The sequence below is a fragment of the Lepidochelys kempii genome, chromosome 1 (assembly GCF_965140285.1).
Source record: "Lepidochelys kempii isolate rLepKem1 chromosome 1, rLepKem1.hap1, whole genome shotgun sequence".
NCBI classification, from domain to species: domain Eukaryota; kingdom Metazoa; phylum Chordata; order Testudines; family Cheloniidae; genus Lepidochelys; species Lepidochelys kempii.
The window spans coordinates 32,381,297-32,903,464 of NC_136380.1; the positions used below are offsets into that span (position 1 = coordinate 32,381,297).

General features: G+C 41.6%; 3 protein-coding genes and 1 long non-coding RNA gene across 9 annotated transcripts; 3 read left to right on the top strand and 1 right to left on the bottom strand.

The window, feature by feature from the left end:
* The first annotated feature begins 5,997 nt into the window (after positions 1-5,997).
* On the top strand, positions 5,998-384,095 carry ARHGAP42 (Rho GTPase activating protein 42). 6 transcript variants are annotated; one of them, XM_073337948.2, is made up of 24 exons: positions 5,998-6,539; positions 68,371-68,466; positions 113,142-113,203; positions 176,912-176,983; positions 215,638-215,739; positions 222,910-223,020; positions 235,128-235,232; positions 240,359-240,488; positions 244,804-244,904; positions 245,669-245,778; positions 251,530-251,608; positions 252,550-252,589; positions 258,219-258,281; positions 260,059-260,133; positions 261,469-261,553; positions 262,964-263,022; positions 263,883-263,988; positions 287,677-287,836; positions 288,666-288,810; positions 290,848-291,228; positions 294,574-294,730; positions 297,254-297,316; positions 310,389-310,468; positions 383,875-384,095. In XM_073337948.2, exons 1-24 carry the CDS (start codon positions 6,386-6,388, stop codon positions 383,928-383,930), a joined length of 2,592 nt encoding a protein of 863 aa, XP_073194049.1. In that variant the 5' UTR covers positions 5,998-6,385; the 3' UTR covers positions 383,931-384,095. The 6 variants fall into 6 exon arrangements, with proteins under 6 accessions (XP_073194049.1, XP_078708480.1, XP_073194020.1 ...); XM_078852354.1 differs by lacking the exon at positions 383,875-384,095 and adding an exon at positions 381,883-381,934; XM_073337919.2 differs by lacking the exon at positions 383,875-384,095 and adding an exon at positions 344,226-344,392.
* On the top strand, positions 273,153-281,757 carry LOC140909189 (uncharacterized). Its single transcript, XM_073337905.2, has 2 exons — positions 273,153-280,593; positions 281,311-281,757. Exon 1 carries the CDS (start codon positions 274,876-274,878, stop codon positions 275,902-275,904), a length of 1,029 nt encoding a protein of 342 aa, XP_073194006.1. The 5' UTR covers positions 273,153-274,875; the 3' UTR covers positions 275,905-280,593; positions 281,311-281,757.
* On the bottom strand, positions 347,133-401,643 carry PGR (progesterone receptor). Its single transcript, XM_073337968.2, has 8 exons — positions 400,206-401,643; positions 398,375-398,526; positions 375,851-375,967; positions 363,011-363,316; positions 360,267-360,411; positions 356,442-356,572; positions 354,004-354,161; positions 347,133-347,677 (listed from the first exon to the last, which is right to left on the bottom strand). Exons 1-8 carry the CDS (start codon positions 401,501-401,503, stop codon positions 347,522-347,524), a joined length of 2,463 nt encoding a protein of 820 aa, XP_073194069.2. The 5' UTR covers positions 401,504-401,643; the 3' UTR covers positions 347,133-347,521.
* LOC140909212 (uncharacterized) lies at positions 400,642-446,558 on the top strand. Its single transcript, XR_012158138.2, has 4 exons — positions 400,642-400,744; positions 439,509-439,592; positions 444,742-444,981; positions 446,473-446,558. It is a non-coding gene; the product is annotated as an uncharacterized LOC140909212 (long non-coding RNA).
* Positions 446,559-522,168: the final 75,610 nt, after the last annotated feature.

The window sequence follows — 522,168 nt, forward strand, 5'->3', positions numbered from 1 at the left end:
TTTACTGCATGATTTGCTTTTTTTACTAACAAAATGAGACTAATTTTTCCACCTTTTTGTCTGTACATGTCTCCACTACTAAGATGCTATAGTGCAGCTTACATATTTTAGAACAGGAAGGGGCTAAAATACCTAGATTCCAGAATTATACTAGCCCCATGCTACAACTCTCAATTCTGCAGTAAATAGAAAAAAGGAGACAGGCTAATGACAGGATTATCCAGATACAGGGAAAACATGTTTGGGCTGGAGGGAGCCTCGGAAGCTAGGTGTTGGCCTATAGAACCAAACACTCTTCATCTTGGCCACTTAACTTCTCTAAGCCTCTGTTTCCCCATCTGTTTATTTCAGATTCCAAAAATGACAATGTGCTTATCCAATAGTCCTCGGCACCTCTAAGTCACTTTAAATGTTACATACACAAATTTAAATATAGAAAGTCGATCCAGCCTACTCAATCCCATAACAAAATCCAGACCATCTACAAATAAGAGTAGTTAAACTGAAAAGACCTGGGTTCAATTCTGACTCAGCCACAGATTTCCTGTGCAACCTTGGGAGACTCATATAATCCACCTTGGTTCCCTATCTGTATAGTGGGGATATTATTTCCTTACCCTACTGGAGTGCTGCAAACATAAATTCACTAATGTCTGTGAGATGATCAAATACTATGATGCTGATGGCCATGTAAATAGACAGATAAACAAACAAATAATTAATTCTGCCTCACATGTTTACCCAGTCTGTAAACTGTTTTGATGTCCATGTATGAGAAGTGCTCTTTATGTTCTGACTACATTATATATTTTGTCAAACTTGAATTGCTGAGCTTTCTTTTCTGCAGTTAAATTAGAATTAGGTGGTTTTTCACCAACTCTGGAGTTAACATTGCATGAGTTGGTCATCTGACATTTGTAACAGCATTGTTTTCCTTGGCTCAGTCTAGCAGTGGCTTTAAGCACTGAATTCAACCTGCCTTTCATCTGGAGTCATGTTTGAATTAGGTTTGCCTTATGAGTGTCAGTGTGATTATCAGCCCTGCCCTTTGAATGGGAGTGTCAATTGTGTTCTGTTTGTGCAACGAAAACATTAATATTGTGACAATGGGCCTATCCCATTCTCTACATATAAATCCATAATTCTCTATATAAATCCATGGTACGCCCAGGGCCGCACTAACCCATAGGCCAATAAGGCTATAGCTCTAGGCCCTCCTATTTTTAGGCCCTACTTTAAGCCCTAATTTTTAGGCCCTCACCCTTCTATTTTCAGGCATACTGTAGGGCCTCCATTCCATATTGAAGTAATAGCTGAGAAATGGTAGTCTGTCGGTGTTACATATTGCCACTATATCAATCCATGGTACGCCCACATCTTGAATACTGCATGCAGATGTAGTCACCGCATTGCAAAAAAGCTATATTGGAATTGGAAAAGGTTCAGAAAAGGGCAACAAAAATGATTAGGGGTATGGAATGACTTCCACATGAGGAAAGATTAATAAGACTGAGACTTTTCAGCTTGGAAAAGAAACAACTGGGGCGGGGCGGGATATGATAGAGGTCTATAAAATCATGACTGGTGTGGACAGAGTATATAAGGAAGTGTTATTTACTACTTCTCATAACACAAGAACTAGGGGTCACCATATGAAATTAATAGGCAGCAGGTTTAAAACAACCAAAAGAAAGTATTTTTTCACACAACACACAGTCAGTCTGTGGAACTCTTTGCCAGAGGATGTTGTGAAGGCCAAGACTATAACAGGGTTAAAAAAAAAAAAAAAAAAAAACTAGATAAGTTCATGGAGGTCCATCAATGGTTATTAGCCAGGATGGGCAGGGATGTTTGTTCCTAGCCTCTGTTTGCCAGACGCTGAGAATGGGTGACAGGGGATGGATCATTTGATGATTACCTGTTCTGTTCATTCCCTCTGGGGCATTTGGCATTGGCAACTTTTGGAAGACAGGATACTGGTCTAGATGGACCTTTGGTCTGACCCAGTATGACCGTTCTTATGTTCTACACGTGCCCATCTTTCAAGAAGAGTTGCTACTAACAGAGTCAGCTTGTTTCTCATTCTTGCTTCTCCTGGGGCTGACCATCGAGATCCTAGCTTTTTCATCAAGACTATCATAGAATCTATTGTGTCATCTGAAGAAGATTGTCTTGTCTTTTGTCTATGTGATTATCTGGTCTAATATATGAAATGGTAAAGTGTAAGTTAACTGGTTGAGTTCACTGGATGCTGAAGGCATGAATGTACCAGTAACTGAAGACTTGAGCTGAAGGATTCAGGAGCTTCTGATACTAAAGCTTTTGTGGTACAGGACAGATAAACAGAGCTGAGCTAAAGTGTGTAATAGATGTGGAAAAATTATGTCTCTTGTTTGGTTTTGTAATGAATATTTTATATGTAACACAGTGTGAGTAACAGTTTCGAAGTTGTTAGCAGAATTTGAACTCCGTTAAAGAGATTGTGAAACTGCAGTGTACTGTTCATAGATAAGAGAAAATGGAACCACCCCAGTGGCCTTGTGATAATACTACAGTAATACATCTTGTTCTCCGCCCAGACCTCTTACTTCCTAGGTGTGCTGCAAAGGCACTGTGCCCCACGCTCTACTGACTTTCACCTTGTGGACTCAATTACACCTATACAAAGTGAAATGCTGTGAAATGCTGCTGTTCTGACTTGCACTGGTGTTGCAGAGGTGTAAATGAGTACACAATGTACAAGGCAACAGAGAATCAGACCCATTTTGTTCAGCTGGTAGAGTTTGTGTGGAGTGCCTCATACCATTCTGGAGTGATACTCTGAGATGACTATAGTATGACATAGTGGGGCTTTGAAGCCATCTGCACCTCCTTAACCGAAAGATGTCTTCCAGGTAGATGTGAAAGAAGACTTGCCTAACAGGAGTGGCATATGAATGGGGAACTAGGTCTTGCATATAAAAAAGGTTATTTGGGGGTAGAAAAAAATGTTCCTTTAAAAAAAACATATTTCTGAGTTTTTCACTTTTCACTATGGCAACTAGATTTCTTAAAATCCCAAGATCTGGGGAAAAAATCGAGGATTGGTCCTGCTTTGAGCAAGGGGTTGGACTAGATGACCTCCTGAGGTCCCTCCCAGCCCTGATATTCTATGATTCTATGACCGCTGCCCTTCTTTTTTGCCAATAAATCATGGTAAATATACAGCTTTTTACAGAATTTTTTTAAAATTGAAAGAAAAAATACAAGTATACAGAAAAGAAAAACATAACAAATTATACAAAAAAATCCCAGAGATAAATATAACTGAAGTGGTTGGGATTTTTCAAGACTATGATTTAAAATAACGTATAGGTTTCCATTCAGGTAACACTGGGAATATACACATGTGCAAATACCTGTACCCACAGAGAACGCCATGGAAGTCTGCCACAGGACTGTGACCTTGGAAATGTTCAGGGCATTTCCTTTAAAACTGTTTTAGGATATCACAGGATAGTCTCATTCACTGACCTTGTGTAGCTCTAGGTCAGACTTTTCGAAATACAGTAACTACATTTGTTGATCCTTATCCTCCACCTCTGATGATGCTTACTGTGTTGATGGCATAATATTGGAATAATGCTCAGAAGGCAGAGTAATATCACAAGCAAGAGACTAAATTTAGATTTATTAATTTAGATTATTAATTCTCTGGCTTGTCTTTTTCATTTGTTGTATGTTTGTTTCTAACTCAGCCTTTTGTCTAATATTTATATTACTTGTGACCAATATAAATTCTAAAGTCTAAAATGCTAATTAAATTAAGTGAATATAAAAGCTTTCCATGGCATTCCCCCCCCCCCCCTTGCAATCAGGCTCTTTATTTTAAAAAAAATCATTTCCTCCACAGTATTTATCCTGGTCTACACTGACTTCTAAAATGCATTCAGCATAGTGTCAGCTAATATGTTTGATAGCTACCATGTTCAGCATGGTACAAACTTGACTACGCTTGTCAAGAATCATGTTAGCTGACATGATGACAGAGGTCAGTTTAGAATAGTCTCCAATATAGAGCCTAGCAACACAATTCTTGAAAACCATGCACAGACATGGGGATGAATTGTAGCACAGAGAAGGCCTACGTGTGGGGAGGGTAGAAGGGGAAGATTAATAAAACAACTCCTGGAGTACTTTGCTATAGCAAATTACTCTACAGACTAAATGGTGGGAACATTCACCCTCTGCACATACAATTGATGTGAATGACTGTGCCCCAGTGTTGGCAGGGCACTTGGGATGTGTGTGTATAAAGAGGTGGGTTTGAGGAGGAAGCAGGGTCCAGGAGACATGCAGCAGCTTCTGAATTGCTCCCCATTCTGCAGGTGTTAATACTTCTATAGCAAAGCAGATCTTGTGGATGGCTGTGTTGTGTAGGCTGCTAGTGGCAGAAGGGGAAGAGTCTCTTGAATGCAGTTTTGGCTGGAGGCAGTCACTGATATTAATGGGCTTGTCTATGCTAAAGTAAAACTGTTTTTGTAATCAGTACATGATGCTCTGATCTGACTGGGTTACCCCAAACACTGTGGAGGTGTGTCCAGGCAGCCGCTTTTCTTTCAAAACCCAATTTGTGTGTTAACCATGTTTGTGTGTCTACAGCATGTGCCATGACAGCAGACTCAGTGCAGTTCTTGCACACAAGGGGCTTGTGCACTCCAGGGGTACTTCTCCAGTATAAAAGTTAGCTTGAATTAGGCTAGCTTGAACTCCAGCCTACTATCTTGAGAAACCACTCTGTGAAACAACACTTGAGCTATTCAGAGTGATTGAATTAGCAGCACAGAACCACTGGATTAGCAATGTGTTGCTGTGACTTGAGCTACTGCATCACTGTACTATAGTGAGTTTCAATCTCCCTGCCCAGAGGCTGCTCTGGGGCATAGGCAAGGTAGGCAGCTGCTTAGGGAGGCAGATTTCTGAGGGCTACACATGCTGGGACCTCCCTATTTCCTTCCACTGGTGGTGGCAGGGGATAAGGATAGTGGGGCTACTTGGGATGGGATGGCCACCAGCTGGGGCTCAAAGGAGCAGAAAGTGGCCTCCAACTGAGGTGCTAGGGAAGTGCTCCTATGTGCTCCTCACACCTCAGCTACTCCCTGCCCGCACACAAGTGAGAGCGTGGCTGTGGCTGAGGCACTGAGCAGCTAGGCACTACTGTTGCTTCAGCTCCATGTTGGCACCCAGCCCACACCTCCGACTCCATGCCTGGCACTATGGGCCCTGCCCTGGACTTGCCCTGTGCTATGGACCTGACAGGAAGGGGCTCATCCAGAAAGACATAGGGGCAGAGTGGGAGCCAGGTGGGGGTTGCTAGGGGCTGGTTCGGGAATGTGGCATCCTGGGGGCCAGATGGTGTGTGTGGGCTGAGCTGGGGGAGTGAACAGCATTGTAGTGTGTGAAGGCTGGGGTGTGTTTGAGCTGAGTGGCTCCAGGGGAAGAGTGGCTGGGGGTGGGAGGGCCCCAGTCCTGTGGGGTGGAGGATAAGGAGGGGGGGCAGAGGGTGCCTGTTGCAAACTTCTAAAGGGGTAGGAAGAGGGCAGCAAACTGAAGTTTTGTCTGGGGTAGTGGATTGGCTTGAGGAGCCTCTGTCCTGGAAACAGGCCCCCTTCCCCACTAGGCCTGCTGTCTCGAGCTTAAAGCACCATTTAACTCGAACTACAGACTTTCGTGTGTGGATGGGAGTCAAGTTAGGCGCAACGTTTGCCTCCTCCACCCCCACATGCCGCCCTGCCCCCACCGCGCCCCACTGCTCTCCCTGCTCCGGCATGGCCAGAGGGCTCTGGAAGCGCTGGGTGAGGGGCCCCGCTCCGCGCAGCAGCGCCCGTGTCCAGGGGACTCGCACCGGGCACCCTCTCCCTGCTGGGCCGGGCACACAGGCGGGGAGAGACGCAGGGCGCCCTCGCCGCGACGGGGCGGGGACTGACTGCCCGGGCGGTGCAGCCCCCGTCCCTCCTCCCCGGCGTGTGTGCATGCTGGGCGGGGAGGCGGCTGCCCCCGGCCAGGCCAGGGGCGGCTCAGATTGAAGGAGGAGACAGAGCCGAGAGCTGCCGGAAACGTCTAAGCGGCAGCCGCGCGAGCCCCGGGGAGCCCGTAATGCCCTGGAGGAAGAATGTGAGCAGCTGACAGCAACTCCGGAGCGCTGCTGTACCCGCCGCCTGCTTTGCTGCGGGGCCGGGCCAGACTCAAGGGGGCCGGCTCGTGAGAGAAGCAGACTTCCCCTGGGAGGGGAAGGGGGGACGCGCTCTCCTGCAAGTTCCCCTCTACTCCCCCCAAGCCCCCGCTGCTGCTCTCTGCTCAGCCTCGCCTGGCCCCCCTTGGCAGCGGGGCTGGTGCCGCTGCTGCCATGGGGCTGCCCACTCTGGAGTTCAGCGATTCCTACTTGGACAGCCCGGATTTCAGAGAGCGGCTGCAGTGTCACGAGATTGAGCTGGAGAGGACCAACAAGTTCATCAAGGAGCTGATCAAGGACGGCAGCCTGCTCATCGGGGCCTTCAGGAGTGAGTAGGGGGTTGGAAGCGGGACAGGGCATATCTGGGGCGGGGGGATTTAGGGAGAGGAGGGTGTGGGAGAAAGAGGCTTCTTTTGTTTGAATGGATGTAGGGAAAGGGCTCCCCTGCTGGCAGCCAAAACACAAAGTTTGCTAAAGTTTTTGTCCCCCACCTCCTTCAGGGAGATGGATCAAAGCGTGGGGGTGAGACCTTCAGTCTTGACTTGCATGTCATTTTTCTTGTCTTTTTGCATACCTGGTGTGTTTCTGAAGAGACCCCAGCGTTCAGCTGTGTGTGTTTTAGGAGCGGGTGGTAATTGTGCCTGGTCTAAGACCCAACTCATTCCTGATAAATTCAAGTGCTTTAAGAACACAGTGGCACTTTGGATAACAATATGATTCCTTGATAATCAAAGCTGCATCTGTGTGCCCATGTAGTATGTATTTTCACATGTGTGCAGCAGTTAAAACATACATGGTAAGGCTGCCATGAGGGAAATCTTCCCAGCAAGTGAGGGGAATAAGTCCCACATGGATTTGTGGGGATCAAAATTCAGATCGAGAATGTCATTATAAACTCACACCTATCACACTTTCTCAGTAATTGCATTCGTCAGTAGCGAACTGGTATCCTGAAGTGGTGGTTCTAAACAGTGATGGAAAAATTATATGTTAAATGGCCAAAGCAACAAATTGAATTTCTAATGACTTTGAGTGTGAGAGAGTATTTGTAACTTTTCTGGTTTTCTTGTATATTTTTAATGGATGTTTGTTTTTTAAATATAAGCTGTATAGCTTTTTGACTTCAACGTATCTATGTTTAAGAAGATAGTGACGGAAGGAGTAAACTAAATAGCTTAATGTTTCACCTTCCTTGAAGTTCCGGGTACTTTCATTGAATGGTGAAGGGGGCTCTTAATGTGTTCTGGGAAATGGGTTTCTTGTTCGAGTTGAGTCTGAAGAATGTAGAGCAAACATTAAAGGTTATTTCTGGTGTTACTGCTTCCATTTTGCACCTTTTCCCCCCTCTAGCCATTGTCATCCACTTCTTATCATTTAGTCAGACTGGATGATCCCTTTTGCCTGTTGATCAGATATATTTGGTCAGAGCTATTGCTTGACCAGAGGAGTTGATGACATACAGTTTCTCATGCAACATTTAACAACCAAAGGAAAAAGCAAATCTCCACCATAATGTGCTACATCTTCACATACATTTTTCTCAAAATGATTATTTAATACTTATAAAAGTGAGCGTTTGCAGTATCACTGAGCCTGGCAAGCTGTGAGCAGATGTTACAACAAGCTTCCTACACATCTGTACTAGTAAATCTCACTGTTTCTTGTGCTCTGACTTTGCCTTGTTGCTCAGAACAGGATTTGAACTTGCAAATATTATAGGTGGGCAACAGTGTTATTGACAATTTCCACTTCTCATTATAGGTATAATATAGGTAAGGTATTTGTATTTATATAAATAAACAATCGGAGGCTTTGGTGATATGTACATATAAACCTAAATACATTTGCACACATCTACTCTCGGGATTAGCTTGGGTCTAAGCATTTAATTTTATGCAAGTACATACTGAATTAAATTTTCAGACTCTCAGATCTTTGTTTATGTAGAAAATGTGCAGGTATATATAAGAACATAAGAATGGCTATACTGGGTCAGACCAAAGGTCCATCTAGTCCAGTATACTATCTTCCAACAGTGGCCAAATCCAGGTGCCCCAGAGAGAATGAACAGAGCACGTAATCATCAAGTGATCCATCCCCTGTCGCCCATTCCCAGCTTCTGGCAAACAGAGGCTAGGGACACCATCCCTGCCCATCCTGGCTAATAGCCTTTGATGGACCTATCCTCCATGAATTTATCTAGTTCTTTTTTGAACCCTGTTAGTCTTGGCCTTCACAACATCCTCTGGCAAGGAGTTCCACAGGTTGATTGTTCGCTCTGTGAAAAAATACTTCCTTTTGTTTGTTTTAAACCTGCTGCCTATTAATTTCATTTGGTGCCCCTAGTTCTTGTGTTATGAGAAGGAGGAAATAACACTTCCTTATTGACTTTCTTCACACCAATCACGGTATTATAAACCTCTATCATATCCCCCCTTAGCCGTCTCTTTTCCAAGCCGAAAAGCCCCAATCTTATTACAGGTTTCAGAGTAGCAACCGTGTTAGTCTGTATCCGCAAAAAGAAAAGGAGGATTTGTGGCATCTTAGAGACTAGCTAATTTGCTAGTCTCTAAGGTGCCATAAGTCCTCCTCTTCTTTTTGCCAATCTTATTAATCGCTCCTTACATGAAAGCTGTTCCATGCCCCTAATAATTTTTGTTGTCCTTTTCTGAACCTTTTTCAGTTCCAATATATCTCTTTTGAGATGGGGTGACCACATCTGCATGCAGTATGCAAGATGTGGGCGTACCATGGATTTACAATATAGCCAGGAACTTTGATGCTACGGATTAGCTAAAGCTTGTTTAGTTAGTTTGATTTTAGATTTGGTCTGTGTTTAGAACAGGAGATTTCAAAGAAATCACCAGTCATAAACTTCAAATACTCGTAAACTAAGAGAGAGAAAAAGTTGTGTTTCTTCTTGCAAGCATGTAAGTTTTTTTTTTTTTTCTTTTCTGTCTATATGGGTTTGACACAACTATATAGATGAAAGTATTTGAAGCTAGATAGCTGGCAAAACCAAACTGGCCCTGATCCTGTGTGGTGTTGAGCCTGTACAACTTTTCTTATCAGTGGGTGCTTAGTGCTTTTCTGAGCCAGATTAATTTGTGTTCACATCTGGAACTGAACTAAATAAAATATGAACAAAAAATTTCTTCTTAACTGGTAACCTAAAGAAGGTAGAGGTGGAGGTGAGTGTGTGTGGGTAGTGTTATTTGGATGCACTAATTTAGGTCCCAATCTTGCAAACACTTATACACTTCTACCCCGATATAACGCTGTGCTCGGGAGCCAAAAAATCTTACCGCATTATAGGTAAAACCGCATTATATTTTGAACTTGCTTTGATTCACCGGAGTTCACAGCCCTGCCCCCTCTCCCGGTGTGCTGCTTTACCGTGTTATATCTGAATTCGTGTTATATTGGGTCGTGTTATATCGGGGTAGAGGTGTATGTGTTAAACTTCACACATGTGAGTAATCCCATTGAGTTCAGTGCTTGCAGGATTGATACCTTAATCTCAACCACTTTTCCATTCTCTGGGCAAAAAAACCAGTTCTATGATGATTAAAATGATTTGTTCTACAAGTCTTATTTAGCTTAAGAGCCTTACGGAAGAATTTCCTTCGTTTGACATCACTCATTTTATTGTACATACGCTATTCTGAAGAGCTCATTGCTGTAGTACTGCTGAGTCCTCCAAAGCTGAGATCTTTTATTTTCTAGAAAGAACTACCACTCTCCTCCCAGCTCTGTTCAAACAGCGTTCTGTTAGCGGCCAGATACAGAGATTTGACTCCAGGAGAGTAATGCCAGGGTAACTTTATAACAAGATGACTTTGGAAGTGTCTGTGTTTATCACTGACTATGGGGAAAAAATGAAAAATTTGTTTTCGTACCCACGGGTGGATTTTGGTATAAAGGAGGACTGTAAAAACGCCATCACTTCTCTGGCAAGTAACAGCAGTTTACAAGAACTAAAGTTCTCATGGAGAAGCAATATTTGTTAGAGGTCTTTTGGCTTGTGTATATGCTTTACCTATTCTGTCTTAGCTTTTAAAATCAATGCAGTGTTATAGCAAGGCTGTTTTGTTTGAGTTGAAAAATCTAATCAAACACCTGAGTAAATAATTAATGTAATGACGGACTCTTGCGTTTCAGTCTTCAAGCCTTAACAGTCTGTTATGCAATCTTGGAAAACTACTGTTTTCATTTACTCTGTCCCACGTTTCTTTGATGAACTAGTATTAATATTCTCTGATATATAGATGCCCTCTCAGAAATTGCTTACAAGTAGAGCTTTATGAAACTCAGAAACTTTGGATTTCAAGAGTTTCAGTGAGTGTTGATGTACCTCTTTTGCGTTTTGTTTAAAACTTTTAAAAGGAATTTGATTGCATATGGATCTTCATGTCGTCTTGCTGTTGTTTAAGGGGGTCCTTTCTGGGAAGGGAGAAACTGAGCACCTGATGCATGGCCGACTGAAGTCTATGAGAATCTTTCCACAGACTTCAAAGGGTTTTGGAGTAGGTCCTTCCATAATAAATATGTAGGAGAAACAGTGAAACTGGCTCTACTTAAATTGAAAAGATGGAGAGAAATATTTCTTTTTCTAACTTTACAATTATCTAAATCCTAGGTGTTACTTGTAACGCTAGAGTAGATATACAATTTTCAGATGGAAATAAAAGTTGATAAGTCCTTTCCCATGGTTAAAGTGGCGTGTAATGAAAACTTGTCAGGATAAATTGTAAAAACATAATTTTAAAACTCTCTGGCAGGATGCCCTGTATGTTGGTAAAGGTGGGATGAATGAGTTTAGTATTTAATGCAGGGGTGGGCAAACTATGGCCTGGGGGCTGCATCCAGCCCTTCAGACATTTTAATCTGGCCCCCACTCCGGTGCTCCAGTCGGAGAGTGGGGTCGGGGGCTTGCCCTGCTCAGTGTGTACCGTTGCTCTGCATGGCTCCCGGAAACACTGGCATGTCCCCACTCCGACTCCTACATGTAGGGGCAGCCACGGGGTCGGCACGCTGCCCCTGCCCCTAGCACCGCCCCCACAGCTTCCATTGGTCAGGAACCATGGCCAATGGGAGATGCAGGGGCGGTGCCTGCAGACGGGGCAGCGGCAGAGCTGCCTGGCGGTGCCTTTGCATAGGAGCTGGAAGGCGGACATGCTGCTGTTTCTGGGAGCTGCATGAGGTAAGCACCACCCGGAGCCTGAACCCCTGCCCCCCTCTCTGATCCCCTTCCTGCCCTCCGAACTCCTTGGTCCCAGCCTGGAGCACCCTCCTGCATCCCAAACCCTAATCCCCAGCCCCACCCCAGAGCCCACACCCCTAGACAGAGCCCTCCGCCCCCACACCCCTACCTCCTGCCCCAGTTTGGAGCTGCCTCTCGCACACTGAACTCCTCATTTCTGGACCCACCACAGAGCCTGCACCCCCTCCCCCATCCCAACCTCCAATTTTGTGAGCATTCATGGCCCGCCATACAATTTCCATACCCAGATGTGGCCTTCGGGCCAAAAAGTTTGCCCACCCCTGATTTAATGGATGTTTTGTCTAATCATGGAGTATTCTGAAGCTGACTCAAGTTCATATATTTCTTATTACAACCACCAACACCGCTGTGTTCTCTGTCATTCCTAAAAGTGCTGATTTCCAAAGTAATGCATAGGTCCCTAATACTATAGTATATGACATGCCGGCTGAGTTCCGTGAGGTCATTCTAGACAATCTGCTAGAGTGGTATTACCTGGATTGATGTCAGATCATTAGCAACTTCCCCAGCTCACTTGCCATATTCCCATATTGCCTGCAGGTAAGCTAGGCTTTTTGAGGCTATCTTCAAGTAGCCTATAGTTTCTGGTGAGCTCAGCTCAGTTTGGTGGTGGCTTGCATACTAGAACATTGCATTTTTTTAGTCCTCAAGCTGATTTCAGCCTGTCTGAGTCTGTATTTGTGGCTTCAGTATAATGGGATACTTCACTTTGTCATTATCATAGCGTTATCATAACCTAGTGATGCAGCTCATTTTGTTCCCTTTTTAAGGGTTCACTTTATCTATATGCACATAATGACCATTTCTATTGTCAAGAGAATAGACTCCCTGGAAAGGTACCTTTCCAAACATTTAACTTTGGTATATTGACAATAAAGATAAAGTAGGCTCATGCACTGTTCTGTGTTCTTTGATAGAGGGTTACTTTACCCTTGACTTTCCTCTAACTTGTGAATTGAAGTAACATTCATTTATCTTGTAATTTAGTGTGGAAAAACCACTCTGTTTCTGGTCCAACTGAACTTGTTGATAAATACCATAGCCAGATACAAGTTCATAAACTATTTAATCTGATATGTTCCCGAGGCAACAATTCAGCAAAGCCTTTAAAATCATGCTTAACCTTTAAGTGCTTTTCTTAAGTTAAGTGTTTTTCTAAATAAAGGTGGACCACTGAACTGGGTCTTAAATCTTTCTTTCTCATTAATTATGTCTTGTTTTCCCCCTCCATAGAACATTAGGGTTGGAAGAGACCTCAGGAGGTCATCTAGTCCAACCCTCTGCTCAAACCAGGACCAACAGCAACTAAATCATCCCAGCTAGAGCTTTGTCAAGCAGAGCCTTAAAAGCCTCTAAGAATGGAGAACCTATCATCAAGTGATCCATCCCCTGTCGCCCATTCCCAGCTTCTGGCAAACAGAGGCTAGGGACACCATCCCTGCCCATCCTGGCTAATAGTCATTGATGGACCTATCTATCCTCCATGAATTTATCTAGTGCTTTTTTGAACCCTGGTAGTCTTGGCCTTCACAACATCCTCTGGCAAGGAGTTCCACAGGTTGATTGTTCATTGTGTGAAAAAATACTTAATTTTTTTTTGTTTTAAACCTGCTGCCTATTAATTTCATTTGGTGGCTCCTAGTTCTTGTGTTATGAGAAGGAGGAAATAACACTTCCTTATTGACTTTCTCCACACCAGTCATGATTTTATAAACCTCTATCATATCCCCACCTTAGTCATCTCTTTTCGAAGCTGAGAAGTCCCAGTCTTATTAATCTCTCCTCATACAGAAGTCGTTCCATACCCCTAATAGTTTTTGTTGCCCTTTTCTGAACCTTTTCCAATTCCAGTATATCTTTTTTGAGATAGGGCAACCACATCTGCACGCAGTATTCAAGATGTGGGTGTACCATGGATTTATATAGCTGCAATATGATATTTTCTGTCTTATTATCTATCCTTTTCTTAATGATTCCCAACATTCTGTTTGCTTTTTGGACAGCCGCTGCACATTGAGTGGATGTTTTCAGAGAACAATCCACAAAGACTCCAAGATCTCTTTCTTGAGATTCTACCACCACCCTAGGTAACTTCACCATCCTTCTAGTGAAATAGCTTTTCCTAATATCCAACGTAGACCTCCCCCACTGCAACTTGAGACCATTGTGCCTTGTTCTGTCATCTTCCACCACTGAGAACAGCCTAGCTCCATCCTCTTTGGAACCCCCCTTCAGGTAGATGAGGGCTGCTATCATATCCCCTCTCACTCGTCTCTTCTGCAGACTGAATAAGCCCAGTTCCCTCAGCCTCTCCTCGTAAGTCATGTGCCCCAGTCCCCTAATCATTTTCGTTGTCCTCCGCTAGACTCTCTCCAATTTGTCCACATCCTTTCTGTAGCGGGGAGGCCCCAAACTGGATGCAACACCAGTGATGGATAGAGGGGAATAATCACTTCCCTCGATCTGCTGGCAATGCTCCTACTAATGCATCCCAATATGCTGTTAGCCTTCTTGGCAACAAGGGCACGCCGTTGACTCATATCCAGCTTCTCGTCCATGGTAATTCCCAGGTCTTTTTATGCAGAACTGCCGCTTAGCCCGTCGGTCTCCAGCCTGTAGCAGTGCATGTGATTCTTCCATCCTAAGTGCAGGACTCTGCATTTGTCTTTTTTGAACCTCGTCAGATTTATTTTTAGCCCAATCCTCCAATTTTTCTAGGTTACTCTATACCCTATCCCTACCCTCCAGCATATCTACCTCTCCCCCAAGCTTAGTGTCATCCGCAAATTTGTTGAGGGTGCAATCCATCCAATCGTCCAGATCATTAATGAAGATGTTGAACAAAACTGGCCGCAGGACCGACTCCTGGGGCACTCTGCTTGATACCGGCTGCCAACTAGACATCGAGCCGTTGATCACTACCCTTTGAGCCTGACGATCTAGCCAGCTTTCTATCCACCTTGTAGTCCATTCATCCAATCCATACTTTTTTTTTACTTGCTGGCAAGAATACTGTGGGAGACCATATGAAAAGCTTCTCTTTGTTCGCAGCATACTTCTTAATTTCTTTCCTTAATTATTGATTGTATGGTGAAATAAATAAGGAACTCAGACACAATATTTCTCTACACAGCTCTTTTCAGTAAGTTGGTCAATATACTGTCTACTCAATTCTTAATACAGTAAAGCATTTCAAGAGATAAATTGCATGGAAGGTGCAATATAAGATTAAGTTGTTTAATGTTAATGTCTGTTACTGGCCTACTGTTATGGCAAGTTGATAAAAATTGAATTAAAAATACACACAACTAATACACGTACAGTACAAGTAATTGAATGGCTTCTTGCGCGGTAAACTCTTCCGTTCCCACACCTTTAGTGGCCGCTCTACCTGTCTCATGCCTTGATTAACCTAGCTGCAAGTTCATGCAGACAGAGTGTTAGGGCTACATTCGACTTGTTTTGAGTGTGTGTAGATTTCCAGCTGACTTGAATGAAGTTTCTCCTGCTTAAACAATGTCTGAATTTGTTCCTGTAGTACAGTATAAATAGGGCCCTACCAAAGTCACAGTCCATTTTGCTCAATTTCAATGTCATAGGATTTTAAAAATTGTAAATTTCATGATTTCAGCTATTTAAATCTGAAACTTCACAGTGTTGTAATTGTAGGGATGCTGACCCAAAAAGGAGTTGTGAGGGGGAGGGTTGCAAGGTGACTGTAGCGGCGTGGGTTGCGGTACGGCTACTCTAACTTCTGCTCAGTGGCATCAGATCCGCCTTCAGAGCTGGGCAGCTGGAGAGCGGCGGCTGCTGGCCGGGAGCCCAGCCTTGAAGGCGGAGCTGCCACCAGCAGCAGCGTAGAAATAAGGATGGCCTGGTATGGTATTGGCACCCTTACTTCTGTGCTGCTGCCTGCCCAGCTGGGCCCTCGGTAAGCAGCCGCTACTCTCCGTCTGCCCAGCTCTGAAGGCAGCAGCTCAGAAGTAAGGGTGGCAATACTGCGACCCCACCTAAAATAACCTTATGACCTCCCTAATCCCTTTTGGGTCAGGACCCCCAATTTGAGAAATGCTGGTCTCCCCTGTGAAATCTGTGTAGTGTAGGATAAAAGCACACAAAAAACCAGATTTCACGGTCTGTGAAACTGTCCTGTCTTCCCATTAGAAGAATTAGTAGTCTTAATAAACAATCAGCCTTGAAAAAGCCATCAGTACTATAATCTTCCTGACTTCGCCTTAAAAAGAAACTGGCCCATAAATGGAAATGCCAGCTCCTTCAGATGCATATTGTTTTTTTGTTTGACTGGAATTTTATATAGCTTACACCCACAAAGTCTCTGCCTCGAAACCCTGGTACAGTCCATGCCAAACTGCTAGCTATTTCCTTGTTGTACAAACTAATAATTAACCCCGGCGACGAACCCAGCTTTGCGTGTGAAAAGCTCATTGGGATTTCCAAGCTGGACAAAAGTTAAGCAAAAATATTACAAAATTGGAATTGACAATGTGGTCACTATATTCCCCTGGGAAACTTTTTTTGTAAAAGATTTATATTTTTCTACAGTTTTCCCATGTATAATGATATGTATACTTCTGGTGCCAGGAAATGTTTAAATATGTCTTCTAGATTCCAACTATAGCAGCAGTAAATGACGTCAGTAAATTACACTTACTGGCTTTTGGTAGCAGTCAGTCTTTTATTTTTACAATTTTAGTTCTTTTTAAGGAAATATTTCATCGACTTGCACCTAATATTCTGTGGTAGAGTTATTACAGTGGTGATACACCAGATCTTTGCTGCGACTCATTTTAGTTTTGTTGTTGAAAGAGTCACATATGATTTCTGTTTGAGAGGAGATTTGAAAATAATATATATGGAAGTGCATACACAGCTTTCCTTAGGGAGTCTTATTTCATTAATTTATTTATAATGCAAAATTATGACTTGCTGTCTGCTAGTATAGCTATGAAAAAGCAGGGTCCAGAACATATGGCAACACACTCAGTTTCTGTGCTGGATTGATTTAAATCACAGTGATTTAAATAACTGATTTTAATTATGTTTTAAATCAGCAAGCAGAAAACTTTGATTTAAATAATTGATTTTTAATCTGGTTTTGCATTTACACTTTTTAGTTATTTTTTTCCAAAGAAAAGTTGATACCCATTGCTTGGTACCATTAAAACATGCTGATTTGCAACTAAATACAGCCTTTACACTAAATCTGGTGGTTTTTTGTTTGGTGCTATTGAGGAGGAGACACTATATTTAAGCAGTTATACAGCTTAATTTATATTTGTTCAGATTCTTATTTTTTTACACCTTTTATTGTGTTAAAATATGGTGAATAATATGCTTTTTATTTACTAGATTATGATTAATTTTTTACTTGGGCTTTGCTCTGTATCGTTGAAAATTTAATTAAAAGTGCATAAAATATTTTATTTTTTATTAAACTATCTAAAGCAGGGATCTGCAACCTTTGGCACGCAGCCCATCAGGAAAAGCCGCTGGCGGGCTGGGACGGTTTGTTTACCTGCAATGTCCGCAGGTTTGGCAATCGTAGCTCCCACCAGCTGCAGGTTGCCATTCCAGGCCAATGGGGGCTGCGGGAAGCTGCGCAGGCCGAGGGATGTGCTGACAAGTCTGTAGTTCCCTGGATTCTCCTTCTTCCTTTTTTTTAAAGATGGGCACTATGTTTGCCTTTTTCCAATCATCAGGGACCTCCCCTGATCTCTATGAGTTTTCAAAGATAATGGCCAATGGCTCTGCAATCACATTAGCCAACTCCTTTAGCATCGTCAGATGCATTGCGTCCAGCCCCATGGATGTGTGTATGTCCAGCTTTTCTAAATAGACCTTAACTTGTTCTTTCACCACTGGGGGCTGCTCACCTCTTCCCCATACTGTGCTGCCCAGTGCAGCAGTCTGGGAGCTGACCTTGTCTGTGAAGACCGAGGCAAACAAAGCACTGAGTACTTCAGCTTTTTCCACATCATCAGTCACTAGGTTGCTTCCCCCATTCAGTAAGGGTCCCACACTTTCCCTGACCACCTTCTTGTTGCTAACGTACTTGTAGAAACCTTTCTTTTTACCCTTCACATCCCTTGCTAACTGCAACTCCAGTTGTGCTTTGGCCTTCCTGATTACACCCCTACATGCTCGAGCAATATTTTTATACTTCTCCCTAGTCATCTGTCCAAGTTTCCACTTCTTGTAAGCTTCCATTTTGTGTTTAAGCTCACCAAAGATTTCTCTGTTAAGCCAAGCTGGTCACCTGCTATATTTGCTATTCTTTCTGCATATCGGGATGGGTCACCTGGTGCAGGACTTCATCTTGGGATGTCAGTATTTTTCCACTGACTGGTGTGGGAACCAAGCTTTGAAACAAAGGGTTTCCACCATATGCAAAAGCTATATAAGGTAGGGGAGTGACTTCATCATGATTCTTCAGTGACTCCACACCAAGAAGACTCCTGGAAACACCTGAGGAACAAAGACTGAACTGGGGGAAGTGCTGGACCCAGGCTAAAAGGATTTTTAGCCTGTGAATGGAACACCTGGGGATTCCAAGCTGTTTGCTATCACTTAAAATCTATTTTTATATTTAATAAATTTGTTTTTGCTTTATCTAAAACCATTGTGTGGGAATCATAACTCAGGTGGAGAAAGCTGTTGCATATTCCTCTCCACATTGAGGGAGGGGGCGAATTTTATGAGCTTACACTCTACAGTTCCCCGTGCAATGCAAGACAGTATCATTTTGGGTTTATACTTCTGAGGGGGTGCATGTCTTAGGAACTGGGAGGTGCCGTAGCTGAAGCTTTCTCTGGTTAAAGAGCCTGCCTGCATGTACTGCAGCTAGGTATGCCTCTACCTGTATGTATGCTGGTGAAGGTGCAGGTTGAAGCCTGGAGGGCTTGGCAATACAGTGTAAGAGAGAATCCAGGCTGGTGGGTCGGGGGGCTTTGCAGTACCCCAGTTCCAGGTGGCCTCCATCACAATCCCCGATTATGCCCCTGCACTGCGGTCCCGCAACCTGTTTGTTCCTTTCTGTGCCCCCCTCCGCCCACTGCGTCTTCAAGACTGGAGAAGCTCTGTCCCAACGCCATGGCCCCAGGCTGCAGCCGGGAGTGAGAGCTCCCTCAGCCCAGAGGCTGCGGTAGTTAGCAAGACTGTCCCGGGGCCACAGCGCGTGTCCGGATGCTGGGGCTTTCCCCACCACCACCCGCGCTTCTGCGGGAGACCAGTGTCGGGGCTCTGGGGCTTCTCCTGGAGAGTGCAGTTGGGCGCTGGGGGCTTCCCCTGTCGCCCCATGGCTTCTGCCAGGGATGGAGTTGTAGGGGGCTTCCCATGGGCGGCACATCACATAGGCTGGGGAAGGCTGTGCCTCCCCGAACAGCCTGGTATGGCCCCGCTCACGCTCCTCCCCAAAGCCCTGCTTGCCCTTTTCCCTTGGCCCCAGCCCAGGCAGGCTGCTCCTCTTCGAAAAACGTGCTGGGACTGGAACTAGGCAGCTGGGAGTTGGGGTGTCTGGGACCATCCAGCGCTGGGGCTGTGCTGCCCAGCGCTGTGGGGCGGGGGTGGAGGCACTGGGGCTCCCCACCCTGTGCTTGTGGGGGCCATGCACCACCTGCCCGCCTTATGTTTGGGAGCCTGGGGTCTGTGCGCCACTTGCCCGCTCTACACTGCGGGTCCTTGGGCGGGGGAAGGGGAGTAGGCCCAGCTGGGGGCTAGCCTCCTCCAGCTGGTGTTTCACCCACGCCCCATGGGGCTTCCCCTGCTGCCCTGTGCCGGGGAGCAGGGTCGGGGGCTTCCACCACCTTCCTGCCCATCCGGTGGTTGGGCAACGGATTTTTTTCCGCCCCCCCCCATTCCCCCCCAGTTGGCTGGGGCCCCTGGGCACAGGCTCTGTTGGCCCAGTGGCTAATCCACCACTGCATGGAGAACACCAGTTCCAGCAGGCAATGATTCAACTTGAGCAGCATGTCATCTGACTGGATCAAGATGAAGCATTGTGTGCTGGGCCCTGGGGTCACTGCAGGCTTCAAGTCTGCTAAAGATGAGAGAACTGCATTACAGATTGCACTTACGCTATGATGGGTTTCCTTATGCTTAAACTCTGAAATTGCCATTCTTTTAAGAGTCTGCAGTTCTGCAGTTGCATGATTTTAGGTGTAGTACCAAAGGAGTAACTTTAGAGCTCAAATGCCAAGGTGCTAAGTGCGGTGTAAGAATCTATGTAGTCGAAGAAGCAAAACAGTTTATTGTAACTTGAAAAAAACAAATCTGAATATGTATCAGAGGGGTAGCCGTGTTAGTCTGGATAGCGGCAAAGAGTCCCGTGGCACCTTATAGACTAACAGACGTATTGGGGCTTAAGCTTTCATGGGTGAATACCCACTTCGTCGGATGCAACCAAATGTGAATATGGTTTCTTTAATCAGGAACTTCAACCATTTAATATTTAAAATTACTTCTTCAAAGGTCAGTTTAATCTGATTCTTAATGATCCTATTTCTTTTCCTGCTATGTGCTTCATTTGATATGAATAGGATAAATGCATTCTATTAATAAGAAACTGGCTATTTTATAAGTATCATCTTTATTACAATGAAAAATGTGACTCTGTGGTCACTGAATTTCATAGAATCGTAGGACTGGAAGGGACTTCTAGTCCAGTCCCCTGCACTCAAGGCAGGACTAAGTATTGTCTAGACCACCACGACAGGTGTTTGTCTAACCTGCTCTTAAAAATCTCCAATGATGGAGATTCTACAGCCTCCTTAGGCAATTTATTCTGGTGCTTAACTACCCCGACAGGAAGTTTTTTCGTAATGTCCAACCTAAACCGCCCTTGCTGCAATTTAAGTCCACTGCTTCTTGTTCTATCCTCAGAGGTTAAGAAGAACAATTTTTCTCTCTCCTCCCTGTAACAACCTTTTACGTTATCATGTCCCCCCTCAGTCTTCTCTTCTCCAGAGTAAACAAACCCAATTTTTTCAGTCTTTCCTCATAGGTCATCTTTTCTAGACCTTTAATCATTTTTGTTGCTCCTCTCTGGACTTTCTCCAGTTTGTCCACATCTTTCCTGAATTGTGGCACCAAGAACTGGACACAATACTCCGGTTGAGGCCTGATCAGTGTGAGGTAGAGCAGAAGAATTACTTTTTGTTTCTTGCTTACAACCTTCCTGTTAATTCATCCGAGAAGGATGTTTGCTTTTTTTGCAACAGCGTTACAATGTTGACTCATATTTAGGTTGTGATCCACTGTAATCCCCAGATCCCTTTCAGCAGCACTCTTTCCTAGGCAGTTATTTCTCATTTTGTATGACTGCAACTGATTGTTCCTTCCTCAGTGGAGAACTTTGCATTTGTCCTTACTGAATTTCGTCCTCTTTACGTCAAACCATTTCGAGTTTTAATCCTATTCTCCAAAGTACTTGCAAACCCTCCCAGCATGGTATCATCTGCAGACTTTATAAGTGTACTCTCTATGCCGTTATCTAAATCACTGATGAAGATATTGAACAGAACCAGATCCATAACTGATCCCTGTGGGACCCCACTTGATATACCTTTCCAGCTTTACCATGAACTATTGATACCTGGTTGAAAAACCGTTCCTAGAGAGTAGTTATGCACCCACTTCATAGTAGCTCCATCTAGGTTGTATTTCCCTAGTTTGTTTATGAGAAGGTCATATGAGACAGTGTCAAAAGTAGGGCTGTCAAATGATTTAAAAAAGTTAATCACAATCGCAAGATTAAACAAAAGTTGCAATTAACCACAGTTTTAATAGTACTGTTACAATAATAGAATACCAATTTAAATGTATTATAAATATTTTGGATTTTCTGCATTTACAAATATATTGATTTCAGTTACAACACAATACGAAGTGTACAGTGTTCACTTCATATTTTTATTACAAATATTCACACTGTAAAAAGGTAAAAGAAATAGTAGTTTTCAATTCACCTCTGACAAGTACTATAGTGCAACTTCTTTATCATGAAAGTGCAACTTACAAATGTAGAATTTTTTTTTCACATAACTGTACTCAAAAACAAAACAATGTAAAACTTTAGAGACTACAAGTCAAAGCATTAAGTGACATATGAATGTTTAGCATATCTGACATGTAAATAACTTGTAATGCCAGCTGCAACAGTACCATGCAGACGTCTGTTCTCACTTTCAGGTGGCATTGTAAATAAACGGACAGCATTAGCACCCATAAATGTAAACTGACTTGTTTGTCTTGGATGAACAAGAAGTAGGACTGAGTGGACTTGTACTTCTACTTTGTCTTCTAAAGAACAGGTTTATCTCCATCAAGAATACGGGGAAATTTCTATTCTTTCCATTGAAATGATTTGTAAAACAGTGTTTTGCCTTGCTCTTTAAAGTTGTATAGAAAAGTAACACACTGATACAATAAGAAGACAATCCACTTTCAGAAATTAGATATTCAGATGTGAAAAAATATATTGATTAGAAAAAAGAAAATATAGCCATTACCTGTACAAGTTCGGGTTTTATCATCATCATTTGTGGGGGAAGAAAACCATTTCATTGCATTTAAGGCCAGAAGGGACCATAGTGGATGATCTCCAAATAAATCAGTGAAACCATAAGTGGAGTTTCAGAGTAGCAGCTGTGTTAGTCTGTATTCGCAAAAAGAAAAGGAGTACTCCTTTTCCTTTTGCATAAGTGGAGTAATACTAACATATAGGTTGTGCCGTGCAATCCCCAATTGAAGGGCTTATAAAAAATGTACCAGATATCTGCAACAGTAACTAGAGGACTAAGCCTACGAGCTAAGGATAGGAATGAAAGCTGGTGGGGCGAGAGACAAGATCTAGGAGCAGTGCCTCGGGCAGAAGTCTGGCCTCCCTTTCTCTTCCTGCTCAAGAAATTCCCACCATAGTCTGCAAAGGGAAATTAGTTCACATTGGGCAAATATTATTTTCCTAGTACACCGTTTACTGTTACAGTGCATCTATACTGGAACTATAGTAGATCAATTTTTTGGAAACAGCCACGATTTAGCCTCTTGCACAGACAATCTGCTGTTTATCAAGTACATTTTTATCAGCAATCCAACCCTCCCTCCTCAGCCCCAAATCACCCCCGTTTAATCTTCTTCAATACAGTAAATATATTTAAACTGTAGTTATTAGGTTGCAGTGAGGCTTCCTTCCCAGGAGACTCAGGGGAAGGGAAGTAGTATGGACAGTGAGAATAATGTACTGATTTTTGCATATTATTTTGGTCTAATGACCAAGGGTCTGGGAGTTGGGATGCCTGGGTTATATTTTTGGCTGTGCCACTGATCTAATTCTAACCTTGGGCAAGTCACTTAACATCTGTCTTGGTTTTACTCACTTGTAATATGGGTGTAGTGGTGGTTAACTGTAAAAGTGCTTTGAAGTTCTCTGATGAAAGGCAATATGTAAATGAACACAGATATATACTATTAGGACTATTCAGTGTTAATGAAGAGTGCCTTTGTAATTGGTTGTACAGTGTAAACATTTCTCTTTGAAAAGAAGCTCAGATTAACTAAACATAACTATAAACTGATAGAAGATGGCAGATAAACCTTGAATAGTCTCCGTTTTTATATTGCAGAATTATTTCTCCATAAAAATAAGACTGATATTAGTTTCTGTAGAATATGGAAGACAAACTTTCAATGTTAAAGAGACCACGTGTTTTCAGTCTTCTTTCAGCTAGTACAGCTAGACTTGGATAGAGGTAATTTCTGATAAATGAGCAGCACAGACAGTACTAAGTGAGTTTCTGCCTTTGGCAACACTATTGTGATATCATTATGGGCCAGATTCTACCACAGTTTTACTGAGTAGTATCTTTCTCAGTAAGGAGTATTTCTACTATCAGTGGTACTAATCAGAGCAAGGTACTAGTCAGCATAAAGATGATAGAACCAGACTCTGTATAAAGGAGCCAGCTTTGTTTTCTTGATTGGTCAGGTGTGGTTTTAAATTGCAATACTAGCCATGCCAGTATAGTTAAGGTTGCAAATCGCACTTTGTTAAAATATCACTTCTTCATTTTCACACACATACATTTTGGGCTAACCTTTTCCATAATTAGTTTTTGGTGATAAAGTTGGTAATATTTGAGCAAAGCCCCTCCAGTCATTAAATGAGTTATAGAAACATGTGGGTGAGTGAGGAGGATGACCTACAGTTTGAGTAGATTTTTCTTTAAACTTCTCTTGAACACGATTGTCAAAAAGGAAAGTTTTAAAAGTTGAATTTTGGTCCTGGAATAGTGCCTTTGCTTGGCTTGGGGGTGGGTGGGGGGAAGAATGTATTGTAGATTCAAGTTGGGAGGTGAGCACTTAAAGACCGATGCCCTGCAAGTTCAATTTGTTAAGTAGGAAATTCAATCCTCCAGCCCACTTATTATTCCCCTAACTGGGTGGTGTGTTTTAATGTTTAAAGTGGTCGAAGGCCTTAGGTATATTTGAAATACTTTTTACTTTGCTATTTTTAAACCAGTTAGGGTCTGGAGAGCTGGCCATAGGTTTTGGAGCCTCCTATGCTGCTGTAGGGACTCTTAAATTGTGCTCTTTTAAAGGTATGTTTGTGTAATAATGTGAATAGCCTGCAATGCTAATTGATTCTAGGCACCCATTAGCTGAAGAGTTTCTGTTAAAGCTAATGAGTATATAGTTTATTTTCTATGGTCCAGATTGACAAAGACAAACCCATGTAAGGGGGAAGAAACTCCCAGGTTCACATTGTAGAACTTCCATCACATTGTTGTATGGGATGTGGCCTCTCTTCCTTTCCCACCTCAAAGCTGTGGCTCGTGGAGGCTGTCCGCTTGAGACCCAAGGCTACTATGCAGGGGCCGTGTCTATATGCTGTCGTCTTGCTTCTCTGGCTCTGTTGCATCCCCTGTTGGTAATGCTGTAATGGAGCTATCCTCTGCCCCAGGAATCCTCTGTAGGTGGAGAAAGAGGATGTGCCAAGGTTAACACAAACTGAGACCCTTAACTTTTCATGTTTTCTACTGTCTTCCAGGTAGTATGTAGCATCCCTGTCTGTGGACGACTTGCCCCTCCTCAGGTGCTGATTTGCTTTTGCAGGGACAAGTGAGGAACAATGCTTTCTCCCTTTCTAACTGCCTTCCCTCTTTCCTCTCTGCCAGTTTTTCATCCCCTTTTTGACTGGAGAGGACAAATTTTGGCTGTTTTAACAGGCTCCAGTCAGGTTGGCTATATTAAGATTAAGTTGAAGAACTAAGGAATTTTCTTTCAGGGGTGGGGGGCAGGGAGAAGGGGATTCTAATTAATCAGGTGCTTTAAAATGTAATGCTTTGATTCCATAATAGACAGTATGAGATTGACGCTTAATAGGGAATAAAATGATTGGATACCGAGGTTCCCCAATCTGGTGCCCTTACTTACCTGTTTGGTGGGGAGATTTTGGATTCTTCTGGAGTGCCATAGAAAATGGCTTGTGCTTTTTTCACAGAAAAGAGCATGTAATTAAGGAGCAGCCACTGTTTCGTAAAAGAAGAATTACATGGATTAGGGCTGTTTGGTAAGTAAAACTCCTGTTTAAGTGAAGCAAATTCTTTGTTTGGTTCTCAGTTGGTGAAGCACACTAATGACGATGAATGTCTAAGTTCTAGGTCTTGTCTATGCTGGCGATTTGCCCAATTGCTGTTATGGCCATCATCTGTCAGCCTCTTAGTATAAACCCCTCATGTGGACTAGGTAAACTGTAATTCATACAATTGTGGCTATTTGACTTCAAGCAGCGATGAGTTGTGCTCTGATAAATTGCTGCTTACAACAGTCTTACCTCTCTGTGCTGGGGGTTTGCATTGATGCAGCTACACTGGTGTTTGAAATCCCCAGATAATCAAGTCCTTAGAAGGTAGTCTCTGAATGGCTGAGATAAAACAATTCAGAAAACCTGCACTGCAATTTATCTCCTTCTTTGTATTTGCTTTTCTCCTCTTTCTTCCCCTCCTTTCCCACCCATATTGGGCCAGCAACCTTTCTTTCTGCAGATAAAAGGAGGGAGGCACTCTACTGTTTACTGATTTGGCACCAAGTGTCTGGAAACTGTTGGTTTAAAGCTCTGATATTGGAGAATGAAGAGTATCTTTCCTCAAATTGGCTCATAAATTGCTAGCAAGCCTGCTGGTCACTTGCTGTTCTGGAAATGATTGCTGTAAAAACACAGTTAATGTTAAAAGTTAATTTTAAAAAATCCCTAGTTGTCTGTCTGTCCCATTAAAATATTCAAGGTGATCAGGCAGCTCTAGTATTAAAAATATGAAAAGAATATCTGCACCAGTGCTTGAGGAAAAACTTTAGTTAGACTTCAGAGTTCATCAAGTGAAGTCACTAGATAGGTTTTAAGTAGAGAAGGATTTGGAACCTGCCCTCTGGGAAATAACTAAGGCTCCTGCAATGATAAAGCTTAACTGGAGGAAATGTAAAATCCCTTATCTTTGGGGAGGAACAGAAGTCATAGAACTGGAAAACAAAGTGAAACTGTTTTTGTATTTTTGAATCTGCAGTGTACACAATGAGTATATCTAAAAACGTGTGTGTGTGAACTATATGTCCAAATACATAAAATATTGTCCTGTTTATCCTCTCAAATATAACCCATACAAGTTCATTTGCATACTTTAGTTTGTATTAAAATTATGCATGTTTATCATAGTGAGAGATGTGGGAAAAGTAGTGCTCTCTAAGGAAAATTAGAGTATGCTCCGTATGTCCTGAAGGACAACTTGCTGCTTCTAAGAAGCCTGTCTGGTAGGACATATTATTCAGATACAATGCCTAATCCTTTAACGTGCTGACTGTCCTCAACTAATGAGAATTGAGGATGCATGCCATCTCACAGGGTTAAGTCTGAACTATAATAGATTTGTCCCTTGTCTATGAAAGATCCCTCAGTAGTGTGCTGATGGCTGCAATGTTTGTTACTAAGCCCAGAACAGATCTGAAATAAGGGTAAGATCTGCTCTGGAAATGCTGCCCTCCATCTACTATAGAAAGAGCAAAACAGGACTTCTTGCTATGTCAGTCAGGATTAAACAACAAAATCGGGAAGAAAAATCCTCAGGAGTACTTTATTTTTTGATAAGCTACATGTACTTAATAGTAATACAATTCAGTAGAATGAGAGCTGCAAATCGCTATCTTTTTTGCATCTCATTTTCTATGCTTTCTAAGAGACCCAAAACGAATGCAGTTATTTCCATAGCTAGCAGGAATGTCTAAAGAGCAGATTTTTTGGCTCATGAAACTCTGTCTAGGTATTACTGAGTGGGTGTGTTTTTATAATATGGCACTAATATCACAAATTAACTATTACTTGGATTATACTGAATGACAACAGGCAACTTGACATAATGCAACATCTCAAATTTCTTTTCCTTTGATGGCCAGCAGCATGTTTTGACACTGCTCATACTCTACAGTTCTGTCATTAGTTTTTAATCTTTGGTGTGTGTTGATGGACTAGTGTCTTGGGCAATTCTTAAATAAAGAAACTTTAATGATGATCCAAAATATTATTGTTAATAAAATTTGTGTACTTTAAATTTGCAGTCCTCGTCCAATAGCTTCAGTGTCGGCACAAATCCAGAAACAGAAACTGTGCCCACTGCAACCTTTATGTGAATGTGCCTTTTTCTGGCTAGCTGGAAGAAAAGGGGCAGGGCCCCTTGAAGGGCTTCTTTGCAGGAGTGAGGAGAAGGCGGAGAATTACAGGAATGGACAGGAAGAGCAAGATGCAGTTGGCCAGGTCAACATTACTGCAGTGCCCTTCTTGCTGACTGGAAGAGTGGGACGGGTATTTATACCCCATGCAGCTAAGGAGCAGCCCTTTCTACCAGGATCAGACTGGTATTTACACCATAGGGAAATAAGATGACTGGGAAGCAGTTACTAAAAAAGGCTTGGGGAGTCATGGTAGATAGTCAGCTGAACATGAACTCTCAGCACAGCACTGTGGCTGTAAGGAGTAAAAGTGATACATGAATATTGTGACCGCAGGGGAGTTATATTTAGGAGCGAATGGATTCGATTTGTATTGGTAAATATCCGTAAGGATCGATTTCACCGCAGAAAGTCATGAAAAAATATTCTGTTTGATTTAAGGATATTTTTATATATATATATTTTGACATGTGATGTTGACCATTTGTGTTTTAATGGTTATATAAAGCTTTCAACTTTTTAATCTTAACATCTACTGTAATTGCAATAATCATTGTCTGATCCCTATAATTTTACACAACGGTGAAAACTTAAATAGATAAAATAGAAAAAAATGCTTAAAAATAAACATTGATATTATTTGCGGAAATTACATAGAAAAAAAAATAAAAACCAAATTCTGCCAAGCCTAGTTTTGTTACTTCTGCATTTGGCACGGTGCAATTGCCACTGGAATACTATGTTCACTTCTGGTGGCTACGATTCAAGAAGAAAGTTGAAAAATTGGAGATGGTTCAGAGGAAATGGAGAACCACAAAAATGATTAAAGGGTTGGAAAATATGCCTTACTGTGATTGACTCAATGAGCTCAGTCATTTATCTTATTAAAGAGAAGGTAAGGGGTGGTAGTGAAATATTTGGGCCTACAAATTTACCCTAATTGTCAGTTTAACTGGAAAAGTGAGCAAAAGTTCATAAATTATATAGGGTTCAATAACCTATAATGACAAATGTTTGTGGGGGGAAAAATGCACAAAAGAGACAGGGACTGAATTAGTCCAAACAAAAGGTCTACAAATACAATTCAAGGACTGAGTTAAGATCAGGCCTGGTAAATAAGAACGGTGTGAGATTGGAAATTGGTGAACCAAAATTGGTGGTTTGGAAATTAGGCCTAACTGGCGGACAAAATGATGAGATGAACTATTCTATCTATTACTTCCTTTTGGGGTCCTTCTAAAAAAAAAAAAAAAAAAAAAAAAGAAGAGAGACACACACTTTGGAGGAAAGCAGGATACCATCATGCTGGCTGACTGAAAGGAGGGGATGCAAATGCTGGCTACATGAAAGATGAGAGAAGGGAATGAGCAAGCTTTACCATCATGGCTTCCCCTGGCTCCTGGGACCCTGGATCATCTCTGTCCTAATCCTGAGAGATGTTCTGACCAGACTGGGCGAGAAAGAGGGACCAGATGATGACACTGCCAGCCCCTGCTAAATCCTGACCACCACCTGAGATGTGAGACTTCATCTCCTCCCTCCCAGCCCCCATTTTTCCTTTTCCTTCCCTACCTTATTTCTTCTCTTTCCTATCTGTCTCCTTTTTGCTTCTGTCTAATAAGAGTCTGGCTTAGCTGGCCAAGACTGCATATTTTACAATAATGCTGTAAGCCTGTGACTAGAGAGGCAGCTGTACCCAATGCCCTAAATGTCCTAGTACTGGTACATATTTGCCAAGTGTTGGCATGGCTAATAAGGCTATGTGCTGTGCCTGTGTTTTTCCAACAGTGAGGCTGTAATTGAGAGTCTACCCCAGAGACAAAAGCTGCATTTTTTAATCTTTGCTGTTCTTTTCTTTCCCCTTCTCTGTGTGTGTTGTTTTTCTTTGCTTTGCCTTCTAGGGAAAGGGATTGGACTTCCAACAACAGCTCCAGTCCATCTCAGCTAGCTGATTCTCCATTCCCCAAAAGCTCAGTTATTACCATCTTTAATACTAGCTAATAGACTGTCAAACAAGGTTCTCCCCCCCCCCCGCCCGTTCCTGAAGTTTCTCTACAGCTAAAGTGAACAACGGATGTTGTTAAAATGAAAGCCCTGTTTTAATACTTTACGTTTCAAATGCTTTGATTGTTATTTTTCAATGTATCTTTAATAAAAGGTTAAGAAGATTTTTAATGATGTGTTTGCCATGGTACTAAGCTGGCTGACATCTCTGTAAACCAACTCCCAAACTTTGTTTAAAGCTGTTTTTTAATGTTGGACAGTTGCAGGGTAATGTTAGCATGTTGGCTCTTTGGGCCCATACTTTAAATCTAATTTAATACAACAGGGTAACCTGATCTGTTTCTAAATACCTATATTGGGAACAGAGATTTGATAGTAGAAGTCATTTCAGTCTTACAGGCAAAAGGCTTAACAAGAGAGTGTGTGTGAAGTTGAAGCTTCACAAATTCAGACTAAAAAAAAAAAAGCACTTTGTTATTATTATGTTTTTTTTAACCAGGGAGGGTAATTATCCCTTGAAACAGCTTTCCAAGGGTTGTGGTGGATTCTCCATCACTGGAAGCTTCAAAATCAAGTTTAGATGTTTTTCTAGTTCAAATCTAATAGTTGTGGTTGAATGAATTGGGAGGAGGTCTATGGCCTATGTTGTGTAGGAGTTTAGACTAGATTAGACTGGGATTATCAATGATCCCATCTGCCCTTAACATCTATGGACCAAATATTGCTTGGACATCTCTTCTAAAAACATGCCTCTCAGAATGTGAGCGTGGAATCCTAAAATTTGGGAGGAACTAATACTAGCAGTGACTATAAAAATATGAATCTAAGTAGTTAAATTTTCACCTTTGAAATCATCCCTGATACTCTGAAGAGTGACTTCTGCTCGCCACATCCATTCTTTGAGACTCACTTCTGTTACACTTGCGTTTTACGGGTGTAACTCCATTGAAATAACTGAAATACCATTGTGAATTGTCAATACCATTGTCATTGATGACCTCTTCCGGGTGAAGCGACGGGCACCCGCTTAGAGCCTGACAGCATTGTTAAATTAGCAGCAACCTGTCCTGCTGATAGTCGTATTGCAGTATTCCGAGCCACGGTCAGCCCTGTAATCAGCAAATTGAAGACCTTCACATGGCCATCACTAAACGATCAAGTTGAGAGACATGGATTCAGCAAAGCACTTAAGCATGTGTACCTAACTTTAAACATGAGTAGTCTCATTAAAATCCATGGGGCTACTTCTGTGCCTAAAATTAGGCACACGCTTAAATGTTTTGTTCATTTGGGGCCTCAGGTGTGTGGGCTTTTTTTTTTTTTTTTTAATATTCTCTTGTTTACTTAAAGATTATCACTAGGTAATTTACAGCAAAACAACAAAGTCTCTGATTTCTTCATAAATCAAAAATTATCTTATATATTTTTAAAAGTTGAAAAACTCCATTTTAAATGGAGGCTTTATGGGCATAAAAGTAAGGAGGATTCTGATAACTATTTTTCATTAAGTTACTGGTCTACATTAGAGGCCATAGTTTATATGCAAATATACAGACAGTGCAGTTTGTTGTTTGCAAGTCTCAATATTTTAGTCTCTGTATCTGCATTTTGCTCTGCATCTTGAGTTCAAAATACAGTTCAAGAACATGGGTGCAGGCACTTTGGTACTGTTTCCTGTTTAAATAGCCCTGAACTTCTGTTGTTATGCTGTAGGATTTCGTGACTTGCCTGTTAATTAGAATTTTGAGTTGGTGCTTTATTTCTAAAGTTTGATTCTTCATGTAGTTTTCTGAAGGTAACTTTATCTGCGTCCTTGCTGCGTGATGCAACAAATTTGCATGTTGTTAAAGTAAAGGAGGTAGTGTGTATCTAAAACTTAGTATCTTGATTTATCCATAGATTTACAAAGTATAAAACTGCAAACAAAAATAGATATAGACATTTCAGATGCTATTTAACCTAACATTTTCATAGAATCATAGAATATCAGGGTTGGAAGGGACCTCAGGAGATCATCTAGTCCAACCCCCTGCTCAAAGCAGGACCAGTCCCCAATTTTTGCCCCAGATCCCTAAATGGCCCTCTCAAGCATTGAACTCACAACCCTGGGTTTAGCAGTAACAGGACTGAATTTCACACCCTGCCAAAATGTCTCTGGAAAACCAGGTGCCTTCATAAACTAATGCCTCTTCTTCCTTCCTGTCCTGTCGGGTAAAAAGCAAATTTATTCTATGCTGATGGCAAATTATTAAAAATTAGAAATGAGAAAGACCCATGGGATCATTTGTTTCATCATCCTGCCAATACAGGATTGTTCCTTAAAATGTATTTTCTCAGGTGTTGTCTGGTCCAGTCTTAAACACTGTTAGTGTTGTTCAGAACCATTCAGAGATCTTAGTTCACTTTTCAGTTCTGATCTTCCAGTCTTACTCCACCTGTTTCCGTTTCCCTTAGTGTCCCGTCAGCACCTCCAAGGAACATGGACCCTCTGACTCCAGTTCCACTGATCATGATACCTCCTCCTTATCTTACAAACATTTTAATATAAACATTTTAACACAAATAGTTGATGTCCAGACCCCCAACCTGATACCTTTGGCCAAAGGTGGCTAGTATATAGCAGAATTGGAGTTTTGTCTTTACCACAGACTCAGTTGGTTACATAGTCTTTGGGATAGTTTGGCCTCCTTAAGAGGTGATCACACTGGGAATGACCTATCTCTGTCTCCCTGTCACCGAGTCTAGAATACCGTCTCTGTGTAGTCTTCTCCATCCTGTGGAGGTGGCCTCTGGATGATTCTCTGTGTCTGCAATCTGTGATGGTCTCAGGCTATCTCTGGATGTTGTATCTGCTGGCTCATAAGTGTCTTGTTCCTTTGGACTACCTGTCCCTCTTGCATAATCCCCTTGTATGGCCTGGATGCCACTGCACCCCTCACTAATCCTTTATTCCCCTTCTTTTGGTGTCTCTCAACTGGCTGAATCCCCACAGGAGTGTCTGTCTCTAGGGCCATGATCCTTGGCTACCTGTCATATTCTGGTGCCTACAGTCTTGACCCAAACTGCACAGCCTGGGTCCATCTCTGATTGTTCATCCCAAAAGGATTAATAACCACAGCTGCCTACTGATGGTCTCTAAGGAGAGGCTTTTCTTGGATCTCACACTACCTTATCTCACTGTATAACACCGGTCTGTTTTATAATTAATTGATTAACTTTCATGTTTGTTGTTCCTCAGACAAATGCTTATCCCTATAAAAGACTGTGAAAATAAAAAAATAAAATAAAGTAAAATAAAAAAAATCTCTGATTGTTGACTGAGTGGTGGTATTCTTCCACCCAGCCAGGGACACAGACTGAGTAGCCAACAAGCAGCATATCTCAGCTTTGTGTGCACCATCAGTGGGGGGTAGATGCGTGGTGTGGGGATCGGATAAAGGTGTTGAGCACCTCTGGAGGTGGAGGAAGGAATTGTGCTATTATTTCCCTATTGCTGTTGAATTCCCTTAGATTCCCATGCCCTTCCAGCCCATTGGTCTGTATCCATTCCCTTTCCTCACATTTGTTTATGTAAATTATTACAAAACTCCTCCATGTGTAATTGGGTTTTGTGTCAGGAGTTTCTGGACCCACGTAAGCAAAGGGGACAAATTACCCTATCCGGAGAGGACTAGGGTAGGAAGCCTGCACCTATGACACCTACCTGTACCCGTGTCCAGTACAGGGATGCGAGATTGGCATGATACCTTGGAACTAACGATTCGTGCCAATTACAGTTTTTAATGAGGGGTGATCATGTTCTCAACCATTTTGTCTGTGAAGTAAAGAGCAAGTGTGCTTTAGTGATAGGTGTTCTATAGAAGAGTGGCAGTAACTGTGGAAGTAGAGAAAGGAAAGGAAGTGTGTGGACTAGTTTCCCTTCTGTTCTGAAAATGATGGTGATTAGTGTCTTGCTCATGTGTACATCACCTTTGCTATATGAGTAATATAATATGAGTAAGCTTTCCCATTATGCCATGTTTGAGTGACTGCTATTGCAACATTGGGAAGACACTAACCCACCATCACTATTAGAAAGGAAGTTAGAATTATTAGGAAAATACCTCTCTCCGAGTAGCATGGGCTTCCTTTTTTTTATTTGAGTTATCTTTAAAAAAACAGCAACACAACAACTGAGAGCAGCACAGCATGCAGCTAAAACTCATAATGTAACAGAACAAATCTAAACCTCAGGCTTACTGTGTGTGCTGTCTTAAGCCAGGTCTACAGTACCACAGTAAATCAATCTAAGCTACACTACTTAAGTCACGTGAATAACATAACTGAAGTCGACGTAGCTAGATCCACTTCCCGTGGTGTCTACACCATGCTGTGTCGATGGGAGATGCTCTCCCTCTGATTTACTTTACTCTTCTTGGGGAGATGGAGTACAGAAATTGACAGGAGAGCGCTCTCCCATCGATTTAGCACGTCTTCACCTGACCCACTAAATGTGTGATTCACATTGATTGCAGCAGCGCCGATTTAGCTCAGTAGTGAAGATGTGCCCTCAGTCAAATACCTAAATCGAAAACACTGCCTTTCCTTTGCTTTCCTTCCCTTCTCTTCCCCTGCCACTATAGCACTTTCCTTCATCTGCTGTTGTAGGGTCCGAGGAAGGACTTGCTGCTTTTATGAATCCTGTCTGGTAGAATTAATTGTTCATCTCATAGTTCATGCTACTCTTTTTGTTGAGTACCTTCTAGTGAATCACACTAATTCACTCTTCCCAGGGAAAGACAAATACAACTGGTTCCAAAGGTGAATATCCTTTATTTTATCTGCACTGCCATTACCTATGCAGTACTTCAAATTTCATGTTCTGCTGTTGATTCAGCAGTTGTGCTCTTGTATGTACTGAGCTTTCTTGATGACATTCTCCTCTCTTTGGGTGCTGTAATCTTATATTTACATAAGTAAAATGCAGTAAAGTTTACATAAGTAAAAAAAAGCTCATAAAGTCTTTATTCTCACCAGCTTTCTAACAACTCCCAAACTTTTAAAAAAGGTTTGGAGTACAAGTTACCTTATACTCAACTGTCACACTTCCTGTCATCATTGCCACTTGAGAGCATCCTTGTGGTTCTTGTGGTTCCTTGCAAAATACAGCTTTCAATATACCGTACTATGACACAATAAAAGCTTGCTTTTATGTCTGCATTTGTTTCTCTTGTCCTACAAACAATGCATTGATGGAACATCTGCCTTATTGTCACAATGTTGTTTATAGTACACAAAGAATTTATTGGTAGTATGACAAACATCTCTTGTCCCTTCATAAATAAAATAACTCTTTTTTGCAGAGCACAGTTACTTTTAATGCACATAGAATGAAATATGTTTGCAGATATACTATTAACATAAGTTTCAGGAATTATTGTGTAAATCACCACATACCACACCCCTGTGACTAGTTGCTTTGTCTCTCCCAACAGGCCATATTCCTGATATCCAGTCTTCTTCCTTCATGGGTGTGCAGGGCCTATTCTGTGGCAGAAGTACTGTGCACAGCAGATGTAGGGATAGAATTTTGGAAGCCTGAGCTGCAATCCCTGAAGAGAGAGGGAGTTGTGGAGTGTACAGTTATTTTTTGTTTTGTTTTAACTAGAGCCACTCCTATGCAGCCACTCCTTAGAGCAACTCTTCAACTTCCTGGCAAATAGGACTCTTCTCTGTGTGGTCCTAGAGTACCAGTTGGACAGCTGTTCTTCTTACTAGTTCAATCTGCATGGGCTGTGCAATTATGAGAGGGCTGCAGTTATTTGACACTGTATCAAAGCTTCAATTTGGCTGCTTTATTTAAAAACTTATCTTGTATAAATTTATAGGTGAGATTGTATAAACAATTCCAAACTACTGCAGATCAAGAGAAGGACTTTATGATTAAAGCGCTGGACTGGGAATCAGGAAATCTGGGTTCGGATGCTGCTTATGTCACAGCCTTCCTGTGTGACCTCGGGGAGGGGATTTAGGGTTAGATCTTCAGCTGGAGTAAATGGATTTACACGTGCCCGGCATCTAGTTCCTAATCTTGCTCTGCCTCAGTTCTTCATCAGTAAAATGGTGATAATATTTCCTCTTTTTCTAGTCTATGTAGATTATAAATTTATAGGGCAGGGACGGTCTCTTACTTTCTGTTCATTCACTGTCTAATACAATGGAGCCCTGATACTAGTTGGGGCCACTGGGCATTACAAATAGCCAGTCCTCTAAATATAAATTCAGTGTTTGTGTGTTTATATATAGCTTTATTTTAAAATGCTATCAATACACAGATTGATATTACGAATAATGAAGTATAAGTCTATAGATAGTGAGTTATATACTTTTAAAAACTTTGCTATTCCTTTTTATCGGGCGTGTTATTGTTTTTTTTTATTTTTATTTTTAAATTTGAATAGCATTTTACGTGGGAGAAACGCCTTTAGAAGATTCATAAAACCAAAGATTTCTTGCTATTCATCTTGTTTGCTGTGTTTATAGCAAAGAAGTGGTTCAGCAAGATGCATGGCACACCCACATTAATTATTCATTCTGAACTGAAACAGAGTAGGGTTGTTACCTGTAATAAATTTGCCTGTTCATATAACCCAATGTTTGCAACTGTATTAAGCTACCTTCTTTCTGTATCGGAAGACTTATGATACCAAATTGCTTTGGTAATCTTCATTAAACTAAAAATTACTTTGGATCTTCATGTTCTTTGGAACTCCAAAAATGCCCATTCGTTCCAGTCAATGGGTCTCTTGGTATTTTTTTGATCTAACCAGAAGATCCATAACTACAATATGTCATTTTATATCTTTTCAAAAATTAATTTACCATTGCAATGTGAGCTCAAAAATTAATAAAAATAGGGTCCCGTTCAATTTCAGTAAAACTTGAATAACTCCGTGTGAAACAAATTAAGCTTGAAGCTTTGTTCCAATACTAATAAGACCCCTGTCAAGGTTCCTCCCCCACTCTGAACTCTAGGGTACAGATGTGGGGACCTGCATGAAAAACCTCCTAAGCTTATCTTTACCAGCTTAGGTCAAAACTTCCCCAAGGTACAAAATATTCCACCCGTTGTCCTTGGACTGGCCGCTACCACCACCAAACTAATACTGGTTACTGGGGAAGAGCTGTTTGGACGCGTCCTTCCCCCCAAAATACTTCCCAAAACCTTGCACCCCACTTCCTGGACAAGGTTTGGTAAAAAGCCTCACCAATTTGCCTAGGTGACTACAGACCCAGACCCTTGGATCTTAAGAACAATGAACAATCCTCCCAACACTTGCACCCCCCCTTTCCTGGGAAATGTTGGATAAAAAGCCTCACCAATTTGCATAGGTGACCACAGACCCAAATCCTTGGATCTGAGAACAATGAAAAAGCATTCAGTTTTCTTACAAGAAGACTTTTAATAAAAATAGAAGTAAATAGAAATAAAGGAATCCCCCCTGTAAAATCAGGATGGTAGATATCTTGCAGGGTAACTAGATTCAAAAACATAGAGAACCCCTCTAGGCAAAACCTTAAGTTACAAAAAAGATACACAGACAGAAATAGTTATTCTATTCAGCACAATTTTTTTCTCAGCCATTTAAAGAAATCATAATCTAACACATACCTAGCTAGATTACTTACTAAAAGTTCTAAGACTCCATTCCTGGTCTATCCCCGACAAAGACCAGCATATAGACAGACACAGACCCTTTGTTTCTCTCCCTCCTCCCAGCTTTTGAAAGTATCTTGTCTCCTCATTGGTCATTTTGGTCAGGTGCCAGCGAGGTTACCTTTAGCTTCTTAGCCCTTTACAGGTGAGAGGAGCTTTCCCCTGGCCAGGAGGGATTTCAAAGGGGTTTACCCTTCCCTTTATATTTATGACAACCCCTGTGGTATCAAAAGTTAGCTTTAATTTTCTAAGGCTATTTTAAATTATCCTGTATCTACTTATCACTAATGTACTTAAATCACAAATCTCTATTAGAATTACAGAGGGCCTGAATTCCACCCTGAAGCTTCAGTATAGCAATTTTCAGATTTCAGTTGTGCAATGTCCTAAAATGCACTTTTTTGTGTGTGTTAAACTAAAGAGGCTTTTAAACTGTGGCAGATGTACAGATCCGGAGCTAGATACTTCTTTTTTGCATGAATATGGAATATGAATGGCTTCACTAAAATTTTTCAGCCTACAACAAATCCTTTTTTGAGATGCTGTATTCACAAATAATCCTGATAGTTGAATTTCTGACTGGGTTGGTTTTGTTTTTAATAAGCATAGAACTGGAGCAGCTATTCGTGAAATGCTAAAAGGCAAAAGGTAAAGAAAGGCACGTCTTTAGTTCTTCCTTATACCATATTTTATGTTGAGCCATTATTTGTTTTTCCCCCCAATAGCTTCATATATGTTTTTAAGTTACAGAAACCTTGAGTAATGTTACAATTTTTTTTAAATGTAAGGTTGTTTTTTTTAAGTTGACGATGTACACTTAATACAATCTCTGAGTCTTTAAAAGAGAATTGAATCATGAGTAGAATGGATTTATATATTAAAAAAAAACCTTTCCAAACTCTTTTCTTCTTGTGGTATTAGTGGATGATGGGACTATAGTAAATGTAATTCTGTATATTTGTGTATTGAAAATTGGATAATGTCTAACATTTTACATAATTAATACAAATTGGATTGGACATGAGCCCTCTGTGTTCGAAAAATGGCTGAAGGACCACAAACAAAGGATAATGATACATAACGCTGGATATCAGCAGTGTCCTGTGGATGAAAAAAAGAGAAGGTAATGATAAATAGCACTATATTGAGTTGTGAGGAGGTGGGATGCAGGGATCAGTGCTATAGGGGACATGGGGAAAAGAGTAATATTCAGAGATTTGGGTTTGATAGTGGGCACCAAGTTAGACTTTCATTTGCATTGCAATATAACAATAAAGCACTAGTTGCAATCCCAGTGCATTGCAAATGACTTAACAACCAGTACAGATGGTCCAAGCTCTGAGGCATTAACTACCACTTAAGGACTCGGTTTTACAAGGTGTTGAATGCTCTGGCTATGATCCAATAAAGCGCTTAAGTACACTTTTAACTTTCAGCATTTGAGCAGTCTCCCTGAACTCCGTGAGATAATGCACTTGCTTATATGCTTTGTTGGATCAGGGCAAGTGTGCTCAGCACCTTACAGAATTGAATCCTATGTGGGAATTTTAGAATGTAGAAAGTAAACTGTAAGGGACTATTCCCAACTGGCATGGAGATGGGCTCTGAATAGTCTCTAAGGTGCCACTAGTACTCCTTTTCTTTTTGCGAATACAGACTAACACGGCTGCTACTCTGAAACCTGTGACCACTGAATTATGTTGGCAAAGGATGCACCAAGTGTGATCTTCTAAAAACTAGTCATACAAGTTAAATGTGCTTCTTTACCGTTTGCATTGCATTATTTTAAACTTCCAGAAAATTTAAATAAGAACATTCAGATTAAGTAAATTTCTTCCTCTTTTTCCTTTTCCTCCTTTAGAGTATCTGGAATCTCCCCCTTTCCCCTTTAGGTGCTTGACTACTTCTCAATATGTATGCTAAACTTTAGGGAAAAAGAAAAGGAGTACTAGTGGCACCTTAGAGACTAACCAATTTGTTTGAGCATAAGCTTTCGTGAGCTAAGGCTCACTTCATTGGATGCATTCAGTGGAAAATACAGTGTGGAGATTTATATACACACACAAGATGAAAAAATGGGTGTTATCATACACACTGTATGGAGAGTGATCACTTAAGATGAGCTATTACCAGCAGGAGAGCGGGGGGGAGAAAAACCTTTTGTAGTGATAATCATGTGCCAGCAATGCCCCTCTGCCATGTACATTGGTCAAACTGGACAGTCTCTACGTAAAAGAATAAATGGACACAAATCAGATGTCAAGAATTATAACATTCATAAACCAGTCGGAGAACACTTCACTCTCTCTGGTCACTCGATTACAGACCTAAAGGTTGCAATATTACCACAAAAAGACTTCAAAAACAGACTCCAACGAGAGACTGCTGAATTGGAATTAGTTTGCAAACTGGATACAATTAACTTAGGCTTGAATAGAGACTGGGAGTGGATGTGTCATTACACAAAGTAAAACTATTTCCTCATGTTTATTCCCCCCCGCCACTGTTCCTTGGATGTTCCTGTTAACTTCTGGCAATGGCCCACCTTGATTATCACTACAAAAGGTTTTCTCCCCCCCCACACTCCGCTCTCCTGCTGGTAATAGCTCATCTTAAGTGATCACTCTTCTTACAGTGAGTATGATAACACCCATTTTTTCATGTTCTGTGTGTATATAAATCTCCTCACTGTATTTTCCACTGAATGCGTCCGATGAAGTGAGCTGTAGTTCACGAAAGCTTATGCTCAAATAAATTGGTTAGTCTCTAAGGTGCCACAAGTACTCCTTTTCTTTTTGCGAATACAGACTAACACGGCTGCTACTCTGAAACTTTAGGGATGCATAGTTTAAATTGGAGAGGTGCATTATGCTGCTTTAAATTTAACGTTCATAAGTATAGAAGATACTAACGTAGGTAACAAGCTACTAAAGGCAGCAATAGAGGCTGAACAAAAATAGGACTTAGGAAGACAGAGGAGAAAACACATTACCTTAGTATAAAACTATTCCATTTATCCTTGTCAAAGCCATCAGTTTTAATTTTTCATCTGTTTTTTAAGTTGGCCTGTGAAACTAGCATTACAAACATGACACCCACCACAATCTCTCCACTGTGGAGAGGACAACTATACAGTTCCTGAAATCTAACTACCAGATAGTGATCAAACTGTCAGACAAAGGGGTACCATCATTGTCCTCAACTGTGATGAGTATGTGAATGAGGCCAACTGACAGCTCTTTGACACCACCTACTATAAACTCAAGAACTCAGACAAGACCACACACCACAGTTTACCCAGGAATTTAAGGATATCATCAAATCTTTCCCCAAACAACTCCAAGAGAAACTCTACAAACTTATCCCCTATGAACCCACCCCAGGGACTTTCAACATGCTTCCCAAGGTAGACAAACAAGGGAACCCATCATATCTGGCTGCAGCACTCCTCCTGAGGGAATATGGGGACTTATTGAAACCATCCTCAAACCACTCATCATACAAAGAGCCTACTTTCTACAGGACACAACTGACTTCCTCCACAAACTGCAACATTAATAACCTCCCTCAGAACACCATTCTTGCCACCATAGATGTCACTTCTCTATGCACCAGCATCCCTTTTGTTGACAGCATAGCTGCCTGCCTCAAATATTTACATGACAACGGACAACCCTCAGATATCCACAGCAAACACATCGGCAAACTCATCCGTTCTATCATCACTCATAACAATTTTACATTCAACAACAAACGCTTTATCCAAAACACAGGAACAGCTGTATGTACTAGGATGGCTCCCCAATATGCCAATCTCTTCATGGGCCACATTGAAGAAGAATTTCTGGACAAATGCACCACAAAACCATTGAGTTATCTCAAGTGTATCATTGATATTTCATTCTCTGGACAGATGACTTAAACTCCCTCACGATTTCTACCACAGCCACCACCTGTCCATTCCACTCTTCCTGGGGCACACCCACACTAGCATCAACTTCCTGGACACTACAATCAACTTCCACAGTGGAACCCTTCAGACAACTAAGTACAAGAAACCCGTGGATCACTACAATTACTTTCATAGATCCAGTAACCACCCCAAATACACCAAGAAATCTGTTATCTACAGCCAGCCACTCGGATACCACAATATATGCTCAGAGGAGAAAGTATAGGGTATATACCTTAACACACTCAAAACTGTCTTTACCAAATGAGGACTGTGGTAGACACTAAAAATCATGGTCATAATAAGGATGCTGGATTTACAGTTTATTACAACAATCTGTAACCTACTAATCCCCTGTTTTTTGTCCTATGACTACAGAGTAACTGTAATCATTGGGCCACTTTACCTTGAATGAACCCTTAGACTATGTGCTAACTACTTATGCTAAACTATCTGTTTGATCTTGTATTTAGCCGTGATACTCTTAAGGCTTGTCTACACATACAGCAGTGCAGCTGCAGCACTTAGGCCTTGTTTACACTACAAAGTTTGTCTGCAAAAGTTATGCCGCTTTAATTAAAACCGCTGTTGCATGTCCACACTAGCTCCTTGTTGACAAAAGGCTAGCTACCTTTTGTCGACAAAACTTTGTAGTATAGACAAGGGGTAACATATTACAGCAGTAGAAAGTAGAAGTTAGATCTTCACTTTTCCCAACTTTGTGGCTTATTTCATCTGTCTTGCACAGTCTTCTGCATTAATTTTAAAATCAATCAACTTGTGTCAATGATGATTTTTTCCAGGGAAGAGTTTTATCAGATCTTTCTGCAGACTACTGTCAAGAGCAAATATCTAGATAGCTGTACCATTGCTGTAAATAAAATTATATTTTGCTTTTTTTGTAGTGGCTATTTACACACACAAAATGCTTGAAAAATGGGGACTAGTTCAGTGTATCCAGTCTTCATCAATCTCAGAGTTTTATATAGTTAAAACTCCGCAAAGCCTGTGGCATTGCTTTTCTGAAGAAACTTGTCCATGAGTCATTCATTGATTTTTATTTTTTTTTATTTTTTATCTTTTTTTTAGAGCACAGGAACAGGAATTTTGAAACAACAATGTAATCAATTTGTCAAGTAACTTTGGAAACCTATATTCATGTCGGTAAAGCTACTGCAGTTGTGGTAAATTTTACTGTAACTGGGAAGCCATAAAAATAACTAGGATAGTTAAATCAAAAACTTTGCCAAGCATTGCTGTTAATGCCAGGTCTGTGTTCTGTTTTTGTTGTTTTGCCAGAGAAAAAATAAGTTATTAATACCAGGGCCAAACAAATAAAACCAACAGGCAAACAACAATCAAGTTTTTATAACTCAGCACTGTAATTCAGTTGTTTTCATTGATCTAGTTTGTGTTCTCATTTCATAATTAATATTGCATGTGTGTTTTTGGTGCCTTCAAAACTAGGAGGAGAATGACATTCAGTGAGATTATCCACATGCTCCTCCTTTTATAGTGTTCTCATTCATATTAGTTAACATTTATAACTACTGCTCAAAACTCACTAGGGCAACACAGTCTTTCATATTTCAGCCACTGCAGTTGGCAAAACACTGTTGTCCAAAAGAATCAATGTATAGACTGTAATGAACATTCTCCAGGGATCTTTTTAGTAGAACATCAGTGAGAAAACTAAGACAGTGGAACACCCAATGTTACCTTCTTACTACTATCTTCCACTGTATGTCCCTGGAACCAAAGACTTTAATGTCCACATGGTTATCGTGGAATTGGGATGAAAGCAGCCAAGTCATTTTGAGGGTATTCTGAGTTATGTCTCTGTTCTAAGCCTTGTCCATGTACCACTATATCCTCAGAGTATTGTCCTATATTAAAAGTTACTTCTAAAAATGATCTTGCAATCCTTTCTTGGGGATAATTGGCTTGGTAAGAGATATTATGTCATGTCATTGCATATTTAGGGAACCCTTAATCAATGGACCATTATGATCCATCTTGTCAATAGAAAAGGAGTACTTGTGGCACCTTAGAGACGAACCAATTTATTTGAGCATAAGCTTTCGTGAGCATAAGCTGATGAAGTGAGCTGTAGCTCACGAAAGCTTATGCTCAAATAAATTGGTTCGTCTCTAAGGTGCCACAAGTACTCCTTTTCTTTTTGCAAATACAGACTAACACGGCTGTTACTCTGAAACCCATCTTGTCAATGTGTAGATTGGGAGTCTTTAATTTAAAAACCATTGACATAAGAACTGTAATGCTTTCTTTGGAGAGGCTATGCATTATTATACACATAGAGTGTACACATAGATGCCTATAAAGCCACTCATTTATTCAGTTACCTGCTTTTATTCTTTTATTTATAATAGCATCTCAGAATCATTATTTGTTTCTCTTAACTGTTCCGTCCTCTTCCTTTTTTGTGTGTGATATCTTAACATGACTTTCCTTAATGTTAAATTCTTTGATGTAATTGTTGAACATTCTGGGAGTAGCGTATTTTAGTTTTGCAACCTCTTCAGTAACACAAAAATGATTAACAATAGTAATTTGTGTCTTAAACAAAGATCCAGTAGTGGGTTAAATAGAAATACATGTAGCATTAACAGGACCTTTCCATCAGAATGCAGTACTTGTAAAGTAGATAAACTGTCCTTTGAGAGGAAATGTTATACTTTATTTACAGATTAACAAAGGAGCATGTTTCTGAACAAGGTTGCAGAACAAGGGATGGAATCCAGGAGTTCTGACAGCCGTACCCGTCTTCTAAACATTAGAACTTAGTTACTGATTGTATAACTGTACCTCTGTAGATCTGTTTCCTAGAGTAATTAATATTTTTAAAATGGCTATCCTTTGTTTTGACTGTCCCTTAATTATATAAGGAACTTGAACTGTCTTCTGACTTTAATTAATTATTGTGAAATTGTATTATGGTTTACAGAACTTTTTTTTATCTACGCTTGTCAGTAAATCTTTCTAAGGAGTCCCAGCTTGTTATGGGAAACGTGGAATATTCCGTATCAGAATCAGTGTCCTGAGAAGTGAGACAAGAAGAGCAGCTTCGATGAGTGCTGTAAGAACTAAGTCTTTTTTTACTGCCCTGAGATTTGGACTAGATGGTGTAAATAGTGCTGTGTTGGCACACCCCTGTGTGGACACTGCGAGAATGTTAATGTCCGTCTTAATGTTGTCCTGTTGGAAGAGGACTATGTTAACATGAACTAGGAACCTGCAGCATCCATGCAGGGGAGTTTCAGTGCAGCACTTTGGTCTGAACTATGGAGCAGTGTAGACAAGCCCGAACTCCCTTTTATTATAAAAGGAGCTGGTAGTTGGTTGTGTAACACTTTCCATTATACAAGATTATTTGTTTACTATTTGTATTAGTGTAGTGCCCATGAACCCTAGTTGTGGACCAAGATCCCACTGTATAAGGCATTGTCGCAGCAGGGAGAAGGTCCTGGGGCTAGAGAAGTGCCTCCCCCTAACCTTCAAGATTGTGTACACATAGGTTTGTCCACTGTAGCTAATCAGTTTAGAAACTGGCATAGTTAAAGCTATACAACCCCCTCATATGGGTGTAATAATACTGATATAAAAGTGCTTATAGTTGTATAGCTCTGTGAATAATTGCAGGTCTATACTATAAAGGTTTTTCGGCATAGCTGTGTTGGTCAGGGATGTGGAAAAACCACATTCCCAGCCGACATAGCTATGCTTGCAATATCCTCGGTGTAGACACAGCTATGCTGACAGAAGACAGCTTGTGTCAGCATAGCTAATGTCCGTCAGGAAGGTGGAGTTCCTATGCCGACAGAAAAACTCCTGTTGGTATACTAGCACAGTCTTTGAAGAGTAGACATGGCCTCAGTTCAGCTCTCCTCAGAGCACGGTCCCAGTTCCCCACTTTTGGGACACCACATGGGGAGGTAGTTCCCCTCTCCCTCTCCCCCAGTAAAGGGGAGAAAAATCCAGCCAGACTCCACCTGGAACCAGTGTGTGGCCCCAGGGATCCATTTCTGCTACTGTCCCCCACAATAACTCTTTGTCTTATTGCCAGGATGTAGATAGTACTGTAACTCAACATGTGCTGAGGGTCAAGGTTCAAATTACACTAATGAGGAGGAGTGGTGGTTACAATCACATGCAATATTATTTATTTATACCTTTTTAAAAACAAAACAAAAAAGACAACTCTAGGAAATGGTGTACAAAACTACATTAAAATGAAGTTTTTCAGAGTGCAGTGTCAAGCATGGAGCAGCAGCGGCAGCAGGGCCCACCCCCCCGAGGCTGCCCACCCCCCCAAGCAGCAGCAGGGTCCTGGGCCGCCCCGCCCGCAGGAGAGGCAGCGGCGGTGGGGCCCTGGGCCGCCCCCTGCCTGGAGGAGCAGCAGCGGGGCCGCGAGACACCCGCGAGCAGCAGCGTCTGCTGGAACGCTCCCCTTCCCCAGCACCTAAGATTTAGTTAGGGGTATTTTCAGTAAAAGTTATGGACAGGTCACTGGCCGTGACATTTTGTTTACTGCCCGTGACCTGTCCATGACTTTTACTAAACATACCCATGACTAAATCATAGCCTTAATGATCACATACTGTTTTCACGGGACCCCTGTCTCATTCAGTGCACAGGAAGTACAGTGCTCACAGAGTTGTGCGGAAAATGAGGCTGTCTGTAGCGCTCCTGCCTCATTTGTTGCAGAAGTCAGAAAGTATGCATTTAATGAGGCAGGGGACCGCAGGAAGAAAAAGAATGGTCTCATGGTTCAGGCATGTGAATGCCTCACAGGAGACGTCTACCACAGACTTTCCATATGAGGCTGAGCAAGTCACTTGCATCAAATTAGGGTACATTACTACTAATGTCAAAGGAAAGTAATATGCATGGAACACAGATTGGGGTGAGAATATGCCCCTGAATGCAGTAATGTGTACCTGAATACTTTTTTTTTTTTTGGAGCAATAGGAGGTAGGGAAGGTAGGAAAAAATTCAGTGAATTGAAGTGGCACTAAATGTCAAGAGATGGAGTGGGCTGGAGCCTACCTTTGTCTTGCTTATAAGGAATTTGAAAGAGGAAAGTCTCCATTAACTTTAGCACAAGACAAGGTCACTATCACCCTATATTTGTCTGACAGGCTAAATGAATAACCTTCAAGCAAAGTGAATTTGAAGGACACTCCCGTTTCTTTCCTGCTGAATATGTACAGCATGTGTTCTGAACTACTTCTTATAAACTAGTTCTTCCCTGAAACTTAATTTGACTTTTCTGCAAGTGCTTGTAATTTTTCAGTATCTTAGAATTTGGACTGTGAGAGTGAGAAAGAAAGAACGGTAAGGAAGTAATGACACCTATACATTTGTTTTGCCTCACTCAAAGGCACTCTGAAGCCATTGATTCTAGGAGCCTGTGTTAATATGGCAGTGCCACACTCTTGTATTCAGTCACCAGATTATCAAACATGTGGATGTATCATTCTCCTACAACTCTTGTGTTACAGACATACCGTAGTTTGGATTGGTTTCCTAAAGTGCTGAGATTACTCAGCACCTGTGGAAATCAGACCATTTGCTGCTATATTCTGGGCTCACCATATACACGCCACTTAAATTTTTAATTTTTCAAAATAATAGTCTTATTAAATATAGGCTGAAATAAATTAGGACTGGATTTGACAGTTTAAATGCCAACCTACAATATGACAGATTTCAGAGTAGCAGCCGTGTTAGTCTGTATCCGCAAAAAGAAAAGGAGTACTTGTGGCACCTTAGAGACTAACAAATTTATTTGAGCATAAGCTTTCATGAGCTACAGCTCACTTAATCGGATGCATTCAGTGGAAAATACAGTGGGGAGATTTATATACACAGAGAACATGAAACAGTGGGTGTTACCATACACACTGTAACTAGAGTGATCAGGTAAGGTGAGCTATTACCAGCAGGGGGGGGGGGAATAATTCATTTGAATGAATAATTCATTCAAAACTATCATTTTGTAGTGATAATCAAGGTGGGCCATTTCCAGCAGTTGACGAGAACGTGTGAGGAACAGTGGGGGTGGGGGGGTAATAATTTTTTTCCTTATACAAAAGTGTAAATACTTTAGTTGCTGGCTTTAGAGTTTTAGGTAGAATGAATCATTTACTTTAAGCAGCTTTCTGAAGTGTACATTTTGTTTCCTGGGGGGCAGGGGAGGGGTGTATATGCCTCTACCTAGTTTCTCCTATGGTTCCATCACCACAATGTCTGAACACCGCTGTGGTATTCATGGCTTTTTCTTGTGAAGTAGGACAGCTCTATTACTAATGCATCTTGCTGTCTTTGTTATATGAAGATGTATGGGTATGCCAAGACAGCAGTGAGACACCCGCGGCTGACCTGTGCCAGCTGAATTGGGCACGCAGGGCTCTGGGTAATGGGCTGTTTAATTGTGGTGTAGAGTTTGGGCTTGGGCAGTATCCCAAGCTGTTGGACTCTCCCCCGTTGCTGTAGTTCTAGAGCCCGGGCTCCAGTCTGAGCCTGAACGTTGTATATGCTACAGATAAACAGCCCCGGCCCCCTTAGTCCGAGCCCCATGTCAGCTGGCATGGGCCAGTGGAAGGCTTTTAATTGCAGTATAGACATACCCTCAGAGTTGTTTTGTGTTACTTCACACTACTTACGCAGTAAGGATCCAGTTTTGCAGAAGTGAATGGTCAATTCTAGAGTTGAATATTTGATTTCAAAAGCTATTTAAGGCCAAATTCAGCCCTGGGGCAAGTGGAGTCAATGCCATTGACTTCACTGGGTAAACCCCAGCTTACACCAGGACTGAATTTGGTCCTTAAGTTTGGTCCAGGAGTGCGTGCATATATGATTCTATAAACAGCTGTTGATCACATCAGTTTCTTTGTGTGTGTTTTAAGAATAATTAACTGTTATATGCACGGCTGAGGTTCATGTGAGTGTGATCCCAGCATCTGATCAAAGGACTCTAATCAAGTGTTGTATGGCTAAGTGCTAAGTGCTAAGGGCTTGAAGGAATTGCTTACAGAATGTGTTTCATTTCCTTTAAAGCAAAGTGGTAGTATTTTTTTAAATGAACTAAATATACACAGTTTTAAGTTTGTTGTCTCTACCCCCCCCCCCCCGCACTCTCTCCCCCTTCTTGCAAAACAGTTTGCTCACCGCCCAAGTGCAGAAAACTTTGCCCGGAAGAAGGGTGAGCAAAGCTTCTGTTTCCCATGACCCTCGCTCTAATGTTGTTCCAAGGGCTCACTACTTAGAAATGCCTTGATAACTGCTTTCATTCCTTTCTTCCCCCTCCCCCTACATGCAGTAAAATCTGTCTGATCCTCGTTTTAACAACTTCTTACCACTGTTGGAGATGTTACCTATCATATAATTATGACAAATGAGCATATCTGAAGATACCTTGAATGGATAAACATAAACGTCCCTCTGTACATTCCCAGATACTCACAAGAACACTTGCAGCGATTTGTGGATGCTCTTGTCTAGATGCAGTTCATTGCAGCTTCACATTGATTCAGACGATCAACTCTAAGCATGCTTTTCAAAAATTGTGTCCTCAAAAAAGACTCTGTTCTGTACTTACTCAGGAAACGGCAAAGTAAAGATTGCCTATACAATCATAACTATGCCCCCTTGTGAGTAAGCATTACAACACAGTCTTTAATTTTACAATATTTTTGTGTTTTCTTTTCACTCTTTCTACTTGAGCATGGTGGAATGCTTTTTTGCTGAAACAGTGCCAAAAATTCACTCTCAAACTAAGAACAAACGGAGAAAATGCAGTCTGAAAAGTAAAAATACTCATGTAGCGTACATTTTATTTTCAACCAGCAGCACAGCTGTCTTTGCTAACAGCAAATCAAGTCTTGCTACAAACATAGAAAAGGAGTACTTGTGGCACCTTAGAGACAAACATAGGCAACCTAAACATATGAGCAAGTTTTTATTATTATACTTTATCTGTAGTAACACTTTTAATGCGTATATTTTAAATATGTAAATGATGTTCAAAGTCTGGCATACCGATATCCTATGTTATACTGAAAAAACATAGGCATTTTCATGTTTTTCTGGAAACTCCCAGGTTCCTAGACAGGAAATAAGATGCACAGATTTTCTCTTGGCTGTTTCAACCACTGGCTACCTCTGGTTTTAGATTCTCAATTTCTCTCTCTCCCCTCACCCCATTGTAGTGCTTCCTAGACCACTCTACAACAGCATAGTCTGAAAGGTGGTAGCAGGATGCCTGACATGCCAGGTTTCAAAGAAAGGAGGGGAATCTGGGGGGCAGTAGAGGAAGCACAGAGGGCATGACAGCGAGGGGAGGGACAATGTTCAGGGGAGAAGACATCCTTGGGATGAGGAAAAAGATTCTAGGGGAGGGCAAGAGCAGGTAGAAGACTAAAAGGGGGAGGAGGGAAGGGCAGGGAGAGTCTTTATTAATCTTCCTTTTCCATATGTCCTGATTTTAACTGCTTATGCTTTTTAAATAATTTATAAATTTATAAATTAAGAAGTTTGGCAGTTTTTTGCAGAAAGAGCTGCCGTGTCACACACATCAGTGGTGTCATGTGCGTTAAGCAGTTTTCCATATAATTACTCATACCTTAAGATATTGATCAGTGTTGTTTGGCATGCACTATAGTGGTACAGAATACAGACAGATGCTGCACACTTTTATCTAAGGTTTTAGAGAACATGTATAATACATCAAATTAATTAATAAATAATATGATATGACATAGCTGATGGTTACCCTAATGCACACACACACACACAGGGGGAGAGTTACTGTTGTACACCCAAGACCAATGAAGTTTGGGTATTAATACTCCAAGACTTCAAGGAATGGGGCAAGTAGTAATAGTCTCTCTAGTGCTACCCGAAGTAGAATATTGCATTCCGTCCTGAGCACTAAATTACTAGAAAGATACTGGCAAATTGGACGCTACAGAGAAGGGCAACAAAAAGATTAGAGGGTTTGGCTTGTGAGAAGAAATTGTGATATAAATCTCTAACTTGGGTAAGCACTTGCTAAGGGGTTACGGAAAGGTTCAGATATTTCAATGGATAACACTGAAGAGAGAGAGAGAGGAATTATTTAGTGTGGAGCTGTAAGTAATCTTATCCAGGGAATCGGGGAAAGTGCTGTTCTGAGACTTCTAAAAATACCAGGGAACTAGGAAATGTACTCATGTACATTTGTATTTGCAATGTACAAATGTATTTGCATGGAAATGCTCTTGGAAATATAATAGGTCTTTTCCCTCTTTAATCTCCATTGTTGTTCTATCAATATTGGAATGGAAATCATCATGTGGATGTGGGAGCAGATTTTTTCCCCCTGAATCACTGAATGAAAACGGGGAGCATCTAGCAGGCTTAGGGTTGCCAGGCTTCTGGTTTTCAATCGGAACATCCGATTGAAAAGGGTCCCTGGTGGTTTTGGTCAGCATAGCTGACCGGGCTGCTAAAAGTCTGGTTGCCTGCAATGGGGCAGGCAGGCCCTGTGTCTAGCTATGCGTGGCTCCTGGCAAGTGGCCAGTGTGTCCCTCTGGCTCCTAGGTGAAGGGGTGGCTGGGAGGGCTCCACACGCTGCCCCCACCCACAGGCGCAACTCTGAGTGCTGGCTCTGCAGCTCCCATTGGCCAGGAACCAGGGCCAATGGGAGCTGCAGGGGCGGTGCCTGTGGGTGGGGGCAGCACGTGGAGCCCCCTGGCTGCTCCTCCATCTAGGAGCCAGAAGGATATGCCACTGCTTCCCACAAGCTGTCTGAGGTCAGCACCGCTGAAGCCTGTGCCCCAACCCCTTGCCCAATCTCGGGAACCCCCTCCAGGAGCCTGCACCCTTTACCCACTCCCACACCCCTGCCCAATTCCTGAGCCCCTTCCTGCACTCTGAACCCCTCAGCTCTAGCCCAGAGCCCTCTTCTGAACTCCAAACCTCTCATCCCTGGCCCCACCCCAGAGCTCGCACCTCCAGCTGGAACCCTCACCTCCTCCCGCACCCCAACCCCCGCCGCAGCCCAGTGAAGGCAGGGCAGAGTGGGGCCTTGGGGAAGGGGCGGGGCAAGGGTGTTCAGTTTTCTGCAATTAGAATGTTGGAAACCCTAAGTAGGTTTATGTGGTGTAGAACTATTAATTTTATTTAAAAAAACCCAATAAAACTCTTTTCATTCTAATATTATGAAAGTAGTTATGTACACGAGAGACAGGGTTTACAGTTAAAGAATAAAATGTAATTTCGTGTGTATCCTGGAAGTCTCAGTCATGATGGAAAATTGCCAGATAGTTGAAGTTGGTATGGAAGGATATTCTCCCTTTTTTTGGGACTTTGCACTTATTCACTTGTACAGGTTTGTTTTGTCACCTTAATGTTATGGGGTTGTTTGTGAGTTGCAAGTGATCTGAGTAGACAGTGATCTAATCATTCCTGGCATAGCCTATTTGCTTTCTAATTAAATGCAGAAACTCCTGTTTTTATGCAGACACCTAAAATCTTGCGAAGAAAGGACTTTTTCTTTGTAGCAATAAGATAATGAGAAATAAAATTCAGCAGAGAGTGTGGGAGGCTCTACAAACATACAGAGCTGCAGCACTTAATACAGATGGAACCCTTCACAATTGGTTGCCAAACAAAAGCTTCAGATAAGCAGTGTTAGTATGGAGTGTGTTGATACCCGAAAGATCAGAGTTACAGTTTATATTATGGGATTAATTTTGGCAAACATTTTGACTTTTAAAGTTTTTTTTTTTTTTAGTACATTTATTCTCATGCTGGTCAGAGTCACAGTGGGCTAACCTTTGAATGTGATTTCCCTTTTCTACATTCTAAACTAATTTTCCTAGACATGCAAAAATATGTTATTGGCAGAATTAGAAGAGTAGATGGGCAAAACGTAAAGTGGAGAAGAGGTTAAAGCATTAAAAGAGAAGAGAGATGGGGAATTGTAGTTTTTTAACCTCTCCCTGTATTATACCATACATTTAAAACAGCCAAACTCTTGGGAGGTGTGGTTAAAATGGTGGTATAGTTCAATGAGACTTGCAGTCACTAAAAATCTCCTCCCATTAGATATCCTGAGACTTGCCTCAGTTGTCTTCCACAAGACTACTTGGCGTCCATTATTTAACCACTGAGAATATCCAAAATATTTAAAATTAAAATGACTCTAATATAATGAGGGGGGGGGACACACTTGAAAATAATAAAAATAAGGAATTGCAAATTGGATATCTTTGTGAGGGTTTTTTTTTTTTTTAAACTCTGGACATCTGTAAATCACCAGGTGGGTACCTGTTCCACTGGCAAAACACAGGGCTGTTTTTACATACCATTTAAGGGGAAGGGTTCTCTCTCCCTATGATATATGATTGGCAATATTCACACACTCGATGTTATCCTCTTTTATACTATGTTGAGGGATTGTAAAACCTTTAAAGACTTCCTTGGGTGGGCCTACTTGCTGTCATTAGGACCCGTCTTCTATGATGTGACGATATTAGAAGAAGCCCTGAGCATCAAAGGCACATGCGTGCATAAATATGACAGGAGAGGGAAGTAAGAAGCAGAGTAGAAAAAGGAGAATTTTACATGAAATGGTGGGAAGAAAACAACAACTTTTGCTGGTTTCCTGAATCGATGTCAACCTCTGTGAAACTCGATTTTTTAATGGGAAGCTCCAAAAGATAGGAACAGAAATGTCAGATATAATTTTTCTAGGTACTGTTCAATCATACTGTTAAGGTTTGAGCAGGAGGATTTGTACATGCTTACTAAAGTGACTTTAAAAATAGTGAAAAGTTCTCATGAAAGTGTTCATAAATAATTGCAAGCAGCTTTAAAGCTATATTCGGCCCAAAAATAATATAATGTATGAAGTGCAGTTTTTTAGCGTCTGCTGCGATGTGCTCTCCCTTTCAATTACGAAGCAGAGATTAGTTTCCTGAAATGTTGAAGAGAAAAATATTGAGCTGCAACATGGAAAAGAGTTGTATTCTTTTCATATTGTACATTCTTGTTCCATTGGTTGCAAGTTGGCAAAGGCCAGTAGCATGATTAATCTAGCAAATAAGTGGGATAAAGAGTTCATTGAAGACGACAACAAAAGGCTGTGTCAGAATAGACTAATGATCCTTGTGCCCTTAAATCCTTGGCAATGTACACTTAACCCTGTGTCTCAGTGCAGTCCTTCCTGTCGTGCCGTGTCTTCTTTTGGAGGTGGTAGGCAAGCAGCCAGAACTAGTTCCATCTGTCCGTGCAAGCAGCCTCTTTTCTGTACCAGCTTGCCAGATCCCTGTTTTTATAGAGAATGAATTACTACTTCAGAACTTTGAAGATGATAGTTAAAATAAGAAGGAAAGATACATTTCATTTGGAATGACCATTAAAGTTAATTTGATCCTGGAAAGTAAATCAGTTGGAAAAAAGTAGAATAACAAATGTCTAAAATCAATAAAACATACAATGTGCTTCTAAAAATAGATATGACATAGAAGACCATGCTTTATCAGATGGCATGGCTTAATTTATATTCTAAGGGCCATACTCAGTAGAAAAGACCTGAGCTGTGGAAACAATTAAAAACTGGGTTTGGCTTCCTTATCAGGATAAGCAACTTGCGTAACTATATTATGCAAGTTTTTCTTTGGGTTGAAAGTGCACATTAACCTGCTGGCTGCCTTCTGCCAGGTTCTTTATGTTCAAAAACACTCACTCCCTAAGTAGCCTCAGGACAAGTTTTTCAAACTGATAAAAGGTGATTAACTACTCTGGACATCTGTAAATCATCAGGTGGGTACCTGTTCCACTGGCAAAACACAGGGCTGTTTTTACGTACCATTTAAGGGGAAGGGTTCTCTCTCCCTATGATATATGATTGGCAATATTCACACACTCGATGTTATCCTCTTTTATACTATGTTGAGGGATTGTAAAACCTTTAAAGACTTCCTTGGGTGGGCCTACTTGCTGTCATTAGGACCCGTCTTCTATGATGTGACGATATTAGAAGAAGCCCTGAGCATCAAAGGCACATGCGTGCATAAATATGACAGGAGAGGGAAGTAAGAAGCAGAGTAGAAAAAGGAGAATTTTACATGAAATGGTGGGAAGAAAACAACAACTTTTGCTGGTTTCCTGAATCGATGTCAACCTCTGTGAAACTCGATTTTTTAATGGGAAGCTCCAAAAGATAGGAACAGAAATGTCAGATATAATTTTTCTAGGTACTTTCTTGTATTATTACTGTTTAATCTTTCATGCTTCCTAAGCATAATCATATTGCCAGCTGCTGTGTGTACAATCTATGATGTGGAAAAAGTCGTCTCACTGATATGTTCTACTTTTAATCAAATTGACTGTACCAAACACAGCAGCTGTTGAAGTTCAGCGCTTCTCAAAGAGACAGCATATGTTGCTACAGCATATTAAGGGCTATGGATATATTTGCCTGTTTTGCGGTTCTTTTGATATAAAATAATGAAGTCAAGTTAATTCTCAGTTTATCTTTAAAGAAAAATATGTGGGACAGCGTACAGTATTTAATTTAAGGCCTTTTACCTCATATGATTATTTTCTCAGAGAAGTTGTATTCTCAAGATTTGGATTTATAATACTGAAAGCCATCACTTAGGGGTATATCTTTTAAAATGCTTCTCTGCTCCTTGCTTTTTGTATAGTACAAATGCTATAGTGGCACCCCCCTGTAGCTGCTGTTTTACAGTCACAACAGCATTTCCATTATAAATGTCCTTTCTCGTGGTTTTGTATAACTTGGCCATTAAGTTGTCTGTGGGCTGAACCTTGATTATAGTAGGCCAAGGGGTAACTTATTTTTAATAGAATTTTTAAAAATCTGTGATACCATATGAAGTTCTCAGAGGGCAAAACAATAGATGGCTCTGAAGTAGACAAATAGTTCCCTGAATTTTAGGGTTTGTGCGCCACTTTATCTTTAGGCTGATACTATATTAGCCAGTTCCAGCTACCTTTTTTTTGTGCACTTAGGGAGGCTTCTCGCTCTAGTCTTGTGGTTGGAAAACTGGGGTTTGGAGCTGCCCAAGATTAATTGTACATGAGTGAATACGCAGCTGAATGGGACATTGGCAGCTCATCGAGCACTGAACCACAGTACATGGGCTCACTAGGGAGAGGGTGCATGGAGAATCAATGACAAAAGTATGAAATAGCAGATATAACTGTTTGCACCCCTCTTGGTCTTTGGACTTTCCCCAACTTCAGCTGATTGAAGATGATGGTAGCAGCAGCGATAGGGGATTGGCCCCATCTGCCCTTTTAATCAGGGGCTTAAGTTGTTACCGATGCTCAGCTTCCGTGTCCCTTAAGGCAAGAGGTGTGTTTCCCCCAGAATGTCCGGTAGTAATTAACTTCAATTTAAGTCACCAGTTTGATTTGTCTTAATTAAAACAGTGTTTGTTTGTGTGTGTGTGTGTGTTGGGGGAGCGGTGAGTAGAGTATCGTAAAATAGAAGACAAGTGTAATGCAATAATGATCCAAGTGTTACTAAGTACACTAGAAATTTTGTTCCACATCTGCAGCTATGCTTGTGAAATTCTTCCTCTTTCCTTTCCTGCCGCCCCCTCAGTGGTCCCTTGTGTTGTCTGCCTGTCCCAGGCAGTTTCAGCCAGAGCTTCCTTTTTTAGTAGTCCAGTTCACCTTTATCGGCCTCTGCAGTGCTCATTGCGGCTTAATCCATGCATCTTGTGACTAGGTTTCAGGGTCAGTTTCCCTTTATTCTGGGCCCTGTGTAATACGTGAAGCCAGTGTGGTGACTGATTGCCATCAGAAGAAAGGTCTATTACTGTCAGCTAATGGAGTTCCTCCTTTAGATCAAGTGGGTAGGGGCTTTTACCTTTGGTACCATGTGTACTGGGGATCGATTCTTGTAGATTGTCGCTGTGTGCATGTGGCTACATTACACATGCATCAACTGTGGAGTGTTAGAACCAGTCTGACTCCCATTTAGATAGCCTTGGCTTTCTTTGTTCTTCCAAAGGTCAGTCCAGTAGAAAAGACCCTGTGCCTACTAACCTCTGGAAGCTTGTCAGGCTTCCTGGATGCTGTCTCTCTTCTAGAGCTTAATCCTTATCCTGAAGGGTTGTGCTGGACCTGACACTCCAAATATCACCTCTTCTAATGAGTGAAATCTTTGACATTCCTAGCCCTTTTGCAAAGGCATTTGGGATCAGAAGGCCCCCTCCTCTTCAAATGCTAACATAGGAAGTGGTTCTTTAGTGCCCTGAATATCTGTCAGTGAGAGAAGTATCAAGGAGAAAAACTAGTCAACCGTTTTCATACTGTCCCCTGTACTGTGGCATCCTCAAACTTACTCACTCCTAAAAACTACATCATTTACTTACCTAGAGCACCTCACTCATCTTGTAGTCTTTTGTATTCTTTATTTATTCTTATTTTGTGTTCTTTATTGTAACTCATAGTGAGCTATTGTAGGCAACTTGATGTCAAGTGGGACAGAAAGAATAGGGGAAAATATAGCACTTCAGGATAAAGTTTTCATTCCATAATTATAAATGGTTGGCATAGTCTTGGCAGGTCAGGCTGGCCAGAGTTGCCTCAGCACCTCTACACCTGGCAGGAAAGGAGCCAGGTCGTATTGGAAAAGAACTTGTTCTCAGGTGAGCCAGAACCCCTTCCTCCTCCCCCAAATCTCCATGAGGAAAGTGAAGGCAAAAGGGCAAGCCAAAAGGAAGGCAGAGGATCCGGGGAACTACAGGCCAGTCAGCCTCACCTCAGTCCCTGGAAAAATTAGGGAGCAGGTCCTCAAGGAATCAATTTTGAAGCACTTGCATGAGAGGAAAGTGATCAGGAACAGTCAGCATGGATTCACCAAGGGCAAGTCATGCCTGACTAACCTAATTACCTTCTATGATGACATAACTGGCTCTGTGGATGAGGGGAAAGCAGTGGACATGTTATTCCTTGACTTTAGCAAAACTTTTGACTCTGTGTCCCACAGTATTCTTGCCAGCAAGCTAAAGAAGTATGGGCTGGATAAATGGACTATAAGGTGGATAGAAAGCTGGCTAGATCATTGGGCTCAATGGGTAGTGATCAATGGCTCCATGTCTAGTTGGCAGCTGGTATCAAGCAGAGTGCTCCAAGATTTGGTCCTGTGGCCAGTTTTGTTCAATATCTTCATTAATGATCTGGAAGTTGGCGTGGATCGCACCCTCAGCAAGTTTGCAGACGACACTAATCTGGGAGGTGGTAGATACGCTGGAAGGAAGGGATAAGATACAGAGGGCCCTAGACAAATTAGAGGATTGGGCCAAAAGAAATCTGATGAAGTTCAACAAGGACAAGTGCAGAGTCCTGCACTTAGGACAGAAGAATCCCATGCACTGCTACAGACTAGGGACCAAATGGCTCAGCAGCAGTTCTGCAGAAAAGGACCTAGAGGTTACAGTGGACGAGAAGCTGGATATGAGTCAACAGTGTGCCCTTGTTGCCAAGAAGGCCAAAGGCATTTTGGGGTGTATAAGTAGGAGCATTGCCAGCAGATCGTGGGACGTGATCATTCCCCTCTATTCGACATTGGTGAGGCCTCATCTGGAATACTGTGTCCAGTTTTGGGCCCCACACTTCAAGAAGGATGTGGATAAATTGGAGAGAGTCCAGCGAAGGGCAACAAAAATGATTAGGGGACTGGAACACATGAGTTATGAGGAGATGCTGAGGGAACTGGGATTGTTTAGTCTGCAGAAGAGTAGAATGGGGGGGAGGGGGGGTTGATAGCTGCTTTCAACTACCTGAAAGCGGGTTCCAAAGAGGATGGATCTAGACTGTTCTCAGTGGTAGCAGATGGCAGAACAAGGAGTAATGGTCTCAAGTTGCAGTGGGGGAGGTTTAGTTTGGATATTAGGAAACACTTTTTCACTAGGAGGGTGGTTAAGCACTGAATGCGTTACCTAGGGAGGTGGTAGAATCTCCTTCCTTAGAGGTTTTTAAGGTCAGGCTTGACAAAGCCCTGACTGGGATGATTTAGTTGAGGATTGGTCCTGCTTTGAGCAGGGGGTTGGACTAGATGACCTCCTGAGGTTCCTTCCAGTCCTGATATTCTATGATTCTGTGATACTTCGGAGCTATCTACAGGTCTCCCATCCAGCCTTCTCTGGAGTTAGATCCCTGACTGGTGCCAGGCTCTTTCAATTTGGGAGCAAAAAGAGCTTCCTGTACCATTGATCAAATGAGGTGAATGGACATTTGTCCAGAGGGAACCACCTTGTCCCATTCCCAATCTCAGGGCTGGTCTACACTGTGAATTTACATGAAAAATCCACCCCCCTGAGACATGTAGCTATGCTGAGCTAACCACTGATGTAGCCAACAGAAGAATTCTTCTGTTGACCTAGCTACTGTCTCTTGGGCAGGTAGATTAACTACAGAGATGGGAGAATCCCTCCCATCACTGAAGTGAGTGTCTACGCTGAAGCGCTGTAGCAGTTTAAGTGTAGACATACCCTTAGCAGCCCATGGAAAGGACACAACATCATCGACTTCAGGTCAGAGGATTATAACCCACTTCTTCTCCTATTTCTAGCCCCAGACAGTAAGAGACAAGCAATGCAAGGCCCTGTCTGAAGCATCTATGTAAATTCGTAAATTACACCAGGACCCCTCAATCATGTCCTTCTGGGGGAGCAGGGAGCTTAGACCCCAGCCCTGGGGTTCCCTGTGTTCCTCCACCCAGCCCCAAACTGAAACTAAACCCACCCAGCAGGTTCCCTGCTGCACTCTCCGTCCACATTCCTGGGCAGAGGTGTTACCTCCCCCTCCCGGCTCAGGTGACAGGCTCTCAGGTCTCCCATCCCCAGGGCACATTCCCAGGTCAACACTCCCCGCTCCCTGCTGGTCACATCCTCACAGGCACCTATCAGTAAATCTAGATATTCCCTCTGCATCTCAACTCTTGGCAAGTCTAGCTCCAATTGTATAGTATCCATTCCCACAACTCCTGAATGCAGAGAATGTGGGTGGGTTGTTTTTTGGGGGGTTTTGGGTTGTTTCTCCCTCTCCCCCCCCCCAAAGGGATCTTTCTGGTCTAGTTCAAGAAGTGGGTACTGTGATGTCCTGTCCCTTTAAATGTTTGAGCACTCTCCACTTCACAGTGGAAAGCCTCACTTTCCTGTTAGTTTCAGCTTTTGCTGCCTGAACAATAAAGCGAGCACTGCAGACAGCTTTGTCTCTATCTCCTTCTCTGCTGGGTCCAAACATAACCGGTACCAAAAGGAAAGCCCAGTATCCTGCAGCTGAAATACAATGATTCATTGAGGTCCTGAAGCATTGCTTCTTCCATGCATAATGGACCATCCTAGGTTGTGGCAGTCACTGTGTCTGATAGGTTTTGTATAATAACTGGAAAGAACATGATCAGCCCTACCCCAGAGAAAAATTCTCCTGTCCTAGGTGCACTATCCACGCAGGGTATTAATACACAGATTTTTGGAGCCCTTCATAGTGAACCTCCTAGCCTGGGTTGACAGACTCAGGTTAGCCAGGCTTGTGCTAGCACTCTTGAAATAGCAAAGTAGATAGCACTTTATGTTTCAGATTGGGCATGACCTTGAGCTCTGAACCCCAAACTCCCCCTCCCCCCAAGCTTCAGAGCCTAGCGCTAGACTGAGCCACAACTTCAAGGCAACGTTTACACAGCTATTTTTAGAGCATTAGCACAAACCCAGCTAACCTGAGTCTGTTGATTCGGACCAGCAAGTTTCCTCCCGCAGGCTCCAAAATGCCGTGTAGACATACCATAAGGGGAGAGGAACACCAGGACTCACGTGGTAGGATTTGTATATTAGCAGAGTGGCTCCTTCACCCCAAAAAATCTCCCCTATCGTAAGTCAGTTTGGTGGCTCGTTATCAGCCTCTTTGCATCCGGAAACAGTAAATAACCTGCCCTGTGACCTCAGTACTTGTCAGGACCCAGAATGTGAGGTGGTGAATGAGCAAGGGCAAGGCCCCTGCTATGTGTCTTCCCACCTCTTCCACTGCTTCCCCAGGACAGTATAAATGATAGGTGTGAAAGTGGCAATGATACTGTTGATGTCCTTCTGGCTGAAGAGGCTTTGGCTCTCAAGCCTGATTAATCTACAACTGGGTATTTGGATGCCTTTCTTGCACAGAGGAGGTCTGCTATTGCAGGCCTGCACTCCAACTGGGACCAGAAAAGTTTAAAACGAATAATTGGATGAAGTTCAATGTACCCAAAAACAGAAGTTAGCAAATAAAATTTTTTCTATTGGCTGGTCCAAAGTCCATACTTTAACTCCCATGTTAAACCAGCGAAACTTAACCTTAAGTTTCTCCAGGAGGGCTTTATTCTGTATGTGTAGGAATGTCCAAGCAAAAAGGTCAACTCTCTGTAGTATAATGTTCTGAGCACCTTCGAGACAAGGGAGTTTTGTATAAATCTAGCATTACAATTTTCTTTAAGGACTGATCTTATTTCAGCACCATAGAACATGACTTTGGAATCTCACTCTGACCTTGGCGGTACTATTCAGATTGAACCACTGTAAAGGGCATCAGTATGCTTCTGATCCATTAGAGTAGGTCTCCTTATGGCTACAGTCTCCAGTCAGATGAGCGGTTATTTAAATTAGAAATTGTGAGCTTTCTGTGACGAGACCAGTATTGTGCTTCTATTTCATTCAGTCTCAGCCAATGTCCTTTCCTTTTTTTTTTTTATTTCGTTTGGCAGAAGTCTTCTCCATGCCTTAATGTCAAGGGAAAAATGGGGGGAATACTTATATACAATTTAGCTCCATGTGATGTTCACATTTAAAGGATTGTCAAGGTTCCTCCCCCACTCTGAACTCTAGGGTACAGATGTGGGGACCTGCATGAAAAACCTCCTAAGCTTCTCTTTACCAGCTTAGGTCAAAACTTCCCCAAGGTACAAAATATTCCACCCGTTGTCCTTGGACTGGCCGCTACCACCACCAAACTAATACTGGTTACTGGGGAAGAGCTGTTTGGACGCGTCCTTCCCCCCAAAATACTTCCCAAAACCTTGCACCCCACTTCCTGGACAAGGTTTGGTAAAAAGCCTCACCAATTTGCCTAGGTGACTACAGACCCAGACCCTTGGATCTTAAGAACAATGAACAATCCTCCCAACACTTGCACCCCCCCTTTCCTGGGAAATGTTGGATAAAAAGCCTCACCAATTTGCATAGGTGACCACAGACCCAAACCCTTGGATCTGAGAACAATGAAAAAGCATTCAGTTTTCTTACAAGAAGACTTTTAATAAAAATAGAAGTAAATAGAAATAAAGAAATCCCCCCTGTAAAATCAGGATGGTAGATATCTTACAGGGTAATTAGATTCAAAAACATAGAGAACCCCTCTAGGCAAAACCTTAAGTTACAAAAAAGATACACAGACAGAAATAGTTATTCTATTCAGCACAATTCTTTTCTCAGCCATTTAAAGAAATCATAATCTAACACATACCTAGCTTGATTACTTACTAAAAGTTCTAAGACTCCATTCCTGGTCTATGCCCGACAAAGACCAGCATATAGACAGACCCAGACCCTTTGTTTCTCTCCCTCCTCCCAGCTTTTGAAAGTATCTTGTCTCCTCATTGGTCATTTTGGTCAGGTGCCAGCGAGGTTACCTTTAGCTTCTTAACCCTTTACAGGTGAGAGGAGCTTTCCCCTGGCCAGGAGGGATTTCAAAGGGGTTTACCCTTCCCTTTATATTTATGACAAGGATGATCATGCTTCATGCCCTGGAGCCACAGTGCTATGAAAATCCCATTGTAAGGGACCATATATTTTCCTGTTTTTCATGCCATCTTTGTTCACCTGAAAAATTTCTTTTGTTTGAGTAACAAGACCAAGAGATCCTGGATACAAATGGGTCATCCAGAATAGTGATGGAAATTGACACCCATAGATTAGGGTTTGTTGTCATTAGGTGGAATGTGCCCTGCCCTTCCCTAGGAGAAATTGTACTTTTTCCTCAAAGTATATTTAATACAATCTGTAATTTAAGAAAGAAGATTTAAGTTCGCCTGGCACTGGAAATTATCTCAGCTGGAAGGAACTTTCAGGAGGTAGGACATTTCCCTCCTGCTAGTGAATGGTAGGTCTGTTTCTGTCCCTGAGCTGCAAAACCAAGTTAGAGTACCGTTGTAGTGGATCTGTGGACCTTGTTGTTTTTTTGGTTTTGTTTTTTTTTAAAAGGACATTTTCAGGCAAGCATGGATACATTTTCCTGTTCTAAGTTATCCTTGATTTTGAAATATATTGAGACGTGGATGTATTAATCAAATTATTCTGTGCCTTACAATCTAGCAATTGCAATGTGTACTCGCAATGAAACCTCTTCATTCAGTAAAATCACTGTCTAAAGCCAAAACTCAGGCAGGGAATTGTTTCTCTTAGTACCTATCATCTACTCCAGTTTCTTTATCTTCTTCCTCTCAGAATCCCAATCAATTAATACATTGCCTAGACTGTTCTGTTGTTTTTAAACATTAGTGGTTGTCACAATTAGTGGGCTAACTGTACCTCTGACCCTCCTGGTCTCATTGAATAAACCTCCTCTCAAGCCTCAGGCCATTACCACTCTTGGGATGGAATCACGTGATTTTTTCCCCCCCACTCTGACTGGATAGTAGTCCCCTGGTACTCACTGTGATTGCTTCAGCAGGTCTGCTTTAGGCTCAGACCCTGCAGTTCTGTTCCCTCTGGGAGCAATGGCAGTGATAAGAAGAGACCAAATAACCTTCAAGCAAAATATTATTTAGCTATAAAAAAGCACTTACACTTACATTCTGTTATTATTTAAGATGTTATCTAGCTTTCCCCTGAGGCTTATTTTCTGGATCGGGGGAAGCCTGACTTCTTTAGGCTCTCTCAGCCTTTCTCCCTGTACATCTTTTGTAGGGTGACCAGATGTCCTGATTTTATAGGGACAGTTCCGATTTTTGGGTCTTTTTCTTATATAGGCTGCTATTACCCCCCACCCCCTGTCCTGATTTTTCACACTTGCTGTCTGGTCACCCTAATCTTTTGACAAGTGGCCATCTTCTCCTGCCTGAGAAAGTCTTTATAACTGTTTAGTATGCAGCGCCTAATGGTCTCGGACACCATCTGATGGTCCAGGGACATCTACACCGAACACATCACCCGCCACTGACAGTACCAGGAGGCATGAGCCAGAGCGACATCGTTCATCGACTATGAGAAAGGGACCGAGAGACTTTTTCCGTTGGACCATATGAATTGGAACCATAAACTCGCTGAATGTTAAATCTCACCAAATTAAGATATATCCATCCTCATCATCATATCCACTCATTATACTCCACACCTGAACATAAGCATTATATGAACAGCATACCCTCAATGTCTGTACTTTGAGCCGTTAACCTTTTACCCCCAATTAGGGATATTGCAGATTATGTATTTCTTACGCCATCCAATCTTAAACTGAACTTCACACCCCTGGATAACCTGTAAATTATTCCCTGATAACCAGAAACTTCTATGCTTAAACTCTGTACTGTTCACTTTTTTTTTTAAACCTCATCTTAATAAAATTTTTAAATCTGTTCTTTTATTCTCCTGGCTCAAAGCTTCGATAGCCAAGTCTTGCAATGTGTTGGAGACAGGGTCCTTGATGCTAACAGCTTGTCTTTCAAGTGTGTTCTGGGGTGTCCTTATCTAGATGTATTGTATTGATTTCCTGTTTGTACTTCCCACAGCCCCTTGTTAAGTTAAATCAATACCATCATAGAGGAAATTCTAATATCCCTTCCATAATTATGCAGTAATGTTACCTCACTGACCAGATCATATACAGCAGTGGCTGTCAACCTTTCCAGACTACTGTACCCCTTGCAAGAGTCTGATTTGTCTTGTGTACCCCCAAGTTTCACCTCAACTATAAAACTTACAAAATAAGACATAAAAATACAAAAGTGTCACAGCACACCATTACTGAAAAATTGCTTACTTTCTCATTTTACCATATAATTTATAAAATAAATCAATTTGAATATAAATATTGTACTTACATTTCAGTGTATACTATATAGAGCAGTATAAACAAATCACTGTCTATGAAATTTTAGTTTGTACTGACTTTGCTAGTGCTTTTTATGTAGCTTGTTGTAAAACTAGGGAAATATCTAGATGAGTCAACTGTACCCTGTGGAAGACCTCTGGGTACCCCAAGGGGCACATGTTCCTCTGGCTGAGGACCACTGATATAATTATTACACCTCAGTTTCTTTTTGAGATTATTACACTATTCCATGGCCATCACAGTGGTCATAGGTTGCAAAGTTAAGAACTGGGATGATGAAAGGATTTACACCCTTTTTTAGAAGGAGCCATTGCTTTTCTCAGACTTTCTCTCTTTTTTTTGGAAGTATTCTCTCTTTCCTTCCCATCACTTTGCCATCTTTTTTTATTTTGAATTCTGATCTTCTGAGGCAGTTAGCCAAACAAGAATTAGTGAGTCTAAATCAGGATTTAAAGTGGACAGTACTGCCTGTCTTGTACCTGAAGCTCTAGTCTCTCTACCCTGAGGGAAACGAGTAATTTCAATGGGAGTTATTTTTGTCCTCTAGGACAATGGTTCTCAACCAAGGGTACACTTACCCCTGGGGGTATCCAGAGGCCTTCCAGAGGGTACATCAACTCATCTAGATATTTGCCTAGTTTTACAACATAAGTCTACATAAAATGCACTAGCAAAGTCAGTACAAACTAAAATTTTATAGACAATGACTTGTTAACACTGCTCTATATACTATACACTAAAATGTAAGTACATTATTTACATCCCAGTTGATTTATTTTATAATCATATGGTAAAAATGAGAAAGGAAGCAATTTTTCAGTGATAGTGTGCTATGACACCTTTGTATTTTTATGTCAGATTTTGTAAGCAAGTAGTTTTGAAGTGATGTGTAACTTAGGGTACGCAAGACAAATCTGAATCCTGAAAGGGGTACAATAGTCTGGAAAGGTTGAGAGCCACTGCTCTAGGAGGCAGAATAGGCTTTCTTGGGAGGAGTACTAGGTGAGGGAAGTTCCATGCACCCTCCTCCTCCCTTGCACATCCACCACATCAACAGCTGGTCCTAAAATTATGCACTGAGTTACTAATACCCAAATCAAACGTTCAGTACAATGTGTTCTCTCTGTCCATAGGAATTTACAGACACAGAATATTAACAGTAATGGTTAATCCTTTGCACTTTTGTAGAATCTTAGTCCTTTACAAGTATTATTTAAGCCTCACATCATGCCTCAGTGCAATTTTGCTATTCTGTAGGAGGGCTTCAATGATTTACCCTATGGTAATTTGGTGGAAGAGCCAGTAGCAGAACCCAGGAATTCTGTTTTTGTCCTTTGCTCTTACATAAACTACCTGAATAGATCCTTCTCATGGCTACAGAACAATTGACTCCTAAGATTAAGTAAGTGTCAGAAGTTAATGTAATAGATGCAGATTTTAAAGAAGAAACTAAAGTAGGTGTTTTACTGCATAAACTTTACAAGATGCTGTCAGATGTACAAAGCAGAACTGCTTCTAAGTTGTTAAAATAATACATTGCTACCGTTAGATGATTTTCATACACCTAGGAACAAGAAACATTCAGTAAGCTTGCAGTACATTCGCAAGTGTATACTTAACTCTGTTCTTAATAGAAAACCTATTATGCAGTGCATTATGGAGACAGCACGATAGCTCTACATGTTGGGGGACTACCGGATGAGCCGCTCTTTTTAATAACTGTAATTCTACTTCTGATGTGCTTTTTTTTGGAGCAACAAGTGCCAGAGTGATATGAAGGAGAGAAAGTCAGTTATAGAAGAGAAAATAGAATTTATAATGATAAAATTATGAGACTTCATGTCCGGGGAAATTTTCTTTTGTTCACCAAAGGAAAGTGCAAGCTGTAGTGTTTTACACTGCATATAAATAATGAATAACTGTTAATCCAAAACAAACATATATAGTTGCAATATAGATACAGAATGGTATAAGTGCTTAATGAAAATGATTTGCCAAATTATGTTTTTTTAAATAATGGCTGAATAATTTGGATTTATTGGCTTGTGTCTTACTTCATAGCAATTGTATTTTCTATATTTAAAATAAACCATAAGACAAGGGAAAATACATATTTAATATATTTCAATAGAATAGAACTTTTGTAAAGTCACTAACTTCCGAGTTTCTGTGTTTGTTTTTTTTTTAAAAAAGTCTTCTACCAAATTAAATCTTCCAGGAGAGTCGACCATCTGGCAATAAGAAAAATAGCTTATACAAATGGAGGATTGAACAGTCCCAAAACTTTTCTTATTTACAAAGATAACTTGTGTAGACAACTTCTGTTTCTACAACTGTGCATTAGATAACCATATTTCATTCCTTACTAATAGAAGAAAATTTATTCATGTCTGCCTTTTCTAAAAAGGCCCTTTATTTTCTTTAGGGCTGATGCACACCACAGCTGTAAGCAAAAATGAATAAATAATGAGAGGTTGGGGGGTGGCATCTGATGAATTTGATGCCTACCAGTCAGAGGCCAATCTGAAAGAACCAGGCACTGACCAGGGATTGGGGCAGCACCTTAGTAGGAATTCCAGCAACTGGGACAAAGCGAGTATTTCCATCGATTGGCATCCTCAATCTTTTTTTTTATTATTGATCCCTGGCTTGTAGGTGTCTGGAATTTAAGCCCTGATTTCAGTGGCTATATTGGAATCCTCTTTGTCATTGAAGCACGTTAAAATTAACTAATACATAAGCGAAATTCAAAGGAAAATACCAACACTAATGCTTAGGTTCTCCCTTGCCCTTTTTATTCCTCTTTTGTGTCCTCCCCTCCCACTGTTGTTTTGATGCATTTACCCCAATTCCAGATTGTCATGCCCCAAACCCTCTCTTCATTTAAGTCTTTCTTAAAGTATGCACTACCTTCTGTGTTGCCCCAAAAGAGTTAGCTAAAAACCAGTAAAAAGAAAAGGAGTACTTGTGGCACCTTAGAGACTAACCAATTTATTAGAGCATAAGCTTTCGCGAGCTACAGCTCACTTCATCAGATTTCCACGATATGCATCTGATGAAGTGAGCTGTAGCTCACGAAAGCTTATGCTCAAATAAATTGGTTAGTCTCTAAGGTGCCACAAGTACTCCTTTTCTTTTTGCGAATACAGACTAACACGGCTGTTACTCTGAAACCTAAAAACCAGTGTAAACTATCCCCATCTTTTGGATTTCCCAACTTCATACATCTATCTTCTAGATTTGAATATCTTCAGGTAAAGGCCTTTATTCCGGTGGGCTGCACGGAACTGAACATGCTATCAGTACAAGACATTGGGACAAAGTTTCTAATCAGATTTGTATACTCCAGTGATGCATTGTAAATAGTGCTTAACTTGGGTTTTGGTAAAACTCTTTTCCTCCCTTTCCATACTAAGATGTATGTCTAGATATTGCAGACGTCAGAATTCAGGTTGTCTTTTCATTTTTCTAGCTTCCAAACTGATGCTACAAATGTCTCATGAGAATTATAGAGGGTAGTCCTCAACAATGTTTTGTCTAGACTGATAGAACTCTGATCATTCTTAATACATGCGTTCTCACTTTTCTTCTTACATTTACCTTTATGTATTTTTGTAAAAAAAGAAGAATATTTTGGTCATACTGGTTATTCCATATTTATAAATGCTGTGTATTGGAACATTCTTTACTGCTGAGATCAAATCTTGGTGCTGTGAAGTTTAACTTAGCCTTTTTTTAAAGTGCAGATGTGTGTTGTCACTGTAAATGCCACTCAACTAAAGTAGTCCATACATAATGAGCAAGTAATTGAAGATATATTTTTCAATATCTTTTTTTTAAAGTCTCTCTAGAACAGTATACAGTATTGTGTTTATATTTAGTTAGTTTTAAAATAGCTGTTAAGCCCCTATTGAAAACTTTTAACTGTGGGAGAAGTATATTAAAATAAAACTCACGGTAACCTATGGGCCCAATCCTGCAACCCTTGTATATGTAGGACGTCCTTGTTTGCAAGTAGCCCCACTGCATACACTAGGACTACTTATTACCACTGAAGCTTCAGTTGATGTATTAATTTCTCTTGCTTCAAGAAAACGAGAACTGAGGATTATTCGTCAGTATGAATACGATTCTCTTTGTTATGGCTGGGATTTAGGAATTTAGTTTGCTTCAGTGACTTTTTGAGGCATAGCAAGCAGTTTGATTTGAATGGTATTCTCTTATTTTATGTGAGATTATTTTATGTGAGATTAAGAAAGGAAATCTTTTAAGCAAAGTATAACCTCACTATATGAGACTTTGCATATACTGTGATATAGTTATTGGAATAATTGTAAGACTTGTTTCCTTTTTCTTTATCATAGATCTATCCATGGCAGTGCAAAAATTTTCCCAGTCGCTACAGGATTTTCAGTTTGAGTGTATTGGAGATGCTGAAACAGATGATGAAATTAACATTGGTAAGTGTGTTCTGTACTTCCAGCGCAATAATATTCCCATTTTTACAAAATGCAAAAAGATTCAATTATAACAATAAATGTGTAAGCAACACGCTCTTTCAGAGTTCATGCAGTTAGGGTATGTCTCCGCTACAGAGTCTCCAGCGGCACAGGGGTTTTTCCATTATTGTAGCTAATACATCTCTCTGAGCAGCAGTAACTAGGCTGACACTGACCTAGAGTTGTCTGCACCAGGGGTTAGGTCAGCTTAAATACGGTGCTGCTCAGGGGTTTGAATTTTTCACACCCCTGAGTGACATAGTTACATCCATCCAAATTTTATATGTAGACCAGGGCTTAGTTGTGTATGAAGGAGAAAAACCCCTGGAAAGCTGTTGTAACACTTCATTTATCTTGATACATCAGAATGTGATGTGTTCATGTAAAATGTAGCCCAGCCCCTTTAGAATGCCATTGAGTCAAGTATGATTTGTTTCAAACCCTGCTAATTCTTCTAAATGAAAACCAGTTTTAACTGGGCCATTGCAAGGCATCCCTATTCCCTAGTAACAAGCTTCCTTATCCATTTTCAGTTTTCTTGCTGCGATCATTTTGGCACTAGACCTTTCAGATAAAGGGCAAAATCTTTTTTTTTTAATGGGAAAAATGTGCAGTGAGTTTTTTTTTTCCTTCCATACAAAGACAAAAAAATAAATGCTGAATTGATTTTTCTCAAACTAAAACAAAATAAATAAAAAATTTCTTCAGGCAGACATCAGGCTTGAAAAATTTCAGCCCCAAAGGGGTGATTCAGACAGTTTTATAAGCTACTTCCTAATAGAATTTAGGATGGACACACCCAAGATCAGAAACCATGGCTTAAATTTTTCTTTTCAAGGTGCAATTCCTTGCTCAAACAAAAATAAATAGCATTACACAAGCACTAAAGTGTACTGCATCAAAGCCCTGCTTAGGAATGAAAGCTCATATGCTAATGAAGTTGTCAAAAAAGAACCCAATTCAAATAATGGTGATTCAGGTAGCCGCACTACAAGGTAAATAATAATTTGCTCAAATGGGCGCAGGTTGCATTAATGAAAATTTAACTGCTTTGTGTGTCAGTAAAGCTATATATAGTGAAGAACCAGCTGGCATCTACTTGGACTTTCAGAATGCCTTTGACAAAGTCCCTCACAATAGGCTATTAAGTACTCAGAGTGCTGACAAACAGCTGTGATAGACTAGAAACTGGCTAAGAGACAGAAAACAAAGAATGGGGACAATGGTCAATTTATAGCATGGGAAAAGGTCAGGAGTAGTGCCCCAATGTTTTGTACTAATATGTATTAATGATTTGGTGAAGGAGTGAAAAATTAGGTAGAAAACTTGCAGAAGACATGAAATAATAAGGAAATACTTTTTTTTTTTTTTTGCATAGCACATAGTTAATCAGTGGAGCTCATTGCTGCAAGATATTTTTTGAGGATAGAGGTTTCAAAAATAGGTTAGACATTTGTACAGACACTTATATTATAACATTCTGTGTAAAGTATATTTAAAACAAAATCCTGATTTCACACATAAGACATCCACTAGGGCTTAGAAAGAAACTACCCCTATGGGAAGTTATTTTAATCATCCTTGACATTTTCTTTCATATTGCTCTGAAGCATCTGGTACTGGTAACTGTGAGAGGTAGAACACTGGACTTAGATTTACATCTGGTCTGGCAATCTGTATTTTCCTTTATAGTTCGGTAAGAAAGTGTTCTATTTATGTGCCAGAGTTGTCATAACTGCAAGTGGACTGACTTCCCTCTACCGATCATACCAAACTGCCAATCTATTTCAGTAAGCTCTGAGAATTTCATCAGCAAAAGCTTTATTCTGCTCCCATTCAGGTCAATGGAAAAAACCCAGTTAACATTAACTCTGCATAATCAAGGCCCAGTGTACCATCTTTCCATGTCCTTATATAACCCTTATCTTCAGAATCTCAGATTGGTTCAGCTCTTCATAGTGATCTAGTAGGCTTGGGAAAAGACCCAGAGTGAATGTGTGAAATGTTCAGGTACCTGATCTTAAAGGCTGTGTTCAGAGCAATGGTAGACCCAGGTTTTGCAATCCGGGCACTGACCACTCACACATCATCATCCTCTGCCCCACCGTCTAATCTCAGTCTGGTGTGGAAGGGAGACCCTGATGAGGGTGGGGAGCTGGAGAGAGCGCTGCCCTACACTCACCTAACAGCAGTGGCTCCTGTCCTGCGGGACAGCCTACCTCCACACTCCGAGCATTGTGAATTGGCACAGGGGACTGCAATGCTATTTAGGTTTGGCCTGGCTGCCATGATTGGTGGGCTGTCGGGCCAAGTGTAAATGAGAGTCATTGTGATATAGCGTACAGGGTCACAGCACCACATGATCCCGTGTTCCATGTCGCAACAACCTCAGCAGGGAGCCACCGCTACCAAGCTCCATGACAAGAGGTATCACGTGTTCACCTAAAAGTTGCCGTGGGAGCTGTCGACGACACCACACACACACACACACACACACACTCTCCCATCCCTTTATTAGCTCCTCCATTGGTTCAGAGTTGTGTCGGAACTGAACATTTAGAGTCTCTACATCCTCTGGTGGCAGATGGATAGCTAAATATTAATATTTTGAGTCCTGACAGGGCTGAAAGTTAGGAAGGCAATTCAAACTGCTTCAGTCTGGTGCCTCTGTTTATGGGTCACTATTTGTCAGTGGGATAGATATGGCATTGCTGATTTTGAAATGTTTCTTAAACAGTGTGATCCGCAAAATTTACTGGTAGGCTTAAGCCTGAGAATTATCTATATTAAAAAATAAATGGTTTTGAGATTAACACTTTCAGTAAGTAGTTCCTTTATTTTTACATGGCAGATAAATGACCATCCCTTACAGATTTACAGTATGCCAATGGAATGAATTTACAGAAATTGCTGGGTACAACAATATAAGGTTGAATTAAAGTCATATTTATGACATGTGACTCATATGAGTATGAGACGTAGGCAGATTAATTCCAAGAGGTATTGTGGCTGTTCACATCTGAATTTGATATGCCTTTATACATTTTGATATATTCACAAAGCAAAAAATAATTTTGGTTATTAGGACCACCAAACCTTTTTCTCTTTTCTGTATTTTATACTCTATTGCCATGATCTGTGGTTATTTTCATTAATAATTGTGGCCTATTTTCTAATATCTTTTTGTTTTTTGTCTGTCTCATTGTTCTCGAAACCCCTTGCACTGTATTTGGCAATCTCTTGATATTTTTATGGTTGATAAGTCTAGCTCATGGGTATGTATGATATGTAGTGTGTGTATTTAAAATTTACAGTACCTCTCAAAGTTGTGTAACCTCAAAGTCAGTCAATATTTAACTTAAAAAAAACAAAACAAAACCCAAACCAACAACTTTGAATTACTTTAGCCTCAAGTGATTAAAAGAAGGTCCTGATTGGTCTTAGTCTGGATCCTAAATGTGTTGAGGAAAGGGTATTTTATTTGGATGTTAAACAGGCATTTAAAACTATTTAGAAAGAACCAGAAAGTTCAAGACGTTTGACAGCTGATTTATTTCACTTTGAGCTTCAAAGATGGGATTTCTACGTTCCAAGGCAGCCATTTCCTGGTGGATTGTCATATGCATCAAAGAAGCTTACAGGAGCAAAATGTAAACTGGCAGGAATTGAATCCCAGTCTAATAGGGCTTGAGGTGATATTGTGCACCTTTATAGAATAAGCCTCAGTCTTTAATCTCCCTAAAGCAGTGACCTAGAATTTGGTCCATATCTTTACATGCCACTACAAGCTTGATGTTTGCTCATCATCAAAGACAGCTTTGTACAGATGAATCCTGCTATCTTTGCCTCCCCTCTCCTTTATCTCTTTGGTAAGAATACTACTTTAGTGTTTCTACAGTTGCCAAGCTGCTATTACTTGAGATTTCAGTTTTGTTTGTTCACTGATACCAGGAGGGTTGACCCTAAAGTCTTTGCACACTTATCAGAATATCAACTGCTCCAGAATTATTGACCCTTGGGAATGACTCCATTGGTTAAGGTTATGAAAATTTTTTTGTTGTAAGATCAGTCTTGGAAACCTTCTAAACAAACCTCTTTTCTGCCAGAATTTCATTATGTGTACTCTGGGAAAGAAGACAGTATGGGAACATTTGAGTTGAGTTGCACAAGCCATTTTTAATAAAACTTATAAAGGAAAAACTACCAACTTTTCATTCTTTAAATGTGCTTTACATCATCATACCTCAAGAACATCTTGATCTAGAAACTCCATTTCATTATATATATATATTGCATTGCTTTGATCTAGTGTGCACAATTGCTTTTTACAAAAATCAAGAAAATTCCTATGTAGGAATGTAATGTAGTATGCACCCCACATCAGTCCTGATAGGGTTAACGAGGGCCTGAGATGACAATTAGGTCACCTGAGTGAAAGAAGACCAGGGTTAATTAGGAGTGAAGCTGTCATAAATATAAAGGGAAGGATAAACACCTTTAAATCCCTCCTGGCCAGAGAAAAAACCCTTTCACCTGTAAAGGGTTAAGAAGCTAAGACAACCTCGCTGGCACCTGACCAAAATGACCAATGAGGAGACAAGATACTTTCAAAGCTGGAGGGGGTGGAAACGAAGGGTTCTCTCTGTCTGTGTGTTGTTTTTGCCAGGACCAGAGCAGGAATGCAGGTCAGAACTCCTATAAAAAGTCAGTAAGCAATCTAGTTAGATATGCGTTAGATTCTGTTTTGTTTAAATGGCTGATAAAATGAGTTGTGCTGAATGGAATGTATATTCCTGTTTTTGTGTCTTTTTGTAACTTAAGGTTTTGCGTAGAGGGATTCTCTGTGTTTTGAATCTGATTACCCTGTAAGGTATTTACCATCCTGATTTTACAGAGATGATTCTTTTACTGTTTCTTCAATTAAAAATCTTCTTTTAAGAACCTGATTGGCTTTTTCATTGTTCCTAAGATCCAAGGGTTTGGGTATGTGTTCACCTATGCAAATTGGTGAAGATTTTTTTATCAAACCTTCCCCAGGAAAGGGGGTATAGGGCTTGGGGGGATTTTGGGGGGAAAGATGTTTCCAAGTGAGCTCTTTCCCTGTTATATTTGTTAGACGCTTGGTGATGGCAGTAATAAGGTCCAGGGACAAAAGGTAAAATAGTTTGTACCTTGGGGAAGTTTTAAGCTAATCTGGTAAAAATAAGCTTAGGGGGTTTTTCATGCAGGTCCCCACATCTGTACCCTAGAGTTCAGAGTGGGGAAGGAACCTTGACAGAAGCCAAGCTGGGGAAGGGCTGGACCAGAACAATAAAGCCAACAAGCTGAAAGTAGAAGGGGGCTTGAAGAGAGGGAGGCTTCAGTCATTCTCTGGGATGAGGTAGGCCATCAGGGACAAGGAGGAAGTACAGGGGGAGAGTAAGCCTTGATATCCTGTCCTGGAGTAAGGAGTCTGGTAACGAGCTAGAAGGTAGTGAAGTAGCCACAGGGAGTAGAGCAGGGTCCTGTGGTAAACCCAGAACCAGGCAAGAGAAGATAGAGAGAGCTGGTAGGAAGGAGCCCAGGGAAGCAGCAACAGGGACGAAGGCTGAGGACCTGGATTGCTGTTTATAGGCTGGAACCCAGTGTAGCCAGTGGGCCTGGGTTCCCCTGTCAGCCACTGGTATAGTGGCATAGAGCCTCGAGTTGGGGCTGAATGCTAACTGTCCAAATGTCATCTCCAGCCATCTTGTTGGACTTCATAACCCTGAAAGGGGTGGACTAAATGGCGAGGTTATCCAGAAGAAAAACTATTGCAGAGAAATGAGCAGCAAGGGGGCATCTGGTGCCACAAGAGCTACGTTCAAAGACCTATACAGAAAGAGACACATTAGCAGTGAGTGGCAACCCCGTTACAAGGAATTTTCATTCAAATAGTATAGGTTGTAAATATCAATTAATTTTAAACACTGTTATGAGAGAGGTGTGCACAGTTGTCACCTTCAGAAGTTTCTTCCATGTTGAAATGCACAACAGTATTACGAGCTCTGGCAGGAGTGCTTATTTTAAGCAGAAGGAGTCTCTCAAATCAGTAGAATTTTTTTTCAAAATGGAGAAAATATTTTAAGCAGAGTTGGATGAAAAATAAAACATGTTTGTTTCAAAACTCCTTGAAACAGATGAATAGTTTTTGGTATTACTTGCCTTTTTAAAAAACATTTTTGAAGTGGTTATTGAAAAATTTCACTTCCAGAAAACCCTTAACAAACTTCAAAAAGCTTTTGATGTCACAATATTATTTTAAAAAGAAATAGTTCAATAAATTAATTTTTTTACATTTTTTAAAAAAAAATGTAGTTTTTTTTGTTGGGAGGATAAAACTTTTTTGTTTAAAAAATGTCAGCTATCTCTAGTTTTAAGTTTGACTGCTGCATATGTTTAAAAAATTGGAATTGAGTAAATTTGTTGTTGTTCAAATAACTCTTACAAACTCCTACAAACCTTAACTCTTACAAATTCAGGTTTTTTAAAATCTAACAAATGAAAATGCAATACATTCTATAAACATACTGACTCCTATATCTCCTTTATGTTAAATAATGTGGAGACTGGAGTATTATGAGATTTAATATGTAAAGTGGGTTCTATAAAGATGTGTTAAGAGGACTAAATGTGTACGGGATCCGTATTCTGAAGCATAGGGTCTCTTGACTTTGAGAAAGTAAAATTTGAAGTAGTAATAATGAGGTTTTCAAATTATTGTGGCAAGATGTGTTGTAGTAGTAAATCTATGGTGATGGAGTCGGTGTATAGAGAATAAGAACAATATTATAACTATAGTAAAATTGCAGATTGGAGAAGGTCCAGTTGGGTTTTTTTAAATATGGAGGCAAGATGACCTTGGTGTCACTAGCCCTTGATGAGCGAATTAGCTGGTTGGCATTCTGTAGGCTGTTGGTGAGTGGTCCATGTTGGAACTATGTTTGGTGTAGGGTGGGTGGCTGTAAGAATATCAGATCTAGCAGGGGATATAGGACCAGAATAAAGGTTTGTGGAATTGTTATTGATCAGTTACCTCACTTTCCAATGGTTAATCTATAGTTAAATCCGTTCAGTGTTTTCAGTTAGATAGTTGTACTGTCAATATTTTTTATCTTCTTTTTTGTGGTCTGGGAATATTTGTTGTGTAACTCTGAGCTGTTTAGTTGCCTGATATCTAGGCATTATTATCTACACATTTTCTACAATGGCTGATGCAGTTTATGGGATCAAAACAGCAGGTCAGTCACCCACCAAACATAGCACTTTGGGTAGCTTTACTTCAGCCATTTAGCACTCTTTCTCAGGAAGAGATATTAGGGTGCTCTGGCTCCAAACTGAAGGCTTGCTGCTTTTCCCAGAATACCAGCTGTTAATTAGGCCCTCCAGACTGTTTTTAACTGTTGTACATCTTTTTTTCAATAAAAGACCTTCATGTCCTGGAGTGATTATGTGTATGAAATTTAGTTATCTTTTAGTCTATTTGTTCTTTATTGGGGTTCTTGCTAAATATATATTTTTAAAATCTGACATACTGCAACACTCTTTCCTGCAATCATTTTCTTTTGAAGATTACTTTTTGGTATGAGAACACAATAATCAAAATGAATTGGCACAGGATAAATGTTAACTATCTAGATTGTAAAAAATGGCTTCTGAAGGATTCTTAGAAGCAGTTTGGACTGAAGTGATGTGAAGTGGTGAATAATTCAGAGCTGATTTTTGTTGTGTTGCACTGAGAGCAAATTATTACACAAGTTTTATAGGCAGAGCTGGTAGCACTGCCAGTTATTAAGGTTGCCCATTATAATACCCTGGTTTTGGTTGCATATATCTGTGCCAAAACTTTAACCAGTTGAGCTGAAATTTTCATGCCAGGTGTCTTCCTTAGGCTGAATTTTTTTCAAAAATATTAGCCAAAGTGATTGAGTCATTGCTAAGAATGAGGCCAGGGGAAAAGATGTTTTGTCCATGTTAAATTCTGGTGACCTTTTATTTGTGCTCTAGTGCTGTCATGCTTTGGAGGAGAGACTTGAAATTTGGCAGTAAGGAGGCCATTTGCTGTCCTTGTGAAAATCCATTCAAATTTGGCTGAGTAATAAGCCTTTGAAAAGTCATCTCAAGTTCACACATGCTCAGTAGACATTCCTTCGTTTTTAGCATCTAAATTCCCCAAAGATTCCATTTGCATTGGGCTGAGCAGGACTTCCTCTGGAATTGCAGATCTGGGCTGCTATGGGCCGTGCGAGGTGTACATCTGGTAGATGCAAGAGACTGTGTCTTCTGTGCTCTGTGATCTGCTTCGAGCAGGGGGTTGGACTAGATGACCTTCTGGGGTCCCTTCCAACCCTGATATTCTATGATTCTATGATCTTTCTGCGGGCCCTTCACTGTGTGGAAAAGGAAGCTGTCTGATTCAGATGCACAGGAGAAAAGACCTGGACCAGTGGGGAGGTTTGGGAAGGGGAGTATATTGGGACAAAGAGCCTAGGTTAAGAAGACTGGTATTGGAGGCTGGCAAGGAGAGGGAAATGGAAACTGGCATTGGAGTGGTTGGGAATGGGACAGGGACTGGACAGGGATAAAATCAGATTAGGTTCTTGGGAGGAGACTGGGACTGAGGGGGAGTAGGTGGGGAGGAGACAGACCTGACAAGGAGCTAAGGTGTCTGGGGGTCAGCATTTCAATTAGTTGGGCAAAGAGCCAGGGAATATGCGACACTGAGATATTTGATGAGGAGCCCAGGGAGGGAGTTTAGGAGAGTACTTGTTTCTTGACTAAGAAGTGTTTGGATGGCTGGATAAGGCTTTTAATTATTCTTTCTGCTCACAAATGGTAAAGTTGGTGACTATTCGCAATGAAAGTGTCCCACAATCTGTCCTTAGTATAGGATACATTCGTTATGGTGCTGGTTTGATACAGGCGAGGCTTGTTTTGAAGAGCTGGGGCTATGCACTGTCAAGCAGAACTGTTCCTCATCAATGAGATTAAAGAGGAGCGGGGAAATCCCTGATGGGGATAGACCAGATATAGAGCAGTATAAACAAGTCATTGCCTGTATGAAATTTTAGTTTGTACAGACTTCGCTAGTGCTTTTTATGTAGCCTGTTGTAAAACTAGGAAAATATCTAGATGAGCTGATGTACTCCCTGGAAGACATCTGCTTACCCCCAAGGATATATGTATCCCTGGTTGAGAACCACTGCTCTAGTCTGACCTCCTACCACCTGCTGTGTAGCACAAGCCACCAGCACCTGCCCACTAAAGCCAACAACCAAAATTAGACCAAAGTATTACAGCGCGCAGAAGACCAGACTATTATGTGCCACAGTCAGAGAACAGGAGGGACCGGATGCTGAAGGCTCCTGCAATGTCAGGGAAATGATTAAGGGAGAGAGACCCAGATAATCCTGGCAAGTAAGGTGGGCAGGCATGCCTAGGTGTATATATTAGTACAGGAATATATGTGTGTTTTATAGCTTCTTTCCCACCCTCTGAGCACACTGGCCTAACCCTTTGGCTTTGCCTAGGCAAGTTTAGTTCTGTTACAGGAGGAGGTTACCCTCAAGATCCCATTTTTTTTATCATAAGCTAGAAATAGGATAACATTCCCTTGTACTGCGTTTGAACCACACGATTTTTTTCATTTTTACTTATTATTTTACTTTGGTTAATGGATTCTTAACAGTTTCTTGTTGCTGTATTTCCTACATTTTCAAGATACTATAGGTTTATCTACTAATATCTGATTGTTGTGTAGAAGTTAATTTGCTTATTCACCAAACATATATAAGAAGTCTATTTATGGCTTTGTACCATGCTTCCATTTTCCTTTCTCCCCATTGTTGGGGGGGAATATTAAAATTAACATAATGTTTTTTACAGCCACTTTTAACATTACTGTGTCCCAGTTCAGAATCACGTAGGCATTTTATGTGCAGACTGTAAAATGTGTTCCTATCTCCTTCAAATAAATAGAATCACTTGTTCTTCAAATAAAAGATAATCTGATTTTTAAAGCACTAAATATTGAAGGATTTGTACTGTAGAGAATTGGAACAAGTTTTTCTTTTAAAGCTGCAATCAAATCGGATTCATGAGATAAAACTCCCCAGTTCTAATCTCCTTTGATTTGGAAAATAAATTATTTTAAAAACAACAGTGATCATTATTGTCTTTGTTCTGAAATGCAGTGACAGCATCTGCAGCATTACAAGAGCAGTAATATTACTAATTAATATTACGATATGGATATTGGTCACAGTGACAGGCAAATCAATTACAATGTAGTTTTGTACAATTTGAATAGTTGTCATACAAAAAATGACATTTTCATGCAGCAGCAAATAGCATGATGGATGATACTGATGTGTTAATGTAACCTAGAAAGGCATTAGACTGGTGGTTTAATATAAGTCACTCTTCCTATCCTTAGTGGCTGCATTTTTTCCATCTTTCCAAATTTCAGTAACAGACAGGATGACAAAGAGCCAAGAATCTTGGATATTGAAGATGCGTCATCTTGCATTTGGTTATAGCCATTCACCTTTGAAATAAAGCTACTGCTCAGAGGATAAAGAATCTAAAGTGAATGAATGAATGAGATCAATTGTACCGCAGCCGTGCCTCATGATTCTGCTAATGTCAAAATAACTGCGTGCATACAATGCTGCACACGAAGGGTCTGTCTACACTGCAGCTGGGAGGTGTAATTCCCAGCTTTGGTAGACACACATGCACTAGCTCTGCTGAGCTGGCGAGCTAAAAACAGCAGTGTGGTTATGGCTGCAGCAGCATGGGCAATGGATTGGGCTAGGTGTCCGAGTACAGCCCCGTCTGAGATTCTAGGTATGTACTTGGTCGTCTAGTCTGAGCTGCTCCTCTTGCCACATGGCCACACTACTCTAGTTATTGTGCTGACTCGAGCGGAGCTACCCCGTGTTCGCAAGTGGCATGATTTTGGTTAGAGCTGGAGCTCAGTCTTGCAATGCTCCAGTTGTCACGGAGTCCCTGGGCGATGCTCTGGAACTGCTCCCCACGAAGCCAGTCAGGACTCTGGGGCAGTCGCCTTTCTGTGAGCAGCCTGTTTTCAGGACGCACAGCTTCCACCTTCCTGGATCTGACCTCGGAGCATTCAGCATCCTCTGCCCCTCCGTGCGCTTCCTACAGTGAGTCCACTCAGGTGGGGCTCCTGAATGATGTGTGAAGCTCCAGCCCTTTAGCGAATTTGATGCCCCTGATTGGCTGCGTGCCACACTTGCCCATCTCCTGGGACAGAGTAATCAGTCAGAGCTGCTGGAGGCAGAGCTCTTTCCCTTTCTTCATAGCAATCCAGAACCATTCTCACAGGCTGCGAGGGAGAGGGGAGGGAATTAAGGAGCCAGACAGCTGAGGGTGTCTGCTCTCCCCCACCTCCCCTCCTGTGAGTATCAGGGACCAGATGACAGGTTTCAGAGTAGCAGTCGTGTTGGTCTGTATCTGCAAAAAGAAAAGGAGTACTTGTGGCACCTTAGAGACTAACAAATTTATTTGAGCATAAACTTTTGTGAGCTGCATCCGATGAAGTAAGCTGTAGCTCACGAAAGCTTATGCTCAGATAAATGTGTTAGTCTCTAAGGTGCCACAAGGAACCAGATGGTACCTCTGCTTCTCCCTCTGCAGTACCCAACCTGGAAGTGGAAGGGGGGTGAAGAGCCCTTGGAACTGCCTCCCTCAGCCTGGCAGGGGGAGAGGGAACTCCACTGCAGCGCCCTCAGATCTGGGAGAGGGGTGAAAAATTCAGGAGGAGCAGAGGTGGGGCCTGGGAGGGAACTTGGGGGGTGGGGCCTAAATGGGGGAAGAATTGAATTGCTGGGCAGGGGATGAGCAGATGTGGGGGTGAGAGCTCCTGCAGCAGGGGCCAAAATCACCTTACCCAATAAATTTGGGGGAGTGGCCAACGCTAATTGTCACACCCTCCCATCTGCCCCGTCCCTTTCCCAACTAGTGGCGCTGGAACAGGGCCCCCTTCCCCTCCCCTTCCCCCTGAGGCCCTACCACCTGGCCAGGCCAGTAGCTGGTGGAGCCCAACCGGGGAGCCCGAACAGTTGTGGGAGCCACACAGACCTTCCATCTACTCCTGGTGCAGGGGGCCTGAGAGCAGCCCCTGGCTAGTGTCCCTGACCCCGGCCAGGACAGATGGAGATGGAGGGTCCGCCCCAGCTCCCCACAGCTTCCTGCATGGCTCTTACCCTGACCCGGCTCCGGCTAGGGGTGGGGCCTCAGAGCTGCAGCCCAGCCACGATAAGAGGCTGCCATGCAGGCAGCTGTGGGGAGCCGCAGCAGACCTTCCACCTGGCCGGTGTGGAGGGCCTGAGAGCAGCCCCCAACTCTCATCCCTGCCCCTTGGGTCCCTTGCCCAGGGCAGGTGGAGGGTCCACACCATGGCTCCCCTCAGGTGTCTGCACTGCTCTTACTATGGCCAGGCTGTAGCTCTGAGGCCCCACCCCCCGGGCCGGAGCTTGGGTAAGAGCCATGTGGGCAGCTACAGACTAGGGACCGAATGACTCGGCAGCAGTTCTGCAGAAAAGGACCTAGGGGTGACAGTGGACGAGAAGCTGGATATGAGTCAACAGTGTGCCCTTGTTGCCAAGAAGGCCAATGGCATTTTGGGATGTATATGTAGGGGCATTGCCAGCAGATCGAGGGATGTGATCGTTCCCCTCTATTGGACATTGGTGAGGCCTCATCTGGAGTACTGTGTCCAGTTTTGGGCCCCACACTACAAGAAGGATGTAGAAAAATTGGCATGGGATATTTTGCATAATGTCCGCAGCAGAAGAAAGGAGTGGAGAGGAGTGCTTGGCCCACAGCTCTGCTTTTTCCTTCTGATGTCTCAAAAGGAGGCTGCCACAGTGGTTGTCAGAGAAATGCTGGGACAGCTCTTCTTGAAGCAGGGAGAACAGGGGAGATAGAGCATCAGCCAAAGCCCTTCTTTCTAAATGTGGAGCCAAGGGGATTACTTTTGGTACCCCCAGCCTCTCTCAGCTACCTTCTACTTCATATTTTGGGAGGAGGAGAGGGGGGTCTTTGCTCCTTTCCCTGTTACCTTAGGGTTGCACATGATTTTTCTGTTCCTCTCCTCTCCCCCAAACCTAGGACTCTGATCTCCCAGTAACTCCCCTCTCCCTGCCCATTCACACATCTTTCCCAGCCCAATTATTTCTCCCACAGATACCACTATGATAGGCTGTGTGCAGACAGTCTCAACAGAAGTGTCAAACAATCAATATGAATGGCTCTGGAGAAAAAAACCTACAATCTTAACCTTCGAGGTGGTCCCTACAGAGCAGGGTTGAGAATTATTGATGGGCCAGCATTTTGGGAAGTATACGTTGTTGCTGGCCATGATATGCTTGTTCTGTGAACCTATAAATGACTTCAGTATTTAGGGTTGTCAACCGAGCACACTTCATGGGCAGTAACATACATTTTCAAAAGTGTCTAGTTTTCAAGGTTCCTCCCCCACTCTGAACTCTAGGGTACAGATGTGGGGACCTGCATGAAAAACCTCCTAAGCTTATCTTTACCAGCTTAGGTCAAAACTTCCCCAAGGTACAAAATATTCCATCCGTTGTCCTTGGACTGGCCGCTACCACCACCAAACTAATACTGGTTACTGGGGAAGAGCTGTTTGGATGCGTCCTTCCCCGCAAAATACTTCCCAAAACCTTGCACCCCACTTCCTGGACAAGGTTTGGTAAAAAGCCTCACCAATTTGCCTAGGTGACTACAGACCCAGACCCTTGGATCTTAAGAACAATGAACAATCCTCCCAACACTTGCACCCCCCCCTTTCCTGGGAAATGTTGGATAAAAAGCCTCACCAATTTGCATAGGTGACCACAGACCCAAACCCTTGGATCTGAGAACAATGAAAAAGCATTCAGTTTTTTACAAGAAGACTTTTAATAAAAAATAGAAGTAAATAGAAATAAAGGAATCCCCCCTGTAAAATCAGGATGGTAGATATCTTACAGGGTAATTAGATTCAAAAACATAGAGAACCCCTCTAGGCAAAACCTTAAGTTACAAAAAAGATACATAGACAGAAATAGTTATTCTATTCAGCACAATTCTTTTCTCAGCCATTTAAAGAAATCCTAATCTAACACATACCTAGCTAGATTACTTACTAAAAGTTCTAAGACTCCATTCCTGGTCTATCCCCGGCAAAGACCCAGCATACAGACAGACACAGACCCTTTGTTTCTCTCCCTCCTCCCAGCTTTTGAAAGTATCTTGTCTCCTCATTGGTCATTTTGGTCAGGTGCCAGCGAGGTTACCTTTAGCTTCTTAACCCTTTACAGGTGAGAGGAGCTTTCCCCTGGCCAGGAGGGATTTCAAAGGGGTTTACCTTTCCCTTTATATTTATGACACTAGTGATTTTGGTTGTTTCCATTTGTAGGTGACCGACTTGAATAAACATTAGGGTTATTTGGTCGTGCCTCAGTGCGGGGGGCTGGACTTGACGATCTCTCGAGATCCCTTCCAGCCCTACAGTTTCTGTGATTCTAAGCCTGGCTTTAAGAGGGTGGTGCTTTGCACTTTCTGAAAATCAGATACCCTTTAAGGTATCTTAGGTTTGAGCACTTGAAATCACTAGTCACCTTTGAAAATGTGGACCAAAATAGGCATAGCAGCTAAAATGTATTAGTCCTACAAACTCTTTGTGGCTGCACGTTGTTAGGAAGAAAATAGCAAATACTTCATGAAAGTGAATTCAGTTTTCAAATGCTAAACTTATTTATCTTTTATTAAATTAGACAAAGGGAAACACTAATGAGTTTCAGCTGTATTCTCAAGTCTGTTGCTTTTCCTTGTACCACCCGTTATTTCAGCACCCACACAGAACCACTCACAGGAAATGATTATACAGCTGTGAAAATGGAAATATCAGGCGTTTTCCCTCATTTGAAGTGTATGCACCTCAGTGAAGAATCTGTGAGCTGACAAACTCCTAAGTGTCTGGCATAAGTTCCTTCCCAGTCATCTGTTATGGAATGCTAGGCAAAATATTTCTTGTCTGTAACGGGAAATATCATGGACAGACCAATTCCCTGAAGAGCACTTTTTCACACTGGTTTAATATTGTAACGGCTCAGAAAACTCAGTTTTATATACTGAAACAAATGAATATAAGTTGGAGGAGGACAAACATGAAGTGTATATCATGATATACTGCCCAGCCAGAGCTTCTGGGGAAGAAAAAATAAATCTCTGATCTTATCTGGCCCTGTTTTTATGTGGTTTTTGAAGTAGCTTAGCCCGTGACAGGCTGTAGATACCGGCTGCAGCAATCTGATATATTCAGGACAATGGTTGACCTGATATTTAGTTCTGGTCCTGTCCCATTGCAGTTAGTGTGAGGTTAGCCATTGACTTCAATAGAAGCAGAATCAGACCCTTTAAGGGTTGTATCATGTCTCTAGAAACTCTACTTCTGCCCCTCAAGGAGTCTCTCAGAACTGTCCAACTAAGAAAGTACATGAAAAATGAGTTTTCTACTTGAACTCCTTATCCTCAAAGACTCATAGATTTCAAAGTCAGAAGAGACCATCATGATCATCTAGTCTGACCTCATGAACATTGCAGGCCACAGAACCTCACCCACCCACTCCTATAATAAACCCATAACCTTTTGCTGAGTTACTGAAGTCTTCAAATCATGATTTAAAGACGTCAAGCTAGAGAAATGTCACCATTTACATTAGTTTGAACTTGCAAGTGACCCATGCCCCATGTTGCAGAGGAAGGCAAAAAAGGCCAATCTGACCCAGGGGAAAATTCCATCCCGACACCAAGCATAATGATCAGTGAGATCCTGGGAAAAAATTCTCTGTCGTAACTCAGAACCCTTCCCATCTAGTGTCCCATCACTGGCCACGAGTTGTCAGATTGCGAGCAGTCACAGATTGGCTACAGATTTCTCCCCTGGTGGGCTGTGCAGTTAAGTTACTCCAGCCCTATGGTTGTACTGATATCTTTGTGTGTGGCCCTATTCATAGAATCATAGAATATCAGGGTTGGAAGGGACCCCAGAAGGTCATCTAGTCCAACCCCCTGCTCAAAGCAGGACCAATTCCCAGTTAAATCATCCCAGCCAGGGCTTTGTCAAGCCTGACCTTAAAAACCTCTAAGGAAGGAGATTCTACCACCTCCCTAGGTAATGCATTCCAGTGTTTCACCACCCTCTTAGTGAAAAAGTTTTTCATAATATCCAATCTAAACCTCCCCCACTGCAACTTGAGACCATTACTCCTCGTTCTGTCATCTGCTACCATTGAGAACAGTCTAGAGCCATCCTCTTTGGAACCCCCTTTCAGGTAGTTGAAAGCAGCTATCAAATCCCCCCTCATTCTTCTCTTCTGCAGGCTAAACAATCCCAGCTCCCTCAGCCTCTCCTCATAACTCATGTGTTCCAGTCCCCTAATCATTTTTGTTGCCCTTCGCTGGACTCTCTCCAATTTATCCACATCCTTCTTGAAGTGTGGGGCCCAAAACTGGACACAGTACTCCAGATGAGGCCTCACCAATGTCGAATAGAGGGGAACGATCACGTCCCTCGATCTGCTCGCTATGCCCCTACTTATACATCCCAAAATGCCATTGGCCTTCTTGGCAACAAGGGCACACTGCTGACTCATATCCAGCTTCTCGTCCACTATTGGGAGAGAAGAGAGGCTGACTTTTTTTTTTTTTTTTTTAAACTAATGAAAGCTACCACCTGGTAAACTTCCTCATGTATCTTCAGCCCTATTGTCTAAAAGGGAAATGGATATAGGGCTTCCATGCCCTAATTCCTGAAGACTGGTGGTTATGAGGAGTTGTCACTCTCATTTTCTCCACCCCGTCAAAGAGCCATAGAAACATAGAACTCATACTAGGTCAAAGCAGTGGTCTGTATGGTCTAGTATCTTGTTTCAGATGGTGGCCCATACCAGATGTTTGAATGGAAGGAGCAAGAAACTTCGTAGCAGACAGTTGTGGAAAAACCTGCCTTTCAGGGAATTTTCTTCCTAACCCCAGGCAGTTTAACAGTTGGATTATGACCAGGAGCATGAGGGTTTATGTCTTTTGTACATTATCATTGGTGCTATGTAACTGTGGATGATGATGATGATCATAAAGGGATTTTCAAAAAGCTCTTCCTATGGGGAGCGTCACTGCTGACTTCAGTGGGAGCAGTGGTCAAACTTACATTGACTTCCGTGGGAGCAGAGTTAGGTCAATGCCGACTGCTATTGAATATTCTGTCTGTAAACTTCTAATGCTTTTGAATCCTGCCAAGTTCTTGTTCTCAATATTATGTGGCAATGAGGTTCACAGATTAGTTTGCAGTGTATTTAAAAAAATAATTACTCCCCCTCTCCTCCGCCAGCAAACTGAGGGCATTCCTCCTCCCCTCCTTCCCCGTCCCCCTGAGAAGGAATGCCCTCAGTCAGCTAATTTGACTGTATTCCAGAACCTTCCCTTGCTGGTTGGTTGGTAGTCAGCCAGCAAGAAACCAGGCTCCACATGTCACTTGTGTGCACCTGATTACTTAATAATTGGGGACAGTTTGTACAGTAACTCCCCATTTAATGTCCTCTCGCTTAACGTTGTTTTGATGTTATGTCCCTGCTCCATTACAGAACATGGTATTTTAAAGTTGTCCAATGCTCCCCATAACGTTGTTTGGCCGCCTGCTTTGTCCACGGCTGGCAGCCCCCCATCAGTTCTCCTAGCCCCCCCCCCATGCCTCCCACCCGCAGACGGACCCTGCAGATCAGCGCCTTCACCCTGCCCCCCTGCCTCCTGCCCGTGGCAATCAGCTGGGTTGTGGTGTTCAGGAGGCTATGGGGGAGGAGCGAGGATGCAGCATGCATCCTCCCCCCAGTCTCCTGAACGCCACAAGCCAGTTGATTGCTGAGGGCAGGAGGCGGGGGAAGCAGGGGGAAGGCGCTGATCTGCGGGGTCCACCGGTGGGCGGGAGGGGCGTAGGGAGGCTGCCAGCCAGTTTAATATCTGTATTAAATTGCTTGTTTAAAATGTATATAATGCCTTTTGTCTGGCAAAAAAAAAAAAAATTCCCTGGACCCTAATTCCCACCCTCCATTTACATTAATTTTTATGGGGAAATTGGATTCGCTTAACATCGTTTCGCTCAAAGTCGCATTTTTCAGGAACATAACTACAACATTAAGTGAGGCGTTACTGTAATAGTCATGGGCAGTATCTACTAAAGGGGGAAATCCCTTTTGTGTAAGGAGTTAGCAGCTACAAAGACTGACTGCTGGAATGGACTTTTCAGAAGTAAGTTTGTGTCCTTTTGTTTCTCACCGGATGATGAATAGATTTTGAGAGATTTCAGTGAGTTGTGTTCAATGCTGATCAAAGTTCTTGTTACAAAAGTATCAAATTTCAGGGAAACAGCGTGGTCTAGTGATAGGGCAGGAGACTGGGAATCAGAGGAACTGGGTGGTTGTCCTGTCTTAGGGTATGTCTACACTACGAAATTAGGTCGATTTTATAGAAGTCGATTTTTAGAAACCAATTCTATACAGTCGAATGCGTATGTCCACAGTAAGTGTGTTAAGTTGGCAGAGTGTGTCCTCACTACTATGGCTAGCATCGACTTACAGAGTGGTGCACTATTGGTAGCTATCCCACAGTTCCCGTAGTCTCCGCTGCCCATTGGAATTCTGGGTTAAGCTCCCAATGCCTGATGGGTCAAAAACATTGTCGTGGGTGGTTTGGGGTACATGTCATCAGTCCCCCCCCCCCATCCCTCTCTCCATGAAAGCAACGCCAGACAATCGTTTTGTGCCTTTTTTCCTGGGTTACTCGTGCAGACACCATACCACGGCAAGCATGGAGCCCGCTCAGCTCACCCGTCACTGTACATCTCCTGGGTGCTGCTGGCAGAAGTGGTACTGCATTGCTATTCGCGGCAGATGGTGCAGTAGGACTGATAGCCATCGTATGTCTCCTGGGTGCTCCTGGCAGACCTCGGTGAGGTCGATCAGGGGCGTCTGGACAGATATGGCTATCTTCCTCTTAGAGCACTGAATGGGAGCCAGAGACTCCAGGTCATTCTCTTCTTTAAATTTTGTCTCATGGAGATTCAGTCCTGTCTGAAATATCATGCAAGCTGGAGGCTTCTGCCTGAGGCTGCTCTCCCAGCTGGCAGCACCACCTGGTCGCACCTACCCCAGCCTACTCCTTGCTCCCATGGCTCATGAAGCCTGGACAGTAGTAAGGAGCAGTTCAACTATAGGCTGAGCAAGTGCAGAATGGTGGAAGAATGTGCCTTTGGATGTTTAAAAGCTCGCTGGTGCTGTTTGCTGGCTAGATCAGACCTCAGCTCAACGAACATTCCCATTGTTATTGCTGCTTGCTGTTTGCTCCATAATATCTGTGAGACTAAGGGGGAGACGTTTATGGTGGGGTGAGAGGTTGAGGCAAATGGCCTGGCATCCGATTTTGAGCAGCCAGACACCAGGACGATTTAGAAGAGCACGCTGCGCATCAGAGAGGCTTTGAAAACCAGTTTCATGACTGGTCAGGCTTCGGTGTGACAGTTGTGTGTGTTTCTCCTTGATGCAAACCCACTCTTTTTGTTGATTTTAATTCCTTGTAAGCCAACCTCCCTCCCCACTTTGAGCGGTGGAGAACCAGCTGAGCAGCGGGGACAGCAGAGCAGCTCACAGCAGGAGTTTGCCTGGGACTGGGAAGCCTGGCTGTTTAAAAATAGCCAGAGCTTCGCGAACCAGCTGAGCGGCGGCGAACCAGCTGAGCATCGGGGACAGCAGAGCAGCTCACAGCAGGAGTTTGCCTGGGACTGGGAAGCCTGGCTGTTTAAAAATAGCCAGAGCGCGGAGAACCAGCTGAGCATCGGGGACAGCAGAGCAGCTCACAGCAGGAGTTTGCCTGGGACTGGGAAGCCTGGCTGTTTAAAAATAGCCAGAGCTTCGCGAACCAGCTGAGCGGCGGAGAACCAGCTGAGCAGTGGGGACAGCAGAGCAGCTCACAGCAGGAGTTTGCCTGGGACTGGGAAGCCTGGCTGTTTAAAAATAGCCAGAGCGCGGAGAACCAGCTGAGCAGCGGGGACAGCAGAGCAGCTCACAGCAGGAGTTTGCCTGGGACTGGGAAGCCTGGCTGTTTAAAAATAGCCAGAGCTTCGCGAACCAGCTGAGCGGCGGAGAACCAGCTGAGCAGCGGGGACAGCAGAGCAGCTCACAGCAGGAGTTTGCCTGGGACTGGGAAGCCTGGCTGTTTAAAAATAGCCAGAGCGCGGAGAACCAGCTGAGCAGCGGGGACAGCAGAGCAGCTCACAGCAGGAGTTTGCCTGGGACTGGGAAGCCTGGCTGTTTAAAAATAGCCAGAGCTTCACGAACCAGCTGAGCGGCGGAGAACCAGCTGAGCAGCGGGGACAGCAGAGCAGCTCACAGCAGGAGTTTGCCTGGGAGTTCGCCTGGAGTGAGCCCAGTGAGGCTTACGTCTTGCAAACTTCTCTGAGGAAGCTCGTAGTAGGAAGGTGATATGGAAATGGGGGGGTTCAGCTGTTGTGACCTGCACTGGATGTGCCATGTTTGTCTTTCTTCCACAGGACAGGAGCAACTTTGTCTGTACAAAGTGCAAGCTGGTCTCCATATTGGAAGAGAAGATTGAAGGTCTGGAGCAACAGATAACAACCCTGCGTTGCATACGAGAAACTGAGGATTTTCTGGACAAAACTCAGGATAGGCTTCTAGGGGCACAAAGCTCTACAGATATAGAGCAGGTTGCACAGAGGAGCCAAGAGGCCAGTGAAGAAGCTTGGCAACATGTTACCTCCAGAAGAGGTAAGCGGAATGTCCGGGTTCCAGTAACACAGACACAGGTAACTAACCGCTTTCACGTTCTCTCCACAGGTATCGTTGCGGAGAGTGGACTAGATGATATGTCTGGGGCGAGAAAGCAGAAGGAGACTCCGCTGGTTGGAAGGCATGAGATGCTATGTCCTGAGGTTGGGAGTTCCACGACCACCACTCCCAAGAGGAGAAGGCGGGTGGTGGTGGTCGGGGACTCTCTCCTCCAGGGGACTGAGTCATCTATCTGCCGCCCTGACCGGGAAAACCGAGAAGTCTGCTGCTTGCCAGGGGCTAAGATTCGCGATGTGACGGAGAGACTGCCGAGACTCATCAAGCCCTCGGATCGCTACCCCTTCCTGCTTCTCCACGTGGGCACCAATGATACTGCCAAGAATGACCTTGAGCGGATCACTGCGGACTATGTGGCTCTAGGAAGAAGGATAAAGGAGTTGGAGGCGCAAGTGGTGTTCTCGTCCATCCTCCCCGTGGAAGGAAAAGGCCTAGGTAGGGAGCGTCGAATCGTGGAAGTCAACGAATGGCTACGCAGGTGGTGTCAGAGAGAAGGCTTTGGTTTCTTTGACCATGGGATGGTGTTCCATGAAGGAGGAGTGCTGGGCAGAGACGGGCTCCATCTTACGAAGAGAGGGAAGAGCATCTTTGCGAGCAGGCTGGCTAACCTAGTGAGGAGGGCTTTAAACTAGGTTCACCGGGGGAAGGAGACCAAAGCCCTGAGGTAAGTGGGAAAGCGGGATACCGGGAGGAAGCGCAGGCAGGAATGTCTGTGAGGGGAGGGCTCCTGCCTCATACTGGGAATGAGGGGCGATCAACAGGTTATCTCAAGTGCTTATATACAAATGCACAAAGCCTTGGAAACAAGCAGGGAGAACTGGAGGCCCTGGTGATGTCAAGGAACTATGACGTGATCGGAATAACAGAGACTTGGTGGGATAACTCACATGACTGGAGTACTGTCATGGATGGTTATAAACTGTTCAGGAAGGACAGGCAGGGCAGAAAAGGTGGGGGAGTAGCACTGTATGTAAGGGAGCAGTATGACTGCTCAGAGCTCCGGTACGAAACTGCAGAAAAACCTGAGTGTCTCTGGATTAAGTTTAGAAGTGTGTGCAACAAGAGTGATGTAGTGGTGGGAGTCTGCTATAGACCACCTGACCAGGGGGATGAGGTAGATGAGGCTTTCTTCCGGCAGCTCACGGAAGCTACTAGATCGCATGCCCTGATTCTCATGGGTGACTTTAATTTTCCTGATATCTGCTGGGAGAGCAATACAGCGGTGCACAGACAATCCAGGAAGTTTTTGGAAAGCGTAGGGGACAATTTCCTGGCGCAAGTGCTAGAGGAGCCAACTAGGGGGGGCGCTTTTCTTGACCTGCTGCTCACAAACCGGGTAGAATTAGTGGGGGAAGCAAAAGTGGATGGGAATCTGGGAGGCAGTGACCATGAGTTGGTTGAGTTCAGGATCCTGACGCAGGGAAGAAAGGTAAGCAGCACGATACGGACCCTGGACTTCAGGAAAGCAGACTTCAACTCCCTCAGGGAACGGATGGCCAGGATCCCCTGGGGGACTAACCTGAAGGGGAAAGGAGTCCAGGAGAGCTGGCTGTATTTCAAGGAATCCCTGTTGAGGTTACAGGGACAAACCATCCCAATGAGTCGAAAGAATAGTAAATATGGCAGGCAACCAGCTTGGCTTAATGGTGAAATCCTAGCGGATCTTAAACATAAAAAAGAAGCTTACAAGAAGTGGAAGGTTGGACATATGACCAGGGAAGAGTATAAAAATATTGCTCGGGCATGTAGGAATGTTATCAGGAGGGCCAAATCGCACCTGGAGCTGCAGCTAGCCAGAGATGTCAAGAGTAACAAGAAGGGTTTCTTCAGGTATGTTGGCAACAAGAAGAAAGCCAAGGAATGTGTGGGCCCCTTACTGAATGAGGGAGGCAACCTAGTGACAGAGGATGTGGAAAAAGCTAATGTACTCAATGCTTTTTTTGCCTCTGTTTTCACTAACAAGGTCAGCTCCCAGACTGCTGCGCTGGGCATCACAAAATGGGGAAGAGATGGCCAGCCCTCTGTGGAGATAGAGGTGGTTAGGGACTATTTAGAAAAGCTGGACGTGCACAAGTCCATGGGGCCGGACGAGTTGTATCCAAGAGTGCTGAAGGAATCGGCGGCTGTGATTGCAGAGTCATTGGCCATTATCTTTGAAAACTCGTAGCGAACCGGGGAAGTCCCGGATGACTGGAAAAAGGCTAATGTAGTGCCAATCTTTAAAAAAGGGAAGAAGGAGGATCCTGTGAACTACAGGCCAGTCAGCTTCACATCAGTCCCTGGAAAAATCATGGAGCAGGTCCTCAAAGAATCAATCCTGAAGCACTTGCATGAGAGGAAAGTGATCAGGAACAGCCAGCATAGATTCACCAAGGGAAGGTCATGCCTGACTAATCTAATTGCCTTTTATGATGAGATTATTGGTTCTGTGGATGAAGGGAAAGCAGTGGATGTATTGTTTCTTGACTTTAGCAAAGCTTTTGACACGGTCTCCCACAGTATTCTTGTCAGCAAGTTAAGGAAGTATGGGCTGGATGAATGCACTATAAGGTGGGTAGAAAGCTGGCTAGATTGTCGGGCTCAACGGGTAGTGATCAATGGCTCCATATCTAGTTGGCAGCCGGTATCAAGTGGAGTACCCCAAGGGTCGGTCCTGGGGCCGGTTTTGTTCAATATCTTCATAAATGATCTGGAGGATGGTGTGGATTGCACTCTCAGCAAATTTGCGGATGATACTAAACTGGGAGGAGTGGTATATACGCTGGAGGGGAGGGATAGGATACAGAAGGACCTAGACAAATTGGAGGATTGGGCCAAAAGAAATCTGATGAGGTTCAATAAGGATAAGTGCAGGGTCCTGCACTTAGGACGGAAGAACCCAATGCACAGCTACAGACTAGGGACCGAATGGCTAGGCAGCAGTTCTGCGGAAAAGGAGCTAGGGGTGACAGTGGACGAGAAGCTGGATATGAGTCAGCAGTGTGCCCTTGTTGCCAAGAAGGCCAATGGCATTTTGGGATGTATAAGTAGGGGCATAGCGAGCAGATCGAGGGACGTGATCGTTTCCCTCTATTCGACATTGGTGAGGCCTCATCTGGAGTACTGTGTCCAGTTTTGGGCCCCACACTTCAAGAAGGATGTGGATAAATTGGAGAGAGTCCAGCGAAGGGCAACAAAAATGATTAGGGGACTGGAACACATGAGTTATGAGGAGAGGCTGAGGGAGCTGGGATTGTTTAGCCTGCAGAAGAGAAGAATGAGGGGGGATTTGATAGCTGCTTTCAACTACCTGAAAGGGGGTTCCAAAGAGGATGGCTCTAGACTGTTCTCAATGGTAGCAGATGACAGAACAAGGAGTAATGGTCTCAAGTTGCAGTGGGGGAGGTTTAGATTGGATATTATGAAAAACTTTTTCACTAAGAGGGTGGTGAAACAGTGGAATGCGTTACCTAGGGAGGTGGTAGAATCTCCTTCCTTAGGGGTTTTTAAGGTCAGGCTTGACAAAGCCCTGGCTGGGATGATTTAACTGGGAATTGGTCCTGCTTCGAGCAGGGGGTTGGACTAGATGACCTTCTGGGGTCCCTTCGAACCCTGATATTTTATGATTCTAAATAAAGTAACTATTGTTTTGAAACCATGCATTCTTTCTTTATTGATTAAAAAAAAATGAGATAACAGACAGGATAGTCCGAGTGGGGTAGGGGAGGAGGGAAGGACAAGGTCACATTGCTTATTGTAGCCACACTGAAAATCAAACAGTTTGAATGACAGCCTTCTGTTGCTTGGGCCATCCTCTGGAGTGGAGTGGCTGGGTGCCCGGAACCTTCCCCCCCTCCTCGTGTTCTTGGGCGTCTGGGTGAGGAGGCTATGGAGCATGGGGAGGAGGGGAGGCGGTTATACAGTGGATGCAATGGGGGTCTGTGCTCTTGTTGGCTTTCTTGCAGCTCCAACAGATGCTTCATCATGTCCGTTTGCTCCCCCATTAGCCTCAGCATCGCGTCCTGCCTCCACTCTTTGCACTCACTTAATTCTTTCCTGGCCTCTGCCACTCAATGCCTCCATGCATTAAGCTGTGCCCTATCAGAGCGGGAGGACTGCGTGAGCTCGGAAAACATGTCATCGCAAGTGCAGTTTTTTTCACCTTCTAATCTGTGATAACCTCAGGGATGGAGATGATAGGGGGAGCATAGAAACATTCTATGCTCTACAATTCTGGGGGGACTGCATGATCACCTGTGCTGCTGAGTGCTGCTGAGTTCACCACGCTGACCAAACAGGAAATGAAATTCAAAAGTTCCCGGGGCTTTTTCTGTGTACCTGGCTAGTGCATCGGAGTTCAAAGTGCTGTCCAGAGCGGTCACAATGGAGCACTCTGGGATAGCTCCCGGAGGCCAATACCATCAATTTGCATCCGCACTTCCCCAAATTTGACCCAGCAAGGTTGATTTTAGTGCTGTTCCCCTTGTTGGGGAGGAGTACAGAAGTAGATTTTAAGAGCCCTTTAGGTTGATGGAACGGGGTTGGTTGTGTGGACGCAGTCATTTTTAAATCGGCCTAACGCGGCTAAATTCGACCTAACTCCGTAGTGCAGATCAGACCTTAGCCACTGACCTGTTGTGTGCCCTTGGGCAAGTACCTTCACCTCTCTGTTTCTGTTTTGCCTGCAAAGAGGGCGGGGACTCTGTCTTACTATGTAAAAAGAAAAGGAGTACTTGTGGCACCTTAGAGACTAACCAATTTATTTGAGCATGAGCTTTCGTGAGCTACAGCTCACTTCATCAGATGCATACCGTGGAAACTGCAGCAGACTTTATATACACACAGAGAATATGTGTATATAAAGTCTGCTGCAGTTTCCACGGTATGCATCTGATGAAGTGAGCTGTAGCTCACGAAAGCTCATGCTCAAATTGGTTAGTCTCTAAGGTGCCACAAGTACTCCTTTTCTTTTTGCGAATACAGACTAACACGGCTGTTACTCTGAAACCTGTCTTACTATGTGTTTGTGTGGCTCCTAGCAATAGGGTCCTTGATTTAGATTGGCGTTTGTAATACAAATAATTAGAGCCGTATCCACATCTGATCCGCAGAAGTGATCTGCGGATATCAGCAGATTTGCAGGGCTCTACAGATAATAAATTTTGGAAAATCATCTGGGTCATCCCACAAAGGCTGTAAGTGTAATAAGTTAAAGCTGGCTTTTTATTGATTATTCAATATACATTTAAAAAATGTATGCTTCAAGAGAATCCATAAACCATGACAGGAAACTGATTAATTTCCAAGTAGAAGTCTTTATTTTCAAAATACCTACAATTTTCACAGTGTTAAATATAATAAGATATAGCATGTGTCTGCTGTAATCTAACCATTTTAAGTATTAAAAGTTTGTTTGTGGTGTTGGAATAATTGTATGCTTTAACAAGAAACTGTGGAAGAGGTTGTCCTGATTGACTTGCAAAGATCCTCATGGACTCTTAAGAAACACCTCTCTACTGTCTGATACAGCTTGTAGATATATTTGTTAATAAGATTTAGTATTTTTAGTATGAATAGAGCATAATCAGTTTACAGGCATTGGACTCAATTCTGGCCTCCATTGCACTTAAGCATTTCCGTAGAGTTGCAAAATCAACACAAGTAGAGATGTGGATGGAATGTGGCTGTTAAATTTACCCTACTTTTTTTCTAAGGGGGACATAAAACTTTTTCCGTGTGAACTAAATGGGATTGCATGTGTTAGTATTTATGGTTACGTATCTAAAGAGAAAAAAGTATTGGAAACAAAAGAGTGTGTTTGACAGAGGCAGATTCCAGATCTGAAATTTCTGAATAAGCTAGTGTTTCACCTTAAAGTATTATATATAAGATCATTTCTTTGTCTGAGGCAATGATGATTAATTTTAATTGTTACTATTGAGACATCACACACATTTAAACTACTTTCTGTAGCCAAGAATTCCCAGTTTTACTGGTATTGGCTGCTACTATTGGAACAAGTCTGAGACCTTGGTCTCTGGGCCAGACCTTGATGTCACACCAGTGTGAATCCTGAATAAAGCCATTACGGTTTATGGATTTTCACAGATCATAAGCAAGATCAGAATCTTTCCCTAGTGGCTCTGAGATGCTGAGCACACTTTAAAAAAGAAATTTCATAAGAGGCATAGTTTCATTTTTTAGCAAGTTTGGTAAGATGAAAATATCTTTTGGGGGGGGGGCAAAATTCAAATGACTTAAATTGCTGTGGGCCACTTTCCTTTTTTTAACATCAGTTGGAGTTGAAGGCACTCATCATCTTAGAGCAGGGATTCTCAACATTTTTGAGGGGGGTAGCTGGGGCTGTGTGCGGGCAGGGGGATAGCTCTGGGTGCACGGAGGGTGGTGTCTAGGGGCTCTGTGTGGGCGGGGGGTAGCTCAGGGTGCAGGGAGGGGGATAGCTGGGGCTGTGTGCAGACAGAGCATAGCTGGGGCTGTGTGCACCCGGGGCTGGATGTGGGTACAGGGAGGGAGGTGGCTAGGGGCTGTGTGCAGGCAGGGAGTAGCTCAGGGTGCAGGGAGAGGGGTACTAGGGTCTGTGTGCGGGTAGGGGGTAGCTCAGTGTGCAGGGAGGGCGTAGCTGAGGGTCTAAGGAGAGGGGCATTAGGGGCCTTGTGCTGGGAGGACTCCCCTGCGGTCCCCGTTCCCAGAGGGGTCTGCCAGCCGCGGAGCCGGGTCTCCCCATCCGGGAGGCTCTTACTGGTTGCCTCTGTGGGAGCAAAGGGAGCTGGGAGCTGAGGAGCAGCTTCAACATGGAGCACAAGCAGGAGAGGAGGGAATGCTGCGGCTGCCTGCTCCATGGCACCAGCCAGAGTAGCAGGTGCCCCGCACTGTGCGTTCCCCTCTCCAACCTGGCCAGGGGGCGGGGAGAAGAGATGTGTGCGGGAGGGAGGAGATGTGGAGCTGGCCCCGGAACTGCCTTGGTCTTGCACTGCAGTTTAAGGTGTGGGGGTAATGTCTTCCATGTCCCCAACTCTGCCCAGCATGGGCTCAGGGCTTCTGCCCCGCAGGGAGCACCAGGGCATGGGGCTCCGGGATTCAGCCCCACGTCTCCCCTGGCTTCAGCCGCGTGGGGGGTGCCAGGGATCAGGGCTTCAGCTGCGGGGAACCGCTGTTCTAGCTCTACATGTTAATACAGAATAGATGCGAGGAAGATGCAGTTCCTATCCCAAGCAGAACCACATTTTGACACATAGGGCCAAATTCTGCTTTCACTTATACTTTTGAATCCAGAGTAGCTTCAGTGAAGTCAAAGAAGAGCTTGGATTTTTGGAAATTTTTGAGGATGGAGCAGCAAGAATTGGACACTGCCTGGATGTGTGAGCAAAGAGAGAGGGAAAAGTCAAACATGGCCAACATGTTTCAGGGGTCATACTTTCACTACATTCTGTGCTCTCTAGTAATAATAGGAACCATAGGTCCATCTGAGAGCAGAATGTGATCCTTAGAATTTAAAGTTTCCATTTTGTTTGCTTGAATTGTTTTCTCTTCCTTTTTGGTGTAATCATTTGTGGAAGGCTTTAGACTAGATATCATTCGTCTTCTATCTGTTTGTCCTTTTTCATTGCGAAGAGGGGACTTGTTTTGTTTTGAATTTTTTTGTTTTAATTAGCAAATGTATTTTTCCAGAGTTCTGGTACAGAAAAAGGTTATTTTACCATTGTATTATTAGCAAACCTGCTAAATAGATCTTTCATTATTATTTAGGGTAGCAAGTATCAAAGGAAACTGCAAAAGAACGACCTAAATATGTTCCTATATATGACTGGATTTTTAAAGTAATTAACTAATTAGACTTTTCATTTTAACAATTATTAATTTTTGTTTCTAGACATCTCTGTCCTGGATCAGGATAATCCACCTCTGAAGTGGAATTGGCAGTTTCTTGCCTTTAGTTATTGGAACTGAGAGTTCATGTTCTGAGCTAGGTGCAAATTGTTTGAAAATGTGGAAGATTTATTAGGAACCTGCAGCATTATATATCAGTGTGTTAAGGTGATAATTCTTTGATTGGAAACACTGGAGTAAACCCCTGTATGCAGGGACCAGGCCTTTCTCTGTGCCCTGTACAAGACTAAGTAGACTGCCAGCACTAAATGTGTTATGGGGGAGTACTAATTTATTGAGTTTTAAATTGCTACCTGTTATAAGCCTGACTCTGAATCACTATCTTTTGATTACACCAAAAAACCAAACCAATCCCCCTGAAACGTGTCATATCTCATATCATCCTGCAATACAATTCTTGTGCAAAGTTTGGGGATATGAAGATTACAAATGCATTCCATTGTTCACTTCCAGAAACTTTCCCAATGGTTTTGCAGTTCAGTATATCACCAAAGCTGATTAACCTATACATTTCAAACTTGACTTCTGCTGGTATCCTTCACTAGCAGAAGCACTTTTCATTGTTTTGTAAGGGGGGACAGGTAGTTAACTTCCTTAAGTAACTAGGTATTATCATAAATACAAACACAGCACGATACATAAAAAACACATGTGGCATTTAGCTTATAGACATGCATTATTTGATTCTCACTTCATGTATGCATGCCCATGTTAGGGAAGCACGGGTGAAAAAGGGAAAACCAAATGGAGGATAAGCCAGTGTAGTGTCTGGAATAGGCTTAAAAGTACAGAGGAAGAAAGACAGGCTTTCTGACCCATAATCATCACTATCCAGAATAATTGGCTTGATATAAATTACAAAACTGAGACTCTGTGAAGTTACAAATAATTTACTGTGTTAAAAGTTAGAATTCAGACCTAATTGTAAAAGAGAAAAACAGGGGTATGGGGGTGGAATCCAAGTATCAGTGTCTGATACATCATACCTTTTAGTTGTAAACTGAAATTTAGGTATAACACAGAGATAAAATTATCTTGTTGAATGTAGACCCAAAAGAGATCAGTAAGTCTGCTTCCTCCAGTATCTTGGGAGTAATTCCCAGAAGACAATGACTTTGCACAGATGACATTTTTTCTTCCTTTTTTCCCAGGATGGATAAAAATAGATTATTTTAAATCAATTAATAAAAAAAATTAATCAAATTTAAATTAAATACAGAATTTATTTTTTAATAAATGAAGTTTAATTTGAAATTGACAATCTATATTAAGGCCTAAATTTATTAAAATCTGTTAAAATAATGTAAATGAAACAGTAGAAGCTTGTTATCAAATTTCAAAGAACATCAAACAATTAAACTGACAGCAGTCACTGACTAAGCATTAGAAACCAGTGTTTGTTGAATTTCTAAACCACCTTTTTGACAGCAATAACCTTTTCTGAAGGAGTAGAGAGAATATTTTCTTAATTTCACTTTATTCAGCTAGTTCATTCAAAGTTAAGAAATCAGTTGGGAGTTGAAAAAGTATGAAAGCTTGTTTTCCTCTTCCAATCTATGAATAAAAACTAGGCGTGATAGGATGAGATCTACTAGTTATAAAATCTTGAAGGACATGGTGATCAGAAACAATCAGTTCAATTTACTAGCTACAGTTAATACTTTCTTTGTTTAATAAATCTGTTAGTTTTAAATGTAAAACATACTTTGATAAAAAAAAATTCTCATGTATCCAGCATACTTAACTTAGTTTAATAAAAATTAAAATGCTGTTTTTGGTGCATATTTAATTAATTTGAATTTCCATCCCCATAGAGCTTGATACAAATCACAAGTAAAATATTAGTTATTATCTAGTAAATAAAAATGTATGATTCACCATGTTTTAACAGAAAAAAGAGGTGAATATTAAGAATTGGAATACATGTATGTTAAGCTATATAATTGCTTAAATAAATATGAAGAGATATAGTGAATCCTTGTTAGTACACACACAAAGGCAGCAAAGTTAGTGTAAATGCTATATTTAGTTGCAAATCAGCATGTGTTAATGGTTGCCAACCAATGAGAATCAATTTTTCTTTGGGACAATAACAAAGTACAAATGCAAAACATGATTCAAATCAATGTTTCCTGCTTGTTGATTTAAATCATGATGATTGGTTATTTCAATCATTTTGATTTAAATCAATCCACCCTGGAAATTGAGGAAGTCTGACTTGCAACCTTCTCTTTTCACTCTACCCCTGCCCCACAAAAAAACCCCAAAACCAACCAAACAAAAAACCACACACCTGGGAGACCAGTAGCAGAAAAATCATCTAAAATTAAACTATCCCATTATATTTTCTCATTTGTTCCCTTCCCCTTCTGGATGAACTACAGTGGAAGTGGCAGGGGAAACTCTCTCAACCCACAAAAAGGAAATGAAACTAGTAAGATTTAACTGGCAACTGCTTGCTCTAAACTTATTTGTTGGATCTGTTGTTTTAAAAAATGAATGTATTCCTTCACAAAAGCAGATTTGTCATTTTGCACTATTATTGTATTTAATTACATTACAGTAGTGACCAGAGGCCCTAATCAAGGTTGGATGTGCAAGTCATTCTTTACCTGATAAAGTTTACATTCTAAAATCCCAGTCCTGCGAGCTGCTCCACCTGGGAAGAACCCTGCATAGAACTTCCTTTGAAGTTGTCAATAAGTGTACAATATGCAGATTTTATAGGCTTTTTTAATATAAGTAAAAAAAACGATGTTAATGAATCACCACTACCCGGCCAATTTGTGTCAATGTCCCGTTTTCCACCCCGCCCTCCCCCCCACACAAAAGGAGGGAAAATCATTAGAGAACTTATATGAAGAAAAATCTGGCAGCATATTCAAGAGCAGTGTGAATGGCAGATTTTCAGGTACTATTTGAAGACATGTCTGCATTTGATTTATATTTTGGCATATTGCAGAATTGATCACTAGGATGACATTGTGTGACAACAGGTACCTTTTAGGTACCTTTAAAGCTAATTCTATAAATCCCAGATTGTTTTAATATAAGATCTGTGATTCCTAGTGACTATAAAGACCCGAGAAAGAAGATTAGTGCCTGTTTATGCCAAGCTTTACAGTGACCTGTCATGGCTTGTCAGTATCTTCATGACATTTTTTGTCAGGTCTGATAACCAAGCCTGAAGCCACAAAAGGACTGGGGGAAATTGTATTTGATGTTGTGGCTTCTAAAGCACTACTTGACATGGAATTTGTGGCTGCAAAAATTGCCAGTATTTTATAACTGTGGATATTCTTCTGTAGCTGGTTCAAAGAAATGGAATAACTTCTTCAGAATGTCTCTGCTTTCATTTTTAGTAGTAGACTAAATTTTCTAGCATTAGGTTCCCCTCACCCTAAGTCCATATTTATTCCTATCATATGAGTAAAGCTGTAGTAATCAAAATCCATTATAGAGTAAGTTTCCTCAACTGGTCTTTCATTCAGATTCAGTTCTACACTGGGATAGATACAACTTCACATACTTGGCCATTGAATAATGCGTCAAACTCCCATTACTCTAGTGGAATTTTAGCCCATGCAATGGTGGCAGGGTGTGGTCTTAAAAGTATAGCGTGGTTGTTGAACCATCAGTTCTGGATCCTTCTTGACTAGTTAATGCCATTTACTATATGTGTTGTGCTAGATATGACTAGTGCTGGAAGGAGGATATGAGCTCATTGACCTTACTGGCAAAATGGCTCACACCCCACAGACAACACAATTCTAGCTAGTTAAATGGAAATTTAAAGGAATGGTCACAAGGGTGAAATGTCTGCTAACTGCACAGAGACTATTTAAAAACACCACGACAGAGGCTCAAATTAAATGTATCCCCAAGTACAAAAATTTAAAAAATGCCACCATGGCTAAGCAGCAGTGTAAAAGAGGCAGTTACAGGCAAAAAGCCATCCTTTAAAAATGAAAAGTCAAATCCTAATGAGAAGAATAGAAGGGAGAAAAGGAGCTAGTCAAATGCAGAAGTATAATAAGGCAGGCCAAGAGAGAATTTGAAGAGAAACTAACTAAAGACATGAAAACTGATGGCAAATGTTTAAGTACATCTGAAGCAGGAAGCCTTGCCAAATGGGGTTCAGAAAAGAATTAGATAAGTTGGAGGATAGGTCTGTCAATGGCTATTAGCCAAGATAGTCAGGGACACAACCCTATGCTTTGGGTGTGACTAAACCTCTAACTGCCAGAAACTGGGTCTGGATGACGGGGGATGGATCACTTGAAATTGCCCTGTTCTGTTCAATCTCTCTGAAGAATTTGGCACTGGCTGCTGTCACAAGAAAAGACACTGGGCTAGGTGGACTCTTCGTCTGACCATTATGGTTCTTCTTATGTTCTAGATCGGGGTCAGCAACCTTCAGCACGCAGCCCATCAGGGTAATCCGCTGGCGGGCTGTGAGACATTTTGTTTATGTTGACCGTCCACAGGCACAGCCCCCTGCACTCCCAGGGGCTGCGGTTCACTGTTCCCGGTCAATGGGAGCTGTGGAAAGCAGCGGCCAGCATGTCCCTGAGGCATGCGCTGCTTCCCACAACTCCCATTGGCCTGGAACAGCGAACTGCGGTCACTGGGAGCTACGGGGGGCTGTGTTTGTGGATGGTAAATGTAAACAAAATGTCTCGGGGCCCGCCAGTGGATTACCCTGATGGGCCATGTGCCAAAGGTTGCCGACCTCTGGTCTAGACTGAGGTCCACAATTAAAAATATTTTTTTTGTTCTGCCTTCCATTCTGATATAAGGAACTCTACTTTAGCCATATATTGAAAACCATCATTTAACTTCAATTTCCATCTTTAAGTTTACTCGTTTTCATGTACAAGATAGTTGTGTGGCTAGTGATAGATTACATCAAATCAGGATGAATTGATATAATTTAGGCCTGGTCTACATTACGAGTTTATGTCTGATTTAGCAGTGTTAAATCTGAATTAACCCTGCACCCGTCCACACAACAAAGCCATTTTTTCGACATAAAGGGCTCTTAAAACCGATTTCTGTAGTCCTCCCCAGCGAGGGAATTAGCACTGAAATCGACATGGCCGTTTTGAATTAGGGTTAGTGTGGAAGCAATTTGAAGGTATTGGCCTACGGGAGCTATCCTACAGTGCACCATTGTGACTGCTCTGGAAAGCACTCTGAAGTCGGATGCACTGGCCAGGTGTACAGGAAAAGCCCCGAGAACTTTTGAATCTCATTTCCTGTTTGGCCAGGCGAGCTCATCAGTACAGGTGACCATGCAGTCCCAGAATCAAAAAAGAGCTCCAGCCTGGATCGAACGGGAGGTACTGGATCTGATCACTGTATGGGGAGAGGAATCTGTGCTATCAGAACTACGTTCCAAAAGACGACATGCCAAAACATTTTAAAAAATCTCAGAGGCCATGAGGGACAGAGGCTACATCAGGGACGCAACACAGTGCCGCGTGAAACTTAAGGAGCTCAGACAAGCGTACCAGAAAACCAAAGAATCAAACAGATGCTCCAGGACAGAGCCCCAGACATACCGCTTCTACGCTGAGCTGCATGCAATTCTAGGGGGGGCCGCCACCACTACCCCACTCCTGTCTGTGGACTCCAATGATGGGGTACTCCACCATGGCTGAGGATTTTGCAGATGGGGAAGATGAGGAGGAGGACGAGCTTGGGGAGAGCACACCGTTCTCCCCGACAGCCAGGATCTTTTTATCACCCTGACTGAAATACCCTCCCAACACAACAAAGCCAGAGAAGGGACCTCTGGTGAGTGTACCTTTTTAAATATAATATATGTTATAAAAGCAAGCATTTTTTAATGATTAAGTAGTTCTGAGGACTTGGGATGTGTTTGTGGCCAGTACTGCTACTGGAAAAGTCTGTTAACGTCTCTGGGGATGGAGCGGAAATCCTCCAGGGACATCTCCATGAAGCTCTCCTGGAGGTGCTCTAAAAGCCTTTGCAGAAGGTTTCTGGGGACAGCTGCCTTATTCCATCCTCTGTGGTAGGGCACTTTACCACACCATGCTAGTAGCAAGTAATCTGGTATCATTGCATGATAAAGTCTGGCAGCGTACGATCCCGATGTTTGCTGGCATTGAAGCAAACATCCATTCTTTATATCTCTGTATTATCCTCAGGAGAGTGATATCATTCATTGTAACCTAGTTGAAATAGGGGAATTTAATTAAGGGGACATTCAGAGGTTTCTGTTCCTACTGGGCTGTTCGCCTGTGGCTGAGAAGAAATCCTTCCCGTACTTAGCCGTGGGAGGAGGGGGCATTGGCGCTGAGCTGTTCGCGTTTGGCTAGCAGGGATCTTCCCTGTTACCGGCCAGGCGGTGGTGGGGAGGGGAAAAGCAATCATCCCAGAGAATTGGATGGGGGGACGGGGTTAGTTTGGTTTCTGCTGCTGCACGTTAACAGGAAAACCGCAGCACTAAATGGCCACCTCAATGGGCTTTGCTTGGTATGGGAAAGGAGGGGGCTGCTGTTATGAAGGTTGCAGAAGCCGAAAGACTATGGCTTACCATGGCCGCCTGCAAGCCGAATTCTGTTGCCCGGCCCTGCATATGTGATTTCTAACACCAAAGCCTCAGGCACTCAATATAAGATGCAAAATGCGACCTTGTACCAAAATCACATGTGCTATGTAATGTGAATAGTGTTGTTCACCGTGAAAGAGTATAGCCATTGTTCTGTAAAATTTATCTTTTAAAATACTTCACTCCCTTTTTTTCCTCCAGCAGCTGCAAATGTTTCAGCTGCTGGGATGGAGGAGGGAGGCTTATCTCAGATAAGGCGGTGAAAAAAACGCATGCGTGATGAAATGTTCTCTGAGCTCATGCAGTCGTCCGGTACTGACAGAGCTGTGTGGAGGGACACAATAGCAGAGTACAGGACGGTGGCCGATGAATATGAGGAGAGGTGGCGGCAGGAAGATCAGAGGAGGCATGAGGCAATGCTGGGGCTACTGCGGGATCAAACAGACATGCTCCGGTGTCTGATGGAGGTTCATGAACGGCAGCAGGATCACAGACAGCCACTGCAGCCCCTGTTTAACCGCCCTCCCTCCTCCCTAAGTTCCATAGCCTCCTCACCCAGACGCCCAAGAATGAGGGGTGGGAGGCTCCGGGCACCCAACCACTCCACCCCAGTGGACAGCCCAAGCAACAGAAGGCTGTCATTCAACAAGTTTTAAAGTGGCCTTTTCCTTCCCTCCTACCCTCCTCCCACACCCCACCCGGGCTACCTTGTGAATTATCTCCCTATTTTTATAATCAATTAATAAAGAATACATGTTTTTTAAATGATAGTGACTTTATTTCCTTTGCAAGCAAGCTGTGATTGAAGGTGGAAGGGCGGGTGGCTTACAGGGAATTAGAGTCAAACAAAGGGGCGGGTTTTCATCAAGGAGAAACAAACAGAAGTGTCACACAGTACCCTGGCCAGTCATGAAACTGGTTTTCAAAGCTTATCTGATGCGCACCGCTTCCTGCTGTGCTCTTTTAACTGACCTGGTGTCTGGCTGCGCGTATTCAGCGGCCAGGCGATTTGCATCAACCTCCCACCCCGCCATAAACATCTCCCCCTTACTCTCACAGATATTGTGGAGCACACAACAAGCAGCAATAACAATGGGAATATTGCTGAGGTCTGAGCGAGTCAGTAAACTGCGCCAGTGACCCTTTAAATGTCCAAATGCACACTCTACCACCATTCTGCACTTGCTCAGCCTATAGTTGAACAGCTCCTGACTACTGTCCAGGGTGACTGTGTACGGCTTCATGAGCCATGGCATTAAGGGGTAGGCTGGGTCCCCAAGGGTAACTATAGGCATTCAACATCCCCAACAGTTATTTTCTGATCTGCGAAGTAAATCTCTTCCTGCAGCCATTTAACAGACCAGAGTTCTTGAAGATGCGAGCGTCATGAACCTTTCCTGGCCATCCCATGTTGATGTTGGTGAAACGTCCCTTGTGATCCACCAGTGCTTGCAGCACCATTGAAAAGTATCCCTTGCGGTTTATGTACTCACTGGCTTGGTGCTCCAGTGCCGAGATAGGGATATGGGTTCCGTCTATCGCCCCACTACAGTTAGAGAATCCCATTGCAGCAAAGCCATCCACTATGACCTGCACATTTCCCAGGGTCACTACCCTTGATATCAGCAGATCTTTGATTGCGTGGGCTACTTGCATCACAGCAGCCCCATCAGGCACTGGGATTTCTACGCAGAATTTAAATGGGTGGCGGAGACTGAGGGAACTGTGGGATAGCCACCTACAGTGCAACACTCCGGAAATCGACGGTTGCCTTGGTACTGTGGATACACTCTGCCGACAACATGCTGTCAAGGTTCCTCCCCCACTCTGAACTCTAGACTAGAGATGTGGGGACCTGCATGAAAACCTCCTAAGCTTACTTTCACCAGCTTAGGTTAAAACTTCCCCAGGGTACAAATTAATTTTATCCTTTGTCCCTGGATCTCCACTGCCACCACCAAACTCTAACTGGGTTTACTGGGAAACATAGTTTGGACACGTCTTTCCCCCCAAAATCCTCCCAACCCTTGCACCCCACTTCCTGGGGAAGGTTTGGTAAAAATCCTCACCAATTTGCATAGGTGACCACAGACCCAAACCCTTGGATCTGAGAACAATGAAAAAGCCTTCAGTTTTCTTACAAGAAGACTTTTAATAGAAGTAAAGAAATCACCTCTGTAAAATCAGGATGGTAGATACCTTACAGGGTAATTAGATTCAAAACATAGAGAATCCCTCTAGGCAAAACCTTAAGTTACAAAAAAGAGACACAGACAGGAATAGTCATTCTATTCAGCACAGTTCTTTTCTCAGCCATTTAAAGAAATCATAATCTAACACATACCTAGCTAGATTACTTACTAAAGTTCTAAGACTCCATTCCTGTTCTATCCCCGGCAAAAGCAGCATACAGACAGACACAGACCCTTTGCTTCTCTCCCTCCTCCCAGCTTTTGAAAGTATCTTGTCTCCTCATTGGTCATTTTGGTCAGGTGCCAGCGAGGTGACCTTTAGCTTCTTAACCCTTTACAGGTGAGAGGATTTTTCCTCTGGCCAAGAGGGATTTTAAAGGGGTTTACCCTTCCCTTTATATTTATGACACATGCACTTAGAGCATTTGTGTGGGAACACACACAATCGACTGTATAAAAACGCTTTCTACAAAACCGATTTCTATAAATTCGACCTAATTTCGTAGTATAGACAAGGCCTTAGTGAGAACAGATAGCTCAATAGCGGTTATCTTTAAAATGAGCCTTATATTGTAATAACATTGAACTTTGACACTAGGTTAAAGTGTTTTATAGAGTATCTATAGTAGTTTAAATAGGTATACATCTGGTTCCAGGAGGTAAACTCCATATACATGAATATACAACAAAACTTCTTAAAGTCCGTTATGATTTTGAATTTTTTTGTTCATATGAACCACAAAATCCATTTAATTTGAAAGAACAGAAGCCTAGACCACACTCTGAAAGACTATAGAAAAGTTTTCACTTGACATAAATGATGTCAAATCATTCATCACTGTAAGCTGTTGCTAACATTAGTTTGCTTCCTTACAAGGCAAACTAGGGAAAGGACTTTTCAATGAGAGTAGAGATTTAAAAAAAAAAGTTTGAGCTATTTCTCTGAAAAAAGGAAGAGAGGTTCTAGCAAATTATTGCTGGGTTTGTGAAAGCTCCAGAGAAAACAGCTGGAGACCTGTTGTGACGAAGGAAGCCACAAATAAACAGCCGACTAAATACAGAATTGTTTTTGCATGTTAAAACTTGTGTCTCTCAGACATCTTTCCCATCATAATGAGAAGTGTTATCTTACCAGGTCTTCGAATAGTATTTACATAGGAAGTAGACTGTAAAACTATTCAAATTATGTAAACTAGTACCTTTTAACTACTTTGACTGGATATAAATAAACTGATTAAGGAAGTATTTGCTCTGCTTTACTAAAAATGACCTAAAAATAATGCCGTTACTTATTCTGCTAAACTAAAACCTCTGGAGTTGGATTCATGAAAATAATTTAAAATATCTTAATGTAAACACATAGAATTCTACATTTTCTTCCTCTGTTTTACTAATATCTTTTCAGTACTGTTCAGTGACCCAAGACGTTTTCTATTGTAAAAATTACTTGTATCTGGTTTTTTTTTTTTTTTTTGTTCACTTCAGTTCATCTGTGCTTTGTCTGATAAGGAATGTGCATTGCACATTGTCAGGAAATCTGTGAATTCCACACAAATCATAACCTTCTTCTACTAATTCTGCAGAGTACAGTAGGTCATGCGGAAAACAAGGGGCTTTAGTGTCTCTCTTTCAGTATTTAATTTGCAAGAAATACACTGAGTTAATCCAAACAGTAACATGATTTTTTTTTAAGCTGCAGCTTTTATTGACCCAGTCAAAGGCCTTACCTCATTGACCAGACTTTTTTCAAAGTGAAACATTATATGTCACCAAAATAGGTTATCTTTTTTATTGGAAATTTAAAAATAAAATTCCTCTCATTGTAAGGATTATAACTTTAAAGTAAACAAATAGCCTAATTCAGCCCTTATTTCAATGGGTACAGCTCCATTGACACAGGGACCTTTTTATACACCTTTCCCCTATTTCCTCTGCTATCCAAAATCCTGTTGAAAATACAAGGAGACAGTAAGAGAGTCATTCTGATTGCCCCTTCCTGGCCAAGGTAAGTTTGGTTCCCTTACCTGGCACAGATGGCGGTATGTCCTGCGGTTCCTCTTTGGCCCATTCCTCACCTGCCCTCTCAAAGAGACGGACAGATCCTTCACCCCAACTTGTGGATCCTCCGCCTCCAGGCTTGGCTCCTTAGTTTCAAGGTTTAGAAGTGGAATGCTCTCACTAGTGAAAGACGTGTTGCTACGCAGAGGAAAACTGACCTCCGCCCCCGAAACCACATTGTCACAACAGGGATGCAATTTTAAACATGCTAGATGTTAGAAGATTGCTGGTATTTTACTTGGACAGGACTAAGGACTTCAGAAAGTCTCCTAAGCTCTTCTTCTCCTTAGCAGAAAGATCCAAAGGTTCTGCACATTGGTTCAAAGATTATCCAAATGGGTCCCCATTTGCATTCATCACTCATACCAAAGGCACAACCTGTCCCCTCTGTCCAGAATCTGTATGCACTCCATGAGGTCAATCTATACCTTGGTCACATTCCTTAAAGATGTACCTATCTCAGAAATTCGCAGAGCAGCGACTTGGACTTCTGCTCATACTTTCACGGAACACTGTTCGTTCATTGGAGCCTTGGCCTTCAGTGCCATCTTCAGATCCACAGTGCTCTCTGCAATAATGGACTCCACTCAGAAGACCCAGCCCTCAATGAGGCAATACTGCTGTGAAGTCACCTACAATGGAGCACCCATAGGGACGCTACTTGAAGAGGAAGTTCCTCACCTTGTGCAGTAACGATGGTTCTTTGAGATGTGTGTCCCTATGGGTGCTCCACAACCGGCCTCCTACTGTCTACTTCAGAGTTCTCAATTCGGGGCTCTGCGGTAGAGAAGGAAACTGGGGGCAGACCATAAGGAAAGGAGAACTCACATGCGGTCTGAATGGACACTATTACCTAAAATCTCCAATGAGAGGGGCAAGGGTGCAGATACTCCTACAGCAGAGCACCCATAGGGCTTGTCTACATTACCTGCTGGATCGACGGGCAGCGATTGATCCAGTGAGGATCGATTTATCGTGTCTAGTCTAGACACGATAAATCGACCACTGAGCGCTCTCCCTTCGACTCCGATACTCCACCAGGGCGAGAGGCGCAGATGGAGTCGATGGGAGAGTGTCAGCCGTCGACTTACTGCAATGAAGACACCGCGGTAAGTAGATCTAAGTACGTCGACTTCAGCCATGTTATTCACGTAGCTGAAGTTGCATAACTTAGATCGATTCCTCCCACCCTCCCCGCAGTGTGTAGACCAGGCCATAGAGAGAGACACATTAAAGAACCGTTGTTACTGCACAAGGTGAGTAACTTCCTCTTCTCTCTCTTCTTGATTATGATGTCATCTTATGTACAGCTGAGAGATCAGGTTTTATTTATTTTATTTAATTTGTTTCATGGATTAGATAGGGGTTGTGCTGAGGCAATAGGGAAGCCAGCAGATTTTGCTTATGTATGTCGAATGCCTAGGCTCAGCTGATAAAAGGTGTCTGTACCTGTATATTAGAGATTCTCAAACTTTTTCATAGTCTGGACCACATTTTAGAACAGTAGTTGTGTCATGGGCCTTTATAGTGTGAAGGTGGTCATTCTATGAGGTGTTTGTATGCTGGGGTGAAGAGTGCCATATGGGGCCAGACTCCAGAAGTCAATGGAAAGACTTTCATTGACTTAATGGGTTTGGATCTGGCCCTAAATGATTGGATAGATAGAGTGCTCATTACAATGGGTACTGTATATGATTCAATTGAAATAAATTCTGTCACTGGCAAAGTAACTCCAAAGCGAAAATAAAATAAAAATAAAGAGCAAAAATAAGATTTTAACATGTGGCAACAGTAACTTATCATTTTATGGTTAAAAACTGAGTAGTTATTTCAGTGAAATAATCTGGAAACAATTTATCTTGCTGACTGAACTAGAAATGTAACTGCTTTATAAAGTACATCCTACTTTCCTGAATATATAATAAAATTCAAACAGTGTTTCATGTCCTTAAACAAAATAGGATATTATTTAGTAATGGATAGAGAATCACTTCAACATGCAGTGCCAGGAATAAAAAGGTTCCACCCTTTCTGTTTTGAAGGAAAAAATGATATTATGCTAATTTGTTGGGAATATAAATATGAGAATACTGACCCTCAGTAATTTGCCTGCCTGGTTATAAGGCATGTACCACTTTTTAAAAATAATTACGTAATGGATGTGGTCTGTTTGGAACAAAGAGTTTAAAGACTATTATCTAGCAATTAGCTTTTTTTTAAATTGAGGAAAATTTTGGCCTGTGTGAGAGGAAAAAATAGACTGTCAAACAGTAGAAAGCAGGTGAGAGATGGCTGTTGAGCTGCAGGCATAAAGAATTGGACAGGTAGTTGGTGATGGGTCAGGCAGGGAAGTGCAGGAGCTGAACTGCTGGGAGCAGTAACAGGAGAGAAGTAGATGGTAAAGCAGGAGTGGAGAGAAGCTAATGAGGTCAGCCAGAGCAGCAGGAGGGATGGACACTGAGGATCAGCTTGAGCAGGAAAAAGATTTGTGTCACCAATCACATTAGCAGCATGGTGGGAGTTTGCAAATATTTGTTTACTGAGATATACCATTAAAGTGGTATATTGGGGCTAAAAGGTAAATGATTATTTCATAACATTTGGGTAGAAAGGGGATGAGAGAGGGTAGAACTGTTTAGAGAAAAGAGTTCTTTAGTCAATTCCCACACACAGCTCCCATTGTTTGACTTCAGTGATGGTGCTGTTGATTATTCAAAAGTATCAATTAAACCTGTAGAACCTTTCGACAAGCATCGTTATATTCACTAAGGTTGATATTTTCAGAGGTGACTAGGGGATTTAACCAAATTGTGTGTCTAAATCCCCTCACTGGCTTTCCAAATGTCAAGCTAGGACTATTTTGTATCATTTCCATAGCAGTCTTTAGAGCTGATCTGCAGAATGTGCAAATGTGTCTCTCTGAGATCCCCAGATCAGTCAAAGGAAATCTCAAAAACATATTGTGGGTTTCCATGTTTCTACGTCTTATTGACTTCTGCACCTAGTTTACAAATAAAATGATTTTTAATTGGCACTTCTGCAAACTGACCATGGGAACTGTTGTTCTTCATGGCTACTAAATTTATTATAAAGCTCACATACTTCCTTTCATTACACTTGCACAAAACTCTAGAAAAGATACTGCAAGGAAGAGCGATTAGGTTACTTTCCTCTCTGTTTTCAGATTCTGAGAGTATAGAAACCTAGGACTTTGCTATTCTAGGACAAACCGTTGGTTCATCAAGTTCATCATCAGGTCTTTAGAAGCAGCCAATGCTGGATGCTTCAAAGGAAGATAACCCGCCCCGCAATAACTATTATATGCCTGTCTTGCCTGTGCAGTGATATCCATGGAATTGTGGTGGCAAATCATTAATGACCCGTTATGCCCTAAGAAAATAATACAAACAAAAGGAAAGGGATTTTCTAGAAGTTTTCTCACCACTTGCTTGCAAAACCCTTGCTTTCTTAACCCTGCAGCTGGTCCAGCATAATTTTCTAAAGATCTCTTCTCTGAAGGTGTGCCAATTGTGTAAACAAAAATGTTTGGGAAGTCAATAATGCATTGCTGGTAGTAAGTCATCTGGAAGGAGTTAAAGACAAAGACTCAATTGATTAAAACAGAAAATAGAAATGACCTGTTCTTACAGATTCCAGTCACAACATGCTTATAGTGTAAAAATGTCTGTTTTGTAGCTCAGTAGTGTCACAAGTGGATGTAAATGTATCTTCTCTGATTACACTAGTCTCCTGCCAAAAAAAGTATCAATAGTTGGACATTTTCCTAGACAGACCATTGCCCAAAGTATTGGAATGTTTCCCTTGTTCTTCTGTTTTACAGCTTAATGCTTTTCATATTTCCATTTGCCTCCAAAATAAGCTTTTGATTTCTGTTAATTCTGAACAGACTTTATAATGATCTAAATATACAGGTTGCATTTCAAGCTGCTTAACTTTCATACCGACTTTTTTTCCCCAACTGTTATTCCCAAAAAAGATTACCTGAAATTACCTAACTGTACAGTCTACATTGAAGAGCAAAAAACCAAAAAAACCCACCCAATAAAATCCCTTTTTTCTCCTCAGTCAAGATACTTAATTGAGCTTTGGTAGTTATAAGCATGTCCTCATTTGGGTCCTATCCTGTCTTCGTTGCTCATGCACAACTCCCAGCTTGGCAGCAAACAGAGTATGACTGTACTTCTCGATAATGACCTTTGGTTAGAAGAATGGGTAATTCTACTTTTCATGGAATTAAATACATGTTTTTTTGTTGACACTAATGGGGTGTGTGTGTGTGTGTGTGTGTGTGTGTGTGTGAGAGAGAGCGAGAGAGAGAAGGAGGAGGAGGAAGTTCCACCTTTCCTTGAACATACCTAGCCCTCTTGCTGTTACCTTTAAAATACACTTTCCACCCTTTCTCTCTCCTTTTGTGGCAAGATGAATCCTCACCTACCAGGACAGAAACCTAAGGAGGTTATGGATATAATAATAATAATAATCTGTAAACATAAATAGATGGATCCAACTATGGACTACTTTCAGACTTATGTTTGTACTCTGACTTCCATAGTTTTAATTGAATGTTTTCCATGCTCCTGTGCAATACCTGTTCTCTGCACATTTATACAAGGAACAAAGGATTTTTCTTTGCCAAGGGGCCTTCTTTTGTTTTGTGTGTAAAGTTCAGGGTGGATTTGATTTAAATCAAATTGATCTAAATCACTAGTTAGGGAGACTCCATTTAATCATGGATTTCTACATAAAAGTGCATTCTTGTTGGTTGTTATAACTTTAATACATATTCTTCACAACTCAGAGATAGATGAAGGAAGTCCCAAGCTAATAGCATGCAGTTGCAGTGCTCATTTGATGCACCTCTAGACCTTTTGGCATAAGAGGATCCTTGGCCCTCTCCATTGCTCTTGATATGAATATTAATTTGATCTTTCTTTTTCACAGCCCAGTCACTGAAAGAGTTTGCCCGGCTATTGATTGCTGTAGAAGAGGAGAGAAGACGACTTGTAAGTCTGATATAGTATACTTTTGTTTTGTTTTGTTTTTCATTTTATTTTTGAAAATACCAAAATTTGTTCATGCATCCTGAAAGAACATTCTGAGCTCATCTGTACTTGTAAAATATATCCTATACAAGATTTGCAGCCACGTTAATGAAACATTTTGCTTAAAATATTAGTTTAATTTGGTTTGGTAATAACAATACTGCAGTAGTGCAGCTGTTAAATTTGGTGTAATTTTGCTGCTTAGGCTGCCAAGATCAGGAAATTAGCCAGTCTCGATCTTTCACTGGGTTGAAAGAGGCTCAGCAAAGTACTTCATTACAAACCTCAACAAAGTAAGGTTATTACTTTAAAAATACCTTCTTTGCTCTGATGAGAACACAGCCGTCCAGAATGGATACTGAAAGAAATAGCAGCAGAGTAGAAGGAATAAATAGAAATTCATCCTCAAACAATATAAAGTGTTATAGCTCTGTTGACTTCAGTGTAGCTATGACAACTTATACACTAGTTGAGAGTCTCCCCTTGAAGTTTATACTCCAGTATTTTTGATTTAATCTAGTCTTTTCTTCTTGGTGCTATGTAGATTTTTATTAAATTATTTATAGAAATCCTGGAAGATTTGTGAAATTTCATAGATACTAAATTTCATAGATACTAAGGTCAGAAGGGACCATTATGATCATCTAGTCTGACCTCCTGCACAACGTAGGCCACAGAATCTCACCCACCCACTCCTGCGAAAAACCTCTCACCTATGTCTGAGCTATTGAAGTCCTCAAATCGTGGTTTAAAGACTTCAAGGAACAGAGAATCCTCCAGCAAGTGACCCGTGCCCCATGCTACAGAGGAAGGTGAAAAACCTCCAGGGCCTCTTCCAATCTGCCCTGGAGGAAAATTCCTTCCTGACCCCAAATATGGCGATCTGCTAAACCCTGAGCATATAGGCAAGATTCACCAGCAGTAACTCAGATCCCACCCCATCTAACATCCCATCACAGGCCACTGGGCCTATTTACCATGTATAGTTACCCGGATCACTTTTTTTCCTTTCTTAAAAATAGGAGCTATGTTAGCAATTCTCCAATCATACGGTACAACCCTTGAGTTTACAGATTCATTAAAAATTCTTGCTAATGGGCTTGCAATTTCACATGCCAATTCCTTTAATATTCTTGGATGAAGATTATCTGGGCACCCCGATTTAGTCCCATTAAGCTGTTCGAGTTTCGCTTCTACCTCAGATATGGTAATATCTACCTCCATATCCTAATTCCCATTTTTCATGCTACCATTATCCCTAAGATCCTCTTTAGCCTTATTAAAGACTGAGGCAAAGTATTTGTTTAGATATTGGGCCATGCCTAGATTATCCTTGACCTCCACTCCATCCTCAGTGTTTAGCGGTCCCACTTCTTTCTTTGTTTTCTTCTTATTTATATGGCTATAGAACCTTTTACTATTGGTTTTAATTCCCTTTGCAAGGTCCAACTCTACTTGACTTTTAGCCTGTCTCACTTTATCCCTACATGTTCTGACCTCAATAAGGTAGCTTTCCTTGCTGATCCCTCCCATCTTCCACTCCCTGTATGCCTTCTGCTTTTTCTTAATCACCTGTCTGAGATGCTTGCTCCTCCAGCTTGGTCTACAACTCCTGCCTATGAATTTTTTCCCCTTTCTTGGGATGCAGGCTTCCGATAACTTCTGCAGCTTTGATTTAAAGTAATCCCAGGCCTCCTCTGCCTTTAGAGCCATAAGTTCTTCAGTCCAATCCACTTCCCTAACTAATTTCCATAATTTTTGAAAGTCAGCCCTTTTGAGATCAAAAACCCTAGTTGCAGATCTATTTTTGTTAATCCTTCCGTTCAGTTTGAACTGAATTAGCTCATCACCACTTGAACCAAGGTTGTCCCCTACAACCATTTCTTCTATGAGGTCCTCACTACTCACCAAAACCAAATCTAAAATGCTATCCCCTCTAGTCGGTTCAGCAACTACTTGATGAAGGAATCCATCAGCTATCACATCTAGGAAAATCTGAGCCCTATTGTTATTACTAGCATTCGTCCTCCAGTCTATATCTGGGAAGTTAAAGTCTCCCATGATCACGCAGTTTCCATTAGTATTTACTTCATTAATGTAAACTTGATGCATTTTTTCTTTTAAGAAAAGGCCTGAAAAAGGTTATATTTCCCCCTTTCAGAGTGCTTCAAATGCATGAATTTGTTGACATCATTTATTTCAGGAAAAAGCTGAAGTTAAAAATCATATTGGCAGTAAGGCCTACTTCACACCTTCCTCAGCTGAAGATCCTGAGAGAAGTGATAACACTGTGTTTAAAAACTCAGGAACATACTGAAGAAAGGCAGCCAGGACATGGTTTTCCTGTCCTGCAAAAACTTTGGAAATTTAAAGAATAAATAAATTCCATTTTGCATTGGGATAAAACAGACTCCTTTTGAAATTTTTAGAGAGAGGGGCCACCAACAGTAGCCCACTTGTCAGGGCATTCACCTGGGGTATGGAACATTCAGGTTCAAAAACTCAGCCTGATTTGAAACAGGGACTCAAATCCAAGTCTCCCACGTTCCAGATCAGTGCCCCAACCACTAAGTTATTGGCTGTTCTGGGTGGGTCCCTCTCAGTCTCCTGTTAGAGTTCTTCCACATCGTGTAAATAATTAAAAATATTCAGTGGAGCAGGGATTCAAACCTGAAATTCCCACATCCCAGATGAGTGCCCTGGCCACTGGACTCGAGGTACTTTTCCAATGAAAGTTGAAACAGACGGTTTCCTGTGAAAAGTTTATTCATTTCAACAAAATAGCATTTTCTGAGAAATGAACATTGTGTCAAAATATTCCCAACCAGCTCTGATAATGAGCAGCACTCCTAGGTTTTCAAAGTCATGCGTAAGAATTTAGCTGTGCAACTCCCAACAATATTAATGGGTTTGTGTGGCCAAATTCTTGTGCCTCCCTTTGAAAATTATCTTCACATACAGTAGAACCTCAGAGTTATGAACATCTCGGGGATGGAGGTTGTTCATAATTCTGAAATGTAACTCTGAACAAAACATTATGGTTGCTTTTTCAAAGTGCAGTTTACAACTGAACTTTGACTTAATACAGCTTTGAAACTTTACTACGCAGAAGAAAAATGCTGCTTTCCCTTTATTTTGTAGTTGTCTACGTTTAACACAATACTGTACTGTGTTTTCTTTCTGTCTTTCTTTCTCTCTCTCTCTCTCTCTCTGTTGCTGCCTGATTGCATACGTCTGGTTCCCAATGGAGGTGTGTGGTTGATTGGTCAGTTCGTAACTCTGAGGTTCTACTGTAATTCAGTTTTTTTCAAAATAGTTTTGAACACTGATGCACATTTCTTCTAGCTGCTTAGAAAAATAGTGTACATAAACACTAACTCACAAATCATTTAAGATTCCATTGTTGTCCTAATATAGACTTTTAATTTTTTTTAAATTATGGAAACAGTTAAATTATTTTGTTTTAATGAAGTGTATATTTCTTCTTGGAGTGATGGTCTCTATTGCATTTCACTGAGGGGTTTACGCATGTGCACCATGCATCCAGAGCCGGAGAATTTGAAAGTAGTGTCTGCTGGACCGCGTATGTGCCCTGGTTTGCCTCAAGGTTTCATCTGAGGTGATATAGGGCAGGGCGGACCGCCGTGTTTCCCGTTCATAGAATCATAGAAGAATAGAATTGGAAAAGATCTCAGGAGGTCATCTAGTCCAACCCCCTGCTCAAAGCTGGACCAACCCCAACTAAATCATCCCAGCCAGAGCTTTGTCAAGCTGGGCCTTAAAAACCTCTAAGGTTTTTCCTTCTCACGGCTGCATGGGCCAGGTTGGCACTTTCAGTGTCCTTGTCTCTGATGCAGCTTTAAAAACAGTGTTGTGCATAGTTTTAGCATTTTACAATTTATAGTGTTTTTAGTGATTTTTTAAATAGTTTTTTTGTAGTTTTAGTGATTAGGATGGATACTGGAGATACTGGACTGTGCCTAAGGCCCCAGGTTTTAAAATCTGTACCTCCTGCCTGCGCTCCTGCTTGGTCAGCAACAAACATCAGTGCTGCCTTTACTGCGTGGGAGAAGCCCACAATGCATCCAGGTGCAGTATCTGCCTGTCCTTTCCCAGCCGTACCCAAGAAGGCCGGGCTGTCCACCTCCAAAAGTGCCTTATGGAAGTCCTCATGAGGCTTCACTCAGACCCATGCCAGGGAACTCCGTGTGTACATTAGCCTGAAACAGCCAGGAGTGCACCTGTGGCTACGGAGTCCAGATCTGGCATTGGTGTACCACCACTATGAACCCTGTGCTGAGCCTAGTCAGGAGGTAAGGAAACATGTCCATAAACATGGCATTAAGTCTTCCTCAAAACCAAAGAAAGGGGATGCTCCTTCCATGAATTTGAAGTGCACTTTATATGCCTAAACATGAGAAGAATTCCCACAATCAAGGGAATCAGGCAGTCCTGGGTACCGAAGCGCAGGTACAGTTGACTTCGATTCCTGAGGTTCACGGTGGGCTCACACCCATTTCCAGTAAAGGGTTCTTCCCTTCGGACTAACCACTGCTCCCAGAGTCTTCACCAAGGTTTTCTCTGATGTGGCGATCTACATCAGGCATCATGAGGTCCTTGTATTCCCCTATCTAGATGACTGGTTCCTGGATGCATGATCCAAACTCAAAGCCCAAGTTTCAGCCTCCATTCTGCTTAGCATTCTTTCATGCCTTGGGGTCAGTATCAGTGTAGAAAAATCAATCTTGGACCCCACATAATCCATTGACTTTATGGAGGCCACCATCAACTTGGTCACAGCTCGGACCTACCTACCAAGCAACAGGATCCAAACACTGCAAGAACTCATAACTCACATTGTAACAATCCTTATGTCTCTGCCAGGACTTGCCTGTCTCTCCTTGGTTACATGGCTTTGTGTACATATGTCACTGCCTTTGCTCAAATCCATCTTCGCTGTCTCCAGATGTGTGGCTCAAGACAGTTTACGCACCGAAATATCACACCGTGGACTTGCTGCTGACAGTTCCCCCCCCCGGGTGCTCTCATCCCTCCAGCGGTGGACAGACCCAGGTCATGTCTGTGTATGGGTTCCCTTACTCCCCTCCTCCCCAGAAAGGATGATCATCATGGATGCATCCTTTGTTAGTTGGGGAGCACATATGGATGATCACATGACACAGGAAACATGGACTCTTTGGGAATCCAGGATGCACATCAACATTGTGGAGCTCCTGGATGTATGGAAAGCATGTCAAGCCTTTCTCCCTTTCATCCGTTCCCATCATGTTCTTATCATGTCAGACAAACCACCACTGTTTTCTACATCAACGCAGGGTGGTTTGGGGTTTGAGGTTGACCGCTCTGTTTGCAGAAGCCATCAACCTCTGGAATTGTTGTATCACCCACCAGGTCCTCTTGGCTGCAGCCTATCTCTCAGGGACACAGAACATGATTGTGGACTCTCTCAGCAGGCAGTTTGTGATCAACCATGAGTGGGAACTCCATGAATCTGTAGTTTGGGACATCTTTAGATGATGCGGGATGCTGAACAGAGACTTCTTCACCTTCCACGTAAGCACCAAATACAACCTCCAGGGGAGGTTTTGGTCACCACTTTCAAGGCAACACTTTCATACTGTCCTGATCAGACCAACTCAACTATGCCTTCCCTCCCGTTCAGCTCCTACCCTGAGTACTCCACAAGATTAGCTGTGACAGAGCAACAGTCCAGACAGTTCTGTTTACCAACCTCCTTCATATGTCCACCTGACCACCATTTCCCATCCCCATCTTCCCCAGTATCCTGATGCAGAATGACGGCGAGATCAGAGATTCCAATCCACAGGTGCTCCATCTTAGAGCATGATATTTGAATGGGCATCTTCTCTAGAATGCGCCTGTTCCTCAGATGTCCAAAACATTCTCTCCAGCAGCAAGAAGGAGTTCACTAGGCACTGTTACCAGGCCAAGTGGAAATGCTTTGCCTCGAGGCCCAAAAAAAGGGACTTCCCTCAGTATCCGTGGGGATCCCCCTCTTCCTGGACTACCTCCTGTCCTTGAAGGCATTGGGTCCTGCTAGTGGTGATTAGCACCTTCTACCCCCCCATGGAAGGGTGCTCTGTCTTTACACAACCACTAACTGTTAGGTTTTAGAAGGGCCGCATCAGAACCTTCTCACCCGTCTAACTCATCACTCCCCGGTGAGTCCTTAACCTAACTCTGTCCATACTAACAAAACCACCTTTCAAACTGCTGGCATCATGCTCTATGTCCCTCCTTTCCGTGAAAGTCACATTCCTGGTTGCTATCACTTCTGCAAGAAGGGTTGGTGAACTCTGAGCCATGATGGCAGACCCCCCTCTTTCACAATTTTCCATAAAGGTAGCATGTCGCTGTGTCTGCAACTCAAATTTCTGCCAAAAGTCATCCCCTTGTTTCACATTAATCCATCCATTCAATTCCCTGTTTTCTTCACGAAGCCACTAGCATCCGCAGAGGAACGATGACTCCATTCCCTAGACATCCAACGGGCCTTGGCCTTCTCCCTGTATGGGACAAGACCCATCAGGAAGTCCCCCAGACACTTTGTTGCAGTAACAGAAAGACTCAAGGATCAGACAGTCTTCATCCAGAGAATCTCCAAGTGGATTCTGTGCTATCAACTGTCTTGCCTGCCTCCACCTACTGGGATGTGGGCTTATTACCCACGAGAACCCAGGCTTTGACCACAGCCTCCCTCCACAATGTGTTGCTTTGGGACATATGTAGAGTGACCCCATGGAGTTCAGTGCACACCTTTGCCATGCACTATGCCTTAGTACAGGACTCAGCTGTAAATGCCTTCTTCAGCAGGCAGTCCTCGACTCAACCATTCCATCTTCATCGTCACACCCTGCTCCGACTTAGGTACTACTCGTTAATCACCCTCAGTGGAATACAGTAGGGACCATCACTTGAAGAAGAAGAGGTTACTTATCTGTTACTGGAGGTTCTACCATATGTGTGGTCCCTATCTGTATTCCACTTCTTGCCATCCTTCCCCTCTGTTACGGGTCTGTTGGTTTTGTGGTGGAGAAGGAACTGGAGATGTGTTGGTCCGTCCTGCCCTTTATCACCTTGGATGAAAGCATGAGGCGAACCAGGGCGCATGTGCAGACCGGGGACACTACTTTCAAATTATTTGGCTCCGGACGCATTGTGCACATGCGTAAACACTCAGTGGACTTCAGTTAGGGACCACACTTCTCAAAGAACTTCCAGTTACAGGTGAGTAACCTCCTCTTCCAAAATAATATCCAGTGGCACCATGTGACACTGCATGAAAACCTACATTTTCTAGGGCTGTCAAACGATTAAAAAATTAATCGCGATTAATCGCATGATTAAAAAAATTTAAAAAATGCGTCCATGCTCATGACAGGTTCTGCTCGATACCGATCCAGATCAGAGCAGACCGATGCATGTTCATTTTCATCATCTGAGTCAGGTGCCACCAGCAGAAGGTTGATTTTTGTTTTTGATGGTTTGGATTCTGTAGTTTCTGCATTGGAGTGTTGCTCTTTCAAGACATCTGAAAGCATTCTCCCCACCTAGTGCCTCTAAGATTTTGGAAGGCACTTCAGATTCTTAAACCTTGGATCAAGTGCTGTACCTATCCTTAGAAATCTCACATTCGTACCTTCTTTGCATTTTGTCAAATCTGCTGTGAAAGTGTTCTTAAAATGAACATGTGCTGGGTCATCTTCCGAGACTGCTATAACATGAAATATATGTCAGAATGCAGGTAAAACAGAACAGAAGACATACAATTCTCCCCCAAGGAGTTCAGTACAAATTTAATTAACTCATTTTTTTTTTAACGAGCGTCATCGGCATGGAAGCATGACCTCTGGAATGGTGGCCAAAGCATGAAGGGGCATATGAATGTTTAGCATATCTGGCACGCCAGCTACAAAATTGTCATGAGAACGGCCTGTTCTCACTTTCAAGTGACATTGTAAATAAAAAGCAGTCTGCAGAATCTCCTGTAAATGTAAATAAACTTGTGTGTTTTAGGTTTTGTTTTTGAGTGCAGTTACATAACAAAAAACAAAATCTACATCTGTAAATTACACTTTCACAATAAAGAGATTGCACTACAGTACTTGTATGAGGTGAATTGAAAAATACTATTTATTTTATCATTTTTACAGTGCAAATATTTGTAATAAAATAATATAAAGTGAGCACTGTACACTTTGTATTCTGTGTTTTAATAGAAATCAATATATTTGAAAATGTAGAAAAACATCCAAAATATTTAATAAATTTAAATTGATATTCTATTGTTTAACAGTACGATTAATCACGATTAATTTTTTTAATCTCAGTTCATTTTTTTGAGTTAATTGCATGAGTTAACTGCAATTAATCAAAAGCCCTAATATTTTCTTTTAAAAAGCCAGATCTGTGTCTCTTGTACTTTTGATTTTATTTAAAAATTGAGCCATAGTAATTCTTCTTAACTCTGTTGTATTGTTAGGACAATTAAATGAACATGCAGTGGTTCTTCATTTTCCGGGTTGTAAAATGGAAATGCTTTTCTGCTTCACAAAAGTATTGTGATGATAACATTTATTAGTAATTGTGAGGTTTATGGATGCTATGGTTATGGTGGTCATATAGGTAACTACATAATTTTTATACTCAAGTGTACTTACTCTATAGACTTTCTTGTGGAGATTTACTTTCTTTTTTCTGAGCAGAGGTGAACGTAAGCACATGCTTAAATGTTTTCTGAACTGGATTCTATATGTACAGGCTAACTCATGTACTAATAATTTGAGTAACCACAGGATATGGTGAGTGAGTTTTCATGCTCAGACAATAGCTTTCACTCTATGGTAACAAAAATGAAAAAGTCTCTGTTTTCAGGCTGTTAGGTCTACAGTAGATATTGTTCAGATTACAAATGCATCTCTAATTTAGAATTTTTTATTGTTAGGTTGAATACAAAGCTTAAAATGAGTGAATAGATTTAAAAAAAAACCCTACAAATATGAGATCAACTTCTAGTCTGTTTTCACTGAAGTCAATCATAAACTAAGGAGAACTCATTTTAAATCAAGGAAAAGTGACGCATTATGGAAAGAAGTGTAAAACTCAGTGAAGGGATTTTTATATACCATAAAAGATTAACCACCTCAAGAAACACCCAGCTAACTTGTCTGTTTGTTTTTCTTCCTCGTAGAAATAATTGTGTAATCTTGAAAAAACCTCCCATTTAAATTGGGAAATTATTAATCCAGGAAGAGGTTTGCAATAGGTTCTGTCATTCTCATGAATAACTGAGAGCAGACTTGCCTCTGAGTGTTCATCTGCTGTAAATCAGAATTTGCCATTTTAAAATATTAGTGTTGTGTGCAATTTTAAATTTAATACTTTGCACTGTAATTGTGCAATTTTTTTCTCTCTGTCTTGGAGAGAAGTGAGTGGAAGAATAGAAAGGTGAATGTTTTGAGTGTATCATTTTACCAGTTCACCACATGTTGAATTACTTCTTTAAAGCAGGTCCTGGATGAATAACTTTCCAAATTAAATTGAAGATTATTTTAAGGTGATTCTGTAGAAGAAGAGAGAACAATAAAGAGAAATGAAGGTTTTATTTCTAAAGCTGGTTAATCTTTCGTAGTATATAAAGCTACCTTCACTGGTTTTTATCCGCCTTTCCAAATGAGTCACTTCTTTTTGCCTTAAAACCTTCCTGGGCTCTCCAGTTTATGACTGGCTTTCTCCATAAAGTGTTTCATATGATATTGTATAGGAAGAACACTACATAAAAGATAAAAATTGTATTTTTTATTGTTCTTTGCAGGCTAAACAAACAAAAGGTTAGTGGACTAGAGAGAGTTAGAATTTAATGCCCCGATTCTTCAATGGAATCTTTTAGTCTGACACCAGAGGGCTTTATTTGGATTCAAAAGCTGCCAGCAGATTCTGATGCAGGAGTGTGGCCTTGGTATCTAATTTCCCCCTTATGTAGAAATTGTCTATACATGCTTCTTAATTTAAAAATATAAAATGAGCAAGGGAATTAAGTAACCTAAGTGGAATAATTAAAACCAACAGTTTGAGTAATATGTTTAGATTCTAATTTTTTTATTGAATAGTGGCTTTTTAAAGTGACTAACCACTATCACTCTCAGCAATAGAGTTCAACTGCAGATAATACCACAGATGATTATTAATTTAAAGGCATCACATTGTCTGTCTTGGTGGTAGAGTATTATTCAACTATTTTATATTGTTCTTGACTAAACTTGTTGTACCACAGTTCTGTTTGTTCTCTTGAAACTGAATGCAGATACAGTAAGTCACCCCTGTACACAGTATGTAGACGGCCTACAGTCATCTAGCAGGGACAAGAGGATAATTCACCATAATTGGGAAAGTTCTTATTTTTAAACAGTTTATGCCCTGTCATTGGGGGACAGTTTAACATTTTTGGGGTTAAAGTTTTTAATCTATCCCCATATAATAGATAAATACACTAAATTTGAATAATTTCATTAAGGGACGTGGGGTTCAGAGAAGCTAGAGAAATTACTCTAATATACATTGCATAAGCAGCAATTCTGCATAGTTCCCCGCATTACAATTGCCAGTATGGTAACTCTGTTCTGCAGGGACAAACTTTTGGGATGAAAGGTAGCTTATGCTTCCTGGCTTTGTCCTCTCTGTTTAGAATGCCAGGAGTGGTACCACAATTGATGGCAGTATGGTGATGGTGGTCTTTTTGATAGAGGTGCTTTCCATGAGGAGTTGTATTTAGACTTCACATAGCCATGTCATAGTAACAGACAGTGGCCCTAGTACTACTCATAGTCATGCTTAAGTACTTTGCTGATTTGGGGCCTTCATTTCCTGAGCACCTAGACTCCTAAACCGATTAAAATATACTCATACAAACACTCTCCCCTTCCCTCCCCCAAATGGCTACTTAATGCAAATACAATCTTGGCCGTATCATAGAAAACTGAAGCCTAGTAAATTGTAGCATAAGATATTATAATGAATATCCCAGATGACTAAAGTAGTGCCCATCTTTAAAAAAAGGGAAGAAGGAAGATCCTGGGAACTACAGGCCAGTCAGCCTCACCTTAGTCCCTGGAAAAATCATGGAGCAGGTCCTCAAGGAATCAATTCTGAAGCACTTAGAGGAGACGGAAGTGATCAGGAACAGTTAGCATGGATTCACCAAGGGCAAGTCATGCCTTGCCTTCTATGATGAGATAACTGGCTCTGTGGATGAGGGGAAAGCTGTGGATGTGTTATTCCTGGACTTTGGCAAAGCTTTCAATATGGTCTCCCACAGTATTCTTGCCAGCAAGTTAAAGTAGTATGGGCTGGATGAATGGACTATAAGGTGGATAGAAAGTTGGCTAGATTGTCGGGCTCAACGGGTAGTGATCAATGGCTCCATGTCTAGTTGGCAGCTGGTATCAAGTGGAGTGTCCCAAGGGTCGGTCCTGTGGCTGGTTTTGTTCAATATCTTCATTAATGATTTGGAGGATGGCGTGGATTGCGCCCTCAGCAAGTTTGCAGATGACACTAAACTGGGAGGAGTGGTAGATATGCTGGAAGGAAGGGATAGGATACAGAGGGACTTAGACAAATTAGAGGATTGGGCCAAAAGAAATCTGATGAGGTTCAACAATGACAAGTGCAGAGTCCTGCACTTAGGATGGAAGAATCCCCTGCACTGCTACAGACGACCAAGCGGCTAGGCAGCAGTTCTGCAGAAAAGGACCTAGGGGTTACAGTGGACGAGAAGCTGGATATGAGTCAACAGTGTGCCCTTGTTACCAAGAAGGCTAGGGGCATTTTGGGCTGTATAAGTAGGAGAAGTGCCAGCAGATCAAGGGACGTCATCATTCCCCTCTATTCGGCATTGGCGAGGCCTCATGTGGAGTACTGTATCCAGTTTCGGGCCCCACACTACAAGAAGGACGTAGAAAAATTGGAAAGAGTCCAGCAAAGGGCAACAAAAATGTTTAGGGGGCTGGAGCACATGACTTATGAGGAGAGGCTGAGGGAACTGGGATAATTTAGGCTGCAGAAGAGAAGAATGAGGGGGGATTTGATAGCTGTTTTCAACTACCTGAAAGCGGGTTCCAAAGAGGATGGATCTCGACTGTTCTCAGTGGTACCAGATGACAGAATGAGGAATAATGGTCTCAAATTGCAGTGGGGGAGGTTTAGTTTGGATATTAGGAAACACTTTTTCACTAGGAGGGTGGTGAAGCACTGGAACGGGTTACCTAGGGAGGTGGTGGAATCTCCTTCCTGAGAGGTTTGTAAGGTCACGCTTGACAAAGGCCTGGCTGGGATGATTTAGTTGGGGATTGGTCCTGCTTTGAGCAGGGGATTGGACTAGATGATCTCCTGAGGTCCCTTCCAACCCTCATATTCTATGATTCTATGAATAAATTTCTTGATTTATAAGGTAATATATCATTGCTATAGGGAATTAGAAATAAAAAAAAAATCAAGGGTATGTTGTCTTTGTCTTTAAAATATTGATTTGTATTTCATTAGTTTGCTGGATGATGCCTTGAACTCCTGCTGTAATAACTACAGTTGTGGTAGCAGTTAGAGGTCCCAGTCACGCTCATGGTCCAGTTGTGCTAGATTCTGAGCAAACACTTTGCAAGAGACTCCCTGCCTAACAAGCTTACAATCTAATTGTGAAACTTCAGAACTTCCTTTTTAATTTTCCGGCTTCTGAGGAAACAAGGTGCTTTATGCAGAGGTGTTATATTTTTGGTCCCTCTGCTGAAAAGCATTCACACAACACAGGAAACAAACTAATCTGCAGCTTAGTGATGAAATGATTGTAGAAGAGACTGAGCCAAGTGCCTTACAAACTTCTGGTTGGACGTGAGACTCTTCAGGCGCTCCCCGTTTTTGTGTGCCTCCCTCTGACGAGAAAGAAGATGTTCTGTATAACATGAATAAAGTCTTATGTTGTGACATAGTTATATTACAGAATGTCCTTGGGACTACAGTAGTTCAGTATTATGACTTTTTATGGAGAAACTTGTCATGTCATTTTACAGCTTCCTTTTAATTCGATGAAGTGTGACAGTTAGCCATTAAAAGACAATTTTGCTTCACTAACTGTTTGATGTATAGGACTATAGAGTGACAGATGTTCACTTTACACATGACCATTAACTTGCTCATGTTTTAATTTTCTTTTGTATTGTATTTTATACTACTACTATGTAAAGGGTGGCATTAAGAAGCCAGTGTATGTGCATCAGACTTCCATGTTGAAAGTCATGCATTCATATCATATGTTTACATTTTGTCTGAAGCGCTTTGATAATTGCCTATTAAACTCCTCGTAAGGAAAATAATAGCTGTTTTGTTTATATGAACGCAAAGTACTAACTGGTCTGTTGGAGTGTTGTTCCAGCTGACGGTGTATATTAATGACTTAATCTTTAAGAAAACACGCTGATGCAGAGGGATACTGGACCAATCTTCCATTTTACTAATTTTACATTCAAAAATAAAAAATAATGATTTACAAGCCCATTTCTTTTCTTTAACCAGCTAATGAAACAAACAAAAAAAATGTTAGGAAAGGTGTTCAGTTTGAAATACTGGAGTTTAGGATTAAAGAAAGACGTATCTTACAGAAGGGAGAGATTCTGTCATTTGAAGATTTGCTATTTTAATTGTCAGCGGTTTAATAGAGTAGTAACTACCATCCTTAAGTTTCCTTCATCTTCTTTAGTCTTTCATTTGCTTTCAGGAAGACTAATTAGCAGTCCCAGAAAAAGAAAAAAATGAAATTTTCACTTTCCATAGTATACATCCTTATCAGGGTATCAGTCCTGGTTTTGGTTGTTAAATTAATGGTCCCTACATATGGGGAAGAATCTTGATTATTTCCAAGGACATTAGGTTTTGCAAGTTGCCCATCCCTAGTAATAAGAGATCTAATTTATCTCTACTGTTTTTCCACTGATGTCAGCAGTATTCCACATGGGAATTGTGAAATAATGGCCTCCAATTCCTAATGAATCATTAGGGATTGCTAGAGATGCAATAAGTTAGTTTCATATGACTACTTTGTCTATTTCTAGAGATTGTATTTTAAATAATTTCTTTTCACTCTTACGAGCTTTACTGATCACATCTATGGTGTGTTTTGGTTAAGTAAATGATATACATTGTGGAGGTAAGATATTCATTACTTTTGCTTCCCTTTACATTTGATGTTATTAAACTTTATAACAAATAGTGTTTTATTACTCACAGTACATTTCTAATTATTTTTTTCCTTTTGTAGGATTAATGCTATGTTTACCCAAGAATAGATAGGTTGGTTCATGCTACTGATTTCTACATGCAACTCCTCATTCCTGAATTCCCTTGACAATTGAAGCAGTGATTAGATTATATTGTGTTGTCAGTGTAAACCCCAGATTATTTCTGAAAGGTTACCAGATGCTGCACTGCAGAAGATCTCCCTTAATTGTGAAATTCCTTGCCATTTACCCATGTATTGTGTGATCTTGGAATGCTGATGAGTGTCTGGGTGGGGGATGGGGTGTTATGGCTTCCCTCTTTGATGTTATAAAAGACAGGCCTTGCCCTACTGAGTCAGATCTGTCATCTATCTAGTTAGGAATCCTGTCTTTGGCAATGGGCAGCATGAGATACTTCAGGGAAAGGTACAAGAAACCCTGTGGTGGACAATTATGGAACAAGCTACCCAAGAGTGAAGCTTCTTCCTAACGCCTGTCGTTTAGTGACTGATAAGCTTCATCTTCTTAATGTATACGCAGTGTGCCTCAGGCGGCCCGTGACCAGGATTCATCACCGAATTTGGTCCACTGGTTGGATCATTAGCCTCTCCGGCTCAGGCTGGGTACTGATGGGGCGTGTGATATGAACGCAGATCCATGCTCCCCCCCATAACCTTCGTGCTTCAGGGCATATCTTTTGGCTGCTAAAAAAAAAAAATCCTACCTGTGAATGTTCTCATTATGGTACTGTAACTACCCGGATGCAAGAGGACTGCTGGCATCTCCACCCCTGCAAGGGAAAGGCCTCAGGTTATTCATTAACATCAAGAACTGCACTTGACAAAGTAAATGAATTATTTAAACCAGTGCGCATGCATCGGTGCATAACAGCAGGGTCCACAGGATACAGCATGTCCCAGAATAATGAAAAAAGTGAGCTACAGCTCATTGATGAAGTGAGCTGTAGCTCATGAAAGCTTATGCTCAAATAAATTGGTTAGTCTCTAAGGCGCCACAAGTCCTCCTTTTCTTTTTGCGGATACAGACTAACCCGGCTGCTACTCTAAAATCAGAATAATGAAGTGAGCCCTGTATTTGATGCAGCCTACTGTTTCTGTCAGAAGGTTATTTACTGTTCATTCCATACACGCTGTTCGTGTTGCTCAGCTTTAAAAGGGGGGTAAATCATAAAATGCTACCTACTAGCACCCTGAGATTGTAAAGCACACATCTGGCATTGGGTTTTTACAAAAAAATCTAATCCTTAAAGTAACTAAGATATTACAGTCTATGGTAATGCTTCCAAATATTTTAGTATTGATTTCGGTGGTCATCACTTCTCATTCTGACTGTGTATCATGAAATCAACTCTTAATTGCTAGGAATCGGCTGACAAACTTACAGCTACATTTGAAGCTGCAACAGCATGAACAAAATGATTGTTCTTGAGGGAATTAGTATTCTTTCTATCAGATCATTAGATTTATAAAAGTGCGTCAGGAAGAACACACAGTGAAATCAGATTTCATAGTTAATGCCTCATTAAAGACCTAAACACACACACACGTATATAGGACTATAAAATTTTGGGCACACTGGGTGCTGTGCAGCTAGTTGAACCAAAATTCTGTAGCAAGGACCCCTGAGTTTCTGTGGCAGACTGGAAATTCTAAAATATAGCTTCATCTAAATAATTGAAGTTCTTATTGAGCTCACCATAAAAGTGAATAGTAAAACAGCACTGAATTATTCTGTTACTTTGATATTACTATGCCCCTAACCTTTTCATTTTCAGCATGCTGCTGTAGGTTTTTGAATTCGTCAGGGCAGGGAGCTGAATTCTGATTTTTGGCAGGTAAGGTTCAGGACAGTCACACTCCTTTCCTCAGAGTATCACAGTGAAATAGTGTAATATTGATATTTCTTCATCATGCTAAGGTTCACAGACCTATTACAATGGAGTAGGTCAGCCTGCTTGCAGCTTAGGAACAGAACCAGAGCTGTCAGTCACTGGCAGCAAGAGAATGCCTCACCTCCTAAACTTCCCTCCAGTTTTTTGATGCTTCACAGTAGCTAGCAGCTTAACCAGACCTCCCGGCTGCAGAGCTGTTCTGAGGGAAATTCCAAACTTTACTTTAAATTTGACTAACATTTGAGCTCTCTAATGTCTGTCTAATTCCTAGCTCCTTCCCAGATCTGCAGGAAGGAGATGTTCTTTCTCAATTAGTATAAAAATCCAGTGTTTTAAAGAGCGCTGGCAGTCAGGGAGGAAAAGTTATGTTGCCTGTACTGAAATCTGATAGGCAATCACATGACCAACAATACATAAGTTCACCAATTTCTACATGTTGGTCATCCAGCATTAGCCATTAGCATTTTTTTGGAAGACGTCTTCTTTATAACTCAGTGGAGAAGGAAGATGGATGCTCTATATTATATCTCATTTAAAGGATGATCTTGCTTCCTATTCCTTTGTACCAGATCTGTGGACCTTAGCACAATGAAAGGGAAAATTCATCTATGCTTACCTGAAAATTTCTTTTTAGAATCAAAAGGTCCACAGATCCTGCTCACTTTGGATATAAATTATGGGGATTTCCCATGCTGTGCAGCAGGAGAAACTGTGCTTTTTTAGGAATCTAGGAAAGTAGGATGCATTATCCTGTCTCTGGAATTTTTCTCCACTGGAAGAAAGTTATAGTCCAATGTCCAATATCATATTCAGGGTATTTCCAGCAGAACTGAGACCTCAATCTTGCCACTCAATCTTCCCCTGATGAAGCTTAAGCAAATGTGAGATTAAAAGGATTGGGATGCCAGGATCTTTTATACAATTTCAAGCCTTCTTTGACAAGTCAGAGTCCCTCGGGGAACAATAGGTAATTAGGGCGACTTCGAAGGAGGTCCATCACTGATACTTAGCTATATGAATTATCTAAGGCAATTGCCTGTTCCTCCACCATTCACAGATGATTTGCTATACATTTCAAAGAGAGATTAATACAGCGATATCCCCTGTTTACAATTCATTTAAATGCTAGGATGTTCTTTTGATCTCTGAATTATCAGAATACAGCATAGACAGGGACTGATTACATGTTGACCACTACCCATAGATATGTAAATACACAAAGACACAAACATTATCTCCCCGCATGTCTTTAAGGGTTTAATTCGAGTCATTCATCCTGCAGGATGCGTAACCCTTTTTGGCCATACGTCACAACATCAATGTACATTTCTTTATTGAACAATTACATTCTGCTTCCCTAATATAAACACAACCCTAAATATATCACCCCTCTACTCTGATATTCCACTACTACCTCACGAACTGGCTTGCTGATGAAGAAAGCTCATTGGTTAACAGTACTCAACACTACAGGATGTTCAGCCAGCTAATGGACAGGTTGTCTGAAAGTGTATATAGTATGAAATCATTACTTTTTCTATCAACCGTTTTGCGCTGGTGCGCAGTACCGGGGTGGATCGGCTTTCCCAGGCTCTATTTAAAGGGCCTGTGGCTCCCAGCAGCAGCTGGAACCCCCAGCCCTTTAAATTGCTGCCAGAGCCCTGGGTAGCAGCCGCGGGGCTGGAGCGGCAATTTAAAGGGCCCGAGGTGGTAGCAACAGCCGAGCCCTGGGGCCTTTATATCGTCCCCGGAGCCCCGCCACCGCTTCCCCAGGGCTCCAGCAGGCTCCGGGGACGATTTAAAGGGCCTGGGATGGTAGTGGCAGCCGGAGCCCCATCCCCGGAGCCCTGCTGCCGGAGCCCTGGGGAAGCAGCGGCGGGGCTCCGGGGACTATTTAAAGGGCCCAGGGCTCTGGCCGCTGCTACCGCCCAGGGCCCTTTAAACCGCTGCCAGAGGCCCCAGCTGCCGCTGTTACCTCAGGGAGGAGGAAGGAGGCACTTGCCGGTACAGGGGTGGGCCAGGGCTGGCTCTGACCTCCCCCAGCCCCGCCCCTTCCACCCAAGGCCCCATCCCTTCCAGGGGCCAGAGCCGGCCCCGGCCCAGCCCCGTACCGGTAAGTCCCTAGGCTTACTTTCACCCCTGGTAGTGGAGCACAGCCTGTGGTAGCATTTTAAGTGTAGACAAGTCTTAAACTGTATGACCTTGTGCAACTCACTTCACTTCTCTTAGCTTGATTTTCCCCATCTGTAAAATTGAAGTAATATTTATCAGTTTAATAAGATTGGTAAAGTGCAAGGTATGATTAAAACCTGTGATAGACGTAAGACTATCCAGAACCTCCTGGTTCCTGCCATCTGCTTAATTCAGTAGAACATACGGTAAAGTCCATGATCAGGAACTCTTTCCCAATCCACAAGTGAGAAAGCAGGCTACCCATCCTGCCTCACAGATGCCTGATCATCTGAAACAACTCTAAATGTTGTTAATCAGTGGGTCCTTTATAGCCTCAGCTTTAGAGTGGGTAGTACAGTCTCCATCTTTAATTTCTTCCTCTTTTAATAGGAAGCATGGTTCAATTTTCATTTTTTTTTAAATAGAATCATGGGACTGGAAGGGACCTCAAGAGGTCATTTAGTCCAGTCCCTTCATGGCAGGACTCAGTATTATCTAATCCATTCTTGACAGGTGTTTGTCTAACCTGCTCTTAAAAATCTCCAATGATGGAGATTCCACAACCTCCCTGGACAATTTATTCCAGTGCTTAACCACCCTGACACTTAAGAAGTTTTTCCTAATGTCCAACCTAAACCTCCCTTGCTGCAATTTAAGCCCATTGCTTCTTGTCCTATCCTCAGAGGTTAAGAAGAATTTTTTTTCTCCTTGTAACAGCCTTTTATGTACTTGAAAATTGTTATCATGTCCCCTCTGTCTTCTCTTTTCTAGACTAAAGAAACCCATTTTTTTTCAATCTTCCCTTATAGCTCATGTTTTCTAGACCTTTAATAATTTTTGTTGCTCTTCTCTGGACCTTCTCCAATTTGTCCTCATCTTTCCTGAAATGTGGTACCCAGAACTGGACACGATACCCCAGTTGAGGCCTAATCAGCACGGAGTAGAGCGGAAGAATTACTTCTCATGTCTTGCTTACAACACTCCTTCTAATACATCCCAGAATGATGTTTGCTTTTTTTGCAACGGCATTACACTGTTGACTCATATTTAGCTTGTTGTCCACTATGACCCCAGATCCCTTTCCGCAATACTCCTTCCTAGGCAGTCATTTCCCATTTTGTATGTGTGCAACTGATTGTTCCTTCCTAAATGAAGTACTTTGCATTTGTCCTTATTGAATTTCATCCTATTTATTTCAGACCATTTCTCCAGTTTGTCCAGATCATTTTGAATTTTAATCCTATCCTCCAAAGCACTTGCAACCTCTCCCAGCTTGGTATTGTCTGCAAACTTTATAAGTGTACTCTGTATGCCATTATCTAAATCACTGATGAAAATATTGAACAGAACTGGACCCAGAACTGATCCATGTGGGACCCCACTTGTTATGTCCTTCCAGCATGACTGTGAACCACTGGTAACTGATTCACTGATAACATGAAAGATGCTATGTTGAGTCATGGTTGCTGGTGATGAAGTATAAGGAGAGGAAAGAGCTAAAGACTCATACCCCTATGCAGATATCTGCACAAGGAAACCAGTCAGCATCTGACAAGAATTTGGGCAATAATTTAATAGCAAAAGATAATATATTAGAAATACATTAAGAATGTATTTCTCAAAAAAGGTTTCAAACCATTCAGAATCCTTTAGTAATACAGGAGCCCACTACTAATTTGCACAGATGAGCTGAAAACACTTTGCAAATTACTGAACAATTTAAAAAGATTCATCATAACATTTATTTTAATGTAATTAGTGTATAATCATAATAGTGAATCGACAGCACATTTTGCCAGTAGTAATAAAGCCTTAGAAATAAGTGACCTCAGAGTAGCACTGTACTTGTCATTGAATATTTGCAGAGAATTGGGGAAAAGAAGTGTCATTTTTGTGAGAATTACTTGGTGTAAATTAGGAAGGTTCTACTGTATAAACAAAACAATACACTGTAAAATAACACAGTTGACATTATGCAATTGTTAGTTTTTTTACTGCATGGAGTCTTTATGTATCTGTGAAATCTGCATTTATACAAACCTGAATGGGTGATAAAATCCTCTGATCATTTATGCTTCTAACCAGAACGTTCCCACTTATTACAAAGAAAGCGTAGCAACATAAAGCACTTGCCAAAAACTTTGCTTTTCAGGCTATGAAGCATTTTATTAAATCATTTAACAGCTTGCTGTATAGAGTCCCACAACATCTCCAATTTCCTAAATGGCTAACATGATGCATTAATAGTTTTCTCTGCTGCTCTTGATTTAATAATCAGTACTTAGTGCAAATAAGAATAGAGATTACTTAAAATCTTTCAGTAAAACAGAAAAGCTAACAATCAAATCTATGGCTGTTTCTGCTTAACTTGCATTATGCTCAGACAGGAGAAAAGGTTCACATAAATGACACTACTTGCTGCTCTCAATTTTGAAAATCATCAGCTGTGAGAGTGACATGAAATCTTGCCAGGCAGAGTTCAGTAAAAGTGCAAAATGATTATAACAGGGTTGTAACTGTGAAACTGTTTGCTACTTCTTATTTATAAATATAATTTGTTTCTTGATTTCACATACATTTCTCTTATCCCTTCTAATGCAATGAATGCAGACTTGCACGGCATGATAGTCACTTTTCAAATTGTTGTTGAAAGGAGTTCACTCGCTAGTAGATAGGATGAGTTTATTTGAAATTTTATTTCTTGTCTTTGTACAAAATCAGCTAGTTGCTATTTCAGCTTTCAGAAACTTTGGCCTTCAGTGCTTTCACTTACTGATCTTCTACTTAGATGACTGTTGACGGAGGAGAAGAAGAATATATATTTATGTTCCTCCTAAATAAAGCTGTAAAGAATGTTGAGTTTGGGGAGATGAAGTGTAACCTGCCAACCCTCCAATAGTAGGGATTATTCTTTTGTGACTGCAGGAGAGGATCTGCTTCCATCAGAGGGACATTTGGGTAACACATATATACCGATGTCAGAGTAGGCCATTACCTGATGATCTCTCACGTTCTTAAATTTATTTACGGGATCTGAACTAGTCTGATCTTTTCCAAGTAATTCAGGAAACAGAGCTTCACTCCTATGTAAGTGGCCCATGAACAATTTCTGATGGGAATTTTTGTTTTACAATTTGGTCTCCTGAGCTACTTCCACTCCCTTGTGTCTTCTTTCTTGTTCTCTGTCTCAGCTCTCAAGGGACATAGAATGGACAAAGAAGAAAACAAAATAATCACTAATAAAGTTTGCAGATGACACACAAATTGGGGGAGTGGTAAATAATGAAGAGGACAGTTCTCTGATACAAAGTGATCTGGTTCACTTGTTAAGTTGGACTGAAATAAACAGTGTATGTTGTATATATTTACATTTAGACATATTAAACCTAGGAAGAAAGAATGTAGGCCATACTTACAGGATGTGGGACTCTATCCTGAGAAGCAGTGACTCTGAAAAAGGTTTTGGGGTTGCAGTGGATAGTCAGCTGAACATAAGCTCCCAGTGCAACACTGCATCCAAAATGGCCAATGTGATCCTTATGTGCATAAGCAGGGAAATCTTGACCAGAAGTAGAGATCATTTTACTTTTGTACTGGACAGTGATGCAACTGCTGCTGGAGTCCAGAGTCCAGATATGGTGTCCACAATTCAAAGAGGATGTTTATAATTGGATAGAGTGCAGAGAAGATACACGAAAATGATTCATAGATTCCAAGGTAGAAGGGAACATTGTGATCATCTATTCTGACCTCACGTACAACACGGACCTTAGAACTTACCCAAAATATTCCTAGAAATATTCTTCCTCTAAACTCCAAACTTTATTTATAAACTGCCAGTGAAGGAAAATCCACTATGGCCTTTGGTAAAATGTTCCAGTGGTTAATTACCCTCACTGTTAAAATTATACACCTTAATTCCAGTCTGAATTTGTGTAACTTCAGCTTCCAGCCATGGATCACCTTTATGTGTGGGTTTGAAGAGTCCATAGGAGTGCCGAGCACCCTTTCTCCTGCCCCTCCCTGGCTGGAGGAGCCACGGGTTGGCCAGAGGCCTGAGTACCCCCCTGGGCCGGAGGAGCCCCAGGCTTGCTGGAGGCCTGAGTGCCTGCCCCCACCTGCCCAGAGGAGCCGTGAGCCAGCCGCAAGCCGCTGCGGGGAAAAGCGTCTCAGACTCTCCTCCAGAAGAAGGTTTTGCTCCTCAGCTTCCTGGGTTCATCAGCAATCTCTCTCAAATAGCACATACCACCTCCTCAGCTGCCTTGGAACCTGCATGGAGCATAGTAAAACAAAAACGTCCCCCACAAAACCCTGCAACCAGGGGTCCAGCGGCTTTTTTACCTGCCGCCCATGGATGTGGTGGGGAAAGAGGTCTTCTGAAATGGAAAGAGATACTAGTACATTGGGATCCCATTGTAATATATCTGTATTGAAGAGATTGATGGTCAGAACAGGCATATTCCCAGTCATTTAAAAAATAAAAGCATTACGTGGGATACCTCTTTGGAAAGCTATACGGAGGTAAGAAAACTGCCTTTAAAAGAAAAAGCTTGCTAGATTAATTTTTTTTTTCCTGTATGCTGGCATCCCATTTAAAAGCCAAGTGAAAGCTTTCCAAAATGGATAAGCAAGGCTGCTAACCATATTCTCTTGAGAGTTGGAAGGATGTAACTGCCGCTAATTCTGGCACTGTTCTATTAAACATTTTGCCCACAATACCCGTTATCTCATTTCCTGCAAAGAAAAATTTTGCATGGTATCTCCCAATCATTTTAAATTTTTCACCACTGATAAGTGGTGAGATGTTCACAAGAAGCATAACTGTGGCATTCTAGGTTTAAACCTTTAAACAGCTTTCACTGTATCAGTTATCAGTGAAGCTTTATATATATAAACTAACTTCTGATATGATTATGCATCGAACATCACATTTTAAAATATAAAGTCTATGATTTAGAATTTAGCTTTTTCTAATGTGTTAAAACTGTTCTAGATGTTTTATTTTTACACTAATAATTCTAATGTCTATAAATGAACGGTGGATAAGTAAAACTATCTCATTTCTTGAGGAGCTCCTTCCTTGTTTTTTTGTGAGGACATTTTCTGATGAATGATTCGAAAACCATGGTTTCATGTTGTTCATGTGTTCTTACTGTAAGTTGTCAGTTTTTGCTGGAAAAGGAGAAGAGTAAACTACACTGTACTTTGGGTCAGATACTCTCGTAGCTATGTCTACACTGTACTTTTGTCGTTAAAATTTTTGTCAGTCAGGGATGTGTTTTTTCGCACCCCTGACCAACAAAAGTTTTAACAACAAAAAGTGCTGATGTGGACAGTGCTTTGTCAGCAGGAGGGCAAGCTACTGCCCCTCGTTGGGCTTGATTTTATTTTGCTGGCAGAAGAGCTATCTCCTGCCGGTAAAGAGCGGCTAGACTGCGTACCTTACAGCGACACGGCACAGCTGTGCCGCTATAAGGTAGGCAGTGTAGACATAGCATAATAACATGAATGTCAAAAGTATCTGATCCAGATTTTTTATAGATCCTGTAACCCAGTTAAAGCAGCATACTTATCTTTGGATAGGTCAAATCTATGAATTACCTACATTTCTCTGCAAACCTTTTCTGTCTGTGTGGTATGCATACATATGCTTGCTTTTCCTAAAACTATACAGAGTTAGACCGTAGTCTTTCAATCTAAGAGTTAAAGGATCCTCTGCATAATACTGCTACAAACCACTAAGCTGATTTTGGCTTTTTGCCTGGACATGTTCATTCATAAAAAACTTGTTAAAACAAAATACAACTTCCAATTACATTCTTCTCTTGGAACAGTTACTTTCCTCATACCCAACTCTGATTTCTTAACATTGATTTTTATATGGGTCAGTGATGTTAAATATGGAGAAGCAATTAATATTAGAGGATTAGGGTTATACCATGCTTTAATGTATCAAGGAGACACCATATAGAACAGGGCTTTTAAACTGTATCTAACTATATATCAGAGCATTTTATTCTGTTTCAGTTGTACTATATATCACAAAATGCCTCTAACAGCAATAGACATTAGACAATAGAGATTAATTGTGAAGCCATTAACCCTACTGTGTTTCAGTTACCTGAGGCTATAAATAAGGACATGAAGCTTCTCTAGTAATGGAAATGAATTTCTCTATGTTAATATAGCAAGTAAAGTTTAAAACCGATCCAAAACACCCCAGCAAAAACAAAACAAAACTACACACAACCTGAAAAGGTACTCCGTTAATGTGACCAAAAAGCCCTGCTTACGTGGTGAAGAGAGAAGATATTTCTTCCTGCATTCATGGAAGTGACTGTATGTTCTTCATATATTGTATTAAGAAAGTTTTTACAAAAAACAGACTTGACTTGATACAAGGAGAAAGGAGACAGCTGCAGATATACATAGAATGTTAGAAAAACTTCAGAAATCTAGGTTGTTAAAGGGCGGTAGCCAAAATTAGAGCAATGGATAGCTTGGGGTGTGTGTGTGTGTGTGTGTGTGTGTGTGTGTGTGAGAGAGAGAGAGACCGTAGCTGGCTGTAAGGTAGTGTGGGAGCTAGTCCAGAATGTTCTGTGTAGAGCCGAGGCCAATTTTGGATTTTTAAGTGGATGGATTGGTGAAGGTGATGGATTGCAGAAGGATGGTCTCGTGGTTAAAGTACTGGACCGAGACTCAGGATCAGGATTCGGTTCCTGCCATCATCATAGATTTCCTGTGAGCTTTCAGTTAGCCACTTACTCTTTCTGCGTCTCAATACTTCATATAAAAATGGGGATAATTGTCTAGTCTATTTAGAGTGCAAGCTCTTTGGAACAGGGACTATCTTACCATGTATTTTACAATGCTTATCAGAATAGGGTCCTGATCTCAGCCACAGCCTCTAGGTGCTACTATAATACACACAATATTATTTATTGTGTATATTATGCTGGATCCCAAAGCCCCCACTTAGGATCAGGGCCCCATTCTATTAGTTGCTGTATACACAGGAGAGAAGATCCCTTCTAGTTTGGACTGTTGGCCCTCTACCTGAAGAACTTGCACTGAAATTTTGAAACAAGGCTCTGCAAGTGAGAGTTAGAAATACAAATGAGAGGAAGCAAAGGAAAGGGAGGATGAGGTTATTGATGAGATCCTATCATTACATAATTAAGCTGTATGTACAATTTGACTCCAAATAATTAAAAGGTATTTTTAATAAGTATCAGCTACTTCCAACTAGTTGGCTCACGCCTTGTAGCTGTTGTGGTAGAACTGCACATTGAGGAGGCTTTTGAAGGAGAAGATTATAACCTCATGGATTAGATTAGAAAAGAGCATTCCATATAAGGGCACCATGGAAGAATGGTCAGAAATGTTTGTGGGAGAAGTGTACCAATGAATGTGGAAGAGGATAGGATGGGGAGCAGAGTAATAGGAGACAAAAGTGGATAAGTAGGGTGAATCAGAGATGTGAAGTATCCTTTGGTAATGAGGACAAGACACTTGAATTTGATAGAGTTGAAAAGGGGGAGCCCAGTAGAGGTCAGATCAGTGGGCAAGGAAGATGTTCTTAGCCGTGTGATTGTTGGGGAGGCCAGAAAGCTGAAAGTTACAGTAATAAGAATGTGAGATGGTGAGGGGCTGAATGCCCTTGATTGTCACTTCTTGCTAAAACCTTCAAACAGAGATGAGAGATTTTACAAAGGGGTCAGGCAGTGAGATGTAGAATGGGCAACGTCCACAAAGTTGTGATACCCAAGGTTCTTCTTCAAGTGATTGCCTATGTGCATTCCACTCTTGGTGTCTGTGCACCCAGCGTATGTCCATCAGAAACTTTTTCCCTCAGCGGCACCCGTTGGGTAGCTCAAGCTCCCTCTTCTGCCGTGCACCACTGCATGCAGGTATAAAGGGCAGAACTGCCTTTAGCCCCGTTAATTTTCTTATTATCGCATCTGATGGTCATGTAAACCCCTGTTCAGTGCCAGAAATGTTTTCTTTGGACTCATCATCTAGACTCGGTGGTGAGGGTGTCCTCTCATATGTCAGCCTCACTACCTTGGAGGACAAGTCTAGCCAATCTATGTGGAGATGTTCTTTTTGCCTGCCAGTGACCAGTACTCAAGTTATTGACAGATGTGTCTGCCCTTGACTGGGTGGCCCCATCTGGGTTCTCTACAGACACAAGGTTTTTCTGTTCCCAGAGAACTTAGCTTTACACATCAACATAAGAGAGCTGAAAGCTATTCAATTAGCGTGCTAAGTGTTTCTACCACACATAAGGAAACAGCTTGTTTGTTCTCACAAAGGAGAAGCTCACTCTTCTCCTCTTTGTCAAGAGGCGACTCTGTTTTGGGAATCTGCTTTGCCAGCTTGATAAACCTGGAAGCTTCTTACCTAATGGGGGTCCAAAATGATCTAGCAGACCACCTGAGAAAATTGTTTACAAGTCACCATGAGTGGTCTGTTTGTCCAGATGTGGCTGGATACATCTTCCTTCGTGGTGGTTTCCCCAAGTAGACCTATCTGTGACAAGGACAACAGAAAGTGTCAGCAGTTCTGTTCCCTATGAGGTCATAGCCTAGCTTCCCTGACAGATGCATTTTTACTGCCGTGGTCAGGCAGGCTCCTCTGTGCTTTTCATCCAATTCCAGTCATTCACAGGATATGGGACCAGGTCAAAGTTATACTCATAGCCCCAGCATGGGCCCATCAGCTCTGATTCTCAACTCTCCTGGTGCTGTCAGTGAACTCTCCAATCTCACTTCCACTAGACTTGGACCTAATCTCCCGCTATCACGGTCACCTACTCCACTGGTTACCTACTCCATGTGAGTTTACAATCACTTCATGCAACTTCATGGATGCTCTATAGCTAGATATTAGAGAGCAGCCTTCTGCGAATTAGGTGGACGATGAACCTGCTAAATTGTAGAAAGCCTTCCTCAAGAGCTACCTTTCTAAGATTTTTACCATCTTGTCTTGCCAGTATGGGTGTAATGGGGTGGACAAGGCCTAGAGGCCCCATGCTGGAGGTCCTTTCACACCCATCCCAGGAAAGGAGCAGTGGAGCTAAATCCTCCGAGTGGTCTAGAGAGGCTGCAAAGGGCTATCCAATCAGAGAGGCTGCAAGGAGCAGTCATTTAGGGCCCAGGATGGCCATATAAAAAGTTGCAGAACCAGAGACCCTCAGTTCTTTGCTGGAGCCAGGGAAGTGTAGCTTGTGCTTCTGGCTGGCTAAAGGGAACTGCAGCACCATGGACAGCTCAGTGCTGGCAGGGACCAGAGGAGCAAGGAAAAACTCTTGACTGGCTGCTGGGCTTGAATGCAGAAGAGCCATGAGCTAAGGGTAAAGCATCAGTGAAGGCTGGGGACACAGCAAGTGGCCAAGGGAACTGAAAGCAGTTTTGTTAAAGAGACATGGTAGCATGTGGTTGCTGTTCTTGGGGTCCATAGTTCACTGGGGAAGTGACCTACAATGGGACAGCGATTACACCCCCAAAAGCGGATCTGGACTGTTAAGAGGCCCAGCTGGAGAGCTGGGGCCAGAACAGACCAAGAGGGCAAAACCGTTGTCTCCAGGGACGGAGCCCTGGGGGTACAGCTTGATACCAGGACAAGGACTGTTTAGAGACTGCAGATACAACCAACCAGAAGGGGCACTCACAAGATGTGGATGCCATGCCATTACAATAGGGTATCGCCATCCCTTTCTTCATATTCAGGACCACTTATTGTACATGAAACACCAAGGTCTGGCTGTTAGTTTGGTCAAAGTACATCTGGCAGCTATTTCAGCATTCCACCCTAAAGTGAATAATTGCTCTAGTTTCTCTGACATGTCCATAAGGTTTTTGAAGGGCCTAGTCAAATTGTATCCTGAAGAGCAACACCCCATGTCCCTGTGGAATCTAAACTTAGTGTTGCCAAGATTTATGGGTCCCCGGTTTGAGCTTTTGGCTACTTGCTCTGCTGCAGCTATCAACAAAGGTGGCATTTTTGGTTTCTATCCCCTTGGCCAGAAGACCGGGAGAGCTACATGCCTTAAAGTCTGGGCCTTGCTATATGATCTTCTGTAAGGACAAGGTTTACCTGTGTCCTTGTCTGAAATTTGTCTCCATGTGGTGTCATCTTTCCATATCTACCAGCCAATTTATTTGCCTACATTCTGCCTGAAGCTACATTTGAGCAGGGAAGGGGAGCATTTGCATACCCTGGATGTCTGAAGAGCTCTGACATTCTACCTGGGCAGAACCAGGCACTTCTGTAAGTCCTCCCAACTGTTCCTCACAGCAGCAGACCAAGATAAAAGGACAATTAGTCTTGACCCAGAGAATTTCTTCTTGGATAGCCTCCTGTATGCACATATGCTGTGAACTGACTAATGTCACTCCACTGAGCAGAGTCACTGCTCATTTGATGACATTGTGGTTGGCCTTGGTTGGTTTTCTGGCACAAGTGCCAATTGTGGATGTTTGTAGAGCAGCAGTCTGGTCCTCCAGTCCAGACGTTTGCCTCCCATTATGCTGTTGCTCAAGCTCAAAAGACAATGCTAGAGTTGGACAAGTTGTTCTCCAATCTTTATTTAAACAGACTCCGATCCCACCTTCTGTTTTCATGGCTTGTGAGTCACCAAGTGTATCATACACATGTGCAATCACTCGAAGAAGAAAAAACAATTGCTAACCTGTTTGGTAACCTTTGTTCTCTGAGGTGTGTTGTACATGTCCATTCCAAGACCCTTGTGCCCCTCTACATCAGAATTCTGGCAAGAAGAAACTGAGGGTGGCTAGGGAGCGGTGCTGCCCTTTATACCTGCACACAGTGGCATGCAACAGCAGAGGTTGCTCAAGCAGCACAGGGCACTTGAGCTGCCCAGTGGGTACCGCTGAGGGAAAAAGTTTCCAGTGGCCATGTGCTGTGCACACAGATACTAAGTGCAGAATGTACATGTGCAACACATCTTGAAGAACAACAGTTATCGAACAGGTTAGTAACTGTTTTTAGAACTATAAATCAAATGTCCTGAAGGGAAAAAGAAATATGGAGCAGAGGGCCAGGACTAAGTCTTGGGGGCATTCCTAAGCTATGTCTACGATATGGGAGCTACAGTGGCACAGCTACAGCTCCTTAGTTGTGCTGTTGTAGTGCTGTAGTGTAGATGCTTCCTACGGTGATGGAAGGGTTTTTTTCCGTTCCTGTAAGTTTTTTCCACCTCCCCAGGTGACAGTAACTACATGGACAGAAGCATTCTTCCATCAGCTTAGCCACATCTACGCCGGGGGTTAGGTCGGCATAGCTACAGCGCTCAGGAGTGTGAATTTTTCACATCTCTGAGCGCCCTTGTTATGTCAACCTAACTTTTAAGTGTAAATCAGGTCCTAGTGAGGGAATGTAGAGGAGATGTAGAGCCTTTAACCAACTTTTAAAAGGAATTAGGGGCAAAATAACACACAAGGGGGCAATATCAGGGACAATTTAAGAAATCACAAAAGAAAGTTTTTTGTTTTTAGACTGAATCGGCTTATTAATCATTTTCATATTGAAAAGTGATGGAAGAAGAGAGTAAGTATCTTGAAAGGAAAATATCAAATCTGGATTGGTGATGATGGCCACCTCTTTCAGTCCATATAGTGTATGATTTGAATGGCTAGCTGGTAATTGTTCCTGCCTTTTACTCCCTATAATATATGCAAGGATGTGACATGAAAAAAGGCTCATTATAGATGCATCCGATGAAGTGAGCTGTAGCTCAAATGCTCGAATAAATTTGTTAGTCTCTAAGGTGCCACAAGTACTCCTTTTCTTTTTGTAGATTTGTGTTATTCTGAGGGTATTGTAGATCTTACTGTCTTTTTGCAGAGACTTAAAAATATTACCCACAGTTCGCAACTTCTAGATTTAGAATAGCACCATAGTTACCAAGTAACAAGTTTAGCATATATTTTGGCAGGATAATGAATGAAGGTGTTTGTTGCCAGCATATGTCTTCCATTATTATCTATCAGATTTTGCTTTTACTTCTTTTACTATTGTTACATTTCTGCTGATTGTACATGAAGTGGTTGGAATCGTCATTCAAACCTGTTATAAGCCCCCCCCCCACCCCCCCACTTTTTCTTTAGTGTGTCTACATACCAGGGAGCATGTATGCCTACTGTTCCATATACGTTCATTTCACATTTTGCTTTAATAACTAAAAGCACTAGGTATACAGTGGATTTCAGAATATTATATCCAATAATGTTACACATACTCAAATGCATAGTGTTTGGGGTGCTTTTTGTTTATTGCTATTCTACGTGTTTACAAGGCACCCATTCCAATAATGGGGAAACTAAATAATAATAATAATGGACATTAAAGAAGGGATGAAAGTTCCCATCTATTTCCTCACTAGATTAAAACCACTTATTTAGTGTGGCTTAAATCTAGCTGTTCTTCTTCAAGTAGTGCCTCTATGGGGGTTCCACTTCAAGTGTGCATATGCCTCATGCACCTTCCATCCGAGATTTTCATTAGCTGTGTCCATTTGGTCTCCACATATGCCATTGTTAGTCTTGTGCCTGGCATTGAGGATATATCAGGTTTCACGGGCAAACCACCCTCAGCTCCTTTTTAACCGCCTCAGCCTGAGCTGGAGCTAGAATGTGTTCTGCCTCAGGGCATGACTCCTCGATGGTTTGCAGTGCGAGAATTGTCCCATTCTGCAGGGGTACAACATATATTAAATAGTAGGAAAGAATCTACCAGAAATAGTTACCTTCAAAAGTGGAGATGTAGTCACTGGTGTGAACTCCAGGATACTATCCTGCAATCTGCTGCGCTGCTTCTCATGTTGGAATATCTGTTGCCCCTAAAGAAAACAGTTTGCCATTTAGTTCCCTCAAGGTTCATCTGGCTGTTCTAATAGCTTTTCATACTACTATTGAAGGGTTGTCCTTATTTGCTCACCCTGCAACTGTAAGGTTTTTAAAAGGTCTGGGAAATCTCTTCCTTCTGGTGAAAGTCCTTACCCCTGTTTGGGACCTTAACCTGGTTCTTAAAAGTCTCATTAAGTCCTTAAATTGATGTAGCTTAAATTCCAATGCATTCCTGGAAGTGAGGATCCCTATAGGAAATCTTGCTAACTTCAGGACACAATGCAGGACTAATCTTTTGGCAAGAAATGAACTGCAAAATGGCCCTTGCTGTGGGCTCTAGAAAATAAAACATCTAGATTTAAGTCACATTAAATAAATGGTTTTAATCTAGTAGGGGAAGAGATGGGAGCTTTGGTCCCTTCTTCAATCAATATATATATTAAAATGTGTTAGATTAGAACATACCCCAACATGCATCATGGAAGATGGCTGTGAGTGCAAAATTACATTTTGTGTGGAGAGGCCATTAGTGGCTTTGTCTAAAGTAGCTGTTCTAGAGATATGCAGAGTAAGAGGTGACTTTTCAGATAGTATGACACCAACTCATTGAGGTTTGCACTGAAAATACACTTAAAGTATGAGCTATTAAGCCGTGGAATAGAATAATAAAAGTGCAGTAGTGAAAAAACCTTTAGACGCTAACCATGGTCGCAGCACCATAGCTAAGGTTTCAAGCAGGTTTGTATTTCTGTTCCATATTTTATTCTAGAGGGGAAAAAAATGTTGGTTAAAATTTGCCATGTTTACTGTCAGAGGAAATATTTTTTTTTTGTTTGGCAACAGATACATGAAACTAAAAAAACAACAAACAATACTCTTGTAAAAAAGATTGGCCAATCTCCTATCAAACAGTGGGAAAAAAATTTTTTTAGGAAGGTTTATTTTCCTCTATGAGTCCCTGAAAAAGAGAGGACTTTATAACCTATAAGGGGAAAAAATAAACAGAGCTTTTGTTTTCTATTCAGGGAATGTGTCTTTTGTTCACACTACCTGGGAAAGAAAGGCAATTTGGTTACAGGGCGGACACTGAGAGAGAATTTGGGCTGGGTATCAGGAAAGCTTTCTGAGGGTCAGAGGCATTAAATCATGGAACAGTGTGCCAAGAGTACACTTGAAAATGAGAAGTATCAGGGGGTAGCCGTGTTAGTCTGTATCCACAAAAACAATGAAGAGTTTGGTGGCACCTTAAAGACCAACAGATTTATTTGGGCATAAGCTTTGTGGGTAAAAAATCCACTTCTTCAGGGTCATGGAGTGCAAATCACAGATGCAGGCATTATTATACATGAAGAGAAGGGAGTTACCTTACAAGTGGAGAACCAGTGTTGACAGGGCCAACTCCCTTCTCTTCATGTATAATAATGCCTGCATCCGTGATTTTCACCCACAAAAGCTTATGCCCAAATATATCTGTTAGTCTTTAAGGTGCCACCAGACTCCTCATTGTTTTTTTGAAAATGAAACTGGACCAAATGCTAGGAAATATAATATGGGGACCGATTTATCACTGGATAAGAGACAGGCGAGCTATCTTTTCCTGTTAATTACTTCAGCTACCACAGGGGAACCTGTTAGCTCTGTCCCAGCCTGGATCTTGCTTGCTGAAGTCATTGTTGAACATTGTTTGGTGGCTCATTTCACAGATGTCTGTCATAGTATCAGAGCACCAATCATCCATGTGTTTGGCATAAAGGCTGCTATGCTTTTTGGGTTGAGGGGGAGCAGATTGGAGTGTCCTTTGGTCTTGACTGAAAATCTGTTTTCCCAATAGTAATTAAGAATAGCCTCATTAGTTGTGTAACTCACAAGTGCCAGAAGCCAGAAAGGCTGCTTTCACTAGTTAGAGACCTAAAAAGCTAAATATTAGAACTGATCAGAATGCTAGCAAAATTATTTTTTATGGAAAAAGTTACAATGAAAGTTTGAAAAATTTGGCCACATCTACTAAACATGTTTCCACCACTCCGTTTTGTGTGAATTTCCTCTTCAATGTAATGTCCTTGCGACTTTTGTTTGTGATTCTTTTACAAACAAAAACATTGACCAATTTTGTTCTTAGAATTGCCTCTTTGCTCAAATTGATGTGGTGACGTTCTGAGATGGGGTGCTTAAACCCCACACTGACAGGGAAGGACTAAGGTAGCCCTGCCACTCCATCCATGCCAGTTGTGCTTTTGTTAGGAGGGCTTTAAAAGGAAGAAGCTGCTGTCAACAGAAGGGGAAGTCTGGAGCAGGGAGTAGCTAGAGTATCTCTGGAAGCTATGAGTGAAATTTCCCCCTCATTAGAGACTCTTCAGCCTTAGGAAGACTCCAATACACACTGAAACTAGGTGGCATCTTGTGAAGAAAGCGAGTGGGAATGGCTGCCTGGGCTACACTGTCAAGGTGTTGCCAAGTGAAGTTGTTATGCAAGCACCCCTAAAGTAAGGCAGTGGTCTTTGCCCTGGTTGGCAGACCCCCCCGTAAGGGGCTTATTGGGGATGTCAGAACATCTGTGGTTGTTTTTTTTTTTCTTTTTCTGCTGACAAACAGGTGAGGAGGCCCGCACACAAAGGCTAAGAGGCAGGAGCCTGACTGTGTAGACCCAGTGTTAGTAGCTGAGCATAACAAGGGACTCCAAGCCCTGAGGGGGGGTGCCCTAGAGAAACTCATTTACACATTCACTGTGCAAGTTCCAGGCCTCTTCTGTAGTTTATGCTAATGGTTGGCCTGTGTGCTTGTTTAATCCAGCTCTGTTTGGAAGGAATGGGGCTGCTTTCATGCATTCCGCTTACTGAGGGAAGCATTTGAAATGTCAGTTTCAAGCAGTTTGACAAATGAAATATTAAACGAAACACTGTAGTGAGTCTGACAGCTCGATACTCCTTAAGTAATTATTTGTGATAATTAAACATTACTTCTTGTTTTTATTGACTTGGAACAAAAAGTAAGATTTTTTTTTTATTTTGGTTAGTCAAGTATTCAGTTTTTTCTGTATTGTTGTCTAACTTTTCCTTCACTTGTAATAGAGCTCACAGAGAGGACTGCTTTGGGTGCATTACTCCATTGCATAAAAGTTTGTTGACATCTGCACAGTGTGAAAAACTGGCCTGTAAAGTTTGTGGCCAGGCTTGAATTTGGAAAAGCACAGAGACAGAGTAATAACATATGGAACTTATTTCGGGTAATTCTTAACTGGAACTAAGAGCCAGCACTCAACTGCCTGGGAAAGTTTAAAACAAAGACCTTGTAAATTAAATCATATCACTTATTTGTTAAATTATAGATTTAGATAATATTTGTTTAAGGATGAATACTTTTGTATTCAGAAATGTAGTAAAAAGAAAATCAAATATGTTTTCTTCTTGAGAAGTTCCCTGTAGTAATTTAGAGAAAAGTAAAAGCATTTTGTATTGTGATTCAACACAGTGTTCCAATGTGATTAAACAGTAAAAAAGATTTACTCTGACATTACAATTTCTGAAGAGACTTACACCACGTTTACAAAAGCAGACATTGTGGGATAATTTACCATAAAAATGTGAAATGTAGGTGTACTTTAACTTCTGGTTCTATTTTTCTAATTAGATCCCTACTCTAATTACAATATTTCCTGTGTCTATGTAGCAGCTTGTGTCTAGATAGCACATAGTGTAAACAACCCCACTAAAGAGTTTTCTTTTTTAACAAAGCCATAAAGGATGAGGGGGTGGGTAGTTTTCATAGATTGCTTATCTGAAAGAAATTTCTTGAGCTCATTCTGTATCTGTTGCTTTTACTTTTTCCCAAACCAAGAGCCAGAATCATGGGTTGCTGCAGCAGTAGGACTAGTGTTACAGAAAAGAAAAGAAGAAAACAAAAACCCAAATCATCTCTAGGCACCACAGATGTTCCTCAAAAGTGCAGGAGAACCCTGTGACATTATCAAGGTAAATCAGTCCTGCCAAGAAGTTTAAATTCACCAAGACATTTGTCATCAGCCTTTGGAAGGTAGCTGGGGCATTCTGTAGACCATTTATGTTCAAATAGCCCCACAGGGGCAATGGATGTGGTCTTGGCCTATCCTGCTCTGCCACTTCCACCTGCCAGTATCCTGAGGTAAGGTCTAGATGGAGTAGTAGCTGGCTCCCTCTAAGGCATCCAGGGATTCCTCAGTAGGGGGCAGAGGAAATGCACCTTGAATGGTCTTAGCCATTTCACATTTTTATGGTAAGTTATACCACAATGTCTGCTTTTGTAAACGTGGTGAAAGTATCTTCAGAAATTGTAATGTCAGAGTAAATCTCTTTCACTGTTTAATCACATTGAAACACTGTGTTGAATCACAATACAAAATGCTTTTATTTTTCTCTAAATTACTACAGGGAACTTCTCAAGGAGAAAGAGGACATATTTCATTTTTTTTTTACTTCATTTCTGAATACAAAAGTATTCATCATTAAACAAATATTATCTAAATCGATAGTTTAACAAACAAGTGATATGACTTATTTTACAAGGTCTTTGTTTTAAACTTTCCCAGGCAGTTGAGTGCTGGCTCTTAGTGAATACACACTAGCATACAGCCATCTTCCTTCCTTGCCACCACCATTGGTGACGTATATGGCCTTTAGCTCAATCTGATTGCTCTTGCCTCCGCCAACCCCTGCAGCTGCTTGTGAACTTCCTAATATTGTGCTGGAGGTATCCTCTGATAGGGTTCCCTCACAGGAGTAGTATCTGTCAGGGGTATCTCATGCTTGACTGTGGAGGCGCAGCCCAGGTCATTTTGAGAGAACACATCTGCATTCCACCTCTGTAGTTCTTCCAGTATCTTCAACGCAGCTGGATCATGCAGAGCTGCCTGAATTATGTCCATTTCCGGCATAGCAGCATTGGCCTGCGCCACTTTCCTCATGTCTTGTCCTAGAGAATTGGTTAAGTTGCTGCTCACTCCAGTCATGCTACAGCAGAGGGTCTCAAACTTTTTTACTGGCAACCCCTTTCACATTGCAAGCCTTTGAGTGCAACCCCCGTAATAAATTAAACACCCTTTTAAATATATTTAACACCATTATAAATACTGGAGGCAAGCAGGGTTTGGGGTGGAGGCTGACAGCTCGCGACCTCCCATGTAATGACCTCACAACCCACTGAAGGGTCCCGACCCCCAGTTTGAGAACCCTTGTGCTACAGGCTATGGGGCTTTGACTTCCATCTTCAACAGATACGGAAGAGCAATACATAGAACCTCTTCATCAAACTTGCGCTCTAATGTGAACCTTAATAATGACCATATATGCTACTAAAACAACAAGGAGTCTGTTGGCACCTTAAAGATTAACAGATTTGGGCATAAGCTTTCGTGGGTAAAACCCCTACTTCTTCAGAGGCATGGAGTGAAAAATACAAATGCAAGCATTATTATACTGACACACGAAGAGAAGGGAATTGCCTAACAAGTAGAGAACCAGTATTGACAGGGCCAATTCAATCAGGGTGGAAGTAGTCCACTCCCAATTATTGATGAGGAGGTATCAATTCCAGGAGAGGGAAAGTTGCTTTTGTAGTGAGCCAGCCAGTCCCTATTCAAGCCCAAATTAAGGTGTTAAATCTGCAAATTAATTTTAGTTCTGCAGTTTCTCTTTGAAGTCTGTTTCTGAAGTTTTTTTGTCCTAGTATAGCTACTTTTAAATCTTTTATAGAATGTCCAGGAAGATTGAAGTGTTCTCCTACTGGCTTTTGTTTGTTACCGTTCCTGATGTCTGATTTGTATCCCTTTATTCTTTTACGTAGAATCCAGTTTGCCCGGTGTGCATGGCAGAGGAGTATTGCTGGCACATGATGGCATATATCACATTAGTACATGTGATATACAGTAACTCCTCACTTAGGGTATGTCTACACTACGGAATAAGGTCGAATTTATAGAAGTCGTTTTTTTAGAAATCGGTTTTATATATTCGAGTGTGTGTGTCCCCACAGAAAATGCTCTAAGTGCATTAAGTGCATTAACTCGGCGGAGCGCTTCCACAGTACCGAGACTAGAGTCGACTTCCGGAGCGTTGCACTGTGGGTAGCTATCCCTCAGTTCCCGCAGTCTCTGCTGCCCATTGGAATTCTGGGTTGAGATCCCAATGCCTGATGGGGCTAAAACATTGTCGTGGGTGGTTCTGGGTACATATCGTCAGGCCCCCATTCCCTCCCTCCCTCCGTGAAAGAAAGGGCAGACAATCGTTTCGCGCCTTTTTTCCTGAGTTACCTGTGCAGATGCCATACCACAGCAAGCATGGAGCCCGCTCAGGTAACCGTCACCCTATGACTCCTGGGTGCTGGCAGACGCGGTACGGCATTGCTACACAGTAGCAGCAATCCCTTGCCTTGTGGCAGCAGATGGTACAGTACGACTGGTAGCCGTCATCGTCATGTCCGAGGTGCTCCTGGCCACGTTGGCTGGGAGCGCCTGGACAGACATGGGCGCAGGGACTAAATTTGGAGTGACTTGACCAGGTCATTCTCTTTAGTCCTGCAGTCAGTCCTATTGAACCGTCTTATGGTGAGCAGGCAGGCGATACAGATTGCTAGCAGTTGTACTGTACCATCTTCTGCCAGGCAGGCAAGAGATGAGGATTGCTAGCAGTCGTATTGTACCATCTTCTGCCAGGCAGGCAAGAGATGAGGATGGCTAGCAGTCGTACTGTACCATCTTCTGCCGAGCAGCCATGAGATGTGGATGGCATGCAGTCCTTCTGCACCGTCTGCTGCCAGCCAAAGATGTAAAAGATAGATGGAGTGGATCAAAACAAGAAATACACCAGATTTGTTTTGTACTCATTTGCCTCCTCCCCTGTCTAGGGGACTCATTCCTCTAGGTCACACTGCAGTCACTCACAGAGAAGGTGCAGCGAGGTAAATCTAGCCATGTATCAATCAGAGGCCAGGCTAACCTCCTTGTTCCAATAAGAACGATAACTTAGGTGCACCATTTCTTATTGGAACCCTCCGTGAAGTCCTGCCTGAAATACTCCTTGATGTAAAGACACCCCCTTTGTTGATTTTAGCTCCCTGAAGCCAACCCTGTAAGCCGTGTCGTCAGTCGCCCCTCCCTCCGTCAGAACAACGGCAGACAATCGTTCCGCACCTTTTTCTGTGCGGACGCCATACCAAGGCAAGCATGGAGGCCGCTCAGCTCACTTTGGCAATTAGGAGCACATTAAACACCACATGCATTATCCAGCAGTATATGCAGCACCAGAACCTGGCAAAGCGATACCGGGCGAGGAGGTGATGTCAGCGCGGTCACGTGAGTGATCAGGACATGGACACAGATTTCTCTGAAAGCATGAGCCCTGACAATGCATGCATCATGGTGCTAATGGGGCAGGTTCATGCTGTGGAATGCCAATTCTGGGCTCGGGAAACAAGCACAGACTGGTGGGACCACATAGTGTTGCAGGTTTGGGACGATTCCCAGTGGCTGCGAAACTTTCGCATGCGTAAGGGCACTTTCATGGAACTTTGTGACTTGCTTTCCCCTGCCCTGAGGTGCATGAATACCAAGATGAGAGCAGCCCTCACAGTTGAGAAGTGAGTGGCGATAGCCCTGTGGAAGCTTGCAACGCCAGACAGCTACCGGTCAGTTGGGAATCAATTTGGAGTGGGCAAATCTACTGTGGGGGCTGCTGTGATGCAAGTAGCCCACGCAATCAAAGATCTGCTGATATCAAGGATAGTGACCCTGGGAAATGTGCAGGTCATAGTGGATGGCTTTGCTGCAATGGGATTCCCTAACTGTGGTGCGGCTATAGACGGAACCCATATCCCTATCTTGGCACCGGAGCACCAAGCCGCCGAGTACATAAACCACAAGGGGTAGTTTTCGATAGTGCTTCAAGCTCTGGTGGATCACAAGGGACGTTTCACCAACATCAACGTGGGATGGCCGGGAAAGGTGCATGACGCTCGCATCTTCAGGAACTCTGGTCTGTTTCAAAAGCTGCAGGAAGGGACTTTATTCCCAGACCAGAAAATAACTGTTGGGGATGTTGAAATGCCTATATGTATCCTTGGGGACCCAGCCTACCTCTTAATGCCATGGCTCATGAAGCCGTACACAGGCAGCCTGGACAGTAGTCAGGAGCTGTTCAACTACAGGCTGAGCAAGTGCAGAATGGTGGTAGAATGTGCATTTGGACGTTTAAAGGCGCGCTGGCGCAGTTTACTGACTCGCTTAGACCTCAGCGAAACCAGTATTTCCACTGTTATTACTTCTTGCTGTGTGCTCCACAATATCTGTGAGAGTAAGGGGGAGACGTTTATGGCGGGGTGGGAGGTTGAGGCAAATCGCCTGGCTGCTGGTTACGCGCAGCCAGACACCAGGGCGGTTAGAAGAGCACAGGAGGGCGCGGTACGCATCAGAGAAGCTTTGAAAACCAGTTTCATGACTGGCCAGGCTACGGTGTGAAAGTTCTGTTTGTTTCTCCTTGATGAAACCCCCCGCCCCTTGGTTCACTCTACTTCCCTGTAAGCTAACCACCCGCCCCTCCTCCCTTCAATCACCGCTTGCAGAGGCAATAAAGTCATTGTTGCTTCACATTCATGCATTCTTTATTCATTCATCACACAAATAGGGAGATGACTACCAAGATAGCCCAGGAGGGGTGGTGGAGGAGGGAAGGAAAATGCCACATAGCACTTTAAGCACAGCATTTTAAAAGTTTACAACTTTAAAATTTATTGAATGACAGCCTTCTTTTTTTTGGGCAATCCTCTGTGGTGGAGTGGCTGGTTGGCCGGAGGCCCCCCCTCCCACCGCGTTCTTGGGCGTCTGGGTGTGAAGGCTATGGAACTTGGGGAGGAGGGCGGTTGGTTACAGAGGGGCTGCAGTGGCAGTCTGTGCTCCAGCTGCCTTTGCTGCAGCTCAACCATACACTGGAGCATACTGGTTTGGTCCTCCAGCAGCCTCAGCATTGAATCCTGCCTCCTCTCATCACGCTGCCGCCACATTTGAGCTTCAGTCCTGTCTTCAGCCCGCCACTTACTCTCTTCAGCCCGCCACCTCTCCTCCCGGTCATTTTGTGCTTTCCTGCACTCTGACATTGTTTGCCTCCACGCATTCGTCTGTGCTCTGTCAGCGTGGGAGGACAGCATGAGCTCGGAGAACATTTCATCACGAGTGCGTTTTTTTTTTCTTTCTAAGCTTCACTAACCTCTGGGAAGGAGAAGATCCTGTGATCATTGAAACACATGCAGCTGTTGGAGAAAAAAAAGGGACAGCGGTATTTAAAAAGACACATTTTATAAAACAGTGGCTACACTCTTTCAGGGTAAACCTTGCTGTTAACATTACATACATAGCACATGTGCTTTCGTTACAAGGTCGCATTTTGCCTCCCCCCACCGCGTGACTACCCCCTCAACCTTCCCCCCTCCCTGTGGCTAACAGTGAGGAACATTTCTGTTTAGCCACAGGCAAACAGCCCTGCAGGAATGGGCTCCTCTGAGTGTCCCCTGAAGAAAAGCACTCTATTTCAACCAGGTGACCATGAATTATATCTCACTCTCCTGAGGATAACACAGAGAGATAAAGAACGGATGTTGTTTGAATGCCAGCAAACATACACTGCAATGCTTTGTTCTACAATGATTCCCAAGTACGTGTTACTGGCCTGGAGTGGTAAAGTGTCCTACCATGAAGGACGCAATAAGGCTGCCCTCCCCAGAAACCTTTTGCAAAGGCTTTAGGACTACATCTAGGAGAACCGCGAATGCCAGGGCAAAGTAATCCTTTCACATGCTTGCTTTTAAACCAGGTATAGTATTTTAAAAGATACACTCACCGGAGGTCCCTTCTCCACCTGCCGGGTCCAGAAGGCAACCTTGGGTGGGTTCGGGGGGTACTGGCTCCAGGTCCAGGGTGAGAAACAGTTCCTGGCTGTCGGGAAAAGCGGTTTCTCCGCTTGCTTGCTGTGAGCTATCTACAACCTCCTCATCATCATCTTCTTCTTCGTCCCCAAAACCTGCTTCCGTATTGCCTCCATCTCCATTGAAGGAGTCAAACAACACGGCTGGGGTAGTGGTGGCTGAACCCCCTAAAATGGCATGCAGCTCATCATAGAAGCGGCATGTTTGGGGCTCTGACCCGGAGCGGCCGTTCGCCTCTCTGGTTTTCTGGTAGGCTTGCCTCAGCTCCTTCAGTTTCACGCGGCACTGCTTCGGGTCCCTGTTATGGCCTCTGTCCTTCATGCCCTGGGAGATTTTCACAAAGGTTTTGGCATTTCGAAAACTGGAACGGAGTTCTGATAGCACGGATTCCTCTCCCCAAACAGCGATCAGATCCCGTACCTCCTGTTCAGTCCATGCTGGAGCTCTTTTGCGATTCTGGGACTCCATCATGGTCACCTGTGCTGATGAGCTCTGCATGGTCACCTGCAGCTTGCCATGCTGGCCAAACAGGAAATGAGATTCAAAAGTTCGCCGTTCTTTTCCTGTCTACCTGGCCAGTGCATCTGAGTTGAGAGTGCTGTCCAGAGCAGTCACAATGGAGCACTCTGGGATAGCTCCTGGAGGCCAATACCATCGAATTGTGTCCACAGTACCCCAAATTCGAGCCGGCAAGGTCGATTTAAGCGCTAATCCACTTGTCAGGGGTGGAGTAAGGAAATCGATTTTAAGAGCCCTTTAAGTCGAAATAAAGGGCTTCATTGTGTGGACGGGTGCAGGTTTACATCGATTTAACGCTGCTAAATTCAACCTAAAGTCCTAGTGCAGACCAGGGTGTAAAGTTGTCCAGGTTAATGTTGTTTCGTTGTTATGTTGCTGATCAGTTGGAGAGCATGCTCATTTAAAGTTGCACAGTGCTCCCTTATAACATTGTTTGGCAGCTGCCTGCTTTGTCCAGTACTTGCAGGAAGAGCAGCCCGTTGCAGCTAGCTGGTGGGGGCTTGGAACCAGGGTGGACCGGCAGCCCCCATCAACTCCCTTATCAGCTCCCCACTCCCCTAAGTTCCCTGTGTAGCAGCTGCCCAGCAGGCTATCAGTTGCTGGCAGTTCAGCTGTCCCTCCCCCCACTGCCATGTGCTGCTCCTGTCCTCTGCCTTGGAGCTGCTCCTGGGAGCCTCCTGCTTGCTGTGCAGGGGAGGGGGAAGAGGAGGGTTAATGTCAGGGTGTCCCTCTCCCTCCTACTCCTGCCCCCCGCTTATCCCTTCTCCATATAGAGCAGGGTGGGGACAGGACAGGGCTCAGGACGGAGAGAGCTTGCTGGCCGCAGCTGCTGTCTCAACTTCCTGATCTTTTTAAAGGCAATGTACTTAGAATGTTGTCAGCATAATTAAAGGGGCAATGCACATCTCTCTCTCTCCCACACATAGGGTGTGTTTCGGTCTGCCATGCTGTTTCCCCTCCCTCCATTCCTTCTGTCTTGCAGAGTGAGGCTGCATTAACAACTATGTGTTAACCCTTGAGGGCTCAGCCGAATGCTCGTTCATCATTTAGCAGTCAGTCATTCCCTTGGAAATATCCCACCCTCTTCCACCCTCTAACTTCACCACCTCAACCAAGCTTCACAATCATCATTGCTGTGTACAGTATTAAATTGTTTGTTTAAAACTTATACTGTGTGTGTGTGTGTGTGTATGTATATGTGTGTGTGTATATATATATTTTTGTCTGGTGAAAACAATTTCCCTGGAACCTAATACCTCTATTTACATTAATTCTTATGGGGAAATTGGATTAGCTTAACATCGTTTTGTTTAAAGTCACATTTTTCAGGAACATAACTACAATGTTAGCAAGGAGTTACTGTACTATATCACATTAGTATATACCCCTCTGCTGAAGCCTTCAAGTGGTTTTCAGTTCTGCATTACAGTCTAGCCAGGAGGTTAAAAAATGGATAATCATTGAGGTTTGCATTATAGAAGGGGGGCTGCAGCCCCCTTCACCACTATAGATAAGACATCATGGTCTTCACCAGCATATAACAAACCAAGAACAGTGATAGTTCCAATGAGAACCATTTGGTGAAAGATCCTCTGTACAGTCTCAGTAGGGTGCATTTAGTCAGATATACACCAGCAGTAGCGGGTGTAGTAGATATCATCTGTCTTTTTCTTCCTGTAAATTGTTTTCATATCAAAACGAGGGTTGAGTTCTAACCAGGCCACTTTATTCAAGTTTCTATCTCAACCAGGCACTAGGAAAGGAGTGAAACTTGAATCAGAGTAAATTTTGTCAAGGTGGGAGGAAGGATAATTCTGTGGTCAAGTAACAAGCCTGGGAACCAAGAAATCTTTCCAACTCTTCCACAGACTTTGTGGAAATTACTTCACTTCACTTCTATGTGTCTTAGTCTCCCATGATGGTCTACTAACTAAAGTGCTCTGAGCTCCTCAGATGGAAGGTGCTACAAGAGTTTTTGAAGAGGTGATGTTCATATGTATTTATATTTTACTCAAATGGATCACACTGCAGCTTGGAAGTTTTTGCCATTTTCGATCAAATAATTGATTCATAAATCTTTCCTCTGAGCAGTAGCGGGTGCTTCAGAGGAAGAGCATACACAACTCATTGGCAAATGCATAATGCTGTTCATGTGGTAGAAAATTACATCCTCACCCCTACAGGCAATCAGCAAGTTCCTGGAAACCTGAGATCTGATTAGCTTGGTTTTAGCATGCATAGCAACTGCCTAGTTATTAATGGTCATAAAATTACCCAAGCCCCTTTAATATTCCAGCTGGAGTATTTGATTTGATGTCCTACTGTGGCATTGAAGTTCCCAGGTTGATTATATGCTACAAACATAATGTCCTTTTTATTAGTTACAATTTGCCATACTAATTTCAATTCTATGACCCCTTGCTTTTGTGTACTGTAAGAGACAGGGTGAAAGGAGCAAGTGATTAGTTTTCACTCAGCTATTCATCATTTTGAATATTTCAATCAAATCTTTAACTCACCAACATGTAATGTGTTTTAAAAACATGATATTTATTCATTATGCTGAATAATAATTGTAGTATTAAATGGGAAAAAAGTGAATTCATAACGTAATATCTTGTGTACTATAAATACTATAAATCAATTTGAAGAGAATCTTGTTTGAAATGTATACTGTTTTGTGCTTGATTTTGATTTTTAATGATCATATTGGGGACTTTCTAGATGAAATGGTTTTAGAAAATTTAAAAAACAGTCCGCATCTACATTTATTTTTCCAGCCATAAGTTGAGCTCATCCAATCCCATTGAATAGGAGGATGGAAGGAAAAGTAACTTTTGACCTCCAAGTGATCAGAGTTTTGAGATACAGTATCTGTTTCTTCACTTTAATCTTCTGGAAGCAAACTGGTAAAATGAAATCTAACAATCCTTTAAAAATATGTAGTGGAATAAACAATGGAAAAAAGGGTAGAGTATCTAACTTTTCATAGGTTTCAGAAGTGTTAGTCTATATCAGCAAACACAAAGAGGAGTCCTTTTAAGTCTAAGTTTTAAGTGTTCTCCTACTGGTTTTTGAATGTGTATGCCATCATGTGCCAGCAATGCCCCTTGGACAGTCTCTACGCAAAAGAATAAATGGACATAAATCAGACATCAAGAATTGTAACATTCAAAAACCAGTAGGAGAGCACTTCAGTCTCCGTGGACACTCAATAACAGACTTAAAAGTCGTCATTCTTCAACAAAAAAACTTCAAAAACAGACTCCAACGAGAAATTGCAGAACTGGAATTAATTTGCAAACTGGACACCATCAAATTAGGCCTGAATAAAGACTGGGAGTGGATCGGTCACTACAAAAACTAATTTCCCTCTGCTGATACTCTCACCTTCTTGTCAGCTGTTTGAAGTGGGCCACCTTAATTGCATTGGCCTCATTAGCTCTACAAAAGTGATTTTAATAAATTGGTTAGTCTCTAAGGTGCCACAAGTACCCCTTTTCTTTTTACCTACCTTGGTATTCACCCCTTCTTGTCAACTGTTGAGAATAGGCCACTTCCACCTTAATAGAATTGGCTCGTTAGCACTCACACCCCACCCACTCCCCCACCTGGTAAGGCAACTCCCATCTTTTCATGTGCTGTGTATTTATATCTGCCTACTGTATTTTCCACTCTATGCATCTGGTGAAGTGGGTTTTAGCCCACAGAAGCTTATGCCCAAATAAATTTGTTAGTCTCTAAGATGCCACAATGACTCCTCGTTGTTTTAACTTTTTATAAATACTGCATATGAACTATCTTCTTTCAGCAATTGTTGTGGTATACTTAAATGTAAAGTAGAATTAACATGAAACTGTTTCCAGGTATTCTACTTGAGCAAGTCACAGTGCATGAAGGATTTATGGTACCCTTCCAAGGGCAGATCTGCTTTCACCATACAGATGACACTGTATTAAGTGGTGTAAATAAATTTTAAGATTGCCAATAAAACCTACCAACCAAGACAGCTCATTGCTACCATGTGTTATCAGAAATAACTTTCTCACTGGATACATGCAAGCTTTGTAACCTCTAACTTACTGCTAGCTGAAATGACTGATAAAATGTATTAGCAGCTTTTCTCCAGTTCAGCAGGACAGTTTTAAGCATCAGCTATCAAAATATCCTTAACAGTTCATTTGGCTTGTCAAATACTGATGCACTTAGATTGTGATGATAATGGATGCAACTTTTGCTCTGGATACAAACAGTAGTAAATAACTGAATGAGCAGGTTAAGACTTGATGGTGTTTAAAATTACACTTCAAATATTAGTGATCTGGCACTACCCAAAAATTCTGCAATTATGACTGAAATAGATTAGCATTCAAACATTAAAACTTAATTACTGTAAAATAACTGCAATTCTGGGAGTTTAAGTGTAATGATGTTTTCTCTTTAAATATTTATAAGGCAACAAAGACTGTTTTAAGCTTACTGCAAATTCGCAAATGCAGAATTTAAAACAGATGGAGTGAATATTTAGCTTTCTCCTCCAGAGACATCACAAGCAATGAATGCAATGAGAGTGAACAAGATAGTTAAGAGGAAATCATATTAAAAATAAATATTAAATGAACATGCAACTAAAATATATTGTCCAGATGTGCTAAAATGTCACTTCTTCCTACTTGCTTTCTTTTAAAAAAAAAAAAGAAGATGGAAGTTTTACAACTCTTCCCACTTCACAGCCTTTTTAAACCTTTACCTTGCCAGCACATCTACAAGCCTATCTGCTAATTATATAGTCCTATTATACTCAAACTTAATGCTTGCGTTGTTATGTAGAGCATAAGGATGCATGCATAACTATCCTATAGTAGCCATGTGATCTGCTTGCTATCACCTGTGTCCCCTTTCCATCCCTTTTCTGTCACAATTCTCGTTGTGTTGTCTGACATTAGAGTCCAATTCTGCAATTTGCCACAATGGATAGTGCTTATGACTCATGAAGAGTTGAGCAATTCCATGAAACTACTCATTGTAATAAGCGCTACTCATGGTAGGATGTGGCCCACACCCTAAGCTTGTCCACACTTTGTACCAGAGGGCTATGTTCTGTAAAGCTCCTAGCATACTTTAGGTGTCTCAGGAGTGAGTTTCTATTGTTGATACATGAGAACCTGCCTTTGTTGACCTTCCAATCACACAGCAATGTCTAGGTCTTTTCTGGAAAAGAGAGCTGAATTAGTAGATTTGAGTGGTGGTAGGTCGAGTTTTTGGAGGATTACTAATTTTGAAATCTGTTTTCCATTTTGTATGCCTATTTAAGTATTGTGCATGCTCAGAGCTTACTGTGGATTCCTTTTAAAATAAATTATCACTCCTGTCTTTGTCAGACATTCAGTTGGCCACTGTATTTTAGAACCTAGTGGTGAATACAGTTTCCGAACAGGACCTGATGACAGAAAATATACTCAGTAGAAATAATTAAATATATTGTAATGGAATATGTGGTGGAGAGCACAACACTTATTTCTGAGATTTGATGGAGTCTCATGTTAAAGAGAGGTGACATCATGTATCAGGACTGGCTGTTGACATACATTATAGTTTAGATCAGACAAATAACTTAATGCCATATTTCTTCAGTTTCAATCTGAGCTCTCCACACATGCTCCAGATCATAGAATCATAGAATATCAGGATTTGAAGGGACCTCAGGAGATCATCTAGTCTAACCCCCTGCTCAAAGCAGGACCAATCCCCAGTTTTTTTTGCCCCAGATGCAAAAAAATACCCCCTCAAGGACTGAACTCACAACCCTGGGTTTAGCAGGCCAATGCTCAAACCACTGAGCTATCCCTTCCCCCAGATGGTGATATTGTAATAATCATGCTGGTAATTTAACAAATAAAAGGAAGTAGGACGGCACAATGTTACGTTTTCATTGGGGTGTGTCAAGGTTCCTCCCCCACTCTGAACTCTAGGGTACAGATGTGGGGACCTGCATGAAAAACCTCCTAAGCTTATCTTTACCAGCTTAGGTCAAAACTTCCCCAAGGTACAAAATATTACACCCGTTGTCCTTGGACTGGCCGCTACCACCACCAAACTAATACTGGTTACTGGGGAAGAGCTGTTTGGACGCGTCCTTCCCCACAAAATACTTCCCAAAACCTTGCACCCCACTTCCTGGACAAGGTTTGGTAAAAAGCCTCACCAATTTGCCTAGGTGACTACAGACCCAGACCCTTGGATCTTAAGAACAATGAACAATCCTCCCAACACTTGCACCCCCCTTTCCTGGGAAATGTTGGATAAAAAGCCTCACCAATTTGCATAGGTGACCACAGACCCAAACCCTTGGATCTGAGAACAATGAAAAAGCATTCAGTTTCTTACAAGAAGACTTTTAATAAAAATAGAAGTAAATAGAAATGAAGAAATCCCCCCTGTAAAATGAGGATGGTAGATATCTTACAGGGTAATTAGATTCAAACACATAGAGAACCCCTCTAGGCAAAACCTTAAGTTACAAAAAAGATACACAGACAGAAATAGTTATTCTATTCAGCACAATTCTTTTCTCAGCCATTTAAAGAAATCCTAATCTAACACATACCTAGCTAGATTACTTACTAAAAGTTCTAAGACTCCATTCCTGGTCTATCCCCGGCAGAAACCAGCATACAGACAGACACAAACACAGACCCTTTGTCTCTCTCCCTCCTCCCAGCTTTTGAAAGTATCTTGTCTCCTCATTGGTCATTTTGGTCAGGTGCCAGCGAGGTTACCTTTAGCTTCTTAACCCTTTACAGGTGAGAGGAGCTTTCCCCTGGCCAGGAGGGATTTCAAAGGGGTTTACCCTTCCCTTTATATTTATGACAGGGTGCTTAAGACATGGGCTATATTCTTGTGTCTGAGTTTTGAAATGGCCTTGCTTTAATCTCTCTTCAGAGAATTTTGTAAAAATATATTAAACCAAGTATTTAAAAGAATAGCTAGTATATAGTTCATTATCCATATTTGTTTCAGTAGTTTGGGAATTTATTCTCAATAATTCTGAGATTATTAACACACTTGTAGCTCAGATGGTCAGATGGAAATGAGGAGTGCCTTATACTTTTCTAAGCATAACTTTGCATTATAGTATTAACCAATAATTTAATGCATCATTGTGAGCGTTTATAAATGTTTGCTTAATTTATTCTTTTGTTAAGCCTGTGTTCTACTGCGTGTCTAGTGTCCCCTTCATTTAATTTATATAACTACAGTATAGCGAAATAGTTTCTCCACATTGCTTTTTTTATGCTGGTTTAAACTACTTCCTTTATGAATCATTGCTCCGCACAGTTCTGCATTTTTTTGAGATAACTTCACAGTATTCTGTGCCTGGGAAGATATCCCATGGTGCAATGTTCCACTGCTAGGCTCTCTGCATTCTGGGATTTTTCTCATGGTGCATTCTGGGGTGCCTAATAGAATTCTGGGACTTGAATCATGCCAATTGTTTAGTTTGTTCTCCTTTCCTGGCATACCATAATGCATTGTCCTTTGGCAAGCCAGCACCATTTTCAAACTGTCAGACAGTTAGGAGGGAGCTCTGCTGAATGCCACAATCCTGTTATGCTGAGGCATGTCCCCAAGAGGCAGAAAAGAGTTTTGTTCAAAAAGGCAAACAGCAAACTGGGAAGACATGCAGCATAATACTTACTATTTGATCTTCTCTCCATAGCAGTTTCATGCTGGCTGTCTGCCTAGGTTTTGGAAAGCCTCTCCCATGCCTTGGTCTCTGGCTCATGGTATATCCTCTTAGTTGGGGTCCTTGGACACATGCATTCTAAGGCCTTCTTCCCCAAACTGTCCAGAACCCTAAACCTGGGTTCAGAGGAGGCTTCCCTTTGCAAAAATCCAATCCAGCTGCATGGGCACATGGTGGGAGCATTATCGGAGACCCTGTTCTTATTCCTTGCCTTATTGTAACTCCACTGCAGCTCCTTTGCTTTGAAGTAGCACTGATCCTTGTCCCAGGAGTATCTCTTCTGCATTTACTCTGCCAGACATTTATAGATCTTGGCATTCCAGTGACTGCTCCTCTCCCCAGAGGGCAAGGAGGTCCAGGACCTACTGATGGGACCAAGTGGAAGCACAGGGCATGGCTGTTATAACGGTATGTGCCTTAAGCTGCGTGAACTCACTTCAAGCTGGAATTATAAAGGGGCACATCTGATTGTGCATCAGCATTTAAATGAGGAGGTGACATCTAGAGAAGTCCAGGACATACAGGTAAACAGCTAGTCCAATTCTGCCGCTATCCAGTGTGGCATAGCAGTAGGAAGACAGCCAGGAGCATACTAGTTAATCTGAAGTATGGATGCATACGCACAAACAGAGAAAATTCCAGAATAGAATTATTTAACTTTCCAAAGTGGATTAATTATTGCAGGATAAGCCATCAGATAATTAGAATACAACTTTTTTATATGGATGCAAGGCAGTTTATCCCTCCAAAATTAAAGTTATTTCAAAAAAAGTTTCTGATCTAGATGAGGCCTTGTTCAGGAAAGCAGTTAAGAAAGGCATATCCTTAAAGTTAGGATTGCACTACTGAAATTACAAAGGCAAGACATGGAAAAGTTAATATTCCAATGGCAACATTGACTTGAACTCAATTCATAAATGTGTTTTCATTTCCTGTTTTTCTGGTTAAATGTGCTGTATATTACTGTTTATTTCGTAAAATCAAACATGCATATCTGGCCTGCTATGTTATATTATGTAACATAGCTAGTTAATGTTGATGAAGTAACATTATCTCTTGCATTTCTTGACTCTGCAATTTTTAACATTGTAGCCAAAACATGTTTTTTATTTTGTTTAATGTAAGAAACTAAAACATCCACTATTTTATTTCAATGCCACTTTAAAAGCCATGGTGGATGGAAAATTAAAATGAATATTCACTTGGAAAAAATGTACTGGAAAAATTGTTCTTTGAGCCATTTATAAACATTTTTCGCCCTGATTTGTGAGTGATTTATGAGCACTCGCTTGTGGCAATTTATAAAAAACACTTGAAATAGCAAAAAGTGAGTGATAGGAAACTTAATATTGTGCTACATTTAAGTGTTTGAAGTGTTTGACCTTCTGTAGTATTTAACCCATGGTTAAAATGTTGTTTATCTTCTAAACATACTTCAGCATCAACTGAATTTCTCTGCTACTCAAAGTAGCTGTCAAGGTTCCTCCCCCACTCTGAACTCTAGGGTACAGATGTGGGGACCTGCATGAAAAACCTCCTAAGCTTATCTTTACCAGCTTAGGTCAAAACTTCCCCAAGGTACAAAATATTACACCCGTTATCCTTGGACTGGCCGCTACCACCACCAAACTAATACTGGTTACTGGGGAAGAGCTGTTTGGACGCGTCCTTCCCCCCAAAATACTTCCCAAAACCTTGCACCCCACTTCCTGGACAAGGTTTGGTAAAAAGCCTCACCAATTTGCCTAGGTGACTACAGACCCAGACCCTTGGATCTTAAGAACAATGAACAATCCTCCCAACACTTGCACCCCCCCTTTTCTGGGAAATGTTGGATAAAAAGCCTCACCAATTTGCATAGGTGACCACAGACCCAAACCCTTGGATCTGAGAACAATGAAAAAAGCATTCAGTGTTTTACAAGAAGACTTTTAATAAAAAATAGAAGTAAATAGAAATAAAGAAATCCCCCCTGAAAAATCAGGATGGTAGATATCTTACAGGGTAATTAGATTCAAAAACATAGAGAACCCCTCTTAAGTTACAAAAAAGATACACAGACAGAAATAGTTATTCTATTCAGCACAATTCTTTTCTCAGCCATTTAAAGAAATCATAATCTAACACATACCTAGCTAGATTACTTACTAAAAGTTCTAAGGCTCCATTCCTGGTCTATCCCTGGCAGAAACCAGCATACAGACAGACACAGACCCTTTGTTTCTCTCCCTCCTCCCAGCTTTTGAAAGTATCTTGTCTCCTCATTGGTCATTTTGGTCAGGTGCCAGCGAGGTTACCTTTAGCTTCTTAACCCTTTACAGGTGAGAGGAGCTTTCCCCTAGCCAGGAGGGATTTCAAAGGGGTTTACCCTTCCCTTTATATTTATGACAGTAGCTGAAATGGAGGGTAATATTTATAGACTTTTCCAGAAGCCCAAACAAGATATATATTAAGGATATAATGTTTGATGTTATCTGTTTGCAGCCATGAGAGCGCTTATGATAAAATTTGGATATATGTATATGCTGTTTGTAACAATTTGATAGGTATACAATTTTTCACTTTTAAAGCCTCTGGAAAATATATAATATATTTATAGAGCCATTGAATGATGTAAAATTAGTTTTCTGTCCTAGTTATAATGTTTTTCTGAAACTTTTAAGGCAAAAAATATAGACTAAAATATATACCTATAAGAGTGCGGCATTTTAGTGATAACATGCTTGTGCATGAGCTGTAGCTCACGAAAGCTCATGCTCAAATAAATAGGTTAGTCTCTAAGGTGCCACAAGTACTCCTTTTCTTTTTGCGAATACAGACTAACACGGCTGTTACTCTGAAACCTGTCATAATTTTATTAGACATCAAAAACTTGCATGTTAACCCACTGTTTTTATTTCCCCAAACACATTAATTTAAAGTTGTATTGATGAATAGCTGTTCATACACAGTGCTAGCTAGCAGAAAGATGATTCTTCCAGACTGTTTAAAACGTTGTATAGTGGGGAAAAAATCCTGGCAGTTATTAAATTGGTTTTCTGGCACAGCCATACATTTTAGGGGACAAGTATTTTTGTTAATAACAATATTGTTTATAGAAATACATGGCTTTGTCTGATGAATGCATTTTAATTGCCCTTTTCTAGAATTCTCAAATCAACATGAAGCAAGTGAATATTTTGTCATAATTCAGGACACGAGTCATTAAACATTTCAGGGAAATCTGTTTTGAAGTCCCAAATTTAATGTGAAGATTTCTTCTTCGTAGAGGAAGTGGACAATTTTATGCAATGTGATGCAGCATATTTCAGAAAAAAATGAGAGAGTTATTTTGTTAAACATGAAGCAAGCACAAGAAGTTTGGTTTTGTGGTCAAGGCATTTTACTGGAACTGAGATAACTTGGGCTCAGTTCCCTGCTCTGCCACAGATTGTTGTGTGCCCTTGGGCAAGTCTCTCAGTCTTTCCCTGTCTCAGTTTGTCTGCCAAATGGGGATAAGAACATCTCATTTCTTCCACCCTTCATCTGTCTTGCCTGTTTAGGGTCCAGACCTGCAAACATGTATAACTTACACAGGAGTAGTCCCACTGAAGTTACCGGAGGCACTCAGCTTGTAGGGCCAGCCTCTTGTTTATGATGAAAAGCTTCAAATAAATGTAAGATAGTTTTGTTATTATTAACTATTGATATATTTATTCAAGGGATGATAATACCCCCTCCTGGGTCTCCTATCAGTCCTAAATAAAAGTGAGTGGTCATACACCCTGAAATCTATATATGGTACAGAGTTAACTTTGGACCTGCTTCTACTCCTGTTTAAGTCAATGGGAGTTTGGCCATTCAGCTGAATAGAAGCAGGATTGAGACCCTAAGATGTCGACCCTGCAATTTGTTCCACAAGGGTGCACACCCATCAGCATCAGTGGAGCTCTGCATAGGTGCAGGTGACCACCCAAATAGAAAAAGTAGCTTAAGTTTGTAAGTATAAGTTACTGACTTTAGACTGACATAGTCACAATTGACTGGAGAGCAGCCTAAGGCCACTGGCCTCCAGAAAGATAGACAGATTTCTCATCTTTGACATTAGCTACTTCAAAGATTTACAAGCTCTTAAAATATTGGATCGATGACAAGTACCTTGACTCCATCTCCGTTAAAGACAGTCAGTTATATTCCTTATAGAACTAATGCATATTACACTTTACAGTTATACCAGGAAAGGACATTATCTTCTCCATTATCTTTTCAATTTGCCCCTTGGAGTATTCCACAATTAAGACAACTCTTAGTTTCAAAAAGAAAATGGGTAAACTAACCTAAACTAAACTCATGTTCCCCTAATAAGAAGTAGGTAAAAATCCATATTCCCCAAATGAGAAGTAGGTCAACTCTGTTTGCCCGCATTTACCCTTGGCTACATGACCAAGTGCATGCTGCTGCACCAAAGACCCAAATGATATAGTATACTTTGGTTTTCAGTGAAACAGGTTATTCCCCTCCATCCTCTGCCCATTTACAACCTAATTTTTGCATGCTTTTCAAATATCAGTAACTGAGGGTAGATACCTTGTTAGTTAAAATAAAGTAATTAATTTTAAAATATCAGATATTGAGATTATTTTTAGACAGAAATGTGCCAACGGGCTTCCTTTAAAAAAAAAAAAATTCCCTGCCCTATCCTATATGGCAGGGGTAGGCAAACTTTTTGGCCTGAGTGCCCATCAGGAACAGAAATTGTATGGCGGGCCATGAATGCTCACATCATTGGGGTTGGGGTGCAGGAGGTGGTGTGGGCTCTGATTGGGGGTGCAGGCTCTGAGGTGGGGCTGGAGATGAGAGGTTTGGGGTGCAGGAGGGTGCTCTGGACTGGGATCGAGGGGTTTGGAGAGCGGGAGGGGGATCAGGGCTGGGGCAGGGGGTTGGGGAGAGGCTCAGGGGAACATTTCATTCAGTATACTCTTATTTTTTGGAGCACAAGATCATACTCTGTCTTTGTTTAAAATCAGTTCAAATTAAATGTAGGGTCAGATCAGTTTTATCTAACACATATTAAAACTTTCACTTTATCAGTTTTAACTCTTTCACCACGGTAAAACATATGTGACTACACAAATCACTCATTTAAAAACCCTAGTAAGAATTAAAACATAGGGCATGTTATTTTAATGTATTGAAAAGCTATTTTAAATAATTTTTAGACATTAAGACACCTTTTCAGACATATACAATTGGACTTCTGGATTTACAGAGAGACTCCTCAGTAAAAAATAAGTCCCTGAAACATTCTTAATATCTTCTGCCATTCATATAATGTGTGCATGTTCCCAGGCAAAAATTAAGTTAAAATGGAATTAAGGATTTAAAGTATGTATATCGGTAAAATGCATTACAAGGAAGATGTACTGGAGCCTGATAAACCCAGGACATTCAAAGTTAAGGTTGAGTTTGGGAGAAATCTAAACATGGCAATGCAAAGCTATCCTTAACTCTGCCCTGCATATAATGCAATAACCTTATGATTAGGTCATATTAGTTTTTATGGTCCCATATTAGATTTAACTGATTTTTGAAAAATCATTTGATTTTTTTTCCTCATTGTTCCTGATGGAGAAACTTCACTTATGAAGAAGAGCGCTGCTCTGTAATTTATGAATACTGTAGGTTGACCCAGTTATTGGAATGCTTACTGTATGAATATATTGGTTTCATTTAATAGCTTGCTATATGAGGGAAGAGGGAAATAAGCAGGAAGGACAAAAGAATAGCTCAAGATAAGCCACCCCTCAGTTAATACTAAGGTTATTAGGGGACAGTATCCCAACTTTTGGTTCTGAGGATCTGGTTTAACCTCCTGCTGAGCCTACCAGGCTGATTTTGACACGTAGGGCCAAAACCTGGGAACTGATAAGAACAAAAGAACTCCAACTGTTTAAAAAGACTCTCTCTCTCTCTCTCTCTGCACCCCATAGAGTGTTTTAAGAACCTGGGTCAGGGTAGTGTCGTTCAGGGCCTGGTCTAAGAGAAGGACAAGTAAAAGCATGAGGCCTAACATCTGAGGGAATACACTCAGAAGGACGTGGAAGGGGATAGAGGTGCAGCTAGTCCTGCAGCCATGACATGCAACAGGATTCAGTGAGTTTCAAAAAAATTTGGAAGTTTTAAGGGTCTGCATTATTTTGTTACTGTGATCATTCATTGTAAATAAAAAGTAATTTAAGTAAATTCTCAGAAGATTAATTCTGTAATCAGTGCTGTAATTTTGGGGAGGATACACTGTATTCTTCATGCATGATAAAAGTGATTGAATCCCTTCTTTAAGTGCAATCAACCGGATGGCAATAACTAGTTTCTAATAAATAGTGTACGTGTGTGTGTCCATGTGTGTCTGAAAAAGGAAGTAGCATTTTCTTAAAGGGTTTCTGATCTGAAGTTTTGAAAAATTATAAACTGAAAAGAAAGGGTTGGAATAGAAAAGCTCAGTAACCTTAACTGTATGCGTGGCCAACCAGAATAACTATGATTACATGTTTTTTTATATACTTTTACCTATGCTGCTAACTAGAGTTAGTCGAAAATGTCAAAGTTAGAAATTTTGGTTGTTTTTTGGTAACATTTGTATCCCTTTTTTTTGGGTACAAGATCTAGTACAAGTCTCAAACTTTGTCAAAGTATCATTTCCCTATTATCTCTTCCTGTTGTACCGTAAGTTACTGTGAAATTGCCTTCTCTCATCTAAAATGCTACTGTGCTTATACCACAGAACACAAAACAAATTATATTGTTTGATCTAGGTTAGGGGAGCTATCATTAAGTAATAATAGAGAATGGACAGTATAGTATTCAAGAACCGATCAATAATTGATAGAAGAAGCTTTTAAAACTTCTTAAAAGGAGAGTCTAATTTTAAAAAATGCTTTTGGGGAAAAGATGTCTATTTTTTTTAACAGAATGAGGAGTTCTGATGTTGCTATTTACAGCAAACCTTTATAGTCTTATTGACATCATCCCTCTGTTTTGCATTTCTTTGATCTTAACCTTGGCACAGTAACTGAGCAAGCAAGGGAACATGAGTTTTGCAGGAAGTGAGATGCTTTATTAAACTGTTACTTTGAAAACCTTAAATGACACCACAAAACTTGCAGTCCTTTTTGGTCATTGTAAATGTTTGGAGCGGATCAGTAGGTGGGAAGAGTGACTACCTAGTTGTTAGACAGACCAGAAGTTAGGTGCTTAGTTTTATGGCCTGTGTTATTCAGAAGGTCAGACTAGATCATAGAATCATAGAATATCAGGGTTGGAAGGGACCTCAGGAGGTCATCTAGTCCAACCCCCTGCTCAAAGCAGGACCAATCCCCAATTAAAGCATCCCAGCCAGGGCTTTGTCAAGCCTGACCTTAAAAACTTCTAAGGAAGGAGATTCTACCACCTCCCTAGGTAACGCATTTCAGTGTTTCACTACCCTCCTAGTGAAAAAGTTTTTCCTAATATCCAACCTAAACCTCCCCCATTGCAACTTGAGACCATTACTCCTTGTCCTGTCCTCTTCTACCACTGAGAATAGTCTAGAACCATCCTCTCTGGAACCACCTCTCAGGTAGTTGAAAGCAGCTATCAAATCCCCCCTCATTCTTCTCTTCTGCAGACTAAACAATCCCAGTTCCCTCAGCCTCTCCTCATAAGTCATGTGTTCCAGACCCCTAATCATTTTTGTTGTCCTTCGCTGGACTCTTTCCAATTTATCCACATCCTTCTTGAAGTGTGGGGCCCAAAACTGGACACAGTACTCCAGATGAGGCCTCACCAATGTCGAATAGAGGGGGACGATCACGTCCCTCGATCTGCTGGCTATGCCCCTCCTTATACATCCCAAAATGCCATTGGCCTTCTTGGCAACAAGAGAACACTGCTGACTCCTATCCAGCTTCTCGTCCACTGTCACCCCTAGGTCCTTTTCCGCAGAACTGCTGCCTAGCCATTCGGTCCCTAGTCTGTAGCTGTGCATTGGGTCCTTCTGTCCTAAGTGCAGGACCCTGCACTTATCCTTATTGAACCTCATCAGATTTCTTTTGGCCCAATCCTCCAATTTGTCTAGGTCCCTCTGTATCCTATCCCTCCCCTCCAGTGTATCTACCACTCCTCCCAGTTTAGTATCATCCGCAAATTTGCTGAGAGTGCAATCCACACCATCCTCCAGATCATTTATGAAGATATTGAACAAAACCGGCCCCAAGACCAACCCCTGGGGCACTCCACTTGACACCGGCTGCCAACTAGACATGGAGCCATTGATCACTACCCGTCGAGCCCGACAATCTAGCCAACTTTCTACCCACCTTATAGTGCATTCATCCAGCCCATACTTCTTTAACTTGCTGACAAGAATACTGTGGGAGACCATGTCAAAAGCTTTGCTAAAGTCAAGAAACAATACATCCACTGCTTTCCCTTCATCCACAGAACCAGTAATCTCATCATAGAAGGCGATTAGATTAGTCAGGCACGACCTTCCCTTGGTGAATCCATGCTGGCTGTTCCTGATCACTTTCCTCTCATGTAAGTGCTTCAGGATTGATTCTTTGAGGACCTGCTCCATGATTTTTCCGGGGACTGAGGTGAGGCTGACTGGCCTGTAGTTCCCAGGATCCTCCTTCTTCTCTTTTTTAAAGATTGGCACTACATTAGCCTTTTTCCAGTCATCCGGGACGTCCCTTGTTCGCCACGAGTTTTCAAAGATAATGGCCAATGGCTCTACAATCACAGCCGCCAATTCCTTTAGCACTCTCAGATGCAACTCGTCCGGCCCCATGGACTTGTGCACGTCCAGCTTTTCTAAATAGTCCCTAACCACCTCTTTCTCCACAGAGGGCTGGCCATCTATTCCCCATGTTGTGATGCCCAGCGCAGCAGTCTGGGAGCTGACCTTGTTAGTGAAGACAGAGGCAAAAAAAGCATTGAGTACATTAGCTTTTTCCACATCCTCTGTCACTAGGTTGCCTCCCTCGTTCATTAAGGGGCCCACACTTTCCTTGGCTTTCTTCTTGTTGCCAACATACCTGAAGAAACCCTTCTTGTTACTCTTGACATCTCTCGCTAGCTGCAGCTCCAGGTGCGATTTGGCCTTCCTGATTTCATTCCTACATGCCTAAGCAATATTTTTATACTCTTCCCTGGTCATATGTCCAACCTTCCACTTCTTGTAAGCTTCTTTTTTATGTTTAAGATCCGCTAGGATTTCACCGTTAAGCCAAGCTGGTCGCCTGCTATATTTACTATTCTTTTGACACATCGGGATGGTTTGTCCCTGTAACCTCAACAGGGATTCCTTGAAATACAGTCAGCTCTCCTGGACTCCTTTCCCCTTCATGTTAGTCCCCCAGGGGATCCTACCCATCTGTTCCCTAAGGGAGTCGAAGTCAGTCTGCCTTGGAATCTATGAAAGCCCTGGTGCCGTTGTACTCCACCAGAGTATTGCCCTTGACTTCAGCGGGGCCAGCTATTTCACCCCCGGATTCAGTTTCTACCTATGCAAATTATGTACTGTTTGACCATGGTCAAATGCCTCTGTCTGCCCGTGTAAACCTTCTTGTTTCAGAGCATAAAACAACCTCCAGCTGAGGGTTCAGTAAGAACTGTCTCTAAGGGCAAGTTATTCCATAACTTCCCACTACAGTATTTTTTGCATCTTTCTGTGAAGCATGTAGTACTGGCCATTATCAGAGATTGGATAGTGGACTTGATGGGCCACTTAGTCTGCAAATTCCTGTGTTCCTAGATGGGTATATTGACTGTACCTTTCTTGTAAGGGTGTTGAATTAAGTGTTTGCAAATTTCCTCAACATCCTTGACTGAAAAGCATTATATACATGCGAATAATTATTGACTTTACAGTTTTAATTTGATAATTTAGTTTTTTTCAAGATGCTGTACTCTGAATCTCAGATTTATGGGAGAGTTTATTCCTTTGGTGTTATTCCTTCTATTAATATATACATACACCTATATATATAGCTTTTAGAAGTAGCTGTTACAGCGATAGGTCAACCAAATCAGTAAAGTAATTATTAGTGCAAAGTCCATTGGACAAGAGTAATGATGCCCATTAGTTTTAGAATTTGTTTTTAAATTCAAAAAGGGAAATCTAGCTTCATTCTACAAAGTGAGAGATTATTGCATGGAAAATCCTTTTTAAAATCTGAATAAATCTTAGATGCTCAAAGTACTTCCCATTGATTTTCACCATCAGTGAGAAGATATAATTAATGATTTCAACAGTTTAAGATAGATGGTGATGTAAGAACATTATTATTTTCTCCATGCTCTCAATTATCTCTTTCTCTCTCTTATCATATAATATAGGGAGTGTGTGTGTGTGTGTATATATATATATATATATATATATATAAAATATAATATTGGCCACTCAGTAAAGGAAAGCTCAAAGAAAGGTCGAGAACTTTACTTGTGAAAATCATATCATATATGCATTAGTATTGCAAAATGACACATTTTGGAGGGTTATTGTAAAGATTATCCAGTGCTCAGTCATGCAATAGGTTATTTTAGCCAAAAAATATCAACAAATGAGATGCCAAAACAAGCCAACTATAATATAATGTAATTCCAGTGATAGGAACCAGTAATGAAAAGAAAATAAATGTGCAAGGCAGAAGTTCTACCAGCTGTATATTTATGTTTTATCCAAGCTAGCCCAGCAAAGTCCAATGAAGATAGAGAGGGAGTCTTTACACAGCTGAGCAACCTGAATCCTGTAATGAGGTCTGTTGAAATGCATCTGCCAGGATTCTCTCCAATAGTTTATTGGCAGGCTTCTCTTCCCAAAATAAATACTCCTTCCTGGCTTGTCTAATGCATAATTTAGCCAGGAAGAGGATTGCCACATCAGTGTTCTGTCATCAGAAGCGTTCGTCATTGGGACTAATGTGCAGCATTCTGTCTGTGTATCTCGACTTAGATCAGGAGACTATTTCTATATTTATTTAAATGAATATATTCTTTTAATTTCTGGCTACATCCATCGCCCATTCCTAATTCTAAATTCCCTTGTGTACAAAGTACAGTGGTCCTGCTGGTTCTTGGAACGCTTGTTTCTTGGCATCTCCTTATAATGCCATATGATTGTATATAAATTAGCTCTTTCACGATGTCTAGAGCAGGGACCATTTTGTATTCTGAGATTTCACTGCAATGGAATTTGCAGCAGATGATTTTTGCTTCATAAGTTAAACTGTCGGTTAACAGTGAAAGGCAAGTTTCTCTCATTTGAAGGTTGTGAAGAAAGCCTTTAAAATATGAACTGCTTTGAGTGGTCTCCTGAGTTTGCACGCAAGGCACATGAAAGTGACAACTCTGAGTGTTGTGAACAGCCTCATTCAGCTCAGTGTGGTGTTAACGCTGAAGACAAATAGTGATTATTTATATCAATATTAACTTTTTTACTGATGGTTATAAAGAGAAGCATTCATCTTGTATGTGTATAGTTGTTGGATGCCGCAACGAATATTGGTACACTGGGAAATGTGGCAAATGGTTGTTAGACAGTAGGAATTCAAGTCTCCACCAAAAATCTCAGTTTCTTTCCTCGTGGGAGTAGGGGAAAAAGAGAGACATTCATTCTGTAGTGCCAAAGATCTCAACATCCCTTCTTGTGCCAAACATTAAAACAATCTCCCTTGCTTTTATAGATGCTGTCAGGACCTATAGTTTCCTCCTCACAAACATATTCAATGCAGGTGTGTCCCTGAACTGAGCTTTGTGAGGCCTAGGTTCTATTCCTGGCTGTGCCACAGACCTGCCATGTGACCTTGAGCAAGTCACTTCACCTCTGTTTGACTCTCTTGGCCTTGCCTGTCCTATCTATTTAGAATGGAAGCTCTTTGGGACTTGGTCTCTCTGACTATGTGTTTGGATAGTGCCTAGCACATAAGGGCCCCAATCTCAGTTCAGATCTCTAGTTGCTACCTTAAGTACAAATAATAAATCAGAATGTCAGTGAAAAATGACAGTTTAGGGAACAGCATAACATTTAATTCAGTATCAAAATTAATAAGACAGGAAATACTTTATAGTACTGACTGTCATATTTTATTCAATAAAAGCTCAGTGTAGTCACGCTGGCATAGAAGTGCAAGGCCAAGTGTATTCAGGTGAGGTCTGGTTCTCAAGATTTCTAGTTTTGTTGGCCACATTTCTGTTATTTTTTATCATGTTTGCAGGACATTCGACCATATGCTAGATTTTAGTATTTAGTCTTTGTCATAAACACGGTCAGCTGTGGTGTCAGTTGTTATGGTTTTCAGCTTGGTCACTTTGGGCCACCACATCATCAAACTTGTCGAGTGCTGCTAGTCTTCTTACTTTTTCTACTATTAAGTAGGTATGGCAATATGAGAGTTTTGCTTTTTTTCACCTACCTTCTGTCCACTGGGACCACCTGTCTGAGAAAGTGACTGTGTGAGCTTTGGGAATGAAATCTTAGTTTTGAAAAAGTCTGCTTGCTGAATTTTTGTTTATATTTTACAGATTAGTTTGTCTGGACTATTATAGCCCTTTGGGAAGCTTTCATGCTATAATAGCACTGTGTCTTGTCGCTTATTATGTAAAAGCTACCACAGCATTACTCATTCATATCTGTCTTATTTACATTAGCCCATCCTCCCTAGCTGCCAAGATCCAAATGTGGAATGCAATGTATTTGGTAAAGACCAGAAATGAGAGAACAAACAATTATTTATGCAGGAAACTTAAAATGTTTTGCTATTAATCCTTTAAGGTAAATAACTTTGTATAATCAGTTATTTTATTCTTTATTTCTGAGGTGAATAATTTACAACAATAAAAAAGGGGGGACACCAAATTTGTGTGAGAGTTGCATATCTTTGCAACTAAAGTCAGTGACATGACTCAGAATGAGGCTCATATAAAAAGACTTCCTCTGGCTGTTGTGTCTAAACCTGAAAATGGATGATTTCTTATAGAAATGTTTGCAAAAAGATTGAGTGTGGTGTTTTTTTTAAGTGGTATTGCATGGCAAAAAGTTAAATAAATTAAGATAGCAAAATAAATGAATATATACTTCCTAGCCAAAACCTAATGAGTGACTTACATGCCACATAACCCTTAGCTTTGAGGTTAAGTAAGGTTTAAATAATGCACAAACATTTTTGTTTGCCTTATGCAGTGGGGTGAGTTTCGCTCTAAGTCAGGGGTTCCCAAACTTGGTTTACGGCTTGTTCAGGGTAAGCCCCTGGCGAGCCTCAAGATGCTTTGTTTACCTGAGTGTCTGCAGGTACGGCCGCTCGCAGCTCCCAGTGGCTGCGTTTCGCTGTTCCCAGCCAATGGGAGCTGAGGGAAATGGCACAGGCCGGGCTGGGCCACCACTTCCCACAGCTCCCATTGGCCGGAACAAGCCGCGAACCAAGTTTGGGAACCCCTGGTCTAAGTGAACAGACAAACAATGGAAAAGAATGAAAGCTATCACATAATTAGGGCTTCCAGGTTAAGTGTAAGAGGATAAAATTACCCCATAGCCATTTTTCAGTTTATTAATAAAAAATAAACATAATAGTTGCCAATTTTATATATTTCATAACTTTTTTCAGCTTTCCTTTTGGATTATTCCCTTAACTGGCGTGGCTAGATGATCAGAGGGGATTGCTGAAATGACTAAGCTATCCATTTGTGCACATAACTAGTCTATATAATCATGTTCCTAAGACTGTTACCTTTGTCTTCTCCCAAGTTTTGCCAGATTGTTTTACTTCCAGTTGTTGCATCTTGTCTGAAATTAGATTGTAAACTCTAAATTTCAGGGAAAACAAATACCAGGAATCCTATGTATGCAGCATGAGTACTTTTTATTTGTTTTAAATTGACAAATATAATTAAGTTTTAATTATTTATGATGATGCTTCATAATACATTGGGAAATGTTTTGTAGTATACTTTATAAAAGCAAAGAAGCGTTACCTGCACTGTACGGTTAAACCTTGTATGGTAAAACCTTCATTGACCACTGTGATGAAACGGTTAAACCTTCATTGACCACTGTGATGAAACCACTGGGTTTTTATCAGGTTTGTAGATTAGCAAAGTGAGATTTACTGAAGTAGTACTGTCGCTCCCAACTTTCTTTAAATACTATATATGAAAAGAGACACATTTGAATATTTATGTTTGACATTTCAGATCCAGAATGCCAATGATGTGTTAATAGCACCACTGGAAAAGTTTCGTAAAGAACAAATAGGTGCAGCGAAAGTAAGGAACCGATTCTTATTTATTTTATATTTGCTTGATGTTCACTCTATGTTGATTGTTAGATTACAGACATTTTAAAGTAATGATACCATTGTTCTCAGTGTATGTGTGTATTGATAAATTGGACTTTAGTTCTTTGCTTCAGAGGAGTGGAACATTTTAGAAAGCACATTTTAAGGTTCTGGATATATTGCATACCTTAGGCACTAACGGAACCTTTTCTTTTGTAGCAAATCTGCCATATCCTTTAGTTGACTTTATTTTCTGGTATTTAGGTTTAATTCAATCCCATGTGAAAAACCAAAAAGTAACTGAGAAATAATTGCAGACACTTATTTTTGACCAGCCCAGAGTCATTCTAACGTACATTGTGAACATTTCCAATGATCCTATCCTAGCAGCTGAAGAAGCAGCGAAAGCAGGAACCTTGAGAGAACTTTTTACAGTTTTGTCCGTCCTATGTTCATTGGCTGTTTGCTCCAGTCCTCTCTCTCCCGCTCCATCACAGTCTCTTCACCTCACCACACCTGCCACGTTTACCCTCTTCTCTCCTACTTCATTTCCCTTTTCTTTCCATTTATCTTAATCCCTCCTACGTAAAACCAATATCACACCCCCTCTTACAAGTATCGAAATAATGTGATGTTTGCTGCCATCACATTGTTCACTCTGCTTGTGTGTTAGATCCCTGCCTCACCTTGTGTCTATCATGTCTAGTTAGATAGCAAGCTCTTTGGGGGTAGGGACTGTTTACTATGGTGTTTTTTACAAGGCTTAGCACAATGCGGCCCCATTCTTGGTTGTCCCTTAAGCACTGCCATAATAAACATGAGTAATAATAATTTTGTGCATTTGGGACTCTGTAAAAACTTAAACAATTGATAAACAAAACTGATGAAAGAAAGGAGAAATGAAAAAAGAATGTTGGCTATAACCCACTTCATCAGATGCATGGAGTGGAAAATACAGTAAGCAGGTATAAATATACAGCACGTGAAAAGATGGAAGTTGCCTTACCAAGTGTGGGGGGAGGGGAGTCAGTGCTAACGAGGCCAATTCAATTAGGGTAGATGTGGCCCATTCCCAACAGTTGACAAGAAGGGGTGAATATCAACATCTGTTTCAGATTTGGGAATGATTTATACCGTCAAGTCAGCGGTGCAGCTATGGGTACCCGCATGGCCCCACAGTATGCCAGCATTTTTTATGGCTGACTTAGAACAACGCTTCTTCAGATCTCGTCCCCTAGCGCCCCTACTCTACTTGCACTACATTGATGACATCTTCATCATCTGGACCCATGGAAAGGAGGCCCTTGAGGAATTCCATCTGGATTTCAACAATTTCCACCCCACCATCAACCTCAGCCTGGACCAGTCCACAAAAGAAATCCACTTCCTGGACACTACAGTACAAATAAGCGATGGTCACATAAACACCGCCCTATACCGGAAACCTACTGACCACTATACTTACTTACATGCCTCCAGCTTTCATCCAGACCACATCACACGATCCATTGTCTACAGCCAAGCCCTAAGATACAACCACATTTGCTCCAATCCTTCAGACAGAGACAAACACCTACAGGATCTCTATCAGGAGTTCTTAAAACTACAATACCTACCCGGGAAAGTGAAGAAACAGCTTGACAGAGCCAGAAGGGTACCCAGAAGTCACCTACTACAGGACAGGCCCAACAAAGAAAGTAACAGAACGCCACTAGCCATCACCTACAGCCCCCAAATAAAACCTCTCCAGTGCATCATCAAGGATCTACAACCTATTCTGAAGGACGATCCCTCACTCTCACAGACCTTGGGAGACAGGCTAGTCCTCACTTACAGACAGCCCCCCAACCTGAAGCAAATACTCACCAGCAACTACACACCACACAACAGAAACACTAACCCAGGAACCAAACTCTGGAACAGACCCCCTTGCCAACTCTATTCAAGGGACACCATCATAGGACCCAAGCACATCAGCCACACTATCAAGGGCTCATTCATTTGCAAATCTACCAGTGTGATATATGCCATCATGTGCCAGCAATGCTCCTCTGCCATGCACACTGGCCAAACCAGACAGTCTCTACGCAAAAGAATAAATGGACACAAATCGGACATCAAGAACTGTAATATTCAAAAACCAGTAGGAGAGCACTTCAATCTCCCTTGACCCTCAATAACAGAATTAAAAGTTGCCATTCTTCAATAAAAAAAACTTACAAATAAACTTCAAAGAGAAATTGCAGAACTGAAATTAATTTGCAAACTTTACACCATCAAATTAGGCCTGAATAAAGACTGGGAGTGGCTGGGTCACTACAAAAAATAATTTTCACTCTGTTGATACTCACACCTTCTTGTCAACTGCTTGGGATGGGCCACATCCACCTTGATTAAATTGGCCTCATTAGCACTACAAAAAGTAAATTTCCCTCTCTTGTCGTTCACCCCTTGTTGTCAACCCTAATTGAACTGGCCTTGTTAGCACTCACCCCCCACTTAGTAAAGCAATTCCCATCTTTTCATGTGCTGTATATTTATACCTGCTTGCTGTATTTTCCACTCCATGCATCTGATGAAATGGTTTATAGCCCACAAAAGCTTATGCCCAAATAAATGTGTTAGTCTCTAAGGTGCCACAAGGACTTCTCGTTGTTTTTGCTGATGCAGACTAACACGGCTACCCCTCTGAAACAAAAAAGAATGTTTTTTAAATGGGTGGAGAAACATTCAGATGAACTGACTCACCTCCAACTCCTTACACAGAGGTCTGTGTCTCCTCTGGGCGCAGCAGAGGTGGAGAATGGCAAAGCAGCTGGTTGTGGCTCCCTCATTCTAAGAACAGCCACGGTCTTGTTCAATCCTTGGTATAGTTTAGAATTACCTTGGGGCTATTCTAAACTGTGCTCTGGATGTAGTGGTCCCAAAGGGGCACTGCAGATTCTCAGAGCTCAGTGTGCTTTGGCCATGTCTCCTTCGGTCTCCACACCCCTCTGGGCTGCAATGTCCAGATATTTCTTCCATATGGAGAATCTCTAGTCAGTGGTTTAAGACAGCTATACAGTTAGCAGAGCGGCACAAAGGACTGTACAAGGCTCAGTATTGAGCCCAGGGAACCTGGGAGCACATTCAGAAAAGGAGTTTCCTAGGTGTAGTCTCTCAATCTAGAAAGCCCTATTTCCAGCTCAATGTAGAATTCTTAAGGTACGCAGAACTCTGCAGATTAGTTGCCTTGGAGAGTCTTAAACGGTATAATAAGGGTAAGGGTACAATAAGTCTTAAAGGGTACTTTAATAAGGTGCATGATTCTGGTACCAGCCAGTGCTAGAAGAGGGCCTCCTCCCTGATTGAACTAACCTCGTTATCCCTAGCCTGATTCTTGCTTGCATATTTATACCTGCCTCTGGAAATTTCCAGTACATGCATCTGACGAAGTGGGTATTCACCCACGAAAGCTTATGCTCCAATACATCTGTTAGTCTATAAGGTGCCACAGGACTCTTTGCCTTGAGTACATGTACTGCTTCTGAGGTATTGTACCCTTGATTTAAAACTTTGCTGATAGATTATCTGGGAAATCTTTCAATTTTTAATATTGCTGTGGTTTGAAGAAACCATTCTAGTTTTGTTTAGTTCTTGTATAAAGAGCATAATGTGGTGGGCCTATAAAATAAGTAACAGTGCCTGCACTCTTTCTGCATCAGAGCAGGTTCACAGAAGGAGAAAATATATATGGTAAGAGGAAAAATGGAGAATGTAAGTGATAATATTTGAGTGTTTTCTGTTCTACTCCTGTGAGTGTGTAGCAGGGAGATGGAGAACCCTCTGTACAGGAACTAAACACACATTTTGAGCAAATTCCTGCTGTGGACTTGTGGTCAGATTTCTGTGGACAAAGAAGATGTTTTCTTCCCTCATGTTTGATATTTTTTGTGTGTACAGTTGCATGCTTTCCTCACCACACCCATGTCCTGCTATGTAGATGCAGAACATGGGAATTTGTTTTTAACTATGCTGCAAATAAATAGAGTTTAATGCCATCTGAGAATGTTTTCTCTTTTTTTAGCAGTTTTCATTCCTACATACATTGAAAGTTGTTTGATTCTTTGGATTGCTATTTAATTTTGTAATAACATAGCTTTAGGGATGTGATTGCCTTTTCTGTAGAGACTCACTGTGTTGTTGACAGGCGTTCTGTCTGGAGAAGCTAAACAAGACTCTATCCAGAGATCATTAACATGGCTTCTTAGTCAGGATGCTGAGGTCATTATAGAGCAATGTGAAGCACTCCCTGTCCCCTTTAGATATATGCAATCAGTGAGTCTCTAGACAGTTAATACTTCTGTGTTTGGAGATAGCTCACTCCCGGTTGCTGTTGCCATTAACAATAACACCAAACACTTTGTATAGGGCTCTACCTGGGCAGAGCACTTTACAAACATTAATTAATTCTAACAGCATCCCTGTTGGATAGGCATTTGTCCCCATTTCATAACTGGGGGGAAAGGGACATGCAGAGGTCAAGAGACTTGTCCAAGCCACACAACAACTTAGTGGCTGAGTTAGGACTGGAACCCAGATCTTCCAACTCAGTCCTGTGTCTATTCCATTAGACCTCGTTACCTCTCTTTTGGACCATTAGGTTCCTGGGTTGACACCTGTTAGGTTCAGCCACCAGACAGGAGCTCTACTAGTTGGTTGTTTTAGAAAACTCTAAAATAAATATATTTGTGTTTTCTTCTTCTGCTTTGCCTGAGTTCAACTGTCAGCTTCAGCGCTGGGATATTCAGACCACCCACATAGTCTAGAGTATGATTGGGTATGATATGAGGTGGATCTGTCAAATGAAATAGTTTCAAAGGGCATTGAGATGAATGAGAGCAGCACAAAGAGATGACAATTAATTACACTTAATGTTCTTAAAAAAAAAAAAAAAAAAAAAAAGCCTGAAAACCTCTAACAAGAATGGTAAATCTGTGAAGTACAATAGGAATGGGTTAGTAATAAAGGTATGCAAAACTGAGGCTATGTTGACACTACAAATTACTTTGGTATAATTTACATCACTCAGGGGTGTGAATATTCCCCACCCCCAAGCAACGTAAGTTATACCAACCTAAGCACCACTGTGGACAGTGCTGTGTCAGTGATAGAGCTTCTCCTGCCAACATAGCTACCGCCTCTCATGAGGCAGAACTTATTAAGCCAAAGGAAGAGCTCTCTCCCATCAGTTTAGCGCATCTTCACCAGAATCTGCAGTGTAGACATAGCCTGAGGGGTATTACAGTGCCAGAGATGGTATGAACATTTACCTCAATCTCTGTTCACCTGGCTTCAGCTTTGACCAAACCAAATGCTTAATAATTGGTCAAAACTGCGAGTTTCTTAAAAAACTCTTTAGTTAACACAGGTTTGCATGAAGATTTGTGAACCTTTGGCTGAATGTGGAGTGATCTCTGCATATGTAACAAACTGGAAACCCGGTTTGGACTTTTGTAACAAAAGTTTCACAGCACTCTAAGGATGTCTGTACACAGGGATTTCATTAATATTGACATCTTCACTGGGCCCACAAACTCTCTGGATAGTAGTAAAGGTGCCAAAGACGCAAATCTCACCACCTTCTGTTCCAACAGGGAAGGTGCATTTCTTTGAACTTGCTTTTTTCTAACATAAACTCACAGCAGCATGTACATTTAAAAAGATCAAAATCCTAACAAAACAAAACAGCCCTACCAAAGAACACAATAAACTGCACACACAGTTCTACCCCTGAAGAGAAGATGGGAGAGAAAACAAATCACAGATGGCAGATGTTAGTCACATTGCGAATGCACTACTGCAAATTGCTCAGATACTACGGTGATGTGTGTATAATAACCTATCTAGAATAGAACAAAAAACCACAATATATTTAGAGGTGATTTTTGTCTGATTTTTTGGGGGTGTGGGAGAAATTAGGCATGCAGAGGTCCATCTCTTTGCATTTGGAAAGGAAAATGATGTCTGTCTGTATCTGTACAAGTTTTTTCATGAAGTTGATAGATTTCCACTCCATACGGCTAAATGCAGTGCCTTGCATAATGACAGGTTTCAGAGTAGCAGCTGTGTTAGTCTGTATTCACAAAAAGAAAAGGAGTACTAGTGGCACCTTAGAGACTAACCAATTTATCTGAGCATAAGCTTTCGTGAGCTACAGCTCACTTCATCAGATGCATTCAGTGGAAAATACAGTGAGGAGATTTATATACACACAGAACATGAAAAAACGGGTGTTATCATACACATTGTAAGGAGAGTGATCACTTAAGATGAGCTATTACCAGCAGGAGAGCGGGGGAAAGGAAGGGGAGAAAATCAAGGTGGGCCATTGCCAGCAGTTAACAGGCACGTCTGAGGAGCAGTGGGGGGTGGGAAGTAAACATGGGGAAATAGTTTTACTTTCTGTAATGACACATCCACTCCCAGTCTCTGTTCAAGCCTAGGTTAATTGTATCCAGTTTGCAAATTAATTCCAATTCAGCAGTCTCTCGTTGGAGTCTGTTTTGAAGTCTTTTTGTTGTAATATTGCGACCTTTAGGAGAGATTGCAGTGTTCTCTGACTGGTTTATGAATGTTATAATTCTTGACATCTGATTTGTGTCCATTTATTCTTTTACGTAGAGACTGTCCAGTTTGACTAATGTACATGGCAGAGGGGCATTGCTGGCACATGATGGCATATATCACATTGGTAGATGTGCAGGTGAACGAGCCTCTGATAATGTGGCTGATGTGATTAGGCCCTGTGATGGTGTCCCCTGAATAGATATGTGGACACAGTTGGCAATGGGCTTCGTTGCAAGGATAGGTTCCTGGGTTAGTGGTTCTGTTGTGTGGTGTGTAGTTGCTGGTGAGTATTTGCTTCAGGTTAGGGGACTGTCTGTAAGCAAGGACTGATCTATCTCCCAAGATCTGTGAGAGTAAGGGATCGTCCTTCAGGATAGGTTGTAGATCCTTGATGATGCGTTGGAGAGGTTTTAGTTGGGGGCTGAAGGTGATGGCTAGTGGCGTTCTGTTATTATCTTTGTTGGGCGTGTCCTGTAGTAGGTGACTTCTGGGTACCCTTCTGGCTCTGTCAAGCTGTTTCTTCACTTCAGCAGATAGGTACTGTAGTTGTAAGAATGCTTGATAGAGATCTTGTAGGTGTTTGTCTCTGTCTGAGGGGTTGGAGCAAATGTGGTTGTATCGCAGAGCTTGGCTGTAGATGATGGATCGTGTGGTGTGATCTGGGTGAAAGCTGGAGGCATGTAGGTAGGAATAGCGGTCAGTAGGTTTTCGGTATAGGATGGTGTTTATGTGGCCATCGCTTATTAGCACCGTAGTGTCCAGGAAGTGGATCACTTGTGTGGACTGGTCCAGGCTGAGGTTGATGGTGGGATAGAAATTGTTGAAATCATGGTGGAATTCCTTCTTTTCCATGGGTCCAGATGATGAAGATGTCATCAATATAGCGCAAGTAGAGTAGGGGCATTAGGGGACGAGAGCTGAGGAAGTGTTGTTCTAAGTCAGCCATAAAAATGTTGGCATACTGTCGGCCATGCGGGTACCCATAGCAGTGCCGCTGGTTTGAAGGTATACATTGTCCTCAAATGTGAAATAGTTATGGGCGAGGACAAAGTCACAAAGTTCAGCCACCAGGTGTTCCGTGACATTATCAGGGATAGTGTTCCTGACGGCTTTTAGTCCATCTTTGTGTGGAATGTTGGTGTAGAGGGCTTCTACATCCATAGTGGCCAGGATGGTGTTTTCAGGAAGATCACCGATGGATTGTAGTTTCCTCAGGAAGTCAGTGGTGTCTCGAAGATAGCTGGGAGTGCTGGTGGTGTAGGGCCTGAGGAGGGAGTCTACATAGCAAGACAATCCTGCTGTCAGGGTGCCAATGCCTGAGATGATGGGGTGTCCAGGATTTCCAGGTTTATGGATCTTGGGTAGCAGATAGAATGCCCCAGGCCGGCGTTCCAAAGGTGTGTCTGTGCAGATTTGTTCTTGTGCTTTTTCAGGGAGTTTCTTGAGCAAATTCTGTAGTTTCTTTTGGTAACCCTCAGTGGCATCAGAGGGTAATGACTTGTAGAAAGTGGTGTTGGAGAGCTGCCTTAGCAGCCTCTTGTTCATATTCCGATCTATTCATGATGACGACAGCACCTCGTTTGTCAGCCTTTTTGATTGTGATGTCAGAGTTGTTTCTGAGGCTGTGGATGGCATTGTGCTCTGCACGGCTGAGGTTATGGGGCAAGTGATGCTGCTTTTCCACAATTTCAGCCCGAGCTCATCGGCGGAAGCACTCTGTGTAGAAGTCCAGTCTGCTGTTTTGACCCTCAGGAGGAGTCCACCTAGAATCCTTCTTTTTGTAGTGTTGGTAGGGAGGTCTCTGTGGATTAGTATGTTGTTCAGAGGTGTGCTGGAAATATTCCTTGAGTCGGAAACGTTGAAAATAGGATTCTAGGTCATCACAGAACTGTATCATGTTCGTGGGGGTGGAGGGGCAGAAGGAGAGGCCCCGAGATAGGGCAGATTCTTCTGCTGGGCTAAGAGTATAGTTGGATAGATTGACAATATTGCTGGGTGGATTAAGGGAATCATTGCTGTGGCCTCTTGTGGCATGTAGTAGTTTAGATAGTTCAGTGTCCTTTTTGTTTTGTAGAGAAGCAAAGTGTGTGTTATAAATGGCTTGTCTAGTTTTTGTAAAGTCCAGCCACGAGGAAGTTTGTGTGGAAGGTTGGTTTTTTATGAGAGTATCCAGTTTTGAGAGCTCATTCTTGATCTTTCCCTGTTTGCTGTAGAGGATGTTGATCAAGTGGTTCCTCAGTTTCTTTGAGAGCGTGTGGCACAAGCTGTCAGCATAGTCTGTATGGTATGTAGATTGTAATGGATTTTTTACCTTCAGTCCTTTTGGTACAATGTCCATCTGTTTGCATTTGGAAAGGAAGATGATGTCTGCCTGTATCTGTATGAGTTTTTTTCAGTCTTTGTGACCACAATTACCTGGTTTGTGCTCCTATATTCTTTTAAAAACATGTTCTAAATATTGTATCATTTTTTTTCTTTATCAGACCCTTTTAATTTTAATTGTTTTACTCCTGTTAAGTTTAAAGTATGAACCTTGTTGAAGTAGCTCCTTACATCAGATGTGAGCATTATTAGTGTGTGTACATGTCAGTATGAGCTGTCAGCTTTTGTCAGAATTCAGTGGAGAAGGAAAGGATGTGAGGAAGAGTTTTGAGTATTTCAGTTTCTTCTTTTTCTTTCTTTTTAATTACTGGATTTACTGCAGTGGGAGCTGCATGTATATCTTAAAGCAGATATAGGTCCACAGAGTTAAAAATAAGGGTTAGGAAGAGGCTTTCCGATAGAATTGTGATAATGCAATTCCACAAATCAGAAAGATTATTGAGGATAAACAATACCCAATATACAGTATAATGCTGTACATCTGTATTTTATATTCAGTGTCACCATCAATCCAGTGAGTAAAGTTCCAGTGGTTTTTGTATATCACAAGAATCTCCAATAATAAAGAATAATCCTTTGTAAGTGCTGAAAAAATATGCAGGTACCCAATCAAAAACTGTCCCCACAAATCTTGGAAATAAAATATTAGTGTTTGTAACCAAACCAACGGTACACAATCTACATCCCTTACTGCCCTTCTTGATTATTTATATTACTTGCTCTTCTTTTTTTATTGCACATATTTCAGTTCTTCCTTTTCTGTGCACACTCAGTTTAAAGAAAACGGAGATCTCTCCAGAGACTACAGAAATCTAGCCTTGCATTAGGTAGCCTGATGATTTACTCCATCTGAGTTGAAAAAATGACCTCTGTAATTATTGTATAAATCATAGGAAAAGTGGAGTGAGCTAACTGGGAAAAAATTTCAGGAACGAAGCAACTTACCTTATTTGGTAAATGTGGTTTGCTGGTCCCCAGCTGGTAACATTGGTGAGATCATTGTGTGATGTGTTGTGTGCGCTAAGGCCAAACTCTCATGTTTTCTTTTTATCTATCAAGTACAGTATTTAGCAATATTTGTTCAAATGTTCATTGACTTTTGCTACAGACTAAATTAGATCAAAGAGAAAAGAAGCAAACTTAGATTTTTTTAAGAGTTTAAAAAACAGTGTCATTTCCCTTTTTAAAATGTCATGTTTCAGAAAATTGTTATTTCTTCTGTCTCAAGGGAATTTCTGTTGTTGTTTTTACTTTAATTCATTCTTAGCTATAAGTATTCCTTTTAACTTGGAAAACAAATTCATGTTCACTGCTGGGATTAATTTACCCCAGCTATATTTCAGAGCGGCTCACTTAGTCTAACCACAGAAGTTACAGTGTAGTTTGTAACTGTCACATTTGTATTGCCCAACAATGTAACACTCAAAAAACAAAATGAAAATATAGCTTTTACAGTTACATTATGCAGAAGTTATTAGAGTTTCTTGGCGAGTCACCCTACAGCAGCTGGAAATCCACTATGATTCCGTAAAGGAAGCTAACTTAGTTTAGTTTTAGGATATTCGGTGCAAATGCTAATTGTTTTTTAATTGCAGTAAACAGAAAGACTCCTTAATGTTAGAGAAATGGGCAGAGTGAATGTGTCATGGTAAGCTGGTATCTGAGCGGAATCAACATTGGGCCTTGTATGTCCACATGGTCACCAGTTTTGAAACCCTTTAAGTATCAGTGAATCTGAGCTGTCGTGTAATAAAACAAAAGTACATGTCAAGTTATTTTAATTGTAAGGCTGTAAGCAATCGCCAGTTGTTTTAAGCTGGCCATTGCCTGTCCCCAAAGCCAGGTCACTGTGGGACTTTTTAAGCTTTTTCTCTTGCCCCAATTCGTGCTCAATATGAGGTTGAGGGGACAGAAGTTGGACTTCTGTGAGCTCCCCTTTATGGCCAAGTGGCTGCTGCCTCTTGACCCTGTTCCTATGCTGGCCTGATATTGTGGGGAGTGGAAGCGATAGAGCAGTGCAATGGAGGAGACAGCTCACCTGGCAGCTGGCACAAAGGAAGAATAAGCCCTTCAACACCAGCATCTTCCCTCTGCTAGGAGAAGAGACTACACAGAGGGAGAGAAGAGGGCTCCATCCACTCTCCCCACCATTCAATAACAGCAGCTCCCCTGGTTATTTGTGGAGAGGCGGGAGCATGAAGGTGGGGAACTCTTTCAGAAGGAGGAGCAAGGAGGTGAATACTGGAGAGGGAGGTGTGAATCTCAGGGGCTAGGAGGAGGGAAGGTACGTGGGGTTCCCAGGTAAGTGGAGAGAAGAAAGAAGGAATCTAGGGATGGTAATGGTGATGAGAAAAGAAGAAGACAAGAGAAAGCTGGGTGTGGGCTAAGAAGAAGGAATGGGATACAGGGCAAAAGGGAAAGAGACCATGTGGGTAAGAGCATGGGGGAATGGTCAGAACAGAAGAGGGGGGAATGAGACAGAAAGAATAAGCAGGAATGAGACACTCCTTCTCTTAGTATAAACATTTTATTTTCAGAAATAGCTTAACCAACCTTTTGATTCTCGTTTCTGTTTTTAATTAAACAAAGTTGTTTCTTCATCTAAAAGTGCCCCAGTGCCAAGGTCCAGCCTGGAATCCAGAGCAAAATTTTATTGCTGGCTTGCAACTGACCCATAACAATAGCACCATGATGGTGACACAGGAATATGTCATCTTTGTCTTTGCTCAGAGTTAGAGAGGTTAAGATGATTTCTGAAGTTAGAAAGAATTGGCTTGGCTTTATATTTTTGTTCAATTTCTTGTAAATTGATTTAGTCTGTGTTTTATGTAAAGTGTCTACATTGCCAGCTATGAGTTGGTGCATATTAATAAAATATCCCCTTAATATTATCATCATCTGGGACAGCTTGCTAAATTCACCTTGAAAATATTATTTTTCATCTATTGTATTTAATTATTTGGGTGACTCCTAATAGAACTATGGTAAATGCAGCTTCCCTATAAACTGGGTATTGTACCACTTTTATAATGCTAGAAAGCACGTAATTGTGGTCTGCTGCTGAACAAAGGCTGCACAGACACCAGAGGGTTACATGGGAGAACAGAACCACTTTGTTGTAAACATTTTGGCTTTAAAAAGGCACCTTTTGATCTGAGCCTTAGTACAGCAAGTAGAATGTAAAGCTCCAGCAGCTTTGACAGACTGAGGGAAGGGGGGGAGAAAGTTCAGCTGGGCCATCTTTTAAGTTGTTGCTTTTCCATAAAAATAAATAAATGACTAGGTGACACAGGTGAAGAACTTAGCATGTTAAGGGCAGCCATTCCTGATTCCAGCTCCATTTCCAGCACTACCATCCCACTGCACTTCTGTTCAGCAGTGTGTGGCCACCTGCACACAGCTGAGTCTGAGTAATTTTCAGGTTAATTTGGCTGGATGAGTCAAACACTGAATTCATAAGGTTGAGGATGGGAGGTAGTTCTTTTCACCATTATTTACAAGACCAACAAAAAAGAGTTTATGGGGGAATGGGATTATATTAGTTTTCTAATCAGATATTACTATTCAGGGGTCCAAAATATTAGAATCTCTAATCTGAATAATGTGTTAATCCCTCATTTCTAGTGCATTTCCTTGTCATCTTGTTTGTTGGGTCGTTGGGTTTTTTTTTTTTTCCATGTTAGGGATCTGTGAATTTGTTCAGGCAAAACAAGAAACTTACCCTAAAGGATCTCTGCTTATTACAGACTTCTCATGGGATCCAATCATTTTACCAAAACAACTCTAGCAATGTTCCCTCTAATTTTTCACAGGCTGTGTGCGCAAACAATTTCTTCTGTGCAAATTTTTGTGCTTCTGTGCAAATATTTGTGCACGCGGTGTTTCGCTGTGTGCGGGGGGTTTGGGATCTGTGTGCACGCACACAACTTAGAGGGAACAGTGAACTCTAGTAACAAGGGAATTTATGCACAGAAATAACACCGAAAGAGCAAAATAGCTGTCCTCCAAACCAGCAGAAGGCTGGAAATATGTACTTAAGGACCATGAATAGTTGAGGCATGTGGCATATCTTTTCTGGTACCTAAAGCAATCATCATTTTGAATTCAAAATTTGCCAACAATTACTACATGTCACTAGATACATTTCTGAGGTAAGTTTTATCCTGTCCAAAAGCATAGTAAAATACTGAGGTACAGTAACTAATATATCTCTGTAGTAATTGCATGTAAGTCCTGGCTCTTTAATGGGGAACATGGAATCCACAAGTAGAATCGCCTTAGCAATTTTCTTAATAAAGCATATTATAAATAGGTAATGTGTAATATAATTGTGCCAGTTACAGGGGGTCAAAATGTCTAAGTATCACATTTTTAAATGAAAAAGGACCTTTTTTCACAAAAAGAAAAATTATTTTTTTCTGATGCTGACTGCAACCAGAGGAAAACTGCTTCCTCTAGAAAGACCTCTAGAAGAAAAGTCATTTTTGAATGCTGGGCTTCAGGGTTTTAGTCCTGTCCCTTTTTATAATAATATTAATAACGACAAAAGATTATTGAAACATTTAAGCGATTTGTGAAAAAAATTGGAGAAAAATATTTTTTGTGAAATTTATTATGATGAAGAACTTTGAAATGAAGTTTTTCTCACTTTTTTTCAATTTTTTCAGAAAAATATCTACATATTGATGGGAAATGTCACTTTTTAACTTGCCCTTCCCTTTATTTGCACCGGAAAAAAGGGGATAGGAGTAGGAAGGGTGTGTGTGTTCCCCCCTATTTTTCTCCTTTTTATCCCCCCTTTTTTCCAATGAAGGAAATCTTGCGAAATAAGTGAGCCTTTTGACAGAAAAATCACAAATTTTGACCAAAATGATGTTTTTTCTTGACAATTTTCATTTCAGTCATAAATGCACTTTTCACTGAAGAAAAAAAATTCAACCAAAAATTTCAACTAGCTCCAACAACAAAGTGTGTTTACATAACACTTTCCCCTAAGACCTATTGGTATGTTACCAAATATATAACTAAAGCATAATTAAATTTTAAAAATTGACAAAGTGTATCAATGTATTACAAATCAAGTAAATAAATTTCCCCATAAATTTCCTCCCAACATTCTATACATAAAAAAGTATCCCCTTTCTTCCTCATAAAACTAAAAGGAAGCCTAAAGGAATGCCTTGTGTTTCAGTGGTTGGAATGCCACTCATAGACATATATGAAAGAGAGTATGTGAATTGTGGTCCAACTTCCTCCATATGCAATTATGCATGCAAATTTAAATTTTTCACAGCCCTGAGAGACATAGCTGCATCCCCAATCTAATTTTTAAGTGTAGACCAGGCCTAATTGTCCTGGCCACCCCAGAAGGAAAGATAAGACACCAGGGCTATCATAGAATCATCATAGAATAACAGAGTTGGAAGGGACCTTTGGAGGCCATCTAGTCCAACCCCCTGCCCAGAGCAGGACCAATCCCCAACTAAATCATCCCAGCCAGGGCTTTGTCAAGCCTGACCTTAAAAACTTCTAAGGAAGGGGATTCCACCACCTCCCTAGGTAACGCATTCCAGTGTTTCACCACCTTCCTAGTGAAAAAGCTTTTCCTAATATCCAACCTAAACCTCCCCCACTGCAACCACTGTGTGTAGCACAGTGTAGAGCAGGCACCCCACTGCACACCAGGTTACGCATGAGCTGTCTTCAGGGCTGGCTCAACTCCAACTTCAAACCCAACAGACACACCTTAGGGATGCTGCTAACTCCTCCTCCTCCCAATGTTCTAGCTTTCCTACACTGGTGGACAAGACCAGAAAACCTCTGCATGGGCGTTCCCTTCCAGCAATGATCCCCAACGCTCATGCTAACCATGGACGCTTCCCTAATGGGCTGGGGAGCGCGTCTAGGGGGACACAGGGCACAAGGCCAGTGGTCCGCATCAGACACGCGCCTACACATAAACCTCTTAGAGCTCAGAGCAGTGTGACGAGCATGCCTTCACTTTCTTCCCCTCATAAAGAACAAATCTATCCAGGTCTTAACAGACAACATAGCATGTATGTTTTACATCAATAGACAGGGGAGAGCCCGATCACATTCCCTATGCATCGAAGCCATCTGACTATGGAATTGGTGCATACAACATCAAATACAAATCACTGTCTCATACCTACCCGGCTGCCACAGTACTACTGCCGACGAACTCAGCAGGCACTTTTTGACAGAACACGAATGGGAACTGCACTCCGCAATACTTCAACAGCTCTTCCCCCTCTGGGGCACCCCGTCAATAGACCTCTTTGCCACAACCCAGAATCGAAAATGTCGCCTGTTTTGCTCCAGAGCGGGACTTGGGACTGCATCCCTAGGAGACGCATTCCTCATCCCATGGAACAACTCTCTCCTGTACATCTTCCCAACAATCCCTCTGCTACACAGCGTTCTTTGGAAAATCATAGACGATAATGCGCGGGTCATACTTATTGCCCCAGCTTGGCCCAGACAGTCGTGGTATCCTTACCTACTCCGCATGTCCTCCCGTCATCAACGGACTCTCCCACCATAAAACGATTTCTCATGGGCCTACAAAATCTCTACCCATAAATTTACCCAGCAGCAGCTACATGGAATCTTAACCTCGTTCTTCACGGTCTCATGAAACCTCCATTCGAGCCCTTGGCTACCTTGTCTCTTCTTCATATGTCTATGAAGGTAGCTTTCTTAGCTGCAATAACATCAGCAAGGACAGTAGGTAAATAAGCGCCCTGATGGTCTAGCCTCCCTACACAACTTTCTCCAAAGACAAAGTCACTCTGAGACCACATCCTAAATTTCTCTCTAAGGTGGTATCCACCTTCCACCTTAACTAATCAATATACTTACCTACTTTCTATCCTAAACCTCACGAGACTCCGCAAGAGGCAACCCTGCATACTCTCGACTTCAGGCGAGCAACTGCCTTTCATTTAGACAGGACTAACCCATTCCATAAGTCCCCACGACTCTTTGTCTCCATTACTGAAAGATCGAAAGGTACGGCTATCTCTAAGCAACGTCTGTCCAAACAGATCTCTGACTGCATCAGATCCTCTTACCGTATTCAAAATATTCAACCGCCCAAAGGCATTAGAACTCATTCCACTCGAGCCATGTCGACATCCGTTGCCTTCCTACATAACGTACCCATTTTTGACATATGTAAAGCAGCTACATGGTTATCTGAACACACGTTTGCCAAGCACTATGCTATCACGCAAGATAGCAGACACCATAGTAGGCCATACAGTACTCTTTACAGTACTCACTGCTGCATCTCCAAAGTCCCTCCGACCATAGTGGGAACTACTACACATTCACCTAGAGTGGAGCACCCACAGGGACAGCACCGGAAGAAGAAGGGGAAGTTACTTATCTTGCAGTAACTGAAGTTCTTCGAGATGTGTCCCCCTGTGGGTGCTCCACTCCCCGCCCTCCTCCCCTCTACTTTGGCGTACTATTATGATTTCTCCACGAAAGAGAAAGAACTGAGGGGGCTGCGGCACGCACGCACTCAGGAAGATTCCAATGAGACGGGAGATACCAGCTGAGTGCCTGCGTCCCGACCAGGGACTGCTACCAAAGATCTCCGATCAACGGCGCTGGGACACACTGTCACCTAGAGTGGAGCACCCACGGGGACACACATCTCGAAGAACTTCAGTTACTGCAAGTTGAGTAACTTCCCCATCTCCCTACCTCAAGCCTATGACCATAAGGAGGCTAAAAGCCCACCAGGAGAGGAGCAATCCTCAAAGGGGCCAATGGTTCTCTTTTCTCTGCTGGCCCAAACAGAGTCTTCCTACCTCTGAGGCTACCAGGCGGATCATTTGAGCTGGTGGGGCTGTTCGTTTAGATCATTATTTTAAACACTTGTCTAGAAATCTTGGTGACCAGGGCTGTGTTCCTGTTTGTGGTAATACATGTGTGGCAGTCTCTGGTCAAATATATTTGACTATGAAAATTTCAGTGGAATGTAAATTTGCATTTCATATTCCTGCGTTTCCTTTTTCTTACGCATTTGGAGATGTAATCTTTGGTTGTGGCATTTGGTATTTGTTTCTCCAGGATTTTGGTATTTTTAGATGCTTGCTTTGATTGCCAGTTTAAACTGAATTATTATTTGCATGGAATTCCTTCATCATCAGGTGAATTGTTGTTTGCTGTGAAAGTAAAGCTTGACTGAAATGATCCAGAAGGCAATGACTTTAACAGGTCAGGCTTTGGAGGGCCAGGGAGCTTGAGGCAAGCCAACCCTGTATGGAGACAAAGTCTTTTTGAGAACATGTGTTTGAGCCTGGGAGGGGATTTTCATAATCCAGCTGATAAGTGGTCAGATGATTCCTATGAAGGACTGAAACTGAAGAGACGAGCTGCAGGAAGCCGTAAGGATCCTGTGACTAGCCCTGGAGCAGGGAGAGAGGGGAAAACCTTCTGGGCCTCTTCAGAAGACCAGGAGAAAAGACTGGGTTTATATGAGAAACTTACGTTGAGCTGTTTCATTGTGTTTGAAGAATAAACTGTCCACTGGAAGTAGAACCTGAACAGATGAACAGACTTTGGGAGCTGAGTTGGGGAAGACAGTCAAGCAGCCTATACAAATATGTTTATAGGAAAGCGAAAAAATCTTTACTGGTTTTACCCCTAATTTCCCCGGTTGTATCCATAATATAATGGCCAAAGTGTCCTGAAAGTTCAAGCAATGAGATTTCCATTGAAAATCTGAATATTATTTGTGAGAAAGTTACTGCATTCCTACCCAATCATATCTTTATGGGAAGGCCTTGTTTTTTGCCATCCATAAAAGACACTGACTTGTAAGAATAAATAAGTCTATCTGCGGATGCTGGATGCTTCATAATAACCAATATTATTCACCCTCATCTTTTGGATAATGTCTTTATTGAGAGAGAAATAAATAAACCAAACAGATTATTTGTTCTCTCTCTGGTAAAATTCCTTCCTTCTGTGTGTGACAGTTGAATATTATTTTTCACTCACATAACTTAGTCCATGTCTAAAGTTTGACTGCAAAGTTTAACCTATGTATTTTTAAAAGGCTACTGTTATCCCCCTTTCTAGACTTTAAATTTCCACTGTTCAGGTGAGGGCTGTTATGATCCTGTGCAGCTGGGTCGAAAGTATTTTAAAAGCTGGATTGTCTCTGACATCTTAAATATTCCTGTTATGATAAGCAAGAGATAAGGAGAATCCCTATAAAGTGTGTATAGCTTATATATGCTTTTTATAGGTAGCTGATATGATATGTGGTATGCTGTGACTTCAGCAACTCTCTTCTCTATGCTCAGTGGCTTCAAACCAACATCCTGTACTTGTGGAAAGAAAGCAAAACTAGCACATTGATGTTCTGTGTGGAGGGGACTTTCCCACTTACTCTGAAACAGTTCACACATCTCCTGTGGTTTTGCTTTAACAAACAAACAATAAGGCAATCTAAAATCCAATCCTGTACTTCTTTTCTAGCTCGGAGTTGCTCAATCTCTCCCACGCCTCTTGTTCTCTTCTACATTTTTATTCTCTCCATCTGCCTGGCCCTTTTTCTAGGCTTGATACTGTTGGCAGGTGTTGCAGGGCAGAGCTGACTTCACCACCTCTATTCAGGACAGACAATGAACTCCTTTTCGCCCTAGTTCACACGATCTAACCTGGGATGAAAATTGAAACACATCATGTCATAAATATAAAGGGAAGGGTAAACACCTTTAAAATCCCTCCTGGCCAGAGGAAAAACCCTTTCACTTGTAAAGGGTTAAGAAGTTAGGATAACCTCGCTGGCACCTGACCAAAATGACCAATGAGCAGACCAAATACTTTCAAAGCTGGAGGGGGGAGAAACAAAGGCTCTCTCTGTCTGTGTGATGCTTTTGCCAGGTTCAGAAAAGGAATGGAGTCTTAGAACTTAGTAAGTAATCTAGCTACATATGCGTTAGATTCTGTTTTGTTTAAATGGCTGATAAAATAAGCTGTGCTGAATGGAATGTATATTCCTGTTTTTGTGTCTTTTTGTAACTTAAGGTTTTGCCTAGATCTCTATATTTCTAGGGATTCTCTATGTTTTGAATCCAATTACCCTATAAGGTATTTACCATCCTGATTTTACAGAGGTGATTCTTTTACTTTTTCTTCAATTAAAATTCTTCTTTTAAGAACCTGATTGCTTTTTCATTGTTCTTAAGATCGAAGGGTTTGGGTCTGTGTTCACCTATGCAAATTGGTGAGGATTTTTATCAAGCCTTCCCCAGGAAAGGGGGTGTAGAGTTTGGGAGGATTTTGGGGGGAAAAACTTTTCCAAGTGGGCTCTTTCCCTGTTACATATTTGTTTATTGCTGCCACCACCAAGCATCTAAGTCCAAGGGCAATAGGTAAAATAGTTTGTACCTTGGGGAAGTTTTAACCTAAGCTGTTAAAAATAAGCTTAGGGGGTTTTTCATGCAGGTCCCCACATCTGTACCCTAACGTTCAGAGTGGGGAAGGAACTTTGACACATAGGCTTGCTTTTTCAGCAACAAGTTTACCAGTGTCTTCCAAACTTGGAAATTTATCTGTTTTGTGTGTGTGCAAAACATGCATATGTGCTTGCATAATACAAACTATGTATGCATATGACAACCTATGCACACAGATTAGCATTTGCTCATGTAATTATTTTGTTCTGCAGTAATAACTGAAGTGAATGTTCATGGTAAGTCACTATGTAATAGCAGTAAACAAATTGCACCAGCTGTTTGGTAGTAGACCAATTCTGCTTCTTTGTGTCTGCAAGAAGGTGCTTAAATATATGTCATAAAGAGGCATCGGGGAAACAAAAATAATCTACTAATTGTGGCTAGATAGCTGATTCACCCTCTTTTCCTCTTTCTGCCGTCTCTTATTCTCACTAACGCCCCCATTCCGGTCATTCTTCACGCTACATCTACTGCCAATTGAAAAAATTAAAAAACTAAAAAATAGGTAATTAACAAAGCTGCACCAGTCCCCAGCCTCAACGTTGATACATTTGTGTTAAAGAGTAAATTCTTTAGGGACAGGATTGTCTATGGCCCAGGACCTGCAAATAACTACTTGTGGGAACAGTCTTCCTAGGGTATAATCACTAAAATAATGAATTACACCAAATAAGTAACAGTTCCAATTTTATTAATGATGTTTCAGGGAAATCACACATTTGAGAAGTGCTGCATGTGTGTGGGCGGGGGGTCAGTTAACATTTCATAGAATCATAGAAAATCAGGGTTGGAAGGGACCTCAGGAGGTCATCTAGTCCAACCCCCTGCTCAAAGCAGGACCAATCCCCAATTTTTGCCCCAAATGGCCCCCTCAAGGATTGAACTCACAACCCTGGGTTTAGCAGGCCAAATGCTCAAACCACTGAGCTATTCCTCCCCCCAATTTGAATTGGACAAACTTTGCAAAATATTTCCACGTTCAGAAACATTCAGCATTATTCATCCAACTCTATAAGCAGACTAAATAGCAAAATAATCATAATAATAATTTGTATATATTTCATTCAGCAAATACAGGGAATGAATAATCTGAAGAATGTATTCCAGCTAGTTCCGCCTTGATCATTGCTGAACTGAATATGCAAAATAACGTGAAGTGGAGGCACTGTCATTTTAACTTACAACGTTTGGTTACAGTCGCCTACATAGTGAATTAAAGGAGATATCACTGGAGAAGGGAGAATGTCCAATCATCATAGAAACCGAAGATAAGGTTCCCATTCACACACAATCCTCTGCCTTCCTTTCTCTGGTTTCTCTATTGCATATGCTTTACTCTGCATATTGTATATTGCATATGCTTTACTCTGTTCTGTTTTGGTATGAGGGAGGTAGGAGCAGTGTGGAAATTAGTGGAATCCTGATCTCTCAAGATGAATTGAAGAGGAGATTTCTGAATATTCAGTCTGCTGTTAGTAACACTCTGTCAAGGTTCCTCCCTCACTCTGAACTCTAGGGTACAGATGTGGGGACCTGCATGAAAAACCTCCTAAGCTTATCTTTACCAGCTTAGGTCAAAACTTCCCCAAGGTACAAAATATTACACCCGTTATCCTTGGACTGGCCGCTACCACCACCAAACTAATACTGGTTACTGGGGAAGAGCTGTTTGGACGCATCTTTCCCCCCAAAATACTTCCCAAAACCCTGCACCCCACTTCCTGGACAAGGTTTGGTAAAAAGCCTCACCAATTTGCCTAGGTGACTACAGACCCAGACCCTTGGATCTTAAGAACAATGAACAATCCTCCCAACACTTGCACCCCCCCTTTCCTGGGAAATGTTGGATAAAAAGCCTCACCAAATTGCATAGGTGACCACAGACCCAAACCTTGGATCTGAGAACAATGAAAAAGCATTCAGTGTTTTACAAGAAGACTTTTAATAAAAAATAGAAGTAAATAGAAATAAAGAAATCCCCCCTGTAAAATCAGGATGGTAGATATCTTACAGGGTAATTAGATTCAAAAACATAGAGAACCCCTCTAGGCAAAACCTTAAGTTACAAAAAAGATACACAGACAGAAATAGTTATTCTATTCAGCACAATTCTTTTCTCAGCCATTTAAAGAAATCATAATCTAACACATACCTAGCTAGATTACTTACTAAAAGTTCTAAGACTCCATTCCTGTTCTGTCCCAGGCAAGAGCAGCATACAGAGAGACACAGACCCTTTGTTTCTCTCCCTCCTCCCAGCTTTTGAAAGTATCTTGTCTCCTCATTGGTCATTTTGGTCAGGTGCCAGCGAGGTTACCTTTAGCTTCTTAACCCTTTACAGGTGAGAGGAGCTTTCCCCTGGCCAGGAGGGATTTCAAAGGGGTTTACCCTTCCCTTTATATTTATGACACACTCACAGAGCATAGGGGAGTTAGTGGTGGCAGATAGGAAGGACAAAGAATGCAGCTGAGCAGATGGAGGGAGAGATGGAGAGGAACACTGATAGAGGTGTGTTACATTCTGATTCACCCCAGAACAGCAGTCCCCACAAGAAAATGAAGCAAGACATACAGGTAGCTTGTCAATCAAAACGTGTATTAACCAGGAAGTAGTTAGGACAGCAGCAGTCTGAACAAAACATAACAGTCCAAACAGCAGATACGTAGCAACAGGAACTGAGTAGCTGCAAACACCCTGTGCTATGCAGGTATTCACAGCAGTTTTCCCCTGTAACCCAAAAGGAACAGGAACACAGAGTTCAAGGAGCAGGATCCAGGAAACAGAACAGGAAAAGGAGCAGGAAGGCAATACACAACAGTCATCACAATTTCCTTCTCTTCTCCCCAAAAGTTCAGCAGTACCTAGCCTTTGGGCAAACTGTGGCCCACAGGCTGGATCCGGCCTGCCAGCCATTTTAATCGAGCCCTTGAGCTCCCGCTGGGGAGTGGGCTCTGGGGCTTGCCCCGCTCCGGCACTCCAGCTGGGGAGCAGGGTCAGGGGCCACTCCACGCGGCTCTCAGAGCAGTGGCACGTCCCCCCTCCAGCTCCTATGCATAGGGGTAGCCGGGGGCTCCACTCTGCATGCTGCCCCCACCCCCCACAGCTTCCATTGGCTGGGAACCATGGCCAATTGGAGCCACACCTGCAGACGGGGCAGCGCGCAGAGAACCTCCTGGCTGCGCCTCCGCGTAGGAGCTGAAGGGGGGATATGCTGTTGCTTCCAGGAGCCACTTGAGGTAAGCACCACCCAGAGCCTGCACCCCTGAGCCACCCTCCCCGCTGTGTCCCAACCCCCTGCCCCAGTCCTGATCCCCCTATCGCCCTCCGAACCTCTCGATCTCAGCCCGGAGCACCCTCCTGCACCCCAAACCCCTCATCCCCAACCCCATCCCAGAGCCTGCACCCCCAGCCAGAGTCCTCATCGCCCCCCAACCTCCTTCCCCAGCCCTGATTCCCCCCCGCGCCCCACCCTCCAAATCCCTTGGTCCCAGCCTGGAGCACCCTCCTACATCCCAAACCCCTCATCCTCAGTGCAATCCCAGAGCCCACACCCCCAGCCAGATCCCTCACCCTCTCCTGCACCCCAACCCCAATTTTGTGAGCATTCATGGCCTGCCATACAATTTCTATTCCCTGATGTGGTCCTCGGGCCAAAACGTTTGCCCACCCCGACCTAGCCGGAAGCACTAGGTGATCCCAGGGCCATAGGTTATATCTCTTATTCAGCTCAGGAGGTGGATGCAACTTCCCCAGTTGGCCATATGACATCATCATATGCAGACACAGTGTCCTCTTTATTATTTTTTTCCCTCTTAGTAGGCAGTTAACAAACCACTGGTTAACAAAGCATTCTCTGTGGTGAACACACATGCCACGCTGCATACCCTGCCGCCCAAAAGATCATGCCACAAGTATCAAAAATGCTTCCACACCCTTTCCTAACATACCCTGCTTATCCAGGATAGAATACATGGAATCTTGGATGGATATATTGTTGAAACCCCCATATTTCCTAGCCACATTAGTTGGCTTCCAGGTCAGCAAAAGGATGGGATGAACCTTTTTCATCTGCAAAGACAACTTTGCCCTTATAGGTCAGCTGAAGAAGTAGTCAAAAGGGGTTTCTCCAATATTTTCATGAGGTGTACCCCAAATGTCATGTAAAGCAATAGGGAAGGGTGTATCTTGACGTTCCTCCAGTTTGCAAGGTACACTCTCCTTCCCATGCAATCTCTCCACTATCTCATTTCTTTGGTGATGGTACACAGCAGATTTGTAATGTACTGTACCAATACTCATCAGAAAGCCTTCAAACTCTCTTGATACAAAAGGAGCTACATTATGTGAAACAAGGCTCTCTCGTAGGCCATACACAGTGAATAAAGCAGTGACAATAAATTAGTTCTTTTGAGGTGTTTTGTGAAATTATGAATGCAAAAGGGTAACATGAGTAATAGTCTATAACAGTCAACAGTGCGTAGCCATGTAGTTCAATCAAGGGGCAAGTAATTTCCACTGCAATTCTCTGCCATGGTCTGTCTACAACTACCAGTTTCAAAGGGCCTGGTGGAACAGTAGTTCTATGCATTGTGCAGGCTGAGCGTGACTTCACCTGATGCTCAATGTGTGAGTGCAGCTCTGGCCGCGAAGCATAACTATATAGAAGTTCTTTCATTGCCGTAACTCCCAAATGTCATTCATTAGCCTCATTCAGGACTGCATGTCTCATACTGCTGGGATGATCACCCGGGGTCTTCTGCATAAGATATGTTGAGTAGCACAAGTCTTTACTGTGAGCTCAGAACGAATTTTGTAGAATGGAGACAAAGTTGTCTAAAGGATTGGGTCCATCCAACCCACTTATACAGCACGTATCACCTTGCACCATTCAGCATCTTGGAGAGTAGCATCAGAGGTCCACCCTAAGTCAACTGACATATCTTCCAGTAAAAAGCAGACAGTGTACTCTGCTTTTCTGCATAGTGGAACCCAGCAGAATTTCTTGAAAAAACATCAGTGAGTAAATTATGTCTTTCCTCTGCTATATACCAAATTAAAATCATATTGCGACAACTGAATAATCTACCACTGCAGCCTCATATTAAGCAGATCAATGATCTTATGTTAGAGGCTCAGAATAGGTAAACGATCAGTTTCTAAGGTGAAAGGTCTTCCCATTAAGTAGCCCTTGAAGCATACAGTAGCAAAACCATTGCCAAGAACTCTACCTTAATTTGGGAATACTTTGCTTCGGTTGGCATGAGAGTATGGGATGCCACTATAACCAGCCATCCCTCGTGGGCAGAATTGCGCTCAGATCCCGATTGCATGAATCAGTCTTAATCACCACGGTCTTCCATGGATCAAAATAAGCATGGGATTAAATCCAACAGAGGGCTTGACATTTGGTTCAAAAGCTTGCTTTGCTTCTTTAGTCCAAACCAATTGTCCCTGGTTAAATCCCACAGGGGCTTAGCAAGGATACTAAAATGGGGCAGAGCACGGCCACCTATGTACTGAGCTTGGCCAAGGAACAAACATAAAACTGCTAAGATCAGCAGGTAACAATAGTGAAGCAACAGCTTGTAGTCGAGTTTGAGAAGCAGGAACCAGGAAACAAAACAGGAGCAGGAGGGCAACACAAGCAGTCATCACAAGGAGGAGAAGGTAAGAGAAACCTAGGAAGTAGGAGATACAACCCAGAAGTGTGGAAAGGATAGGGATAGTGGGAGGGACATGTAGTGTGTAATTTAGCTGTGCTGCTTTCCTAGAAAAGAATGGTTCCCTGGTCCAGCTAACAGAGGGGAAATGAAGAGATCTGGCCTAGAGTGGAAGGTAGCTGCATTGCACACTTTGACCACCACCCTATTACATTTTTAGTTCACAGCTTCTTTAAAATTCACCCCAGCCTCTCCCCACTCAATGATTACTCTAGACTGAAATGCCCATGGAGATACTGTTACAATTGCCTGGTGACATACCGCAGTCCCAAACCGCCAAAGCCTGAGAGGTGCATTATTGTGAATTAGCAAAAAGAAAAGGAGTACTTGTAGCACCTTAGAGACTAACCAATTTATTTGAGCATGAGCTTTCGTGAGCTACAGCTCACTTCATCGGATGCATACTGTGGAAACTCTAAGGTGCCACAAGTACTCCTTTTCTTTTTGCGAATACAGACTAACACGGCTGTTACTCTGAAACCCGATATTGTGAATTAGGAGTTCAGAGTTTGACAGTGTCATGTTTCTGTAACAATATCTTGCTGAAACATGCATCTGATGAAGCGGACTGTAAACTTTGAAAGGTTATGCTCCAATAAATTTGTTAGTCTCTAAGGTGCCACAAGTATTCTCTTCTTTTTGCAGATACAGACTAACACAGCTGCTACTCTGAAACCAATATCTCGCTTATCGATCATGTCATGTATGCTGTTTTTTTCAGTTTAGGACTAGTGAAACCCTGATTCTTACAATAGTATTTCCCCTCTGTTCCCTCCTGTTCCTTAGAGACATGACAGCGTTTGAAGTAATAGAGTAATAAGTAACTCTGTTCTGCCCAGGCATTACTTTAAGGGTGTTAAGTCACTGAGCTGGTGTTCCCCACCTACACTGTAATTCTTTTCTTCACATTTAAAAAGAAAATCATGCTATCTGAGTGCTTAGCTATATTACCATACACTTCCCTTCTCACTGTGTGTTTCTGTTCAGAATTTTATTCTCTTTATGAAAGAGACTGTAGGGATTTGGAAATCTGAGAACATAGACTCTGTCATCTTAACAGTTTTGCTTTGGGCAATATGAATATAAAATGGCTCCGCTCCAATGGGTAGTGGATGATAGTAGCTCTAAATCAGAACATGTGTAGAGTAACAAAAGACAAGTTTCTTGACTTGAAACTTTAATGTGTCTTGTCATTAGGAATGGGAGCACCAAAGGCTCCAGCATTCTACCAAACTGTCCATCTACAGTATCCGTGGATACTCTAAGATACTGAAGCCCCAAACGGAGTTTATTACTGAAAGTAGTTCCTAGTGGCACTCAACCTTTCCAGACTACTGTAACCCTTTCAGGAGTTTGATTTGTCTTACGTACCCCGAAGCTTCACCCCATTTAAAAGCTACTTGCTTACAAAATCAGACATAAAAATACAAAAGTGTCACAGTATGCTATTACTGAAACATTTCCTTACTTTTTAATTTTACCATATAATTATAAAATAAAAAAACTGGATATAAATATTGTACTTACATTTCAATGTATAGTCTATAGAGCAGTATAAACAAGTCATTGTATGAAATTTTAGTTTGTACTGACTTTGCTAGTGCTTTTTATGTAGCCTGTTGTAAAACTAGGCAAATATTTAGATGACTTGGTGTACCCCCGGAAGACCTCTGCGTACCCCTAAGAGTACATGTACCCCTGTTTGGGAGCCACTGCCTTAGAGACAGGGTTCTTCCAGGGTTGAACTTATAGGTATGCACATCTTTATAATTTATCTGGTCAGAGAATTTTGTGTGTGTGTGTGTGTATAACAAACCCCTAAAGCAAAGCTAACAGTTATGCAATGTAAAATGAAGGCCCAAAATATTTTTCAAGATTATAAAATGATCCCGCAGATACTTGCTTACAAGGTGAAGAAACAACACTGCAATGAAACATGGTAGATCTTGCAGTATTCTTAACAGAAGCCAACCCAATCTTAGCACTTTAATCACACTGTAGTGTCACTTACAGAAGTATTGTTTTCCTTGGAGGTGCATTCACTAAATACCATTGACACCTTCCAAACCAGCCAATTACTCAGCTTTCCTTTAAACCACCAGAAGGGGAACCTACTTGAAACTTAGATTTAGTGCCAGAATGTTTGTTCATTTGTAAAGCACCAATTCTGTACTATGCATTTCAGAGACAAATAATAAGGGAAGGTCCCTGACTGAGGAGCTTTCAAAGAAAACACAGGAAGAGGAGGAATGATTGATTAAAGAACTTAAACAAATGTCCTGTTAGTTCCATGATTTTGATAATGATTTTATGTATGGACATATGTTTTGAGTAAGTTAAGAGGTGAGTAATGTTGAATGGGCAGTGTTTGAACTGAGGGGGGAAAACATCTCAATTCTTTGTCAGAAAAGCCTTTATTATTTTTCAAGTCTTAATTTGGAATGCTTTGATAGACTTCTGAGAAAAAAATATTTAAAGTGAATTCAGTGTTTGGACTAAAAGCCCCGGAGACTGAAGTCTTTAGTTTCCCATCAAAAAGGTTCAGTATGAGCAGTGACCATACGAACTTCTCCATACTGATGCAACAGTGTACCTCCAGTCTGGCCTGTAAGGATCACCTCCTGGGGGTAGTTAGTTGTCATGCCCATTTAGTCCTTTCGTCTGTGTTGAGACTACTTGGGGATATGCATAGTTCTTGATGATGAAGAACTAAACTGAAAACTCTTTACATTGGTCTCTGAAGAGGCATGACTTTCAGATTCTCTCTTAAGGGTGAAAGGTTCTGTGTTGCTTTATCAGTCTCATGAGTTTATGCAGGACCCTGAAAACAGATGCTTTAAAAAAGAAAGAAAGAAACCCTGACACTGCTGACATTAACACATGACATGATATCCTTTTTTCCGTCTGTAAACAATATTGTTTCCAGTTTTGCACATTAATTGAAAGCTTTCTCATAACATGAATCTAGTTCTTCCTCAGATAAGGGTTACACTCACAGTGTGATGACGTAGAAAGTTGCATGGGAAAGTATGCAATATCAAACACGCCACTGAAGTTCTTGAATCAAATCCTGATTAGCATAACTTCATTGGGACAAAGATTCCAAGGAATGCACGATTCCAAAGAGCATTGCATTAAAAAGTAGCAAAAAAGTAGCAATTAACCTAGTGGAGAGAAATGTTAAATTATCTTCTATTTTTAAAATATAGTGGCATTTAGGTCAAGTTATGGTGCATTATTTCTGAAGTATTCTATATGATAAAGTAAAGCAATCTCAATTCCATAAATCTTTTTGTTCTTCAGAGCAAAATCTGTGTAAATGTATGCTAGTAAACGTAAGTGTGTATTTTATAAGTGGACAAAAAAGAGGCAAGATATATCTTTATTAACTACTTGCAGATGAAATCTGTGTATAGGTTTTAGATCCAAGGGATTATTAATTCAGTGATATACTGCTTTTTTAAACTGGATTTTCTTTTCTTGTTTGAGAATTCCACGTGTCTAATTCTGATGGTGAAGATACTAAGCATATTACCACAATGCAGTGCTGATCAAATCTGAAAAAAGTCTTTTTATTTTATTATGAGTCAGCTCAACCATGTACCATATCATTAGTGCTACGATTTAGTCACTGGTATTTTTAGTAAAAGTCATGGACAGGTCACAGGCAGTAAAAAATTCACAGCCCATGACTTGTACTATATACCCCTGACTAAATCTCAGAGTGGGGGCAGCCTGGGGGCACTGTGGGTGCTCATGATGGGGGGGCGACCTGGGGGGTGCCTTATGTACTGTGGGGGGCAGTCCAGAGGGCACCATGAGTGCTAGCTGGGGGACAGTCCAGAGGGTACTTTGGGTGCTTGTGGCCCTGGAACCCCCCGGTGGTAGGGGATGGGTTGGCAGGGCTGGCAGTCTCCCTACCTGGCTTCTTGCGGCTCCCCGGTAGCAGCGACAAGTCTCTCCCTTCGCTCTTATGCGGAGGCGCGGCCAGACAACTCGGCGTGCTGCCTCCACCCTGAGCGCCAGCTCCACAGCTCCCATTGGCCGGGAACTGTGGCCAGTGGGAGCTGCAGGGGTGGTGCCTGTGGGCAGAGGCGGCACACAGAGCTAGGAGCTGAGGGAGGGACACGTTGCTGCTTAATCGTAGAATCATAGAATATCAGGGTTGGAAGGGACCTCAGGAGGTCATCTAGTCCAACCCCCTGCTCAAAGCAGGACCAATCCCCAATTAAATCATCCCAGGCAGGGCTTTGTCAAGCCTGACCTTAAAAACTTCTAAGGAAGGAGATTCTACCACCTCCCTAGGTAACGCATTCCAGTGTTTCACCACCCTCCTAGTGAAAAAGTTTTTCCTAATATCCAACCTAAATCTCCCCCGGTGCAATTTGAGACCATTACTCCTTGTCCTGTCCTCTTCTACCACTGAGAATAGTCTAGAACCATCCTCTCTGGAACCACCTCTCAGGTAGTTGAAAGCAGCTATCAAATCCCCCCTCATTCTTCTCTTCTGCAGAACAAACAATCCCAGTTCCCTCAGCCTCTCCTCATAAGTCATGTGTTCCAGACCCCTAATCATTTTTGTTGCCCTTCGCTGGACTCTCTCCAATTTATCCACATCCTTCTTGTAGTGTGGGGCCCAAAACTGGACACAGTACTCCAGATGAGGCCTCACCAATGTCGAATAGAGGGGAACAATCACGTCCCTCGATCTGCTCGCTATGCCCCTACTTGTACATCCCAAAATGCCATTGGCCTTCTTGGCAACAAGGGCACACTGTTGACTCATATCCAGCTTCTTGTCCACTGTCACCCCTAGGTCCTTTTCCTCAGAACTGCTGCCTAGCCATTCGGTCCCTAGTCTGTAGCAGTGCATTGGGTTCTTCCGTCCTAAGTGCAGGACCCTGCACTTATCCTTATTGAACCTCATCAGATTTCTTTTGGCCCAATCCTCCAATTTTTCTAGGTCCCTCTGTATCCTATCCCTGCCCTCCAGCGTATCTACCACTCCTAGTTTAGTATCATCCGCAAATTTGCTGAGAGTGCAATCCACACCATCCTCCAGATCATTTATGAAGTTATTGAACAAAACCGGCCCCAGGACCGACTTCTGGGGAGCTCCCTGAGGTAAGCGCCACCTTGAGCTCCCTCATCCCCTCCCGTGTCCCAACCCCCAGCCCTAAGTCCCCTCCCACACCCAAACTCCTGCTGCTGCTCCTGGGGAGTGGGGTGCGGTGGCCCGAGACTGGCCCAGGGGCTGCCTGAGCATCTCAAGCAGCCCCTGGGCCAGCCACAGCAGCTGCTGCAGAAATCATGGAGGTCCTGGAAAATCATGAAATCTATGACCTCTGTGACAAACTTGCAGCCTTACCTATCATTAGTGATCTTGTCTATTGAAACCATTATGCAATTTACTTAAAGCTTCACACCTATTTGATTTGTTCCTTGTGTTTGCATCTTGTGTTTAAATCCTTCCATTTCTTTACCCATAGTCATTTTTTAAATTGTTTTATTTAAGAAAAGTAAGGCGTGTTACTTCTTCTGACATCTCAGGCTTCAATAAAAAGTCATTAACCTTTTTAAATTAAAGTAACTAGTTTAAATGTAACTAGTTTAAATGGATACAATAATAGGTACCTACTTCAAAGAGGTGTTTACAAGAAAAAATCATAAATACTTGAATATTATGGTGACTGGGTACATATAATTACCTAGGTAGATAGATAAATTGATTAAATATTTAAACATGTGAAGTCTATCAAAATCCCAATGTTTAATTCCAGGTAAGAAAATCATTAGTACAGTTATGATCAGAAAAGTGTCTGTACTGGAAAATTAAGTTGGCTTAGACATGTCGCGCACATCCCTGAGCCTAAACCAACCTAATCCTCAGCATAAACAGTGCTAGGTTGACGAAAGAATTCTTCCCTCAACCTAGCTACCACCTCTTGGAGAGGTGGATTCTGATGCTGGTGAGAGAACCCTCCCGTCAGCAAACATAGCATCTACATTGAAGCAGTTTGGTGGTACAGGTGCAGCTGACTGTGCCACTGTAGCATTTCAAATGTAGACAAGCCCTCTACCAGCTCTCTATGCAAATCGTATGAACTTACATTACTGTCAGAAGGTTTTGTATTGCAAAATTCAGTACAGCTATGGGAGAGCAAGCTGGAATACATTCGGTATTGTCTGACCTCAGCATATGAACTGGAGAAGCAAGGAAAAGTTAGATTTCTTCAGTTTTTTCATCAAAGTTAGGAAATGGAGCTATAAGATTATTGAATTTGAAGAGCCTTTTGCCCAACTGTTTAAATGAGAGGTAAAGCAAAGAGACCACCTGGAGTGGAAGATTAGGCCAAAACATGAGTTATATCTATACAGAGCATTGCTTGTGCTTTAAACTACCTGTATGGGTGCCTACCTATCACTGGTTTGCTCCTTTTCTGCCCACAATAGTCCTGCCGTGTGGCACTGTTACAAATAGAAGATTGCAGCCATTTCCAGTGCACTTGACCTGTGCCCAGGCTGCTATACTGACCTTTTCCCAGAGATCTGCTCTTCTTTTTTATATGTGCCATCTTGTAATTTCTACAGATATAAATCAATGTCAGATCAGTTTAGATTATGCAAAAGAGTATTATTGGCAAAAGAAGAGAAAATAAGTGGTTTTAAATGGACAGGTTTGCATGGACTATATTGTAAGACCCTGAAAACTGGTACTCTAATGTTGAGCTAAAAAGGAAATATATGAAAGCATAATACTATTTCTTTACTTCAGTAATGGAGAGCTGCTCCCTCAGTCTGATCTCACAAGCTTGGATAATGACTTGTCTCCCCAGAGAATATGAGGGCAGCCTAAAACCTAGCTCTGTTTTAGTTCACCTAGTCTTTGATGTACTGTTAAGGTGACCTAAACACAACACATATAGTAGTGGATTATCATTTCCTCTCTTGAAGACAGGAACATACACAAATTATATTTTGTGTGCCTGATACTAAGAAAGAAACACGGATTTTCAGTTAGGTTACCTCCTCAGTTGTGATTTGTTTCCTAATTTGGATTTATATCTATTTTAATTGCAGATTTGTTTAATATATTAGGAGGAATTTTATCCTTTCAGTTGATAGTTTATTTTCTTTCAGTTTTTCAGGCCAGAGGAGTAAACAAAACTTTTTGTATAGAGTTAAATCATTTCCTCTTGTGTTACTAAAGATTCCAGATAACACCTTTCTTAAAAATCCACTATCACTTAAATGAAGAGACCCTGCTTGTAGGTAGGATCTGGGCCCTGAGACTGTATGGTTTAAAAGTGTGTAGGTCAGTTGGCTTAGACCTATTCTGGGCAATTTTTTTTTTATTATTGCTTAATCAGCAATGTGCTCACTAATATTCTAAGAAGGGACTCCCACACAATGTTTCCCCATCTTTAGCTTGTGATAAACACCACAGAACAATAGTGTAAAGAATACGTGATAGAGAATCTATTCATTTGTTTTCCCATTTTGAAGATGAAATGCTTTCCAATAACCATAACCAAGGAGAGAGCCAAATGCCAGCTTGCAAACCAAAGACCAGATTCTGCCATTCTTAATTATTAAAACTTCAATTAATCCCAGTAAGAGCAAATGCTCTGTCACTGAGTATGACAGTGCAGAGCCCAGTATCCATCAAGGTGTGGTCTGCAGCTCCCTGGTGACCTATCGTAACAAAAGCTTTCATTTTTTAAAAAAATGTACCCTATGTTGTTGTAAAAAACCTTCTGAATGTGCAAGGTTCCTTTCCTGAGTCTGTAAAACATCAGCTTGAAACAAGAGTGAAGTTACCCCTATTCTGCCCAATGTGATATTAACTCTGAAGCCTTGTGATGTCAGTTTAAACATCAACAGTGTCTTCTTCATAAATGTAAGTACTTATATGCCCCACTCCTTGTCATCACAGTATCTAAGCACTTCGCAGACATTAATGGATTTAGGCTCAGAACACACCCGTGAAGTAGAACAATATTATCTCCATTTTTACACATGAGGAACTGAGGCACAGAAATGTTAAACCAACACTGTCACAGGATGTCTGTGGGAACTGAACACACAGGTGTTATTTTGGTTCAAGACAACAAGGCCGGTATCTCGTGTATATCTCTCTTGTGGTTGTATCTGATATTTTGGGCAAATGGCTTTATGAACATATTTTTCCATTCTCAACCCTTCTCTTTGGCCTGGAAATAGAGTAATAGAGTCTGCACACCATCCACATACTCTTTGTACTTTTATAACTATCTCACTGAGTGGCCTGACGACAATACCAGACCTGAGATTTGGCTTCACGAGAAACCTCACATCTCCTCTGTTTTGAACCAGGTAGAGGCTTCAGTTAGAGATAGAGGTGTAACCCTCAGTCTCCCAAGTTGGGGCTCAAGAAAAAGAGGGATTTTACATCTAAAACTTTCTTTATAACCCTTTTGTTGCTGATTGAGAGTGTGCAGCTGCTGTATATAAAAGAGGGCCATGGCGATTACAGAAGAAAAGATGGCCTAGACTGGAGTGAGATAAAACCCTCCCTCTAGGATGTTCCTGTACACTGAGTCACTGTGTTTGTGAGGTGAGCGTTTCTTGGAATATCCAGATGTGCCTTGTGTCTTCCAGAAAATGCATCACCTGCTGCTGAGTACATGTCTTTTTTGCTAATTCTCATAAAGTAAACAGCTGTTGGGGGATTCACAGAAGTCAAATATGTGTTTTTATTGGCAATATCAAAGGAACTTTTGAATAGAGGGGTACTTGCTGATCTGCGGGTGTGGGGATCTGCAGCCAAACATTTTTTAAACTATTCCCAGGAGCACTTCTGAGAATGATTTTTACAGTGCCAGAAATGCTGATTTGTTGGCACTGTAGCCTTATTCCCAAAAACCCCGTCAAAGTCTGAGTTAAAATAAAGATACAAATACAGCTGAAACCTCTGAGCGACTGCCTTTCTACTCAGACGATTTTGTTTTGCTGTCCTTTTCTCACTTGTCTTTAGAGTGAGAAATTGTAGTGCTCTAATCTGAAACAAAATAAAAAGCTGATTGATGAGAAGTCCACATGAAGGCAGCAGTCAGACCAGAAGTTACCCTGATAACAGGGAGTCCCAGTTGCTAGTTCTCTTTTTTAAACTAACAGGTGTCTAAAGAATCAGTTTTAAGGTAGGGTGAATTATTACAATATACCCGATGGGGCAGTTTCATGCATTTTCTGTCGGGGCTGGGAATATTGGCAGTGGAACAGAAAAGTCTGCAAATTCATCATATCCTCACAGACAGAATGCCAGCAAGATTTACATTAAATTTCATTTGGGGAACAAGAAGTTTAATCTAATGTATCACAAACACAATTCATTAACTTCTGGGATTTTTTCTTTTTTTGGGAGGGGGCGTGTTACGGTATTTACACTTTTTTATATGAGGGTTTTTTCTGTCTTCATTACTTGACCTATTACAAGTCACTATGTGACTGATTTTTCCTACTGATAAAGTGAGAAGTACATAAAGTAAATAATATTTCTTTCATAACTTAATGTAAGTGTTTGATCTAGTGGATAGGGAATAAGACTAGGAGCTGGCAGACTTGGATTCTGTCCCAGTCACTGGCCTTGCTTTGTGGTGTTTGAGAAGTCATTTCACTGCTCTGTGCCTGGTTCCCCTTCCCACTTTTGTCTCTCTCTCTTATCAATATAGACTCTTAGTTTTGAATCCCAGCTCTCATTAGGTCCTAGATCAGACCCTCTAACATGGAACCTTAGTGCCTGTGAAGCTGTATTGACTTCCACTGTACTTGTCGATTTCATTGGAGGATAAAACCTGTTTTGACCAGAGCCAGCTCATTTAACCCCTTTGTGTTTTCATTTGTCTTTCACACGTGGGTAAACAATACATACTTAATTGACAGGAATTGTGTGAGGCTTAATTTGTTAACCTTTCTAACGTACTTTGAAATCCCCACATGAGAAGACTGTAAAGAACTGAAAAAATACTTCTGATGTGAGGTACCACACAGTTCTGTTCTGTAATGGTAAAAGAGGCTGGGACATCTCATTGAAGTACCAGGGAAGACCTATGGTAGATTTTGTCTTGATTTAAAAGATGGTGTCCTAAAGCTTAATTACTAGAGCTAGGTTTCTGCTTATTATGATGAATATCCCATGGCTTCTCCCAACAGAGGTAGCATCAAAAATCTCTGTAGAAGAGGATGATCCATCCTCAAAAGAACTTAAAATCTGTTCATTTAAAAAACAAACAAACCAAACCTTAATTTGCTCGCCACATGTAATGCAGCCTCAATAACGAGGCAACTCATCTGCTTAATTCTTAATCTCTTATTAATTTAATTTGCTTTAGTCACAAACAAACCACCAACAAAAATGTCCACCTGATGAGAAAAATATATTTCCGCAAGCCTAGAGGCAAACTTCATGCTCCCTAGGTATAAAACATCCCAGCATCTGGACATGCTAGCACTACATGGGATCCATGCTGCCGGGAAGGTATCCAAGGTAAGTATCAGTGTTCCATCTCACCTTGGTAATCTTGTTACATAAACAAACACATCAGTTTACAACAAAAAGAAGATTCCTTCCTATGTATAACTGGTACATATTTCATCTACCTCTATGTTTCCAAGGTAATGAATAATATGACTCTTTTAAGCATTTAAAAATGTAGTTGCTGTGTAGGACCGGGAGAGTGCAGGACCTGAAGGTTTACCCATTGTCTTGCTGGGATTGAGACTTGGTTGAGGGCAAATTGGCTCTGATTTAATCCAGATAAACTTTTGCTAGTTGGCAGGGGGGAGTAATGAGAAGCATTAATATAATACCTATTGACTCTCTTGTTTTCAATGCCTTCTGTGTGTTTTGCAACCTGGAATTCTTGATGGATTTACATCTGCTTCTTGATGTCCCCTGTAACAGCAAGAGTCAAGAATATATATCTGCAGCTGGCCAGAAAGACGTCGTCATTTCAAAGACAACCTTACCATCTTGTGTGACACTGATGAAATTATTTGACGTATACAAGCTAATAGTTTCTTAGTTAATCTCGAGGACATTGGAGGCTGTGTATTTTCAGTGAGGAAACCATGACTCTGGGATTGATTTCTCAAGTTAGTTTGCCAAACACTGATTTTTGTGGCTAAGTTTGTCACACTTCAGGTCGCATGTTGCAGATGTAATACAAGAGTTTTACCTTGTGTATATTAGTCTTTACTCTTTTTTGTAAATGTTTGTTTGTTAACATGTGACCACATGTATTAATCTGTAATAAAATATTTTAGGTTTTTCGATGTGTACTATATTATTCACTTGTTGATATTTTGTTGGATCAGGTGCTTCCATTTCTATTTAATTTCCTGTAAGGATGCTTTATATACTTTTCTTTATGTAGTGCTGTCTAGATTCTATGCTGATGAGCACCTTAGGTCTTGTGTATACAATGCGTTAGTCTGTACTCAAAGAGTGTAAATTCTAGAGCATATGAGCATGTTGCTCTCTAACAGGCCCATGTTGACCCTGCTCGAGTGCATTAAAAGTTCCTTAATGCGTATTAACGCAATACTGTTTAAAACTGGACTACATTAATGAGCAACACACAACTTTTAGTGCACAACATGCTAGTGTGCACTAGAATTTACACCCTTCTGGTGTGGACCTGTGCACCATGTAGGCAAGCCATTAGAAATATGCTTATTATAATAGATATGCCATATGAATCTTCCACATAATTGAGAGTTTGTTTTCTTTTTCTAGTTTGGTATGATTATCATTGTGAACTTATTTATATTGTGGTTAATTATATTGCTGGAAATAATTAACTGTTGCTTTGCTGTTGTATCTCAGTGTATATGGTGTTAAGATCTCCCTATTATTTCTTATTTCTTTGACTATTGATATGACTTTTGCATGGCATGATGACAAAAAAATTAATTGGGGAGAATTTTCAAATCCTCTCATTAAAGTCTACTACAGTAACTTGTTTAATATAAAACAATAATTCTTTGAGAGAGAAATTGAGAGCAGAAGGAAAGGATCATTGAGCCCTGCCCATGACCTGATGTTATTGCATTATATCTAGTGATTGGTTTCTCACCATTAATAGCTTTTGCTTATGTGCTGATGAGACCAGTCCTGCTAGCCTTTCTTTGTTTTCTTAAAATACTCAGTTTGTTAGTCATTATAGGGAATCATGCAGGATAAGTTTTAGGCCTATAAAACAGTCGGGGGGAACCGCAGCCAACCAAGGATAGACCTTTTATTGCAATAATATAATGCAATAACAAGAATTGTTTTAATCCTTAAAATGCTGTGGGTACTTACTTATTTCCCCTTTACTCCTTCCTTCCCAATGCTGTCACTTCTAGAATGATGGGAGAGATCCCAACAGACAGCGAGAGAGAGGTCTTTTTCTTAGATTTACAGCTCATAAGCATCAGAATTTTTTTTTAAAGTAGAAGAGTATCGCTCAGTGTGCCTTGTTTATAATCAATAATTTTCTTTCTGGATTATTTGTCATGCATCAAAGTACTCAGCTGGTGGGAATGTGGGATACCTGACTCCACATGAGGAAAGGTTTCAAAAGAAGGAAGGCAGGAGAGTGGAGAAATTCCCTAAAAAGGACACGTTTAAACATTCAAAACCATGCAAAGCATTTGTTGAAAAACTGTGTTGCCTGCATTAGCTCCCTTTGCAGCTATATTAGACTCCTACATACTTTTTCTTCCTCCTCCTCGTGTTCTAAGAATATGAGTAAAAACCACAATTCAGCACTCTGAATACAAAGGTCAGGCAAACCTCAACTCAAATGAAAAGGTAAGAGGGGAGGTCCACAAAGGGACCGTTGCAAAGATTTTTTTTTCAGTCAGAACCCACTCCTGTAGGTTTTTTGCAAGTTGGAATGATCTGAGACACCCACATTTATGGAGTCAGTAGAAAGTGTAAATTAAACCAGTTTAAGCCCCAGTACAGCAAGGTACCTAAGCACGTAACCAGTCCCACTGAAGACTAGCACATACTTAAAAAGAAAAGGAGTACTTGTGGCACCTTAGAGACTAACCAATTTATCTGAGCATGAGCTTTCGTGAGCTACAGCTCACTTCATCGGATGCTGTAGCTCACGAAAGCTCATGCTCAAATAAATTGGTTAGTCTCTAAGGTGCCACAAGTACTCCTTTTCTTTTTGCGAATACAGACTAACACGGCTGTTACTCTGAAACCTAGCATATACTTAATGTCTCACTGAATAACTTTTAGACCCCAATTCAGATATGAGTCTATTGCCATAAAACCAGTGGAACCAGCAACAATAATTACACAGCTAGTCTTTTTAGCAAATGTGCTAGCTTTTCCTTTCTGTGGGCTTTGAAGTTCTATCAAATTCTTTACTTTGCAATGTTTTGTTTTTCAGGATGGGAAGAAGAAGTTTGACAAGGAAAGTGAGAAATATTATTCCATTCTAGAGAAGCACTTAAATTTATCAGCAAAGAAAAAAGAATCTCATTTGCAAGATGTAAGCTCTTACCCTTTTACTAGACCATAAGTTTATCTTTAAAAAGAGTTGTCTCTAGGACATGCTGTATTTTTATCAGAAAATGAATGATTTCTGCCGGTCCCTGTTGCTATGTACGTATACATAAATTCTGTATATGAGATTAATACTATTCTGATGTAAAATAAAACTCTTAACAAGGCAGTATTTCCCACGTGCTCTGCCATATTTTAAGTTGCAAACCTAATTTTTACTATTTACAATACTGTATTTGTAATGCTCTAATAAAAATGTATGACCTTTATTTGGAAGGTGTATGTGGAATATTTATAATTAATATAATTAGGCTATGCTGACTTTTTTTATTTTATTTAATTGACTCGGTTTTACATAAATTTTCAGCTAGATAACTTAGCCTGAAGCATTTTAATCACACTTTTTATGCTTTTCAGCATGTCATGTTTTCTGCTTTAATCTGAGAGAAACATTCTTTCCATAATGAAACTATACGGCTGTGTTTTATGAAATTAAAAAGAGTGCCATATTGCAGATAAATAAATAGATTGCCAAAAGTTGTTGGCAGTTTTGTGTGTGTGATCTTCAGGTAAACTTGTATTTGTCATAACAAAATGTAGTCAGATATGGCCTCATAAGATTCTTAGTTTGAGCAAAGAATGATTGGTCCTTATGTAACCTATGGGTGGGCTAGAGTTCACTTCATTTCCCGCCTCCAGTGCCTTAAAAAAAAAAAAACCCAACTCCCATAGAAAGTAGCTGGAGACCCAGAGTTCAGTCTCTAAGGATTTTCAGCAAGGATTGCACAGGGTCAAGCTCCCCACGTTCAAGTCCCAAAAGGAACTAAAGAAATGAATTTAATTAAATAACTTTATAAAATTTTATGATAAAGAAACAATCTAATTTTTACAGGATGACATGGCTATTTTATAATCCACAGACATTACCTTCACAGTTATACATGAGCATAAATAAAGAAAACAAATTAAAATCTGAACAGTACAGTCCCCACAGAAATACAGTCAGAAGAAACTGAAAGCTCCCAAAAGCTTAGTTCACCTAAGTCACAGTTAGAATCCTTGATCACCAAATCTATACAGTCTGGTGAGTCTAAAACAACATCTTCCCTCCACTTGCTTGTAGGAATCGTCAGCTGGAATCCATGCAGATTCTTCCTCTGCTGAAATCACTGCTAGCCAGTCAGCTAACCGATTAACCAATCACTCAGCTTAGTGTATAGATGTAAAGAAAACCCTGTTACAAGAAAATACAAAACTGAGAATAGCAAAATATAAATGACTCTTTCCCCATTACTACATTTAAAGAAAAGTTGGTGAATCAGACTAGTTAAGACAATTTAACTAGAACAGTTTGGCTAAAATTAAAACAACATTCAAAGCATACAGTTAAAATAGAAGTAATTTTTCCCTCCCAATTTCCCCTTGCTGTAATTAACATTGCCCATGCTTCCCTGCTAGAGGATTAACAATATCACTGACCTGCTGCAAAATGCTTCACAGTTAGGGACAACAGCCCGCTTTCTGCTCCTGGGCTCAGCGTCTTCCAACTCATACAGGGCACATGGCCTTCTGCAAAGCAGCTGCCCTGATTGTTTGCCCTCACGGAGTCTGACCCCAGCAACAGTAAACCTATTGGAGCACACCCAAAACTACCACACCCAATTCCAGAAGCTTCTGGATGTGTAGTGCTTAATGACCCAGACACAACTCACTCCTGCCTCCCCGCAATGGGCCTCTTAAAGATGTATCTCCCTATTAGGCACATGTGTTACACTTACTTTTGTGTAGGGTGACCAGATGTCCCGATTTCATAGGGACAGTCCTGATTTTTTCTTTTCTTATATAGGCTCCTATTATCCCCCACCCTCTGTTCTGATTTTTCACATTTGCTGTCTGGTCACCCTACTCTTGTGAATAGTACTTCTTTGAACCAGCAATTTTAACATAAGTCAGTGAGCCTGATTCTGCGCTGCCTTGTACCTTGTGTAGCCATTCATGCCTGTACAAAGTGCCATTTTTATCTGGTAGCATTTTACATCTGTAGCATTTTGCAGTAGTGTAAATGACTACACAGGTATAAGGCAATGAATATCGAGTCTCATTGAGACTATTTACATGCGTAGAGGCTTGCATAATTGGACACAGAATTACATTTTTTTGGTGTGCACTAGTTTTGCTTCCTAGAAGTTAACTGTACTTCCAGATAGAGTCCACTTTTAATTGCCATACTGTGTACAGATTAAGGATCTACAGTGATAAAAAAACTATTCAGAGAGGATTGTTCTATTATGAGCACAAATTATACTCTAATGCTCTAATTATACAGGGTAAAAGTATTTAAACCTGATCCTGGAATCTGATGCAGTTCCACATAACCATGCATTTATGTGGCGCTCATTTGATTTCAACAAGGTCTACCAGGGTCATAGCATTAAATGTAGATGCATCATCCATTTTAAAGAGTACATACTGTAACTGTTACTTTTTAAAAGCATGCATAGTTCTAATTTAACAGAAGAATCCCCCTTTTAGCTATGTTGTTAGATTAAATTATTTTCCTGTGTAGCAAATTATAAATTGTTTTTTTCAGTGTTACTGACACACTATATTAAATTTTCCAAAAAAGATGGGCACTATTTTAATAGCATTATTGTCAATGATAAACTCTGAAATCTTGGAAATTATTTTGCTGACAAAATTCTACACAAAAGACCTAACCATCTCTCAGAAAGTCACAATGTGTGGTTTTTATATTTACCTGATATAATACTGCAATTTCATAACATTTATTCTTTTATATTATACTCGCTAAAACAGATGTCAGTATGATGAATCAACTGTAGAGAAAACAACATTAATTTTACAGGGGGGTTTTTTGTTCCAGTCACAGGCCAAATTTACATATACACAACTCCGACAAGTCCATAAATTCCCCTTACATTAATGGGGAAATAGTTCCATTAGAGATTAAGCAGGAAGTCAGAAAACAATTTTCGATATATTTACCTATAAATCAAGATTTGGTTAAGTCAAGTTAAGTGCTAATTTACTGTCGGGTTTAAATAAAGCACATTTTGCTGGGATTGTTATGAAGATTATTTATTATATTGCAGTTAAAAACTAATTGAAATGAAATAAAATGTATCAACTGTGAATATAATTAAATAAACTGTCTTAGACTCACGAAGGATTTGACTTGAGCATACAAATTAATGGAAAATCACTGTAAAAGTTTTCCCCTCTGTCCTTAAATAATCACTTCATGCCTAGATATTGAATTTCATAAGGGACGCTAGTTAGTCTACCTTTCTAAAGGCCGTGATTGTAGAACATATAGGGCCTAGTTCACCATTACATTGCTCCAGATTAATGTTGATAGAACTGCACTGAAATCAGTGGAGTTACGCCAGCATAAAACTGGAGTAAGGACAATGTTGAATCAGGCATTTAAATTATAAAAACTGGTTGTGGGGGAGTTAGATAAAGAATGGGGCAGCTTTTCTTGTTTTGAGTTTGATTCAAAATGTGCAATTTTAATATTGGGCATATGTTTAGTTTTGATGATAATATTATCACCTCAAGTCATTGTTGTCCAGACTTGGCCAAGCTGAAGTTGGCACTAGCTGTGAGCCAGAGGGCCACATGCAATTTCCCTAAAATGAAGTAGGTTGCAAAGTTATTTATTTATTTGTAATGCAGAGATACAGCCACCAGAGACTTCAGATCCCTGCATTTGATGTTCCATCTTAATCCAAGTAGAGGCCTGTGTTTTCCATACATCTGTATTTACAGGGCTATAGTCACATAGTAAAGATCCTTCTTTGTGCCAGACCTTGGGCTACCACTGTCAAATAGCGTGTAAGATGAAGATCATTTGGGTTTGACTTTTGTCATAATATGCAGCACATTCCATAATAGTACACAGACTATTGACATACTTTTTACAGACTGCACACAGTAAAAAACACCAAAAAGCCACGGTGAACAATTTTTTTTACTATCCCTATGAGAAAACCTATGGAAAGAAATGAGAGTTACAGAATTAAAAAGGAATAGATCTGAATCAATGCTACAAGCATCAATTTTGGTAGCCCCCATTGATCACTAAATGCAGATTCATGAAATTGAGCTTTCAGAATCATGCTCATATATGGAGGCATGTCCATCCTGGAAGAAGAGATCGAGTTCTGATGCACATTCTAGTGCTGTTGCCAGTCAGTCAAAATAATACTGACTCTAACTGTCTCATAAAAGCTGCTTCTGTAATTTACCATACAGTAAGCCATTCTTTACCATCAGGTGAGTGGCATACAAAAAGGTGTGAAAATCTTTCCTGCCTTGGAAAAGTTCAGATAAACCACTTCTTAATTGATTCGTACAACTGCGAATGCTCATTGATCAAGCAGACTCATCAGCCTTCACAGAAGATGACTTTTGGAAAGTATAATTTGATCCCTATACCCAAATGATCATTGTGGCCCAAGTTTTAGACAGTGTTTCAAAACATGCTTAAGTTTCAATAAAGTTAAACATGTGCTTACGTGCTTTTCTGTGGATGGAGGAAAGCATGTTCTTGAGTGCTTTCCTGAATTGGGCCCTGAAAGAGCTCATTGCTAAAACCAAATTAAACTGTATTAATATACAACCAAAAGTAAAAACTGAGGCCCATGTTATGCAAATTTTCATTGTCTGCAATCCCCTGAGTTAAGGTTTTCAGGATCATACCCTAAAGTTGTAACACATGGTTAAATTCTGCCAAATTGCATGCCCTATATACCCTATTTTATATACTTTTTGTAACATAGTGATTAATACACTAAGTTTTAGATTCATCAAGGAAACCAGTAATAGAAAATACAACAAAAATGCCACATGGCCAAGTTAATTTTGTGGTAAAAGCCTTAATTTCTGGAATTGCGTGGCTTTTGAGTGCTTGAATTCTTATCCTTAACATTAGCTTTTGCATTTAATTTCCTGTTTTTATAGGCCTAAAAAGGAACAAATGCTACTGATTCATTTTAAAAATAATATTAAAGCTAATATTTTTGCTTTCAAGTGCTAATGGAGTACTGTAGAAGTGATTCAATGTTAAATGTCTCCATGCTACTAAATGATGATATTCACAGCCTTACCTGAAGCAGTATTAATTAGAAGTGCTATTAATAGGCAGAATCTTTAACTGAAGGCAAATACTGATTGTACAAATACAAGATTTAAAATATACTAAACCTGTTTTCTTTAAAAATGAATATTCTTTCCGTTCCTATAAAATAAGCCATCTACAATTTTCTAGATTCACATACGTTTGTTATTTGAGTTCCAAATTTAATCAGAACATAAGAGGAAAATGTCTTATTTTTATATTCCCATAAATCAGAAATGGCTGAACTGATGTTACTGAAAGTTTCCACAGTTAAAAAAAGAAATTCCCTTAGAGCTGGGGTCAGACATAGACAATTTCAGCCCAAAAGTTATGAATAACTGAAAAAATGGAGTTAAAATGGGAACTGGGCATGTGTTCTGTCTCCCTCTAATGGCTTGTTTACATGGAGGATAAGATCCTGCTACTCTTATCAGTTGGTGGAGTTAATTCTTTATTTCCAGTGACAGAAGCCTTTGCTTTGGTGCTGGAGTATCCAGGTTCGATCCCTGCTACCCATGGTAGCAGTCAATACTCATAAATTTCCAGCAAACACTGCACACTACACTTTATGTAAAACATTGGGAAAACTAAAACATGAAAATTAGCTATTGTGAAAGTGTAAAACTGTCAAATATTTTTATATTCTCAGACAGCTTGATTCATGTTCTGAAATGATAGGCTGCAAGATTTCTGTGTTTAAAAACATATCCCTCTCTTTTTCTTCCTCTCTCTCTGTGAGATAATATGTGGAAAAGGCATTTGAAACTACTCATGCTGGGAAATGTGCTAGGAATTAGTCATACATGATATTCAAGAGAATCTTAACAAGGCACACCAGCTTTGATGCCCCTTTTTGTTTTCTTGTCCCACTCCTTCCTCTGCACCTTTTTCCATGATGCTCAGAAAGTGTGGAGCACCTTCCCCCAAACCACCTTTCCTTGCTTCACTCCAGGCTCTCCTAAAATTCACATAGAATAAATCCAGGAGAGGAGAGAAAAGGAAAGAGGAGCAGGGTTGGGGGAACCCTAAAGCCAAAATTTTTAATCTTGGATGTCTAAACGTAGGGCCCGAAATCTGTGTTTAGTAACCTAAATAAGTGCCCTAATTTTCAGAAGTGCTGAGCGCACACAACTCCCACTGACCTTAATGAATGCTCAGCAGCTCTGGGTGGGGAGCCACGTATGTAGGTGCCTTACTTTAGGCACTCAGGTTTGAAGATTTTATCCTAAATTAATGCAACCATCCTGATTTGTCCTTGTCTTACTCAGGAACTGTCTGATTTTATTGTTATCCTGTCCTCTTTCTCCCTTTCCTTTTCTGTTTTGTCTACTTATGACCCTGGCCTGTTGTGTCCTGTTACATTTAGACTGCAAAACAATAAAGGGGGCTGTCTCTGTTTGTGTTTCTATGGCAGCTAGCACATTTTTGCATGCCCAAAATAATACTGTTCCTTGCTTTAAATCTCACATAGTTGGTCCTTGACTGCTTTTCGTCATCCTTTTGTGTTCCTTGCACTTTTGCCAGTTTAGATGTCCTTCACCAAATACCTAATGTCTGGACTGGTGACTTGTACTGTGTACCACATTTCATTCTAGTTCACTTTGAAATGGCTCAGTAGTTAAACTGTTGACAAATAAAGTGTCTCTGATTACATTTCATGCAGCCCTCATGGAAAGGTTGGTTGTTAAAGGAAGAGAAACATTGACTTCTCTAGAGGTCTCATGGGACACAGGTCCCTGGTCTGAGAGCATTGTAGAAACATTTTACTTAGCTCCTGATGGAGAGTATTTCATCATTTTTTAGCATCCTCTTCTAGCCACTGCTAGTATCCCTACTCTTCTCTGTCAAAATGAGGGTTGTGTTACGAGCATAAGAGTATATAGGGCTGGAAAATAAAACAGGAAACTGGAACTTAGGGGACTCTTAAATAAATAGTTAATAATGGAAACCCGAAGTGAGCTAGTTATAACCGTAAATTAATATTAATTTAATGTACTTCATTTTTATTTTTAGGCAGATACTCAGATTGACAGAGAACATCAAAACTTTTATGAAGCGTCATTAGAATATGTGTTCAAAATTCAAGAAGTACAGGAGAAAAAGAAGTTTGAATTTGTTGAACCTGTAAGTTTTGTATTTATTTTTCACTTCCTTTACCTACATTTACAGTGACTGTATTTAAAGATGAAAATTTTGGTTAAAGTTCTTATTTTTTTATCTCTTTTTAATTAAAGGAGTTCTTGAAAGTAGTTCATGAGCAAACAGGCATAACGTTCTTTCCTTAGGCATTATCCCCATTCTTAAAGACTTGCACAAAAGTTTTCATGTCTATTGTGAAATAAAATAAGTTTGAAATCTGCATGACATTTTAATGACTGAACTTAAAAGGTTGTGTCTGGGCAACACGTAACAGAGATTTCCTAATATAAAAATTGGCTCAAAATTCCAAACATATTAGTCTTTAAGAGCTCAGAGTATGACGTTTACTTCATGTTTAGTTTTGTTAAGTTACATATGAAATAACATGAATAGGACGTTAAAAATTCATTTTTATAATTATTAAGGTATTTTTGTAAAGTTATATAATGTCTGTAGCAGAACATGTCTGAGACCACTGTGTGACTGGCAGAAGTTGTGCCAAGATTTTAACAATTGGGACTATGAAGTTAAGTTTATAAATCTATATTTAAAGTGCAAGCTGACTCAGGCTCCTGGGGCTTGGGCTAAGGGGCTGTTTAATTGCAGTGTAGATATTCAAACTCAGGCCCCAGCCCTAGGGTTCTAGAACCACCTAGTCCGAGCCCAAATGTCTACACCGCAACTAAACAGCCCTTAGCCTGAACCCCACAAGCCTGAATCAGCTGATACAGGCCAGCTGAGGGGTTTAAATTGCAGTGAATACATAAGAACATAAGAATGGCCATACTGAGTCAGACCAAAGGTCCATCCAGCACAGTATCCTGTCTACCAACAGTGGCCAATGCCAGGTGCCCCAGAGGGAGTGAACCTAAGAGGTGATGATCTAGTGATCTCTCTCCTGCCATCCATCTCCACCCTCTGACAAACAGAGGCTAGGGACACCATTCCTTACCCATCCTGGCTAATAGCCATTAATTTCCATGAATTTATCCCGTTCTCTTTTAAACCCTGTTATAGTCCTAGCCCTCACAACCTCCTCAGGCAAGGAGTTCCACAGGTTGACTGTGCACTGAGTGAAGAACTTCCTTTTATTTGTTTTAAACCTGCTACCCATTAATTTCATTTGGTGACCCCTAGTTCTTATATTATGGGAACAAGTAAATAACTTTTCCTTATTCACTTTCTCCAACCCACTCATGATTTATAGACCTCTATCATATCCCCCCTTAGTCTCCTCTTTTCCAAGCTGTAAAGTCCTAGCCCCTTTAATCTTTCCTCATATGGGACCTGTTCCAAACCCCTAATCATTTTAGTTGCCCTTTTCTGAACCTTTTCTAATGCCAGTATATCTTTTTTGAGATGAGGGGACCACATCTGTACTCAGTATTCAAGGTGTGGGCATACCTACCCTTAGACACCTAAATTCAGCCCCAGTCCTGGAAAGACTTTTGTGTATGCAATTAATTTTATGCATATGAGAGTGCCTACTGAACTCAGTGGGACTACTTTCACACTTAAAGTTCACTACATACATAGGTCTTTAATTATCTTGACTTACGTGGCCTGATAATCTAAAATGTTGGACACTCCATAGTTCCCATGGATTCAGTAGGCTACTAGTTCTGAAAATATTGGCCCACATCATGTGGATGAGTGCCAGAAGTGTTCCCCACCATCACAACCCCACCATCACAGCCACCACATACAATACAGATAAAAGATTTGTTCACTATGCGATTGTCCTGCTACATAACAGTATCCTGATACCTCACAGATTTCATGAAACATTTCAACTGGACAGTGCACTTTTCTTTTTTCTTACCTATTGGCAGATAACCAAGCAATATTAGTTAGCATTTTGTTTTCGAGGTGGGATAACAGTTGCATATCCCTGCATTGTTTTGTGTATCTGTAGTTTCCTTGACAAAATGGTTTTTGGGTAAATGTCTCAAAGACAGAAATGCATCTCTTGTGCAAAAGGAGCATCCTCAAACACAGATCTCTCATTTCTGTCTATCCCAAACAACCCCACTATCTTCCAATGTATCTAACCTTGGATCGTCCTAGATTGTGAACAAGAGTGAAATTCATTTGTAATTCCCAATCTCCCCAAGAAGAGTTACCCTAAGTGCCTATCTTCATATATTTTGAGATGAGAATATATTTCAAAGTGAATATTTGCATGTTGGTGAGAAACTAACGAACCTCGATCCAGCAACTAAAAATACCCGTGACTAAAACATAGCCTTACTTATAATTTATATTATGGACTTGCTATCAGTGAGGATGTAACATACACCGAAATAGGAGGAGTAAGGAAAGATGCAAATCAGAGCGAGGATTTCACCCTCATTTCATATTGGGGCTGTAAGAATGGGATTTTAGGAAAGATTTGAGAAGCATGAAGAAAAAGTCTTGCTGACTAGATTTTGGAAGAGACAAGGGAGGTAAAGTAATATTTTTTATTGGACTAGCTTCTGCTAGTGAAAGAGACAGGATTTTAAACTTACACAGAGCTCTTCTGCATGTTGGGAAACTTGGGGCAAGTCTACATTTAAAATGTTGCATCGGCACAGCTTTAATGAAGGCACTCAAAGGTGAGGAGAGAGACATCATCTTCCTTTCCAAATGCAAACAGATGGACATCGTACCATAAGGACTGAAGGTAAAAAATCCATTACAATCTACATACCACACAGACTGTGCTGACAGCTTGTGCCACGCGCTCTCAAAGAAACTGTGGAACCACCTGATCAACATCCTCTACAGCAACAGGGAAAGATAAAGAATAAGCTCTCAAAAATTGATACTCTCATAAAAAACCAACCTTCCACACAAACTTCCTCGTGGCTGGACTTTACTAAAACTAGACAAGCCATTTACAACACACACTTTGCTTCTCTACAGAAGAAAAAGGACACTAAACTTTCTAAAATACTACATGCCACAAGGGGCCACAGCAATGGTTCCCTCAACCCACCCAGCAATATTGTTAACCTATCCAGCTATACTCTTAGCCCAGCAGAAGCAGCTGTCCTATCTCGGGACATGTCCTATCTCCTTCCACCCCCACGAACATGATACAGTTCTGTGATGACCTAGAATCCTATTTTCGACGTCTCCGACTCAAGGAATATTTCCAACACACCTCTGAACAACTTATTAATCCACAGAGACCCCCCTACCAACACTACAAAAAGAAGGATTCCAGGTGGACTCCTCCTGAAGGTCGAAACTGTAGACTGGACTTCTACATAGAGTGCTTCCGCCGACGTGCATGGGCTGAAATTGTGGAAAAGCAGCATCACTTGCCCCACAACCTCAGCCGTGCAGAACACAATGCCATCCACAGCCTCAGAAACAACTCTGACATCATAATCAAAAAGACTGACAAAGGAGGTGCTGTTGTCATCATGAATAGGTCGGAATATGAACAAGAGGCTGCTCGGCAGCTCTCCAACACCACTTTATACAAGCCATTACCCTCTGATCCCACTGAGGGTTACCAAAAGCAACTACAGCATTTGCTCAAGAAACTCCCTGAAAAAGCACAAGATCAAATCCGCACAGACACACCCCTGGAACCCCGACCTGGGATATTCTATCTACTACCCAAGATCCATAAACCTGGAAATCCTGGGCACCCCATCATCTCAGGCATTGGCACCCTGACAGCAGGATTGTCTGGCTATGTAGGCTCCCTCCTCAGCTACCAGCACTCCCAGCTACGCTACCAGCACTCCCAGCTACCTTCAAGACACCATTGACTTCCTGAGGAAACTACAATCTATCGGTGATCTTCCTGATAACACCATCCTGGCCACTATGGATGTAGAAGCCCTCTACACCAACATTCCACACAAAGATGGACTACAAGCCGTCAAGAACACTATCCCCGATAATGTCACGGCTAACCTGGTGGCTGAACTTTGTGACTTTGTCCTTACCCATAACTATTTTACATTTGGGGACAATTTATACCTTCAAACCAGCGGCACAGCTATGGGTACCCGCATGGCCCCACAGTATGCCAACATTTTTATGGCTGACTTAGAACAACGCTTCCTCAGCTCTCGTCCCCTAATGCCCCTACTCTACTTGCGCTATATTGATGATATCTTCATCATCTGGACCCATGGAAAAGAAGCCCTTGAGCCCTTGCACTATAAGGTGGGTAGAAAGCTGGCTAGATTGTCGGGCTCAACGGGTAGTGATCAATGGCTCCATGTTTAGTTGGCAGCTGGTATCAAGTGGAGTGCCCCAAGGGTCGGTCCTGGGGCCGGTTTTGTTCAATATCTTCATAAATGATCTGGAGGATGGTGTGGATTGCACTCTCAGCAAATTTGCGGATGATACTAAACTGGGAGGAGTGGTAGATACGCTGGAGGGGAGGGATAGGATACAGAAGGACCTAGACAAATTGGAGGATTGGGCCAAAAGAAATCTGATGAGGTTCAATAAGGATAAGTGCAGGGTCCTGCACTTAGGACGGAAGAACCCAATGCACAGCTACAGACTAGGGACCGAATGGCTAGGCAGCAGTTCTGCGGAAAAGGAGCTAGGGGTGACAGTGGACGAGAAGCTGGATATGAGTCAGCAGTGTGCCCTTGTTGCCAAGAAGGCCAACGGCATTTTGGGATGTATAAGTAGGGGCATAGCGAGCAGATCGAGGGACGTGATCGTTCCCCTCTATTCGACATTGGTGAGGCTTCATCTGGAGTACGGTGTCCAGTTTTGGGCCCCACACTACAAGAAGGATGTGGATAAATTGGAGAGAATCCAGCGAAGGGCAACAAAAATGATTAGGGGTCTAGAACACATGACTTAAGAGGAGAGGCTGAGGGAGCTGGGATTGTTTAGCCTGCAGAAGAGAAGAATGAGGGGGGATTTAATAGCTGCTTTCAACTACCTGAAAGGGGGGGTTCCAAAGAGGATGGCTCTAGACTGTTCTCAATGGTAGCAGATGACAGAACGAGGAGTAATGGTCTCAAGTTGCAGTGGGGGAGGTTTAGATTGGATATTAGGAAAAACTTTTTCACTAAGAGGGTGGTGAAACACTGGAAAGCGTTACCTAGGGAGGTGGTAGAATCTCCTTCCTTAGAGGTTTTTAAGGTCAGGTTTGACAAAGCCCTGGCTGGGATGATTTAACTGGGAATTGGTCCTGCTTCGAGCAGGGGGTTGGACTAGATGACCTTCAGGGGTCCCTTCCAACCCTGATATTCTATGATTCTATGAATTCCACCATGATCTCAACAATTTCCATTCCACCATCAACCTCAGCCTGGTCCAGTCCACACAAGAGATCCACTTCCTGGACACTACAGTGCTAATAAACGATGGTCACATAAACACCACCCTATACTGGAAACCTACTGACCGCTATTCCTACCTACATGCCTCCAGCTTTCACCCTGACCACACCACACGATCCATCGTCTACAGCCAAGCTCTGCGATACAACCGCATTTGCTCCAACCCCTCAGACAGAGACAAACACCTACAAGAGCTCTATCAAGCATTCTTACAACTACAATACCCACCTGCGGAAGTGAAGAAACAGATTGATAGAGCCAGAAGAGTTCCCAGAAGTCACCTACTACAGGACAGGCCTAACAAAGAAAATCACAGAACGCCACTAGCCGTCACCTTCAGCCCCCAACTAAAACCCCTCCAACGCATTATTAAGGATCTACAACCTATCCTGAAGGATGACCCAACACTCTCACAAATCTTGGGAGACAGGCCAGTCCTTGCCTACAGACAGCCCCCCAACTTGAAGCAAATACTCACCAGCAACCACATACCACACAACAGAACCACTAACCCAGGAACCTATCCTTGCAACAAAGCCCATTGCCAACTGTGCCCACATATCTATTCAGGGGACACCATCACAGGGCCTAATAACATCAGCCACACTATCAGAGGCTCGTTCACCTGCACATCCACCAATGTGATATATTGCCATCATGTGCCAGCAATGCCCCTCTGCCATGTACATTGGTCAAACTGAACAGTCTCTACATAAAAGAATAAATGGACACAAATCAGATGTCAAGAATTATAACATTCATAAACCAGTTGGAGAACACTGCAATCTCTCTGGTCACGCGATTACAGACATGAAAGTTGTGATATTACAACAAAAAAACTTCAAAACTAGACTCCAGCGAGAGACTGCTGAATTGGAATTCATTTGCAAATTGGATACAATTAACTTAGGCCTGAATAGAGACTGGGAGTGGCTAAGTCATTATGCAAGGTAACCTATTTCCCCTTGTTTTTTCCTACCTCCCACCCCCTTCCTCAGATGTTCTTGTTAAACCCTGGATTTTGCTGGAAATGGCCCAACTTGATTATCATACACATTGTAAGGAGAGTGATCACTTTAGATAAGCTATTACCAGCAGGAGAGTGGGGTGGGGGGAGAGAAAACCTTTTGTAGTGGGAAACACCCATTTTTTCATGCTTTGTGTGTATAAAACGATTTTCTATACTTTCCACAGTATGTATCCGATGAAGTGAGCTGTAGCTCTCAAAAGCTTATGCTCAGATAAATTGGTTAGTCTCTAAGGTGCCACAAGTACTCCTTTTCTTTTTACTGGTTTGATGGAAAGCTGACTTTAGACTTCTCTTAATGCTTGCTTAGAGCTGGACCTTGTTCCCTCTTTTGACAGCAAAACTTCCACTGATTTCCATGGAGCAGGATCAGGTCCTTAGAGATCATCAGAATCTGACCTATCTGAAGTGTGACAAATAGGATCATTAACTAGTCATCAAAGATTTAAAAATAAATAAATAAAACTAATTCTAATTGCATATGTTTAAATGATGGCCTTGTATAAACTTGAGCTATCTGAAATACTGTTTTTTTTATTAAAAAAAAATTTTGTCTAGATACAGTAGTAAAATTCAAAAACAAATTCCATATTTTTTGCATTTCCCACAACGGTATTCACCAAACTCATTTTAAACTGGATAGCTAAATACCTTTTCGTTCTATATGTATAAATAAACGGAAGTAAGGAGACAGTGCCTTTTGGCTGATGCACTACAGGACAAAGGTTAAATTCCTCTTCTGTCCAAAACCTAAGTACAATCTTCTTCCTGTGAGAATGAAATGACCAAGCAATCTCAGGGTCACAAACTTTACATAAAAATAAATAAAGGCCAAAACAGTCTTTGGATTCTATTTCAGTTCTCTGTTGAAATCCTTGCAGCTCTTGCAGCATGCAGACAGATTATTGTGTTAAATGAGTACAAGTCTGATTTCTCTATTGATCTGGCTGATGAGGTATTCAGAGTGAAGTAGCAGTAAAAGTGCTTGTTGCACTTGGAAAATTGAGAATATAAACACATTGGGGATTGTATGTAACATTTGGTGAAACCAATCACTTCTTAACACATTCAGATCACCTTGAAAAATACATCATCTTTAAAAAAAAACGCATTCAGAATGCTTTCTCTACATTTACATGGAATGAGCCAGACTCTGACATAGTGCTGCTTGTGAGTAGCCACCAAAAAGCCACAAAAATCATGAGCCAGGGACAAAAGTTTTTCACCTCAATTTTGGCTCTCCAAACACCGTGCTAATTAGGCCATGCCATAGTCTCTCCTGCAGGGGCTGTGGAAGGGCATTACAGAACAGGGTCTCTTTCCACTATCAGTGGTGTTTACATACATGCATACTTGCATCCTCAGTACACATGATTTCTACACAGGGCATGAAATACATCACCCTGGGGACTACGTGAGAGAGACACGGTAACATTTTTGGGGGGTGGGTAGGTGGGGTGGGTGTTTGGGGACCCCTTGGCCAAGAGATTCCCAAGGCCCGATCCCGTGCAATGCACAACTGCCGCACTTCAAGAATAGTTACTTGAAAACAAACACAACTTAATGCATCATACCTAAAACATAAAGCATTTTATTCTTATATTTATCCAGATATGTTATCCTTTCTTATAAATTCAACTTTGCTGCCATCTAGTGCCAGTTATTTTTTTCTCATTTTACAATACGCTCAAACCTTAACAAAAATCTTTTGTATTAGGGAAAATGAAGACAAAAAAAAAAAAAATGGAAATGGAAATAAGCTGTGTGAATTTTTTTTTTCTGTATCTTTTCCAGAGCTATAGATTAAACAGCCAAAAGTGAGTGTTCTTCACAAACAGGTCTTAAACTTATCTTTAAAAAATGTATAAACTGACACAGCAAGAAGGGTTCAGTGCCTTTTTTTTTATAGGTTAGTCATTTAAGAAAGCCCACTATAAGCATAGAGTGCATTCTTCTAATTCTGGTTTATCACATTAAAAAGAAATTTTACAGAGTAGCTTTAAAACAAAAGATGTCCTAAAAATATTTTAGGTGAGGAAAACAGAAATTTAAAAATTCCCTAGTCAATGTCAATTCTCAGATCTTGGATAGATCTCTTATTTTTTCTGAGAAATTGTCATATTTTATTTGCAAAACCTCTAATAAAGAGAAAATTGCAAAGAATATCCTTAGGTGGTATAACTTGTAATAGCCCAGTTGAAGTCAATGAAGATATGACGATTATACACCAGCTGAGGATCTTTCCTCTTGGAAGTGTAATCTGCAGTTGCTTTAAAATGGACATTGCCATGTAATTCAGAGCCATATATGTAAAATAAACATAAGGTGTTAAAAAAGCTTAATGCTCAAGAGGCCTATTTTATGTTCCAAAACTCTGCTGCTGGCTTGCTGTGCAACCTTGAGCTCTTTATTTCTTTTCCTCAGTTTCCCCCTGGGGATAATAATACTTACTGACCTACAAAAGAGCATTGTGAAACTTAATGAATTGTTGTCTGTAAAGTGTTTTGAGAGCCCCAGATTGAAAGGCCTGTGATGTTCTGCCCAGGACACCTAGAACTTTAAGCCACAGTGTTACCCCTCTGTCTCAACAGGTGAGAGCTTTGCTGGTGATTAGACTGCCACACTAGTCTGTCTACCTCACTAGCAAACTGCTTGAGACTCTGCCAGTTTAAACCTTGTCTTGCAGGTAGCAATCAGTGAACCCCAGATACCGAGTTCCCTGGAGATGTGTGTCTGCAGTGTTCAGTTCCTCTCACTGTGACACACTCTGAAGTTTGCTGCCTCCAAGTAGATAGTGCACACACCAGCCTGTTAAGTTAGCTGACGACTCACACTTCACTTTAATACACAGCGCCGAGGGGGTTCTGCAATAAAACAAGCATAAGTTTAATAAAGAACAGAGTTTAAAGTGATACTAAGAAAGAGAAAAAGAGAGAGAACTGGTTACAAGCAAAACAAAACATGCTTTCTAGCCACTCAAACTTAATTTTAGGAATTTACTGTCTTTGCCTAAGCAGTTGTCTTTCTTACATCAAGTTACCAGCATCTCTAGCCCTCCAGGCCAGGGGATTCAACTTTCACAGGCTCAGACCGTGTTGTATCCTCTGTCCCCTAAGTGGTGGATAACTAAAATGTCTCTTTGTTCCCCTTATATTACCCAAAGACCATTGTCTCTGCCTCAGAAACCAGGAAGGTTTCCTGGGGTGCAGACTCTGACGTCTGGTGAGCTCTCTAAGCTCCTTCCTCCATTAGCTTGATTGCTTTTTTTTACCTTATATGCAAATATACTTTCATTGTCCTCTGCCTGTATTCAGCCAATCAGACAAGGCAATCCACATTCCTTGTCTAGGGCAGGCTCAATATATGTGTAACACTGATGGGGTCATCAAACCAGGGACCTCTGGAGCTTAGTGCATGAGCCTCTGCAGCATGAGCTAAAAGCCAACTGGCTATTACCTAAGGCTGTAGAGCAGACTCATTTAACTCTCTCTAAGTGGTTTTGGTGCCACTAGATGGGACTGAACACCATACCCAGAAGGTGTGTGGGTACATATGCACTGCCTCCCAAACATATTTTAAGAACCTATGTTGGCACACATACATAACTCTTTGTACCCAACCAGTACGCACATCACAGTGATTTTTCAGGACCAGCATGTCACCAGTTTACGTATGAAACATTACAAGACACTGTTTAGATACATATCACGACAACACGTGTTGGGGGTAGAGAGTGTGCCCAGCCTGATATGAGTTACAGTATAGTGGGCCCTCTACCAGTGGGCATTGAGGGATTTTTTCGGTCATGGGGTCTCTACAAAGTATCATCCTCAGCAGCAGCTTTATTTCAGATATTTGCATTGTTTGCCACCCTAGAACGCAGTACTCTGTTGGCACATGAAACAAGCCAATGAGACAGAACAATCTAGAGTCAATATCCCAGGTGAGAGAAGTGCAAAAAATATTACATAAATTGCACAAAGGATGAAATCGGTACTTTTAAAATGTTTCATTTTTCATAATCTGTGGGATTGCTAGCATAAATAAAGAAAAAAATACATTAAGCATTTGATTTCTGCCTTTTCAATTTTGTATCCAAGTGGAAAACATCCTTATTGTAGATTTGACTTGTATGTCAAACATAATTATAATTATAATAATAGTACTAATAATACTTTGTATCTATAGTGCTTTCATTTTCAGGCTCTTATGTTTAGATAATTACAGTAAACTAAATTATGCCATATGCCACAAGAAAAAATAGCTATAAATTGTTTAATAGTAATATAACTTGCTGCATCATCAGCAGTCATCCTCTTTTTATTATCAATAGCCACAATATAAAAACATCAACCTAAATACAAGGCTTTTAAACATAAATAGATGGCAGGAGAATATTCATTAAAGGACCAAAATGAGTCTTTCAAAAACTTCAGCGGCACTCATTCCTGCTTAAATGTTAATTAAAAAAAAAAAAGTAAATGACAAAAAACATTTCCAGTCTTGATACAGATTTAATTTTTTTTACTGGAAGCTGTAAAAGACATACCAACTGAAGTTCATCAGAGTTTATATTTTGTTCTTTAGAGCAGGAAGAAGTGGTCTGGAACTTTTTGTATTCATTTCGGTTATGAAGCTGTCCAAAACTTATTTTCAAGACTCTCGTCTGGAGAAAATAGGTCATAGATGGAGATTTTGGAATGAGGAAGGTGGAAAAATGTTCCGAATTGTCATAGATTCAAAACAAAACAAAAATCCCTTGAACTTTGAAAGTTTGCATTCCTTGCTCATGCAAACCTGCCATTGAAAGTGATGAGAGTTTTGGGTGTTCCAGGAATGCAAGTATGGGCTCCAAAAGTATTAAGATCATAGTTTTGCTAATAAGAGGAGATCAACAAATAAGGCATCCTTATTTTTTGTTTTCCAGCATCTTAAGATTCACCTGTAATTATAAGGACAATGGGTCAGTTGTGCTTTGAAATGACTTTTTTCCTTTGCAGTTAATAATTTTTTCTGTGTGCAGATGTGATCGCCCCATCTCAAAAAAGATATATTGGAATTGGAAAAGGTTCAGAAAAGGGCAACAAAAATGATTAGGGGCTATCTGAGGAGAGATTAAAAAGACTGGGACTTTTCAGCTTGGAAAAAAGATGACTATGGGGGGATTTAATAGAGGTCTATAAAATCATGACTGGTGTGGAGAAAGTAAATAAGGAAGTGTTATTTACTCCTTCTCATAACACAAGAACTAGGGATCACCAAATGAAATTAATAGGCAGCAAGTTTAAAACAAACAAAAGGAAGTATTTTTTCACACAATGCACAGTCAAGCTGTGGAATTCCTTGCCAGAGGATGTTGTGAAGGCCAAGACTATAACAGGGTTCAAAAAAGAACATGAAGGATAGGTCCATAAATGGCTATTAGCCAGGATGAGCAGGGATAGTGTCCCTAGCCTCTGTTTTTCAGAAGCTGGGAATGGGCGACAGGGGATGGGTCACTTGTTGATTACCTGTTCTGTTTATTCCCACTGGGGCACCTGACATTGGCCACTGTTGGAAGGCAGGATACTGGGCTAGATGGACCTTTAGTCTCACCCAATATGGCCCTTCTTATGTTCTTATGTCATTCCTAAATCAGCATGTGTTCTGTTATATTTTTGATGATTAATATTTATAATGCCTGTTTTGATATTTTTGGTTCTTAATATTTGTAATGTATGTTTTGACATTAACACCTTATTTTACCTTTTCAGCTTTTGGCATTTCTTCAGGGATTATTTACTTTTTACCATGAGGGATATGAGCTGGCCCAGGAGTTTACCCCATACAAGCAACAGTTGCAATTCAACTTGCAGAATGTAAGTTTGAACAGTATTTACTACGATTTCTTAGCTAATTGAATTTCAAAATAAAAGAGTAGAAATGCTTTATTGCAACACTAAATCTTGAAATGTTTATGAACATAAATAAAAAAATATGAATAATTGAAAGGTGTTTGCTGAATGAAAGGTATGGCATCAAGTTTCTTTCCACCAGAAATCTTTGAAAATCAGTTGTCAGATGTTTGATCCATGATCTCCAGGCTTGACTAGTGCAACTACGGTCTCCTCCATTCACAAATGTATCCCTCTACAGGACACCACTTAAGCTCACACTTTAAGTTCATATTTAAGTTGTCTTGAATAGAGATGCACTTAAGCACGTGCTCAGGTGCTTTCCTGACTCAGGGCGTATGTCCAGGAATGAAGGAACACACCCTGAAAATGCTTCATGTGGTGCAAATGCAGCAGTTCATCTGCCTAGCATCACAGGTTTCCATGAACCACTAGTCCTCCAGGTCTGTTGTCTGTACTGACTCCCCATTTAATACGGAGTGTTCTTCCAAGTCTCTGTCTTGATACTGAAAACCATCCAGGGGATTGGCTCTAGTTACCTGAGAGATCACCTCTCCCAAACCTGCAGCCTATAGGCCAACTGCTGATCTCCATGGCTCCAACAGAGATGTGCTGATAGGACTTTTACCGCTAGCTGCTGCCCCTGCAACCACTCTCTTAAGGGACAGAGTTGGTGAGGGACTTCACAGTGTGGAGGTGGTTTTGCCCTGGACTGTATTAATGTATTCTTCTTAGGTTTGATGGCCCCAACCCTTCTACCCTCCTTTATGCCTGCTCCCATCCTGAAACCCAGGGAGAGCATTGTCCAAGGACATAGAGTGGTGGTCGCTAACACTGCCCTCACTTCACACACAGGTCTGCACACAGAACCCCCTCTGTCCACAAGGTCTCACACTCTTTTCTTCTTCCAAATTGTATATTTGCCACTTTTGGTTAAAGGCACAAGGGGTCACTGTTGCTTCACTGCAGGGATGAGAAAATACCCATACTCCAGTCCAATGACTTAAATAGTTTAAACTAGGGGAGATCTCCACCAATCTGGGTCTAGGATTATGGACCAAAGAGAGAAAATATAAATTGAGACTGTGTTAACTCCTTCTATGTGAATGTGCCACGAGAACCAGAATTACTAAATTGTTTCTCCTGTTTCACAGTTAGGTAAAAACATTTTCATCTCTTTCTCTTGTTTAAATAATTGTTAATGCCTTTCCTAAATTGTTTGTGGGATGACATCTGCAGGGCAATAGCTCTAAGTCAGGCAGAGAAAAGAAGAAACCTTTTTGATTCCCCCTCCCCCCAAAAAAAATGCAAAAGCTAGAAACTTAAAATGATGTAAGCAAAAGAGTGATGAACAGAAAATGCAGAAAATGAAGATGGTTTTCCTGCAGGAGAGAGCGGGGAAATTAGTTGTGTGTGGTGGTGATCAGGAAGGCATATAGGCATATAGGAAGCTCTCAGGAGATGAGGAACTGAAGGAGAAAAAAAGGGGTCCACTCCTTTGTCTTATATTTTCAATGCTTTAGTTTTCTCTCTTTTTGTTTTCCTCTTTCCTGCTTCTTTCATCTTCCCTCGCTACCTTTTGCCCTGCTATCTCTCCATCATCCTCTCTGCCACATTTGTCACTCTGTCACATCCACTCTATCCTTTGTCTGCCTCTTTTTCCCCCTTTTCTTCTTTCCTCTAATAGCCCCTTCCACAGGCCAGTATTCACCTGCAAGGCAGAAGAGTTCAGCAGAAGCTTGAATCGACTGAGCTACCTGTAGACTCATCACTCACAGCAGTGCCCAGTCTCAGACAGAACTTGAATCACACTTTCTGCATGAGGGAATCATAGAATCACAGAATATCAGGGTTGGAAGGGACCTCAGGAGGTCATCTAGTCCAACCCCCTGCTCAAAGCAGGACCAATCCCCAATTAAATCATCCCAGCCAGTGCTTTGTCAAGCCTGACCTTAAAAACTTCAAAGAAGGAGATTCTACCACCTCCCTAGGTAACGCATTCCAGTGTTTCACCACCCTCCTAGTGAAAAAGTTTTTCCTAATATCCAACCTAAACCTCCCCCGCTGCAACTTGAGACCATTACTCCTTGTCCTGTCCTCTTCTACCACTGAGAATAGTCTAGAACCATCCTCTCTGGAACCACCTCTCAGGTAGTTGAAAGCAGCTATCAAATCCCCCCTCATTCTTCTCTTCTGCAGACTAAACAATCCCAGTTCCCTCAGCCTCTCCTCATAAGTCATGTGTTCCAGACCCCTAATCATTTTTGTTGTCCTTCGCTGGACTCTTTCCAATTTATCCACATCCTTCTTGTAGTGTGGGGCCCAAAACTGGACACAGTACTCCAGATGAGGCCTCACCAATGTCGAATAGAGGGGGACGATCACATCCCGCGATCTGCTCGCTATGCCCCTACTTATGCATCCCAAAATGCCATTGGCCTTCTTGGCAACAAGGGCACACTGCTGACTCATATCCAGCTTCTTGTCCACTGTAACCCCTAGGTCCTTTTCTGCAGAACTGCTGCCTAGCCATTCGGTCCCTAGTCTGTAGCTGTGCATTGGGTTCTTCCGTCCTAAGTGCAGGACCCTGCACTTATCCTTATTGAACCTCATCAGATTTCTTTTGGCCCAATCCTCCAATTTGTCTAGGTCCCTCTGTATCCTATCCCTGCCCTCCAGCGTATCTACCACTCCTCCCAGTTTAGTATCATCCGCAAATTTGCTGAGTGCAATCCACACCATCCTCCAGATCATTTATGAAGATATTGAACAAAACCGGCCCCAGGACCGACCCTTGGGGCACTCCAGTTGACACCGGCTGCCAACTAGACATGGAGCCATTGATCACTACCCGTTGAGCCCGACAATCTAGCCAACTTTCTACCCACCTTAGGGCATTCATCCAGCCCATACTTCTTTAACTTGCTGACAAGAATACTGTGGGAGACCGTGTCAAAAGCTTTGCTAAAGTCAAGAAACAATACATCCACTGCTTTCCCTTCATCCACAGAACCAGTAATCTCATCATAGAAGGCGATTAGATTAGTCAGGCATGACCTTCCCTTGGTGAATCCATGCTGACTGTTCCTGATCACTTTCCTCTCATGTAAGTGCTTCAGGATTGGTTCTTTGAGGACCTGCTCCATGATTTTTCCAGGGACTGAGGTGAGGCTGACTGGCCTGTAGTTCCCAGGATCCTCCTCCTTCCCTTTTTTAAAGATAGGAAGGCTGGGTTGTTCATTGGGTGACCTGATAGAGGGCAGGACAGCAATAATATGTAACAGCCCTTTCCTGCTGTCCACATGTTCTCACCCAGCCTGATGTCAGTTTCACTGGCTCAGCTTGCCAGCCACTTCCTTCAGGTGGCCACTCTGCTTGGTTTTACAAGAATTGAGACAAAACGCTGTCTTGGTTTAAAAAAGAAATAGCAGCAGCGACACATGGATGAGCACTGAAAACAGGGTCCTTCCTTGTTTCAGGGACACAGGGGCCCTGATGCAAAGCCCATTGAAGTCAATGGCAAGACTTCCAATGACTTCAGTGGAGTTTGGGTTGGGCGCTTGGTCTCCCTAGGAAGAAGTGTTCGTTAAAAGTTCTCGGAGGAACCTTGCCTCTTTAGATTCACTACCTGGCTAAACACAGTTTCCCTCACAGAGGAGCGCTTCAACCTGCATATGATTATACTAATGCTTTAAGCCATGAATGTATGTGTCTTAATTTTTTTTTGTCAATTAAATCACATATTGTTTTCTAATTACAGTAGCATGAGCTCCAATAAGTACTAACAGTGCTTTACATCTTCAAAGTGCTGTACAGACATGGGCTAAGTAAATTTTAGCTTTAGTTTAGTACAGGGGTAGGCAACCTATGGCATGCGTCCCAAAGGCGGCACATGAGCTGATTTTCAGTGACACTCACACTGCCCAGGTCCTGGCCACCAATCCGGGGGGCTCTGCATTTTAATTTAATTTTAAATGAAGCTTCTTAAAGATTTTAAAAACCTTATTTACTTTGCATAGAACAATAGTTTAGTTATATATTATAGATTTACAGAAAGAGACCTTCTAAATACATTAAAATGCATTACTGGCACGTGAAACCTTAAATTAGAGTGAATAAATAAAGAACTGGGCACACCACTTCTGAAAGGCTGCTGACCCCTGATTTAGTACATACTGTTCCTACTTCACAGGAACCCTGTGAGATTAATTAATTAATTTTGGTACATGAAAATATAAAGCAGTATATACCAGTTAAATACTAGGATTAGGATTATTTTTACTGATCTTTTAAAATTTGCTGCAGGAATAAGGTGTAATTTTCACAAATATGCAAATATCTGATTGTATATTTTGACCAGATAGGACTAGATCTTGCAAGATATTGAGTGTACTATCATTGAAGTCTAGCACAGTGGTTCTCAACCAGGGGTGCATGTATCTCTGGGGGTACACAGAGATCTTCCAGGGGGTACATCAACTCATCTAGATATTTACTTAGTTTTACAACAGGCTACATAAAAAGCACTAGCAAAATCAGTACAAACTAAAATTTCATAAAATGACTTGTTTATACAGCTCTGTATACTATACACTGAAATGTAAGAACAATATTTATATTCCATTTGATTTATTTTATAATTATATTGTAAAAATGAGAAAGGAAGCAATGTTTTAGTAATAGTGTGCTGTGACACTTTTGTATTTTCATGTACGATTTTGGAAGTTTTTAAGTGAGGTGAAACTTGGGGGGACGCAAGAAAAATCAGACTCCTGAAAGGGATACAGTAGTCTGGAAAGGTTGAGAGCCACTGATCTAGACACTCTGAATTTCCTTGACTTTTGTGGGTTTAAGTCAAGGTTTGTAGTGATCCACTGACATCATTTTAAAAGCATATTAATGAGGATAGGGTATGTCTAGGCTTAGTAACTTAGTTTCCTTTGGAGCAGCATCCCTGTTTGTTTAAATGTGAATGTAGTAGCATATTCCAGTGTAGTACTAGAGGTAGTAATAACACCTATACTTATAGTCTTAGATACTGCAGAAATAGTATGTTACTAGTATGATTTTGCTCTTTTTATTTTCCTTAGACACGAAATAATTTTGAAAGTACCAGGCAGGAAGTAGAGAGACTGATGCAGAGAATGAAATCTGCCAACCAGGATTACCAGCCACCCAGTCAATGGACAATGGAAGGCTATCTCTATGTCCAGGAGAAACGTGAGTAATTACATCAGTGTACAACCAGTATTTGAAGATTGCCTTATTGCATTTCAGCTTTTAGGGGATGGCAAGTAAATTGTTCAGAGTAAGGTAGGTTTCATGTCTGTTTTGTTGCTTTGTTTATATTTAAGGTCAGACTGGCCCACAGGGAACTCTCCCAGGAGCTATCTGGCCCCAACTAATCACAACCTGGAAAAAAAAGTATCCTGATTTGTTAGAGGCCTTTCTCTTTAAAACTGACAGACTCTCAGTGCTCTCACATGCCTCAGGTGACCCCCTGCCACCACTTCTGTCTCTTGAAAGTTCGCAGCCTTATGCCTCCCAAATGGTCCAGTGCCTCTAGCAGATCCTCACAGATATAGGGTGATCAAGGAGTTCTAGGAAGCAACTCAGTGTCCAATCCATGAGCCAGTTGGGGGCAAAGTTTAAGGTGTAAAGACTTAGAAGCAAAATAAAGTATATCTTCCAATTTCATATGTGAGAGAAACAACATGAAATACAAAAACAAAGGTAACTGGAGAACCCTGATAAAGAGGTATAGATTTATAGCTCATCTATATGCAAGTGATAAGAAAAGCCATTGGAATTAAGCAGAGTCCAAAGGGGTTAAACAAATAGAATAAAAAGTTAATGGACTTAACAAAGAACACTGAGAGGAGTCAACCAATACTTCACAATGTGAAGAAGAAGTAGAATCAGAGACCTCATGAAATGAACCATAGAACAGTTTGATCCAAACTGAAAGAGTGAACAGCCCTGGATACCAAACACTGAGGACAGAAGAGAGATTAAAAGCTGTATGTGATCTACAGTATCAAATAGCACTGTTCAGAGCTAATCAAATGTAAACAACCTGGCTGAGTGAGCTGCACCACGTTCATTGTAACCCCTTAGTGAGGCAATTTCAATCCTGTGTGCTACGCAGTGCTCTGTTTGATGAGGGTCTGGCTGAAGCTGGAGAAGTAGGGAGACCTTGTTTGAGATGTGTATGTGTGCATGCAAGTTTGGTGTTCTAGCAAATACAGATCATGATAAAATGCTGGTATTTATTTGAATACAAATCCAATTTTGACTCATTCGTAATTTCTGAGTCTAACATTAAAATACTTGGCATCTGGCTTTAGAATCTCCTGTATCGTACCTGGTCTTACCCAAAGATTAGTATAGATTGTCATGAGGATAGCTGCCTTTCCAGAACCCTTTCAAGGGATTGTAGAGTGTTCTAGATAATTGACCTTCCCACTGAAATCTTGGCCTTAACTCTTATTAACATATATGAGCAAAAAGGAGAGAGCCGTTGTTCTGTTCTTATTTAACCTTGCAGATTTTTAGCAGCCGTAGCGGTAGCATTGATGAGGTTTGAGCAGAGCATGTACTCTTTAATTGAAAAATAATAATAAAAACCAGTGTTAAGTGGAAACTACACCGGGCATTATTAATGGAAGACCAAGAAAGGAGTGAAATGTCAGGCACATGAAGTGTTTCATTAAATGGTGAGAAGCCAACTTGACATCCTCTCACTGACAAAGGATTGGATCATTAGTTTATTTTGGGGAAAAGTCAGAAGGTCTGTAATCTCTGCCTCAGAGATGAAGGTGCTAATTGTTTATTTCCTTATCATGCTGGCTTTAGTGTCCCACAACCAGTTACGTATGCTGTCCAGAAGTTAGTTTGGTTAATATTTGCCACTCCTGAATGTAAAACTATATACGTTTATTGCTAATACCACACAAGAGGTAATAGATACTGTTGGACTATGAAACAATGAGTTATTTAATTTTTCCCAAAAAGCAAATTTGTAAAATGCTCTAACAAATGTATTGTAGAAATAGCAGGGTGAGTATGGGTTGGAGAAAAGGAGCACTAGGTATCCCTCAGAACAAAGTTTTGATAGTAGAAGATGCCAGGATAAAATAAAATTGGATTTAAAATGGATTGTATTCACATGGACAGTGGGTTATAAATAACAAGTATAATGTCACAAATCAGGCATGTTGGGCTAAAATTTCAAAGCTGGGTGCCAAGTACTTGCCTCTGTAAAGACATACTTACCCACTCAAACACAAGTGGCCTGATTTTCAGAGATGCTAAACATCTCCAACTATGGTCGACATGAATGAGAGCTGCAGGTGCTCTGCACCTTTCAATATCAGACCTTCTGTAGGTGCCTTAAAATGGTTTGAAAATTTTCCCCTTTCTGATATAACTTGAAAGTTGGTGAAAATGCTGACAATATAAAAATTGTGGTAAAAGCACCATAAAAATGTGTTTATAGTTCAGAAGTAAAACAGCCAACTTTTTTTTTCTGTTTGATCTGCTGCTGACTCAGCTTAATACTTGCCTGTGAAATACAAATGAGAGAGACAGCATTCTCTTGGCACACTTGTATGGCAGGCCATGTAAATTTGCATGGTTAGATACATAGATTGTCAAACATCTGATTGAGTTGACTGGTGTAGCCTTTGAACATATTGCTGCATTTGTGGATGGGTGCATTTACAAAACAAATCCATAGTAACTGGAACAAAATTACTGTGTTTTTTATTTTCTTTTAACATCTATGATTTCAGGAGTTAAATGTTAGTTTTTTCAGTTAAAACAACCAACCTAACAATCTTTACTTTAGCAATTATCCTAATTTAAAAACAAAATCATGTGTCCTGCCTGATGCACATGGAATTTAAAAAGCAAAGGGTCATATTCTGCCCTCCATATGCCCAGCAACTTCCACTGAAATTAATTGGAGTTACACACATGGTTCCACAATGCTATCTGACCTGTTCTTATTTTCTAATTCACTTAGTAATCAGGGCACCATGTGTGTGTGCATGTGTCCCACTAGATTTTGCAATCCCCATCAAGCACAATATTTTGATGAGAGGTGTCAGAAGTTCATGTAGATCCTACAGGAAGTGTCTCTGATTACTAAGCAGGTAGCATTCTTCCCTCTGAGGATTCGTCTCCACTACAGAGTTAGCATGGGTTGGCTGCTCTCCTTCCCCCTCCTCCTGCCCCCCGTGTGCGTTGCTAGGACTTCTGGGGGGATATTCCATGGTTCTTTGTGCTTCAGTGGGCTGAGTCATTCTGATTTTTTTCCCATTGAATTGTGGGCGGACTTGTCTGTCCTTCTGGGAATTGGACATTGCAAAGCTATCTGCATTCAAGTGATCTAATCTGCATCTTCATTGCAAAGTGGGTAGGTCACTGGCCTAAGTGTGTGAAAGCAAAACCTGGGCTCCAACCCACACCCACAGCCATACCAGCTGGCCTTGGTTGAAAGCATCATTAAACTCCTGTGAAACGGTTTTGTGTGTGGGATGAGTGGGATGGGCTTGGGGTGTTTGATGTCCTGGATAAGAGATCAGACTATCTCTTCAGTGAAGAAGTACCCTAAGGCAGTAATGAAGCAGTGCCTCCGGATAGGATTAAGAATCACGGTGATGCTGGAGGTGACTTCTTTAGGCTAAGTTATAAAATCAGGCCCTATTCATTGGGCAGACATGCATAGCTGTACTGAACAATATTCCTATGAGGCCCTAGGGTCATTGCTTAGTGGTTCTGTTTGAGTCCATGCAGTTATCAGTTTGCAGACAATTTGGCAGTTTACCCCGTATGTGCCAATACTAATTTGTGCTTTCCTTTTACAAAGAACAATATTTCTAACCCTTCCTTTGCAAAGACATCCCCGAAATGGAAACCACCTACTAGAGTTAAGTTTGTCATGGCAGCTTTTCTTGAAGATTGATAATTCATGATATTCTCAACTCCCAAGCAGTGTCTTTGGCAAGCACTCTTGAGAACTGAGAAAGGAACTCTAGGGAAATGTGCCCTGATTTCATGATTCATGTGTTCAAGTCAACCAACCATCCTTGTGATCAAGTTCAACCATCCTTTCAGCAGATAAGGACCTTTCCGAGGAAGAATGGAATGAATGCTGCTGCTCTTTTCCCAGTGGTGAAATCTTTAACAATACCCCCAAGGCAGAGATGATTGAAGTCTCTTTACATACACATACCATACAGAGTGTAACTTGTTAGGCTCTGAACTCTCTCCATTCCGCCAATAGGGAAAACCCAACCCTCAGAGTTTTAAATTGGGCAGCCCAAAATTGAGGCACTTCAAAATTAGACCTAAATGAAATGTCTAAGGTTCAGGAATGAGTCAGCGTTAGAGCCTGAAGTAGAGCAGGGGAGTTTGACTCCTCATCCTGTGCTCAGGCACTTACACCAGACCTCTCCATGTATCCAGAATATGATAAAATTGTGGTAAAATGTCCACATTTAAAAAAAAATGTTACATTTCTTTCATCTAGGACCCCTGGGATTTACCTGGGTAAAACATTACTGTACTTACGATAAAGGGACAAAAACATTTACAATGAGTGGAGCTGAAACAAAGTCTGGTGGGAAAGTGGTGAGTATTATCTTGACATATCTCTTAGAATATACATCAGATCCAGCTTGTGTATTTTATAGTATCCACTCAATGTATTTATGAGGAAAAAATAATATATTAGGAAAGTTAGGGTAAACAGAATGCCCTCTGTCATGGATCAACAAGATGATTAACAAATGTTTTTACTTATGAAAATAAAGGTCATAGTAAGTATTTCAAATGAAAATATCTACTTTTTCCATCACTCATTTACATGCTAAATACAATATCATCGTTTTCTGTGGTATCTCCGAACAGGTAAGAAAACGACCATACTTAGCACAGAAATATGAGTTAGACATCCCCATTTTTATTCCTTAAAAGTTGATTGACATTTAATCCTATCAGATCTAAATATGTAGATACATTTTCAGACTTACGTTCTTATGTTCTTATGACTTGATAAATACCAATAGTTTTACTTAGAGAGAGTTTTCAAAGCAAACTTTCACAATTAGACATTTTATTAAATATATTATGTTGAACTGTCTGAAGAATGGTAAACAATTATGTGAGAAAGTACATTAAGTAATTTTGTCTCTTTCAGTATATATATGACAGAGAGAAAATGATTGAATAATGTGCTTGTATAATTTTAAGCCCTGCAAGCAATTATATACATGCTTAAATTTAAGCAGAGTAGAGGGGTTTAAGCCTGTGTGAAAATATTCACAGGATCAGGGCCTTATTTTATGAATGTAGAGTCTTTGCATGCTGATTTTCTTTTTTTGTATGTCTTACAGAATGGCCTTGTCACAAGCTCACCAGAAATATTCAAGCTAAAATCCTGTATCCGGAGAAAGACTGATTCAATTGACAAACGTTTCTGTTTTGATATTGAAGTATCTGAAAGGTTTGAGGTTCTTTTTTTAAAGATTATTATTATTTATTTAATAAAGTGTATGTAAATATATTTACTTAATAACTATGTGCATATAAAGCCAAAATTTCAAATGTGTGCTCCTAATTGCTCAGAACCTATTTTTCTGACTATAAAGCAAATAACACTACATGTGTGTATTATCCATGCACAATTAACCATGTTGGATAGACATATATGTTTTTTGGAAACCTTATAGTGCAATACTCTACTTAGGAATGAACAATCAGTTGCACACATACAAAATGAGAAATGACTGCCTAGGAAGGAGTACTGCGGAAAGGGATCTGGGGGCCATAGTGGATCACAAGCTAAATATGATTCAACAGTATAATGCTGTTGCAAAAAAAGCAAACCTCATTCTGGGATGTATTAGCAGGAGTATTGTAAGCAAGACATGAGAAGTAATTCTTCCGCTCTACTCCACGCTGATTAGGCTTCAACTGGAGTATTGTATCTAGTTCAGGGCAGCACATTTCAGGAAAGATGTGGACAAACTGGAGAAAGTCCAGAGAAGAGCAACAAAAATTATTAAAGGTCTAGGAAATATGACCTATGAAGGAAGATTGAAAAAATTGGGTTTGTTTAGTCTGGAGAAGAGAAGACTAAGAGGGGACATGATAACAGTTTTCAAGTACATAAAAGGTTGTTACAAGGAGAAGGAAGAAAAATTGTTTCTTCTTAACCTCTGAGGATAAGACAAGAAGCAATGGGCTTAAACTGCAGCAAGGGCAGTTTGGGTTGGACATTAGGAAAAACTTCCTAACTGTCAGAATGGTTAAGCACTGGAATAAATTGCCTAGGGAGGTTGTGGAATCTCCATCATTGGGGATTTTTAAGAGCAGGTTGGACAAACACCTGTCAGGGATGGTCTAGATAATACTTAGTCCTGCCTTGAGGGCAGGGGACTGGACTAGATGACCTCTCGAGCGCCCTTCCAGTGCTATGATTCTATTAAGGAGGCTAATTTTAGAATTTTGGCCCATGTGATTAATATCTAAAAAAAATGTGCTCGCTCGCTCTCACACACACATTCCATGTCTCTCTCAAATTGGTTTTTCCACAGTTTCTAGTTATCCATGAATTATGTGGAAGTTAAATCTATTTCTACCCATTCAAGTTAAAGTTAAGAAAGTTTATTTTTTCCCATATGCTGAAATAGCTGTACAAGTGTTTCTCGAGGTACTACTGGAAATATTTAATTGTATGAAATGAATAGGAACAGTTTTACAGCATTTTGAGGGGGCGGGAATGCAAATACACAGTGAAAGTTATATTTGCTCTTTTTTAAGAATTTTGAGTAGTGGACAGGAGACAAGAGGTGGATAAACATCTGCCTTAAAATCATGGTGAAATAAACAGAATTAGTAAATTCACACTATTTATATTAATCTTTCATGGTCTTTCTCTGAGAAATATTTTGTGACTACAATAATAATAGTAATGTACTATGCAGCCATGTCACTATTTTATAACATGTTAATTTTGTGGTGAATTTTGTGCTTGTGAAAGATAAATATACTTGTAATCTGAAGTCCTGTATTAATAGAATAGGTAAAATACAGACATTAACACTGCAAATTAACACTGGTGGGGATATGTTGGGAGTCCCTTCCAACCCTGATATTCTATGATTCTATGAAATTACTTGATATTTGGTGCCCTTGAATTTCAGAAATTTGGGCAAAACTGGGTTGTTCTTGTTCTGGTTTTGTTTTAAAAAAAAACATAAGTTACAATTTTGTTTTGGAAAACCAAAATCAGAGAGTGGTTCAAATGCAAAGATCAAAATGTATCAGAACTAATTTTATCAGACAAAATGATGGTAGTGCTATTGTAAGATAGTTAAAAAGTGAGTTTTGTCTTTTAATTTTTAGAAAGATCTTAAATTCTTTCAGTTCTCTTTAAATGGAGTTATACGCTTGGAATAAAACTTGTTAATTTTAACTTGGTTTAACAAGTCTTGTTTATTTTGACTTGCTTTAACAAGTTAAAATGCAGAGAGCTTACACCTAAATGTTTTCTGAAAACGTAGACAAAAAAGTTGAAAGCACACTAGTTCACAGGGTTGCTTAAAATACTATTATGAGAAGGAGACTGACAAAAAGTCAAGTTTTGAAATCGGTTCCATATTTAACAGGAAACTAGTGGAGGTTTATGTAAGTCAGCAGAGTAGATAAAAAGTTCTGGTCCTCATGATACCAAGAAATAATCAGTTGGCAGGCAGCCCATATGCAAAGAGTGGCACTAATCACTTCTGGATGACATAAATTGAAACTTGGCTTCCTCTGTGAAAGGGAGACTCTGATGTCAAGTGTATTTGTAATGATAAAATACTTCCTTGCTGTTCCATGTTTTTTAATTTATACAGTAATAAAACATAGGGGAATTGGGAAGAACACAAAGTTGCTAACGACTGACTTTAAATTACTGCATACTGATTTTAAAGATTAGGCTTAAGTTTTTTTAAGATGTAATCCTGAGCATTGTTGAGTATCCTCAACAGTGATTAATTTCAGTCAGAAAGGAAGAGCATTTGGTAACTTGCAGGATTTGGCCTTCACTAAATACTCATACAGTTTATAAGATACAACAAAGTCTTTAAAGACCTGGAAAGGGCTGTCATGAGCAACTCTTCCTCCACCTCCAAGCCTCTCATCTCATGAGACTCCATCCTCTCCCACCGAGTACTCAGAATCTATATGGAGATGTTGCAAGTGCTGATAAGACAACATAGACTGAAGTGAACATGTCACTAAACCAGTGGTTTTCAACCTGTGGTCTTGGGACCCTAGAGGTCTGCAGACTGTCTAAGATTCCCAAAGGGCTCTGCACCTCCATTCAAAATTTTTCAGGGATCCACAAATGAAAAAAGATTGAAAACCACTGCACTAAATAAAAGAAACAATCTGATATGAAAACGTTTAAACTGTTAACAGGAAGCAACACGTCTAATTGAAACAATTTAAATTTTACTCAGATGTTGTTCTCAACAGTTTTCAGTTCAGATTTTTATAAGAGTTCTTCTAGTAGTCACTTATCTTTATTGTATTGCAGTACTGTAACCAGTTCTGCACATAACATACATAATATACTTCTTCGAGTGCTTGCTCACGTCCATTTCATTGTAGGTGTGTGTGCTCGCCACATGCACTGGAAGTTTTGCCCTCAGTGGTATCGGTAGGGGACCAGCTCTGGTGCCCACTGGAGTGGCACACATATGCGCCAGTGTAAGGGGCACCACCAGCTTCCCCCTTCCCTCAGTTCCTTCCTACCGCCAGTGACAGCGCTGGAATGTTTCCTTGCTTTGACAAGCTTCCCTGTCCGTACTGTGTCTAGTAGTGAATTTGTTGTATATAGGTTTCAGAGTAGCAGCCGTGTTAGTCTGTATCCGCAAAAAGAAGAGGAGGACTTGTGGCACCTTAGAGACTAACACATTTATTAGAGCATAAGCTTTCGCGAGCTACTGCGCACTTCATTGGATGCATGCAGTGGAAAATACAGTGGGGAGATTTTATATACACCGAGAACATGAAACAATGGGTGTTACCATACAGACTGTAACAAGAGTGATCAGGAAAGGTGAACTATTACCAGCATGAGTGGGGGAAACTTTTGTAGTGATAATCAAGGTGGGCCATTTCCAGCAGTTGACAAGAACAGTAGTGGAGGAAATAAACAAGGGGAAATACTTTTACTTTGTGTAATGACACATCCATTCCCAGTCTTTATTCAAGCCTAAGTTAAGTGTATCCAGTTTGCAAATTAATTCTAATTCAGCAGTCTCTCTTTAGAGTCTGTTTTTGAAGTTTGTTTGTTGAAGAATTGCCATTTTTAGGTCTGTAATCGAGTGACCAAAGAGATTGAAGTGTTCTCTTTTCTTTTTGTTGTATATAGTTGTTTAATGTTGTATAGTTAATAGTTCCCTTAGCGTTAAGCTAGAAAGCATTTGCAAGAGCTTCAGGCCGCGGACCAAGAAGGAGCGGGACATTGATCTCCGAGCGCTCCTTATGGAGTCGGCCCTTGCACCGTCCTCGGAGCCGACAAGATCAGACTCTACTCCAAGCACCATGGCCTCAGTGCAGAGTGTGCCACCAATCCCCATTCCCAGTACCGGCAAAAAAGCTAAGAAAGCCTGGGAGTGCTTTGTCCCATAAAGGGAAGGAGAGAGCTGGCAGAGAGCAAAGATCTGCACGGGGCAGCTCTTCCCTTCCAGACAGTGGCCAAGCTCCAACTCCCGTTGAGCTGTAGAGCCCACTTCAAGAACCGCCTGCCATCCTGGAAAGTGGCAGAGGCACTCAGTACCTGGCGTGCTGTCCACACTGGAGGCCTTTCAGGCCACTAAGGACATACTGTCCCTTCCGGTACCGCCCATGCCGTCCACTGAGGTGCACCATTCGAGGGGTAAACCTGCTCTGGGACCCTTCCAGCAGTCTCCATCCGTGCGGCACTGCTTCCCACCACAGGGGGTGCTCCGCCAGCGCTTGCCTGAACAGCACCATCAGCCCCTGGGCGCAGGTTGGCTTACCTGCCAGAGTCCCCATCGTCGGTCCCTGGACTCTAGGTGTCAAGGAGTCACTCTTCATGTGTACTAGTGTAATGGAAATCAGAGTTTGGCCCAAGGTTGTATAGTTTAAAATATTTTGTGAAATATTGTGTGTGGGTGGAAAATGTTTATCAAATCCTAATTTAGGTAGGAGGACTCTTTATGTATATCCCCCTCCCTGTCCCTGTTTTGGTTTGAATCTATAACTTACCCTTTAAATTTTAAATATATATGATGTGTAGAGATGCACAGATTTTAAAGCTATTGGAGAACATTGTGATCATCTAATCTGACCTCTTGCTTGATGCAGGCTGTAGAATTTCGCCCGGTAGCTTCTTAATATCTTGTGGTTGAGATAGCACATAATTTGTAGAATAACATCCAATATTCATTTAATGCGGCAGGCTTTTCATTTCTTCTTCAGTATTGTGGAGCTCTGTTTGTGTATATATATATTTTCATATTCTCCAATGTCCTTCATGAAAAATGTTATAATTAAGTGGTGAGTGTACTCTGGGGGGTAATGAGTATAAATTTAGTATCTTTTATTTCTGTATTTGGCAAAGGAAGACTGTGGGTTCGAACAAGGTGTCAAAACTTTTGCATAGATGGGTCCTAGACAGGTGAGAGCAAAGCTTCTGAAAGTGGCGTTTCTTTGACGCTCCATGTTTGCCACTTTTTGGACTGGCATCACTTTTAAAGTAGCTCACTGATGCAGACAAAAAGATCCAGAACTATGAATTGTTTATACAGCTGAGTTATATATAAGTAATATTTACACTTAGTTGTTAGTAGGTATGTGTGCTTTTGTATCACTAAAAAAACCATTTCTACAGCACCTCTTCCATTAGTTAAGTAGGCACATCTAATGAATTAATTTTATTTTTATCGGCTGTATAAACAATTCATAGTTACACTTTGACACCACATTTCATCTGAGATTCTCAAATGTTAACTAATGAAGTCTTATACTCCCTTGTGACAGAGTAAGTTTTATTATCCCAGTTTCACAGAGACAAAAAACAGACACAAAGGTCAAGATACATGCTTAGCACTACAAAAAAGTAAATAATTATGTTTAGACTAAACCACATTTCCTGTTAAAATTATCTTAAATATCATTGGTTGGAAAAATAATAATTAATATGTTTTAAATAATATATATTTTCTTTTAATAGAAACGGGATCATAACACTACAGGCTTTTTCAGAGTCCAACAGGAAACTTTGGCTGGAAGCTATGGATGGAAAGGAACCAGTAAGGAAATTTGTTATATTATTTATTATGAGTTCAGATTTGTTGTATACAGAAGTGAAAAGAACAAATTGCTGTGCATCTCAAAATATCTCAAACACGGAGAAACAATTTACATAAACTTTTACAACACAATTTGTACGTGCAAACGGTATTTCACAAGCTGTATGGACAAAGCAGTGGCAAAATAAACATGAATGATAAGATAATCATTAAATTAATAATGAAGCAGAAAAAATAGTATATCTCAATCTGTAGTCACGCATTGAGTCACTTATTTTAGTTGGGATATTGACAATCCAGCCAACAGCATATTCGTTGGCATACAGGATACATGTGCACAGGCACAGTTTGTGAATTTGTGCTCTCCAGACTGGTGAGAGCAAGTCATTTTAGGGGTGATGCCTTTGAGCAGCGGTATCGCCACCTTCAGAGAAAAGAAACTGTGATGGAGGCTGGTGAGCGTTGATGAGAGAAGCTCACCTGAGGATTCATCCTGTCATTAACCTACACTTGAGATTTCCATCGAATACATTGGCAAAGCTCCACATGTAGACCCAAAAGGGAGAAAATGATTGTTCAGATTTACGAGCTAGATGGCACCTGGTCTCACTGAACTGGTCCAACCAAGGAGTTAGGGCTGAGAGTAAACAGGGTTCACATATAACCATACAGAATCTACAATTCTGGCTACTCACTACCATCTTTCAGCTACCCAAACGTGTAGTTGAACTGAACTCACATAAGAGAGAGTGCCTGCTAGAGGCAACATTTTAAGTTTTATGCTTGTTAAGCCCATTTACAATGACTGTTTAGTAAATAAATGGCAAGAACAAGGCTTGCACCATGCAACATGCTAATGCAAAATATATTTGCACTGGCTTGAGATCTCTTAACTGACCTGGAAGTCACAAATGTTCATATTGCAATGTTTTCTTTTTCAGATTTACACTTTGCCAGCAATTATTAGCAAGAAGGAAGAAAGTAAGTTTTTTTTAGTTATGTAAAATTATTAAATGTACCTGGATTTCTACAGTATAATGTCCTTGTTTTCAGGCATATTAGGTTACAAATTACATAATTATATTTTCATATATTGCCAAGAATTACTCTTTTCTGTCAACTTGCAAGAAAGAGCATCCTGTCTCAAGGGTCAGTTACATCAGGTGTGAAAAAGTCTTCAATATTTGTATTATAGTCAAATATAAATTGGGAGAAAATCAAATAAATCATGCTTCTGGCTAACCTGGTTCCAAAGCAGTACTCTGTGTATAATGTCATTCTAGATACCTATAGATATATTCATAGTTCTATATATAAATGTATGTATAAAATGGACCACCTGTACCTTGACATAATATCCCTGAACATGATAACTTGTTTATGGTCTTCAGATATAGGGATATTATGGCTTTTACTGTGGTGATGGGCAAACATTATGTTATCATGCAGATACTCCATTATATTTGATGTGCGTCTGTGCAGGTGTCTTACTCAATTACACACATACACATACATTATTATTATTCTTTGATTCCCATCCGTCAGCTCAGCAATAACAATGGAGCCGAATGAAGTCTGTCCAGCACTTCCTATCTTGTACCAGCTTCACAGTTTCATTCATATTTAAACGTCTTGTATGTCATTCTTCACTGTGTTTATCCTACACATCCTATAATGTAACATGACTCCTCCCTTTTCATCTCTCAGTCATGTAGCCATTGCTGCTTCCGCTACCAAGCTGAAAAAATCTGGCAATAGGATGCATCCTTGTCTTTCTTCTACAGTCATCCTGAGTCATTCTGTCAGCATCTTGTTTACTCTCACCACGCTAATTGACTTGCTGTAGATGTTTTCTATCCGCTTGATTGATTTTTTGAGGATGCCATACAGTCTCATAACTTTTTGCTAAATGCTCTCAAAAGCCCGTTTGAGGTTTATAAAGTCGTTGTAACAGGTTCAGTTGTGTTCTGTATACTTCTCTGATATCTGTCTTATCATACATAACTGATCTTTTATACTTCATTTTGATCTAAATCCAGCCAGTTCTGCAAGAGCCACTTCCATATACCTCTTCATTCTCCTCTGCAACATTTTGGTGAATACTTTTCCTGGCACACTCACTAAGCTGATCCCTCTGTAGTTTCTTATTCTCACTCCGATCTCTTTTTTTTTTTTTTTTGTAGATCAGAACTATTATCGCTTTCCCTCATTTGTTCGGCACTTGCTTTTGTTTGTAAATCTTGTTGAATAGTTTGTGCATCACATTTACCAAGTGTTCCTCTCCTGCTTGCAGTATCTCTGCAGTTACATTGTCCTTATCTGTTACCTTTTTGTTTTTCAAGATATTTACTTTCGATATCAAGATATCAACTTTCGAGATATTTACTTCTTTGTCTAAGAATTCCAGCATCTTTTTGCCCTCCTTTGTTCTGGGAAGCTTTTCTAGAACCATTTCATCTACTGTGTTCTGCACATTGTACAGCTCTTCAAAATATTATTTCCATCACTTATTCTTCGCTTGTTCATGCTCAATTGCTTCATGTTTGTCTTTCACAGCCAACATCTTCAACTCATATGTCCCACTCAGTTCTCTCATCTTACAATTCCACTCCTGTGCCACATTTCTCTTCACATATTCTTCTACTGCCTTATATTGTTCGCTTATCCAATTGTTTCTGTCTCGCTTTGCTTTTTGTGTTATCTCTCTAAGCAGCCTATTGTATTTAGCTCTAAGACTTTAGTCCTATTTTTTATTCTCCTTCAGCTTCCTATGTTTCTCCCACAGCTGCAGCACTTCATCCATTATCCACCTTGGTCTCTTTGTTTTGGCCTTGTAGCCCAACGCTTGTTCAGCTGCACTTGTAATCCCATTTTTATATTGTTCCACATTGTTCCATGCCCCAGGGTGCAATCTGGACTGTGGAGCCTTGGAGCTTCAAAGCAGCCCTCAGCTTGGCCATTTTTCTGAACCCACAGTCCTGTGTCTGACCAGCAGTTGGGAGGATTTGGGGGGAACCCGGGCCCGCCCTCTAATCCGGGTTCCAGCCCAGGGCCCTGTGGAATGCAGCTGTGTAGAGCACCTCCTGGAACAGCTGTATGACAACTACAACTCCCTGGGCTACTTCTCCATGGCCTCCTCCCAATACCTTCTTTATCCTCACCATAGAACCTTCCTCCTGGTGTCTGATAATGCTTGTACACCTCAGTCCTCCAGCAGTCCGCGTTCTCACTCTCAGCTCCTAATGCCTCTTGCTTCCAGCTCCTCACATGCACACCACAAACTGAAGTGAGCTCCTTTTTAAAACCCAGCTGCCCTGATTAGCCTGCCTTAATTGATTCTAGCAGCTTCTTCATTGGCTGCAGGTGTTCTAATCAGCCTGTCTTAATTGTCTCCAGAAAGTTGCTGATTGTTCTGGAACCTTCCCCATTACCTTACCCAGGGAAAAGGGACCTACTTAGCCTGGGGCTAATATATCTGCCTTCTATTACTCTACTATAGCCATCTGGCCCGACCCTGTCACAAAACATATAGCAAAATCTCATAATTTCATATACAATGAAGATACACACTTTTAAACAGGATAATGAAATTCAGCAAATCATAACTTTTCAAGTGATACCTAACAAGACATACTTTGTACAAAATGTCATAACCATATACAGGGAATCATTAAAAAAGGGATAGAGAATAAGATGGAGAATATCTTACTGCCCTTATATAAATCCATGGTATGCCCACATCTTGAATACTGCATACAGATGTGGTCCGCTCATCTCAAAAAAGATATATTGGCATTAGAAAAGGTTCAGAAAAGGGCAACTAAAATGATTAGGGGGTTGGAACAGGTCCCATATGAGGAGAGATTAAAGGGGCTAGGACTTTTCAGCTTGGAAAAGAGGAGACTGAGGGGGGATATGATAGAGGTCTAAAATCATGAGTGGTGTGGAGAAAGTGAATAAGGAAAAGTTATTTACTTGTTCCCATAATGTAAGAACTGGGAGCCACCAAATGAAATTAATGGGCAGCAGGTTTAAAACAAATAAAAGGAAGTTCTTCTTCACTCAGCGCATAGTCAACCTGTGGAACTCCTTGCCTGAGGAGGTTGTGAAGGCTAGGACTGTAACAGGGTTTAAAAGAGAACTGGATAAATTCATGGAGGTTAAGTCCATTAGTGGCTATTAGCCAGGATGGGTAAGGAATGGTGTCTGTAGCCTCTGTTTGTCAGAGGGTGGTGATGGATGGCAGGAGAGAGATCACTTGATCATTACCTGTTAGGTTCACTCCCTGTGGGGCACCTGGCATTGGCCACTGTCAGTAGACAGGATACTGGGCTGGATGAACCTTTGATCTGACTCAGTATGGCCATTCATATGTTCTTAAGTGGTGGATATGTGCGTACCAGGGATAACCTGGGGTACAGTATGTCACACATGTCTCTTCGGTGTTCATTTTTTCTTTCACTGAAGATGTGATATTTTTCCACATGAATTCTTTGTACGTTTTCCTGAAATCTGTCTCTTTCAGTTTGTCCATGGCGTAGATCTTAGTTCTTGGCACTTCTTCAGTTGCTTTCAGCCTCAACCTATTGCTGCCAGCCCTAATTTATTATCTGATCCAATATCAGCTGCAAATGATCTGCATGAGAACAGACTTGATTCACAAGTACAAAGTCTGTCATGTTCTTCGTTTGTCCATTAGGTGACATATGTCCACTTCTTCTGCGGCTTTCTTTGTTGAAATAGTGTGTTTGTTACCAACAGGTTGTTGCTTAAGCAGAAATTTAGTAGCCTTTCTCCTCTTACATTTTCTTCATCTAATCCAACTCTGCCTATGGCTGCAGCCCAGGAATTCCAGTCCAATTCTACTTTTGCATTCAAATCTCGCATCACCAATAATATGTCTTGTCTTGAAACTTTTTGGATTGTTTTCTGTAGATGATTATAAAAATATTCAGTTTCTTCCTTGGGTGCTGCCGATGTTGGCTCATATACTTGTACTACGGTAACTGCACCAGATTTGATTCTGAATCTCACCTTCAGCATACAAGGAGATATTGGGTTAAATGCCATGAGAGCCTATTTTACCTTTGGCTTTAGCACCAATGCAACACCATCGTCCACCATCGTCTCTTACCAATGTCAATATTCTAGGTTAATCATGGTAGAATTCTCCTTTATCTTCTCAATATCTCGTTTCACATAGACCAGTGATTTGCCACTTCTCTCTTTTCAACTCGTGGATCATTACCACAAGTGCTCCATTTATAAGTGAACCATTATACCAGGCCTTACATCCCATGTTCCAATAAATATCCTTCAGCTTCATCATGTAATTCCCCGACCTGCGTGTTGTTCTACGTACTTCGCATACTATCAATTGGAGCTGACCCATGTTTGTCCCAGTGACGACCGAGCCAGCATATTTTCTTTCTCTTACCAATCCTCATTCAGATTCTATGGTCCGGTATTCGCCAGGTGTTCTACCACGACTCCTGTCTTTATGGCTGATCAGCGTATTGTAATCCGTCTGCAACACTCCTTTAAGCTACCCACTCGCTTGCTTCAGCACCATTTCCACCAGTGTTATTCTTTGAGAGGTGTTTTTGCTGGCTTTGCCTTAGGAGACTTTGTGCATTTGGACAGCCAGCTGTGCCCTTTCCCCAGTCTTTATTACCGCTAGCTATCCTCATTAGGTTTAGCATGCCAGCCAAGGCAAAGTCATAGGGTGTGGTGCTGCAGTACACTCACGTCAATTTGGAACCACTTGTGAGAGCTGAGTAGTCACCCGGAGCAACTGCAAGCAAGCCACACCTTGTGGATGTGGCTGTCTTCATGCAGAGGTACTACCTTTTCAGCTGTCCCATACATACATACCCGCACAAGCCTGAGATTTTCAGTGGATCCTAAGGAAATTAGGCGCCGGAACCCCTGGAAATCAATGGGAGATGGGCACCTAATTCCCTTTGGTGCCTTTGAAAATCCAAGCCACAGTATATACTTTATTAAGATATAGTAAGACAATCATAAAATATATTATTCGTGTCCTAGGCCCTGGTCCTGGAAAGCCTTACACTCATGCTCATTTTTATGCATGGTTAGTAGTCTCATTTAAATTAATTGACATTGAGTGTGTGAAGTGAAGCACCTGTGTACGTCTCTGCAGAGCTGGGGCTATAAACAGCAAAGTATTGAGCTGAGGGAAAGGTGTCTAGTAGAAACTGTAGGCATCTGTGTATGGTTCATTCTCTTAATGTTTTGTTTCTGTATTCTTAGAATGTGCATCCTTTTATACAAAGACACGCTTTCAGCCATACAAGTGGTGGGGTTAGGATACCACACTTTTATTTCTAACAGATGTTAAAGAATTCTGGTTTTGAAATCTTACATACTAAAAATATAACAACAAACACACATGAATGTACTAATGAGCAGAAATTTTGATTGCATTCTTTTTGGATAGAGATGTAATTAAGCAATAATATAAAGAACAGTTACCGGTGCTATGCTCTTATGGACAAATGTACAGAGCTCACATCTGATCCTAACATTAAGATGTTGCTAAATGGAAAGGCAGATTAAAGTAAATAATGTACTTTTCTTCAATTTATAGTGTTCTTAAATGAAGCAGGTTTTAACTTTGTGAGGAAATGTATTCATGCTGTGGAGACAAGAGGTATGTATTAGATTACATTCTATATATTACATAGTATGCATATGGTTTTCTCTGACATAGGTTACTTTACAATGATTAAACAGAAAATATTTTCCAGGTGCATTTTGGAATCTCTGTGTCACTCAACTTGTACTTTTCACTGCTTTTTATACCTGAAACACTGTTGCCAAAATCTTCCATAAAGACTCTTTAATTTATCATTTAAGTATAAATTATAGCAACTTCTTGTTTTAAAAAAAGTTAACACTTTTCTGTTATTAGTCATTTAATGCTCAGTTGTACTTAATACACATTGGGACAAATTTATCCCTAGCTTACTCCCTTAGCTTTATTTGCCTTACGCCAGGCATACATTTCACCCATTGTTATCCATTGTCTGTGTTTAATAACTGAAATTCAATCGTAGGCAAAGTATGCACTATATGGGAAGAACAACAAAATAATAGTCTAGCTACTGCTGATTTAGTATTTTACTACTCAAAATAAATCAGTCCTCGGTTATTCCTATGTAACCTTCTGAAAGAAATAAGGTCACTTGCTCCTTACTGAGAGCAGAATTTTGGCCATTATGTTGAAAGGGGCACCAATAATACAAGTATTTTTAAATGGTAAAACTTGATATGACAAATAGACAAAATTTAATAACATCAAAATTAAAATTAAATATATGTATTAGGAATGATTTTCTAAACAGATTGGCTGAACTTAAGAAGCATCCTATTGTTTAGGCTTTTGAGATTGTGACAAATTATAATTGTTTTTTCTCAAACATCCTCAGAAAAGAACTTTGCCATGGTTACACCTAAGAACTCTGTGTAGTAAAAGGTGCTAAGGGAAAAAAAGAGATCAAGTCAAGATCTGTTTCTGACTTGATTTTTTACCATAGCTCAATATTGCTTTGAAAATCAAGGTTCATGAAATTCCCATCCTCTGTGTGTTAAAATATAATGCTATAAAGGTCTGAAATAGAACATTATCCAGTAGCATTTTCCCATACTGTACTATAAAAAAATATTTTTTGCATTTGGGCCATGCCTTTCTCAACCATTTGAGGTCAATTGGGACCTAAGGGTGTCTCTTTATCTTGTTTTGGGGCTCTACAAATTAAAACAATCCTGTCATTCAGCATTGACAAAGTAGCTGAAGTACTGCAGATATACAAGGAAAACACTAGACTGTGCAGATATTTTAAGTAGAATTTGTTTGTATCACCAATAAATTCTGTACACAAGTAATTGCTGTGATTGTCAGCAACATTTGGATATGGAGGACATTATTCTGTTCTCATTTGCACTGGTGTAAATTCAGAGTAACTCCATTGAAGTGGCTTGCATTACATAAGTTTACATTTCTTGGTAAATATGAACAGGGCTAAGAACTCAGGACATGCCTCTGGAGTGCTTCTGGGACTTATTTTTCACTTCTCAGACATCATTCCAGTGTCTGCTATAATGGCACCTTTCCGTGAGTCAGTCAGACAGAATGTTGGGTCCTTTTGTGGGGTTTCATTTAATTAACTTGTAGCTAAGATTTGTTTATAAGATGGTGTAATTTCAGTAAAATATGTCTGGTAATTTCCCAAAAATGGGGCTAAATAGTCCAAAGTGGTGTACAGGAATTTAGCTGCATAACTTCCTATAAATTAATGGATGGTTAAACCACATAAACCATTTTGAAAATTTACACCCACATTTCTCACCTATGTGTCCATGTATATGAACATGCTGTACTTTTGGTGCCATGAGTCAGTTCATTATCCTGTATTTTTTCTGTATAGGTATCACAATCTTGGGGCTGTACAGAATAGGAGGTGTAAACTCCAAAGTGCAAAAGCTGATGAATACCATATTTTGTAAGTTTTGGAAGATTTTGCATCAAAAACTCTAATATCCACCAAGGACATTATGACCATTATGATTTCCTCCACTGTCTCTACTCAAAAATGTGTGTACAATAGTAAGTTTAGTTTGCACTTGCAATTACAGGTGGCAAATTAAGTGAGTAAGCATGCAAATAGTTAGCTATGTATGTAACTGGCCACTTGTATACATTGTTACTCAGTTTGTGCAGAGAGTCACTGAAATTGCGTACACAGCCTGGATAGATGTGCATTTTTCACAATTAATTTAGTTTGTTTTTTTAATTTATTAAAAATGAAACAGGAAATCTGTCCAGAGCTCTCAACACCCCTGACACTATTTACAAGGGGAAAAAAAGTTTTACCTCCCAATGATCAACAGGACTCAATCCTCTGTGAAACACAGAACTCCCCTCCCACATTTAATCAAACACTAATTCCACAGCAGCCCGTATAAATGGATGTACATTGCAATATGCCCCAGTGGTCAACAAACCCAGGCTGTTCAGGAAAGCTGGCTCCAGACCTGAGAACAGTCTGCTGCCAGTCCTCTCTCTTAACTTAAGAGGAATCCAACTGGAGTGTGTCTACTGACTGAGGCAGTATGACACAAGGATAGAGGAAGTCTCTCCCATCGGAACACCCCAAGCAAGACCCTTTGGTCTTTACCAATCAAAAACAACATCTTAAATTCAATTAAGAAACAAATGGGCAGTCAGTGCAAATAACGGAGCAAAGCTGCAGACAGTTGAGGAAAAATGAGACTCATTGGATTTGTTTATATTTTGCAGCTTGGACTATTTAAATACATCTATAAATCCCTTTCTTCATTTAATTTTTATGCTCAGTTTATTGGATCTGTTTGTCGAGGCATAGAATACCAAACGCCCAGAAGTGTCCCTCAACTTTAGGTTAATATATTACAACCATCATCAAGTATTAACTCACAGTTTATAATATTTTTCTTTTTGGGGGATCATGGGGTTTCACTTATCTTGCTAATCTAGATATAACCGCCCTCTTTTTTGAAGATTGCTCTACATCAAAACCAAAGCAACTGGCAACCCCTGTATCACCTTGGGTTTAGTTTACTCTTTGAAGTTGGGCACATAGTTGAGATGTCTGTATACTAGATGCTATTTCATTTTTCTGATACTTGACAAAAATTAAAGGATTTCAATGTATGTTCAAGTTGTTAGTTAATCTGGGTAATAAAATAACCATAAGAAATTATCACCTAATCTTTGTATGTTGTTTAAGTGTTGTGCTGCTTTCCTAACTAGTCTGCTAGTCAAAGTATAACACATTCCTAATTCAATTTTCTACCAGCCCCTAAATCTCCTCCTGATATGGATATTGATATGGACATTTGGGACAATAAAACAATAACAAGTGGACTAAAAAACTACCTCAGGTGAGTATGATGCTCTACATGTATCTCATTTCATGTCCCATTTACCCTTATTTATTGATATTGCATTACCTCTCTTTCACCACCTTAGAACACTAAATATATATATAAAAAGAAAAGGAGTGAGCTGTAGCTCACGAAAGCTTATGCTCAAATAAATTTTTTAGTCTCTAAGGTGCCACAAGTACTCCTTTTCTTTTTGCGAATACAGACTAACACAGCTGCTACTCTGAAACCTAAATATATATAGTGATTTTGGCTAGCCTAAAAATATTCCAGTGGTTATTTATTTTAATGAACCTGCATTTGTTTATGCTATCTGTCTGCCTGCTATGAATCAGTTGTGCTCTATAAAACCCTACATTTGGAGGGGGGAAAAGTTAATTGCATTTGTTGATCTGTAAATCCTTTATCTAAACTGCACAGAATGAGACACTAAATCTTTCTAATTTGTGAAATCCTTTATCTAAATTGCACAGCATGGTATTTCACTAATTTATTGTTAAAGCAGGGTAAAATCATGGCTCCCTGCATAAATGTTAATTCTCATTTCATATCCTGTTATACAGGTCACTTTACAGGAATTGGGAATAAATATATCCCCAAACAATTAGAAAATTCATGCTAAACCTTCAGCAATTTGGAAACCCTTTAAAAATAAGAGTCATGATTTTCTAGAGTGACTGTGATTTTGGAGTCTTCAACTTTTGGGTGCCAATTTTTGACACTTTGAAGGGACCAAGCTTGCAGAGGCTAGGTGTTCAGCACTGCCTAAAAATCGAAACCTCTGAAACTCAATCAAGTTGGTCACCCAAAAATGGAGGCATCGAAAATCACTAATCACTTTTGAAAATCTTGGTTAGGTTGAGGTTGTTACTTATGCAATTTTATAATAAGAAATTGCAGTAATAATGTTTCTTATGACTGCAGACAATTCGTAGGTTGCCTTTTGACTGAAGAGTCTTCCCAGTTCACTACATATCAGGATTTCAGTGCCACACGGGAGTCTTCATGATATATATGGATTTCACCAGCTGAGGCTTGAAGCCTAATTGTCCCCTCACTTTTCCACCTTCAGCAAAACTGCTGATGACTTCGGTGGAGTTATTCCTGTTTTTACAGCTTTGTAAGTGAGAAGGCAGTCAGGCCCTTGGTCTGTGATAAAGGCCATGGTATTGGTATTCCTGATTAAATTACTCACAGAGTGGCACTGGATTTAGCTAGAGAAAATTTTCATCAGACCTTGCACGTGACTGAATGGTGCTATGGTTGTAGCCTGTAGGCAATGAATTCGTTTCACTGGCACCCAGATGCTAATCATATTGAAATAGTAGCAACAGCAATAAAATACAAGCAAGGATTTTTAGAAGTAATACATTTTCTAAAATTATGTTTTTTAAATTTTATGACCAGGTGTCTTACAGAACCACTGATGACCTTCAAGTTGCACAAGGATTTCATTGTTGCCGTTAGTAAGTAAAACACTAAAGAAATTAGTAACTCTTCAGGAGAGTAATACTTTTTTTGATCCATCTCTCACCCACTGTTTCTGGAGAACTTTCCTTACAATATATTTTCCCATGTTCTGCCTACTTTTGTTTCAAATAACCCAGGCAATGATTTATTTCAAGAGATATGAAATTATACATATGTGGACATGATTATGTATTTGTAGTGCATTAGCACCAACTGGCCCCAGTCATAAGCTCCAGGCTCACTGTGCTGTGTTCTATACTAACATAATAAAAAGACAGTTCCTGCCCCAAGGAACTCAGAATCGAAGTATGTATATACATAATATTCTCTCTCCCTCCCTCTTCCACACACACACACACACACAAAATCTCTGTTAAAAGAATATTAAAGTTTCAAAGTCAAGCATTCGAAAGTTAATAAATGCTAAAATTAAGGTTCTCTGTGCAACCTTAATTTTTTGGATTTTTTTCTGATATTTACAAATACATAAAGTGCTAATTATCCTCGTCCCTCCTCAAACCACCATAAGAGTAAATATAGATGAGGGCTAGATGCTGTTAAGGATCATTGGGTCAAATCTTGGCTCTTTTGAAATCAATGGCAAAACTCCTGCTGACTTCAGTATTTCACCCATTGTATTAACTGAGTTTATTTGAAGTACAATTTCCAGAATGTTCATGTAATAAACATACCTGCATTGTTCTCAGATTTTTGGAAGGCTATTTTAACAGCAGATTGATGGTTTGCCTTATTGTAATGTGCAGTGTGCCCTAGTCTAGAGTTATTGACACCATCCTTACACACATCTTTGGGTGCACCTTAATATAATAACATGCTCCTTATTTTTATTTAACAGAATCCGATGACCAAAACTACAGGGTTGAGGCAGTACATGCACTTGTTCATAAATTACCAGAGAAAAACAGGGAGATGCTGGACATCCTAATCAAGCATTTGGTCAAGTAATTCCACCATTATTTTTATCTGTTTGGTGTTTGGGGGTGTGGACTTGGATGTGGGTTTCTTTTCCCCCTTTTGTTTGTCAATTTTGGCTATTCAAGTTTGTTTGGGTTTTTTTACCTGAGAAGATAAGTACTTGAAAATTACATCAGACTTGTAAAATGCAGGACAAAATTTTGTGACCAAAGAACTGCCAACTAGAAATAGGATCATAACTCAGAGCCCTGGATGTTCTCAGAAAGTGATTGTACATATTAAATGGGACTAATTCATATAACTGTTCTCAATTCTGCTCTGAGTGCATGAGTTAACACCAATGAAATTGAATTGATGACCAAAGCTGTCCTTATGATTCACCCATTATTTTAGCAGAGTTTATATGAAGTACAATTCCCAGAATGTTCATGTAATAAATATAACTGATCCATAACTGATGACCTTTACCCTGTCTCAGTTAGTGCTCAATACCAGATGATTCAGAAGAAAGTTTAAGAACCCTGTCATAGCAGATGTGAAAAAATCTGTGCGTTTCCTCCTCCACCCTGCACCTCAAATGAGATCTCACTCTGATCTCTAATGGATAGACATTGGCTTTATCCAGAAGAATGAGATTTTTATATCCCTTCCAAAATATTTATCATTAATTATGATAACTCTGGATATTCTTGATAGCTATATAAATCCCCAGTCTCTTCTTGAATCTTGCTAAATGCTTGTCATCAGCAACTTCATATAGCAATGAGTACCACAGTCTAATTATGCCTTGTGTGAAAAACTTCCCTTTTATCAGTTTTGAATCTGCCACCCTTTAATTTCATTGACTGTCCCTTTGTTCTTATGTTATGAGATAAGGAAGATATAAAATCCTGTTCTACTCTCTCTAGACCATTCGTTATTTTGTTTATTTCTCTTTCTCATCTCCTTTCCAAAGTAAACCCAATCTTTTCAATCTCTCTTCAGATGATAGTTTTTCCAGGCCCTTTATCATTCTCGTTGCTCTTTTCTGAACACCTTCCAGTTCTGCATGATCCTTTTTGAGATAAGGTGATGAGTACTGCACATAGTATTCCAGCTGAGGCAATACCATTGGTTTTTATAAAGGCATTAGATTATTTTCCATCCCATTCCTTATGCGTCCACATATCTTCTTTGTTTTGTTCATCTCAGCTCTACACTGAGCAGAGGTTTCCATTGAACCATCCACAATGATGCCCAGGTCCTTCTCCTGAGTTGATAGTTAATTTAAAACCCTGTAAGATAAATGAGTAATTTATATTTTTCCCTCCAATGTGCACTCTTGCTTCTATTAAAAAAACACACTGTATGATTTGGTGGCTATGTAATATAAGTCACAATATTTTAATTTGTTTTAATCCTTCCTTGTACTTCCTTTCCCTATCCCTCTTCCCTGTATCTATCTGCATATGTTTGTCTAATCCCAGATTTCATGCCTTTTGAGACATAGGTTTGGGTTTTTTTTAAGAAAAAGAGAACCTCTGAAAAGGAGCATGCACAGTTATGATGCTATGTAAATATATCATAATACATTAGCAAACAGACAAACAATGGAGACTTGACACTGTCTTCCAAAAAAGAAAAGAAGTATTTCACTCTTTGAAAAACTTCCCATGCAAATTACACATTTGCCATCTTGAGAGTAGAGATCATTTCATAATGTGCTTGAATAACTCCATACTTCCAGAATACAGGTAGCCAGGAGTCTGCAGACTGGTAATATCCAAAATTTAGTGTCACTGTGATACAGCGAAGAGCGAGATTTCCAGGAGAAAGCAATTGTGCCTTGATGAATGAGGCATGCAGCCACCTGAAATGTCTGATTGTGTGGGTCTGAATCTATTCAATACCCCAGCAAAAATAACACTAGTGAAGAGAAAATTGGTTATCAAAATGTTCCATATTACAGGCATTCTGAGCAGCAATTCTTTTTTTTTTCTTTCCTTTTGCAACAAAGTGAGCCTTTGATGCTATATCCGAATTTCTGCCTAGTCATTTATTGTCAGAATAATATTAAATACATCATTCCATTTATTAACTAAATGAACCAATTTGTCACCAAGGAAACCCAAGTATAGGGAAAACATGACTCTTTGTGTTCTATAGTCTGTATTTTGAGATTATATAGTTTGTTTAAAAGACCTTAAAACTTTTTGTCCAGGACAATAACTTGTGCTTCTAAAAAAATAACTCATTTTCATGATTTGGGCCTCAAATGAGCATCTGTCTTCCAGAATTGTTGCTTAAACAGAAATCTGAGATGTTTTAAGCTACTCTTAATTAGGCAAAATAGAAGCTGTATGCAGTAGAAGGCATTTATATTCCTCAATTTTTATCTGGTTATCATGAATCCAAAGAAATGAATACTATTTTTTACTGGATCTCAGTGTAAATGGGGTATCAAAGTCTGCACTTTGAAATGGAAAGGGAATATTTTTTATATTCACGGTCTCACTTCTCCGGTCATCCCATTATTTTCTGTGCTGCAGAGAATTCTGTTATCCACTTATTACTATATGTACCTAGTACTAACAGCTCAACAATCAGAATGAGAGAGGTCATGGGGTCTATACCCACGATTGGGAGCCAGCAACTCCTGAGATTTGATCCTGCTTCTGACAGATTCCCTCTGTGACCTGTGGAAAGTCATTTAATATTCCCACCTCAGTTTTCCCATCTTTGTAATGGGGATGGTTTGTTACATACCATATACTATCTTTGTTATTGTACTTGCCTACCAAACAATGGTGCTCTGAGGATTAATTTAGTTATTTTTTATATACTGCTTTAAAAACAAAATGAGCTACCAGTATGTATGGGCCAAGTGATCTTACTTAAAAAAGTAAAAGTGTCAAACTCATCACGTGACCTTGATTAATGGAATGCTCTCAGAGGTAGTTTGTGGATTAGAAGAAAATGAGGGGGGGTGTTGTTTTAACTAATATTTTCAAGCTTTTGTGGATGAATCTTGCTGCTCACAAATGGTGGGGTCTGCAGAGTACCAGGGACTAAGAATTAATACACTAAAGAGGCAGCTAAAATGTTGTTTGTCATCTCTAGAAATGATCAGAGTAATAGAGTGCTTAGTGAAATATCAGATAACAATGACAGGGAGTGACTGTAAAGCAGGATGAGGAAGGAAGAAGTTAATGCCACGGCAACTTATTCTATTCATTTTAGCAAGACTGCACAAAATTCTCTAGAAACTGGTAAATAGGCTACAACAATAGGAGAACTGTAGCATTGGAACCACTGGTAATTATTTGTAAGAGTTTGTGAGGTTGTGACCTGTATCCGGCAAACTTTCTTACTTATGAAGAGACAAAAGGGGGAGGGAGGGACACTGAGAATTACTGGCCAGAATTTTTTACTTCACTCTCTGGTAAATTTGTAGAAAAACTTTCACAGTAGTCAGTATGTCAGTTCTTCGAGAAAAAGAGAAACAGTAGACAGTGTGGGTTAATAGAAAATAAAAACAGAGTATGGACTAACAGGTTTTAAAGTCAGAGGGGATCTGACCTCAGATACAACACAGGCAAAAAAAATGTCATCTGTTAATTCTTTAAAAAGGGGAAGGAGGATCCGGAGAATTACAGGCCAGTCAGCCTCACCTTAGTCCCTGAAAAAGTCATGGAGCAGGTCCTCAAGGAATCAATTCTGAAGCACTTAGAGGAGAGGAAAGTGACAGGAACAGTCAGCCTGGATTCACCAAGGGCAAGTCATGCCTGACTAATCTAATTGTCTTCTATGATGAGATAACTGGCTCTGTGGATGAGGGGGAAGCAGTGGATGTGTTGTTCCTTAACTTTAGCAAAGCTTTTGACACGGTCTCCCACAGTATTCTTGCCAGCAAGTTAAAGAAGTATGGGCTGGATGAATGGACTATAAGGTGGATAGAAAGCTGGCTAGATTGTCGGGCTCAATGGGTAGCGATCAATGGCTCCATGTCTGTTTGGCAGCCGGTATCAAGCGGAGTGCCCCAAGGGGTGGTTCTGGGGCCAGTTTTGTTCAATATCTTCATAAATGATCTGGAGGATGGTGTGGATTGCACACTCAGCAAGTTTGCAGATAACACTAAACTGAGAGGAGAGGTAGATATGCTGGAGGGTAGGGATAGGATACAGAGGGACCTAGACAAATTAGAGGATTGGGCCAAAAGAAATCTGATGAGGTTCATCAAGGACAAGTGCAGAGTCCTGCACTTAGGATGGAAGAATCCCCTGCAGTGCTCTGTGGAGATAGAGGTGGTTAGGGACTATTTAGAAAAGCTGGACGTGCACAAGTCCATGGGGCCGGACGAGTTGCATCCGAGAGTGCTGAAGGAATTGGCGGCTGTGATTCCAGAGCCATTGGCCATTATCTTTGAAAACTCTTGGCGAACGGGGGAAGTCCCGGATGACTGGAAAAAGGCTAATGTAATGCCAATCTTTAAAAAAGGAAAGAAGGAGGATCCTGGGAACTACAGGCCAGTCAGCCTCACTTCAGTCCCTGGAAAAATCATGGAGCAGGTCCTCAAAGAATCAATCCTGAAGCACTTGCATGAGAGGAAAGTGATCAGGAACAGCCAGCATGGATTCACCAAGGGAAGGTCATGCCTGACTAATCTAATCGCCTTCTATGATGAGATTACTGGTTCTGTGGATGAAGGGAAAGCAGTGGATGTATTGTTTCTTGACTTTAGCAAAGCTTTTGACACGGTCTCCCACAGTATTCTTGTCAGCAAGTTAAGGAAGTACGGGCTGGATGAATGCACTACAAGGTGGGTAGAAAGTTGGCTAGATTGTCGGGCTCAACGGGTAGTGATCAATGGCTCCATGTCTAGTTGGCAGCCGGTATCAAGTGGAGTACCCCAAGGGTCGGTCCTGGGGCCAGTTTTGTTCAATATCTTCATAAATGATCTGGAGGATGGTGTGGATTGCACTCTCAGCAAATTTGCGGATGATACTAAACTGGGAGGAGTGGTAGATACGCTGGAGGGGAGGGATAGGATACAGAAAGACCTAGACAAATTGGAGGATTGGGCCAAAAGAAATCTGATGAGGTTCAATAAGGGTAAGTGCAGGGTCCTGCACTTGGGACAGAAGAACCCAATGCACAGCTACAGACTAGGGACCGAATGGCTAGGCAGCAGTTCTGCGGAAAAGGACCTAGGGGTGACAGTGGACGAGAAGCTGGATATGAGTCAGCAGTGTGCCCTTGTTGCCAAGAAGGCCAATGGCATTTTGGGATGTATAAGTAGGGGCATAGCGAGCAGATCGAGGGACGTGATCGTTCCCCTCTATTCGACATTGGTGAGGCCTCATCTGGAGTACTGTGTCCAGTTTTGGGCCCCACACTTCAAGAAGGATGTGGATAAATTGGAGAGAGTCCAGCGAAGGGCAACAAAAATGATTAGGGGTCTGGAACACATGAGTTATGAGGAGAGGCTGAGGGAGCTGGGATTGTTTAGCCTGCAGAAGAGAAGAATGAGGGGGGATTTGATAGCTGCTTTCAACTACCTGAAAGGGGGTTCCAAAGAGGATGGCTCTAGACTGTTCTCAATGGTAGCAGATGACAGAACGAGGAGTAATGGTCTCAAGTTGCAGTGGGGGAGGTTTAGATTGGATATTAGGAAAAACTTTTTCACTAAGAGGGTGGTGAAACACTGGAATGCGTTACCTAGGGAGGTGGTAGAATCTCCTTCCTTAGAGGTTTTTAAGGTCAGGCTTGACAAAGCCCTGGCTGGGATGATTTAACTGGGAATTGGTCCTGCTTTGAGCAGGGGGTTGGACTAGATGACCTTCTGGGGTCCCTTCCAACCCTGATATTCTATGATTCTATGATTCTATGCTACAGACTAGGGACCGAGCGGCTAGGCAGCAGTTCTGCAGAAAAGGACTTAAGGGTTACAGTGGACGAGAAGCTGTATATGAGTCAATAATGTGCCCTTGTTGCCAAGAAGGATAACGGCATTTTGGGCTGTATAAGTAGGAGCATTGCCAGCAGATCGAGGGACGTGATCATTTCCCTCTCTTCGACATTGGTGAGGCCTCATCTGGAGTACTGTGTCCAGGTTTGGGCCCCACACTACAAGAAGGATGTGAAAAAATTGGAAAGCGTTCAGCAGAGGGCAACAAAAATGATTAGGGGACTGGAACACATGATTTATGAGGAGAGGCTGAGGGAACTGTGATTGTTTAGTCTGTGGTAGAGAAGAATGAGGAGGGATTTGATAGCTGCTTTCAACTATCTGAAAGGGGGTTCCAAAGAGGATGGATCTACACTGTTCTCAGTGGTAGCAGATGACAGAAGAAGGAGTAATGGTCTTAAGTTGCAGTGTGGGAGGTTTAAGTTGGATCATAGGAAAAACTTTTTCACTAGGAGGGTGGTGAAGCACTGGAATGCGTTATCTAGAGAGGTGGTGGAATCTCCTTCCTTTGAGGTTTTTAAGGTCAGGCTTGACAAAGTCCTGGCTGGGGTGATTTAGTTGGGGATTGTTCCTGCTTTGAGCAGGGGCTTGGACTAGATGACCTCCTGAGGTCCCTTCTCACCCTGATATTCTATGAATTCCTACATCAATCCCATATCTTGTGACTGATCTCTAGAGCATGTTTTTTTTAGAAAGATATTTCATGGCTCTGAGGCCCCTATCCTACAAAGATTTACACTTTTACTTGATTTAGCGCATTTGAGTAATCCCATTGTGTTCAGTGCATAGTCAAGCATGGGCATAAGTCAGTGCAGGATTTGGGGTCTTTGTGGATAAACAAATACAGTAGTCATATTGCAGTGTATTTTGATTTTAGTAAGATATGTAATGCATGCCACGTTTTCATTTAATGTGGGTTAAATCTGATGTTGGACTCTCAGGCCATCAAGCCTTTGTCGTTTCACAGGAATGGACCAAATGGCAAACAATCACTACAGCCGACTAACTGGCTAAGCGTTGAAGAAGAAGATCAGTGGGCCATACCAGGATCCCCAACCCCCTGTTCACAACCCTCAGGTTAATAACCTAAGTTATATTCTGCCTCTGGAAAAAAGCATTCAGAGCAAGCCTATGCTGATCAGGGAAGTATTCTGCAAAGGAAGAGCCACATTCACGATGGAAAACCCTTATGTCTTCTCTGAGCTCAGACAAGTAATTCAAAATTTACTCCAAGAAAGCCAGTAAACTTCAGAGTGAAAGAAGAGCTGTCAATGTTGAGTGTCTGCTCCGTTATGTAAAATAGCAAAGAGGCATGCAGTGGGCTTAATTTTAATAAAGTTCACAACTTTATAGACTCATCAAGTACCTTCTGCAATTCCACTGACATCCTCTTTGCCACTACAGTGTCCCTGTGAATTGAATAATGTTCCCAAATGCGTGGGGCATAGAATCAACTAGATTCTAGTCATAAGGCCACTGTGTTTTCCTGTCATAGCTCAAGTACTATCAGTTCAAATACCAATCCAACCCAACTGCCAAGAATTGATTGCTGGAAAGCTTCAAAGATGTCTTTTCCACCCCATAGCCCATATCTGGAGACAGCAAAAGAGGCAGTCCTCATATATGAATTCTTCTCACTCATCTTGGACAAATGTTACAAGTTGGTCAGAGGAAGACACATCTGTAGTTTCATCCATGTGTACTGAGAAATACTGGCTCTCCTCAGCCTCTGAAGCTGTGTCATGAAAACCATATCACATCAGCTGACTGTGACATTGGAGGAAGTAATTGTTTTGACAGGACACGGGGTTCAAGCAACATTTCCCAAAATATGAGCTTTTGGCACCTCTTATTATTTGCAGTGATATGATATATGATGCTTGGAGGGCTTTCATATTTACAATATATTTATGTAATAGAACAGTGGATTTTCATAGAATCATAGAAGATTAGGGTTGAAAGAGAACTCAGGAGGTCATCTAGTCCAACCCCCTGCTCAAAGCAGGACCAACACCAATTAAATCATTCCAGTCAGGGCTTTGTCAAGCTGGGCCTTAAAAACCTCTAAGGATGGAGATTCCACCATCTCCCTAGGTAACCCATTCCAGTGCTTCATCACCCTCCTAGTGAAACAGGTTTTCCTAAACCTCCTCCACTGCAAGCTGAGACTATTGCTCCTTTTTCTGTCACCTGCCACCACTGAAAACAGCCTAGCTCCATCCTCTTTCGAACCCCTCTTCAAGTAGTTGAAGGCTGCTATCAAATACCCCCCCAATTCTTCTTTTCTGCAGACTAAATAAGCCCACTTCCCTCAGCCTCTCCTCATAAGTCATGTGCCCCAGACCTCTAATCATTTTCATTACGCTCCACTGGACTTTCTCCAATTTGTCCACATCCTTTCTGTAGCGGGAAGCCCAAAACTGGATGCCATACTCCAGATGTAGCCTCACCAGTGTTGAATAGAGGGGAATAATCACTTCCCTCGATCTGCTGGCAATGCTCCTACTAATGCAACCCAATATGCCATTAGTCTTCTTGGCAACAAGAGCACACTGTTAACTCATATCCAGCTTCTCGTCCACAGTAATCCCCAGGTTCTTTTCTGCATAACTGCTGCTTAGCCAGTCAGTCCTCAGCCTGTAGCAGTGCATGGGATTCTTCCATCCTAAGTGCAGGACTCTGCACTTGTCTTTGTTGAACCTCATCAGATTTCTTTTGGCCCAATCCTCCAATATGGTCGCTCTGGACCCTATCCCTACCCTCCAGCGTATCTACCTCTCCCCGCAGCTTCGTGTTATCTGCAAACTTGCTGAGGGCGCAATCCATCCCATCATCCAGATCATTAATGAAGATGTTGAACAAAACTGGCCCCAGGCCTGACCCATGGGGCACTCCACTTAATAGTTGCTGCCAACTAGACATGGAGCTGTTGATCACTACCCGTTGACCCCGATGATCTAGCCAGCTTTCTTATCCACCTTATAGTCCATTCATCCAGCCCATACTTCTTTAACTTGCTGGCAAGAATACTGTGGGAGACCATCTCAAAAGCTTTTCTAAAGTCAAGGTGTATCACATCCACCGCTTTCCCCATATCCACAGAGCCAGTGATCTAATCATACAAGGCAATCAGGTTAGTCGGGCATGACTTGCCCTTGGTGAATCCATGTTGACTGTTCCTGATCACCTTCCTCTCCTCCAAGTGCTTCAAAATGGATTCCTTGAGGACCTGCTCCATGGTTTTTCCAGAAACTGAGGTGAGGCTGAGTGGATTTCTTTCATAAAGATGGATGCTTGATCTCCAAATGGCTCAGTGCTCCTTTCTTTTAATAACCATATTTATGTCCATATTCAGGGAACAGATTATCCAACAAATTCTTGGAATATATTGGAGACATTTTTTTTAATTTTAGAAGGTGGAGAAAGCTACTAGGGGAGAGGCTGTTCTAGATTTTATTTTGACAAATAGGGAAGAACTGGTTGAGAATTTGAAAGTGGAAGGCAGCTTGGGTGACAGTGATCATAAAATGATAGCATTCATCATTCTAAGGAATGGTAGCGGGGGGAACAGTGCAATAAAGATAATGGATTTCAGGAAAACAGACATTAGCAAAAGAGTCCTACAAAAAGTGGAAACTAGTTCAAATTAAAGAGGATGAATATAAACAAATAACACAAGTATACAGGGACAAAATCAGAAAGGCCTCAGCGCAAAACAAGATTAAACTAGCTAGAGACATAAAGGGTAAAACAGAAATATTCTACAAATGCATTAGAAGCAAGAGGAAGACCAAGGACAGGGTAAGTCCATTACTCAATGAGGGGGGGAACAATAACAGAAAATATGGAAATGGCAGAAGTGCTAAATGATGTTTTAGTTTCAGTTTTCACCAAAAAGGTTAGTAGCGATTGGACATCTAACATTCTGAATGCCAATGAAACTGAGGTTGGATCAGAGACTAAACTAGGGAAAGAACCTAAAAATTACTTAGACAATGTATCTATAAGGAGGGCTTTGGGATGTATGGCCACTGGGAGGCATTCATGGACAGAGGACAGTTCTCTCGGGATGGACTTCATCTGAGTAGGGAAGGAAATAGACTTCTAGGATGGAGGCTGGCACAACTGATTAAGAGAGCTTTAAACTAGGAATTTGGGGGAGATGGTTGGCAGATGTCCAGGTAATCTCCACGCCAGATTCTAGCATTGAGACGGAAGAAAACGAAGTAAGAAAGGATACAGCCGTGGGTAGGAGAATGTATATAAGGAGGATGGGCAGTGTGGACACCAGTCTAATAGGTTATACTGGCTGTAGAATAACCGTGCCTAATAGGGTACAGAATGTGAGCGAGGCCAAACAGCAAAAATTAAGATGTTTGTACACCAATGCGAGGAGCCTAGGTAACAAAATGGAGGAACTAGAGCTACTGGTGCATGAAGTGAAACCAGATATTATAGGGATAACAGAAACATGGTGGAATAGTTGTCATGACTGGACTACAGGTATTAAAGGGTATGTGCTGTTTAGGAAAGACCGAAATAAAGGCAAAGGTGGGGGAGTAGCATTGTATATCAATGATGAGATAGAATGTAAAGAAATAAGAAGCGATGGAATGGATAAGACAGAGTCCGTCTGGGCAAAAATTACATTGAGGAAGAAAACTACTAGAGCCTCCCCTGGGATAGTGCTTGGGGTGTGCTATAGACCTCCGGGATCTAATTTGGATATAGATAGAGCCCTTTTTAATGTTTTTAATGAAGTAAATACTAATGGAAACTGCGTGATCATGGGAGATTTCAACTTCCCAGATATAGACTGGAGGACGAGTGCTAGTAATAATAATAGGGCTCAGATTTTCCTAGATGCGATAGTTGATGGATCCTTCATCAAGAAGTTGCTGAACCAACTAGAGGGGATGCCATTTTAGATTTGGTTTTGGTGAGTAGTGAGGACCTCATAGAAGAAATGGTTGTAGGGGACAATCTTGGTTCAAGTGATCATGAGCTAATTCAGTTCAAACTGAACGGAAGGATTAACAAAAATAAATCTGCAACTAGGGTTTTTGATCTCAAAAGGGCTGACTTTCAAAAATTAAGGAAATTAGTTAGGGAAGTGGATTGGAGTGAAGAATTTATGGCTCTAAAGGCAGAGGAGGCCTGGGATTACTTTAAATCAAAGCTGCAGAAGCTATCGGAAGCCTGCATCCCAAGAAAGGGGAAAAAATTCATAGGCAGGAGTTGTAGACCAAGCTGGAGGAGCAAGCATCTCAGAGAGGTGATTAAGAAAAAGCAGAAAGCATACAGGGAGTGGAAGATGGGAGGGATCAGCAAGGAAAGCTACCTTATTGAGGTCAGAACATGTAGGGATAAAGTGAGACAGGCTAAAAGTCAAGTAGAGTTGGACTTTGCAAAGGGAATTAAAACCAATAGTAAAAAGTTCTATAGCCATATAAATAAGAAGAAAACAAAGAAAGAAGAAGTGGGACCGCTGAACACTGAGGATGGAGTGGAGGTCAAGGATAATCTGGGCATGGCCCAATATCTAAACAAATACTTTGCCTCAGTCTTTAATAAGGCTAAAGAGGATCTTAGGGATAATGGTAACATGACAAATGGGAATGAGGATATGAAGGTAGATATTACCATATCTGAGGGAGAAGCGAAACTTGAACAGCTTAATGGGACTAAATCGGAGGGCCCAGATAATCTTCATCTAAGAATATTAAAGGAATTGGCACATGAAATTGCAAGCCCATTAGCAAGAATTTTTAATGAATCTGTAAACTCAGGGGTTGTACCGTATGATTGGAGAATTGCTAACATAGTTCCTATTTTTAAGAAAGGAAAAAAAAGTGATCCGGGTAACTACAGTCCTGTTAGTTTGACATCTGTAGTATGCAAGGTCTTGGAAAAAATTTTGAAGGAGAAAGTAGTTAAGGACATTGAAGTCAATGGTAAATGGGACAAAATACAACATGGTATTAAAAAAAGGTAGATCATGCCAAACCAACCTGATCTTCTGTGAGAAAGTAACAGATTTTTTAGACAAAGGAAACGCATTGGATCTAATTTTTCCCAGATTTCAGTAAGGCATTTGATACCATGCCACATGGGGAATTATTAGTTAAATTGGAAAAGATGGAGATCAATATGAAAACTGAAAGGTGGATAAGGAACTGGTTAACAGGAAGACTACAGCGGGTCCTACTGAAAGGTGAACTGTCAGGCTGGAGGGAGGTTACCAGTGGAGTTCCTCAGGGATCAGTTTTGGGACCAATCTTATTTAGTCTTTTTATTACTGACCTCGGCACAAAAAGTGGGAGTGTGCTAATAAAGTTTGCGGATGATACAAAGCTGGGAGGTATTGCCAATTTAGAGAAGGACCGGGATATTATACAGGAGGGTCTGGATGACCTTGTAAACTGGAGTAATAGTAATAGGATGAAATTTAATAGTGAGAAGTGTAAGGTTATGCATTTAGGGATTAATAACAAGAATTTTAGTTATAAGCTGGGGATGCATCAATTAGAAGTAACGGAGGAGGAGAAGGACCTTGGAGTATTGGTTGATCATGGGATGACTATGAGCCGCCAATGTGATATGGCCGTGAAAAAAGCTAATGCGGTCTTGGGATGCATCAGGCGAGGTATTTCCAGTAGAGATAAGGAGGTGTTAGTACCATTATACAGGCACTGGTGAGACCTCACCTGGAATACTGTGTGCAGTTCTGGTCTCCCATGTTTAAGAAGGATGAATTCAAACTGGAACAGGTACAGAGAAGGGCTAATAGGATGATCTGAGGAATGGAAAACTTGTCTTATGAAAGGAGACTCAAGGAGCTTGACTTGTTTAGCCTAACTAAAAGAAGGTTGAGGGGAGATATGATTGTTCTCTATAAATATATCAGAGGGATAAATACCGGAGAGGGAGAGGAATTATTTAAGCTCAGTACCAATGTGGACACAAGAACAAATGGATATAAACTGGCCACCAGGAAGTTTAGACTTGAAATTAGACAAAGGTTTCTAACCATCAGAGGAGTGAAGTTTTGGAATAGCCTTCCAAGGGAAGCTGTGGGGGCAAAAGATCTATCTGGCTTTAAGATTAAACTCGATAAGTTTATGGAGGAGATGGTATGATGGGATAACATGATTTTGGTATTAATTGATCTTTAAATATTCATGGTAAATAGGCCCAGTGGCCTGTGATGGGATGTTAGATGGGGTGGGATCTGAGTTACTACAGAAAATTCTTTCCTGGATATCTGGCTGGTGAATCTTTCCCATATGCTCCAGGTTTAGCTGATTGCCATATTTGGAGTCAGGAAGGAATTTTCCTCCAGGTCAGATTGGAAGAGGCCCTGGAGGTTTTTCGCCTTCCTCTGTAGCATGGGGCACAGGTCACTTGCTGGAGGATTATCTGCTCCTTGAAGTCTTTAAATCACGATTTGAGGACTTCAATAGCTTAGACATAGGTGAAAGGTTTTTCGCAGGAGTGGGTGGGTGAGATTCTGTGGCCTGCGTTGTGCAGGAGGTCGGACTAGATGATCATAATGGTCCCTTCTGACCTTAGTATCTATGAATCTGTTTTCAAGTCATATGGGCCTGATGAAATACATCCTAGAATACTCAAGGAGCTGATTGAGGAGGTATCCGAGCCATTAGCTCAGTCGTTGAAGACAGAAGAGATTCCAGAGGACTGGAAAAGGGCAAGTATAGTGCCAATCTGTAAGAAGGGAAAAGAGGACAACCCATGGAATTACAGATGAGTCAGCTTAGCTTCAGTACCCGGAAAGATAATGGAGAAAATAATTAAGCAATCAATTTCCAAACATCTAGAAGATAATAAGGGGATAAGTAACAGTCAGCATGGATTTGTCAAGAAAAATCATGTTAAACCAATGTAATAGCTTTCTTTCACAGGGTAACAAGCCTTGTGGACAGGGGGAAACGGTAGACATGGTATATCTTGACTTTAGTAAGTCTTTTGATACTGTCTCGCATGACCTTCTCTTAAGCAAACTAGGCAAGTACAACCTAGGTGGAGCTATTATAAGGTGGGTGCATAACTGGTTAGAAAACCGTTCCCAGAAAGTAGTTATTAGTGGTTCACAGGCAAGCTGGAAAGGCATATCAAGTGGGATATGCTACAGGGATAAGTTCTGGGTCCAGTTCTGTTCAATATCTTCATCAGTGATTTAGATAATGGCATAGAGAGTACACTTAGAAAGTTTGCAGACGACACCAAGCTGGGAGGGGTTGCAAGTGCTTTGGATATTAGGATTAAAATTCAAAATGATCTGGACAAACTGGAGAAATGGTCTGAAGCAAATAGGATGAAATTCAATAAGGACAAATGCAAAGTACTCCACTTAGGAAGGAACACTCAGTTGCACACATACAAAATGGGAAATGACTGCCTAGGAAGGAGTACTGCAAAAAGGAATCTGGGGGTTATAGTGGAACACAAGCTAAATCTGAGTCAACAGCGTAATTCTTCTGCTCTACTCCGTGCTGATTAGTCCTCAACTTGAGTATTGTGTCCAGTTCTGGGCACCACATTTCAGGAAAGATGTGGACAAATTGGGAAAGGCAAGAGAAGAGCAACAAAATTGATTAAAGGACTAGATAACATGACCTTTGAGGGAAGATTGAAAAAGTTGGGTTTGTTTAGTCTAGGGAAGAGAAGACTGAGAGGCAACATGATAAGTTTTCAAGTACATAAAAGGTTGTTACAAGGAGGAGGGAGAAAAATTATTCTCCTTATCTCCTGAAGATAGGACAAGAAGCAATGGGCTTAAATTGCAGCAAGGGTGGTTTAGGTTGGACATTAGGAAGAACTTTCTAACTGTCAGGGTAGTTTAGCACCTGAATAAATTGCCTAGGGAGGTTGTGGAATCTCCATCATGGAAAATTTTTAAGAGTAGATTAGACAAACACGTGTCAGGCGTGATCTAGATAATACTTAGTCCTGCCATGAGTGTGGGGAACTAGACTAGATGACCTCTTTTGGTCCCTTCCAGTCCTATGATTCTGTGCTCCAGAAATCTTTGCCAGCTACTGCAACACTGATAAGCAGTCTAGTACGTGTTTGTGGTACAGAGTCTGCCAGACAGAAAATTCAGGGTGCAAGTGGCAGATCCATGGAGGAAAGAAGTGGTTTGTCACAAGCACCCTGCTGCCTGGCTCTATGGATGAGTGCAGGCTGTGTGGCAAGGAGACTGAAGACATAACGTTGAGAATCTGGCTGTAGCAAAAGGAAATTCCATGACAAAAATGCTGAATTCCAGATTATTTTGGAAGAAATCCCAAATTCCATGTTTGCAGAATAACAGAGGCGAGTCCATAAGACCTTGATTGAAATTAACAGAGCAGTTTACACTTCTTAGAGCTATTGTTTCATGTTTTGTGTAGATTTAGGCAACTAGCACTGCATTCATTAACACTCAGATCACATTTTCAAGGTAATCTCCACAATCATAAGAGCTAGAAACATTTTTTTTATATAACTGAAAGGTTGAGAATAGGTGATGATGCTAATGACCCACCTGAAACTGTTCATGACCTCCCCAGAGCTTACAACCCACAAGTTTGAGAACTCCTGATCTAGTCATATTCAGGGCCACATTTTCCGGATAGGTCTAAAAAATGTGTATTAACAGTTTTGATTTCAAATGGTGCCTAACTTTGTGGATATGCAAGATGTTTGCATATGTAAATTGGCTATTCTCATGTGGCAGTAATAAAGAATCAAACAAAGAGTCACTTTCTTCTAACACAGAACTCGCAGGCCTTGCCTGCACTACACAGTTTTGTCAACAAAAGGCAGGTTTCATCAACAAAACAGTGGAGTGCTACACCGACATAATAAAACCACCTCAACGAGCAGCATAGAGCTTTTTGTGATGAAGTTAGAGTGATGCACTATCAGTATAGACACTCCGTTTGTTTATGTTGCCTAAGTGGCCTCCAGGAGGTATCCCACAATCTCCATCATGACTGCTCTCGTCAGCAGTTTCTACTCCACTGCCCTTCAGCCAGGTACACAGGCATGCGTCCCTTCCCATTTAATGTCCCGGGAATTTTTGAAACTCCACTTCCTGTTTGCTTGGAGTAAACAACTCACATCACATCTTCCCAGCTGACCATGCCGGCTTTCCACAGCAAATGTGCTCCTGCCTGGAGTACACCAGAGTTGCTGGATCTGTTGGGTCTGTGGGGAAAGGAGGCTGTGTAGTCTCAGCTCGGATCCAGCCGTAGGAACTTTGACACTTATGAGCTTGTGGCATGGATGGGAAGGGGCATGAAAGGGACATGCAGCAGTGCCATGCTAAGATCAAGGAGCTGAGGAAGGCATACCAGAAGGCAAGGGAGGCCAACCATCGCTCTGGTGCGGTGCCGAAAACATGCCACTTTTAAAAGGAGCTGCACACCAGCCTTGGTGGCAGCCCAACCTCCATTGCCAAGAGCCCTGTGGATACTTCAGGGGGACTGGAGACAGCAGCCAGTGGAGTCAACCCCGAGGACAAAGTGAATGACAAAGAGGTCGGGTTGGAGAAGGATGTGGGATAGACGACAGACTCATCCAGTGGCAAGCCAGGACCTCTTTTTGACTCCAGAGGGGTCTAGCCAGTCCCAACAGCAGTCCTCCTCTGGCGTGCCTGAAGTAGGAGAGGGGAGCTCTGGTAAGTACACATTTTTCTTTGTAAGCGCACGGTTACATGAGGTAAACATGTCCTTTATTTTGTAACATGGTGCATGTCAGAGAAGGGATAGAAATTAACTACTCTAGGTACTGTTTGCATCTGCTTTGCATTCCTGTGTGCAACTATGCAGTGGGACCCCAGTGAAAAAGTTTGTTAATGCACACCAAGGTCTCCCAGGAATCCTCCATAGAGATCTCTAGGAAACTTTCCTGAAGGTACTCTGCAATCCTCTGCCGAAGGTTCCTTGGCAGAGCTGCTTTGTTTCTTTTCCTGTTGTAGGAAACTTTGCTGCACCAATCAGTAATTACTTCTGCAGGGACCAAAGTAGCACACAGCCGAGTAGCATACAGATCTAGTCTGAAGCCACATGCTTGCAGGAGATTTACCTTTGCATCTTCGGTCACCCTCGGTAGTATGATTTCAGCTTTGATCACCCCTGCCTGTGGAAAATGATGCCAGTATTCAGAATAGTGTCCCTAGGCGCTTGTGCTGAACCCCTTCTGAAACCACCCAGACTCTTTGTCCTATCTTGCACCTCTCCCTCCTCCCAGGCTGAACGCACTGGGTTTAGTGCTCTTGCTGTGCAGTGTGCTTACCAAGGGACAGTGAGAAAGAGGTGTGTGTAACTTTTAGGATTCAAGACTGTGAGTGCACTCACAATACTGACTCTGTGTATTGTTTCTTTTGCTTCTGCAGATGTGCACTGGAGGGCCAACTCCTACACACCAGCAGAGCGCCTCCCTCAGATAAGGAGGTGAACGAGGAAGTGTTGCAATCATCTGATCATGCCAATAGCAAGCACAGAGCGTGGAGTGAGACAATAAACTAAAAACAGTACCCAGGAGATAAGATAAGGCAGGAGCGGATAATAATGCTCATGGAGTACCAAATAGAGATGCTCAGGTTCCTGACTGCACTGCATTCAGAACACATCTGTGTTCGACTCCCCCTGGAGCCCATACAGAACTGCGTTCCATGCCCTGCCCAAATTCCCCACACACATTCTTCACATGTTCCCAGGCCGTCGTAATACCCCTTGCACTCCACCCCTATGAATATGTACCATAATGAGAGCTGGACTTACACTCAGCTGTGCAATCCTCATTTCAGAGAGGATCAGGTCCCTTGTAAGAAATGTTAATCTGTGTATTGCTGTTTAATAAAAAAATATTCTTACAAATACAATTATTCTTTCTTTGTGTACCACACACGAGGGTTGCAACAGAAATTAGCATATCTGCAGATCATGCTCAGGCAGGAATCATTACAAGGGTCCTTCAAGGTGGCAACTAAACAATGCCTGGTTGAATGCATTATGGAAGACACATTACTGTGGCTCATTATCAAAATTCTGCCTCCCTGATTCGAATAGTTTCTTGTTGAGCCCCTCTAATGTTCCTGGTGTCCGGCTGCTCAAAAGGCAGCACCAGCGACCCTTTACTCTGCCAAACGTACATTATGCTGTGCCTGTTGTTGAAGCACTCCTTGCTATTGTCAGGGTTTCTGGTGTAAGATTTTATTAACCAGGGTGTAGGCTGGGTCTCTCAGGATCGCTATGGGCATTTCCATATTCCCTATTGGAACCTTCTGGTCTGGAAAGAAAGTTCCTACATGCAGCCCTCTATACAAGCCAGTGTTCCTGAACATGTGTGCGTCATGCACCTTCCCTGACCACCCTGTGTTGTCAGTGAAATGACCACTATGATCCCCGGCACCAGCAATATCATAGAGAAGTAGCCCTTTTTTGTTGATGTACTCCATTGCAAGATGGTCTAGGGTCAAAATTGGGATATGCATGCCGTCTATTGCCCTGCCACAATTAGGGAATCCCATTGAATCGTAGAATATCAGGGTTGGAAGGGACCTCAGGAGGTCATCTAGTCCAACCCCCTGCTCAAAAGCAGGACCAATCTCGAATTAAATCATCCCAGCCAGGGCTTTGTCAAGCCTGACCTTAAAAAATTCTAAGGAAGGAGATTCCACCACCTCCCTAGGTAATGCATTCCAGTGTTTCACCACCCTCCTAGTGAAAAAGTTTTTCCTAATATCCAACCTAAACCTCCCCCACTGCAACTTGAGACCATTACTCCTTGTCCTGTCCTCTTCTACCACCAATGTCGAATAGAGGGGGACGATCATGTCCCTCGATCTGCTCGCTATGCCCCTACTTATACATACCAAAATGCCATTGGCCTTCTTGGCAACAAGGACACACTGCTGACTCATATCCAGCTTCTCGTCCACTGTCACCCCTAGGTCCTTTTCCGCAGAACTGCTGCCTAGCCATTCGGTCCCTAGTCTGTAGCTGTGCATTGGGTTCTTCCGTCCTAAGTGCAGGACCCTGCACTTATCCTTATTGAACCTCATTAGATTTCTTTTGGCCCAATCCTCCAATTTGTCTAGGTCCCTCTGTATCCTATCCCTGCCCTCCAGCGTATCTACCACTCCTCCCAGTTTAGTATCATCCGCAAATTTGCTGAGAGTGCAATCCACACCATCCTCTAGACATGGAGCCATTGATTACTACCCGTTGCGCCCGACAATCTAGCCAACTTTCTACCCACCTTATACTGCATTCATCCAGCCCATATTTCTTTAACTTGCTGATAAGAATACTGTGGGAGACCGTGTCAAAAGCTTTGCTAAAGTCAAGAAACAATACATCCACTGCTTTCCCTTCATCCACAGAACCAGTAATCTCATCATAGAAGGCGATTAGATTAGTCAGGCATGACCTTCCCTTGGTGAATCCATGCTGACTGTTCCTGATCACTTTCCTCACATGTAAGTGCTTCAGGATTGATTCTTTGAGGACCTGCTCCATGATTTTTCCAGGGACTGAGGTGAGGCTGACTGGCCTGTAGTTCCCAGGATCCTCCTTCTTCCCTTTTTTAAAGATTGGCACTACATTAGCCTTTTTCCAGTCATCCGGGACTTCCCCCGTTCGCCACGAGTTTTCAAAGATAATGGCCAATGGCTCTGCAATCACAGCCGCCAATTCCTTTAGCACTCTTGGATGCAACTCGTCCGGCCTCATGGACTTGTGCACGTCCAGCTTTTCTAAATAGTCCCTAACCACCTCTATCTCCACAGAGGGCTGGCCATCTATTCCCCATGTTGTGATGCCCAGCGCAGCAGTCTGGGAGCTGACCTTGTTAGTGAAGACAGAGGCAAAAGAAGCATTGAGTACATTAGCTTTTTCCACATCCTCTGTCACTAGGTTGCCTCCCTCATTCATTAAGGGGCCCACACTTTCCTTGGCTTTCTTCTTGTTGCCAACATACCTGAAGAAACCCTTCTTGTTACTCTTGACATCTCTCGCTAGCTGCAGCTCCAGGTGCGATTTGGCCCTCCTGATTTCATTCCTACATGCCTAAGCAATATTTTTATACTCTTCCCTGGTCATATGTCCAACCTTCCACTTCTTGTAAGCTTCTTTTTTATGTTTAAGATCCGCTAGGATTTCACCGTTAAGCCAAGCTGGTCGCCTGCTATATTTACTATTCTTTCGACACATCGGGATGGTTTGTCCCTGTAACCTCAACAGGGATTCCTTGAAATACAGCCAGCTCTCCTGGACTCCTTTCCCCTTCATGTTAGTCCCCCAGGGGATCCTACCCATCCGTTCCCTGAGGGAGTCGAAGTCTGCTTTCCTGAAGTCCAGGGTCCGTATCCTGCTGCTTACCTTTCTTCCCTGTGTCAGGATCCTGAACTCAACCAACTCATGGTCACTGCCTCCCAGATTCCCATCCACTTTTGCTTCCCCTACTAATTCTTCCCGGTTTGTGAGCAGCAGGTCAAGAAAAGCTCCCCCCCACTAGTTGGCTCCTCCAGCACTTGCACCAGGAAATTGTCCCCCAGACTTTCCAAAAACTTCCTGGATTGTCTATGCACCGCTGTATTGTTCTCCCAGCAGATATCAGGAAAATTAAAGTCACCCATGAGAACCAGGGCGTGCGATCTAGTAGCTTCTGTGAGCTGCCGGAAGAAAGCCTCATCCACCTCAAAGCCATCCACTATTTCCTGCACATTGCCCAGAGTCACAGTCCTTCATAGCAGAAGGTGATTAATGGCCCTGCACGCTTGCATCACTGCAGCCCCAATGATCGACTTTACAACTCCAAAAGTTGCTAGCTTCCACACACTGATCACCACATGCTTTTCCACCATGAGAGCAGCTCTCATTTTGGTGTCTTTGCACTGCAGGGCGGGGGGCAAACTCCTCACACAGTTCAAGGAAGGTGGCTTTGCGAATCTGAACGTTCTGAAGCCACTGCGCATCATCCCATACTTGCATCACAATCCAATCCTATCACCTAGTGTAGTGTAGTGAGAAAGAGTTTGTAACTCTTTGCGGTCAGCTTTGGACTTAACTATCTTAAATAATTTTCTATCATCTGAAAACTTTGCCATCTCACTGTTTATCCCCTTTCCTAGATCATTTATGAATATGTTGAATAGCGGAGACGCAGTACAGATCCTTGGGGGAACCCCATTATTTCTCTCTCTCCATTGTGAAACTGACCATTTATTCCTACCCTTTGTTTCCTGTCTTTTAACTAGTCACTGATACATGAGAGGACCTTTCTTTTTAATCTGTGATTCCTTAGTTTGCTTAAGAGCTTTGGTGAGGGGCCTTGTCAAAGGCTTTCTGAATTTCAAGTCCAAATACACTGTATTCACTAAATCACCCTTCTCCACAAAGTTGGTGACACCCTGAAAGAATTGTAATAGATTGGTGAAGCATGATTTCCCTTTACAAAGACTGTGTTAACTCTTCCCCAACATATTGTGTTCATCTGTGTGTTTGATAACTGTATTCTTTACTTTAGTTTCAACCAATTTGCCTGGTACTGAAGTTAGGCTTACTGGTCTGTAATTGCCTCTTGAGCCCCCGCTCTGCCCGCATCCTTTTTACTCTTGCAGAGGGTTTTAGGAGTTGGGATTTTTTTTAGCGGGAGGGGGGAATTGTGGGGGGGGGTGGTTTCTGGCCTAAATTTAGAGTATGTTTGTTAGGTGTATTGATATTTGATTGCTTGGTTATTTTTTTGTTGTTTTGGGGGGGAGTTATTATTGGACTAAGTTTAGAGCATGCTTGATAGGAGTATTGGTTTTGTTTTCTCTCTCTTTCCTGTGTGTTTCTTTGCTAGGGAGTTTTCTGGCACCTTCTAATGGTTAGGTTATAGCCCCTCAGCCTCCTCTCCTTGCTACTGAACTCTCACTGAAGCCAAACCCTTGACTTGGGTTTTTTCGCTCTGTTGCGGGGGTCTCTCTGCTTGAGAGCAGAATGGAAGGAATGTCTCTCACTCCCTCACAAAAGTCCCCTGTTTGCTAGCTCCTCTGGTCGCTTTGGAGCTGTTTTTTCAACCCCCTGGTCTTCCTGGTTAAATCTGCACTACAGTGTAAGCCCCAGGTTAGTGGGACGCAAGTCAACTGACCCTGGGTTAGAGAACCTAGGGCTTGAACATCTATATTGTTTGTCAACCCTAGTTTAAGAATTTTCTAACCCAGGCTCAATCCTGATGCTCTAGCATCCACACTGCAGCATGCAGACCCAAGTCAAACCAACCATATAACGGACTCTCTAGCACCCTCCTAAAATGTGGCCGCTCTAGCCCTTTGACCATGGTGCTCTGTGGGAAATCTTTACTGCCCACCCTGCATGTTACAGGAAGTTTGAACAGCCCACCAGTATAGCCTGGCGAGCAGCCATTTTGGTCTATGCACCAACTACCAGAGCCAGCAACACGGAGGGAGGCGCCCTTTGAAGATCTTCTCTTTCACTTCTGTGTCAGAAAACTGGCAGAGCTTCCATGAGATGCTGGTGGACATTTTGGTGGCATTTTCTGACCCACCAAAGGCACCTAATAGAGTAGGAGAAAGTGGAGGCAGAGGAGGAGGCCCCAGGCATGGCAGATTTGCACTGGCTGATGCTGCTCATAATACTTGGTATAGCCGCTGATGTCCCCTACATGGACTGGCACTTCTGGAGCAGGGCCCCAGGCACAAACTGTTGGGATCATATCACCATGCAGACCTGGGATGACCAGCAGTGGGTCCAGACCTTTATCCTGAAGAAAACTACATTTCTGCAGCTTTATGAGCAGCTTACTCTGAACCTCCGGCATAAAGACACATGCATAAGGGCATCCTTGCTTAGAGAAGGTTGCTATAACCATCCGGAAGCTGGCTACCCCAAACTGCTACAGGTCCATTGCCAACCAGTTTGGTGTTGAGAAGTCAACCCTGAGTAAAGTGGTGGTGCAGGTTTCAGAGACAATCAGGCAGTATGGTTTACCCCAAGGTGGCCAGCATAAAAGATACTCCTGAAGTAATTGCCAGTTTTGAGATAATGGGGTTTCCAAACTGAGACTCATATGCCCATAGTTTTCCTTCCTCAAGGACCACATGAGTATATAAACCGCAAGGGGTACTGCTCTATTGTTATGCAGGCCTTCATAGACCACAGAGGTTGATTTATGAATGTTCATGTGGGCTGCACTGGGAAAGTTCATGATGCCAGGGTTTTTCGCCAACCAGGAGCCTGCATTCATGGGACACTATTCCCAACAAATGACGCTGTCATAAATGGAGTTACTGTCTCCACTGGTATTCTGTGGCAATGCCCATATCAGTGCCTTATATAGATACATACATTTGTGTCTGAACATTCGCTGTTTGGAAAACTACTGTGGTCGCTAAAGTAACTGCACAGTTGCTCTCTTGGATGTTCAGACCAAGTTTTAATCTCTGTCCAGCATAGTTGTCTTTATCCACCTGCTAATGTGATCTGCATTGGCCTATCTGCATCATCACTACTGTGTGAATCATTTATGTGCAATTCATGTGGTGGTCATGCTTTGCAATAAGAAAAAACGATATTTTCTAGCTTGTTGGGCAAAGTTTTCACATTCAAGTTTAAAATTATTTTCAAAAGGGAAACTTGAGCGTGAAGAAAAAAAAAGTCCACTTCTGTGGTGTCAGATGCTTTATTAGTATGGGAAATAAGCGCAATATTTAGGGAATGTTTAATTACCCTTTTTTAAAAAAATTCCTTTGCAGGGTTTCATTACACAGTCCGCAAAATCTCATGACCATCTCCAACCTTGGTGTTATCTTTGGGCCAACTCTAATGAGAGCACAGGAGGAAACCGTGGCTGCTGTGATGAACATTAAGTTTCAGAATATTGTAGTGGAAATTTTGATAGAGCATTATGAAAAGGTAAAAGAACTTCATCTGGAACCTTTTACTTTAATATAATTTGTGATGCAACTGGAGTTAAACATGCTACCGGATCTCCTATTCACTACCTTCAGCCAATTCCTACAAATAAGAAAAGAGTCTGCTGTATTTATAGAAGATCACTTTCAGATAGAATGTTTCCTTCTTAATCAAACCTGTGGGCCATATTCTGGCCAACTGTTATAGGGATATGAAAGGCGTAAGCACAAGGAGCAGCCACCCAGCCTTGTGCAGGAGCTGGCCAGAATCTCACTGGAAAGTGTTGTCCCTCCTCTTGGCTAGAAGCAGGCTGAGCCAACACAGGACTATGACCCTGCCCCCAGCTTTTCCCTTACACCATCCAATGTTAGCACTTGACCAAAGGGCATTTTCAGGTGAAAAATCATGATTTTTGAAAATCCAACTCTCTGACCTTGTTACCAGTAGTACACTGGGTTATTGGAATGGGAGCAAAGTTAAACATCTATTGTATTTTCCACCATTTGTGCTCTGTTACTTTATTTCTTTTAATATGAACACTGAAAGTAAACTAGTTCAGTTCGTTTTTTTATAGTCTTGTATCTGTCAGTTTCACTTGCATGTTGTGATGCACTAATCCAGTGCTCTAGTTCTTAGGTTGCAAAATTAAAACAAAAATCTATCTTCAGTGAACTTTCATTTTAGTTTCGTACAAAAATTCCTATTGACTTTTTTTTAAAAAAAACAACAAACCTATCAGGTGCAACTGTAAGTGGGTAAAATAAGCAGATTGTTAATCATAGCTTTAAAGAAAATGAAAGTTATTGATTGTGATATTTTGTACTTATAGATATTTCACAGTGCACCAGACCCCAACATTCCTCTTCCCCAGCCTCAGTCCCGTTCAGCTTCCAGAAGAACAAGAGCAATTTGCCTCTCAACAGGTTCACGCAAACCCAAAGGAAGATATACCCCATGTCTGGCAGACCATGATAGTAAGTTTATTCATACAGTTAGCTATTTACCTCTCTGTTCATGTCTTGTTCTTTAGTTCCCCTGGTTGTTAATTAGTAAGCAATGGTAATTGCTGTGCTCCAAGCACAGTGGGTGCTTATTTGTAGTGGTTCTATGAAAAGTAACAATAAAGCGAGGAGACGTCAGTGTTGTTGAATGAGTGCTTTCCTTGCTCCTTTCACAGCATGTTCTGTCAAGCAGTTCTTGTGTTGCATAAAGTGATTGAAAATACATTGTGGGGCTTGTTATTCGAAACTAACCACCAAGTGATTTGAAATGGCCTTCTCCAGACTGTGAAATGCTAAAAAGAATACAAGATTCACCTTGTTTGCTTTTAATAACATCTTTAAGATTGGAAATGGTATAATAGAGCATTTCACCTCATCAGTAATAAGGTCAATCCAGTTGAGGTTAGTCTTGGCCAAAAGCTATTACCATTAGACAGCTCTTCCATGTGTGTGAAATGAATTGTGTGGTCTCTGTCTAAGTCCCAGTAGACAGCTATCTATACCACCAAAACCACTACACAGCTGCTGTTAATTGACACCCATGTTGGCAATCTTAACAAAAAGGCCAAGCACTGAATGGCATGGAGGCTGAACTTTAAACCTAGTCCACTATATGAATTTATAATTAAAAGCAGAGGGTTGTATTTGCAGTAAATTGTCACCTAAAGGGATTCTTCATTTTCTGATATACTTAAATAAAAAGTCCCTCTTTCTTCATTATCACCCACTTTTTTGTTTTCTAATATTACCATTAGGAGGGGTTGAACTTCAGTCAAATTGTAGCCCAGATTGAATTTAATCTGCTAAATGTTAGCATCTCCATTGGTGTGAAATTGATTCCAAAAGAAGTTTTGGGTCTCATAGCTTCTCAAGGAGCCTTTATGTTACTGCCGTAAAAAACTAAATTCATAGATAAAGCTGTAAATGAATGTATTTTTTGTACCTAGTTGTTGTACAAGTCTCCAAAGAGTTCTTGGGAGTTCTTGGGTACCTAGCATCAATTTTTCAAAATTAGCTACATGCAGACGCTTGTGTGTTCCTAACGTGTGCAGATACCAAACCTGTGCACTCTAACTGGGTGTCTGCATGCACAGATGGCAAGCGAAGGGTCAGTTAGGAATCACCACTAAGACGTGGAACTTCTTAGCTGCTATTCCAGTCTACTGGCTAAAGTAACTTCAGAGGCCTTTGTTTAATAAAGAATTAGGTGGTTCCTACAGTGCACTGATGTGCAACGAGCTCATATGGAACTGATCTCCATGTGCAGAGGATACACCAGCCCATGGACTGCTGCCACCCCACCCCTTGTGTAGAGAAACCACACAAGTTCCACTACTTCCAGAGGTCCCTTCTCAGCCTTAAAACAGTTCAATAATCAGCATCAGTATTCAACCATATATATAATTAACACATCATGCCCCATAAAGATTACATTAACTTGCTTTAATGAGGTCTAATTCCTGGATCATCTTCAGGTTAAGTAGGAAATCATTCAGAGAGTTGGGTCCAGAGAGGCAAAGATGCACCTCCTGCTTCTGTTAGTCCCTGGATCCAAGAGCCATATCCCCTCAGTCTTCAGCAGTGGGGTTAGAGAATAGGGAGCCAGAAGTAGAAAGTTTCCAGGGATGCAATCTTCAAAGAGACTGGAAAGTTCAAACTAAAACAAAACAGTAGAAGTAGTTGCTGCGAAACAAGAGAACCGGAGACTTTGTCATCAATCCGAGTCACATGTATTGTCGCGGTAGCCTATGGCTGGAGCAAGCCATCAGAGGAATATGTGAGTGCATCCTTCACATAGGAGGGGACATAAAACAGTTGCCCCATTGAAATGCAAATTAACCAAATATCCATTCCCTTTGGAGAAATTGTTATCTGCAAAAGCTATATACTAATGAGTTTCATGATTATTGAAGGCTCCAGGGGCCACATGCATTGGGAAAATGGACACTTTTAGAAAGCCCAATTTACATACAAAATGTAATTTTTCTTCTTTTCCCCACTCCTCTTCAGGTGATTCATACAGTAGTAGCCCAGACAGCACCCCCATGGGCAGCATAGAATCACTCTCTTCTCATTCGTCAGAACAAAACAGCACCACAAAATCCGCCTCATCCCAACCCAGGGAGAAATCAGGAGGAATTCCATGGATTGCATCTCCACCTTCTTCCAATGGACAGAAGAGCTCAGGCCTCTGGACCACAAGTCCAGAATCCTCCTCTAAGGAGGATGCAACAAAAACAGACGTGGAGTCAGACTGTCAAAGTGTAGCTTCTGTCACTAGCCCAGAGAATACATCTCCACCAATAGATCTGACCAAAAAAGGGCTTTATGGTCTGTCTGGGCTGAAAAGGTCTGCAGCTTCCTCCCTCAGATCAATCCCTTCAGCAGAAGGTAGGTCCTATATGTTGCATTAAGTTGTTCTATCAGAACACCACTGAGTTTAACATGATGCACCAGAAAAAATTAAGTGAATCAAAAGGCTATTGAAATTAATTGATTTTGTTCATTTACTTTGGAATCTTTTCGGCATGTTCTTTTGTTGTCCAGACATTTTTTGAGCAGTATTTCTAAGGTGCCCTTTATTTGTGCCCTTTGCATAGTTTAAAAGGCATCAACCCTCCTCACAACTTGGAACAATAGTCTTACCTCATTTAGCATGGCTTAGTTACATGTAGGGTTGGAGTAGCTAGCCAGGATTCAGCACCCTCTCAGAGATGAGTCTTGCATCATGATTAAAGGTGACAAGACTTGGGGTTTGAATTCAAGTCCATAGGGCTCTGGGCTGAGAACACCTAGTCCCCAGCGCCCTCACTTTCACCACTTAAGGCTATATGCTGGCTTTGTTTTCAGCTGTATCTCGTAACAGGTCAAGACCGTTTCTACAATAACTCGATCTAAGGTCATGTAGGATTTTTGTAGAACACTACCAGTGCCTTGAATTCCAAGGTGAATTGGCAAGTGGTGCAGAAGGCTAAGTGCTGTTGTAATGTGCTCTAGTCAGTGTGTCCTACTTAGAAGATGGCTTTTCTTTAAGTGTCCCCAAAAGGGGGTCAGCAAGCATGTGGACAAGGGGGATCCAGTGGATATAGTGTATTTCGATTTTCAGAAAGCCTTCGACAGGGTCCCTCACCAAAGGCTATTAAGCAAAGTAAGCAGTCATGGTATAAGAAAGAAGGTCCTCTCATGGATTGGTAACTGGTTAAAAGATAGGAAACAAAGGTTAGGAATAAGTGGTCAGTTTTCAGAATGGAGAGAGGTAAATAGTGATGTCCCCCAAGGTCTGTATTGGGCCTAGTCCTATTCAACATATTCATAAATGATCTGGAAATAGGGGTAAACAGTGAGGTGGCAAAATTTGCCGATTATAGAAAACTATTCAAGATAGTTAAGTCCCAGACAGACTGCGAAGAGCTACAAAAGGATCTCTCAAAACTGCATAACTGGGCAACAAAATAGCAGATGAAATTCAATATTGACAAATGCAAAGTAATGCACATTGGAAAACATAATCCCAACTATACATATAAAATGATGGGGTCTAAATTAGCTGGTTTCAGAGTAGCAGCCGTGTTAGTCTGTATCCACAAAAAGAACAGGATTACTTGTGGCACCTTAGTGACTAACAAAAGTATTAGAACATAAGCTTTCGTGGGCTACAGCCCACTTGATCGGATGCATAGAATGGAACATATAGTACATATATATATATCTTCTTACTATATGTTCCATTCTATGCATCCGATGATCATTTTTCTAAATTAGCTGTTACCACTCAAGAAAGAGATCTTGGAGTCATTGTGGATAGTTGTTTGAAAACATCCACTCAATGTGCAGTGGAAGTCAAAAAAGCAAACAGAATGTTGGGAATCATTAAGAAAGGGATTGATAATAAGACAGAAAATATCATATTGCCTCTATATAAATCCATGGTACACCCACATCTTGAATACTGCGTGCAGATGTGGTCACCCTATCTCAAAAAAAGAGATATTGGAATTGGAAAAGGTTCAGAAAAGGGCAACAAAAATTATTAGGGACATGGAGCGTCTGCCAAATGAGGAAATATTAAGAAGACTGGGACTTTTCAGCTTGGAAAAAAGACGACTAAGGGGGGATATGATAGAGGTCTATAAAATCATGATTGGTGTGGAGAAAGTAAATAAGGAAGTGTTATTTACTCCTTCTCATAACACAAGAACTAGGGACCACCAAATGAAATTAATTGGCAGCAGGTTTAAAACAAACAAAAGGAAGTATTTTTTTCACACAACACACAGTCAACCTGTGGAACTCCTTGCCAGAGGATATTGTGAAGACCAAGTCTATAACAGAGTTCAAAAAGAACTAGATAAATTCATGGAGGGTAAGTCCATCAATGACTATTAGCCAGTATGGACAGGTATGGTGTCCCTAGCCTGTTTGACAGAAGCTGGGAATGGGCGACGGGATGGATCACTTGATGATTGCCTGCTCTGTTCATTTCCTCTGGGGCACCTGGCATTGGCCACTGTTAGAAGACAGGATACTGGGCTAGATGGACCTTTAGTCTGACCCAGTATGGCCATTCTTATGTTCAGGTATATCATATAATCTAGCCACTAGGTTACAAAGGTGTGGCTGAACAAGTCTGTGTGCACACGTGGGATGAAAGAGGAGATTTTTGGCCACTTCTCCTGTTTTGGAATCCAGAAACTGAGTCCAGTCCATCACAAGATGATTTCACAATACCTTGATAATTGACGGGGTATTGCCCTTAAAAATAGATACCAAAAGAAGTTAATTTATTTATAATGTTGTGGATTGCTAAGGTGAACACAATCATTGAGACAATAAATTCTGATGGATTGAGCATGAGATTCGGAACCAGGAACCCTTGAGTTCTTCCTTTAGCTCTTCCACTGATCTGCTGTGTAGATTTGTACAGTGCTGAGTACAATGGGTTTATGGTTTAGGGCTCCTTAGTGCTCCTTCAGTACAAATAAATCAACCTGGGTAGAAATTGGGGATTTTGTTAAGTAAAATTTACCTGCCTTGCAAGACATGTATGAAATGTATTAGTCTTTATACAGTCCTTTGAAAATGTGAACCACTGCATTATTATTATCATTATTATTATTTATTATTATCCTATTAGGAACCTGTGAAAGTCATATATAAGAACAAAGCAGGTACAAGGACACATCTTTTTCTAAGGCTTCCTGGCCGTTATTACTGAATATTTATTTAATATTACATTAGGACCTTCTGTTTCTGACAGATAAAATCCAAGCTATGTAATGTTTGTTTTATTTTATTAAGATATGGTAACAAAATAGTCATTTAAACAAGTTTTAATTTTCATCGACAAGAACTTCATAAACCTATTTTCTGTTTGTTTGTTCTGTTTTTATTTGGGGGGAAGCTATTAGTGTTAAACAGACAGGAGGCTGGATTGTTTAATGTTTTACTAATGGAGTTTTAGCATCATCAGTGTACAGAAAACGTATTATCTATTCATTGGTGCAGCATAACAATCTTCCGCCTTCTTCAAAGTTTTAATTTTATTCTCTCCATTTTTGGTGGTGATGTTTTCCTAGTTACCCTTCTGCTTGATAGGCTGTCTGTTGTCTTTCTTAGTAAACACTGTCTCTGCCTATTTTATTTCTTTTTAAAAATCCTGCTATGTTATGTATGATATACATGTTATTAAGGTACACTGAAATCTTATATTCACTGCACTCTGTTTGTTCCCTGTAGGTAACAAAAGCTGCGGTGGATCTGTACAGAGCTTAGCCTCAATTGATGCCAAAGATACACCAAAGGCTCCACCGAATCCTGAGTTGCCACCCAAAATGCACAGGAGATTGAGATTGGATACTGCATCAAGTAATGGCTATCAGAGACCAGGATCTGTGTAAGTCATCAAGACTGAGTGGAGATTTGATGTATTGCATTATGTTCCCATACAAACTATCTTATACAGCTCGGTGAACGATGGGAAAAGTAGTCATGAATATTTGATGAGATAAATCAAATTAAATTGTCATCTTTGTGAATTATTCATCAAGCTTCATAAACTCTGAAAACTAGGCAGATGGGGGCTTACCCAAAGTGTATTGAAATCAGTGGCAGAGCTCTGTCAATAATACATTTTTCTGGTTTATTGGCAGTTCTGAAAAATTTTAAAAAATTGCTTTGAGTTTAACTGAAATCAAAAATTATTTTTTAAAAATTTTTGGCTAATTGGTTTAGGTTGAACCAAGATGTTTCATTTCATGTGTTGTTAATAAAAGCAAAAGAAATGAAGGGCTAGATTCACAGAAACAGAAGACAAGGTAGTGATACCCCCTTATAACCTTTAGCCCAGAGGTTAGGGCACTCACATGGGATGTGAGAGACCCAGCTTTGAATCCCTGTTTTGGAGCAGTGACTTGAATGCAAATTTCCCCTCTCCGGATGAGTGCCCTACCCACCAGGCTATAGGCTATTCTAGTTCTGGGGTCTCTCAGTCTCTCCTGTTGAAACTATTCCAATTTGTATAAATAATTAAGAAGTCATCAGAGCAGGGACTGGCAAGTGGGTGTCCCCCCTCATATGGGAATGCCCTAGCCACTGTGCTATAGAGTCATTCCCACTCTCCCACTGATTATTCAAGTATTTTGCACAAAGTAGAATACCTTCAACAGGATAGACTGAGAGATGCCCATCCCCAGATACCCTATACCTTGGTGGTGAGGGCAGTCACTCTAGAGGGGGAGACCTGGGTTCAAACCCCTGCTCCAGAGCAGGGATTCAAACCTGGGTTTCCAACATCCCAAGGTAGTGCCCTAAAGGTGGTAAGCGAGGGGAAGCACAACCGCCATGACCTCCTCCTCCGGCGGCTTTGTGAATGATGCCCAAATCCTCTTGTGACTGTAGCCTGAACAATCAAAATGTTTAATTGTGACAGTGATGAAATTATCTGTTTGGGCATTTCCAAATGTTTTTCTTTTTTCATTTTGGCCAAAACAATTTGCTGAAATCAACAAGTATTCATCCATGAAATGTTTTGGTCAGTCTGAATCTTCATTTATTGGTGAAAAAGTTTCATCTGAAAAATTTCACCCAGCTCTAATCAGCGAAAGACTCCCATTGACTTCACCGTTGGGCTTTGGATTAAGCCAATAATGAGGAGAGAAAATTAAATCCATGGAATAAATTATTTAACTAATACTATTCAGCCAGCTCTAACATTATCTCTCTGCTTCTTCTGTGTTTATTATTTTAAGAGATCTAAATGCCAAGGACTGCCCAGGCGATATGTCAAGGAATAAAGTGTTATTCATCATCACCTCTTTCTTTTGACAGAAATCGGAGCAAGACAAATTTAATTCCTCTCTGAAATTGATGTGTTCCATTGCATGCGCTGAAATAATTTCTTTGCTTTTGATAAAGTAGCTAGAGATTTCTTGGGTTGGAATGCGTTACAAAATAGAAATGATTATTTTCCCATAAACTGGGGGTTAAAAATGTTTTCTAGTGCTCATAGCACAGGACTGGTGGTCAGTGAACCCAGAAATGATAACACCCATTTTCCCTCTCCAGAAACTACATCTCCCTCACTTCAGGTTTATTCAGTGACAAGACATGAATATGAATTAAAAATTATGGCAATGTTTTGTGTTGCATTTTCAGCAGAGTTCCTTACTGTTTTATGAGTTCAGGAAGGTATTTTAGCACATGCCTCACTTGAAGCTGGTTGGACTGTTCATGTCCTTCACGTTGGACACACGCTTAAGTTTCTTGCTGAACTGGGACCTAAGCTCAGCATGACTTGCTTCTTGGCTTCCTCCATTGGTCCTACATTTTTCAGATTGAAAAAAGGAGCACAGTCAATTTAAGAATCAAATAAAGAATTTAAAATAAAAATTAACATTTTCTTGTCTGTCCAACTAAAAATACCTGAGATCAGGGGTTCTCAAACTTCATTGCACCGTGATCCCCTTCTGACAACAAAAATTATTGCATGAACCCAGGAGGCTGCCCGAGCCCTGCTGCCCTAGGCAGGGGGGAGAGACGGGGAAGGGAGGAAGCAAAGCCAAAGTCCAAGGGCTTCAGCCCCAGGTTGGGGGCCTGTAACCTGAGCCCTGCCACCCAAGTTTGTAGCCTTTGAGCTTCGGCCCTGAGCAGTGGGGCTCAGGCTCAGACTTCAGCCCCAGGTGGTAGAGCTCAGGCTTCAGCCCCGGGAGGTGGGGCTTGGGCTTCAGCTTTGGCCCCGGACCCCAGCAAGTCTAACGCCAGTCCTGGCGACCCCATTAAAACGGAATCGTGACCCACTTTGGGGTCCCAACCCACAGTTTGAGAACCACTGCCTTAGATTATTAAAACTGAAATAACTCTATGCAGTTCATTGAAAGGGCGAAGTTTAAAACCAAATGCCTCTTAACTCAATTTTCAGAGTGGCCGCAAGAGCCCAGTTGTTCGAAAGTGCTGGTTCACTTAAACAAACTTCTTCAGGACGGTAAGTACCCTACACAATTGAATTTTAGTTAAAAATTAAAGCCATATGCTTTGAGAGACTGACATGGAGGAGTGGGAAACAATACTTTGTACCTTCCAAGGAAGCATCCCTTGCTGTGCAAACATGCCCCCATTTGTCAGGTTCATCCTTTCTATACTTCTCTCAGAGAAAGAGAGTGAGTTAGACCATTTGCAAAAAGAAAAGGAGTACTTGTGGCACCTCAGAGACTAACAAATTTATTTGAGCATAAGCTTTCGTAAGCTTTCACGGAAACCTACTGACCGCTATTCCTACCTACATGCCTCCAGCTTTCACCCAGATCACACCACACGATCCATTGTCTACAGCCAAACTCTACGATACAACCGCATTTGCTCTAACCCCTCAGACAAACACCTACATGATCTCTATCAAGCATTCTTACAACTACAATACACACCTGCTGAAGTGAAGAAACAGATTGACAGAGCCAGAAGAGTACCCAGAAGTCACCTACTACAGGACAGGCCCAACAAAGAAAATAATAGAACGCCACTAGCCATCACCTTCAGCCCCCAACTAAAACCTCTCCAACGCATCATCAAGGATCTACAACCTATCCTGAAGGACGACCCATCACTCTCACAGATCTTGGGAGACAAGCCAGTCCTTGCTTACAGGCAGCCCCCCAACCTGAAGCAAGTACTCACCAGCAACCACACCACCCACAACATTACCACTAACCCAGGAACCTATCCTAGCAACAAAGCCCATTGCCTATTGTGTCCACATATCTATTCAGGAGACACCATCATAGGGCCTAATCACATCAGCCACACTATCAGAGGCTCGTTCACCTGCACATCCACCAATGTGATATATGCCATCATGCGCCTGCAATGCCCCTCTGCCATGTACATTGGTCAGACTGGACAGTCTCTACTTAAAAGAATAAATGGACACGAATCAGACATCAAGAATTATAACATTCAAAAACCAGTTGGAGAACACTTCAGTCTCTCTGGTCACTCGATTACAGACCTAAAAGTGACAATTCTTCAACAAAAAAAACTTCAAAAACAGACTCCAAGGAGAGACTGCTGAATTGGAATGAATTTGCAAACTGGATACAATTAACTTAGGCTTGAATAGAGACTGGGAGTGGATGGGTCATTTCACAAAGTAAAACTATCCCCCCCCCCCCCCACCCATTCCTCAGACGTTCTTGTGAACTGCTGGAAATGGCCCACCTTGATTATCACTAGAAAAGGTTTTCTCCCTCCCACCCAGCTCTCCTGCTGGTATTAGCTCATCTTAAGTGATCACTCTCCTTACAGTGTGTATGGTAACACCCACTGTTTCATGTTCTCTGTGTATATAAATCTCCCCACTGTATTTTCCACTGAATGCATCCGATGAAGTGAGCAGTAGCTCACGAAAGCTCATGCTCAAATAAATTTGTTAGTCTCTAAGGTGCCACAAGTCCTCCTTTTCTTTTTGCAAATACAGACTAACACGGCTGCTACTCTGAAACCAGTTAGACCATTGATTTTCTCCATCTGCTGTGACAGTACCTGTACGGAAGCCGAGGACAGTAGGCTGCCTCTTAGTGAAACTGCCCTTTCCAAAGTTTAGCTTTGGATAAAAATAATCAAGCTTGTTACTATTCTTGCCACCACACCTTCCTTGCTTCAGTTTCCATTTGGGGAAATATGTGATCATCACACAGGCCCTTTAGTTGTTTACACAATCAGTGGGATTTGTTTTCGTCTTGTCACTTTAATTATAGTAGAGCAGACATCCATTCCTTGGATGGTCGTTCCTCTAGGAAGTGGAGCCATCTCTATGTTGTCCAACCTCTTCTTCCTTCCATTCTGCTTTATTTTTCTTTCTGTCACATTTCATTGTGGGCTTCCATACATTTCCCAAACAAAGGGCTAGATTAAAGGCAAATAAGCAGTTCCAGATCCAGCACCAGGCGAGTGTGCTCAAGCACCATCAGAAGATCGCTCAGGGCTAAGGTTAAGATTTTGTCATGATTATTTTTAGTAAAAGTCATGGACAGGTTGCAGGCAATAAACAAAAATTCACGGAAGCCAGAGACCCGTCCCTGGCTTTTACCAAAAACACCTGAGGGTGGTGGGGGAGAGAAAGCGCCTCGGGGGCTAGCACCTGCTCCTGTAGCAGGAGCTGACTGCTGCTTCTCCAGCCCCAGGTGGGCTGACCCAACCCCAGCTGCTGTTCTGGCAGGACAGGGACTGATGCTGTGGCAGTTCCAGGGCTAGCCACCGGTCAGCTGTTCTGGCGGCTGTTGCTCCAGGAGCCCTGGGGCTGACCATTGCTCCAGCCCTGCCCCAGAAGAGGTAAGTCACAATGGTCCCAGAATCTATGACCTCCATAACAGAATCGTACCCTTACTCATGGTCCTTTCTGCCATGATCTTATAATAAATCAGCCAAGGCTTGGTGTCAAGACTGAGCAGCACTTATTTACATAATTGCAAACCTAAGACCATTAAAAAAATCAAATGTATATAAAAACTGTGTATATTTTCTTCCCCCCTCCCTTCCTGTGTACCTTCTCTTTGACTGTAAGCACTTTGAGATAGTGAGACTCCAAGAGCTCAATCCATTTAGCTGAAAGAAAAGGTTAAAGGGTGACTTGATGACAGTTTATAACTAACAAAATGAGGAACATGAGAAACAAAAATTTGATAGTGGACTCTTCAGTCTTGCAGACAAAGATATATCACAATGCAACAGCTGGAAGTTGAAGCTAGATGAATTCAGACTGGAAATAAGGTTCACATTTTTAACAGTGAGGGTAATTAATTACTGGAACAACTTACCAAAGGTTCTCATGGATTTTCCATCACTGGCAATTTTAAACTCAGTATTGAATTACATAAGAACAGCCATACTGTGTCAGACCAAAAGTCCATCTAGCCCAGTAGCCTGTCTTCTGACAGTGGCCAATGCCAGGTTCCCCAGAGGGAATCAACAGAACAGGTTATCATCAAGTGATCCATGCCCTGTGATCCATTCCCTGATTTTAAGAAAAAATGCTTTAGTTCAAACATGAATTAACTCAAGAAACTTCTATGGCCTATATTATACAGGAGGTTAGACTGGATGATCACAGTGGTTCCTTCCAGCCTTCTAATTTATGAGATCGGGATCACGGCCACCTTTTCATGCAGCACTTAGAACAGCAAGATCCTGAGCCTAATGGGACCTCCGAGCAATAGAGTAACGGACATACAACATCCAATAACAATAATCCATGTAACCGTAGGTGCTGATGTGAGACTGACAAGCAGGCAGGCACCAAAATGCTTAGTAATTTACAGTCCAAGTCTGACAGCTGCCTGCCACCCAGCAGGTGGCAGGATCCAATTGAAGAGAAAGCTGATCAGTTTGAGTTGCCAGGACCTTATGATATTACATGAGGGAGGGAGGGAGGAGGCAGCAGCATGGCTAGTTGAGTGGGGCACAGGTGCTTGTTTTGTGTGGCACACAAGCTGAGGGAGCCTCGATAGAGCCCTGCTCTGCAGTTCTCTGACACTCTACCTCCACCATACTCCGCTCCTCCTCCTTCCCACTGTGCGTTCTCCCCTTCCTCCCTCCTGCTCAGCTCCCATTCTTGTATATAAACCACATAAGAAGCAAGAGTCTGACAAAGAACGTAGCTGTTCTGCTTTATAACGGGGGCAGATGATAGATGGCTAAGGAGGAAAGGCTTGACAGGCTTAATAGCTCCTCTGTCTAGTCTTCATAAGAAAGCAGAATAGTGACAATAACAAGGAGAATGAGAGGTCCGCAGATAGAATGAAGAAGGAAGAGAGAAAAGGTGGTTCAGCTGTTATTACAGGGCTGTTTGAGTCAGACCAGCCTCTGCAACAAGGGAGCAGTCAGAGCCAGTTCTTGCTTAAACCTGCATGCATGTTATGCACATGAGGGCCAAACTGAGCCCTTAAAGCATTCTTCTATCTCTTTGCACCATTGAAATCATGGTAAATATGACCTGTCTCACCCCACAAGTTAATTTTCTTGATCTCTCCATAATAGCCTACTAGAAAGGGTATGTGCATTCATAAAAATACAAATATATGGATCATTTTAACAGAGAAGGGGGGAAACACAGACACACTTATGCAGGAAATTCCAGAAGTAAAAGTATGGTAAATTCTGATGTTACAATGTTACCCCCGCATTCATCCATATGAGATGTTTCTGGGGTGTCTGTTGCTTGGTATCTGAGCTTTGAGATCTGATGTCCTTCTGTAAGTTAGTACAGGAACCCATGCTGTTAGCTCATGCATGTAAATGTTGCAGTATTAAAGTGGCACTGTACATTCTGTTATAAATGAAGCTGCAATACAGTGTGTAATTCAGTTTCTAACATTTGTGTCTGCCAAGTAAAACTTGGCCAAATATGTTCCACCACAAGGCTTTGGTCCTGCAAGCTGCTCTGTACAAACAGACCCCAATTCCCAGGCAAGTCAGTGGGGCTCCCCAGAAGTCTTCTCACATGGATCAGCTTCCAAGATCAGGACCTAAAGCAAGGATTCTTTCCATTTCCTCACCATTGTTACAAAGTGCAAAAACGAACAAAAAACCAAAAGCAATTTTGGATGTGAAAAATGAAATGTTATTGAATGTAGTGTTCGTGTGTAGCATCAGATTTTGGTAGCCCAAGAGAATAAAACATGCACTCTACAGAGCAGGCTTCAGAGCGCCACAGGCTTCCCACACACCAGTCCCCCAAGGGTGTCATCCCTGCACTGGGGCTGATTAAGAGTGGATCAGTCTCTGTGTCCATTGAGTCCATGAGGAAGGAGTTGGAAAATTTCTGACAACTCATTTCACGGAAGCCACCAAGCAATCATCAGATAGTAACAGCTTTTGGTCCTGCTGAAGTAGAACCAGCAGCCTAGAGGAAAGCCTCTGTTCCATTATTAATCCCTGGAATCACCAGTGTCCCTTACTTCCAGCTTTTCAACTACTTTTTCCCGATCCAGGATCCAGCCTCTAAATAGCTACATTGCGATTTGTACATTCTACCGCCTGGAACAAAACGTGGTCATCTACACAATGGGTGACATTTTCAAAAGCACCTACGTGATTTAGGAGCACAAGTCCCATCGACTTTCATTTTCCAGCAGGTATCTGCAGATTGTCTCCTTTACTATCACTCTTGTGATGTGGACATGCTTAATACCCTTCCTAGATACAGCATTTTCACCTCTTCATCCTAGCTTAGTCAGCTATAATGTACGCCCACCAGGAACATCCCTCTGTTGCTTGCTTCCTTTATCTTAAACCTGTTTTCAGCTGTACATGAATGTGTGTCTTTCACAGTTAGGGTGACTAGATATCCCAATATTATTGGTACCGTCCCGATATTAGGGGCATTGTTTTATATATGCAATTATACTCCCCGCCCTGGGGGGGAAAAAAAGTGTCCCGATTTTTCACACTTGCTATCCGTTCACTCTATCCACAGTGGTATCAGTTTGTTTAGATCTCTTTATTCAGAAAGGAACAAAATGAGTGTTCTAAGTTAGTGCATCTTGGTAGGCAGAAAAGGTTAGAGCAGAATATATGCCCATTCCCAGATCTTTACTCAGATTTTGATAACTGTCTCCCTCATTCCAGTCCCAGCTCCATTTTTGCCTCGCCATCCTCACTCTCGCTACTTTTCCCTTTCCCTCAAACCTAGCTTTAAGGATAGGCTATCAATCGGGTGGAGCACCCAGCTACCAGGCCATGGTATATCCCTTTGCTCCACACTGGATCTAATCCCTGTCACTGATGTATAATACCCATGACAGAGAAGCAGCATAGTTATTATTCCTTTATGCATATATTGCTGTATTGCCCAGCAGCCCAAATGGGGATTGAGGCCCCATTGTGATAGATGTTGTACAAAAATACACAGAGAAATAGTCCCTTCCCCGAAGAGATTACAGTCTGAGAAATGTGAGGTTTCCTGTTCTCTAGCTTTCCATTAGGGGCACACAGAACTCTTGGGGGCTCAGATAAATGAGAAGCTACTGACCGGAGTGAACATCATGGCATAGAGGCGATCAGAATTGCATGAGAGGGAACAGCTCAAAGAATGAGAGAGAGGGTGCAGTGATCATGATTTCATCTGGGCTAGCAGCAAGGTCCCAGGGGAACAGGCTCAGGATTTGAATCAATGTGACTTGTTCGTACCATGTCTAGGGAAGGGGGGAGGACCTATGTTCCCTTTTGCATCTCCTTCTTGCTATGTAATTAAACATATCCCTGCAGTCGTCGTCGTCCTGTTGCTTCTGTGCCTTATTTCACATGTACTTATACACCTGGAATCCAGGGTTCCTCCACACTCTGTTCTCCTTCAAGTTCCACCTTAGACTGTACCTCAAGCCCTGTAAATCCATGTCCTGTGAATCCTTGCAAAGAAGCATTACCTAATCAGTTATCTGACAGTCCTATACAAAGGATAACACTTTAAAAGAATCCAAACAAAATCTCTGGCACTAACAATTGCATCCCATTCCTTTCTTTCACGTGTACATTGTCTATCTAGACTACATTCTTTAGAGCAGGAATCTAACATTTCAGGCTGCCTATAAAGTGCCTAGAGAGACAAGGTGGGTGAGGTAGTATATTTTATACGACCAACTTCTGTTGGTGAAAGAGACAAGCTTTCAAGTCACACAGAGCTCTTCTTCAGGTCTTTTACTCAGAATGTCATAGAGAATTACAAGGTGGGACAAATTGTTTCGCATAAGTAGTTAAAGGAAGGGGGGAAAGGCAGCTTGGATGTGTGTGGGGGGAAGGGGTTGTTAGTGGGTTATAGATTGTTGTAATAAGCCCAGTGTCTCTGTTGAGTCCATGTTTTTTAGTGTCAGCCAAAGTTATGAATTTAAGCTCACAGGCTTGTTTTTTGAAGATGTTATGCAGGTTTCCTTGGCAGATGAGGACTCCTGGTCTGTGGGGAGCTTGCTTTTGATGAGGAGCTTGGAGGGGCGGGGGCTTTGGCACCATGCAATAATCAATAATAATTTGATGATCTGCTGAGATTTAGATAATCACCCAAATGTTCTAATGCCAACAATCATAAACTCATCATTAGGGATTCAGAAAAAATGTAAAAGTAGGCCTCAAAATGGGGAGTGTCGTAGGGCAGCCCCTGCCTGGAGTGCCCTCCTGTGGCAGGTCATGGCAGGACAGGCACACTTGTTTCAGTTTCTCCTCTCAGGTGACCCACTAATTCTATTCAGGCTTTCTTGTTTCAATACTGCCCTTCCTGATTTATTACAAAAACATAATCCATAGCGAAAGTCCCAAACATAGTCCATTTCTCACACCAGCACAAGCAGTCAAGATACCTCATCCCTGGATGCCCTGTATACCGCACACACCTTCAACGATGCCTGGACTCTATCAGCCCTCTCCTGTTCTTGTACCAGGACAGATTTCCGCTCTTCCCACTGGGAACCCCCACAGCCTTTCGTGTGGGAGCATCCTTGCCAGCGGAGCATCCCTCACTCCCCTGGCCCTTTCATGTTGTGTCTGGGTACAATCCACCGGCCTTGGAGATGTCAGAAGTTAAGCTCCTCCGCTGCTCTCCTTCCTTCAGTCCTCTCCAGCCCTTGACTGCAGTTCTCCAACTTAGAGCCAGGAGGCAGCTCCCTCTGCTGCTACTCCTCGTGCCTTCAGACCTCTGGCCCTGGTTCTTTGTCTTGCAGATGCCAGCCAGCAAACCCCTCTAGCTGCTCCCTTGCCTTCAGCCTTTCCCCAGGAACCACCTTCTGCTTCCCTCCAGGACCACTGCAGTCCCCTGGTCTTTGCCAGTGCCCACCTGCCCTTCCTGACTGAACCAGCCTGCAATGACTCACTGGGACTTTCTGTCACCGGCTCTCTCATTGATCCTTGATATCTCCCAGCTCCTGCCCTTCCCTCTTCATTGGCTAAATGGAAGTACCTGCTCTGGCACAGGGGAGCTGACCTACTTTATTTACTGGGGCCTGCCACCCTATGAGGGGAAGACAAATGTATTCTCTGCTAGGTAACCTGTTCAACTCAAGTTAAGGAAAGTGAGATCTTAGGAGAGGAAGGTGCCATTATCTAACTCTTCTATGCACTGAACGGCATGAGTAACTCTCTTCTTCAAAATAATGTTAGTAATTTTAAGAGCCTCACTATAGATGATAGTGCTATTTTCACACCCTCTTCGACTGGCAGCACTGGTTGAAAGAACGCATTAGCACCACAAGAGAGAATGTCCATCTGCGTAGTTGCACACAATAAGATTGCCTTGAGCCGTGAAAGCTTGATAACACTTGTGGCTGGACAATACCATCATAGGAAAATTATATCTTAATAATCACAAAATGTTATGGAGATCGAGGGAATAATCAGGAGCCTGAAAATTAATGGGAATATATTCCTAGATTATGTCTATCACTGTGCTATTACACACACACTGTTTTATTTGTACATGGCATCAGTGGGCTATAATTATACATCAAGAACAATAGTAACAAATTAAGGTAATAAGAAGATCACTTGAAGAAACTGTTAATTCAAGCAAACTTGCTCATACTTGAGTGCATTTATAAGACTTTGCAGTCAATTAATCACTGCATTTCATTCACTCATTTTATAGGTGCAATGACTTGACACTCAGGTTTCTACAAACTTTCTCTTAATTGGAGAATGCGAGACCAAGACCCTTCTTTTTCTCAAATTTATTTCATTTTTGGAGATAAACATCCCTCCATTCAGCTGAAATTGGTATATTTCACTAAACATAAGAAAGTGCCAGAGAAAGAAAGAATTGTTTTTATTCCACTTATCTCATTTGAATGCTACAATAAAAATCAACATATTCTGACCCTAGGAAAGCTAAATAGCTGAGTTCTCCACACACACAATCCACAAACATTACCATTTCTTCTCTCTCTGTTCTAAGCTTCCCCTTATCACTGTAGCATTTGAACTCTTAATCTTGGTTTAGAACACAGCCTGACTGTAATGGTTTACAACCTGACCGATTACTGAGGGTATTGTATATTATCCATGTGTTTATAATCATCTCTGTGGTTTACTAAATTCAGTACAGGATACCTTGGATTATCTGTTGTTTTTTTGTCTCATGTTTGTATTATGTATAGTTTTATGGTTTAGTGATATGGGAAATAGATATTTTGTGGGAGAACTATGAACATGTCAGAATACTTATCATAAATGTTTATAGCGCTCTTTATCTTATCAAATTAAAGAGGAGGGCTTGTGGTTAGGGCACCACACTGGGACTCTGTATATAAGAGTTCAGTCCCAAACAGGTCCCGGACTTCCTGTGTGATCTTAGACAAGCTATCAGATCTCTCTTTGCATCAGTTCTCTCTTTGCGTCAGTTCTCCAGCTGTAAGAGGGGGTAACAACGCTTGCTTGTTTGTCTTGTCTGTTTAGATATTCCCTGCCCTGAAGAGCTTACGATCTCTCACTATGTGTTTGTACAGTGCCTACAACATTGGAAGCACCAATCAAAGTTGGCTCCACTAACTGCTACTAGAATTCAAATAATAGCATCAACAGGGAGGCACAATCTATTTTTCTTGGGAGTGAGTTCAGGGTTTCTCTTCCCTGCTAGAAATGAGAGGCAGAGATCATAGAATCATAGAATATCAGGGTTGGAAGGGACCCCAGAAGGTCATCTAGTCCAACCCCCTGCTCCAAGCAGGACCAATTCCCAGTTAAATCATCCCAGCCAGGGCTTTGTCAAGCCTGACCTTAAAAACCTCTAAGGAAGGAGATTCTACCACCTCCCTAGGTAACGCATTCCAGTGTTTCACCACCCTCTTAGTGAAAAAGTTTTTCCTAATATCCAATCTAAACCTCCCCCACTGCAACTTGAGACCATTACTCCTCGTTCTGTCATCTGCTACCATTGAGAACAGTCTAGAGCCATCCTCTTTGGAACCCCCTTTCAGGTAGTTGAAAGCAGCTATCAAATCCCCCCTCATTCTTCTCTTCTGCAGGCTAAACAATCCCAGCTCCCTCAGCCTCTCCTCATAACTCATGTGTTCCAGTCCCCTAATCATTTTTGTTGCCCTTCGCTGGACTCTCTCCAATTTATCCACATCCTTCTTGAAGTGTGGGGCCCAAAACTGGACACAGTACTCCAGATGAGGCCTCACCAATGTCGAATAGAGGGGAACGATCACGTCCCTCGATCTGCTCGCTATGCCCCTACTTATACATCCCAAAATGCCATTGGCCTTCTTGGCAACAAGGGCACACTGCTGACTCATATCCAGCTTCTCGTCCACTGTCACCCCTAGGTCCTTTTCCGCAGAACTGCTGCCTAGCCATTCGGTCCCTAGTCTGTAGCTGTGCATTGGGTTCTTCCGTCCTAAGTGCAGGACCCTGCACTTATCCTTATTGAACCTCATCAGATTTCTTTTGGCCCAATCCTCCAATTTGTCTAGGTCCTTCTGTATCCTATCCCTGCCCAGATATCTGGAGTGGTGTGCTGTACCACCACCACCACCACCACACAAAAGGGGCTATGATCAAGGTTTTCAAAAGTGTCTAGTGCCATTGGGTGTCAAACCTGAGACCCCTTAAAAGGGCCTGATTACCAAAAAGTGCTGAAAATCAGGCCTCTTTAAGGTGCCTTGAAGAGGACACCCAAAAAACTGAAGTATGAGCTTTGTGAAAATCTAGGTCTGTGCTGACTGGAGTTTATTAGAGAGACAAGGTGGGTGAGGCAATATCTTCTATTGGATCAACTTCTATTTGTGCGAGAGACAAGCTTTCAAGCCACACTGAGCTCTTCTTCAGGTCTATGAAAGGTACCCCGAGCCTCATAGCTAAATGCAGGATGGAATGGATTGTTTAGCATAAGTAGTTAGCACATATTCTAAGGGACATTCGAGATGGAGAGGCCCATTAACCTCTCTGCAGTCCTAGGACAAAAAGAAGGGGGTTAGTAGGCTACAGATTGTTGTAATAAGCCATAAATCCAGTGTCTCTGTTCAGTCCATGGTTTTTAGTGTGTAGCAGAGTTATGAATTTAAACTCCCAGCCTTGTCTTTTGAGAGTGTTGGGTGGGTTTTCTTTGAGAATGAGGAAGGATATGTCAGATATAGGGTGATTGCTTTGGTAAAAGTTTCAGAGTAACAGCCATGTTAGTCTTTATCCGCAAAAAGAAAAGGAGTACTTGTGGCACCTTAGAGATTAACAAATTTATTTGAGCATAAGCTTTCGTGAGCTACAGCTCACTTCATCGGATGCATACGGTGGAATATACAGTGGGGAGATTTTATATACACAGAGAACATGAAACAATGGGTGTTACCATACAGACTGTAACAAGAGTGATCAGGAAAGGTGAGCTATTACCAGCAGGAGAGTGGGGGGGGTGGGGGGGAGCATGATTATCACTACAAAAGGTCAAATTGGTTAGTCTCTAAGGTGCCTCAAGTACTCCTTTTCTTTTTGCGAATACAGACTAACACGGCTGTTACTCTGAAACCTGTATTGAAGCAGGTTCTCCTGGAGTATTTGGATGTCCCATTTCATGGTGCAGTCTACTTCTCTGGTGGAGTGTCCTTGTTTGGTGAAAACAGTTTTGAGTGTGTTAAGGTGTATATCCTGGACTTTCTCCTCTGAGCATATTCTGTAGTGTCTGAGTGCCTGGCTGTAAATAATAGATTTCTTGGTGTGTTTGGGGTGGTTACTGGATCTATGAAGGTAGGTGTACCGATCTGTAGGTTTCTTATATATGGTTGTCTGTGGGGTTCCATTACTGAAGCTGATTGTCATGTCCAGGAAGTTGATGCTAGCGTGGGAGTATTCCAGAGAGTAAGAGTGCCATGAAGGAATATCAGGACTCATAGAAACCATCCTCAAACCACTCACCACACAAAGAGCCAGCTTCCTCCAAGACACAACTGATTCCCTCCAGAAACTCCACTGCCTTAGCAACCTCCCTCCGAACACCAGCCTCGCTACCATGGATGTCACTTCCCTATACACCAATGTCCCTTACAATGACAGCATAGCTTCCTGTCTCATATATTTATAAGACATGGACAGTCCTCAGGTATCCAACCCAAACTCATTGCCAAATTCAACCATTTCATCCTCACCCATAACAATTTTACATTCAACAACAAACAGTTTGTCCAAACCAAGGGAACAGCCCTGGGTAGTAGGATAACTCTGCAATATGCCAACCTCTTCATGGACCACCTTGAAGAAGAATTTCTGGACAAATTCATCATGAAACCAATGATATATCAGAGATACATTGATGATATTTTCATCCTCTGGACAGACGTCTTAAACTCAGATTTCCACCACAACTTCAGCAACCACCACCCGTCCATTAAACACTCTCTGGAACCCCTTTAGGGGGAGGGTTCATTCCTTACTAATTCCTACAGGGGTGCATGGAGCTCCAAAAGTGGGTGTGGAGGAGGCAGGGGAATGGCTGAACCATCCTTCTACATCAGCCTTCACAGCAGCATTGGCACACAGGGTGGAGCAGAGAGGTCCTTAACGTGTAAATTGTGTCCACCTTAATATAACAGTTTGAGTTCACTACTTTCATTTCATGGGAGGAAAGTTGTGGGGAGTTATGTAGCCCACACAAAATAATATGCTGAACAATTAAAATCTACCGCAGATGGTATATTAGATCATTGAGTTAACATTCTGATTGGGAAGAAAGTGCTACCGATAATCTCCAATTGCATCAACACTGCAGTACTTTTACTTAACACATGACATCTTAAACAAATTTATCCTCACCTCACCTCAGTATGGTGGGTGAAGCCCATAAATTTTGATATCTCTACTTAGAGCTGGGAAAAATGAGGTACAAAGAAGTTACATGACTTGTCCAAGGCCTTACAGAAAAGCATGTGCAGACCTGGAGTTAGTCTAGATAGGTTCCTGAATTTCCTCTAGAACTCTGTCAGGAGTCCCTGATTCCCAGCTCAGTGTTCATCAGATTACTCTGCTTCTCAGATTTTTAAATTCATTTTCCCCCCTTTTCTTGTTTGTAACAAACTTATATTTTGATCTTTCAGACAAGCCAAAGCCATGTATTCCTGCAAAGCTGAGCACAGTCATGAGCTCTCCTTCCCACAGGGGGCGATATTTTCAAATGGTAAGATGTATTAGATAGTCTTCCTTTACACACAATATTTTAAACATAACTGCATCTGTGAGATAAGCCAAGAGATTTTCACTTCAAATTTAGTTTTTATGTCTCCATCAATCTGATGTTGATCTTTTATAATGATGTTGATCTTTTTATTAACTATAACAAATTTTAATATATATTTTATATATATATATTTTTGTACAGTGTACCCATCAGTGGAACCAGGCTGGTTAAAAGCAACTTATGAAGGCAAAACAGGACTAGTTCCAGAGAATTATGTTGTCTTCCTCTAGTAATCTTTAGTGGACAGCAGTATCTTCATGGTATCCATGGTAACAAATAATAAGCTCTATGATTTTATCTGACACAGATGTGGGGATCAGCCCGTTAGCAGAGAGTGGTAGATTTTCTTCAAATTCTGCAAGGGCAAATTAGGTAGCTCCCTATAAATGGAACAGGATATAATGAAATAGTTAACAGTTTTTTGTACTGCAGATGGTACTCTGTTTAAATAACTTCCATTGTTTGTAACGTAAGCATGTTGCATACTTCTTTTATGGATAAGGAACATCTGAGCAATAAAATCAGAAAATTAGCTGCAGAACATGTCAGACCTGAGATATTGCTCGACCAGTGTGAAATTCACAGGCAATGCACTCTGCCAATTCTTACAATTATATTGTTTTACATGTAAAAAATTATATATTTGTTCATATAGCAAGATATATTTCTATGATCTGTCTTCTGCATTAGAAAATTTGATTCTGAGACTGGTCCCAGTCATTTCATGAAAGAAGTTAATCTGCCATAAGAGCAGAGTTTTGAATCTCTTGTTATGCAGCGAGATCACAATATGCAGATGCAGTAATGTATGTAATTTATATAACTGATAACCAAATTAGATTGTACACTGATTAAGCAGTAAGTGCTCTTTCAGAATGTGATCTTTTTAAAATCAACATTTCATTCAAATATTGTACAGATTTATTTTATTTCCTCCTTGCTTTCATCAGTTTGTTTTATCAATATAATTAATATTAATAATAAATTATATTTCTAGCATCCATCTTCCCTAAGACATTCTCAGCTTGTCTCAAAAACACAACCATACCAAACAAAAAAAAATACTGAAACTAAAATGATGGGGAAATGTGTGAGGTTAGCAACAAAGAATGAAAATAAATCTAAAACCTGAAATAAAACAGCAGAGTCCCACAATGCCATTAAGACACCCACCGCATACAAGACAAATGACCTATGAAGTGTCTAGTTTTATAAGCTATGATTTCTAAAGGCTCCTTTGAAAAAGTATCTGACATTAGATAAACTTTGATTATTTTGTTAAGTTTGAAATACAGTTTCCTCAGAATTTCACTGAATTATTTGACAACAATTCCAAAACATGATAAAACTGCTTGGTATAGATATTTACAAATAACCCTTAATTACTCTAGCTGGAACAAAAAAAGGCAGTCATTTTGTAACTGCTGACATTAAATTTTGTGTGTGTTTTCCCATCAAAGTACAATGACTTGTATTAAAAAAGGCTGTAATAAACAGTGAGGGAACTGGCACTTTATCACAGAATAAAAACCCTTTACAAAGAGAACAAAGAACAGAAATCAGAAAAGAAAGAGAGTAAGCAGTAAGCATATGTCCAAGGCAGACACTCTGCTTGCTGAAAGAACTACCATAGAGTCCATTTGCCACTGAAGGCCTCATTGGCAAAACTCCCCTTGAATTTGGACATCCCCAATTAGTTAATCGACAGAGCTGCTAACTTGGTGAATCCATTCTGGGAGTCAATGCTCCATGGCCTCAAAACCCTACACTGATGTCAACAGAATCACACATGTGCTTAAGCAAGTGGCTCAATCAGGGAATAGCTCTTTATTGAACTGCTCCAGGAAAATTGCCTGGCCAGTCAGCATGTACTATTCAAAGCAAAATCATTTCGGTGCCACATTAACACATTAGCAGCTGAGCTCATTGCTGTTCGTGCTACAGGAAGAATTGCCTCTCATACAGACTCTCCTGCTTGTTAGCTCTTTCTCCAGTAACAGTATTAAATATTACAGGTGGGCAGGGCAAAGTAATTCCATTGTGCCGAAAATTTAGATATTTCTAAATTTGTTTTTGTTCCGATTCAGAATGAAACCCCCAAATTTTGAAGTTTTCTGCAAATTGGCATGGCACCCCGGCCCCAGGGCACTCTGCCTGGTGGCCTGTCCTGGAGCTGCAGACCCTGGAAGCCCAGGGGTCCCCAACTCTGAGACAGTACACCTGGCGGGCTGTCCTGGATCCACAGCCCTTGGAAGCGCAGGCTTCGCAGCAGCTCACCAGGCAGGGCTTCCTCAGACCTTCGTTGAAATGAAACCATCTCCATGCAACATTTTGATTTTGACAACCAACAAAACATTTTTCTCAGCGTTTTTTCTACCAGCTCTATTAAGTGTATTAACCCCTTGTTTACCAAAATAGTGGGTGCTGCTTTCTAAGGGGTTAAATAGGAGCTTTTCCCAGGGCTGAAAACTTTACCAAGCTATTAAACATTGCCAAATTTTCCAGCACTTTCTCTGGTGGTCTTAGTAGGCTCTCTATAGCCAACATATGCAGTCTTCCAAAAGTAGTGTATCTCTAACAGCTTCTGAACTTGCCTCCTGGACAATGCAGCGAGTGTTGCTCACAGTGAGTCATTTCTTGACAGTAATTTTATTGTTGAAATTCAGGCTGGTGGCAAGAGCCATCTCTGCACTGAGAGCACCAAATGGAGCTCAACGGGGTGGGGGAGGACTCTTGGAATCCTTTGCATGACACAGACGGCGGCTTCTCACCAGCTTCAAGCAGGCTAGTAGGGGTACTAGGCGGGATCGATGACTACAGTAACTCAGTGACCACAATAGTTTGGGCTCTTCATGCTACTCTGCTATCAAGAGTTGCATTCTCGCCCAGGTCGCTATCAGCAGGTGACACCTCGTGTCATGAAGAGTGTTTCCTCGGTAGGTCGTTGTGAAGGATAATTCCAAAGCTGGACCTCTTGGACAGTAGAGGCAAATATCCTGCTGACGTGTCTGTATTCAGCACTGAGGTAAAGTAGGAAGGAGGCTCCTCAGCAGGTCAAAGCTTGCAGCTCTTAAGTCAGGCAAAATTCATGTTGACTTCAGTGGGCACTTCCCCTGAGTCAGAGCAACACCTCCCTGTGTAATTAACCTCTGAAATGTCAACTTCTCTTATCCCATGCTGTGTAACACACTGTTGGCTGCCTACGCTTTGGCGGTGCTTGACGGCTTCGTCCTAAGGTGGTGGGATAACAAGGGGGTTGCGCCTTCTCACCATTCCAGGGAGAGGTGCTGAGTGTTCTCCTGGGGGTTGTTAGTGGAGAGGGAGGTAGAGCCCTGCTCAGGAGTCTAGGACAACCAGTGACCCCAGCATGGAGTAGCACCCCCAGACACGCTGTCTGGCCTCTGTACAGGGGCGCAATGGGCTGGGTCAAAATTCTTGTTTGAGCTGTCTTTCCCCCACCCTGATTTCCCCATCAGGGCAATCACAATCTGGCCCTTTTTGTGCATCTCCTCTTAAATCCCGTGGAGATGAATGATTCCTTACAGCCCTTTGGAGTGAGTTATCAGTCATGGAACTTTTAGGGGGAGAGAGGACAATCTTTTTTCCCCCCTTAAGCCTATGTACTATGTGAGCCTTCTCCTTTTCTTCCTCAGTAGTGTATAGTGAATAGACATGGGGTACGTAGAAATCTGTGAATCAGCCACTCCGCATCCTTCATATAATTTTCAAGGAACACAGCCACCTTTAAATTCACATTGCCATTTGAAAATGTTATTCGTGTGGTTTCTTACGAGTAACCCCTACCAATACTTTAACGGAACGAGATGAAAGATATTTGTTTGGTTTTTTATTCCTCTCTCTCTCTTACGTGGTGCATTAAGTGAGCACTTTATGTGTGATCAGTTTCTCTCTTGTGTTGATGGTGCACACCCAATCCCAAGCTTTGTAAGACGGTGTTCACCAGTAGCAACAGGAGCAAAACTGGAACTGAAGAGACATGAGGAAGCAGTGTGTCTAGAGAGACAAGAATGGAGGAGAGCGTTGGGCCTGAGCTTGTTTGGTAGTGGTGCTCCCACTCCTTCCTGAAATAGAGGAGCAGAAAACCCCTTAAGGTGTTATAGGGCATGGGTTTTTTAATTATTTTTATTATTTTTTTTCCTTTTTATTTTTTGTTTCAATGAATTTTTTAAAGACAGTATTTGAAGGCTGTTCTATCAGGAAATTAGTTAATAAAAAAATTGATTGATTATGTCCCTGTATTATTGTGTAAGAACAGCCCTGGATTCACTCTGCAAGCACAAGAAGCTTGTGGTAAATCTTCTGTATTACCCTGCCAGTAAAGATGTAGCAATCTTGTCAAGGCAACCACTGTTTGCAAAGTTGTAAGCTTCACATTTGGTAACATATTCTGATTGATGTTAATGTCCTGTGAAAAGCATATGTCAGTGTATACAGTTTATATAATTAACTGTGTGTTTTAACTGTTAAGTCATTTGGTACTTATTGCAATCTAACATACTGATTCAAAATTAATCAGCTGAAAGCTTGTTATAGTGTATGATAAATATGTACAGTATGTTAGTATTTTATATCCAAGGTTTTTTAATAATGTTGATCAGAACGAAAAATGATTTTTCAGTATCATTTCTACAAGTTCAGTGTTAAAATATTCTTGCCACATTTTGGAGTTTTGAATACTATGTGAGATGGCTTTTAAATTAAACTATAGTTATGTGTCCTGAGAAATGTTTCCATTCTCCCAAGTGCTATTTATGATAATATAACTAACCTACAAGTGCATTGTTGAATTATTTCTGGAGGAAATGATGCACAGAATTGCTCACCAGAGCTAATTCCTGACAGTAATAAGGAACTTTTTATACATTCCTTTATACATTTCCACTTGATACTCTCTATTCATTGTCTGTAATTGGAATTGTTTGGGTTTTTTTTTTCCTTTAGGAAAGAACCTTAGCAGGGGTGACAGTAAAATTTAAGCCATGCAGAACAGAGTAATTACAACAGCAAAAAAGCATTATAACACAGCAATAATTTGTATACTTGTGCACTGGGTCCTGTTTTATTTTCTATTTACTAATATTACATCAGAATAAATAGTGAGATCAAAAAAAGTACATTAATCTGAATGTTTCCTGTGTTAGACCACCAATTCATGCACTTCTTGGGTAGGTGACAAAAAGATGACTCTTCTAACCAAGGACAGTGTTATACAGTCATAAGGCAACTCCTCAGCTGGCGTAAATTGTCATAGTTCAATGACATCAAAGATGGAGCTCTGACAATTTACATCAGCTGAGGATCTGCACCTCTGTATTTAAAAGGAAGTGTCCATTGAAATCAGTAGGTGTTCTGCCAAAAAGTGGAAGGTGTAATATCTCCCAATATTATCTTTAGAGTTTTTCTCTAGTAAAGGATCCCCCATAAATCACCCCACCCACCAGGGATTAAACACACTGCATTGTCATTTTCCTGCAGATCGCACAGCCTTGGTGACTTTACTGTAATACCCTTTCAAGCATTGCCAATGCAAAACTGAGAGTGTTGACCAAGCTATTAACCAGGGTAATCAAAATAGGTTTGGGTCCTCTGTATCCAAGCAGCTGTTGCTTTGATTTTGCCATCCAGCCACTGAAGGTAATAATATAGTATTTGTTCGCCTTTATGTGGCAGCATTCCATAGGCTATTTGACTTTGTTGTTTTAAATGATGCTTTCCTCCTTGGATACATTATTTGAAAGTCCTTCTGTACCTGAGCTTCTTGCAAAGCTTGTGTTGGGAATCAGCGTTAATCTTCTGGCGCTGGCGGTCAGGATTTCAGAGTGCTCCCAGAATGCTCTGAGAGTTTGAATTGCAGCAAATATAAAGGTGTTTAGGCAGATCATACATTTGTGATTTCAATTCTGAATGATATTTATGATTATTTTGCCGGTACTAGAGTTTATAGAAGTCTTAGATATTATACTGTATTTTAATGTCAGGAATTTATATGCAATCAATAACATGAGAAAGTAAAATATATTTTAAAAGTTACTACTAGTAAATTATCATATGGAACTTTTTGTTTGTTTTGTAGTGGGGTTTCAGTAATTATCTGCACTCTGTACATATATACATGTAAATAACTGGCATGTTATTCATAAGCTGACTTGCTACAGTACCTGTGCTGTACTTTACACTGTATTTCATGAATTTAAGAAATATTTTTAAAAATAAAAAGTCTATCTACACACGTGTTTTCTCTTCATTATTTTTACATTTGGATTCCCATTCAGCCCATTATTTTATTCCATTTATTATTCCTATTCATCCCATTTATTTTTTATTTTGGAGTGCTATTTTGTTGCTTTTGCCTAGATACCACAATGACTGAATGCTGCATAAATATTATTTATGTAGCCATTTGATGTAGATGGTGACTTACAAACATGTTCAAACTGTTAGGCAATGGACATATATAAAAATGCTAAATTCATAGTTCAGCAAATAACTTCTTGATCATAGAATCTTTTAACTAGGAAATCCGTAAGATGTGACTGAATTGAACATGAGAAAATGGCACTTCACATAACAGAGAAGCACATCATTGGCACATAACAAATAATAATGTCAACAAAACCTTAGGTTTCAGAGTAACAGCCGTGTTAGTCTGTATTCGCAAAAAGAAAAGGAGTACTTGTGGCACCTTAGAGACTAACCAATTTATTTGAGCATAAGCTTTCGTGAGCTACAGCTCACTTCATCGGATGCATACTATGGAAAGTATAGAAGATCTTTTTATACACACAAAGCATGAAAAAATGGGTGTTTACCACTACAAAAGGTTTTCTCTCCCCCACCCCACTCTCCTGCTGGTAATAGCTTACCTAAAGTGATCACTAAGGAGAGTGATCACTTTAGGTAAGCTATTACCAGCAGGAGAGTGGGTTTGTGTGGGGGGGGCGGTGAGAAAACCTGGATTTGTGCTGGAAATGGCCCAACTTGATTATCATACACATTGTAAGGAGAGTGATCACTTTAGATAAGCTATTACCAGCAGGAGAGTGGGGTGGGGGGGAGAGAAAACCTTTTGTAGTGGTAAACACCCATTTTTTCATGCTTTGTGTGTATAAAAAGATCTTCTATACTTTCGATAGAAGGTCGATAGATTTTCTATACTTTCTATGCATCCGATGAAGTGAGCTGTAGCTCACGAAAGCTTATGCTCAATTGGTTAGTCTTTAAGGTGCCACAAGTACTCCTTTTCTTTTAACAAAATCTTAGTGTCTCTCATAGTTATAGGCAGGTAGGTGTTTGGTGACATGGTACCAGCTGAAGTTCCTATAGATGAGCGAGGTGCTGTAACCACTTGGGGGCTCACATGCCTCAAAATTTCCACAAGGATATTTGGCCTTGATGCCATCTTTGCACTGACTAAGGTCAGTGGGAATTTGGAGTGTGAATTGATGGTGGTATCAGCCCCTAAATTAACACCCTTTCCCTTGCCTGCCCAACAATGGAGAGGCATTAGCAGGGAAGAGTGAATGTAGGTGGAAGAAAAACAATAGAAATAGGGACTGAGTTGAGGTTGGAGGAAGTAGAGCGGAGAGAATCTGTGCTCTGATGAACCTCCAGTATTGATCTCAGCAGAGTTACTCCTGATTTATGCCAGTGTAATTGAGAGGAAAATTGGGCTCCAATGTCTTATCTCTGTGAAAAGACACTTTGATAAAGTACCAAAACAGATATTTAAAAGGAAAAATAGTGGAGTTGCTCCTATCAGGTCCCTCTTCAAATCCCAGCAATGAAGGATTCTCCCACAATGAGAAGTGGGAAGTAAATTAAGCAAGTGATTGTATATCATGAAGTACATCGCAAATATGTGTTGCAAGGAGATTCTCCAAAAACCTTTGTCAGAGCTGTTGGCGTGCTTACGAGGGATATTCTCTAGACAATATTACCACAGAGCAGGAGCTGGTGGTTAGAGCAGATGATATAACATAATGTATGAGTCTACCGTGTTACTAGGATCTCACAAAAAGGCAGTGTCCAATGTAGATCTCATTTGGTCACAAAGAGTTCATAGGAGAGCAACAAAAATAGTGCAAAGTTTAGATAAGATCTGAGAATTGGACATGGTGAGTCTAGAGTACAGATGATTGAGATGTTACAAAACTGCATGAGGAAATGATACAATTCTCAGCAGTAGAAGACAAAGATGTAATAGATCAAAGCTCTATGCAGAGAAATAGGTTAAGAAGAGATGGTCAATAGAATGATAATATGTTGGCAAAAAAGTTGTAATCATTTGAGATACTGCAGGTTAGACTAGATCCCTGTCAGTGAAGGATGATTTGCAGTAAGACCAATCCTGCCAGAGGATAGACTATTAGGCTATGTCTACACTTCACCGCTGTGGCTACCCTTTTCCAGCTGACTCAGGCTCGCGGGACTCGCCTATGGGACTGTTGTATTGAAGTGTAGCGCTCCAGGCTCAGGCAGGACTCTCTGGGACCTTCCCATCTCACAGGGTCCTACAGCCTGGGCTCCAGCGTGAGCCCAGAAGTCTACCCAGCAATTAAACAGCCCCACAGCCTGAGCCCCACAAACCCAAGTCCGCTGGCATGGGCCAGTCACAAGTTTTTAATTACAGTGTAGACATGCTCTTAGAGCCCCTTTCCAACCAAAATGAGATGCTTACACAATCCTTCAGTCCTTTCACATAGTGTGGACCCAGCATACAGTAAAGGCAGATCCCATAACTTTTTTCTGCATGCCAAACTAAACATGAACTTCAAGGGGTAAATCACAAAGTGAAATAAATGCACACCCACTGCAGCAGGAATGTAGGAATCAGCAGAGCACAGCTTACATAAATCTTCAGCCTTTGTTTACAAGACTTTACAAGGAGTTAGTCTGTCTTATTTGCTACAGGGAAATGCTACTGGCTTTTTTTTTTTAACCTTCAGTACCTTTTGTTTGACAGAATTAAAGAACAGAAGAGATTGGTTGGCTGAACATACATATTTATATTTGCATCTGAAAAACACTGTCATAAATCAGAAGACTAGTCCAAGAAATCAAGTCAAATGCATTTGTTGTGTACGTTTGACAGGCTTCTGCTCTGCTATATAATAGCCATGAATTACTCTCTTCAGAGGCACCAACTTTCTGCTGTGCCTGGGGGTGCCTCTGCCCCACCTCTTCCTGCCCCCACCCCGCCTCTTCCGGACCCATTCTTCCCCCTCCCCCAAGCGCGCCCTTGCTCCGCACCCTCCTCTCCAGCACCTCTTGCACGCTGCGGAACAGCTGATCTGCGGCAGGCAGGAGGCACTGCAGGGGAAGGGGAGGTGCTGATCGGCAGGGCTGCACCCACCATTTCCCCCCCATGGATACTCCAGCCCTGGAGCACCCACGGAGTCAGCGCCTATGACTCTCTTTGGCAATTGGTGGCGGCACATCCCATTTTCAGTGATAAAATGACAATTAGAGCTGTCCAGGAACCAGAATTTCTCTCCCTTGGAAAATTTTGTATTTCTGAAGAAAAAATTTGCTCTGAATGGGAACAAAAAGTTGGCAGTGTGAAGTTTTGCACAGCAGGGACATTTAAAAAAATAATCTTGTTCTGCAAGAACTGCAATGGGAAATTTTTGAAAAATTTCCATGCCAGCTACCAGGCTGCATGGTCACTTGCCCGGCAAGGAGCCTGGGAGCCCAGGTTCCACAGCAGCCCACCAGGCAGTCTCCTGTGAAGCCAGGGAACTCCAGGAGCCAAGCTGCACAGCTGCTGGGGAGCCAGGGAGGTGGGCAAGAGAACTGATGGGAAACCAGGTATGTTGCTCTCTCCCTGCTTGCCTGGTTTCTGGCTAAAGTTTCAATGGAAATGACACAGTCTCCTGGAACTTATCGATTCCATTTAATCAGCATATTCCAAGGATGATAGTGATTATATTAGTTTGCTTTATTAGAGTCAGGGATCTGAAAAACCTCAGTGAACTAACCCACCCAAACCCCCATGAGCGGTAGTACTATCCCCATTTAACAGATGGGGGAGCTGGAGGTCCATCTATGCTAAGGAATGTATTAACACTCCTGGATCAGGCACCAATAATTCTTCTAAAGAGATGTTTGCACCCAAAAATGCTCCTAACCTAGCACAAGTGTTGTCAGCAGCAAGTCTTGACGTCTCCACCTTTTGGTCTAGTTAGCTGCAAAGCCAGTGTGGCTGGAAATACCAGCATTTACATCCAGACAAGTATAGCCAGCTTTCCAAGTTTGGACCTTAATGCTCTTGGTTTTCATTCCCCACAGTGATCAGGGCTGTTTGCATAACCCACACCAACGCAGTATGTTTCTTACTCCTCCTCTATCAGCTACATGTTGCATAAAGGTTTATACGTCTGCTGTTGCCTTTGGGCTAATGCAGCTGGTCCTTTAAGTCATGCTTTTAGCTCCAGAGGGTCTGGATTCAGTCCTCAAAGTTGACCCCAACAGAAGGGTCATTATATTTGGATCTGGGGTTTTGTTTGAGTCCAGCTCCAGCAACATACATTAAGCCTTTCTCACTTGCCTCTGTGAAGGTAACCCTCATGAAGAACTACTTCCCAGATGAGCATACAAAGGAAAATCCTATTCCTGTCCTAGGAAACCTGGACAAAATTGATGTGTGTACTTTGTAAAAAGCCCCTTGGAGACTTACTAGCTATCATAGGTGGGGCTGGCAGCACCATCTATTATTAAGAATGCCCAACATTTCCCATCATAAGATTCTGTTTTCAGTTGCTTATAACTTGCAAAGTTTAATGAGGATACAGTTTTCCATGATGAATGTTGGTCTCAGGCTGATTTTTTTACGGAAAGTTTCCGCCAGAACAGTTAAGCCATTTTGAAAAACAAAGCAAGGGGAAATTAGGTTGTTTTTTAAAAAATTCTAGCAATGTTTGCTTTTAGATGGTCTAGCTCTAGTACTTCAATGCTTTGGTGCAAGAACTTGAAATTTGTTTGTGGGGAGGAGGAGAGGGAGCCCTTCATGTCAGACCTGGGGCTTTTGCCATTCTGGTGAAAATTGGTCAAAGTTTGACCAAGTTATAAGCCTTTGAAAAAAATCTCAGTTGTCACATGCTCAGTAGAGACCTATTGGAGCTTAACAGCTACAATCTCCAAAAATCCTGTCTGCACTAGAAGTGGGGCAAGCAGGACTTGCCCTGCAGTTGCTGCTGCAGCCTGGCGTGAGATTAGTTGCCAGACCTGAGAGCAGGGAGACTGTTTCTCCTGGGTTTCCAGTGCTCATCATCCTGCGCCCACAGAATGTGGAGAAAAAGAAGACACCTGAACTGAACATGGAATGGACAAGAACATGTCCTGGGTCAGGCTGGGGTGGGTAGAGTGGATTGGTATAATGAGCCCGGAGGACGGGAGACTGGAACAGGAGACTGATGGCGATGGTGGAAAGAAACTGGGAGTGAAAGTTGCAGGTAGGGTGAAGTGGGAGATTGGGACTGGCTGAGCAATGAAACAAAGCCCGGGAGAGCAGGAGTGGTTGGACAAAGAGACCGGGAATCAGTGAGGGATGGTGAGACAGATCTGACAAGGAGCCCAAGATGCGGGGAGAAAACTAGGACTAGCTGGGCAAAGAGACTAGAACAAGGGATAAGACTGAGAATGGATGAGAGAAACTGCAACTGCGAGCAAGCCAGGGGAGAGGAGAGAGCAAATGGACACTGGAGTTGGGAAGAGAAAGAGTGGAGAAGGAACTGAGGGAATGGGGACTTGGCTGGGGAGCCCAGAGAGTGAAACTATAACTGGCTGGGTAAGGAGACTGAGTTTGGTGTCAGAAACCTGAGGAGTAGAGACCAGAACTGGCTAGGCTTGGAGGATGGGACATGGGACTGGGGTGGGGAAGAGCCAGGACTGGGACAAAGACAGGTTGGAAGAGAAGGTGCAAAAGAGATCAGGCTTGAGAGACAGGAAGAGTCTGAGCACACTCCACTCCACAATCTGGAATAGTTGTCAATTTCAGCAGGGTTTGGGTTTTTTTTAAAATGTCTTTTGCTTCACAAATGTTCCATTGTGGCTAAAAAGTCATAAAATGCTCTGTGTACAAACACTAGCAAAGTAGGTTTCAGAGTAGCAGCTGTGTCAGTCTGTATTCATAAAAAGAAAAGGAGGACTTGTGGCACCTTAGAAACTAACCAATTTATTTGAGCATGAGCTTTCGTGAGCTACAGCTCACTTCACCGGATGCATTCAGTGGAAAATACAGTGAGGAGATTTATATACACACAGAACATGAAAAAAAATTGCCTATACTGCAGGGAGACAGTACACTTTGCATCAAGCTGCCTTGCCAATGTCCAAGCTGTGCCCAGGTCAGGAAATGCCAACCCTCCGCCACTGTTGGGTCCAGGTTGAATTGGCGCTCTTCCCTTCTGTCCAGCAGGCTGCTCAAACACTTGTCCGCTGGTACCCTGGCAATGGCTAATCAGCATCCAACACATCTCCAGCTCCCCATTTGGTTCCAGCACCCTGCAATGCGCAACACCAACCTACAAGTGCTGGTGGAATCAGGACCCTCAGGCAATTTCATGGCTCTGAAATTTGTCCAAGCATATAGTATCCTCACCCAGAGGAAGCAGTCCCCCAAGTTAGTGAAGTTCATAGTGAAAGGGTAACTCCTTTCATCAGTAGCAGTCAGCCACCAGACAGCTCCTTTAGAGGTAACTATGCTACAAAGCCACAGAGAAGACCTCCAGTTAGGGCTAATTCATACACTGCATTCACTGGTTGTCCTTGGCATCCCCTGTCTTATTCCCTATGACCTATGCATCTGCTGGCAGTCAGGAGTGATACACTTTGACTCACTGTCTTGCCAACAATCCTGTTTCCTGAGAGCCTATCCAGGACCAGCAACCCTTTGCAGCTTACTCAGTCCTCCAAATAATTCAGATATGTGAAGAGAGAATCTAAAGCTTACCCCTTCAACTCTCCACAACCTCTTTAACAGCTACAGGGATTCCTGATAGATATCCACACTATGCTGAAAGAAAAGGAGTACTCGTGGCACCTTAGCGACTAACCAATTTATTTGAGCATGAGCTTTCGAGAGCTACAGCTCACTTCATCCAATGAAGTGAACTGTAGCTCATGAAAGCTCATGCTCAAATAAATTGGTTAGTCTCTAAGGTGCCACAAGTACTCCTTTTCTTTTTGCAAAGACAGACTAACATGGCACACTATGCTGACAAGTTCAACAAAAAGAAAGCTGACACCCTACTTCCCCATCACAGCTACAAATGCCATATTGATGTCCAGCTGGGACCAGAGGTTCCCTTTGGGTTCATTTATTCCCTCTATGAACCGGATCTACAGGCATTCCAGCGCTATGTCAAGGTAAGCCTGCAGAAGGGGTTCATTTACTCCTCGACATCTTCATGGAGAAGAAAGACAGCTCCTTCCAGTCTTGTGTGGACTACTGAGCTCTGAACAAGATTACAATCTGAAACTGGTATCTCTTACTGCTTATTAATGAACTATTTGAAAGACTCTGCTCTGCCAAGGTCTTCACAAAGTTGGACCTTCGTGGAGCTTATAACCTGGTGTTGTACAATGCTCTGGTGATGTTCCAGCATGTCATAAATGACATCCATAGGGGCATACTAGACAAACTTGTCATTGTTTACCTGGACAACATCCTCATTATCTCCAAAGGTCAGCACATGTGAACAATCTTAGAGAGACTCCTCCAGAACCATCTCTATGCAAAGCTAGAGAAATGTGAGTTTGATAAGGACACAGTGGAATTCTTAGGATAGTTTCTCTCACCTAAGGGACTCACTGTGGACCTGCACAATATCTGACTGGCCCTCACCCAAGGATGTATCTGGAATGCAATGATTCTTGGGGTTCACCAATTTCTACAGATGATTTATTAAAGGATTCTGTAGCCTAGTTACATTGAAAATGGCACTACTGCAAAAGGAGGGTTGATTTGCCTGGTCTACAAAGACTCAGGCAGCCTGTGATCTACTGAAGAAGGCATTTACCTCAGCACCCATCTTGATTCACTCAGATCCTACTAAACCATTTATGATCAATGCTGAGGCCTCAAACTTTCCCAGAAGTGCAGTGGTATCTCAATGTGCAGGCTCTTGCAACCAGCTTCACCCCTATGCTTTTGTAGAAGCTAACCCTGGTGGGGGAAAAATACAATATTTGGGTCAAGGAGTTACTGACTATCAAGGTGGCTTTGGAGGAGTGGTGTTACCTCCTAAAAGAAGCCTAGTTACTGGTCCAAGTCGTTATGGGCCACAAGAAACTGGAGTACGTGGTGTGAACAGCCAGGCACCTTAAACAATGTCAGATCCACTGGTCTCTCTTCTTCTCTTGACTTTGTTGTAACTTATGACAAGGGGACAAGAAACAGGAAGGTGGATGCCCTATCCCAGAAAGACAAATATCATGAACCTGGTGAAGAGCTCCCTGCCACTGTCCTCAAGTGCTCATCTCAACTTTGTTAATGGGATGATCAAGAGCAGTTTGACGTCCTCCATCCACTCCCTGTTCCCCTAACAACCTGTTTGCAACCCAGATTCCTCTGACCCTGAATGATGCAGGTACCTGACCTGACTGATTTCTGACTGCAGAATGGCCTCCTCTATCACAAAGATTGTATTTATGTTCTGGAGGGACAACCTAGACTTCAAGTATTGAAACTATACCATTATTCACCACTTGTGGGCCATTTTGGCCAATTCAACACCTGGAATCTGGTCTTGAGGAGCTTCTGGTGACCAGACCCACAAGCTTACATCAAGAATTTTATAAGGTCCTGTGACCACATTCCTGTACCAAGAACCCATGATCAAAACCTCTAGGTCTCCTCAAGCTTCTGCCCATGCGTCTAGAACTTTGGTCTGTTATATCAATGGACTTTATTGTAAAACTGCCACACTCCGAGGGTCACTTGGTAATCCTGTTTGTTGTTGACTTCCTACCAAAGATTGTGCACTTCATCCCATGCCATACTGTTCCTACCATAAAGGAGATGGCTCAGTTCTTCCTGGACAATGTCTTCTGCTACCATGAGTTACTGTTGGGCGTTGTATCGGACTGGGGTCCCTACTTCATCTTCGAATTCTGATGGAAATTTCTTAGACTCCTCCAAGTTGAGTCACTCACCTCATTCACCTATCACCAGCAGATGAAAGGCAAACAGAGGGAGTCAATCAAACTGCGGTGCAGTATCTTTGCTGCTTTTTGAGTTCCCCCCAAGATGACTGGCTTCCTCTGCTATGCTACTTCACAATACATGCTTCGCCTGTCCATTGCGAACTCCTGCTTTAACCCCCATTTCCACAGAGATTTGCCTATGAGTTCCCCAATGACAGCTACAGTGGATTCAGCCTCTCACTTACACTGAGTCCACCAGCAATTCAAAGAACACCTGAAGTCCACGAAAGAAGCCTATCAAACTGTGAGAACCAAGAATGTCTGTCTATTCCCAATTTGGCCGTAGGACACCAGGTGTGGCTCTCTCCCCAGAACCTTAAATCAAGGCACCCATCCACCAAACAAGACTACCAGTTCCTTGGTCAAGATTATAAACCCAGTGGCCTTGTGGTTATAGCTGCCTGAGTCCTTGAAGACCCACCCTGCCTTTCACATCTCCCCTTTAAAGCTCCCAAGAACCAATACCCAAACCACTGTAACACACCACTGCCACCCATAACAGTCTGAGGACAGGAGGAATCCAATAAATCCTCAACTGTCGGCAAGTTAGGGGAAGGCTCCAGTACCTGGTGGACTGGGAAGGTTATAGTCCAGATGAGCGGTGTTGGGAACTGATAGAGAATATCCATGCCCCAGACCCATATGAGAGTTTCATTGGAAGTCCCCAAGAAACTGTGCCCCATGGTCCCCTAGGCAGCACCCTTCGGGTGGGGGGATGGTACTGTCCGGAATCAGGGCTTGGAGCAGAGCCAGACTGGAAACAGAGCCTAAACCAGAACTAGTCTCTGGGCAACCTAATGAGCACAACTGGCCTGCAGTAGGCTGCCTGATTGGCTATGCTGCCTGATTGGTTGGAAGAGTCACCAGACTGCTCTTAAACCTAGCAGTAATTCAGTGGATGCTCAAAACATTTGCCCCTGGCTGCAATAGCACCTGTGCCTGCTTGTTTTCAGCCTGGCCCCTGCCTGGCCTCAATCCCAGTATACCAGTTCTGACCTTGGCTCCGATTCCTGACATCTGACTTTACCTCTGACTCTTGGCTTTGGTATCTGGCCTCTGAATTTGGTTCTGACCCTAAGCTCCTATTTCTGGCTACGACTCCTGTTCTAACCACTAAGCCTGACTCCTGCTCTGACCATTGGGCCTGACTCCTGCTCCAACCACTAGATCCTGGTCACATGACAAGAATGACTTTGCAGTATTTAACTGCAGCAAGCTATGTCATCCCTCGTGAATCTGAGGCATTCAGAAAAAATGGATGCCCTAACGTGCAGGCAGCTTGAAGTAGCTATAAAAGGATTTGCCATATCGCTTAATATGCCCAGGTTGGGCCTAAAATGAGCCAATCGATTCATGAAGTAGATGCAGTTAAAAATGGAGGCACTCAAAAGAGTCACAGCTACAATGAAGCAAGGCAAGTGTTCAGCCTTAGTGGGTGTCACGGTTCCTCCCCCACTCTGAACTCTAGGGTACAGATGTGGGGACCTGCATGAAAAACCTCCTAAGCTTATCTTTACCAGCTTAGGTCAAAACTTCCCCAAGGTACAAAATATTACACCTTGGACTGGCCGCTACCACCACCAAACTAATACTGGTTACTGGGGAAGAGCTGTTTGAACGCGTCCTTCCCCCCAAAATACTTCCCAAAACCTTGCACCCCACTTCCTGGGCAAGGTTTGGTAAAAAGCCTCACCAATTTGCCTAGGTGACTACCGACCCAGACCCTTGGATCTTAAGAACAATGAACAATCCTCCCAACACTTGCACCCCCCCTTTCCTGGGAAATGTTGGATAAAAAGCCTCACCAATTTGCATAGGTGACCACAGACCCAAACCCTTGGATCTGAGAACAATGAAAAAGCATTCAGTGTTTTACAAGAAGACTTTTAATAAAAAATAGAAGTAAATAGAAATAAAGAAATCCCCCCTGTAAAATCAGGATGGTAGATATCTTACAGGGTAATTAGATTCAAAAACATAGAGAACTCCTCTAGGCAAAACCTTAAGTTACAAAAAAGATACACAGACAGAAATAGTTATTCTATTCAGCACAATTCTTTTCTCAGCCATTTAAAGAAATCATAATCTAACACATACCTAGCTAGATTACTTACTAAAAGTTCTAAGACTCCATTCCTGTTCTGTCCCTGGCAAGCGCAGCATACAGACAGACACAGACCCTTTGTTTCTCTCCCTCCTCCCAGCTTTTGAAAGTATCTTGTCTCCTCATTGGTCATTTTGGTCAGGTGCCAGCGAGGTTACCTTTAGCTTCTTAACCCTTTACAGGTGAGAGGAGCTTTCCCCTGGCCAGGAGGGATTTCAAAGGGGTTTACCCTTCCCTTTATATTTATGACAGTGGGCCTGAAAGTTGCTTACTTCCCTATTGCTCGTGTCCACTGTCATCCAGAAGCACCTGAGATTTGTGGTGAATAGCTCCGACTTCAGGTACGCTGCCTGGCCAGTGCTCCCTATGTTTGTCTGAAGGCCTGGTCATGATAAACTTAGTACTTCAGGAGAAGAGAATTCAGGAGTTTGGGGATCTAGGGAAGCCCAGTGCAGAGATTTATCATGACCCTGGGTTTCTGACAATCCAGGTAGGGATGCCTGTTGCGGCTGTCATGGGCGAGATTCACAAAAGGCACTTAAATGCCATTCTAGGCATCAGAATATCCCATAGCCCAGTGGCGAGGGAGCTCACATGAGGTGGCAGATCCCAATTCAAATCCCTCCTCCCCCTTAGATAGAGGGGACTTAGAGATGGGGGGGTCTCCCACATTCTAGATGAGAACACTGGTCTAATAGTTATGAGGGTCTCCTCCTTCCTTCTCTTCTTGCGAAAACAGCAATGGCACCTAATGCCATGAGAGGGTTTGCAGCTGAGAATCCTAAGCAGAGGGCAGTACCTCTTTGCAGCCTGGACTTAAGCATTTATCTCTAAGATAGGTATAGGACTTAACACCCCTTTCCCCAGCTTGGCATCTCCATTGGCTAGCTGCCTAACATGCTGGCTTTTGTGAATCCCTTTCTGAGGTGCCTATTTCTCCCCATTCATCATACAGGAAGCCTAAGCGCCATCTCAAGCTTTGTGATGTGAAAAATCCCAGTGATTTTTCTAAAAAGAAAAGGAGGACTTGTGGCACCTTAGAGACTAACCAATTTATTTGAGCATAAGCTTTCGTGAGCTACAGCTCACTGCATCCGATGAAGTGAGCTGTAGCTCACGAAAGCTTATGCTCAAATAAATTGGTTAGTCTCTAAGGTGCCACAAGTACTCCTTTTCTTTTTGCGTATACAGACTAACACGGCTGTTACTCTGAAACCAGTGATATTTCAAGTCACCTAAAAGAGAGCAGTGGCAACCATGCCTGTTTGTGAATCGAGCCCCAACCTTCTCACTTGGAAATTTTATGTTGGGGTCCCCATCCTTTGTTACAAAGACCTTGACCCCAGCAGTAGGTTCCTCCAGTAGGTATGGTAGGCATTTTTTAAAGGCAGCTGCAGAAATTCCTGTTCACCACAATCCCACTCCATGCTGAATTAACAAACTTGTAATTTATTTACAATTAACACCAATGAGTGAACTCTGGTAGTGATTGCTTGGAAGTGCCCACTGTCCTTTTTAAAGCCCAGAAAGTTTTATTTCACAACCCAGTTCAAGCTTTCTTTTCATAAACCCTGGAGTTCGAGGTCCTGCTAATCTGCTCTCATAGCCATCCTCTGGCAGCCTGGACCTCTATTATCCCTGATGGATCAATCACTGGAGTCACCTTTCTTTGCAATTTCAGCAAGCCCATACAAAATCACCTCCAGCTGGCAAGCCTCCACATACTCCACCAACAAGGGCTGCCACCTCTGTGGTACCAAAAAACAGACCATCTGGGATGACCCTCTGCCCCTAAAATTGGACAGCTATCTGTGTGTACTGAGTACCGTTTCAGATTTCCTGGGACCTCTATCTCAAAAAAAGGACAATCCTAAGAAAACCTGGACAGGTGCCAACCCTACCTCTAGCAGGGGGATTTTCAAATGTACACACCAGAGTGGCTCCAAGCAACCCTCACAGCCCACTCAGATACGCCAGACCTTGTCATAAATATAAAGGGAAGGGTAAACCCCTTTGAAATCCCTCCTGGCCAGGGGAAAGCTCCTCTCACCTGTAAAGGGTTAAGAAGCTAAAGGTAACCTCGCTGGCACCTGACCAAAATGACCAATGAGGAGACAAGATACTTTCAAAAGCTGGGAGGAGGGAGAGAAATAAAGGGTCTGTGTGTCTGTCTATATGCTGGTTTTCTGCCGGGGATAGACCAGGAATGGAGTCTTAGAACTTTTTGTAAGTAATCTAGCTAGGTATGTGTTAGATTAGGATTTCTTTAAATGGCTGAGAAAAGAATTGTGCTGAATAGAATAACTATTTCTGTCTGTGTATCTTTTTTGTAACTTAAGGTTTTGCCTAGAGGGGTTCTCTATGTTTTTGAATCTAATTACCCTGTAAGATATCTACCATCCTGATTTTACAGGGGGGATTTCTTTATTTCTATTTACTTCTATTTTTTATTAAAAGTCTTCTTGTAAGAAACTGAATGCTTTTTCATTGTTCTCAGATCCAAGGATTTGGGTCTGTGGTCACCTATGCAAATTGGTGAGGCTTTTTATCCAACATTTCCCAGGAAAGGGGGGGGTGCAAGTGTTGGGAGGATTGTTCATTGTTCTTAAGATCCAAGGGTCTGGGTCTGTAGTCACCTAGGCAAATTGGTGAGGCTTTTTACCAAACGTTGTCCAGGAAGTGGGGTGCAAGGTTTTGGGAAGTATTTTGGGGGGAAAGACGTGTCCAAACAGCTCTTCCCCAGTAACCAGTATTAGTTTGGTGGTGGTAGCGGCCAATCCAAGGACGACGGGTGGAATATTTTGTACCTTGGGGAAGTTTTGACCTAAGCTGGTAAAGATAAGATTAGGAGGTTTTTCATGCAGGTCCCCACATCTGTACCCTAGAGTTCAGAGTGGGGGAGGAACCTTGACAGACCTCATAGCCAAAACACCATAAACATATTCTAACATCCTCCACAGGGGGAGCAGGCTGCAAAGTTCAGCTCCAAACTTCAGAAGCATTAATGGATGCTAGGCCCAATCCAAAAGCCAAGAGTTAGTCTCTTACAATTTAATTTGGACATCACCCCCACGCTTATCTGAGATGAGGATAAAGGTGTTTGGACTTATTGTTTGTTTGTTTGCGGGGGGTTGGTTTTTTTTGTTTTTTTTTTACATCTATAAAACTCTTCATATATAATTAGGGTCCATCACTGGTACTGAAATATATCTTTACATTTTTTAGCAATGATGTAAAGTCCACCGGTTTTCCATTGTACTTACAGTAACAAGTTCAAATGCATAACTAACCTAGAGCAACAGCCTTTGCCAAAGATCATGGTGTGCTTTTTAATATAAACATGCAAGGTTTCATGGGAACAGTCAGTGACCTCCACAGCCAGTAAAGCAAGGAGTCTTTATTCACTTGAAAGTGCTCTGGTAATTGGTATATTCTTCTGCCAGCATAACTGAGAAGTTGATTAGCTAGATTTACTTAACTACAGCGTATTTCACTTGCCATTACTGGCATGGATCTGGTGTGTCCTTATAAGGGATTAGAGTCCAGTCTAAGTGAGAAACATTAGCAATCTATTTTTGTTGTTGCTTCTGTTTCCTTCCTGCAATAAACAGTCTCATTTTGTCAGATCCAAATGGAAAAAATTGCTTATCTTGGCTGTGGTTAGTTTCAAAAAGGGAATATCAGTTCAACAGATATGCCTCTCCTTGTGTCTGCCCTCAGAACTCCCAGCCATACAGGGAGTTTACACCTCAGAAGAATCAGTTTGTCATGAACCAGCTGCAACACTGCAATAAAGACAGCACCAGCTTTCACCCTGTAAGGGAAATCAGACAACCAAAAGAGCCCTTGTCTCTATTTTAAAGCTCTCTGTGTTTTCAGGAGGTGAAGGCGACAATGTGTGGGGTCAGGGGAAACAAGCTGTTGCATGCACCACTACCATGATGGCTCAGGCAGGTAGGAATGTTATGTGTGTCCATTACTTAGGAGGATATATTGGGAAAGGAGTTTGATGGGGATGGAAGGTCCCAGGGTGAGAGCACAATACATTTAGATAAACAGCCAAACTTCTTGAGGTTTAGTCAAGTGTGGTGAGGCCCAGGATTAAAGGATGCCTATTTAAACCTGCATAATGACAAGTTTCAGAGTAGCAGCCATGTTAGTCTGTACCCGCAAAAAGAACAGGAGTATCAATGTGATATGTGCCAGCAATGCCCCTCTGCCATGTACATTGGCCAAACCGGACAGTTTCTACGTAAAAGAATAAATGGACACAAATCAGACGTCAAGAATTATAACATTCAAAAACCAGTCGGAGAACACTGCAATCTCTCTGGTCACTCGATTACAGACCTAAAAGTCACAATATTACAACAAAAAAACTTTGAAAACAGATTCCGATGAGAGACTGCTGAATTGGAATTAATTTGCAAACTAGACACCATTAAACTAGGCTTGAATAAAGACTGGGAGTGGATGGGTCATTACATAAAGTAAAACTATTTCCCCGTGTTTATTTCCCCCCCTATTGTTCCTCACACGTTCTTGTCAACTGCTGGAAATGGCGCATCTTGATTATCACTACAAAAGGGTTTTTTTCCTCTCCTGCTGGTAGTAGCTCACCTTACCTGATCACTCTCATTATAGTGTATAAGATAACACCCATTGTTTCATGTTCTCTGTGTATATAAAATCATCCTCCTGTATTTTCCACTATATGCATCCAATGAAGTGAGCTGTAGCCCATGAAAGCTTATGCTCAAATAAATTTGTTAGTCTCTAAGGTGCCACAAGTACTCCTGTTCTTTTATTTAAACCTGCTGCAGCCTGCTCACAATTCTCATTCAGGTGAAGATGGAAGGGCAGGTCAAGCAGCAATCAAACCTCAGGTTGGGGAACTGTTCCTGGAAAACTTTTTCAAATGCTGGCAACTGTGTACAGTGGTTATTTTTATACAGCAGGCAGTGCAATAAGGGGAAGGATGGTGCTTTGGTTAGGGTACTGGCTTAGGACACAGGAGACCTGGATTCAATTCCCTGCTGTCCCCTGGACTTCCTGTGTGATCTTGGGAAAGTTACTTAGCCTCTCTGTGTCTTAGTCTCCCATCTGTAAAATGGGGATAATAGCACTTCCCTGCCTCTGAAGGGCAGGATGAGGATACACACATTAAAACAGCCAGTGAAGGCTTTGACATCTACAGGTAAAAAACCCTATACAAGAAATAGGCATAATTATTATTATTTTATTAATCACAATGTTCTGGCTTACCTGTAGCTATAGGGAGAATGGAGGGAGTGAGCTGTCATTGAAACATATCTATCTCACACAAACCACAATGAAAAGGGAAGGTTAAGATGTGAAACCACTTCTTGTTTCAATCTCCTCCTTCTCACTGTTGTCCTGGCTCCGTGGCACTGGTTAATCTGACTTAGCCTGTAAGGTCTTTGGGCCAGGGACTTTTTGTACAGCACCTAGCACAACAGGGTCCTAGTCCAGGAATGGGGCTCCTCAGTGCTGGCACGATACAAATAATACATTATAATCTTCATGGCCAGGTCCTCAGCTTGTGTAAATTACCATTACTCCATTGGCTACAGTGGAGCGACACTGATTTACACCAGTGGACCTATGTTTTTAAGGCTTTGGAAATTGGTCAGTTCCTAAGTATTGTTTAGGGCCCACTAGGAGTCACTCGGCTGGAAAAGGGAGAGGGTTTCTAGCTACTGGGCTGACTTACCTAGGGGACAGTGCAAACTGGCTCTGTCTTTCCTTGGCCAGGCAGTCCCTCTGCCCCTCCTAGTTTGGCCTCCCGATATGCCTCACCTCTCCCTGCTGCCAGTTCCTACTCATTCAGGGCCAGATCTAGCAGGGTGGAAGCAGCACAGAATGAGCGGGCAGGGTGGGTGGATCTGGCATAAAGTCCTGACTGCCTTCCAAGCAGGTGAAAAAGTAAACTTGGCTCCAGTCTTTCAGTTCACAACCCCAGGGACGTGTGCCCTTTGTTTTACAGTTCCCACATCACTTTCTTAGGCTCAGTAAATCCTACTATTTAAAAAATGACACCAGCAGGGGGTGGTTTCTGCAGCTCTCACCACCCTATTCTGCACTGTATGGCAGGCAATTCACCTTGGTTTTAAAAAAGCATTTACCAATTCAAAGGCCTATTCCACGTGCCATTTAACTTGAGCTGTAAACTGCTTGCATTTTTCTTTAGCCGTTCAGGAGCTGAATAAATGGAACCAGAACTATTGTAAGAAGATAGAAAACAATTCAGCAGGCAATAAATCTATCTGGTGGAACAATCAAATGCAAAATCTACCTTTACAGATCAGATTATGCCAATAACTTAAATTACGTCTCATAAAAGAGTAATAGAGCGACTACAAGCTAATGACAAACAATGTGGCTGTATCTAGGACCCATCCCTGACAAATATTAAGAATGAAAGGTCCAACACTGTAGTCCCAACTTTTCTTCTAGTTTCCCCTTTTAAATGTCTTTAGTTCTCTTTCCTCATGTTTGCTTATGAAAAAGAGAGATTTTTTAAAATAAATTCTCAAACATCTATTTAATATGAAGTCTACAGACAAGAATACAAGAGCTGAATATTTTGCTTCTATTGTTTTCTGATTTTTACCTACTTTTATGTACCTTTCAAAAAACCCAAAAGAAACAAAGCAATAAATATTTAAAATACCCCTTCTGCCTGCTGTGCAACAACCCTCCTATGTACTTGACACCATGAACAAAAAGACGCAGCACATTGTAGCGGCATTTCCTGTTGCTGGACAATTTCTATGTAAAATGCATCTGAAAGGTTTAAGTTTAGCGTTTCACATAACAGTCCTAAAATGACAGGTTTTCTGCGTCAAAACCTAGGAGATAAAAGCAAGATAGCAGCACATTAGTGCAGAGAACATATTCTACTGTAATGATGGAAAAGTGGGTCTGGAACATCTTAGCATCTTGCTACAAAATCTCAGTCTTGGCTATTATGGGCAAGTTAGCTAACAAAGGAGGTTGTCCGTTGGAAGGCTTGCAGGTAAATGCCATGCTAAAGTTTTACCCTAGCCTCCTCATGCAGGTCTTAGTTTGGAATGTGGGGCCCTTTGCTTCGTCTGACTTAATATATCAGTTGATTATCACAAACCATTTGTTTGACGCTCGCTAAACGATGGTAATATGTGGATTTCACAGAAGCGATCTGGTTCTGAGAAGAAGGTCAGCATTAAACTGTTGCTAAAGCTCCCGCCATCATATTTCAGTATTTAAATTCTAATTGGAGTTGCTTCCTGTTAATGAGGAAATAAATGTATCCTGGCTGAATTAACTCTGAAGCCGACTGTCAGGGATACGTGTATTACTGAGTCAGCAGGAGGCACTCCAGTGAATATGTTTCAGAGTAACAGCCGTGTTCTGAGTAACAGTCTGTATTCGCAAAAAGAAAAGGAGGACTTGTGGCACCTTAGAGACTAACCAATTTATTAGAGCATAAGCTTTCGTTTGCTACTCTCTAAGGTGCCACAAGTACTCCTTTTCTTCTTCCAGTGAATATTGTTGCCCCTTTTTGCTTGCGCAATTATTTAGCAAATACTCATGGCCTGGCCAGGTTGTTTCCATTAGGAGGAGAAACTGAGGATATGAGCTGTGTACCTCTTTGGTGCAATCCTGTTTATTTACAAAGAAGCTATACAAAATCCCATTTCCCTGAACACCACAGCCGGCAGTTTGCTTGTTTAGAAATCCAAGCCCCTTTCCAGCCAGTCCTGTGGCCCAAAGATCTCTGTCTCTTCTCCCTCTCGTGGGCACCCTACCACCCATTTCTTTTGCTTTCTCCTGCTTCCTTTGTCTGTTTCTGACACACACTTCCACCAGTCAATGTCCCAGCCCCTGCATTTGCAGTGCGTACCAGGGAAACTCCTCTTTTTCTCCTTGCATTCTTGCTCAGGCCTTTCCCACTGGCCCTCTGCCTTGGGTGGCTTCTATTGTTTCTGGTTCAACTATCCATAAAGGAGCTTAATTGCTTCTTACATTTAGCCTGAATGAAAGTCCATCAGCTCTAATTCGGTCTGTGATTTCCCACAGATCAAAGATACGCTTGCTGGCAGCCACCAACACCTTCCAGCGCAAAAATCTGCTCTGTATCCTTTCTCCCCTTGGATTCCACCTGGCTACTTTAAATTGCTTTGTTCTGATTGGCTGCTGTGCTCAGAACTCTTTAATACTTTCTTATTATCCTTCCCCCACTCCCAGTGCCTTGAGGAAGGCTTAGTCCCCCATTCAAATGCCTAAAGGAAGTTTCCTTTCACAGCTGGGGTTGGGAGAAAGTAAAGTCAGAAGCTGAGGCAGCCATGATAGTGTAAAGGCAAGGGATGTTCTGACACCAATAACCAATCATAGCAGAAGGATTTGCATAATTGCTAAGGTTATTATAATAAGGTTTTCCATATACAAAGTGCAGAACACATATTCCCAGTGTACAATGTTGGTCTCAATGAAAGAGATATCAACAGGAAAGAACATAAGAAAATTCACCATGAGAGAAAGATTCCCTCAATCAGTGCAGGAAATTGCATTCATATGTGGCTCTTCTCCATTACAGGCCTGGCAGCAATGGTAAGAACAAAGTTTCTGCCGTCATTGTAGACAAACAAGGTTTGTGGCAATTTAAAGGTGCAGTGCACGGAAAACAAAGGGATAACAGAATCAAGCTGTATACGCTACAATGCCAACATAAGCATAGAATGATTATACAGCTCCCTGTCTTGCATTCGGTCACTTTGTTGCCTTCTATCTCTATCTCCTTTAAAACTCTTCCAACTCAAATCATGGGTGTAAAATTTTTAACTCTCATCTCTCCCTCCCATCCCTCCTTCTGCTAAAAAAAGTAATAATAATAATAATAAATACCTTGCTCTTATATAGCACTTTTCATCCAGACATGCAGATATTTTATAGAGAGATAACAGTTATAAGATGATCGGGGTGTAGAGGCTGATTAAAATCAAGGTTTGCAAGCATCAGGTATAAATAACGAGGGCATCAATCTCAAACCAGAGAAGTAGAATCGGGTGAGTAAATCCCTGGCAATCTGTGGAGAGGAAAACTGCTCTCTCAAAGCACTGCCCCTGCCTGGATCATGTGTAAATAACAGGAAGATCAGGGCCTTACATTGCAATGAACATTGAGTGTATAGTGTCAAATATTCTTTTCTGCTTTTTTTTAATGTACTAACAGCACGTCCCATTTTTATAAAAAAGTGAATTTTGGCAAGAACCAAATGCCTTTTCCTGTAGTTTTATATTACAGAGAATTTTTTGTAATGAAGCTCACTTGCAAACACTGGTTAACCCAATAATTTATGTTACATTCAAAGTGTTTAGACCACACACACACAGTCTGATACTATCCCAAAATCTCAATTCACAAGCAGATGGCAATTCAGAAACTAGACTGAAACATTATCATGTAGAGCAGCAGTTCTCAAACTTTAGCAACTGGAGGACCCCTATTTTGATTTAAAAATTTTCACGGACCCCCAAAACCCCCTCTTAGCCCCAGGCCCTGACCCCACTTCACCCCTTCTCCAAAGGTCCCACCCTTGCCCCACCTCTTCCCACCCCTGCTCCACCCCTGCCCCTCCTCTTCCCCGCCTCTTTCCGCCTCCCTCCCCCAAGCGCATCCCGTCCCTGCTCCTCACCCTCTCGCCCAGCGCCTCCAGCTGTTCCCCAGGATGCAGGAGCCACTGGGCGGGGAAAGAGTTGATCAGTGGGGCCTACAGCCTCCCTGGAGTACCATCGTGGCCCCCCAGGGGTCTACAGACCCCAGTTTGAGAAACACTGATGTAGAGACAACACAGCTACTAGTGGTTGCATGTTAACATGCTCTTCTGAGATGAGTGCATGAGCCTAGATATGTATTTTTTAACCTTAACTCTGACACTCTTTGTAGCTGCGTGTAATAGGCCTGCAGTGTTTGCCTAAACCTCCTCCTGGTAGGTGTTGATCCTGCTGCAAAAAAGTTAAGTGGGTGCTGCTGACTCACTCAAGTAGATGATTCATTAAGAAGCAAGGTGGGCACGGCTGGCGGGGGAGAGAGGCTCTAGGCCAGGGGTTGGCAACCTTTGGCACAGGGCACATGAGGGTAATATGCTGGCAGAACGCGAGACATTCTGTTTACATTGACCCGTCTGCTGGCCAATGGGAGCTGCGGGAAGCGGCAGCCAGCACGTCTCTGTGGCCCGCGCCACTTCCCGCAGCTCCCATTGGCCAGGAACGGCGAACTGCGGCCACTGGGAGCTGCGGAGTGCCGTGCCTGCAGACGGTTAATGTAAACAAAGTGTCTCACGGCCCGCCAGTGGATTACTCTGATGGGCAGCATGCCAGAGGCTGCCAACCCCTGCCTTATGGTATAAAGTCAGCCCACAGGAAGGGGTGTGTTTGAACTCTATTAGAGTCTATGTAGAGCAGGTTGGGGGGAAAGTGCCTTCTTACAATGGGCTAGATTGTAATTTGCCAGTCTGCCTTGAGTAAGGGGGTGGCATGTGGCTGCAGCAATGCAGGAGCAGACCAGAGTCATAATTCCTCCCTTATTCCAAGGAGGGAGTAAGTTACTTCATCTCCTTCCATGGAACATTTAACTCCCCACAGCTACTTGGTCTGGAAAGTAGTGGAATGGAGTCAAGGCTCCTCCTCCTGCTGCCCCTTTATGCCCTCTCCCTGTCCATCTCCTCCGTGCAGGGGGGAGAGGGGGAGCGTCATGTATAGGACTGGCCTCTGCTCAACCCACCACTGTTGGAGGAGGGCCAATCAAGGGAGCAAGAGGGAAGTGGGTATTTACTCACTTGTGCAGCCCAGGAAGGGTTGTGACAATTTAGCCCAATGAGACTTTGACAAGCTCTGAAGTGCTGTTGTTTGGAACTGCTCTGCTACTCAAAGAACAAATAGGAGAACTCAAGAGTCCATGGGCAGTGCATGATGAATGATATTCTACAGTTAGTTTCATCTGACCACCTGAAATATTCAGTCCAGATAGCTCATTTGATGAATCCGTTAATTTGCTGTATGGACATAGTGAATCAGCTCAGACAGGAGCTGTAATGTGTAGGAACAGTTACAGAGGATTGCAATAAGAGTATTAAAGAATTGGTGAAAGACAATGGGCCAATAAGTCTTCTTATTGTCTCCAAATTACTGCACTTAAAATACTATAGAAAAATTATATAGAACACTGAGGGTAATTCATTAACATAACCATACTATCCACTTGTCTTCTTTATGATGTCTGTGTACCATGTTTCACACAATGGGGCTCAGATCCCGGGCCTCTAGGCACTCCTGTGGGATAAAATATAACAGAGCAGCTCATTCTATGTTCAGTTTTTCCCCATGTCCAGTTATCAATGCATGAAACTGCAATCCTGATCATTTTGCATTTCATTCCTTCAACTTTTAAATAAATAAATTCTGAGTTGGTAAAAAAATTTCTACAATTCGTCAGTGAGCAGATTTTATTAAAATCACTGCCGGCATGTCGTATCACTGGGTTTGCCCTAAAACCATGAACCCAAATCAGCCAAAATTATGTTTGGCTTCCACTCTACCATTTCTTATGCAAGCTCTGAACCAAAGGAAAACACTGGCTACCATAGTAGGGAATTGATTTCTTCAGTCAGGAAGCTGTGCATATTATCTGCTGTACTGGACCTGACGGGGTCAATCAAGTTGAAATTAGACACCATGGCTGCAGACGGATAGAAGCACTGCTCCACAGTCACAGAAGCTAGTACTTTGGACAAAGAATGATGTTAGTGGTCACAAATTAATGTTCGGTGACCTCACAATACTATATAGCTTCACTTTGCCTCCCAGGTCTGTTGTAATTAGGGTTTTAAACACCTCTAACATTCCCGCAAGTTAAGCACATCTCCAATTTATTGGACATGACACAACATTAGCTAGGCAACAACTTTTACAAAAATACTTGAATGCTATTTCAGACTTACAAATATATAGACATCAGTTCTCTTCACTGGAAAATACAGAAATCTCATACAAGTCTCAAATCAGCGTTTTTATAAAAATAACAGGAACAGAGTGGAAATTTGTGGCCGTCACTTACACTCCTGATTGTTCGATACACAGAAATATTAACACCGGTCCAAATGTTGTTTCAAATAAAATATAAATATTTGGCACTTTGGTATTGTTTTCCACCGAGGATCTCAAAGCCCTTACTAAGTGCTAGTGCATTGAGCCTGCCAACAATCTTGTGAAGGATTATTATCTTCATTTTACAGAAGTGAAAATGAGAAACAATGTTTAAATGGCAAGGAGACCAGGAAGTAAATTGAATATTTCATTACTCCTAGGCCTGTGCTTTAACTACTAGATTGTACTTCTTCTCTTAGCTGTGATTTTCTCTTATTAAGTACAAAGAAATTCAGGCCGTTTCAAATGTAACGTCATCCTATATATACTAGAAACTATTGTAACGTATTCAGAATTTCCTGGATGCTCCATTTTTAAAGGGCCAGATTCTGATAACCTAACCCAGAGTGACTAGTTACTTCATGAACAGTCCAATAGATGTCAATGTATCATGTGCTGTTCGGTCTGAGAAAAGGTATCAGAATGTGGCTCAAAGTACAATTAGAACTGAACAGGAGTGAGTCTCTTTTCCTGTCACTGCAAATCAAGTGTAGCTGTTGAAGTAAAACTGGAGTGAAAGGAAGAGCAGGCTCTATAATTTTTAAGCAGTAAATTGTGAGTTAAGATGGGATTTTAAAAGGAACCTAAGTGTGTGTGTGTGTGTGTCTACACACCTATGTACGTACTGCAGGGGGGTAAGAGTTAGGTATAAAACTCCCATTGAAATTCATAGCCCTAAAGCCTTTTTGCCCCTTAAACAGTATCTTGGAAAATACTATGTTTTACAGGGGGAGATTAATTGAATCTCTCCTTGTTGAATGGTGACATCATGATAGAAGGCAGCTTAACTGTATACTGCTACAGTGTTCCACACACGGAGCTTTTAATCAGGGTGAGAGTTTAAAAGATCCTCATTATGCCCTAATAAATGACATTTTTAAATGTGCTGTCATAGGCAAATTAAAATACACAGTTCTATGAAACAAAATGTTTCTCTGTTTTATTATTAGAAATGTTGCTACTAAGTGGAAAAACACTATAGGCTCTACTCTTTCCCTTAACTAAGTCAATGGCAAAGCTCCCATTGAGTTCAATGGCAAAACGCCAGCTTCAGGTCCCCACCCCCACCACCAATAGTTTTAACGGCAGCAGTATCAAGACTGTAATGTAATAATCATTTTTGTTACCACCTATCTGTCACTGGATCTTCACTTCCCATTTTGAAAGATTAAAGTTGTGATCCCCAATATATGTGAGGTACAGATGAAATCTCATCATATGATTGACAGTGGAATTGAAACATAACATTGCATAAGTAAAATGAATCATGATGGTGAGATCCTGTACCAGGCACTTACTCCTACATATGAAGAGAAGACATCTGACCTGTACCTGATCTAACTTTATCCTTGCTGGCAAAATGAATTGCAATTTAAAACTGTTTGTATTGCAAAAGGGGACCATCTACATCCCAGCATCAAGAATGCGTGTGTGAGAGAGATTTTAAATTAAAAAGTAAATATTTCAATGATGCATGGTTTGTGTTCCTCATCTGTCAGAACAAGTACTGAACGAAATACTATTACTCATAATGAGGGCTTTAGCCTTACCTTTGGATACCCTTAGTAACAGCTGCAATTGAGAACATTTTTAAATAGATTTGTTCCTTTAGATCATCTTAGATTTATGGCTTCTGAAGATTTTTATGAAGCTTTAAAAGCAAACCAAAACAGTGAGATGGCATGTTTTTGAGTTAGAATTGCTCCTGAGAATTAAACACTCAACTGACCATGTTTAGGGAATTTACAATTATAAAACTAACGGCTTTATAAAAACTCACGTCACAAGTATCCTTTTAAAAACTTTAAATCCCAGGTTACTAAATTGTCAACATTTCAAAGTCTTTGGTTTCTAATGAATCAACTATTTTAAATCCAAATATGTCCATATTCACAAATTATCCTGCACACCGGCCCCAATCCTGCAAGGGAATGTGTGAGCATGCCCCTTTGTCTGTTTGGAGCCTCGTTTAATTCAGTGAGGTGCCATGCAGCCATAAGGGTCTTGCCAGGATTAGAGTCATAGCAAATCAGGGTTATGCATGTGCTGTACTGGAGCAGTGGCCTTAATTCTGAGTGGATGGGTCTCTTCTTAGTGTTGTTCTAATGCTTGAAATCTATTACTCTACCTCTTCCTTTTTCTTATATGTAGCTGTCTAAGCACTTTGACAATTCATACTTTGCCTCTGTATGCTACTCACTTCAGCCTACTGAGTCAATAACACTTCAAAATAAACCAGTTCCATTCAAAACAGATTAATCAGACAAACTGCACTGTCATGTAAGTAAGGTTTCAACAATCTTAAAAGAAATATTTCTCTCCTCCCCCTTTTATCTTTGAAGGGGAAAAAAATTAAATTAAAAGCAAACCCTACGGTCAGCACTCAGGTCACTGTGACACAAAGCAGCACAAGCTAGTAAATCTAATAAGGCTGACAATCTAGGCTTGGTCTGCCAGTATATCCACTGGCTTCTGAGCCACGCAAAATTGGGAAGGCTTTGGATATTGGCTCTGCGGCAGCAGGCTGACTTATCCAGAGGAAAGAAAGGTCAGCCTTCTGCCCAAGCGGGAACGAGGAAGAAGAATCACTGTTGTTCAGAGCTGTTATGGTGTATAGAGGAAGGAGAGTTAATGTAAGTGAGTTTCCTGCATTTGCCAGTTCTGGGACTGTTAACTTGTGGGACTCACTCTTTTGCAACACTGGGGAGTAGATGGATCTGGCTCAGCCAAATGGCCAGGGATACGTATTTATGTATGTGTCTGGCACCTATCCCAATTGTATTACCAACAGAGTTTACTTACAATACACATCTACAAGCATAAAGCTTTCAATACACTAATTCAGCACACTAGGACACAGATGTTTACCTGCTGTAAATGGATGCTTGTCCATTTGTTTTCATATACCATTTTACCCCAGCAAAGGATCTGTACCCACAAATCTCCAATTAGTCTAATAATCTCTCTCCCTTCCTTCCTCCCCCCCCCAAAAAAAAAGCTGTCCTGACAGCGCTTACATCTCCAGTGATGCCTTCCTAGGGTCTATAATGGCTCTGCCACCAAACTCACCCCTTTACCCAAAAGCTGTGAATGCACCACCCCACTCACACAGGATATAGGACCTAGCAGAGGGCCTCCTGCCCCCCACTCTCAGCCACGGTTGCTTCCTGGGGCAGTAGGGGATTCACTACTGATAGTATTTGTTTCCTGCCTCTGGTTTATAGCCTCATCTGAGTCATTTCTATGCTTTTAGATTAGGGCACACGAGAGCAACTAAACACGCAAGAGTTCTTAGCAGGTCTTTTGATGCCACAAATCCTCCATCTGGTGCAAGGTTTCCAGATTAATTTCAAGTTGAAAACCATGAAGTTAAGTTGCTGAGCCTTGTCCCACCACCTGCACCATGGATCCTGGCCCAACAAAGTTCTTTTTGGGAGGTAGGGAGGTTATCTGTTTTATCCAGCAGTATTAACTAATCACTGTGGCAGGTTTGTTTCCACAGTTTAAAGCAAGTGACAGAGAAGCCTCAATTAAAGAAGACTCCATTCAGTCTTCTGCTATTTAAAAGTAGAGGCTCAGTTCTTAACTACACTTTTTAGACATGGAACTAGAAAATCTGCTTGCAATACAGCTCCGGGAACAGCTGAATAACAAAAATATCCAAGCTTAAGTTTATGGTGTCAGACCAGCAGGCCTGATCCAAAGCCCATTGAAATAACAACCATTGACTTGAATGGGCTCTCGATAAAGCCCAGATATAGCACACAGACTATACTTTCCTGGGTCATAGTCACTAAGAAAAAATAGGTCAGGTCTATGCGCTGTCTGTTCGGGGTCTTCTTGACCTTCTTGGATGATTCCGAGATAAACAGGTTCAGGTTATATGTAACAGAGAGGGCCAATTGGTGACACTGGGAAGTTGCTTATTTTTGCTCTTCAACACTTTGTTACAGCCTTCCAGTTGCAAACATAACTGCTTCTGGCAGGGCCAAGCAGTTTAAATTTCAAATCAATCATTTGCATAAAATATATATGTTTGTGTATGCGGACGTGCACAGAGAGAGAGAGAGAGAGATGGCTGCACTAAAAAAAGATGAAAAATTGCAGTAATGCTAAAATGACCCTAGAAGGTTATTTTTCATTTGTTTTGTTTTTTTTAAAGATCGGTCTGAAGCAGCAGAGGATAATACTGAACGTCTCAGGAGAAGAAAACATATAGCAGATAGAACAGAAGAACATGCAAATGGATGTGAGAGACTTGGACTTAAACCCACTTTCCCAAATTTGCAGAAAACTAAATAATCATTGGGATTATGGTAGAAAGAGGGAAAGATTTGTGTAATTTGCAGAAAGAATCAGAAATTTCATTGGTACAGTCCCCTCATAAGTGGGCAAGAATTTTAAAATGTATCCTGTCCATGTATGCTATTGCTCTACTGTTTATAGGGTGCCACACTTCACCCATAAGACTCTCCTGTTACTAGACTGCGCTGTAAAATTCAGCACGAGGAGATCCAGAATTGTGAGATCTTGTTTAAATACCATTTACACAATCATTAAACATGACAGTTTTAGAGATATTTGCAACTTGCAGGTCAAAAATGACCTTAATCTTAACCTTAATCTTAATACAATGAAAAAGTTTATATAGACAACTGCAAAGTCTCAGAAAATCCTACAGAAAGCTAAGTTTATTACTGTGCTTGCTGCTGGATTCCTGGACAGGTCTGTAGCTGATCAAGAGCTGCTGCACATTAGATCTGTACACTATGGAAAAACTTGTGTTCTGCTTACTGACACAATACAGTTGGAAGCAAAGACAGATGACAGTCTCAAACTAGGGAATAAAACAGCTTAAGGAATTACATGGGGATCAGGGCAGGAAAAACTGTTTTGTCTATATGTAGATGATGCAGCACTGAATACAGGATTTCCAAAGGGTATGAAGGCCAAATTTAGACAGACTTGTCAGGTGGCTGTACACTGCAAAATATACAACTGTGAACATGCTGTTATGGACACTCTTCTCTGAGATTTAGATCTTAAAATGTTTTTTAATTTGGAAAGCTTCTTTTGGAATTTACTATTTATTCCCAAAAGATGATGGTAGCTTAAGCTCTTGCTGATGATAGCTTTGAGGCAAGTGTGAGCTATTGCGGAGGTACCTGCCATATAAGGTGGGTTGCCACAGCACTGAAGGCAGTGATAAAAATGTTTGTTAAACTAGTACCCACTTGGAACATATTGCAGAAACTCAGTCAGAGATTTGTGTAGCCTGAATTTAGGGGCATTCTTAAGATCATATTCACCATTCCATATTGTAAATTCAAAGGTGGGATGGTTAGGATGATTTTCTGGCATGGCAAGGATGTGTGTTTGAATAGGTTAATGACAGTGAATAGAAATGGAGTACTTGTGGCACCTTAAAGACTAACCAATTTATTTGAGCATAATGAAAGCTTATGCTCAAATAAATTGGTTAGTCTCTAAGGTGCCACAAGTACTCCATTTCTTTTTGAGAATACAGACTAACACGGCTGCTACTCTGAAACCTGACAGTGAATAGTGTATTTAGTGAATGAAAAATCTTGCCATGCTGTTTTCAGGACCCGCAGCAATGGCCGCCTTCCCAGAGAGCTTGCAGAAATGGTATTATTATGCAATGGATTAGTGAGCAAGTGGGGTAAAGCATGTAGCCTGGGTACAAATGTAAATAGTGAATGCAAATACTACTAACAAAAAATCCACCATAATGCAAAACCAAAGAACTCTTGCAGCTTAAACCTATAATTTATTAAAATATAAATGCTATGAAGATCAGAGTTAAAGTCAGGCTGTGGTGGAAAAAAAAATCAAAATCACTTAGCCATAGACCGTCAAAATTTCAAATCCGGTCATTCAGAAAGAAAGTGACATTGTCCCAGCTTATCTAGGAACATTTCTCTGCATCCTGCTTGTTCTCTTTTTGTATCTATTTGGCTAGGGTTTTTTTCATCTTTATTCTCATTTTTACTGTAGCTTGCTCTCATGCACCTCTTGGAGGCCCCAGCCAATCAGCATGCCAACCCCTGGAAAAGGTATTTCTGGGAATTTTGGAGAAATAGGACATGGCTTCCAGGGGCAGATAAAATCACTAATGCTTTTGATGATTTGTAGTCTAATAGTTGGTTTTGCTTCCCCTTGAGCTATTCCTACATTGTTTGAACCTAACTGACTGAAGTGATCACATGAGGCGTTTCATATCCATGTCACAGAAAATATCACAGCAATTCTTCAGTAAAACATTTCACTCCCATTATAAAAGTTATAACATTCTCTTTGATCATATAACGGTACTTTACTTGTACTCACAGCCACATTAGCCTCCTTTACTATTACTCCAGTTATAACAACTTGTCTTTGTAAACCTCAGAAAGGTCCACTGAATGGCATTATAATGAGACTGGTGTGTATCAAAGCTTCAGTAATCATTCTTTCCATTTATTTGATCTCTCTATAATTTGATTTTATTGGGTGTTTGAGTTATCCAGTTGCACATTAAGATCACCAAAGGCTGCAGTCATTAAACATTACTGAATGTTAAAGTAAGATATATTTAAAGCATCTAAAAGATACAGTAGGGGCTATATGGATTAAATTTAAAATCTGTAAGTTTAAAATGAGAGTTAAGTGGTTTAGCTTTACTGATAAGTGTCATACTGTTAAGGAGAAACAGAAATAACAGCAGGATATGTCCGTATATATTCTACTTTATATATTGGTTTCAATGGGAGGAAAACACTGGCATTTCCTTAATCCTTCCCATCTTTGAAGAGAATTGCTTCAGTTTTACTTTGGTATGGACACACACACACACTCTCTCACACAAAATGTTGTTGCCACTATGCTAACTACCTGTGAAGATACCGTACCACTATCAATCTAAACCTGGATACTGTACTTTGAAATGCTACTTCAGAGAGGCAGGTTAGTAAGTAAAAGGGGACATTTCCATAAGTAAATGTGGCTAATATACATTTTAATTTATTCAGACTTTAATATTTATACATATGCACACCCACCCACCCTCCCAATATATTAGAGTAAAAGTTTACTCCATGTCATAGCAGAAGTTTTCAAAGGAATAATATGAAAGAAAAAATGTACAAGGTAACTGTTCTTAGACAACTACAGATTCCGTTTGTTAACTATTGTTCTCGTGAATTCCTAAGGAGCAACCTATTCCGGCGTACAAAACTTTTCTGATGACAAATATCAGTTGTGATTTTAACAGTAAAATAAATCAGGAGCGCACAATATGGACATCAAACTTACACAGTAAGGTGGTAGAACAAATATCCTAAAGTCCTGACACTGCAAAATACTGACCAAAATAAACCGCAAAATCCTGATCAAAATAAACAAACAAACAAACAAAAAAGGCACAAAAATTGTCTCTTCAGTAAGAGAAAAGACATTTCACTTTTTGTGAAAGAGAAGAGGTTTCACCATCCCTGCCAGAATCTTGGGTAGCTGGGCAGCAATCACTTCTGACATCATTTCCGGGAATTCGACACTCAGTGCCCGGGACTGGAGAAATGTGTTCAGACAGAACAGATGGAGTTGTTTCACTATCTGGTTTTCATGAAATACAAACATGTGAGAATTTAGACTACTAATAATACATTTATCTAAACATGCCCGATGATTATTTTAAATATCTCACTCAATCAATGCCATTTTACATATGTCTATCACCATAAAATCATACTGTGCATAGTCTTGCGTTGCAAGCCAAAAGGTCTTTTCACTTCAGCAGTCACGACCATATCTAAATGACCACTTCAGTGTATAAAAAATGGGGTAACACGCTAACCCCACTGTAAAATATCCCCAGCTTCATTCAATGAACAGGACAGACAGTCCTCATTTAATATTTTTTTTACCCTCATTGTGAAAGATGTGGTCCCATGACTTATTCACTGCACACTACTCAACCCTGCTCTGAAAAGAGAATTATTAAATTCCTCGTGAGCTTTTCTATAGTGCTCACCATTATAGTATCTGAATACTTCACTAATGTCAATTTAGCTTCACAAAACCCCTGCAAGGTAAGAATGTGATATTGTTCCCCAGTTTACAGAACTGAGGCACAGAGATTAAGGCCAGAAGTGCCCACTGATTTTGAGTTCCCCTTTTGCGTGACCCAGAACCGGATTTTCCAAATCAACAACGCAGCATTGCAGAGTGCTTCATGTGTTCAATGCACATACTGAACGTCAGTTGCAGCTGTGAGTGCTCAGCACTTCTACAAATCAGATCCCAAGGTATCAAGTTTGGCAGGCAGAAAATGAGGAACACACAATTAGTGACCACCTGTGTAAAGTCTGGCTTAAGCGACTTGCCCAGCATCACAAAGAAACTGTAACAAATGCAGGAACAGACTCCAGTTCTCCAGGACATCATTCAACTGTCTTAATGGTAAAACCACCCTTTCTTTACCTGCAAACCCCTGCCTCTCTCATTGCACACCTTCAAACTACTGCTGTGCGAATAATAGAATTTTTGGTTCTCTGGCATTTCCGATATAATAATTTCAGGTTGAAACGTTTTGTTTAGAGTTTGAGCATTTTGAACGTTTTTAACATAAAATTAAAAACAATTTCTAAATGAAAAGTCATTTCTAATAAAAAAAATCTAAACCTTTCTTTTAAAAAATGCCTAAACAAAATGTTTCTATTTTACTGGATTTTTGTAGGTTCTTTTCAACCAGAATAATTCAGCAAAATCTATTTGAGTTCTATTCTATTCTATTGAGTTCTATTTGAGTTCACGAAAAGTTTTGATGTCAGCAAATCTGCATTTTCACCAAAAAAAGTTTTGAGCTAATGATTTCGCTCAGCTCCACTTCCAACTTCTGCAGCAAATAAGGCAGGCAACAACCTCCTTTCCTACACAATCCTAATTCATTCCAAGAGCAGATCCATCCTGTGCATTGAATGAGGCAGGCATCCTGTGGAAAACATAGAATGTGACCTATAAAAAATATCAAGGGAATTAGTTAGGGAAGTGGACAGAACTGAAGAACTCAAGGATTTGAATGTGGAGGAGGCTTTGAATTACTTTAAGTCAAAGTTGCAGAAGCTGTCTGAAGCCTGCATCTCAAACAAGGGGGAAAAGTTTGTAGGGAATGGTTGAGGATTAAGCTAGATGACCCAGCATCTCAAACAAGTGATTAAGAGAAAGCAGAAAACCTACAAGGAATGGAATACGGGAGGGATCAGCAAGGAAAACTACTTCTTGGAGGTCAGAAAGTGTAAGGATAAAGTGAGAATTGCCAAAAGCCAAGCAGAGTTGGACCTTGCAAAGGAAATTAAAATCAATAGTAAAAGATTCTATAGCCATATAAATAAGAAGTAAATAAGGAAAGAAGTGGGACTACTAAATATTGAGGCTGTGGGGTGGAGATTAAGATTATTTAGGCATGGCCCAACATCTAAACCAGGGATTGGCAACCTTCAGGCATGCGGCCCATCAGGGAAATCCGCTGGCGGGTCGGGCCGGTTTGTTTACCTGCAGCATCCGCAGGTTCGGCTGATTGCAGCTTCCATTGGCTGCGGTTCACCATTCCAGGCCAATGGGGGCTGCGGGAAGTGGCGCAGGTCCACCAGTGGATTTCCCTGATGGGCTGCATGCCAAAGGTTGCCAATCCCCGATCTAAAAAAATACTTTGCTTCAGTTTTTAATGAGGCTAATGAAAAGCCTGGGGTAGTGGCAGGGTGGCTAATGGCAAAGAGGATACGGAGGTAGAAATGACCACATCCGAGGTGGAAGTCGAACTCAAACAGCTTAATGGAACTAAATCGGGGGGAGGGGAGGGGATGTTGCGGATAATCTCCATCCAAGAATATTAAAGGAACTGGCACATGAAATTGCAAACCCAATAGCAAGGATTTTTAATGCTTCTGGAAACTCGGGGGGTCATACCATATGACTAGAAAATTGCTAATATAGTTCCTATTTTTAAGAAACGGGAGGAAAGTGATCCAGGAAACTACAGGCCTGTTAGTTTGATCTCAATTGTATGCAAGGTCTTGGAACAAATTTTGAAAGAGAAAGTAGTTTAGGACACAGAGGTGAATGGAAATTGGGATAAAATACAACATGGTTTTACAAAAGGTAGATCATGCCAGACCAACCTGATTTCCTTCTTTAAATGATAAATTATTTTTTAGATAAAGGAAACCCAGTAGATCTCATCTACCTGGATTTCAGTAAGGCACTTGATACAGTTCCACCTGGGAAATTATTAGTTGCATTGGAGAAGATGGGGATCAATATGAGAACTGAAAGATTTTTCAGGAATTGATTAAAGGGGTGATTACATTGAGTCATACTGAAAGTGAACAGAAAGGCGGGAGGGAGGTTGCAAGTGGAGTTCTTCAGGGATTGGTCTTGGGATCAATTTTTATTTAACTTTTTTATTACTGACCTTGGCATAAAAAGTGAGATTGTGCTAATAATATGTACGGGTGACACACAGTTGGGAGGTATTGCCAATACGGAGGAGGACTCAAATATTATACAAGAAGATCTGGATGACCTTGTAAACTGGAGTAATAGAACTGGGATGAAATTTAGTAGTGCAAAGTGCAAGGTCATGCATGTAGGGACTAACAATAAGAATTTTTGCTATAAACTGGAGATTTATCAGTTGGAAGTGACGAAGGAGGAGAATGACCAATACACCCAGGTCTATCACAGGATGATTATGAGCCATCAATGTGATGCAGCCGTGTAAAAGGCTAATTCAGTCCTAGGATGCATCAGACGAGGTATTTCCAGTAGAGACAGGGAAGTGTTAGTACCATTATACAAGGCACTGGTAAGACCCCATCTGGAATACTGTGTGCAACTTTGGACTCCCTTGCTTAAGAAAGATGAATTCAAACTGGAACAGGTGCAGAGAAGGATTACTACGATGAGCAGAGGAATGGAAAACCTACCTTACAAGAGGAGACTCAAAAAGCTTGGCTAGCTTAGCCTAACCAAAAGAAGGCTGAGGGGAGATATGATTGCTCTCTATGAATACATCAGAGGGATAAATACCAGGGAGGGAGAAGAGTTATTTAAGTTAAGTGCCAATGTGGACACAAGAACAAATGGATATAAACTGGCCACCAATAAGCGTAGGCTCAAAATTAGGTTAAGGTTTCTAACCATCAGAGGAGTGAAGTTCTGGAACAGCTTTCCAAGGGGAGCAGTGGGGACAAAAAACCTAACTGGCTTCAAGACTGAGCTTGATAAGTTTATGGAGGGGACGGTATGATGGGACTGCCTACAATAGCATGTGGCCCGTCAGTGACTGCCAGTAGCAAAAATCCCCAGTGGCTGGAGATGGGACACTAAATGGGAAAGGCTCTGGGTTACTACAGAGAATTCTTTCCCAGCTATCTGTCTAGAAGGTCTTGCCCACATGCTCAGAGTCTAACTGATCACCATAGTTAGGGTCAAGAAGGAATTTTCTCCCAGGTCAGATTGGCAGAGACCCTGTGGGTTTTTCACCTTCTGAAGCATGGGACATGTGTCGCTTACAGCTTTAAACTATTGTAAATGGTGAATTATCTGTAACTTGAAGTCTTTAAACCATGACTTGAGGGCTTCAGTAATTCAGCCAGAGGCTAGGGGTCTATTTCAGGAGTGGGTGAGGTTCGGTGGCCTGCAATGTGCGGGAGGTCAGACTAGATGATCATGATGGTCCCTTCTGACCTTAAAATCGATGAATCTATGAGCCTATGTGCATAATAGCACAGGCAACTGTAATTCTGATATTTCCTAACTTTTGCATGCTTGACTTTCTGAGCTTAATAAAGTTCGTTTAATGTGTTTTTTGTGTGTGTAATTTCCTAGGTTTTAAAAACAGCAATTGAAAATACAGAAACTCCATCCTGGGGCATCACATTAACACCAACATGGTTCATTTTTCATGGTTGGAATGTTTAGATCCACAGCACAGACCTCTGCCACTTGAGCTAAGTGACAGCAGTAATAGGTTGTTATCCTATATGTGATCCAGCACGAGGCTCTCCATTCCAGGCTCGCAAGGGGAGCGTACTCTAGTGGGTACCGGCTTTTCTGCCACTTTCCATAAGCTTTGCCATTGCTTCTCCGTCCCCTCCAGCCTGTCTGAATCCCAGTCTCCCACTCCTCCCCGTCTCTCCCTTTCCTCATACTCAGTCCCAGCGTTCTTGCCCAGTCAGCCTCAGGTCTCCCTCTTGGCTGCTCATCTGATCTGTCTGTCCCCTTCCCCTCCACTGGTTCCCAGTCTCAATCTTCCTCCCCAGGCTCCTCATTCAATCTCAGTCATTCCAATCACCCTCTCCCTGGCTCTTTATCCCAGTCTCTTTGCCAAGCCACTCCCAGTTCTCCCCCCTGAAACTCCTTGTCAACTGTTTCCCCTGCCCCCAGACTTCTATCCCCCTTCCACTGCAGCTAGTCCCCATCTCCTTGTCCTGCCAATTCCAACAGTCTCCCAGTTCCTCGGATTACAGTTGCCCCCCATCATTCAACTGTTTCCCACTCCCCGATGTCCCTCTTGTTTCCCTCACTGGCTCCCACTCCCAGCCTCCTTGCTTCTCCCAACCTCAGTCTCCTTGTCCAACTAGTCCCAGCCTCCCACTGCACCCTTCCCTTTCTCAGTCCCAGCCTGCCCTCTCCCTGGAGACTCCCAAGGAGCTTGAGAGGTGGAGACTGGAGCTGAAGGCTGCCAGGGGAGGAAGAAGAAAACTGTGACGAAGAGTTGGGTTTGGAGGAAGACTGGGAGCTGGGGGTAGGAAATGTGGGTCAGGATGGGAACTGGTTTGGACAAGGAGCTGGGGTTGGGACTAAAAGAGGTAATGAGACTGGGAACAAGGAACTACAAGGTAGGGAAAATTGGGAATGACTGGGAAAGCAGATGGGGACTGGGGACTTTCTGGGTGAGGAGAGTGGGACTGGCAGCTAGGAGAGGGGAAGAGACAGGACTGGAACAGGGAGAGGTTGGAGGAGAAGAAGGGGTGAAACTTGGGGGAAATGGGCAGAAGAATCTGTAACCACTAGACACACTCCCCTCCAGAGACTGGACGGGAACCCAAGATTCCCGAGTCTCATCATTTCTCTGCTGTCAGCAAATATCTGTGAAACCCACTGGCAACATGTGTGTGTCCCATCCTCCTTTAGTGTTGGTCCACAGAGAATGACAACCTACTAATGCTTTTAGTTAGTCACTTTGCTCAAGTGGCAGAGGTCTCTGAAGTGGGTATAAAAATTCCAACGCTACTGATGAACCACATTGATGTCAATAATATCACAACAGAATTTCTGTTTTCTTTTCATTTGGCTTTTTAAAAACTTAGGAAATTACACACAAAAATCCATGTTAAAAGAACATTGTTAAGGTTGCAAAGTCAAAGACTGAAAAATTAGAAAATAGAATAATTAAGGCAGAGGTCCTGTAGAAAAAATTGTATGTGATCATGTAATTAAAGACTGCATTGTAATAAATATGCACAATGAGGCCAAATTAAGGTTGCTCTCACAAGCAACCTTAATTCTGGCATTTCCTATTGTTTGAGTATGCCTTTGAAACCTTTATAATATTCTTTTTATGGGTTTTTTTTGGTCTGTAATGTATAGAAATACACGTACCACAGCTCTGAACTAATTTTAAGAGAAATATAAAAAATGAACTGGCATTTTAAATATGTTTCCCATACAATTAAATCCTCTATAAATAAAAATGTGAACATCTGGTTAATTTTGCATTGATTTTTGCCCTGACGATGTGGCCAGCTTTGCCTGGACACCACAAACATCCCAATATATGTATATATTTTTTAAATTGACTTTAAGGAATGGTTCTTGTTTCTGGCATAAACCTGTGGCCTCTAAACCGCCCCCTCCCCCCCGAGAAACAAACTTACATCATGCATGGAGTCCATAAGTTTTGTAAGCTGATAGAAACGTTGTGAGCTGGCCACAACTCCTTTCTGCCGCAAACCAATTGCCTTGACCAATTCTCGAATATAACTTGCTCTCATCTCATCAAACTGGCTTTGACTTCTCAGACCTTCCAAAGGAACTAAAGAGAAAAGAATAATCTTGATTGTTGCACTATATTATGAAGACAACAACGGAGGAAGAATTTATACGGTATATATACTGTAATGTTTGTTTAATTATTTTATCTTGGACTATAGACTTTTTCCTGTCAGTCAGTGAAGTGCAGAAATGGTGATCTGACACAGGCAGGTGGATACATAAGTCAGAATCAGTCACTTACGTTGATTTCTGGTATCCTGGCATTGGGCCACTGATATGGAAAATCTGCCAGAGGTGGTGGTAAAAGTGATGCAAAATGACTGAAATCCTCCCTCTGCAATAAAGTCATTTGTGACTAGAGAGGCAGGGGCATGGACAGGGCAACAAGGAGATGCACTGATTAGCATATCCCCGGAGATGTCTCAGGAAGGTGTAATACAAAAGCATTATTCAGTATTTTGCAGGAGACAACTATGCAAAATAAAAAAAGAGCAAACATTCCCCATAGGGCAACGGTTTAAATCTTTCCATCTTCCTAACATTCAATGAAAATTATAAGCCAAAACATCAGCTATTTCTGAATTTCAGAAGTACAGGTTTTGAAAGATCTGTTGCATTTAGGCATGTTTTCTTTGACTGTAAACAAGTATATATCATGATTTCATCCTGGAAAGAGAATAGAGAGTTGAATATTATAAAAAAGAGGCCAAATTCATCCCTGATGCAACTCCATTAAAGCAACTGGAGTTACACTAGGGATGAATTTTGCCCAATGGTTAACTCTAGCTGAATGTTTGTTTCTTAGATTACTATTTTTCAAATCATTTTAAGATTCATATCGTCTAAATTTAATCTTTGATGTTTACATCTTAATGGTGTGACTGGAATGTGGTGGAGGACAGCTCACACTTTTGTGAGAGATGGCTCAGATGACCCAACAGGTCTTTTCCATCTCTTACTTGTATGCTGCCTTTGTTTAGCTAGACAGACTTTTCAGCAAAACTGTGTTAACAGGGCAGAAGCAGACTGGAAACCAATATACTCTGTTCAACAGGGGGGGAAAAAGCTTTCTAAAAATGGAAATTTAGCTTTTTTGCAGAAAAATGCTGAATATAAAGTTGTAGAAAGACAACCATATAGAGGCTGTCATTTTCACTCCTGCAACTGTTTCCGGCAATACTAATGTAGACTGGCCTCTGGATTCTAAACATCTATTAAACATATACAGTATTCTGTTGCTGAGGAAAGGCCTTTTAAGAAAAGTCTACACTTATGCAAACACTAGTCAAGTTGAACACAGATGTCACAAGCAACAGTACATGAGGGAATAAGCCTTCAATTAATATTTTTCTTGGCACTTGGAGGAACCAAGCAAATACTACAGGAGTCTATCTTGTCACCCCTATGGTTCAGTGTCGGTCCCAGGCTCCTGGAGAGCCAAGTCTCAAAAATACTTTCCGTAAGAGTTCTGAAAATAGTTTTTGTCCTACGTTAGCAGCTAAATCATTTTCAGCACTGGATCAGGGAATTCATTACTGACAAATGAGGTCAGCAACAGATTGCTTTCTTAGTATAGATAGGCAGAGAACTTCACCCAGATGCTCACCTACCTGGAAAGTGGAAGACCAATGAGCAAACTGGAACCTGGAAAGGTGCTTTGTAGCTGGGATCAGATTAGAGGTGGTGGGCCAAATTTAGTTCTGAACAGACAGCTGAAGTCAGTGGAGCTGCCCGGTCTTACACCTGGGGTAAATTTGCCCATCTTTGTCCAGGAATAATTTGAATAATCATTAATATTAGTAATCTGACAAGGTATGAAAGCCATGTCCATTCTCCCCTGCTCCAAAGAGCAAAACATTGACTTCACAGGAGCAGGACGTGGCCCCTATGTCAACAAACCTGACACTGTATGAAAGGATTTTTTCTTTGTATTTGTCATTTAGTGATACATTTTGCAGCTTTGCACGGGGCTTTATCTGTGTGTTGTCACTGAAGTCAATCAGACTTGCATGGCTGAAACCCTGCACAATTGCTCTGAAAATGTCCAGCTTAATGTGGCTATCTGTCAAATTGTATTCAACATGTATCTCATTGATTTTATTCTGTGCACAACAAAAAAAAGCAGTATTTTAGTGCTTGGGGCCTGAGACATTTTTGCTGAAAGGGACTTTTTCCTGTTTTTCAGGGCATACAGCCCTACTATAATTTTCATGATAAATAACACTGTGTGAAACTTTGCAACATTTCATTGTTGTTTTAATATTTGAGGTACAGAACAAAAAAAATGCTAAGAAGACAAAAACATCCATTTTCTACTTACTTGTATTGAGCAGTAATAATGATTTCATACAGAGGAACTCCTCTTGACTAACTTGTAGTTTAACAAATTCCTGTGGGATCTGCCACATGGATAGGCACAATGAATAAAACGACGATTCTTTCATCCTCTGTCTTACACCCCAAAAAGGTAAAAATAAAAAAGACTCAGCCACTAATTCTTTGTAGTACCTACTTTGCTGTTAGATTAATTACTACATTCTTGAAATTAAGGAGAGATATATGAAGTAAAACAATTTTCTGAAATTTTTGTGTATCTATTAGTTTTCACACACATAAAAAAATCGTAACTTGACATTTGATTGGAAGTTTAAAGGTAAATTAATTCTCCTCAAGTGGTGTCATTGTTTAGACAGGCATCTTAGAGACTGACAGGAGCTGAATGTCAGGTGAATAATAATCATGATTTTTTTACATTAAAGAAACCCAACAATTTTTAAAATTTAAATCAGATTTTTAAATTTAAATGTTGCTAGTCCTTTACTTTCTTCTCATTTATAATCGTACATTGCTAAAGTAAATGTTTTCCAAGCGCTTCTTTAATTAGCGTTCTAATTGTTAGTGGAATTTCAGATTTTTTTAGATAGTATTTTTTCTACTAAGAACTTGCACATTTAAATGGTTATCTAGGTGGCAGAAGACCCATTAATATCTGTACTGTGAGGACAAGAGAAAATGGCAAACACAAAATTAACAAACAAAGAGCCTGTGCTATACTTGGAACCAATAACATCTTCTTATATATTGAACTTCCACAAGTCAAATGATGTTAATGATGTTCCTAAGTCACTTAGGCTCAGATCTTCAAAGGTATTTAAGCTCCTAACTTCTGTTGATTTCTATGGAAGTTAGGAGCCTAAACACTAAACAAATTTTTGAGCCTAAACTAAATGCTTTTGAAAACAAATATGGGCATTTTAACAAATTTTGGCCCATTGCGTAAAAAAGTTGACAATAACTTTGTTAATGGATTGAAAGTCTAAATAACTTTTAATTACTAACAGGGACACAATTTTTTTGAAGTGACAAAGATTCTATAAAGAGAACATTTTAAAATAGATGTTAGCTCCTGACGCTGCCTTTTCTGAGAAGTCCCATTAAAGTCAATGGAACTAAAAATGTCAGTAAAGTTAAATAACTGCAGAGATGTTTTCAGGAATAGGGCCTTCATTTTCAATCGTTTTGTTTTTTACTTACAGAAGTTTACAAAATATCAGTTAAGCTATATTCCCAGTAGTAGCATTTTAAAAAGCCCAGCATTGGTTAGCTCATTATACACTGAATAGAAAGGTGCAGTAGCACCGGTTAGTTTGACAACGCCTCAACCTGATTTAAATCAATGAGTTAAAAAAAAAACATGGGTGAAATTTTGGTTCTACTGAAGTCAACAGGATTTTTAATATTGACTTCAATGGAGACAGAATTTCACCCCAAGTGTTTTAAATCATGATTCCAGTCTGGCTGGAAGCATTATAATCAACAAAATGTTTATAGTTGGCATGACAAAAAACTTTTTCTCAGTGCATGTAGATCAACATTTTATTGTTTTAAGTGAGAAATACTTCAAATCTGTTCAGAATCTGAAGCGCTGAACCCTTTTTTAAATAAGTTAAATATATCAGGTTTCAGAGTAGCAGCCGTCTTAGTCTGTATCAGCAAAAAGAACGAGGAGTACTAGTGGCATCTTAGACACTATCAAATTTATTTGAGCATAAGCTTTTGTGGGCTAAAACCCACTTCATCGGATGCGTGCAGTGGAAAATACAGTAGGAAGATAGCTACACAGAGAACATGAAAAAATGGGTGTTGCCATATCCACTATAATGAGAGTGATCAGTTACGGTGAGTTATTATCAGCAGGAGAAAAAAAAATCTTCTGTAGTGATAATCAGGATGGCCCTTTCCAACAGTTGACAAAAAGGTGTGAGTAACAATAGGGGGAAAATATAAACATGGGGAAATAGTTTTACTTTGTGTAATGACCCATCCACTCCCAGTCTTTATTCAAGCTTAATTTAATGGTGTCCAGTTTGCAAATTAATTCCAATTCAGCAGTTTCTCGTTGGAGTCTGGTTTTGAAGTTTTTTTTGTTGTAGTATTGCCACTTTTAGGTCTGTAAAGGTGCCACTAGTACTCCTCATTCTTTTCATTAAATAAATCATTTATTGTTTATTGGGAAATTATGCTACTGATTACTCAGTTGCTCCCGTTGAAGCTGTTCTACATAAATATTAGGTCATTGGAGCAGGGGGACTGGAACCTGGCTTTCCCACCTCCTAGGTGAGTGCCCTAATCACTGGGAGAAAATGTATAGGTGGGGGAGGCTCCACCTTGCCCGCCTCTGGCATGTTTTCCAAGAAGGGGCTTGGGCACCTAAATTAAGGAGAGACTTGATGGCCAAGAATCCCAAGCAGAGATATGCAGCTCCCTCCAATCTGGCCATACGAATCCCTTTGAGGGGCGGGGCCACAATCCTTTCCTTGACATCTCCTTCTGGTTAGCTTAGGTAGCTCCCCATTCAGCAAGGTGGCTGACCCATTCATAGGCACCTAATTTGCCCCATGCATTGTACAGGGAGCCTAAGTGCCTAACTTAGAACTGTGGATTCCACTGGATGACAAGGTGCCTAAAAGACACGCATTACAACTCCTAAGTTCCTTAGGGAATCTCACCCTTAGACATATTTTTAAGTATTAGAAGGTGTAGCTAAATATCTACAGTGCTTTTAAAAACAACCTGGGAATTAATCTGGAAATTAACAGCTCTTGCCTCATTTTCAGGTTTGAGGCTGGTGTTGCTGTATGCCGATATGGCAGGTGGTATCCATCTGCACTAGGACTGAATTATGGATAAACCAAGTCTAAGTGGCAGCTTGGTTTTAAAATACCTGTTAGACAATGGTATAGATAAAGACCAGAGATAGATTTTAATTTAATAAAAGTTATTTCCAGAGTATTTTCCGCTATACATAACATCTTTGATGTGCTTTATTATTCCAAATTATTCAACTTTTCTAATTTTCTAGTTCAATTCTAATTCTTTTCAATTTTCTAATTCCTAGTGTTTGCTATAAATACATAGAGTGAAATCATGGCTCCACTGAAATCAATGAGTTTTGCCACTGACTTCAGTGGGGCCAGAATTTCACCCTCAGATCCCAACGTATGACCTCTGTGATTGTGTGGCATTCCACTGATTTCATGGGTACTCTACATGGGCATGAGGATCTGTGCACTGGGATCCTGAAATAGGACTGGGAACCTAGTTCTTAGTTTTATGTGAAGCTGAATCATAAACCTATTTGTTTAATTTTCATGTTGCCTTGTAAAGGCTTCTTTTTTGAATTTCAAGGACAAATTATTAAGGAGGGAGGAAAAAGTATACCATGATTGCCTATGAAATACTCCTATGTATTTCATGCTACAACAATATGGGATATTAACCCTTTGCCCTGAAATCTACATTCAAACTAATTCAGGTTTAATATCGTGATAACATAATTCTTTTTTTAACTTTCCCTCAGATAAACAAAACCACCATCAAAACTGTTTTGCTTTTGGGTCTATAGATGGCCATGTCAATGGAATACGTTGGACTTTTATGCAATTCTTACTGAGGATACTGATCTTTGATATTATCAGAGCTTTCTCCTTTGATCTTAATTTTAACACTGTTTAATGAAACAACAAAACAAAAACATAGGGCAAAATCCTGGCCCCAATCAAGTTAATAGCAAAATTTCAATTGACTTCAGTGCGGTCAGGACTTCATCTATTATATTAGTAAATAGCAGTAACTGTCTACTTACTCATTTAGTATCAGATCAGGTGCAAAGTATAGCATCTGACCACTGACATGCTTATATGACCTCCATCCCATTGCAAACACCATTAGACTCATCCAAGAATACTGGATAAGGGTTATCTGATCATCGATATGTAAATTCCGGAATCCTGAAAATCACATGAAGAATTAAAAGAATTCAAATACTACTCTATAAAACATTTCACAAAGTAAGAAATTTATATTTGTCATGTGTTCTTGATGTATCAGACAAGCTATCCATTATTTTTAGATAAATTTAAATATGTAGTATTTTTGGTACCTATCTATACAGTCTCCTTTCATACCTTGTGTATGTCTTAAATAAGATCTGAGTACTAACAATATCAGACAGAATCCTATGAAACATCCACTAAAAATAAGACTACTACAACAAAAACTGGCATTAACTTTAATTTTTGAACTCCTTTTAGTTCACGCAATGGGACTTTATATTTTTCTTTTCTTTAAGAGCCTCCAGAATCAGCTAATTAAAGAGTAAACATGTACATTTCTTATACGTAGCTGTTTCCAGTAAGTGGTAGCGTTGACTTGACAATTCAAATGTATCTAATTTTACAGGATAGTTTAGTAATATTTCTTAAGTAGTTAGAGACTAATCAACAGGAGGCTTGTGATATTTGAATTATCACTAGCCATTTGACTAGATTCGCTAACCTCTCCCAAATTTTTATGCTGAGCCACATATTATTCCTTTTGTTGGTTTTGATCCTGAAAGGATCAAATCAAATATAATGTTACCAGTTATGAGTGATTATGTACTTTAGGAAACAACAAAGTGGTGATATTTGTACTATAGATTTTTTTACAGAAGTAAAGGATATTTTGGGGTTTGTGAGAAGAGTGACGGGAGGATTGATCTGAAGTTGTTTATAATTATTATTTTAGCACAGATCAATAATTACTATATCCCTTTTCCCTGTTCCCATGAGTTTTAATGCTAGCAACAAAGTATGTTTAGGAAGTGGCTCACTGAGGCATCGAATATAGATTTTTAAAAGTTGGCATATTCGAATTATATAACAGTAGTTTTTACAGCCAGTCTACAGGCAGAGAATGCCTCTTTTGTATAATATTCCTTCAAGTGTGTACAATCTGTAAGGTTTAAATTACCAGCTATGTCAAATGATTACAGAAGGTATAAGAGAGTTCAGGAGATCAAAATATTTATTTAAAAGGAAGCAGGGAAGGGAGAGTACACTGAAAAGCAGAAAGTTGAGCCTGAGTTCATTCTGAAATGAGCAAGTATGCTGAGCCTGCTGTAGACTTCTCAATCTCAACCGTGTAGAGTACTAAATTCCAAACAAAGCAGCGTATGGGATTTACAAGGAAACAAGATAAATACACAACTGCAAAAGTGCCAGATATTCTCCTATATCTCCATACAAAGCAATCTCAAAAACTGACATAAAACACTGAAGAGACAAGATGGGTGAAGGAATATCTGTTATTGGATCAACTTCTGTTGGTGAAAGAGACAAGCTTTTGAGCCACACATGGATTCTACACATGCCTATCACAATATGTGGTATACCTCAACCAGTGCATTAAATGCCCCATGTGGGTGAAACCAGATGATCACTACACACTCTAATGAACTCACACAAGAAAATCATAAAAAAACAAAAACACCCTGTTACCTGTGGTTGAACACTTTTCACAAAGCAATCACTCTATATCTGACCTATCAGACCTCATCCTCAAAAGAAACCTGCACAACACTTTCAAAATAGGAGCCTGGGAGCTTAAATTCATAACTGCTAGACACTAAAAATCATGGACTTAACAGAGACACTGGATTTATGGCTTATTGCAACAATCTGTAACCCACTAAGCCCCCTCTTTTATTTCTAGGATTGCAGAGGCGTTACCAGGCCACTCTACCTTGAATGGTCCCTTACAATATTTGCTAACTACTTATGCTAAACAATCTGTTCTTCTTGCATTTTTCTGTGATGATGGGAGTACCTGAAGAAGAGCTCTGTGTGGCTTGAAAGCTGGTCTCGCTCGCCAACAGAAGATATTACCTCACCCACTTTGTGTCTCTAATAGCCTAGGACTGACCCAGCTATAGCTACACTGCATAGAACTCTGAACATATTTTTCATTTAAAACAGCTTTAAAAAATAGTTGTTTTTTAAACTAAACCAATTTCTGCAAAAGGTACAAGTTGCACATTTGTTTAATCTGTACTACTTCATTGGTCACTGGATCCTTCCATATTCAGTGATATTGGAGCATTTGTCTAATCTGTTTAAACCTAATATCTCCTTAGTCTTATAATACCAAACTGTGTTGCTCTCGGTTTTCCCATGTTATTTTTTTAAATCATCCTAAGTATAATAAGATAAGAATACTGTCTGTTTAAATATTCTTACACCTAAAGAATATAAAGTAAAAGCATGTGTTTTAAAACGTGTCTGCTCATTTAGTGGAATCCCCTTAAGAAGGTTCTACTGTTTGATTAAAATATATCTTTGGTACACAGAAAGTCCAATTTTATACTCTTTTGGTGAAATGGCAGTGTTATTATATATTCAATTAAATGTCTTTATTAAGGATTCAATTATTATGCATTCAATTTGTTATGTATTACATTTCTGTATATACCTGGTTTTAGTGCACAGCCAATAAATAGACTAAATACTCTTTAGATAATTAGCTTGATAACATATATTAGCATAACTATATATAGAAAGATATTATTACCTGGTAGTGATTTAGACCATTTGACTACACAAAGGAGTTGCCTCTCACATAACTGATTCAGACTGGTCAGCAAAGCACTTGGGGTTTCAGGCTGCGTGTTGTCATAACCTGCATAGACCACTTCTGGCTCAATGCCCTGTAAGATGCTGATCAGTTGGGGAACAAACTGTATTTCTTGATTTGGTGAAAAGGATATTCTTTGGGTTAGAGCTTGGCTTTCATCGGGAAGGGCCACTGGCTGCTGGAGTGCAACAATATCTAGTGTCCTCACAACTTTGACTTTGTTAAACTTTTTAAACTTTCGACCTGTGGAAAAAAATAATTTAATGACACATCAAAAAAACCAGATTCCCACAAAGCAGATTAACTCTTTTAGTATCTCTTACATTATTACACTTTTAACCTTGGAATATTGTTTCTTTCTGTTTTCTTTTCTTTTACAACTCCAAGTTACATATAATTCAAAAACCTTATAGAAAATTCTTAAAGTTTTGTTCCAGCGGAGAAAGAAATAGAAAGAAACACATGAAAATATACACATTAAATTTCCCACCATATATTCTATGTTACTGCAACCTGATAAAGTATTTCCTGGTTCAGTTCCTGCTGTCCTATCACATTCTGATGGCTGAGCCAATTGGTTTTGCAATTCAATTTCTGCTGAATGTGAGTCGATTATACTGTTTACATTGTTTTCCTCTACCCTCAGAAAAATGCAAATAGTTCCCCAGTACAAATAGAAGTTCCTTATTTCCCATTTCCATGCATAAAAGACTTTTGACTTGTCTAACTTCCACTCCTACCTGACATAGTTCTCTCTGCTAAAACAGGAGTGTGAGAATGGAACTCTCAGTATATGAGGAAGGTGGTAGGTAGTGTATATATAGAGAGACAACACTCAAAAAGAACTTCAACTATTAGTGAGTAACCTTTCTTCTTCTACACATTTCCAGTTAGTCACAACATCCAGGAAGTTGGACCTATGAGTACTATTTAAACAAAAAACGCAGAACTGCCCTCCCAAAGTAAGCGTCAGATCTAGATGTCAAGTGAAGAAAGCTGTGCAGAGTAAACAAATGTACATGTTTCCATTATGGAGGCATACCACAAGCGGGAATATTCAAAGGCCACCTTGCAGTTGGAGGAGGAAGAGCAGAGGTAATAGAAAGGTTAACAGTTAGCTGGATGGATTACGCTTCAGTTTTTTTGAAAGCTTTTTCTAGTACACTGTCAAATAGTTACTTACCACTAAAATATCCAGGTGTTAATTTACCCTTTGAAATGGAATCAGTATGCCATACTTTAAGCCAGATGTTTCATCTGTCTGTAGTGGAGTAAATCATTCTGGAAGCTGAGAATTTATAAATGGAATGTGTTTTTTCATAAACAATGGGAAGAGATCTCTCCATCCTCTTTGTCTTCTTTTCATTCTATTTCACAGTTCTGTTAGTTTAGGGCTGGATTTTTGTCTCTGTTACACACATTTTACAGAAGAGTAATTCCATTAGTTAAAAGAGTCACTCTTGATTTACACTGGTGTGAGAGGAGATTCAAACCCTCTGATTTCAAATTAGAGGGGGTATAGGTGAGTATATTTATAGCTAATCTAAAAACACAAAATCAGTTTTATAATGTCAAATAAATTTTCTAATTCTTCAGTATTATTCATCCATAAAAATGAGTACATGAATATTTAGCACACAAAAAAGGTGCAGTTAAAAGTTAGATTACAACATTATTTGTGATCCTATATAATGCTTAAGACAAATAGGGAAGCATATTAAATATTTTTTCAAGGAAAAGAATCTGCTAATATCATAAATATACGGAATGGAATTTTCAAAAGCACTCAAGCAGTGATCTAACACTGCTCCCTGGGGAGTGAGTGGAGAGAGTCCAGTGAAGTCAGTGGTAAGATTCCCATTGATTTGTTATGCAGGAGATCAGAGTACATGATCACATTGGTTCCTTCTGTCCTTAGACTCAATGACTTCAATGACAGCACAATTAAGCCAGTGATGAGTGCTTTTGAAAATCCCTCCTTCAAAACTATTAACTGTTTTACATCAGTTGTCACTAAAGATAGTAGCAAAAAAAAAAAAAAAAAAGAAGAGGCAAGCAGTCCTGGTCAGTGACTCCTTAGTAAAAAAACAAACCTGACACTCAAACCTGGGTCACAGCTGACCCAGATAAAGAAAAAAGGATTATATGCTATTACCTCCAGATGAAATGACATCACAACAAAGATGTCTAGTATTGTAAAGAATGCTGGAAATTTCCAACTAATTATAGTCAAAGAGTGTGTGGCTGGTGAGGGGTGTGTGGAAGGGGGAGAAAAAGCAGCAAGAGAAGATCTGACAGTTCAAGAATGACTTCATGGATCCATGGAAGTGAACTGAAGACAAGGTCAGCAGAGGTAATAAACCTGCAGATTCTTAGGGTGCCAGGCATGAGTAAAAAAAATGAAGCCTTAATGGTAATTTATGGATTTGTAATCACAGGGAATCTTCAGTAGTGAATGAATAAAGATACATGCTTCTAACGAATTAGAATGCAATAAAATAAGGACTAATTCACAGAATTGCGCAGATAATTGTTTCTGGAAATATAGTTAAGTGGCCTCCAGTATTGCATGCACACTGTTTGCAGAACTTTCCAGTCAACTGCAAGGGTGAGTCCTGCCAGACGCACATTAGCATTTGCAAAGGCTTGGCACCTGCTTCAGGCTAGTCATTCCACATTAAGCCTCTGTTGCTGAAATCTTAATGCCACACGAAAAAATGAGAGGTTTAACAATATATGGGTTTTTAAATTGTATTATACAAAATATTTAAAATTATTTCCTGCTCTAAGATGAACCAACATCCCAAATTAGTCCTATACTGAATAAATAATAGTAATGTCACTTTGGCACTAACTCATCATAACACATAACAGCTGTGTGCATTTTGTCAGCAAACCTTTGGTAGCTTCTGTCATTGGGGTGTTCAGTCACACCAGCAGCTTCATGGTACCCACAGTTCCCAAATCCACAATTTATTATACATTATTGGACAGTACATTAATAGTGCATGGGAACTGTGTACAACTACTGAATATAAACCAACAACATAATAAAAACGACTTAAATGATAAATGCTTAACATGCATACGTGAGATTCATTACATTGTTTTGGCGCATAATCCTGCACTTTGATTTTTCCTTTTAAGCATGTGTATAGAAGCAGATTACATGTCAGGTACCATGGTGCACCAGGCATTCTGTATTAGATAGCTAGTCTTCTCATAAGACACTAATGCCTCACCCTCTCCACAACCCGTAATCAGGCGAAAAATGTCAATGATTCATTATTTTTGACACCGTACCATGGTTTTTACTCCAAGGTCACTATGCTCCTCTGGTTCCATATGAGAGAACAAGTTCTATACACCTCAGAAGACTGTAAATATGCTAAGGGAACAAAGCAGAGGTAATACATCTTGATTTTAATAAAGCATTTGATTCAGTGTTTTAGGAAATATTACCTTGAAAATTGCATATGAGCACTGTCAGAGGGACTGAAAGCTAACTGAAAGGTGATTTTCTATCAGTAGGGCACAACAAGAAATCAGTGTTAGACATGGGTCATTTTTAAAGTCTTTGCTACTGATCTGGCAGAAAGGGCTAAAGAATATTATACTTCAAGCTGTGAACTGCAGTGAAGACAAAGAGATAACAGAGATCAAGAAGGGTTGAAAATATCAGCAAGAAAAAATAAAATGAGATTCAGCTTGGAAAAATAATTGGCAGCATAGATTCAGTGGAAGGGAAAAATCCAGAAAGCTGTAACAGTCAGAGAAAGCTGGGGCAACCGTATTCAGGAGACTGCATATAAGTTTGCAATGCAGTACAGAAACAACACAAGACAAATGTGATTGTGTACTACATATGCAGAAGTGTCATTCATGTGGGGCATGCATGCAGAAGCGCAAGGAGGTGACAAATTAATGTGTTCAGTTCTGGAATGATGTTACCAGAAAGCTAATGACAAAACTGAGGGAGTGACAACTCCAGGGGGAGAAGTGTCAGAATATAAAGGTCCACAGTATTTTAACTTTTTAATTACTAAAGAAGAAGAATTATTACTTAGGGTGCTATAAATGCAAATTAGACTGCAGTGTTTCTACAAGAGAGTTTGTGAGTACTCTACAGACCTATTTACTTACAGCACATCAAAATTAATTCTAAAATCATTCAGATGCATTTAACTGCTTAGAAATTCGTTTCTGAAAACATAGCTAATGTGTTGTTAATATAATATACACACAATCCAATTCACTCCTGTGCTAAGTAGACCATAAGAACAGGTAGCACTCAATAGAAGGTGCTGCTCAATAGCTGTCAGCGGAGGCTACACTCACTGCTCCCAGCAGTAAGTTTAGTCCAATGACTAAACAGCCATACATGCCAGTCTATACCAAGTGGGAATCATTAGATACTCATAGTCTCTGTAAAGTCTTGTAGCCTGTCTCAGGTTGGTTAAGCAATATTAAGTGTCGGCATTGAAGATTTCAATGCATGATTAAGGGGCTGCAGGGAAAGACCAAAAGAACTAAATATATATAGCTTGTTTAAGAACTGAAAGGGAGGTTTTGCACTATAGCAGGCTGCAAACAAACTGTGAGAAAATTGCTTAGATTGATGGTTAATGGAATGACATTAAGGAAAGGAAAAATATGGTTCTGATTCAACAAGATACTTAAGCACATGCCTAACTTAAAAACACAGTGCTGAGGTAGCATCAAGCATTCTCTCTCTCTCTCTCTTTCAGGTGCTTGGCTGGCTAGTTCTTGCTCACATGCTCAGGGTCTAACTAATCACCATATGTGAGGTCAGGAAGGATTTTTTCCCCAGGTAAGACTAGCAATGATCTTGGGGACTTCTTGCCTTCCTCTGCAGCATGTGTGTGGAGGTCACTTGTCAGGATTATTTGGGAATATCCCACCTAATCATTTCCCTGCCATAGAGGGGGACTCGAGCACTGGTACACTTTGATCTCCTCTATTCTCTGCCTGTGGTACACAACAGTCTAACCTCCAGTGGCTGTAAACGTCGGTCTAATTTTAGTAGTTGGATTTTGGTGCTGGTTGGTATTGGTGATATACAGGAGGTCAGACTAGATGATCTAGGTCCCTTATGCCCTTAAAGTCTAGGACACTATGGGTAGTTACATTACAGTTAACGGGGCAATTTATATCCTTAAAGTTAGGAATGTGCTTACGGATCTTTGCCCAGTTGGGGCCCAAATTAATTATGTGTATTATAGCTGTGCCCAGCATCTGGGCTTTCTTGTGCTAGCTAGCGTACAATCACACAGGTGGACACGGTTCCTGCCCCAACAACTTATACCCTTCTTAAAAATGAAAAGCAACAACTGAGTGTAACAAACAATAGAGGGCAGAGAGAGAAAGGATGATGGCAACCAATAATAGGAACAGGCCATCAGTGGCACAACTGGATGGCTCTCAGTCATTTATTCTGTGCTTTTATAATCCTCATTAAAAAATAACCCAACCATAAACCCCCCTTTTCCTTAACATTTGGGCCATTCCCGCGCAACATCCTTCTCTTGGAAAAAATATAAGGCTGAGCTTTCTATATAGATTTAGTACACTCCCATTTGATAGTACTTTTCGTCCTGTTTCTACATAAGCCTCTCTCCTCTTGAAACCTTGCACCACATGCTATACAAGGGGGAGGCTTTGGTCTCCGGAGGTGTCAGACGCAAGAGAGCAAAACTCCACTGAGCAATTATGGAGCATATGCTCTAATGTCAGTATGGTTTAGGGCAGTGAAGTCGCGTGCTCGCTATGCCCACCCAACAATCTCCTATCCCCCAGAGTCTGGAACTGCTGACGTCATTGGGCTGCTGAAGCTGTAAAGGTGCAGCTACCCCACCTGGTGCAGCTGAGAAAGGAGAGGAGATTGCTGGAGTTCTGGCTCTGCAAGGAGGTGTTATACCCCCTTTCCTTTGGCCCCATGTACTGCTGGATATGCCTTTCTGGTGAATATTGGGACATTCTTAAAGGATTTCTCCCCCAAGAAATCAGGTGGGAAACAGGACTATGTGGCGCTCCTGGGTGGGGAGATCTGCTGGAGTCATGTGCCCCCACAGACCTGGCTCTGTGTGGGTACGGGGGTGAGCAAGGACTCAAAACTCCTAACTCTGAGAACTGCGATAATGTGGAATAATCTCCCAAAATAAATGGAGGAGCTATTTCATTTTGGCACATGTAGAACAGGACTGGCCAAAACCCTAGAAAATATATACTGTGAGGAACAACCTTGCTGTGACAGATGAGGACAAACTAGATGACTCAATAAGCATTTTTCCTATCTATAATTTCTTTTTTCCTCGCACAGGGTTTTTTATTGAAGTCTACTGGATGGAAGTAGTTTTGATTCTGAAGACAATGTATGGCTCCAAATCTGCACTGTATTTAATACAGTACTAACTTTAAAACTCCAATAAAAGTACACTTTTTAGTATGGCCACAGAATGCTTCCATATAGTTTTGCTTCCAGTTTACACAGAAGGTGACTCACAGGAACAGCTTCCCCACAGACAGACAACAAATACTAAGGCCAGTAATGGTACTGGTACAATCTAAAGGTGTGTTTGGCATTAAGGCTCCAATGCTGCTCCCATTGATTTTAATGGTGCAGGATCAGGCCCTAAAATCCAGCCTCAATTGTCTCTATTATGTAAATCGATGGGTAAATGTGCCAAACTCACATTCATAAATCTACTAAATTCACACTCATTGCTCAACTCTTGTTCAAAGGGAATAATAAAAAAGTGCTGGAACTAGCAACAAAAGTGTATCATTTAACAATTTTTATCACATTTTCTTTAAATTATCATTACTGCCCACAAACAACGCAAGAGAGATTAGGATTATGAATGATATTGAAGCCTTACAAAACACTAGATTCCCAATCCTCTGCAAAAATTGAAAATGCTATTTACCTGTTCCAAATAACTTTCAGGTCAGTGTAAAAAATAAGGATATAAACTAGACATTTCATATTATGCTATTATTGAGGGGATCTGGTTTTCAGGAGCACTATGAATATCTTTTAAAGAGAAAATGTTCAGTATTCTCCCCCCCCCCGCCCCCATCTCCTGTATCTGTATGAATAAGTATATGAATTACTCAAGGGTTCCCAATTTTTTTTTCATCCTTGTCCCTTTTTAGGAACCTAGTGGGGTTTAAAAGTTAGGAAAATAAGTTTGAATGTTAAAGTGAAAGTGAATTTGCATTTCTTTGGTGGAAAGATCATTTTTAGCCTTTGCATTCCCTTTTGTTCAATATGAAGTGAATTTTGGCGCTGCGACCCTATTTATTGCACTTTTACCGCATAATTATCATGGGAATTATGGATCCCCAGCAGAAGGCAGTGGCACAGCATTGATACAGATGCCAGAGTGATAAAGGGACTATCACCCTAAGAATATGGATTGTTTAAATCATGCAGACTTATTTAAGTGTATAAGAAACTACAAGATTGTTACATATTTTAAAATATTGGTGTACTTGTTTTCTCAACTTTTTGCAGAAAGTATTAAGAATAGTAGTATAAAGAACCTCTTTGAAAGTGTATACGCTTAACCGCGGTTAAGCATACACTTTCAAAGAGGTTCTTTATACTACTACGGACAAACGTGGGATTTGTTCACCTGGGTAGGGGAACTAATGGGAAAATGTGGGTTTAAAAGCACAATGTTAATTTGCGGAAAGGTTTACAGCCGGTCAGTTTTACCTGATTTATTTCCAGCAGCATAATCTCTTTGAAGAATGAAAGCTATTCTCTGTTTATGTGAATATACATTTTCTTCTAAAATGTGTTACTGTCAGTTGGAAATGCAACATGACTAGCTGCTGTGACTGCTAAGCAGTCTAATACAGGTTAGGAAACAAAACACTTATTGTAATTCAATTGTGTTTATAATTTCTTATATTTTGAAATGTGATTGTTATTGCACAGCCTCTTGTCAGGCTCTCATGTGTCAGTATCTAGAATTTATGAATTTTCAACAGCGTTTGCTCTTATCATCTGCAGCAAGAAGCACAGATGTCTCATTCCTTTTTTCAAATCCTTACACTTGCATTAGGTAAATGGAAGACCAAGCATTTTTTTTCTAATCCAGCATCCACAAACACATGCAAAGTGCAGAAAAAGTCAAGCCTTCAGATTTAATCTTTCTATATACAATTGGCACCTAAAGCTGTGATGATCTGACAGATCTCCTGCGACAAACCGAGTTCCCAGAAGCACTTAGATGGGAGAACTCTCTGGAATTTCTAGATGCTGCAGAAAGTGAAGTTGATGACTCACCATGTGGCACACTCCCTGCTGAGAAGTACAGACTCAATACCCTCATCATGATAGGACCATGTGGGATGCTGTAGGTGTCATCTAAACCTCATCAGACATAAAAACAGAGGCCACGACCACTTGTACTCATTAAAGACCTTGGGTGAGGTTCTGTGCTGCACTGAATTCAGTCCAGGAGGAGACAAGGTTCCAGGGGCTTTAAGCCCAGCCCAGTCTCTGGCATAATTTAGACAGCCCTGAAAAGCCCTTGTGATAGGTTCTATCAGGCCTTTTCTGGCCCTAGCTGGGGGTGTTGGTGCCTGGATACCTCCTGCTGAGAGTGGGTTTGTGTGTGTGTGGGGGGGGGTGATAGGGGTGGGGGGGGGGTGAGAAAACCTGGATTTGTGTTGGAAATGGCCCAACTTGATTATCATACACAGTGTAAGGAGAGTGATCACTTTAGATAAGCTATTACCAGCAGGAGAGTGGGGTGGACGGAGGTATTTTTTCATGCTTTGTGTGTATATAAAAAGATCTAACAAGGTCAGCTCCCAGACTGCTGCGCTGGGCATCACAAAATGGGGAAGAGATGGCCAGCCCTCTGTGGAGATAGAGGTGGTTAGGGACTATTTAGAAAAGCTGGACGTGCACAAGTCCATGGGGCCGGACGAGTTGCATCCGAGAGTGCTGAAGGAATTGGCGGCTGTGATTGCAGAGCCATTGGCCATTATCTTTGAAAACTCGTGGCGAACGGGGGAAGTCCCGGATGACTGGAAAAAGGCTAATGTAGTGCCAATCTTTAAAAAAGGGAAGAAGGAGGATCCTGGGAACTACAGCCCAGTCAGCCTCACCTCAGTCCCTGGAAAAATCATGGAGCAGGTCCTCAAAGAATCAATCCTGAAGCACTTGCATGAGAGGAAAGTGATCAGGAACAGCCAGCATGGATTCACCAAGGGAAGGTCATGCCTGACTAATCTAATCGCCTTTTATGATGAGATTACTGGTTCTGTGGATGAAGGGAAAGCAGTGGATGTATTGTTTATTGACTTTAGCAAAGCTTTTGACACGGTCTCCCACAGTATTCTTGTCAGCAAGTTAAGGAAGTATGGGCTGGATGAATTCACTGTAAGGTGGGTAGAAAGCTGGCTAGATTGTCGGGATCAACGGGTAGTGATCAATGGCTCCATGTCTAGTTGGCAGCCGGTATCAAGTGGAGTGCCCCAAGGGTCGGTCCTGGGGCCGGTTTTGTTCAATATCTTCATAAATGATCTGGAGGATGGTGAGGATTGCACTCTCAGCAAATTTGCGGATGATACTAAACTGGGAGGAGTGGTAGATACGCTGGAGGGGAGGGATAGGATACAGAAGGACCTAGACAAATTGGAGGATTGGGCCAAAAGAAATCTGATGAGGTTCAATAAGGATAAGTGCAGGGTCCTGCACTTAGGACGGAAGAACCCAATGCACAGCTACAGACTAGGGACCGAATGGCTAGGCAGCAGTTCTGCGGAAAAGGACCTAGGGTGACAGTGGACGAGAAGCTGGATATGAGTCAGCAGTGTGCCCTTGTTGCCAAGAAGGCCAATGGCATTTTGGGATGTATAAGTAGGGGCATAGCGAGCAGATCGAGGGACATGATCGTTCCCCTCTATTCGACATTGGTGAGGCCTCATCTGGAGTACTGTGTCCAGTTTTGGGCCCCACACTTCAAGAAGGATGTGGATAAATTGGAGAGAGTCCAGCGAAGGGCAACAAAAATGATTAGGGGTCTGGAACACATGAGTTATGAGGAGAGGCTGAGGGAGCTGGGATTGTTTAGCCTGCAGAAGAGAAGAATGAGGGGGGATTTGATAGCTGCTTTCAACTACCTGAAAGTGGGTTCCAAAGAGGATGGCTCTAGACTGTTCTCAATGGTAGCAGATGACAGAACGAGGAGTAATGGTCTCAAGTTGCAGTGGGGGAGGTTTAGATTGGATATTAGGAAAAACTTTTTCACTAAGAGGGTGGTGAAACACTGGAATGCGTTACCTAGGGAGGTGGTAGAATCTCCTTCCTTAGAGGTTTTTAAGGTCAGGCTTGACAAAGCCCTGGCTGGGATGATTTAACTGGGAATTGGTCCTGCTTCGAGCAGGGGGTTGGACTAGATGACCTTCTGGGGTCCCTTCCAACCCTGATATTCTATGATTCTATGATTCTATGATCTTCTACACTTTCCACAGTATGCATCCGATGAAGTGAGCTGTAGCTCACGAAAGCTTATGCTCAAATAAATTGGTTAGTCTCTAAGGTGCCACAAGTACTCCTTTCCTTCTGCTGAAGGAAACCTACTCAGAGCAGGCTAGAAGGGCCAGGAGGAGACAGTGACCAAGTGGGGTCCAGCAACCCAGCGAGCAGTCTTGTCAGCTTCTTCTCAGGGCCCAGGAGCAGTGCTGGGTGAGACTGGGGCAGTGCAGGAGCTCATCAGTTCTAGCTTAGAACCCCAGTGCCCAGTCAGAGCCTTGCCCTCAAGCACTGCAACTAAGTGGTTGCCTTTGAGTTTCGCTTATTTAAAGGCACAGACAAATTATGAGTTGTGTTATCCTCTGTTAACTGTTCAGAGACTGATGCCACACTTGTAGCATGGGCCACCCTGCTTCAAGAGGTGGCCACAACTTGTGGACTAAAGGAGAAAGCACCTGCAGTACACCACCCACTCCCAATGTTCTCCTGCCATCCCCTGCTCTGTCCATGACAAACCATTTGCACCCTTACGCCCTTCAAAGTTAAGTTAAACAGGAACATGGCACTCTTGTTCCAGCATAAGAATGTCCACACATGGAGTTATTCCTGAGTAACTTCATATGTAGAGAAGCCCTTAGACCCCACAGCCTGCAAACTCATAAACATGTACTTAACTTTATGCATATGAATAGTCCCTCTTTACTAAATGCAAAAGAGTCTGGGTGATATCCACACCTGTGGAAGAAGCTGGGTGTTTCCCACTGTAAAGTGTGGATTCCAGGGTATTCACAGGAGGCAAGAGATTTTGGCATGGATATTTTTTACCCCCACTGTACTGCCAAACTCACACTGATTCTTGAACAGCTCAGTTCTTTGTGGCCACTGCTCCTGAGCTCCCCTAAAGGGAGGAGACAAACATCCAATTTTTAAAGAGGAAACCAAGAGGAAACAGTGTCTTAGTCCATCTAGATATTTTAGCTTTTTTTTTGTGTGGTGTTTGTTTACAGAGTAGATGCAGAATCCCGAATAACCCAGGCAGTTTCTCCACCCCCATCCACCCAACTTTGCAAAGCCTAAACCCCAGAGGGTCTTCAGTGGGAATTGGAGATAGGGAAGCATACTGTAAATGGCAATTTCCCTTCCATACCCCTAATCCCAAGCCCCATATGTGGGTACAAGCTCCTTCTCCCCTTCATGTGCAGATGTAAAGGTGACACATAGAGCCCTATGCCCTAAATATCTACCACCCACAGTGTAATCTTGATTTTTTTCCAGCTGAAACAAGTTAGTTAAAAAAAAATCTAATAGGTTCTACAGCTCTAAATGAATGCCATTCAAGACATACTAGTTTATTCTGTCTCTTCTTTCTTTGTATTTTTAAAATTATTGTTTTAATTCTCTTCTATTATTCGGGTTTATCCATTTTTCTCCATTCTACCATCCTCGAATAGCTCTTTTCTTATCATCTTAGCCATACATTTTCAAAAGCTGTGCACGGTTAATGGGAGTTACCGTCTAAAATGCTACATCAGCAGTTTGAAAAATACAGGGATATGTATCTGTCCTTTCTGCATGTAAGCACTCCAAAACTTACCGTGTGACTGGACTGTCTCCCTATAAGGCAGTGGCTCCCAGGCTGTGGGTCTGCTGAAGCAGTGTTCAGCTTTCCACTGGCTTTGCTTGCAGTTACCCAGAAAAAGCAGAATGCTGTCTATACCAACCTCTCTGTTTTATTACTATATACCAGGGCAGACTGGAGTTCTCAGCTCTCAGTATCCAGTCCATGTAGGGCCAGAGCTAACAAGCCCTCTCCCTACTCACTAAAGCAGAAGGACAGAATGCTGCTGCCATCCACCCAGACGAAAGGTGGATAGAGACACAGAGAGTGAACTACTTTATTTTCAATTCCCACTTATTTCCTAAAACAAGTTCTCCAACTCCAAAAAAATAAAATAAAAACAAATAAAAGCCTGCAAGATCAGTCCATGTTAGTGAGCCACCTATGTATATGCAATACAAGACAAACTTTGCTCCAGAAAGAGAATTCATTTGAAGGTGTTTTTATTCAGAAGAATTTAAAATGAGTTTAAAACTATTTAAAATACCCAGACAAATTATCCCTCTAGAAATATATTTTCCTTAACTTAATGTCCTTTATTTAAGTCATTGAAGTTCCAAAGTAGTAATATTTACACTAAATGGATTGCAGTAAAGTTCCTGATTGGTTATTTTTCTGAATCCAGGCTTTACAAGAATCTTACCTCCAAGGACCATGCCAGCTTGACAGCACTTCCTCAAGCGACATGCTGGACAGTTCTTCCTACGAATCTTATCAACTATGCAGTCATTCCTTCCAGCACATAAATAATTATGCTGTCCTGTAAACAAGAAAAATCCAGAATTAACACAAAGTTTCTGATTGTGTCACGTCTCTCTCTCTGATCCAATGTATGGTGAGCCAAAAATTAAAAAGGCTTCAAACCAAAGGCTGACTGTCCCATTACAAGAATCACTAGAGATTTTTTTAACGTCATCTTTCAGATATTACCATCTGACACAGTTTTATTATAGTAATTGTTTTGGCTTCTTTATGGTTCACCAGTCTTCTATAGTTCCAAAATAGGGCACGGCCAGTATATACTGTTCACGTTACTGTACAATCGACATTTCATACATAAATCAGGTAACAGTACCGAATCTGGGATTTCTCCATTTCTGGGTCTTTTCTCGGATCTTATTTCCCTCCTTGTAAAACATTGTTTCTCCTTTTCCTAGGGTAATTGAGGGTGCTTTCCTTTGAGGGGTCGGGCACCTCCTGCAAGGGGATGAGTATCCTCAACTCCTGCTTCAGGCCACAGGAGTGGGCCCTGTTAGAATGCTACATTTGCCCTGCAGCCCTTTTCACTGATCTTGAAAAATGTCTATTCCTTTTTCAATTCTATTTGTTATCCTCCACATTTTACAGCAGATAGGAACACCAAACCCAGTACTTAATTTGTGCCAGGGCTTGAAAGTAAATAAAATTGCTTGAGCCCCAGCATCTCTTTCATTATAAACTAAGCACTGACCAAACCCATTATATATTGGCAGGCTTAATGCACAATACTGGCAAAACAAAAAATATGCTCATGTCTTCTATAAAAGTTATGAAATAGTAGAAATTATTTTTTTTGAGAAAAACATGTAACAGTGACATCTAAAGGGAATACACACAAAAGAAATGTATATGTACTTCTATTTATCGACCTAACATACTTGTATGGCCACCATTGCAGAAATGTATATGTACTTTTATAATATCTACCTAACATACTTGTATGGCCACCATTGCCACAGTATCTGAGCATCTCACAATCTTTAATTTATTTTTATGCTAGCAACACCACTGTAAGGTAAGAAAGTACTATTACCTCAATTTTACAGATGGCAAACTAAGGCCCAGATGCCAGATTTTAAAAGGTATTTAGGCATTGCTGTGCTCATTGTTGCAATGCCTAACTGATTCAGGTGCCTAAATCTCATTTTCAAAAAGGATTTGGGCACTTAAATCTCTTCAACTGCCAATGAGATTTTGGCTCCTAAGTGCCTAAATACCTGTGAAAATGAGATTTAGATTCATAAATCAGCTAGACATCGCAATGCTGAGTACTGCAACTCTTAAATACCGTTTAATCTGGGCCAGAGAGACTAAATGACTTACCCAAATTCACATTAGAAGTATCTATCATAGGAGAAATTGAACCCAGGTCTCATGAATCCCAGGCTGGTACCTGAACCACTGTCCAACGTTCACTCTTCTACCTTTGTCTGTTAGTTATTCCAAGAAAATACAGCATTTGACATATAAACAAGTTCATTAAACTTTTTTTTAATCAGGCAAAGGAGTGGTACAGGTCCAAAATGGTATCAATCATTGTTGGGATACTGTGTCCAGTTCTGGTGCCCACAGTTTAAGAAGGATGTTGATAAATTGGACAGGGTTCACAGAAGAATCACAGGAATGATTAAAGGATTAGAAAACATGTCTTAGAGTGATAGACTCAATAAGCTCAATCTATTTAGCTCAACAAAGCAACAGTTATGGGGTGACTTGATTACAGTCTGTAAGTACCTACATAGGGAATATTTAATATTGGTCCCTTCAAAATCTAGCAGAGAAAGATATAACACAATTCAATGGCTAGAAGTTGAAGCTAGACACATTCAGACTAGAAATAAGGTATACAGTTTTAATGGTGAGAGCAATTAATCATTTAAAACAAATTACCAAGGGTTGTGCTGAATTTGCCATCACTGACAATTATTAAATGAAGATTGGATATTTTTCTAAAATATATGCTCTACGAATTACTTTGGGGAAGTTCTATGATCTGTGCTATACATGAAGTCAAACTAGATCAGGGTTTGGCAACCTTTGGCACGCGGCCTGCAAGGGTAAGCCCCCTGATGGGCCGGGCTGGTTTGTTTACCTGTCGGGTCCGCAGTTTCGGCCGATTGAAGCTCTTACTGGCCCCGGTTCATCGTTCCAGGCCAATGGGGGCTCCGGGAAGTGGCACGGGCCAAGGGATGTGCTGGCCGCCACTTCCCGCAGCCCCTATTGGCCTGGAACGACAAACTGCGGCAGGTGGGAGCTGCGATCGCCCAAACCTGTGGACGTTACAGGTAAACAAACAGGCCTGGCCAGGCAGGGGGCTTACCCTGGCGGGCCGCATGCCAAAGGTTGCCGATCCCTGAACTAGATGATCACAGTGATTTCTTCTGATCTTAGAATCTAAGGATCAATGAACTTTTTATATATCTGTAGTCCCACTGAGCTCAACCATATAGGCTAGAAACTTTTTTTTTAAATGAAACATCAGACTCTGGCACACAATTCTGTGTCAAGAGGTGAATTCTATTGCAAATTGTGGTTCCAGAACACATAGGCCCTGACCATAATATACATTCAATGAGAAAAAACTTTTACAGATTTTTACAATCCCATGCCTGATTCAGATTGATTCCAATACTGATTTGTTTGCTTATTTTCCATAATCCCTTTTTGGTGACTTTAATGCTGTTCTTACCATAGAGCAGCCACTTGTCTATACCAAAAAATTCATAATAGAAAACTTCTCAATTATAACCTGCTTTAGTGATACAGGGTGCTACATTATTTTAAGAAACTGCCAGAAGCTGATTATACAACGCACAAACTTGTTGCATCACCAGGAAGAGGCTAGCAGACTGCAGCAGCCCCACAGAAGCATAAAGAATAAGAAGATCATATCCAAATGACAAGTCCTTTTTTAAACAGTTCACATGGGGTGTTCCTTAAATGGAAACAAAATCAGTGAAGGCCAGGAACCATTCGAAGTGTTGAAAATGGTAGAACAAACAGCAACAGCTGGACACTAAGGAAGGAAAAGTTTAGTTAGGTATGATGAATCAGTTCTTAACAGTAAATGCATTTGGAGAGTGGAACAGAATCCAAAGGGAAATTCTTTGGGCACCAAAAAGATTCAAGAACCACTAGTGCAAGCAAGGCAGAAGCAGGTGGATCAGACTGAATCATGTACAAAGTTGTCTTTTCTGGTCTTGCAATTTTTAGGATTTGGGTATTCTTCCTGATGTTATGGATACTTTCTTGCTTCAATTGATTTTCCTTAGCAAAAACAAAGTTTTAAAATTGGACTGTAAAGAATTTTAGTCAAACTGAAAGAGTTGTGTAATTATTTGAATGTTAGGCTTTATTTTGTGTGTGTTAAAATTGAATCTTGTTGTCTTGATGATATTTTAATGTGAATTACATTCCAGCAATGCTGTCATCTTATTAGCATTCCATTGCCAAGATATAATGTTGTAGTCAAATACAACAAATAATAATGATGGCCCAGTTCTTCTCTCATTCAAATCAAATTCAAAATTATGCTCTAAAGTATTATCATTCTATCCCGTGATTATTTGATTGAAACTGTATTGCGAATCATTTTAATTATGGATGGGTCAACCTGACTGGATAAAACAATCAATCCCAACCTTCACTCATCCATCCAAATTAACCTCACACTTATTTTTTGGTGTTTAAAACTTTTTAAATTTCCCCCACTTCCATGTTTCGGTACCTCCTAATTCTAACCAGGACTCCAAGTAAGTGGAAGTATCAAAATATCAATAGAAAAACATGTTAGTTGGACATTGTCAGCTCAATTATGTGGAGCAAAAAAGGTATGGATCAAGTACAAGGAAGCATCCAACCTTGTGAAATTTGTGTTCCTCCTTTCTGGTGTGGAACTGCGAATGTTGTTTCAATCGTCGTTTCTTTTCATGTGTGTATTTATTTTCAGAGCAGTATTAGTTTGATTTAGCTATTTACTGCCAGTGGTAGTAAACAAGTCTGAGATGGTCGTTATGTAATTCAGCTACTGTTTTTTGTATCCCCTTTCTTTGCCCACTTCTGGTAAAATAAGTATGTGTTAAGCAAGACTTGTTCTACAGATGAACAGTAAGGACAATCTGAAAATGTGCTCTCAGTAACAGGTACAACTATGAGTATCTACTTCATGAGAAAGTAGGCATTTTCTTCTGGCAAGATGCCAAGAATTACTGACAAACCATCCAAAATAGAATGTTTTTAGTTTTTGTTTTTAATGTTTACATTCCCTTTTTAGAATTGTTGTAGCCGTGTTGGTCTCAGGATATTAGAAAGACAAGGTAGGTAAGGTAATATCTTTTATTGGACCAACTTCTGTTGGTGAGAGACACAAACTTACACAGGACTCTTCCTCCATTGTTACGGTTGCCTTCTTCCATCACATCCGCTCCACGATTCCATTTTTTTCCCCAGTAAAACATTAAAGAGCAACAAAACAACGCTTCATATTTCTGGCAACAGACCAAGAAGCAGAATGCTTATTTTTAACCATATCCCTCTCTGTGCAATATTTAGTTGATCTCTCCCCTACTTTGCCTTAGTTAGCTCTGAAAGCCCTCTCAGTATTTCTCTATGCTACAGAGGCTTTAAGAGAAGAAATAGGGCATACTCAGTATGTATCTAGTTTTGAAATGATTTTATTGGTTGGAATGATTTTATGGGCCTATACTATATGCAGTGATATGTCAGAGTTTGCCTGCTGTCTCAAATATTGATACTTTCAGGAAACTCAAGTATAAGTAAGCCATCTGTAGGAACACACATAAAAGTTTTCCCTCTGGAAGTATCCCTTATGGAGCACTGAGGAGCCTTTTATTTTTTTATGTCCCTACCAAGACCTACATAAGCATCCACCATCCTTTCAACCAAGAAAATAGTTCCAGACTCACTTTTGACTGTGGCCATGTTTCTCGTTAGCTATTCAAATGCCTTGATATTGACCAATGACAATTTATCCTCTGTCCCTTGAACACCACAAACAACTACTTCTGAATATGAACAAACCAAGACAAGAAAATCAAGATAAGTCTCTGTCAAGGTTCCTTCCCCACTCCGAACTCTAGGGTACAGATATGGGGACCCGCATGAAAGACCCCCTAAGTTTATTTCTACCAGCTTAGGTTAAAACTTCCACAAGGCACAAAGTCTTTCCCCTTGGATTAGGTAAAATGCTGCCATCACCAAGTGTTTTAGACAAAGAACAGGGAAGGACCACTTGGAGTTCCTATTTCCCCAAAATATCCCCCCAAGCCCTTACACCCCCTTTCCTGGGGAGGCTTGAGAATAAACAAGATGAGCACAAACTCCTTGGATTTTTAAGACCCAAAAAAACCCAGTCAGATTCTTCAAAATCAGAACTTTATTAGAAGAACAAAAAAAAAGATAAGAGAACAACTCTGTAAGATCAGAATGGAAGATAATCTTACAGGCAGTCAGATTTAAAACATAGAGAATCCCTCTAGGCAAAACCTTAAGTTACAAAAAGGCACAAAAACAGGAATACATATTCCCTCCAGCACAGTGAATTTACAAGCCAAAACAAAGAAAACCTAATGCATTTTCTAGTTAGATTACTTACTAACTTTAAAGGAGTTGGAGGCTTGCATCCTTGATCTGTTCCCAGCAAAGGTATCACACAGACAGAAAAAAACCTCCCCCCCCTCCAGATTTGAAAGAATCTTGTCCCCTCAATAGCCAGTTTGGGTAGGTGCCAGCGGGGTTACCTTAGCTTCTTAACCCTTTACAGGTGAAAGGATTTTTCCTCTGGCCAGGAGGGATTTTATAGCACTGTATACAGAAAGGTGGTTACCCTTCCCTTTATATTTATGACAATGTCCAACATGGCCCATATTCCTTAAATCATCAAATTGTATCTTTTAGATAAACAAGAAAATGCTGAAGCTGATGCTATCTTGTGAAACTTTATGGAGCAGAATTCTATATAATTGTAAGATTATCTTCTTATATGTTCAAGAGTGCTGTAAGTAGATTTTAGGTACACATACTCAGAATAAAGTTTAAAATGTATCCATGATACCAGCATATACAACTTTAAAAAAAAAGTTATATCCATAAATAGTAAAACCTCAGTTTCATGTCTCATAAATAAGACTGTAGTGCGAGCTGGAGCACTGATACAGTTGTGACCAAAAGAGAAGAGTGCAATGTACCAAATTACCAACACATTTTTTTTTGCTGCATCTTCAGTAAATGTTCCTTGGAGGTTTCTTATCCAATTTCTAGCCTGACCTATCTTACCCTGCGTAATCTGACCAGAGCCAGTAGAAGATGGTAATATCACAGGCCTATACTTTTTAAAATTCCTCTTCCAGTCTAATTATCCATGCTGAGTCTCAACCAAAAAGTAATTATTTTTGGACATTTGAACCACATCAGTTCTGTGATTTTTAGTTATTAAAAGCATAGGGAAAAATCCCTTATAGTTAACTCCCAAATTTCCAATTAGAAACTATGTATTCAAAAGGTAGAAGCCTCAGTTAGTAGAATTTAGCTACATGGTGACGCTCAAGAAAGTTAAGGCAAATCAACTAAAGATGTGAAGTTAATTCACATAAATTAAAGTGCATTAACCTCCACATACACCCCTGGGTGGATGGTTTCATTCAGGAGTAAAGTTGCTTTAGTTCACTGTAACTAAATCCTCCTCCATGTTACATACAATAGACCTGATTCTCTTCTCATTTTATAATAATTTTATGACAGCAGGGGTGCTGAAACTAGGGGTTCTGAGGGGCGTCCAGCAGCACCGCCTGGCTTCAAGTGGTTTCCATTATATACAGGGTTTACAGTTTTGTTCAGTAGCTTTCAGCACCCACAGTATAAAAGTTGTTCCAATGCTATTGTATGACAGTGTAAATCAAGTTGCACAGGCATAAAACTGATATAATGGAGTGGAGAAGCAGGTCTACTGCACGTACCATGCTAAAACTTCAAGATGGTACTGTTGAACTAATTTTTAAAATGGAAATGTACCAAGAAAACTGCTACAGAAACACATACTTCACATATTTTACTGAAGACCGCTTATCTGCCCTGCGGTTTCTCACTTGAAGTTACTTCCATAGGGTTCTATTTGGCCATCCTTCCTATTCCATCTGTATGTGAGGCCACTAGGAGACACTGACGTTGGGTTTGCATTGCAATGGTATCAATAAGGGTTAACCATTTGACTGAGCTATGATATGGAATGTCTTTCATTTTCACAAGCTTAAGTAGATTTAGAATTTAAAATCCATTAACTACTATTGGGTATCAGTTGTGAACGGTAAATCCTTTATTATCAGCTTTATCAATATAATTGATTAGATATTTCCCTTATGCCTCCAAAATTTCAATAGTAAAATAGAGAAACAAAGACCGCCTATGGCAAAAAAGATCCACTGGGATTTCAGTGTTAATATCAGTGGGCTTTGGGACTATGCTTCACTTATAAGAGGCTAATGCAGTGAGGTTTCTGATTTCAGAAAATGTTGTATTCATGTATGGTAAAAGTATCCAGACCACAGGATAGGCATTTCTTTCTTGTATAATAAATGAAAATAAAAAAATAAATAAATGACCTACATTTGCCAGTGAGAAGACAAGGAATAACTGAAGAAGGATTAACTGAACAAAAGCAAGGTGCTAGACTAAGATTATTCAAATTACACACAGTACTATTTTACTCATTGGACAGTCACTTTGCTCTTGTCTACACTGATTATTTTAGGGAAATTTCCTCTAGTTCTAGTGCTAATGTAGACTGACTGTTATTTTTATCATATCATTTAGAGCTGCCCACCAATTTGGCTCTTACTATTCATATCATTTTCCTAATATCAGACTTAAAACTTTTCTTTCCTTATCTTCAAGACCGTAGAACAAGCAGCAGTCGCCTTCTAAGACTGAATAGCACTCGTCCTTCCTAACTTAATATCAACTCTATATGGATGCATCAACACAGCGAACTTCAGAGAAGCCTCCTACTAGCCACCATCTGATTTCTGCACTCCACTAATATCCAGTTCCCTTAAGTCTGACCCATTAATTTCAGATTCTATTGCGTCCACTCTGGAAAAATTTCAGACTCTGCTTTAACATGTTTAATATGTTCTATAATCTCCTGAGTCAGGATTTTTACAGGTAATTTCAATAAATTACTATAATTAATGTACCAAAAAAATCAATGAGCATTTGATATAACTGAGTCTAAAATAAGTGACTTATATAATTGACACAGATGACTACTACCAGACACACCTGAATATTACCTTTTAAAATGTTAAGTAACATGGTTATGTTCTATTTTGTATAACTTTATGTCTATCTGAAGAACATAAATCGATTTCACTGACACAGATTAATCTGAAATACAAATGCCTAATCATTATCTCACACTAATATTTGTGTTTCTACAGTTAAGTGAAACTAGACACTGAGAAATGTAATTAGTTGTTTGACCTTTATATTTAAATTCCAGCATCTCACTGAAGGACAGAACATGTGAGTAGGAAAGGAAAAATATGCAAGGTATTTGGTTAGGGTTGCCAATTTTGGATGAACATAATCCTGGAGGTTTAATCACGTGACATAATCTTTAATGAAAGATTAATTTTTAATTCCTGGAGACTCCAGGGCAATCCTGGAGGGTTGGTTAATTCAAAATTAGGGGATGAACCACCTGGAAAGCTTGTAGAAACTATTAGTGAGCATACTAAAATATTTACTTGAGTAGATTTTATTTGCAGCATGTCAAATATTGGACTTCCCTATGTTTTTATTTATTTGGTTTGACTGTGTTTATCCTCTGTAATTATTAATTATTTGTATTACAGTAGGAAGATGCAAACTGAATATCAGGAAATTCCAACATGGAGATGTATTTGGCAGTAGAAACATTTACTAAGGGAAATGATGGAAGCCCAGTATTTTTAGATATCAAAACCTAGACTGAATAAAATAGAAGAAAATGTACTGTAAGGAACAATCCTGCAATTTTTCAGTGAGGCCACAAAGAGACTGTGTTCTTTGTATTCTTTGATCCCTGACTGCCACTTCCTGTGAAGCCTTCATGGGTTAATTCTACAATAAACTTTTCATTTCTGTCTCAACTTTTAATCTAAATGTCCAAAAAAAAAAAAAGAATAGAATGTTTTCTCTAGAGTGAGAGAAAAATTCTCAAGCAACCACTTCTCTCTTTCCCTCCCTGGCTCCAACAGCCAGTTTGCCGCTAACGTCCACAACTTTGGCATCATCCTTGACTTTGCACTCTCCTTCCCTTCTCAGATCTCCAATGTCTTGAAACTTTCATCTCCACTTGCTGTCTTGACTATCACAACTCCTTTCTCTATACATCCCCAAATCCCAGCTCTCCAGACAACGGCATAAACAGAATATTATTCCCCTCCTTATCACTTTTACACACCCCACACAATTTTATTGCTTTTCATTCATTTCAGGATACAATTAAAATTTCAATCTTTGTTTTTTAAACTCACCCTGGACTTGCTTCAACTTGTTTCATAGACTTTGTCTCTCTCTCTACTTCCCTTTTCAACTATCTAGCTTTACACTCTCCTCTGTTGCTCCATACTCTTTCTCAAATGCTGCTGCAAGTGCCTTCATTTTCACTAGCCAAAATAAAGTAGTTAAGTGTACAACAATCTATTAAATATCTCTAAGTCTCCAAATGCACTAAACAGGAGCTGTTCTTTGGGTTAAATGATTAAGTATTCCAGAGTTTGTCTCATTTGTAATAGTATCAACTAAACAGGGTAGAGGTGACAAAACTTCAGAATAAGAATATTGTTTAGTTAGTTAATTAAAAAAATAATAGTGCCTAACATGAAATTTTGCACAAGAATTAAAGCATAATATCTTCATTATATAGAGAAGCTTACAAGAAGTGGAAGATTGGACAAATGACCAGGGAAGAGAAAAAAATATTGCTCGGGCATGCAGGAGTGAAATCAGGAAGGCCAAATCACACCTGGAGTTGTAGCTAGCAAGAGATGTTAAGAGTAACAAGAAGGGTTTCTTCAGGTATGCTAGCAACAAGAAGGAAGTCAAGGAAAGGGTGGGCCCCTTACTGAATGAGGGAGGCAACCTAGTGACAGAGGATGTGAAAAAAGCTAATGTACTCAATGTTTTTTTTGCCTCTGTCTTCATGAACAAGGTCAGCTCCCAGACTGCTGCACTGGGCAGCACAGCATGGGGAGGAGGTGACCAGCCCTCTGTGAAGAAAGAAGTGGTTCGGGACTATTTAGAAAAGCTTGACGAGCACAAGTCCATGGGGCCTGTCATAAATATAAAGGGAAGGGTAAACCCCTTTGAAATCCCTCCTGGCCAGGGGAAAGCTCCTCTCACTTGTAAAGGGTTAAGAAGCTAAAGGTAACCTCGCTGGCACCTGACCAAAATGACCAATGAGGAGACAAGATACTTTCAAAAGCTGGGAGGAGGGAGAGAAACAAAGGGTCTGTGTCTGTCTGTAGTCGTCTTGGCCGGGGACAGAACAGGAATGGAGTCTTAGAACTTTTAGTAAGTAATCTAGCTAGGTATGTGTTAGATTATGATTTCTTTAAATGGCTGAGAAAAGAATTGTGCTGAATAGAATAACTATTTCTGTCTGTGTATCTTTTTTGTAACTTAAGGTTTTGCCTAGAGGGGTTCTCTATGTTTTTGAATCTAATTACCCTGTAAGATATCTACCATCCTGATTTTACAGGGGGGATTTCTTTATTTCTATCTACTTCTATTTTTTTATTAAAAGTCTTCTTGTAAAACACTGAATGCTTTTTCATTGTTCTCAGATCCAAGGGTTTGGGTCTGTGGTCACCTATGCAAATTGGTGAGGCTTTTTATCCAACATTTCCCAGGAAAGGGGGGGTGCAAGTGTTGGGAGGATTGTTCATTGTTCTTAAGATCCAAGGGTCTGGGTCTGTAGTCACCTAGGCAAATTGGTGAGGCTTTTTACCAAACCTTGTCCAGGAAGTGGGGTGCAAGGTTTTGGGAAGTATTTTGGGGGGAAGGACGCGTCCAAACAGCTCTTCCCCAGTAACCAGTATTAGTTTGGTGGTGGTAGCGGCCAGTCCAAGGATAACGGGTGTAATATTTTGTACCTTGGAGAAGTTTTGACCTAAGCTGGAAAAGATAAGCTTAGGAGGTTTTTCATGCAGGTCTCCACATCTGTACCCTAGAGTTCAGAGTGGGGGAGGAACCGTGACAGGGCCGGATGCGCTGCATCCGAGAGTGCTGAAGGAGCTGGCGGATGTGATTGCAGAGCCATTGGCCATTATCTTTGAAAACTCATGGTGATCGGGGGAGGTCCCAGATGACTGGAAAAAGGCTAATGTAGTGCCCTTCTTTAAAAAAAGGGAAGAAGGAGGATCTGGGGAACTATAGGCCAGTCAGCCTCACCTCAGTCCCTGGAAAAATCAAGGAGCAAGTCCTCAAGGAATCAATTCTGAAGCACCTAGAGGAGAGAAAAGTGATCAGGAACAGTCAGCATGGATTCACCAAGGGCAAGTCATGCCTGACTAATCTAATTGCCTTCTATGACGAGATAACTGGCTCTGTGGATGAGGGGAAAGCAGTGGACGTGTTTTTCCTTAACTTTAGCAAAGCTTTTCACATGGTCTCCCCCAGTATTCTTGCCAGTAAGTTAAAGAAGTATGGGCTGGATAAATGGAAGATAAGGTGGATAGAAAGCTGGATAGATTGTCAGGCTCAACGGGTAGTGATCAATGGCTCCATGTCTAGTTAGCAGCTGGTATCAAGTGGAGTGCCCCAAGGGTCGGACCTTGGGCCGGTTTTGTTCAATATCTTCATTAACGTGGATTGCACCCTCAGCAAGTTTGCAGATGACACTAAACTGGGAGGAGAGGTAGATACGCTGGAGGGTAGGGATAGGATACAGAGGAACCTAGACAAATTAGAGGATTGGGCCAAAAGAAATCTGCTGAGGTTCAACAAGGACAAGTGCAGAGTCCTGCACTTAGGAAGGAAGAACGCCATGCACCGCTACAGACTAGGGACAGAATGGCTCGGCAGCAGTTCTGCAGAAAAAGACCTAGGGGTTACAGTGGACGAGAAGCTGGATATGAGTCAACAGTGTGCCCTTGTTGCCAAGAAGGCCAATGGCATTTTGGCCTGTATAAGTAGGGGCATTGCCAGCAGATCGAGGGCCGTGATCATTCCCCTCTATTTGACATTGGTGAGGCCTCATCTGGAGTACTGTGTCCAGCTTTGGGCCCCACACTACAAGAAGGATGTGGAAAAATTGGAAAATGTCCAGCGGAGGGCAACAAAAATGATTAGGGGACTGGAACACATGACTTATGAGGAGAGGGGAACTGGGATTGTTTAGTCTGCGGAAGAGAAGAATGAGGGGGGATTTGATAGCTGCTTTCAACTACCTGAAAGGGGGTTCCAAAGAGGATGGATCTAGACTGTTCTCAGTGGTAGCAGATGACAGAACGAGGAGTAATGGTCTTAAGTTGCAGTGGGGGAGGTTTAGGTTGGATATTAGGAAAAACTTTTTCACTATGACGGTGGTGAAACACTGGAATGAGTTACCTAGAGTGGTGGTGGAATCTCCTTCCTTAGAAGTTTTTAAGGTCAAAGCCCTTGACAAAGCCCTGACTGGGATGATTTAGTTGGGGATTGGTCCTGCTTGAAGCAGGGGGTTGGACTAGATGACCTCCTGAGGTCCCTTCCAACCCTGATATTCTATGATTCTATGAAAGGAAGGAGAGAATAAACTGAAATAAGAACTCTGCTAATGTGAGTTAACATAGCATTAACTTTGATGGTTAAATTGAATTAAATAAAGCGGAAAAGCAAATTAAAGCATTATTAAGATTCTTGGATAAGCAGAAACTATCATAAAAAAGGAACTAAGACTCTTACTTGATCCTGGTCTCAAGAATTTTAGCATTCTGAAAACTATAAACCTTTGTGTACAGCAGAGTGAATTAAAAACATAATAGAACTTTTAGTTTTCAGTTTAATCGTTTGACAAAAACATTATTTTAACTTTTTAAATTTAATTTCTCTTGCCCTTTTTATGGCAGCATATTTTGCAGATGGCACTTATGTAGTCATCATAAGTGCTCCACAGTCACAGAATTTTGATGACAGTGAAAGGATGTGTATAAAACAAGGGAATGAACAGCCTTTTGTGTTCAGTTTATCTGAATTACTTTGTGTACACAATACACTTCTATGAACACTAACCGCCCCCAGGAAAAACTCTCAAATATTTAAATCACAACACATTACTAAGATAAAGCCCTTTCATACACACACTGGATTCATAATTCTTTTCCTGACCTTCCACCTCTCATTTATTTTATATGAGTCTATGATCCACAATTCCATCCTACAGTTTTAGTGGGCCAATGTGGGACAGACTACCCCAGTCAGAAAGTAACAAAGACTGAAAAAATTGTACACCAGAAGAAGAAGAGAGTAATAAATAGCAAAGAACAGCTCCTACTCCAGATGACCTAACTGACAATGGGCCTCTGCACAACTGGCTGGGGTCTGTCTACACCAGTGAATTGCAAGGCAGGATCAGGGTCAGCTACAGTACACAACTATTTAATTCCTCCAGATTGCAGGGAGAGAACATGGGGTTGTGTGGCCGTGAGGAGCATGGGAGCACAGGTTTACTCACTCTGCCTCGTAGGCATCAGGTAAATTGTGGGTGTGCTAGTAACACTATAATAGTAGGCCGATTACAGTCAGAAAAAAATGTGTGTTTTAGTACGGATATGAAGGTGGAGTGGTGGCTATCCACGACTATCTGATCAAAGTAAGAGAACTACTGGATCTCAAACAACTGCTTGCCACTTGTTTCCATACAATTCTCTCTGTATTCTGGCTACAATACTTAATATAAAGACTAATTTGTATCTGCTGAGAGCTTAACTGGCATTAAGCAACAGTTGTTTGCAAAAGCATAACAGCTGTGAACATGGACACACAGTCAGGGAGCCAACATTAGGCTGGAGATATATATTGTTGCCTCTGCAGCCTGTTGATATGACAGCAAGAGATGCAATTCAGTAGCTTTCGCAGCACTATCTGAATATCCATCATGAGCACATCACCAGTGTTGTAGGAAAAATACAGAGCCTTGTTTGACAGATGCCATCTCACCGAAACAGTTACAGTTGGTCTTGCAAAAGCCAAGTAATCTTTAGCTGTGCCTAGTCATTGTCTGACCAGAGTCACCTGTTGGAATTCTGTAAACCAAACGGCTTTGCACTACCTGAGATGACTTCTGTTCCATCTGACAGGATGTTCAGTATAATAGGTGGCATTGCCACTACACAGACTGCATAAAGGTGGACTCAGGAAAAAGTAGAACAGCTCGCATTTGTGCAACTCACCACACAATAAATCAGCAATAATGACCAGTCACAACAGTATCACTTCCATTTCCAATCCTAACACTAGCAACAATCTGTAATTGCCAAAGTTATCAGAACCAAGTTGATGCTCAAACTATGCAATGCTAGCTCACCTTTCAACTTTGTCGGTCACTTTGGCTATTAGTCTTTCACACTGAATGTGGTGTAACTGAGTCCTTGTTCATTCAACTGTAACGCCTCATTCAAATTCCTCCTACAAATTCTATTTCTGCCATCTTGCTTGCAGGAACTGAGGAGGTTGAAAGGTAAATAACAAAACTAGCAACACTGCCAAGATGTATATCTGTGTCTTAGTGTTGATTTTATCTTTGTTACTGGCATCCTTCCCCTCCCTCTCCCTGACATTTTCTTTACCGTCAGTTGGAGTACTATTTCAAGGTTAGATTTTAAACTTGTTGGAGCTTAAAATTAAAGATTTTAAACTTGTCAGATCTTAAAATTTATTTGAATTTTTGTAAGGCACCTAGAATATTTTGGTCACTTGCAAAATATAATATTAATTACAATACTAACTTCAGCATCCGCTGCACACTTGAACGAAAAGCACCTTTGCCTTTTAACTTTAGGTACTCACAGTGTATTTAGTTCACAGAGATTTCAGCACTCTCAGTGCTTGCCATACATGCAAGACCAAATCCTGTTCCTAAGACTGACCCTATGTAACTGAATTGATCACTGGGAATCTCTGCAGAGTCAGGGGGAATTTTCACCCTGACCACAGAGCAGCAGCAGATCCTTTCCATGTTGCCACTCCAACCACAGGGCCAGAGTTTTTTCTGCAGCCCTAACACCCCAGCTCCTTCCCAAATGCTGCATCCATAATGCTCCACTCCCAGAAGAGGCCTTCATCTTATTCATTTTCTTATTGTTTTAGATGCCTATTTATATTCATATGGGGAGGGAGGAACAAATGTGTTTAGTCTGGTAATATTCCTTATGCATAGCATGTTTTGTTTTGTTTTTCCTTGTGGTGAATCCCTCCTTCATTATGAAGCTGGCCATACAGTCTGAGAAACTTTACCAGAGTGGATGGGCAGTGCAATAGCTAGTTTCTGAATGGAGTAGTTGGAGGAGGTCTGGCACAGATCAATCCCAGCAGAGCCTGAAGCCACCACCTCAGCCCACAGCTCCCCACTTGCAGAGAATGACCAGGGCATCAGCAATCCTAAAGGCAGAGTTTGCTAAACTCAGGCAAGAGGAGAAGGGGAGTGGAAACTGACAGGTGACTGAACTGTTTACCACATCTGTTTGAGCTTGTCCCCATATGCAATTACCTGCACAGCAACCCACTCCCACCCTAAACTCAAAATGTATTTAAAAACTGTAAAAAAGCAGATGTGCAACTACTAGACTTATTTTGAAACAGAGTGTCTTAACAAACCAATAATCAGTTTCCCCATATACGTGCTGCAATACGACCTGTTTTACTAGTCTCAAACCCTTCAGATGCAGGCAGCTATTTTTCCTTAGCGTGATGAAGTAAGTATCAGCAGCCGCCAAAGGAAAACATGTGACATCAGCTGATGTAAAAAAATTTTCAAAACGAAGAACTTCATTGAGAAAAGATAGAACTTGCAATATTATTTGTGGTCTAACTAAACTTATATACTCTTTGCATACCTAGAGCATTTGCAAGGGGTCACTTGAAAAATCAAAGGCATGAATGCGAGCTGCCAAGAGGCAACATATGAGCAGCAAATGGTAGAAGTTCGGGATTCAACAAATCTAAACATTTAATTCCTCTCCAAAACATCTGACAACTAAATTTACCCTTCCCATTGCACAATCATTGTAGTTAATGTAGACCTGCCTGCAGACAGTTTTTTTATAAGATATTGTTAATATCTCAATTTGGCAATTAAGTTGCTGAAAATTTTTAGAAGAAAGAGTTAGCCCACATGCTCTTTATTGTTTCTACTGTTCCAGACTAGAACTTCATGCAGCTGCAAACCAAAGACACAGCCCATTTGACAGCACCTTTTAAATTCCTATTCAGTTGTAAGTTTCTTAGAAAATATCCTGAATATAGTTATTTGATACCATTCAAAAGTTCCTTTCCAAGCATTCATTATGAATGATAAATATATGTTGGTTGTCAGCTCACCAACAGAAGAAAGTTTCAGCCACTGTGACCTGCTGCATCCATTTTTACATTTAAAATTCCTTAAATGACAGTAAGTAATTGTAGTTGTTGTGATTCTCTTGCTACCAGGAGGATATTGGCTTTTATGTTTTAGAGCACTTCTTCAAAGCTCTTGAAATTGTCCAAGTTTGTACAATAAGAAGTAAAAAAACCACAACTTAGGAAACAGTCCTTTCTAGGCAAATAACTGAATAAAGTAAATCATCCCTAACTCGTGAAGAGTTTTTTTTTATGAAGATACAGACTTCTAACTCTTGGCTATCCTTACATTTTTCTCCTCCCTCCACTCCCTATCAACACTAGCCTTTGTCCCATCTGCTGCACCTAAATACAATTTTCCCCAACCGAAGTTTTTATTTTCAGAAGGTTTCAAACCTGTGCATGCTACGCCAAAAACAGTGTTCTACAATATAATCTCTCCACCCTGGAATATGACTCCTTACTGCCTGCATCCAGACACCGTAATGTACAAATGATGTGAAAAATGTTTTGTTGCTATGTTTCTTGAAAGATGCTTTGCCTAACAGCAGTGCTGAAAACTGGACAAAATTTACTATTTCACAGGCTGGCAAAGAAGTTTATGTTTGTGAAAGGAATGCTTTTCTAATTCGCTGACCTTGAAAATGACAGTTAAGCTACTCCTCTTCAGAACTCCGATAAGAGCAAAACATACATATTCTACAAAGCAGCCCAACATTCAGACTTGTTAACTGACAAATGAAAAGCTGAGAACCAAAATGATTTAAACTCTGCACAAGAGCAATCACATTTATTTGAACAATTCATTGCCAATATGCTTCCTAAAGCAGTTTCATTCTACATTTATATTATATAGTCTTTTCACTAAGGCTCTTCACACAGTTTTAGTTCTTCTTTAAAATTTATGCATCTATATGCTGGCCACACTAAAATATATAGTTACAACAAATCTAACTAGCATAAATAATTCTAATCTATTCAAATTTACTAGAATATAGTTCATACTGATGTTTATGCATGGTAAGACATATATTTCGCCTAATGAAAAACTGAATAGATAGAATTTTTTAGATAACAGATAAATCCCTCGTTTCCATATGTGAACAGTTGTTTTAAAAAAGGAATTTCAATTTATTAATTGGATTCAGAAGAAAATTCTGTATGCAGGAAATGATTTGTGTGTGGAAAAGACCATCACAGATAATTAAAGATGAAGCTATCAACACAGTTCAACTTGGAAACTTTTAGAACAGAAATTACTTAAAAAAAACAAAACCAAAAAACCAGAAGACAGTCAAAACCATATTTGCTAAGTGGCTTCCTCTGCCCATATTCCATTACACAGTTGCTATATACACACATTATGTGGAGGAAAACAGCAATATCAGTCATTGTGTAGGAATCGGGTTATATCAATAAAGTAAAGCTATGAAATAATAACAGCCACCTATTCCTAATAATGCATTAATTTATCATATTAATATTTTTATGAAAAATGCATGAAGAGCAGAGTTGTAACTGTGAACTTGCATTCACGAAGTTCAGTCTTTTATTTTCATTAATTGTTATTTTAAAAACAAAATAACTGTGTCTAGAATAGTACTACAGTACCTAAAAATTCATAAAGGTAATGCTACATCCCCGATGAGGAAATGATGGGGATAGTAGCATATTTTTACATCAAAAACATATCTGGTTTTCAATTTACATACTTACCATTTGTGAACTTGCAAACTATTATTTTGTATTGTATTTTCAGTAAAATGTTTAGAGTGTTTGTTCTTGCTGACAAATTATTTGACTACACTGGTTTGCGATAGCTGAAGTTAGTGAGCTAGATCATTATGTCTAAGCTATATAGAAAGCAGGGGGCTATCCTTTTGCCCGTACATGGGAACATATTACTCCCTTGTTCAGCAACTCTAATGACTGTCTATCCAGCTCTCAATCAAATTCAGGACTGAACTCCTGGTATTAAAAAATCACCATAAACTTGCAACCTCTGTGTCAGACTATGTAACTAGCTACTTGTCCATCCTGTTCACTGTACACATCCAGCCTTTTGACTCCTTTCTGTTTTCCTCCCCATTAACTTTCAGTAGTCAAGAGACTGCTATTTCACTTGTCATGTCCAACTTTCTGAGTCACTCTTCCGCACCTGAAATCTCATAATTAAAACAATAATCTCTCATGTTATGATAAAAACATTTTGTACCAGCAAGTACGAAGATGCTACATAAAGCATACATTGTGTTGTCCACATAAGAGTGTGTACAAACACCTATTTTTCACATTCATTCTTTTCACATTTATTGAATACTCTTAAACTGGAAAGCCTTTGTGCGTAGGAAAACAGTGATATCGATCACCTTATGTTTACATTCTATGTGAGTGAACACCTATTAAACATGATGCTGAAAAACAGAGAGGAACTGATCACAAAACTAAAATTAATGGTTGTTTAGGTACAAGTGATCATGACATGACTACATTTGTTATGTGTTAGCACAATAAAGTCCAAAACGGGATATGAAAGATAAACTGATAACTGTTTACAAATATTTTACTAAATGTTCAAAAGTTCACAATCAAGAAAGGAGTACACTAGTTAAACAACAACAACAATTTGGCTTAGAGGAGAAATTAAAATAGCTATAAAAAGTTGAAAAAAATATGTATAACAAATGGTAAAAAGCAGAAGTTCATAGTAATGAATACAAACCAGGAGATAGGAATTGTAGAAAATTGATAAGGAAAGCAAAAGGACAAAAGTAGAACTCTATGGCTCTCAAGGTTAAGGACAATAATAAGGAGTTTTAAAGTATATTAGGAACAACAAGAATGCTAACAAAGATACTGTTCCATTGTCAATGATACTGTTCCATTGTCAATGATACTGTTCCATTGTCAATGATAACGTAGAAACAGAAGAAGTGTTCTGTAGCTGGAATAAAGCCAAATGAAATATTCATATCATATGATGGTGAAATACTTTCCATGTCAACAGTGATTAAGAAAGATGTTAAATTGCACCTACTAAAGCTAGACATTTTAAAATCAGCAGATTTAAAACTTTCCTCCAAGAATATTAAAAGAGCCGGCCAAGGTGCTTGCTGGATCATTAATATTGATTTTCAGTAAGTATTGGAACAGTGGAGAAGTTCCAGAGGACTGGAAGAAAGCTAAGATCAAGCCAATATTTTAAAAGGGTAAATAATATGACCCAGGTTATTATAAACCCTATTATAAACATAAACAATTACTGTTAAAGTTTGAAAATGACACAAAGAATGGGGGAGTGTAAATAACGAAGAGGATACATCACTGATTCAGAACAATTTGGTAAACTAGGCACAAGCAAACTATGTATGTTAAATACAGCCAAATGTAAAGTCATACATTTCTGAACAAAGAATGTTGGCTATATTTCTAGGATCGGGGGGATCACGATCATGGAAAGCAAGTATTCTGAAAAAGACCTGTAAATCACGGTGGCTAATTAGCTGAACATGAACTCCATGTGCAACACTGTGAACAAAAGGGATAATGCCATTCCGGGATGTATAAACCGGAGAATATCAAGTAGGTGTACAGAAGTTATATTACCTCTGTATTTGACACTAGTACAATCAATACTGGAAGACTGTGTCCTGCTCTAGTGTCTACACTTTAAGAAGAATGTTGATAAATTGGAGAGGGTTTCGTAAGAGTCACAAGTATGATTAAAGACTGGAAAAGATGCCTTACAGTGAAGGACTCTAGGAATTTAATCTATTTAGTTTATCCAAGAGAAAAGATTGTGACTTGATCACAATCTATAGGTACCAAAATGGGGAACACAAATCTGATAACAGAGGTCTCTTCAATCTAGCAGACAAAGCTATTAAGATCTAGTGGCTGGAAGCTGGAGCTAGACAAATTCAGATTAGAAATAAGGTGCCTTTTTTTTGTTTTATTACAGTGAGAGTCATTAACCATTGGAACAATTTACTAAGGGAAGTGGTAGATTCACCATTACTGGACATTTTTAAATCAAGATTGGTTGTTTTTTCTAAAAAATATGCTCTAGTTGAAGCACAGCTCTTGGACTGAAGCAGGAAGTCCTATATAGCCTGTGTTATTCAGCAGAGCTGACTAATCACAGTGGTCCCTTCTGGCTTTAAAAATCTATGACTGTGAAGACTTTGCCACCATAGGCTCATTAATATTTTATTCATAAAGTGTTCTTAACATTTATCAGCAGTGCTTTTATATTAAAATGGTAATAAAATACATTTCTGAGTAGAGTTGCCTACTAGGGCAAATACAACTGGAAACCGGCTTTGTACCCAGCTGATTTTAACGGTTCATAAAGAAACCAATCAACCAAAGAAAAAATATTAGTCAAAGACAACAACATTACTGAATAGGTATGAAGTTAAAAAAAATTTCTTTTTAAAATGTGGCATTTCTAAATTAGATTCCTTGTTAAAAATTTCACTTGCTTGAGCTGTTGTTATACGTATTTGACGTATTTAGGGTATTGCTAAAACTGAAGTAAACTCATTTTGTTTATGTAACCTAATCAAGAAAATGAGTTAATCAAGTCAGTGAAGAACGTGCCTAAATTCAGACATGACTTTAAGTGCTTTCCTGAATTGGAGCCTAACCTAGTAAGCTCCAACTATCTTTATGATATGACTGACTTTTTAAAGATATGACACTTATAGAATAATACACACATAGACTAATCAACAAATTACAGACCAAAAATTAGCGTTATATCTAGCAAACTATGTTAATTCTTTTCTTCCCCACATTCAGATGTTCTTTCCTTTGAAGATTAAATTATATAAAGGTTAATAAACTATATGAAATGTCAGAGAAACATATTATACAACTTTGATTTTAAGAAAACAAATCAAATACAAATTAGAGAAATATACTATAAGCAAGGGGTTTGTGTTGCTTATAGAGTATGCAGTACTCTAGTATTTAGTTTGACATGAGAGGATAATGAGAGGATAAACACATAAAAGATAAAAGGTAAAACTGTTGAAGAGTATATACTCTTTTATGTAGCATTTGGTAGTGTCAGAAAAAATATGGGGTCTAATCTTACATTTTGTACACATTAACTATTTCAGCAGGTGTGCGTGCGCATTTTGGGTACATAAGGAATGCAGGATCACATATATCATTTGATTTAAAAAGAGAAACCAAACACACATTCTCAACTAAGTACCAACCTATTTTCAAAGGTAATATAAAACTACTGTTTTATTAACATCTTAGACTTGATTTTCTTATTCATGTCCTGAGTAGAAAGCAAAACAACTATTTTAAAATTATTATTATTTAAAACTCGAAGGCCCAATTCTGCATTCCATAAGCAAGAAAAACTACCACTGACTTTAATGAGAGAATGAAGCCAATGGGAGTTTTTATTTGCATAAAGAACATAGTTTCATGCCGAGGCTGTTTGTTGCCAAGCAGCAACATTTAAATATTTTTAAAGTGAAACTGGTATTTGCTAACATTTCATGAAGTTTGTAACAGATAAAGAATTGCAAGGTTTTATAAGCTTCTGCCAAATCCACAACCCAAAATAAAACCAGCCGGATAATAAATATAAGTAAAGCAAATAGTATTAATATTAAATAACTAAGAAGGAATTTACCACCTACTGCAAGTATCTGAATCTTTTTCTCAGGGACAAAACATGACTGCAATAATATTTACAAAGACCGGTTCTAAAACTAGATAAAAATAAAGTGCTTACTGTACCCCAGGAAGTTTTATTACAGACAATTAGAAACAAAAGCATCTGACGTACCTTCCATTGCTCTCTTAAAGAAGACTTTACAACTTCCACAGGTAAGTACTCCATAGTGGCAACCAGAAGCCTCATCACCACAGATCAGACAAATCTTCTGAGGTAATGATTCAAAACTGTACTGAGGACTCTGACCAACTTCAGTGTCTGGCCTTTAAAAGGAAAGAAAATTAACAGGAATGAAACAGACTTGTAAAGAAGATTCACTGTCAGTCTGGGTTATACAGTTTTAAAGGAAATTACAATCCTAACAGTTGTCTTTTAAAACTGAAAGCAAATTTGATAAGGATAGAAGAAAAGTGACTAAAGCCACTCCAGCACTTTTTGCTGTTTTTGCTTTGGGTCTTGGATAAAAGGCATATCTGTAAAATGCATTAGCTAAAATGTTTTAAGTAATTAAAAAACCCTGGTGTAGAGGGCAAGTTGTATTTTAACACATTTTAGATAGTAGACGGAAAATCTAGGCTCTTTGCTAGGGTCTTCAAAATAGACGCCTGATCCTTCTGTGGGACTGCTCATGTGAATAAAATTACTCCTGTGCAAGTTTCTCTAGTTGCTGAATCTAAAATAATAATAAACTGCTTTGAACTGAAACTAATTTAACTTCAGCAGCCCTTTTCCTAGGCAACTGGTAAAACTGGCCTTCACTTTACATAGAAAATTAATAAATATCAAATTAATATCTCCTAATTCATTAACAGAGTTCTTACTTGTAACCAGTTTTAATGAACACAAAAGGGATAGTGAAGAATTACTTCCAGATATATTGCCTGCCTAAAGAAACTGATGTATTTAGCTAGCAAATAGCTATTTACTAAACAACTAGAAGTGTCTTTAATGTATTAGTAAATATTCTAACAATGTGTAGTATTTCTGTATATAAAAGTTATATTGAACAATTTTATTTAACGACTTATTACTATATAAGCTAGATCAGAATTTTGGACACATTGTCATGTTAATTTTTGCTTTGAAATTGGGTGGTTTTCCCCTAAAATCATGCACATGCATTTTAAAGAAATATGTAAATATAAACATAATATCTACTTGTAAAATATACCGCTGTGTATACAGAAGTTACCTGCATATAAATCATGAAATATTCACCATTTATGGCTGTTCAGAAGTTATCACCTCTTAGTCCATTATACAGTAATATAGTCTCTGTAGGATCCACAGGTCAAACTTGTGACAAAAGCATTTAAAATTTCACTGTCACAAGAGTATGATTTAATGAAGTGGAGTTTCTTCTGACAAGAACTAAAATTTCAAATATGACACAAACAATGTAGCAAATGTAAATATATTTGTCTTATTTCTACATATATTTATTTTAAAAGCTCTGTCCCAGTTTTGATCAAGTGAAGCTCAGTCTCTTTGATTCTTTTTTGTCATGTTTCAATGTCTTACACATTTTTTGGAACTTCCCTTTTTTATTGTAAAACTTATTCTAATCGGTGCAATGTTCCTTTAATATGAAATTCATTTTACTTAAAAACTTAGATGAAGTCTGTATTTTTTCTATAAGTCTGCTTTCTGCATAACTTCTGTGATTTAATCTCCTTAACACAAAAAAGTGTTATGGCAGAAAGATCAGCTGAATACCTTGCTCAGTAACATCTTATTTAAAAACTGTCAATAACTGTTTGCCAGGTCAGTTTAAAAGATAACACCATAAATCATCCCTTTTAAGTTAAGATCAACCCCCCAAATTCGCTTATAAAATGCAGACTTAAATCTTTTGAAATATGTGTGTCTTTAAAAGTAATCTGTTTTAAAAGAAGAAGGTTTAGTGCCGTTTGCTGTAGATGCATGTAACCTTAAATCTTACCTAATATAATTGGCATAGGGAGGATATAACTGGGGCAAACTCTCTTTGAGCAGGGCTGTCTGAAAGCCAAGTTGCTGATGGCCGTTCAGGTTGAGCGGCTGGTAAAGGGCTTGAGGGGCTGTTGATGTGGAGGGCAGACTGTCCCGCTGAACCATACAGCTTGAGCTCCCCGATGCTTTACAGTGCGGCGGCCCATAGGGCCCAGTCAGAACTGAAGACTCAGTTTTGTACAGGATACACTCGAGAGAGGAGGACTCCTGGCTGGCTCTCGGCTGCGGAGCGGCCAGCCTGTAGTCTGTGCACGTTTCTGCTGGAGTGGTCTTGGTGCCCAAGTAGGGGGTGGTGGCACTAATTCCTTCCTCCTTGATCTTTAGAGCTGGCTGGAAGTCCCCGTAGCTATAATGCTCCTCCTTTGAGTCGGGCTGGGGATAGACATAGTCCGCGAAGTCATGGGGGGTGGAGGTGGGGGACGCACGACGGCCAAAGAGGCTGCTCTCGTATTCCTCCACATCCAGCAGCTGCCGAGTCCTAGCTGCCAGGTAGGCCGAGTTCAGGGGCAGGATGGGCACATGGAGGAAATCCTGCCCGGGCCCTGCTGCAGCCGCAGAGCTCCCGGGGGCAGCGGTAAAGGCAGGGGCAAGAGCAAGGCTGCTCCCGGAGCCGGCGTCCTGCTCAGCGGGGCCCCCAGAGGCAAAGCCGTGATCTTCCTCGGAGAGTGCCTCGGGGGCACTGCGCGCCCCACCCGCGCTCTCCGCGGTTCCCTCGCCCTCCCGCTGGGGCGGCAGCTTGGCTGCGGCTGCCGGGGTGCCCCCGCCCGGCCAAAGGGAGGCGGCCGCGGCCGGAGGCGGCACGGAGCCCGAGTTTGCAGCCGGGCTGTCTTGGTGGGCGGCGGCTGTTTCTCCCGGCTGGTGCTCGGAGCGGCGGCTCATCAGCGCGCCGGGGAGCTCGGCCCCGAAGAGGCACCAAGCCGCGGGGGCACTGGCCGAGCCGGCGTGGGCCGCGGGAGCCAAGAAAGTGTCTAGGACGCTGTCCAGAGCATCCCTATCCGGCGGGGAGCCGCTGCCTTCCCGCTGCGAGGAGGGGCCCCTCTCCTCCCCCTCTGGGCGCCTCTGCTGCTCTTCCTCCTCCTCGTCCTCCTCCTCCTCGCTGCTTTTGGGGTAGAGCAGCCCGTGCAAGGAGATGTCCACGGCCTCCGCCCCCCCGCGGAAGGGGTCCAGCTCTGGGCGGCCCTGCAGCCGGACCGAGCCGTCCCTGGCCGAGGAAGGCGCCCTCGAGTCCTTCGCCTTCATCCCGCTCATGCTGAGCCGTGCCGGGCGCTGGGCTGGGGACTGGCTCGGGGCTGGCGGCTCCTCACATCCTGCCCCTGCCCCGCGGCACCCCGGAGCGGGCGGCACCCTCCGCCGCGGGTCCCCGGAGAGCTGGGCCAGCTCCCGCCCCGCGCCCCCTCCTGCGGCGCTCCGCTCCCCCGCCGCCTGCCTCGCCTCCGCCCAGCCCCACGGGCACCAGCACAAGCCCCCAGCCCCGCAGCCAGCCCCGGGACCGCACCGCCTCCGGGGTCCCCGGCGAGGGACGCTGCCGCCGCGCCCCGCGCGCGTTCGCTCTAAGTTGCGGGCAGGCGGAGGCGCCTCTCCCGGGTGCAGGCAACAGGCGGCCGAGGTGACCGTGCGAGCGGAGGCGCTGCCCCCGCGCGGAGCAGGAGACCGAGCAGCGCCAGCTGCCGCCGTCGGAAGGGCAGAGGCGGGCTCCGGCTCCCCAGGCTGGCTCCTTGCTCAGCGCTGCCGCTCCCCGGCTGGGTACCTGCTGCGCCCGCTCTGCCTCCCCGGGCTGGGGGGCTGGCACCAAGCCTGGCCCTGCTTCCCTGCGGAGGCACCGATCCCGTGCAGGGAGAAAGCAGCCAAGTCCTCTGCTGGGCACCCTCCGCCACTTGCTGCTTCCAGCTCCGCCCTTCCTCGCCCTGGCCCCTCCCACTGTCTCCGAGTTCCCTTTTCCGCCAAGGCCCCTGTCCCTTAGGGTTGCCAACATTTTATTTCAAAAATAGCGGTGAGACCTGGGACTTGCCAGGGCTTGACTTGCCCAGGAGGGAGGACAAAACCTGCTCCTCTCCTGGTCTTCGCAGGGGTTCTCTCTTTCCAGCACTCTGGGCTGGCATCTTGGGCTGCAGATGCAGGTCTCCTTCTGCTGCAGCACTGGGAGGGGCAGCTGGGCCAAATTTGAATGGTCTTGTGACCCATGTGCCAAAGTCAAGTTGGCAATATCCTTTCTGGCCTTCTCCCTCTTTTCCCCTTTATCCCTGTCTCTTTGGCAACTGATCCCCCACATTTTCTTAAGCTCCGCTTCCTCTGACTTGTAACCCTTCTTTCCCCCTCCCTTTTCTGTTATGTGGGTGCCCAGTTAAGACACTTCACTGCCCATTAGATGTAAACAATAAGTTACTTGCCCTAGGCACTGATGGGAAGAAAGGGTGGGCAGGTTAGGGTCTTGGAAAGGAGAGAGTAACAAAAGATTAAATTACTCCTGGGACGTCTAGGGACTTTTGGGGGGAGGGATAGCTCAGTGGTTTGAGCATTGGCTTGCTAAACCCAGGGTTGTAAATTCAATCCTTGAGGGGGCCATTTAGGGATCTTGGGTAAAAATTGGGTATTGGTCCTGCTTTGAGCAAGGGGTTGGACTAGATGACCTCCTGAGGTCACTTCCAACCCTGATATTCTATGATACCTGTAGTGATTGTTCATCCATCTATTTTTCATCCATCTTCAAACTTTAATATTACAATGTGAGTGTAAGCTCTGGCCCAAGATCCTATAGGGCCCCCGTAAATATTTATGCACTTGTCCTTGCACCTTCCACAAGATGGTGAAAACTAAAGCAGTTTAAACTCAGCTCTCATTCATGGCCCCTTGAATATCTTTCACTCATCTCACAGTCACGGAGGACGCAGGCCATCACTGAAAGAATTTACTATTTGAATGAGGGTCCTTCTTTGCCTCTTATATTTTTGTATAACTTTTTATCTGAGCAAATAAGAGGGACAGTTGCAAATATCTGGGAACTGGGTGGCTCCCCTTTAGGTTGCAGGTTCAAATACATCCCTGGTTGGTTCTGATCAAGAAGTTGTTACCACCGGATGGGAGTTTGGTGTTGTATGTGCAATACTAGCTTGGTGATGGTCATTCAGTTCCAATAAAACCAAAGGTTATACCAAAACTCCACTAATATAATTTGCACTAAATGACATTCTTCGTGGCAGTCTCAGCAGAGAAACTAAGCACTGAAAGATATTGAGAATAAACTACTTCCTTGCCTCTAGGGGTAGTTCTGCTTGGTCTGGGTAGAGTCAGGATGGCATGACTCATGGAGAAACTAGCACTCCTACTGCCTGTACTGTTTCTGTTCTGTTGTAGATGCTCAGTAAGTAAATGTGGGGTAGCCTCAAGGACAGACAACCCAGCATCTTTCAGGAATATTACATTCACTATAAAAATATTTTCTTCTTTCTTATTTTTTAAGTATCTTCCAACTGGGAAGAACAGCCTCTTGTGGGAAAGATACTCATTCAAATTAATTTATTTGCATGACAGGATATACAGATCATAGAAACATAGAAGGTTAGGGTTGGAAGAGAACTCAGGAGGTCATCTAGTCCAACCCCCTGCTCAAAGCAGGACCAACCCCAACTAAATCATCCCAGCCAGGGCTTTGTCAAGCCGGGCCTTAAAAATCTCTAAGGATGGAGATTCCACCACCTCCCCAGGTAATCCATTCCAGTGCTTCACTACCCTCCTAGTGAAATAATTTCTCCTAATATCCAACCTAGATCTCCCCCACTGCAACTTGAGACCATTGCTCCTTGTTCTGTCCTCTACCACCACTGAGAACAGCCTAGCTCCATTCTCTTTGGAACCCCCCCTTCAGGTAGTTGAAGACTGCTATCAAATCCCCCCTTACTCTTCTCTTCTGCAGACTAAATAACCCCAGTTCCCTCAGCCTCTTCTTGTAAGTCATGTGCCCCAGCCCCTAATCATTTTTGTTGCACTCCACTGGATTCTCTCCAATTTGGCCACATCCTTTCTGTCATGGGGGCCCCAAAACTGGATGTAATACTCCAGATGTAGCCCAATATGCTGTTAGCCTTCTTGGCAACAAGGGCACATTGTTGTCTCATCTCCAGCTGGAACCTGACCTTTTTACATTACCTGTTTTTTACCGGTTTACATTAATTCTTATGGGGAAATTGGAGTCGCTTAACATCATTTTGCTTAAAGTAGCATTTTTCAGGAACATAACTACAACGTTAAGTGAGGAGGTACTATATATATAAGTCTTCTTCTAAAGGATTCCAAAACATTTTGCAAATTTATACCAGTGTATTTACATAATGGACTAAATTCAGCCTCTTCTAAAGAAGTCAATGGTACAACCCCTATTAATTTTAATGAGGGTAGGGATAGGCCCTGTGGATTTGATATTGAAAGGTTTTAAGCAGGCATAGTTGGGAGTGGTGAGTACTCAGGACAGCCTCAGCACCATGCAGGTCAAGCCCCGTGCGCTTATGTATTTGTGTATTTCTTCAGCAGGAGGTGAAGAATGCCTTGTGCAATTGAAATTGCAGAGGGAAGTTTAGACAGAATATAACTCCCAAACAGGAAGCTGGCCATGACACAAAGGTTAACACTCTTTTTCTTGTAAAAGTGTCATGAGATATTAAAAAGAAAAACATGGACAAAGTGATCAGAACTTTATTTTTACATTCTGTCCAACAAATACTACCTTAAACACACCATACTGACTTCCATGATTCCATGGTTGGCCACAGTCTTGGACAGAAGATTGCCAGGTACTGATCAAGCAACACTGGTCCCTGCAACAGCTGAAGGCTCCTGCCCCAGTACTAGCCCAGCCCTCAACCTACCTGCATTATGAGATCCAACAAGAGCATAACCCAGCATGGTGTGTGCATATGTTAAAACATTAGAATGGAAGTATATTAATCTTCAAAATCATGAAATGTTAACCCTTTAGTGCCAAGACATTGAAAAATGCAATATGATATGATACGTTTATCACTTTTCTCTTGGGCTAAAACTGAATCAAACTTCACATTTGCCCTTCCTCTGAAGCCATCCCCCACCTATCAAGAACTGGTTGTCATTAATCAGGTTGACTTCTGGTTGAATTTTCCCTGGAAACTTCCTTACTGGCAGCTGGTTGTCAAGTTTCTCTCTCTCTCTCTCCTCCAAATGCTGTCTCTTTCTTCTACCCTTCCTCAGATATACTCATTATTAGCACTCTTATATATATAGTGCCATAGGTGCACATGATGCTTAACATTCCCTTAGCAGCTCCAGGCCTTCCCGAGGAGCCTACAATCTAAAGTGGATGAAGAAACAACAAAAATGATAACTTAGCATGATGGCCATAGAACTGGGGATGGGAGATCAACTCATTTATATTCTATCATCTCATTCCCACTTAATTTTCCTTCAACTCTGTGTTCCTTCCATTGCTGAATGTAAGAATGGATCTCATGCAGTTGCTTTTCAGTCAGTCCCTTTTTCATTGCCTTTAATCAGCCCATTTCATTCTACATGAAACATGTATTAAGACTACTGAGAACTGGACACCAGTTAAAAGATGTTGCTGTTCAGAGGACCTATTCAAAAGATCAGATCAGAAATACTGAAAACAACAGCAATGGGGGAGTTGACTAAATCTCTCCCGGCCATCCAGTGGGAGCTCTCTCCTACTCTTACTTCCCACTTCCTCTCAGATGAGGACTCTTCCACTTCCCTAGCCTTCCAGGATTCCTTTTAACATCTGCCAGAAAAAAAGTTCTCTCTCCATGTTGCAGGCAGCCCCACCTCCTTCCTGGAATCACTCCAGAGTCTCTGCTAGTTCCTCACAAACTTCAGTTTACGTTGTGACTTGCTTTCTCACTACTGCTGCTGGCCTAATGGAGGAAGGGAACCACAGATTAGGGAAAGATTCAGGCCATTTTATGATCCAAAAAATTTGCTTTTTGTGAAATATTCCAATACAGAGGTATTGCAAAGAAACATCGACTTTTTAAATAAATCACTGATAAGAAGGAAAATTAGAATTTTAAAATCTGAAATTTTGAAAATGGTTTTCATTAAAAAATGCAACCATTTCTGATTAAAAATGGACCACTTTTTACTCTAAAATAGTTCTACTTTAGACCAAAACCACTAACGTTTTGCAGGATTTTCATTATACTGCTGTATTTTTTTTAAAAAAAATCAACATGACATGGGACCTTCATATTTTGGGGTTTCATTACATTTTTATAATGATTTCACAGCCATTTTCTGCTGTTGGATTGAACACCAAATTAATAATAATAATATTATTAATAATAATACCTGTGCAACTAGCAGACCTGGTGCCGAACATGACTATTTGGTCATCTGTAGTGTTGTAGCCATATTGATCGCAGGATGTTAAAGAGACAAGATGTGTGAGGTAATATATTTTAACAGACTTTTGCACTCACACAGAGCTCAGAAAGAGATCTGTGTAAGCCTGCAAGTTTGTCTCTCTCACCAACAGAAGTTGGACCAAAAGATATTATCTCATATACGTTGATTTTCTAGTCATCTTGCTTTTGTTACATCCCATTCTTTATCTTTGTCTGCATATTGGCTGCTAGATTAAAAACCGATCAATGACAAGAATTTTTTTCTTGTATATCTATACAGCACTAGAACACAATTTTTACCATATAAATAAAATATTATTAGCAAATAACAGATTTGCACTGATCATAGCAATCATGTTATTTCACTGTAATGTCATCATATGCTTGCATTGTGTTTGTGGAAAAGAAGCTGGCTCATGAGCATCTTGTCTTCTTATCAGAACTAATCTTTTGTACCATATAAGCATATGAATTCTTGGCAAAAAAAACAAATTATTTAAAATAATGCTATTGATTTCAAAATACATACAAAAACAATTGGAGAAAAACATGAAAAAGAAAAAAAACTCCCCAAAAAAGCAGGCACAAAACAAACAACTACATATTTTCAACTCCAATAATCTCTTCTAAAGTTATCTAGTAGCATGTTCTGAAGGTCAACAAATTTGGGCTCTGTTCAGCCAAAGAGGAAGTGTGTTCCAGAGTTGAGAACACTCCATGGAGGACACCCTGAACTCAACTTGTTAATGTATACATTTGGGAAAATGTGAGATTGAGCATCCCAGGAAAACTCAAGTGTCAGTGTATTCCATGAGGCAATTTCTTAGGTACACAGAATTTACACATTATAGAACTCAAATGTTATGCTCTGCATAGCACATGCTATCTGTGAGCAGGGTGTACAAGTTAAAAATGGCGTTTGACTGAGAATTCCACAATTGACTTAATCAGTGGCTGACAGTTTCACATGATAGTTATTTAGGTTGTGGTAATGTCCAAAACATGACTGACATGTTCTAAGCTCAGAGGAGGGAGAGAATCTGCTCTAAAGAGCTCAGAATAATAATTTTAAAAAAAACAACATAAGGAACGAAGCAAGTTGCTATTTGTCATTACATTTGCATTCAGGATAGAAATAAAATAATTGACATTATATTTTAGCCTTCTGTGAATGCATATTGTATTGTATAGTGTATGGAAAATAATTTTCTAGCATTTATTGTGCAGGATAAATACCACTGGTGTCACGTAACTATATTACGTGTTCCTGATATGGCATGCTGAAAATGTAAGCTTGGTAGTTTTGAGGTGTTTATACTTGAATCTTCTGTACCATAAACATTTATTTCTTATAAATAAAATACCAGTGTGTTCTACAGTAATGGTCAAAACCACCACTGGACAGTTTCTGCTGTTCCTTACATGGAAGCACAATGCTGGGAGTCTGGGGCGTTCATGATGCAAAGACCTTTCTCACTTTCTCCCCCTCAGCAGGGACAGCCAGAATGATATAATCTCCGTGAACTCCTAAGTACAGGGCTGCTGCCTCCTCATGACCAGTAGGGGGCCTAGTCAATCCAGTAGGGGGGCCTAGTCAATCCATTTGAAACAGAAATAGGTCCATAGCCCTGCCTGCCTTTGGATTGCCAGCACAACCCTGGATGGGAATGTGTGGTTCATGGTCCTGAGGGGGTTGGTGCAGTAGGCATGCTCTTCCTGTCCTGGGAATTCCGGGAGGGATTTTGAGTGACAACTGGAACACAATTCCTCTTGCAGCCCAGCGAACCAGTGACTAAAAAGTACAATCTAGTTCTGTAATAACACTAGAATAAGTTGCTGTATTTTGGACCAGTCTTCTAGACATTTGTGCCGAAACAGTGGCTTTTGTATTACTTGAGTGTGTCTGTGGAACGGCTTCTAAAATAGCGGAAAGGCATCGTCAGTCTTCAAGCAATATTTGTTGCAAGTGGTGCCCTAGACCAGGACTCTCAAGATTTCCTTATTTTTGGAGGGGTCCAGCTACACTAAAAATAGGGAACTCCAAGCACCTCCCTGCATTCTGCATAGATGTTTCATGTCTGAAAGGTGCTTTGTTGGTATAAATTCAACCACAATGAAATTTGCAAATTACACCAAGATTGGAGACCTAGCAAACACCAGGAAAGGAAGAGACAAACTGGAAAGTAATTTAGAGAGATTTAGAGAGCCGTAGGGGCTATAGGTAACAACAGGAGATTCAGTATTTATATATATAAAGTCCTACATATAGGGAAGTAAACATAGATATAAAAAGAAGTGGTGAGGGGGTGTTATGAGTGAGCAGCATACCCATCACATTATTGTGAATTTTTATTATGAAAAACTGCTGTATTATGAGTGCCTATGTGTATGTGGATCCACCATTGCTGACAGGTTCTATCGCATGTATACATCAGACAGATACAAAAGGAAATACAAAGGTTCATTTCAGTACTTTGATCTCACAAAGGTTATCCAAAAAAAGGTAGCTCTATCCTTAAAAAAAATAGTTTAGCTGATTCCTATGGAGGGAGGGGGAAGATAGCTGCACTGGAAAATTAACAGGAGAACAAAAGAGGTCAGGTGACTAAGAGGGATACACAATAAAGAAACACACAGGAACAGGGGGCCCAGGGCCTGACAGGGAGAGAAAGTGTGAGGTGAGAGACAGCAAATCACAGAAGCTGAGTAAGGCGTTCCAGGAGAAAGAGATCACCCAGCAAGTAGCAGTCTCATGGTGGAGACAGGCCTTGTCCACTTTCTTGAGGCCAGATGGTTCCAAGAATGCTGGACAACCCAAGGGACTTGGACCCCAGCCCAAGAATGCCCCGGAGTGGTTAGAAAACTGAAGGAGGGGCATGCAGCTAATGCTTACTGTTTTGTATGATCTGTACTCTCCAATGCTTTGTACATTTAAGTATAAAAATGCACAAAGGTGTTAGACCCTGAGCAAAATGTATGTGTATGTGTTTATTGATTTACAACTTCTGCGTGCCCCGGAGAGAATTGAACTGTAAACCAGAAGCGTCACATCTTTGAGATGGCATTTGGGAGACGGATATGTTTAAGCACTGGGGAGTCTGAAGGGTCAGTGCTGCACCAGGAGGGGCTAGGCAGTCGGACAGCGGGTTCCAACCCTCAGAGGGGGTTGCCAGATAGAAGGTCTGCACCCTAAGAGTGTGCCTATGGACCCTGGGAACAGAACAGTGGCTTGACTCCATTCAGGCTCCAGAAGCATAGTACACCCCAAGAAATCCAGAGCACAGAGGCTTGGATTCCCCTCACAGCAGTCCTAGTAGGTGGTCAGGAAGGGGTGCTCACTAGAACCTGGGACAGTAGCTAATACAGATTTAATAATTTCAGTTGATGGATGATGTGAATCACAATATCAGAGGGTCACTGTATCATCAGTGAATAGCTTGGTATTCTTGCTGGTTCAAGGAACATGGATGTTGTATGCTTCAATTTACAAAGCATATTATATGTTGTGCTCAGAGAACAACAAAATCTAAAAGATTTGCAGTTTTTAGTGGGTGTACTACATTTTTATATGAACAAACTAGTTCTTCTCCCTGTATCATTGCTGAATAAAAGTCTTCAACAAGCTTATCAGAGCTGACTTAGAAAAGAACATTTCCAGAACAAGATTTTTTAAGAGATTACTTTAACTTCACATGTATCCAGATCTTGAAGGATTTTAAAAATAATTATTATCATCACTGAATACATATTAGCTTCCAGCATTCTGCTGGACAGACACACACCACTGAGGTTTAGAAAATTATTTACTTAAGTAATTTAGGCTAGTGAAAATGTCATTTTGGTGAATCTAACATAGAAATACTGTATATACATACACCTTTTCATGAGATTTGGTCACGTGAACTATTTTCCCTCAGAGACAAATTTTATCACTATTACCTCTGCTGTCAGTCAATAATTGTTTTATGAATTTGGGGGATTTTTATTTAACATCTCCAGAGTTAATTTTTGACCCTCCCTCCTCTTCATGTGCTGACTTTGTACACCCTGTGACTTCCTTCTGTTCCTCTGTGATAGCATTGATTCCTGCCTTCCCTCGTTAGCCACTACTGGCCTCCTTTGTCGAGATAGCACCATCTCTCTCCCTAGCTGCCAATATCAGCCCTTCAGAAGAAACAGTGCAAAATCTGCACCATGTAAGCTCTTGATTCCTGCAGCTGATACCTGTTCCTTTCAGGAGCCAGCACCATCCCACTCCTTTTCCCCAGTGGTGACTCCTTTGAAAAGCCAGCACTTGTGAGGATCCAGCAGCAATGTTGGCCAGTTTGAAGAAAGCAATAATTTACACTATATCTCAGGGCTGATGTCCCAGATATGCTGTTTCCCTCTATGAGGTCTATTTCTCAGAGTCTTAAGGAAATAGTTCTGTGGCTGTAAATTGGCCTTGTGACTAATATTAACTGATGTGATTTCAAATTAAAATGTTTATATTATAGATATTAGGGCTGGCCAGAAAACAACAATTCCATTTAATGAAAAAGGTTTTGATTTTTGTTTTGTTTTGTCTTGATGTGGAAAGAAAACAAGACCTTTAAAAATTGATCATGAAAACCAGAGTGCCATCTCAGCGATTGCTCTATTTGATTTGGACCAGGGATTTGAACCTGTTTATATGCTGGGCAAAGACCCTAACCCCTAGGGTATTGGTATTCTCGGCTTTTAGTCTTTCCAGAAGTTCCATCTGGAGCTATTATATTCCAGCCATTTTTTTTTCAACCAGCTTTAATAGATGTAGATAGATTATATCTTTAGATAGAGAAAGATCAAATATGTAAGCTAACTGTGGTATCTATTGTTTCTCACTGCATAGGGCATGACACACTCAACCAGGTGGAAGGCTACATTCCTCTATTTTTGTCAGTAATATTTCTCTTCTCAATACAGTATTCACTTTGTGGTGTATCCAGAGCAAGCTGATTCCCTTTGATGATTTCCTGGGACAGAGCTTCTAATTAAGATGGTTGGAAAGAGGGCAGGTCTGATAGAGGCTTGAGCCTTCCACCTGACTGAATGTCCCATTGCCTGGCTCTAAGGAGCAAAAAACCAAGAAACCCCAATTAACTCAATAGCTTAATTTAAAATGTTTCTTTACAGAAGAAATGTGACTAATTACTTTTATGATTCCCCTAGTCAACAGGAAATTATTGCAACATAAATGATAATAAGCCTCCTTGGGATTACACAACAATTTTACACTAGCAAAACTTCAGTGAGGTTACTCCTGATTTATTTAAATCGATCAGAATCAGGCTGGAGGTGTTTTAACAACTGTTGCACCAACTTAACAACTGCAATAGAAAAAGACCCTGAAATTAATGACCAAAAGTCCCAGAAGAAAAAAACAATATCCATATGTAGGGCCTTACCAAATTCACGGCCATAAAAAACACGTCATGGACCATGAAATCTGGTCTCCACCCGTGAAATCTGGTCTTTTGTGTGCTTTTACTGTATACTATACAGATTTCATGGGGGAAATGAGTGTTTCTCAAATTGGGGGTCCTGACCCAAAAGGGAGTTTGCAGGGGGGGTCGCAAGATTATTTTAGGGGGGTTGTGGTATTGCCACCCTTATTTCTGCGCTGCCTTCAGAGCTGGGTGGCCAGAGAGCGGTGGCTGTTGGTCAGGTGCCCAACCAGCAGCAGCACAAAAGTAAGGGTGGCAATGTCATACCAGGCCACCCTTACTTCTGCCCTGCTGCCTTCAGAGCTGGGCGGCTGGAGAGTGGCGGCTGCTGGCTGAGGGCCCAGCTGGGTGGGCAGCAGTGCAGAAGTCAGGGTGGCAACACCGTACCATCTCATCCTTACTTCTGCGCTGCTGCTGGCGGTGGCTCTGCCTTCAGAGCTGGGCTCCCGGCCAGCAGCCGCCGCTCTCCAGCTCTGAGGGCAGCAGCACTGCCAGCGGCAGCATAGAAGTAAGGGTAGCAGCTCCACAACTCCCCCTACAATAACCTTGCGACCCCCCCAGCGCCTTTTTGGGTCAGGATTCCTACAATTACAACATCGTGAAATTTAATATTTAAATAGCTGAAATCATGAAATTTACGATTTAAAAAACCCAATGACCATGAAATTGACCAAAATAGACGTGAATTTGGTAGGGCCCTATCAATAAGGCAGGGTGCTGCCCTCCATGTAAATCTTCTGCCCCCTTCTTCCTCCTTCTGTTCTTCTATGAATCAGAAATGCATCTGCTTCTTCAATTACACTTTCTATGATTGTTCTTCCTAATTAAAAAAAAATTACTGACAACAAAACAAAACAACAATGTGAAGATTTAACTGTAACTTTAACTTTAACTTTAAAATTTAACTTTACTTTTACAAAACATTTCTGCAGCTTTAGCAAATGCATAGTAGAAAATCCGATTTCTAAGTCAAAGGGATTAGCATTCTGCCAAATGACCCAGGAAAGAGGCATGCACAATAAGTCTTTCAAGACAGTCATGATGTCTCTGTTAATAACACATTAACAGGGCAAGGCAAGTGTAAAAGTATAATTAGGCAGGCCAAAATAGAATTTGAAGAGCAACTAGCCAAAGAGTCAAAATGTAACAGCAAATTTTTTTTAAGTACATCAGAAGCAGGAAGCCTGCTAAATAATCGTTGAAGCACTGGGCTATTGAGGTGCTAAAGGAGCAATAAAGGAAGACAAGGCCATTGCAGAGAAGCTAAGTGAATTCTTTGCATTGGTCTTTTCTGCAGAGGATGTGAGGGAGATTCCCACACCTAAGCCTTTCTTTTTAGGTGACAAATCTGAGGAACTGTCCCAGATGGAGGTGTCATTGGAGGAGGTTTTCGAAGAAACTGATAAACTAAACAGTAATAAGTCAGCAGGACCAGATGGATTCACCCAAAAGTTCTGAAGGAACTCAAATATTAAATTGCAGAACTAGTAACTGTGGTGTGTAACCTATCATGTATATCAGCTTCTGTACCAGATGACTGGAGGATAGCTAATGTGACACCAATTTTTGAAAAAAAAAGGCCATCCTGGCAATTACAGGCCGGTAAACCTTACTTTAGTGCCAGGCAAATTGGTTGAAACTATAGTAAAGAACAGAACGATCAGACATATATATGAACATGATTTGTTGGGGAAGAGTCAACATGGTTTTTGTAAAGGGAAATTATGCCTCACTAATCCATTAGATTTCTTTGAGGGAAGCAACAAACATGGGGACAAGGGTAAACCAGTGAATATAGTGTACTTACACTTTCAGAAAGTCTTTAACAAGGTCCCTCACCAAAGGCTCTTAAGAAAAGTAAGCAGTTAAGTCCAAAGCAGACTGCAAAGCGTTACAAAGGGATCTTACAAACCTGGATGACTGGACAACAAAATGACAAATGAAATTCAGTGGTGATAAATGCAAAGTAATGCACACTAGAAAACATAATCTCAATTATACATACAAAGTGATGGTGTCTAAATTAGCTGTTACCACTCAAGAAAGAGATCTTGGAGTCATTGTGGATAGTTCTCTGAAAACATCCACTCAATGTGCAGAGGCAGCTGAAAAAGCAAACAGAATGTTAGGAACCTTAAAAATAGGGATAGATAATAAGACAGAAAATATCATAATACTGCTATATAAATCCATGGTACATCCACATCTTGAATACTGCATGCAGATGTGGTCACCCCATCTCAAAAAATATATACTGGAATTGGAAAAGGTACAGAGAAGAGCAACAAAAAAGATTAGGGGTATGGAACAGCTTCCGAGTGAGGAGAGATTAAAAAAACTGGGAGTTTTCATCTTGGAAAAGAGACAACTAAGGGGAGATATGATAGAGGTCTATACAATCTTGACTGACGTGAAGAAAGTGAATAAATGTTATTTACTCCTCATAACACAAGAGATAGGGGTCACCCAATGAAATTAGCAGACAGCAGTTTAAAACAAACAAAGGGAAGTACTTCTCCACACAACGCACAGTAAACCTCTGGAACTCTTTGCCTGGGGATGTTGTGAAGGCCAAAACTATAATAGGATTCAAAAAACTAGATAAGTTCCTGTAGGATACATCCATCAGTGGCTATTAGCCAGGATGGACAAGGATGCCACACCATACTCTGAGTGTCCCTAGCCTCTGTTTGTGAGAAGCTGGGAGTGTATGACAGGGAATGGATCACTTGCCTGTTCTGTTTATTCCCTCTGAAGCATTTGGCATTGGCCACTGTCAGAAGACAGGATACTGGGTTAGATGGACCATTGATCTGACCCAACATGGCCAGTCTTATCTTATGTTCTTTCCTACTATTTGTATTACAGTAGCACCTAGACAACTTAGCTGAGACTGAGGCCCCATAATGCTAGGCATTATATAAAAACAATTCAACTAGCATCTCAGAGATCTACTTCTTTGCTCCAGACCTGTCTCCTTTTACCCAAACAAAAATCTCGGCCTTTCTCTCAGACAGCTCTTTATGGATGTCCTATCTGTTGGCTCAAACTCCATATGGGCTAAAATAGAGCTCTTAATCCCCCCCACCCCCCAAGTCCTCTATACTACCTCCTTTCTTGATCACTGTGGACAATTCCACTGCCTGTTACTCATGCCCATAACCTGGGAATCATCTGTGACTTGGACCTCTCTCAAGGTCCTCATTATCCAGACTATGTCTAAAACTTGAACAATTCTTTTTGCATAACATCTTTCAGACCTAAAATTTTCCTCCCCGCTTTCATCATCTCATGTCTTGATTACTGCAACATCCTTCTCTCTGGCCTTGACAAATGCAATCTTATGTCCATTCAGAATTCTACTGCAAAAATCATTTTCCTTGTCACCCCTCTCTTTACATCAGTGGTGGGCAACCTGCGGCTTGCTGGCCCCTTGTGGTGCATTAGGGTAATCCGTTGGTGGGCCACGAGACAGTTTGTTTACACTGACCATCTGCAGTCATGGCTGCCCGCAGCTCCCAGTTGCCATGGGGTTCCACCGACTGGGAATGATGAAGTGTGGCCACTGGGAGCTGCGGGCGGCCATGCCTGCGATGGTTAATGTAAACAAACTGCCTCGCAGCTCGCCATCAGATTACCCTGAGGGCCCACATGTGGCCCGCAGGCCGCAGGTTGCCCACCACTGCTTTACATCCTTCTACTGGCTCCTCTTCTCTTAATTTTCAAGGCTCTTCACAGTCTATCCCCACGATACCTATTGTCTCTGATTCCCTACTTAGATGTTGATTCTCATCGATGGGGCCATGACACCAGTCTCCACTGCCCTCTTGTTACATTTTCAAACAAGCACCTTCATATTTTCTCCCAGGCTGCCCCTCATACTTGGGAGGAGCTCCCTATAAACATCCACAAAACTTACTCATTACCCTTCTTCAAAACTCTCCATTTCTGTGATGCCTACAAAAAATGTGACAATAGTTAAGTTGCTTGTGTGCTGAGACCACGACTTATCATGCTGACAAATATTGTCTCAGGATTTCTTGAGTTTTCTTGTACTCCCTTGTTTGTCTGTCTGTATCCATCTATTGTCTCATGTTATACTTAGATTGTAAGCTTTTTGGGGCAGGGACCATTTTTTGTTCTGTGTTTGTGCAGCACCCAACACAGTGGGGTTCCTGTCCATGATTAGGGTTCTTAGGCATGGTGGTAACACAAATAATGCATAATAATAACAATATTTGCAATCTACTTTAATCACAACATCATCTCTCCCCACCTGCACTGACATAAAATAAATGCATGCAGGAAAAGTACTGCATTTTTAGTCAGCATTAAAAGCTACTTTTATCCCTGCTCTCCTGTCTAACTCCTGTTAAAATTCTCTTTGTCAAATCATTGTAGCTCATGCCTTGTGGTTCACCGTTCTGTACATTTGTTTTGTACAGATCTAATTTCTCCACTTAGATGGATAAATTGGCTTTAAGTGATGAGCTCTGGTTTAGTGCCAATGGGTGAAAACTGCCTAGAAGAATATTGTTATTGCTTGTTGCTTTTATAGAGAATTCTTTTAAACTTTCTGGGCAAAACACTATTTTTTTCTTCAGTTAATATTTCCAAAAATGAAATCCTTGTTTTACTAAGGGTCAAATCCTCCTCGCACCTCATCAAATAGGGAGACTCCAAGGAAGCAGATAGGAAATCTCCAATATGGCGGCACACAATAGGATAAAGTGTTCTGGTGAAAAATGGTTTTGGTTTAACTGAGTTAAAAAAACCTTTGCGAACTGCTTGCTGCAGCTATGCAGTAGGCTTTATATGTCTTTTTTGCTAAATTCATAAAGCGCACAGGTAAGGAAAGACTTGCTGTGCATGCATTCATGACTAACTTATCTGCATAATAAAGTGTAGTGCAGTGTGCACGGGCTACCAATAAAAATGCTTAGAGGTTGAGGGTAGGCTGTTGCACACTTTCTAAGCTGTGCTGTAGGGAGTCCTGCTATGCTAAACCTGCAAAGATGTGTAGTTCCTACATTTCACAGGAGAGAAGTTTCCTGCACCTCCTAATATGTTTGGATGGGGTGTTCCTCTGGGCTCCAGTCAAGTAATTCCAAATATGGTATTGTCAATTGTCTGCAAAACACCAGGAAAATTATAAGAACATAAGAACATAGGAAAGGCCATACTGGGTTAGACCAAAGGTCCATCTAGCCCAGTCTTCTGACAGTGGCTAATGCCAGGTGCCCCAGAGGGAATGAACAGAACGGGTAATCATCAAGTGATCCATCCCTGTTGCCCATTTCTAGCTTCTGGCAAACAGACAAAAGGTAAAAATTATAAAAGACAAAAACACTTTATCACCTGTGGTTGAATACTTTTCACAAAGTGATCACGCTATAGCTGACCTATCGGTCTTCATCAGCAAAAGAAACCACACAACACCTTCAAAAGAGGAGCCTGGGAGTTTAAATTCATAACTTTGCGACACTAAAAATAATGAACTGAATAGAGACACTGGATTTATGCCTTATTACACAAATCTGTAACCCACTAACCACCCTTTTTGTCTTATGACTATAAGGATGTTAAAGGGCCACTTCACCTTGAATGGTCCCTTAGTTTAGCATAAGTAGTTAGCACATATTCTATCTTTTTTATCATATCTTAGCTGTGACGCTCTGGGCAAGTCTACACTTAAAACCCTGCATCGGCACAGCTGTACTAATGCAGCTGTGCCACTCTAACACTTTAATGAAGACGCTCTAAGTCAACGGGAGAGAGCTCTCCCATCAGCAGAGTTAATCCACCTCTCTGAGATGCTGTAGCTATGTCAGCAGGAGAAGCACTGTCTACACGGGGGTTAGGTTGGTATAAGTATGTTGCTCAGGGGTTTGGATTTTTCACACCCCGAGTGACGTAGTTATGCTGATAACATGTCTGTAGTGTAGACCAGACCTCTTAGTACCTTTCCCAGACCTGAGAAAGAGCTCTGTGTTGCTTGAGAGCCTGTGTCTCTCCCCAGTGGAAGCTGGTCCAATAAAAGATATTACCTCCCTCACCTTGTCTCTCCAATATCCTGGGACTGACACAGCTTCAACACTGCATACAAATCTCTCCTTTCTGTCTTTTGTCTAGATTGAACATGCCCCATTCTCTGAATGTTCTCTCATGGCCCAAATTATTTATCATGTTTGCTCTTTGAACTCACTCCAGGTTGTTTAATCTGTCTTTTTAAAATCATGGTGCCCGGAGCTGAATGCAATACATTCCACTTTGTGCATGGCAGAATCACAAACATCTGGCATCTTTGCTTTCTAAAGTACTTAACACTGAAGTAATCAGCAAGATGCCTTTGGAAAGGTTTCTCCATCAATCTCTCCCTCTAAAACAGAACAGACAGACAATAAAATAAGCATAATGGCAAACTTCTGTGTAAACTATCATAATAACTGAAAAGTTACCTATTCCCTTGCAAGTGAACTGTAATTTACATGACAATATATTATTTTACTGCAGTTGCCAGGCCATTTTTTTCAACACAATATATCCAATTATATGTGCACTTCCATTCAAATATGAGGTAGAGATGGGCTTGAACCCAAACAAGCTTGACTGGGGGTTATTACTAGAGAAAATTCTCCAGTCTCTACTTTGTATTTCTGGTCTCTATTCTGAATAAGTCAAAATCACTCCACCCTGAGATGGATGCTGCAGACCCTGAGCATGCGCAGTGAAAACCTAGGATTTCTAAAACCGTGCCTGGCAGCTCTGAGGTAAATGACACCAGTGAGCTTGTGCAAGATTGGTGGCTATGGAGCATGTGCAGTAAAACAGAGCGGCCAGTTAGTTGAGCAGTTAGCTGGTCAGAACCCATTCATACTGGTCACAGCTCATTTTAAAGGTCAGACCTGTCAATCAGAATTCTGAGGTAATGGTCAAGACTGACCAATGGTACGAGTGAGGTAACTGTCTAATAATAGGAAGGTATATAAAGAAAGAGCTACAACGTAGCATAAAAGGTCTGCTGCCAGCAGCACTTCTGGAGTCCGGAGGCTGCATCTGAGAAAGAGAGAGGTGTGTGGGGAAAGCCAGGGAGCTAGCAAGAGAAGCAAAAGAAAAACTGCTGCAGAGAGAGAGAGAGAAAAGCTGGAGAGGAGCAGAGCTGACTGACCAGGAACTGAACAGCGGCAGCAGTGATCTTTAAAAGAAAACAGCAATGGATTTATAGAATAAGCTTAATATTCTTTTAATTATAGTTTAGTATAAGTATAGTGTAGGATAATATGTAGGGTTAGTATGTGTATGCTTGAAATGAGTGTGCGTATTTTCTCTATGTAGACTTCAAAGCAATTTAAGATCTGCCATCAGCAATTTGTTGCAGACTGGCCACTTGCAACAAATTGCTTCGCTTAGAACCATTTAAACTATATTGTATATTGTAGTATAAGTACTCTTTAACTTGCAATAAGGGATTTGTGTGTCAGGGGTTTTGTGCCTTGTTTAGGATTCTTAGATCATATTGTAGTAGGGATTATTAGTTACTTTAATAAAAAAATCCCTTGTTTTGGAAAGAGCACTACCTGTGTCGATTACTTTATTGGAAGGTTATATCTGTGTCCTTTAGTGTTTCCTTAGCAACCCCAGGAACTTTTATCTCGGGAAGAACAGACCTAGGGGCAATAGGTAGGTTATTATAGAGTGCCCCAAAATCCATTTTTTGCAGTAACAGGGGGAAACTGGGACTTGAAGCCCAACGTTGTGGCTTGGGTTCATCTCTAATATGAAGCAGTTTTGAGGGAAGAAAATGTAACCAGAGAAAGAATTCAAAATCAATTAATTATAATGACTTACATTTAGATGGGCCTTTCATCCACAAGGAAATGAATGTTTCACAAATTCTCTCTTGTTCACACACACATAGATATCAGTCTGTCACTGGGCCAGAGAGGGTGAGAAAGAGTGTAGTCTAATGGTCAATTTATTCACCTGGGAGACTCAGGTTCCAACCCCTGTTCCAATCAATATTTAAGTATTTTATACAGACTGGAACAGCTTCAGCAGAGAGACCCACCCCAAAACACCCTATAGCCTGATGGGAGGTGGGAGACTTTGGGTCAAGATTCTGCTCCAAATCAGACAGAGCAGAGAATTGAATCTATGTCTCCTATCTCTCAGGGGTGTGTTCTGGCTATGGGGTATAAGTGGGGCACTATGTCCTTCTTGGTTGTCTTTTCTGCAGGCGAGGCATGCTCTGCACATGCCTATCAGATCAGGCCCTGCAGGCAAGATAGGTGGGAAAATACCTAATTTGAGAATCCTGCTGGGGCTTAGGTTTGAATGAGGTGCTGAGCAGCTCAGTGGTGTCAGGGTGTAGGTGGCTGTGCACATGCACAGTGGCAGAAATGTAGGTACCTAGAGAACTTTACGGGCAGAAACTTATCAGCCTACAAGGTAAGGCAGCAGTTAGGCACTTAAATTCCTTTGTGGATCTAGCTCCTAATTCTCAATGAATTTCCCATTGAAGTTTGATGCTTACTACCATGAATAGTCCCACTGAATTAAATGGGAGTACCAGGATGAGTTATATGCAGTGTTGTTGTTGCAGTGAGAGAAACAAGGTGGGTGAGGTAATATCTTTTATTGGACCAGCTCCTGCTGGTGAAAGAGACAAGCTTTCGAGCTACACACGGCTCTTCTTTACCTACTTCTTTACCAGTGCAGCTGCGCGCTGTAGCACTTTAATGAAGATGCTCTAAGACGACAGGAGAAAGCTCTCTCCATTGATGTAGTTAATCCACCTCCTTGAGAGGCTGTAGCTATATCAATAAGAGAAGCACTGTCTACACAAGGGTTAGGTTGGCATAACTATGTCGCTCAGAAGTGTGGATTTTTCACACCCCGGAGTGATGTAGTTGTATTGATATAGGTCTGTAGCATAGACCAGAAGTGATTGTTTAGCATAAATAGTTAACACATACTCTAAGAGACCATTCAAGGTGAAGTGGCCTGTTAACAGCTCTGCAGTCATAGGACAAAAAAGATGACTTGTGGGTTACAGACTCTTGTAATAATCATTTTGTGAAAAGTGTTCGGCCCTGGCTGATACGGTGTTTTTGTCTTTTATAATATTTCTGTGTGAGTTCACTGGAGAGTATAGCGATTGTCAGTTTCACCCACATTGTTGTTGTTAGGGCAGTTAGTGCACTGCATGAGGTACACCACATGTTGTAATAGGCATGTGTAGGATCCATGGATCTTGAAAGTTGTGTTGTGAGGGGCGGGTATACATCAGCATAGCAGTGGAGCTATGTGAGTAAGTTTTGCATCTGTTGTTCTGGCAGGGTCTGTTGCCGCTTTGAATTGGTGGGTCCTGGTCTGTGGGGAGCTTGCTTCTGATGATGAGCTTGGTGAGGTTTGGTTGTTTTTGAAGGCCAGAAGATGGGGTTTGGGAAAGATTTATTTCATGATGTGGCCCCCAACGAGTGTGGTTTGTAACTGTTTGATGATACCCAATAGGGGACCACTGTGGGGTGGTAGGTGACAAGTAGGGTAGTGCAGTGACAGGCCTTTTTTTTTGGTTTGTTTACTTTGAAGCAGGTTCTCTTGGGATGTGTGGGTGGCCCATTCCATGATGTGATCTACTGCTCTGGTGCAAAAAGAAAAGGAGTACTTGTGGCACCTTAGAGACTAACCAATTTATTTGAGCATGAGCTTTCGTGAGCTACAGCTCACTTCATCGGATGCATACCGTGGAAACTGCAGCAGACTTTATATACACACAGAGATCATGAAACAATACCTCCTCCCACGCCACTGTCCTGCTGGTAATAGCTTATCTAAAGTGATCATCAAGTTGGGCCATTTCTCTGGTGCTCTGGTGCAGTGTCCTTGTTTGGTGAAGGTGGTTTTAAGTATTAATGTTTGTAACCCAGACTTTCTCCTCTGAGCATATTCTGTGGTATCTGAGTGCCTGGTTGTAGAAAACAGATTTCTTAATGTGTTTGGGTTGGTTACAAGGTCTGTGAAGGTAAGTGTGGTGATTTGTTGGTATCTTGTATATAGTTGTCTATAGGGTTCCATTGCTGAAGTTGATTATGGTGTCCAGAAAGTTGATCTTGGTACTGGAGTGTTCTAGAGAAAGTTTGATGGCTGGGTTTTTGAAGTTGTGGTGCAAATCAATGAGGGAGTTTAGGTCATCTGTCCAGAGGCTGAAAATATCATAGATAAATCTCAGGTATATCCTTGGTTTTGTGGTGATTTGTCCAGAAATTCTTCTACAAGGTGGCCCATGAAGAGGTTGGCATATTGCAGAGCCATCCTAGTACCCATGGCTGTTCCCATGGTTTGGACAAATTGGCTGTTGTTGAAAGTAAAATTGTTATGGGTGAAGATGAAATGGATGAGTCTGGCAATGTTGGGGGGGGGATATCTGACTGTTGCCAATTGTCTGGTAGATATTTGAGGCAGGCAGTGATGCTGTCATTGTGAATAGGGAGGTGACATCCATTATGGTGTTTGGAGGGAGGTTGTTAATGTAGTGAAGTTTCTGGAGGAAGTCAGTTGTGTCCTGGAGGAAGCTGGCCATTTGTGAGGTTAGTGGTTTGAGAATGGTTTCTGGGAGTCTAGATATTCCTTCAGTAAAAGTGCAATGGCCAGATATGGTGGATCTGCTTGGATTCCCTTCCTTGTACATCTTGGGAAGCATGCAGAAGGTTCCTGGGGTGTGAGTTCATGGGGGATGAAGTTGTAGAATTTCTTCTGGAGTTGTTTGGGGAAGGATTTGTTACATCCTTAAACTCCTGGATGAATTGTGGTGTGGAGTGTTCTTTGAGTTCTTTAGAGTAGGTGGTGTCAGACAGTTGTCAGTTGGTCTCATTGACGTAGTCATCATGATTGAGAACTATTATGGCACCCCCTTTGTCTGCTGGTTTTGTCACCATCTAGAGGTTAGATTTCAGGGTCTGTATAGCTGTCCTCTTTGCAGTGGGAACATTGTGGTAGATGTGATGTTTGCTAAGGATTTCAGTCAATTTTTTTCCTGAACCAATCAACATAATGCTCAAGAGTGCGATAAGTTATGACAGTAAGTACTATGCTTGGTAGTAAGTGTTTACACAATTGGGTCTTTACACAGTTACATAGATGGATAGAACCAATATCAGTCCATGAATTCCTTCATATCTATCTATGTATCTATCTCTCTTTCTCTCTCCACAAAAACAAAACAAAACAACCCGCTCACCCTGAAAACCAAAAAATTCACATAGCTTTTAAATTACATCCCCCAGGCATCTCTGTACTGTATTATTGAAAGGATGAGTCTTTTCTAAGAATTCTTGTGAATATTACTATTATTATTTTTATTATCGTAGCACCTGGGGCTCCTAAACCAGAATCATCATGTCAACATGACATGCTGAACCTCTTAGCTAGCTCTTAATCAATGCATTCTGGCTGTTCCAGGGCCCCTCATAAACAGCCTGAGTAACAAGCAGTGCCTTAGAGGGGACAGGCTTTGGAAGCAGCCTACAGGCAGCCAAACAAAAGAGGAGGGGAAAATGCTTAATAATTCCTTAGCAAACTAGCCAGCACGGATAGCACTACATTCACCAATCCTAAACTAGACATGTTATGTATTTATTGAAGTAGAACCTGGCTCTATCATTTTAAACATAGAGTTTCAATCTCTGTGAGCAAGCTTCTGCAATGAAATGTATCATATTAAGATTAAGAGAGGGAAACATTCCCCAATAAGTGCTGCTAAGAATTAAAAAGCAATGAAATCTACACTGAGGGCCAGTCAGTGTCCCACTGCTCCATAGGTGGATCCCCTATCCTTCACAGAACCTTCCCTTCTCTTACACTTCTGCATAACACCCAGGCAAAGTCACAACCTCTCCTAGCACCCTAGGGCACAAGACACGCAAAGTAGGCAGAAAGGAGGTGAGATTACACCCCGTTCCTTATCTCCTTGCTACCTAGCAGAGCTGGCCAGGCATTCAGGAGGAGTATGTGTCATCCCCTGAAGAGATGTAGTGACAGGAGCACTTTCATTGCATGCTGAGGAAATCTGAGAGGGATCAGCTTCTCTGCAACAGAGACCAGTGGCTATAAAGTATGACTGAGATCTCATTCCATTTCATGTCCCCTGCACTGCAACAAAGCAAAATATCTTTGTCTTTTCATAGGCTATGAGGGGGGGAAATCGTTAGACTTGGCCAAATAGGGTTTCTATCTGGAGACGAAAAGAAAAGGAGTACTTGTGGCACCTTAATGACTAACCAATTTATTTGAGCATAAGCTTTCGTGAGCCACAGCTCAAATAAATTGGTTAGTCTCTAAGGTGCCACAAGTACTCCTTTTCTTTTTGTGAATACAGACTAACACGGCTGTTACTCTGAAACCTATCTGGAGACAGGCAGGCACTCAGGTTACACACACAGACACCTCACATTTGTTTGTACAAAATGTGCTGTTGTGTATAGTACTTGTTTATCACACACAAGTGATTGTCAGAACAGGCAAATGTAGGTTTTCCATAAACCACATGCCTTTGCGTAAATCTTGCAGGCAAAACTTAGATGTCTGAAAATTTGGCCTCAAAATTACAGATTTGGCTGTGACTATACTTGTTAGATTGTTAGTCTCTGTGAGAAGCCAGAATTGTAGTGATTGGCACTATTTGAAGAACCCATTTTAGTCAAGTATCTGCAATTTGTCACTTATTTTTTTGTTTAGAAGATACAGCATTTCCTGACTTTTAAGGGAACTTCAGGGGCTCTTTTAATAGCATACATTTGCCTTCTCCTGAAGACAGCCTGATCCCCTTTCAGATGCATCTCCTTTGAGCTTGAAACCAGCAACAAAGCCCTCCAGAGGTTTAGTCAGAGAACTGGATGTGAAATCAATTTACAAATATTTGCAGGAGGCATCTCTGCAAGTCTGAGCAATGGCAGCTCCTCTGAGTAGCCAGGGTAGGCAAAATCCACACAATGATGTATTCTCTTTTCCTAATGGAGCGTTTCATAGATAATAATCAAATCACCCTTCCTGGTTTACTATCTCAGCACAGATCAGCCAAGGTCACTTATATTTTCACTTCACTTTGAAAAATAGAGTAAAACATAAACAATACAATTGCTGTTAACCAGGTCATGCCTCCATCTGCATTTTGTATGCTGGTGCAACAGTATCTTTAAAATGTCCTTTTCAGCACTGATCAACTTGCATCAAAAAGTTTAGTACTATAATAATTATCTTACTATTATGCAGCGAATCTCATCCCAAATAACCCTAAATTACTCTGCAGGCTCAAACAGAAATAAACATTAAAAATTATGCACAAACACCACTTAAATCACTGAATAATGCTGTGCAACATCCATATTTGTGGTATTAAGAGCAATCAACTCATTGGGATGGGTACATAGGCCAGGAAAGTCAGGGTGTCACAACATTTCCCGCCATAATTTCAGACATTTCAGATGTTTCAATTCTTTGGGTTTTGTCCCAGAATTGACTCTGAAATCCTTAGCAATCATCACATCCTCCACAATGTCTCCTGCCAATAGGACAGATATACAGGCCCTGAAATCCAACCTCCAGATAGTGACAAAAGTAGTGTTGGATAACGTTGCCAACTTTTGAATCGCACAAAACCAAACACCCCTGTGCCACCCCTTCTCCGAGGCCCCATCCCCACTCATTCCATCCCTCCTCCCTCCAATACTCACTCTCCCCCACCCTCACTCACTTTCACTGGGCTGGGGCAGGGGGTTGGGGTACAGGAGAGGGTGTGAGTGAGGGCTCCAGCTGGGGGGTGCTGGCTCTGGGGTGGGGCCAGAAATGAGGAGTTGGAGCGGGGGGGAGCTCCAGGCTGGGGCGGGGGGGTGAGTGCAGGCGGGGATGAGGGTTCCGGCTGGGGGTGTGGGCTCTGGGGAGGCGCTGGGCTGAGGGGTTTGGAGCATGGGAAGGGGCTCAGGGCTGGGGCAGGGGGTTGGGGTGTGGGAAGGGGTGAGAGCTGCAGCTGAGGGGCTGGGGATGAGGGGTTTGGGGTGCAGGAGGGGGCTCAGGCCTGGGGTATGGGGTTGGGGTGTGGGAGGGGAGCGCAGTGCAGGCTCCGGGAGGGAGTTTGGGTGCAGGAGAGGGCTCAGGGCTCAAGAACTAGATAAATTCATAGAAGACAGGTCTATCAATGGCTATTAGCCAGGATGGGCAAGGATGGTGTCCCTAGCCTCTGTTTGCCAGAAGCTGGGAATGGTTGACAGGGGATTGATCACTTGATGATTACTTGTTCTGTTCATTCCCTCTGGGGCACTGACATTGGCCATTGTTGGAAAACAGAATACTGGGCTAGATGGACCTTTGGTCTGACCAAGTATGGCTGTTCTTATGTTCTTAGGTAGAGCTGGCGGAGGGGTTTGGGGTTGTGGGGGTGAGGGGGTCTGGGCTCTGGGCAGCATTTACCTCAGGCGGCTCCCAGAAGCAGCTGGCATGTCTGGCTCCTAGGTCGAGGGGCCAGGGGGTTCTGCAGCTCAGGGCAGCAAATGACACCCCCATGGCTGCCCCTGCACCTAGGAGCCAGACTTACTGGCCATTTCTGGGAGCCACGCAGATCCTGGAGCCTGCCTTAGCTCCGCTGTGGGGGCCAACTGGCCTTTTAGTGGGCAAGTTAGTGGTGCTGACTGGAGCCGCCAGAGCCCCTTTTCGATTGGGCATTCTAGTTGAAAACTAGATGCCTGCCAACCCTAGTGTTGGAACTGTTCGGGTTTCTTATAGTCCAGTGGTTTTCAAGCTTTTTTCATTTGTGTACCCATTAAAAAATTCAAATGGAGGTGTGGATCCTTCTGGAAATCTTAGACACCATCTGCAGACCCCCAGGGGTCTGTGGATCACAGGTTGAGAACCACTCATCTATGGTAATGACAACCTTTCACAGAAGACCTTAGACATAATGTGCAGACCTCCAGAGGTCTGCAGCCCACAGGTTGAAAACCACTGTTATATTCAGTTTATTGTAGAGTGTTGGCCTGATTAGGGCCTGATCCTGTGAGGTGCCAAGCACCAAGAACTTTCACATCGCATATGTAATGATCTTGGGGTTCATTAAACAACAAAGAAGTGAATGAGAAAGGAACAAAACTTTTAGCGTATCCATGGTGAACTGCTATCCTTTGTTTTCAAACCAGGGCATGTCTTAAACATCCAGGGTATGTCATAAAATTCCTATATTCATAATACTGTTTCTTATGAGGAAGATTCTCTAAATTATATTTTTTCACAATCATATCTCTGCAACATATACATTTACCCTTCAGGTTTTCCTTATAAATTCAGCAAGTTGCTCAGGTTTCTCAAAGAAAAGCACTTCAAACATTGTATTCACTATTGTACATTTTTTTCTGATCAGGAGCCCATGTGTACACTATGCCATGCACCTTATTTGCCATGGCATAGACAAAGCAATTGAGTTGGTATATCTTGCTCTTGATGAAAAGCCCTGATGCAAAACAAGACAGCTTGAAATGGCCTATTCATTTGGATAATTTCCATCATCCTTTCAGAAAGAATTTTCTGTTCTTTTACTCATTCTTTATTTAACTTTTCAGGTGCTTCTGTGCCTGTAAAAGCAGATTTTTTTTCTGCTTCATTAAATATTCCCATGGAGATAATAAATTTAATGCCACCACTTTGTACTCTTACATATTGCTTTTCTCATATAGATATCAATTGCTTTCAGACAGTGTGGTTACAGATAGGGGAACCGAGGCCCAGGATTTAAGCCCAAGGCCACAGTCCATGGCAGAGCCAGAAATATAGCTCAGGTCTCCGGACTGCAACAGTTGACAATTGGCCTCCTTCCTCAGCCTGCTTTGTTTTTTGCTTGCCTTCACCTTTCTCTTTTATTTCCCTCTCTGAGGAAAATAGTCTGGTTTTCTCGGCTCCTGTCAGGTTTCTTTTTCACAATCTCCTCTTCAGGCTAGTGTGTTTTACTACCTACACAGCCTTTTCTGAGGAATTGAGCAAATCTCCATATTTTTCTCTGGATTTGGGGAAAATTCTCAGAGCTATTTCCAAAATCTCAGACCTTTTGGGGACATGGCAGCAAGGGTAAAAATGACACTAAATAGATCTGAGAGAAATAGTGTCCAAGTAGGTAGTCCACAGGCCTTATTGCTGGCCTGATTCTGTTAAAGTCTGGGATAGATTGTTTTTCTTTTTCTTTTCAAACAGAGAAACCTAGGAGTTGATGAGAGGGAACTAGGGGTTAGTTGAGAGGAAAATCATAGGCTTTAAAATTCCTAGCCCAGTATGTTGTTCTTTTCCTCTCCCTCCTGTATTTGTCTTCTCTTTCAGTTCAGCCCTGACAGAAGAACACCCTTTTGTGTGGGCAGCTCCAATGAATGAGAGCAAGGAAAACAAACCCAACCTATACTGAACTGAACTTCACTTTTCTTTAATTCCTTTTCATTGTGCTTTCTCCATTTTCTGGCAGTAGGGTCCAGCCAGTTCTGACACAATGTGGCCTTGAGAAACAAATAGGAACAAGGATCTCACAGAAGCATGGGTGCTAGCAAATCAGAAGTCAGAAGTGGTTTATTAACAAAGACTTGGAAGTGCCACTTAGAGGGGTCAGCATTACTTCTGGGTCTAGCGAGAACAACAGGATTATTTTTTAAATGACATACCATCATAAGCGCTATGCTGCATGAGACACCTGACGGTCTTAGTGCGAGGCCATTTATAAAACAATCGAACAACTCCTCTCCCCAACTTTTTCTTTGTTGAAAGATCTGTTTTGTTTTTCCTGCCCTTCTCCTGCTTGCTAATGGCCATGCTGTTTGCAAGACAAATTGATAGTACTGGCTATTTTGCAATGCATAAAACATAAAGCTGTTGTTTATATTTTGGAACATCTGGGACAGGCCTTTTTTGGGGAGAGGGGCCAATATCTTCTTTTTTCTCAGAAAAGGGAATTCCACAGCAACACCCAGAAAAAAGATTAAATCCAAACTCAAAACTGAAAATATTCTGCTTCCTATAGTTTGTAATAACGTGCTATCCTCTTAGAAGCTTGAAACTAACATTTATGTCCCTATCAGTTGTGTACCTTTCCACTTGGCAGAGGAGTCTTCTGGAGCACAAGCCAACATGCTTAGTTTCATTTATGTGCTTGTTTGTGCACTAGCAGAGCGGATAATGTCAGCATGGCTCTAGGAACAGTGTTTGTTATTTAACTTGTGTTGGCTGCAAAACAGCAGAACATAAAACACTGTGGATGCTTCATAAATTGACTATTTTCCCCCCTTGAGCAACAGGGCGGCTTTAATTTTTACATTTTTCAAATACTAGGACATTCCACTCCAAACTGTAATTGTGCTGAACAAAGAACATGCCCAGTGACTATTTGTAGGTAGAGTCATTTAACTTATTTCTGCCTAAGTTTTTCCATTACAAAATGAAATAATAATGCTTACTCATGGACAGGTGTTACTAGAATAAATTAATTAATGTTTGTAAGCATTTTCAGAGCCCTGGGTGAATGGTGCTGTTAAATTGCAATGTTTTATTAAATTGAATGTGCAGTCAATAGGTCACATTTGTTTTGTTTGTAACAATCCCTGAAAATTCTGGCTGAATAACAAGATATAGCCCTGTTAGGCCTTTCTTCATACCACAGTGTGTTTTATATTTTGCCTTGAGCCGAGTTATTGTACATACCTGTGCTGCCATTTACAGTACATTTATGATACCAACCTAGTAAGATGGCCCTGATCTACATGCTCAACTTCAAGTCTGTGAATAGTCCCATTGAAATCAATAGTCCTGAATTTTGTCCATTCCTGAAACTAAACCTGAATCTTAGTTGGCATTAAGAAAGGATTACTTACAATTTTGTTTTCAATTCTTGTGTGCCTCTACATTTATGATATCTTTTTATTAGTTTCATATACATGAATATCACAAAACATAGCAAGTCTTCCGATAATGATGTGGAAATAACCACACAAATTAAACAAAACATGCAAAGACATTATATGTATGTGTGTCTGAGAACTGGGGATTTGTATGGCAAAATAGGATCTCATGGCTGGAGAACTAAGGAATGTGGTAACTTCATGTGTGGCCAGTGTTTGTAAGTTCTGTTTCACATTTATTCTGTCCGATGAATGCCTCAATATTTTGGTTTCAATCAGAAGCAGGAGTACCAAAACAGCAACAAGAGAAAGGAACAGTGAATACTATTTTCAGCCAATTTAAACTGGAAATGTTGAGCAACATAACCTGATTGATAGTGACTCGGAAAAGTTTAAGATAATTATGTAAAAACCTGGCCAAATTTTGATTGGCCGACGTACCTCTGCCAACAGGAAAACTGTGAACTATATGCAGCCAAAGTTTGCAGAGATTCTCCAGGCCTTTCACACAGGTCAATTCTCAGGTGGTCATTAGGGGTCAAATGATGTGATCAACACATTTGTGCATGTATGCTCCCTAAATCGATGATGGTACCTGCACATTCTTGTCCTGTGCATGATTAACTTGGCTGGAGGCTGGGTGTGAGAGCTGTGGGTCTGAATGGGGCTTCCTTTCTGTCACTTTTGTGGCTAAACAAATTGTGTTTCTAGAATTTGGTCCTTTGAGTTTATCTGATTTTTTTCATCCTTTTGATGTTCACTTTAATACTTTTGTGAGAGTCCTTAAATGAGAACTATGTATAGCCCATATTTGTAAGCTTAACTAATAACAATAATGCACTGAATGCATCCGATGAAGTGAGCTGTAGCTCACGAAAGCTTATGCTCAAATAAATTTGTTAGTCTGTAAGGTGCCACAAGTACTCCTTTTCTTTTTGCGAATACAGACTAACACGGCTGCTACTCTAAAACTTGTCAATAATGGAGAGTAATTCTCCTAACCAGAGCAATGCAAAAAATTCACATTGAACTTTTCCATGAGCATTGGCTTTGAAGTTTGATGCTTTTGAGAACTTCATCCCATGCCTGCAACATCAACGGAGGTAATTAATACCAGCAAATCTCCTCCCAGCCCATTTATCCCCCCCACAACAGCTAGCATTTCTTCTCCTGCAATAAGCCCTAGTGCTTTCCATCCTTAAGACTCACTGGGTAAGGAAGAGGGTGGAGTGGCTTCTTGGTGGTAACTGGCATTTGGGTTCAGAGGGTGAGAATGGCTGCAGACTCCTTTGTAAGTTTCCATTCAATCCAGAACCCCTAGCAAACATGAGATATATAGGTGTTCAGATAGTATGATGATGAATATGATACAGAAGAAATTTACACAGAGGCCAATAGCATAGATAGATAAATACTGGTTGGCTCATACCAAATTCTGTGATACAAACTGAAGAGATTAGTTTGCAAATTCAGCCCTTGCACAGTTTCTTCCACCTTCTTCTGAAGCATCTGATACCATATATTTTTAGAGAAAGGTTACTGGAGTGGCTGGATTACTGTTCTGCTCTCTGTGATGCTGGCAGACCAGGTACTAGCTCATGCCGCAGATCCAGGCCAATTCACAAGTGTATTAATATAGATCAGTGGTTCTCAAACTTTTGTACTAGTGACCCCTTTCACATAGCAAGCCTCTGAGTGTGACTTCACCGTATAAATTAAAACCACTTTTTAATATATTTAACACCATTATAAATGCTGGAGGCAAAGCGGGGTTTGGGATGGAGGCTGACAGCTCACGACCCCCCATGTAAAAACCTCACGCCCCCTTAGGGGTCCCGACCCCCAGTTTGAGAACCTCTGGTATAGTTTAAAGTGATTGTTAAATGTTTAAGAGTGTATTTGGTATTTAAACTTCATGAAAATGAATGGGATATTACTTGAATTGTTTTCACTTATCTGTATCCTGCTATTACATAGTAGCAAACATTTACATTGTGTATACCCCTGTCACTAAATAACCCAAAGGAGAAAGAAGCCTTATAGAATGCAAATGAAAAAATCTATTAGAAAAGAGCTAATTTCAAAGTGCTCATTGTGTATGATGATTGGAGGTCAAAGACTCAAAATGCATTGCTCCCCCTGTCATCAAAGGAAAAGCATTTGTGGGTAGTTACTCTGTCAGCTTGTTTTCTCTGAGAAGAAGCTATAAGCATGAATTCAGAGAAAGATCCTTTATCTCTGGACTGTTTGGACTCTTACAGTGTACCTTCAAAAGACTTTTGGGAAACTGGAAGTTTATTACATCACTGCCACCATTTGGAATTACAAATTGTGACTCACCAGTGTATATATTTTCAACAACACTCACTTCCTTTTCTTAAAAAGAAAAGGAGTACTTGTGGCACCTTAGAGACTAACCAATTTATTTGAGCATAAGCTTTCGTGAGCTACAGCTCACTTCATTGGATGCATCCAATGAAGTGAGCTGTAGCTCACGAAAGCTTATGCTCAAATAAATTGGTTAGTCTCTAAGGTGCCACAAGTACTCCTTTTCTTTTTGCGAATACAGACTAACACGGCTGTTACTCTGAAACCTTCCTTTTCTTAGCTAATAAACCTTTAGTTAGTTTACTGTAGAATTGGCTACAAGTTTGTCTTTGGTGCAAGATCTAGAGTAGCAATTGAAATGGGGTAAGTGACTGGTCTCTTGGGACTGGAAGTAACCTGATGTGGTGTGATTTTTGATTTAAGTGACCTTTTATCACAAAGTCCAGCTTTTCTGGGTGGCAAAATAGACTGGAGAGTTTAAGGGGACTGTCTGTGACTCCATGTTAAGACTGTTATAGTGATCTAGGAGTTCACATTTGTCACTGGCTTGGTGAAGTCTAATTATAGAACACACCACCAATTTGGGGTCTCAGCCCTGTTTTCTGACAGACTGCTCTGAGACAGGCACTCACAGAAGTGAGCCATGCCAGACAGCATGACAATCTCATATGGCAATACCTATGCTCCTATGACATTGACTGGGATTGCAAGGAGCCAGTGATTGTTAACATGCAGTATTATTACATTGCTGGATCAGAAGATTAGATCCTTCCAGGTGTGATGCTTCCTTCCATCACTTGTTCACTTCCATGCCCACTGCCCCCCGCTCTATATTACTCAGGGGGAGGGACTGCTCCGTTTTCTTATGTGTTTTCTCCTTCTGGGGGTATCAAAGTCCTACTGGACAAACTGTCTCAGGCAGACTTCAGCTCCACTGCCCAATCTGTGGCACTTCCCCGTGGCTGATAGGGATCTCCGACACGACCTCTACTACGGGTTCCAGCTCAGGGACCCCAAGGTGTGCAACATCCCACCTTGTTGTCATTTCCCTGAGCCTTTTCCTACTCTGCCTCTCTCAGTGTCACAGGGTTCAGCCACTCTCCCACTCCAGTCTTTTCTCTTTTTCCACTCCCCACACTTCATGCACAGAAATACCCTCACCTTGGGCACCAAATGGCCTCCCTCCTCTTTTTCCAATTCATCCCTCAGAACTAACTTTTCCCGTGAGGCCTTTCAACAGACCAACACACACTGATTATATATTTGAAAGAAAATACTTGTACTGCTTGAAGTTTGGACCTTCTTTCTGTGAGCCTTTTATGTTTGCATTTTAATCTGCATCAGATGTAGCATGAAAAGGTTGTGAGGTAATATCTTTGATGAGAACAACTTCTGTTGATGAGAGAGACAACATTTTGTGCTTACACAGAGCTCTTCTTCGAGTCTGATAGGCAGTTTCTGTGCAACAGGCATCAATTTTTCTACTGTACAATATTGAGTGTGCTGACAGCACTCAACAAAGAATAGTTCATATAGAAAGCAAATTAACTACTTCACTATTTAAAATAGCAGCTCTGAGTCTGAATTTCCTTGCTGTTTGGTTGTGGGAGGAGAGGGAATCCTTTAACATTATTAAAATATCAGTTGATGTCAGAACATAGTCTTTGCATGTCATACTTTGGCAATGGCCTTCTTTTTATTAAAACATATATGTGAAGGACTGAACAATACGTGCGTATTAAAGGAATTTAAGATAGGAAATCTTTAGCCTGCATGTGAGACCTTTTATGTAAGTATTGTGTCAAACTCTGATTAGAAAGTTTAAAAAGTTTCTGGAGTTTCTTCAACTAATTCTATATACTAATGTTATCTTGAAAGAGTATAAACAAGACATAAAAAACTAAACAAAGCAACCTTTTTTCTGTTTGCTTGTTTATTTATATTTTTAAAAGGAGTTAATGTAAAGTTAGACCTACATTTAATAGGTACCATCTTAGAATAATAGCATGTATATATTTTTTAAATTAAAGCAATGCTAATGTGATATAACTCACCACTTGATTTTTTTTTTGAGACAGTCACAAAAACTCATAAAAGTTCATCATCAAGTATGATTCATATGCAAATTTTCAAGAGCTATGTAATTTCTTGGCACATTATCTTGTACTAAAGCACCCTGCTTGTCTAACCTTGATTTAATTGTGCTCTGTGCATAAGCAATGACCTCACTTAGGTCATGAATCTCTGAATCAATGAAGCAAAAAGTACCACATATAACCTTGCCATTAATGGCAAAACCTTAAAGGGTACTTGTATTGTGTTCTTTAATGTAACATGCTTATTTTTTTCTGAGATAAGTAGATCTTCTTCCTCTTTGAGAAATTTTAAAAATGAATTGTATATGAAATAACCAGTTAGGCCATTTAAACCCATAAGAGGACTCCATACATTGAATGAAACTGACAGTTCATATGTATTCAATTTCATTGATACAAAGTGAGGATTTGCAGTGTCGATTTAACTGGGTAATATTGACTGCAAATTGTGTTGGCATTTTATAGTTTTGTTTGCAAGAAGCCAGAGTTAATAGGAATTGCATTAAAAACAAAATATAATGGGCATATAACAGACCTCAAATTGCTATTATAATTTTGTACACTGCTTCTAGCAGTGACACTGGAGTGGGATTATTTCGAGATTTAGTGTGCCTACAGAACATTTACAGCTGACAACGGCTAGACAGGCAGACAGCGGAGACGACTGCTGCTGACAAATTTAATGCGTAAAAGAAAAAAGGAATTACGTGATACCTTATTATGCAAATAGGTTACCTCTACGCTACGAGCTCGGGGTGTGATTCTCTGACTGAGGTAACATGCTAAGAATAGTAGTGTCTTTGGTAGCACAGGTAGCTGCAGCCGGAGCACCATCCTAGTCACCCTGAGTATAAATCCACCTGCATGGCATGTGTATGTAGTTGGGGCTGCTAGCCTGTGCCACTGCTGCCCATGCCACCACTGCTATGCTACGTCAGATGAGAGCTGCATGAGCATATCTATGTAGACACAGCAGATAGCCTGGGTAGAAACATTCACATTACTTTTATCCCGACTTCCCTTTCTGTCTCCTTCCATTTGTTTGTTCCACTCAGATGTTGCTCCTATTATTTGTATTACTGTAACACCTAGGGGCCCTAGTCACAGGACCTAGTCCTAAAACATAGTCCCTGCCCAAATATCTCATTAACTATCTCTTAACCTAAGTGCTATAGAAACAGAGTGTAACAGACCAGAATGAGTGTGTGTATGCATGTGTGTAAAATAAATATACACGCAATCACAGATATGACTTTGAGAAGTCATCAAGTCCAGCTGCCTGTGTTGAAGGAGGACCAAGTTCACCTGTCAGGGAAGGTCTAAGCTTTTCTTAAAAACATTGTAGATAGAAAAACTTTCAAAGAAAATACTCCACTGCATCCATTTCTCTACCCAAGGAAGAGGATAACAGAACAAATGTTAGTCATGTTGCTGTCCTGAAAGGCACTCATACTACAGTGATGCGTGTGGTACAAGAACTTATATAGAATAGAATTTTTTTGCAGCTTCTAAGTGTTATTCCCATAGAGATACAAAATAATAAGATTTAGGTGATAACTGTCTCAAATCTAGATTTTAAAAATGTGAGAACTTAATCCCTATCTTTAAAAAAAGTGAGTTGTTTAATCATTAGGTCTGATCTAGCATGTTCTGAAAATCTCAGGTATTATCTCCATGCTTAGGAAATCTTTCCATCCTGGAATTTTGGAAGGCAAATGTGCTAATACATGTCCAGATGCAAAAGAGATTGGAAAGGTAAATAGAAGGATTTGCCATTCCTCCTTATATTTGGTGTGTTTGCACTAATTTACCAGTCCCAAATCTAGGGCTGGTAGTGAAGAGATACTGTATGCTCACAGGGTTTTGACTAAACATTAATGTTTCAAGGTTTCTTTTTATTTTGCCTTTTTCTGTTAATTTTTCCCCCTCCCAGTATTTGTTAAATAATAATAATCAAATGCTAGAGAAACCACTAGAACAAAATAGGCAATAAGATACTACAGTAATGGGCAGCCATATGAAACCCTAAAATAGCTCAAATTAATTTAAAACACCCATTAAAATGATTATGAACAAAACAGGTGATAATCTGTATAGTCGACTTAAAAACACAAAATCCATATATAATATACATAACCCATATTTTATATATATATAATCCCTCTGTAGCAAAACTGTTTGTCATAATCTGTATTGCAACAATATTACAGTATAAATCTCCCACTTCTAACTCTGTGAGGAGTTCTCCCTATTTTTACTTGCTCATTGTATCTCACTTTCAGGGTATAACTTCACTGCAGACTTACTTCAGTCTCATACCCAAGTTTTAGCCAAATCTCCTGTACTTGGGCTCACAAAAAACCCTTATGCTCAGGCTTAGATGTGCTTTGAACCCAGGCTTGTTTGCCTGGCTGGGGTTACAGGATAGAGCCAGGGGTGGTTGGAGGGAGGGGGTGAAGAGGACACCAACTGTTAGAGGGAGCCAAACTGCTTGGCTCTCTTTTTGCTTGGCAGCTCCATCCCTAGCTGGGGAAGGGAGGGAATGTGACAAAGTAGGAATTTTCTGTAACATTTTTTTATGGAGCCTATGCGTGCATCAGTTTCCCCTCTTACTCTGCCTTGTTACCTCGTGGAGGGGGAAAGGGGTTAAGTCTACTCTTGGGGCAGCACAGAGCATTAGGTGAGTGTGGCACTTTTTGTCTGGGCTGCAAGGAATAGGATTGTTAAGGAACTGACTGGAACCCGCTGAAAATGACCCATATCAATGCAGAATCTGAACGAGACAATGGAAAGCCCCATTGATCAGAACATTGACACCTACCAACCAATGACCCCAAGGAAGTAGGTTCCCCCCACCCAACACCAGTAGGGAAGCTGAGCAGAGACTCCAGCTTGAGAGCAAAGGACAGGATGAGCAGGGGATAAATTGTGGGCTTCTGGAGAAGGCTTGCAGCTCTCTCCTGGGACTGACTAGGGAGGCTGTGATGGAATCCACTGCAGCTGGGCTGGTGGTTTGCTCTGGCTCGACTAAAATGGAGTATGCTTTAACCTTTATTTCTCTGTGCTAAGCTAAGGACTCCCAGTGTTGTGTTCCCGTTGTCCAATAAATCCTACTCTGTTTTGAAAAGGCTGTTTATCACTGAGTGCATCCAAGTCCTTAACCTGGACTCTAGTTCAGATGGACTTGCTGAGCAGAACTTAGTGTGAAACAGGATGGCTGGAGCCCACAAGCTCAGGCTAGAAGGAGGTGAGGGTGAGTGGCCTACTCTGGAACAAGAGTGAGACCCCTTGGGGGTCTGTCACACTAAAGGGATTCCTCTGAGAGACTGTAGAAAGCTGGAACATAGCACAAATCCTGTGGATCTGTGACAGGAGGAAAAATCTTTTCTGCTCTGGACAGCAAAATGGCTGGAGCTGCTCCTGGTCAGCATCTAGGTTTTGCTGCAAGGCAGGGTCAAACCCACCTACTTTGCAATGGGGACATAGATAAAGCCCAGGTTGTGTCACTCAGGTTTTGATAACCCTCCAATGCCATCCCATAGTTCTCCAGGTCCATTTTTCCCTACCCCTTCTACCTCTACAAACAACTTATTAAAAATATGCATATTTATATTATAAAATTATTCCAAAACAAAAACACTCCTCTGCACACACTTCTCTGCTTCTATGAAAAGAAAAGGAGTATTTGAGGCACCTTAGAGACTAACCAATTTATTTGAGCATAAGTTTTCGTGAGCTACAGCTCACTTCATCGGAAGCTTATGCTCAAATAAATTGGTTAATCTCTAAGGTGCCACAAGTACTCCTTTTCTTTTTGCGAATACAGACTAACACGGCTGTTACTCTGAAACCTGCTTCTATGAACTGGGTGCTTCCTCCCAGTTTACACACACCTTTGTGGCATCCCATGCTATTATTCATGAACCTGCCTTTGTGACTGACCAAGGTCTGCATAATAATAATAATCACGTAGTAGCCTTTATGGTTGACACATACACGTGCTCCTTGTAGCAGGCAAACTATGGGCACATGAGCCATAGCATAGAATCCTAGCAATGTAAGGCTGGAAGGGACCTTGAGAAGTCACCTAATTCCCTGCTTTGAGGCAGGACTAGACCGTCCCTGACAGGTGTTTGTCTAACCCGTTCTTAAAAATCTCCAGTGATAGTGATTCCACCACATCCCCAGGTAACTGGTTCCAGAGCTTAACTATCTGAATAGTTAGAAAGTTTTTTCTAATATCCATCCTAAATCTCCCTTGCTGCAAACTAAGCTGACTACTTCTTGTCCTACCCTTGGTGGACATGGAGAACAATTGATCACAGTACTTACATTTTACATATTTGAAGACTTTCTAGAGTCTAGAATCTGGGGCCTCGCAATATGAGGGGCCTCTAAAAAAGAAAAAAGCTGACTCCATTTTAAATTTTATCAAAATCTGTTGATAAATAAAGGAGATATGGGAAAAAAGATTCTCTCTAAATATAAACATTTTTGTTCAAATATGACGAAAATATACACATCTGGCTACACAAATACCATTACCCTTCATTCTTGAGAGGTGGGAGGTCAGTGCTGAGAAAAAAGAAAAAATCAATAATTGCACTTGTAAAATTAGTATTTCTATGAGTAAGTCTGCTAGCAGTCTCCTAAGGCAGCATTTTGTTGGCCAGCTGAAACTGGCAAAATTCTGACCATGCCGTCATAATTTATTTTAAAAAATAAATAATCTCTCTGCTGATAAAAATCGGGAAAAATGTGAGGTCAGAGACGGCAATATCGTGAAGCAATCCTGCCAAGCTCATACTCGTATGGGACTCATACTAGGAGTGATGTCATGTATAGTGTCCCCCTTGGCTGGTAATAGCTGGAAGGCCGCCATCTTTTGTTTACGGTCCAACATGCTCAGTCATATAATGCCTTCGCTCCTGTTTCTTTGTTTTCTTAAGTGTTAGTGTGTTCTTTCTTCTTTTAATCTGTACAGACGTACAATTGTGTATTTCAGTGTGCATGCTGCTTTCTGCTTCATACACTATCCAGGCTTCTAATGATTGAGTTTGCAGGTGATCGTCTTATGGACTTGGGTCAAGTGGATCCTGAGGAGTGAAGGAAGATATACATATATTTCAAAATATTCTGAGTACTTGGTGAGCAAGTTATTTCAAACTATGTGCATACATGATGAACTTTCTCAATACCTGTTTAGAGATAACCAGTCTCTCTCTTTCATGCATATAGCTTGTTTTCACTCTGTGTGTCTGAGGTGTTTACTCAAAATTAATTAGTGGTCCTGGGGGAGACAGAGGATAGAGAAATGAACAGGAAGAGAGATGTCTGCCTCGAAAATGCTGCCAAAAAGAATTTTGTGCATTGAAAGTGACAAACTCCATAGCTTGTCATTTGAGGACATCAATGACTTCTCTCCAAAAATCATGAAAGAAAATGTTTATATTTCAGTGTTAAAATTAATGTGATGTACAAACAGACATACTTTCAGACAGGTCTGGCAAGCATTGGTGCCCATTTCCAAGTGTCTGGACAAGGGTAAACTCTGCAGTAAAGACATACCCTGAATGCCATTTTCTTTTGCTGATTTTGTATTCTTTAATAAGTTCAGACAATATTTGAAGCACAAGACAGTAGTGAATAAATTCCTCATTCTATTTTTTTTAGTTGGAATAAGATGTATAAGGGCATGTATTACTCACCTCTTTTTTGGGAGATTACAGCATTTCGTGTCTTCTATGGACTCAGCAACCTACATTGGGGAGGATTGGGAGGTGACAGCTCAGAGCAACACATTCCCTACCATGTTAAGAAAACGCATGGTTTCTGATGCCGTTACAACTTATTGGGCTGAAAAACTGCTAGGTGGCAGAATAATATTAGAAGTTCTTTCCCCCTATTATTATAGAATATAAGCTATTACAAAGAGTTCTTTGTAACTATAATATACAAAAAAAATCCCTCCATCTATTCCATCTTATCACTTCAGAAGAGTGGAAGTGAGTGGATTTTTCTCTTTACAGATGGAGAAAGGCTATTCTGAGGGTTTTATTGAATTCTAGAGGTCATGCTGGCTTTCTGAAGAGCTTCTTCAGATGTCTCCAAAAAATTTAATGATGTTGTTTTCAGTTAGAGACTAGTATACTCTTCAATTCTTTCAGCTAAAAATAGTCTGTCATTAGTGCTTTCAAAATGAAATCATAGATACAAAATTTGTTTTCCTGAGGGATCTCCTGAAAATACACAGTTAGAACGGTTTTCTGTTTTTACAACTTTATCTGCAGTGCAATTAAAAAAAGAGCTCGCTGTCATTCAGCTTGAATCTTGTAAATGTCTAGCTTTATGATCATTTTAAAGACTTTGTAGCTTTGTTGTAATTGTCACTAATTAGTTGCAGCAGTACAACAGAGATGGTGCATGGTGACACTGCGTTGTGTACAGCACTGGACAATTGTGTTGGATAGGTGGAAACATTAAATTCAGAGGAAGTGGTAGTTTAATGAGAGGAGTTCATAAATGAAACTTTTGAAATTGCTTAAAGCTGTAGTCAAAACTACATATAGCCCCTGAACCTTAGAATCATAGAATATCTTAGAATATCTGGAAGGGACCTCAGGAGGTCATCTAGTCCAACCCCCTGCTCAAAGCAGGGCCAATCCCCACCTAAATCATCCCAGCCAGGGCTTTGTCAAGCCTGACCTTAAAAACCTCAAAGGAAGGAGATTCCACCACCTCCCTAGGTAACACATTCCAGTGCTTCACAACCCTCCTAGTAAAAAAGTTTTTCCTAATATCCAACCTAAACCTCCCCCACTTAAAATGTCAGTTTCCTGAAAGAAGTCTCTCTTTTTTTTTTGGTAACAAACTCTTATTTCTTATTTGTATTACTGTAGCACTTAGAAGCCCTAGTCATACTATTCCATGGAAGCCACCCTGTAGGAAGGGTCAAATTTTACTGCTGTACAGCCCTGGAGCCTTAAGTAATTCTGGGTATGCAGATAAAATATGAAACAGTTACTTACCCTACAGTAACTATGGTTCTTCAAGAGGTCTTATTTTCATATACACTCCACTGTTGATGCACATGGGTCCCATCCACTCACGTTCAGATTCTTTTGGCCAGCAGTGTCTGCTGGGGACATGCCTTGCATCTCTCACTTGAGGGCATACAGGGCCGGGCACCCAAATTATCCTTCAGTTCTTTTGCCAGTACTGAATAGCCCGGGAAGGGAAGTAGAGTGTGGAATATATGTGGACAACACATCTCAAAGAACCACAGTTTATATAAGGTAACTAACCCTTTCTTCTTCAAGTGCTTGCCCTATCCATATTTCACTGTTGGTGACTCACAAGCAGTGACCTAGATCACACGAGGTGGGTTCCAAGAGTCTTACCTGAACAATGATTGCAAGAAAGCTCTGATAAAGTAAGCATCAGAATTTGATGCTTCTATTATGAAGTAATATTTGGTAAATGTGAGTATCAAGCCTCAAATTGCTTTTCTACAAATGCCTAATATTAGAAAAACATCTTCAAGTAGCTGCAGATGCGGCTTGAGCCCTGAGCTGTAACCCTCAAAGCTGCAGCTATGTTAGCTACTTCATAGCACAATCCAATTAGACTGTCTGATTTGATAACACCTGACCTCTCACCTTATCTGCATAAGCTACTGTAGCAAAGTCGAGACTCACTGGCGAGGCACCTCCTGCTGGTTGTCCTGGGAATTAACTCAACCCCAGCTTCGGAGCACCCTCTGCTGGCCGGTGTCTCGCCTGCTTTTGGCCCTGTGCCCCTCCCGGACCCCAGTGCCCCTTTACCTTGGGGTTCTGCCCACAGTAGTCCCCACGCTCTGGGTCTCCCCTCCCAGGGGAACCCCCAACCCTCTACCCCACCTTGCCTCAGTGACTACTGCCAGTTGCCATCTAGTCCCCTTTCACTGGGGAAAACTGCAGTCTGTAAAGTCCACTCACCATTGGCAAGGGGGTCGGACTAGCTGCCTCTGCCTAACCCTAGGCTGAACCTCTGCAACCCCAGTACCTGCTTTGGCCTTTAGCAGGGCCCGCAGCCTGGGGATTTGCCAGGCTAGAGCTCCCCAGCTGCTCTTGCCCTTCCCCCACACTGCTCTACTCCCAGGATCCTGAGCTCCCAGGTAGCTAGGTCCTTCTCTCTACACAGCTAGAGAGAGATTCTTGCCTTCTGGCCCTGCAGCCCTTTTATAGGGCCTAGCCTGGCCCTGATTGGCTGCCTCTCAGCCTTTTTAATTGGCTCCCAACCCCAGCCCTTGACAAGGCTGAGCTGGAGTGGGGTGACTGCCCTGCTACAGCTACAAATAGCCTAGGTGTCAAGGTTCCTTCCCCACTCTGAACGCTAGGGTACAGATGTGGGGACCTGCATGAAAAACCTCCTAAGCTTCTCTTTACCAGCTTAGGTCAAAACTTCCCCAAGGTACAAAATATTCCACCCTTTGTCCTTGGATTGGCCACTACCACCACCAAACAAATACTGGTTACTGGGGAAGAGCTGTTTGGACACGTCTTTCCCCCCAAAATACTTCCCAAAACCTTGCACCCCATTTTCTGGTCAATGTTTGGTAAAAAGCCTCACCAATTTGCCTAGGTGACTACAGACCCAGACCCTTGGATCTTGAGAGCAATGAACAATCCTCCCAACACTTGCACCCCCCCTTTCCAGGGAAATGTTGGATAAAAAGCCTCACCAATTTGCATAGATGACCACAGACCCAAACCCTTGGATCTGAGAACAATGAAAAAGCATTCAGTTTTCTTACAAGAAGACTTTTAATGGAAATAGAAGTAAATAGAAATAAAGAAATCCCCCCTGTAAAATCAGGATGGTAGATACCTTACAGGGTAATTAGATTCAAAACATAGAGAACCCCTCTAGGCAAAACCTTAAGTTACAAAAAAGATACACAGACAGAAATAGTTATTCTATTCAGCACAATTCTTTTCTCAGCCATTTAAAGAAATCATAATCTAACACATACCTAGCTAGATTACTTACTAAAAGTTCTAAGACTCCATTCATTCCTGGTCTATCCCCGGCAGAAACCAGCATATAGACAGACACACAGACCCTTTGTTTCTCTCCCTCCTCCCAGCTTTTGAAAGTATCTTGTCTCCTCATTGGTCATTTTGGTCAGGTGCCAGCGAGGTTACCTTTAGCTTCTTAACCCTTTACAGGTGAGAGGAGTTTTTTCCTCTGGCCAGGAGGGATTTCAAAGGGGTTTACCCTTCCCTTTATATTTATGACACTAGGGGAAAAGGGCACAGTCCTGTCTGTAAGAAAGGGTAATGTACTCAGCACATCTAATATGTGTAGCTTAGCTTCCCCCTTGTTGGAATGTGGCTTGGTAAAGAAAACAGATAGGTGTATAACCTGAGTAAGGTATAAGCCAGATGCCACCTTTGGCAAGAATTTAGTTGAGGTTTTGAAGTCACCCTATCTTTGTGAAAGATACTGTATGGAGGTCCCAACATGGGTGCTTGTATCTCCCCACCCTTCTAGCAGATGTTATTCCCACTAGCAAGGCTCTTTTGATGAAAAAGTGGCCAGGGGCTCAAAGGTCAGACCCAGCTGGACAGCACCAGCTTGAAATCCCACTGAGGGGGAGAATCCTGGTTGGACGATATACCTGCATATGGCCCTTCAGGAATCTAGGAATGTAGGGTGTTAAAATGTTAAGAGATCCTGAATAGGTGGATTGCAAGCAGAAATATTTGCCAGGTGGAGCTTATAGACAGTCCTGAATTCTTGAAGGAAAAGAAATAGTTCAACTAGCTGAAGGAGCTAATTGATGTTGCTGTCCCAGAATGCTAATTCTCTTCCACTCGAAGGTCTAAATAGTCTTGTAGAGTCTTTTCTAGTGTGTATTAGAATGTTCTGCACTGCCATAGAACAGTTCCTGGCTACTGTTTTTAACCAGCCAGCATCCATACCATGAGGCACAGGGAAGATGGAGCCTTCCTGCACCTCTTTCTGAAATATCAGATCTGGTTGAAGAGACAATCAGATTGGAGGTCAGAGAGATTCATGAGGTCTGAAAACCTGCCATGGCCATCCCTGAGCCACTATGATCATGTGTCTGAGTTTGAGTCCTGCCTTGGTTATGCCTGAGGTCAAAATTGTTTTCTTTTGGATGCAGGAGCAACTCCTAGAGACCTCAGTGTCCCCTGCGAGCCCTTTAGCATATGTAAGACTTTGTCTTTATATTAAACAATTGGCAGCCCTCAAACAGTGGCTCTTCTATTGTTACTTGTACTTCTATAGGGACACCAGAGGACTGAAGCCAGGAAGATCTTCTCATGTTAATCAAGATGCCATGGATTGTATCTGCAGCATCAATAGCCGCTTGAAAGGATGGGCACACTATGAGCTGTCCCTCCAGGACCAAAGACTTTAAATTCCTCTCTGCTTTCTTGAAGAATTTTGTCAACAAATTTAGAGATGGCATCCCAATTCAAGTAATCATATTTTCCAGTGAGACCTGATAACTGATGATCCTAACTTGTAAGTCGAATAATTTTTATGACCAAATTTATTGAGTTTTTTGGTTCTTTGTTTCAGGGTAGAGATTTCTGTTGCCTATATCTGGTTCTCTCATTAGCGAATGCAACCACTCAGATGCAGGGTAGGTTTAAAATTGTTCAGAAACTTGGGAAAGCATTTAGTAGTGGTGATCTGCTCCCTTTGATGTGTTAGCTAGGGAAGCAGGTGTTTGCCAGAATAACTTGGCAGTCTCCACTAGTCACTCATTGATGGCATTGCCAGGCACCCAAGCACAGAGGTGTTTCAGAGATCCAGGAACTTGTACAATTTCTCCCGGGACAATCTACAGTAGAGATTCCAGTGAGTCTGTCATCCTGTTCAGCAAGTCCTGGAAAGTTTTGAAATCACTGGGCTGTGAAGTGGCTGTTGCAGGTATCAGTCTCTTCAGGAGGTGATATGATGGGTGCTGGGATAGGCTAATCCCCCACTTGCAACTTCTCATCAGAGCCCTGTAATTGCTGTTCAATCATAAGTACTGGAGCTTTTTTTTTTTAAATTGTTTTAAATTCTACTGCATTTTAATATCTAAATCTATTTTCTAATCATAAACAAAACACAACAAAAATTCTTCAGTAAAGGCTCCAAAATCTCAATTCTCTCTCTTCCCTTTCTTCTCCCCCACTCCTCTCTATTGCTAGATCCAAATTCTGTTCTTAGTTATACAGGTAAAAATCTGGAGCAATTTCTATAGCAGTGAATGGAGTTATCCTTCTGTAAATTCAAGAGTAAATGACAGCAGAATTTGGCCTGTTCTCTAAAAAACATTCTTAATGTTAAATAACTGATTCCTAGGGAGGTTTGTGCTTTTAGTTGGCCTCAGGTTAATTCAAAAGTGACTCCCAGTTTTCCCAAAGAAAAAAAATAAAATCACTCTCTGTACTCCGTGACAACTAGAGGTTGGAATTTTATTCAGCGGGTAGAATGTTGTGTTGTCACAGGTTATGGTCCCATAAAGAATTACCTCTAGAATGATAAGGGATTGGGTGGGAGTTGAGTTAGGAGTCACAGGTTCTGGGGCCCATTTCCTGTAAATGTAGGTGAAAACATGGGCTATATAGGTCTGGAACTATTAAATCTTTTCATTAATGATTTGGAGGAGAATATGCTTATCAAATTTGCACATGATACCAAACTTGGAGAAGTTACAAGCACTTTTAAGGATAGGATTAAAATTCATAAGGACCTTGATAAATTGGAGGACTGTTCTGAAATGAACAAGATGAAATTCAGAAAAGACAAGAGCAAAAATATTACACTTAGGAAGTTAAAAATCAAAGTGCACAAATACAAAATGGCTAGGAAGTAGTACTGCAGAAAAGGACCTGGGAGTTATAGTCACAAATAGAATATGAGCCAAATATATTGCAGGTTCAAAAACTAATATAATTCTAGGATGTATTAACAGGACTGTAGCGTGTAAGACATGGAAGGTAATTGTTCTGCTCTTCTCAGCACTGGTGAGGCCTCCGCTGGAGTATTGTGTCCTGTTTTGGGTGCCACGCTTAAGAAGATCTGGAGAGAGTCCAGAGGTAAGCAACAAAAATAATAAAGGTTTACAAAACATGACCTATGAGGAGGCTTAGTCTAGAGAAGAGAAGGCTGAGAGGGGACCTGATAGACTTCAAATATGTAAAATATTGTTACAAAGAGGACTGTGATCAATTGTTGTCCATGTCCACTGAGGGTAGGGCAAGAAGTAATCAGCTTAATTTGCAGAAAGGAAGATTTAGGTTGAAAACTTTCTAACGATAAGGATAGTTAATGACTGGAATAGGGTAGCAAGGGAGGATGTGGAATCCTCATCCTTGGAGGTTTTTAAGAACAAGTTAGACAAACACCCATCAGAAATGGTCTAGGCTTACTTGGTCCTGCCTCAGAGTGGGGGCATAGATTAGATGACCTTTCGGGGTCCCTTCCAGCTCTATACTTTTGTGATATTATTTTAGTTCTTAGCTCGATGTGGAACCTCCCTTTATTTGAGCTCCAGCTCAGTATGGACAAGCTAAATAATGGAGTTAAAAACATCATATGATTCAAAATGGGTTCTAGTCAAACACAATTTTATATAAGTTCACTGATCTGATAATGAGGAAAACCTGTATTCTATTAACCATGTCCTGAGGCCTTCCTTTGGAGACCATGCTTAGGTTAGAACTTCGCTGTTCTAAAAATTATTTGGCTGAAATGTGCTAAAACCCTGCTAGGCCATAACTAGATGTTAACCATGCTTAAGCACATTTTTAGTTATTTAACCCATGCAGACAGGGCTTCCCTCTCTCCCCTGTTCCTCTTATAAAGCAGAATTCAATAGGATAGCCAAGAAGTAAAATATTTAGTGAACTCCCTTAAATCAGAAGGCCAAAGCAAGCCCTATCAAGTGGCAATAGGAAAGAACCACTGAAAAAGTTGCTTTCCTCTTTCAATGGTCAAGGAAGTTTATTAGAATAAGGAAAACACCTGTCTCTTTGCTTCACTGCACAGCTTCTGCCTATCACCTTCCCCAGCCCCACCTTGCCTGGCTTCCTCTGAGAAATTTAAAGAAACAGCACACAGGCACAATTTCTAGTGTAGCCATTGAGAGTTGTACCAATTTGGCCCATGTGATTATTAATAATAATAATAATAATAATAATAATTATACAAGCATTTTGTCTTCCAGCTGTACTAGATGTAAGTCGGGCCAAATACTGTCCTTAGTACTTATGCAGCACTCTTCATTTTTCAGAGTGCTTTACCAACAATAATTAACACAGACTCAGAATAGATTCATTATGGTCTGAACATCTTGAAAAGATTCTAGGTTACACAAATGAATAGCTAAAGGCTCTATAGAAAAAGAAAATGAAAAAGAAGAAAAGGGGGAGCTCATTCAAGTTTCATTCACCAAAAAATGCCATCTGCAGTCTTTTAGACATAAGGAGGCATGGAGACTTGTGCAACATTTGTGTTCACCACCTCAAGGATTCTCCTTAGCCAAATCTATATGGTATTTTAAGTCAGATAAACTTACTTAACCCACATCAAAGTAGCCTATGATATTATTGGAACTACTGTTCTGTAGCTGGTGGATATTATCACTGAACTGAGTTCTTTATGAAATCTAAAGGAGGCAGGAGTTTGGAAATTCTCATGGTTAGCAATGAGTTGGAGATAGATACACATTAAAGATTTAACTGTAATAAACAGTTTACTGAACTTTTTTATTTTGTTTAACATCTTTTTGTATCCAGTGCTGTTGCAATAAGATCCTGTCTGCTATGTCCAGGGAAACCATTTAACAGGATTCCATCTTTTCTTAAACATAGTAATTGAGAGAATGGCGCTAACACAGTTTCCTTGGTCACAGTAGAAAGGCCCCAACTGTTCTATCCCTGTAAACTGATCATCTTTGTAAACTGATTCATAGTATGACTGGGTCCTGTCTGCACTGACCAGGCATACCAAGTTAGAAGACAAAGTTTTCCTGGCCAGTATAGACAGGAGCTACCTAGACATATTCATAGGTTCTGCAATTTCTTATCTGGTGGGACTTCATAGAATCATAGAAGATTAGGGTTGGACCTCAGGAGGTCATCTAGTCCAACCCCCTGCTCAAAGCAAGACCAACCAAAACTAAATCATCCCAGCCAGGGCTTTGTCAAGCCAGCCCTTAAAAAACTCTAAGGATGGAGATTCGACCACCTCCCTAGGTAACCCATTCCAGTGCTTCACCACCCTCCTACTGAAATAGTTTTTCCGAATATCCAACTTAAACCTCTCACACTTCTACTTGAGACCATTTTGCTCCTTGTTCTGTCATCTGCCACCACTGAGAACAGCCTAGCTCCATCCCCCTTGGAACCTCCCTTCAGGTGGTTAAAGGCTGCTATTAAATCCCCTACTCACTCTTCTCTTCTGCAGACTAAGCAAGCCAAGTTCCCACAGCCTCTCTTCATAAGTCATGTGCCCCAGCCCCCTAATAATATTCGTTGCCCTCTGCTGGACTCTCTCCAATTTGTCCACATCCTTTCTGTATTGGGGGGCCCAAAACTGGACACAATACTCCAGATGTGGCCTCACCAGTGCCGACTAGAGGGGAATAATCACTTCCCTCGATCTGCTGGCAATGCTCCTACTAATGTAGCCCAATATGTCGTTAGCCTTCTTGGCTACAAGGGCACACTGTTGTCTCATCTCCAGTTTGTCGTCCACTGTAATCCCCAAGTCCTTTTCTGCAGAACTGCTGCTTAGCCAGTCTGCTCCAGCCTGTAACAGTGCCTGGGATTCTTCCATCCTAAGTGCAGGACTCTGCACTTGTCCTTGTTAAACCTTATGAGATTTCTTTTGGCCCAATCCTCCAATTTGTCTAGGTCACAGTGGATCTTATCCCTACCCACCAGCGTATCTACCTTTCCCCCCAGCTTAGTGTCACCCACGAACTTGCCGAGGGTACAATCCATCCAGATCAGGGGTTCTCAACCTTTTTCTTTCTGAGTCCCACCCAACATGCTATAAAATCTCCATGGCCCACCTGTGCCACAATAACTGGTTTTCTGCATATAAAAGCCAGGGCTGGCATTGGGGGATAGTAAGCAGGACAACTGCCTGGGGTCCCATGCCAGAGGGGCCCCCGCAAAGCTACATTGCTCAGCCTTTGGCTTCAGCCCTGGGTGGCAGGGCTCAGGGCCCCAGGCTTCAGCCCCATGTGGTGCGGCTTTGGCTTTCTGCCTTGGGCCCAAGTGAGTCTAATACTGGCCCTGCTTGGCGGACTCCCTGAAACCTGCACATGGCCCCTTAGGGGGCCCTGGACCCCGGTTGAGAACCACTGATCTAGATCACTAATGAAGATGTCGAACAAAACTGGCCCTAGAACCGATCCCTGGAGCACTCTGTTTGATACCAGCTGCCAGCTAAACATTGAGCTCAATGATCTAGCCAGCTTTCTATCCACCTTATAGTCCATTCATCCAATCCGTACTTCTTTAACTTGCTGCCAAGAATACTGTGTTTTTAGTAAGTTCTGCATTCATTCCATATGGTCATGAACATCTTGGATTTCCTTTATGACCAGAAAAGAAGTGGATATCTTACCACATGCTTTAGAAGCTTTAAAATCTGTTTTGCTCACTGGAAAAAAAAAAAAGCTTTGGGGATTATGCAGTAGTTGAGATTCTTGTAAAAATATTTGTATAGAAAATATATGGAGCCGCTTCACTCATGAAAGTAATTAGATTTTGTCCCTACAGGACAGGGTCAAAATACATTGGAGAGCTGGTGGTGGTGATTAGCCACACTTGCCTGCCTTTTCTGGAAGAGCAACCCATAAGGGCTGCTGTAGAAAGCAAACACAGCTCTCCCCTTTCCACAAGCCAAGACGACTTTTGGATAGGTGAGAGGGAACAGCCACACCATTCCTGTAGGCAGAGAAAGGGGAGGAAGCAGCAATAAAAAGAACCCAGTAGCTCAGGGTGGCTATGTTCTTTCCCATCCCTCATCCCTGCAAAACCAGGCCTGGGAAGGTGGAGGGGCTGAAGAGCCCTGGAGTTGCCCTGCCGACCTATGAAAGAGGGATGAAAAACCTCTGGAGCTAGAGGAGAATAGGGATAGGCTTAGAACAGGCAGATATAGGGGATGGCAGGGGGCAGAAATGATGTTGAGGTTGCCTAATTAATTGCTGGGCTAAGAGATAGGCAGAAATTGGTGAGAGGGGATGGAGAATTAATTAGAATTTTGGCATTTGGGGAGAAGCTGGGGGCAGAGCCAAAATCATCTGATTCAGATTTGGTAGACGTAGCAACACTAACGGTCACACACAGACACATTTTGGAGGTGGGCAAGGAGAGTTTAAAAGTAAAAAATAGACCTAAAAAGATGGTGTAATTACAAAAATAATCTCATGAGTTTTTGGGGTCTGATCCATGATTTTTGAACTTTTGGGGTTGGCAATACTGATAAAGGGATTTGCAGTTGCCTGGGAGAGACCCAGTTCACAATAGCTCAGCGGCTCTGAAATTGAAAAAAGTTATGTCAGCGGCACTGCTATGGGTACCTGCATGGCCCCACAGTATGCCAACATTTTTATGGGTGACTTAGAACAGCGCTTCCTCAGCTCTCGTCCCCTAACACTCCTACTCTACTTATGTTACATGGATGACATCTTCATCATCTGGACCCGTGGAAAAGAAGCCCTTGAGGAATTCCACCATGATTTCAACAATTTCCATCTCACCATCAACCTCAGCCTGAACCAGTCCACACAAGAGATCTACTTCCTGGACACTACTGTGCTAATAAGCGATGGCCACATAAACACCACCCTATACCAGAAACCTACTGACTGCTATACTCACCTACATGCCTTCAGTTTTCATCCAGACCACATTACGTGATCCATTGTCTACAGCCAAGCTCTACGATACAACCACATTTGCTCCAACCCCTCAGACAGAGACAAACACCTACAAGTTCTCTATCAAGTATTCTTACAACTATAATACCCATCTGCTGAAGTGAAGAAACAGATTGAAAGAGCAAGAAGAATACCCAGAAGTCACCTACTCCAGGACAGGCCCAACAAAGAAAGTAACAGAATGCCACTAGCCTTCACCTTCAGCCCCCAACTAAAACCTCTCCAGCACATCATTAAGGATCTACAACCTCTCCTGAAGAATGATCCCACACTCTCACAGATCTTGGGACACAGGCCAGTCCTCGCTTACAGACAGTCCCCCAACCTGAAGCAAATACTCACCAGCAACCACACACACCACACAACCAAAACACTAACCCAGGAACCTATCCTTGCAACAAAGCCCGTTGCCAACTCTGTCCACATATCTATTCAAGGGACACCATCATAGGATCTAATCACATCAGCCACACCATAAGAGGCTTGTTCACCTGCACATCTACCAATGTGATATATGCCATCATGTGCCAACAGTGCCCCTCTGCCATGTACATTGGCCAAACCGGACAATCTCTATGCAAAGGAATAAATTGACACAAATCAGACATCAAGAATTATACGATTCAAAAACTAGTCGGAGAACACTTCAACCTCTCTGGTCACTCAATTTCAGACCTAAAAGTCGCAATTCTCCAACAAAAAAACTTCAAAAACAGACTCCAATGAGAAACTGCTGAATTGGAATTAATTTGAAAACTGGACACTATTAAATTAGGCTTGAATAAAGACTGGGAGTGGATGGGTCATTACACAAAGTAAAAACTATTTCCCCATGCTAATTTTTCCCCCGACCCGTTACTCACACCTTTTCTCAACTGTTTGAAATGGGCCATCCTGATTATCACTGCAAAAGGTTTTTTTTCCTCCTGCAGATAATAGCCCATCTTAATTAATTAGTCTCATTACAGTTGGTAGGGCAACACCCATTTTTTCATGTTCTCTGTGTGTGTACCTACCTACTGTATTTTCCACTGCATGCATCCACTGAAGTGGGTTTTAGCCATTAAAACTCCTCAGTTTTAATGGTTAAAATTCACTGCAAACCCCTGGACAAGGTTTGGTCTGGAGGGCTTCATGCTCATTTGTGTAAGTTCGTACTTCCCCAGAGTAAGCAGTAATAGGGCCTATGCCTCAGGTCTTCATAATAGAAGACAGAAATCAAGAAAATAGTTTTCCCTCCTAACACTGGGCTATAATTATTGATGGAGCAAAAAAATCTAAAATAATAATGAGATTTTCCAATAACTGAGGAAGTTGCAATGTTCTAGTATCACAGGGTGTCCTCTGTGACTCTCTCTGACTTTATATAACCTTCACTACCACTATACTTTATTATACACTCCTATAGGCTGTTGTCTGTAGTACCACATACATAATTACAAGTCCCAGTCAGTTACCCCACTTACTGCTAGGGGAAAGGAAGCAGTACTAGCAGCACCCTGCCCCCACCCACCTTTCAGGGTTTACCTTCCTCTCCATTTATCTGCTCCCAGCTGCTGGGGTTGCATCCCCCTCTAATTAGCCCATCAGCTGCAACTCCCCTTGTTAACTGGTTCTCCCTTTAGATCCCAATTAACCTATATTGAAGGGGAATTGATCTTGTGACTCAGAACCCCTGTTACATCTAGGCATCTGCCTGCCAGGCAGACAGACATAGGAGCCACATAGGCAAAAGCCTCCTGAAGACAGGTTATAGACCGGAGCAACATTCAAGTAAACCAGTGCTGGCTCCTAGGCACAGCATGCACCTCAGTCAAGGGTAATTTTTGCAATTCAAAGGAAATACATTGCACAATTTTACAGAAGACTTCAATTTCTAATTTAAAAGAAAGAAAGAAAGAAAAAGAAAATTTGCTTCCTAAGATACCTAGTATGGCACTGCATGGCCCCAGATCAAGAAGTTAGTCACAAGAGGATAAATGCAGTGAAATTATGGTTTGGTATGCTCAGAACTATATTCAGCTTTAATGTTCATGGTATTGTTAATTTTAGACAGGTAACCGTCACTTGAGATGAGAAAAAAAACCTGGAAGTCCGTCTTTCTTCTCCTTTTACAGGAAACTATACTGCACACTAGGGGTAATGGAGAAGTTGGTAGCGCCCCCTCCCCTATTCCTTCCCCCTCCAAGCAGGTTCACTCTGGGCTGCTGTGATGCAGGGATTTTTTTAGGAAAAGACATGAAACCCTTTGTTCAGCCAGTCTTCTTTCCTTTGCTCTTCTGAGGGATTTTCTCCCTGCCAGCTGCTAGGGCAAAACACAATATAAAATGCAATTGCTTCTAGCACAATGTTACTGCATCTATAAACAGCTTGTTCCCACCTGATGAATTTTGCTGTCTGTGCCAACACGTACATTGTGAATGCATAAGGAACTTTGGGCTAAATTCACAGAGGGATGTTAGGCATTGTAATGCCTAACTCCCAAGCATCCTGTCACACAGTGGAATTCACAGCTTTGAGTTTGGGGTTCAGGCAGTGCATGGAGAGAGTTCAACACCTAAGAAGGGGATTCTCAGAAGCCAGCAAATGAGTGGGGCGCTGTCTAAGCTAGCCAGGAGTGGGTAGGAACATGCAGGATTTTGGGGTGGGTCTATCTCAGTCTCTCATGTTAAAGCGGTTTCACTTTGTATAAATAATTATGTAGTCACTGGCCAAAAATGAAAAGAAAACAAAAATTGACTCAATAGCCGGGAGGCCAGGGCACTCAGCAAGGATGCAGGGGTTTAAGTCCCTGCTCCAAATGAGGCGGTGCAAGGAGCCAAACGTGGGTCTCCATTGACCTATATGAGTGCCTTGCCCATGAGTGTCCATTGAGCATTCCAGCACACATCCAGCTGCCTTTCATGCAAATGAGGCCTCACTGGGAAGATTGGTGGGTAAACAAGGCATGAGCTCCAAGCAGCTCCTTAGCTATGGGCAGCGCCAAGATTTATGTGGCTTTGCACAAGCCTGCCACAGAAACTTAGGTGCCCCCGGGGTGAGGCAGCAGCTAAGTGGTGGTTTTCAGAATGTAGGAGCCTAAGTACCTTTATGATTCTGGCCCTATGGGATTACGTCAGAAACTATACTCAGTACTTTACGACAAAGACCTGGATTGTCAGCTGCCGCAAAGGGTGCACAGCACAGTTCAAGGGAGGTTTTTCCCAAGGTGGCTTTAAGCCACCTTTTTGCTCCTCTGACTGTGGGTTACCATTGTACAAATTGATTCCCCTTGGCATAAAGGAGAGCAGCCTCAGGCCATGCTGGGGGTGTTATAACCATGAGGGAATGGGTTGTTCCAAATCATGCTTTTTTTCTCTCAGCCACATCCTATATAGCAGCAGGGAGAGGATGGTCGTGTAGGAGCTGTTACATTGGCTCTTCAACACTGGAGAATACGGATTCCTCCCATGTTCAGTTATGTCAACTTCATGTTAACTTTGCACCGGTGGTGTGTCATAAGGAGGACACAATGTAGGAGAAATCTGCCAAATTCTTTTTTAGGCACTCAGATGCTAAGGTGATGAGCATGACAAATAGATCAGATATATGGCGATAAGAGTAAAAAATATGATATTATCTAATTTCAGTTTCCTTCCATCTGTTAGCCTTCAGTTTCTGGCATACTTATTCAACATGTATTTTCTAAAAATAAAATGTCATCAGAATTAAATTGTTCTCTGTTAGTTTCAGTTTCCTGCCATAGTGATGGCAAAAGAAACATTTTGCCAAAAAGAGTGGCAGCTGTGTAATCAGGAAGACATTAAACTGTATTAAATCATAGAGTTCACATAAACACACATGCATACATAGTAAAAGTTGCAGTAGACAAAAGCTCTTTTGGGCAAAAAAAAAAAATTTTACCTCTTTTTCCTAAAATAATCATTGAAGATCAGGAAAACATGACTGTCTACTGATCTTGCTTTCAAACTTTGCCAGGATGTACACTTTAAGGAAACACATTGTATTAGCTCCAGAAATTGTGTTCAGAACAAATTGAAGTGCCTTAAAAACGTGTGCACGCTTACTGCATGGTAACTTTGTGCAATATTAATTGAAAAATATATCGACAGAGAGGCCTGGAACTGACCAAAGATTTTCTTGTAACCTTGGGCAAGTCATTTAAATCTTTCTGGGCCTCAGCTTGCCACCTATAAAATGTAATTACAATATGACCTTCCTCTCATCTTTTTGCTGTCTTGTCTATACTCTCTGGGGCAGGAGTGGTCTCTCTCTATGTGTTTGTACGGCACCTAGCACAATGAGGCACCGTCTCAGTTGGGATCTCTAGGTGCTACCACAATAGAAATATATAATAAATCACTGCCATATTGAGGATATGTATTTACACAGGAGAGTGATTCAGAGTAACATTAGCTTTCTTGGGATGTTGGACCTATTGAATCTTTTTTAAAGCACTTTCACTTCACCTAGTAGTAATTAGAGTGCTCCCCAGGGGATGGTACACCTCCGCTCTGTCCTCAACATAGGACTGCACCTACAAAGCATATTCTAGACTTAAGTATATAATGGTAACCGGGATCCATTTTGAAAGGTATGCAACACGCTGCTTATCCACTGCCCAGATCCACAAAGGTACTTTGGCACCTAATCCAAAATTTTAGTGCCTATATCCTAATATTAGGTCCCATTGCAATCCACAAAATCCCTGCTAGGCTGTACCTAATCCTGTAAGTAACTAAACTCACTCAGCACCTAAGTTTTCAGGGTAAAAGTTCCCTAGGCACCTAAATTTCTTCCTCTGGGTGTATGCACTGCTGCTCCATTTTAGGCATCTGGACATGTAGCTCCCACCTAAGCAGTGAGAAACAGGTGCTTTCCCGCCTATTTTGTTGGTGAGGTCCAATCATGTGAGTCACATATCTGGGGAGGTGAGTTGTCCTTGTCACAGGTGGAGCTAAGACCCATCTCCTTTTAAAAGACCAGCCACCCTGTGACAATTCCCATCATTAAAGATTTCCTATTTAAGGCTTGATCCATCTCCTCATGAAGGCAGTGAGAGTATTTCCATTGCCATCAATGGGAGTTGAGCTGGGCTTTTAAATAGCTTTTCTTTAAAGTAGTGTTATAAGCAAATCCCTTTACCACTCATACTTGAATCCACCAAATATTTTGATATCAAAGTGTTTCCCCTAATTTCTGGTTAGTAAGTTAACTGGGAGAACATCTGAATGTTCAGATGTTGAGATATTCATATTGTCTTACTGCCCTTCCATATATTTAATTTCCTTTTCAGTTGAATTTTTAAGGCATTAAATATCTAGGTTCAGACTGAGCCATCAGGATCCATGCAGAGATTTCATTCCTTCCATGCAAAAAGGGAGAAGGGGTTAGCCACTTCTGCAGCACAAACCCTCTTCCTAGGACCTCACAGAGGGCTCTCCATGCATTTAGGATCCATGCAGGGGAAAGGGTGAAAACCAGTGGGTCAGGGAGCAGACAGCAAGTGGATGCAGACCAGCCAATTCCAGGCCAATGCAGCTTACCTGGAAAAGGTAATACAGCCTTGGTTTTGCAAAGCTTTCTTCGTGGTGTGGAACCACCATTTAAGAGTGATCGCTTGGGCATCCGCTACCTGAGCTTTCATAGTAGCGTTAGCATGAGTCCCTGGTAGCTCAGCTCCATTGATGCCTTATTTCCAGGGAGCAGGAGAGGGCCACTGGGAACAGAGATCCAGAGTGGAAGTATAGGACTTCTGCACAGATGGTCCTAGCCTTCCACAGGTCCCCTGCGATCTGCATGGATATATGGGGATCCTTCTGGTTTGGAGTCTGGCTCTGTGGGGGGCAAGCACTACATCTCCCTCCACTCCCAATGGAATGATCTGGGAGGAAATCCCTTCTTTCCCCCTGTCTATTGGTTTTGCCAGGTTTAACTTTTCTTCTGTGGTTGGACTTTAAAGTTAAATACATTATGCAGATTGTTATTTCAGATGTTAAAGAATATCCAGCACATTTGTTGACTACAGAAGGGCTGAAGGGTATAAGCAAGGCTGAATCTGGCCCAAGCTCTTCAAATTACAGTGTTAATTTAGTAGATTGAAGATTTAGTTGGAATGCTCTTGTCTCTTTTGACTTCTAATTACCCATAATATTTCATCACTTAAACAGGAGAATCTAGTGAAACCACCAAGTTTCCCTGGAAGATCAGCAAATAATAATATTGAGATTTCATTAATGCCATTAGAAAATTAAGTCTGATAAAGTTTTTTTTTAGTACTGAATAAAGACTATCACACTCTATTATTTTTAATTAGAGAGATATTAAAGACTGAATTGTTCTTTGTCTTTTGGCCTGAAAATTCTGTCGTTAGTTAGTAATTGCCTAGCTTTGTTAAATTATTGAGCATATTTGGGAATGAGAAAGAGGAGAACTGCTTTCTGAAAAGGAAATGACTTGAAAAGATTTGTATTCTGCAGATATTTTAGAAAGGAAAGGTATTACAAAATGATATTTATGGCGTAGATTGCCTCCTATATGTTGGGAAAAGCTGCCTAGGTTACTGCAAGCTGTGATGCCTTCTTCCTCAGCTTTTCTCGACATTATTTTATGTGAGGGGGATTGGTTTGGGTTAGGGATTTCACTGGGAGTCCTGTGCCTTCATGCCAGTGCCAACACATAGCTGCCCTCCACCTCCTTGCCTCCCTACCAACCTGGCACACTGCCAAGGGTTCTGGACACCCCTCAAGTCAGGATCCACAGTATGACGTGTGCGTGGGGGGTAATAAAAATCTGTGCTGACCTAGTTTGTATTTACTTTTAAGCAGAACGTCTGTGGGGTTGAGTGGGGATTGGAGATTTAATGCAAATGTGCATTCTTCTGATGCCCTCCTGGTCTGCCCCCTATCCGTGTGTGGATCTCCAACTTTGTGGAGGAGATTCCACAAGATCCAGATGAAGGGGTTATGATGTTGAGAGGGGATTCTCCCTTATTTAGTGCCCTCCCCCTCCAAGGGGATCTATGAGATTTTCAATACTCTAACCATAGATGATGCCGTATGTGATTATCATGTTCAATATGTAAATATTTAATTTTCTTTCTTTTAGCTATCTGACCTCAGCTTCAGCATTTTTCTCTTTATAAAATGTGGAGCTTGTCACCAGGAACTCTGCTCTACTCACTCTCCAAAACTCCTCAAGTCTTTCCTTCTGTCTTCCAGCAAATGTCCCAGTCGTTCTCTTCCACCCTTCATATCCATCTCTCTATTGCTCCTTGCCCAAGATTCCCCTGGTACCTCTTTTCCATCAGATATCCCCTCACCTCTCATTCTTCCATCCACATTCCTCCTTCTCAACATCCCTTCTCCTCTCTATTCACAGACTACTGGATTGATATTGTCTCATCTTTTCAAGTCCTCTGTTTAAACATATGCCCAATAACTTCATGATTACAGCACAGCAAATAATTAACAATTAATTATTTATAGAACATATTTAGTATCTTTTTTGCTGCATATGGAATATCTATGAGCTTTCCTTGATGTTCTTGTTCTTCAACATTATTCAACAAATTATTTGTGAAAACTTTTAACTCCATATATTACAGAGTACTACTCATCATCAGCTATTCGATATTCTTTATTTCAATGCAGTTTTGGCAACTTGTGATTAATCAGATTAACAAAATATAAAATCATTTCATGCTACATGTACTCTATTTCCTCTTTTAGGTCCCAATGGGATTTGTAAGATGCATGGTACAAGTTATTTATACTACATTTTTTCTTTATGTTTCAAATAGTGTATTATTGTTTAAAAAATCCTTGTGGTGACACTAAATGATCTGTTTTAAGACACCTCCCATTGGTTTCCAGATGTAATTTCATACTAGAGAATTTTTCTATTTAAAACTAATTGGGGCTATTTTATTTTTAGTCTGCCTTCAACTTTTCCAAGTAATTGATAACAGCTTCTTGTCTCACATTTTAGACTTTTTGTCAATACTTGTAAATACTCATTCAATTCCCATTCTATTTGCAATTACTTTCTGAAGGAATTAATATATTCTGCCTCCCTCATGCCCAAATTAATACTGCTCTGTAAATACAAATGGATAATTCTATTTTATAATGGTAATGGGGCACACCAGGCAGTGCATTTCTAGAATATTAGTGCACCCCTGGAGTGGCTAATGTCATTGCCTTTAGTCTCTTAACCTTTAACACCGCTGGAAGCATGCAATAATTATCTAGAAATGCACTACTTGGTGTCTCTTCTATTTTACCTTCATATCTCACAGATACCCTATCTGCAATTGCATCTTAATTCACCAATTTTTTTAAACAAGTGTCTTTTAAATCAAATGCATTTTTGCTAACCACTGAAAACAATATAACCAATGCTCAGCTCTAACCTATGCTATCATGCTACCTAGCAACGTTCATACTGCCCTCAGTCAAGTTGCTATAGTGACACTTCTAGTGAAAATGTCCCAGGAAAGAGGAAATGAAACAATTTTCTCTTGAAAAATACATTTCTGGCAATTTTGACCTAAAGAAATAGATATTATTACTGCTTCCATCCATCGACTCTATTAAAAAAAAAAAGCCCCAAAAAGCCCCTGTTTGTTACATGTTCAAAATCAAAGTGAGAGTTGCACTTTCTCCATACTTCACATTATAGAACCCTGCACACATAAACTCACCATTCTGTGCAGTCAGTAGCCTTTTCTCCATTTAGTAAGATTAGTGACTGATCCTGCAGCTGTTCAGTGCTTAGAACTCTGATGGTTCCAAGGTTGACTAATATGGTCTGACTCTACAATTACCCTCTGAACATAACCTATAATATTTCCATATTCAGAAAGTTTTATTATTATATTATTCATTTTATTTATTATTATATTATTCAACCTTGGAACATATTAATACACTATTATAATTTATTATATATTATTTATATATAATATCTCTAAATATAACCTAAAAGATGTCTTTTGTAGTGTCCCCACTGGGGAGTGGAGACTTTGATTTAACCCTGACTCTTATTAGAAGGCAAATCTTGTCCCCCACAGGTGCAGAAGGCCCTCTGGTCACAAAACCAGTGTGGTTCCACTGAGCAAATTAGGGACAAAATCTGGTGATAACTGCACCCCCACAGTGCAGCGTGTAGATGGCACTGTGGTTAAAATGCAATTAGCCTGTGTGTGTTACAGTTCAATACCACTGGCAGCAATGGTGGGAAAGTCTATGGTTGTAGACTAAGTCAACAGTTAGTTAAGAGTAACCTCTGAAGATCAGCTTTGCTCTTGGTCTACACATTATGGGAGAACCACTTAAACTTATCCTCACTAAAATACCCAGTGCTACTTTGAGGCACTAAAGCATAAAAACTGGAGAAAAGAGTAAAATTCATGCAGAAATCTGAGGGGTGAGTGAAGTAATTAGATGGAATTCCATTCACTTCAGTGGTGTAACACATGCTTATACCAACACTGAACTCGGCCCTGTCTGTGTTTGTTTAAAGATATGTTACCAAAGACAACCTGAAATTGGGATTTGTTACTTTTTTTAATGAAACAGATATAAAGTCAGGGAGCTGGTAAAAAATAGGGATTGGTTTTGGCTGATGAGCTTGCTTAAGCATTCTATTGTTGACAAAGTAGTTCTACAATTCATAGGTTGCAGATATTTTGTAGGAAACCATTTACAGTTCCAGTGGAATACAATCAAGGTTTGGCCATCTCTGTTTTCATGAGCTGAAGAGCCTTTCCTATCTCCTAGGTAATGTCGAGAAAGGTAATAAAAATCCCTTTCACCATATTTAAGATGTCTGTGTTCACCACGATTTTCCTGGTTTTTTTAAATATTTGCTTCAAATCTTGGTTTGTGTTCAATACATTTCATTCCAATAGAATATATTTTTATACCATTTTACAACAGTGCTATAAACTGGATATGGCATCTGCACCTCAAAGAGAAGGTCTCTCACGGGAATACACTCCTCCTTTTCTCCCTCTTTACAGTGTACTTTCTTTCTTTTTATGGCCCCATTCATCATATTTAGTTCCCGAATTTCAAAGCAACCCACTCTACTTATGAAACTGAAATGATTTCCATTTCCAGCATAAAAGTTTTTTACTGCTCCACCTTGAAGTTGACTGTTTTCTGAAGATAGTCTATGCAGAGTCTATACATTCTCTTTTTAAGTGCATATGTTTTAAAATATATTTTCATCAAGTTATGTTCTTTTGGCTGAGATAGATCTTTTTTGTATGTTTCTGATCTCACTAGCCCAATGGAGTATGTAGACAGCTTGGGGCAAATTTATGCTCATGTTTCCATAGCAGCTTACATTTCCAAAATTGTTTACATCTTCACAGTGTTGTGCAAATATTAACCAGTTAGTATCTCTGAATACTAATTTTCCTTTTAGTGATCTAACCATTAATCTGTTTAGCAGTTTGGTAATTTGCATGCATGTTTTTTTAGGATAATGAGTCTAGCTAAGAGCTGGCAGAAATTTAAAGCAAATGACTTCTCCATGAAGGGTCCCATGTGTTTTAAATCTCAAGAGACTGAACAGAGCCACTGTCCTGTGGCCTCCAGACACATTCTCACAGTGCAGATCCTCTGCCTAGGACCCCCACCTAAAAGCTACAACCATACAGCCCATTGCCCAGGCCCTGTTAAAAGGGCTGACCCCCTTAGACCTCCACAAGAGCTTAAACAGACCCTCTGCCAGAACTCCAGTTCTGTGGGTCTTCTGGGTCCACACATTATCTCTTCAAGGGCACACAGTGGGTGTAACATATACACTCCACAGACACTTTGAACAGGATTCTAATACCATTGCTCTTTACTAAATTGCATGAGAAATACAGAATAATGAACTCAAAAGCATTTCCCTCTCTCAGTTTTCTCCCACTCCGGAGCACTCTTTGGGCTGGCTCAAAGCTTCCTGGGAAGCTCTGTGAATCTTCTCACCCACCCCAATCTCTGCGGATTTTAAAAGCTATTATCAACACCTTGTTTTTTGTTTTTGTTCTGCAGTTGGAAAGCTTCCATTGTCCAAATGCCAGCTCCCTACAAACATGCTTGAGGAAGTGGTTTCTCCCAGCTCCCACCAATCTCCTTTTGCATACCTACTGTGGTTAGAGTACAGTCGCTAAGGTTAATGCCTCCATATTGTATCTAGTTTGGCAGAGATGTGTTTAAAGGCTTGTCAGCAATGATGGATCCACCGACATAGAGGTTTTCCATGATACAGCATTTTTTCATAGTAACATCTTCATAATATTGACCTTAGTTCATAAATTGTACAGGTGTGTTCCTCAAACCATCACAAGGGTTTCAAAAACAACAACAACAACAGAGGAGAAAGATATCAGAATAACCTATTAAGTAGGGCATTCAGCTGGAGTTAGGAGACCCTGCTTCAAGTCTGTTCCCAATAAGCCAGAGCGGCAACATCAGTCTGGGTCTCCCATATTCCAGCAGATTAACCACTGATCTATCAGCTATGCTATGCTCATACTCTCAAGTCCATCCTGGACTTGAGAAACCTTCTGTAAGAAATTTTAGTTGAAACTGCTACATTTCTGCAAAACATTTTGGTTTCAACAAAATGGCATTTCCAATCAAAAAAGTTTTAGCAATTTTTTAACCTGCTCTGAATGCAATGCCGAGAGTCAGAAGAGTGGATTACCAATGACATTAATTCTGAATTTCCTTGCTTTTGTCAATCTGAGTCAAATTATATGTTTCTGTGTTAATTGTAGTGTGGTCTTTTGTGAGGTTTATTGCACTGCACTATAATTAATGCACAGCCATACTCGGATTGCTTTTTTCATGGATAAAGTCGTGGCACAATTTAGTGAACAGGAGTCAGTGTGTCATGATGACCGAATTACTTGTTAGATCGATCTGGTGAGTTATTTCTCTCTGAGTGACACTCTGCGATTTTAATAACCAATATCCTGTTACCACTAGCAACCTAAACTCAAGGAGCAAATAACCCAATGACTTGCCAAACACAACATTTTTTAATTCAGTAAAACACTTTAATAGCTATCTCAGTTACCCTGTGATTATAGTAATTTGTCAGTGAGCTGCATCCGCAGTTCCAGCCCCATAACAGATTACGGTCCTGTAAATTTTAAGACTTTATTTAAAAAGCTCCCCACAGTGTTTCACCGAAAAACAGACTGATAGCGTTTGCCTTAAACACTTCTCCCTGGTAACTGGTTTTAATCCTCTTGGAAAAGGGTTAAGTGGTGGCTGCTGAGTCACTGACAACTTGTTATCACCTCTAGAAATAAGAGGCTGGAACCACAGCAGGATTTAGACATCACAGTGCCTGACCTTTAAGTGACTAGAAAACCACAGGAACAACACTGTGATCCACAAAGCCTGAGTTAGGCACCTAGGCTCTCTGCACAATGAACAAGGAGAGATAGGTGTCTTAGCATGTGCTCCACAAAAGCCAGCACACTAGGCAAGGAGCCACCTAAGCTAGCCAACAGGGGATGCCAGCTGCTGGCAAAGAGAAGTGTGCGCTAAGCCCCTCCCCTCTCATGGAAACAGGTGCCTAGGTCTGTGATGAAAGGAGCCACCTACCCCTGCTTAACGATCTGTGAATAGGAACTGTCTTTTGGGCTTGGGCAGCTTAGGCACCTAAGACATTTCTTGCGGGAATGGGTTAAGTACCTCCCTCACTCCACACAAAATGACTGGAGGAGGCACTGGTGGTAGGGGTGCCCACATTATAACTATTAGCCCAGAACACCAGGGATGGGAGAGACGTAGGTTCAATTCCTCATCTCTTCCAGTCAGGGAGAAGAGATTGGAACAGGTGGCTTCTACTTCTCAAGAAAATGCTCTAATTGGGGAGAGTCAGAATTGAGGGCTCCTTAAATCTCTGTCATTGAAGCTGTTCCATGATGGATGAGCTAACGAAAGAGTAACTGGAGCGGGGGGGACTAGACCCAGGTCTTCTACATGGATGACCTAACTACTGGATTACAGAGCCACTGTCTCACTGGCCTTCTCTAGCTGGTCCAGTGACTATTCCACTGTGGATAAATACTTAGTCTTGCGGAAAGTTATGAACCAGCTGCAAACCCATGCTGAGACCACCGAGAATAGGAATCACAGCTCCGAAAGCAAATGTTCTAAACATTTATTCACCCAGAGATGCTGCCCAGGCTGCTGGTGTGCAGCAGCCCTCCTCAGTCTGAGATACGAGCAGACAATGTCCCTGAAGCTACCTGGTCACCTTGGAGTGGGTAACCACTGAGGCTCAGAGAGAAAAGGAGACTCGGTCTATCTGTTCAGCTTCTTTTTAAACAGAAGTGCAAGCTGTATGTCAGGCCCTGCTTTAGGTTACTGCCACCTCCAACAAAGCCATCAAATCGGACATTCTGGAGTACTTTGGAATCTCAGAAGAAAAGCACCAGCAGCAGTTCCAGGAGAGAGGACTTTTCTTTGGGGATATGGCCAGGCATCTTTATCCACTGAGCAACATGTGAACTATTGGACTTATGTTGTTCTAGAAGTTTTTAGGTAGTTTGTCTGGGATGGTGCAGAATTGTGTGCCCCTACACAAACTGTCTATTCTTGTAGAAGCTGTGCAGTACACAGACAACTACACAGATCTGACTGTGTCTGTAATTTTGTATTTATGGTATAAATTGTGCCCCAAAGTACATAAGAATGGCCATATTGGGTCAGACCAATGGTCCATCTAGCCCAGTATCCTGTCTTCTGACAGTGGCTATTGCCAGGTGATTCAGAAGGAATGAACAAAACAGGGCAATTATCTAGAGATCCATTCACTGTCATCTAGGCCCTGCTTCTGGTGGTCAGACTTTTAAGGACTGTTTAAGGACATCCAGAGAATGGGGTTGCATACCTGACCATCTTTTCTACTAACCACTGATGGACCTATCTTCCATGAACTTATCTAATTCTTTTTTGAATTCAGTTATACTTACGGCTTTCACAACATCCCCTGGCAATGAGTTTCATAGGGTGGCTGTGCATTGTGTGAAGAAGTATTTCCTTCCATTTGTTTTAAACCTGCTACCTATTAATTTTATTGGGTGACCCCCTGGCTTGTGTGTTATGTGAAGGAAGTGTAAATAACACTTCCTTATTCACTATCTCCACACCATTCATGATTTTATAAACCTCTATCATATCTCCCTTAGTCATCTCTTTTCTAAGATGAACAGTCCAAGTCTTTTTAACCTGTCCTCATACAGAAGCTGTTCTATAGTCTTAATCATTTTTGTTGCCCTTCTCTGTACTTTTTCCAAATCTAATATATCTTTCTTGAGATGGAGTGACCACAACTGCACACAGTATTTGAGGTGTGGGCGTACCATGATTTATATTTTCTGTCTTATCATTTATCTCTTTCCGAATAGTTTCTAACGTTCTGTTAGGTTTTATGACTGCTGCTGCACATTGAACAGATGTTTTCAGAGAACTATCCACAATGACTGCAAGATCTCTAACTAACTTGAGTAATTTTATAGCATCTGCAAATTTTGCCACCTCACTGTTTACCCCCTTTTCCAGATGATTTATTCAGCAGCCAGGTGATCCACCTTTGCATTCCACCCCGGGGGCAATTTTTCACCCTTTAACCTCACAAATGTTATGGAGCGTGCAGCAGGCTGCTATGACCATAGGAATATTTTACTCATTTAGGTCTAGCCTGCCATAAAGGCAGTGCCAGCACACTTTTAATCTAACAAAGGTCATTCTGCACCTGTGCCACCTATTGTTGAAGCTCTTCTTGCCGCTGTCCAGCTTTCCCGTGTAAGGCTTCATGAGCCGTGGGAGCAACGGTTATGCTGGGTCTCCCAGGAGCACTATGGGCATTTCAAAATCCCCCACTGGAACCTTCTGGTCTGGAAAGAAAGTCCCTGCTTGGAGCTTTCTATACAGCCCAGTGTTCCTGAAGATGTGTTTGTCATACACCTTCCTGGCCCACCCCGTGTTGATATCTGTGCAATTCCCATGGTGATCCACAGGTGCCTGCAATACCATAAAGTACCCCTTTCTATGGACGTACTCCATCACAAGATGGTCCGGGGCCAAAATTGGAATATGCATGCCATCTATTGCCCCACCACAGTTAGGGAATCCCATTGCCGCAAAGCCATCGAATATTTCATGCACATTGCCAAGAGTCACCGTCCTTCATAGCAGGGTGAGATTAATGGCCCTGCACACTCACGTTTCTGCAGCCCCAACAGTTGACTTCCAAACTTATTCGCTACCAAATGGTAGCTGTCTGGAGTCGCCAGCTTCCTTGCTGTGATCGCCACGTGCTTCTCCACCAAGAGGACAGCTCTCATTTTGGTGTCCTTGTGCTGCAGTGCTGGGGTGAACTCTGCAAACAGTTCCACGAAGGTTGCACATCTGAAAGATCTGCAGCCACTGCTCATCATCCCAGACCTGCATAACAATGTGATCCCATCACCCAGTGCTTGTTTCCCAAGCCCAAAAGCAATGGTCCACCATCTGCACCTGCTCTGTGAATGCCAAAAATAATCTTGTGTTATTTCTTTCCATGGCACACAGCAGGTCAGGCCACTCTGATTCCTGTTCAGATTTGGTGCTCATGATATACTGCATGACCATCTGCAATGTGTTCATAACAGTGACCACAACAGTAGGGAGCAGCGTGGGATCCATCCTTTCAGACAGAGATGGCGGGTGCAGAGTAAACAGGGGCCATTGAAAAGCTCTGCAAAACGCAGTCGAAGCCCATGGAATGCTGGGATGGAAAGAACTGCATCATGGGATGATGAACCTGCACCCATGATGCACTGCAATCCACTTTACCTTCCCACAACTTCTAGCTGCAGACGGTGGCGAATAGTACAGTGGGATAGCTACCCACAGTGCACTGCTCTCACTGTCAGTGCTAGAGCTCCAACTGTGGACACGCTTTGCCAACTGAAGGAGTGTTGTGTGAACATGCACCAGCAATGTAATGATACCGGGTTTTGATTGTTGGCTTAACTTGCGTTCACAAAAATCTGTAGTGTAGACAAGACCTTAATCACACCTCTGAATGATCTCTGTTAAACCTCTAATGATGTTTCCATTGCTGAGTGCTTATGTTGTCTAGGTTTCTTTCTGTGGTTGATTTGGATACCAATACTTGTGAATGTGAAGAAGCTGCTAAGCTCTGGATTTCATTCTGTGAAGTAAATTGCCTTCAACATTACACTGGAAAGTATGACCATAATAGGCTAGAACTGGTCATTCTGGGTCTGATTTTATAACCTTTACCCAAGGGATTAATCCCAGTGAGTTCAAGGGGGCTACTTGTGTCAGTTAGGGTTGCAGAATCAAGTGCTCTTGTCAGCAGCAATACCTGTGAATAGCCTTATTTTCCCTCTAATGACTCCTATACTCTATAGGCTTTGTCTAAGCCTCTAAGCTAACAGTGAGAATAATTTTATATGCTAGCTTTGCCTGCCCACATTCAGATGCCTCCAGCCACCAATCAATTTTGCTGGTTTCCCGGAAACTCCTATTCGTTCTCAAGGTAATACTTCCAGTAAAGCTATCTAATCCTGATAAGGTCAGCACACCCTTGTGTATTTTTATACCTGCTTACCTTGATATGGCCTTCACTTGCTATAAATGTCACATTGTCCCTTAAACACACACACTAAGCCAGCTCTCCCCTTCTCTAGCATATCTGCTTGATGACTGCATTGAACTATCCATTACATTGAAATATTAATAAACTAAAACAGATAAGTTACGCTACCTTAAGTATTTCTTATGCATGCTCATCTTTTCCCACTACTGAGGGGGGGATTAACTGTTGAACCTATAAATGATCTCTCTATAAGGACTTTTTATAAAGTGGAACCAGCCTAGAAAGCTTCAGAGTGTAGAGTCAGAATTGCATAAGTGCTCAGAAACTCCGACACATATCTTAGCAGATGTTGGCAGATATAACATCTCTCAAAGAGGCTTTAGAGCAGAATGTTATTGTTTATAGTGTGTTGCAAGTGCATACGATTTTCATTGATTCCAGATTTGAGTCAGGATGGAAATACTCCAAGAAAAGTCTCACTATTATCATTTATTAAGCATTAACAGTTTGTTTGCTGCTTTACCAGGTACAGATTTCAAAGTCTGGGCCCCAAAAACCTTACACTCTACAATAGACATAGGGAGAATACAGGTACCTACATGTGTGTAGGTGAGTGTGTGTGTATGGACAAGTGGCATGCCTTTCCTGCTCCTAACACCCTCTCACACACTTATCCCCCTCTCTTCAGTTTTCTTTTTTATCAATTTAAGCAGCCTACAAACTTTCTTTTAAAGACTGAGAATAGGCTGTTTATAGAGTTGCACATTGCAGATGCATTTAGTATCCTGGGAGTTAATTTGAAAAACTTGGCCTGGCTGTCAGTGTAAGCAGAGCAGTACTATCTCTTTATGAATAGACCTGGAATCTGGCAACAGTCCAGGTCCTGTGGATCCTCCCCTTAGGCTGAGGGGGGGTCCTTCCGCCCACCCACTTCCTGGATCCCAATAGGAACAGTGATTTCAGTTGAGGAGCTCTGCTGGGTCCTAGGGTCCTCTTCGTATCAGGCACTGTGGCACAGCATACACTCCTGGATTACAGTTAAATGAGGTCAGAATCAGCCCAAGAGTGCTTTTAAATTACTGCTGCCACTGAAATAGATCATCAGGGTTAGACTGTGGCATTGTTCCTTGGTTTTCTGTTGTGAAAACAAAAGCAACAATTCCCATTTGAAGGTCATGGAGCTGAGGCATCCCAGATTCTTTCCGGTATATCCGAGGTGAAGAATTATCTGGGGAGAATGGGTGCATGTAGAAACTCATTATGATGTTGGTGTGTGGCACTAGAAGCCAATCAGAATAATTTGGATGCACCAGGTACAGGAAAAAGTAATTTCAAATGTTGCTGTGCTGGGTAACCAATGTCACCGAGCAGGTTTTCTAAACCTGGGAGTTAGCTGGCTTACGCTATGAAAGTTCCAGTCTCCTTAAGGGGAGACTGAGAGCATGTCCAAAGTAAATGTGAATGGATAGAGTATTCCCTTGTTGGCTCAGTTACTTTCACCTAATAGTATGTATATGCCAATGCAATTCTGATGTTTGCTGAATTCTGAGATAGAGGAAGGGAGAAGCATGTGCAGTGAAGGTCTTGCTTTTGTAGCATGTTGGGGCTTTTTGCTTTGTTTTTTGTTATATGAACATACCAGTTGCTATACATTTATATTAGAGAAGCCAAGGTCAAAGAAATGTGCTTGTGCTTTGAGGAGAATGTGGTGAAGTTTGTGATAACCCTTAGTTTGGGGGATTTCATTCCAGTCTCAGACCAGCTCCCAGAGAAAGTTCTGTCTTGCATATATATGAGCTTCATTCTTATCACAGAGAGTTCTCTTGTGCCAGAGAAGTGTAGTTGTCACTCATGGTCTTCGTCCCAGAGCTGTAGAGATATCCTGGGCCCACACCATAGAGTGCATTGAAGATAAGGCCCAAGACCTTGAACTTGATTTGAAATTCTATAGGAAACCTGTAGAGAGTTGGGGGACAGGTCTGAAGTGTTCATGGTAGGTTGAGTTGCTCAAGAGATGCACTGCAATGTTCTGTACTTGCTGCAGTTTTCTAAGTACAGTGTACCTCATGCCCAGGCATACTGCATTGCCGTACAACAGCCAAAAGATGATGAAGATTCAAATAACTAAAATGAAGATTCAAATAACTAAGGTCAGGTATATGTCTGCCAGGATGAGAGGAGTCTCCTAGTCAAGCAGAGATGGTGGAAAGCATTACTTGTGGTGATTGCTATATATATGGGGGGGGAGGGGAGGAAGGGGAATAAGAAACCCTTTTGTAGAAGATCCCTAGTAAAAACTGAGGAACGTATAGAGTACAGCTAATGGAGGTTTCATTATGAAGGCATATTTAAAGATTCTAATATAATTGAGGAGGCTGCAGGCTGCAGAAAAGCTGCTGTATTAACCAGTCAGTGGGAGAAATTGTGTCAAAGTGCTTTAGCTTATAATACCAGCTCTTAGTGCTTTGTGTTTTCAAAGCACTTTACAAAAGTTAATAAATCCTACAGTAGTTAGTGAATGTACTGTTTTAAAGGAAACAAATATCAGTCATGTAGGCCCAATCCTGCTAGCCCTCTGTATGCTTAAGTCCTGCTGTAGTTAAGGACTGTTCTGCACTGGACAGTTTCCAGGATCGTGTGCTTTATGCAGTTTTATTAACAAAGATCATCTAATGTGCTTGGATGCATCAGTGGTGAAGCAGAGTTTTGTTGATTATAACTACAGACATGCAATGGAAATGGCAGCATATTCATAATGTGCCCGTCTGTTGGACCTTCAATGCTTAATACATAATTTATCAAGTGTAAAACATTACTTCACAGTCTAGGAGTGCGGAGATAAATCTATAGCAACAATGACACTACTCTCAAAACCACAGATTTAGTTATTGCCAAGTTTCAGAGTAACAGCCGTGTTAGTCTGTATCCGCAAAAAGAACAGGAGTACTTGTGGCACCTTAGAGACTAACAAATTTATTTATTTATTGCCAAATAACAAACACTAACCATACACAGTTCATCTAAATAGAGGTGCTAGCCAAATTTTAGGCCTTTTGGTCATTTCATTATACACAGCAATAAAGTACTGTAAACACTGCTCTATGAACAGTTCATTTGCATCCTAGAATCCACTCAAAGCAGGGCAGATTAGAGTTCTAGATATATCCACAATTATCCCTGTCAAACTTCCCTGCCATTAATTTGTGAAGCCGGGGCTGATGCAGTTCACAAAGCCTTGGTCCCAGCGTAATGCTGATATGTTCACTTGCAGGGTATGACGTAGTCACTAGAACTATGTACTGTACAGTACTCCAGACAAGGTGTGGTCCTCTCCAGCTCTCTCCACTCTGCTTCTACCTCACTGCAACAAGACACTCAGGTCACAGAGAGGAGGAGGCAGGGACAGTTGGCTGTAGTAAAGAGGTGGCAGCAATCATAACCAGACATCCCTCAATGAAAGAAGTCAAAGTAATATTTTAAATCCCTGCTCTGGGACAATTGCCTGACTAGGGAGGTGGTGGGGATGAGTGGGAAGAGGGGCCCTATAGCAACTGACCTGCCCTGAGGTGTGGTACCTCAAAAATGTCTACATTAAAAGGTGTTCTTCATTGCTCTTCAGAACTGTCTCAGCAGTGCAAGGATTGCTGGCAGGGGAAAGCAAAAAGGTTGCTTGTAACCACCGTGGCTACTTCCTTCCCAGGCTGCATCAGGTGCCAAACCAGCTGGTCTTGAGGACCTGGCTCAAATACTTATTCCAAAGCAGGATTCTACAAGTTCTTGCTCAGTGCACATAAGGGGGTGGGTTTCCGTTGCACTCTAATGCATATAGCAGGGGCAACACATAGGTGCAAATAAGATAAAGCACTACGTCCTACTCATTGAGGGCTCTCTTATGCAGGGTACTACGATGTACGTGCTTCTGAGAGGTGCTGTGCAACCTTAATTCTTACAGATCAATATCCTAACAGAAAAAGCCCAAAATGAAGTATTAGCTGGTGTCTGCTACAGCCACCAAATCACGCTAGGGAACAGGATGACTGGCTCCTTATGCACCTATTTATCATGTGTAGGGGCAAACCAACGAATGTCTTTTATCCACTTTATTATCCCACAATAGTCTGTCTGGTGTCAATGCATCTTTCCTGTTAGGTCGGATGCGACACCTTTTGTTGGAGATGAGCACTTTACACTAGTTAATGTCTCTTTCCCGTCTAGTGATTTACATAGTAACTGAGGCATGCAATACATCCACTCAAATATTACCTTACAATATGAGACACAGATGTTAGAAGTGAGATTAATTCATGCAGCAACTCACAAGCATTCAATAAAATCTAAACACTAACTACATTCTTATAATTCTAATACCAGTTTTAACAATACTAACAAACAGGTGAGCCAGACTGATTCCAGCTATTTGTCAATATTCAATTGAGGCATGGGGACCTTGGCGTGAGCTTGCACCTGGTCTGCCAGCATTATTGCCTTAATACAAGAAGAATGTGGAAAAAATGGAGAGGGTTCAGAGAAGAGCCATGAAAATGATTAGAGGATTAGAAAACCTGCCTAATAGTGAAAAACTCACGGAGCTCTATTTAGTTTAACAAAGAGAAGGTTAAGGGGCGACTTGTACTTATGTGGGGAACAAATATTTAATGACGGGCTCTTCAATCTAACAGGAAAAAGTATAACATGATCAAGTGGCTGGAAGCTGAAGCTAGACAACTTCAGACTAGAAATAAGGCATACATTTTGAAAAGTTCAAATAGTTACTCATTGGAATGATTTACTAAGGGTCACAGTGGATTCTTCATCACTGATCATTTTTAAATGAAGACTGGATGTTTTCTGAAAGCTCTGCTCTAGGGATTATTTTGGGGAAGTTCTATGGCCTCTGCTATACAGGAGGTCAGACGAGGTGATCACAATAATCCATTCTGGCCTAGGAATCTATGAATTCACAATTAAATCAGGGTGAGTTGGTGTTGTAGGAAAGTTCAGGACCTTGCAGTATCAAACCCTACATGATAAAAGGTCTGAAGCCTCTTCTGGCAGCTCCTTTCTCCCTGTCAAGAGAGACATATAAGGCTAAAAAAGCATGTAGGTGAGCAGAGAATGGGTGTGTCTGAGAAAACAGAACTGTAAGTATGATCTTGAGAATGTAAAATGAAGCCTTAGCTATGCTATTTATTATTACTTATTATCATTAGTTATAATAAACATTTATATTGCAGTAGCATCTAGAAGTCAACTAGGTTGAGGGCCCATTGCACTAGACACAGTACAAAAATATAGTAAGTTATAGTCCCTGACCTTAAATCACTTCTCTCTTTGGTGTTACTCTTCCTCCTAGGCAGGAGTAACTTTGCAGCCGTGCAGCACACATTCTCTTCCTGCTCACTGATTTGCATCATGCACAGTATCTTGAACCTGCGTTGTGCAGGATCAAACCCAAAATGATGGGGTAAGCTATTTGCAATGCAGGATTACAGACAAGAGACGTCAGAGGGTCTAATAAAGATATTGGAAAGTAAAATAGCATGGAAAGTTAATTTTTATGCATTACTATAAGTCACAGTTATGGTTAATGAAATTGTACCTATGTATAAGTAGTGCATGCTGAGAAATTTACAAGATAATAGAGTTTAACAATAAATAAAAGCATGAATTATTCTTTTTATGGATCATTTGAGTTGCAGAGAAAAAGGATGGATTTTACCTATGCAGATTAAGTTCATAGGAACATGTTTTACTAGCTATCAAAAGGCCTTCCACACACATAATACTCTGCTTTAATATATAAAGGTATCTGACTCCCTGAGAGTCTCATCTTCACATTTGCAAGCTCTGCTACTCTTAAAATGTAAGCCCTTATAGGCATAGAATTACGAACAATATGTTAAAATGATGAATAATAACCATGCTTCAATTTTCACAGACCATATAAATTACCCTCTTCTTCATCTTTCTGTGACCTTACTTCTGTAAATAGGTAGGATCACCAGGCTTGCATCTGACATTTAAACTTTGCCAACTTTGCTTCCTGATCATTCCATTTAAGCAGCTTAATACTCCAGGGTCGGGGTGTGATTTGTACCACACACCTTCATAGGGGAGGAAGAGGATTAAGAATCCACCTCACAGTGCTTTGCACTACCAGGACACTGGAGCAGGAGTAAGTGAGTAGGGGGCAGAGAGTGTGGGGGGATGGGCAGTTGTGACTCCACCCCAACACGCTGGCCAGCACAGGTGAGTTCAGACAAGTGGTGGTGTAATGTTCAGCAACAAATCACTGCTCGTCACTTCTGGGACCAGTGGGAGGGGAAAACAGTATCCACACACGGCTCACTGCTCAGGGCTTTCCCTTGCCCTCAGAACAAACTCTGTACTTTTTGTTCAGAGGCACACACCTTGGAACAAAAAGAAAGATAATAAAAAGGTTTAATACAACACAATAGAAATTGCAATTAGAGGCCACATTAAAGCTGTTTAGACCTTCTCAATAACATGGAAGAAACAGAATGATTTTCATCATTTGAAAGAAGAGCTACAAGATGTAACACGTTATTAATAACTCAAGGGAACATTGCAGCCACTCTTATCTGATGTGTTGCCATGAGGCTATGTTAGCTGCTAATGCAAGCCTTCTAGGTCACTCTGCTGTATAGTTTCCTTCTTCAATGCACTATGCTCAAATGCCCCTCTGTATGCAAGTTGCTTAATTTATTTTATAAATTACTAATTCTAAGGGCTTGTAAATGAAGATTCTCAGCTCAAACAGAACAAATTTTGTAGTAATATGGGAGACGAGCTATGGGTGGGCATGACATGAGAGTCATTTCTAATGTTTTGCATAACAAACTTTAAAATGAAACAAAGAGGTTCAGAGGAAGACAGTTAGTACCAGATGGTGGCGAGCCCTGGGCAGGTGCACAAGGGTTGTGACTCGGAGCAAGGAGCCTTTCCCCACTTTTGCTCCATCTGGGGTCTAGTCAGTCAGAGCACCCCCACTCGCTGAGAACAAGACTAGCCCTGACAGCTGCACCATCCTCCTCACGAGAGATGAGCAGTGGAGAAACTTTGCCAGCAAAGTGACCAGGGGGCACACTGATCCCCCGAGTGTTGTGTGTCCTGCCCTTTCTGCTAGTAATATGAGGGCCCCCAAGAGCTGTCCCCTAATCCCTACTCCAGAGCTCTGCTCTAAGTGTAAGCGGGGGAATAGTCCCGCTATTGTGGGGAACTTTCCTGGCTTCTGCACTACCCTGGTGAAGTGCGCTAGCGAAAGGATGAGTCCTCGCTCCCACTTCCTTTACCCAGTGGCCTCTCTGCCCTTGAGGACTCCCCTTCCACTCTCCTGTCTGGCAGAGTCCTCGTAACCCCAACAAGGCTGGGCCCAGGATTCCTGGGGGGCTTGACCCCCAACCCTGCTGTGGTCACCTAGGACAGGGGCTAGGGTGTCCCCACTCCGGGGTACTCTCTCTGCACTGGGCACTTCTCTGACCCACTGACCGTTACATACAAGTTAAAGCAAATGCAAGTTATTTAATCAACAATTAATTTTAAAAAGGAATAATGGGAAAGGTTAAAAGAAACACATCTACCCGCTCTGTGGCAGGGAACATCACAGTGTCTCTGGAATGTCAGGGCAGTTCACAGTCTGTTCCTTGTAAGTCCCAGGCCTCCTCAGGCCCCGGCTGTGCTGCAGGGATGCTGTGGGTTGGACACTTGCTCTGGTGGTGGCCTCACGCTCTCAGTGGCAGGACCCTTCTTCCCAGTGTCGCCCCCGCCCTGTCGGGGTTACGATCCAAGCCTGGCCTGCAAAGCCTCTTGGCTGAGGTGTCTCCCTGTGCTGGGCCCGCTGCCCAGGGTCCCCCTTGGTCTCCCCAGCTGCTCACCACACCCAGCTCCGGACTGCTCCAGCCCCAGATCCACCACTCTGTCTCTGCACTGCTGCTGCTCTGCCTCCAGCTCCCTGGGCTGCTTCTCTGTCCCCTCTGGCTCTGGTTGCTACAGCTCTGCTCCCAGGACAGGTCTGCTCTGCAGGCTGCTTCTGTGACTCTGCTCCCAGCACTGACCTGCTTGTGGGCTGCTTTTCTGGCCCCTCTGGCTCTGGTTGCTGCAGCTCTGCTCCCAGGACAGGTCTGCTCTCTCTGGGCTGCTTTTCTGGTCCCTCTGGATCTGCCACAGCTCTGCTCCCCAACTCAGCTTGGGCCCCTGCTTTCTCCTTAGCTCGGCCCCACTCTGTCTGACCCAGGCTAATCCAGCTCAAATGGAGGACGGGACCTGCCTGGCCTCGTGACTCTCTGATTAGCCTGCCCACCCTGTCATTCAGGCTGACCTGGAGCATTGAAGATCTCCCCATTGTTCCTGGGGCCTGTCAGTCTCAGGGTCCTGATTCCCCATCGACCCTTCCCCCTTTTTAGTACTGGGATCTAGCCAACCAAAACGCCCCCACTGAGTGTTAGTAAGGGGGCAACAGTCCCCTTAAATAAGCTTGAGTCCCCACCATGTGCATCCTTTTAGCAATGGCCTTCCCAAACATATCCATAGTCCACCCTCAAGGCATCCTGAGGCTGCGCCACCCTACCCCAGCTCCTGTGTCTTTCCCTACTCTGCACCCCATGTTCCCTGTTCAGGCCTGGCTCTTTCCCCTATATTTCACCCCTCCCAATGGCCCCAGGAGTCCTTTTCCCCGCAAGATTCTCCCAGCCCTTTCCACCCCATCTCCAGTCCCCTGAACCTCCTTCACTAATGGGGGAGGGCACTGGAGATGGATAGGGCAGGGCTCAGTCCATTTCCTTCTGGAGCCAGCCCAGCCCCTCTTAGAGCTGGGGTGGGGCTCCAGAAAGTCACTTATCCACACAGCAGGAGCACAGAACACAGAGTGGCCCCTAGCACCAGCAAGCTGCAACTGCAGCTTCCTCTTCTCTGCCCAGCTGATCTGCAGGGAGAGTATCCTGAGCTGCACTGAGCAGTAGCCTCAGATGGTTCTTTTTTCCACTTCCAAGTGGGGGCTAAAATTTAGGGAAGAAGGACATATGCGTCCCAACCTCTCCCAACAAAATTACAACCATTGGGACAGGAGAAAGTGTGGAGAGGGATCCCCCAAATACTGGCAAGCACTGGGTGCCACACTGCACCCTTGCAACGAATATGGTAGGGTATGGTCTGATCCATGCTTCCCTACTGCTTCAGGAGATATTACCTGTGACACACAAAGCCTCCAGGACCTCCTGCTGGGGAAACGTTCTTCTGCACGCCTTCTGCTGCTTGGCTATGGCTTTACAATTACAGTCAAGCCCCTGGGATGCAACAGATGCAGGTGTTTCCCAACAGATAGATTTCATCACAGATGCAGAACACAAAAATACAAGAATTCGTGCACTGTGAAACTTTTAAAAACATGTCAGACTCTGTGTGTACCTGTTCTGTCCTGAAATTTAATCAATCAAGATAAATTGTGTTAAAAGTAAGTTGTTATCTACAGAAACAGAAAAAATGAGATTGCTTTTTTACGTGGTTCTGCAACACATTTCAAGTACATAAGCTGTCATAACATATAGTTCTGACTATAGCATGCTGGTAAAATATTTCTGCATAAATAATCCCATTTTGGATTCAGATTAATTATTTTAAGGATCTTTATTGACAGAACTGCATGTATATTAATATATGTGAGGACATGTAATGATTCTGCAGAAAGAAAAGACACTTTATGTTTTCTAAATGCAAAAATAGTAACAAACAAGAAACCCAGATTTACCTGATTTTGAGTTTAAATTGCCATTGGGAATTTCAGCTGAGTTTCACATTGACATTTTGGCTTTGTTTGAACCAACACCTCAAAACAAATTTTGACAAAGGGGAACATTATAAATGCCTCTGGATCAAAACAGAAGAAAATGCTCCTCCCTGTTTCAGCTGGGTGGCAGTGTGGGAATTCGGTAAGACCATCAGGAGGATGGTGAGCTCCTGGAAGGGGGAAGAGAGAGCTCATGCCCAGGCATTAGGGTGACCAGATGCCCTGATTTTATAGAGACAGTCCCGATTTTTGGGTCTTTTTCTTATATAGGCTTCTATTACCCCCCACCCCAGTCCCGATTTTTCACATTTGCTGTCTGATCACCCTACCAGGCAAGCTGGAGCCTAGCCACTCCTCATTCCTCAAAGCGCTCATGGGAATGTGCCTAGGAGAGGTGGAGGAACTTTTCTTCCTCCCATTGGCCAATCAGCTGGGGGAGAGGGAATAGGGGAGCCAATTGATTTTCATGCCACCCTCATCCTCCCATTAAAGCCTTCCTTGGCATCCAGGGGCCATCTTGCTTGTATAGCAGCTGAGCAAACTACAGTAATGCCTGGAAGGGGTGATACTGGGAGAGCCATGGCTGCACTACAGTAGTCAGGACCAAGTATGATATACGCACACAACCAGGAGAAGCAGAGACAGGGCAGTAGCAGCAGTTAGAGCATCAATTAACAGAGCAGCATCTACCCACCCCCGCCTCATGAGAGTTAGGTGCCAGACAGAACTGGCAGCAGCTAGAACTGAGACTAGCTCTGAGGCAAGAAGTAGGAGAAAATCAGCAGCTGAGGATGAGCAAGGCTTCCCTGAAAGGGGTCGGGCTGCTGGCCACCCTGAACCATAAAGGGGTCCAGCAGCAGTTCTGGAAAAAGCCCAATCTCCAGTTAACTATAACACTCTGTTATGGTTATATCCTAACAAGACAGATGTGTCTTATGTATGGAAGGGAGTTTTGGTAGGTTTTCAAAACCCATATGAGGGACACAATTTACATGACGTGTGGATGGAAAATTTAAAATCTGTTAAAGGATTCCAACCAGTAGACTGGCGGGGTAGGGAACTTAGGAAAAGGTAACAGCTAAAAGAGCAGCTGAATCTCTTTTGAGATTAATAATGCCAAACCTATGGCTATCCCACCAGGACATGATACTTAAAAAAGCTAAAGAAGAATACAGGTTTTATCTTATCCTTGTGGCTTGACTGTCAGTTGTGTTCTGTTTGGTACATCTCATGTGATGCAGTGGTAGCTATGATTGGGGGATGTGGCCTAGAGGCATGGCTAGCAAAATGTGACATTTAAATCTGCACTGAAGTTACTCCCTTAAGTTAGTGCATTTTAACTCACTAGGTTTACAGTTTGAAGGTTTTTATTATTTTGACAAGGCCAGGCTGAGGGTTTGCTCTATATTGTGCTCAGCCTTTGAAAGGTTTAGTGCCATACTGGAATGGAAGTAGTGAGGTGCCAGGCTTGCACCAGGCAGTTCACTATCTTGATGACTTCCTCTTTGCAGTTAAATATGCATGGGGTGAATGCACCTACCTGTTTCAGGAGATGGCTCTGGGCACAGAAAAGACGGAAGACCCAACACAGAAGTTAATGTAGTTGGGAACTGAATTAATAGATTCACAGAGTTTCAGACCAGAAGGGACCATTAGACCATCTAGTCCGACTTCCTATATATCACAGCCTGTAAATTTCAAACACTTACCCCTTTATTGAGCCTAGTAACTTGTGTCTGACTAAAGCACAACTTGTATTTGGCTAACACATATCTTCCAGAAAGGCATCTAGTCTTGATCTGAAGACATCAAAAGATGAAGAATCCATCATTTTCCTTGGTAGTTTTGTTCCAGTGGTTAATCACCCTCACTGTTAAAAATGTGTGTCTAATTTGAAATCGGCTTCAGCTTCCTGTCATTCATTCTTGTTATGCCTTCCTCTCCTAAATTAGAACCTTTTCGTACTTGGTATTTTCTTCTACACTGTAATAAAGCGCTCATTCTTTTTGGATAAGCTAAACAGATCCATCTCTTTTAGACTGTAACTGAAGGGATCTTGTCCAGCACTCAAATAATTCCTGTGTCCCTTTTCCACAATCTCTCCAATTTTTCAACATCCTTTGTAAAATGTGGTCACCAGAATGAGATGCTATAGTCCAGGATTGGTCTCACCATATACAGAGAGAAAATCACTTCCCTACTTCTACTTATTATTCCCCTGTTTATACATCCAAAGATCATTATAGCCTTTTTTTTGCCACACCCTCCCTCTGGGAGCTCATGTTCAGTTGCATGTTCACTATGACCCCTAAATCTTTTTCTGAGTCACTGCTGTCCAGGATACAGTCCCCCAGTCTGTAGGTATGGCCTGCATTTCTTGTTCCTCAGTGTATAACTTTGCATTGGGTGGTACGGAAATGAATTTTGCTTGAATGGGCCTGGTTTTCCAAGCAATCCAGTTCAGCCTGTATGAGTGCCCTGTTCTCATCATTATTTCCCTTTCCAAAAATCTTTGTGTCAAGAACACAAATTTAATCAGCAGTGATTTTATATTTAATTCCAGATTATTGATGAAAATGTTGAATAGCTTTGGCCTAGTACAATCCCCGCAGAACCTCTCTAGAAACATCCCTAATCAATGATGAGATTAGTCAATTCTTAATCATTTAACCTGTGCTCTATTCATATTGCACAGTGCTAATTTTTTAATCAGAATGTCATGCGGTACTCTATATTACATCTATGCATTAACTTCCATCCACAAAACTAGTAATCCCATCAAATAATTAAATCAGGTTTTTTGACAAGGCCTATTTTCCATAAAACCATGTTGACTAGCATTAACTATATTCCTATGTTTTAATTCTTTACCAAATGAATCCTATATCAGCTTTTCCATTATTTTGCCTGGGACTAATGTCAGACTGCCTGGCTCATAGTTAAATAGCAATTAAATATGGGATGGGCAAAAGTACCTGCCTATTTCAAGAGATAGCACTGGACGCAAAAAGGCCCAACACAGAAGTCAATATACTTGTGAGGTGAATCCATAGATTCATAGCATTTAAGGCCAGAAGGGACCTTGAAAAAAGCCAGGTCATCATGCTCGCCCTTTTGGGATACTGGTACAACTTTAGGACTCTTTCAGTCTAGAATTTCTCCAGCCTTCCAAGATTTATTACAAATTAACATCAGTGGGCCAGAGATAATCTCCTCTTTTAGGACACCTAGAGTTATCTGGGCTGGCTGATTTAAAAATGTTTATCCCTTGTAGATGTTGTGTAACATCCTCATCAGTTACTAATGGATTGGAAAGTACTTTATCATCCTCAAAATATACTAGTACAAAATCCTTTCTTTCCAAATACAGAACACTAATATTTACTGAACACTTCTGTCTTTTCTGCATTATTATTAATATTTTACAATCTCTAACTAGGTCTAAACCATAGCTACGGCTTCTTTTGTTCCTAATAAATTCCTTATTGTTTTTAGTCTTGTGAACCATGGATTTTTTTCTCAAGGTCTTCAGCTTTATAAATTTTCGGGACTTCTTAACCTCTAATTGCTATCTCCTTCTCCCTTTGTCCATTTGCTATATCTTAGAATCATAAAATATCATGGTTGGAAGGCACCTCAGAAGGTCATCTAGTCCAACCCCCTGCTCAGAGCAGAACCAATCCCCAACTAAATCATCAGGATTGCTTGCTTTTTTATTTCTAATTGCTGCCTTCACGTCAACACTGAACCAGGATGGGTTTTGCACCACAGTTCTCCTCCTTGATTATGGAATTGTGGCATTTTGGATATAATGCAGGGTGCATCATGGCTACCGAAAGACAAGTTTGATAATATAAAGATGGTGGCAATCAGAGGTTCTAAGAAAGTTATGCTAAAACAGGTACAGTAAATCAAGGCCCACTTCGACTTTACATGTAGGGTGGTGTCATAAATATACAGGGAAGGGTAAACACCTTTAAAATCCCTCCTGGCCAGAGGAAAAATCCTTTCACCTGTAAAGGCTTAAGAAGCTAGGATAACCTCTCTGGCACCTGACCAAAATGACCAAAGAGGAGACAAGATACTTTCAAAGCTGGGGGTGGGGGGGAAGAAACAAAGGTTCTCTCTGTCTGTGTGATGCTTTTGCCGGGAACAACAAAGGAATGGAGTCTTAGAACTTAGTAAGTAATCTAGCTAGATATGCATTAGATTCTGTTTTGTTTAAATGGCTGATAAAATAAGCTGTGCTGAATGGAATGTATATTCCTTTTTTTGTGTCTTTTTGTAACTTAAGGTTTTGCCTAGAGGGATACTCTATGTTTTGAATCTGATTACCCTGTAAGGTATTTACCATCCTGATTTTACAGAGGTGATTCTTTTTACTTTTTCTTCAATTAAAATTCTTCTTTTAAGGACCTGATTGCTTTTTCATTGTTCTTAAGATCCAAGGTTTTGCGTCTGTGTTCACCTGTACAAATTGGTGAGCATTTTTATCAAGCCTTCCCCAGGAAAGGGAGTGTAGGGTTTGGGGAGGATTTTGAGGAGAAAGACGTTTCTAAGCGGGCTCTTTCCCTGTTATATTTGTTAGATGCTTGGTGGTGGCAGCAATAAAGTCCAGGGGCAAAAGGTAAAATAGTTTGTACCTTGGGGAAATTTTAACCTAAGCTGGTAAAAATAAGCTTAGGGGGTTTTCATGCAAGTCCCCACATCTGTACCCTAGAGTTCAGAGTGGGGAAGCAAACTTGACAGGTGGTTATGCTGGGTAGAGCCTTTGGTGCTTGCCTGGCATCTGTCACCTTTGAAATCAAGATGCCTCATTATTTTGTCAGGAGACAAAAGAAGTGAAGGAAGATTTGGAGGCATGGGAAACATTTTTTGGAACAGTTCAATGTGGTATCAGTAGAGCATGCTGGGATCAGAGATTCAGGTACAAGCTGATGCCTCTAGGGGAATCAGTTTTGGAGTATAACATCAAGAAAACTGGTGTATGCAAAGGTGGACAGTGCATGGTACAACAAGAGATATTACTTTTCTTGATTTTTTGGGGGGAAGAGATACAGGTGGAAGTCACTATCTGGGGTGAGGAATTCAGAAAAAAAATGAGGTTGTATTTGATGTGACAACTGGGCAGTGGTTCATGTTATTAATCAACAGTTAGCAAAGCTGGCACACATAATGTGACTGGTAGAGGGTATTTTCATTGCACTGCCATTTTGGCTAACATTTCCGTGCCCTTCATGTTCCTGGTGCTGATAACAGCATTGTCACTGCTCTCTCTCAATATCAGGATGACAGATTCCAGGAGCTAGTACTTTTTGCCAACAGGTGATGCTTTGGTGTCTGTGGAACGCTCCTGACAGCTTTAGGATTGTCATAAAACTTCATTACCCCAAGGACATTCAGACCAGTTTTGTCGAGTTCATAGAACTTAGAGTTAAGGGAGGTATCCAGAGCATTTGGCCCATCCCCAAACCTCAGGTGTTGAGATATACAGCACCACAGTTTGGCATCCTCCACAATATTGGATTGCCTTGCTGGCCCCTCATTTTGTTACAGGCTTGCAGGGTTTGTTGACCATGTAAAAGTTTCTTACTAAAGATGCTTTTGGAGGGATGATCCAGGTGTGAGGGATGCAGGGAATTGAACAGGCACTCCATAAATATACAGATTTTGTTTGGGTTTTTGGAAGTTTTACCTAGAGGGTTCTGTTGTGGGATGCAGGTGATTCTCTTTAAAGCAGCATTTGTTGTGGTCTTTTTGGTGCCTTGAGGGTTAGTGTGAGATTGTCCCACAGGCAACAGGGGACAGTTCCAGGTGTGCCTTAGAATTGGCAGATATGCAGTTCAAGTCAGGCACAATGTCCTTTAAATCAAGGTATTCATAAACTGATCAAACTGGAAAAGGGCCATGGTAGAGCTAAGAGAATGCTCATATGAGCAGGTATGTCCAGTAAGAGCCTCCAGAGCTTGTTATAGCCATATGGATGCAGGAACAAAGCCTCTCTTTGCACAAAAGGGATGGTAGCTACCTGACTAGGTACCATTTGCTGTGGGAATGAATAAGGCCTTAGCCTACTTGAGTCTCAATCCTGCAAACTTTGACACACTTTTGCCAGGACTAGGGCTGCAGCACTGGACAGTTTTGACTCCCAGAGGGTCCAGGCATTTGGGTGGTGGAAACTTGACTGTTACAAGATCTACATTTCCCTTACCAATGGGGTACTGGGACAGGTAAAGAATGTGAACTAACACTGTTTGTGATTGCAGATGACACTGGAAACAAAGTTGATGTCTGTGTATGTGGGTACTCTATCACACATTGGATACGCAAGTGAGAAATCAGGTCAGCACATAGTTCACAGCTGAACTTCTGTGCGAAGGGTGTCTGCCTTCGATGGTTTGGCAGAAGGGGCATGTTGTGAGATCAGCTCACGCCTCTTCTGTATTCTTTGATGTGTGCACTACAACTACCTAATGTCCTGTTATTCATCTTGGAGAAAATGATCTCAGGGCCTGCGCTGGGGTTAGATTTGACGGTTAGGATTCAGAAGGGTGTGGAATGGATTGGACAATCATGGACTATCAATTCAGTCTGTGTAGGTGGGGACTGGAAGACCGTGAACTGTGTGGTGCCAGAATCTGTTTGGACACTGGTGGCCAAGCAATCACACACAGGAACATCCAAAAAGAAAAGGAGTACTTGTGGCACCTTAGAGACTAACAGATTTATTTGAGCCTAAGCTTTCGTGAGCTGCAGCTCACTTCATCGGATGCATTCAGTGGAAAATACAGTGGGGAGATTTATATACACAGAGAACGTGAAACAATGGGTGTTACCATACACACTGTAAAGAGAGTGATTACCAGCAGAAGAGCGGGGGGTGGGGGGAACCTTTTGTAGTGATAATCAAGGTGGGTCAGTGAGCCTGAGCTTTTTAGGGATGATGAAGTGAACTTATCAGATAGAGGGGCTGACATGTTTCTGGGGGAGCTTAGGGACTGATAAGGAAGGAAATAGCTACCGGGCAGTGGGGTGGGGTTTGCACCAGATTTATAGCTGGCACCCTATTGGCCGGTGTCCATTGGGGATGGAGGTTGAAAGGGCCAGCTCCTAGAGGTAAATGAGACCTGGGACATGGCTGGTGGACCTGTTGCCTGTGAAGAGAAGAAGGGACCTGAAGTCTTCATAGGACTTAGGCCCCTTTTGATAGTCTCTTCCACTTCACAGGTGAGCTAAGTCCGAGGGGCAGGCTGAAGTTCTACACCAAATTATTGATTATATGGTGGGAGCTCTATAACCACACACTGGACCTCATTAAACAGCTGGCAAGGTGGGAAGAGGAAAGCAAGCATCCCTCCCCATTGTTAATTTAACAAAGTTACAGGTCACCACTTACATCCATCATTGTGCCTCTTTCATTCATTTGTGTATCATGATCAATGTCTGCCTGATTCCCTGCAAAACAAAGGCACTGAATTTTTCATAGCTGCAGTGCTGAGCTCTTTGCTGTTATGATAGACTGCTTGTGGCACTATCTAGAAGGGGATATCTAGGCAGAAATATGACATTAAAAAAAACCCTAGTAGCTTAGTGTTATGGTAGTAGACCAGTTTAGAGACAGTCTATGAAATAACTCTCCAAAAAGGAGAAAGTTTTGAAATGCTGACCTTGAAGCAGTATCAGAGTGCTGGCAGGATTTGCTAGTTAGAGGACTGACTGAGAAATACATGTAGCTGTGCCAAATTGCTGTAAAATAATTTCTCACTGTGACAATTTTTCTGGCTTGCATATATGACTGAATTTCCAGAATGACCACGTTATTGCCTGTGTATAGTGAGGCAGATGGAAATGGATACCTTGAGCCAGACTTATGGGGAGTTTTCAAAACTGTAATTTGTGGAGTTGAACATCCTGTTAAACTTTCCATTACTGTGCAACCCATTTGTTCAACTAGATTTCTGCCATATGGTATTACTTACAATTTATTATCAATGAACTGATCAAAGTGTTCAATTATACATCCAGGTAAGTTGCTTTTTGAGAGTTATTACACCCTTCAGACAGCATTCTCAGAAGACATCTTTTCTAGTGTCAAATGCACAGTTATCAATAACATTCTACCAATTCCACTGAAGGGAGGAGTCCATGCTTTAGTACATGATCATTCTCACCGGTACTGGGCCACATCATTAGCAGGTGTACATCAGCGTAACTCCAATGACTTAGTGGAGCTATGCTAATTTAGACCAGCGGAAGATCTGGCAGACTGTAGTTGTATGCCATACATATAAAGAAAGCAGGGTTGTTTTGTTTCACAAAATTGTTGAAGAATTTCAACTTTTAGCAACATTCTCAATCTTTCAGTGAAAAGTGGTTTATTTTTTGCTGCAACCTACACAGATTATTTGAAGATTTAGGCACTTGGAAGAAGGGTTCAGATCACTAACAAGTTATATTGGCTACTGAAATCACATTCTGTTCTCTGCCTGTTCTTTACCTTACAGAAACTCATGTTCTATACAAATGAGACAAAGTGCAAAACAGAAAAGATGTGATGCTCATTACATGTGAGTGCTTTTAAACTATACATACCTATTGTTGTTTAACTTTGCATCCTCTATCATCTTACAGAACGAGGCACAGTATGAACTTCTCTAACTAGACCTGGACTGTCCTCTTTAGAGGTGCTTGATAACTTCAGAGATTTTTTCTTGGCAGTAATTTATAATGGGCAAAAATAAGGCAAGGAGCACTGAGTGCTAGCCATGTAATCTTCTTCCAATTGCTGGTCAGCATTTCTGTGGTCTGTTCTGTGTCTGGCCAGCAAATACTTAGGCATTCTTAAAAATGTTTGGTTTCTGCACCCAAGTCAGGAATAATATGTATTTTACAGGTTGCTGAAAATGCAGCTTCACTTTTCTTAGGTCCTTACACTGAGCAGTATCTTGCCTCACTGGGACTATTTGGGGGGTTAGCTATTACTCAGCATGAGTAAGCATGGCAGAATTGGTCCTGTGGACATTAAAGCTAGATGAGACTATTGGGTCATGCTATCGATAATCTTTACCAACCAACACAGGATTGTTCCCCTCCTACAATTTACAGGATAGCAATTTTTTCCCCCCTCAAAATGTCCATTTTGCAAGTTTGCAGAATATTTAAGCAATTCTCTTAGCCAGTTAGATGAACCGTCGTATTAAGATCACTGAAAATATGTGCTACTTTAATAAATTAGACCTGAGCTGGCTGAGCTTTGCTCGAGGGTACAGATCAGAGGCCACTGGTTCAGGCACTAGTCTGGGACTCAGGAGCCTTTGCTGCTCCCTCATCCCCTATTCAATTCCCTGCTCTACCACCCATTTCTTGGGTGATCTTGAGTAAGTTGGTGCCTTTGTTCCCCATGAAGATAATACTCCTCCTCTACATCCTGGGGCGGGGGGTTGTGAGGAAATACATTAAAGATTGTGAGATGCTCAGAAACTCTGGTAAAGGGTGCCATTCAGGGTATGTCTACACAGCAGCTGGAGGCATAATTTCCAGCTCATGTAGATGTACAGATGGTGGCTCTGACTGAGCTAGTGTGCCAAATATACCAGTCTAGCTGTGGCAGCACAGCTAGATGCCCAAGTATGTGCTTAGAGTCTCAGACAGGATTATACCTGTACCTCTCCTGAGCTAGAAATTACACCTCCAGCTCCAGTGTAGACATACTCATAGGCAGATTGACTTGGCATATTCCATGTATCCAAGAGGGTTAGCAGAAGCCATTCTGACTCGCTTTCTCAGAGGTAAAAAGAAAAGGAGGACTTGTGGCACCTTAGAGACTAACCAATTTATTTGAGCATAAGCTTTCGTCAGCCACAGCTCACTTCATCGGATGCTCACGAAAGCTTATGCTCAAATAAATTGGTTAGTCTCTAAGGTGCCACAAGTCCTCCTTTTCTTTTTGCGAATACAGACTAACACGGCTGCTACTCTGAAACCTTTCTCAGAGGTAGTGGTTGCATTATGTGCACTGGTCAGAAATAAAATGAAAGAAGCCAGGAGCTGTTCTCCATGGAATATGGGAAGGAGGGAGGATCATTTATTGTCTCCCAGAATTTGAGGGGGACAGTGCCTCTGCTGTGGGGCCAGCCTTATGGGTGGGCGATGCGAGTGACTGCCCGGGGCACCATGGTCAGGGGATGCCACTGTCAAGAGGCAAGGAGTGTGTCGGTCCTGGGGTGTGAGGCCATGGTAGGGAGCTCATGGCAATGTGGGGAGAGGGTGTGCGACCCAGGGGCAACAGGGTGGTTGGGGAGCCCCAGGAGGCAGCAAAAGCCGGGAGGATGGGTGGGAGGCCAGGAGAGGTAGCAGGGACCAGGTGAGCCAAAATACAAGTTTGTCCAGAGTGCCACTTTCCCTAATGCTGGTTCTGCTTGAAGACACCCCCTGCACCCAAGTACTCCAAAGGGCAGACACAGGAATAGTGCATCCACCAAAGATACTGGAGTGGCTAGCAAGTCAATGGTCCTTCCTTAGAAGAAGAAAAGATCAGACAGAACTGACAAAAATTTTGTCAGGGAGGCCATGTTACATGAGCCAAGTGAATGTATGAGTGAATGTATTGATTTGGACAAGCATCCTATGGAGGATTCCACCAGAATATCCAAACCTATGGAGGACTCCACCAGGCTATTGTGTCCACTGTTCCCCACACGGTTCCCTCCTACTCAACACAGGCTCCCTGACAACATTACATCACTTCTCTCATGTCTTCAACCTCCCTCATTCCTAGTTTTCTCTTCTTTCAAGAAACACACATTGTTTTGCAAGCCCATCCAGTGTCTTCGGTAGATCTCCCTTTTGCAACTGATGTAGCCTGGCACTCTGTTTCTTTTATAATTCTCTACTATGCTGTGTATTAAATATACAAAATTATCAGTTATCTACAGCCATGCTGTCAGATACCACACAATATGCCCCAAGGACACCTTACCACACTTAAAGTCACCTTCATCAAAGGAGGACACTCCACCAGAGAAGGAGATTGCATCCTGGAATGGGTCACCCAAATAGCCCAAGAGAACCTGCTTCATTACAGAAATAAATTCCCCTCCGACCGTAAACCCCTACTTGTAATCTACCACCTTATACTGGAACCCACATGGGATATCAAAACATCTACAACCCATACTCAATAGGAACCCCATCCCGAAAGAAATCTTTCCTGAACCCCCACTTCTGGGCTTCAAACATCCTTCTCCAAGTTCATCATCAGAAGCACGCTCCCCACAGACCAGAACACACTAATTCAAAGCAGCACGAGACCCTGCCAGAACAGATGCAAAACGTGCAGACATATTTCCACTGCTACAATGACCAACATGCCCCACAACACACCTTTCAAGACCCATGGATCCTGCACATGCCTATCACAACATGTGGCAAACCTCATCCAGTGAACTAAATGCCCCAACTAATTTGAAACCAGATAATTACTACGCTCTTGAATGAACTCACCCAGGAAAATGATAATAGACAAAAAACGCTACCACCTGTGGGAGAACACTTTTCACAAAGCGATCTGACCTATCAGTCCCCATCCTCAAAGGAAACCTGCACAGCACTTTCAAAAGACGAGCCTGGGAGTTAAATTCATAACTCTGCTGGGACACTAAAAGTCATGGATTCAACAGAGACACTGGATTTATGTCTTCTTACAACAATCTGTAGCTCACTAACCCCCTCTTTTTTTGTCCTATGACTGCAGAGATGTTAATGGACCAATCATCCTTGAATGATCCCTTAGAATATGTGCTAACTACTTATGCTAAACAGTCCATTCCACCCTGCATTTAGCTGTGACACTCACGTTTTGTGTACACTAGCACTTTTGTCCGTAAAACTTTTGTCAGTCAATGCTGTGAAAAAACCCCACGCCCCCGACCAACATAAGTTTCACCAACAAAAGCGCCAGTGTGGACAGTGCTATGTTGGCGGGAGACACTCTCCCGTTGACATTAGCTACCGCCGCTAATTGGGGGGGGGTGGTTTAATTATGCCGATGGGAAAGCTCTCTCCCATTGGCATCGAGCGGCTACAGAGGAGGCCTAACTGTAGTGCAACAGCAGCAGTACAGCTGTGCTGCTGTAAGGTCTGTTGTGTAGACTTAACCTCAGAGTAGCCCTTCCCAGGCTGGAGGAAGAGCTGTGTGTGGCTTGAAGCTTGTCTTTCTCAGTAACAGAAATTGGTTCAATAAAAGATAGTACCTCACCCATCTTGTCTTGAATATCCTGGGACCAACATGGCTACAACTACACTGCATAAAAAATCATCAATAGCCATTGACTAGCATAACGTCTCTTCCAGAGCTAAACATGAGGGCAAAGTTAACGATGGGCAGTGCAACTGGAATAGAGTTTAATATTTTGCGTGTGCAGATGTTGGTCTCCAATTGCAACACATTTTGGGAATAATGAGCAAATTCATTATCTCAGACTGAAAAGGATATGTAATATGAGAGGGCCATATTGTTCCACCAATACTTAAGCAAAATTTGCTAGTTTAATAAAGGGAGAGTTTTGCTTTGTTTTTTCCAATCCCATATCCTCAATGGCTACCTGTTTCCAAATAACATGGGATCTAATTCAGTGAGCTGTGTACATGGAATATTGTTACAGATAAAGTCTACTATTTCTGAACACTTGCTCATTTGTAACCTGTACTTAAAAAGCATTCTCTATTTCTTTAAGGTAAAGTTTGTCCTCTGGGTATTATCTATTTTTAGATGCAAATCAGCAGAAATTGCCAATTTTGCATTTAGTGTTAAGTTTAAAGCTTCTCACATCCATAATTGAGAAGTTGATGCCCTGACAAAAGTAATGCTTCACAGTCCACTTCTGTTATTGCAAGTACAATAGTGCTGGTTTTGTCAGTATAAGTTTCTTTTAACAGATTTGTAGTGTCTTTTATTGTAGTTTACCTGTTCTTATTCTCTTCTGGCTTCTGAAAACCAAGGCAAGTTGACCTAATCAAACATGAAACTGAAATCTTTGCAATAGCAATCCTTCTGCTAAGAGCATGCTCTAAAGTTTTCAATAAATGTGTCTTCACCCTCCTTTGCCATCAAGTAAATTAAAATGCTTCTTAACACATACGCAGCATACACACTATTTAGGTAACCAACTGTCTGTCTGTGCCCTTCTATCTATCTACTTTTATCTCCATTACCATAGCACCGGAGTGCCTCACAGGCATTAAAGAATGTACTGTCCCTCAGAACACTTTGTAGGTATGTTTACACTGCAGCTAGAAGCAAGACACCCGGTCTGGTTAGACAGACATGTACAAGCTCTGGTCGAGCTAATGTGCTAAAAGTAGCAGTGCGGATGTTACGGCATGGCTAGTCACCAGAGTACAAGCCTGCCCAAACCCCGCGTCGGTACACGGAGGCTAGCCCATGCTGTCACATCCACAGTGGTATTTTTAGTGCCCTAGCTTATGCAGAGCTAGCCCACATCTGTGTACCTCGGCTGGGATGCTCACCCCCAGCTGCAGTGTAGACATATACCCTGTGAAGGTTGGAATTAGTGTCCTCATTTTATATATGGGAAGTGAGGTACAGAATGATTAACGACTCACTCACAGGCCACAGGCATAGTCTATAACAGAGCCAAGAACTAAACACAGATCTCCAACAATTTAATACAGTGCCTTATCCACCAGACCATCCTCTCATTCATCACCGAAGGTGCCAGCAGAACCACTGAAAAGGTCAAACAGTTCATTAGGGATCTGACAGCATGAGAGGATAATCAGAACGAAGGCACAGATTATCTTTGAGCACGAAGAACCTTCACATTCTTGTGTATGGTGGGTCTAGGGCAACATGACTGTCTGTTGGGTGTGTCTTGGTAGCATCTTTTGGTCCATTTAAGGGGCTCAGATTAAGACACTCCCAAGATAGCCATTTCCCCTGAAGATTTCTCCTCCTGGCTGTTACAACAGGTGCTGGCCCAAAGGGATTCCATCTATTCCAAGTCCTTCAGAGTACCTTTACATAGACTTTAGGCACTCAATCGGAATAGGGGGTGTGTAGCAAGGCAACGAGTACTGGTGCAGCGCCTCCTGCTGGTCATTTGGGAATTAGCTCTTTTTCAGCTCCGGAGCACCTCCTTCTGGCCAGTGTCTGACCTGCCACTGGCCCCGTGTCCCTCTCGGACCCCGGTGCCCCTTTCCCTCGGGGTTCTGCCCCAGCGGTACTACTCTGGATATCCCCTCCCAGGGGAACCCCCAACCCTCCAAATCCACCTTGCCTCAGTGGCTACTGCCAGTTGTCATTGTTAGGATATAGATATTCAGGCCTGCCTGTAAAGACCTGTACTTTAAGAATGTAGGTATACGTTTATCATTTAACTAATAATAGAGGTATACAAGAAAGAATCTGTGTAAGGGCCTTCTCTCACTGTGACGGTCTGAGGCCCTGTTCTTAGGCCAATGCCTTTGGCTAAGCAGCAGAGGCAGCCATAAGCTGGGAAGCGTATGGTCATATCCTCACATTCCAAACTAGTCAATATGGGGCTGTTCGGAAGGTGATCCGATCTATCACCTCCATAGAAAGGGAAGAGCCTAGAAGATGTAAAAGGAAATTTAGGTTGATAGTTTTCTGTCTGGTAAGAACTCACTTATCAATAGACACAGCTGGGAAACCCTTATGTCTTTATAGATGTAGTTGTGAAATCCTCATTTCTGTATTGTTTTGTCATTATAGTTCCCACTTTGCTAATTGTTTATTTGCATGGTCTCTGTCTGGTTCTGTGATTGTTTCTGTCCGCTGTATAATTAATTTTGCTGGGTGTAAACTAATTAAGGTGGTGGGATATAATTGGTTAGCTAATCATGTTACAATATGTTAGGGTTGGTTAGGTAAATTACAGTAGAAGGATTGGTTAAGGTATAGCTAAGAATATTACTATATAAATTAGGAGCAAACAGGAAGTAAGTTGGGATTTGAAAATAAGGAAAAAGGAACTTGGATTTTAGCTTGCTAGAAGTTCACCCCAATAAACATTGAATTGTTTGCACCTTCAGACTTCGGGTATTGTTGCTCTTTGTTCATGCGAGAAGGACCAGGGAAGTGGGACAGCGAAGGAATAAGCTCTCTAACAGTCATCCAGCCCCCTTTCCCTGGGGCAGACTGCAGTCTGTAATGGCCACTCATCACCAGCAAGAGGGTAGGACCAGCTGCCTCTGCCTGTCCCCAGACTGCACCACAGAAACCTAAAACAAGGTTTTAGGCCTAAAACAAGGCCTGCAGTCTTGGGGTTTAACAGGCTGGAGCTCCCCAGCTCCCTTTGTCCTTCCCCAGCACTGTTCCACTTCAGATACCTTGCTCCCAGGAAGCAAGCCCTTCCTACTCCAGCGCTAGAGTGAGACTTCTCCAGCTTCTGGCCCACAGCTTCAGCTACACAGCCAGCTTCCCCAGCTGTTCTTAATCCCTTTTACCCAGCCGCAGCCCTCTCCAGGGCTGCTTTTAACCCCTTCAGGGCAGGAGCGGGGTGACCACCCTGCTACAGGGTGAACTACAGCTATAACTACAAGGGCTGTGCACTAGGAAGAACGTTTCACAGTCAAAGTTGAAATTGGACTTTCTAATTACAGACAATCTCCTACCAGGATGGATATGGTAGCATACAGGAAGATACCATCAAACCAAAAGAACTTCAGATAAACATTGGCCCTCTCAATTTGCTTTGCTAACATATTCAATCAGTAACAATAGGGCAAAATTAATCTAACTGTCCCTTTTTTGCCATATGAATGAAACAGATGGGAGTAGAGCTGGGCAGGTTTGTTTGTTTGGACAAATAGTGGCAATTCATACTGACAATGAATAGTGACTGGGCCAGGGATAGAGTGGAAACACCTCTATGACCTTGTGATTAGGACTCTCATCTACGACGTGGGAGACCTAAGTGCAAGTCTCTGCTCTAACAACTGTTTAATTATTTATAAAAAGTGGAACAACTTCCACAGGTGAGATTGAGAAACACCCACATCAGAATATCAGACAGCCCCCCAGTTAGGGTGTTCTGCTGCAGTGTGAGAGACCAAAGTTAAAATCCCTTGTCTGAATCAGGCAGAGGGGGGAATGAATCCACATTTCTGACAGTCCACCTGAGTGTACTAACTACAGGGCTGAAAATCATAAGGAGTCTACTTATTTTGTGAATGTCGCCTTTTAAAACATTTTCAGATCGAATGACATGCATTGTTTGATCCAAAATAGATTTTTTTTTAAGTTGCCAACATTTTTCATAATTTTTGGATTTGGTTCGGTTTGAACTGATTTTTATTATTATTTTGATTTTTCAGAACTGCCAGCGGACCCAAAAAATCAATTACTCCCCCAGAGCTAGATGGGACCTAGTGTTGCCGAGTGACTAGAGCACTGGACTGGGACTCAGAAGACCTGGATTCTATTTCCAGTTCTGCTGCTGGCCTGCTGGGGGACTTTGGGAAAGTTATTTCACCACTCTATGCCTCAGTTCCCCTCTTGTAAGATTGGGATAATGTAATGTATGTACTTTCCAAGGTGCTTTGAGATATAATGATGAAAAGTGCTAAATAAGAGCCAGTTATTAGTCACTGCACACCATTGCTAGGACTGACCAGCCAGCTTTTGAATTATTCCTCTTTCTGGCAGAAAAGGACAATGCCCCAAGAAGATCCCATCAGTGCTAAGAAAGGTAGGTGGGGAAATATCCTAGAACACTATCAAAAGTCTCACAGAGTACCTATACCTAGATTCTGGGGAGTGACCAACCTGAAAGGTCCAGCTATAGGGACCTAAGCAGAGTAGGGAACCGGTAACCAAGTGATAAAATAGACAAATGAAGGCACCGGAGGGATATTCTCTCTCCTCACATTTTCACAACATACTGGATAATGTTATGCATGCAGCTAGGAACGTTCCATTTGCAACACTGTGCATTTTAAAACACCTTTTTTAAAGATGCATTATTGATGGACTTGGCATAACAGTTTAACTGGGAAGTCAAAGCGGAGCAAGGGTGTGAATTTGGAGGGTTGTTTTAGAAAGTTAATGGGATTTGGGGCAAAGCCCACAAAAGTTGCAGGGGTTTTATTTTATCTAGCAGAGTGCATGCCCTGTATATTCAACACATTCTATTTCAGCAAAATAATTCAAGAGATGTTTTCTCAACAAGACAGTCAGCATATAATGGCTTCCATAAAAGGGTCTGCTTAAAAATGTATGTATCGAATTCACAATTTCCTTTGAAAAGAAATGGATCAAACTGGGACCTGTAAAATCTGCCTGAATGTTTGTTTTTGTATTTGCTCATTGGCAATAGCCTTTGTGATGGGGCAAACACAGAAGCTGAAATGGACATCTTTGCTCCCTTCTCATTAGCTTCTATCAAAGCACTTTTGGAGACATTTGTCAGTCAGTGCTGGAATTCAGGTGCAGAAGCTATTTAGGATCCTTCTGGTCTGACTTGCCAGCATGATAGTTGTCAGGGCTTATTCTAGAAATGCTGGAGGTCTTGCATTACTTTAAATTCCATTATGAAAGGAATAGGATCAATGAAGACACAATATTCCCCACATGAAAGAGACTATCTACTACTACCTGGGTCTCATCATGCAGGAAAAAGCCAGGAATTACTTCTCCCTTTGTTTTCCATGCCATCTGAATGAAGCCTATTTAATCTAGCTATGGATTTTGGTAGTGCCTGGATAAGAAACTTTCATTCTCTATGAAGATTCTTCTTCAAGATAGATTATTGCCTAGAGAGGACACTGCTCTGGGTGAGCTACTATTGTTGGCAAGAATATAAATGGGAAAGACTGATTGTGGCCAGAAGATCTTTCAGGTACCTATTTGTAGAATGTAGGCGATGTAAGGGAACACCTGGAAAAAGAAACTGGAGTCACAGCTATAAACACCAGAGAACAGAGGGAACCTGCCTTTGATAAAAGCCAGTATCAGATGCTTCAGAAGAAGGTACAAGAGACTCAAAGTAGCAATTATGGAATAGCTTTTCTATCGGGGAAGTGACTTTGTTACTGTGCCCATGTTAGTGACTGGATAATGTCCTGAGTCCTTAGATCTTGTGTACTATTTAAAGTCACTGTGGATGTTCTCATTAGCCATCTAAACATCTAATCCCTAAATGCACTCCCTCCTGACAAGGGAATTTAGCAGATCCATTTCAGGGAAGATGCTGTCCCGGTGGCCATCCTCTTAAGATGCTGTCCAGGTGGTCATCCTTTCCTCTTAAGTTTTCTTCTCCACACTGGAATACCTAAAGGCAACACCATCGCTGGAAAGTGTCCATAAGGATTTAGAGTCCCTTGGGAGTTTGAGCAGCAGATCACTTGAATGTTTGTGTAGTATAAGCACTCAGGTAGCAATGCCTATAGTTGAGGTTGCCCATTACTTCCCATTATAAGACCCAGGTGTCTGCCTCAGGCTGAAAATAGATACAAGTTTTAGCAAGAGGTGTACAGCCATTTCTGAGAAATGAGATTAGGAAAAAATATATTAAGAAGCTCTATCACCCCCAAGTTTAAAATTTGGCTGGAGTGCGTGTGTGCATGTGTGAAGGATGTGTGGTTTCACACTGGTGACAGGGATGTGACATTTCTGCAGAAATTTGCCCAAATTTACTCTAGCTATAAGTCTTCAAAAATAGCAGTGCAAACATGCTCAGAAGAGACTTCTTAGAGTTTGGCATCTAAATTCTCCCAAGATTCCTTCTGCATTGACCATGCTCCAGTCAGAGGCAGATTAATCTTTTATGGGGCCCTGGGCCAGAGCAAGTGGGGACCCCTCTCACCCCATGCCCATGCTTCCCACGTGCCCCGACCTACTCCCCAGCAGCAATAACCACGAAACCCACGATCTGTGAAACCCACTGCCCAAGTGCTTGGTCTGCAGTTGATAATTAACAAAAAGACTGTAGCAGAATGCATACACACAAGGTAGCCAAATTAAGGTTGCACAGGGTACTTTAATTATGGCATGTCCTAACTTCTGAACATTTGGCCCATGCAACTTTAATGTTCTTTTAACGTTTTTGATAGAATATACAGCATGTAAGTTTCTGCTAGAAAAGAAGCTGTAATTATAGTTGTAAAGAGCAGAGCAACCTGACCCAGTTATCCTGAGGCTAGAACCAAAACAACACACCTATCCCTGGTGGTATTATACCCCTTTCTCCCTCACTCATATTCCCAGCCTCAAGAATAACAATGACATTTGCTGCTAGGTTTATTGTAGTTAAAACACTGAATTTTAAACCAGTCCTCTTAGCAAGAGAGAGTATTTGGGACTGCCACAGGGCATGAGGACAAAAAAGGGCCCATATACGAGCAGAAAGTGATGATGGAGGTAAGGTTTATGGAGTTACTGCAGCTCAGGACTCTCAGATTAAATAACCTGTACAAATCTTGCATGTGTCTTTTTTTAAAGTTAGACTTTTTATGAGACTAGTAATGTTATATGGCTCATTTACTTTCAAGAACTTCATTCATTTAACTGATTTCAGACACCGGTAAAGTGACACCTCATAAATCGGAACCTCTGTGAAAAGCAAGATGATGCCAGTGATCAATAATTTCCGGTAGAAAAGAAACTCAGACAAGGATTAGTGACATAGGCCCTGCACACTTTAAGGGGTTTATTTATACTCAGCTACTGTTGCCGTTGAGCAATAGACAGAACATAACAGCTCAGGCGAACCCTTTTATACCATTCCCAAGGCTTCTGGCTGAGTCCAGTGGGGGACACTTCACCATCAATGCTGGAATTCTTTTGCAAGAAACTAAAAGGGCCACTTTTCTTTTAAACTAACATCATCTAATGAGAAGTACTGGGAAAAATGTCCAAGGTTTTCAGTGCAAAGAGAATGTCTAATGACTTGCCTCTACCAGCTTGGGCAAGTCTAGTAGTGGCTGTAGTAGCCATGGTAGGTAAACGATATCAGTTATGTGTTACTTTTTCTCCCATCTCTCTGTCTCTGTCATTGTAATGATCCAGATTTAGTCATAAACAGGAGACAAATAGACCCGATAGAAACTTTTTTATAATGTTTTGATGAAAATTTGTCACGATTTTTCAATCAGCTGACCAGGCACTCCTTGGATGGGAAATAGTCTGCTGAATATCTCCCTTTCTTACTGTAATATCTCTTGGAGAGGCACAGCCACAAGTTGATATTATCAACACCAGAAATACAGAAGGGGATATGGAATTTCTCAAGGGCATCGAAGCAGAAGGCCATTGACCATATAGTCACACTTTAGAATCTAGATACACCTGGAATCACAGCTATAAAGAGCTGATCACACTGTAACCTATTATCCTCAGGTTATGATGTCAGAGGCAAAAGACACCCACGCCTAAAGGAATTACACCCATTTCTTCATTACACACATACCCAGCATGAAGGATAATGATCTCTTCTGTTGCTACAGCTGTTCCAGTTAACCTGCAAAGCATGAAGATGTCATGGCATTGAGCATGGTATAAAAAATGCTGATAGAATAGGTAGAAGTACTTGTGCCAGTTTTCTTCTTTCTTCATACAAGTCTTCACATGGGAATGCATATTTGCACCTGTATTCGTAACACCTTCCCCTTCTGTAAACATTTTTGCAAACAAAGTTTTGCTCCCATGTATGTTTATGAACAAAGAGGTGTGATTACATGTCTCTAACTTCCCAATCGATTCCAAGTCTATCACTTCTCTCATACTGTGAGACCATTAGACAGCTTATACTTTTTAATGATACTTGGCTTTAATGGCATCATTTTCTAACAGTTCTAGCTAGCTGGCTTGTTTCTTAGATAAGTAAGCTACTAGGACCTCTGCACTGGGAGGTTAGTTATGGCTGGAGGAACTGAGGATTAAGGCCCTTAACCCAGCTGGTTATTATTTGACAGGAAATGCTTGACCCAGAAGTCATCACTGTTATTATTAACTCTAAAATTTACCAATGAGCACATTTTAATGTTTACCAACAAGTTATTATTTTAAGTTAGTTAAAAGCTGAATCGCACAGACTCATGGCATTTGAAACCCATAGAAATTAAAATAAATAGGAAGAAAATGTGGAACAGGTGTAGCTAACCTCAGTTTGATCAAATTGCTTATTTGTTGCTCCCCTTTCATCAGTCCTTAATCTATATAATCTCTATTAGGTTGTAAACTTTTTTGGGACATGCATTCATATATGTCTAGGAAGTGCTAAGAACACAGTGGGTTCTAGACAAATTAGTGTGTAGTGTCATCTCAGCCAGAATATCATTTCTTTCCTCTATAAAGAGCTAGGGGATCAAATCCAAATCCAAATGAAAACATAATGCACTCCACAGTCTCCCTATACAGAATTCCTCCCAGGCCTCAACACCACAGTCCTTCAGACCAGCAGAGGAAACAGCTCCACCAGATGCCAAAAGATATTCAAAACACCGGAAAACACTCCAAAGTAACGTATGAATCACTGGAGAAACAGAGCCAAAGCAACAAGCTAGAGTGCCACAGAGCCCAGTGCAGAACCTTCACACTGGGACAATTGCATCTCAACACAATGAAATGTGAAAAACTAAAGCAGTACACTCTGTACAGGATCAGAGACTACAAACTACAGCTGGAAATAGGAACAGACATTAAAACCCAGAATAAAACCAGGGAGTAACGTCTGTGCAACCAGAATTGAAAAGAAAACACTGAAATAGAGGATGATTTCGTATTCCAAAATCCAAAACGCGAGGGAGTGTGAGAAAAATATCTCCTCATATATTCAGAAAAGATAAAAGACATTCCATTAAAATGAGGAAAACTAGTGCACAACCCTGGGAGAAAAGAAAGAGACAGCAGAGATAGTACTAAGCTATGTAGCAACCTTCTGCCAAATTGGGAATGATCAATGGCAAGTTGCACAGGTGATTGAACTCCAAATGCATTGCCAAGCGCTTTCTCAGGCAAATAATTGAAATACTGTGTTTATCTCTACTAGAGCCCTGACGGCTCTGATCCCCTCTTTCCATCTTTGGCAATGCTTGTATGGTTTTCCTGCCAATAAAGTATTTTGAATAGGACAGAAGTAAACTGGCCAGAGAGATAATACTTTAACAGAGTTTGACACAGTGCCTCAAACATGCAGAAAGCAACTTATGGAACTGGTGTAGAGAAAAAGGAAAGAAAGGGGAAAAAAAGCAAGTTGAGATTTAATACAGCTGTGCTAGTGCTCCTGAAGACAAGCTGCCGTGAAGACAGTGAAATGGTGCAGTAGGTACTGGAAGGAAGGGAGCCAAGTTTAGTTTCAACGACTGGCTGAAAATGAAGAGGAAGATTTTAAAGGGGATTTGAAGCAAGGAAATGACTCAGTTGCTTGGTGACAGAGAGATCCATAGAGATGGGACTGCACACATGAAAGACTGTCCCCCTCTGTCAAAAGTTACTCAGGAGGCCAGATTAGGTGAGGGGGGGAAAGGCAGCGTGTGTCACGGGACTAGGTAGATACTAGGTCAAAAAAGTAATAATTTTGAAGTGGATTCTGTAATGAACAACAGATCAGTGAGGGTAATGGAGTTTGAGATGAGAGGAAGCTACACTGTAACCAGTTAACTCTCAGCAAAACTTTGTCAGTAACTGGATTAAGTAAAAAATTCCTGGCAGGGGAAATGTTACCCTTATCACGGATATTACAGTAATGCCCTCTTTTATGTCAATACAACAGAAGTTAATGTTGTTGCATCATTGTACTGTACAACACATTCCTCTGCTAGCCAAAACAGACACTGCTGCACATTTTTCAACTACTTGCTGTGCAAAAAAGGGGCTGGTTGTCTTTTTAGCTGCCTTGGCTGTCTCCCATCTACTTGCCTGACTTAATGTACCTTCCGTTCCATGTTGCCTGAACTTGAAACATCTCCAGCAGCATCTGTCCTGGTTCAGTCATTTAACCACGTGAAGTGGTTTTTACGCTTGATTAAAAAGAAAAAGAGAAAAGAACAATCCACTAGAAACCATGAAACCCTTGACAACTTTGGGAACATTTTTGATGGAAAGCTTTTCCTGTTTTATTGTTGTCAGAAAATTTCAGAGTATTTTGACCAACTCTGTTTCTCCCTGTTTGCCCAGGTGTAACTGAGAACAAAATTTGGGCCATTGCGTGTGGCTTGTCCCCATCTCTTTTCCTGCAGGACACTTTGTCAACAATGTGGCGAAGAGGAAACCTTTTATTTGAAACACTGCAAATTAAAAAAGAATCCTTTGAACTCAAACCATCCATTTTTGGAAAGTGATGCATATGGATAGAGGCTGAATAGAATTTTCACGTTTTTTTCCTCCCCTCTCGTTACTCGTGACAATGATGATTACTAGAACTGAGATACAAGAGGAAAGCTTCCTTTTTCTTTCCAGTTTGTATATTTGGGAGAATTTTAAGCCACTTACTCCCACTAACGAGCACAGTTATTCACACAAGTCAGCCCATTAACTTCATTGGGCCTGCTCATGTAAATAACTACACACCAATGGGAGTAAGGATTACAGAATCTAGCCACTGGTGCTTGACATGTGTGGGTCTTTGACAGAGCAACAAGGGAGAAGGTATTTTTTTTAAAAATAGGAAAATGTGATTGTAAAACCACAAGTAACAGCGGGAGTCAAGGGAAATTGCAGCGCCTAAGACTACTTTACATTTTTATTTTTTTAAAGTGTCTACATTTCAAGTTGATGCCGTCTCTTTGAAAGTTCCACCAAATATTTCACTCATCTCTAATGCTGAATTAGGAGTGTGGCCATCACTGAATTTTTCTCCGAATAGTTAAAACAATAGTGGCTTGTCAAACCTTGTAAGGGAAGAGAGAGGTTCTTAAGAAACTGTATGGGAGAGTTACATTGGAGTGTCACAAACCCTCTTCTGTAGCATAATTTATGTCCAGTGAGTGAAATAATCTGACAACAATCAGACTGAGCTGAAAATAAAAGACCAGGAGCCTCTTTTTATTAAGTGAATTTGAAATAGTGGAATTACTTGAACATGAGACACTGCAGGCCTCTGAAGTCAATGTCGTCACATCAAGGATGAGCTCAGCCCAACATTTAAAATGCTCATCAGAAACAACTGTGGAAAAAAAATCCTTTCCTGCACTGGAGATATTGGTGAAAGAACCAATTGAAGCTTTGCTGCTTTTTTGGCAACTGACTGGGATAATTATTAAATAACTTGAGAGATATTTTTGCCACAAATTCTTTGACTATGTCAAAGCTGACTGGCAGCACAGTATACAATGCAGTAGGTGAAATCCTGGCCAAATTGGCCAATGGGAGTTCTGCTATTAACTTCAGTGGGGTGAGAATTTCACCTAACATGTGAGTAAATTTTTACACTGAGGGCCTACTCCAAAGCCCTTTGAAGACAATGAGAGTCTTTCATTTGACTTCAATAGGCATTTATTAGGGCTTTGTGGTTCTTAATAAGAAACTAATGTTCAAGCCCAAATATCCCAGTATGCATGAACATATAAAGATCCTAATGGAAGATGGGATTATCAGAGAATAACATTTTACTTTTAAATCTCCTCCTTTAAAACCCAAAGGAAATATAAGAGCAGGAAATAAATTACAGGCAAACAAGTCTCTCTCAAAGGTTTATGACTTACTTTGACCACATCTTGACACAGATTACTGGTGCAATTGCCAAATATTTTGCCTGTAGTCCAGCTAATGATTTTGGGGATTTATGATAAGGGCTAAAAAAAACAGCTAATAAACCTAAACCTTTGGCAATAAAAAGTTTCCAGTTTTTCTTGTGTTTGATGCCAACCTTTCCTCTTGTAAAAATGCTGCCGTTCATTATTATTTGTGTTATAGCAGTGTCTGTAGGTGCCAACCAAAATCAGAGCCCCATCGTGCTAGGACTCAGTGTACATATAGTCAGAGAAAGCCTTTCATATGAAACACCAGAATTGACTTTGTGCAGACAGATCCCTGCACATGTGTGCAGTCTCATTGGCTTCAATGAGGTGCCACAGATTTCTGCTTGGTTTGTCCAAGGTTACACAGAAAGACTGTCTTCAAGCTGGGAATCGAACTCAGATTTCTTGTATCCCAGTCCAGTGTCAAACACAAAACCAGCCTTTCTTGCTTCATCTTACTTCATTCAACAAGAACTAGCTTTTAAAGGGACAACAAACAAAATCTATTTGTTAGTAGAGACCATTAGAACTATCAAATTTCAACCCGCTCAGGGAGAATTGAACCTTTACATCATTTTAATTCATTTTCCCTGCAAATGGAACAAGTGAACATATTTGGATGAAAACGTTTTGAAATCACTTCCATAGATAAATGTGGTGTAATCAATGGCACTATGCAGGGAGAAATTAACTCCTTGGGTGGTTTTGAATCGAACCTTCCTTAAACCTTAAAATGATTTGGGTCCATTTAAAGATAGGGCATGAGCCATGGGACTCCATAGATTTTAACGTGGGCTGGGTGTCTAAAGCACAGAAACTGTTGCTTTGAGAATTTACAGGTTTTGGTGCTGCTGGCAGTGGAAAACTTTCCCCAACACCACTTGTGCTAGCTTTTCTAGTTATGATATACTGCAGCTCTAAAAAAATGCCTAAAGGCTGACAGTATGTTTAATTTTGAGCTCCATAGGATAGCTTTACAAGCAACAGAAGCAACCACCTCACACAAGAAACCAGATTCTAAACCATGTCTGCTTCATCTGCACAAAGGCTTATTTTTTCCTATGCAAAAAGGAGCTTTACTTAAAGTCTGATATTTCAGCCCAATGAAGGAGAAAATAACTATAGCAGGAAAGTGATGGCTCGCAGGCAGGGTATTCCCTTCTAGGCTCAGAAAGAAGACATTTTGCCAAGCGTATTGAGATTTTGATTTGATCACAATTATAAAAGGTTTGTCAAAAGGTTTGTCAAGGTTTGTGAAGGTTTGTCAAAACTGAAGTTCTCTGGGGCATTGAAGAGTATTCCTGACACCATGTCATATACACCTTGTACACAGGACATTGTTACTAATGGGTCAGGCTTCTGTAGCAGCCACGGACTGGCTACAGAGCTTCCCTCCTAGGGAGATACCCCAGAGGCTTCTGTAGCAGCCACGGACTGGCTACAGAGCTTCCCTCCTAGGGAGATACACAGGAGATGTGTTCTTCTTAAGACATGTTAATGTACTGCCAGGAATGCCTGTTGAGACAAGGGGATGAGGTAATATCTTTTATTGGACCAACTGCAGTTGTTGAGAGAGACAAGCTTTCAAGCCTACACACAGCTCTTCTTCAGGAATGTCTGTTGTGAGCTAAGCTGTGTTACATTTGGTGCCACTTAGTGGCTGAACATTATAATAGTTTAGCATTCCATTACATGAACATCATTGTGACAGCTCCAAAATTCTGTGATTCACAATTAGCTCATGAGAGTTGGCAACACTGGGTTCCCTCGGCTGCTCAGAGGGGACTCCCTAACCCACCACTACCCTCAGGCAGGGAGAGTTCCCAATCTAACCTCTCCCCCATCACTATCCTCTACACCCTCCCGCATCAGCCTCCCTCCTGCCCCATGTTCTCCTGAACCCTCTTTTTCTGCAACCCCTAAATCTGCCTCCTCCTCCCACTCATTCACACATCCACATTTCATAGTGTCTCCACTGCTCCTCACAGCCCCTGTGTCCTATCCAGCCCCTGAACTACAAAGAGAAGCCATGACCACAAGCAAAATGGCTGCCTATCTTATTGAAAACATGGGAGGTGGCCGTCAATTTAATTAAGGTCAGTCTCACTTCCACATTTAGATACACTATAAGGAAATGGAGTTCACCTTGCTGGCTTCAGTCTCCATTGACAGTAATAGGTGGCCATTTTGAATAAGGGAAAATTTGTGAGTTGAGAGCCCTTCCTCATGTCTTCATGAGGCAGGTAAAAAAAACACCCCAACATATCTAGAGTTGGCAATACTGGATTTGTCATTCTGAAAATTTTGTAGGTGAAAACCAAGGAAGTCAATGCCAAACTGAAGTATTTGAAGCCTGGTAACCTAATCATTGTAAATACCATCAAGTTAGAGACTTGTGGGATAAAAATAAAATCAAAGCTCAGCATAATAGGGCAAGTTATTTAAGTTTTAGCATATTGAAATGCACTAATTATGGTGTCATCTGGTGGCAGAACCATAGTTCGGGTTGGATTCTAAAATGGGCTCAGTTCCTGGTTTTCTCGAGAAGTAGAGCTATGCCTTCCATGCCCTAGAGATGCCAGTCTGGCAGTATCTCTTTACCAAGCTACTATGACCTAACCCAATACACTAAACATCCACAATTAATAGTATTGGGGTAGAGTAGATTGGTAAAGGAGTGTATGGAACAGAATGCATTGAAGGGCAGCAAATTTAAGGTTGCGTGGTTGCCAACCTCAAGTGTTCAAAAATCATAAGTCAGGTCACAAACTTTCATAAGATTGGCTTTAAAAAATCACAAAAATGATAGATTTGGGATTATTTTATTTGTTTTGGAGTCTTTAGAGTTCATATTTTCAAGTTTTTCATTGAAGTGATGAGGGCTAGAGAGAGAGAGAGAGGGAGGGAAATTCTCACATAATAAAATGGCTCCAGGAGCTGGGGTATTAAGTAAACACCAAATATCATATTTGTGATTAAATGGAGAGAGATGGCAACACTGAAGTTGTAGTTGTGATCTGTGGTTTATGGTAACTGTAGTAAAATGAAGGTGTGTACTTGAGGGTGGAGAAGGAGGATCTATACTCTTTGGTGACATCACTTTTCATTTCCTTGAATATGTGTCAAGTATGTTGTGTGTGTGAACCTTACTTGCCTGCCTTTTTTGTATGAATTGCTTGTGAAAGAAGAGCACTAAAATATGCTATTCATAATGCTTGTGCCATGGATGGCCAAACAGTGGGCAGGAGTCAATTACATTTCGGGAGAGTAAGAATGAAAAGTGTTATGTGGACTCATTCCAAACTTCTAAGGTCAAATCTGCAAAGTATGAGCACTGGGCCAAATGCAGCCTTTTCAATTCTAAAGTGTGGCCAACAGCTGCCCTCATCTTTAACACAGCATACCCTAGAGAGACTATTGGTCACCACATGTTCCTCCATTTTCATTTGCAGAAACTTTGATCAGATTGGGATGCAGAATTACATTCTGGGACTTGTCTTTAGTGACCACACCACTGTGCTCAAAGTAGATTGTGGCTGCAGTCTCAGGATTTACTAATTGTTGTTATTATTGAGCATTGACAGCATACAGAGCATAAGCTGAGACATAATTCAGACCCTATTCCATTTAATGCCCTTGGGCCAAAACCACCCTCAATTGGGTAGACATTGGTCTGGTCATCTCTGAGTTGGGGCATGTATCGTTTGTCATATTTGGATACAACCTTTTTTAAAATGAACTTTGAGAGCAACATAGCAGACCTTTCAGACAGCATCTCATTGCTTTTCAGCTGTTCTTCACAAATAATCAACAACAATTGCAGAACCTGACAAATAGGACGATTTGCTACCACTCCCACCTCCCTTTCAGTCCTCTTTTAGCTTCAGAACCCAGAAAATTTCACAAACCATTATAGGAGGCTAAAATGTAGTCCAGAAGAGGTTCACATCTGAAATTATTTCAGGTAATATACTTGTCAAAGTCAGGCAGCATACACACAACATAATTCACTGTAGTGCACTGAATCCATATTATCATGAACTCTGGAGTTTTCATTCAAAGTGAGCTAAGTTTGCTGAGAAGCAAGTTAGTCCAGTCTATTGGTCACATATGTGCAATGCTGCTGTGAACTACTTTGGCACTCTTCCAATGACTATACCACACTGCTTTGTAGGTGATCATTACAGACTTGTCTGTTTATCTATGTGCTCTCCCCCAGTGTGTGGGCAACTTAACTGAATATCCCCTCCGCCTTTCATAAACTGGCGCAGAGCCAGATTTTGTCCATCCTCTCCTGGATTCAAGTTTATCACAATAGCTGTAATTATACTCCTGAAGCCCTGCAGCATGCCTCGAGCAGTCACATGGAGCTAGGCTGAGACCCTGGATCTCATGACCATCTGCGGAGAAGCACTGGGGCAGGAAACTCTTGAGGCCAGCCACTGAAATAAAGACCTTTTTGTGGACATTGCTAGTCAGATGCCTGCAAGGGGCCAAGACCAGAATGCCAAACAGTGCTGAATAAAGAGCAAACTGATCAGGAAAACTCCAGGAGGGGAAATGTAACCTGTCACTTTTTCAAGGACCTAGATAAGATTTTACGTAACTACATGACCAGCCACCACAGGAAGCTTGTGGAGCCTGCTGAACACTCTCCTCTTTGCCCCCTGAGGATGACCAGCAAGATCCATCAGACCTTGGCTTGAGGAGACCAGTGAAGAGATCTCCCCAGAAAGCCAGGATCTCTTCAGACTCAGGAGCCTGACGCTAGCCAGGTAGAAGATGAGCCCAGTTCCTGACATGCAGCAACCAACCCCAATTCACAGGCAGCAACCTAGACGAGGATTGAGGAGACTGATCCTATGGAGGGAATCTTGGCATATAAGGCTTTGTATAATTTCGTGTAATGTAATAGTTATGTTTTAATGTGTTATTCTTATGTTATATGCATTGCCAACCCTCTCTATACACCTTTCCAACATGGCAGCTACTCCAGCTGGGCAATTGGCTTCTGTCTCTTTCTGAAACCCCAACTACTGACCATTTTCAGGCCCAGACTCTGGAAGGATTATGCCCGCATATCTCTTTTCCTTTCCCCTTCCCTCAGCTGTCCTGCTTGGAGAATGCCAGCCGCCCTCCAAACCCCATTCACCATCTCATTATGGCATCTGGCAGCATGGCACAGCTGAAGCCTCTACCCCACCCTCTCCTATGGCAGAGTCAAATAAGTAAAACATGATTTTGTGCCAACATTCCTTGAGACGGTGGTTACAGGAAAAGAAGTTTGATTAGTGTTCTCACTGTACACGAGGTAGACATGGACATTGCATGCCGGCAAAGCTACAAAAAGAGTACTTCTCCCCTGTGACACACACTCTTATAGACTGGTAAAGTGAATGCTTCAGGCAATCATTGAAGAGTCCTTTCTATTTCTGCACTTTCAACCTGTCTACAGGGGAGATAAAGCAAAAGCTCAGGATGAGAAATTGTTCAAGTTTTGTTCAGCGATTATGAGAAATAGCTGCATAGCCATACTGCCTGTATATATGATTTCCTGGCACTTCTGCAGCACTTCTGGGAGGGACCATCTTGGGGAATAACTTCACAGCACATCTTGCTGGTTTGCCTTTTGCCTGTTTGAATCAAGCCATTCTCTGTCTCCTAGGATATGTCTACACTGTAATTAGACACCCGCGGCTGGCCCGTGCCAGCTGATCCGGGCTCACGAGGCTAGGGCTAAGAGACTGTTTAATTGCAGTGTAGATGGTCAGGCTCAGGCTGGGCTCTAGGACCCTGTGTGGTGGGAGGGTCCCAGAACTTGGGCTGCAGCCTAAGCCTGGACATCTACACTGCAATTACACAGCCCATTAGCCTGAGCTCTGCAAGCCTGAATCAGCTGGCACGGGCCAGCCGCAGATGTCTAATTGTGGTGTAGACAAACCCCTAGTTACCTGCCTCAGTGTAACATCATCCAGAGTCAGGACAGCCTAAAGGGGACATAGAGGGGATTACTATCCAGCTCATCCCCAAATTCATCCTGTTAACCCATCTGATGCAATATAAGCACCTCCAAGGCACTCCAAAGGTGAGAAACCATACTGGGAACATAATTCCCACCCTCAAGACAGCACAGCAAAGACAAACCGCATGAGCTGCACAGACAAAATATCCCACTTCACGCACCACATCCCGTGTCTGAGGTTCCCCCAAGAATGGGAAGAGTCATAGGACTGGAAGGGACCTCGAGAGTCCTCGAGAGTCCATTTAGTCCAAAATGCTATCCCAGCCTCCCCTAGATTATGAACAATCACTACTTACATTTTTTTTTAAATACACCCACAGCTGCAGCACGGCCAGACCCTCAAGCAAAGGGCCCTTATCAATGGTCAAGTGTCTGCCAAACCTGACAAGGAGAAACTTGAAAACTTATGATGAAATGTTGACATCATTAGAGAGTCGCCCCCAAGAAAAGAGCAAAGGGGGAGGCAATACCTAAGGACAGAGAGAGAATCTGACAAGGAGCTTTCCAAAGAGATTGGTGCAGTGCCAAAGGACAGTGTGGCAAGTTGCCAGGGAAAGCACTGCCATGGCCAAAGTCAGTGTGGAAAGAGACAGGGAGATGCAGAGGCAACTCCTAGCAGCCACACAAAGTCAGCATGCCTGGCTGCAGCGCATGTTACCATGAAGGCAGCAGGCAGTGCAGTTCTGTAAACCAGCACCACCCATGTTATGCAGACCCTGGACAATACAGTCTACTGGGAACAACAACGGTTCTACCCACACAGCACTGCTCCCTGAAGCTATTTCCTCACAGACCCCAGCTCAGGACACTGAGAACAGGGGTCCCTCAGACATAAGCTCTTTTGAGCCCTCTGCAGCCCCAGGTAACTTCAAGCCTCACGGGGAGAGAGATAGCTCAGTGGTTTGAGCATTGGCCTGCTAAACCCAGGGTTATGAGCTCAATCCTTGAGGGGGCCATTTAGGGATCAGGGCCAAAAATTGGGGATTAGTCCTGCTTTGAGCAGGGAGTTGGACTAGATGACCTCCTGAGGTCCCTCCAACCCTGACATTCTATGATACTCAACACCCGAAGTCCCACAAACCAGAAGAGGCAGAGCCAAGATGTCTATCTGCCCATGACTTTACATGCACCTGGCCCTTGTATTGCAAACTGCACATCTTGTTTCACTGCTGGTTTAATGAATTTTTTAAAATATTTTTTTCATAATTCAGACCTGCTTCATTTTCATTTCAGTTGAAGGATCGTTTCTGTTTGCTGCTTAATAAACTGAAATTTTAAAGGTTAGTATATTAAACATTCATAAGGACTTGAGAGTTAATTTTACATAGAAAATAGTTAAGTTTGCACTAATTCATAAGGCTTTAGAAACACATGTAGGCACATAAGATACAGCAGGGATTGCCACAACATCCACCGTCCACAAACAACATTGAACTGCACAAAAACTTCCAGTTTCAGGCCCGAGTCTCAAAATAAGAGCAATAGTCTTCTTTGACCATATTGCTCCAGCTGTTTGACTTTTGTATTGGATGCCTTACTGGCTGCTCAGATGGCTGAGCAAGTCTCTGCAGCTTGGCCTCCCACTCTCCCTTACACTCACAAGTATTGTGCAAAACACGCTGCTATAATCTTTAGGATTATTTTTCTGCTGCTTCCAATCCATTCCACAAACAGCACCGTCTCCCTTTCAAATGGCCAAATGCACACTCCACGACCATTCAGCAACTACTTAGGCGGTAGTTAAACAATTCCTTCCTTCTGCCCAAGCACCTGTGAATAGCTTCATTAACCAGAGAACAAACCTGGTCTCCTAGGATAACTAGAGCAGTGTCCCCACCATTAGTGTCCATAGTGATTGTGGGTGCAAACAATCTTTTCACCATTAATTTAAACACAGGTGAGTTCCAAAAGATCCTGGCATCGTGGACTCTTCCAGGCCGGGGACAGCATTAATATCCATAAACTTGCCACAATGGTCAACCAGCTCTTGGAACACCATGGAGAAATACCCCTTTCTGTTTATGAATTTTGAGCCTTTATTGGCTGCATCTCATTCATTGCCCCAGTACAGTTTAGGAACCCCATACATGCAAAGCATATAATTTCCTGAGCATTACCAACAGTGCCTTCTCCTTGGCATCACACCTGTATGATAATGGCCCGAGTGGTGAATTGATTTGTTACAGACTGGTAGCATTCAGTGGTAGCCATCTTCCAGATGGGAATTGCAACCTTCTTGTCCATGGGCATGGGATACTGCTCATTGGTTCTCTCATTGTAGCTCTGGGGTTAATTCAACCTAGAACTCCAAAATGGGTGCCTTACCCATCCTGAAATGTTTTCACCACTGTTGGTCATCCCAGGTCTGCAGAACCATTCTTTCCCACCAATCTAGTTTCCCAAGCCCAGAAATGGCTGTGAAGCTTCTCCAGGAACTGGTCCTCTATTTTCTGTTTCTTGGTGTCTTCCTCATCTATGCCCCAGTTCTACTGCCACTGAAGACCCTCTGCTACTGCTGGTGGAGCTGCTGCCACATTGTCAGCTTGGTGGTGCAGCTGATGAAATCCCAAGCCAAATCCATCCATCTGTGAGTGCTGAAATGCAACCCAAGCAGCCATTGCATATAGGAGGTTGCAGCACAGTGGCACAGAACATGGTGCCAAGTATCAGAGCGGTAGTCATGTTAGTCTGTATCCACAAAAACAACGAGGAGTCTGGTGGCACCTTAAAGACTAACCGATTTATTTGAGCATAAGCAGCTGTATCTGTAATTTTCACTCCATGCATCTGAAGAAGTAGATTTTTTTACCCATGGAAGCTTATGCCCAAATAAATCTGTTAATCTTTAAGGTGCCACTGGACTCCTTGTTGTTGTTTTTTAGAACATGGTTGGGTCCATGCTGGGCTGGCAGCAATTCAGAAATAGCTCTTCTAACAGTTTTAGTGCAACTGCACCCGTGTTCTCCTCTCTGTGGTCCCTCAAGGGAAGCCACTTAAAGGTTTCTTGTTCACAGTGGTCACCTCTCTCGGGCAAACTTAACACCATCCATTTGGGCTTGAATAGGGATTGGGAGTGGTTGGCTCACTACAAAAGCAATTTTCCCTCTCTTGGTATTGACACCCCCTCATCAATTATTGGGAGTGGACCACATCCACCCTGACCTAATTGGCTTTCAGCATTGGTTCTTCACTTGTAAGATAACTCCCCTCTCTTCATGTGCCAATATATATTTATGCCTGTATGTGTAATTTTCACTCCATGCATCTGAAGAAATGGGTTTTTTACCCATGAAAGCTTGTGCTCAAATAAATCTGTTAGTCTTGAAAGTGCCACCGGACTCCTTGTTGTTTTTGTGGATACAGACTAAGATGGCTACCCCTCTGATACTCTCTTGGGCAGAGACCCACACCTCACTCCCTGCCGATTGGGGGTTTAAAGGCTGCATAGCTCCTGATCCATACTGTGATATCCTGAGCAAGCCAGTCTGCCTAAAACGGCCATCACCTGTGCTTTGCTCTCTCTCTGGGGGCTCTGAGTATTGCCCTCAGTAACAAATTACCACACAGCTCGTTCCAAGAAAGCACATTTATTCTTCAGGTAAAAGAATTATAGAGAAAACATATTAATAAACAATAAACATTCCTATATGCATGCCGACAGCTTACCAGAGGTCACCTATCAATTTTATGGACCCCAGAAAGCCAAAGTCTTTCCAGTCCTTCTGGGTGTCTCCCATCCCTTGGTCCTGTTGGTTTGCTGGACCAGAAAGAAGGGCCTGAGTCAGTTTAAACTGAGGTTATTTATCAAAAAAAGTATTTTCTTTGTCCATTTGTCTTTGGAGAATCCCGTTTGAACTAGTCTATGTGATTCTGCCCAGGAGGTGGTACCTCTCTGGGGGTGTGTGACAGGGTGCAGGCGCCCCCTCTTTGCCATCCTGGGGATTAGCTCTGCCAGGCATTGTACCCTACTCTGGTGGTGTCTTCATCCATCCGGTCTCACCCCCTCACTCCAGGAACCGCAGCCAAGTCACTACGTGGTTTCCCCTTCCAGGGCTGGGGGAGGAGGTGTAACTAAGTCTTTCTAGGACAAACTGTCACAGGCAGTCCGCTATCCTTTGCCTGGTCTATGCCACTTCCTAAGGGGATGATAAGAGAACCCCAGTTCACCCTTTACTCCAGGTTCCAGCTCAGGAGACCTCTAAGCAGCAGTCAAGGTTGACACTCCTATTCCTTGCTGCTCTTTTCCTGAGCCTTCTCCTACTCCTCTGGCTCTCCCCTTCCCTGGTTTGGCAGCCTCCCAATTCCCTTCAACCGCAGAATAACTGTGGACTACCTCCCTGAAGCCCCCTTTCTTCTCTCAGCTCCGGGACTTTGTAGAGGCCTCTCTTGTTCCTTCCCAGGTGAGCCTCATTTAACCAACACCTGCTCCCTGGCTCTGCCTCCAGGAGCAGCCTGTGCAGTTAATTGACTTACCTGGCCAACAAAATCTTTTCAAGCCTTGTGTGGGGAGGGCATCCCATCAAAGGGTGTTACAATTTGGCTGATTTGCCTTAATCACCCACTGCTTTTAGTTCCTGGCAGAGCTGTGGTAACTGTCCCCATGAAGTAGAATACAATCATACATAAACCATTCATGTAGATAATGGACCACAAAGATACTGCATGGGGTTGCAGTATGGTTTCCCAAGCCCAGACACAGCTCTGAATGCTGTGAAGATGCTCCTGGAACCTGTCCTCTATCATCAGTTGCTCAGAGTCTTCCTCTTCTTCCTTGTCTGTGTTCTGGTTCCACCACCACTGAACATCCTCCTGCTGCGGGAGGGCCTGCTGCCACATCACCTGCTCAGTGATGTGGGAGGTGATGTCTGAAGCCTGGAGTGCTGAAGTACAGCCCAAGCAGTCTCTGTGTATTTGAGCATAGCAGCATGGAACATTGTTGGGTCCATGTTAGCCAACAGCAGTTCAAAAATGGCGCTAGCCTACCCCTAACGGAAAGATGGGGTGGAGACAAATGAATCATGGGATTTTAAAAAAAATTGAACTAGCTTGGCTTCTCTTATGCATTCTACAATGCACTTTGCTCAGCAGCGAAGCAAAAGAGCTTGGGATACCCTCCAAGAATGCCACGCTCTCAGTTCGCAGCAAACCCGCTATCATGTGTACATAATGATGCATACTGTCCTGTGTGCATGCTATTACTGAGGCTTGCCTACAATGTATTACCCAACGCACAGGAAAAAACTGTGTATTAAACCTCCCATGTAGTCAAGCCCTATATCTACAATGATATTGACAGTCCTAATTCTTTCCTCAGTGAAGTGCAATATGCAAATTGCAATTCTAGTTTCAGTGAAAAACCCATTTACAGCAAAGCTATTCAGTGTAAAAAAGCAACAACTACATACCAAGAATTTACTTATAACTTCTGACTGGAACGAGCTTAATTCGATCAGATTACCCACCATTTTGAAGTTTCTCCTTTGGCTCCCACTGAAATCCTGGATGGATTTCAAGACTACTCATGCTTGTTTACAAGTGCTTAACAACATTAGCCCAGAATATCCATCTGACTTACTCCCCAACTCTCAATGATATCTGATTCCGGAGATTTCTTGGTGTGTCCAAAATATAACTTGGAAACATCTGGAGCAATAATTTGTAGTAATTAAGCTTCCTCATTTGGGAACTAGCTTCCAGTCAAACGGATTCAGCTTTCTGGATGGTAGGTTTCTAAATCAGAATTGAAAGGATTTAAGATTGATGTATTTCTTTATCATTGCCTAGTGAGCATTAGGCACTGTTAGGGGTTTTTTTTGGAAGGAGATTATATCTTATTGTTGTAGTTCTGTGTTTCGCTTTTCCATTCCCAGCAGTTTTGCTTTTAAATTATATATATATATATATATGTATGTATTCCAAGTATCAGTGAGATCAGATTCAGAGAATACATAGACATCATGTATGGAAGTATGCTGATTATTTAAACAAGAGTGGGAAATTACTGCCCCAGTGTGGTGCACTCAGTTCTTGCATGTTTCTTTAAAAGGGAGTTGAATTCACCTCCCTTTCCTGTATTCTTTACATTTTCGAAAGCTTTTCATATCAGTACTGTCAAAGCTTCTTAAGTTATGGCTGCCGTGCTGCCTGGAATCTCTACAGCACTCTGTGTTATGGTCCTGTCCCCAGCATGCCCTTCCCATCCCTAGCCCCACCTCCATTATGTCCCCTACACCAGGGCTTGAAAGGGGATCTTTGGGAGGCATCCTTATGGCTCTTTCTGCAGTGTCTGTGCTGGGTAAATCCTCACACAGCAAGAACCTGGGCTTTCAGGGTCACTTCACAACACTTCAGCCCTTTTATATTGTAAGGGAGATGGCTCGAGGGTGAGGATCTCACTCTGAATGCCCAGCATTTAGTTTGCACAGCGAAAGAGCTCTTGACTTTTTTCCCAAAGCAAAGTTTGTGGGTATCAGCTGTACCTAATCTGTTTTATAATGTCCTTGATAAATGTACTGTACAAAGATAATCAGGTTATAAAGTAACCATTGCTCAATCAATATATCCATCTACCAACCAGAGAAGTTAATTCAGGCCTCTGGACATGGCATTAAGAGGTTATGTTGACAGGGACAGGGCATTGTTGCAGGAAAATGTTATTGCAACCAAGTTACTTATGGAGATGGTAGAGGCAGAGGGATAGAAACAACTAAGAAAATTTGTTAAAATATTTGCTTTATTGTGAAGAAAACTATATTTCATGTATTTACATAACTAATTTCCATTAAATGTAGACTTTTTGGAGAGAGGACTGAGCAGAAAGCATACAGATATATTCAACTGAAGAGTGTAACTTATTGCAGAAGAGCAAAGTAGTAGAGAATAATTGTATAGCCATTCTGAATAAACTGGAGAATAATTGGTGGCAATATGCTAACCTTGTATGTTCCAATGTCATAGAATCATAGAACTGGAAGGGACCTTGAGAGGTCATCTAGTTCAGTCCCCTGTTGTCATAGCAGGACTAAGTATTATCAAGATCATCCCTGACAAGTGTTTGTCTAACCTGCTCCTAAAAATCTCCAGTGATGGAGATTCCACAACTTCCCTAGGCAATTTATTCCAGTGCTTAACCACTCTGACAGTTACAAAGTTCTTCCTAATGTCCAACCTAAACCACCTTTGCTGCAATTTAAGCCCATTGCTTCTTGTCCTATTCTCAGAGGTTAATGAGAAAAATTTCCTCCCTCCTCCTTGTAACAACCTTTAATATATTTGACAAGTGTTACATTCCCTCTCAGTCTTCTCTTTTCCAGACTATACAAACCCAATTTTTTCAATCTTCCCTCATACGTAGACCTTTAATCGTTTTTGTTGCTCTTCTCTGGACTCTCTCCAATTTGTGGACATCTTTCCTGAAATGTGGCACCCAGAACTGGATACAATACTCCAGTTGAGGACTAATCAGTGTGAAGTAGAGCAAAAGAATTACTTCTCGTGTCTTGCTTACAACATTCAGAATGATGTTTGTTTTTTTTTAAAAAAAGCAGTGTTAACCGTTGACTCATATTTAGCTTGTGATCCACTATGACCCCTAGATCCCTATCCACAGTACTCCTTCCTAGGCAGTCATTTCCCATTTTGTATGTGCGCATCTGATTGTTCCTTCCTAAGTGGAGTACTTTGCATTTGTCCTTATGGAATTTCTTCCTATTTACTTCAGACCATTTCTCTAATTTGTCTCCTCTGGGTCATAGCTTCCCACTATCCTGGCAGATATTGCCTCCTTTCATTAAGAAAGAGTTAGGGAATGGGTGATGGGTAGTACCATGACCACAAGGTCCCCTGCCTATCATATACCTCCTCCCTTGGACCAGGGTCTGGGTTCTGCTGATGGTCAGGTATCTTACCCAGACACAGAAAAAAGGAATCATCATTTAGGTATTTGGTCTTCAGCCAGTACAGCAACTGAAGACAATGATACCAGATCAGTATGAAGCTAGTGCAGTGGGGCATAATTTATAAGAGAGACAAATGGTTTCCCTAAAAGTAGTACCTGTATTTGAGGTTTGTTACAGCCCACTGGGCCGGTAGACACTCCTTCAAAGTGGTGGCATATTGAGCTTCTTTAGGAAAAAGCATTCAGCATAATATTGGGTTTAAGTAATTATGAAAGATGTAGGCCTAGGCCCATGTCTGAAGCACTACTTGAAGCGTGAAGGCCTGTGTGAAGCCAATGCTCTGAAGCACAAGGTGCTGCTCCATAGGCCTGACATAGACATTCATCATGAAAGGGGTTCTGTCACAGTATGTCATCTAGTGGACCTGTTGTGGAGTTCTCTACCTAGTGACTTCTGTTAAGTGAATGGCCAGGATGACATAGTAGGAAGCACCTGTAATACCTCCCTAGTCCTTGAAAGGATTACACATTGTTTTTGTTCAGGGAACTAGGGTTTTCTTTAGTACCTCATTTTGTCTAGGAGGCATGGCGTTTCCCCCCTGTCCTACCAAGAATCCCAAGTATTTGGTTGCCCGCATAGCAAACTTATTCTTCAAATTAGCTGTGAATCTTGCTTCTTTCAAGACTAGGTTTGGCTGGACTCCAGCATGGCTTCCCATTGGTGGGGCTCAGATGTGCTGCTGGTCTTTTTGGGTTTGGCTCCTGACATGAGTAAAAAATATAAGTGGTAGCACTACCCCAAGCACACTGTCTTATGGTGACGAAACAAGCAGTCACTCACAGCACATTACGTAGATCGGGGTTCTCAAACTGTGGGTCGGGACCGCAAAGTGAGTTGCAACCTCATTTTAATGGCATTGCCAGGGCTGGTGCTAGACTTGCTGAGGCCAAGGACCAAGCCAAAGTCCGAGCCCCTAGCACCGGGGCTGAAGCCGAAGGCCGACTCCCACCACCCAGGACTGAAGCCCTTGGGCTTCGGCTTTTCCCTCCCACTCTACCCCCCACACCCAGGGCAGCAGGGCTATGGTGGGCTTGGGCTTTGGGCCCCACTCCTGGGGTCATGTAATAATTTTTGTTGTCTGAAGAGGGGTCACGGTGAATGAAGTTTGAGAACCACGGGTGTAGATCTTCACATTATGAATCTTCCTCTCTTCTCTTCCAAGCTTTGCTAAGCAATGAAATAGTTAACAATATTGACATGTGTCATCGGTGTAGGGGCAAGGCTCTACATGGTGGTTAGCTAACTACAACCTCTTCCTTGATTTACCAGGTGAGATCTGCACTACAACAGTTACACTCTGTTCATGAGTTCCAGGGTTTCGTTGCAACCCTAACAGCTAGAGACTTACTTTTAACATGATGAAAGAGTGTCTGGGGGAAAAGGTGGCAGGTTGGGAAATGTGCTGGTCAGTTGTACTGCTCCATTTAGAGCCCTGTCATAGTTGAAAGAGGCCGGAAATGATGCCTGAAAGCACACTTGAATTGCAGTATGGCAGCATGCAATATGGCAGCATGCAATACAGCAGCTTCTCACATTTAAAGCAGATTATGGGCTAGTTTGGAGAGCTCCCTTAGCCTCCCCACATCCAGACATCCTGAGAACCCTTATCCAGTGACTCTATGCAAACCTCTTACTGAGCAGCTCCCACTGGGCCCTGCAAGTCTGCAGGAGTATTTTTCCCTTTAGTTTCTTATACTTTGTAACCCCCCAGAGTCTTTTATTGAAGGCAGTGGTGCCTTTTGACCCATCCAAGACTTGGCTTTGCCCCTCTGTACTGATGTTGCGGTCTAGGGGCTTGTTGAGCCAGACACTGTCTGCTCATGTGTCAGTGGACCTATCACTGGCTGTGTTAAGGAAAGAATAATATCTGCTCCAAAGCAATGGAGTTCTCTACATTCTTAAATGACTGGGTCTTGGGTTGGTGCTACTGAGTGGTTACAGTAGGTGCTGAGCCAGAGCACAGGATAAAAGTCCTAGTAAAACCATTCCTTCCAAAATTTGCATCAATAATTCTCAGGAGAGGTCCTTAATGCTCTAGTGTAGCAGCCTTGACAGACAGTCTTAATTAGTCCCAAGCTAATTTGTCAGCTAGGGTTTGATAGGTGGCTTGTACTCTGCCCGTCAAGATGACTGTTCTTTGTGTGACCCTCATCTCTTTAAGCCATGCTGCAGTAGTGATCTTCTTTGCTCAAATGGAGGTAGATATGCTCTTGGTCAGCTTCAGGGCCTAAATCTGAAAACAGGAGTCTGGGATCAATAACTGGTGCTACAAATTGGGCAGGGTTAATAAACTTCTGCCTCTAAAATAGAATTTCTTGGATCTGCTGTTTTTTCAGCTTCCTGTTGGACTTCCTGCTGTCTTCTCATGAACTGTTGCTGCAGCAGCATTTGTCTTTGCTAAGTCATGGGTTACGTCTACACTTGCTACTGTACTCGGTTACATGTGAATTGTTATGCCATAACCTCAGACTCCACTGTCCATGTCTGAAGCCCTGAAGCACATTCCTGAAGGCGAGTGCTCAGCAAGTAAGCTAGAATTCATGAGGGTTGTGGGTATGTGCACACGTCTGCTGTAGCAGGGTCCCAAACCTGTTCTACAGTGCCATGTGGACTGGGGCAAGTGGCCTCTAGGGTAGCAATAGTCCTCTAGGGCCATTCCCACAGTGCATTGAACCCTTTGCTGCCTGCCCCTTACCCAAATGTATACAGGTCCCTGACCCCCTGTTACCTGCAAACGTGCTGAGCACTTCTGAACAGTTCATTCATGAACTTTGTTGATCAGCGCAGGCAATCATGGATCATATTCTACTGGGTCTCTGGAGCACACCTGGGTGCTCATCAATGTGTGGTCACAGTACACTGTCTTCCATGACTGCACCCACCCCCACATCTTGGAAATATTCCCTCTTGCTCCCATGATACATCCCTGAAGTCTGAATGATTAACTGCTCCCCATAAACACATGCTTAAACAGAGCTGTTAACACATTACAAAAACATTGCTCAATGCTAGCATTAAATTGCAGGTACACCCTCTCCAGCACAAAATCACAGCCAAAGGTGTTAATCTTATGGAGGGACCCGCACATAACTGTCTGCTTAAACGTTGGCTGCCAGAGATTGAAATCCACTGAGAAATGTCACAATGGTCTATTGAGCTTTTCCAGCAGCACCATAGAGTCATATGGTGTCCCTCGGCAAAGCCCAAAGTCACCTTCTGGCTCCCTGCTGTTCCATGAAGTGCAAGCAAATAGCAACATGAATTTCTCTTGCCTGACAGAAACCAGGAGCAGTGGACACTTGGATGATCTGGCTGCCTGTACATGGTTTGCAAACTAGATCTGTCCTGAGCCCACTTGCTCCTGAAGTACTGCTCTTTAGCCTCAGATATGTTGTGCTAAGCACAGTATGCCATGATTGTGCAAACCGCACTGGTCACACTGGCATCCAGATGGGTCTGTATGAATCACCAACAAGCTTTCAGCAGTCCAAAGGCTCACTCCAACACCATTCTGCAGCTACTCAGTCTGTAGATGAATTCCTGTGTTCCTGGGTTGGCGATGTTGGGGTACAGCTCCATGAGCCATGTTCGGAGTGGGTATGCTGGGTCCTTCAAAATAACTATCAGCACAGAAACTCCATACAGAACAACTTAGTTTCAGGGGAATAAAGGCCCTTCTTCCCTTCTCAGGTAAATCCTGATCTCAGCACCATGGCATTATGATCCTTTCTTGGGTGTCCAACATGGGTCATGTTCATGATTGACCCCTGTGGTCTACTAAGCCTTGGGGAATGAGTAAATAGAAACCTTTTAAGTTCATGTATTCACTGGCCCCTTTTGGTGGGAAAAGCATGGGAATGTGTGTTCCATCAGTGGCCCCTGCACAGTTTGGAAATCCCATCTTCTGAAATCTATCTATACCAGTGGTTCCCAAACTTGTTCCGCCGCTTGTGCAGGGAAAGCCCCTGGCGGGCCGGGCCGGTTTGTTTACTTGCTGCATCCACAAGTTCGGCCGATTGTGGCTCCCAGTGGGCATGGTTCACTGCTCCAGGCCAATGGGAGCTGCTGGAAGCAGTGCAGGCTGAGAGACGTACTGGCCGCCGCTTCCAGCAGCTCCCATTGGCCTGGAGCAGTGAACCACAGCCACTGGGAGCCGCGATCGGCAGATAAACAAAGTGGCCCAGCCCGCCAGGGCTTTCCCTGCACAAGCGGCGGAACAAGTTTGGGAACCACTGGTCTATACTTTCAGGGACTTGAGTTATGGTAATCAACCATGGATAGATAACAGTGGCAGACCTGTACTACCACCACCCCGATGGTTGACTTCCCAACCCCAAAATGGTTGTCAACTGACCAGTAGCTGTCCCGCGTTGCCAGCTTCCAAAGGGCAATAGCCACCCACTTCTGGACTAGTAGGGCTTTCGGAAAACAAGTGGTCTGGCACTGGAGTGTTGAACTAAGCACCTTATACAACTCTATGAAGATCTGCTTCCTCATTCAGAAGTTATGCAGCCCAGGCTGCAAGATGATGTGGTCCTACTACCCTATGCGGATTCTTCAGGACCAGAAAAGGTAGTCCACTCACAGGCATAGTTCATAGATTCAACACATCTGTTCATGGGACCCCAATGGACTTTCATTCACCCTCTCAGTCAGCCATTTTTGGCAGCTCCAATATTTCTGGACCCATTCTCTCCAGTATCTGGTACTGTACCACATGAATATTTGTCTATGAGCAGTAGCAGAAGCAGAACCACATCTTGATGGACTTGCTCCATGTCTTCCATGCAGTTTGGCAGAAGGAAGAAGTGAGTGGGAGCTGCCATTGCCAAATGGGAGAAAGTTGCATATAGTACCAGCAACACACAGCAAGGCAGTTCCTAGCATGTTTCCCATGACTCCCAGAATTCTGGGATACCACCCCTGAAATGGTAGCACTAACGTCACATACCGGCAAGGGGCAATGTGGACGTTGGTATATGTATGTGCAGAGCGTCTACCCATGCCCAGCCCAGCATATGTGGACACTGTGTGGGTATGATGTACATGTGCTAGTGTAAACCAGACCTACTTGGTGTGGTGCTCTGTCCCCCTCTAGTAGCACCTAGCCTAGCTAGAGATTGATGAGTCTGCTACAACCTTAGCTAAGAGCCACAGTGCTTTTAGCTCATGCATTAGAGGCTCAGACACTAAGCTTCAGAGGTCCCACGTTCGATCCCACCTGCGAATGACTGGGGTCAGTCGGCAGTACACAAGCACTAAACGGACAAGTACCCAGGGATGGACACAAGTGTAAATGTAGCCATGTACTCATTAATGCTTCCATGTTCCTCCACTGTTTCAAGGGATTATTCCATTTCGGATAGTAGATATGGCTGTTCCCACTTCCGAAGTCCTTCCTACAAGCAACATGAGACCCTCTTTGGTATAGAATTAAATCTCTCTTTTTTTAGTTCCTTAGGCTGCTTGTTCAAACAAGTTTCACAATGCAAAACAAGCAAACAAAAATACCTATGTTTGTACCAAAATCATCAAGGAGCAGAGAGTAGTTTTCTCCTTTAATCAGCAACCTTTTTAGTCAACTGTCTCTTTACATGTGCTTTCTGAATAATTGCATACAGCTGGTCTGCTC

What these genes read in the sequence shown, in the direction of transcription:
- ARHGAP42 (XM_073337919.2), top strand. Translation starts at nt 6,386, where the DNA reads ATGGGGCTGCCCACTCTGGAGTTCAGCGATTCCTACTTGGACAGCCCG. An exon ending in TCTCTATGTCCAGGAGAAAC is followed by an intron (nt 240,489 to 244,803) that starts GTGAGTAATTAC and finishes TCTTTCATCTAG; the next exon opens with GACCCCTGGGATTTACCTGG. An exon ending in GGACTAAAAAACTACCTCAG is followed by an intron (nt 261,554 to 262,963) that starts GTGAGTATGATG and finishes TTTTATGACCAG; the next exon opens with GTGTCTTACAGAACCACTGA.
- PGR (XM_073337968.2), bottom strand. Translation starts at nt 401,503, where the DNA reads ATGAGCGGGATGAAGGCGAAGGACTCGAGGGCGCCTTCCTCGGCCAGG. An exon ending in CTTTAAGAGAGCAATGGAAG is followed by an intron (nt 375,968 to 398,374) that starts GTACGTCAGATG and finishes TCTTGTTTACAG; the next exon opens with GACAGCATAATTATTTATGT. An exon ending in TTATGGACTCCATGCATGAT is followed by an intron (nt 347,678 to 354,003) that starts GTAAGTTTGTTT and finishes CATGAAAACCAG; the next exon opens with ATAGTGAAACAACTCCATCT.
- LOC140909189 (XM_073337905.2), top strand. Translation starts at nt 274,876, where the DNA reads ATGGTTGTAGGGGACAATCTTGGTTCAAGTGATCATGAGCTAATTCAG.